A 432877-nucleotide genomic window follows, 5' to 3' on the forward strand; every position below is an offset into this window, starting at 1 on the left:
GGGTCACTGTGACCTTGACCTTTGATATACTGATCTCAAAATCAATAGGGGTCATCTGCTGGTGATGACCAACCTCCCTATCAACTTTCATGATCCTAGGTCCAAGCGTTCTTGAGTTATCATCCGGAAACAGATTGGTCTACATACCGACCGACAGACATCTGCAAAACAATATACTCCCCCTCCTTCGATGGGGGGGGGGGGGGCATAAAAATGTGCAGGTCGTAGGAAAGGGGTGGTGGAGGTGGAATGGCAGTGGGTGTATGGCAAGAGGGCTGTAGCAGCTGTAAATCTCTCACCTGACCTTGACTGTTTGACCTTAAATATATGTACGACACACTGAATCATGAACAATAACAACTGCACTTAACATAAACTTAAGTGTCCCCTAAAAAGGGCTTAGTGCCACCTTTTGAACAAACTTGGAGAGGAATTTAGGATGATGGTACAGACGGATTTTCAATAAGATTTTTAACGAGAAAAAGTCATTCAAGGCTTTTTCTATTTTTAGCTCCAGCAACCCCTAAAAAAGGCAAAAATGTCACCATTTGAACACATTTGTTAGAGGACCTTATAATGATACCTCAGAGTTGATGAATATCCATGAAGCATTTCATGAGCAGAAGCCATTCAAATATATTTCTATTTTCAGTTCTAGCTAGCAGCCCCTAAAAGGAGCCAAGTGCTCCCATTCTGAATAAGGTTCTGAGAGGACTCTAAAAGAATGTACAAACCAAGTCGATGAAGTTCCATCAAGCAATTCATGAGAAGTTGTTTAAAAGTATTCTACTTTTAGCTACAGTGGCAGAGTGCCCTTATTTTAACAAAATTTGAAGTGTTTTAAGACCAAGTTTTATGAATATGAAGTGATTCATGTGAAGAAGCTGTTTTTAGGTTTTTCTACTTTCAGCTCTAGTGAAAGGGATTACTGCTCCAGTCTGAACAAATCTGAGAAAGAACCTTATAATGATGCCACTGACCAAGTTTGGCGCAATTCTGACCTGTAGTTTCAGAGGAGATGTCCAAGCACTTCATGGTGAGCTGCAAGTCACCATGCTGTTACATGGTGAATCAAAATAACTGAGACACACTTGGTAGAATCATTAAGTGAAATTATTTTAAAATCAGCTCAACAATTAAAAGCCAAACCCATGTTCAGCCATGTGTTTGATAAGGACAATCTTAGTACATTTCTATGACTTATTTCAAAACTGCACTTAAAGACGAAATGATATGGTTTAGAGATTTTCCAGCTTTAGCCCTATGTCTGTTAGAGTACCATCCATAAAATGTTAAGAGTACCATCCATAAAATATCCCTGCCAAGATTCATCAATTTCCGCCAATTGGTTTCAGAGACCTCTTTGAAAACAAGCGGGCCATGATGGCACTAGATCGCTCACCTGAGTTACACTGCATGCTTGAACAGTTTTGGTAGATGGTTATGCAAGGAAATTATCCTTCACTGTAGGTTGAGGGATATAGTGTTGACATTGTCCATCTGTCTGTCTTGCTTACCATCCATCTGTCCATCTGTCCAAAAACGTATCTATGACATGATGCGTAGTACTTAAATAAAACACAGAGGAATGTTAACTGCTGTAGGAAAATGCCACCCTGCAAGTTTTGGTCAAGATTGCATGAGTAAGACAGATTTATGGCCTTTTGTACAGACATATGTATTATATATATTAAAGTGTTTTATTCCATTTTCTGTCTGTTCGGAGTCATATCTCCTAAGACATGGTTGGAAGGATTTCAATAAACCATGGCAGAAATGTTAACTGCTATAGTGCAATGCAGCTATGCAAGTTTCAATCAGGTTGGTAGTGGAAGACAACATTTATGTGTGTATGTGTTCGGGTTTAATGTCATTTTCAACAATTTTTCAGTCATACAAATGATTGTGTCTACTTGTAGCAGTGAGCACAATGCCCAACTTTATAGTGCTGCCTCACTGGAATATCACGTTGTAGATACGTGACATGATACCCCACCCAGACACATTATACTGACACCGGGTTGACCAGTCCTAGTACTATCCTCTTAATGGAGTTAGTGACCTAGTGTTTGACCCCAGATAACCAAGTAACTATCTCTTCTCAGATTTTATTGAGGGTAACATTCTGACCAAGATTCATTAAGATTGGGCCAAAATTAGGACCTCTCGAGTGTTATTAGTCATACTATTAACAACGCACACCAGACGTCTTGAGTCATATCTCAGAACTGCTTGGTAGCATTGTTGGTAGGATTTCAATATAAGAAGGCCAAATGGGCCTAAGCTGCTCACCTGAAGAGAACCTTAACCATCTGACTGCTTCTAACTAGGTTTGGTGAAAATCCTTTAAGTTGTTCATTTAAAAAAAAAATATTTAAAGTTTTTTTTCTATATTTTTCTGTCCAAACCAAAAACGCATAACCATCAGAAGAAATCATCTATTTTAACTCCAAAGGACCCTAAAAGGGCCCAAGTGCCCCCATTTGAACAATTTGGCATAAGACCTTATAATGCTATTACAGACCAAGTTTGATGAAGTTCCATCAAGCAGTTCATGAGAAGAAGTACTTCAAAGGTATTTCTTTTTTTTTTAAAGCTTAGTGCCCCCAACTAAACAAACTTGGAAAAGGACCTTATAATGCTACAGACAAGATTTGATGAAAAGCCATCAAGCAGTTCATGAGAAGAAGTTATTTACAGGTATTTCTATTTTTAATTGTAGCAGCCCCTAAAAGGGATCAAGGGAAACAAATTGAACAAATTTGTAAAAAGACCTTACAATGATACCAGAAATCAAGTTTGATAAAGATGCGAGAAGAAATCATTTAAAGGTACTTTTATTTTTAACTCTAGCAGCCCCTAAAAGGGGCCAACCACTTCCAATTAAACACATTTTGGAGAGGACCTTATAATGATGATATAGATCAAGTTTAATGAAGATCCATTGAGCGTTCATGAGAAGTAGTTGTTAAAAGGTATTTTCATTTTTAGCCCGAGCAGCTCCTAAAAGAGGCCAACTGCCCCCATTTGAATAAATTTGAGAAGACCTTATAATGACCAAGTCTGACGAAGATCCATTGAGCGGTTCATAAGAAAAAGGCTTTAAACGGTGTTTTTGTTTTAGACCTAGTAGCCCTAAACAGGGGCCAACTGCCCACGTCTGAACAAATTTGGGAGAGGACATTATAATGATGATGCTTATTGTACCTTCACTGCCAAGCTAGAGTGTAGCTAGAATGTTCCTGGATTCTGTGCCAGTACAAACCTGTTCTCTGCAAGTAACTGCCAACTTCCCCACATGAATCAGTGATGGAGAACAAATGATTTCAGACACAATATCTTTTATCAAATCGTCACAGAGAACATATGCCCCACCCAGGGATCAAACTCATGACCCTGCGATCTGTAGATCTCCACTCTCCCTATTGAACCTTCGAAATTTTATATAGATAATAGTCATGAAGTAGACAGGGGCATATTTTCATTGGTATACATCATTAACATGAAGTGGATATGGACATATTTTTGTCACATTTATGTCTGATTACTGGTTTTTTTTTTTTTTTTTGTTATGCCTCTTTTTTGACTTATTAAACCATATTACAACTACATCAGCAACATATGTCATCACTCCTACAGTTTCTATCTAATATAAATGAAACTTACTAAACATCATCAACAAAAATTCGGCATGAACACAATTATTCTTTGGATTTATATGTATGGTGATTTTTTCAGAGTAAGCCCCTTTTTGACTTGATATATTATTCTATCAAGCATTACCAGGGTGTATGTTTCATACAATGTTGACTTCATTCTTGACCTAGAGTAAAATGGATTGAACAAACTGCGGAAGGGTGTGGGATAGGGGTGTGGGATAGGTGTGCCTCCCAGAAGTGAATTCTTAGATTTTTTAAAGGGACATGCCTCCAACAGTACATCAAGAGTGATACAATTTTGAATGGTGTTCTCTTTGTACCACTACATATCGTGAAAGCACGATGATGATGGAAAAAACGACACACTGAATCATGAATGGTTACTAATATCTGTGTTTACTATAAAAATATAAAACAGTTCAAGTACACCCATGTGAGGACATTAATAGGAAGCTATGGACCAGGTTTGCTGAAGATCCATCAAGAAGTTGTTAAAGGTTTTCTATTTGTAGTTCCGGCAGCCCCTAAAAAGGGCCTGGCTGAACTATTTGTACAAATCTGATACGCTTCTTTCCAAGTTTGGTGTAATTCTGAGTAGTTTCAGAGGAGATGTTTAACTAAAAATATTGACCATCCACCTATGATAATGAAGATCTAAATCACATTGAGGAAAGTAAAATCACGATGATGAAAGTCAAAATAACAATGGAAAAAGTCAAAACTACATATCAATAGCATGGAAGACAAAAACCACAATGTTGAAAGTTGAAATAAGAAAGCAGGATGATGAAATTCAAAATCACAATTGCAGAAGTCAAAACTAGAATGATGAAAATTGAAACCAATACTACGAAAGTCATAATCATGATGATAAAGCTTGAAAATGTGATGACAAAAGTCATAACTACGATGGTGAAAGTTGAAACCACTACATGAAAATATAATCTATGATGATGAAAGTTGAAACCAATATCATAAAATGAAAGTTGAAACTACAATGATTAAAGTTGAAATCATAATGAAGAAAGTCGAAATTGTGATGATGAAAATCAAAACTAAGATGGTGAAAACACTATATTTGTGGAGTTGTGTGTGTGTGTGTGTGTGTGTGTGTTCGGGTTTAACGTCTTTTTCAACAATTTTTCAGTCATATAAACGACGGTGTCTACTTGTAGCAGTGAGCACAATGCCCAACTTTATAGTGTTGACTCACTGGAATATCACGCCGTAGACACGTGACATGATACCCCTAGACACGTGGCAATTTACCCCACCCAGTTACATTATACTGACACCGGGCTGACCAGTCCTAGCACTATCCTCTTCATGATGAGTGCCAAGCGAGGAAGCTACTAGTACCATCCTCGCTTGGCGCTCAGCATTAAGAGGATAGTGCTAGGACTGGTCAGCCCGGTGTCAGTAAAATGTGACTGGGTGGGGTATATTGCCACGTGTCTAGAGTGGTATCTGTAATGTTCATGTCTACATGGAGGAAGTGGCAGTAGAGCATCAAGGTAACTTGGTGTGGAGGTGAGTGGTAACTGTAATGTTCATGTCTACATGGAGTGCCTGAAAGTAGTGCATCAAGGTAACTTGGTGCGGAGGTGAGTGGTAACTGTAATGTTCATGTCTACATGGAGCCTCTGAAAGTAGTGCATTGAGGTATCTTGGTGTGGAGGCGAGTGGTCACTGTAATGTTCATGTCTACATGGAGTGACTGTCAGTAGTGCATCGAGGTAACTTGGTGTGGAGGTGGGTGGTAACTGTAATGTTCGCATCTACATGGAGCGACTGACAGTAGTGCATTGCGGTAACTTGGTGAGGAGGTGAGTGGTCACTGTAATGTTCATGTCTACAAGCAGCGACTGACAGTAGTGCATCCAGGTAACTTGGTGTGGAGGTGAGTGGTAACTGTAACATTCATGTCTACATTTAGAGACTGACAGCCGTGCATCAAGGTAACTTGTTGTAGAAGCGAGTGGTAACTGTAACATTCATGTCTATATAGAGACTGACAGCCGTGCATCAAGGTAACTTGTTGTAGAGGTTAGTGGTAACTGTAACATTCATGTCTACATACAGAGACTGACAGCCGCGCATCAAGGTAACTTGTTGTACAGGCGAGTGGTAACTCTAACATTCATGTCTACATATAGAGACTGACAGCCCTGCATCAAGGTAACTAGTTGTAGAAGGGAGTGGTAACTGTAACATTCATGTCTATATAGAGACTGACAGCCATGCATCAAGGTAACTTGTTGTGGAGGTGAGTGGTAACTGTCACATTCATGTCTACATATAGAGACTGACAGCCCTGCATCAAGGTAACTTGTTGTACAGGCGAGTGGTAACTGTAACATTCATGTCTACATGTAGAAACTGACAGCCCTGCATCAAGGTAACTTGTTTTAGAGGTTAGTAGTAACTGTAACATTCATGTCTACATATAGAGACTGACAGCCGTGCATCAAGATAACTTGTTGTACAGGCGAGTGGTAACTGTAACATTCATGTCTACATACAGAAACTGACAGCCCTGCATCAAGGTAACTTGTTGTAAAGGCGTGTGGTAACTGTAACATTCATGTCTACATGTAGAAACTGACAGCCCTGCATCAAGGTAACTTGTTGTAAAGGCAAGTGGTAACTGTCACATTCATGTCTACATATAGAGACTGACAGCCATGCATCAAGGTAACTTATTGTAGAGGCGGGTGGTAACTGTAACATTCATGTCTACATGTAGACTGACAGCCGTGCATCAAGGTAACTAGTTGTATAGGCTAGTGGTAACTGTAACAATCATGTCTACATATAGAGACTGACAGCCGTGCTTCAAGGTAACTTGTTGTAGAGGTGAGTGGTAACTGTAACATTCATGTCTACATATAGAGACTGACAGTCGTGCATCTAGGTAACTAGTTGTAGAGGCCAGTGGTAACTGTAACATTCATGTCTACATATAGAGACTGACAGCCCTGCATCAAGGTAACTTATTGTAGAGGCCGGTGGTAACTGTAACATTCATGTTTATATATAGAGACTGACAGCTGTGCATCAAGGTAACTTGTTGTAGAGGCGAGTGGTAACTGATACATTCATGTCTTCATATAGAGACTGACAGCCCTGCATCAAGGTAACTTATTGTAGAGGCCAGTGGTAACTGTAACATTCATGTTTATATATAGAGACTGACAGCTGTGCATCAAGGTAACTTATTGTAGAGGCCAGTGGTAACTGTAACATTCATGTTTATATATAGAGACTGACAGCTGTGCATCAAGGTAACGTATTGTAGAGGCCAGTGGTAACTGTAACATTCATGTTTATATATAGAGACTGACAGCCCTGCATCAAGGTAACTTGTTGTACAGGCGTGTGGTAACTGGAACATTCATGTCTACATATAGAGACTGACAGCCCTGCATCAAGGTAACTTGTTGTTGAAAGGAGTGGTAACTGTAACATTCATGTCTATATATAGAGACTGACAGCCCTGCATCAAGGTAACTTGTTGTAGAGGTGAGTGGTAACTGATACATTCATGTCTACATATAGAGACTGACAGCCCTGCATCAAGGTAACTTGTTGTAGAGGCCAGTGGTAACTAACATTCATGTCTACATATAGAGACTGACAGCCCTGCATCAAGGTAACTTGTTGTAGAGGCGAGTGATAACTGTAACATTCATGTCTATATATAGAGACTGACAGCCCTGCATCAAGGTAACTTGTTGCAGAGATAAGTGGTAACTGATACATTCATGTCTATATATAGAGAATGACAGCCCTGCATCAAGGTAACTTGTTGTAGAGGCGAGTGGTAACTGTAACATTCATGTCTATATATAGAGACTGACAGCCATGCATCAAGGTAACTTGTTGCAGAGGTAAGTGGTAACTGATACATTCATGTCTACATATAGAGACAGACAGCCCTGCATCAAGGTAACTTGTTGTAGGGGCCAGTGGTAACTGATACATTCATGTCTACATATAGAGACTGACAGCCCTGCATCAAGGTAACTTGTTGTAGAGGCCAGTGGTAACTGATACATTCATGTCTACATACAGAGACTGACAGCCCTGCATCAAGGTAACTTGTTGTAGAAGCGAGTGGTAACTGTAACATTCATGTCTACATATAGAGACTGAAAGTAATTTTTGCAGGAATATTATCTTTCTTTGACATCTTGCACATTTAAAGTGGACTTAAAATCACCAAATCTTGTCAGTCTTAATTTTCAAATTTTATTTATATCAGAAACATTTCACAGATGTGCTTTGATAATAACATGAAGATAAGATTTCCTGATATAATATATCTTTTACGAAAACATTGGCACATGTTGAAAGCCTAAGTCTTATCAAATCTTGTCTAAATCTGGAATATCTTATCATTTTAAACTTCAACTTCAAACAAGATGGCCATAATGGCCATAGATCACTAACCTAAATCATAACTCTAACAGGTAGAACAACAGGGCCATGAGGCCCTAGATCACTAACCTAAATCATGACTCTAACAGGTATAACAACAGGGCCATAAGGCCCTAGATCACTAACCTAAATCATAACTCTAACAGGTATAACAACAGGGCCATGAGGCCCTAGTCACTAACCTAAATCATAACTCTAACAGGTATAACAACAGGGCCATGAGGCCCTAGATCATTAATCTAAATCATATATCTAACAGGTATAACAACAGGGTCATGAGGCTCTGGATCATTAATCTAAATCATAACTCTAACAGGTATAACAACAGGGCCATGAGGCTCTACTCACTAACCTAAATCATAACTCTAACAGGAATAACAACAGGGCCATGAGGCCCTGGATCATTAACCTAAATCATAACTCTAACAGGTATAACAACAGGGCCATGAGGCCCTAGTCACTAACCTATATCATAACTCTAACAGGTATAACATCAGGGCCATGAGGCCCTAGATCATTAATCTAAATCATAACTCTAACAGGTATAACAACAGGGCCATGAGGCTCTGGATCATTTACTTAAATCATAACTCTAACAGGTATAACAACAGGGCCATGAGGCCCTAGATCATTAATCTAAATCATAACTCTAACAGGTATAACAACAGGGCCATGAGGCCCTAGTCACTAACCTAAATCATAACTCTTAACAGTTATAACAACAGGGCCATGAGGCCCTAGATCATTAATCCGAATCATAACTCTAACAGGTATAACAACAGGGTCATGAGGCGCTAGGTCACTAACCTAAATCATAACTCTAACAGGTATAACAACAGGGTCCTGAGGCGCTAGGTCACTAACCTAAATCATAACTCTAACAGGTATAACAACAGGGCCATGAGGCTCTGGATCATTTACTTAAATCATAACTCTTAACAGGTATAACAACAGGGCCATGAGGCCCTAGTCACTAACCTAAATCATAACTCTTAACTGGTATAACAACAGGGCCATGAGGCCCTAGATCATTAATCTAAATCATAACTCTAACAGGTATAACAACAGGGCCATGAGGCTCTGGATCACTGACTGAAATCATAACTCTAATAGGTATACCAACAGGGCCATGTGGCCCTAGGTCACTAACCTAAATCATAACTCTAACAGGTATAACAACAGGGTCATGAGGCGCTAGGTCACTAACCTAAATCATAACTCTAACAGGTATAACAACAGGGTCATGAGGCGCTAGGTCACTAACCTAAATCATAACTCTAACAGGTATAACAACAGGGTCATGAGGCGCTAGATCACTAACTCTAAATCATAACTCTAACAGTGTTATATACACAGGGTCATGAGGGCTAGTCACTAATCTAATCATAATTCTAACAGGTATAACATCAGGGCCATGAGGCCTAGATATAAACCTAAATTATAAACCTAACAGGTATAATACAACATGGCCATGAGGCCTGAATCATAACCTAAATCGAACTCTAACAGTATAACAACAGGGCCATGAGGCCTAGATCATTAATCTAAATCATAACTCTAACAGGTATAACAACAGGGCCATGAGGCCTAGATCACTAACCTAAATCATAACTTAACAGGTATAACTACAGGGCCATGAAGCCTAGATCACTAACCTAAATCATAATCTAACAGGTATAACAATCAGGGCCATGAGGCCTAGATCACTAACCTAAATATAAACCTAACAGGTATAACAACAGGGCCATGAGGCCCTAGTCACTAACTAAATCATAATCTAACAGGTATAACAACAGGGCCATGAGGCCCAGATCACTAACTAAATCATAACTCTAACAGGTATAACAAAGGGCCATGAGGCCCTAGATCACTAACCTAAATCATAACTCTAACAGATAACATAGCATAGCCTTCATACTAATCATATCTAGGTATACACAGGCCTGAGGCCTAGATCACTACCTAATCATAACTCTAATCAGGTATAACAACAGGGCCATGAGGCCTGGATCATTAACTAAATCATAACTCTAACAGGTATAACAACAGGGCCATGAGGCCCTAGATCATTAATCTAAATCATAACTCTAACAGGTATAACAACAGGGCCATGAGGCCCTAGTCACTAACCTAAATCATAACTCTTAACAGTTATAACAACAGGGCCATGAGGCCATAGATCATTAATCCGAATCATAACTCTAACAGGTATAACAACAGGGTCATGAGGCGCTAGGTCACTAACCTAAATCATAACTCTAACAGGTATAACAACAGGGTCATGAGGCGCTAGGTCACTAACCTAAATCATAACTCTAACAGGTATAACAACAGGGCCATGAGGCTCTGGATCATTTACTTAAATTATAACTCTTAACAGGTATAACAACAGGGCCATGAGGCCCTAGTCACTAACCTAAATCATAACTCTTAACTGGTATAACAACAGGGCCATGAGGCCCTAGATCATTAATCTAAATCATAACTCTAACAGGTATAACAACAGGGCCATGAGGCTCTGGATCACTGACTGAAATCATAACTCTAATAGGTATACCAACAGGGCCATGTGGCCCTAGGTCACTAACCTAAATCATAACTCTAACAGGTATAACAACAGGGTCATGAGGCGCTAGGTCACTAACCTAAATCATAACTCTAAGTATACAAGGGTATAGCCTGTCATAACTACACTAACAGTATAACGGGTCATGAGGCGCTAGTCACTAACCTAAATCATAACTCTAACAGGTATAACAACAGGGTCATGAGGCTAGGTCATAATTAATATATCTATAGGTATACATAAGGCCATGAGCTAGATCACTACTAAATATAACTAACAGGTATAACAACAGGGCCATGAGGCTCTGAATCACTAACCTAAATCAGAACTCTAACAGGTATAACAACAGGGCCATGAGGCCCTAGATCATTAATCTAAATCATAACTCTAACAGGTATAACAACAGGGCCATGAGGTCCTAGATCACTAACCTAAATCATAACTGTAACAGGTATAACGTCAGGGCCATGAAGCCCTAGATCACTAACCTAAATCATAATTCTAACAGGTATAACATCAGTGCCACAAGGCACTAGATCACTAACCTAAATTATAAACCTAACAGGTATAACAACAGGGCCATGAGGCCCTAGGTCACTAACCTAAATCATAACTCTATCAGGTATAACAACAGGGCCTTGAGGCCCCAGATCACTAACCTAAATCATAACTCTAACAGGTATAACAAAAGGGCCATGAGGCCCTAGATCACTAACCTAAATCATAACTCTAACAGGTATAACAACAGGGCCATGAGACTCTGGATCACTAGCCTAAATCATAACTCTATCAGGCATAACAACAGGGCCATGAGGCCCTGGATCATTAACCTAAATCATAACTCTAACGGGTATAACAACAGGGCCATGAGGCCCTAGTCACTAACCTATATCATAACTCTAACAGGTATAACATCAGGGCCATGAGGCCCTAGATCATTAATCTAAATCATAACTCTAACAGGTATAACAACAGGGCCATGAGGCTCTGGATCACTAACCTAAATCATAACTCTAACAGGTATAACAACAGGGCCATGAGGCTCTAGATCACTAGCCTAAATCATAACTCTATCAGGTATAACAACAGGGCCATGAGGCCCTAGATCACTAACCTAAATTATAACCCTAACAGGTATAACAACAGGGCCATGAGGCTCTGGATCACTAACCTAAATCATAACTCTAACAGGTATAACAACAGGGCCATGAGGCTCTGGATCACTAACCTAAATCATAACTCTAACAGGTATACCAACAGGGCTATGAGGCCCAAGGTCACTAACCTTAAACATAACTCTAACAGGTATAACAACAGGGCTATGAAGCCCTACGTCACTAACCTAAATCATAAATCTAACAGGTATAACAACAGGGCCATGAGGCCCTGGATCACTAACCTAAATCATAAATCTAACAGGTATAACAACAGGGCCACGAGGCCCTGGATTACTGACCTAAATCATAATTCTAACAGGTATAACAGGGTCAACATTTTTGTTTGAATGATAGATCTTGAAGTCAACTATATTTTTGGGAAACACATCTGAATCTATGCATACTTTGTTCAGATAACTAAATAGTCCTGGAAGAGTTATTTGTCACTGACTTCACTCTTCCAAGTAGGACCAAATTTTTCAAATTAAATATTGCTTTTCAGCATAAAAAAATGAAGTATGAAAGTTAAACCATTATATAATTGAGGTACTCCAGTATTGGTTTCAACAGAAAGTAATATCAGATGCAATTTTTTTTAGGTACCATCTCTAATATGCCAGCTTAAGAGAAAATAAGAAAGGCTGAAAATTTGTAATTTCAGGTGACCTTTCACCTCAAAAACAATGTTGAAATATTGTTAATAGGCAATGTTTATTCAAGCAGTTGTATGAAAAATTGTAAAATTTATTATGCTGAAAAATGAAAAAGTGTTCATAAAGGTCAAAAAATGATTCAAATATTTACTCCAATTGTCTGCTGCCTCCATGGTCAAATAGCATATAAATATACCCATATTTCCTGATTATTACATTAGAGAGACAGAGAGAGAGAGAGAGAGAGAGAGAGAGAAAGAGAGAGAGAGAGAGAGAGGGGGGAGAGAGAGAGAGAATAAACTTAAGAGAGGTCCATACATGGATGCCTCCAATCAAGTTTGGTGAAAACCCATCCAGTGGTTCATGAGAAGAAGTTCTTCAAATGTTTTTCTCTTTCTAGCTCTAGTGGCCCTGAAATGGGGTAAATAGGAACCATTCGTTTAAACTTGTGGGACAATCACACAATTATAGTCCATGTCTGGTGCTACTCTGACCAGTGGTTTCAGAGGAAAAGAGTCTACGTAACAAGTGCTCCACTATTCTACAGCCTTGTCACTAAAAAAGTTAAATTAAGGAATACAGAAGTCGAAAAAGGGGCATAATTTTGTAAAAATGTAAAATAGAAATAAGAAACCTGTGCATTGCATGTCAGATCATCGCAGTGAACAAGTGTATCAAAATAGAATTTATTTAAAGGTTTTTTCTATATTTTTTTCATATATTTTGCTGACAGCCCAAAAATGCACTGCCATTAGAACAAACTTCAAGAAAAGAAGTAGTGAACAACTTTAGGAGAGGAACTTACAATGTTTGTTTGTTTTGTTGGGTTAAATGTCGCATCGACACAATTATAGGTCGTATGACTTTCTAGCTTTGATGGTGGAGGAAGACACCAGGTGCCCCTCCGTGCATTATTTCATCACGAGCAGGCACCTGGGTAGAATCACCGACCTTCCGTAAGCCAGCTGGATGGCTTCCTCACATGAAAAATTCAATGGCCCGAGTGAGCCTTGAACCTACATTGGTGAAGGGCAACTGATTTGAAGTAACCACTCGGCCACGGAGGCCCCACGGACCTTACAATGACACTACAGACTAAGTTTAATGAAGATCCACCCTGAGTGTCATGAGAAGATGTTATTTAAGGGCTTTTGTCCATTCTGAACTCTAGCTGCCCCTAAAAGGGCTGAACATCCCCACTTGAACAAATTGAGGAGAGGCACTTACAGTGATGTTACAAACCAAGTTTGATGAAGTTCCATCTAGTGGTTCATGAGAGGAAGTCATTTAAAGGTATTTTGTTCGCTACAGTGGTCCCTACATGGGGCTAGCATCCCCATTTGAACAACTTTGATAGAGGACCTTATAATGATGTTCCAGACCAAGTTTGACAAGATCCATCAAGCAGTTCACCAGAAGAAATTGTTTAAAAGTATTTCTATTTTCAGCTTTAGCAGCCCGTAAAAAGGAGCCAAGTGTCCCCGATTGAACAAAGTTGGTTGAAAGCCTTATAATGATGCTACAAATCAAGTCTGATGAAGATCCATCAAGTGGTTCATTAGAACAAGAGGGTCATTGACACTAAAGCGCTCACCAAGGCTTCAAGTGTGTTTGTATAAGTACAGAGTTAGGTTTCTTCTATATTAGCCTTTATTATATACATGTTACACACATTTTTTAACCTACGGCAATAATTTGCACAATTACGGTAGAAATTACAAATCTGATATCACATGCCAAATATCAAGGCTCTAGTTATTATTGATTCAAAGAAGATTTTCAAAGATACTAATACAAGAGGGCAAAGATGGCCCTAGTTCGCTCACCTGTGTAACATGCCATAACAGTGTAAACATGTTTTACCTAGTGATTTCATGGAGACAAATGTTCTGACCAATTTTCATTAAGACTGGACCAAAAAACGTGGCCTCTTCAGTGTAAAGAAGCATTTTCTTAGATTTGACCAAGTTACCTAGTTTTTTACCCCACATGACCAGATGCGAACTTGTCCAAAACTTCATGAAAACAAACATTCTAACAAAGTTTCGTAAGACTGGAGCAAAAAAGTGGCCTCTAAAGTGTATACAAGCTTTTCTTATGATTTGACCTGGTGAACTAGTTTTTGACCCCACGTGACCAAGATTTAAAATTGACCAAGACTTCATGATAACAAACATTCTGACCAAATTTTATGAAGATAGAATCAAAAATGTGCCCCCCTAGGATGTAAACAAGCTTATTCTTTGATTTGACCTGGTGACCTAGTTTTTGACCCCACATGACCCAGATAAAAATTCATGCGATATTTTATGCAGACAAACATTCTGACCAAGTTTCATGCACATCAAATGAACAAGAGTTGATCTGACCTGATGACCTAGTTTCTGACCCCATATGACCAAGTTTCAAACTTGGAATAGAAATCATCAAGATCACACTGGCCATAGCTTTATCAGATCAAGTGGTTCCAACGTTGTTTGAGCGGTGAATTTTACGCCGATCAGATGGAGAAATATGGCCGATACTACAAATTTCCAGTATTGTATATATGATTTAAAGGAATTTCTACCCGTTAAATAACGAATCAAATGAAACCGATGGGTGCATCTGGAGCGCAAATGTGTCTATATTTTAGCACATATGTCTATTTAGCTGAGGTTTGTGCCGTTTATTCAAACACTTCTGTACAGTCCGGCGGGGGAAGGAGATTTTTGACAGTGTTTGACAATATCGCCTCGAATATAGTGTTTATTGGGAGCAAGTAACTGTTAAAACACTTTTTATGTAAAGGACTACCTCTTAAAACAAAGCGTGTGTATTTTCATAGAATTATTCAGGGTTGTTTCTGAACAATTGGCCGAAAACCTAATGCAACGCCGTTTCGAGTGGGTCGCTATGCAACGCAATCAAGTGGATACTGTTCTGTGTCTTACTTGCGAAGTCTTATCCGTCTTAAAAACAGTCATTATTTTCAAAGCCTAACAATGAATAAATTAATTTGGATAGTGTTATATCATCATATTGATCCCGCCATTTCTAATATATTGTACTTTTACATTTTTATGCTCGCTTCACATTTAACATATTTTTGCAGACATTGTCAAAAAACATCAACACATAAACATAAAGCAAGGATGAACATCGAACGATATCATTAAGTAAATAATAGTATTAGTTCGTTCAAATAAGAACCAGTTCACGGATATTTTTCTCCTCCACGAATGGTACTGAACAGCATGCCAAAATTGGGTTGACTCTTTAAATCAGTATAGTTACAGTTGGTTACTTTCAGTCCCTTAAAACCAATACATTGCGATTTCATTACTGATTTATTGTGCATTTAAGCTGTTCATACAAAACTTAAAGTTTGGTCCATGATAAAAGTATTGATCAGTTGTTTGTATATATTTTCATTCATATTCCTGGTGAAACGTTCATTTATATTCAGAGAGATAAATCAAAGAGACTGTTAAAATTGGCCAGGGAAAAGGCAAGATTTTATTGGTCCTCCATAAAACAGAAACGATGTAATAAAACTCTACGGTCGCCGTTTAAAAATTAAAATACAAATGAAATACAGACACCAATGAAAAAAAAAAGTTTTGTTGGAGACAGTTAAATAATACAACTGTAACACGTCTCTCTTAGTATTGCTAGTCCGTTTATTTTCTTTCATTGGTGTCTGTATTTTATTTGTTCATTTATACATTGATACCACACCCATTAAAATCCGTTCACTTTAGCTGTGTCTATCGCTCGCTAACATTGCCTACTCGTGTATACTAATACAAAAATGGTTGGAAGGTCAGCGTACACCGTACGGTCCTGTATTAAGAATCGTTGTGTTCTTGGCATAGGGTGTAAAGACATTTTTAATGATATATGTTCTGTTTATGGGCATAATGAAATATCTTTTTCGACAGTTATTCGTTGGTTTAAGAAATTCAAATGTTGGTTAGTTTCAACAGAAGATGAACCACATAGCCGTCGGCTGAAAACAGCAACGTCTGCCAAGATGGTTGCTAGAGTGAAAGAAATAGTTGCTACTAATGCAAGGTACACCGCTAGACAAATAGCTAGTATTGTTGGCATCTCATAAGAGCAGCTCATACAATTCTTAAACGTAATTTGAAAATGAGAAAGATCTGTGCTAGATGGATTCCCCATCTGTTGACAGATGAGCAGAAAAGGGCACGTGTGCAATGCGCAAACTTGTTGCTTAAACAGTTTCCAAATTACAATGCACTATCTTTCGCAAATGTCGTCACTGGTGACGAGACATTGGTTCACTTTTTTTGAGCCCAAACGAAAGATTCAGAACAAAATATGGGCAACAAAGTCTGGCAAAAGACCATGCATTGCACTAAAGTTCTTCAAAAACTAAAGAAATATTTCAAAACTCGAAGACCCGCAACTGGTTTGGCCAATGTCAGACTACATGAAAACGCGTCATCGCACAAGGCGTCTATTGTACAAGACTTTCTTTCTGAAGCAGGAAAAGGTTGTTGTGCTCCCTTCATCACCCTCCTTATTCGTCTGACCTTGCCCCAAGTGACTTCTTTTTGTTCCCAAGGCGCAAAAATACCTTTCTGGTCGAAACTTTGTGCAGGGCAAACACCTCGGTTCTGCAATATTCCAGTGTCTTCATAGTATAGCTAGAAAATACTATGAAAAAGGCTTCAAGGATTGGATTAGAAGACTAAAATTTTGCAGATCTGTTGAAGGTGAATACTTCCAGGGGACCAAATTAAATTTTCATTGAAATCTATCAAGGATACATTTTTATGTGCTCAGATGCATTCATATTTGAACAATCCTCATAAAGAGTCAACCCGCTTTTGGCATGCTGTTCAGTACCATTCGTGGATGAGATAAATGTCCTTGAACTGGTTCTTGTTTTTACGAACTATTACTATTACTTACTTAATGATATTGTTCGATGTTCACCCTTGCTTTATGTTTTAGAGTTGATGTTTTTGACAAGTCCGCAAAAATATGTTAAATGTTAGGCGAGCATAAAAATGTATTATATATATTTAGTACAATATATTAGAAACGGCGGGATCATTATAATGATATAAAAGTCACTAAATTTATTCATTGTTAGGCTTTAATGACTGTTTTAAGACGGATAAGACTTCGCGAGTAAGACACAGAACGGTATCCACTTGATTGCGTTGCAATAGCGACCCACTCGAAACGGCGTTGCATTATGTTTTCGGCCGATTGTTCAGAAACAACCCTGAATAATTCCATGAAAATACACACGCTTTGTTTTAATAGGTAGTCCTTTACATAAAAAGTGTTTTAACAGTTACTTGCTCCTGATAAACACTATATTCGAGGCGATATTGTCAAAAACTGTCAAAAATCTCCTTCCCCCGCCGGACTGTACAGAAGTGTTTGAATAAACGTCACAAACCTCAGCTAAATAGACATATGTGCTAAAATATAGACACATTTGCGCTCCAGGTGCACCCTCGGTTTCATTTGATTCGTTATTTAACGGGTAGAAATTCCTTTAAATCATACTTACAATACCGGAAATTTGTAGTATCGGCCATATTTCTCCATCTGATCGGTGTAAAATTCACCGCTCAAACAATGTTGGAACCACTTGATCTGATAAAGCTATGGCCAGTGTGAAGATAAACATTCTGACCAAGTTTCAAGAAGATAGGGTCATAAATGTGGCCTCTAAGTTGTTAACAAGCTTTTCCTATGATTTGACCCGATGACCTAGTTTTTGACCCGACATGACCAAGTTTCGATCCAGGCCCAGAGATCATCAAGATAATCATTCTGTGCAAGTTTGTATCAAATCAAAGCATAAATGAAACCTCTATATGGCTGAAAGGGCCAAAATAGAAAATTTACCCATGATGGAATCTAGCCGGTTTTCGAAAGGAACCGAGATCTTATTCTGACTTAAGTTGTGTGTAAATGTGGTTAAAATCAAATATAAAATGTCACTTCTATTGTGTTCACAAGGTAAAAATGAACAAATTTTGGCTCTTTCAGGGGTAAATCAGGGGCCGTAACTCCAGAACTTATGATTGGATCTGAAAGTATCATCATGAAATCCAAGATTTATTGTTGTTGAAGATATTTTGCAGTTTGTATCAAATCAAACCGTAAATGAAGTCTCTATATGGCTGCAAAAGCCAAAATAGCAAATTTTGGCCCTTTAAAGGGCCATAACTCTGCAACCCATGATAGGACCTGGCCAGTTTTTGAAAGGAACCAAGATACAATGCCAATACAAGTCGTGTGCAAGTTTGATTAAAGCTGATTGCAAAATGTGGTCTCTATCCTGTTCACAAGCCAAAAATAGTAAATTTTGGCCTTTAAAGGGGCCATAACTCTGGAACCCATGATGGGATCTGGCCAGTTTTTGAAAGGAACCGAGATATTATGCCCATACAAGTTGTGTGCAAGTCTGATTAAAATCAAATACAAAATGTGGTCTCTATCGTGTTCACAAGGAAATTGTGGACGGAGGGACGACGGCCTTGACCTTTGATGGAGTGATCCCAAAAACAATAGGGGTCGTCTACTCCAGCAGCCCTACCACCCTATGAAGTTTGAAGGTTCTAGATCAAATGGTTCTCCAGTTATTGATCGGAAATGAAGTGTGACGTTCGGACGGACAGGGCAAAAACAATATGTCTCCCCCAGTGGGGGGAGGAGACGAGACATAATTAAAATCAAATACCAAATGTGGTCTCTATCGTGTTTAAAAGGAAATTGTGAACGGACGGATAGACAACGGACAATCACAAAAGCTCCCCTGTCACTGACAGGTGAGCTAATAAAAGCCTAAAGTAAGTACATCTCAGACACAGGGGCAAGGCCATTTTTTTGACCTTAGAGCAATAATTTGGGCAAGTATGGTAGAGAGTCAAACCCTTATATCACATGCCCAATATCAAAGCTCTAGAGAAAAGTATTTTTAAAGTCTTATATCTAAACACTTATTTTCAACCAAAAAGACCCATATGTTCAATGAACCAGAACCATTTGAACAAATTTGAAAGCGGGCTACCCAGAGATCATTTGTGTAAAGTTTAATCAAAATCCATTTAGTGGTTTTGGAGGAGATATTATTTAAAGCAATTGTTGATGAAAAATGACCATGCCCTCTGGCAGCCATGTTTTTTGATGAATCAGAAAAATTTGAACAAAATTTGTAGAAGGTCACAAAAGAACCATTTGTGTAAAATTATTCTAAAATCGGGCCAGCAGTTTCATACAAGAAGATTTTCAAAGTTTCCACTATATACATATAGGAAAAAGTGACCACGTCCTTTGGCGGTCATGTTTTTTGACGAATCAGTATAATTTGAACAATCTTGGTAGAGGGTCACACAAGGACCATTTGTGTAAAATTATTCTAAAATAAGGGCCAGCAGTTTCATACAAGAAGATTTTTAAAGTTTCCACTATATACATGTAGGAAAAAGTGACCACATCCTCTGGCGGCCATGTTTTTGACGAATCAAAATAATCTGAACAATCTTGGTAGAGGGTCACACAAGGACCATTTGTGTAAAATTATTTTAAAATCGGGCCACCAGTTTAACACAAGAATTTTTTAATTTCCACTATATACATAGGGAAAAGTGATCACGTCCCTTGGCAGCCATGTTTTTTGACAAATCAGTATAATTTGAACCATCTTCGTAGAGGGTCAGACAAGGACAATTTGTGTAAAATTATTCTAAAATCTGGTTAGCAGTTTCACATAAGATTTTTAAAGTTTCCACTATATACATATAGGGAAAAGTGACCATGCCCTCTGGGTCACACAAGGACCATTTGTGCAAAAGTATTATAAAATTGGGCAAGCAGTTTCACAAAAGAACATTTTTAAAGTTTCCACTAAATACATACCGTAATCAGCCGATTATAGGTCGCACTCGTGTATAGGACATAGTTTAAAAATATCAGCAGAATTCTGGAAAAATGCTTATACTCACTTATCACTTATCCGAATTTATGTTTGTCCGAAATTCGCTATAGTTTCTACGAACTCGCCGGTTTTTGCTAAATCATTGTCTATGTTTTTGCATGTTGTGCAAGTATTTAAATTGAAAAGCATAAACTCTGTGTAAGCACTGAACTGCCGCATTCTCTGATCACTCCATGAATATTGATGCCAGTGAAAACTAAAATACACATTGGCACGTGGCGGTAAAATGACGTAATTTTAAGACTGGTTTGCAAATTGTTTTGAACATTACGGATCAGTGACTATGATCATATTGGATCAGTTTAAAATCTCGCATGCACATGTTTACAATTGCCTCGGGGTATGATTAAACGGTTAATTGTTTGCAGATTGTGACAGTAGGTGTAAGATAAGTAATGCCTCGGGCATGAATTTCATCGATCTCGATGAACAAGAGGATTAAAGACAACTATCAAAATTATGTTTGAAGACTAGATAATCGATTTCCGGGCTACCTGATATGGAGTTTCAAGTATTTTAAAGCAAAATGTGTGAAAACACGCCGGGAAAGTTTTACACAGGTCTTATTAAAAACTTAATGATCAGTTACAGAAATGCGTTGTAAAATATATTTTAATGAAAAACAGCATTTATTTATCTTAAGATTTTACGTGAGCTCTAAATTTTACATTTTATACCAAAGGAATTTAAGACGCCCGGTCCCGATACCGGCTATTAGCTATGCCCAAGTCATTGGTATTTACTCCTCTTGAATTCTCTTCAATATAGAGGTACGCGGTGTAAACAAAGATCGATTTTCTTAATTTCTGAGTTGGGGGAAATGTTTGGTCTTTTTCAATCCCATATATAGGACTTATCGGTCCTTCGAGACCAGAATCTCGGTAAAAAATGTGCGTCTTATATTCGTAAAATGACGGTATAGGGAAAAGTGACAATGCCCCCTGGTGGTTTTTTTTTTGACCAATCAACATAATTTGAACAATCTTGGTAGCGGGTGACATAAGGGCCATTTGTGTGAAATTATTTCAAAATCAGACCATCGGTTTAAGGAGGAGATGTCATTTGAAGATTTTTCTATTTTTAGCTCAGGCAACCATCAAAGGAACATCCATGCCAAACTTTTGAGAGTAAACCGGCATTTTCTTTGATTTGACCTAGTGACCTAGTTTTTTACCCCACATGACCCAGATTAGAACTTGTCCAAAATTTCATGAAAACAAACATTCTGACAAAGTTTCGGGAAGATTGGAGCAAAAAAGTGGCCTCTAGAGTGTATACAAGCTTTTCCTATGATTTGACCTAGTGACCTAGTTTTTGACCCTACGTGACCTAGATTTGAAATGTTTCAAGACTTCATGATAACAAACATTCTGACCAAAATTTATTAAGACAGAATCAACAAGAGGGTCATGATGACCCTGGATCGCTCACCTGAGTAATATGAGCTACATGTTTCAAATGTCAAACTGATGATAAAATATTAAGAAAGTCAGTAGGTCACATTCATGGTCAATGAAATTCAGTTTTATGATTTGTGTGCAAAACTGTGTATGTCATCAAAATTTCAAGACTGTATCTTAAAAAACAAGAAAGTAGGTCAGTAGGTCAAGGTCACAGTCAAGTGACATCATATTACTTGGGGTCATCAGGTAATTATAATTAAACAGTCTTGGAAATAGGATCAGATGATTTTTTAAGTATTTTTCCTATATAACTCACATAATAACTAAGTGACCTCGGGGCGGGGCCTCTTTTAACCCCAGGGGCATAATTTGAAAAATTTTGGCAGAGGACTACTAGACAATGCATCATACCAAATATCAAAGCCTAGGTCGTATGGTTTCAGACAAGAAGATTTTTAAAGCTTTTTCCTATATAAGTCTTTATAAAACTTATAACACCCAGGGCAGGGTCTCTTTTCACCCAAGGGTACAATTTGAACAATTTTGGTTGAGGACCATAAGACAATTCTACAAACCAAATATCAAAGGTCTAAGTGTTGTGGTTTCAAACAAGAAGATTTTTAAACTTTTTTTCCTATATAAGTCTATGCTTTACTTGGGACCCCCGGGACGGGGCCATATTTGATCCTAGGGGGATTATTTGAATAATCTTGGTAGAGGACCACTAGATAATACTACATACCAAATATCAAAGCCCCAGGCCATGTGGTTTTGTACAAGAAGATTTTCAAAGTATTCCCTATATAAGTCTATATAAACTATGTGACCCCCGGGGCGGGGCCACATTTGACCCTAGGGGGATAATTTGGATAATCTTGGTAGAGGACCACTAGATGATGCTACATACCAAATATCAAAGCCCTAGGCCATGTGGTTTTGTACAAGAAGAATTTCAAAGTTTTCCCTATATAAGTCTTTATAAACCATGTGACCCCCGGGGCGGGGCCATATTTGACCCTAGGGGGATAATTTGAACAATTTTGGTAGAGGACCACTAGATGATGCTACACACCAGATATCAAAGCCCTAGGCCCTGTGGTTTTGGACAAGAAGATTTTTAAAGTTTTTCCTTTCAGTTGCCATGGCAACCAGAGTTCTGCATGGAATTCAATTCTTTGAACAATTTTGAAAGGGGGCCACCCAAGGATCATTCCTGTGAAGTTTGGTGTAATTCTGCCCAGTGGTTTTCAAGAAGATTTTTTTTAGTAATTGTTGACGGACAACGGACTAAGCACGACTGACGACGGACATCAAGCGGTCACAATAGCTCACCTTGTCACTTCGTGACAGGTGAGCTAAAAATGTGCCCCCTAGGGTGTAAACAAGCTTTTTCTTTGATTTGACCTGGTGACCTAGTTTTTGACCCCACATGACCCAGATAAAAATTCATTCGATATTTCATGCAGACAAACATTCTGACCAAGTTTCATGCACATCAAATGAACAAGAGTGTTAACAAGCTTTTCCTTTGATTTGACTGGGTGACCTAGTTTTTGACCCCATATGACCCAGTTTCAAATCTGGCCTAGAAATCATCAAGATAAACATTCTGACCAAGTTTCATGAAGACAGGGTCATAAATGTGGCCTCTAGGTTGTTAACAAGCTTTTCCTTTGATTTGGCTTGATGACCCAGTTTTGATCCAGGCCTAGAGATTACCAAGATAATCATTCTGTGCTGATATCAAATCAAAGCATAAATGAAACCGCTATATGACTGAAAGGCCCAAAATAGAAAATTATTTCCCTGTCAGGGGCAGTAACTCTAGAACCCATGATGGAATCTAGCCGGTTTTCAAAACAAACTGAGATCTTATTGTGACTTAAGTTGTGTGTGAGTGTGGTTAAAATCAAATATAAAATGTCACTTCTATCGTGTTCACACAGTAAAAATTACCAAACTTTGGCTCTTTTAGGGGTAAATCAGGGGCCGTAACTCTGAAGCCTATGATTGGATCTGACAGATTCATCATGGAATCCATGATTTATTGTTGTTGAAGATATTTTGCAAGTTTGTATCAAATAAAACCATAAATGATGTCTCTATATGGCTGAAAAAGCCAAAATAGCTAATTTTGGCACTTTAAGGGGCCTAACTCTGCAACCCATGATGGGATCTGGCCAGTTTTCGAAAGGAATTGAGATATTATGCCAATACAAATTGTGTGCAAGTTTGATTAAAGTTGATTGTAAAATGTTTTCTCTGTCGTGTTCACAGGCCAAAAATAGCAAATTTTGGCCCTTAAAGGGGCCATAACTCTGCAACCCATGATGGGATCTAGCCAGTTTTTGAAAATAACCGAGAAATTATGCCAATACAAGTTGTGTGCAAGTTTGATTAAAGTTGATTGCAAAATGTGGTCTCTATCCTGTTCACAGGCCAAAAATAGCAAATTTTGGCCCTTAAAGGGGCCATAACTCTGCAACCCATGATGGGATCTAGCCAGTTTTCGAAAGGAGCCGAGATTTTATGCCCATACAAGTCATGTGAAAGTCTGATTTAAATCAAATACAAAATGTGGTCTCTATTGTGTTCACAAGGAAATTGTTGAGGGAGGGACGACGGATGAAGGGCAATCACAAAAGTTCACCCTGTCACATAGACAGGTGAGCTAAATACCCACACACATTGACTACATTTCATACTCAAATCACATGTCATTTATTGATTACAGTTTCTGTCTTTTGTAAATCACAAAGTTTCTCAATAATAAATATTTTATAAATTTCAAAATTTATTGGATATGTCAAAGAAAATATACAAAGTATGCCTCTTTTATCCAGCTGACCCTAAAATGTGTTAACTCTTTGGTTATAATTATGTTGAAAGCATTATATAAGTTTGTGCAGGGAATGCATTATACAAATTTGGGTTTCATAAAAAACAACAGCTGTCTCCGTAGGATGACACATGCCCCCGATGGCACTTTGAATGAATAGTTATGGCCGATGTTAGAGTTTAGGACCTTTGACCTATGGAGCTAGGTCTTGCGCGCGACACATCGTCTTACTGTGTCACACATTCATGCATAGTTATTTTAAAATCCATGCATGAATGACAAAGATATGGACCGGACATGCCCATCAATGCACTATCATGAAAAATGATCTTTAACGTCTAAGTGTGACCTTGACCTTTGAGCTACAGACCTGGGTCTTGCGTGTGACATGTCGTCTTACTGTGGTACACATTCATGCATAGTTATTTGAAAATCCATCCATCGATGACAAAGATATGGACCGGACATGCCCATCAATGCACTATCCTTTAACGTCTAAGTGTGACCTTGACCTTTGAGCTACGGACCTGGATTTTGCGCACTGCACGTCGTCTTACTGTGGTACACATTCATGCCAAGTTATTTGAAAATCCATCCATTGATGACAAAGATATGGACCGGACACGCCCATCAATGCACTATCCTTTAACGTCTAAGTGTGACCTTGACCTTTGAACTACGGACCTGGGTCTTGCGCACTGCACATCATCTTACTGTGGTACACATTCATGCCAAGTTATTTGAAAATCCATCCATCGATGACAAAGATATGGACCGGACACGAAAATTGCGGACAGACGAACAGACTGACAGACCGACAGACAGACAGATGGTTCAAAAACTATATGCCTCCCTTCGGGGGCATAAAAACCACACACCATTTTACAAAAACAAACAAAATTTAATGTAGCTAATGGTTTACCATACTGACTGGTTTGCATTTTTGTGAAAATATAATAGCGATCTTTGTGGAAAAAGCTTTTACTAATAAAATTCTAAATTATAAAGTGAGCACAGCATATGTCTTCCAGATCCATGTAATCCTTGCTCCATTTCTCAAATCCATCCTGGTTGAATGTTTGAAATTAATTTTGAATACGGCGATCCTTGCAGCATGTAATCTTAGCAAAATGTAGAGGTGATACCTACCCAAGAAAAAATAAGGGGAACAACTCTGAATTGACCAGTAAACTGAAGCCATTGGACAAAAGCAGAAGAAAAATCAAATAGGACCTTTCCCCAACAACTGATCAGGCAGACATACATTATTTTTTGTTTAAATTCCTTTGTGTTCGATATATGATATTCACTTTTTCATGACTTACACTGATAATTATTTTATAAGTTGTGCTGTGGCCCTGCTAGAATATTATAAAGTAGTACATCAAAATAAAGTAAAATAATGCATCAATTCCTTTAAAGAAATTTTATGAGATTAAGAAACTATAAAGTTTTGGCTTTTTATTGTTCTCAATGATGATACCTTAGTTTACACAAAATTTTATATATCAAAATATAAAATGTATACATGTATATCCAACAAAGAGAAACTAGAACTGTCACAGGAGTGACTCATACCCCCACCATACGGTCTTGTCACAGAAGAATGGCAACCATAAGAAATCTTAAAAATACTTAGTCTTTGGAGTACTTCATCCTGGGCTTCCACATATAAGTAATACTAGTATAATACTAGTATAGTAATACTAGTAAATATATTAAATCTCTAATATTAGAGATACACTAAAAGTGAATACAAAAAAGTGTCTTACTGACCCATGTTACCACAGAAAAATGTATTTACTTTTTACATAGGACTTATAATAAAAAAGTTATAAAATACCTAAAATATTGAAAATCTAAAAATAGGATTTCTAAAAATAGACTAATTCCTGGAATTTAAGGGGAAGAAACTCAGTACAAAAGTTAAAAAAAAAGGTTACTTCCCTTTGGCTCTAAGCCAATCAGAATGAGATATAGTGAAAATACATCAAAATTAACCTTTAATTCTAGGTAAAAGGGGACACAATTCAAGAAAAAATAGTGTCAGAGTTATGCACCTTGTGTCACATGATGTGGGTGATGAGGTGGAACATCTATTTTAAGTCTGAATCAAATCCATTCAGTAGTAACTGAGATATAGTGAAAATACATCAAAATTTACCTTAAATTCTAAGTAAAAAGGGGCATAATTCATGAAAAATTGGTGTCAGAGTTATGCACCTTGTGTCACATGATGTGGGTGATGAGGTGGAACATCTATTTTAAGTTTGCATCAAATTCATTTTGTAATAACTGAGATAGAGTGAAAATCGTCAAAATCAACCTAAATTTAAAGTAAAAGGGGACATAATTCATAAAAAATTACGTCAGAGTTAAGCACCTTATGTCACATGATCTGGGTGATGAGGTGGAACAACTATTTTAAGTTTGAATCAAATCCATTTAGTAATAACTGAGATATAGTGAAAATACAACAAAATTAACCTTAAATTCTAAGTAAAAGGGGACATAATTCATGAAAACTTGGTGTCAGAGTTATGCACCTTGTGTCACATGATGTGGGCACATGATGTGGGTGATGAAGTGGAACATCTATTTTAAGTTTGAATCAAATCCATTCAGTAGTAACTGAGATATAGTGAAAATACATCAAAATCAACCTTAAATTCTAAGTAAAAAGGGGCATAATTCATAAAAAATTGGTGTCAGAGTTATGCACCTTATGTCACATGATGTGGGTGATGAGGTGGAACATCTATTTTAAGTTTGAATCAAATCCATTTAGTAATAACTGAGATATAGTGGAAATACAACAAAATTAACCTTAAATTCTAAGTAAAAGGGGACATAATTCATGAAAACTTGGTGTCAAGAGTTATGCACCTTGTGTCAAATGATGTGGATGATTAGATGGAACATGTATTTTAAGTTTGAATCAAATCCATTTGGTAATAAATGAGATAATAGATTTAGGGACGCGACGGGACGGGACGCGACAAAACTGACTCCTATATACCCCCCTCAAACATGTTTGGTGGGGGTATAATTACAAAAAAAAGTTTAATTGGTATCACGTATGTGTAACAACGTAGGTAGACTGTGGTTATGTCCATCATTTTGAAAGTGTTTTTTATGCTTTACTCATTTTGAAGCATTTTCCTGACTGTTCACAATGTCAAGTACTTTGCTGCAAAAAAAGAAGCACAAAAAGTCTTTGTCATCAAATGTAATTACAACATTTCAAGATAGTGGCTATGTAATGACTCTCTACAATTTCCATGTAATTATATATTTGTAAGCAATTCAACATTCTCTGGATGGAGGGGCCTCCGTGGCCGAGTGGTTAAGGTCGCTGACTTCGAACCACTTGCCCCTCATCGATGTGGGTTCGAGCCTCACTAAGGGTGTTGAATTCTTCATGTGAGGAAGACATCCAGCTGGCTTATGGAAGGTCGGTGGTTCTACCCAGGTACCCGCTCGTGACGAAATAATGCACGGAGGGGCACCTGGAGTCTTCCTCCACCATCAAAGCTGGAAAGTCGCCATATGACCTATAACTGTATTGGTGTGAACCCAACAAAATAAAATAAACAAGTGAATGAAGTATTGCCATGCAATACAAAGTCCCCTACTGGAAGGCACCTAATTTTTTCTACTGCAGTATAACATAATGAACTGATATCTGTCAATGATGTATAAACAATATTGTACTACATATACAATATGTTATAACATTATAACAACACACTTGGATTAAAATGTGCATATATAAAAACCCACAGTTGTTTTCATATTGAATTTTTTTGGCTGATTATAAAAATGTTATCATGTAAGTTATTTATAGTAACAACAAAGGGAAATTAATCTTTAAAAAAAAAAAAAAAAAAATAATAATAATAATAACATAAGTCCACAAGAAACTCTTTACCAGGTAGAGATAGGTCAAAATACACCTAAAAATTGGATGTAACATGCATGCTGTACCACAGAAAAGTGGTCTCGATTTTTTCTCTACTGCCAGTGATAAAAAAGTTACAATAAAATCTATTTATAGTAACAACAAAGGGATATAATTCTAAAAACAAGGGTGCCTCATGGTGGTGAACATTTGGTCCAAGTTACATCAAAATCCCTCCATGCATGAAGAAGAAATGTTCCATACAAAGTCATTCTTGAATTTGACCTTTGACCTCTAAATATGACCTTGACCTTAGACCTAGGGACCTGGTTCTTGCGCATGACATGTTGTCTCATCCAGGGGAATATTTGTGCCAACTGATATCTAAATCCTGCTTTGCATGACAAAGTTATAGACCGGACAGGAAAAAAATCCTCTTGACCTTTGATCTCAAAGTGTGACCTTGACCTTTAAGCTAGGGTACTGGGTGTTGCGCATGACACGTCGTCTCATCATGGGAAACATTTGTGCCAAGTAATATTAAAATCCCTTCATGGATGGCAGAGTTATGGACGGGACAGGAAAAAAACTCTGTTGACCTTTGACCCCCAATTGTGACCTTGACCTTTGAGCTAGGGGTCTGAAAGTTGTGCATGACACATCGTCTTATTATGAGGTACATTTGTGCCAAGTAATATTAAAATCCCTTCATAGATGGGAGAGTTATGGACCGGACAGGAAAAAAGCCTTGTTGACCTTTGACCTCCAATTGTGACCTTGACCTTTAAGCTAGGGGTCCAGGTTTTGCGCATGACACGTCGTCTCCTCATGGGGAACATTTGTGCCAAGTAATATTAAAATCTCTTCATGGATGGGAGAGTTAAGGGCCGGACAGGAAAAAAGCCCTGTTGACCTTTGACCTCCAATTGTGACCTTGACCTTTGAGCTAGGGTTCCGGGATTTGCGCATGACACATCATCTCATCATGGGGAACATTTGTGCCAAGTAATACTAAAATCCCTTCAAGGATGGGAGAGTTATGGACCGGACAGGAAAAAAGCCCTGTTGACCTTTGACCTCCTATTGTGACCTTGACCTTTGACCTAGGGGTCCGGGTTTTGCGCATGACACGTCGTCTCATCATGGGGAACATTTGTGCCAAGTAATATTAAAATCCCTTCATGGATGACAGAGTTATGGACCGGACACGAAATTGCGGACGGACGGAATGCCGGAAAGACAGAATGACGGAAAGACGGAATGACGGAAAAGAGCATTCCTATAGTCCCCAAAACTGGTTTTCAACCAGTAGGGGACTAATAAATCTCTAGATGGAACTATAGCTTAACACGATCATTGCTTTCTGTGAAAAAACGAATAAATGCTGATTTATTTATTTATTTATTTGGGTTTTACGACGCACCAACACAGTATAGGTTATATGGCGCCAAACAGGAGTACAGATTTTGGTTCCACATCTCATTTACATCGAAATAAAAACATGAGGTATGGAATCAAAATCTGCATACCTGCTGGAATCACAGAGTTACAGCAAAACCAAGTGTTAAGACCCTATTAGTCACCTCTTATGATCATGCAAGGGTAAGGCAGTGGTTCCAATTCTTTTCATACTAAGATCGTCAAAGAACCACATGGGGCTAATAAATGCTGAAAAAGCATTGAAAGTGTTGAGCGTAGACTATGCTTACACAATACTCTATTGAATTTATTAAGCTGTGGCAGCTTTTGATATAGGACTATATTTGGGGAAATCCCAAAATCATTGAAAAACTCTCAGTACAAGAGTTGTCCATTTTGCTTCAGATATTCTGAGAAGGTCATTTTTTAAATATCAAATATTTCTATTTTTATATGGAGAGGAGGAAAACCATAAATATATTTAGTGAATTGGTGCACTTAGCTATCATTTCACTCTGAAAACAAGGCAATCAGTAAAACCAATGGATGCTACCCTAAGCAAATATCCAAAGAGGGTGGCAATTGAAAAACAGGGTCATATAGATTTATGGTTCTTAGTCACTGCACTCCCCCTCAATGTGTTCTACAAGAATTTAAAGTTTGGAGAAAGTATCTCCTATAGTTAAGGAGAGATGCTCTGGACAAAGTTTTTAACACAAAGGGAGGTAATTTAACAAGAGCTGTCACAGGCAACAGTGCGCTTGACTATTTCGATGTTGGATAGTGAAATTGAGCACATCTGAGGAAGCTGAAGCTGTCACTGGAGTGTTCAATGACTCAAAAGTGGATGAAGATATTGGACAATAGCTTAAGTCTCAGAACATTAAATCAGTATAAAAGGAACATAATTCATGGAAAACTTCTGCAAATGTATTGCACCATGTGTCGTATCATGTGGCTATTTCAGAACAGCTATTTTAAGTTTGAATCAAACCTATTTAGTAATACTGGAGACACAGAAAAAGTGCATCGCAACTTGAACTGGAAATTCTATTGGTAAAAAGAGGGCATAACTCAGAACAGACTGGTGCCAGCATTATCAAACTTATGTTATATGATGTGAATGATGATGTGGAACAACCATTTCAAGTTTAATTAAATCCATGTAGTAACAACAGAGATATAAAAAGCATAAAAATTAAACTGAAATTCTAAGTAAAAAGGGGATTTAACTCATAAAATATTTGCACCAGAGTTACTGACCTTGTGTCATATGATGAGGATGATCTGGAAAAACTAATCAAATTCATTAAGTAATGACAAAGGTATAGTAAAAGTGCACTATAATTAACCTGAAATTCTAAGTAAAAAGGACACATAATTCATGAAATACTGATGCAAGAGTTATGGCCCTTGTTACAGTTTTCAAATTATGCTCTGCACAAACTTTTTCACATAAGGGGAGATAATTCAACAAGAGCTGTCCGTAAGACAGCCAAGCTCGACTATTCGAAATATTGTCCCAGAGGCAGGAAAATATTACCTAAAAAGGTTAAATATCAAAAGAGTTTTAAGTTCAAAAGGGGGAATAATTTGACCAAAATGCATATCAGTTATGGGACTTGCTGCTATCAACTAGTTTTATCACCCCTAAGGCACATGTGAAGTTTCAATTCAATATCTGCATTAGTTTTAGAGATAGAAACTCGCATGTAAAACTTTTAACCAGAATTTTCAAAGTCCAAAAGGGGGCATAATTTGCCCAAAATAATGCCAGATTTGGAAACTTACAGTAGGTTGTCAATTGTTCTAGATAAAAGAAAAAATAAGTTTCTATCTTTTATGCCATTTTTAGTAATTGCTGCATTAGTATCATTTCATCGCAAAACTATAACCAGGATGCTACTAAGTACCAAAGGGGGGCTAATTTGGGAAAAAAGGTCATAGTTTTATGGTACTTAGTCACTGCAACTATGTTTATACCCAAGAACTTAAAGTTTGGATAAATATCTGCATATAGTTTTGGAGAATAATGCTCTGGAAAAGTTTTAACCAAAATTTTCAAGTGTAAAACGGGTTGCTATTTCGATTTGGATAAAATACACATCAGAGCTAGTTACTGGGTTATTGACCAGGGGATGGTTGGTTAAGTTAAAACATTAAAGTATAAAAGAACAAATTCAGAAACTTTCAAATCTATTGCCTTGTAGAAATACATGTAGGTATTGCACGCTAAAGTTTGAATCAAACTATTTCTAATACAAACAGGGGCATCAATTTGGAAAATTGAAAAGAGGGCATATAGGGACTTGCCAGCATATAAAACTAGTTTTTTTAATGATATGTGACACATTGAAGTTTAATTAAATCCATTAGTTACAACGGAGATATAATTAGCAGTAAAATTAAACCAGGGAATTTCTAAGTAAAAGGGGGGCATTTAACTCATAAATATTCAGAGTTTAATGACCTTGTGTCCTATGTGAGGTTTGGTAAATACTAAAAAATGTAATAATAAAAGGGTTTCAAAGTGCTATATTCCAATTTAATTGAAGCTTTATGTACTTGATGCAAAGAGCTTTTACCAAGGTTATGCCGCACGAACAAAAAGTGGAGCTATAAAAATGGGATGAGCTAGAGTTATAGTTCTTTGACATTGCACTTCCTCTCACTGACCTCTATCAATATGTGAAGTATCAAGTCAATCCCTTTCATAGTTCCAGACAAGCTTTTTGGCGACTAAACGCTCCCCCCTCTTTGGGGAGCATAAAAATCTGTAAAGATGAATTTGAATTTTTTAGGTACCATCTCTACAAAATGTCTTAAATCAGCTTGACTGAACTGCTCCCTAAGTGTCTTAATTTAGTATGAGCTGAATTTCATAGAGTAACCTTGACTAAATGTCTTACATTTAGCCTGAATGTCACACACTATTCATTGCTGAATGTTTTAAATAATCTTAATTAAATGTCCCACACTAATCTGGGTTGAATGTCATGTTTTAATCCTGACTGAATGTTTGCTGACTGTTGTACTGTAACTCTGAACACAAATGTAATATGGATGTCTATTCCTTCTACACAAAATCATACAAATATCTCAGCACATCAAAATTCACAGTCCTGAAAATAACAAAAAAAAACAAAACAGTAAGAAATACCACAGTGTCAATATGTTTGTACCGTATTTTCCGGACAATAGGCCGTGGGCTATACGTTTAAAAAAGTGAAATTTTGAGGGGTGTGGCCTATGCATCGAAGTGGCCTATACGTCAATTTTTTTTTTAAATAGGCCTTTCATGCAGCCTATGCAACAGTTTTGATTTTTCACTTGCATTTTGAAAGCCAATTGAATCATGTAAAATGTACAGAATGGACAATTTTGCCGAGAGGGCCTTTGAAAACAGCTCAAGAAACTTACATTCGGACTTAACAGTTCAATGCATTTGATGGATTAACAAGTGTGATTACCTGTATATACAACCGATTTCAATGACTATTTATAAAGGAAAGTCTTTATAAGACATAGTCGTGTTTGCCGCATAGTGGTGTATAGGCCGCGGCCAATATGCTGGAGCGGCTTATACGTTAAATTTTATTTCTGATATAGTTAAAATATACGGCTGCGGCCAATATGGTGCAGCGGCCTATTGTCCAGAAAAGGATCTTGCATGCCTGCCTACGTAAGGGACAGTGTGAATGAAAAACCGAGCGTTAGTGAGATTTTTATCCAATCTGTCCCGAGGGTTGGGAAAAAAAGGTGTCTTACACAGGCAGACATGTTAGACCATTTTTCTTGCCTATCACGATCAAAATAGATCGTGGTGACAAATAGATTTGAGTATTTCCTGGCATTATGTGACCTCACTTAAGTGCACGCTATCTTAGACAAGGTTTTTCCCTAGGGAAAGACAGGAATATCTATCACCGGCGCGTGCTCTGACAAATGTATACTTTCCCTGCTTGGTAAGCAAGAATACTCTCCCGACATTTTAACATTGTATATATTGTAGGCCAAATGGTCTACACTTTATCAGCTCTTTATTCAGCAGTCAGCTCCCATCCGCGTTCAGCGGCCACTAGGATTGTTTCCCGACTGCCGTATTTGACCCCTTTCATCGGCCCTGTTTCTTCCAAAACCAATTCTTTGGTGAGAATCGCCGAAGATACCCAATTTTTGAGAAACACGTGATTGCTAAGTTTCGCGTGACTTCACCACAAAAACAACAAGCAAATTCGATGAATTGGTATCCCCCGCCGAAAGGGTTTGTGGTGAGGAATGGCAAAAAAATATATCCGTCAAAAAGTTAAGGATGTTAATAAGAAGCAAATAATTTCACTAGTCAAAATCAATTTAATAGAAAACAAATGTTTAATAAAAGAGTACATAATAAATGTATGTTACTTTGATCCTGACTCAAGAATTTATTTTGAATGGGATATGCTTATTGTAATAAGCTTAGCTTTTAAAATTAAATGCAGTTAATTGAAATGTGAGCTTGAAGTTTAACTGGAACGAAATATTGTCTTTGAGTGGTTTGGCACCAGGTGTTGCTGATTAACATGTACATTTCAACTTAAACGAACAGATGTCCTTAAGAGAACACAGGTAAGATATCTTGAACATGGCTGAGGGCATTTAGGTTTGTGCAGTCACAACTCAACATGTATCTATTTATTTTTTTAGGGGGTGGGGGTGCGGGGAATGGGAGAGGAAACAAAATTTCACATGTTGATTATAAATATTGATGGAAAATTAAAAATGAAAAAAAAAGTGTAAAAGAGTGAAGTGGGGGGGGGGGGGGGGGGGGGGGGGGGGGCTGGCAGAGGATGCATGATCAGTGGTGGGCATGACTGTATGGTCAGGAGTGAGGTGGGGGAACTTGCATGTTGATAAATAATCATGGAAGGTTTGAAAAAAATCTAAAATAAGAAATGAAAAAAAATTGATTATTGTTTTTTGTGGGGGAAGTGGGGTTGGGAGGGGGAAGGGGTGTGACCAAGGCAAGTGGGTGACCAGGTGTGGGTGTGCAACTTCACATGTTTATAATAAATGTTCACAGAAAAGAATGAAAGAAATTTAATGAAATTCTGCCAAATGGCAAGTTGTTATGTACAAATATGTGGATTTTTAGACAATTAAAGGGCAATAACTCTGAAGTTACAAAAGAAATCCATACAAAATTGTGTGTGCACAACCACATTATAGTGCTCTAAATTCTGTTAAAGTTTCATAGTTCAAGGTCAAATATATCAAAAGTTATGATGCAGAAATTGCCATATCTATAGATCTATAGTACCCTATATAGTTAACACTAGAAACTTCTAAGGGCCATAACTCTGGTGTTACTTGGGTAATCTGTCTGAAACTTGATGGGCCCTATAACCTCATGGTGAACATGTTTATGAAGTTTGTCTGAAAAAATGTAAAATATTGAATTTAAAAAAAAAAAAAAAAATTTTGGGTGGGGGTGGGGGGGGAGGGGGGAGGGGTGTGATCAAGGAAAAGAATGAAAGAAATTTAATGAAATTCTACCAAATGGTAAGTTTGATATGTACAAATATGTGGATTTTTATACAATTAAAGGGCAATAACTCTTAATTTACAATAAATCCAAATGAAATTGTTTGTACACAACCACATTATGGTGATCTAAATTCTGTTTAAGTTTCATAGTTCTAGGTCAAATATATCAAAAGTTATGATGCAGAAATTGCCATATTTATAGTACCCTATATAGTTAATACTAGAAACTTCTAAGGGCCATAACTCGTGTTACTTGGGCAATCTGACTGAAACTTGACGGGCCGCAAGAACTCGTAGTGGTGAACACGTATATGAAGTTTTAAATAAATATTCCCAACCATTTCCTAGATATGGCTCCGGACGGACTGACGGTCCTACATATGGATACTTATGTGGCTACTCTTTTGTTCTCTCTATTGTTCTTTTAGCCACGTAAGAGAAAAATAGCCACATAAAAGCCTTACGGAATGAATGACAAAGAAAAAGTACAGTTACCTATTGTTCCTATAGCCAACTTAGTATGCAAATGTGAGCTCGGACGGACGGAAAGACGGACGGAAGGACGGACAACGCCAAAACTATATCCCTCCGACTTTCGTCGGGGGATAACAAAAATGACATGAGCTTCTCAATTCAAACTGATAACCAAAGGTGTGATCCTCTTTTTGTTACGATCAAATGGCCAGTAATTATTGGCAATTAGCATGTCACCTCGTGTCAATTTTGTTGTTCACAGTTTGATCTCGGTTAAAGATAATACTCAATCTTTAATTAGTATCATAATATTTGTGATTTTTTTTTTTTCATCAAAACACTGGTAAGTTTATATGAAAATAATTTTGTTTGAAAGAAATATAAACAACTCGATTATTTATGAAACGTAATGGCAATCTTAGATTTTAGCATAGACAGTAAGCGCTGAGAGTAGCTTCCCTTTACCAAAATGGCGAAAAACGTAAACAAGTTGGAAAATTATTTTTGTTGTAAACCACACGCCGGAGTTGTTGATTGCTAAGAAGACCATTTGTATTGCGAAGGCAAATGCTTGATATCCTGGTAAAATAATTAGCTCGTAAAACAGAAAAGAAATGGGCCTAAAGGCTAAAGTCATGATTGAACACTGGTCAGAAGTCTAAAATATATATATACTGGCTGCCCCTCCGATCAGTGGTCACCTGGCTTAAGCGGCCAAGTTGTCTGTTTCCCCTGGCTGGCTGCTTAAGACAGGTTAGACTGTATTTTTACTTTTAGCCCTAGCAACCCCTAAAAGGTGCCAACTGCCCCCATTTGAACAAATTTGAGAGAGGACCCAATAATGATCCTACATACCAAGTCTGATGAAAATCCATCTAGCCATTCATTAGAATAAGTTGTTGAAAAGTATTTCTTTTTTTTTTTTTGGAACTGCTTAAACGACAGCCCGTTTATTGACAATTATTACATATAGACATATATTTTGAACAGTTTACATCAAGACACAAAAAGCATTACAAAATACAGCTCATACTTTGAAAAGTATTTCTAGTTTTAGCTCTAGCAGCCCCTAAAAGGTGCCAAGTGTCCCCATTTGAAACTTTTTGATAAAGGGCCTTATAACAATGATACAAATCAAGTTTGATGAAGATCCATCAAGCTGTTTGCGAGTAGAAGTCTTTTGAAGGCATTTCTATTTTTAGTTCTAGTGGCGGCCAAGTGCCCCCATTTGAACAAATTATGGATAATGATGCCACAACCCAAATTTGATGAAGATCCTTCCAGTGGTTCATGAGAAGAAGTCATTTTAAGATGTTTCTAATTTTGGCTCTAGTAGCCCCTTAAAGGGGCCAAGTGTCCCCATTTGAACAAATTTGGGAAAGGGCCTTATAATGATGCTAAGTTTGATGAAAATCCTTCAAGCGGTTCATGAGAACAAGTCGTTTAAAGGTATTTCTAGTTTTGGCTCTAGTGGCCCCTCAAACGGGCCCCCGAGTGCCTTCATTTGAACAAGACTTGGAAGAAGACCTTATAATGATGCTACAGTCAAGTAAATTTCGGTCTGATATCTCAATACACGATCACCTGCCAAAATTGGAAATTGTTGGTCGCACCTTCAGATAATCAATAAACGTGTCAATCGGTCTGATTGTCACTTTGATAATCGGTCTGTAATTAGCGCGTGATGCAATCAGTGCTCGCGCGGCACATCCTTTAATGTTTGCAGACAGCCAACTGCGGTGTATTAAACATTTTTGACTGGTTTCCTAACGTTTCTGACTGGATCCAAATCATTTCGACGGGGATCCACTTCTTTTATTTAGAATCCGATGGATGATTTATTTCAAAAGGCTATGTTTGATCACGGTAACAAACAAATGGTCGCTGCATTTAATCAAAGAGCTATATTATAGGTCTTTGATTTAATAAGACATCACACGGAAAACCAATAAAAAATAATTTTTATAATTACTTGATTTGAAAAAATTACATGATTCATTTGTTGGGGCTCCAGTTGAAACAAATGCAGAAAATCGTCTTTGCAACCCGACTGTACAAAAAAGAAAAAAAAGGACGGGCAACCACGAATGATAAAGAAAACCGGAGTGGCACTGTTTATCAAATTGGTCTTTTAAAAAACGTTTCAAAATGAAATTTTGTTTACATCAGAAGAGAACATATAACTTTATAAAATGTAGTTGCTTATTGAAGTACAACCCGCGTGACGTTTTGGTACTATACATGCGGGAAATTCGTTCAAATAACGTACACATTCGGTCCGCGGCAGAGTATTCTTTAAATACTGAGGCTGTTTAGCAGAGAATATGTGTCGTGTAACTCACTTTGACGCATTGTATTTTATAGAATTCCGTCAAAGAATGAGGAAACATCACAAAGTATCTGCCGTGTATACCGTATCGAAGTCACGTGCGTTGGCTTTTAGACTAGTTACGCACACGGTGTCAATGCCTCGTATTATCTCGGAAAAACACCGAAATTTAAACAAAGTAACGATCACACATAACACTGAATAACTGTCTTCATTGTATGGTAACGTGCGGTGACTGGTAACTCAGTTTTAATGCATGACATGCTTATTTCTTTACCCTATCACGTTTTACAAAATATGTAATATTGGGAATGCGGTGGGTGGGGTAGCGCCGATGTCAGGATTTTCGTTTTGAACCGATTGAGTTATCAAAATTTCCAGAGCCCTGACAATGGAGATATTGTAAAATGCTATAAATTAAGGCCCGTAACTCCAGGGAAAATCACTGAACTGTAATAGTACAATTATATACACAACTAGGCTTGGCAGTGGCATAGGGGAAGTAGCACAGATCAACAAATTTGACAAATCAAGGGTCATGACTGTTGAAAATTGTTTAATCAAAATATGACTATAATATGCACAACTATGTTTCACATTAATCACTCCTGAAATTCAGCCAAATTGTATACAGCAACTAGTGTAAACACTGTAAAATATGACAAATCAAGGGCTGAAAATCACTGAATTGGAACATGCCAATGATATGTATAGCTAGGCTTGCAAGTTTCCAAATCATCATAAAATTTGACTCCCCAGAAAAATCACTTAAGTGGAACATGCCAATGATATGCATAATAAAAATTTGCACTGATCACTCTTGTAAAGTTTGGTGAAAATCTGTGAAAGGTAAATTTATTTTATTTATTTATTTATTTGCTGTTGCTTTGAGAAACAATAAACATAAGCTCTGTAGCACTTTTGAGCTACCCTTTTTTAAGAACAGTTAAAACCAATTTTACCTTACCCCCAGCAATTTGTGGCTAAAACATCATAAAATTTGATGAATCAAGGGCCATAACTATGTTGAAAAACATCAAACTGGGCCATGCCAATGACATACACAACTCGGCTTGGCAATGACAGCTTTTGTGAAGTTTGGTGTAATTTTTCCTGGTCGTATTACAGCAGTTGCCCTGACAAGGCAAAATACAACAAATCAAGAGCCATAACTCAAATGAAAATGAATGTACCATAACATGACGATAATTTGCACAATGAGGCTTGGCACTGATAACTCCTGTAAAGTTTGGTGGAATTCTGCCCAATAATAAAACAGACACAAACTTTTAGCCCTAAATACTTTTTTTGTTAAGGACAATATCTCTGCTCTTGTAAATTGAAATCTCAAAGAAATCCTCAGATGCACAGTTCACATGCTGAATAGTATTACCATATGGTTTCATATCGCTAAGACAAATTCTTTTTGAGATATGAGCGACACAAACTTATAAGCCCTTTACGCATCTCTTTTACCAAGTCAAGGGCCATAACTCTCAAATAGGCCTAAGTTGCTCACCTGAAGAAGTCCATTGTTTAAAGGTTTTCCTATTTTTCACTCTGGAGGTCCCTAAATCAGTCAAGCCAAATCATCTGAACAAAAATTAAAAGAATCTTACTAGGATGCTATATACCAAGTTTGATGATGATCCTTAGAGTTATTTATGTGAAGTCATTTAAACACTTTTCTTTCTTTACTTATGACAGCCCCTAAAAATCTATAAAGTCGAACCATTTGAAAAAATTTAAGATGATCCTACACGGATGCTACAGACTAAGTTTTGGTGTTGATCCATCAAACCGCTTGAAGTGGTGCAAGAGAAGGTTTAAACATATTTTTTTTTTTTAGCTTGGGCAAATGATAGTTAGTTATCGCAATTTTTCATTAATTTACACAACATGGTTTGAGAGAAAATGTTAAAAGCAAACAGATATTAGACAACTATGGACTGATAACAGGCAAAGGAAAGTTAGTAATCCCAATAGAACCTTGAGCACCTTTATACGTAGGTGAGCTAATATAGTTAGTAATCCCAATAGAACCTTGAGCACCTCATGCGTAGGTGAGCTAACACAGTAAGTAATCCCAATAGAACCTTGAGCACCTCATGCGTAGGTGAGCTAATACAGTTAGTAATCCCAATAGAACCTTGAGCACCTCATACGTAGGTGAGCTAATACAGTTAGTAATCCCAATAGAACCTTGAGCCTCATGCGTAGATAAGCTAATATAGTTAGTAATCCCAACAGAACCTTGAGCCTCATGCGTAGGTGAGCTAAAACAGTTAGTAATCCCAATAGAACCTTGAGCACCTCATGCGTAGGTGTGCTAATACAGTTAGTAATCCCAATAGAACCTTGAGCACCTCATGCGTAGGTGAGCTAATACAGTTAGTAATCCCAATAGAACCTTGAGCCTCATGCGTAGGTGAGCTAAAACAGTTAGTAATCCCAATAGAACCTTGAGCACCTCATGCGTAGGTGGGCTAATACAGTTAGTAATCCCAATAGAACCTTGAGCACCTCATGCGTAGGTGAGCTAATACAGTTAGTAATCCCAATAGGACCTTGAGCACCTCATGCGTAGGTGAGCTAATACAGTTAGTAATCCCAATAGAACCTTGAGCACCTCATGCGTAGGTGAGCTAATACAGTTAGTAATCCCAATAGAACCTTGAGCACCTCATGCGTAGGTGAGCTAATACAGTTAGTAATCCCAATAGAACCTTGAGCACCTCATGCGTAGGTGAGCTAATACAGTTAGTAATCCTAATAGAACCTTGAGCACCTCATACGTAGGTGAGCTAATACAGTTAGTAATCCCAATAGAACCTTGAGCACCTCATGCGTAGGTGAGCTAATACAGTTAGTAATCCCAATAGAACCTTGAGCACCTCATACGTAGGTGAGCTAATACAGTTAGTAATCCCAATAGAACCTTGAGCACCTCATACGTAGGTGAGCTAATACAGTTAGTAATCCCAATAGAACCTTGAGCACCTCATGCGTAGGTGGGCTAATACAGTTAGTAATCCCAATAGAACCTTGAGCACCTCATACGTAGGTGAGCTAATACAGTTAGTAATCCCAATAGAACCTTGAGCACCTCATACGTAGGTGAGCTAATACAGTTAGTAATCCCAATAGAACCTTGAGCCTCATGCGTAGGTGAGCTAATACAGTTAGTAATCCCAATAGAACCTTGAGCACCCCATGCGTAGGTGAGCTAATACACTCATTTATTTCAGCTAGCAGTAATGTATAGTACACGGAAATTTGTGGGGATATGGGTCGCCGTGAGAAAAATATTGAGAAATATAGAGACCTATACCACATTGTAGATTGAGGTGAGTTATCGTAATTTCCCATGTATCTCTTTCCGGGCACGCGACTGGAAAAAGTTATGACGTCATAAATATGGTGGCTAAAGCCAAAATAAGAAAGGCAGATAATTTCTGACTGCTGATTAGTTACAGGTGACAACGACCTTGAAAACTATGTTATAATTGTAAAAATAATATATTTAGTGAAGGTAATGTTAAATTCTAGCAGATAAAACACTTTTTTTATGAAAAAGATGGAATTTATTGTGCTAAAATGAAAAAATGTCCATGAATGTCAGAAACTGACTAAACGACGATATTAAGTGAGCAAATTTTTGTTTAGTGACGCAGTATGTTCCATTAAAATAGAAATAGTCTGATTATCTATCACTTCCATAATCAAATAGCATGATCATATACATCTATAAGCCCTTGTTATCTGTGTAAGTGTGTCAGATCAGGTTAATTCCCCGATACTGTGGTCAGAACGCAAAATAAATAGAAAAATATGTTACATGGTGCAATCTTGAGAATGTTGTTTCTAATGCAGAAACAGCTTTAAAACGTGTTCTTTTTATAGTGCCGATTCTCCTGCTAAAATTGATAAATCCAGTTAATACATACTTCCCTGTAAACCTGAGTTAACTCCCTGAGGCCGATATCATAATATACATGCTGCGGCGAGATAAGAATTACCACCTGACGTCAAAGAACATTATCTGATCTTATCATAATCACACTCGCATGCAGTCAATTGAAATCATGCATGGAAATATTATTAACATGGGTGTAAATCAAACTATACTTATAAAATCTTCCAAGTTTGAACAAATATTTATATATATCCACTTTCGTCCGTAACTTATATCCAAATAGAATAATAATTTCACTTCAAAACATTCACCATTTTTAAACACCTATTGTGTTTAATAAATATTTGAACATTTCCTATTTTATTACTTTTTTTAACATGTAAACACATTAAATTCCAGTAAATAGAAATACATTATTAACACAGAGTATTTACATCAGCATTACTCCAAATTAACACCCATTTTTGAGTGAATATCGATGGTTTATTTTGATGTATAATTAATTTCTAAACATGTACACAAACGTTGTTTGATACGCACTGAGACAATTAAGTTGTAATATTTAGACCCATCTTTGGAGAATTATTAAATCTACAAAAAGCGTTTATTTTCACACATTTTTATGTATGAAACATGTTTTGCTGTGTTATTTTTATCCATTTGAATTTAATGCGATATAAGTGTACCAATATTTCAGCTTTCTAAAACTTAACATTTTCCGACCATTCATTTCTCTGATAATGAAATTTTATCGTCAGAATCATCATCCGACGGAACTGATACGTCAAAATCAGCATGATAATGAATATTTTCTTCAGCGTAAGAAAAATCTCTGGCAGCCGACATTATTTTAATCTTTTGAAATACAGTATAAATGAAACACAGCGGAGTTCGTCTTTTTTTATTTCCTTTACCGCATATTACAAACATTCATTTTAAAGGAAACTAATTATTAATTATAACATCTAAGAAATAATAGCCGGTATGCAAAATAATTTTGCTTTTATCAGGATTATCAAAAATTAACAAGTACGTGACGCAATCAGCATGATCTCGGTGCCGCGACTATACTCGTCAATTGCCATCCCGGGGAGTCCTGATAACGCGCGTACTGTCGGATTTCGACACTACAGGGGTAGAAAATATAGCGCCTTTAGTCGCATTTCGACCCCAAGGAGTTAAAGACATCTCAGAAAGGAATCATCAGAAGTTTACTCTATGTAAGTTTGATAGTAATAAAACCTACTCATTTAATCCTTCAAATGAACAGGATTTGGTCACTAATTACATTTAGCTCGTTTCACTACTAATTTATCTAATTAATCATATAGCTTCATGTGGAACTGCTTTTTTAGTCAATGTGAAAAGATACTGCAATAAAATATATGCAAACTCTAGTAAAAACATTCGCAGACAGTATAAAATCTTGCAAAATCCTAGAAAATTCAAAATCCAACAATGACAAGGTTTGCTGTTCAGTCGTTTCATACGATCTCCTTACTCTTTATACTTATTTACCAAATAATCTAATGAATGACAAAGGAACTACTTTAATTAAACGCACTTTTTGTGCATTTGTTTTCAGTTTTAAGCATTTTCTGCTTGTAAAATTACTTAGCATTATTTTCCATGTCAACCTGTGAGACAGTTTGTAAAACTCTCTCTGCTTTATTGCACAACACTGATATCCTTTAAAGGAATGCAATTTTACCAGAGATAATTAGTATTCCTAGAGAACTGCTTCTGCATAGCTTGTCGCAGATTGTTTCGTATAAGTAAGAAACGTTATAGACAGTTAGGTGTGATTACTATATTAATAATAATTCACGCATTCTTGATACTGTTTACAAATACAGACAATCAGTTGTTGCTCGAATACTTGATATATTTTATGTCGAGGAGATGCAGTTATTTAATGAAGCTAAAAATTCATACACTACAATACTACATCTATTGGGATTGACATATTTCCATATTTTAAATTGATTTCTCATTAGATGGGGATGTTCCCCATACAATTTTTTGAAATATATCAGCCCAGATAAGTTACTAGATACCTGGATTGTCACACAACAGCTTTGTAGGTTATGTTGTCTGTCGGTATACGCGATGTTTAAGAAAACATTTTTGTTCACCTTTATATAATCGTCAATACATCTTTGAAACAGCGACTTTCAAGAATTCAATGAACGTTATCAATATGTTCTTTTGCAGAACTACTGCTATTATCAACTGCAAGAATATTCTACTAACTGTCACTATCGCAGCTCAGACTTGTGTGTGTTTTTTTTAAAGTTTAATAGCAATTTAAAAACACTTCTCTTATAAGGTGTATCAAAACAGTACTTATTTATCAAATTTAATGGAAATTTTCCCAAATGTGTTTAGTAAAATGATAAAATATTTTATTACATGCAGTTCTGACCCGTTTTTTTTGAGATACTGTGCATATTTGGGTTTCAGTACTTTGTTTACTGAGCTGGATGCTACATTTTCCTCTTTACTCTTTATCGTGTCTAACGAAATAGGTGGACGACGCCATGATAGGTAGTTCTTAAAGCACACTAATACTGAGCGGCTTTGATATATTTCTGCATTTCTGATTCGTCGGATCTTTAATAATGTTGTACTGTACTGCTATCTGCAGCCGCATGGAGAACATGCGTAAATGGTTAGTTAAAAATTTTAAGAAGATTCCTTGACAGTATAGAATTCAACTATTCAAAATAATAGATGACTTTGTTTGACTAAGGTTTAGACAGGTGAAATACCCCTCACATCCTCTAACACCAGCGGAATTCTATTATGATAATACTAAATAACTCCATAATGATAAAGGACAACATTTTTTTTCATATAATTATTTACCCCATCACTTTTGTGTTTCATGTCACGTGCCTTTAGTTTCCCTTGCGTCAATAAGACTTTCAGCTTTTGGAGGCTGTTGCCGGACTACGTTCCTTAATTTTTACGTTTTGAATTTGCTGTCTACTAAGTGCTTTACTTTGTTTATGTATTTATCATGTTCTGAACTATACATGCATTGCTGCAGTGTTATGGTTTAAAGAGGCTGTTTTGTTGGAAAGTTGCATTACCATGAATCAGAGTATATCACATATCGAACCTGTTGAAAAATAATATCAGCTGCAGAGAAGAAATGATGAAAGAAAGAAAATGAAATGAATGCTTTGTTTTATGACAACATTACAACCTGCCCAGTTATGCCCTTCCTTCTGCAATTTGCTGAACATAATTGCGGAAAGCCCATGTTAAACTCAGAACGTTTAAATGCAGGGGTAACTAGAGCTATCATTAAAGGTGATGAATGTACCCCCCCGCATGCACTGACACAGTACATTGCAATTTGACGCACACAAGATTGCATAATTATGTGGACTGTATGTATATATAGACTGTATGTATACAGTATAGTAACAAAAAACAAAGTCCCATAACTATGCAGAATATTTATCTAAAAGAATGTAACATGCACCATGCACAACTAGGGTTGGTACTGATCACTTGTGTGAAGTTTCATTAAATTGTGTGCAAGGGTTTGGTAGATTAGGCACGCACAAAATTGCATATGCAAACTGTATGTACATAGTATGTTAACAAGAAACAAAGTCCCATAACTCTGCAATTTTTGTTGCTGAAAGAACCTAACATGCCCCATGCACAACTACTGTTGTTACTGATCACTTGTGTGAAGTTTCATTAAATTGTGTCAAGAGGATGAGGAGAGATGGTGCGCACAAGATTGTGTCTATGTATATAGTATACTAACAAAAAAACAGAGTCCCATAACTCTGCAAAAAAAATTTTCTGAAAGAACCTAACATGCCCCATGCACAACTACTGTTGTTACTGATCACTTGTGTGAAGTTTTATTAAATTGTGTCAAGGGGATGAGAAGAGATGGTGCACACAAGATTGTGTCTATGTATATAGTATAGTAACAAAAAAACAAAGTCCCATAACTCTGGAATTTTTTTTTCTAAAAGAACCTAACATGTCCAATGCACAACTACTGTTGGTACTGATCACTTGTGTGAAGTTTCATTAAATTGTGTCAAGGGGATGAGGAGAGATGGTGTGCACAAGATTGTGTCTATGTATATAGTATAGTAACAAAAAAACAAAGTCCCATAGCTCTGCAAATTTTTTTTCTAAAAGAACCTAACATGCCCCATGCACAACTACTGTTGGTACTGATCACTTGTGCGAAGTTTCATTAAATTCTGTCAAGGGGATAAGGAGAGATGGTGCGCACAAGATTGTAGCAGATGGACAGAGACAGGCAGACAACAGACAACTGAACCAGTATACCTTACAATTGTTGTCGGGGTACAAAAAACAAAGTCCCATAACTCTGGAATTTTTTTTTCTAAAAGAACCTAACATGTCCCATGCACAACTACTGTTGGTACTGATCACTTGTGTGAAGTTTCATTAAATTGTGTCAAGGGGATGAGGAGAGATGGTGCGCACAAGATTGTGTCTAAGTATATAATATATATAGTATAGTAACAAAAAAACAGAGTCCCATAACTCTGCAAATTTTTTTTCTAAAAGAACCTAACGTGCCCCATGCACAACTACTGTTGGTACTGATCACTTGTGTGAAGTTCCATTAAATTCTGTCAAGGGGATAAGGAGAGATGGTGCGCACAAGATTGCGTCTACGGACAGACGGACAGACAACCTGAAACCAGTATACCCCCCCCCCTTACAACTTTGTTGTCGGGGGGTACAATAAATAATACTGTGAGTAGATAGCTTTGTTATTGCGGGACTGAAGTCGCATTAAGTAAAACACTCAGTGTTGATGTCCAGTTTGAATGAATATAATAAAAGATAAAGATCAAGATAAAATTGCAAACAAAACATGTAATTTGCACACAATCTTATTAGAGCATAGACAACTGCTTGTACCGACATTGATTTGTACTGAATTTTCATTAAATTCCCTTCCTTCTAGGTACTTATCAAAAGCAGATATTGGTAACCTATGTTCCCTTATTGTATGTTATATTTCTCGTCACTTTCGAGAATAATCATATTTCAAGAAAAGTCGAAAATAATTAATATCAAGAGGCAGAAGCGGCGTGTATAAATGCACTGTAAATTAAGTGGGTGGGGTACAAATTAAACTCTTAAAATAAACTAAATATATTTTTCTGAGAAAGTGTAAGTATAAACATTTGAAATGTCACATTGGCTTGTTTAATGACATGATATCCGATATTATAAGCAATTTTACTGATTTTGTCAGACATAATTAAGCAGTATTATTTTCGTGATCAGTTGCCATATTGATGACGTCATTTCCCGACCCAATCGCGGTCCCCAGAAGAGATACATACATATTATTTTTGTCTTGGACCAACGAATACTCTGGTATATGTGGCTATATTTCTCAACTACTTTCGAGCGGGATTACAAATGGCAGTGCACTAGTATCTCGGATAGTAAATTTCAATTTATATGCTATTTATAGAGATGGTACCTAAGGCTACATATTCATCGACAACAACAAATCAAGTGCAAAACTGAAGTGCATATCGCTTATCTCACACTAGCAATATTTTAACATAGCACCGTGCATTAAATACGGGAACTTTTGACAGCAACATTGGCTTCTTTGTTTTGGTCGATTAGCTAAGGAATGGTGATTGTCTTTTCTTTTTAACTAACGGAACAATTTCATTTATACTAAAGAACATCGGAATTATATTAACAGAAGTTTCTGCAAGGTTAATGTGATACCGCAAAGTTAATGTGATTCCGCAAGGTTAATGTGATTCCGCATGCCTCGGTCAATATGCAAATTAGGTACATTTGCAGGTCAATATGCAAATTAGGTACATTTGCAAACACTAGGTGAGTGTCATAAAAAGTGAAATAACTTCTTTTGGCACAGTTTTTGGTATAGTTTTGGTGTGACCATCAGATCGAATATACATTTTTATATCGCTCTGTTTTTAACTCATACATTTTGAGGCCTCGATTATTCTTGGCAAATGAATTTTGTAAAAATGTTGAGGGATTCGATGTCGTAAAATTCATAGAGTCTATTTATATTTTTTCTCACAAATAATGTTTTCTTTCCTATGATCATACCATACCTGTAAATTATCGGCAGTAATAAATAACAAGAGCTGTCGGAGGACAGCAACGCTCAACTATTCAACAGCCTTGTCGATTGAATTAATACGAGTCGAAAAAGGGGCATTATTTAGTAAAAAAGCAAAATAGGGTTATGGAACCTGCATAGTGCTTATCAGCTCATGACAGTGGACAAGTGTGTGAAGTTTCAATCCATTCCCATTAGTAGGTACTGAGATACCAGCTTACATATAAGAATTTAACCCAAAACTCCTAAGTTGAAAAAGGGGCATAATTTTGTAAAATGCGTAGTTGAGTTATTGACCCTTTGCACTGCAGGTCATATCATGACAGTGAACAAGTGTGTGAAGTTTCAATCCTTTCCCATTAGTGGATACTGAGATACCAGCTTACATACAAAAACCTAACCAAAAATTTCTATGTTGAAAAAGGCGCATAATTTTGTAAAAAAGCAAAATAAAGTTATGGGACCTGCTTTGTGCATGTCAGATTATGACTGTGAACAAGTGTGTGAAGTTTCAATCCATTCCAATTAGTGATTACTGAGATACCAGCTTACATACAAAAACTTAACCAAACAATTCTAAGTCGAAAAAGGGGCATAATTTTGTAAAAAAGCAAAATAGAGTTATGGAACCTGTGCAATGTAAGTCAGTTTATCACAGTAAATAAGTGTGTGAAGTTTCAACCCATTCCCACAAGTGGTTACTGAGATACCAGCTTATATATACAAAACCTTAACCAAAAATTCTAAGTCAAAAAAGGGGCATAATTTTGTAAAAAAGCAAAATAGAGTTATGTAACCTGTGCAATGTAAGTCAGTTTATCACAGTGAATAAGTGTGTGAAGTTTCAATCCATTCCCACAAGTGGTTGCTGAGATACCAGCTTACATACAAAAACTTAACCAAATCGGGACGTGGACGCAGACGCGGACACAGACGCATGGGCGAGTCCAACAGCTCTACTATTCTAAGAACAGTCGAGCTAAAAACTAGAAATGTGTCCATGGGACACAGATGCCCCCACTACATGACAAAGGACACAGATCAACTTTGGGAAAACAATATGTTGCTATTTAAAAAAAAATGCAAAAAATAACCATATATAATGTACATATAAATATATATGCACTCTTGAGATTTTTAGATACCTATCCATGGTGACTCTAGGTCAAATACTTTTGGAGCTACGCGCGACACAACATTAAAATGACAAATTTTTAACTAAGTCAGGGGCCATAACTCCTACACGACTGAATGAATCCAGACGCGAAACCCCAGGTGCACAACTGCACATGCTGACCAACATTCCTGTAAACTTTGGTGACTCTAGGTCAAATACTTTTGGAGCTACGCGCGACAAAACATTAAAATGACCAATTTTTTACTAAGTCAGGGGCCATAACTCCTACACGACTGAATGAATCCAGACGCGAAACCCCAGGTGCACAACTACACATACTGACCAACATTCCTGTAAAGTTTTGTGACTCTACGTCAAATACTTTTGGAGCTAGGCGCGACACAACACTAAAATGAACAATTTTTACAAAGTCAGGGGCCATAACTCCTACAAGATTGAATGAATCCAGACATGAAACCCCAGGTGCACAACTACACATGCTGACCAACATTCCTGTAAAGTTTTGTGACTCTACGTCAAATATGCGACACAACATTCTCGGAAGGACGGACGGAAGGATGGACAAGGGCAAATCTATATGCGACCCCTAAAGTGGGGGCATAAAAATGTCTTTAAATAAGTTTGTTTGAAAATGAAAGATAATGCTCAACTTCTTTGTTTAAATGATTATTCATACATCTTGAAGTAAACTATATTTTTGGGAAACACATCCGAATCTATGCATAATTTGTTCAGATTACTAAATAGTCCTAGAAGAGTTATCTGTCACTGGCTTCACTTTTCCAAGTAGGACTAAATTTTTGGATTAAATATTGCCTTTCAGCATAAAAATGAAGTATGAAAGTTAAGCCATTATATAATTGAGGAACTCTGGTATTAGGTTTTCAACAGAAAGTAATATCAAATGCAATTGGAATTTTTAGGTACCATCTCTACCATTTAAAAGATTAAAGGCTATTAGACTGACTTGTTTTAAATGAATAAATTCCTACCTAGCAACAGCCTTGATAAACTCCAGAGAGACAAGGCATTTATATTTAGGCTGCTCTATTTGGTCTTCTCCGACAGCATGACCCAGGAAATGTAGGCTTACCAATGACGTTATCTGAAGTAAAAGAAAACAAGATTAGTGTTAATTACTTTTATCATCATTTGTATGCCTTAAAGTACAACCTTTACCTCATCCAGCAAACAATTTATCCATCAGGCCATCCACTTCGCAAGAAATATGCTTTTTACCTATCAAGCAATCCATTCTTACACGACAGTAGAGATACTATATTTTCATCTATCAGGCTATCCACTCTATACACACAGACAAATTATCCATCAGGCCATCTACTCTATTACACACAGTCAGTAGAGATACAAAGTTTCTACCTATCAGGCTATCCACTCTATAACACATTGACAGTTTATCTAACAGGCCATCCAGTCTATTTCATACAGACAATTTATCTCAGGCCATCTTCTCTATAAAAAACAGACAGTTTATCTATCAGGCCATCTACTTTATTACACACAGTCAGTAGAGATACAAAATTTCTACCTATCAGGCTATCCACTCTATAACACATTGACAGTTTATCTAACAGGCAATCCACTCTATTACACACAGACAATTTATCTCAGGCCATCTTCTCTATAACAAACAGACAGTTTATCTATCAGGTCATCTACTTTATTACACACAGTCAGTTTATCCATCAGGCCATCTACTCTATTACACACAGTCAGTAGAGATACAAAATTTCCAACTATCAGGCTATCCACTCTATAACACATTGACAGTTTATCTAACAGGCCATCCACTCTATTACACACAGACAATTTTTCTCAGGCCATCTTCTCTATAACAAACAGACAGTATATCTATCAGGCCATCCACTCTTACACATAGACAATTTATCTCAGGCCATCTTCTCTATAACAAACAGTCAGTAGAGATACAAAGTTTCTACCTATCAGGCTATCCACTCTATAACACATTGACAGTTTATCTAACAGGCCATCTACGCTATTACACACAGACAGTTTATCTCAGGCCATCTACTCTATTACTCACAGACAGTTTATCCATCAGGCCACCTATTCTATAACACACAGTCAGCAGAGATACAAAGTTTCTACCTATCAGGCTATCCATTCTATAACACATTGACAGTTTATCTATCAGGCCATCCACTCTATTACGCACAGACAATTTATCTCAGGCCATCTACTCTATAACAAACAGACAGTTTATCTATCAGGTCATCTACTTTATTACACACAGACAGTTTATCCATCAGGCCATCTACTCTATTACACACAGACAGTTAATCCAACAGACCATCTCTTTTTTGTTTTTCTTTTTCTTTTTTTGGATTTAACGTCGCACCAACACATGATAGTCATATGGCGACTATCAGGCCATCTACTCTATAACAAACAGACAGTATATCTATCAGGCCATCTAGTCTATTAGGCACAGACAATTTATCCATCAAGCCATCTATTCTATAACACACAGTCTGTAGAAATACAAAGTTTCTACCTATCTGGCTAATCACTCTATAACTCATTGACAGTTTATCTATCAGGCCATCCACTCTATTACACACAGACAGTTTATCTATCAGGCCATCTACTCTATAACACACTGACAGTTTATCTATCAAGCTATCCACACAGACAGTTTATCTATCAGGCCATCTACTCTAAAATAAACAGGCAATTTATCCACCAGGCCATCTACTCTATAACACACAGTCAGTAGAGATACAAAGTTTCTACCTATCTGGCTATCCATTCTATAACAAACAGACAGTTTATCTAACAGGCTATCCAGCAGAAATATAGCATTTTTACCTGTCAAGCCATCCGTTCTATAACACACAGACAGCAGAAAAACAACATACAACACGTTTATCTTTCAAGCCATACGCTCTATAGCACACACACAGCATCTTAGGGGTGTAATGATACGCTTGTGAAGTGACCTATACTCAAACCATGTGTTCTATAACACACAGACAACAGAAATACAACATTTTTATCTGTCAAGTCATCCACTCTAACACACAGACAACAGAAAAAAAACATTTTTATCTGTTAAGTCATCCACTCTATAACACACAGACAACAGAAATACAACATTTTTATCTGTCAAGTCATCCACTTTATAACACACAGACAGCAGAAATACAACATTTTTATCTGTCAAGTCATCCACTCTATAACACACAGACAACAGAAAAACAACATTTTTATCTGTCAAGTCATCCACTCTATAACACACAGACAGCAGAAATAAAACATTTTTATCTGGCAAGCCATCCACTCTATAACACACAGACAGCAGAAATACAACATGTTTATCTGTCAAGCCCAGGCCTGGGCTGAGGGGACCCATGTCCCCCCACTAGTTGGCTGAGAAGTGCCCTATACTCATCTAAGTTGCACCAATCTATGTTGGAAAAGGAATAACATTCTCAAAATTTAGACCCAAAATGCACCAGAGGCCACTATTTCATACCAGTATAACAAAAACTTTCAGGGAGGAGACCCCACTCTGACCCCAAATATGGACAGAGGCCCCCATCCTGTACCTATCCGCTCTTGGCACTGTGCACCTCGCCGGTGATGCCTTTGTACTAAACTTGTGCCCCCCACCCCATCAAATATTTCTGGATCTGGGCCTGAAGCCATCCACTCTATAACACACAGACAGCAGAAATACAACATGTTTATCTGTCAAGCCATCCACTCTATAACACACAGACAGCAGAAATAAAACATTTTTATCTGACAAGCCATCCACTCTGTAACACACAGACAACAGAAATACAACATTTTTATCTGTCAAGCTATCCACTCTATAACACACAGACAGCAGACAGCAGAAATAAAACATTTTTATCTGTCAAGCCATCCACTCTATAACACACAGACAACAGAAATACAACATTTTTATCTGGCAAGCCATCCACTCTATGACACACAGACAGCAGAAATACAACATTTTTATCTGTCAAGCCATCCACTCTATAACACATAGACAGCAGAAATACAACATTTTTATCTGACAAGCCATCCACTCTATAAGACACAGACAACAGAAAAACAACATTTTTATCTGTCAAGCCATCCACACTATTACACACAGACAACAGAAATACAACATTTTTATCTGTCAAGCCATCCAGACAGCAGAAATACAACATGTTAATCTATCAAACCATTCACTCTTTAACATTAAGCCCTGAGACCGATACCGTAACATACTTGCTGCGGCGAGATAAGAATTACCAGCTGATGTCGAGAAACATTATCTGATCTTATCATAACCACGCTCGCATGCAGTCAATGGATAGACACGATTTTTCTGATAAAGAACGCCCCCCTTGGATATTGTTGCTATGTCTCACAAGCTTTCTCCAAATTGGCGGATATACATTATACCGCTATGACGGATTCTCTTTAATAAAGTGTCTAAATCTTCTACTCATTACTGTAAAAAGATCAAAGACCTGTCGAATCACGCGCTAAATTAATCATTGAATAATTATACTTAAGGTTATATTAACTCCGTGAAGAAAAGTGGTGAAATGTAGCCGTAAAATGTCGGTGCTAATAAGGTCTTCAAAAATATGAAAGTCGTAGAATTTGATAATTTTGTTTATTTTGGGACTGCACAAAATGTTCACAGACTACTGGTTTAAAGTATGATACATATAATAAAAAGAAAACACGATACAAGGAATATGTCTATAAATAAATTAAAACTGTATCACACCTGCGCATTATAAATTCTATATGTTTGTGCATGATGATGTTTGCTTTTACGCGACCGATATATTATGATTCAAAATTGCATTTCATGTCTGTATTTGCGAGTAAGCACCAGTATTATATTTAAATGTGAATTAAAATCATTGTATTTTATTTAATATGTTAATTGTATTCATCTGGAAACTCGACTGATACTGGTAGCTACAACATCGTTAGGTGTGGATATTCTGCAATACTTACAAATGTATGTATACCTTCTGAAGGAATGTCCCACGATTTAAAAAAGTTAAACTTAGTCAGTTGGTACCATGGTTATCGCCCGCTGCGAACGACAAATGGAAACAGATCAGTGTTAATCACAAGTAGAGGGTGCCTTTCATTAGTTGTAATTGATAATACACTGGGACCCCGTTATAATGCTGTCATCGGGGTCCAAGGTTCGAGACCCGCGGATCTAGCGGGGTTATATTTATAACGCGGGTTGATCGTATCAGCGGTAAATGCAATACCCCACCCATCGGTAATGTATTAGACGTATTTTGGACGCTGTTTTATGTTAATAAGAAATAAGAATCGTATTAACGGGACATTTATTTACCGTAAATGCTACTGAAAAATACATTAATCTTCTCATTTTGTCGTGATTCTAAAAGAAAGTTAAAATTGTTTATCCCGGAAGTAAACATGTATAACGCTGTGTGAGGAGTGCGCGGTCATGAGAATTACATACGTAATGCAATTGCACTGGGGGTTTATGTAACTAAAAGAGAAAAAACGCGGACAGTCTTAAAAAATTTAATTTTGAATACATGAAGAAAATCGATAAATAACATAGAAAATTGTTAAATCGCCGTCGTTAATATACGATATTAAAAAGGGAGAACATTCTCAATATGGCTTTCAGTGCGTCGAATCTTCGCAAATTCCAATGAACTGAGAATGATGATTATGAAAAACGGCTGCTTTTTATTACAAAACTGGGCCTGTTGTTCGATTTTTATTCACTCAAGTGTTCATGTCATCCGCTTAATTGGTGCAAACTTAAATGGTTTGATAGTTGACTGACCAATTTTACATGCTTGTTATGCAAACAATCTAATTTTGACATGGTACTGATTGCCTAATTGTCACATGTCTACATGTATTCAAACTTTAACAAAGGCGATACGCAAACAAGTAAGCTAGCAGACAATTATTGATTTTTGACAAAGTTGTCATGGCAAAGGTGTTAACGTACAATGTATAGTACATGTAGTTTTAACGCTGGTTATGATCAAATTAAATAACATCCGCGGACTCGTTTTTTGTTTGTTTTTTTTTTTACCCCTGAAAATTCCGGAGCCAAGAACCTACCGCGTTATAACGAATACCGCGGTATATCGAGTAGCGTTATAACGGGTTTCGAGTGTACATGTTTTCATTGAAAAGAAAGAGTAACAAATCTGCAGGTGTTAACATTTTTCAATATGCGACACATTTATTCATGTCATTAATTAAATCATCTTATTATTTGATCAGTCAATGCTACAAATTGACGTAACTCTTACAAGATGTACACAATGATGTTTATAGACATCTAAGTGGTTATTAGATATAGAAGTCATACGATCATAAATGCATGTTCATTCTATATTCATTGACATTTGTATTTTGAAAGCAAGAAAGTTAAGAAATATATGTCTATACATCGTTAAGGATTTTTCTGCTAATTGCGATATTAAAACACTCATGCACTCGCACACACGAAATCACAGACATTATTCCGAAATATATATATAACAAGTTGAAAAACAATGCAGAAACGCCCTCTTCCGAATGTATGCTGATTCCCTTGAAAAAAATACATATTTCAGCCGTGCCATGAGAAAACCAACATAGTGTCTTTGCGACCAGCATGGATCCAGACCAGCCTGCGCATCCACGCAGTCTGGTCAGGATCCATGCTGTTCGCTTTTAAAGCCTATTGGAATTGGAGAAACTGTTAGCGAACAGCATGGATCCTGAACAGACTGCACGGATGTGCAGGCTGGTCTGGATCCATGCTGGTTGCAAACCCACTATGTTGGTTTTCTCATGGCACGGCTCATTTATATCTATAAAAATAGCAGAGCTCCAGATAAGCTTTTGGTGCAATTGGGTATTTACCCATCACTTTTTGTCTGAATTGGGTACTGGAAATTTGAATTGGGTAAAAATAATATCATTACCCAGCCTTTTCAGAAGTTATTGGGTATTTGCTAAAACCAATTGGGTATTTTGCCAATCTTGCACTAACAATTGAGTATTTTTGCTTACAGTATACATGGTATATATCATTAGACAGGGTTGACTAAGTACCTAAGTACTTTAATGGCACCCTTCAATGTTTAATACAAAAATGTATTTAAAACTGTAATAAATGTTCCATACTGTTGTTTTCTTTTTCACTTTTAATGCAGTTTGAGATCAGTTCATCCACAGTATCCCGAACGATGTGGACACCACAATATGCATTCTCCCAAAAGATGTCATCCAGTATTGGTGACACTACATCGTCACAAACAGATAAATGTCATTGTTGAACAGCAAAATACACCACTAATTTGTTTGTTTGTGCTGCAACAATGTTTTTTCTACAACCTCTTTTACATTTTATCGGCGTAAAAATTGTTTACAAAGCGTCCAAATAACACCGATCAGCCGATTGAATGGTCTTGTGATTTTTCCGATAAATTGCAACCTGTTCTGTGGTAATGTATAACCAGTCAGTTAAATCTAACGTTAAAGTCTCGTACCCGTTTAGTAATAAGGAAAATGCGATACGCAAGCGATTTTTTACGAATTGGGTATTAGGAATTTAACTTGTGTTTCAGTACGCACACTGTATGAATTCAATTGGGTTTTCTGCAATTTTAATTGCATAAATACGCAGCTTATCTGGAGCTCTGAAATAGATAACTTTTGTTTCAGAACCAGAACAGCAACTTATGTTAATTAGGCGTTATTGTTCTATGGATCCTTTTGTTACTGGCTACAATTGTTTTTTTTTGTTTTTTTTCTAAGTGTGGAAACGCAACCAACATAATTTCGCATCCAAAATTACTTCAGACATTCTTAATGAGAAAAACAAAAACAAAATCCATTCACTGAATATCTAGCATTTCAATTCTTATACAAAATCTGTTGAGTGTGGCTGAAACTAAAAATGACATAACTTCTGACATTCTTAGGACAAGAGAAAAAACAGCACACGAAAATTTAGCATCAAAATTCTTGGTGTGGCCGAAATTTGGAGATCGCTGTTCACATGTATATGTTTTATTTGCCTTAGAGAATACTGTTTTTCTAAAGTGCAGCATCGAATGAAAATCCTGTGACACCTGTCTGAAAACCAATTCAAAAATAGCTGTAATTTCTTGAAATGATACACTTGATAAATGAGTATTCTACATTGGTTTTTATTAAATGTGGTCACTTCTTTTCTTTTTTTCTAGATGTCATATTTACATTTTATATGTAATGCATCTCTTTTTCCACACATGACCGTGAAGAGAACGTAAAAGAATACTATTTTTATTCAGAACTTTACAGTCTGTAGATACTTAGTTACAGTAAGCTTGTGAGACACAATGGCGCCTTAGCAACAAAGTCTACGGATCGATGGATAAGGCCATATCTTATTGGCCAATATTATTGGTTTGATTGACAGATCGGATCCATCCATTGAAATCATGCAGGGATATTTTGGGTGTAAATTAAAATAAGCTTACAGAGTCTTCGAAGTTTGAACAAAGATTTTTATACCTAATTTCGTCCGTAACTTATATCCAAATAGAATAATATTTTCACTTCAAAATATTCACAATTTTAACACACCTTTTGCGTTTAATAAATATTTGAACATTTCTGATTTTCTTACTTTTTACATGTAAACACATTAAATTCCAATAAATAGAAATACATTATTAACACAGAATATTTACACAAGAATTACTTGAAATTTACACCCATTTTTGTGTGAATATCGATAATTTTTATGTATAATCTATTTCTAAACATGTACACAAACGTTGTGTGACATGCGCTGAGACAGTTAAGTTGTAATTAATATTTACATCCATCTTTGAAGAATTATTAAATTTACAAACATGCGTTTATTTACACACATTTTTAGCATTGTATGAAACATGTATTGTATTATTTTTTCCATTACAAGTATCGTATGCAATGTCAATGTAAGAATATTTAAGCCTTCTAAAACTTAACATTTTCTGATCATTCATTTCTCTGATAATGGAATTTAATCGGCGGAATCATCATCCGACGGAACTGATACGTCAAAATCAGCATGATAATGAATATTATTTTTTCGTTTTAAGAAAAATCTCTGGCAGACAACGTTATTTTATTCTTTTGAAATACAGTATGAAAGAAACACAGTGGAGTTTGCAATTTTTATTTCCTTTACATGGCCGCATAATTAGAAACATTTATTTTAACAAGGGAATTAATTATTAGCACAATTAATAATTATAACATCTAAGAAATAATAGCCAGTATGCAAAATCATTTTGCTTCTGTCTTCCTAGTTTTCCTAGTTTTTTACCCCCTACGACCCAGATTCGAACTTGTCAAAAATTTCATAAAAACAAACATTCTGACAAAGTTTCAGGAAGACTGGAGGAAACAAGCAAATTCGATGAATTGGTATCCCCCGCCGAAAAGGTTTGTGGTAAGGAATGGCAAAAAAATATATCCAGCAAAAAGTTAAGGATGTTACTAGGAAGCAAATAATTTCAATAGTCAAAATCAATTTAACAGAAAATGTATACTTTTTTTTGTGGTTGTGGGGGGCGGGGGGCAGCTGGGGTGACCGTGTGAGGGTACAAAACATCACATGTTTATTATAAATATAGATGGAAAATCAAAAATGAAAAAAACAACAAAAAAAACAAATGAGTGGTGGTGGTGGTGGTGGGGGGGAGATGCATGATCAGGGTGGTGGGCATGACTCAGCGGGGTGGAGGAGTCAGGTGGGGGAACTGTACAACTTTGCATGTTGATAAATATTCATGGAAGGTTTGAAAAAAATTTAAAAGGAATGAAATTTTTGAATTTTTATATTTTGGTGTGTGTGGGGGGCGGGGGGAGGGGTAGGGGGTGTGACCAAGGCAAGGTGGTGACCAGGTGTGGGTACACAACTTCACATGTTTATAATAGACATTGTCAGTTTATGTGAAGTCTGACTGTGAACATCGAATGCGGACTGTCTATGGAGCGTTTCAAAACACATTTATTCATTTGTTGGTTTGTTTTGGTAAGCGCCGTTTTTTACAGTATTTCTGTTATGTAACGGCAGGCAGTTGGCCTAACCAGTGTTCCTGGATTGTTTACCGGTACAAGTTAACCTGTTCTCAGCAAGTAACTGTTGCTGTTTTTTTCATGGAAAATGTTAAAATGTAACAAGCAAACTATTTTTAAGTTGCTTTAACACAGTGACAAATCGCACCCATTAACTGTGCATACTGAAATTAGACTGATCGGAGACCATGTTATTACAGTTTGGTGATCATCTGAAGTTCACTTTAAGCTAGTGTTAAAATTTTTAAACTCTCACATTTTATAAATGTGTATCCATAGTTGATGAAACTGGTAGAAGCCGTGCATTTCATTTTCATGTGCTTAAAGTGCGCAATCCTAAACAAATTATCCTCTTTTTTACATTATTTTCTCGATAGTCTCTTATACATGAAAGTGCTCTTCCATATATAATCATGCTTGAGAGATATTTCATAAACGATTTTTCTCTCTTGCTGAGAAAATAAAACGGGGAAGTTAATGTTAACTTACAACAAAGAAACATATACTGTAAGGGTGTAGCCAGCGGTGGGGAGGGAGGGGTGCGACGGGTGCGATCACACTCCTTTTTCGGCAAAGCTTCCATTTTTCATTATATCAAAATATCCTTGGATGTCCATTCTTTTTTATTCGGCTCGCTACTTGCTTATATTTACTATTATTGACGCTGTAACCTTTATATAAAATCTGATGATGATTCTTTATATTATAGAATATGATTTTTAGAAAGGTCAGAGCATTACTTTTATGCGAAACTGATTAATATGTATAACTATTTACCTTTTCACAATAGCTGAATGAAATGTATATATATGACAGTTTACATTTACATTAAGTTTCTAAAAAACTATGTAAAATAAATAATGTAAACTTTATAACTGAATACTATGAAATTTTTAACGGTGTTATGTGAACTTTAGTTCATATATCAGTGAAAAATTTAGCGGCAGGACCCATACCTAGGTTTGCTACTCATTTTATTCAAAAATTATTTTAAGAGAAATAACTCCGCAAACAATATTTCGAGCGGACGTGCCAATGATATGCTCAACAAGGCTTTATACCAAGCACTTCCTACTATCATTGAAAGCTGGACTAGAATTTTGAAATGAAGCGTTGACAAAAATTTCTAGCAGGGCTTTTCCCCCTATAAATCTACCTCCAGTAAAAGGAGGTAATCCCAAAGCAAAGAAAGTATTTTTTCCACAATTCTGAATTTAGTATACCCAAATTAGTGTTCTGCTCAACCTGGGGCTAGAGGGCGTGGACGGTAGCATGCATTTCCACTACTGTCCATGAACAGGCTCAATCAAACCGAGCCTGCAACATTTTCGTTTTTGTCGTGTTGAGCGACCTGTGAAGTTTCCACTTTTCTCTATTTTACCTTTCTGAAATGCAGTCCATTAATATTTTACACAAAAATATCTTTACATAGATTTTGTTTATTTGCAAATTTTCTCAAATAAAACAATTTTCAAGAGGATTTTCCTAATTCCACTGGTGTTGATGACGTTCCCAAAATGATGAAAAAGGACCTGTCTACATAATTGTTATCTCTAATAATGAATTAATATTAATTCGTCAAATCATTCAACGTACAATCCATAACTGATGAATAATATAGACCTGCAACTATCATTCCTAAGACGTTTCAGTCAAATCACACAAACAGTATAATAGGAGTAGTCCGAACATTTTTTTTCCAGTAAAATGAATAATAGACATAAGTCCTAGAAAATATTTTGAGCAGTATGTACCAACGATATGCACATCTTATTTCAATAAATCCCTTAGGCTTCAATGAAATTTGGAGATGAATTACAGAAAAAATCTCTTCATAGACTTTATGTATGATAATCAAATGGCCATTACTCAGTACAAGATCATTTAAATATGAACCTCGTGATACATGCTCAGCTAGAATTTGTACGGATCATTCCTATGAAATTTGTTTCAAATCCTGCTTATTATAAAGCAGTTTGGACAAATTTCATCCAAAAACTACTTTTAAGGGATCCTTACTCCACAAAAAACCGAGGATACGCACAACAAGGCTTCATAATATCATTTCTGTGAAGTTTAAATCCTAGCAGAGGATTTTGAGAAGCTAGATCAGGCTATATGAAGACGGACAGACGGACTTACATATGACGAAGGCAGAAACAAAATGTATCAAATGAAATGGGAAACACAGTGTATGGAACTTTTGTAGAATTATTATCTTTTTTTAAAGAAATCTTATTCTAAGTACATGTACATTTTGGAGAGCTCTTGATAAAACACTTTACTCATGCTTGGTTAAAGCAACTCTTCTAATGTCTTATGAGAACATTCCTTTACTAACATTCATTTATATTGTCCCAAATTTAATTACTTCCTATACAAACATAGAACATAACCAAGACTCAGTTCCATTCAGTCTGTTTATATAATACTTGAAGACTTCTGTCATGAACAATGTCAGCTAATGTAAGTTACTAACAGTGAATGAAATATTAGTATGCCTTGAGAAGACCCCCAGTATTTACAGCACATTCACAGTTCATTGTCCACATCAACTTAAGCCGACAATGTCTAATAAATGTTCATGGAAAAGAATGAAAGAAGTTTAATGAAATTCTACCAACTGGTTGGTTTATTATGTACAAATCTGTAGATTTTTAAACAATTAAAGGGCAATAACTCTAAGGGAAATTGACTAATAAAAAAACAAGAGGGCCATGATGGCCCTATATCGCTCACCTGTTATCACTGCACCTGAGGACAAGAAGGTCCTCAGAAAAAATATCTAAGTCCAAAGGACAGGAACAACAAAGGAAAGAAATTTAACCAAAAAGAAAAAAATCTTACAAGGTACAGATATGTCAAAATACACCTAAAAATTGGAGGTACCATCCATGTTGTACCACAGAAAAGTGGTCTCGGTTTTTCCCTAGGGCCAATAATAAAAAAAGTTACTAAAAATAAGCTATTTATATTAACGTAAAAGGGAAGTAATTAAAAAGAAAATTATTGTAAGTGATCAAAAGAAGGATCTGCCAAATAAATCTGCTGACATAAATGAAATTTCAGATCAGTATCTCCATGAGTTACGGAGATATACCCATTTTAATTTGAAAAAAAGGGAGGTAATTTGACATAAAATCAGTTCATAGTTATCTACCCTGATTGGCTCAGTCCAACTAATGACAATAATGAAATTTCAAATAAGTCCTATAAGTTCTTACTAATATAAATCCATTTTGACTACAATCAGGGGAGGTAATCAGATATAAATAACTCTGGAACCTACGATTGGATCTGATTTGTCATGGAATCCAAGATTTATTGTTGTTGAAGATATTCTGGAAGTTTGTATCAAATTAAACCATAAATGAAGTCTCTATATGGCTGCAAAAGCCAAAATAGCCAATTTTGGACCTTTAAGGGGCCATAACTCTCGAACCAATGACAGAATCTGGCCAGTTCAAGAAAGGATTCAAGATCTTGTTGTGATACAAGTTGTGTGCAAGTTTGGTTAAAATCAAATCATAAATGAAGTTGCTATTGTTTAGACAAAGTCAAAATAGCTAATTTTGGCCCTTTCAGGGGCCACAACTCTGGAACCCATTATGGGATCTGGCCGGTTCAACGAAGGAACCGAGATCTTATGGCAGCACAAGTTTTGTGCAATTTTGATTAAATTCAAATCATAAATGAAGCTGCTATTGTGCAGACAAGATCAAAATAGCTAATTTTGGCCCTTTTGGGGGCCATAACTCTGTAACCCATAACAGAATCTGGCCAGTTCAAGAAAGGAAACAAGATCTTATAGTGATGCAAGTTGTGTGCAAGTTTGGTAAAAATCAAATCAAAAATAAAGTTGCTATTGTGCAGACAAGGTCAAAATAGCTAATTTTGGCCCTTTCAGGGGCCATAACTCTGGAACCCATGATGGGATCTGGCCAGTTCAAGAAAGGAACCAAGATCTTATGGTGATACAAGTTGTGTGCAAGTTTGGTTAAAATAAAATCATAAATGAAACCACTATCGTGCAGACAAGAAATTGTGGACGGACGACGGACGATCACAAAAGCTCACCAGAGCAACCAAGATCTTATAGTGATGCACTAAAAACTGGACAGGCATCATCGCAGTATGTTGGTTCATGTTTATTTCAAGTTTCATGAAATTCCACCTGCTAGTTACTGAGAAATGGCTGCGAACAGACGCATGGACGGACAACGCCATTTCAATACACCCCTCCTGATTTCATCGGCGGGGGATAAAAAGTGGCCAAGATAAAAATTCTTACAATATTTCAGGCAGACAAACATTCTCACCAAGTTTCATGCACATCAAATGAACAAGAGTGTTAACAAGCTTTTCCTTTGTTTTGACAGGGTGACCTAGTTTTTGACCCAATATGACCCAGTTTTGAACTTGGCCTAGAAATCATCAAGATAAACATTAATAAGATAATAATTCTGTGCAAGTTAGTATCAAATTAAAGCAAAAATGAAACCTCTATATGGCTGAAAGGGCCAAAATAGAAAATTTTACCCCTTTCAGGGACAGTAACTCTAGAACCCATGAAGGAATCTAGCCAGTTTTCTAAAGAAACCAAGATCTTATTGTGACCTAAGTTGTGTGTAAGTGTGGTTAAAATCATATATAAAATGTCACTTCTATCGTGTTCACAAGGTATAAATTAACGAATTTTGGCTCTTTCAGGGGTCAATCAGGGGCTGTAACTCCGGAACCTATGATTGGATCTGACAGATTCATCATGGGATCCAAAATTTATTGTTGTTGAAGATATTTTGCAAGTTTGTATCAAATCAAACCGTAAATGAAGTCTCTATATGGCTGCAAAAGCCAAAATAGCAAATTTTGGCCCTTTATGGGGCCATAACTCTGGATCCCATGACGGGATCTGACCAGTTTTCAAAAGGAGCTGACATTTTATGCCAAAACAAGTTGTATGCAAGTTTGATTAAAGTTGATGGCAAAATGTGGTCTCTATCCTGTTCACAAAAAATTGTGGACAGACGGCCAACAAAACGAAGGGCGATCACAAAAGCTCACCTTGCTAAAAGTCAATTTGTAACTAAACTTTAAACAAGAGGGTCATGATGACCCTGAATCGCTCACCTGAGTAATATGAGCCACATGTTTAAAATGGCAAACTGATGCTAAAATACTAGAGATGCTTTTGAGAAAAGCGCATGTCTCCCACAACTGCCTAATCATCTAAATAGTAAGTCAGTCTTTATATACTGTTTACTTAATCCACATGTGCATGCGCTTTCCTGACACCAAAAGGACGCATATACTACTAGCAGTATAGGCGCCGGTTTAGGGGTAAAATTGCGCAAGAAATCTGAGTGTTTTTGGTAAATCAAGGGCCATAATTCCGAAGTGCTTAGGCCGATTTGGCTAGTTATCGAACTTGTCCGAGCACTTATTGGGAGACACATTTTGTTGAAGTTTGGTGAAGATCGGATGAGAAATGTTCGACTTAGAGTGCGGACAAGCTTTGTGGCAGACAGACACACACACACACAGACTGGAGTAAATCAATATGTCTTCCACACCACTGTTTGGTGGGAGACATAATTAGAAAGTAGGTCAGTAGTTTACATTCATGGTCACTGAAAGTCAGTTTTAAGATCGGTGTGCAAAACTGTAAATGTCATCCAAATTTCAAGGCTGTATCTTAAAAAACAAGAAAGTAGGTCAGTAGGTCAAGGTCACAGTCAAGTGACCCCCTAATCACATGGGGTCATCAGGTAATTATTATTAAGCAGTCTAGGAAATATGATCTGAGTATCTATTCCTATATAATTCATATAACAAGTGACCCCTAGGGTGGGGCCTCTTTTCACCCCAGGGGCATAATTTGGGCAATCTTGTTAAAAATCCACTAGGCAATTCTACATACCAAATATCAAAGGCCTAGGCCTTGAACTTCAGACAAGAAGATTTTTTTCCTATAGATATGTCTATGTTAAATCTTGGACCCCACGGGCAGGGCCTCTTTTCACCCAAGGGGCATAATTTGAACAATTTTGGTAGAGGAACACAAGGCAAGGCAACATACCAAATATCAAAAGCCTAGGCCTTGCAGTTTCAGGCAAGTAGATTTTTAAAGTTTTTTCCTACATATTAAGTCTATGTAAAACTTGAGACCCCCTTGGGCATGGCCTCTTTTCACCCCAGGGGCATAATTTGAAAAATCTTGGCAGAGGACCACAAGGCAATGCAACATACTAGTACCAAAAATCAAAAGCCTAGGCCTTGCAGTTTCAGACAAGAAGATTTTTAAAGTTTTTTCCTATATAAGTATATGTAAAACTCGAGACCCCCGGGGCGGGGCCTCTTTTCACCCAAGGGTTATAATTTGAACAATTTTGATAGAGGACCACAAGGCAATGCTACATACCAATTATCAAAGGCCTAGGTCTTGTGGTTTTAGACAAGAAGATTTTTAAAGTTTTTTCCTATATAAGTCTATGTAAAACTTGTGACCCCTGGGGCGGGGCCTCTTTTCAACCCAGGGGCACAATTTGAACAATATTCATACAGGACCATTAGATGATGTCACATGTCATATATCAAGGCTCTAAGCCTTCCGGTTTTGGACAAGAAGATTTTTAAAGTTTTTCCTTTCGGTTGCCATGGCAACCAGAGTTCTGCATCGAATTCAATTCTTTGAACAACTTTGAAAGGGGGCCACCCAAGGATCATTCCTGTGAAGTTTGGTGTAATTCTGCCCAGTGGTTTTCAAGAAGATTTTTTTTAGAAAATGTTGACGGACGGACGACGCACGACTGACGACGGACATTGAGCGGTCACAAAAGCTCACCATGAGCCTTTGGCTCATGGTGAGCTAAAAAGACATTAATTTTTTGATTCCACTTACCCTTTTTATTTTTTATACAAGCACTATTACATTTACTCAAACTTTTTATGGTGACCAAGTCACTAATGCAAATCTACCAACAAATCAATGCAGTATTACTGCTACATAGCAGTAAACTAAAATGTTGATGCCCAAATGGCAATAATGTCAAGCCCATTTTTTGTAGACATGTCATCGCAGTGACTCAAACATTTCAGCAAACTAAAATCAAGAGCAGTCCGTAAGACAGCCAATGCTCGACAATTCGAATTGTTGTCCCAGAAATAGGAATATTACCCTCAATGTTAAAAGATCTAAGAGTTTCAATCCAGTATCTGCATTAGTTTTGGTGATAGTAACTTGCATGCAAAACTTTAACCAGAAGTTTTTATGTTCAAAGTGGGACATAATTTTGCAAAATACATGTCAGAGTTATGGGACTTGATAATATCACCTAGTTTTATAAACCCTTAGAAACATGTGAAGTTTCAATTCAATATTTGCATTAGTTTTTGAGATGGTAACTTGAATGCAAAACTTTAACTATGATTTTCTAAGTCCAAAAGGGGGCATAATTTTGCAAAATACATGTCAGAGTTATGGGACTGGATGCTATCACCTATTTTTATAACCCCGAAGACACATGTAAAGTTTCAAATCAATATCTGCATTAGTTTTGGAGATATTAACTTGCATGCAAAACTTTAACCAGGCTTTTCTAAGTCCAAAAAAGGGATGCCATAATTTGCCCAAAATACATGTCAGAGTTAATGCGACTTGATCCTGTGAGGATGGTCACTGACCTAGAAAAAGTCAAAACAAGAGGGTCATTGACCCTAAAGCGCTCACCTGTGTACAAGGCTTCAAGTGTGTTTGTATAAGACCAGAGTTAGGTTTCTTCTATGTTAGCCTATATTATATACATACCACACACACATTGAACCTAGGGCAATAATTCGAACAAATGCGGTAGACATTACAAATCTGATGTCACACACCAAATATCAAGGCTCTGGCTATTATTGATTCAGAAAAGAAGATTTTTTTAATATAAGAAGTTTCTAATATAAAAGCCTAAAGTAAGTACACGTCAGACACAGGGCGTGGCCATTTTTTTTTACCTTAGGGCAATAATTTGGACAAGTATGGTATTCAAAAAGGGAAAAGTGACCACACCCCCTGGCAGCCACGTTTTTTGATGAATCGGAATAATTTGAACATTCTTGGTAGAGGGTCACACAAGAACCATTTGTGTAAAATTATTTTACAAGAGGGCCATGATGGCCCCTATATCGCTCACCTGAGTACCATTGCTCTTAATGATAAGATCAAGTTTTGACATAGATCACATAGGCATACACATTAAATATCATCAGGATAAATATTTTCTTGTAATGGTCCCTTTTGACCTATGGGTCATGTACTAGTCAGGGCCAATCTCCATACCAAGTTTGAGGTTCCTAGGCTCAAATGCTGCATTTTTGTACTAGCAAAACTATTCTTTACCCTGAAAGACATAAATAACATTTAAAACCAATCTCATTAGATGCTGCTGAGGTATATTCATTTACATAAAATAAAGGGAGGTAATTTGTCAATTTATTTATTTATTTATTTTGGTTTTATGGCGCACCAACACAGTATAGGTTATATGGCGCCAAACAGGACTACAGATTTTGGTTTCACATCTCATTTACATCGAGATAAAAAAAAATTGTCAAAAAATTCAGTCAAAAGTTATCTACCCTAATTGTCAGAGTCCATCTGATGGCATAAATGAAATTTCCAATCAGTATCTTCATTGGTTACTGAGATACATCCATCTTCATTTGAAACAAAGGGAGGTAATTTGACATAAAATCAGTCCATAGTTATCTACCCTGATTGTCTCAGTCCAACTAATGACAATAATGAAATTTCAAATGAGTCCTATAAATACTTACTGAGATGAATCCATTTTTTATTAAAATCAGGTGAGGTAATCATGTATTGGTATATGCATGTAGAAGATACAGAGTACAAGCCTTTAGAAAAAATAAATTAGAAAAATCAATAAACGTTGAATCAAGAGTTATCTAACATGACTATTTCTTACCATGGAAGACATAAATAATGTTTCAAACCAATCTCATTAGAAGCTGCTAAGGTATATTCATTTACATAAACAAGAGGACCATGATGGTCCTGAATCGCTCACCTCTTCCCACATGACCCAGTTTTGAGTATGACGTCGTTTTTTCTATTATTTGACATAGTGACCTAGTTTTTGAGCTCATGTGACCCAGATTTGAACTTGACCTAGATATTATCAAGATAAAAATTCAGACCAATTTTCATGAAGATCCATTGAAAAATATGGTCTCAAGAGAGGTCACAAGGTTTTTCTATTATCTGACCTATTGACCTAGTTTTCGAAGGTACGTGACCCTGTTTTGATCTTTATCTAGATATCATCAAGGTGAACATTCTCACTAATTTTCATGATGATCTCATGAAAAATATGGCCTCTAGAGAGGTCACAAGGTTTTTCTATTTTTATACCTACTGGCCTAGTTTTTGACCGCATGTGACCCAGTTTCAAAATTGACCTAGATATCATCAAGGTGAACATTCAGATCAATTTTCATGAAGATCCATTGAAAAATATGGCCTCTAGAGAGGTCAAAAGATTTTAATAATTTTAGACCTTCTGACCTAGTTTTTGTCTGCAGTTGACCCAGTTTCAAACTTGACCTAGATATCATCAAGATGAACATTCAGACCAACTTTCATACAGATCCCATGAAAAGTATGGCCTCTAGAGAGGTCACAAGGTTTTTTATTCTTTGACCTACTGACCTAGTTTTTTAAGACACGTGACCCAGTTTCGAACCTGACCTAGATATCATCAAGGTGAACATTCTATCCAATTTTTATGGAGATCCATTCACAAGTATGGCCTCTAGAGAGGTCACAATGTTTTTCTATTTTTAGACCTACTGACCTAGTTTTTGACCACACATAACCCTGTTTCGAACCTGACCTAGATATCATCAAGATGAACATTCAGACCAATTTTCATACAGATCCCATGAAAATTATGGCCTTTAGAGAGGTCACAAGGTTTTTCTATTATTTGACCTACTGACCTAGTTTTTGATGGCACGTGACCCACTTTCGAACTTTATCTAGATATCATCAAGATGAACATTCAGACCAACTTTCATACAGATCCCACGAAAAATATGGCCTCTAGAGAGGTCACAAGGTTTTTCTATTATTTGACCTACTGACCTAGTTTTTGAAGGCACATGACCCACTTTCGAACTTGACCTAGATATCATCAAGGTGAACATTCTGACCAATTTTCATGAAGATCTCATGAAATATATGGCCTCTAGAGAGGTCACAAGGTTTTTCTACTTTTAGACCTACTGACCTAGTTTTTGACCGCACGTGACCCAGTTTCGAACCTGACCTAGATATCATCAAGATGAACATTCAGACCAACTTCATACAGATCCATGAAAAATATGGCCTTAGAGAGGTCACAAGGTTTTTCTATATCTGACCTACTGACCTAGTTTTTGATGCACGTGATCCAGTTTCAAACATGACCTAGATATCATCAAGTGAACGTTCTGACCAATTTTCATGAAGATCTTGTGAAATATATGGCCTCTAGAGAGGTCACAAGCTTTTTCTATTTTTAGACCTACTGACCTAGTTTTTGAAGGCACGTGACCCAGTTTCAAACTTGACCTAGATATCATCAAGGTGAACATTCTGACCAATTTCCATGAAGATCTTATGAAATATATGGCCTCTAGAGAGGTCACAAGGTTTTTCTATTTTTATACCTACTGACCTAGTTTTTGACGGCATGTGACCCAGTTTCGAACTTGACCTAGATATCATCAAGATGAACATTCTGACCAATTTTCATGAAGATCTTGTGAAATATATGGCCTCTAGAGAGGTCACAACATTTTTCTATTTTTAGACCTACTGACCTAGTTTTTGACGGCACATGACCCAGTTTCGAACTTGACCTAGATATCATCAAGATGAACATTCTGACCAACTTTCATAAGATCCCATGAAAAATGTGACCTCCAGAGTGGTCACAAGCAAAAGTTTACGGACGGACACACGGACGGACGGACGGACGACGGACGACGGACACCGCGCGATCACAAAAGCTCACCTTGTCACTTTGTGACAGGTGAGCTAAAAATAAAGGGAGGTAATTTATCATAAATTCAGTCAATATGCATCTACACTGATTGTCCAAGTCCAGCTGATGGCATAAATAAAACTTCAGATCAGTATCTTCATTAGTTACAGAGATATACCCATTTTAATTTGAAATAAAGGGAGGTAATTTTACATAAAATCAGTCCATAGTTACCTACTTTGATTGTCTCAGTCCAACTAATTTCAATAATGAAATTTCATTTCATATTTACTGATATAAATCCATTTTGACTAAAATCAGGGGAGGTAATCAGATATAAAATAAGTGAATAGTGTCTGGGTCAACCAGATGACATACATTAAGTTTCAAAACCATTACCATCAATAGTTGCAGAGATATAACCATTCAATGGATAAGTGCTGACTTTGACCTCAATGTGTGACCTTGACCTTCAAGCAACGGGAATGGATATCTTATTGTGATTTAAGTTGCATGCATGATTTTCTAAAGTTGAATGCAAAATGTTCACGAGGCAAAAAAATTAACATATTTTGGCACTTTCAATGTTCATTCAGGGGCTGTAACTCTAGAACCTATGATTGGATCAGACTGGTTAGGGTTAGGGCTAGAGTTATTTTGCAAGTTTGTATCAAATCAAACCATAAATGAAATCTCTATATGGCTGCAAAAGCCGAAATAGCAAAAATTGGCCCTTTAAGGGGCCATAACTCTCAAACCCATGATGGGATCTGGTCAGTTTTCGAAAGGAATCGAGATATTATGCCAATACAAATTGTGTGCAAGTTTGATTAAAATTGATTGCAAACTGTGGTCTCTATCGTGTTCACAAGAAATTGTGAACGGACGACGGACAGACGGATGACGGGGGATCACAAAAGCTCAACTACTTGACAGATGAGCTAAAAATCGGGCTAGCAGTTTCAAACAAGAAGATTTTTAAAGCTTCCACTATACACAAATAAGGAAAAGTGACCACACCCTCTAGCGGCCATATTTTTTGACGAATCAAAATAATTTGAACAATCTTGGTAGAGGGTCACACAAGGACCATGTGTGTAAAATTATTCTAAAATCGGGCTAGGAGTTTCACACAAGAAGATTTTTAAAGTTTCCACTATATACATATAGGGAAAAGTGACCACACCCTCAGGCGGCCATGTTTTTTGACGAATCAAAATAATTTGAAAAATATTGGTAGAGGGTCACACAAGGACCATTTGTGTAAAATTATTTTAGAATCGGACCAGCAGTTTCACACAAGAGGATTTTTAAATTTCCACAATATACATGTAGTGAAAAGTGGCCATGCCCTCTGGCGGCCATGTTTTTAGACGAATCACAATAATTTGAACAATCTTGGTAGAGGGTCACACAAGGACCATTTGTGTAAAATTATTCTAAAATCGGGCAAGCAGTTTCACATAAGAAGATTTTTAAAGTTTCCACTATATACATATAGGGAAAAGTGACTACGCCCTCTGGCGGCCATGTTTTTTGACGAATCAAAATCATTTGAACAATCTTGGTAGAGGGTCTCACAAGGACCATTTGTGTAAAATTATTTTAAATCGGCCAGCAGTTTCACACAAGAAGATTTTTAAAGTTTCAACTATATACATATAGGGAAAAGTGACCATGCCCTCTGGCGGCCATGTTTTTTGATGAATCAAAATCATTTGAACAATCTTGGTAGAGGGTCACACAAGGACCATTTGTGTAAAATTATTCTAAAATCGGGCAAGCAGTTTCACACAAGAAGATTTTTAAAGTTTCCACTATATACATATAAGGAAAAGTGACCATGCCCTCTGGCGGCCATGTTTTTTGACGAATTGGTATAATTTGAACAATCTTGATAGAGGGTGACATAAGGACCATTTGCGTGAAATTATTTCAAAATCGGACCATCGATTTAGAAGATGTCGTTTGAAGATTTTTCTATTTTTAGCTCTGGCGGCCCCTATGTACAACCAAGGAACATCCACGCCAAGTTTTATCAAAATCCATTCAGTGGTTAAGGAGGAGATGTCTTTTAAACACAATTGTTGATGACGGACGGACGACTTGACGGACGCAGCGTGATCACAATACCTCACCATGAGCACTTTGTGCTCGGGTGAGCTAAAAATAAGTTTCAAAGCTATATGCCTTTAAATGATAGCTATACATACTTGCATGCATAACTTTAACCAAGGTGCAATGCTGACGCCAGAGTGAGTAGATTAGCTCCGACTATTCTTAGAATAGTCGATCTAATAAAAGCTCTATACTAGTCAGTGTTAGCACTGACAATAATTTTTACCCCTTACAGTGACAAAAAACCTTTGACATAGGGAGCTGTGTCCTATGGCAATACTCAATGAGGGAATTACTTCTGCCAAATAATTAAGACTGCTCAACAAATGCCTAGACATGATCTGATATGACCTTTGACCCTCAAGTGTGAACTTGACCTTTGAGACAGAGACCTGGGGTTTATGCAAGAGAGGCAAACATTAATGCCAAATAAAAAGAAGAATGCTCCATGCATGTCAGCATGTCAAAGTCACTTTAACTTTCAAGACGGACCTGAGGTTTGCGCACAACACTCTTTCCCAGTGGATAAACACTTACACCAAATAAAACTAGAACTGTCACAGGCGTGACGAATAATACCCCACAATACGGCCTTGTCACAGAAGTACTGTAAATTTTAAGTTGGAAAGGGGCCATAATTATGTCAAAAAATGGTGGTTTGTAGCCAAAGTCGAACTTGACCTGTATTTTATGATGTTACACCTGTGTACCAAAAATTATTTAAATCTGTCAAGCCTTTCATGAGTTATTGTCCGGAAACCATGAAAACCAAAGGACGGACCGACCGACCAACAAACTTACTCCTATATACCCCCTCAAAGTTCGTTTGTGGGGGTATAAATAAGACTGTTCCATGCATATCAAAGTCATGGCCAGGGCAAGATCTGACATGACATTTGTGACCCTGACCTTTGAGATAAGGAAACTGCAGCTTGTGTTTGACACTCTGTCTAACTGAAGTAAACATTCACACCAAATATAAACAAGATTGCTCCATGCATGTCAAAATTATTGTCCAAATAAAATTGGATGGACACACTAAAGTATATACACTTAACAGCCATTTTGACAACTATGTCAAGCTTACCACAAATAATGCTTTACAAAATTACCATTTTTAAAAGTAAAAAACTTTTTTTGATAAACATGAAAAGGTGTGCTTTAAACCAGAAATATTAACAATAAAATGAAAAAAAATATCAGAAAAAAAAACCCAGAAAGTATTAAACCTTTAGTGTTTTTTTTACACAAACTGTTCATGTGTTTTCAACAATTAATGAAATAAGAGACCTAAAGTCACTGTTACGCGTGCCGATTGTAAACAAATTCTCAGATGATTTTCGATGCGTACTGTATTCCAAGGTATATGTTATCCCAAGATTTTGTTACAAGATGGGGGTGCATAATATACACGGTAGCATAACATATTGGAGTGTTTACGGTATTCAACAGCCTTGTCAATTGAATGCATATAAGTCGATAAAGGGGCATAATTTTGTGAAAATGCAAAGGAGAGTTATGGAACCTGTGCAACTGACGTCACATCACCACAGTGAACAAGTGTGTTAAGTTTTAATCAATTCCCATGAGTGGGTACTGAGATACCAGCTTCCATACAAAAACTTAACCCCCACAAAAAAAAGTCGAAAAAATTATAATTTTGTAAACAAAAGCTCCGCCAAGCGAGGCAATACGCCCAAAGGGTAATATCAGAGGGGGACGGAAGCAAAATTAAAAAAAAACTGATACTGAAGGGAAAGAAACTAAATGAAAATGGGGGAAGGGGGTGTAATGTAGATTTTGCAGTCTGTACATTGTCATCACCACCTGCCTATATTCCAAGTTTCAAGTCAATACCTTCAATAATTTTTAAGTTATGCTCTGGAGATGTAATACGATGGGCAGACTTAACCTTGACCTTTTACCTACCACCCTGGTTCATGCACTCATGCATCTAATCACCATCTACCTACATCTACATCCCAAGGTTGAATGGTTAATAATGCTATGTACACTAAATATGACAAATTTGATCTTTGAGCTCAAATTGTGACCTTGATCTTAAACCTACTGACCAGGTTCATGTTCTCTGCACATCATGCCATGTTTGATGTCAATACCTTCAATGGTTAATAATTTATGCTCTGGACACGAAATATGACAGACAAATTTGACCTTTGAGCTCAATTTGTGACCATGACCTCGGACCTACTGACCCGGTTCATGTGCTCTGCACATCATCTCATTGCCATGTTCTTACATGCCAAGTTTGAAGTCAATACCTTTCATGGTTATTTAGTTATGATGGGGACACAAAATTTTTTTGGCATATAAAAGAATAATGGTATAACTGCCTTAAGTGATTACCTGCATAAATATATTGGCTGTTGGAGCGACTCTTCCATCCACTATAGAGTAGAAGATGGCCATCAATCTATCTAGAGGAAATGGCTTTGGTCCCAGCATATGGTTGCTAGTCTACAAAAAACAACTACAGATCAATATTATTTCATTTTGTAAGAGGAATGTACTGAACAAGTTAAACATCCTACTGTAAGTATTGAATCTGTTTCCATTTACTAACAGCTAGTGCCCAACAATATACCACTATCTCAACTTTTTATATAACAAGAGGCCATGATGACCCTAGAACACTCAACTGAGTTTCAAAGCTCAAATGTTTCTTTATTGCTATGGTAATGACTTATTATTTCTGCAGAGGGTATTCTATGGACATCACACACTTTGTTATTTGTCATCATGGGAGAATTCTTAGGACACACCCGGAGTTGTCATTTAGCAGCCAAATAACATCCACAATAGCTTCCTAAATATACAGTATAAACAAACACTAGATTTTTATTGTGCCTTTCATGCAAGGCATTCATGTTTTCAGTAAATTAACCATGAATAAATAACTTTCACACTGTTTCTGACTCAGACCTTAATTTCCCCATGAAGTTCTATAAACAGATACCCTGAAATCCCGAAAATAAGCCGCAGCTTATTTTAAATTTTCGTAAGGATTTGGTGGCTTATTTTTGAGTCTGGCAAACTTTTGAGTACATATATTCAGTACGGGTTTAAAAACTGGCGTATTTTCGTGTACTGAAATACTGAAGATACAGATGTTATATTTTTATGCTTTTTAGTAAAAACATTGACATTGGTAAATACTTCTGAGATGCCTGTGTTGTGGGGAATACAAATTTTAGTTTACTTAACGCTGTCTTGTTGAACAGCCTATCTATATGTTCGTTTAATAGTTTGCTTGGAAGCAGTGGTTAGCAGATTACTAGTAGTAAATTATTACGCCAGAATAACTGACATGTCAGGATGACACCACCCTTTACTTAGAAAGGGAAAATAAAAACACAAATACTGAATAAATTTGAAAACCAACCAAATTTTTACTTATCTTTCTAAACTAATATTTTACAAAGTGATCTAAATATACAAGTTAGAAAAATGCCAAAAATACTGATAAAGATGACAAATCAGCTTACTGAATGAAAAGATGAAGTTCTTAAAGTTCTGTCAGAAAGTAAATAATAATCTCAATAAATGGTATTATTAAAGTATCTAAATGTATTTTGTGACTCTGTACTTTTATGACTCTGTTCAAAATTAAGGCGTAAAAAAAAAATATGTATGTTTCCGGTGACCCGACCGACCCTAATTTTAGCCCCCGACCCTAAACTTTTTTTCGGACGAAAATTTGCGGGTGGTTCTTACAGTTCTATATTCACATCCATTGTATATTGACGAGTTAAATTCTGGATAGGACGAGTCAAAGAAATATTTATTTTTATAGCACTTTGGACGAGTTGACTTCGCTGTATACTCGGCCGATCGGGCGAGTGGTTTTTACGTCGTAACTTTACCAAGTTCAGAAATTATATCACGAAAAAATACCTGGATTGACTGGAATTAACCCGCGAATCATAAAGATATCAAAACGTCATGCCGGTAATTTTCCATTCCACGAGCACTGGCGACCTTTCGTAATATTGCCGTTACTTATGTTTATCGACACGAACACAAAAAACGCGCGTAGTGCATTCATTTTTTAATATAATAACTTCAAATTTTCAACACCGCTTGAGAAGTAATATAGTTTGAATTCTATAATAATTTTAATAAGACATTGACAAAAATGTAGGCAAAATTCTATAAAAACGGCCGAATTTTCATGTAATCACTTGTAAAATTTCAAACAGCGCGATCTTAATTACTTATTTCTTTCTTAAAGTAAATAAATGATACATAATATGGTCATAAAATTCAGACTTTTGAACAGAAAGTATAAAAAACAGAATTAAAAAATCTTAAATAATGAAAAAGCGGCAGCAATTTAAATACATTGAGTAAAACGATTTTTTCGCAAACAGATTTCTGTTAGCGCGGCAGAATAGGTTACGTGACCTCGTGAATGTAAATAGAAATGTCGCTTTAGAATAACGCAGTATGATGTTGTTGCAGTTTTTAATTAAGTTTTAAATGAATCTTTTCGCACAAGAATTATTTTTGACACTACACTTTGTAAGATATTCTTCTCTAACAATAATGTAAATTCTTTGAGGGCAAACAGGTCACAGAGGTAGGATATCCGGAATAATCGTTTGACACATTTACCTCTCAGTTCATTCGTGATGTTGTACATTCGCTAAAAAAATAAAGAAGAAACTTTTTATTGATTTCTTCTCAACAATTTAAACACGGTGGCGATACCCTGGGTATGCAGGGGTGCAATATGGCGGCGGAATCTCTCGATTCAGGTAACATTTTTCATTATTACTACTTAACCAATTTTAAAGAAATAAAGACGAGTGCCAGCTCATAAGAATACTACATCCTCAGCTATAAAGCTTGGGCTCCTGAGTTTCGTAGTTTTTGTGAAAAGTGCAACGGCGCAACCTGACGGGAAAAAATGCAACTGCTATGTAGGGGGGCATTTTTATGAAAATGACTAAACCAACTATCCCCGTGTGTTTCGAAAAACGGTTTGTAGGGCGGAACCGGGCTTGATATGTTCCAAAGCTGTTGTAGAACTTTAGCAAGTGAAATCACCAGTTTTCGGCGATTCCGGGCGATGGAAAGGAAATGCTATGTGGGGGAGGTGTTTTCATTATGTTATGTGGGGGTGCTTTTGACATGTGGGGGTGACTTAACTGGCTGCTAGAGACACGCAATAATACAGACAAATAAAGCCAGCGAAAAATACTTTTAACTGTTAAAGGCATATTATATGTCAATATATATTGTGATGATGTCCGTCCGTTCGTCCTTGCATGTTTCTTCTCATACATCGTTGGCACTAAAAACTTGAAACTTGATCACAATACTGCTATGGCCTTTGGAGAGTGCATTTTCATACGACACCTAGATAAAAAGCTGTAGGTGTCAGAAGGGGCCTAGATCTATTATATTAAATTTGGTCATAACTTGTTCTAAATTAGTTCTTGACCGATTTGGCTAATAATCAAATAACAACCTTGTTGACAAGACGTTCAATTATATTCTTTAATATTTGACCTTTAGGCATACAGACACTAAATAGAATCAAAGTACTGAGAGGACTGATGGGGGCAATGCTTTGCAGTTTCAAGACTTGATGTAACCCATTCATGTCAGGGAAGTACATACAGGCATTATGTAATGCACTTGTGTGTGGCAAGAAATGGAGTGATCACAACTTTAACAGTGCAATATATACAAATTATTAACTTTGTGTTCAATACACTTCTATATTTTGTTCAAAAGGTAAAGATAAAAAATCTAGTCTTATCCAATAGCAGTTGTTCATCGACAAACAAAAACCTTTCATTGCCAGGTTTGATAAAATGAAAAGATAAAGCTAGACAATGTATTTCAATCTCTTCAATACTTCTGTTTGCACTCTATGTCCTGACATCATGTGTTCTTGACAGTCTAACAGAAACAGGTAAACTTTGTAACACTTTATGGGAGTTTGGAAAGAAAGTCAAAATATTCCAATATGTGAAAGTTTAAAGGAACAGAATTTCCTTGAACTGACATTGAAAAAAATCTAGGCTATGTTTTCTAATGTGTACAATACTTATCAATTAAAAAAGTTAAGGAATGTTTTTTTGTTACAAATAAGCATCATTTTAATAAGGAGTCGTCATTAGTTAACACACAAACACATGTAAAAATATTTTTATAGATTTTTTTTTCCATTTCAGCTACAGTATTGCTAAAATTCAGTAACTGTTTTCTTAAAAATACACATGATATATGATGATATTATTATCCATATTGTTTGTTATGTTTGTTGATCAAAATAACATTGTCTGTTTCAATTTAAGGTTATTTAATATACACTTGTATTTCAAACTATCATTATCATAATATAAGAAATACATTAAACACTATGAAAACGGTGATTCGTCATATCAATGAGCCTACCGAACTGGCGTATACAGTTAGGTTCCAGTAAATTAGGATACGAAACACCCGTGGAAAAAGAACAAGATTTCTGGTGGTTCTGCCTTCGAATATCACCATCAGAAAATATTTGCACTCTCAGATAGATGAAAAACATTAAACTGGTAACATAAATGTACATCTGCAGGGATGATTACCAACAAAATGAGGCCAAAATATAACGGGCACCTGTGGCAAGTTATCATCCGGGAATGGTGGATTACCTCCCATAGCAAAAATTACTCGGTCTGAAAAATGATGAAAACGTATGTGTACGCGCAGTTATAACAGTATTTAGCGCACTTTTTACGTTAAACGATAATTTTACTGCATGATCAGCGTATATTCAGGATGCTCTCTCCAATTCACAGTACATATCCATATTGACGCACTTTGCGAAATCTGCTACTTCGGCGGTTTCTTTGCGTCGGCACCGGCACCGGCTATTTTTTGCTATAAACAGTGCCCAGGTAGGTATGGGAGGCGAAAAATCGAGCTGCCATCCATGATCATAGGAATGCTGCTCAAAAATAAGTAGAGCACGGAACATAAGATTGTCTTTCCTACGTTTTATAGTGACTTTACATTTTAATTATCAGCGATTTTGCTCGCAACTCGATGAAATTTGTTGATGGTGTACTGACATGGAACACTAGCCCGACTTTTTCCACAGTCTTTAACCCGTTTTTGCTTTGATATCATACATATCAAGCACACTATTTGTATTCATTTATCAATATTCTTCAAAATTAAAACAGATAAATAGGCCGAAATGTAAATGGATTTTTTTTTAAAACCACTTACTTTCGATTTGGTCGTGGCACCGGCAGTCTCTCTGCATACCAGTTTTTTTTCTTCTTTTTTGCACAGACAGGCTCTCTGCATTACGCACAGAGAGGCTCTAGGGCTAATGACTTTTTGGAAACATTATAGCTTAATTAATTTGTTGTGTTTATCTGACTTTTTATAACTGCCAACCTGTTTATAGCATAGCAAAGAATCGCCGGTGCCGACGCAAGAAACCGCCGATAACGCAAAGGGTCCGCCGATATGAATATGCACCGTGCAATTGTGTATTAAATTTTAATAACTATTTGAAATTCAATTCATTTTTATGCAACTTTTGTGGACAAGACATTTTGATTAACGATTTACAGTTGATTTCGAGATCAAAATCTATAATTATACATAATATAAAATCACGAATAAGGACGGTCCGACCAAGAACATAAATACGCCTTTAAGCTTTAAAATGTTCTTAATAGTTGATGTAAAACAGAAGTAATCTGTTCATAGTTGATTTTACGAATTCGAACAATGAGAGAAAAAATCTACTGACGATTATTAGATTAGATAATAATTACAAAAAATCAAACTGTCAAATTAATTCCCCCTCCATCTTCCCCCGAACCAAATAAGTCATAAATTCAAACTGACGAATAGTTATTGATTTTTCTACCTATTCTATTTCAAGTAAAACACAGTTTTTTTTATTTTATTTTTTATTATTACCTTTTATACAGTAGTAATTTTTATCAATAACATATCTCTTGAAAATGTTTACTTAGACATGCGAAAAGTATTTCATTTCAGCACTGTATTTTCTGAAATAATATTTAAAAAAAAAAACACCTGCACAGAAAAGATATTTTAACAGACTGCGAATCGGGGTCTGTAGGATGTTGCCGCATATTTATAGATTCGCCTACTGATAAACGGTACTGACCGCCGCAAACTGATAAAGTTTCTCAATACACATCCACAACAGTGTCGAGGCACGGCGATGAAAAAAATCAATAATCTATCGGCTTATCAGTGGCGTTGCAATGCCATAATAGTTGCTATTTTCACGCAGAATCATGGACACCTTTTTTTGAGCGTATTGAAACTAGTTATTGGATTTCAGAATAGGTCACATGATCAAAACAAGTGTCGGTTTTAGAATCGATCACGTGATCAAATCAAGCGTCTTTGTTATTCTTACGCATAAGAAGAGCTATTATAATTTATATTTATAATGCAGTTTAGTTTTCGTCACATACTGTTGTTAATATAAAATGTGTAGATCTATTTAATCATGTCTGGATCAAGAATATAATTGCAAAATGCAATATGAAAGTTATGTTTGGTAAATACTTTGGAACTTGTTTTCTGTGTTGTCAGGTTGGTCATAAGCTCGACAAGAAAGTTGAAAGACGGTTTGTTAAATCTGGGGTCATTGCCCCCAAAAATGGCGCGTAATAATGGCGGATACAAATTGTCCTCAGTTTTTTTGCTCTGTAGAGCTATTTTCCTTATTTTCTTTGCAATTGTTTTGCTAAAATCACATGACAGATCTATGCTTGACATGTAGGTAGCATTTTCATAATGAAATAACAACATGACAAAATTTTTCATGGAAACGTAGATCATACACAACCAGTATAATTTGGGGTCTCATTTTTTAGCTGATTTTGCAGTTTGTGTGTTTGACTGAAATTATTTTTCTTGCATCAAACATGACGCCCACTTTTCTTTTGATTTTTAGTTAGCACTGACAATATTCTTCAAGAAAATGTAAGTTACAGACATTTAAAATGGGTCCTGATGTGTGCTGCGGTCATTGGAAATAGGTCAGTGTTATATAGGATAAAGAACAACAACTATTTGACTTTTCATCTTTACTTTTAAAAGTCGGAACATAGTCATTTTGATGTCCATCTGATATTTGACATCTACTGTTTAAACGCTAAAAGCAGTTAGTTTGCTGTAATATTTTTTTATTACTTCACACATTTGACTCGTATTCACAAATACCAATTCTTGTGACAAGATGTTCACTTTGATCTATTTAAGTATGTCCTTCATTTTACTTTGATCTTTGCGTTTAAAAATCAGAAATAATTAAATTCCCCATAGCCTTTGTCAAGTTGGCTGTAATGTAAACCGAACAATCCATGCGACAAAAAAGCGGCGTATGGTAACATTCATAAAAACTCTTTTAAAGAAATTGGAAAAAAATATTAAAGGTGGCATTAGAAGTTCAGGGGTGGTATAGTACGTCATCAACAGGTGCGCCCAACACTTCCCGATGCGGCTTTTTTGTGTCAAAACATCTCGATTCGGTGAGTAAACTTGCAATTATTACATTGATAAATAATAGTTTCGGAAATGACATATAGTCGAAAGTACCCGCACATGCGTCTAGTTTATCATTTACGTTTGCATTTTTCAAGAAAGCCTTCCGTTTAAGAGAACATTCCTGCACAATGCACTTCATGGAAACACTTCCCTATTCACCACACCGTATTATGTCGCATAACAAGAGTTTACATGCATTTCTGATAAATCCAAGCATCGACGGGTATTCTTTTATGGTAAACAGATGTTAGTGATACCTTGATTAGTCACTGGAATCTAAACTTTCCGAAAAATCAGTAAACTAAAATTTTGCCTTCCCGGTTCACCAACTGAATTGATGTCCTTCCCGGCTCACCAATTTCCAGCATGACTAATATCTGGCTGTAAATGTGATCACGCTTGCCTGGAGGTTCTATAGTTTTATTAATTCGAATAACTAATTGTTAGAGTGCTTGCACTAGATGGTTCGTAAACTTCATTTAAGCATTTGAAGATAATATTGAAAGAACGAGGTATATCTTGAACATATGTTGTATATACTATATAGAAACGTGCATATGAATGATATATGTTCTATCATGTCCTTATATTTGTTATTTTAGGTACATGAAAGATGAAAAAGGAAACAAAACTTCTAGTCTGCATCAATGGAATTGTCAATATATGTTAAAAAGTATTGCTGAGTGATCGGCATGCAAGACATAATTGAGGTATTATATTTTCCAAAAGCTGTACGACATAATATTTGAGAAGTGGAGAATATCCTCTAACGGAATTACCCAAGACAAGGATTTCAACGCTCAACTAGGTCTTCGTACCGAACACGACTATGTCGGTTGCTGTTTGAAGGTATGGATATAAAGAACTGATTTAATTTCAATAATGTTACAGTAGATAAACCTTAATAAGGGGAATAGTTAGATAGGCACTTCGACACATGATAATATAAATAGAAAGTATTTTGGAAACCAAGTTAGCTTGTTACTAAAATTATTTTTTCATGATAACAATATATGGCGTGTCATCGAAAATAGTCGAGTATAATGGCTTTGATTCCGAACTGGAGTTCAAGGCAAGACTCGATGAGACGAATAAGAATATGCATTGATAATATGCTAAGTAAAGCAAAATTATATAGTTAAATTATTATCATGTGCTGTTTTTTAAAGGAGCAACCTTTTAATATATTTTAATAGGTATAAAGTCGCACCAATGCAGTTTAGTTTTTAATGATATGCTACTATTTAATTTTGTTTAACGTTTCAGGGCCACGTGATCATCACAATTGCTCGGGAAAATGAGAAATTACTGTATCGCACCAACGAAATGTTCTTATTAAGGAGTTTTAGATGTGCGCAGGGAAAAAACAAGAGTGACTGCAACCGAATTATAATTACCATGTAGTAGAATGGGACATCGACTGAATCTACACTAGAAAGTGGTTCAGGATTAAATATTTGACTAATGTTCAGATTTTGCCTGCAAATCTTAGTGCACCCAATTACATGTTAAAACTCGAAGTGAGCTTGAACAGTGGTAGAACAATTTTACTCGCAATGTAAATTATTTTACTTTTCTTAAACTGTTTAGTTGTTGAAAATGATGTTGTATAAAAGATTATTTAAAATAGGAAATTTTACTGATTTTTTTATTTAACCCTTACACAGTGGAAGCCGTTGTGACATAAACATACGCACATACACTTTCAAGACATAGCAACATTTTCCATTTTCCTTTTTTATCAGCTAATGTTATATATTTACACAAATCAACGAAAGTAGATTTATTACTTGATTGTAGCAATTCTAAATTTTATACACACTTATACGAATATAATGATAACGTTTCATTAACTTTGGACGTAATTCTTTATAACTCAACATTTAAAAAAATGAAATTCACCTTAAGTTTCATTAAGATCGCATATCTGACAAATTCGTTCCACATTGTATGCTTTAATTTTCTTCGATCAAGAAGTAGTGTACATCTCTATGTCACATATTCTCAACAATTGGAAATATTCAGACACGACAGGGAACCCTAAAATAATTACAAAACTTTTATGGTAATTTTAGTGTAAAAGAAAAACGATAAAAGACTATTGGTAATTTATTATCACATATTCTCACTGCGAAAAAAGGGTCAATATACGGGAGTGTACGGTCCCGTATATTTCGAAAATACGGGCGTATACGGGATGTATATTACAAATATACGGACCTTATATACGATCCCGTATTCGGAACATCTAGTATACGGGAAGTCCGTATATTTGTCATGCATATACGGGATCCCGTATACGCCGAATATACATAAATGTATATTTCCCATATATATGCAATATACGAACTTTCCTAAAAAATCCCTAGAAATGGTGTTTATTCGTGTCCTGCTTTAACATAAGTTTCATTTTCATGTATTCGAAGGGTCTTGAGACTTTTTTTCTCGTATACTTTGCGTATTTTAGAATATACGGAACACGTATACGAGCCTGTATATTCCGAATATACGTAGTATACGGATCCCGTATTTTTGTCATATACGGACTGTGATTGCATCTAATATACGGGGCATATACGGACTTGTATTTTCTTATATACGGGCTTTGGATTTTTTCCGTATACGCATGATATACGTAGTATACGGATCCCGTATTTTTGTCATATACGGACTGTGATTGCATCTAATATACGGGGCATATACGAACTTGTATTTTCTAATATACGGGCTTCGGATTTTTTCCGTATATACATGATATACTAAGTATACGGATCCCGTACTTTTGTCATATACGGGGCATATACAAAACTGTACTTTTTGATATACGTGCTACGGACTAGTCCCGTATATGCATGGTATACGCAATATACGGATCCCGTACTTGTGTCATATACGGGGAAAATACGAAACTGTATTTTTTATTATACGGGCTACGGACTAGTCCCGTATATGCATGGTATACGCAATATACGGATCCCGTACTTGTGTCATATACGGAATGTATTTGCATTTGATATACGGGGATATACGAACCTGTAGTTTTTGATATACGGGCCAGGTTTTTCCCCGTTTATGCAAGATATGCAGAGTATACAGATTCCATATTTGTGTCACATTTAGACTGAATTTGATTTTCGTATTCGGGGAATTCACGGACCAGTATTTCTAAAAGATACATTTACCAGACTTTTCCCGTATATGCATGTATAGTATACAAATCCCGTATTTTTCTTTTATGTAAACTGATTTTGTATATGGGCACACACTGAAAGATGACAAAATGAATGTCGGTGATACCTACAGCAGAATACGGTATGTTAGAAAAAAGCAAGACAAAGACAGGGTATGAGAAAAAAAAATCATATTGTTATTAATTGGAGACATGTCAGATTAAACTAACATTTTATTCAACTTAAATACTTTTTAAATCAGTTTTTCAAACGGTTATGAATCATTTTCATTTCTTGTCCAAATGAAATAAGCAGAATTAAAATGTGAGTAATCAATAACATCAAGCATTTCTTTATATTATTATATGTTCATTTCTGATTGAAAAACTAGCAATTCGCACATTTAATTCTGCGCGGTTGACTCAACAAATCAGTTGAGTATCACTTCTTTTACTATTGTCTGTACATGTTTTCGTTATTCCCATGAATGCTGATTACCGCTATAGGCTTTTCGATTTGCCATCTTCTAAAAAGAGCAGTACACCCCTCCTAATGTCCGAAGATGTACTTTAAAAAGACGCATGTTGGTTCTGTACTGGAACACGATATGTAAGCAGGTTACAAATTATGAACCACATGGAAATATTCAGTTTCCTGATCTCAATAAGTATAAGCTTTTATCTGTTGTTACGAATGTCACTGAGAACGAATGGCTCATCCGGGCTGTCTGTCTGCATCTGTTGATCAAATTAGTAGAAACTTCACACATAAGTATATTCTCTATCGTGAAAATAAATAGTCGTCCCGTTTTCTGATTCCAGTAAACAACTCTTGTGTCAACCTGGAATAAAAAAAAAATGCACGCATTAAAAGTTATAAAAAATCGACTCTGGCAATTCATGGATACTGATAATTATATCTATTAAATGATGTGAAAATTATGACGAATAAAATGACATGTGGTCGCGCCGGGAAACGAACCCTGACCGCAGCGGCAATAAAGAAGTTTTCCACTGTCGTTACCAATTATAACGCAAGGGAGGGTTTAGTGTTTAATGCACGTTAAATATACAATTTTTATCGTAAAAATTAGTTAAAACATCTAATTCTCATGTGTTTCCGCAACATTATAGTCTGTCAGTATATGTAGCATAATTATACACCATTAATATCCATATATCTAAAAAAATATAATGCCGTGCCATGAGAAAACCAACATAGTGGGTTTGCGACCAGCATGGATCGAGACCAGCCTGCGCATCCGTGAAGTCTGGTCAGGAGCCATGCTGTTCGCTTTCAAAGCCTATTGGAATTAGAAAAACTGTTAGCGATCAGCATGGATCCTGAGCAGACTGCGCGGATGCGCAGGTTGGTCTCGATCCATGCTGGTCGAAAACTAAGACTATGTTGGTTTTCTCATGGCACGGCTCAATTATATATTTTATTTCTGTTCTTGTCGGACAATCTGGAGGCCAGTGCCTTTTTTTAGTATTCGTTTAAACATTGCGTTATTTCTTAAATTTATTTTAACCCCAAGATTGCATACAGTTACACTAAAAAAATAAGATAATTTAATTGTGTCAAATGTTTAATCACCCTTTAAATTTCATTGGGATAAGAAATATCCGGTCAGTGTTGTTTCAAGCTGGGTCATAAAAATATGATAACCCACTTACTACAAGTGATAGGTACTTTAAATTTTATGGTTTTATGGTTAACCTGTTAAGTACATCATTTTGCGCCCTGCTGAAAAAAAAAGACGTTTGTGGTCATATTTGAAGATTTACAGCTGTAAAATGGCGTAAAACAGAGAACTGAAAAAATACCAGTCAATCGGAAATATCGTCAACTTTAATTTGTTAAAATGTCAAAATGGTCCGTTGAAAATCGATTTAAAATAACAGACTAAGCTGAGCAATTACTTATTGTTTGTACATGTATGGTCCTGAAAGTAAATGTTTGTTTTAGATGTATAATATATAACGATTTTAAATATGTTAGATACCGTATTCATATTACTAAATATTACTTTTATTTTGACAATAAATAAAGTATTATATACATATTCGACTTGTTCCGCATTTCACTTTAATATTAATTTAAACTTCATTCAAGTACATCGTTAGTAAACCGTTTGCCTGTAAATGCATCAGATAAAAAAAATATAATGACCAAAGCTATTAGTTATCGATTCACCCCACCCCCAGCCCCGTGTTACAACAACAACACTTTGTACGGAAATCGACAAATTGGATTATTTGTTCTCCCGCTTTATCGGTTTTAAAGATGTTACTAAAAATTGGTAATGCAAAAGATCTATAGTATGTATGTATTTTAGGTCACTATAAAATTCTTATAACTTTCAGATTAATAATCAAATTCTACATAATATAAATTGTTATTATTACCAACCTTTTTTAATATAATACTTTGAAAAAAAAAAATACGCATGACAATAGCTTACATAGACTTACAAAGTCTGTAGAGATAAAATAATCTGTAATAGTATTAATTTCTTCATACTGACACTGATATTTTCGCAGAGAAAAACATTTTCTCTCTAGACAGAGGCAAGAGATGTTGTAATTTTTTGCAAAAGTGCCATCTAGAAAAAAGCGTTATTTTGTCAGATTACCGGTACCCATTTTCTAAAAATAAAAGATTGTAATTATTAACTTTATTAATGCTTTTCCGAGATTCCAGTTTAATCGAATGAATGAACGTGCGTGCCGCCTTATTCATTCTTAAAGCTAGCCTCGGCTACCTAGCTTCTACGAAATAAAACTTCTATCTGGAGTTGTTTTTGTCCTTTCAACTTTAATCTCGTTTAACCCCAATGGTATTCATCAAATGATTTTTGCACGATATTTTTTTATTTCAAACACTTGCAACATCAACATTTGGTGACTGACATCCTTGTTGACTATCGGATGAAAGAACGAATGAAATAATAGTTAAATGATTAGTTGTGAAGAAATGATCAATCGAATGAATGAATGAATGAACTACTTAACGGCTATTCTGAATTTCTTTTTTATATTAAGATTACAAAATTAAACTGACCTTTTTGACGCTTCTGAATTTGTTAAAGCAATAAAAAGCAACCCGTGTTTCCGATTAATTGAAATATAATTCATGGTCTGGTTTGTCACAAAAAAAAAAATCACTTTATAAAAAATTAAAACATATAAATCAAATAAGTACTTACTCGTGACTTCCTTTCCCTCTGAAATATGCAATACAGATTATCGTGTGCGGTCACTTGAGCCAGATGTTATCGCTTTGGGATATATGAACGCGCGAAGCGTGACGAAGCGTGTTCTCAACTGATTGGATACCTAATATCTGTATGCATTAAAGATCCAAATTAATTTGCGCTAATTTGTGTTAATTGGCATTCATCAAGTTTCTGATATTGTCAATTTGCAGGTAGAAAAATGTTAGAAATTGTCAGACTGGGTTACCAGGCTTAGGGTACATGGGCTATCTATCTGATTTAGTTAATATGCATACAATTATTATCAATTAATGTTGCAGTAAAACTGTTCGGCAGAAATTATATGTACAGTTTATTTTCGTGGAGATGGGTAAATCAGTGTAAATGCTTATATCATTTGATTTAATGAAAGACACTCATTAATCTTTGCCAATATTTTTCGAGCATTTTCGTTAATTTTAAGCAATATTTGTATTTTATACAGTCAATCAGTGTCACGCCATCCACGTTACCATGTTTATAATTGCTTTAAAGTAAAGTAATGTGATGTTATCGCTACCTGTTTTATCTTTATAAATTTTATTTTTTCTCTTAAAAGTATTTTAGTACGCTTGTGACTGGTAATGTGTCTTTCTTTTTGTCTAGAATATTTTAAATAATTGACTTTTTTACAACGGGTGAATATGATAACTTTTAATAAATGGACCATAAATATCACGGTGCGTTTGACAAATAAGTGGAAAGTTTGCAAATAAATTTAGGGGAAAAGGTATGGCCAAAACTCGAACCCACTACCCTGATATTGGCAGCTAAACGCTTTGCCGCCCAGCTACCTGCACATGCGATAGTATAATATCAACTAAGAATTATATATGTAATATTTGTATCGCTATTTATGTTTGGACACTGAAAATGAATTTATGGAAATATACGAAATATTCACATGTGCTAGGTCAATACTAAAGGACCCTACATCCACGAGAAATAAAATAGTCTGCCACAGTGTATACTACAGTGGAATAGAGGGGACATAGGAAACATTTTATTTATCACGTGCACACGTGTTAGCACCACATTCGCACATGTTAGATACTACGTGCGAATGTGTTGATTAACACGTGCACACGTAATAACTATCTTAGCTAACACGTTCGCATGTGATAGCTATCATGTTCGCAGTTGTTAGCTGACACGTGCGAACGTGAAATATTACCAACGAAACTAATCGAGATATCAGCCTTTTTTCATAAACAAGAAACACTTACTTCGTAAATTATAGCTAACTATAAATAACACTTCCTTATGAAAGACATATATTTAGAAAAATTGCAGATCTTTCACGCTTTTTCACTGATCAGCTAACACGTGCGCACATGTTAGTTATCACATAGGCACATGGTAGTATAACGTGCTGTCACTTGCGCACGTGATAGTTATCACCCGCACACGTGTGAATTACCACATACGCACAACGTAGCTAACACGTGCGCACAGAAAAAGTAAAATATTTCATATAAGGCGTTTGTTCGAATCTTTGGACGCAGACACATTATATCGATTATTTTTCGTCTGTAAAAATATTAGAACTGATTTCATAAGTAAAGTATCAATACATGTCTTATATACTTTTTCAGTACAAAATATAAATGGATTAGTTCCTCTTTTTTTCTATAAATATTTGCATTGTATGCACAAGCGTTGGAAATGTGCAGAAAAACAGTTAATTTATGCTTGCATTAGAATTTTACAATGGCGATGATCAACGGATGTATTTATCACTACAAATAAATAGGGATGAATTGATTAATCCTTTTCTTTTCTCAATCGGCGATTTAGATTAAATGTTAAAATAAATCGGGAGCGCGCTAGATGAAATGATGGATTCATTCATGTTTGATTTTAAACTTATACCTGTTTTGGTCCGTGAATGCTTTTTTCAGTTCATGTCATATTAATATTAAACATTTCTTTCTTTCAATATTGGCATTCATTCTACATACACGTACAAGTTCGAAAACATGCGAAACGTTTGACCTTTGAAATGGCCGGAGAATATAATTTTCACTACACATATTGATTGCATCCCGTATTTTTGAAATATATAAGTTATTTAAACCCTGTATTTCCGGCATATACGGGAAATATACGGAGTTGTATACAAAGCATATACGGACATATACGTCCCGTATTTTCGAAATATACAAATTATTTAAATCCCATATTTCCGGCATATACGGGAAATATACGGAGTTGTATACGAAGAATATACGGGAAATTTAATCCCTGTATTTTCAAAATATACAAACTATACATACCCCGTATATCCAGAATATACGGGAAATATACGGAGTTGTATATAAAGAATATACGGGAAATATAAGTCCAGTATTTTTAAAATATACAAATTATTTAAATCCCGTATTTCTGGCATATAGGGGAAATATACGGAGTTGTACACCAAGCATATACGGGACATATACGTGCCGTATTTTCGAAATATACAAATTATTTAAATCCCGTATTTCCGGCATATACGGGAAATATACGGAGTTGTATACGAAGAATATACGGGAAATTTAATCCCTGTATTTTCGAAATATACAAACTATACATATCCCGTATATCCAGAATATACGGGAAATATACGGGGTTGTATATGAAACATATACTGGAAATATACGTCCCGTATTTTCGTAATATACGGATTTATGTATTCCCGTACACCAGACATATACGGGAATATACGGTAATGTATACGATCAGAATAACCCTTTTTAGAATTTCCCGTATTTCAATAATAAACGGGGTATCGTATACTAAGAATTCCGTATTTCATAGTATACGGAAATCCGTATTTTATTAGTATACGGACTTTTAAATATACAAGCCCCGTACATGCCCGTATTTTAGTTTTCCTGTATTTCTTCCCGTATATGGGTAATAAACGGGATCCCGTACACTCCCGTATATTAACTCTTTTTTCGCAGTGTCTAAAAGGCACAATATCCTCAACAACATGGTTATTATGAAATTAAAGGTGTTTTATTTTAAATGGCCTTTGTTTTCATCCACATTCTGAATAGATGACAGCAGCTTTCTGTGGAAAAATGTCAAAGAATATGTCAACATCTATAGAGGAAGGAATTACACGGAAAAGAAAGCTCTGAATGTTATTGATAAGTTATCGTTAAAACCAGTTATTGCCATGATATACACCATGTACATGTTTTTGTAATTATGAAAATTATAAAAAGGTTGAAGTGGAGATGCACTGCCTATACTTCAAAATCAACATAAATCAGAATATAATAACTCTTGAAACCATTAAACTGGAAAATGTTGTGGTTTTGCGCAACTACACTAATTATAACTCAGAAATTTCATTAAAAACACACAAAAACTGATAAAGTGGCAATGTAGTATAATTCTTGAACGTTTATTGACCGAAACATAAAGATAACAAGAATATTTACATTGTTGTGTTTTACCCGTTATGAGCATTAGTGTCAACTACATTTCAAACAAAGTTTATTACTGCTGTTGCCTTTCATCAAAATCTGTCAAATGTTATTTAGAAGAAAGGAGAGGCACTGACAAGACTCTGTGACTTCAACACAGACAGACAAAACAAAAAATGTTTCAATAAAAAATCACAATTGTTTGAAGTCGCGCAAAATCACATTAAATTCCGTCTACAAAAGCTGTTCATGGCTAGATATTGTACGGTAGTGGTCACACGTAACAGTGAACTGTTTTGAACGGTGTCTGCACATATTGCCAGTGTGTGAACCTCAAACAACGACTACTTTTGTGGTCTTCATTTCGGACTTTTTCACAAACATCCACAACAAGCGGGTATTGTTCTTTCTACAAGTCTGATTTTTTGACGTGTCATTTTATCTCCGAGAAATGCATGAATTACTATATGCAGCTTTTGTTCATCTGTCTACGGATATCATACTGCTGACCCCCAAGTGTTTAGCTTCATAATTTAATTCTGATAAACAGAATATCTCAGGTGTTTCTGTTGTGATCTGAAAAAGAAAGAGTAAATATGTCATAATATAGCCCTTGAAGGTAAATTAAGCACTGTTTTTACTGACATAAACGTTCATTGCTGAATACTAGTTTTGCTGGTATGGCAACCGAAGTACCATGCGTCAAAATAAATTGAAAGGCTACATATAATTAAGTCAAACACGATGCCAAACTGGCGGTGAGCCGGGAAGTGCATCGTTTTACCTGGTGAACCGGGAAGGCGAAATTTTATAGTACTGATTTCTTTGAAAGTATAGATTCCAATAATTAATTAAGGTATCACTGACCTCTGTTTGCTATAAAAGAACACCCGTCAAGGCATTTAGTCATTAGAAATGCATGAAAACTCTTTTTATGCAATATAATATGGTGTGGTGAATGGGGAAGTGTTTCCATGAAGTGCATTGTGCTCGAATGTTCTCTTAAACGTAAGACTTTCTTGAAAAATGCAAACGTCAGTGATAAACACATGCGGGTACTTTAGACTATATGTCATTTCCAAATCTATTCGTTACCAATGAAATAATCGCAAGTTTACTCACCGAATCGAAGTATTTTGACATAAAAAAGCCGCATCGGGAAGTGTTGCGCGCACCTGTTGATGACGTACTATACCACCCCTGAAGTTGTATTGTACTGAAATATAGTCATGACAGTTGAAACTTAAAATATTCTATGGTTCTAAGTGGTAAAGCAGTTATCATTAATTAGCATTAATTTGATAAATAGAAAAATTGCCAAGTGTCTTACCGTGAAAAAGTTATCATGAAGGTCATGGTATCACGTCTATATATCAATGTAAAGGTAATATGAAAAAGAGTAAAGTATGTGAGTTTCAAAGACATCAATTAAGAAATTAAATATTTTTATGATATGTTTACGTTTTGTGTGTGAGAGAGAGAGGCCAACAAAGATATTGCCCCCGATTTAACGGATACGGTGATAAAAACACAGGGAATATTATCAAAATACAAGTACGAATCTGAGCGGACGGAGTTGACAATATGTTCCAGAGATATGTACCCAAATGTGCCCGAAGAAGGCATTCATATGTTTACTTCACATCCACCTTCAAAATGAAAAATTCTTGAAAAGATTTTTTCCACTGGGTAATTTCTATCCATATTATATATATACTTTATATATCAAATGATCAAATCACTGCGTGCCTCTAGCAGCCTAGCAGCCAGTTAAGTCACCCCCACATGTCAAAAGCACCCCCACATAACATAATGAAAACACCTCCCCCACATAGCATTTCCTTTCAATCTCCCGGAAATGTCGAAAACTGACAATTTCACTTGCTGAAGTTCTACAACAGCTTTGGAACATGTCAAGCCCGGTTCCGCCCTACAAGCCGTTTATCGAAGCACACGGGGATAGTTGGTTTAGTCATTTTCATAAAAATGCCCCCCTACATAGCAGTTGCATTTTTTCCGTCAGAATGCGCTGTTGCACTTTTCACAAAATCTACGAAACTCAGGAGCCCAAGCTTTATAGCCGAGGGTGTAGTATTCTTATGAGCGGGCACTCGTCTTTATTTCGTTAAAATTGGTTAAGTATTAAGACAGTAATAATAAAAAATGTTACCTGAATCGATAGATTCCGCCGCCATTTTGCACCCCTGCATACCCAGGGTATCGCCACCGTGTTAAAGAAGCGAGGCGGTACGATCAAATAGTCATGTTTCACATGGCGCGAAAACATGACGTAATGCCATGACAATCTCGGGCAACTATACCGCTTTGATCTTCACTTCAGATGCCATGATACCGACACATTTCTTGTAGCCTTTTGGAGGGTGTTAATTAATGATGAAAACAAGGCCAATTACTTAGCTTATAAACAGAATAATATCCGATAATTGTTTTTCGCTTTCACAAAGGGTGTGTGGATGATGATAATTATGTCCATATTTTGGGGACACTGTTCCAAATAATTATTTTTGGGAAATAAGTCTTGAGAAAATGAAAATAACTAAATATCTTATGCCGTATACGGGAGGGGATAGACTTTAATTATTATTACTATAACTCAGTTATTTTGGAAAGCAACTGGCTGGTGCTGCTGACAAAAAAACAGGAAAGAAAAATAAAAATGTCTGCTGTAAAAAGGAAGTTTAAGAAGAACAAATATGCCACCTTAAAAAGGAAATTTAGTGTACAAGAGAATAATATTTGTCTACTGAGTGTTACATTTTAAATTTACTTATAGTACATGTATAATACTCCTTTCATAAGTGACAATATTAAACATGTCAATTATAAGGGCATGTGACTGTTCACTAACGGCAAGCATACTTTAGTGGTTAGTCCTGCAGGGCAGGTGGTGTGTAAAAAAATTACATCCCTGCCTTAAACTTGACATAAAAAATCATGAGTTTAAGGTAGGCTTGAACCAATGGTGCATCTGTTGAAATATTCTGAAGGCACGTATTTAAAAATAAGATTAAAAGCCAAAGGGTATATAAAAAGCTGTGTATTTAAAGTGTAACAAAAAGCATCTACCATCTAGGATAGACATATATGTATTGATAAGACAATAGGCAAAAGGAAAGACAAGGGAATTCCACTAATGTAAAGATGCATATTCTAAAAAAAAAAAAAAAAAAAAAATCGACCTACCTACCCTATTTTTTTCTGGCATGTCACAGGAAACATACATATTTTTTTTTTTGGCCTAACAGCAATGTAAATTAATTATAAATATTTACTGAAGTATTTTAAGATGAAAATCTAAAACAATTGCTGTTAAAACAATAGGATTTAAGTTACTTAATTAAAGAAAATTACTTATTAATTTAGAGAAAAGTTACAATGAATTTAGTAAAACTCTTAGGTTAAATAAATAGCCAAAACTAAATACAAAATTAATTAATTATTAATTACTAAACCCTAAGAGAGTTTTTTTGATGTTGTCAGTCCAAATATTCCTTAAAGAGCGAAGAAATGGCTCTGAAATTCTACTGAGGTAAACTCTTCCAGAATGCATTCAACCATGAAGGATGTAAAGTACATTCTGATTGGTCAGCATTTTTCTGATAAGCCATTCAACATTTATCTTACAAATCAGCTATGACCTTGGCAATGCTTATGTAAACTCTTCGTCTATAATCTAAAAATAGCTCAAAGTTCTTTCATAACTGGTCTTACTAAAGATAGCTGATGAAAATACAAAATGAAAATATATAATGACATTAAATGCAGTTTTTAACATTAAAGATACACTGAAAGTACCGATGACTATGAAATATATAAACAACAGTAAAGTATCATAAATGAATATACTGAAGAATGATTAATATAGATAAATCAGCAGTCTTTAATAGACTAGCTGAATGCCCTTAATAGACTAGCTAAAAGTCTATGCTTTCAAAACTCAATATATCATACTATTTGAAAATACAAATATTTATGACAAAATATTAGACTGTTAGATGATATTATGCGATACTGAAATTATGTATTATGTAATTTTATGTTGTAACAAGAGCTGTCCATAAGACAGCCAAGCTCGACTATTCGAAATATTGTCACAGAAGCAGGAAATTATTACCCAAAATGTTAAATATCAAAAGAGTTTTAAGTTCGAAACGGGACATAATTTGACCAAAATGCATAACAGAGTTATGGGACTTGATGCTATCAACTAGTTTAATAACCCCAAAGAAACATGTTAAGTTTCAATTCCATATCTGCATTAGTTTTGGAGATAGTAACTTGCATGTAAAACTTTAACCAGAATTTTCTAAGTCCAAAAGGGGGCATAATTTGCTCAAAATACATGTTAAGAGTTATGGAACTTGACACAGTGAGGTTGGTAACTGACCTAGAAAAAGAATAAATAAGTTTCAAAGCTATATGCCTTTTGGTAATAGCTGTATGTACTTGCACGCAAAACTTTAACCAGGATTTTCTAAGTCCAAAAAGGGGCATTATTTGCTCAACATACATGTCAGAGTTATGGGACTTGACCCAGTGAGGTAGGTAATTGATCTAGAAAAAGAAAAAATAAGTTTCAAATCAATATGCCTTTTAGTAATAGCTGTATGTACTTGCACGCAAAACTTTAACCAGTAATTTGCCCAAAATACATGTCAGAGTTATGGGACTTGATTCTATCAACTAGTTTTATAACCCCGAAGACACATGTGAAGTTTCAATTTAATATCTGCATTAGTTTTGGAGATAGTAACTTGCATGTAAAACTTTAACCAGGATTTTCTAAGTCCAAAAGGGGGCATTATTTGCTCAAAATACATGTCAGAGTTATGGGACTTGACCCAGTGAGGTAGGTAATTGATCTAGAAAAAGAAAAAATAAGTTTCAAATCAATATGCCTTTTAGTAATAGCTGTATGTACTTGCACGCAAAACTTTAACCAGGATTTTCTAAGTCCAAAAGGGGGCATAATTTGCTCAAAATACATGTCAGAGTTATGGGACTTGACCCAGTGAGGTAGGTAATTGATCTAGAAAAAGAAAAAATAAGTTTCAAATCAATATGCCTTTTAGTAATAGCTGTATGTACTTGCATGCAAAACTTTAACCAGAATTTTCTAAGTCCAAAAGGGGGCATAATTTGGCCAAAATACATGTCAGAGTTATGGGACTTGAACCAGTGAGGTAGGTAATTGATCTAGAAAAAGAAAAAATAAGTTTCAAATCAATATGCCTTTTAGTAATAGCTGTATGTACTTGCACGCAAAACTTTAACCAGGATTTTCTAAGTCCAAAAGGGGGCATAATTTGCTCAAAATACATGTCAGAGTTATGGGACTTGACCCAGTGAGGTAGGTAATTGATCTAGAAAAAGAAAAAATAAGTTTCAAATCAATATGCCTTTTAGTAATAGCTGTATGTACTTGCATGCGAAACTTTAACCAGAATTTTCTAAGTCCAAAAGGGGGCATAATTTGGCCAAAATACATGTCAGAGTTATGGGACTTGACCCAGTGAGGTAGGTAATTGATCTAGAAAAAGAAAAAATAAGTTTCAAATCTATATGCCTTTTAGTAATAGCTGTATGTACTTGCATGCAAAACTTTAACCAAAATTTTCTAAGTACAAAAGGGGGCATAATTTTGCCAAAATGAAGGTCAGAGTTATGGGACTTGGTGCTATCAACTAGTTTTATAACCCCGAAGACACATGTGAAGTTTCAATTCAATATCTGCATTAGTTTTGGAGATAGTAACTTGCATGTAAAACTTTAACCAGAATTTTCTAAGTTCAAAAGGGGTCATAATTTGCTCAAAATACATGTTAGAGTTATGGAACTTGACCCAGTGAGGTTGGTTATTGATCTAGAAAAAGAATAAATAAGTTTCAAAGCTATATGCCTTTAAATGATAGCTGTATGTACTTGCATGCAAAAACTTAACCAAGGTGTGACGCCGACGCCAGGGTGAGTAGAATAGCTAGACTATTCTTCGAATAGTCGAGCTAAAAATCCAACTTTACAACACCTGTTTTGTTACAATTTTTTACAATTTCTTAATGAAAATAATCCGATGCTAACAGATGATTACCCATTTAAAAGTTTTGTCTGGCCTAACAAACAAATACACCTATGATTTAATCGCCCAACGGGTATGAATAACTTACACAATACGTGATAAACACTGCATTGTGTTATAAAGACCTGTCATGTTAATTAGTAGAACTGATGTGACAAAAAGTGTTTGAGACAGGAATTTTATTGCTTTTAAAGTAATAATTTGTCCATGGTTTTAACAAGGAGCTGCGTTCAATAAATGCTTGATGCCCCCAGTGGCATTCTTGTCGATACAATTTATTTATTTATTTATTTGGGTTTTACGGCGCACCAACACAGTATAGGTTATATGGCGCCAAACAGGACTACAAATTTTGGTTTCACATCTCATTTACATCTCTTGTCGATACAAAGCAACCTAAGTCCAAAATGAGGTCAAGTTCAAACTGAGGTCAGGTGATGAGGAATGGTCACAGGTTACATCTGCATTAGTATCAAGTCATTCTAGTTAGGGGTATTGATGCTAGACGAAACGGTCCCATTTGGTTAACCTCGTACGGATGGATGGACGAACGGACGGACGGTCAGGACAATCACTAGATGCCGGGGGCATAAAAATCAGCACAACTTGCATTGTTTTAAGTGTTTTTATTCCAAAGTATGTTTTATTGCTATTACATTAGGAAATATATTTGTAACTTTTGCTATCTTATATGGTGTCCTAACAAAGTCAATGATACTATTACTGATATAATAAATTGGATGGCTTATTTTTGAGCGCGGCTAACTTATGAGCCCTTTTTGCCTGTAGTAAAATGGTGGCTTATTTTCGAGACCGGCTTATTTTCAAAACCTGCTTATTTCCGGGATTTCTGGGTAAATAACAAATATACTGGTATTCAGGATTACATACCTTTCTAAATTATTTGTATTTCAGTTGTATATATTTGTCATGTTAAAAAAGATCATCCTATACATAGGTAGTCATGCATATTTGGAATACAGCTAGTATATCATCCAGAAACCGTTTGTTCCGGGTCATTGTGACCTTGACCTTTGACCTACTGACCTTAAAGTATAATGAACTGAAGGCCACCAATGGAACATTTCTGTGAAAATATTACAAAGATATTATATCAGGCAAGCGGTTTCTGTGGAGAAGATTAAACAAATGTGAAAGGAGAATTTGAAGTTTGGTTGAAACTGACTTTGTGCTTTAGGAGAAAATAATCTTTAAAGAAATTGTGGACGAAGGATGTAGGACAGACATCCAACAATCCTAAAAAAATTACCATGAGCTCTTTGCTTCAGATGAACTAAAAAAAAAATTTCTATTCTTACACTATCCTAGACCTTGACCAAAGCAACCAAAAATGAAAATGAATTTTAACCTCCATGAAAGCTACCTTATTCCAAGTTTGGTTGCAATTTCTCATACTTAAACTAGTTTGATCAAAAAGCATTTTTCTATATTAAGTAACAATGACCTTGAACCAAACTACTCAAATTGCAGCCAAAAACATTGGCCTCTATGAAAGCTACCCTTTTACCAGGTTTTGTCTGCTTACCTCATTCTTATATGGTTATTTTGTGAGAAAACATCTTTCTATTTTAGTAACAATGATCTTGACTGAAAATACACCTTAAACTGTGGCCTCCATGTTATAGAAAGAGTTCATGAAGTGAATTCTTCGTGAAAAAGAAACCAATAGGGAGTGACCGAACAAGGTTTCTTTTTCTCGAAGAATTCCCTTCATTGCCTCTATCTGACATAGTGTGAAATCTACGTTTGACCAATCAGAATTGCAGAGTCAGTCATGTCGACGCTCTTCAGTGTGTAGAGCTGTTCTTTGAAAATTATTGCTACAGTCACATTGGTCTTCAGGAATAAGAATCCACATTTTTTGAAAAATAACTTGGTCTGATTGGTCAAAATAGTAGGTTGCACACTATGCATGCTTCCAACATTCCAAGTTTGGTGGCAATACCTTATTCTTTACTGAAGTTATTGAGCAGAAAGAATTTACCATTTCTAGAAAGAGCAACCTTGACTCCAGTAACCAGAAGGCATACATTAATCTCCAAGAAACCTACATAATATATTTACCTCATGAACATGTATGAACAGCAAGTTCAGGTATGCAGGTTGATAGACAGGCACAAACATGTATGATCAGCCAGTTCAGGTGTGCAGTTTGATAGACAGGCACAAACATGTATGATCAGCCAGTTCAGGTATGCAGGTTGATAGACAGGCACAAACATGTATGATCAGCCAGGCACAAACATGTATGATCAGCCAGTTCAGGTATGCAGGTTGATAGACAGGCACAAACATGTATGATCAGCCAGTTCAGGTGTGCAGTTTGATAGACAGGCACAAACATGTATGATCAGCCAGTTCAGGTGTGCAGGTTGATAGACAGGGTGTGCAGTTTGATAGACAGGCACAAACATGTATGGTCAGCCAGTTCAGGTGTGCAGGTTGATAGACAGGCACAAACATGTATGATCAGCCAGTTCAGGTGTGCAGTTTGATAGACAGGCACAAACATGTATGATCAGCCAGTTCAGGTGTGCAGGTTGATAGACAGAAAGTTGTGCATTCAGTTCATTGATAGACAGGCACAAACATGTATGTCAGCAAGTTCAGGTGTGCAGGTTGATAGACAGGCACAAACATGTATGAGATTTAAAGCAACAGTTTCAGGTGTGCAGGTTGATAGACAGGCACAAACATGTATGATCAGCCAGTTCAGGTGTGCAGTTTGATAGACAGGCGCAAACATGTATGATCAGCCAGTTCAGGTGGCAGTTGATAGAAGCGCAAACAGTATGATCAGCCAGTTCAGTGTGCAGTTGATAAACAACACAAACATGTATGATCAGCAGTTCAGGTGTGCAGGTTGATAGACAGGCACAAACATGTATGATCAGCCCAGTTCAGGTTGATAGACAGGCACAAACATGTATGATAAAGTTCACAGTTCAAAACGTTGTCAGAGTTATTTTGATAGACGGGACACAAACATGTATGATCAGCCAGTTCAGGTGTCGGGTTGATAGACAGGACAAACATGTATGATCACCCAGTTCAGGTGTGCAGGTTGATAAACAGGAACAAACATGTATGATCAGCCAGTTCAGGTGTGCAGTTGTAGGATTAGACAGCACTAAAACAACACATGTATGATCAGCCAGTTCAGTGTGCAGGTTGATAGACAGGCACAAACATGTATGATCAGCCAGTTCAGGTGTGCAGGTTGATAGACAGGCACAAACATGTATGATCAGCCAGTTCAGGTGTGCAGTTTGATAGACAGACACAAACATGTATGATCAGCCAGTTCAGGTGTGCAGTTTGATAGACAGACACAAACATGTATGATCAGCCAGTTCAGGTGTGCAGGTTGATAGACAGGCACAAACATGTATGATCAGCCAGTTCAGGTGTGCAGGTTGATAGACAGGCACAAACATGTATGATCAGCAGTTCAGGTGTGCAGTTTGATAGACAGACAAACATGTATGATCAGCAAGTTCAGGTGTGCAGGTTGATGACAAACAAACATGTATGATCAGCCAGTTCAGGTGTGCAGGTTGATAGACAGGACAAACATGTATGATCAGCACAGTGTCAGGTTGATAGACAGGAACAAACATGTATGATCAGCAAGTTCAGGTTGCAGGTTGATAGACAGAGCACAAACATGTATGATCAGCAAGTTCAGGTATGCAGGTTGATGACAAACAAACATGTATGATCAGCCAGTTCAGGTATGCAGGTTGATAGACAGGCACAAACATGTATGATCAGCCAGTTCAGGTTGACAGACAGCACAAACATGTATGATCAGCCAGGTTCAGGTTGTTTCAGGTTAGTGGGGATAGACACAAACAGTATGATCAGCCAGTTCAGGTGTGCAGGTTGATAGACAGGCACAAACATGTATGATCAGCCAGTTCAGGTGTTCAGGTTGATGGATAGACACAAACAGGTATGATCAGCCAGCTCAGGTGTGCAGGTTGATAGACAGGCACAAACATGTATGATCAGCCAGTTCAGGTGTGCAGTTTGATAGACAGGCACAAACATGTATGATCAGCCAGTTCAGGTGTGCAGTTTGATAGACAGGCGCAAACATGTATGATCAGCCAGCTCAGGTGTGCAGTTTGATAGACAGACGCAAACATGTATGATCAGCCAGTTCAGGTGTGCAGTTTGATAGACAGACGCAAACATGTATGATCAGCCAGTTCAGGTGTGCAGTTTGATAGACAGACACAAACATGTATGATCAGCCAGTTCAGGTGTGCAGGTTGATAGACAGACACAAACATGTATGATCAGCCAGTTCAGGTGTGCAGGTTGATAGACAGGCACAAACATGTATGATCAGCCAGTTCAGGTGTGCAGTTTGATAGACAGACACAAACATGTATGATCAGCAAGTTCAGGTGTGCAGGTTGATAGACAGACACAAACATGTATGATCAGCCAGTTCAGGTGTGCAGGTTGATAGACAGGAACAAACATGTATGATCAGCAAGTTCAGGTGTGCAGGTTGATAGACAGGAACAAACATGTATGATCAGCAAGTTCAGGTGTGCAGGTTGATAGACAGGCACAAACATGTATGATCAGCCAGTTCAGGTGTGCAGGTTGATGGACAAACAAAACATGCATGATCAGCCAGTTCAGGTGTGCAGGTTGATAGACAGGCACAAACATGTATGATCAGCCAGTTCAGGTGTGCAGTTTCACAGACAGGCACAAACATGTATGATCAGCAAGTTCAGGTATGCAGGTTGATAGACAGACACAAACATGTATGATCAGCCAGTTCAGGTATGCAGGTTGATAGACAGACAAAAACATGTATGATCAGCCAGTTCAGGTGTTCAGGTTGATAGACAGGCACAAACATGTATGATCAGCCAGTTGAGGTGTGCAGGTTGATAGACTGGCACAAACATGTATGATCAGCAAGTTCAGGTGTTCAGGTTGATGGATAGACACAAACATGTATGATCAGCCAGTTCAGGTGTGCAGGTTGATAGACAGGCACAAACATGTATGATCGATCAGCCAGTTCAGGTGTGCAGGTTGATAGACAGGCACAAACATGTATGATCGATCAGCCAGTTCAGGTGTGCAGGTTGATAGACAGGCACAAACATGTATGATCAGCCAGTTCAGGTGTGCAGGTTGATAGACAGGCACAAACATGTATGATCAGCCAGTTCAGGTGTGCAGTTTCATAGACAGGCACAAACATGTATGATCAGCAAGTTCAGGTGTGCAGGCTGATAGACAGGCACAAACATGTATGATCAGCAAGTTCAGGTGTGCAGGTTGATGAACAAACAAACATGTATGATCAGCCAGTTCAGGTGTGCAGGTTGACAGACAGGCACAAACATGTATGATCAGCCAGTTCAGGTGTGCAGGTTGATAGACAGGCACAAACATGTATGATCAGCCAGTTCAGGTGTGCAGGTTGATAGACAGGCACAAACATGTATGATCAGCCAGTTCAGGTGTTCAGGTTGATGGACAGACACAAACATGTATAATCAGCAAGTTCAGGTGTGCAGACACAAACATGTATGATAAGCAAGTTCAGGTGTGCAGGTTGATGGACAGACACAAACATGTATGATCAGCAAGTTCAGGTGTGCAGTTTGATGGACAGGCACAAACCTGTATGATCAGCCAGTTCAGGTGTGAATTTTGATAGAAAGGCACAAACATGTATGATCAGCCAGTTCAGTGCAGGTAGATAGACAGACATGAACAGTAAGTTTAGGTGTGCAGGTTGACAGACAGACACAAACATGTATGAACAGCAAGTTCAGGTACAGGCACAAACATGTATGAACAGCAAGTCCACCTGTGCAGGTTGACAGACAGGCACAAACATGTATGAACAGCAAGTTCAGGTACAGGCACAAACATGTATGAACAGCAAGTCCACGTGTGCAGGTTGACAGACAGACACAAACATGTATGAACAGCAAGTTCAGGTACAGGCACAAACATGTATGAACAGCAAGTCCACGTGTGCAGGTTGACAGACAGACACAAACATGTATGAACAGCAAGTTCAGGTACAGGCACAAACATGTATGAACAGCAAGTCCACGTGTGCAGGTTGACAGACAGACACAAACATGTATGAACAGCAAGTTCAGGTACAAACATGTATGAACAGCAAGTCCACGTGTGCAGGTTGACAGACAGACACAAACATGTATGAACAGCATATCTATATTAATCCTTCTTTTTCACAGTACATAATCACAAAATATATTCAAGAAAAACGAAAGAAACAGAACTCAGATATATAAGTTGTATTAAAGCAAGAATTCTCTAATGACAGAGCACACAACTATTTTAAGCCCTTCCACCTGACACTACCTTACACACAAAAGCTTTTGCAATTTTTTAAAATTTTTTGCAAAAGTTGAAAAAGGGGCATAATTCTGCAAAACTGTAATCCAGAGTTATGAAACTTGCCATGATGCCAAAGAGAATCTGGAAACATTTGGTCAAGTAATTATCAAGAAACATGCTTTCGTGCAAAGCTGTCACAAAACTTGAGCTGCTTTTGAGAAAAGCGCATGCGTTCCACAATTGCCTTATCATCTGAATAGTAGTATATGAGTCAACCATGCACCAAGACCTCAACTGCCTAACCATCTGACATGATTAGGTGACTCATATACTACTATTCACATGATCAGTAGTATATGAGTCATTAATGCCCCAAGACCTGAGCGAATTTCGGTAATTCAAGGGCCATAATTCCGAAGTGCCTTGGCCGATTTGGCTAGTTATCAAATTAATTCAAGGGCCTTAATTCTGAAGTGCCTTGGCCGATTTGGCTAGTTATCGAACTTGGCCAAGGACTTATTGGCAAACACATTTTGTTCAAGTTTTGTGAAGATCGGATAAGAAATGTTCGACTTAAGAGTGCGGAAAACTGGTGGTCCAAATTTCTTTGCTGTAGCTTCAAAAACAAGAAAGTAAGTCAGTAGTTCAGGGTATGAGTACTGAAATCAGTATCAAAAGTTATAAATGTGGTCCAAATTTCTATGCTGTACCTTCAAAAACAAGCAAGTAGGTCAGTAGGTCATGATTAAGACAATTCAAGATGAATATTGAAATCTGTATCAAACATTATGCTTGTGGTCCAAATTTCTTTGCCACAGCTTCAAAAACAAATAAGTTTATGTAAAACAAGGGACCACCCGGGCGTGGCCTATATTGACCCCAGGGTCATGATATGAAAATCTTGGTAGAGAACCACTAGAGCATAACAGATACAAAATATTTAAGCTCTGGGCCTTATGGTTTAAGACAAAATTTTTTTTTAAAGGTTTTTCCCTGTACAAGTCTATTTAAACCATGTGACATGCGGAGCCATATTTAATCCTAGGGGGATAATTTGAACATTCTTGGTAGAGGACCACTAGATGATGCTACATACCAAATATCAAGCCCTAGGCCCTGTGGTTTGGACAAGAAGATTTTTAAAAAGTTTCCACTATATTAGTCTACATAAACCATGTGACCCCCAGGGCGGGCCATATTTGACTCTAGGGGGATAATTTGAACAATCTTGGTAGAGAACCACTAGATGATGCTACATACCAAATATCAAAGCCCTAGGCCCTGTGGTTTTGGACAAAAAAATCCAAAGTTTTCCCTATATAAGTCTATACAAACCATGTGACCGGGGGGATATTTAAAGTTTTTTTTGTTTCTGTTGCCATGGCAACCAGAGCTCTGTATGGAATTCAATTCTTTGAACAATTTTTAAAGAAGACCATCCAAGGAACATCCCTGTGAAGTTTCATCAAAATTAGCCTGGTGGTTTAGGATATGTTGTTAAAAGGAAAGTGTGGACAGACGGTGAGCGATCACAATAGCTCATCCTGAGCTAAAAAAGGGGCATAATTTCAGCACATGGAAAGCAAATGTTATTGCTATTACCATTGCAAAGAAGTATGTGATGATTTATTTGGCTGTGTTGTGTAGTTTAGTTTATTAAAGAAAAACATTCTGATCTGGTTTCATAAAGACCAGGTAGAAAATATGGCCTCCAATCTCAACAAGGTTTTCCTACACTCTGATCTAGTAACATAGTTCTTTTACCCCAGATGATCTGGTTTTGAATCTGACCAAGATTTTATTGAGGCAAACATTGTGACAAAGCTTCATTAAGATTGGGCAAACACTGTGACCTCTAGAGTGTTTATAGTGAAAATGTTAACCAAACTAGAAATGTGTCCATGGGACAAAGATGCTCCCACTACATGACATTAAAATGGCAATTTTTTCCTAGGTCAGGGGCCATAACTCCTACAATACTGAATGAATCCGGATGTGAAACACCAGATGCACAACTGCACATGCTGACCAACATTCTTGTAAACTTTGGTGACTCTAGGTCAAGTACTTTTGGAGCTACGTGCAGCACAACATTAAAATGACCAATTTTTAACTAAGTCAGGGGCCATAACTCCTACATGACTGAATGAATCCGGACGTGAAACCACAGGTGCACAACTGCACATGCTGACAAACATTCTTGTAAACTTTGGTGACTCTAGGTCAAGTACTTTTGGAGCTACGCGCAGCACAATATTAAAATGACCAATTTTTAACTAAGTCAGGGGCCATAACTCCTACACGACAGAATGAATCTGGACGTGAAACCACAGGTGCACAGCTGCACATGCTGACCAACATTCCTGTAAACTTTGGTGACTCTAGGTCAAATACTTTTGGAGCTACGCACGACACAACATTAAAATGACCAATTTTTAACTAAGTCAGGGGCCATAACTCCTACATGACTGGATGAATCCGAATGCGAAACCTCAGGTGCACAACTTCCAAGCTGACCATCATTCCTGTAAACTTTGGTGACTCTAGGTCAAATACTTTTGGAGTTACGTGCGACACAACATTAAAATGACCAATTTTTTACTAAGTCAGGGGCCATAACTGCTACATGACTGGATGAATTCGGATGCGAAACCCCAGGTGCATAACTACACATGCGTACCAACATTCCTGTAAACTTTGGTGACTCTACATCAAATACTTTTGGAGCTAGGCGCGACACAACACTTAAATGACCAATTTTTACAAAGTCAGGGGCCGTAACTCCTACACGACTGAATGAATCCGGACGCGAAACCCCAGGTGCACAACTACACATGCTGACCAACATTCCTGTAAAGTTTTGTGACTCTAAGTCAAATACTTTTGGAGCTAGGCGCGACACAACATTCTCAGAAGGACGGATGGACAAGGGCAAATCTATATGCCCCCCCACAAAGTGGGGGCATAAAAAACCCAATGAACCAGAACCATTTAAACAACTTTGAAAGAGGGCTACCAAGAGATCATTTGTGTAAATAGGGAAATTGCTAACAGTTTTATACCAGATTTTCTAAGTTTCTAGGGAAAGTGACCATGCCCCTTGGCTGCCATGTTTTTTGATGAATCGGAATAGTTTGAACAATCTTGGTAGAGGATCACACAACAACCATTTGTGTGAAATTATTTTAAAATTGGGCTAGCAGTTTCACACAAGAAGATTTTTAAAGTTTCCACTATATACATATAGGGAAAAGTGACCACACCATCTGGCAGCCATGTTATTTGACAAATCAAAATAATTTGAACAATCTTGGTAGAGGGTCACACAAGGACCATTTGTGTAAAATTATTTTAAAATTGGGCCAGCAGTTTCACACAAGAGCTTTTAATTTCCACCATATACATATTGGGAAAAGTGACCACGCCCCCTGGCGACCATGTTGTTTGATGAATCGATATAATCTGAATAATCTTTATAGAGGGTAACATAAGGACCATTTGTGTGAAATTATTTCAAAATCGGACCATCAGCTTAGGAGGAGATGTCATTTGAAGATTTTTCTATTTTTAGCTCTGGCAGCCGTTATGTGCAACCAAGGGGATTTGTTTGGAAATATTGGTAGAGGATCATCCAAGGAACATCCACGCTAAGTTTCATCAAAATCCATTCATTGGTTTCGGAGATGTCGTTTAAACACAATCGTTGACGACGGACGGATGAATAGACGGATGACAGACACAGCGTGATCATACTAGCTCACTATAAGCACTTTGTGCTCAGGTGAGCTAACAAAAAATGAAATAAAAATAATTACCCTCTCAGACTTCTTTATTTGTTGTGTTTTCTTGTTCCCTTTTCCAGAATGCTTTGCAAAGAACTTCCTGTCTGACTTCGCAGGATTATATGAAGCTAGGTAAGCAGCAATGAGAAGATACTTGGAATAAAATGGAAGCTCTACATGAGATCTGTGAGATAAACCTGAAACAATACTTTTATATTACAGTACATAACAAGAGCTACCTGTAAAACATGTGTCCTTCACGATGGCCTGTCAAATGTTATTTTCAGTATGAAATATGCTATGACCTTCACCTTTCCTTAAATGACCCCACAACTGTTAGGGATCATACACTAACCACAGGCAACACTCCCTATAAAGTCACAAGAGCAAGCATTCCCCACTTCACAGGCAACACTCCCTATAAAGTCACAAGAGCAAGCATTCCCCACTTCACAGGCAACACTCCCTATAAAGTCACAAGAGCAAGCATTCCCCACTTCACAGGCAACACTCCCTATAAAGTCACAAGAGCAAGCATTCCCCACTTATTTTCAGTCTCAAGGTCATTGTGATATTCACCTAAAATGAAATAATCCTCATAACAACAGGTCATCTACTGACCATATGCAACCACTTTATCAACTATGTTGACCATAGGCCAAAACATTCTTCAGTTATTTACTGGAAAAGAAATGATTTACTGACTGACTGACGACTACAAAAAAGCCCTATATCACTCACCTGAGTAGAGTTGTTTGCTTGAACAAATTTCTTAGCTAAAGCTTTAAAAACAAGAAAATTAGGAGAGTGGGACAAAGCAAAGATGATGCAAGATTACTTTTGAAATCTGTAAAAAAAATTATTACTGGTGGTCCAAATCCTTTTGCTGTAACTTAGAAAACAAGAAATTAGGTCAGTAGGTCACACTGATGGTCACTAAAAGTTGGTTTAAAGATTGGCATGCAAAACTGTACATGTCATCCAAATTTCAAGGCTGTATCTTAAAAAACAAGAAAGTAGGTCAGTAGGACAAGGTTACAGTCAAGTGACCCCTAATTACTTGGGGTCATAAGGTAATTATAATTAAACAGTCTAGGAAATATGATCAGATAATTTTTGAAGTATTTATTCCTATGTAACTCATAAAAACTATGTGACCCTCGGGGCGGGGTCTCTTTTCACCCTAGGGACATTATTTGAACAATCTTGTTAGAGAGCCACTAGACAATGCTACAGACTGAATATCAAAAGCCTAGGCCTTGAACTTTCAGTCAAGAAGATTTTTAAGTTTTTTCCTATGTAAGTCGATGTAAAACTTGGGACCCCCAGGGCAGGGCCTCCTTTCACCCCCAGAGGCATAATTTGATCAATCTTGGTAAAGGACCACTAGACAATGCAACATACCAAAAATCAAAAGCCTAGGCCTTGCAATTTCAGACAAGAAGGTTTTTAATTTTTTTTCCTATATAAGTTTATGTAAAATTTGGGACCCCTGGGGTGGGGCCATTTTTCACCCAAGGGGCATAATTTGAACAATCCTGGTAGAGAACCACAAGGCAATGCTACATACCAAACATCAAAGGCCTAGGTCTTGTGGTTTCAGACAAAATATTTTTAAAGTTTTTTCCTATATAAGTCTACGTAAAGCTTGGCACCCCCGTGATGGGACCTCTTTTCACCCCAGGGGCATGATTTGAACAATCTTTACAGAGGACCATTAGATGATATCACATGCCAAATATTGAGGCTCTATGCCTTGTGGTTTTTGACAAGAAGATTTTCAAAGTTTTCCCTATATAAGTCTATGTAAAGCATGTGACCCCCACGGAGCGGCCATATTTGACCCTAGGAGAATAATTTGAGCAATCTTGGTAGAGGACCATTAGATGTTGCTACAAACCAAATATAAAAGCCCTATGACCTGTGGTTTTGGACAAGTAGATTTTTAAAGTTTTTCCTTTCGGTTGCCATGGCAACCAGAGTTCTACATGGAATTCAATTCTTTGAACAATTTTTGAAGACCATCCAAGGAACATCCCTGTGAAGTTTCATCAAAATTGGCCGGCGGTGAGCGATCACAATAGCTCACCCTGAGCCTTTGGCTCAGATGAGCTAAAAATATACCCACTCTTATTTGAGGGCATTTAAATGTTGAAAGAAACCAAAATAGTGCCATTTATAAATTAATTACTTACTAATATTTTTATTTTACTACAGCTATCACTGAAGGTAATTAATATCCAAAGATGCCATTTTGAAACAGGTAAGGTACAATGTTGTGAACATAATTTTGACTTCATTGTGTGACCTTCACCTTGGGCTTTGTGACCAGGTTTTTGCATGCCCTCTGGATGAGATCAACAAATAAACTAATTTTATGAAAGTCTTTCTAGGAGTACATAAGATACTAAGTGGACAAAAGGCAAAGCTATTGAACTCTTAATGTGACATTGAACTTGGATCTGGTAATTTGATCAATATATACATTGTATCTGAGGGTATAATAACAGCGAGACAGACCAACTGACATATTTCACTCCAATATATACATTGTATCTGAGGGTATAATTACAGTGGGACAGACCAACTGACATATTTCACTCCAATATATACATTGTATCTGAGGGTATAATTACAGCAGGACAGACCAACTGACATATTTCACTCCAATATATACATTGTATCTGATCTAGTATAAGAGATACACTAAAAATGAATACAAAAAAGTGTCTAACCGACACATGTTACACCAGAAAAATGTTTTTACTTTTTACACAGGACTAATAATAAAACAAGAGGGCCATGAAGGCACTGTATTGCTCACCTGACCTATTGACCTAAAGATCATCAAGATTAACATTCTGACCAAGTTTCATTATGATATGGTCATAAATGTGGCCTTAAAAGTGTTAAATAGCTTTTCCTTTGATTTGACCTGGTGACCTAGTTTTTCACCCCACACGAACCAGATTCGAACTTGGCCTAAAGATCATCAAGATTAACATTCTGACTAAGTTTCATTAAGAGATAGTCATAAATATGGCCTCTAGACTGTTAACAAGCTTTTCCTTTGATTTGACCCAGGGACCTAGATTTTGATCCCGCATAACCCAGATTCGAACTTGACCTAAAGATCATTATGATTAACATTCTGACCAAGTTTCATGAAGATACAGTCATAAATGTGGCCTCTACAGTGTTAACAAGCTTTTCCTTTGATTTGACCTAGTGACCTAGTTTTTTATCCCACCTGACATAGATTTGAACATGAACTATAGATCATCAAGATTAACATTCTGACCAAGTTTCATTAAGATACGGTCATAAATGTGGCATCTGTTCACTAGCTTTTCCTTGATTTGACCCGGTGACCTAGTTTTTCACCCTACATGACCCAGATTCAAACTGGACCTTGAGATCATCAAGATTAACATTCTGACCATGTTTCATGAAGATACAGTCATAAATGTGGCCTCTATAGTGTTAACAAGCTTTTCCTTTGATTTGACCTGGTTACCTAGTTTTTTATCCCAGATGACCCAATATTGAATTCGTCCAAGATTTTATTGAGGGTAACATTCTGACCAAGTTTCATTAAGATTGGGCCAAAATTGTGACCTCTAGAGTGTTAACAAGCTTTTCCTTTGATTTGACCTGGTGACCTAGTTTTTTATCCCAGATGTCCCAATATCGAATTCGTCCAAGATTTTATTGAGGATAACACTCTGACCAAGTTTCATTAAGATTGGGCCAAAATTGTGACCTCTAGAGTGTTAACAAGCTTTTCCTCTGATTTGACCTGGTGACCTAGTTTTTGACCCCAGATGACCCCATATCAAACTCATCCAAGATTTAATTGAGAGTAACATTCTGACCAAGTTTCATTAAGATTGGGCCAAAATTGTGACCACTAGAGTGTTCACAGTCAAATTGTTGACGACGACGACGCACGGATGACTGACGACGGACACAGGGCGATCACAAAAGCTCACCTAAAAAGTTAGAAAAATACCTAAAATATTGAAAATCTAAAAATAGAATTTCTAAAAATAGACAATTTTTTGGAATTTAAGGGGAAGTAACTCAGTACAGAAGTTAAAACAAGAAGCCGCGTTCAATAAACGCTTGATGCCCCTGGTGGCATCCTTGTCGATACAAAGCAACGTAAGTCCAAAACGAGGTCAAGATCAAGGTCAAACTGAGGTCAGATGATGTCTGAAGATGAGGAATGGTCACAGATTACACCTGCATAAGTATCAAGTCATTCTAGTAAGGGGTACTGATGCTAGACGAAACGGTCCCATTTGGTTAACCAAGAGATGGCCCATTTAAAGCAACCTGTCCAAAATGAGGTCAAGGTCAAACTGAGGTCAGGTGATGTCTGAAGATGAGGAATGGTCACAGGTTACATCTGCATTAGTATCAAGTCATTCTAGTAAGGGGTATTGATGCTAGACAAAACGGTCCCATTTGGTTAACCAAGAGATGGCCCATATAAAGCAACCTAAGTCCAAAATGAGGTCAAGGTCAAGGTCAAACTGAGGTCAGGTGATGTCTGAAGATGAGGAATGGTCACAGGTTACATCTGCATTAGTATCAAGTCATTCTAGCAAGGGGTATTGATGCTAGACGAAACGGTCCCATTTGGTTAACCTCGTACAGACGGACGGACGGACAGGACAATCACTATATGCCTCCCGCATCAGTAGATGCTGGGGGCATAAAAAAGGTAACTTCCCTTTGGCTCTAAGCCAATCAGAATGATGTATAGTGAAAATGCATCGAAATTAGCCTAAAATTCTAAGTAAAAGGGGGCATAATTCATGAAAAGTTGGTGTCCGAGTTATGCACCTTGTGTCACAAGATGGGGGTGATAAGGTGGAATTTTAAGATTGAATCATATCCATTTAGTAATAACTGAGATATAGTGAAAATGCATCAAAATTAACCTTAAATTCTAATTAAAAGTGGGCATAATTCATGAAAAATTGGTGTCAGAGTTGTGCACCTTGTGTCACATGATGTGGGTGATAAGGTGATACATCTATTTCAAGTTTGAACCAAATCCATTTGGTAGTAACTGAAATAATAGATTTCGGGATGTGATGTGATGGGATGGGACGCGACAACTGACTCCTATATAGCCCCCCACTAACATGTTCGGTGGGGTAATAACAAACATGCTTCACTCCAATTTATACATAGTATCCGAGGGTATAATAACAGCAAGACAGACCAACTGACATATTTCACTCCAATATATACATTGTATCTGAGGGTATAATTACAGCAAGACAGATCAATGGACATGTTTCCCTCCAATATATACATTGTATCTGAGGGTATAATTACAGCGAGACAGACCAACTGACATATTTCACTCCAATATATACATTGTATCTGAGGGTATAATTAGAGCATGACAGATCAATGGACATGTTTCACTCCTATATATACATTGTATCTGAGGTAATAATTACAGTGGGACAGACCAACTGACATGTTTCACTCCAATTTATACATTGTATCTGAGGGTATAATTACAGCAAGACAGATCAATGGACATGTTTCACTCCAATATACACATTGTATCTGAGGGTATAATTACAGCGGGACAGATCAACTGACATGCTTCACTCCAATATATACATTGTATCTGAGGGTATAATTACAGGGGGACAAACCAACTGACATGCTTCACTCCAATATATACATTGTATCTGAGGGTATAATTACAGCGGGACCAACCAACTGACATGTTACACTCCAATATATACATTGTATCTGAGGGTATAATTACAGCAAGACAGATCAATGGACATGTTTCACTCCAATTTATACACTGTATCTGAGGGTATAATTACAGCGGGAAAACCAACTGACATGCTTCACTCCAATATATACATTGTATCTGAGGGTATAATTACAGCGAGACAGACCAACTGACATGTTTCACTCCAATATATACATTGTATCTGAGGGTATAATTACAGCAAGACAGACCAACTGACATGTTTCACTCAAATATATACATTGTATCTGAGGGTATAATTACAGCAAGACAGATCAATGGACATGTTTCATTCCAATTTATACACTGTATCTGAGGGTATAATTACAGCAAGACAGATCAATGGACATGTTTCACTCCAATTTATACACAGTATCTGAGGGTATAATTACAGCAAGACAGACCAACTGACATATTTCACTCCAATATATACATTGTATCTGAGGGTATAATAACAGCGAGACAGACCAACTGACATGTTTCACTCCAATATATACATTGTATCTGAGGGTATAATTACAGCAAGACAGATCAATGGACATGTTTCACTCCAATATATACATTGTATCTGAGGTAATAATTACAGTGGGACAGACCAACTGACATGTTTCACTCCAATCTATACATTGTATCTGAGGGTATAATTACAGCAAGACAGACCAACTGACATGCTTCACTCCAATATATACATTGTATCTGAGGGTATAATTACAGCGAGACAGACCAACTGACATGTTTCACTCCAATATATACATTGTATCTGAGGGTATAATTACAGCGAGACAGACCAACTGACATGTTTCACTCCAATATATACATTGTATCTGAGGGTATAATTACAGCAAGACAGACCAACTGACATGTTTCACTCCAATATATACATTATATCTGAGGGTATAATTACAGCAAGACAGATCAATGGACATGTTTCATTCCAATTTATACACTGTATCTGAGGGTATAATTACAGCAGACAGATCAATGGACATGTTTCACTCCAATTTATACATGTATCTGAGGTATAATTACATGCAAGAAGAACCAATTGACATATTTCACTCCAATATATACATTGTATCTGAGGGTATAATAACAGCGAGACAGACAACTGACATGTTTCACTCCAATATATACATTGTATCTGAGGGTATAATTACAGCGAGACAGACCAACTGACATGTTTCACTCCAATATATACATTGTATCTGAGGTAATAATTACAGTGGGACAGACCAACTGACATGTTTCACTCCAATCTATACATTGTATCTGAGGGTATAATTACAGCAAGACAGACCAACTGACATGCTTCACTCCAATAAATACATTGTATCTGAGGGTATAATTACAGCGAGACAGACCATCTGACATGTTTCACTCCAATATATACATTGTATCTGAGGTATAATTACAGCATGACAGATCAATGGACATGTTTCGACTCCAATTATACATTGTATCTGAGTAATATTACAGGGGACAGACCAACTGACATGTTTCACTCCAATATATACATTGTATCTGAGGGTAATAATTAACATGAAGACAGATCAATGGACATGTTTCACTCCAATATATACATTGTATCTGAGGGTATAATTACAGCAAGACAGATCAAGGACATGTTCACTCCAATAATACATTGTAATCTGAGGGTATAATTACAGCGAGACAGACCAACGGACATTTCACTCCAATATATACATTGTATCTGAGGTAATAATTACAGAGGGACAGACCAATGACATTTTCACTCCAATTTATACATGTATCTGAGGGTATAATTACAGCAAGACAGATCAATGGACATGTTTCACTCCAATATACACATGTATCTGAGGGTATAATTACAGCGGGACAGATCAACTGGACATGTTTCATTCCAATTTATACATGTATCTGAGGGTATAATTACAGAGGGACAAACCAAACTGACATGCTTCACTCCAATATTTACATTGTATCTGAGGGTATAATTACAGCGGGACAAACCAACTGACATGTTTCACTCCAATATATACATTGTATCTGAGGTATAATTACAGTCGAGACAGATCAATGGACATGTTTTCACTCCAATTTATACACTGTATCTGAGGGGTATAATTACAGCGGGAAAGACCAACTGACATGCTTCACTCCAATATATACATTGTATCTGAGGGTATAATTACAGCGAGACGACCAGAAAGTTTCACTCAAATATATACATTGTTTTGAGGTATAATTACAGCAAACAGACAACTGACATGTTTCACTCAATTATACTGTACTGAGGTATAATTACAGCAAGACAGATCAATGGACATGTTTCATTCCAATTTATACACTGTATCTGAGGGTATAATAACAGCAAGACAGATCAATGGACATGTTTCACTCAAATTTATACACTGTATCTGAGGGTATAATTACACCGAGACAGACCAACTGACATATTTCACTCCAATATATACATTGTATCTGAGGGTATAATTACAGCGAGACAGACCAACTGACATGTTTCACTCCAATATATACATTGTATCTGAGGGTATAATTACAGCAAGACAGATCAATGGACATGTTTCACTCCAATATATACATTGTATCTGAGGTAATAATTACAGTGGGACAGACCAACTGACATGTTTCACTCCAATCTATACATTGTATCTGAGGGTATAATTACAGCAAGACAGACCAACTGACATGTTTTCACTCCAATATATACATGTATCTGAGGGTATAATACAGTGAGACAGACCAACTGACATGTTTCACTCCAATCATACATGTATCTGAGGGTATAATTACAGTCAAGACAGACCAACTGACATGTTTCACTCCCAATAAATACATGTATCTGAGGGTATAATTACAGCGAGACAGACCAACTGACATTTCACTCCAATTTATACATTGTATCTGAGGGTATATACGCAGACAGACATGGACATGTTTCACTCAATTTATACACTGTCTGAGGTATATTCAGCAAGACAGTCAACTGGACATGTTTCACTCCAATTTTACATGTATCTGAGGGTATAATTACAGCAAGACAGATCAATGGACATGTTTCACTCCAATTTATACACAGTATCTGAGGGTATAATTACAGCAAAACAGACCAACTGACATGTTTCACTCCAATATATACATTGTATCTGAGGGTATAATAACAGCGAGACAGACCAACTGACATGTTTCACTCCAATATATACATTGTATCTGAGGTAATAATTACAGTGGGACAGACAAACTGACATGTTTCACTCCAATCTTATACATGTATCTGAGGGTATAATTACAGCAAGACAGACCAACTGACATGCTTCACTCCAATATTACATGTATCTGAGGGTATAATTACAGCGAGACAGACCAACTGACATGTTTCACTCACATTTATACCATGTATCTGAGGGTATAATTACAGAAGACAGATCAATGGACATGTTTCACTCCAATTTATACATGTATCTGAGGGTATAATTACAGGGGACAGACCAACTGACATGCTTCACTCCAATATATACATTGTATCTGAGGGTATAATTACAGCAAGACAGATCAATGGACATGTTTCACTCCAATATATACATTGTATCTGAGGGTATAATTACAGCGAGACAGACCATCTGACATGTTTCACTCCAATATATACATTGTATCTGAGGGTATAATTACAGGCAAGCAGTCAACTGACATGTTTCACTCCAATATAACATGTATCTGAGGTATAATTACAGGGGACAGACCAACTGACATGTTTCACTCCAATATATACATTGTATCTGAGGGTATAATTACAGCAAGACAGATCAATGGACATGTTTCACTCCAATATATACATTGTATCTGAGGTAATAATTACAGTGGGACAGACCAACTGACATGTTTCACTCCAATCTATACACTGTATCTGAGGGTATAATAACAGTGAGACAGACCAACTGACATGTTTCACTCCAATTTATACACTGTATCTGAGGGTATAATTACAGCAAGACAGACCAACTGACATGTTTCACTCCAATTTATACATTGTATCTGAGGGTATAATTACAGCGAGACAGACAATGACATGTTCATTCCAATTAATACATGTATCTGAGGGTATAATTACAGCGAGACAGACCAATGACATTTTTTCACTCCAATTTATACACTGTATCTGAGGGTATAATACAGCGGGACAGACCAACTGACATGTTTCACTCCGATATATACATTGTATCTGAGGGTATAATTACAGCGAGACAGACCAATGGACATATTTCACTCCAATATATACACTGTATCTGAGGGTATAATTACAGCAAGACAGACCAATGGACATGTTTCACTCCAATTTATACACTGTATCTGAGGGTATAATTACAGCAAGACAGACCAACTGACATGTTTCACTCCAATATATACACTGTATCTGAGGGTATAATTACAGCAAGACAGACCAACTGACATGTTTCACTCCAATTTATACACTGTATCTGAGGGTATAATTACAGCAAGACAGACCAATGGACATGTTTCACTCCAATTTATACACTGTATCTGAGGGTATAATTACAGCGGGACAGACCAACTGACATGTTTCACTCCAATTTATACATTGTATCTGAGGGTATAATTACATGCAAGACATACAATGGACATGTTTCACTCCAATTTATACACTGTATCTGAGGGTATAATTAAGCAGGACAGACCAACTGACATGCTTCACTCCAATTTATACTTGTATCTGAGGGTATAATTACAGGGGACAACCAACTGACATGCTTCACTCCAATAATATACATTGTATCTGAGGGTATAATTTCAGCAGGGACATAACCAGTTTCACTCCAATATATACATGTATCTGAGGGTATAATTACAGCAAGACAGATCAATGGACATGTTTCACTCCAATATATACATTGTATCTGAGGGTATAATTACAGCTAGACAGACCAACTGACATGTTTCACTCCAATATATACATTGTATCTGAGGGTATAATTACAGCAAGACAGACCAACTGACATGTTTCACTCCAATATATACATTGTATCTGAGGGTATAATTACAGCAAGACAGATCAATGGACATGTTTCATTCCAATTTATACACAGTATCTGAGGGTATAATTACAGCAAGACAGATCAATGGACATGTTTCACTCAAATTTATACACTGTATCTGAGGGTATAATTACGGGACGACAACGACAGTTATCCAATATGACATGTATCGGTTAATTAAGCAGACGATCATGGAATGTTTCATCATATATACATTGTATCTGAGGTATAATACAGTGGGACAGACCAAATGATCATGTTTCACTCCAATTATACATTGTATCTGAGGGTATAATTACAGCAAGACAGACCAACTGACATGTTTCACTTCAATATATACACCGTATCTGAGGGTATAATTACAGCAAGACAGACCAACTAACATGTTTCACTCCAATTTATACATTGTATCTGAGGGTATAATTACAGTGGGACAGACCAACTGACATGTTTCACTCCAATCTATACATTGTATCTGAGGGTATAATAACAGTGAGACAGACCAACTGACATGTTTCACTCCAATTTATACACTGTATCTGAGGGTATAATTACAGCGAGACAGACCAACTGACATGTTTCACTCCAATTTATACACTGTATCTGAGGGTATAATTACAGGGAGACAGACCAACTGACATGCTTCACTCCAATATATACATTGTATCTGAGGGTATTATAACAGCGGGACAGACCAACTGACATATTTCAGTCCAATATATACATTGTATCTGAGGGTATTATTACAGCGGGACAGACCAACTGACATGTTTCACTCCAATATATACATTGTATCTGAGGGTATAATTACAGGAAGGACAACGAATGTTACTCAATATATCACTGTATTCTGAGGGTATATTACGCAGACAGACCAACTACGTTTCACTCAATATACACTGTATGAGGGTATAATTATGCGACAGACCATGACTATGTTTCACTCCAATATATACATTGTATCTGAGGGTATAATTACAGTGGATTTTATTTTACATGTGTTTTACTAGGACAGTTGGTGATTTGTTTTTACACTTTTAATGTTTCATACATACATTAGTATAATAGTCATTTTACATGTATACTACTTTGAGAAGTACAGTCGAATACCGTTACCGCGATATTCAAGGGACTGTAAAATATGCATCGACGTATCCGAAGTTCGACGTAACGATATCGACTATCTGGGACTTCTTTGTACTTGTGTTGGACGTCTATATTGTCATTATATCCAATGCTTTGTTCAGAGGTTTGAAAGGGGAAAGAAATAATATAAAACGTAAATACGATTTTAATTTTATTTACAAAAAACAACTTAATTAAATACCTACATACAACTTTTTAATGTTTCAAAATATATATATACATTTAAACATTAGCATTTTCATTCCTTTCCTAAACAAGTCTGAATGCAGCGGTAACGTTCCTAGTTGAGTAGTCATTTTGACTGTGCTTCAATAACTAAAATTTGCCAGTAAATCATATTGTTACTCTATCCTAAATGGCAGATTTTTACTCCGTCAAACAAAAAATATTTCATCCAAATTAGTTGTTATATTTGAAAGCAGCTTTCCTGCTTGCACGGTGTTTTATAACACTAATTATTCGGAATTAAATGCAAACTTCCTAAATTGGATTAAAGATTAAATAACAACTGAAACAAATACACACACTAACTTGAATATGATTAATACATTGCCGGGCAACAAGAGGTTGATTTTCACACCTTACAAATAACATGGATATTTTTTGACAAGCTGTGATATCGACGAAACCAGGTGTAGAAACAGTACAGGTAAGTTGACGGGACTGAAAAATCTCATCGAGCTAAACAAAATATCGAGCTAATCATATCGAGGTAATGATAAGTATTTATATTAAGATAAATAGGGAAAAATCGGGACTGACTCACACACATCGTGCTAACCGGAGTATCGAGCTAACCGATATCGAGGTAACGATATTCAACTGTATTTAGTCACATAGTTCTTCCGAACTATAATAATCATGAGTTTTATTAAAAAATTGAGTATAGCATGTTTGCTACTATTCATGACACTTAATCATTTATATTGAGGAGCAGTTTCAATGATATAATAGTTTAGTTTATTCTTATGTATCTTCACATAGTATTTGAGAGTAAGAGTCTGGCTCAGTAGTCACTTATATTTTAATGTTAAAACTTAATTGGGGACAATTAAGAAGCTAAGGGTGGGGGAGTGTTGTAAAATTTAGCAGCTAGTCTTATTAAAGTTGATTTATTAATTGATTCTACTGATGTGAAACTTTGGCCTCTGCTTCTAGAGATGTCATTCACCAGTTACCCTCATAAATTGCTTAGGACTGGAGTGTGTATCATTTTATCAGGGTATATGTCATCATGTACCACCGTAAACATGTCTGATTTGTTAGAGTTAGAGGTGGCTCCATATTTGGGATGGTACCATCAATCAACGGTTATCCTCATAAATATTTGGGGTAATCTTTGTCTTTCATTACTATGATACACTCCAAATATGGGAGGGTACCTGCTTTTGTATATAAACCTAGGTTAGAACTAGGGGGGGAATTCTTTACTTTTGGCTCGGAATTTGAAAATGACAGATCATAGAAACAAGAAATAAAATATTTTACAGTTATAATTATAAGTGACTTTAGACCAGAGAAATGAGACTATTATAATTTTGATGACTTTATTTCCATCACTAGACAAAATCTCATAATAAACTAACATTGAAAATTGGAACTGAAGTGTATTTTATCAATGGAGTATAAACCCCCACACCCGAAGCTACGTTTTTCAACAATTCTAATTAAAAATGAGCATAATTCATGAAAAATTGGTGTCAGAGTTATGCACCTTGTGTCACATGATGTGGGTGATAAGGTGATACATCTATTTCAACTTTGAACCAAATCCATTTAGTAGTAACTGAGATAATAGATTTTGGGATGTGATGCGATGGGATGGGACGCGACAAAACTGACTCCTATATAGCCCCCCACAAACATGTTTGGTGGGGGTATAACAAACATGCTTCACTCCAATTTATACATAGTATCCGAGGGTATAATAACAGCGAGACAGACCAACTGACATATTTCACTCCAATATATACATTCTATCTGAGGGTATAATTACAGTGGGACAGACCAACTGACATGTTTCACTCCAATATATACATTGTATCTGAGGGTATAATTACAGTGGGACAGACCAACTGACATGTTTCACTCCAATATATACATTGTATCTGAGGGTATAATTACAGCAAGACAGACCAACGGACATGTTTCACTCCAATTTATACACTGTATCTGAGGGTATAATGACAGCCAGACAGATCAATGGACATGTTTCACTCCAATATATACATTGTATCTGAGGGTATAATTACAGCGAGACAGACCAACTGACATGTTTCTCTCCAATATATACATTGTATCTGAGGGTATAATTACAGCGAGACAGACCAACTGAATGCTTCACTCTAATATATACATAGTATCCGAGGGTATAATAACAGCAAGACAGACCAACTGACATATTTCACTCCAATATATACATTGTATCTGAGGGTATAATTACAGCAAGACAGACCTACTGACATGCTTCACTCCAATATATACATTGTATCTGAGGGTATAATTACAGTGAGACAGACCAACGGACATGTTTCACTCCAATATATACATTGTATCTGAGGGTATAATTACAGCGGGACAGACCAACTGACATGTTTCCAATATATACACTGTATCTGAGGGTATAATTACAGCGAGACAGACCAACTGACATGTTTCTCTCCAATATATACATTGTATCTGAGGGTATAATTACAGCGAGACAGACCAACTGAATGCTTCACTCTAATATATACATAGTATCCGAGGGTATAATAACAGCAAGACAGACCAACTGACATATTTCACTCCAATATATACATTGTATCTGAGGGTATAATTACAGCAAGACAGACCTACTGACATGCTTCACTCCAATATATACATTGTATCTGAGGGTATAATTACAGTGAGACAGACCAACGGACATGTTTCACTCCAATATATACATTGTATCTGAGGGTATAATTACAGCGGGACAGACCAACTGACATGTTTCACTCCAATATATACACTGTATCTGAGGGTATAATTACAGCGGAACAGACCAACTGACATGTTTCACTCCAATATATACATTGTATCTGAGGGTATAATTACAGTGAGACAGACCAACTGACATGCTTCACTCCAATATATACACCGTATCTGAGGGTATAATTACAGCGGGACAGACCAACTGACATGTTTCTCTCCAATATATACACTGTATCTGAGGGTATAATTACAGTGGGACAAACCAACTGACATGCTTCACTCCAATATATACATTGTATCTGAGGGTATAATTACAGCGAGACAGACCAACTGACATGTTTCACTCCAATATATACATGAGTCAAGACTGTTTGAAGAGACCGACTTTGGAAAGCAGCAAAAAAGGTCACTTATGACAGGGAGTCTCTTAAACAGTCTCACTTAACAGGATGACGCTGGTTTCATATATTTTTCCAATTAAAGTACATGAATATCGGATACTTATATATTGGCCTCTTTTAAGGTAGGAGTGGAAAATGATTAAATACTATTTCTTTAATTGCATATTGATAAAATATATATTTCAAATAATTTGCATCATTCGTATGATGTTGATAAAACAAGCTTAAGCTCATGATCTGGCAAGAAAATAAAGGGGAGCAGTAAAATATAAATGTTCCATTTGAACTATTTACACACTGAGGTTTTATGATATTTATATTTTTGTGTACTAATTGTTCATTGACATTTATTCGATTATCGACTGCATCTTTAATCTGTGTTTACTTCGTCGTTTCCTGTTAAATACCGCCATATTTTTGTTTCACCAGGAATAAAGTTAATTTATGCACTGACTCCGAATTCTTCAGCGACTTTATACGCTGGTTTTCCCTAATCGAGCAATTCAAGTGCCTTAACACGCTGTTCTAATGTCAAAACAGTTCTTTTTTATGTTTTTCATCAGTCATTTTTTGTAAACAAATAAGTTCTCGTCTCAAACAACTTCACGTGAGATAAAGAACGGTAACTCTATCATGTAAAATCTTGCGAGGGAGCATCTCAAAGTCACTGAAAAAACGGTCTAAATATCGATTCGGGAGCCTGATTTCACAGTCGCTTGTCGCGTAAGGCAGGGGGTTGCTTAATTCAGACTCTTTTAATAGTAAATTGCGTCCGGAGCATGAAATAGGGTCGCATATGACAGGGAGCCGTTAAATTCAGGGGGTCGTTAAGGCAGTCTAGACTGTACATTGTATCTGAGGGTATAATTACAGTGGGACAGACCAACAGACATGTATCCAATATATACACCGTATCTGAGGGTATAATTACAGCAAGACAGACCAACTGACATGTTTCTCTCCAATATATACACAGTACCTGAGGGTATAATTACAGTGGGACAAACCAACGGACATGCTTCACTCCAATATATACATTGTATCTGAGGGTATAATTACAGCGAGACAGACCAACTGAATGCTTCACCCTAATATATACATTGTATCTGAGGGTATAATTACAGCGGGACAGACCAACTGACATGCTTCACTCCAATAAATACATTGTATCTGAGGGTATAATTACAGCGAGACAGACCAACGGACATGCTTCACTCCAATATATACATTGTATCTGAGGGTATAATTACAGCGAGACAGACCAACTGACATGCTTCACTCCAATATATACATTGCATCTGAGGGTATAATTACAGCGGGACAGACCAACTGACATGCTTCACTCCAATATATACATTGCATCTGAGGGTATAACTAGAAAATGCTTTTGTAAAAAAGCGCATGTCTCCCCCAATGCAAAGTCCTATAGGCAAGAAGTCAATAGGGTCAGGAGCGAAAGTCAAGAGACACTGAATGTTAGCTGCAATAGGATCATTATCTGGCAGTTCCAGTCAACACCTCTAAATATCATGCACTCTAGGCTAGTGTTCTAAGCACGTTCAGGCTCTGGACCTTGAACTTGATCAAGTGACCTCAAATATAATATTGGGGTCATCTAACTGCATTTCCAATATCCTTTAAGTTTCAACATTGTAGGTCAATGGTTCTAAGTTTCAAAATGATTTTCATGACAGGCCACGTGACTTGACTTTAACAGACTGACCCTAATCAATAGGGTCATCTACTCGGCATGTTCATCATCCTATGAAGTTTCAACATCTAGTCAAGTGGTTCTCAAGTTATTGATCGGAACTGTTATCAATGTTCAGGCCCTGTGACCTTGACCTTTAACGGAGTGACCCAAAAACAATAGGGGTCATTTACTCTGCATGTACAATCATCCTATGAAGTTTCAACATTCTGGGTCAAGAGGTTCTCAAGTTATTGATTGGAAATGGTTTTCCATGTTCAGGCCCCTGTGGCCTTGACCTTTAACAGAGTGACCCTAAAATCGTTAGGGGTCATCTACTCTGCATGACAATCATCCTATGAAGTTTCATCATTCTGGGTCTAGTGGTTCTCAAGTTACTGACGGAAATGGTTTTCAATGTTCAGGCCCCTGTGACCTTGACCTTTAAGAGTGACCCAAAATCGTTAGGGGTCATCTACTCTGCATGACCAATCATCCTATAAGTTTCAACATTCTGGGTCAGAGGTTCTCAAGTTATTGATTGGAAATGGTTTTCCATGTTCAGGCCCCTGTGGCCTTGACCTTTAACAGAGTGACCCTAAAATCGTTAGGGGTCATCTACTCTGCATGACCAATCATCCTATGAAGTTTCATCATTCTGGGTCTAGTGGTTCTCAAGTTACTGACCGGAAATGGTTTTCAATGTTCAGGCCCCTGTGACCTTGACCTTTCATAGAGTGATCCCAAAATCGTTAGGGGTCATCTACTCTGCATGACCAATCATCCTATTAAGTTTCAACATTTTGGGTCAAGTGGTTCTCAAGTTACTGACCGGAAATGGTTTTCAATGTTCAGGCCCCTGTGAGCTTGACCTTTAATGGAGTGACCCCAAAATCGATAGGGGTCATCTACTTTGCATGTACAACCATCCTATGAAGTTTCAACATTCTGGGTCAAGTGGTTCTCTAGTCATTGATTGGAAATGGTTTTCCATGTTTAGGCCCCTGTGACCTTGACCTCTGATGGAGTGACCCCAAAATCAATAGGGGTCATCTACTCTTTATGACCAATCATCCTATGAAGTTTGAACATTCTGGGTCAAGTGGTTCTCTAGTTATTGATCGGAAATGGTTTTCAATGTTCAGGCCCCTGTGACCTTGACCTTTGACGGAGTGACACCGAAATCAATAGGGGTCATCTACTCTTCATGACCAATCATCCTATGAAGTTTCAACATTCTGGGTCAAGTGGTTCTCTAGTTATTGATCAGAAATGGTTTTCAATGTTTAGGCCCCTGTGACCTTGACCTTTGACGGAGTGACCCCCAAATCAATAGGGGTCGTCTACTTTTCATGACCAATCATCCTATGAAGATTAAACATTCTGGGTCAAGTTGTTCTCTAGTTATTGATCGGAAATGGTTTTCAATGTTCAGGCCCCTGTGACCTTGACCTTTGACGGAGTGACCCCAAAAATAATAGGGGTCGTCTACTCCAGCAGCCCTACAACCCTATGAAGTTTGAAGGTTCTAGGTCAAATGGTTCTCTAGTTATTGATCGGAAATGGTTTTCAATGTTCAGGCCCCTGTGACCTTGACCTTTGACGGAGTGACCCCAAAATCAATAGGGGTCGTCTACTCTTCATGACCAATCATCCTATGAAGTTTCAACATTCTGGGTCAAGTTGTTCTCTAGTTATTGATCGGAAATGGTTTTCAATGTTCAGGCCCCTGTGACCTTGACCTTTGACAGAGTGACCCCAAAAACAATAGGGGTCGTTTACTCCAGCAGCCCTACAACCCTATGAAGTTTGAAGGTTCTAGGTCAAATGGTTCTCCTGTTATTGCTCGGAAATGAAGTGTGACGTACGGACGGACGGAGGGACAGGGCGAAAACAATATGTCTCCTGGGGGAAACATAATTACAGCGGGACAGACCAACTGACATGCTTCACTCCAATATATACATTGTATCTGAGGGTATAATTACAGCGGGACAGACCAACTGACATGCTTCACTCCAATAAGTACACTGCATCTGAGGGTATAATTACAGCGAGACAGACCAACTGACATGCTTCACTCCAATAAGTACACTGTATCTGAGGGTATAATTACAGCGAGACAGACCAACTGACATGTTTCACTCCAATATATACATTGTATCTGAGGGTATAATTACAGCGAGACAGACCAACGGACATGTTTCACTCCAATATATACACTGTATCTGAGGGTATAATAACAGTGAGACAGACCAACGGACATGTTTCACTCCAGTATATACATTGTATCTGAGGGTATAATTACAGCGAGACAGACCAACTGACATGCTTCACTCCAATATATACATTGCATCTGAGGGTATAATTACAGCGGGACAGACCAACTGACATGCTTCACTCCAATATATACATTGTATAATTACAGCAAGACAGACCAACTGACATGCTTCACTCCAATATATACATTGCATCTGAGGGTATAATTACAGCGAGACAGACCAACTGACATGCTTCACTCCAATATACATTGTATCTGAGGGTATAATTACAGCGAGACAGACCAACTGACATGTTTCACTCCAATATATACATTGTATCTGAGGGTATAATTACAGTGGGACAGACCAACGGACATGTTTCTCTCCAATATATACACTGTATCTGAGGGTATAATTACAGCTGGACAGACCAACTGACATGCTTCACTCCAATATATACATTGTATCTGAGGGTATAATTACAGCGAGACAGACCAACTGACATGTTTCACTCCAATATATACACGAGTCAAGACTGTTTGAAGAGACCGACTTTGGGAAGCAGCAAAAAAGGTCACTTATGACAGGGAGTCTCTTAAACAGTCTCACTTAACAGGATGACGCTGGTTTCATATATTTTTCCAATTAAAGTACATGAATATCTGATACTTATATATTGGCCTCTTTTAAGGTAGGAGTGGAAAATGATTAAATACTATTTCTTTAATTGCATATTGATAAAATATAAATTTCAAATAATTTGCATCATTCGTATGATGTTGATCAAACAAGTTTAAGCTCATGATCTGGCAAGAAAATAAAGGGGAGCAGTAAAATATAAATGTTCCATTTGAACTATTTACACACTGAGGTTTTATGATATTTATATTTTTATGTACTAATTGTTCATTGACATTTATTCGATTATTGACTGCATCTTTAATCCACCCGCCCCCTTAGCTCAGTAGGTAAGAGCGTTGGTCTACGGATCGCGGGGTTGTGAGTTCGATCCTCGGGCGGGGCGTATGTTCTCCGTGACTATTTGATAAACGACATTGTGTCTGAAATCATTAGTCCTCCACCTCTGATTCATGTGGGGAAGTTGGCAGTTACTTGCGGAGAACAGGTTTGTACTGGTACAGAATCCAGGAACACTGGTTAGGTTAACTGCCCGCCGTTACATGACTGAAATACTGTTGAAAAACGGCGTTAAACCCAAAACAAACAAACAAAAGCATCTTTAATCTGTGTTTACTTCGTCGTTTCCTGTTAAATACCGCCATATTTTTGTTTCACCAGGAATAAAGTTAATTTATGCACCGACTCCGATTTCTTCAGCGACTTTATACACTGGTTTTCCCTAATCGAGCAATTCAAGTGCCTTAACACGCTGTTCTAATGTCAAAACAGTTCTTTTTTATGTTTTTCATCAGTCATTTTTTGTAAACAAATAAGTTCTCGTCTCAAACAACTTCACGCGAGATAAAGAACGGTAACACTATCATGTCAAATCTTGCGAGGGAGCGTCTCAAAGTCACTGAAAAAACGGTCTAAATATCGATTCAGGAGCCTGATTTCAGTCGCTTGTCGCGTAAGGCAGGGGGTTGCTTAATTCAGACTCTTTTAATAGTAAATTGCGTCCGGAGCATAAAATAGGGTCGCATATGACAGGGAGCCGCTAAATTCAGGGGGTCGTTAAGGCAGTCTAGACTGTACATTGTATCTGAGGGTATAATTACAGTGGGACAGACCAACAGACATGTTTCACTCCAATATATACACCGTATCTGAGGGTATAATTACAGTGGGACAGACCAACTGAAAGTTTCACTCCAATATATACCGTATTTTACTTAAGTCTTTGGACAGCATAAAATAATTATTTTTTTCACTGTCCCAAGACTTATTTCCCAAAAAGTAATTATTTTGAAAAGTGTCCCAAAAATATGGACACAATAATCGTCATCGGGTAACATCCCCCACCCACCCGTGTTGAAAGCGAAAAAAAAAACTTAACGATTATCGGTAATTATTCTGTTGATAAACAAAGTAATTGGCCTTGTTTTCATCATCAATTAACACCTCCTCAAAGAGCTAAAAGAAGTGTGTCGGTATCATGACATTAGAAAGTGGAGATCAAAGCGGTATTATAGTTTCCCCGAGAATTTCATGGCATTACGTCATGTTTTCGCGCCAAGTTGCACATCACTGTTTGATCGTACCGCCTTGTTTCTTAAGTGCTGAGAAGCAGATCTAGTGTTGTAACAATCAATAAAAAAAAAAGCTTCTTTTTAATTTGTTAAAGCCAATGTGCAATATCCCGTATAAACTGACAGGTAAACATGTCAAACTATAATTATAATAGCGGATATCTTACCTCTGTGACCTATTTGCCCTCAAGGAACTTACAAAATGGTTTGAGAAGAATATCTTATTATAAAGTGTCGTGTCAGAAAATACATGTACATGTACAAAGATTCATTCAAAACTTCTTAAAAATACGCAACATCATTATTGTTTTTGTTTTTTAACCGCATTTTCTATTTTACGTTCATGAGGTCACGTAACAGAAATCTGTTTGCCAAAAATCGTTTTACTTCATATTTTTAAATTGCTGCCGCCTTTTCATTATTTAAGATTTTTCTACTCTGTTTTTTGTACTTTCTGGTCAAAAGTCTGAATTTTATGCCCACAGTTTGTATCATTTATTTACTTTTAGAAAGAAATAAGTATTAGGATCGCGCTGTTTGAAATTTTGCAAGTAATTTTATGAAAATTCGACCGTTTTTATAGAATTTTGCCAACATTTCTGTCGATACCTTTTTAAAATCGTTATAGAATTCAAACTATATTACTTCTCAATCGGTGTTGAAAATCTGAAACGATAAAATCAAAAAATGAATGCGTGACGCGCGTTTTTTGTATACGTGTCGATGAACAAAAGTACAGCGTTGTAAGTTAGACATTACAATAGGTTGCACGTGCTCGTGGAATGGAAAATTAATGGCATGGCGTTTTGATATCTGTACGATTTGCGGGTAAATTCCAGTCAGTGGTAAATAAAAATAAATAAATAACGGAAAATGGACTTCCTGGCTGCAGCAGAAAAAAAATACAAAAAAAAAATACAACACTTAACTGGTATGGTAAAAAAACACTTTACTAGTAAAAAGACGACACAAAAATGTTAAAAAAATAGTCTTTGGTTCTTATAATTTGATATTTTGATGGATACAACACCATACAATGTATAATAACAGTATTTGGGTTACATCTTGAATCAGTACACAACATTAGTCCTAACACTTAGGGACGAAAAATACGCTGAGAAAATCCACATTTTAGGGGTGTCCCAAGATTTAGGGTGTCCCAAGACTTAGGTAAAATACGGTACATTGTATCTGAGGGTATAATTACAGCAAGACAGACCAACTGAATGCTTCACTCTAATATATACATGGTATCTGAGGGTATAATTACAGCGGGACAGACCAACTGACATGCTTCACTCCAATAAATACATTGTATCTGAGGGTATAATTACAGCGAGACAGACCAACTGACATGCTTCACTCCAATAAGTACATTGTATCTGAGGGTATAATTACAGCAAGACAGATCAACTGACATGTTTCACTCCAATATATACATTGTATCTGAGGGTATAATTACAGCAAGACAGACCAACGGACATGTTTCACTCCAATATATACACTGTATCTGAGGGTATAATTACAGCGAGACAGACCAACGGACATGTTTCACTCCAATATATACACTGTATCTGAGGGTATAATTACAGCGAGACAGACCAACGGACATGTTTCACTCCAATATATACATAGTACCTGAGGGTATAATTACAGCGGGACAGACCAACTGACATGTTTCACTCCAATATATACATAGTACCTGAGGGTATAATTACAGCGAGACAGACCAACGGACATGTTTCTCTCCAATATATACACCGTATCTGAGGGTATAATTACAGCGGGACAGACCAACTGACATGTTTCTCTCCAATATATACACCGTATCTGAGGGTATAATTACAGCGGGACAGACCAACTGACATGTTTCTCTCCAATATATACACCGTATCTGAGGGTATAATTACAGCGGGACAAACCAACAGACATGCTTCACTCAAATATATACATTGTATCTGAGGGTATAATTACAGCAGGACAGACCAACTGACATGTTTCACTCCAATATATACACTGTATCTGAGGGTATAATTACAGAGACCAATGGACAAGCTTCACTCTAATATATACATTGTATCTGAGGGTATAATTACAGCAGGACAGACCAAAGGGACATGCTTCACTCTAATATATGCATTGTATTTGAAAGGCCAACGGACATGCTTCACTCCAGTATATACATTGTATCTGAGGGTATAATTATAAAGGATTAGCTGCCCTGTGAGAGATAAGCATAATTTTTTTTCATGATATACCTTGTAAGGCAACACTATCTGTTGTCTCCAGATCATACTGGTAGCGCTCCCACTGAGAACTCGATACTTCTCTCAAGTACAGGGTGTGCAATGCTTTTTTCAAATGTGGTTCTATATTCTTCCATAATTTCTTTGTATCATTCAGTGAGGCTGAAAAATAACAAGCAAATTCAGTGAACTGGTATCCCTACAAAATGGGATAAAGGTTTCACCCTGAAAAACACTCTCTGCTTACAAACAAGAGGGCCATGTAGGCCCTGTATCGCTCACCTGACCTATTGACCTAAAGATCATCAAGATTAACATTCTGACCAAGTTTCATTAAGATATGGTCATAAATGTGGTCTCTAAAGTGTTAACTAGCTTTTCCTTTGATTTGACCCGGTGACCTAGTTTTTCACATGACCCAGATTCGAACTTGACCTAAAGATCATCCAGATTAACATTCTGACTAAGTTTCATGAAGATACAGTCATAAATGTGGCCTCTAGAGTGTTAACAAGTTTTTCCTTTCATTTGACCTAGTGACCTAGCTTTTGACCCCACCTGACCCAGATTTAAACTTGACCTATAGATCATCAAGATTAACATTCTGACTAAGTTTCATTAAGATATGGTCATAAATGTGGCCTCTACAGTGTTAACTAGCTTTTCCTTTAATTTGACCTGGTGACAAAGTTTTTGATCCTCTAGACCCAGATTCAAACTAGACCTTAAGGCCATCAAGATTAACATTCTGACCCAGATTCATGAAGATACAGTCATAAATGTGGCCTCTTGAGTGTTAACAAGCTACCTTTAATTTGACCTGGTGACCTAGTTTTTGATCCTGAATGACCCAATATTGAATTCATCAAAGATTTTATTGAGAGTAACATTCTGACCAAGTTTCATTAAGATTGGGCCAAAATTGTGACCTCTAGAGTGTTAACAAGCTCTTCCTTTGATCTGACCTGGTTACCTAGTTTTAGACCCCAAATGACTCAATATCGAACTCGTCGAAGATTTTATTGAGGGTAACATTCTGACCAAGTTTCATTAAGATTGAGCCAAAACTGTGACCTCTAGAGAGTTAACAAGCTTTTATTTTGCATTTGACCTGGTGACCTAGTTTTTGACCCCAGATGACCCAATATCGAACTCGTCCAAGATTTTATTGAAACATTCTGACCAAGTTTCATTAAGATTGGGCCAGAATTGTGACCTCTAGAGTATTAACAAGGTTTTCCTTTGATTTGACCTGGTGACCTAGTTTTTGACCCCAGATGACTCAATATTAAACTCGTCCAAGATTTTATTGAGAGTAACATTCTGACCAAGTTTCATTAAGATTGGACCAAAATTGTGACCTCTAGAGTGTTAACAAGCTTTTCCTTTGATTTGACCTGGTGACCTAGTTTTTGACCCCAGATGACCCAATATCGAACTCATCCAAGATTTTATTGAGAGTAACATTCTGACCAAGTTTTATTAAGACTGGTCCAGAGTGTTAACAAGCTTTTCCTTTGATTTGACCTGGTGACCTAGTTTTTGATCCCAGATGACCCAATATCAAACTCATCCAAGATTTTATTGAGAATAACATTCTGACCAAGTTTCATTAAGATTGGGCCAAAATTGTGACCTCTAGAGTGTTAACAAGCATTTCCTTTGATTTGATGGACGACTGATGGACGGACGACAATGGATGACGGACACAGGGTGATCACAAAAGCTCACCTTTGAGCACTTTGTGCTCAGGTGAGCTAAAAACACTTATATTTCCAAAACTGTTGTCAATTTGGTCCCAATGTCTCCTTCCTTACTCAAATTTGTTAGCTAACACAGTTTACAAATTTTTGATACAAAATCCTCTTTAAAGCAGGACAAAATATATCCAAAATTTTAGATCTAAAGAAATTGTTTTGGGTTGTGTAAATCAGACTGGGTGAACATTTGTGTAAAATTATTTTAAAACTGGGCCTGCTGTTTCTGACAAGAATATTTTATAAGTTTCCACTATATACAAATAGGGAAAAAAATGGCCATAGCCCCTGGTGGCCACGTTTTTTGATAAATTGAAATAATTTTAACAAACTTAGTAAAGAATCACACAAGGACCATTTATGTGAAATTATTTCAAAATCGGGCCAGCAGTTTCATATACAAGAAGATATTTAAAGTTTCCACTATATACATATAGGGAAAAGTGACCACGCCCCCTGGCCGCCATATTTTTTGACGAACTGATTAATTTGAAGAAACTTAGTAAAGGATCACACAAGGACCATTTGCGTAAAATTATTTCAAAATACGGCCAGCAATTTCATACAAGAAGATTTTTAAACTTTCCACTATATACATATGATATAGGGAAAAGTGACCATGCCCCCTGGTGGCCATGTTTTTTGAAGAATCATAATAATTTGAACAACCTTGATAGAGGGTTACATAAGGATCATTTGTGTGAAATCATTTCGAAATCGGACCTGCAGTATAAGAGGAGAGAAGATTTTTCTATTTTTATGTGCAACCAAGCAGAACCATTTGAACAAGGACCACCCAAGGAACATCCAGGCCATGCAGGGCACTAGACAACTTTTGGGGACAGGTACCCATACCCTCAGGAAGGGGAATTTTTCGACATTTTAAGACGAAAAGGGGAACTTTAAGCCATGTATATGTGACTACTTTTCACACTTATTAATACTGTTTTCAATCATTCCTAACTGATGTGACTATATTGCAACAGTAATCTTCCTTAGAGGCACTATATAATACTAAAAGAAAGAGTTCATATCTATTTGTGTCAAACAACCTATCATCAGGGGAATTTTCTTCTGAGAAAGGGGAAAAAAACCTATTATTTAGGAGGGGAATGGTACCCATATTCGGCCCCAAAAATGGCCAAACAAGTGCCCTGCCATGTTTCATCAACTTCCACCCAATGGTTTCAGAGGAGATGTTGTTTAAGTGTGGAAGGATGGACGCCCACAAATCTTTTTTTTTGTTAGTGGGGAAGGGGTAATGTGACAGTGGGTATGTGGATGGGGGACTGTGCAGCAGTGATGTGGGAGTGGGAGATGCTGCACATCGTCTCATTGCCACCTACATATATGCCAAGGTTGAAGAATGGTTATGAAATTATGCTCAAGACCTAAAATATGAAGGACAAATTTTACCTTTGAGCTATATATGTGACCTTGACCTGTGACCTACCTACCTGGTTCATGTGCTCTACACTATTTCATTGCTATCAACCTATATGCCAAGTTCAATAGTCAAAACCTTGAATAGGTATTAAGTTATGCTCAGAAAACGAAATATGATGGACAGACACATGTGCCATCACATAATATGTCTGTTTTTCCAAATAATGATTTCTTTTTGGAGGGGAAGGCGTGGAAGAGTAATGTGAATTGTTGCACCTTGCAAATCTTCTCATCGCTATCCACCTACATTCCAAGTTTAAAGTCAAAACCTTGAATAGTTTAGCAGTTATGCTCCAGAAACAAAATACAAATGACAAAATCTGATGTCTGCACATCATTTCATTGCCACCTACCTACATGTCAAGTTTTAAGTCAATACCTTGAAGGGTTATTAAGTTAGGGCAATGGAGAAAAGCCATTACTTTCATATTTAGTGATCACATGGCAGTTCAGTCAAAAAATGCAAATAGAAACCTCTTAATGAATTTTACCTTCTCCGGTACTGACTGGCTGAATGTACTTCTTGAAATTCAGTGACACCTGCATAATAGAAAACATACAATTCATGTTTAGTTCATTAACTCGAGGATTCCTGCATAAAAGAAAACATACAATTACAATTAATTTAATCAGTGGCACCAAATGTAAAAATTCGGAACATGACCTTATAATGATGTCTCAGACCAAGTTTGATGAAGGTCCATCAAGCAGTTCATGAGAAGAAGTAGTTTGAAGGTTATTCTATTTCAAGCACTAGCAGCCCCAGAAGGGGCCAAGTGACCCCCATTTGAATAAGTTTGGGAGAAGAACCTCACAATGATAATACAGACTAAGTTCAACAAAAATCCATCAAGCAATTTATCAGAAGTCATTTATTTAAAGGTTTGTCTATTTTTGCTCTTGCAGCCCTTTAGAGGGGCCAAGTGCTCTCATTATGAGCAAATTTCAGAGAGAACCTTACAATGACGCTACAGACCTGGTTTGATATAGATCTGTTAAGTTATTTAAGATTTATTTCTCTATTTTTAGCTCTTTTGGCACCCATTTGCCCCCCCCCCCCCCATTTGCATCAACTTGAGAGAGGGCATTACAATGATGTTACAGATCAAGTTTGATAACAAGGAGCTGCGTTCAATAAACGCTTGATGTCCCTGGTGGCATCCTTGTCGATACAAAGCAACCTAAGTCCAAAACGAGGTCAAGTTCAAGGTCAATGGTCACAGGTTACATCTGCATTAGTATCAAGTCATTTTAGTAAGGGGTATTGATGCTAGACGAAACGGTCCCATTTGGTTAACCAAGACATGGCCCATAAAAAGCAACCTAAGTCCAAAACGAGGTCAAGGTCAAACTGAGGTCAGGTGATGTTTGAAGATGAGGAATGGTCACAGGTTACATCTGCATTAGTATCAAGTCATTCTAGTAAGGGGTATTGATGCTAGACGAAACGGTCCCATTTGGTTAACCTCGTACGGACGGACGAACGCACGGACGGACGGACAGGACAATCACTATATGCCTCCCGCATCAGTAGATGCTGGGGGCATAAAAATCCATTTATGAGAAGAAGTTGTTTAAGGTTTATTTATTTCTAGCTAAGGGACTAAATGCCACATATGGACAAATTGAGAGCCAAACAATCTGACAAACTTCTGTAAGTAGCAGAAAACTGGTATCCTGAGTGTTATTAAGGATTTTTTCAAAAATGTGCGTACAAACCAATTTTATTGTTTACTTTTACGTTGTAATTGCAAACACTGCCTACATCTTATTTAGATAAACATTCTGACAAATATTCATGATGGTCAGATAGACAATGAGCCCTCCAGCCTGTTAACAAGCTTTTTCTATCATTTAACCTAGTGAACTAGTTTTTGACCTCTGGTAACCCATTTCCAAACCAGACCTAGATCTCACGAAGTCAAACAATCTGACAAAATTTTATGAAGACTACAAAGACAAGAGCTGTCACTGGAGACAGCACGCTCGACTATTTCGATGCTGGATAGTGAAACTGGGCACATCTGAGGAAACTAGAGCTGTCACTGAAGTGTTTAATTACTCCAATTGTGGATGAAGATATTGCACAACAGCCTGAGCCTATGTCAAAAATATCAACTTAAAGTAATAAGAGAGGTAAAGATAAAATGTATCAAAACACTATATAAGTATATCCTAAGCAAAAAGGGGCAGAGTTATGCAGCTTGTGTCATATAGTGTGGGTGATGATGCTGAACAACTATTTTAAGTTTGAATCAAATCCATTCAGTAATAACAGAGACAGAGTGAAAGTGCATCAAAACTTTAACCTAAAATTCTAAGTAAAAAGGGGGAATAATTAATGTAAAATGGGTGCCAGAGTTATGCACCTTGCATCATATGGTGTGGGTGATGATGTTGAACAACTATTTTAAGTTTGAATCAAATCCATTCAGTAATAACAGAGACAGAGTGAAAGTGCATCAAAACTTTAACCTAAAATTCTAAGTAAAAAGGGGAAATAATTCATGAAAAATTGGTCCCAGAGTTATGCACCTTGTGTAATATGATAAGGGTAATGATGTTGAACAACTATTTTAAGTTTGAATCAGATCCATTCAGTAATAACAGAGATAGAGTGAAAGTGCATAAAACTTTAACCCGAAATTCTAAGTAAAAAGGGGAATAATTCATGAAATATTGTGCCAGAGTTATGCACCTTGTGTCATATGATGTGGGTGATGATGCTGAACAACTATTTCAAGTTTGAATCAAATCCATTCAGTAATGACAGAGGTAGAGTGAAAGTGCACCAAAACTTTAACCTGAAATTCTAAGTAAAAAGGGGGAATAATTCATGAAAATATGGTGCCAGAGTTATGCACCTTGTGTCATATGATGTAGGTGATGATGTTGAACAACTATTTTAAGTTTGAATCAAATCCATTCAGTAATAATAGAGATAAGAGTGAAAGTGCATCAAAACTTTAACCTGATATTCTAAGTGAAAATGGGGGATAATTCATGAAATATTGGTGCCAGAGTTATGGCCCTTATGTCAGACGATGTGGATGATGATGAGGAATAAGCATTTCAAGTTTGAATCAAATCCATCAAGTCATTACAGAGATAAGTTGAAAAAAGAGAAAGTGCACCAAAACTTTAACCAAGGTGGGGACGCGGAAAGACGCCGACGCCGACGCCGGGGCGAGTAGGATAGCTCTCCTTATACTTCGTATAGTCGAGCTAAAAATGTGGCCTAGTGACATAGCTTTTGAGATCATGTAAATCAGTTTTGTATTAGACAAACAATCTAATAAAATTTTATAAAGATCAAGTAGACAAGAGCTACGAACACGAAATGCCCCCCTTGATGCATTCAGTGATTGCACAAGAAACAGAAATTTCAAAAGTCCTACTGTTCTGGGTCAATGTGACCTTGACCATTCACCTAATATCAATAGGCTATTCTCAAGTTATCATCCGGAAAACGTTTAACTGATCCGGACCACTGTGACCTTGACCTTTGGCCTGCTGACCTCAAAATCAATATATATCATCTGCTGGTGATGACCAACCTCCCTATCAACTTTCTTGATCCTAGGCCCAAGCGTTTTTGAATTATTATCTGGAAACCGTTTAACTGTTACGAGTCACTGTGACCTTGACCTAGGACCTACTGACCTCAAAATCAATAGGGGTCATCTGTCAACATTCATGATCCTAGGTGCTAGCGTTCTCAAGTTATTGTCCGGAAACAGTTTATCTGTTCGGTTAGTGTGACCTTGACCTTTGATCTACTGACCTAAAAATCAATAGGGGTCATCTGCTGGTCATTACCAACCTACCTATCAACTTTCATTATCCTAGGCTCAAGTGCTCTTGAGTTTTCATTGGGAAACGGATTGGTCTACATACCAACCGACCGACATCTGCAAAACAATATACCCCTCATTCTTTGAAAGTGGGGGGTGGGGGGGGGATGCATAAAAATGTGGCCTCTAACAGATTCTTTGTATGGTTAGCCCTTTCAACCTAGTTTTTTTTAACTCTGGTTACCCAAGTGAATCTTGACCTAGATTTCACAGAGATACCCTTTCTGACAAAGTTTGATGAACATCAGGTAGAAACAAGAGCTCATAGAACACGAAATGCCCCCCTTGATGCATTCAGTAACTGCACAAGGAACAGAAATTATTTGGTCACTTTGCACTGGACTTTTGACATACTGACCTCGAATCAATAATTATGGGTCATAAGTGACCTTTGTCCCAAATGTGATCTTACACCAAAGCATTCCCTAGTTATTTGGCAAAAAAGGTCTACTGTTCTAGGTCAGTGTGACCTTGAACTTTGACCTACTGACCTCAAAATCAATACGGGTCATCTGCTGGCCATGACCAACCTCCCTATCAACTTTCATGATCCTAGGCCCAACAATTCTTGAGTTATCATCCAGAAACCGTTAAACTGTTCCACATCACTGTGACCTTGACCTTGAATCTACTGACATCAAAATCAATAGGGGTCATTTGCTTGTCATGACCATCCCCCCTATCAATATTTACGATCCTAGGCCCAACTGTTCTTGAGTTATCATCACTGTGACCTTGACCTTTGGCCTAATGATCTTAATAGCAATAGGGGTCATCTGCTGGACATGATCAACCTCACTATCAACTTTCATGATCCTAGACCAAAGCGTTCTTGAGTTATCATCCAGAAACCGTTTAAAATGTTCCAGGTCACTATGACCTTGACCTTTGATCTACTGACCTCAAAATCAATAATGGTCATCTGCTGGTCATGAACAACCTCCCTATCAACTTCCATGATCTAGGCATAAACAATATAAAAAAGAATGGAAAATCCATCTTATTTTTATTCTTTTTCCTAGATGCTCATTTTACATTTTTTTTTTCTCTCCTCCTGGCACTTATTTTTTAAAAACTTCCTGTAAAACCAAAAATAAAACTCTGGCCTTAACAATGTATTAATTGACCTAATGACCGAGTTGTTTACTTCAGAAGAACCAGTTTCAAACTTGAAAAGGATTTTATAGAGGGTAAGGTTCTGACAAAGTTTCATGAAGATTTGGCCAATATTGCAACCTCTAGTGTGAAAACAGTGACACTTGGCGACACACAACGAGGGACACAAGGCAATGACAATTGAGTGGTTCGATGCAGCGGATGTATGAGGGAAACTAAGAATCAATACAAGATATTAGTAAACAAGAGGGCCAAGATGGCCCTAGGTCGCTCATCTGAGAAACACACCATAACAGTGTAAACATGTTTGACCTAGTGATTTAATGGAAACAAATATTCTGACCAATATTCATTAAGATTGGACTAAAAATGTAGTCTCTTAAGTGTAAACAAGTATTTTCTTCAATTTGACCTAGTGACCTCGTTTTTGAGCCAAGATGACCTACATTCGAACTTGACCTAGATTTGATCAAGGCAATCATTCTGACCAAATTTCATCAACCTCAATTGAAAAATACAACCTCTATCGCATACAAAACGTTTTTTTTTTATTTGTCCTAGCGACCTAGTTTTTGACCCCAGATGACCCATATTCAAACTTGACCTTAATTTAATCAAGGCAATCATTCTGACCAAATTTCATGAAGATCAATTGAAAAATACAGTTTCTATTGCATACACAAGGTTTTTCTTTGATTTGACCTAGTGACCTAGTTTTTGATCCCACATGACCCATTTTCGAACTTGGCCTAGGTTTCATCAAGGCAATCATTCTGACAAAATTTCATGAAGATCAATTGAAAAATACAGCCTCTATCACATACACAAGGTTTTACTTTGATTTGACCTAGTAACCTATTTTTTGACCCCAGATGACCCGTTTTCGAGCCTGGCCTAGACTTCATCAAGGCAATCATTCTGACTAAAATTCATGAAGATCAATTGAAAAATACAGCCTCTATCGCATACACAAGGTTTTTCTTTGATTTGACCTAGTGACCTAGTTTTTGACCCCACATGACCCATTTTCGAACCTGGCCTAGATTTCATCAAGGCAATCATTCTGACAAAATTTCATGAAAATGAATTGAAAAATACAGCCTGTATTGCATACACAAGCTAAATGTTGACAGACAGACGACAGATGCCGGACATCAAGTGATCACAAAAACTCACATGAGCTAAAAAAAAAGCAGATAAACTGAAATTGAGAAGCTTGCCATAAAATTTTAACCATCCTTACAACAACATTTGACCCAAGTGACCTTGACCTTTAAGATACCTGACCCTATGCTATCAGATGTCTGACCTTTACCAAGACCAACCACTATGCAAAGTTTGATGATAACAGGGACAATAGTTAAGAAGATTTAGTAAAACAGAGAAGGTTGCCATAAACCTGAATGCAATAGTCCTCCTTATTCTTTGAACTACAAACACACCAATAAGTTTTCATGCCTGCTTAGTTAGGTGTGACAGTGTATTTTCTAAATCATCAAATCTCATATTACACCAAATCTACATAGGGCCCTGAATTTTAAATGGACTGAATGTTCTATATCATTTGAATTAATGGAATGCTCTATATTATCTGAATGCTCTCTATTATCTGAATGGACTGAATGCTCTATATTATCTGAATGGATTGAATACTCTATAATTATCTCAATGTATTGAATGCTCTTTAATTATCTGAATGGACTGAATGCTCTATAGGGAGAGCACAGGTCTATGGATCTTGGGTCCTGAGTTTGATCCCTGGGCAAGGCATATGTTCTCTGTAATGATTTGATAGAAGACATTGTGTCTGAAATCATTTGTACTCCACCTCTATCTAATTCATGTGGAGAAGTTGGCAGTAACTTGTGGAGAACAAGTTGGTTCTGGTACAGAAATCAGGAATACTGGTTAGGTTAGCTGCCAGCTGTTACATAACTGAAATACTGTTGAAAAACAGCGTTAAACCCAAAGCAAACAAATAACGGACTGAATGCTCTTTCATTATCTGAATGGATTGAATGCTCTTTCATTATCTGAATGGATTGAATGCTCTTTCATTTTCTGAATGGATTGAATGCTCTTTCATTATCTGAATGGATTGAATGCTCTATATTCTCTGAATGGTTTGAAGGCTCTTTCATTATCTGAATGGATTGAATGCTCTATATTTTCTGAATGGATTGAATGCTCTTTAATTATCTTAATGGACTGAGTTCTTTATACTGTCTGAATGCTCTATATTATCTAAATGGACTGAAAGCTGCATGTTATCTTAATGGACTGAATGCTCTATATTATTAACTGAATGAATTGAGAACTTTTTGTTATCTTAATGGACTGATTGCTCTGTATTATCTGAATGGACTGAAAGCTCTGTGATATCATAAAGGATTGAATGCTCTATATTATCTGAATGGACTGAATGGACTGAAGGCTCTGTGTGCGACGTTAAACCCAACCAAAAAAAAAAAGAATGCTCTGTGTTATTTGAATGGATTGAAAGCTCTATATTATCTGAATGGACTGAATGCTCTATATTATCTGAATGGATTGATTGCTCTATATTATCTGAATGGACTGAAAGCTCTGCTGTGCTATCTGAATGGACTGAATGTTCTTTATTATCTGAATGGATTGATTGCTCTATTGTATCTGAATGGACTTAAAACTCTGTGTTATCTTAAAGGATTGAATGCTCTATATTATCTGAATGGATTGAATGCTCTATATTGAATGCTCTATATTATCTGAATGGACTGAATGTTCTTTACTATCTGAATGGACTGATTGCTCTATATTATCTAAATGGATAGATTGCTCTATAGTATCTGAATGGATTGATTGCTCTATATTATCTGAATGGATTGAATGCTCTATATTGAATGCTCTATATTATCTGAATGGACTGAATGTTCTTTACTATCTGAATGGATTGATTGCTCTATATTATCTGAATGGATTGCTTGCTCTATATTATCTGAATGGATTGCTTGCTCTATAGTATCTGAATGGATTGCTTGCTCTATATTATCTGAATGGATTGCTTGCTCTATAGTATCTGAATGGATTGCTTGCTCTATATTATCTGAATGGATTGCTTGCTCTATATTATCTGAATGGATTGCTTGCTCTATAGTATCTGAATGGATTGCTTGCTCTATATTATCTGAATGGATTGATTGCTCTATATTATCTGAATGGATTGATTGCTCTGTAGTATCTGAATGGATTGATTGCTCTATAGTATCTGAATGGATTGATTGCTCTATATTATCTGAATGGATTGATTGCTCTGTAGTATCTGAATGGATTGATTGCTCTATATTATCTGGATGGATTGCTTGCTCTGTAGTATCTGTATGGATTGATTGCTCTATATTATCTGGATGGATTGCTTGCTCTATAGTATCTGAATGGATTGATTGCTCTATAGTATCTGAATGGATTGATTGCTCTATATTATCTGAATGGATTGATTGCTCTATAGTATCTGAATGGATTGATTGCTCTCTATTATCTGAATGGATTGATTGCTCTATATTATCTGAATGGATTGATTGCTCTGTAGTATCTGTATGGATTGATTGCTCTATATTATCTGAATGGATTGATTGCTGAATGGATTGATTGCTCTATATTATCTGAATGGATTGATTGCTCTATATTATCTGAATGGATTGCTTGCTCTATAGTATCTGAATGGATTGATTGCTCTATATTATCTGAATGGATTGATTGCTCTATATTATCTGAATGGATTGATTGCTCTATATTATCTGAATGGATTGATTGCTCTGTAGTATCTGTATGGATTGACTGCTCTGTGTTATCTGAATGGACTGAATGTTCTATATTACCTTCTGGCGGCGTCGAGTATATGGGATACACTTTTTTTTTGGACCATGTAAAGATGGTAATGAATAGTTTTGAAACAATGAACAGGACACAGTGAATAGTGTGTTAAAGGACCCACAATATTGCACAATAGATTTTAGTGAATAAACAAAAAATGGCATAAAGAAAACATCAAAAATATATGTAATGCAAATTATTATGTAATACTAAACAATGTTATTTGTCATGCCTCTCCTTATTTGTAGAGCAGAAAATACTTTTTATTTAAACATTCTTCAAAATGTTGGTCCGATTTATTGATAAGGGAGGTTACTCTAAGTAAAGTTTTCCGAAAGAGCAATGTTTTCCAAATATCCAATGAAATTGTAGGAAATGACATTACCAGATCAAGTGAAACTTTATCAGTGAATAGAAAACACTCATTACATTATGATAATAACAAAGCAGTCTGAAAGACAGCTAAATCCCCCGCCACTGCTATGGATAGTGAAAGGGTAAACATTTGACCTTTAGCTGTGACCTTGACCTTGAACTGACATGGCTGACTCATGAATTCTGCACAATGTCTTGATAAGGTGATCATTTGACCCAAGTTTCATGAAAATCCTTCAAGGGGTTTAGGAGATACAGAGCTCAAATGTTTGACCTTGAGTTGTGACCTTGACCTTGAGTTGACATGGCTGACTCATGAGTTCTTGATGAGGTGATCATTTGACTCAAGTTTGATGAAAATCCTTCAAGGGGTTTACGAGATACAGAGCGGACACAAAATGGAAGGCTCAAACCTTTGACCCTAAGTTGTGACCTTGAGCCGGCATGGCTGACTCATAAGTTCTGCACATCGTTTTGATGAGGTGATCATTTGACCCAAGTTTTATAAAATTCCTTCAAGGGGTTCAGAAGATACAGAGCAGACACGAAATGGAAGGCTAAAACCTTGAGCTGTGACCTTGACCTTGAGCCGGCATGGCTGACTCTTGAGTTCTGCACATCGCCTTGATGAGGTGATCATTTGACCCAAGTTTGATGAAAATCCTTCAAGGGGTTTAGGAGATATAGAGTGGACACAAAATGGAAGGCTCAAACCTTTCACCCTAAGTTGTGACCTTGACCTTGAGCTGGCATGGCTGACTCATGAGTTCTGCAAATTGCCTTGATGAGGTGATCATTTGACCCAAGTTTTATAAAATTCCTTCAAGGGATTTAGGAGATATAGAGTGGACACAAAATGGAAGGCTCAAACCTTTTACCTTGAGTTGTGATCTTGTGCGTGTGTGTTCGGGTTTAACGTCTTTTTCAACAGTTTTTCAGTCATATAAACGACAGTGTCTACTTGTAGCAGTGAGCACAATGCCCAACTTTATAGTGCTGCCTCACTGGAATATCACGCCGTAGACACGTAGCATGATACCCCACCCAGTCACATTATACAGACACCGGGCTGACCAGTCCTAGCACTATCCTCTTAATGCTGAGCGCCAAGCGAGGAAGCTACTAGTACCATTTTTTACGTCTTTGGTATGAAGCGGCTGGGAATCGAACCCACGACCTCCCGCACTCGAAGCGGAGTTGTGACCTTGACATTGAGCCGACAAGGCTGACTCATGGGTTCTGCACATCGTCTTGATGAGGTGATCATTTGTCCCAAGTTTCATGAAAATCCTTCAAGGGGTTTAGGAGATATGGAGCGGACACGAAAGTGTTACAGGCAGACGAACGGTGACCATTCCTATAACCCCCCACCATTTGTGGAGGGGGATTAAAAATGATGGTTTCTGTGAACCACAACTCTGAAATAATTAACTTTCAGCATTTCCTCATTTCCAAACAAACTGCATTTATGTGAAACTTCATACACATGCACCTGCATATAAGAACTTTCCACAGGTTGTCACCACAACGCAACAAAGTTGTATCTTCTTATAAATTTATAATAAGATACGACTTTGTTGCGTTGAGATGACGACTGGTGCTGACCTTAGTTGGTGAAATAATTAATTTAATATAGTATGTAAAGGGATCACCTAACCGCAATGTCAAGGTCATTGCAGGTAGAGGATTTGTATTGCATGGTAATACTTCTTAATCAGTTTATTCTTGACTGTTTCTAACAGTTTATAACATATATTGTGTTGCTAATATTGATAATTTGTAACCAGTCAGTCTAATACAGTAATGATTAGGTAATTTCTCATATTACAGTAAATGTACTTCAGACACAACACTTGGCTGCGTCTTTGATGATTGCATCAACGAATGTTCTTTATCATCTGTATGGACTGAATGCTCTATATTACCTTAATAGACTGTTTTTTCTCGTCAAAATTATACTATCTGAATGGATTTAACGGTCTTCTCTTCGATATTACATTATCTGAATGAACTGAATGCTTTTATCTGAATTGACTGAATGATCTGTATTACTTTCATGGATTTAATTATCTATATTCATCTGAAAGAACTTAATGCTCTATATCGTCTCAATTGAGTGATTGCATTTTTATAGCCAAAGGGACAGATGCTCTTCAGCATTATGTTACAGAAATGGACTGAATGCTCTTTCTTTCAGTATCACTTTATCTGAAGGGACTGAATGCTGCTTAAATACTTACCAGGTGTCGAAGTTCTTTCAAATTTCTACATGCGTAGTGGAATATACTAAGCACAAGATTCACATACATGTTGTAAAAGCCCTCAGGATACTCTGGAGGACAATCCTGGCATATAATCTGCACAAGCTCCTCTGAAAATAATGTAAATAATTGGATATCATTTTAGTGTTAAAAAGTTCTTGCAACTTTACCAGTATATTAAAAGGGAGCCATGATGGGCTTTAGTCACTCACTAGACTTTGTCCATTTGACCTGAAACTTATGTCATGACATGCTGCATTATAAATGGTTACCATGGTGTTTAACAGAAAACAAGATGGACATGAAAAGTTTCATGAAGATCCAGACAAAACTTGATTTCTAGTGCATTAGTAATGCAATCTGACTAAAGTACATATCCTATTACGCTACGCATAGGATCTGAGAACGACCTATTCATTGCCTCGTTCTGACGACCCTTTCGCTAGCCAATCAGAGCCTAACTTACAACATCCTGCAAATCTACCTGTAGCATTGACTTTTGATATTTACAATTTTTATGTCATATCGTATCAGATAGCCGGTTAGCTCAGTCGGTAGGCCACTTGCTTTGTAAGCGAGGGGTCACGGGTTCGAGCCCTGGAATGACTGCACATTTTTCTTACTCTTTGACATTCGAACAAGTCGTCTGATTGGATAAAATAACAAGAGGACCATGATGGTCCTGAATCGCTCACCTATCTCCACATGACCCAGTGTTCAACTGAGTATGACATCGTTATTTCTATTATTTGACATAGTGACCTAGTTTTTGAGCACATGTGACCTAGATATCATCAAGATAAAAAATTCTGACCAATTTTCATGAAGATCCATTGAAAAATATGGCCTCTAGAGAGGTCACAAGGTTCTTCTATTATTTGACCTAATGACCTAGTTTTTGAAGGCACGTGACCCACTTTTAAACTTGACCTAGATATCATCAAGGTGAACATTCTCACCAATTTTCATGAAGATCTCGTGAAAAATATGGCCTCTAGAGGGGTCACAAGGTTTTTCTATTTTTCGACCTACTGACCTAGTTTTTGACCGCACATGACCCAGTTATGAACCTGACCTAGATATCATCAAGCTGAACATTCTCACCAATTTTCATGAAGATCCATTGATAAATATGGCCTCTAGAGAGGTCACAAGGTTTTTTCTATTTTTAGACCTACTGACCTAGTTTTTGACCCCACGTGACCCAGTTTCGAATCTGACCTAGATATCATCAAGATGAACATTCTGACCAATATTCATGAAGATCTCATGAAAAATATGGCCTCTAGAGAGGTCACAACGGTTTTTCTATTTTTAGATCTACTGACCTAGTTTTTAACCCCACGTGACCAGTTTCGAACTTGACCTAGATATTCAAGGTAAACATTCTGACCAATTTTCATGAAGATCCATTGAAAAATATCGCCTCTAGAGAGGTCACAAGGTTTTCCTATTTTTAGACCTACTGACCTAGTTTTTGACGCACATGACCCAGTTTCGAACTTGACCTAGATATCATCAAGGTGAACATTCTGACCAATTTTCATGAAGATCCATTGAGAAATATGGCCACTAGAGAGGTCACAAGGTTTTTCTATTTTTAGATTACTGACCTAGTTTTTGATCCCACATGACCCAGTTTCGAACTTGACCTAGATATCATCAAGGTGAACATTCTGACCAATATTCATGAAGATCTCATGAAAAATATGGCCTCTAGAGAGGTCACAAGGTTTTTCTATTTTAGATCTACTGACCTAGTTTTAACCCCAGTGACCCAGTTTCGAACTGACCTAGATATCATCAAGATGAACATTCTGACCAATTTTCATGAAGATGCATTGAGAAATATGGCCTCTAGAGAGGTCACAAGGTTTTTTCTATTTTTAGACCTAATGACCTAGTTTTTGACCCTACGTGACCCAGTTTCGAACTTGACTAGATATCATCAAGATAACATTCTGACCAATATTCATGAAGATCTCATGAAAAATATGGCCTCTAGAGAGGTCACAGGTTTTCCTATTTTTAGACTATGACCTAGTTTTTAACCCACGTGACCCAGTTTCGAACCTGACCTAGATATCATCAAGATGAACATTCTGACCAATTTTCATGAAGATGATTGAGAAAATATGGCTCTAGAGAGGTCACAAGGTTTTTCTATTTTGACCTAATGACCTAGTTTTTGACCCTACGTGACCAGTTTCGAACTTGACCTAGATATCATCAAGATAAACATTCTGACCAATACTCATGAAGTCTCATGAAAAATATGGCCTCTAGAGAGGTCACAAGGTTTTTCTATTTTTAGACCTACTGACCTAGTTTTTGACCCACAGTGACCAGTTTCGAACTTGACCTAGATATCATCAAGGTGAACATTCTGACCAATTTTCATGAAGATCTTGTGAAATATATGGCCTCTAGAGAGGTCACAAGGTTTTTCTATTTTTAGACCTACTGACCTAGTTTTTGATGGCACGTGACCCAGTTTCGAACTTGACCTAGATATCATCAAGATGAACATTCTGACCAATTTTCATAAAGATCCCATGAAAAATGTGACCTCTAGAGTGGTCACAAGCAAAAGTTTACGGACGCACGGACGCACGGACGCACGGACGCACGGACGGACGACGGACGACGGACACCGCGCGATCACAAAAGCTCACCTTGTCACTTTGTGACAGGTGAGCTAAAAATAGCAATACTGGAAATCCAAAATATACAGAAGACGAATGTGAATGGGTCGTTCTCAGATCTTCGTTTAGAAGATCAAGTACTTTAGTCAGATTGATTAGTAATGCTATTAATGATTTGACCAAATTACCTACATTTTATGCCAAGATGATCCAGTTTCTCAGCTGCTATTGATTCAATAAAACATTCACTCTGGACACATTTTAACTGTCAAGACAAAAATGTTGGCCAAGTTTCATCCAGATTAGGTAGAAAATGAGTTGTGGGAGTATTAATGATTTACTATGTCCTTATCTAGTGACCTAGTTTTTAACCAGGATAACCCACTTTCAAGCTAAGCATGAATATCACAAAGACAAATATTCAGTTTTTATAAAGAACAAAACAAGAGGGTGATTGACCCTAAAGAGCTCACCTATGTAAAAGGCTTCAAGTGTGTTTGTATAACATATAAATATCAAGGCTCTAGGTATTACGGATCCAGAGAAGAAGATATTCAAAGTTTTATATTAGCCTAAATTATATACATGTCACACACATGGGCATGGCCATTTTTGAGCCAAGGGCAATAATTTGACCACTTATGGTAGAGTCAAACCCTGATGTTCATTGAGCATCTGCAATTGTATGTGTCACTGACTCAGTGAGATTGAGCAAACTGTATGTTCAGTGAGCATCTGCAATTCTATGTTTCACTGACTCAGTGAGATTGAGCAAACTCTATGTTCAGTGAGCATTTGCAATTCTATGTGTCACTGACTCAGCAAGATTGGGCAAACTCTATGTTCAGTGAACATTTGCAATTCTATGTGTCACTGACTCAGCAAGGTTATGTTCTGTGAGCATTTGCAATTCTATGTGTTACTGACTCAGTAAGATTGGGCAAACTGTATATTCAGTGAGCATTTGCAATTCTATGTGTCACTGACTCAGCAAGATTGAGCAAACTGTATGTTCAGTGAGCACTTGCAATTCTATGTGTCACTGACTCAGTAAGATTGAGCAATCTGTATGTTCAGTGAGCATTTGCAATTCTATGTGTCACTGACTCAGTAAGATTGAGCAAACTGTATGTTGAGTGAGCATTCGCAATTCTATGTGTCACTGACTCAGCAAGATTGGGCAAACTGTATGTTCAGTGAGCATTTGCAATTCTATGTGTCACTGACTCAGTAAGATTGAACAAACTGTATGTTCAGTGAGCATTTGCAATTCTATGTGTCACTGACTCAGCAAGATTGAACAAACGGTATGTTCAGTGAGCATTTGCAATTCTATGTGTCACTGACTCAGTAAGATTGCGCAAACTGTATGTTCAGTGAGCATTTGCAATTCTATGTGTCACTGACTCAGTAAGATTGCGCAAACTGTATGTTCAGTGAGCACTTGCAATTCTATGTGTCACTGACTCAGTAAGATTGAGCAATCTGTATGTTCAGTGAGCATTTGGAATTCTATGTGTCACTGACTCAGTAAGATTGAGCAAACTGTATGTTGAGTGAGCATTCGCAATTCTATGTGTCACTGACTCAGCAAGATTGGGCAAACTGTATGTTCAGTGAGCATTTGCAATTCTATGTGTCACTGACTCAGTAAGATTGAACAAACTGCATGTTCAGTGAGCATTTGCAATTCTATGTGTCACTGACTCAGCAAGATTGAACAAACGGTATGTTCAGTGAGCATTTGCAATTCTATGTGTCACTGACTCAGTAAGATTGAGCAAACTGTATGTTCAGTGAGCACTTGCAATTCTATGTGTCACTGACTCAGTAAGATTGCGCAAACTGTATGTTCAGTGAGCATTTGCAATTCTATGTGTCACTGACTCAGCAAGATTGAACAAACTGCATGTTCAGTGAGCACTTGCAATTCTATGTGTCATTGACTCAGCAAGGTTGGGCAAACGGTATGTTCAGTGAGCATTTGCAATTCTATGTGTCACTGACTCAGTAAGATTAAACAAAGTGTATGTTCAGTGAGCATCTGCAATTCTATGTGTCATTGACTCAGCAAGGTTGGGCAAACGGTATGTTCAGTGAGCATTTGCAATTCTATGTGTCACTGACTCAGCAAGGTTGGGTAAACTGTATGTTCAGTGAGCATTTGCAATTCTATGTGTCACTGACTCAGCAAGGTTGGGTAAACTGTATGTTCAGTGAGCATTTGCAATTCTATGTGTCACTGACTCAGTAAGATTAAACAAAGTGTATGTTCAGTGAGCATCTGCAATTCTATGTGTCACTGACTCAGTAAGATTGAGCAAACTGTATGTTCAGTGAGCATTTGCAATTCTATGTGTCACTGACTCAGTAAGATTGAGCAAACTGTATGTTCAGTGAGCATTTGCAATTCTATGTGTCACTGACTCAGCAAGATTGAGCAAACTGTATGTTCAGTGAGCAATTGCAATTCTATGTGTCACTGACTCAGCAAGATTGAGCAAACTGTATGTTCAGTGAGTATCTACAATTCTGTGTCACTGACTCAGTAAGATTGAGCAAACTGTATGTTCAGTGAGCATTTGCAATTCTATGTGTCACTGACTCAGTAAGATTAAACAAAGTGTATGTTCAGTGAGCACTTGCAATTCTATGTGTCACTGACTCAGCAAGATTGAACAAACGGTATGTTCAGTGAGCATTTGCAATTCTATGTGTCACTGACTCAATAAGATTGAGCAAACTGTATGTTCAGTGAGCACTTGCAATTCTATGTGTCACTGACTCAGTAAGATTGAGCAAACTGTATGTTCAGTGAGCATTTGCAATTCTATGTGTCACTGACTCAGTAAGATTGATTTGATTTGATTTGGGTTTTACTGCACACCAACACAGTATGGGTTATATGGCGCCAAACAGGACTACAAATTTTGGTTTTACATCTCATTTACATCGAAATAAAAACATGAGGTATGGAATCAAAATTTGTATACCTGCTGGAATCACAGAGTTACAGCAAAACCAAGCGTTAAGACCCTATCAGTCGTCTCTTAAGATCATGCAAGGGTAAGACAGTGGTTCCAATTCTTTTCATACACAGATCGTCCCAGAACCACATGGGGCCGGTAAGATCATACAAAGATTGAACAAACTGTATGTTCAGTGAGCATTTGCAATTCTTTGTGTCACTGACTCAGTAAGATTGAACAAACTGCATGTTGAGTGAGCATTTGCAATTCTATGTGTCACTGACTCAGCAAGATTGAACAAACGATATGTTCAGTGAGCACTTGCAATTCTATGTGTCACTGACTCAGTAAGATTGAACAAACTGTATGTTCAGTGAGCATTTGCAATTCTATGTGTCACTGACTCAGCAAGATTGAACAAACGGTATGTTCAGTGAGCATTTGCAATTCTATGTGTCACTGACTCAGTAAGATTGAACAAACTGCATGTTCAGTGAGCATTTGCAATTCTATGTGTCACTGACTCAGCAAGATTGAACAACGGTATGTTCAGTGAGCATTGCAATTCTATGTGTCACTGACTCAGTAAGATTGAACAAACTGCATGTCAGTGAGCATTTGCAATTCTATGTGTCACTGACTCAGTAAGATTGAACAAAACTGCATGTTCAGTGAGCATTTGCAATTCTATGTGTCACTGACTCAGCAAGATTGAACAAACGGTATGTTCAGTGAGCATTTGCAATTCTATGTGTCACTGACTCAGTAAGATTGAACAAACTGCATGTTCAGTGAGCATTTGCAATTCTATGTGTCACTGACTCAGTAAGATTGAACAAACTGTATGTTCAGTGTGTGTGTGTGTGTGTGTATTCAAGTTTAACGTCTTTTTCAACAATTTTTCAGTCATATAAACGACGGTGTCTACTTGTAGCAATGAGCACAATGCCCAACTTTATAGTGCTGTCTCACTGGAATATCACGCTGTAGACACGTGGCATGATACCCCACCCAGTCACATTATACTGACACCGGGCTGACCAGCCCTAGCACTATCCCCTTAATGCTGAGCGCCAAGCAAGGAAGCTGCTAGTACCATTTTTTATGTCTTTGGTATGTTCAGTAAAGACAACAGAACTATTTTGGCCTTACTTAAGGTTATGGAGTCAAACTCTACTTCAGTTACAACCACAACTCCTATGACTTTAGTCCTGGTTTTTTGTACCAAGTGGACATAAGCGTAATCAAGTAAGCTTTTAGTTTTCTAAAAAACTGATCTAAAATGAACAAACCTTTACTATAATCAGGGAAATGTATAACTAATGGTTCACAGAATCCACTACCAAATCTGTATTTCTCCCATACAATCTCGGACACCAACAACACACATACATTTAAAGCACTCTGAAAAATGAAAGGTAAACTATAAAATTTTATAACTTTGTACATATTTTCTGTACCAGTTCAATAAAATTTCTTCAATTTATAACATTTAACAGCTTAAAGTTTTCATAGACAATCCTATTAAGGTTACAAACCACCAATTGCTTCCCACAGACTTCCATTTAGCATTATCACATACAGAGCCTTCAATAAATTGGAACATGTATACCTAACTGTGTTTTTTATAAAAACTATCTCAGTTCCACCAAAACAAGGAATGAAAAAGACAATGTCTGCATGACTGACTAGTCAGAACAAACTAAACAGTCTCAGATATGTGATTACGTTATTCTCAGTAAGTCCCCATCCTTTTTTGAAATGGTGGTTTCTGACCTTCTACCATGTTTCTCCAGCTTTACAATTTTAGTTCAAAGCATGATACAATAACAAACATCTTATTAAGTATCATTAAAAAATGTTCAGTTTTTACAAAGGTACAGATAAAGCCTTCACCCTATTCTCATTTTACTGCAATTTTTCATAAAAGTTTAAGTCAATTGCATTGGTTTTTGCTTGAATGCTGAAATATGATTCATTCTGCAATAGATAAAGCAAAGTTTATTTATTTTCAGACACTAAAGAGATGAAAATGAACCTTTTGTACAAAAAGCAGGCCATGACAGCCATAAATCGCTTCTGAGAGTCAAGGGTTCTGGACATTTGCCCCCTTCCCCCCATGAGAGGTGGACTGCTAATTATTTGCACCCAAGCTGAAATGGTAGATAGGACATTTGCGCCTCCCTTCCCCACCTCCACCCAAGAGCTTATTTCTGAAACAGACATTAATCCTCCCAATATTTTTGTCCCCAAACACTTAGAAGATAACTATCTTATTGCAGGTAACAACTTTGTTTGTTACAGTTTATTAGCAGTTAATTGTCTAATTTACAAGTCTGAGTGTTATAAACATTGCACATTGGGCAAATGTCAATCCCGAATAAAGCAGTGGGAGGTGGGTGGTGCAAATCGGTGCACGACATTATGTCGAAAGACATATGAGACAATTGGTAGAATGGACATGTGATCGAATACGACAAGTGATAGAATGGATATCTGATAGAAATGGTATGTGTTGAATTTCTTCGAAAAGTTTTCGAAAACTTGTAAAAATTACTTGTCCAAAACATTCAAAGGCAAAGAATGAGTTAAGAACGAAAGTAGGAAAACAAAATAGACTGTATTTGATTTATTATCAATATAAATACATAAGTCAATCGAACTTGTCAAAAGTGGTTAGACACTAGTATATTCCTTTACACCGTGGACTGTCTATCAGCGCACAATTGATAGTGCTATCACTAATAACGGAACTTATAAGCTACACCTCGCAGGAAGTCCAAATGGGGCCTTGAATAAAACTCCTTTACGATCGTCAACAGTTTCTCGTTGGTTTTCTTCTCCTGAAATAGCATTATTCATGATATATAAAATAATGAAATAAACTCCATAATTTGGGACATAAATTATTTCGAAATGATTCATGGGTATTAAAAGTTTGTAATTTATAAAATGTCTATGTTATATAAAGTTATTTTTTACCTTCTTCCTGGGTTCTTTTGGGTTTTCACCAGCGATTAAACGTTCAATCTGTGTTTCGGTGTGCGCTTGGTCGCCTTTCAATCTATCCAGGAACACAAAGATGGTGCTTATCAAGTGGTTGTTTGTGCGTGGCTCTTCATCCGTGTGTAGATACACGGTCCACAACATCTGGGAGAACATGGGTGGCCTCTACTGACGCTTAAACACCTATAACGACATGAGTAAATAGTAAATAACGTAAGTAGTTAATGACATGAGTAAGTAGTTAATGACACGTGTTAATGTGTAGTAATGACTGAGTAACTACATAATCACATGTAGTGCTATTTATTTATTTATTTATTTTTATGTTTGGAGCACACACTTACCATTGTTCCATCAGGTTTAGACTTTGATTTAAACCTATAGCACCCAACATATGTCTCCTCCATACATGGTAAGAAATCGTGCGTTGTTTTTGGAATGGCTTTGCATATCTCTGCAAATATGTCTGTGACTTCGGTAGGTGGCACAAATGCAAATGCCGTAAACATGCGCAATGAAATTGCGAATTCCTCATCCTCCAGATACTGTTGTCTCATGCCCAGATCCCCGACCTTACGCAAATGAGCCTGTGCCAGGTGAAAGAAACAGGCTTCTACGGTAGCTTTTGGATATACGTCTTGGAAGGCCTGTATACATGCCTCTTCAAAATCTGCCCGAAACTTCGACACAGATACACTGAACCCTGTAAAGCAAAATATATAATTTCTATTGTGTGTATCTATTTAGTTATTATAACTAGATTCAAGATTAAACACAATCATTTTCATCTCGTAAATTGTACATTTTAAACATAAAAAAAAAAAAAAAAAAAAAAGAAATACCTTTCATGCCTGCACTATAGCTAATGGCGAGGAACATTTGCTGGTATATGTCCTTTGTCTTTCTAGTCAGTATGCAATAGGCAAGTGGTACCAGTTGTCCCATAACTACCCCATGTAGTGTATATAAATGGTAGAAGAAAGTGGGGGCAACGTGAACGTACCATCAACGTACCATACATCGCTATTACAAAGATACATAAGGCACCTTTCCGTGCAGAAAATTATCAGTCTATCTGCTCCTTGACCCTTATCACACAGCAACCACTGTTCGCCTCTCGAATTCAGCTGCCAACTCTCTTCCAATTGTATTTCATCTAATGATTGCAGAATAGGTGGAAGAAACTTCCGCCGGTGACGTTGAATTGTTCTTTACATAGAGTTTTCATTTGGCCAATAGCCCCTGAACTCTGGTGGTAGGGATGACATCAACTCTTTATTTAGAAGTCTGGCGGAACAATCATCTGACGAAATTGCCGCCTCCTTAAGTCGGGCCATGGTCTTCTGTATCTCTATCTGGGGGTTGTCAGGTCCGTGGCTGTGAGTGATCTTCAAAACTCTATCATAAGATCCGGTAATAAAATGTCCCTTGCATGTTCTATTTTGACATTTCCAGTACGTTTTGACACTTTTTGGATCACTTTTGTCCTTCCCATAAACATAGCCATCCAAAGCCAATTTCTTGGCTCCCCTTGAACTTGAAAATAACTTACATTTTTCCACTTTCAACTAGCCATGTACTATATCACAAGAGAAATGATTTTAAAAACCTTGCAAAATCGATAATTATTTACAATGTATTATAACTGTACAATATAGCTCGCAGAGTAATACTGATTTTCGCTCCCCTAGTGAATTGGTCAAATCGCGCGTAACATATTCTTGAATGTGTTTTAGGTAATCAAATAGACCAAAGATCACGGTGCAGTGTCGTACGTTAAAATATGTTTCAACCATTTGTCGTATTTGACAATTCTTCCATTCTTTTGTTTGTCCATTCGACTAATAGTCTTATTCTATCATTTACCTTTCGACGAATGGTCGTAAACCCGGTGCAAATGTCTTATCTACTACTTTCACTGGGGATAAATGTCCAGCAGTCCATTTTTTCACTAAAGGGTTTTGATAGAGGATCAATTAAAGTATATTGTTGTGAAATTATTCTGAAATCGGGCCAGCAGTTTCTGAGAAGAAAACATTCAAAGTTTACCATATGGTCATATAAGGAAAAATAGCCCTGCCCCTTGGTGGCCATGTTTATGAATGAAGCAGAATGATTTGAAAGAATTTAGGAGATGGTCAGCCAAGGAACAGTGCTGTGAAACTATTTTCAGACCAAGCTGGCACTTTCAGAAGAGAAAATATAGAAATATAGAGAAAACTGGCCTTGGGCAGAACTTCCAACCTTCTGTAAGCCAGCTGGATGGCTGCCATGAAGAATTCAATGCCCCGAGTGAGGCTCGAACCCACATCGATGAGGGGCAAGTGATTTGAAGTCAGCAACCTTAACCATTAAACCCTACCAGTAAACCTACTAGTTCCCACATCAAAATCTACCAGAAAAGCTTACCAGTTCCTACATAAAAGCCTACCAGTTCTCACATCAAAGCCTACCAGTTTCTACATCAAAGCCTTCCAGTAAACCTACTAGTTCCCACATCAAAACCTACCAGAAAAGCTTACCAGTTCCTACATCAAAGCCTACCAGTTCCTACATCAAAGCCTACCAGTAAACCTACTAGTTCCCACATCAAAACCTACCAGAAAAGCTTACCAATTCCTACATCAAAGCCTACCAGTTCCTAAATCAAAGCCTACCAGTTACTACATCAAAGCCGACCAGTTCTCACATCAAAGCCTACAAGTTCCTTCATAAACGCCTACCAGTTCCTACATCAAAGCCTACCAGTAAACCTACTAGTTCCCACATCAAAACCTACCAGAAAAGCTTAACAGTTCCTACATCAAAGCCTACCAGTTCCTAAATCAAAGCCTACCAGTTACTACATCAAAGCCGACCAGTTCTCACATCAAAGCCTACAAGTTCCTTCATGAACGCCTACCAGTTCCCACATCAAAGCCTACCAGTAAACCTACTTGTTTCCACATCAATACCTACCAGAAAAGCTTACGAGTTCCTACATAAAAGCCTACCAGTTCCTACATCAAAGCCTACCAGTTCCTATATCAACACCTACCAGTTCCTATATCAAAGCCTACCAGTAAACCTACTAGTTCCCACATCAAAACCTACCAGTAAACCTACTAGTTCTAACATCAAAGCCTACCAGTTCCCACATCAAAGCCTACTAGTTCACATATCAAAGCCTACCAGTACACCTACTAGTTCTCACACAATGCCTACCAGTTCCTACATCAAAGTCTACCAGTAAACCTATTGTTCCCACATCAAAGCCTACCAGTAAACCTACTAGTTCCTACATCAACGCCTACAAGTTCCTACATCAAAGCATACCAGTTCTCACATCAAAGTCTACCAGTTCCTACATCAAAGCCTACCAGTTCTCACATAAAAGCCTACCAGTGCTCACATCAAAGCCTATTAGTTCCCACATCAAACCCTACCAGTTCCAACATCAAAACCTGCCAGTTCCTACATCAAAGCCTACCAGTGCTCACATCAAAGCCTATTAGTTCCCACATCAAAACCTACCAGAAAAGCCTACCAGTTCCTACATCAAAGCCTACCAGTTCTCACATAAAAGCCTACCAGTGTTCACATCAAAGCCTACCAGTTCTCACATAAAAGCCTACCAGTGCTCACATCAAAGCCTATTAGTTCCCACATCAAACCCTACCAGTTCCAACATCAAAACCTGCCAGTTCCTACATCAAAGCCTACCAGTGCTCACATCAAAGCCTATTAGTTCCCACATCAAAACCTACCAGAAAAGCCTACCAGTTCCAACATCAAAACCTACCAGTTCCCACATCAAAGCCTATCAGTTCCTATATCAAAGCCTTCCAGTTCCTACATCAAAGCCTTCCAGTTCCTACATCAAAGCCTAACAGTTTCTATATCAACGCCTACCAGTTCCAACATTAAAGCCTACCAGTTCTCAAATCAAAGCCTTCCAGTTCCTACATAAAAGCCTTCCAGTTCCTACATCAAAGCCTACCAGTTCTCACATAAAAGCCTACCAGTGTTCACATCAAAGCCTATTAGTTTCCACATCAAAACCTACCAGAAAAGCCTACCAGTTCCAACATCAAAACCTACCAGTTCCTACATCAAAGCCTACCAGTTCCCACATCAAAGCCTACCAGTTCCAACATCAAAACCTACCAGTTCCTACATCAAAGCCTACCAGTTCTCACATAAAAGCCTACCAGTGGTGCTCACATCAAAGCCTTTTAGTCCCCACATCAAAACCTACCAGTTCCAACATCAAAACCTACCAGTTCCTACATCAAAGCCTACCAGTTCTCACATAAAAGCCTACCAGTGGTGCTCACATCAAAGCCTTTTAGTCCCCACATCAAAACCTACCAGCAATACCTACCAGTTCCAACATCAAAGTTACCAGTTCTCACATCAAAGACTATCAGTTCCTACATCAAAGCCTACCAGTTCCCACATAAAAGCCTACCAGTTCCCACATCAAAGCCTATTAGTTCCTACATCAAAACCTACCAGTTCCTACATCAAAACCTACCAGTTCCTACATCAAAGCCTACCAGTTCCCACATCAAAGCCTACCAGTTCTCACATCAAAGCCTATTAGTTCCCACATCAAAACCTACCAGAAAAGCCTACCAGTTCCCACATCAAAGCCTACCAGTTCCCACATCAAAGCCTACCAGTTCCAACATCAAAACCTTCCAGTTCCTACATCAAAGCCTATCAGTGCTCACATCAAAGCCTATTAGTTCCCACATCAAAACCTACCAGACAAGGCAGTCTGAAAGACAGCTAAATCCCCCGCCACTGCTATGGATAGTGAAAGGGTAAACCTTCGATTTTAGCTGTGACCTTGACCTTGAACTGACATGGCTGACTCATGACTTCTGCATAACGTCTTGATGAGGTGATCATTTGACCCAAGTTTCATGAAAATCCTTCAAGGGGTTTAGGAGATACAGAGCTGAAACCTTTGACCTTCACTTGTGACCTTGACCTTGAGTTGACATGGCTGACTCATGAGTTCTTGATGAGGTGATCATTTGACCCAAGTTTGATGAAAATCCTTCAAGGGGTTTAGGAGATACAGAGTGGACACAAAATGGAAGGTTCAAACCTTTGACCCTTAGTTGTGACCTTGACCTTGAGCTGGCATGGTTGACTCATAATTTCTGCACATCGTTTTGATGAGGTAATCATTTTACCCAAGTTTTATAAAATTCCTTCAAGGGGTTTAGGAGATAAAGAGCGGACACGAAATGGAAAGCTCAAACCTTTGACCTTCAGTTGTGACCTTGACCTTGAGCCGGGATGACTGACTTATGGGTTCTGCACATTGTCTTGATGAGGTGATCATCTGATACCAAGTTTGATAAAATTCCTTCAAGGGGTTTAGGAGATATAGAGCGGACACAAAATGGAAGGCTCAAACCTTTGACCTTGAGTTGTGATCTTGACCTTGAGCCGACAAGGCTGATCCATAATTTCTGCACATCGTCTTGATGAGGTGATCATTTGACCCAAGTTTCATGAAAATCCTTCAAGGAGTTTAGAAGATATAGAGCAGACACAAAATGGAAGGCTCAAAACCTTTGACCCTAAGTTGTGACCTTGACCTTGAGCCGGCATGGCCGACTCATGGGTTCTGCACATCGTCTTGATGAGGTGATCATTTGACCCAAGTTTTATAAAATTCCTTCAAGTGGTTTATGGGATATAGAGCAGACACAAAATGGCAGGCTCAAACTTTTGACCTTGAGTTGTGACCTTGACCTTGAACCGACAAGGCTGACTCATGGGTTCTGCACATCGTCTTGATGAGGTGATCATTTGACCAGTTTCATGAAAATCCTTCAAGGGGTTTAGGAGATATGGACCAGACACGATTTTGTTATGGACAGAAGGACGGACGGACGGACGGCGGGGGATTAAAAATCCTACCAGTTCCCACATCAAAGCCTACCAGTTCCCACATCAAAGCCTACCAGTTCTCACATATAAGCTTATCACTTCCTACATCAAAGCCTTCCAGTTCTCACATCAAAGCCTATCACTTCCTACATCAAAGCCTACCAGTTCCAACATCAAAGCCTTCCAGTTCCTACAACAAAGCCTACCAGTTCTCACATAAAAGCCTACCAGTTCTCACATCAAAGCCTTTTAGTTCCCACATCAAAACCTACCAGAAAAGCCTACCAGTTCCCGCATCAAAGCCTACCAGTTCCAACATCAAAGCATTCCAGTTCCTACATCAAAGCCTATCAGTGCTCACATCAAAGCCTATTAGTTCCCACATCAAAACCTACCAGAAAAGCCTACCAGTTCCCACATCAATGTCTACCAGTTCCAACATCAAAGCCTTCCAGTTCCTACATCAAAGCCTTCCAGTTCCTACATCAAAGCCTACCAGTTCCCACATCAAAGCCTACCAGTTCCTACATCAAAGCCTATCAGTGCTCACATCAAAGCCTATTAGTTCCCACATCAAAACCTACCAGAACAGCCTACCAGTTCCCACATCAAAGCCTACCAGTTCCAACATCAAACATCAAAGCCTTCCAGTTCCTACATCAAAGCCTTCCAGTTCCTACATCAAAGCCTACCAGTTCCCACATCAAAGCCTACCAGTTCCAGTTCCCACATGAAAGCCTACCAGTTCTCACATCAAAGCCTATCAGTTCCTACATCAAAGCCTTCCAGTTCCTACATCAACGCCTACCAGTTCCAACATTAAAGCCTTCCAGTAAATAATCATAAGCTGAAATTTTTGTCACAACCCATGAATTTCTGTGACATCGTTTTCGAAGGAAATGCATATTTATTTAACATTCGGCTCTTCTAACATGTTGTTCAAAAATAAAATTGCAGGATAGCAACCATGAGTCTATACAAATATCAATAAATATTCACTCAATATGACATTTGTATACACAGCTGTAACTGCAGAACGACTGGCAAACAGACATGGACAATGATATAACTATATTCCTTATATGTTCAAACGCTACTTGACATGTTACGGTGGAGAAAAGAAGTCTAAATATCTGCCAATACTCAGAAATTAATATGCTTTGGCTCCCACTCTGGTTCTTAGTGCCACCTCTGCAGCGCTGGCTCCTCCTCTTTGCCAAAAATGCTTACAGATGGATGAAACCTGTCAACAAATCACACAGGCCATAAAGTATTTTTCGTTTCAACAAAGTTGGTAAGGTGACTTTGATATGTTCATGTAATGGTGCGAAATATATAGGCATATGTTCGCTTTTGGTTTGCACTGGTCCTATTTCAAAACTTTCAAAAGTCCTCACATCAAGAAATGCTTTCACTCTACAAATCGACCTGCATCAATAACTAGAAGATGCTTTTGTAGAAAAGCGCATGTCTCCCTCATAGTAATAGGGAAGAAGTCAATAGTGGACAAGAGCAAAAGTCCAAGAGACATCAAAGGTTGGCTGCAATAGGGATCATTTACTCAGCATATCCAATCACCCCAAGAAGTTTCAACATTCTGGGCCAAGTGGATCTCAAGTTATGGATTGGAAACTGCTTTCTATGTCCTGGCCCCTGTGATCTTGACCTTTGATTGAATGACTCCAAAATCAATAGGGGTCATCTACTCTGCATGTCCAATCTTCCTATGAAGTTTCAACATTCTGGGCCAAGTGGTTCTCAAGTTATTGATCAGAAAGAGTTTTCCATGTTCAGGCCCCTGTGACATTGACCTTTGCTCATGTGACCCAAAATCAACAGGGGTCATGCACTCTGTAAGTCCTATCACCCTATGAAGTCTGTAGGTCCTATCACCCTATGAAGACTGAAGGTTCTGGGTCAAATGGTTCTCAAGTTATTGATTAGAAACGGTTTTCCGATTTCTGTCCCCTGTGACCTCGAACTTAGATCAAGTGACCCAAAAATTAATAGGGATCATCTACTCTACATGTCCAATCATCCTATGAAGCTTCAACATTCTGGCTCAAGTGGTTCTCAACTTATTGATTAGACATGGTTTCCCATGTTCAGGCCCCTGTGACCTTTGACCTTTGATCAAGTAACCCCAAAAATAACAGGGTTATCTACTTTGTAAGCCCTATCACCAAGTGAAGTTTGAAGGTTCTAGGTCAAATGGTTTTTGTTATTGATCGAAAATGAAGTGTGACAGACAGATGGCCCCTGTGGCCTTGACCTTTGATGGAGTGACCCCAATAACAACAGGGATCATCTACTCTGTTAAGTCCTATCACCCTATTAAGTTTGAAGGTTCTTGGTCAAATGGTTCAGTCATCCTATGAAGTTCTAACATTCTGGGTCAGGTGGTTCTCAAGTTATTGATCGGAAATGGTTTTCAATGTTCTGGCCCCTGTGACCTTGACCTTTAAAAAAGTGACCCTAAAATCAATAGGGGTCATCTATTCTGCATGTCCAATCATCCTATGAAGTTTTAACATTGTGGGTCAAGTGGTTCTCAAGTTAGTGATCGGAAATGGTTTTCCATGTTCAGGCCCGTGACCTTGACCTTTGATGGAGTGACCTCAAAAACAATATGGGTCGTCTACTCCATAAGCCCTACCCCCCTATGAAGTTTGAAGGTTCTAGGTCAAATGGTTCTCAAGTTATTGATCGGAAATGAAGTGTGACGGACGGACGAAATAACGGACAGGGCAAAAACAATATGTCTCCCCCAGTGGGAATGGAAGGATGGGGTCAAAACATTACCAGAGATTTTTAGACAAAATAAGAAAAATAGATTAGACAATGTACAGTTGAAGATCTTTACATCAATGTCGGATAGCTGGATACTTCGGTTAGCACTATGTGTTTTGGTTGGTCCTGATTTTTCTCTATATATTTTTATGGTATTATTTATCATTATCTCAATATCACTAGCACAATATTTTGTTTAGCTCGATGGGATTTTTCAGTCCAGTCAACTTACCTGTACTGTTTATACACCTTTTTTCACCGATATCACAGCTTGTCATAAAATATCCATGGTATTTGTAAGGTGTAAAAAACAACCTATTGTTGTCCGGCGCTGTATTAACTATACACAGGTTAGTTTGCGTGTTTGTTCTGTTTGTTATTTAGGCTTTATGCAAATTTAAATGTTTGCAAGTTTGCATTTTATTCCCAATAATAAGTCTAAAACAGCGTGCAAACAATTGATTTGGAAGAATTTTTTTTTTCTGTTTGACTGAGTAAAAATCTGCCAATTTTGACCGAGTAAAAATTTTCGTTAACACACTCAAAATGGCTACTCAACAAGGAACATTAGTGCTGCATTCAAACTTATTTAGGGAAAGTTGTATGTATGTACTATTGAATTAAGATATTTTATTTGTCAATAAAATTAAGATTGTATTTAGGTTTTATATTATTTCTTTCCCCTTTCAAACCCTCTACAAGAAGCATGAGATGAAATGACAATATGTCCTAAACAGATACAAAATGTAGTCCTAGATAAGACGATATCATTACATCAAACTTCGGATACGTGATGCAATTTTTGCAGTCCCTTGAATATCAAGATAACGGTATTTGACTGTACTTGTGGATTTGGACTATATGACAAGGTGTGACCATGATGGTAAGTAAGTGTTCAAAATTTCAAAGCCATATATCAAACAGTTCAGGCAAAATATGTAATGGTATGTGAAACTTTACTAATTTATATGTCAAAAAAGGGCCATAACTGATCTTAAGTCCTTGTCCTAGTTATGTATGCCTTCATATGTAGACTATGATGGTACTATGATGGTACACAAGTGGTCAAAGTTTAAAAGCCATATGACAAACAGGTAAGCAAAATATGGACTGGGATGAGACATTTAACTGATTTCCAAGTCCAAAAAGGGCCATAATTCAGCCAAAATAGTTGACAGAGTTGTGTACTCTTGCCTACAGATGGAGATCATGATGATAAACAGGTGTTCAAAGCTTCAAAGCCACATGTCAAACAGTTTTGACAAAAAGTTGACTTGTATGAAAACTTAACCAATTTCCAAATCCAAAAAGGGCCATAATTCAGCCAAAATATTCAAGAGTTATGTACTCTTGCCTAAAGATGGAAATCATGACAATAAACAAGTGTTCAAAGTTTCAAAGCCACAGGTGAAACAGTTTTTATAAAACATGGACTTGTATGAAAATTGTACCAATTTCCATGTCCAAAAAGGGCCATAATTCAGCCAAAATACTTGACAGAGTTATGTACTCTTGCCTACAAGTAGACACTGTAATAATAAACAAGAGTTCCAAGTTTGAAGTAAATATCTTCCATGGTATACAAAATATTACCATTTCATAAAAACTTTAACCAACGCCGACACCAATGCCAGGGTGAGTATTCTTCGAATAGTCAAGCTAAAAAGTATAACCATTTCTGAATGGAACTTCATTACCAGTTTGCAGAAATAAGGTGTTAGATTTGTTACAGAAAGTACACAAGAGAGCTAGACTGTCACAAAATATGCCCGTCATTGAACTTGGCCTAATTCAAGGGCCATAATCCAAGAGTGCCTGGGGGATGGTTATCGTACTTTGTCACCAAGTTTGGTGAAGATTGGATGAGAGTGGACATGCTTTGGATGCCTCCCGCCCACCCGCCGCCTCCCGCACGCGTGTTCACATAATATGCCCCGCTCTTTCAGAGATGGGCATATAAAAACAAACTCACCCAAATTCTTGGTTAACAGTTCTGGTACACTAGTAGTTCCGGTCATTCGTGCTGCCTTAGAAGTATCATTGCCTTTTTTTTTCTAATGACCTCCAACAGGAGCTGTCACAGGAGACGGCGCGCTCGACTATTTCGATGCTGGATAGTGAAACTGGGCACATCTGAGGAAACTAGAGCTGTCACTGGAGTGTTTAATGAATCCAATTGTGGATGAAGATATTGCACAATAACCTGAGTCTATGTCAAAAATATCAACTTAAAGTAATAGAGGTAAAGACAAAATGTATCAAAAAACTATATAAGTATATCCTAAGCAAAAGGGGGCATAATTCATTAAATATTGGTGCCAGAGTTATGCAGCTTGTGTCATACAGTGTGGGTGATGATGTTGAACAACTATTTTAAGTTTGAATCAAATCCATTCAGTAATAACAGAGACAGAGTGAAAGTGCATCAAAACTTTAACCAAAAATTCTAAGTAAAAAGGGGGAATAATTAATGAAAAATTGGCGCCAGAGTTATGCACCTTGTGTCATATGATAAGGGTAATGCTGTTGAACAATTGTTTAAGTTTGAATCAGATCCATTCAGTAATAACAGAGATAGAGTGCAAGTGCATAAAACTTTAACCTGAAATTCTAAGTAAAAAGGGGAACTAGAAAATGCTTTTGTAAAAAAGCGCATGTCTCCCCCAATGCAAAGTCCTATAGGCAAGAAGTCAATAGGGGTCAGGAGCGAAAGTCAAAGAGACACTGATGGTTGGCTGCAATAGGGATCATCTACTTGGCATGTCCAGTCATCCCGCTAAATTTCAACACTCGTGGCCTAGTGGTTCTCAAGTCACTGTTCAGGCTCCTGTGACCTTGAACTTTGATCAAGTGACCTCAAAATAAATAGGGGTCATCTACTCTGCATGTCCAATCATCCTATTAAGTTTCAACATTGTAGGTCAAGTGGTTCTCAAGTTATTTCCAAAAAAAGATTTCACATGAACAGGCCACTGTGACCTTGACCTTTAATAGACTGACCCCAAAATCAATAGGGGTCATCTACTCTGCATGTTCAATCATCCTATGAAGTTTCAACATTCTGGGTCAAGTGGTTCTCAGTAATTTCAGAACTGTGTATTCAATGTTCAGCCCTGTGACCTTGAACTTTATGGAGTGACCCAAAAACAATAGGGTCATTACTCTGCATGACAATCATCCTATGAAGTTTCAACATTCTGGTCGAGAGGTTCTCAAGTTATTGATTGAAAATGGTTTCCATGTTCAGCCCTGTGGCCTTGACCTTTAACAGATGACCCTAAAATCATAGGGTCATCTACTCTGCATGACCAATCATCCTACGAAGTTTCATCATTCTGGGTCAAGTGGTTCTCAAGTTACTGACCGGAAATGGTTTTCAATGTTTCGGGCCCCTGTGACCTTGACCTTTCAATGAGTGACCCCAAAATCGTTAGGGTCATCACTCTGCATGAACCAATCATCCTATAAGTTTCAACATTCTGGGTCAAGTGGTTCTCAAGTTACTGACTGGAAATGGTTTTCACATGTTCAGGCCCCTGTGACCTTGACCTTTAATGAGTGACCCAAAATCGATAGGGTCATCTACTTTCCATGTACAATTATCCTACGAAGTTTCACATTCTGGGTCAAGTGGTTCTCTAGTTATTGATCGAAATGGTTTTCAATGTTAGGGCCCCTGTGACCTTGACCTTTGACGAGTGATCCCAAATCAATAGGGTCATCTACTCTCATGACCAATCATCCTATCAAGTTTCAACATTCTGGGTCAGGTGGTTCTCAGTTATTGACTTGGAAATGGTTTTCAATGTTCAGGCCCCTGTGACCTTGACCTTTGATGGAGTGACCCCAAAATCAATAGGGGTCATCTACTCTTCATGACCAATCATCCTATGAAGTTTCAACATTCTGGGTCAAGTGGTTCTCTAGTTATTGATCGGAAATGGTTTTCAATGTTCTGGCCCCTGTGACCTTGACCTTTGACGGAGTGACCCCAAAATCAATAGGGGTCATCTACTCTTCATGACCAATCATCCTATGAAGTTTCAACATTCTGGGTCAAGTGATTCTCTAGTTATTGATCGGAAATGGTTTTCAATGTTCAGACCCCTGTGACCTTGACCTTTGATGGAGTGACCCCAAAAACAATAGAGGTCGTCTACTCCAGCAGCCCTACAACCCTATGAAGTTTGAAGGTTCTAGGTCAAATGGTTCTCCAGTTATTGCTCGGAAATGAAGTGTGACGTAGGGACGGACGGAAGGACGGACGGACGGACAGGGCAAAAACAATATGTCTCCTGGGGGAGACATAATAATTCATAAATCAAAGGCCTGAAGGGCCTGAGAGTCGGCTAATGATTGATGTACTGCTAGTATAGTCTACCAGTTTCAGTTTGGTTTTAGTTTTTTTCCCCAACTGAACGGAGATTTTGTTACAATAGATGAAATGGACATTCAATCGATGCCTAGTAAAACTTTGATTGACATTATACAAGTATTTAAACCCAATATATTTCTCTAAAATTGAAGAGTGGTTCGCAAAAATAAAAATGTTGAAAGTACAAACTACAATTTGACAGGTGACACTAAGATACTGCCCATGACTATAAATATTTTTCCAGTAAACATTTGCTTCCGGCATTACCAAAACAGGCAATTATCGGCTGTAATATATTCGCACATGATAAAATTTGAATATGAAAATTTATATATTGAAATTTTATAGCGCGGATTGCCATATACAATTTGTAACGGATGGACGAAAGAATTGTTCAGATATTTTACAGATAAGGGGCCTGGCAATAACGGTGTCACATGCTAGGTATTGTTCAATCATATTATAAGGGATGTGAATTTAAAGTATACTTAATTTTGCGTTTAAAGATATGTAAATGTTGCTGAGTGTCAATATACAGTGTCATGAATGTTTACACTGACAGGAAAATTGTGCATTCGAAACTAAGAGAAGTTACTCGGACTAGCTACCAATTTCGGAAAAGATAACCAATATTAATAAATGCAGTTCTTTTTTAGTTAAAACCATCATTTATTCTATTTCAGACCTGTTAACCCCTTCAAAACCATGTCAGTAGTCCCCAAGTCTATGTACTTTCAATTATCCGTTTTGATTCATGTAGACAGACAGGCCCAGACTGGGCTGAAAAAATGTTTGAGCCATTTTTACGTGGTCGGTAGCAGGGTGGGTTTGGGGAGGGGTGTTCCTTTCCGCTTTGAACTGCAGTCAGATTTTGAAATGGGCATTGTGGCAGGTGGTAAAAGGGCAAATGTATCAAACTGTAAAGTGGCAATATGGGGGGGAGGGTGTGGGAGGATACCCCCTCCTGCAATTAGGGTTTGGGGTATCACCACAAGGAAATTTTGAAAATGTAGACCCTTGATACAGCCTTTGGTGCGATTTCTAACTGAAAATTTTATGTTTCAATTTCTAAATATTACCTCTAGATTCTTTTTAGTATTACAATATTCAAAGTATGAATGACTGTCACTTCATATTTTTACTTTCAGGTCATGCCTCAGCACTAGAATATAAGTCTGATATTGATTCTATGTATGTATTATAAAAATAAATTCTAGAATCATTTCTGTTACAATAATATCTATCATGTATGTTACTTTAATGTTTAAATTTCATAACACAGCTCGATATTTACGCAAAATATTATATCCGGATATGATTACACTTTCTTTTATACCGCCAAAATCTCCAGTTTCAACAATATGTTTTACAAATTGTGATGATATGAAGACAGTTTAGCAGCAATTGGCAGTATCTGACATTGAAGTTTACGGTGAAATTATTTAAATCATTTCATAAAAAAAATTGTTTCGTTTCGTCAAAGCACTCTAACATAGACGATCTACTTTCGATTTCAAAAACTACAAGAAAATACAATTTAATGTTTCGCCGATTTGTTTATTTCTCGAAAAATAAGAAATAAAATCATTTTTAAAATCAGTAGTAATTAAACGAATCAGTAAGAGCTCTTTCTCGGGATAATTTATCCGCTTACTGACTGCAAAAATCAAGCCATGTGTCATCATGAAAAGCAGAATGGGTGACGGTTTCATTTTTTTGAGAACCTGAATCGTAAGCAAATTATCCAAACCAGTCAAAATTCCAGAAAGGTTACAATCTAGATTCTTTCTAGTATTACAATATCCAAAGTATGACTGTCACTTCATCTTTTTACTTTCAGATCATGCCTCAGGACTAGAATACCAGTCTGACATAGATTATATGTAGGTGTAATAAAAATAAATTCTAGAATCATTTCTGTTACAATAATATCTATCATGTATGTTACATGAATGTTAAAATTTCATAACACAGCTCGATATTTACCCAAAATATTATATCCGGATACGATTACACTTTTCTCCATTTTCAACAATATATTTTACAAATTGTGATGATACGAAGACATTTAGCAGCAATTGGCAGTATCTGACATTGAAGTTTACGGTTAAATTACCTCTTATTTAAATCTTTTCATAAAAAAGTTGTTTAGTTTCATGAATGCAGCCAAACATAGACGATCTACTTTCGATTTCAAAAACTACAAGAAAATACAATTTAATGTTTTGCCGATTTGTTTATTTCTCGAAAATTAGGATTTAAAATCATTTTTAATATCAGATTCTGTAGTAACTAAACAAACCAGTAAGAGCTTCTTCTTCCGATAATTTATCCGTTTACTGACTGCAAAATTCATGTGTGTGTGTAGAAACCCACGCAAAGTTTATAGAAATCATACGATGCGTGTATACGTTCAATGTGGGAGAATTAAGGCTGATCGGGATCAGCTATGTTACCTAACCCATCCAGACGATTCAGATTTTTTATTTTTAAAACAGCATTGTGTGCATTTCTGTAATTTTATATAAGTTTTTATACGCTTAGAAATTATTAGACATGCGTATTTGTATTATTTCTATACGTAATTTACGCTAATACGCATCTTATCTGGAGCCCTATGGAACTATTTTTTGTCTTTCGCTGGGTGTTACGCAAGCTTTGTAAGCCTGCGCAATTCATAAAATGCACATTTATGTTTAATGAGTTACATTCGAGTATTGCACAATTACAAGTCATAAATATGACAGATTACATTGTATATTGGTCATAGCAAAGGGAATTCACACAACTTAACTTCATTCATGCAGTGAACTGTTTGAAGTTTGAGAAATCTACTTGAACTATATCCCTTCACTGTGTTATTTGGTCCATTTAGACTTAGAGAATCGCTGGATAGCAAGGACTCGTCAAAACGATTTCATTGTTTAGCCGACTCAAAAATTGTGCCAGAGTTATGCATCTTGTGTCATATGATGTGGGTGATGATGCTGAACAACTATTTCAAGTTTGAATCAAATCCATTCAATAATAACAGAGGTAGAGTGGAAGTGCACCAAAACTTCAACCTGAAATTCTAAGTAAAAAGGGGAAATAATTCATAAAAAAATGGTGCCAGAGTTATGCAACTTGTGTCATATGATGTGGGTGATGATGTTGAACAACTATTTAAGTTTGAATCAAATCCATTCAGTAATAACAGAGATAGAGTGAAAGTGCATCAAAACTTTAACCTGAAATTCTAAGTGAAAAGGGGGGATAATTCATGAAATATTGGTGCCAGAGTTATGGCCCTTATGTCAGATGATGTGGATGATGATGAGGAATAAGTATTTCAAGTTTGAATCAAATCCATCAAGTAACTAGAAAATGCTTTTGTAAAAAAACGCATGTCTCCCCCAATGCAAAGTCCTATAGGCAAGAAGTCAATAGGGGTCAGGAGAGACATGATGGTTGGCTGCAATAGGGATCATCTACTTGGCATGTCCAGTCATCCCGCTAAATTTCAACACTCTTGGCCTAGTGGTTCTCAAGTCACTGTTCAGGCTCCTGTGACCTTGACCTTTGATCAAATGACCTCAAAAAAAATAGGGGTCATCTACTCTGCATGTCCAATCATCCTATTAAGTTTCAACATTGTAGGTCAAGTGGTTCTCAAGTTATTTCCAAAAAATGATTTTACATGAACAGGCCACTGTAACCTTGACCTTTAACAGACTGACCCTAAAATCAATAGGGGTCATCTACTCTGCATGTTCAATCATCCTATGAAGTTTCAACATTCTGGGTCAAGTGGTTCTCAAGTTATTGATCGGAACTGGTTATCAATGTTCAGGGCTCTGTGAACTTGACCTTTAACGGAGTGACCCCAAAAACAATAGGGGTCATTTACTCTGCATGAACAATCATCCTATGAAGTTTCAACATTCTGGGTCGAGAGGTTCTCAAGTTATTGATTGGAAATGGTTTTCCATGTTCAGTCCCCTGTGGCCTTGACCTTTAACAGAGTGACCCTACAATCGTTAGGGGTCATCTACTCTGCATGACTAATCATCCTATGAAGTTTCATCATTCTGGGTCAAGTGGTTCTCAAGTTACTGACCGGAAATGGTTTTCAATGTTCAGGCCCCTGTGACCTTGACCTTTGACAGAGTGACCCCAAAATCGTTAGGGGTCATCTACTCTGCATGACCAATCATCCTATTAAGTTTCAACATTCTGGGTCAAGTGGTTCTCAAGTTACTGACCGGAAATGGTTTTCAATGTTCAGGCCCCTGTGACCTTGACCTTTAATGGAGTGACCCCAAAATCGATAGGGGTCATCTACTTTGCATGTACAATCATCCTATGAAGTTTCAACATTCTGGGTCAAGTGGTTCTCTAGTTACTGACCGGAAATGGTTTTCAATGTTCAGGCCCTGTGACCTTGACCTTTGATGGAGTGACCCCAAAATCAATAGGGGTCGTCTACTCTTCATGACCAATCATCCTATGAAGTTTCAACATTCTGGGTCAAGTGGTTCTCTAGTTATTAATCGGAAATGGTTTTCCATGTTCAGGCCCCTGTGACCTTGACCTTTGATGGAGTGACCCCAAAATCAATAGGGGTCATCTACTCTTCATGACCAATCATCCTATAAGTTTCAACACTCTGGGTCAAGTGGTTCTCTAGTTATTGATCGGAAATGGTTTTCAATGTTCAGGCCCCTGTGACCTTGACCTTTGACGGTGTGACCCCAAAATCAATAGGGGTCATCTACTCTTCATGGCCAATCATCCTTTGAAGTTTCAACATTCTGGGTCAAGTGGTTCTCTAGTTATTGATCGGAAATGGTTTTCAATGTTCAGGCCCCTGTGACCTTGACCTTTGACGGAGTGACCCAAAAAACAATAGGGGTCGCCTACTCCAGCAGCCCTACAACCCTATGAAGTTTGAAGGTTCTAGGTCAAATGGTTCTCCAGTTATTGCTCGGAAATGAAGTGTGACAGACGGACGGACGGACAGACAGGGCAAAAACAATATGTCTCCTGGGGGAGACATAATTACAGAGATAAGTTGAAAAAAGAGAAAGTGCACCAAAACTTTAACCAAGGTGGGGACGCGGAAAGACGCCGACGCCGGGGCGAGTAGGATAGCTCTCCTTATACTTCGTTTAGTCAAGCTAAAAAGAGAAGGAGCCAGTGTTTACGACCATGTTATAAGGATGCTAGAGACCACGTTTGGTAATGATCCATCACATAGTTCATGAGACGACAATGTTTAAAGCTTTATCTATTTTTAACTCTGATGGCCCCTGATGGGACCATTTGAATAAATAGAAGGACTTTGCCAGGATGCTACAGACCAAGTTTGGTGTAATTCTGAACAGTAGAAACAGAGAAAAGGGATCACAACAAGCAAATTCGATGCATTGGTATCCCCCGCCGAAAGGGTTTGTGGTGAGGAATGGCAAAAAAATATATCCGGCAAAAAGTTAAGGATGTTACAAAGAAGCAAATCATTTCATTAGCCAAAATCAATTTAACAGAAAATGGATGTTTTAAGCGTACATAATAAATGTATGTTATGTTGATCCTGACTAATGAAATTATTTTGAACGGAATATGTTTACTGTAATAAGCTTAGCTTTTAGAATTAAATGGAGTTATTTGAAATGTGACCTTGAAGTGTAACTAGAACGAAATATTGTCTCCGAGTAGTTTGGCACCAAGTGTTGCTATATAACATGTACATTTGAACTTAAAAGAACAGATGTCCTTATGAGAGCACAATCAAGTAAGGTATCTTGAACATGGCTGGTGGCAGGGTGGGTGTGGATGTTGAAGGTTTGAACATTTTTTAAAAAAGGAATGGAATTTTTTTTTTTTTATTGGGGGTGGGGGGGGGGGGGGGGCAGGGATGACCGGGTGAGGGTACAAAACTTCACATGTTAATTATAAATATTGATGGAAAATTAAAAATGAAAAAATGATGCATGATCCAGGTGGTGGGCATGACTGGGTGGAGTAGCGAGGTGGTGGAACAGTACAACTTTGCATGTTGATAAATATTCATGGAAGGTTTGAAAAAATTTAAAATAAGGAATGGAATTTTTTTTAAAATTTTTTTTTGTGTGTGGGGGGTGGGGAGGGGGTGTGACCATGGCAAGGGGCTGACCAGGTGTGGGTACACAACTTCACATGTTTATAATAAATTTTCATGGAAAAGAATGAAAGAAGTTTAATGAAATTTTACCAATTGGTTGGGTTATGTATAAATCTGTGGATTTTTAAACAATTAAAGGGCAGTAACTCTGGTTAGTAAAGAGATCCGGACGAAATTGTGTGTGCTCAACCACATTATGGTGATCTAACTTCAATTTAAGTTTCATAGTTCTAGGTCAAATATATCACAAGTTATGAAGCAGAAATTGTCATATTTATAGTACCCTATATAGTTAATACAAGAAACTTCTAAGGGCCATAACTCTGGTGTTACTTGGGCAATCTGACTGAAACTTGACGGGCCGCATAACCTCATAGTGGTTCTTAGATATGGCTCCGGACGGACGGATGGAAAGACCGACGGACAGACAATGCCAAAACTATATCCCTCCGACTTCGTCAGAGGATAAAAAAAAGATTGAGCTAAAAAAGCCTACCAGTCCTGCATCAAAACCTACTAGTTTTTATATCAAAACCAACCAGAATCTACATCAACACTGACCAGTTCCTAAATCAAAATCTACCAGCTATTGGGTCAAAGCCTACCAGCTCATGAGTCAAAGCCTACCATTTCTTGCATCAAAACTGACCTGTTTCTTCATCAAAACATACCAGCTTTTGCATCAAAACCCACCAGTTTTTGCATTAAACCTTCCCGTCCATGCATTAAACTTACCAGTTCTTGCATCAAATTCTACAAATCCCTGCATCAAAACCTACGAATCCCTACATCAAACCTACAAATCCCTACATCAAAACCTACATATCCCTGCACTGAAACCTACAAATCCCTGCACCAAAAACCTACAATCCCTGCATCAAAACCAACAAATCCCTACACAAAACCTACAAATCCCTGCATCAAAACCTACAAATCCCTGCATCAAAACATACAAATTCCTGCACCAAATCCCTACTCAAAACCTACAAATCCCTGCACCAAATCCTACAAATACATGCATGAAAACCTACAAATCCCTACATCAAAACCTACAAATCCCTACATCAAAACCTACAAATCCCTGCACCAAATCCTACAAATACATGCATCAAAACCTACAAATCCCTGTATCAAAACATACAAATTCCTGCACCAAAACCAACAAATCCCTGCATCAAAACCTTCAAATCCCTGCATCAAAACCTACAAATCCCTACTCAAAACCTACAAATCCCTGCACAAACCTAAAACCTGCACAACTCAAATACATGCATCAAAACTACAAATCCTATCAAAACTACAAATCCTGCACAAACAAAAATCCCTGCTCAACTACAAATCCCTACTCAAAACCTACAAATCCCTGCATCGAAACCTACAAATCCCTGCACCAAATCCTACAAACACATGCATCAAAACCTACAAATCCCTACATCAAAACCTACAAATCCCTGCACCATTTCCTTGCATCAAAACATACTAATTCCTGCACCAAATCCTACATATACATGCATCAAAACCTACAAATCCCTGCATCAAATCCTACAAATCCCTGCACCAAAACCTACAAATCCCTGCATCAAAACATACAAATTCCTGCACCACCAAATCCTACAAATACATGCATCAAAACCTACAAATCCCTGCATCAAATCCTACAAATCCCTGCATCAAAACCTACAGATCCCTACATCAAAACCTACAAATCCCTGCACCAAAACATACAAATCCCTGCACCAAAAACCTACAATCCCTGCACCAAAACATTCAAATCCCTGCATCAAAACCTACAAATCCCTGCATCAAATCCTACAAATCCCTGCATCAAAACCTAGAAATCCCTGCACCAAAACCTAGAAATCCCCACATAAAAACATACCAGTTCTTGCAGTCTAAGAAATGCTGGAAGGATATTTGATTCCATATCACGCAGACGCTCAGCTTTGTCAAATACCTGAAAACAAAAATGATAACTGAGAAATTAATTACAAGTGAGATTTTTAAGATGTATTAAATCTAAATAATTTTCAAGAGAGTAAAAATATGCTTTAAAAGATAGTTACATACATTTCCAGTTTAAACCATATTCTATTATGGAAAAAGTGGGCCATGAAGGCCCCGGATTGCTAATCTGTCAAAGCTGAATCATATAAAAACCTGGTCATGCAAGGAACATTTTTGTAATCGTACTTTGAAAGCAATCCAGCAGATTCAAAGAAAGAAGTTTTGAAAGTTTTTCATTTACCATATAGAGAAAACTAACTAACCCACAGGACCATATTTTTGAAATATAAAACTGGTAAGAAAAAGCTGGCTGAAAAACTAGAGGTTGTTTTTCACAAACAATACAATGTCATGTCTCCCACCACTTACCATGCAGAAATTGTAAAATGCCACAAATTAAGAGCCATTACTCCAGGTCAAAGTCAAACCTCAAAATCAATAGTAGTCATCTGCTGGTCATGATCAACCTCCCTATAAAGTTTCATGATCCTAGGCCCAAGCTTTCTTGAGCTATCGTCCAAAAATGGTTAAACTGTTCCAAGTCACTGTGACCTTGACCTACTGACCTCAAAATCAATACGTGTTAGTCATGACCAACCTTCCTATCAACTTTCATGATCCTAGGCCCAAGCTTTCTCAAGTTATTGTGTGGAAATGGTTTAACTGTTCCAGGTCACTGTGAGCTTGACCTTTGACCTACTGATCTCAAAATCAATAGGGGTCTTCTGCTAGTCATGAACCTCCCTATCAACTTTCATGATCCTAGGCCCAAGTGTTCTCAAGTTATCATCCGGAAACCGTTTAACTGTTCTGTGTCATTGTGACCTTGACCTTTAACATACTGACCTCAAAGTCGAACCTGACCTGTATTTCATGACGTTACACCTGTATACCAAAATTTATGATCCTTGATCCAAGCGTTTTTAACAAACCACTGTTTTGGGTCATTGTGACTTTGACCTTTGACCTACTGACCGCAAAGTCGAACTTGACCTGTATTTTATAATGTTACACCGGTGTACCAAATTTTTTTTTAATCAGTCAAGCCTTTCATGAGATAATGTCCGGAAACCATGAAAACCAATGGACTGACCGACCGATTGACAAGCTCACTCCTATATACACCCCACCACCTCAAACTTCATTTTGAGGGGGTATAATGATACACCTGTGTACCAAAATTTATTATCTTAAGCCCATGCATTCTCAAGTTATCATCTGGAAACCATTTTAACTGTTCTGGGTCATTGTGACCTTGACCTTTGACCTACTGACCTCAAAGTTGAACTTGACCTCTATTTTATGATGCTACACCTGTGTACCAAAATTTATGATCCTCGGCCAAAGCGTTCTCAAGTTATCATCTGGAAACCGTTTTAACTGTTCTGGGTAACTGTGACCTTGAGATTTGACCTACTGACCTCAAAGTTGAACTTGACCTTTATTTTATGATGTTACACCTATGTACCAAAATTTATTTAAAATGGATGACTTGACGGACGGATGCACGCACGCAGGCACACATGACGGACACAGCGTGATCACAATAGCTCATCATGAGCACTTTAAAATTTGTCCAACTGTAGACAGAAAAGTGGGTTTTCATGAATCCTGTAACATTTAAGAAAAACAAGAGCTCATAGAACACGAAATGCCCCCCTTGATGCATTCAGTAACTGCACAAGGAACAGAAATGTTTTGGTCGCTGTGCACTGGGCATTTGAATTACTGGCCTTAAATAAATGTAGGACGTTTTGGCCTAGGATCTTTTGGCCAGACAAATTTTTGGAGTAGGATGTTTTGGCCAAAATTAAATTTTATTTCCATAACATGCAAAATATGGTCTGGATATTAATATGCTATGGTATAATTGATCATTGTGGTTGTTAGAAATCATTTTAAGAAAATATAATTTAACAAAATTTTGTGAAGATTTATTTCCAGTTGCTTTTGTAACTGCAATTAATTAATTTATTGTCACACTTGCATGTATTGATCACAAGGAAATTTATTTTGTTTGTTGTTGTTTTATTTCGCTTGATATATTCAACTGCTATATTTTCCTGTCATTCTGAAATATAGTTTGGTTTTGATCATTTTAAGAAAAAATAATCTAACAAATTAATTTTGTGAAGATTTATTCCCGGCTGCTTTAATCACGGCAATTAATTTATTTCTTTTCAAACTTGCATGATATTGTATTGATCAGACAGAAATTTTATTTTGCTTGTTGTTTCACTTGGTGATTTCAATTGCTATAACATGAGTTGGTTTTATTATCAGTTTAATTTAATTTATTCAGTTATACTAACATTCTTTAGAATAATCTCCAGACCATATTTTGCATGTTATGGAACCACAATTTATTTTTGACCAAAACATCCTATCCATAAAATTAGGCCAAAACGTCCGTACACCACCTAAAATCAGACCTGTTTACTCCTTCAAAACCATGTCAATAGTCCCTAAGTGATTTATCAGTAGTTTTGACCATCAGATCTGTCAGTAGTTACTGCGTATAAAGTCGTGTTGAGGCCATATGGCAGTGTATGTGTCTAAATACTGCTGGTAAGGTTTCTTTCATTTTGGCAAAATATATTGCAAATTAAAGTCTGCACCACACTTTCAATTATCCATTTTGATCCATGTAGACAGGCAGGGCCCACACTGCATGGGCTGAAAAAAGTTGGAGCCACTTAGCAGGGTGGGTGTGGGGAGGGGTGGAACACTCCTGCTTTGATTTTTTTGTAATTATCATTAGTAAAACAGTGCTGCAGTCAGATTTTGAAATGGGCAGTGTGGCAGCTGGTAAAAGGGCAAATCAAACTTCAAAGTGGCAATATGGGGTGTGGGGGAAGGATACCCCCCAAGAAAACTTCGAAAATGTAGCCCTTGACACAGCCTTTGGTGCATTTTCTGACTGAAAATAATATGTTTCAATTTTTAAATATTACCTATTACAATATCCAAATTATGAATGATTGTCACAACATATTTTACTTTCAAGTCATGCTACCTGTAGAATACAAGTCTGATTTATATGTGTTGTAAAAATAAATTCTAGAATCATTTCTGTTACAATAACATCTATCATGTCTGTTACTTGAATGTTAAAATTTAAGAATACAGCTTCTTGATTTTTATCCAAAAATATTATATCCCAATACGATTACATTTAAACATCCCCAAATCTCAAGTTTCAACAATATGTTTGACAAATTGTGATGATACGAAGACAGTTCAGCAGAATTTCGCAGTATCTGGCATTAAAGTTCACGGTGACATTACCTCTTATTAAAATCGTTTCATGAAAAATGGCAGATTGACAACAGACAACCTACTTTTGATTTCAAAAACTTTTTTAAAAATACAATTTAATGTTTCGCCGATTTGTTTGTTTCTCGAAAATTAAAGAAATAAAATCATTTAATCAGTAGTAATTAAAACAAACCAGTAAGAGCTTATTCTTCTCCCTATAATTTATCAGCTAATTGATTGCAAACTGCAACCAATGTGTCAATGTTATTACACGCGATGTCTCACAGTTACATAAAACGCAGATTGCGTTATCAGTATTGATTTTTTGCGACCTGAATCCAAGGCAAATTATCTGAACCAATATAATTCTAGAAAGGTTACGATTTAGAACAAAGTAATATGTAGAAATTTCCGTTTTCGCCACTTTCAATTTTAAGGTATGACCATGTAATAGTGTACCTCCTTTTGAAGAGTATTCAATTCCTACAATAAATCTTTTTTTTATTTAAATTTTTCAGGGGGCATAGGTTCAAGCCCCACTGGGACCAAACTTTTTTTCCCCTTTATTTTCCTTTTTTTCTAGTAAGTTTTTTTTTTTTTCAAGACTTATTATTGATTTATTGTACAAAAGTGAAAACATTTCATTTGTTAAGTGATTTCTTGCTGTTCAAAGTGAATTTACCTATGAAACAGAAGCGGGCAGAGTTAAACATCTTTGAAAATACTGAGTTACATGTGGTAGAAGTTCTCTATTTTGCCTTTAATACCTTTAGATTACATATTGTGGAAGAAATGTAGGTAGGTTTTACTTAATTTTGCTCTAAGGTTATTTTTGAATGAAGTGAGCAAAATTTAAAACTGTCCCACAGGACTCAACCTTAATGTTTCAATGTTGGAGTTAGAATTCTGTCTGATTAAATCCTTTTATTTGAGGCACCCTAGAAAAAAATGATATTCACAGTTTATTTTGTGTTTTATAATTGTTTACCAGTAGTCTGATGTTTCTTTTAGGTCACACACCAGTAAATAGTTTTCCCTATTCTATATAAAGCTGACATTTTTTAAAGAGCTACCAAACATAGCTAGACCCATTTCAGAGAACAAATCCTTACCTTATTTTAAAGAGTTATGATAAAACTGCTATAAAATGAAGAGAAAAGTAGGGGTCATGTATCTTCTAAGAGAGATTTCTCTTGTCACATTTGCTTACTGTAAAATCACTTCAAAATCACACTGCTGTGACCTGGAAGTACTACTCATACTAAAATTGAGTTTCACTTCACCAAATACAACCTCCTCTTCCATTTTTCCTACCAAAATGTCAAAAATACATCCACAATGAAATTATTTAAACAGAAACTAGCTTTAATTTAGACCTCTGTTGTCATGCCAAGTGAAAAATTAGTGCTCAAAAACCTGTCCACCATTACGCGACTAGACCAGATGCATACATGTGATCTTCCGCGCGGGAGGGTCAAAATCCAGATTTTTTCACCTTGCCTCCCAGAAAAACCAACCCATTACTATTTTTAGAACAGGAGTGTTATTTCCCCTTATGGAGTTACGCCATTTTCTTCCAATGTTTACCAAATTAATTTGCTACTAAATCGGACATATTTCATTGAAAACTGGATGAAAACACACACTCATTTATTTGATAACATCAATCTACATTATTTTGGTAAGGGTAAATACATGTTGATGCATTTCTGTTGTCTATTTTTCATGTCAAAATCATCAGTATTTTTATATGAAAGTGGGTGGGGTAAGGAATTTACATAATTTATGAGTTGTGTTCAGACGAATTTAGAACTTCATTTTTTTTTAAGTCCTCTAGTAGAATAATGTTAATGCATGTTCACCTTCATTTCAGACCTAAATTTAGACTTTGTTTCTACAAATTTAATCTGTTAAGAAAGTTTAAAGTTAGAACTAGAGGGAGCTTCTGTAAGATAGCATGCTCGACTTTTCTCAGTGATTGACTCTGAATTAAAGCTTTGCCAGTAAAAGGGGCAATTAAAACTTTGCCAGTAAAAGGGGCATAATAGTAAATAGCTTTGAATGTAACAGAGATATTAGACATTATATAAAACTTTAACCAAAAAAAAAAATGAAGTTAAAAAGTGGCATAACTCTGTCAAAATTCAAATCATGAGTTATGAGGATTGTTTTTTTCTGGTGTAGACTTATATATGTTATTTTGTGGCCAAAAATGTTGGATTTTGTCTCTAAGTTATGTGTCCGCGCGCTTAATTTATGTCGATAAAAAACCTCCAGTTTTGAGACCCCAACTCCAGCTGAAAAATGGCAAACCTCCAGTTTTGGGATTCTGAACTTATCACATGTATGCCAGATGGCTCCCACACAGGTTCCTTTACTATAGTTAGGCCTTTACCAAAATTAATGGTAAAATGAATTCTCTGCAAAGGTTTTGGACAGTGGCCATCACTTTGAAATTTGTTTCTACTTGAGCTTGAGAAAATTTCATGAAAATTATACAAAATTTATTAAAAAAACGGCACGGTAAAAGTTGTTTAAATTTTGCATACAAGTATCTCAATGGATACAGGATATTGTTTGTTTGTTTGTTTTGGGTTTAACACAGTTTTTCAACAGTATTTCAGTCATTTACAAGTGGGCAGTTAATCTAACCAGTGTTCCTGGATTCTGTACCAGTACAAACCTGTTCTCCGCAAGTAACTGCCAACTTCCCCAAATGAATCAGAGATGGAGGACTAATCATTTCAGACACAATGTTGTTTATAAAATAGTCACGGAGAACATACGCCCCACCTGAGGATCGAACTCACGACCCTGCAATCCGTAGACCAACACTCTACCTGCTGAGCTAAGCGGGCGGGCCTTACAGTATATTGTAGAGATTTACCCTTAGCCCTCTTTACACAAGGGAAACAATCTGTTTATAGACTGAAATTGTTGAGTGAACACCATCTGACAATCATAATCTTATCCATGTTATATCAGTGCAATAGAAAAGTAAGCTATCTATGTTACTTGCTATACATGATAACACAGTCATGAATCTAACAGTCCTGAAATTGTTTTCTTTGATTTTCTCAAATTTTCCCCATACTTTGACGCATATATATGGGTAGCAGAGATCATTCTCTTTCCAGCAATAGCTTTCTCAACAAATTTTACCTTGTGGAATTCTGTGGGTTTTAATATTTTTAAAACAAGAGCTATCACTAATGGTGACAAATGACCCCGCAGCCCCTTGACCTTTGACCTTGACCTGGTGACCCCAAAGATTATAGGGGTTGTGTACTCAATAAGTACTATCAGCATGTGAAGTTTAAAGGTCCTGGGTGCAGTGGTTCGCAATTAAGTGCCTTCATGCAAAACATTAACATTGGCCCCTGTGACCTTGACCTTTGACCTGGTGACCCCAAAGTCAGTAGGGGTCGTGTATTCAATAAGTACTATCAGCATGTGAAGTTTGAAGGTCCTGGGTGCAGTGGTTCGCTAGCAAAGTGCCTTCATACAAAAAGTTAACATTGGCCCCTGTGACCTTGACCTTTGACCTGGTGACCCCAAAGTCAGTAGGGGTCGTGTACTCAATAAGTACTATCAGCATGTGAAGTTTGAAGGTCCTGGGTGCAGTGGTTCGCGAGTAAAGTGCCTTCATGCAAAACGTTAACATTGGCCCCTGTGACCTTGACCTTTGACCTGGTGACCCCAAAGTCAGTAGGGGTCGTGTACTCAATAAGTACTATCAGCATGTGAAGTTTGAAGGTCCTGGGTGCAGTGGTTCGCGAGTAAAGTGCCTTCATGCAAAACGTTAACATTGGCCCCTGTGACCTTACCTTTGACTGTGACCAAGTCAGTAGGTTGTACTCTAGTACTATAGCACTGAAGTTGAAGGTCCGTGCGTATCGCGATAGTGCCTCTGCAAGTACATTGGCCTGTGCTGACTTGACTGGTACCCAAAGTCAGTAGGCGTTACTCATATCTATCAGCACGTGAAGTTTGAAGGTCCTGGGTGCAGTGGTTCGCGAGTAAAGTGCCTTCATGCAAAACGTTAACATTGGCCCCTGTGACCTTGACCTTTGACCTGGTGACCCCAAAGTCAGTAGGGGTCGTGTACTCCATTAGTACTATCAGCACGTGAAGTTTGAAGGTCCTGGGTGCAGTGATTCGCGAGTAAAGTGCCTTCATGCAAAACGTTAACATTGGCCCCTGTGACCTTGACCTTTGACCTGGTGACCCCAAAGTCAGTAGGGGTCGTCTACTCAATAAGTTCTATCAGCACGTGAAGTTTGAAGGTCCTGGGTGCAGTGGCTAGCGAGTAAAATGCCTTCATGCAAAACGTTAACATTGGCCCCTGTGACCTTGACCTTTGACCTGGTGACCCCAAAGTCAGTAGGGTGTTACTCAATAAGTTTAGCAGTGAAGTTTGAAGGTCTGGGTGCAGTGGTTCGCGAGTAATGCCTTCATGCAAAACGTTAACATTGGCCCCTGTGACCTTGACCTTTAACCTGGTGACCCCAAAGTCAGTAGGGGTCATGTACTCAATAAATACTATCAGCACGTGAAGTTTGAAGGTCCTGGGTGCAGTGGTTCGCGAGTAAAGTGCCTTCATGCAAAACGTTAACATTGGCCCCTGTGACCTTGACCTTTGACCTGGTGACCCCAAAGTCGGTAGGGGTTGTGTACTCAATAAGTACTATCAGCATGTGAAGTTTGAAGGTTCTGGGTGCAGTGGTTCGCGAGTAAAGTGCCTTCATGCAAAAAGTTAACATTGGCCCCTGTGACCTTGACTTTTGACCTGGTGACCCTAAAGTCAGTAGGGGTTGTGTACTCAATAAGTACTATCAGCATGTGAAGTTTGAAAGTCCTGGGTGCAGTGGTTCGCGAGTAAAGTGCCTTCATGCAAAAAGTTAACATTGGCCCCTGTGACCTTGACCTTTGACCTGGTGACCCTAATGTCGGTAGGAGTCGTGTACTCAATAAGTACTAACAGCACGTGAAGTTTGAAGGTCCTAGTTGCAGTGGTTCATGAGAAAAGTGCCTTCATGCAAAAAGTTAACGTTGTGACGAACGAACGAACGAACTGACGAACAGTTGAAAACTAATATGCCTCCCTTTGGGGGCATAAAAATTGTCTGTTGACAAATTTCACCACAAAAATGTCACACTTTCCCCTAGGGTATTAAATGATTTGATCTTTACATATTTTTCTTTTCAACGTGCTGATCTTTACAGTAATTGCTACTAATTTTGCACGATTTTTTCGTGCCTAGAGATAACAAGAGGACCATGATGGTCCTGAATCGCTCACCTCTTCCCACATGACCCAGTTTTGAGTATGACGTCGTTTTTTCTATTATTTGACATAGTGACCTAGTTTTTGAGCTCATGTGACCCAGTTTTGAACTTGACCTAGATATTATCAAGATAAAAATTCTGACCAATTTTCATGAAGATCCATTGAAAAATATGGTCTTTAGATAGGTCACAAGGTTTTTCTATTATTTGACCTATTGACCTAGTTTTCAAAGGTACGTGACCCTGTTTTGAACTTTACCTAGATATCATCAAGGTGAACACTCTCACTACTTTTCATGAAGATCTCATGAAAAATATGGCCTCTAGAGAGGTCACAAGGTTTTTCTATTTTTATACCTACTGGCCTAGTTTTTGACCGCACATGACCTAGTTTCGAAACTGACCTAGATATCATCAAGGTGAACATTCAGATCAATTTTCATGAAGATCCATTGAAAAATATGGCCTCTAGAGAGGTCAAAAGATTTTAATAATTTTAGACCTACTGACCTAGTTTTTGACCGCAGTTGACCTAGTTTCAAACTTGACCTAGATATCATCAAGATGAACATTCAGGCCAACTTTCATACAGATCCCATGAAAAGTATGGCCTCTAGAGTGGTCACAAGGTTTTTTTATTATTTGACCTACTGACCTAGTTTTTTAAGGCACGTGACCCAGTTTCAAAACTGACCTAGATATCATCAAGGTGAACATTCTGACCAATTTTTATGGAGATCCATTCATAAGTATGGCCTCTAGAGAGGTCATAAGGTTTTTCTATTTTTAGACCTACAGACCTAGTTTTTGACCGCACATGACCCTGTTTCGAACTTGACCTAGATATCATCAAGATGAACATTCAGACCAATTTTCATACAGATCCCATGAAAAATTTGGCCTTTAGAGAGGTCACAAGGTTTTTCTATTACTTGACCTACTGACCTAGTTTTTGATGGCATGTGACCCACTTTCGAACTTGGCCTAGATATCACTAGATAACTTTCATACAGATCCCATGAAAAGTTTGGCCTCTAGAGTGGTCACAAGGTTTTTTATTATTTGACCTACTGACCTAGTTTTTTAAGGCACGTGACCCAGTTTCAAAACTGACCTAGATATCATCAAGGTGAACATTCTGACCAATTTTTATGGAGATCCATTCATAAGTATGGCCTCTAGAGAGGTCATAAGGTTTTTCTATTTTTAGACCTACTGACCTAGTTTTTGACCGCACATGACCCTGTTTCGAACTTGACCTAGATATCATCAAGATGAACATTCAGACCAATTTTCATACAGATCCCATGAAAAATATGGCCTTTAGAGAGGTCACAAGGTTTTTCTATTATTTGACCTACTGACCTAGTTTTTGATGGCATGTGACCCACTTTCGAACTTGACCTAGATATCATCAAGATGAACATTCAGACCAACTTTCATACAGATCCCATGAAAAATATGGCCTCTAGAGAGGTCACAAGGTTTTTCTATTATTTGACCTACTGACCTAGTTTTTGAGGGAACGTGACCCATTTTCGAACTTGACCTAGATATCATCAAGGTGAACATTCTCACTAATTTTCATGAAGATCTCATGAAATATATGGCCTCTAGAGAGGTCAAAAGGTTTTTCTATTTTTAGACCTACTGACCTAGTTTTTGACGGCATGTGACCCAGTTTCGAACTTGACCTAGATATCATCAAGATGAACATTCAGACCAATTTCATACAGATCCCATGAAAAATATGGCCTTTAGAGAGGTCACAAGGTTTTTCTATTATTTGACCTACTGACCTAGTTTTTGATGGCACGTTACCCAGTTTCGATCTTGATCTAGATATCAACAAGGTGAACGTTCTGACCAATTTTCATGAAGATCTTGTGAAATATATGGCCTCTAGAGAGGTCACAAGGTTTTTCTTTTTTTAGACCTACTGACCTAGTTTTTGACGGCACGTGACCCAGTTTCAAACTTGACCTAGATATCATCAAGGTGAACATTCTGACCAATTTTCATGAAGATCTTGTGAAATATATGGCCTCTAGAGCGGTCACAAGGTTTTTCTATTTTTAGACCTACTGACCTAGTTTTTGACGGCACGTGACCCAGTTTCGAACTTGACCTAGATATCAACATGATGAACTTTCATAAAGATCCCATGAAAAATGTGACCTCTAGAGTGGTCACAAGCAAAAGTTTATGGACGCACGGACGGACGACGGACACTGCGTGATCACAAAAGCTCACCTTGTCACTTTGTGACAGGTGAGCTAAAAAGTGCATGCTTTGCATGAGATACTATGTACACAGCCACCTAAGTCTACAATAAAGTTTAAGCAGAGTTGTCTCCATTTTCCCCCAGATATTTTACCTAGGAACATTTCTTTCAGCTCAAATAACTCTTTCAGAAAATAAAATCTAAAACATTTTTTCAGACTGCATACTTTGATGCAGTTAGCTATATATATATATATATATATATATCTTGCCTACTTCAATTGAAATATTGACCATTAGGTGGGTCGTATCCTCATGCACCACTTTGATCGCAAATTCGCCAATTGGCCTATCTCTGAGGCAATTTTCCGTGGTAATTTTTGGTAAAGCATAGTCCGTATTTTTACATGCAAATTCGTAGAAACTACAGACAATCCATAGATATAAAAAGGTCTGCCAAATCAATAATTATGGGTCATTTACCAGTCATAAGTGACCTCTGTATCAAATGTGATCTTAAACCAAAGCATTCTCTACCTATTTGGCAAAAAAAGTTCTACTTTTCTGTGTCAATATGATCTTGACCTTTGACCTACTGATCTCAAAATCAAAAAGGGTCATCTGCTGGTCATGATCAACCTCCCTATTATGTTTCATGATCCTAATCCCAAGCTTTCTCAAGTTATTGTCCTGAAACGCTTTAACTGTTCTGGGTCACTTTGACCATGACCTTTGTTCTCAAAATCAATAGCGTCATCTGCTGGTCATGATCAACCTCCCTATTAAGTCTGGTGATCCTAGGCCCAAGTGTTCTCAAGTTATAGTCTGGAAACAGTTTAACTGTTCGGGGTCACTGTGACCTTGACTTTTGACATGTTGACCTCAAAATCAATAGGGGTCATCTGCTGGTCATGACCAATATCCCTATCAACTTTCATGATCCTAGGCCCAAGCGTTCTTGAGTTATCATCCAGAAACCAATTGGTCTACATACCGTCTGACATCAGCAAATCTGCAAAACAATATACCCCTTCTTCTTCGAGGGGTGTGGGGGTGGGGTTGGGGTTCATAAAAATGGCATCGGTATTATTCTAAGACAGAAATTACTTTTTCATGTACACACACTGTTCTTTGTCATTATTTACACTCTTGTGAATAAATAGAAGTGATGGTAAAAGTTTTGAATAAATGTTGTGCCATATGTTTTTAGCATTGATTTGTTCTCAGTAATCAAGCAGCTCCCGACTGTAATCAATAACTATTTGTTCATTTCTATGTCTTATAAAATTCCCCATACTTTGTCAGAAGTGGTAATATTTTGATCCGAGTGTCCATTTTAAATGGCTATTACTAACACAAGTGTACTTACCAACATGTTTCATTACTTACAATGTACAAAGTTTGAGAATCCAGTCCCTGCTCACCCACAATTTGTCTAAGAAGACGTATAAAATCATTCATGTTGTCACATTTGATGACATTGTCTGTGTCTGTTATTGTCTCAGAGTTGCCACTGATTGTGTTCAAGATGTGCTCAAACAGGAAACGCTGGTTGTAGCATTCTACACAGTTCACCACAGCATGGGGTAGCTACATGTACAACAAAAATTTACACATACAAGGCAGAAACCTCTCAGAAATACCAAGAAAACAAGAGCTGTTTGTAACACACATTCATATGTCCTTCCATGATTACCTGTAGTAGGAATCTGGGGTTTAATGTTAACAATATAATTATCAGTTACCGAAACTGGCTTACCAGTTTCAGGTAAAAAGTCTCTGTGACCTTGACCTTAAACACACTAACTCCAAAACCAATATAGATCAGAGTGTTGTTCACAAAGTATGTAGACTAACACTGTAACTTGAAAACAAGCGGGCCATGATGTCCCTAGATCACTCATCTGGTGTCACAGCTCAAACATATCTATTTTTAGGTATGGTTTTAATTTAATTATTTTGGAAGAAGGTCACCAGAGGAAAGATTTTGTGAAATTACTCTGAAATCTAACAGTTTCAAACAGGATAACTTTAAAGTGTCTTCTATTCACTTATAAGCCCAGTAATTGGGACAACCATCCTTGGCAGAAGTTCACCAAGGGAACATTATAGAAATTATATAAAGACTTAACTTTCTTCTTAAATCCAACTGCAATTTTGAATGTTGGTAATGTAAAACTGTCAAGGCCTACAAAAAACTGTTTGATTCTGCTAACCTGACCGACCCTAATATTTTACCCAAACCCTAAAGTTTTTGATGCAAAAAATAAATAAACGAGAGGGCCCTGAAGGCCCTGTATCCCTCAACTGACCTAGTTCTTACCACTAGTGTCTAACTTGACCTAGATTTCATAGAGGCAAACAAATCAAACATTTTGTTTTATGTAATTCTGGTAGACCAACAACATCTTTTGAAGGTCAGGAAGAAAATATGGCCTGTTTAAGTGTTAACAATGTCTTTGTATGATTTGACTTAGCAACATAGACCTAGATAATCCAGTATCAAACTTGACCTAGATTTCATAGAGAAAAACCTCTGAAAAAGTTTAATGAAAATCAAGTAGAAAATGTGGCCTCTAGAATGTTAATAAGTTCTTTCCATGATTTGACCTAGTTGCCTAGTTTCTGACCTAAGGTAATCAAATTTTAAAACTGACAAATTTTATAGGGAAAGTTTCAAGAAGATCAAACAGAAAATGTGGCCTCTAGAGGAGTAACAATGTTTTCTATGATCTAAACCTGTGTCCTTTTTCTGACTCTGGTAACCAAGTTTTAAGGCTAACTTAGATTTCATAGAGACAAACATTATTTATTATTTGAAGGGGTGTTCACTGAAAATTTACAGACTGAATAGCGAACAGTGCAGACCATGATCAGCCTGCACGGATGTGCAGGCTGATCTTGGTCTGCACTGGTCACAAAGGCAGAATCACTTGCCGCCAGCAGGCTAAAGGTTAAAATGATGCTGCAGATCAAACTTTATGAAGATCCATTAAGCAGTTCATGAGAAGAAGTCTTTTAAAGGCATTTATATCTTCAGTTCTAGTGGCCCCTAAAAGGGACCAAGTGCCCCCAAGTTATGAACCAGACATGAAATTGCGAATGGACAAAAAAGCGCAATCCTTTAGTCCTTGAAACTGGTTTTCGACCAGTAGGGGACTAATAATCAAACGGCAATAACTGCATGTGTATTTTGAATTTTAACTGAAAAAATCATCCAAACTGTACAGGAAGACAATATGCGCACCTCCTCCAGGAACTGAAGCATCCTATGAAGTTCTGATGAATTCCTTTAGTGGTTGCTGAGGAATACTCCAGACAAGAAATCGTACTATAGTATACTATGTATACTAGTATACTATGTTGGATACTAAAAGGGCAATAACTGTAAGTGGAAAATCATCCGACTGGAACATAAAATTGATATCCACAATACTATCACTACTGCTGTTGACAGGGGGTATCAAAATAGCTCTGGCGGCTTTAATCATGGCAAACTACAAAGGAAAGGAGCATAATTCATTGAACATTCAGGCCAGATTTATGGTCATTGCGCATGTAACAAGGTTGCTTTTTTAATGTTGAAGTTAATCAAGTAAAAACAGAAATAAAGTGCAAGTGCATCAAACCTGTAACCTGGTTGAAGCTCTGGTCTGTGGTTGCCAACACAAGAGTAAGAAGGACAGCCCTCCATATTTTTGTATTATCAAGCTAAAAACTTGCCAGATTTTTACCTTTAATGTCCTCAAAAGTGTATTAACAACAAGTGTTTTCCCTGTTGATGTATGACCATATATGAACAAGGATGGCACTGTGTGCTGATGAGGCTGAAAACACAATGTAAAATGCTTGTCTCAGAACAATGTGGTATAAGAGACTATCACAAGTTTTCAAACTTTCTAGAGCTTTCTGTTCATTCAGTTGCTGTTTAACAATGATCAGCACCTACACAAAAGTCCATGCTATGTTGTATTAATAAGAAACTGCACAAAACTCCATGTTATGTTGTATAAGCATCTGTACAAAACTCCATGTTATGATGTATTAATAAGCATCTGTACAAAACAGTACAGTAGATGTAGAAGTTTGATATCTTATCATGATAGCTTTTACAGTGATGCTTATAAATGTGATCACAGTTCTTTTTTCAGTGTAATGAACTTATCATTCTCCATATTGCATTATGTAAGAGAAAAATATGACAAGAGCATGTCATAATACCTGGTAGACTTTTTTTCAAATTGAGACAAGCAGGCTTTCAAGCACTATCTGTAAAAAAATTAGGGCTATTTTTGCCAAAAATAAGGGCTAAATTAGCAGGCCCGGATCCAGAAATATTTGACTGGAGGGCACCAGTCTAGAACAAAGATGTCACTGCCGAGGCACATAGAGAGCGGGTAGGTATGGGGAGGGGGGACATACAGGTATGAAATGGTAGCTCTGGGTCATTTACAGGCTTTTAAGCACTATTTGTAACAAGAGGGCCAAGATGGCCCTAGATTGCTCACCTGTGTAACATGCCATAACAGTGTAAACATGTTTTATCTAGTGATTACATGGAAACAAATATTCTGACCAATTTTCAGTAAGATTGGACCAAAAAATGTGGCATCTTGAGTGTAAACAAGCATTTAATTTGATTTGATATAGTGACCTAGTTTTTTACCCCACATAACCCAGATACAAACTTGTCCAAGACTTCATAACATTCTGACCAAAATTTATGAAGATAGAATAAAAAATGTGTCCCCTAGGGTGTAAATAAGCTTATTCTTTGATCTGACCTGGTGACCTATTTTTTGACGACCCCACATGACTCGGGTAAAAATTCATATGATATTTCATGCAGACAAACATTCTGACCAAGTTTCAAGAAGATAGGGTCATAAATAGGGCCTCTAGGTTGTTTACAAGCTTTTCCTATTATTTGACCTGATGACCTAGTTTTTGACCCAACATGACCTAGTTTCGATCCAGGCCTAGAGATCATCAAGATAATCATTCCATGCAAGTTTGTATCAAATCAATGCATAAATGAAACCTCTATATGGCTGAAAAGGCCAAAACAGAAAATATTGCCCCTTTCAGGGGCAGTAACTCTTGAACCTATGATGGAATCTAGCCAGATTTCGGAAGGAACCCAGATCTTATTGTGACTTAAGTTGTGTGTAAGTGTGGTTAAAATCAAATATAAAATGTCACTTCTATCATGTTCACAAGGTAAAAATTACCAAATTTTGGCTCTTTTAGGTGTCAGTCAGGGGCTGTAACTCCAAAACCTATGACTGGATCTGAAAGATTCATCATGGAATCCAAGATTTATTGTTGTTGAAGATATTTTACAAGTTTGTATCAAATTAAACCATAAATGAAGTCTCTATATGGTTGCAAAAGCTAAAATAGCAAATTTTGGCCCTTTAAGGGGCCATAACCCTGGAACCCATGATGGGATCTGGCCAGTTTTCGAAAGGAACCGAGATATTATGCCAATACAAGTTGTGTGCAAGTTTGATTAAAGTTGATTGCAAAATGTTGTCTCTATCTTGTGCACAAGCCAAAAATAGCAAATTTTGGCCCTTTAAGGGGCCATAACTCTGATACCCATGATGGGATCTGGCCAGTTTTTGAAAGGAACCAAGATATGCCAATACAAGTTGCGTGCAAGTTTGATTAAAGTTGATTGCAAAATGTGATCTCTATCGTGTTCACAAGCCAAAAATAGCAAATTGAATTTGGTGAAGATCAGATGAGAAATGTTCGACTTAGAGTGCGGACAAGCTTGAACAAGAGGGCCACGATGGCCCTATATCGCTCACCTGAGTACCATTGCTCTAAATGTTAAGATCAAGTTTTGACAAAGATCACATAGGCATACACATAAAATATCATCAGGATAAAAATTTTGTTGTAACAGTCCCTTTTGACCTATGGGTCACATACTAGTCAGGGCCAATTTCAATATCAAGTTTGAGTATCCTATGCTCAAATGCTGCATTTTGGTACTAGCATGACTATTTCTTACCCTGGAAGACTTAAATAACATTTAAAACCAATCTCTTTAGATTCTGCCGAGGTATATTCATTTACATGAAATAAAGGGAGGCAATTTGTCATATATTCAGTCAAAAGTTATCTACCCTGATTGTCTGAGACAATCTGATGGCATAAATGACATTTCAAATCAGAACCTTCATTGGTTACCGAGATACATCCATTTTAATATGAAATAAAGGGAGGTAATTTGACATAAAATCAGTCCACAGTTATCTACCCTGATTGTTTCAGTCCAACTAAAGACAATAATGAAATTTCAAATGAGTCCTATAAATACTTACTGAGATAAATCCATTTTTATTGAAATCAGGGGAGGTAATTAACAATATATTAGAAAAGTATTCATATTGATAAACGTTCAATCAATAGTTATCTAACATGACTATTTCTTACCATGGAAGACATAAATAACATTTCAAACCAATCTCATTAGAAGCTGCTAGGTATATTCATTTACATAAAAAATAAAGGGAGGTAATTTGTCATAAATTCAGTCAATATGTATCTTCACTGACTGTCCAAGTCAATCTGACAGCATAAATGAAATTTCCAATCAGTATCTTCATTAGTTATGGAGATATACCCATTTTAATTTGAAATAAAGGGAGGTAATTTAACATAAAATCAGTCCATAGTTATCTTTCCTGATTATCCCAGTCCAACTAAAGGCAATAATGAAATTTCAAATGAGTCCTAAAAGTACTTACTGATATAAATCCATTTTGATAACAAAATAGCTAATTTTGCCCATTCAGGGGCCATAACTCTGGAACCCATTATGGGATCTGGCCGGTTCAAGAAAGGAACCAAGATCTTATGTTGACACAAGTTTTGTGCAAGTTTGATTAAATTCAAATCATAAATGAAGCTGCTATTGTGCAGACAAGGTCAAAATAGCTAATTCTAGCACTATCAGGGGCCATAACTCTGGAACCCATAACAGAATCTGGCCAGTTCAAGAAAGGAACCAATATCTTGTGGTGATACAAGTTGTGTGCAAGTTTGGTTAAAGTCAAATCATAAATGAAGCTGCTATTGTGCAGACAAGGTCAAAATAGCTAATTTTGGCCCTTTCAGGGTCCATAACTCTGGAACCAATTAAGGGATCTGGCCGGTTCAAGAAAAGAACTAAGATCTTATGGTGATACAAGTTGTGTGCAAGTTTGATTAAATTCAAATCATAAATGAAGCTGCTATTGTGCAGACAAGGTCAAAATAGCTAATTCTAGCACTATCAGGGGCCATAACTCTGGAACCCATAACAGAATCTGGCCAGTTCAAGAAAGGAACCAATATCTTGTGGTGATACAAGTTGTGTGCAAGTTTGGTTAAAGTCAAATCATAAATGAAGCTGCTATTGTGCAGACAAGGTCAAAATAGCTAATTTTGGCCCTTTCAGGGTCCATAACTCTGGAACCAATTAAGGGATCTGGCCGGTTCAAGAAAAGAACTAAGATCTTATGGTGATACAAGTTGTGTGCAAGTTTGGTTAAAATAAAATCATAAATGAAGCTGCTATTGTGCAGACACACTTTCAGGGGCCATAACTCTGGAACCCATAATGGAATCTGGCCAGTTCAAGAAAGGAACCAAGATCTTATGGTGATACAAATTGTGTGCAAGTTTAGTAAAAATCAAATCGTAAATAAAGCCGCTATTGTGCAGACAAGGTCAAAATAGCTAATTTTGGCACTTCAGGGGCCATAACTCTGGAACCCATATTGGGATCTGGCCAGTTCAAGAAAGGAATCGAGATCTTATAGTGATACAAGTTGTGTGCAAGTTTGGTTAAAATAAGATCATAAATGAAACCACTATTGTGCAGACAAGAAATTGTTGACGGACGGACGGACGGATGCACGCACTGACTGACGACGGACGAAGGGTGATCACAAAAGCTCACCTTGTTACTATGTGACAGGTGAGCTAAAAATATCTAGTTTCTCTCGATGGCTGTGATGAGTGGATCCAATCAGTAATTCAAGGGCCATAATTCAAAAGTGCCTGGGTGGATTTGGCTAGTTATTGAACTTGGCCGAGGTCTCATGGTCAAACACATTTTGTTCAAGTTTGGTGAAGATCAGATGAGAAATGTTCGACTTAGAGTGCGGACAAGCTTTGTGACAGACACACACACACACAGACTCTGGAGTAAATCAATATGTCTCCCACACCACTGTTTGGTGGGAGACATAATTATAATAAAATATATCATTTTACATAGAGGAATGTAATTAACACAATGTGCATGTTATAATAAATTATCTGCATTGAGGAATGTAATTATCACAGAGAGCTTAAATCATTAATTCTAATATATGTAATACAGATAAAATTTGAGCATTATGCATGATTATACTTGAAAGAGATCTGAGTTATTGCACAAACTTACACATTTATAATAAAAATTTTTAAAAAATTTGATACGAGTGAGATTCTTACTTACTTCTTCACACACTATAACGTGATAACGCGACACCACCAGACACCAGATTGGACAACATGACACTTTAACGAGATTGTTGTCCTTTTGAAGTAAGTATTTTCAATTTTGTCTATACACAATGTGAATCAATAAGGGATGGGAACGAATATTCGAAAATCGGTCGAATATTCGAATATGAAAATCAAATTCGAATATTCGTAAATTATTGTATATTTTTGTTTTCAAAATAAGTATCATTGATTTTGGGCAATATGAGCATGCTAATTCTACAGAATAAAACCATGTCAAGTTTGTTTATCGAGTATCAAAGATGTCCAATTAACAAGAAAATAGCCATGCATGATTGGCAGGGGCCATCGTTACGGATTAACAGTTCACAACAGGCGTCAATGTGTCAGATGCATGTCAAAAGATGTCACATTAACAAGAAAATTGCAATGCATAATTACCTGGGGTCATTGCTACGGATTAACAGTTTGTATTAGGTGTAAATGTGATATCTTTTTATCTTTTGTTCATTTTTACTGGCGCCTGTTTTATGTAACAAGTAAATTGTAGATTTTTTTTTTCGAAAACAATACCAAACTTGTAGATATTGCCGATCTTTTCACAATATTTTGTACGTCGTTTCAGACCATCCGGCAGAATCGGTTTTCATCCGCAATCGGCCGTATTCACATTAAATTTTGAAGTACTTTATAAGAAAATCAAGAAATAATATATGACTGATGCATAAGTTCATGTTGAAGGAGGTTTAAGTCTGCCTTACTTGCTTTTTACAAGACGATTTTTACACACCGATTGAAAATTTTCAAAATGGCGGCGGTAATACAACAGCGAGTCACGTGTTTAAATGGGACAACCTGCTATTTTTAGATAAAATTGCGACGGTCTAAATTATAATCGTCTTGATTTTTTGTATCATTTTGAAGCTAAAACACTGAATTAGTTAAATATGTTCATGATTATACTGACAGAATAGTGAAATAAAACGCTAGGATCAGCAGGTTTTGCTTGGTAGGATTGGGTTACCCGAAAAACAACAACATTTTTTTGGCCTTATTATGTACGATGATCCACGCTTTAAACAAAATGAATACATTGTGTATATGCCAATCGCTTAATAAGAATTTAAAGCTTCCATTAAAACTAACCGAATATTCGAATATGGCAAACCGAATATTCGAATATTGATTTCAGTATTTGTTCCCATCCCTAGAATTAATGAAAACCAGATTCCTTCCAGGTTTTGAGGATAGAAAGAGGCATCTAATGGAATGTTTTCTGAATTAAAAAGACCACCAAATAATCACACAGATGGCTAATCCATGGCCAGATTTTCATTGTTTTGGATATTGAACAGAGAATTTTTTTTCATTTTTTTTTTTTTTTTATTTAACGTCGCACCGACACATGATAGGTCATATGGCAACTTTCCAGCTTTAATGGTGGAGGAAGACCCCAGATGCCCCTCCGTGCATTATTTCATCACGAGCGGGCACCTAGGTAGAACCACCGACCTTCTGTAAGCCAGCTGGATGGCTTCCTCACGTGAAGAATTTTTCATTTCTGAAACAACAAACTTGGCATTACCTTCAATAAAAAGCTCAACATTTCATCTCTTTGTCTGCCAAATATCCCGGCGAAATCTCCATTACTTTCGAAAATACGAGGTGTTAAAGTCGGATGGGTAAACCAAAAATGTTCTGTCTGACACCAAGTTTTGATGATTTGATGTTCTGTCTGACACCAACATTTGATCATACGTTTTCTTGCCCTTATTTTGCTCGGTTTGCAGTATTTTATCTAATTTACGCATGTTTTCGGGTATAACGGGTCGTTAAATTCATTTTTCTAATAAGGGTTTAGGTTATAATGTAGCAATCCACCGTAATTCGGTCGAAAATGTGCCTTCGTGGTGTAGTTGAAAGAAGTATTCATAAAAAAACTTACTTTTTTATTTTTGGCACTTTTCCGTGTAAAATGGGGGCTTATTTTATTCGCAGAATGTATTTTCAGTAAAATAAGACAGGTTTCATGTTAAATTTCATGTGTATATGGCAAATGATGAAACGAAATGAATGTAGGATCGTTTACCTACTGCGCGATGCCGTCAACAACGCGATCCAAGAAATGGTCAGTGGTCAATTTTTACTGGTGTAAAACCTTTACATTTCAAGAGGAAATTCAGCACGATTTTAGGTGTCACGACACTAAATGTGTAGGAAAAGAAAAAACCCTGAAATGTAAGAGATGTGTACATCGGAGGGGGTCTCAGGAGTCATATTTTGATAGGGTTGTCAGGGTCAATATTCAGCACTCACTCCACCAGAGCTCCGAAAGACCTATTCATATACTGTTGACCTATTCATATTCTGTCAATGGTTTAGTATCTACATGTATATGATATACAGAGGAAGAACATAAATTTCTAGAATACTCTATTACAGTTATATAATTATAATGGGTAACGTACATATAATAAATTAGTGCAGATCAGTCGACCAAACCTTCATTCATTTCTTGTCAGAATTTATGAAAGCCTTTCATAACTAGAGCTATCACTAAAGGTGATGAATGTACCCCCCACATGCACTGACACAATACATTGCAATTTGATGCACACAAGATTGCATAATTATGTGGACTGTATCAGGGCTTCGGAAATTTTGAGAACTCAATCGGTCCGAAACGAAAATCCTGACATCGGCGCTACCCGACCCACCGCATTACCAATATACCATATTTGTAAAACCTGATAATAAGCATGTCATGCATTAAAACTGAGTTATCGGTCAACGCGAGTTACCATACAATGAAGACAGTTATTCAGTGTTATGTGTGATCATTACTTTGTTTAAATTTCGATATTTTTCCGAGAAAATACTTGCAAGGATAAAATTACCGAGGCATACACCGTGTACCTAACTAGTCTAAAAGCCAACGCACGTGACTTCGGTACCGTATATACGGCAGATAATTTGTGATGTTTCCTCATTCTTTGACGGAATTTTATAAAATGCAGTGCGTCAAATTGAATTACACGACACATATTTTCTGCTATACATCCTCAGTATTTTAAGAATACTCTGCCGCAGACCGAATGTGTACGTTATGTGAACGCTGAGATCGGATTTCCCGCATGTGTAGTACCATTTTGCAAAGAAGTATGAAATATTTTTTATAGCTCTTTGCATTTTGTCACGCTGGTTGGCCACGGATATTTCATTTCACTGGCGTTGCACTTCAATAAGCAACTACATTTTATTAAGTTATATGTTCTCTACTATGTAAACAAAATTTCGTTTTGAAACGTTTTTTTAAAAGACTGATTTGATAAACAGCGCCACTCCGGTTTTCTTTATCATAATTCGTGTTTGTCAGTCCATTTTTTTCTTTCTTTTTTTGTACAGTCCGGTTGCAAAGACGATTTTCTGCACTTGTTTCAACTGGAGCCCCAACAAATGTATCATGTAATTTTTACAAATCAAGTTATTATAAAAATTATTTATATCGGTTTCCCGTGTGATGTCTCATTAAATGCAGTGAACAATTGCTTTTTTTACCCGTGATCAAACATAGCCTTTTGAAATAAACCATCCGTCGGATTCTAAATAAAAGTAGTGGATCCCCGTCGAAAGGATTTGGATCCAGTAAGAAACATTTGGAAACCAGTCAAAAATGTTTAATACGTTGCAGTCAGCTGTCTGCAAACATTAAAGGATGTGCCGCGCGAGCACTGATTGCGTCACGTGCTAATTACGGACCGATTATCAAGGTGACAATCAGACCGTTTGACACATTTATTGATTATCTGAGGGTGCGACCAACAATTTCCTGCTTGGCAGGTGATCGTGTATTGAGATTTCAGACCGAAATTTATACTTTTCTCCATTTTTACGGGACCGATTTTTTTCGATTTTTCACTTCACAAATCGGTCTGAAAAGTCGAAAATCGGTCCTAAACCGACAAACCGGCAAATTTCCGAAGCCCTGGACTGTATGTATATATACTGTATGTATACAGTATAGTAACAAAAAACAAAGTCCCATAACTATGCAGAATATTTATCTAAAAGAACGTAACATGCACCATGCACAAGTAGGGTTGATACTGATCACTTGTGTGAAGTTTCATTAAATTGTGTGCAAGGGTTCGGAAGATTAGGCGCGCAAAAGATTGCATATGCAGACTGTATGTACATAGTATGTGAACAAGAAACAAAGTCCCGTAACTCTGCAATTTTTGTCGTTGAAACAATCTAACTTGCCCCATGCACAAGTACTGTTGTTACTGATCACTTGTGTGAAGTTTCATTATATTGTGCCAAGGGGATGAGGAGAGATGGTGCGCACAAGATTGTGTCTATGTATATAGTATAGTAACAAAAAACAAAGTCCCATAACTCTGCAAATTTTTTCTCTGAAAGAACCTAACATGCCCCATGCACAACTACTGTTGTTACTGATCACTTGTGTGAAGTTTCATTAAATTGTGTCAAGGGGATGAGGAGAGATGGTGGGCACAAGATTGTGTCTATGTATATACAGTAAAACACCGCTCGATCGAGGTCGCAAGGGGATGAGCAAAATGCTCGAGTTATCCATGGTTTCGAGCGACCCAAACATTGACCAACATAAGAAGAAAATTGTTTGTTTTACCAATATCAATTGTCATCTCGATTTGCAGACTAAACGGTGATGCGTAATAATAACATGCTTGTGACATTTAAAAAAAGAAACGTATTACAAACGTTATCTATGATAGACGTTTCAATACGTAATTTGTAAATGGCACATGTGAAGAAACAACTAGGACTTTTTATTTTTATTTATCAACAAGTGCATATCAAAATTATCGTCTCAATTTTATGAAAAGGCTATATTATTTCCTTCAATGCATGCAAACAACTGCTGATTAAAATACTAAGATCTCATGACAGTCTTCTCGATCCCGCAGAAAAGAATATTTAAGTAATCAGTTATTCATCTATATCTGATCAATAAAACTTTTGTTCAACCTTTTATCAATAATTTATCTCATTATCAGATCAAATATACCGACAAACAAACATTTAGGATAGTCGCGGAATAGACCACGCAATTCTCACGGTGTGTGGAAAATTTTAATTAACTGATAAATTCTGACCACCAAAGGTGAGAAAAATTTTGACACCTCTGCTCGAGTTTGCCAGAAGCAACAAAGAGTAAATTAATACACAGGGACCAGATGTCATGCTCAAGCGATCGAGTTATCAATGCTCGACCCAGCCATGGTAATTTCGCATAGAAAATAGAAGGAAATCGGCCGGGACCACATGAATTGCTTGAGCGAGCCCGGGTACTCGAGTCATCGATGCTCAAGCGAGTGGTGTTTCACTGTAGTATAGTAACAAAAAACAAAGTCCCGTAACTCTGCAATTTTTTTTATCTGAAGAAACCTAATATGCCTCATGCACAACTACTATTGTTACTGATCACTTGTGTGAAGTTTCATTAAATTGTGTCAAGGGGATGAGGAGAGATGGTGCGCACAAGATTGTGTCTATGTATAATGTATAGTAACAAAAAACAAAGTCCCGTAACTCTGCAATTTTTTTTCTGAAAGAACCTGACATGCCCCATGCACAACTACTGTTGTTACTGATCACTTGTGTGAAGTTTCTTAAATTGTGTCAAGGGGATGAGGAGAGATGGTGCCCACAAGATTGTGCCTACGGACAGACAGACGGACAGACAGACAGACAGACCTGAAACCAGTATACCCCCTCTTACAACTTTGTTGTCGGGGGGTACAAAAAATAAAGTATTAGTCTGGTAAAATTCGGTAAATCATAAAACCATTCTGCGTAAAAATAGGACCAATTGTCAACATCCGTACATCTGTATCACACCATAGGACGATACGCTAAAACCCCGTGGTGTGTCCCGTACTTGTAAAGTCTCTTACATGCATGAATTTGATATTTTAAAATTGGACTAAAACAGTAAAAAAATGTACAGGTTCACGTTTAAAATATCAAATTCATACAGAATATGAATAGGTCAACAGTATATGAACAGGTCTTTCAGAGCTTAGATGGAGTGGATGCTGAACCCGGACAACCCTATCAAAATATGACTCCTGAAACCCTCTCCGAGGTGCACAACCCTTACATTTTAGAGTATTTTTCTTTCTCTACACATTTAGTGTCGGGACACCTAAAATCATGCTGAATTTCCTCTTGAAATTTAAAGGTTTTATACCAGTAAAACTTGATCACTGACACTTTCTCGGATCGCGTTGTTGGCGGCATCGCGCAGTAAACAACCCTACTTTAATTTTCAAGTATCTCAACATTTGTCATATACACGTGAAATTTAACATGAAACCTGTCTTATTTTACTGAAAATACATTCTGCGAATGAAATAAGCCCCCATTTTACTCGCAAAAGTGCCAAAAATAAAAAAGTAAGTTTTTTTTTATGAATACTTCTTTCAACTACACCACGAAGGCACATTTTCGACCGAATTACGGTGAATTGCTACATTATAACCTAAACCCTTATTAGAACAAGGCAGTCTGAAAGACAGCTAAATCCCCCGCCACTGCTATGGATAGTGAAAGGGTAAACCTTTGATTTTAGCTGTGACCTTGACCTTGAACTGACATGGCTGACTCATGAATTCTGCACAACATCTTGATGAGGTGATCATTTGACCCAAGTTTCATGAAAATCCTTCAAGGGGTTTAAGAGATACAGAGCTGAAACCTTTGACCTTCAGTTGTGACCTTGACCTTGAGTTGACATGGCTGACTTCTTGATGAGGTGATCATTTGACCCAAGTTTGATGAAAATCCTTCAAGGGGTTTAGGAGATACAGAGTGGACACAAAATGGAAGGCACAAACCTTCGACCCTTAGTTGTGACTTCGACCCTTAGTTGTGACCTTGACCTTGAGCTTGCATGGTTGACTCATAATTTCTGCACATCATTTTACCCAAGTTTTATAAAATTCCTTCAAGGGGTTTAGGAGATATAGAGCGGACACGAAATGGAAGGCTCAAACCTTTGACCCTAAGTTGTGACCTTGACCTTGAGCCGGCATGACTGACTCATGGGTTCTGCATATCGTCTAGATGAGGTGATCATTTGACCCAAGTTTGATAAAATTCTTTCATGGGGTTTAGGAGATATAGAGCGGACACAAAATGGAAGGCTCAAACCTTTGACCTTGAGTTGTGACCTTGACCTTGAGCCGACAAGGCTGACCCATGGGTTCTGCACATCGACTTGATGAGGTGATCATTTGACCCAAGTTTCATGAAAATCCTTTAAGCAGTTTAGAAGATATAGAGCAGACACAAAATGGAAGGCTCAAAACCTTTGACCCTAAGTTGTAACCTTGACCTTGAGCCCGCATGGCTGACTCATAGGTTCTGCACATCGTCTTGATGAGGTGATCATTTGACCCAAGTTTTATAAAATTCCTTCAAGGGGTTTATGAGATATAGAGCGGACACAAAATGGCAGGCTCAAACCTTTGACCTTGAGTTGTGACCTTGACCTTGAACCGACAAGGCTGACTCATGGGTTCTGCACATCGTCTTGATGAGCTGATCATTTGACCCAAGTTTCATGAAAATCCTTCAAGGGGTTTAGGAGATATGGACCGGACACGATTTTGTTACGGACAGAAGGACGGACGCAGACCATTCCTAAAATCCCTCCGCCACGGCGAGGGATTAATAATGAATTAAAGACCTGTTATACCCAAAAACACGTGTAAATTCGATAAAATACTGCAAACCGAGCAAAATAAGGGCAAGAAAACGTATGATCAAATGTTGGTGTCAGACAGAACATCTAATCGTCAAAACTTGAGAAAAAATCCTCGGTTCAATATCCAAAACAATGAAAATCTGGCCGTGGATTAGCCATCTGTGTGATTATTTGGTGGTCTTTTTAATTCAGAAAACATTCCATTAGATGCCTCTTTCTATCCTCAAAACCTGATAGGAATCTGGTTTTCATTGATTCACATGATGTATAGACAAAATTGAAAATACTTACTTCGAAACGACAACAATCTCGTTAAAGTGTCATGTTGTCCGATCTGGTGTCATGTTATCTTGTGGTGTCGCGTTATCACCTTATAGAGTGTATTCTTCAGCACTGATAAAAGTACATAGAAAAGTAATAAAATTAAATACATTTATTATATACTCATCTATTAATAAAAATTTAATAAATAATTAATAGATTAATTAAACCAACACTGTACTTAATAAAAATAAATAGAAAAAAAATTTAATTAAATAAAAATTTTAAATACTTATCTATTGATAAAAATTTAATAAATAATTATTAAAATAAATAAACCAGCACTGTACTTAGTAAAAATGAAAAGTAATTAGAATAAAAATGTTCCAATCAGTTAAAAATAACAGTATATCTAAAAGGACAACAAATGCTTCTTGACAGCAGCCTTGAATCTACTTTGGACAGGGATATCTCTACTGAGGGAGGTTGTTCCACAACTGAACTCCCTTTGAAGCAAAAGACCTTTCCCCAAAACCACGAATGCTGGGTTTGGAAAATCGCCTAGTATCCCTGAAAAGATAACTACCATCACAATCGACAAGGTTGCATTGTGCAACTACGCTTAACCTGGTATTATGAGTATGCACAGTGCTTAATGGGACAAAATTTTCCCCAAGGTAGTCAGGGGCAGAACCATACCTGATTTTGTGAACATGACACAATATGATCTGATCAACCCTCTTTGAAACTGGTAACCAATCCAAGTAGACAAATTATTCTGGCCCAATATGAGACCTGTTACCCAAGTTTAAAATTCTGACTCAAACCAGGGTACCAGAAAGAGCAAGCATAGTCAAAATGACATTGAACCAAGGACACCACCAGCAACTTCCTAGTGTGCATAGTAAGAAAGTTATTCTATACAGAAATTTTAACCTGGTGTTAGCTTTATTGATTACAGACCAAGCAATTGTTTCACCTGATAACTGTTGATCCAGTGTAGCACCCAGGTACTTCACTGTTTCAGAGGCTGAGATACCAACACCATTACAGGTAAAAGCAAAACTAGGAAATGGGGGGAAGTTACTCCCCTCTTGAGGAGGGATCAGGGGGCTGTCCCTTTGGAACTTTTTTGAAATACTGGTATGAAATGGTGGCCTCTGGTGCGTTTCTGGGTCTAAATTTTGAGAAATTATTATTCCTTTGCCAAAATAGTAAGGTGCATGTTTGATGAGTACCTGCCCTTTGACCATATATACAGTTGCTTTTCATCATCACTCAATGAAGTATACCTATGTTTCATGAAGCTGTAGCCTAGCAACTCATGGAAACCGATAGAAACATCCTTTGTAAATGAACCTTAAAGAATATTTACTTCAATAACTTAATTTATTCATTATATGCCTGACTTTGTGCTAATTTTTTTTAAGTTTAGACAAATGACAAAAACAAGAGGGCCATGAAGGCCCTGTATCGCTCACCTGACCTATTGACCTAAAGATCACCAAGATTAACATTCTGACCAAGTTTCATCAAGATATGGTCATTAATGTAGCCTCTAGAGTGTTAACTTGCTTTTCCTTTGATTTGACCTAGTGACCTAGTTTTTGACCCCACATGACCCAGATTCTAACTTGACCTAAAGATTATCAAGATTAACATTCTGACCATGTTTTATGAAGATACAGTCATAAATGTGGCCTCTAGAGTGTTAACAAGCTTTTCCTTTGATTTGACCTGGTGACCTAGTTTTTGATCCCACCTGACCCAAATTTAAACTTGACCTAAAGATCATCAACATTAATATTATGACCAAGTTTCATTAAGATATGGTCATAAATGTGGCTTATACAGTCTTAACTAGCTTTTCCTTTGATTTGACCTGGTGACCTAGCTTTTGGCCCCATCTGACCCAGATTTAAAGCTGACCTAAAGATCATCAAGATTAACATTCTGACCAAGTTTAATTAAGATATGGTCATAAATGTGGCCTCTAAAGTGCTAACTAACTTTTCCTTTGATTTGACCCAGTGGCCTAGTTTTTGACCCCACATGACCCAGATTCGAACTTGACCTAAAAATCATCAAAATTAACATTCTGACTAAGTTTCATGAAAACTAAAATGTGTCTGTAGGACAAAGGGTGTACTCCCACTGGTACATTTGTCACAAATAAGGGGAAATCATTCAAATGTTTGCCATCTTAATGGGGTATAGCCTCAAAAATAAATAAATATGAAATTGATTCATTATTCTATACCATATACTTTTTGAGCTATGAGCATCACAAACAAAAAAATCCACTATTTTGGCTATTTCAAGGGCCATAACTCTGTAATAAACACTAAAATTCTCAAGAAGAATGCCAAGTGTGCAAGGTCACATTATGATAAAGACTCAAGCAAGGTTTCATGAATTTACATTAAATACTTTTTGAGTGAGGCACATAATTAGGTGAAAATGTGCATTTTTTGACTATTTCAGGGGCCATAACTCTGGAAATAGGGGACAGACCCAGATAAACAAGAGCAATGTTAGACATGGCCAATCCCCTGCCGGGCATATTATAATTGAAGGCTTAAGTTCCTGGCAAGTTAGTGTCTGAAAGTATTAATTTTGGGGAAAGCTTTGAAGAACCGTTTAGTTGTGGTCCGCATCAGGGGTTTTAAAGATGTGGAAGAAAGAATAAGTCAGTGGTGAGCTGGTTTACTGCTAAATTTTATTAATTTTCAAGAACAGTATAGCTATGATGTTTTTCTATATGGCTACTGTAAAAAGAAGGAATGGAAAGCTAACAGGGAACAAGAGCGCCAGAATGTCACAATATACGCCCGTCACAGCAAATTTCTTTACTCTAGCAGCTGTATTTGCAAATGGAATTTTAATTTTGTGGTTGTTTAGTAATCATTGTAAGTCTTTTGTTTTTCTAAGTCCACAAAAAAACTCCTTACCAGGTAGAGATATCTTAAAATACACCTAAAATTTGAAAGTAACATCCATGTTGTACCACAGAAAAGTGGTCTTGTTTTTTCCCTACGGTCAATTATAAAAATGTTACAATATAAGTTATTTATAGTAACAACTAAGGGAAGTTAGTCCACACAAAAATCTTTACCAGGTAGAGATTGGTCAAAATACACCTCAAAATTGGATGTATCATGCATGTTGTACTACAGAAAAGTGGTCTTGATTTTTCGCTACGACTAGTAATGAAAAAGTTACAATAAAAGCTATTTCAAGTAACAACAAAGGGAAGTAATTCTAAAGAAGGGAACTGCACATGACACTTTGTCTCTTGATGGTGTATAATTGTGCCAAGTAACATCAAAATCCCTTTATGCATGAAGAAATGCTTCGGACAAAGTCATTCTTGTATCTGACCTTTGGCCTCTAAGTGTGACCTTGACCTTAGACCTAGGGACCTGGATCTTGCGCATGACACTCTGTCTCGTGGTGGTGAACATTTGTGCCAAGTTCTATCAAAATCCCTCTATGCATGAAGAAGAAATGCTCTGGACAAGGTTTTCATTCTTGTATCCTTTGACCTCTAAGTGTGACCTTGACCTTAGACCTAGGGACCTGGTTCTTACGCATGACACTCTGCCTCATGGTGGTGAACATTTGTGCCAAGATATATCAAAATCCCTTTATGCATGAAAAAGATATGCTGCAGACAAATTTTTTTAAGAAAATATAATAAAGGGGAATAACTCAAAAAATAGGCAAGGCAGAGTTATTGTTCTTGCACATTGCACTTCCTCCCAATGTGTTCTATCAGTGTATGAAGTTTATAGAAAATCCCTCCAGTACTTTTGGAGTTATGCTCCGGACAAATTTTTTTAAGAAAATAAGATAAAGGGGAATAACTCAAAAAATAGGCAAGGTAGAGTTATTGTTTTGCGTACTGCACTTCCTCTCAATGTGTTCTATCAGTGTATGAAGTTTGAAGAAAATCCCTCCTGTACTTTTGGAGTTATGCTCCGGACAAAGATCGTTGCGGACACACGGACGGACGGACGGAGAGCATTTCTAATATCCTCTTTGCCTTTGGCGGGGGGATAAAAAATAGAAGGTGCACAAGTTCATATCATGATAAAGATTCATGCAAGGTTTCATCAGTTTATATCAAATACTTTTTGAGCTAGGCGTGTCACAAGGTGAAAATGTGCATTTTTTACTATTTCAGGGGCCATAACTCTAGAAATAGGGGTCGGACCCAGATGAAAATAGGAGGTGCGCAAGTTCATATCCTGATTAAGACTCACGCAAGGTTTCATGAATCTATATCAAATACTTTTTGAGCTAGGTGTGTCACAAGGTGAAAATGTGCATTTTTGACTATTTCAGGGGCCATAACTCTAAAAATAGGAGGTGGACCCAGATGAAAAAATAGGAAGTGCGCAAGTTCATACCATGATAAAGACTCATGCAAGGTTTCATCAATTCATATCAAATACTTTTTGAGCTAGGCCTGTCACAAGGTGAAAATGTGCATTTTTGACTATTTCAGGGGCCATAACTCTAGAATTGGGCGGTGGACCCAGATGAAAAATAGGAAGTGCGCAAGTTCATATCATGATTAAGACTCATACAAGGTTTCGTGAATCTATATCAAATACTTTTTGAGCTAGGTGTGTCACAAGGTGAAAATGTGCATTTTTGACTATTTCAGGGGCCATAACTCAAAAATTAGGGGGCAAAGCCAGATGAAAAATAGAAGGCGCGCAAGTTCATCTCATGATAAAGACTCATGCAAGGTTTCATCAGGCGTGTCACGAACTTCGGACGGACAAGAGCAAATCTATATGCCCCCACCACTCATGGGGGTGCACAATAAAGTCATAAATGTGGCCTCTAGTGTTAACAAGCTTTTCCTTTGATTTGACCAAGTGACCTAGTTTTCCAACCCACCTGACCCAGATTTGAACTAGACCTCAAGATCATCAAGATTAACATTCTGACCAAGTTTCATTAAGATATGGTCATAAATGTGACCTCAAGAGTGTTAATTAGCTTTTCCTTTGATTTGACCTGGTGACCTAGTTTTTGACCCGACATGACCCAGATTCAAACTTGACCTGAAGATCATCAAGATTAACATTTTGATTAAGTTTAATGAAGATACAGTCATAAATGTGGCCTCTACAATGTTAATAAGCTTTTCCTTTGATTTGACCTGGTGACCTAGTTTTTGACCCCAGATGACCCAATATCAAATATGTCCAAGATTTTATTAAGGGTAACATTCTGACCAAGTTTCATTAAGATTGGGCCAAAATTGTGACCTCTAGAGTGTTAACAAGCTTTTCCTTTGATTTGACCTGGTCACCTAGTTTTTGACCCCAGATGACCCAATATCGAAATCGTCCAAGATTTTATTGAGGGTAACATTCTGACCAAGTTTCATTAAGTTTTGGCCAAAACTGTGACCTCTAGAGTGTTAACAAGCTTTTCCTTTGATTTGACCTGGTGACCTAGTTTTTGAACCCAGAAGACCCAATATCGAATTCATTCAAGATTTTATTGAGGGTAACATTCTGACCAAGTTTCATTAAGATTGGGCCAAAATTGTGACCTCTAGAGTGTTAACAAGCTTTTCCTTTGATTTGACCTGATGACCTAGTTTTTAACCCCAGATGACCCAATATCAAACCTGTCCAAGATTTTATTGAGGGTAACATTCTGACCAAGTTTCATTAAGATTGGGCCAAAATTGTGACCTCTAGAGTGTTAACAGTCAAATTGTTGAAGACGGAAGGACGGACGGATGAACAAACGTTCCTACATAACATATGGATACGTATGTGGCTACTCTTTTGTTCTCTCTATTGTTCTCTTAGCCACGTAAGAGAAAAATAGCCACATAAAAGCCTTACGGAATGAATGACATCAAAGAAAAAGTACAGTTACCTATTGTTCCTATAGCCACCTAAGTATGCAAATGTGAGCTCGGAAGGGTGATCACAAAAGCTCAACTTGAGCACTTCGTGCTCAGGTGAGCTAAAAATAGGAATAATTATAAAAAAATAAGGCCTTTTTTAGGAATTTGGCCCTTTCTGAGTGTTTTTTTTAGGAATTTTAGGGAGACCTAAAAAAATAGGATTTCTTAGGAATTTTATGGCCATTTGAATTCCTGGACAAGCAAACAATAAAATATTTCGAACAACTCTGTATCTCTTTTTAAAAGAAAAAGAACTACTAGAAATAAGAGCTGTGTGTAAGACAGCCAATGCTTGACTATTCGAATTGTTGTCCCAGAAGCAGGATATTACCCTAAATGTTAAAATATCTATAGAGTTTCAATCCAGTATCTGCGCAAGTTTTGGAGATAGTAAGTTCAAAAGGGGACATAATTCTGCAAAATCATGTCAGAGTTATAGGACTTGATTCTATGACCTAGTTTTATAAACCCGAACAAACGTGTGAAGTTTCCATTCAATATTTGCATTAGTTTTGGAGATAGTAGCTTGTTTGCAAAACTTTAACCCTTACCATGCTAAATTTCTATAATGAACTTGTCCATCTTCCAGTTTGGACCGTACCATTAACTGTTGAAAGGGGTGCTTACCAAAAAGATACTGGCTGAATAGGGAACAGTGCAGATCTTGATCAAACTGCATGGATGTACAGGCTGATCATGATCTACACTGGACGCAAAGGCAGAATCAGTTGTGTCCAGCATGATAAGGGTCAACCAGGTTTTTTTTTTTAAGTCCAAAAGAGGGTATAATTTGGCCAAAATACATATTAGAGTTATGGGACTTGACCCAGTGAGGTCGCTATTGACCTAAAAAATGAACAAGCAGCTAACGCCGTTTTCTGAATTAGGGGATAATGAGTTAAAGTTCTAATAAAGACATATAATAAATAACCTCCAAATTAATAAGCACTATTGAAGGAAAAAGGGCAAAAAAGAAACGGACAGGTAGAAAAAGAAATTAAAGAAATAAATTGGTGTAAAAAAATAAAAGAAAAACACTATTTTCAATGTTTATATCCCTGTGACCTTGACCCAGTGACCCCGAAATTAATAGGGGTCATGTACAAGAAAGTAGGTCAGTAGGTCAAGGTCACAGTCAGGTGACCCCTAATCACATGGGGTTCTCGGGTAGTTATAATTAAACAGTTTAGGAACTATGATCTAATAATTTTTAAGTACTTTTTCCTATATAACTCATATAACAAGTGACCCCCAAGGGCGGGGCCTCTTTTAACCCCAGGGGTATAATTTGAACAATCTTGTAAGAGATCCACTAGGCAATGCTACACACCAAATATCAAAGGCCAAGGCCTTGAACTTTAGGACAAGAATTTATTTTATTTTTTTCCTATATAAGTCTATGTTTAACTTGGGACCCCAAGGGCAGGGCCTCTTTTTCATCCCATGGGCATAATTTGAACAATTTTGGTAGAGGAACACTGGGCAATGAAACATACCAAATATCAAAAGCCTATGCCTTGCAGTTTCAAGCAAGAAGATTTTTAAAAATTTTTCCTATATAAGTCTATGTAAAACTTGAGACCCCCCGGGGCAGGGCCTCTTTTCACCCCAGGGTAAAAATTTGAATAATTTTGGTAGAGGACCACAAGGCAATGCTACATACCAAATATCAAAGGCCTAGGTCTTGTGGTTTTAGACAAGAAGATTTTTAAACTTTTTTCCTATATCAGTCTATTCAAAACTTGGGACCCCCCAGGGCGGGGCCTCTTTTCACCCCAGGGGCATAATTTGAACAATTTTATAGAGGACCATTAGATGATGTCACATGCCAAATATCAAGGCTCTTGCGGTTTTGGACAAGAAGATTTTTTTTGGCAACCGGAGTTCTGCATGGAATTCAATTATTTGAAAAATTTTGAAAAAAAAACACCCAAGGACCATTCCTGTAATTCTGCCCAGTGGTTTTCAAGAAGAAGATTTTTATAGAAATTGTTGACGAACGGACGACTGACGATGAACAATGGACATTGAGCGGTCACAAAAGCTCACCATGAGCCTTTGGCTCAGGTGACCTAAAAATGTTCCCCCTAGGGTGTAAACAAGCTTATCTTTGATTTGACCTGGTGACCTAGTTTTTGACCCCACATGACCCAGATAACAATTCATATAAGATTTCATGCAGACATACATTCTGACCTAGTTTTTGAGCCCACATGACCCAGTTTCAAACCTGACCTAGAGATCACCAAGACAAACATTCTGACCAAGTTTCATAAACATTGGGTCACAACTGTGACCTCTAGAGTGTTCTGAAGGCAAATGTTGATGCATGACGGATGACAGACGCCAGACAATGACAGGTCACAATACCTCACCTTGAGCACTATGAGCTCAGGTGAGCTAAAAAGCTGACCTAAACATAAAACTTAAACAGGCAACGCGAAGCTGATGCCGATCAAGTGATGACAATAACTCATCATTTTTTTTTTCTTCAAAAAATCAGATGCGCTAACAATGTTCAAAGTTTATTGTAAACACTTTGAATTGGGCTGTTCAATACAAACTAGAACTGTCACAGGAGTGACGAATACCCCCACAATACGGTCTTGTCACAGAAGAATGGCAACCATAAGAAAGACATGGCCACAAGAAGGTGCAATTTAAATCGAACTTGACCTGTATTTTATGATGTTACACCTGTGTACCAAAATTTATCTAAATCTGTTGAAGCCTTTCGCGAGTTATTGTCCGGAAACCATGGGTTTGGCAAATTTTCAGTTGGAAAGGGGCCATAACTACATAAATAAATTGGTGGTTTGTAGCCAAAGTCGAACTTTACTTGTATTTTATGGTGTTTCACCTGTGTACCAAAAACATTTAAATCTGTAAAGATCTGTCACTGGAGTGTTTAATGACTCCAATGGTGGATGAATATTTCACAACAGCTTGAGTCTGTGTTAAAAAATATCAAATAATAAGAGAGGAACAGATAAAGTGTATCAAAACACTATATAAGTATAATTCTAAGCAAAAAGGGGGCATAATTCAGGAAATATTGGTGCAAGAGTTATGCACCTTGTGTCATATGATGTGGGTGATGATGTGGAACAACTACTTCAAGTTTGAATCAAATGCATTTCGTAATAACTGAGATATAGTGAAAATGCATCAAAATTGTATTTTATGATGTTACACCTGTGTACCAAAAACATTTAAATCTGTAAAGATCTGTCACTGGAGTGTTTAATGACTCCAATGGTGGATGAATATTTCACAACAGCTTGAGTCTGTGTTAAAAAATATCAAATAATAAGAGAGGAACAGATAAAGTGTATCAAAACACTATATAAGTATAATTCTAAGCAAAACGGGGGCAGAATTCAGGAAATATTGTTGCAAGAGTTATGCACCTTGTGTCATATGATGTGGGTGATGATGTTGAACAACTACTTCAAGTTTGAAACAAATGCATTTCGTAATAACTGAGATATAGTGAAAATGCATCAAAATTAACCTTAAACTAGAAATTGCTTTTGTAAAAAAGCACGTCTCCTCCAATGCAAAGTCCTATAGGCAAGAAGTCAATAGGGGTCAGGAGCGAAAGTCAAAGAGACACTGATGGTTGGCTGCAATAGGGATCATCTACTTCACATGTCCAGTCATCCAGCTAAATTTCAACACTATTGGCCTAGTGGTTCTCAAGTCACTGTTCAGGCTCCTGTGACCTTGACCTTTGATCAAGTGACCTCAAAATAAATAGGGGTCATCTACTCTGCATGTCCAATCATCCTATTAAGTTTCAACATTCTAGGTCAAGTGGTTCTCAAGTTATTTTCCAGAAATTATTTTACATGACCAGGCCCCTGTGACCTTGACCTTTAATAGACTGACCCCAAAATCGATAGGAGTCATCTACTCTGCATGTTCAATCATCCTATTAAGTTTCAACATTCTAGGTCAAGTGGTTCTCAAGTTTTTTTCCAGAAATGATTTTACATGACCAGGCCCCTGTGACCTTGACCTTTAATAGACTGACCCCAAAATCAATAAGAGTCATCTACTCTGCATGTTCAATCATCCTATGAAGTTTCAACATTCTGGGTCAAGTAGTTCTCACATTATTGATCGGAAATTGTTTTCCATGTTCGGGCTCCTGTGACCTTGACCTTTAACAGAGTGACCCCAAAATCGATAGGCGTCATCTACTCTGCATGTTCAATCATCCTATGAAGTTTCAACATTCTGGATCAAGAGGTTCTGAAGTTATTGATCGGAAATGGTTATCAATGTCCAGGCCCCTGTGACCATGACCTTTAATGGAGTGACCCCAAAAACAATAGGGGTCATTTATTCTGCATAAACAATCATCCTATGAAGTTTCAACATTCTGGGTCGAGTGGTTCTCAAGTTACTGACCCAATGTTCAGGCCCCTGTGACCTTGACCTTTAACGGAGTGACTCCAAAATCAATAGGGGTCATCTACTTTGCGTGACCAATCATCCTATGAATTTTCAACATTCTGGGTCAAGTGGTTCTCTAGTTATTGATCGGAAAAGGTTTTCAATGTTCAGGCCCCTGTGACCTTGACCTTTGACGGAGTGACCCCAAAAATAATACAGGTCATCTACTCTTCATGACAAATCATCCTATGAAGTTTCAACATTCTGGGTCAAGTGGTTCTCTAGTTATTGATCGGAAATGGTTTTCAATGTTCAGGCCCCTGTGACCTTGACCTTTGACGGAGTGACCCCAAAATCATTAGGGGTCATCTACTCTTCATGACCAATCATCCTATAAAGTTTCAACATTCTGGGTCAAGTGGTTCTCTAATTATTGATCGGAAATGGTTTTCAATGTTCAGGCCCCTGTGACCTTGACCTTTGACGGAGTGACCCCAAAATCAATAGGGGTCATCTACTCTTCATGACCAATCATCCTATTAAGTTTCAACATTCTGGGTCAAGTGGTTCTCTAGTTATTGATCGGAAATGGTTTTCAATGTTCAGGCCCCTGTGACCTTGACCTTTGACAGAGTGACCCCAAAAACAATAGGGGTCGTCTACTCCAGCAGCCCTACAACCCTATGAAGTTTGAAGGTTCTAGGTCAAATGGTTCTCCAGTTATTGCTCGGAAATGAAGTGTGACGTACGGACGGACGGACAGGGCAAAAACAATATGTCTCCCCCAGACGGGGGGGGGGGGGGGGGGGGGGAGACATAATTCTAAGTAAAAGGGGGCATAATTCAGGAACAAGAGGGTCATAATGACCCTGAATCGCTCACCTGAGTAATATGAGCCATATGTTTCAAATGGCAAACTGACGCTAAAATATTAGAAAGTAGGTCACATTCATGGTAACTGAAAGACAGTTTTAAGATTGGTGTGCAAAACTGTACATATCATCCAAATTTCAAGACTGAATCTTAAAAAACAAGAAACGCGGCAATGCCACGAAACCAGGTTTTCAACACTTTTCATAAGAATAAAAAAGTATACTGAATCAGAGTGCACCACTATAAAGCACAACCCTAACCCTAAACCCTAACCCTAACCCTATTTTTAGTAACAATGACCTTGACCTTGATCCCAGAAACCCCAAAATCAATCCCAAGCTACAACTTTATATAAGTTTTCTATACACCAAGTTTCATCATGATAGCTCATTCCTAAGTTAAGTTATTGACCGGAAACCCTTTTTCTATTTTAAGTAACAGTGACCTTGACCTTGACCCCAGAAACCCCAAAATCAATCCAAGCCTTTGTCTTGATATAAGCTACATACATACCAAGTTTTATTCAAATATCTTTACCGAAACAAAAGTTATTACCGGAAACACCAGTTTGACGTCGCCGCCCATCCGCCCGCCCGACCAACGACATACCCCAATCTAATAACTCAGGCTTTCGTTGAAAACCTGGTTAACAAGAAAGTAGGTCAGTAGGTCAAGGTCATAGTCAAGTGACTCCTAATAGCTTGGAGTCATCAGGTAATTATAACTAAACAGTCTAGGAAATATGTTCTGATAATTTTTGAAGTATTTATTCCTATATAACTCATATAACAAGGCGGGGCCTCTGATCAACCCAGTGGCATAATTTGAAAAATCTTGTTAGAGATCCACTAGACAATGCTACATACCAAATATCAAAGGCCTTGGCCTTGAACTTTCAGAAAAGATTTTTTTTTCCCCTATATAAGTCTATGTTAAATTTGAGACCCCGACGGCAGGGCCTCTTTTCACCCCAAGGGCATAATTTGAACAAATTTGGTAGAGAAACACATGGCAATGAAAATACCAAATATCAAAAGCCTTGGCCTTGCAGTTTCAAGCAAGAAGACTTTTTAAAGTTTATTCCTATATAAGTCTATGTAAAACTTGAGACCCTCCGGGGCAGGGCCTCTTTTCATCCCAGGGGCATAATTTGAATATTCTTGGTAGAGGACCATTAGGCAATGCTTCATTCTAAATATCAAAGGCCTAGGTCTTGCGATTTCAGACAAGAAGATTTTCAAAGTTTTTTCCTACACAAGTCTATGTAAAACTTGGGACGGGCCCCGGGGCGGGGCCTCTTTTCACCCAAGGGGCATAATTTGAACAATCTTCATAGAGGACCATTAGATAATGTCACATGCCAAATATCAAGGCTCTATGCCATGCAGTTTTGGACAAGAAGATTTTTAAATGTTCTTCCTATATGGCAACCAAAGTTCTAAATGGAATTCAATTCTTTTAACAATTTTGAAAGGGGGCCACCCAAGGATCATTCCTGTGAAGTTTGGTGTAATTCTGCCCAGTGGTTTTCAAGAAGATTTTTTCACAAAATGTTGACAGACACATGACAGACAACACACGGCAGACGACACACAACTGACGACGGACATTGAGCGGTCACAAAAGCTCACCATGAGCCTTTGGCTCAGGTAAGCTAAAAATTGGTGTCAAAGTTATGCACCTTGTGTCACATGATGTGGGTGATAAGGTGGAACATCTATTTTAAGTTTGAATCAAATCCATTTAGTAATAACTGAGATAGAGTGAAAGTGTATCAAAACTTTAACCTGAAATTCTAAGTAAAAAGGGGGGCATAATTCATAAAATATTGGTTCAAGAGTTATGGCCCTTGTGTCATATAATATGGGTGATAATGTTGAACAACTATTTTAAGTTTGAATCAAATCCATTTAGTAACAAGAGGGTCAGGATGACCCTGGATCGCTCACCTGAGTAATATGAGCTACATGTTTCAAATGTCAAACTGATAATAAAATATTAAGAATGTCAGTAGGTCACATTCATGGTCAATGAAATTCAGTTTTACGATTTGTGTGTAAAACTGTGTATGTCATCAAAATTTCAAGGCTGTATCTTAACTAACAAGAGGACCATGATGGTCCTGAATCGCTCACCTCTTCCCACATGACCCAGTTTTGAGTATGACGTCGTTTTTTCTATTATTTGACATAGTGACCTAGTTTTTGAGCTCATGTGACCCAGTTTTGAACTTGACCTAGATATTATCAAGATAAAAATTCTGACCAATTTTCATGAAGATTCATTGAAAAATATGGTCTCTAGAGAGTTCACAAGGTTTTTCTATTATTTGACCTATTGACCTAGTTTTCGAAGGTACGTGACCCTGTTTTGAACTTTACATAGATATCATCAAGGTGAACATTCTCACTAATTTTCATGAAGATCTCATGAAAAATATGGCCTCTAGAGAGGTCACAAGGTTTTTCTATTTTTATACCTACTGGCCTAGTTTTTGACCGCACGTGACCCAGTTTCGAAACTGACCTAGATATCATCAAGGTGAATATTCAGATCAATTTTCATGAAGATCCATTGAAAAATATGGCCTCTAGAGAGGTCAAAAGATTTTAATAATTTTAGACCTACTGAATTAGTTTTTGATAGCAGTTGACCCAGTTTCAAACTTGACCTAGATATCATCAAGATGAACATTCAGACCAACTTTCATACAGATCCCATGAAAAGTATGGCCTCTAGAGAGGTCACAAGGTTTTTTTTATTATTTGACCTACTGACCTAGTTTTTAAGGCACATGACCCAGTTTCAAACTTGACCTAGATATCATCAAGGTGAACATTCTGACCAATTTTTATGGAGATCCATTCACACGTATGGCCTCTAGAGAGGTCACAAGGTTTTTCTATTTTTAGACCTACTGACCTAGTTTTTGACCGCACATGACCCTGTTTCGAACTTGACCTAGATATCATCAAGATGAACATTCAGACCAATTTTCATACAGATCCCATGAAAAATATGGCCTTTAGAGAGGTCACAAGGTTTTTCTATTATTTGACCTACTGACCTAGTTTTTGACCGCACATGACCCTGTTTCGAACTTGACCTAGATATCATCAAGATGAACATTCAGACCAATTTTCATACAGATCCCATGAAAAATATGGCCTTTAGAGAGGTCACAAGGTTTTTCTATTATTTGACCTACTGACCTAGTTTTTGATGGCACGTGACCCAGTTTCAAACTTGACCTAGATATTATCAAGGTGAACATTCTGACCAATTTTCATGAAGATCTTGTGAAATATATGGCCTCTAGAGAGGTCACAAGGTTTTTCTATTTTTAGACCTACTGACCTAGTTTTTGATGGAACGTGACCCAGTTTCGAACTTGACCTAGATATCAACAAGTTGAACATTCTGACCAATTTTCATGAAGATCTTGTGAAATATATGGCCTCTAGAGAGGTCACAAGGTTTTTCTATTTTTAGACCTACTGACCTAGTTTTTGACGGCACGTGACCCAGTTTCGAACTTGACCTAGATATCATCAAGATGAACATTCTGACCAACTTTCATAAAGATCCCATGAAAAATGTGACCTCTAGAGTGGTCACAAGCAAAAGTTTACGGACGGACGGATGGACGACGGACGACGGACACCGCACGATCACAAAAGCTCACCTTGTCACTTTGTGACAGGTGAGCTAAAAATGTGTCCATGGGACACAGATGCCCCCACTACATGACAAAGGACAAAATTTTTTTCCTAGGTCAGGGGACATAACTCCTACATGACTGAATGAATCTGCACGCGAAACCCCGGGTGCACAACTGCAAATGCTGATCAACATTCCTGTAAACTTTGGTGACTCTAGGTCAAATACTTTTGGAGCTACGCGCGACACAACATTAAAATGACCAATTTTTTACTAAGTCAGGGGCCATAACTACTACATAACTGAATGAATCCGGACGCAAAACCCCAGGTGCACAACTACACATGCTGACCAACATTCCTGTAAAGTTTTGTGACTCTAGGTCAAATACTTTTGGAGCTAGGCGCGACACAACATTAAAATGACCAATTTTTACGAAGTCAGGGGCCATAACTTCTACAAGACTGAATGAATTCGGACGCGAAACCCCAGGTGCACAACTACACATGCTGACCAGCATTCCTGTTAAGTTTTGTGACTCTACGTCAAATACTTTTGGAGCTACACGAGACACAACATTCTCGGAAGGACGGACGGACGGGCAAGGGCAAATATATATGCCCCCCCACAAAAGTGGGGGCATAAAAAACAAGAAAGTATGTCAGTAGGTCAAGGTCACAGTCAAGTGACATCATATTACTTGGGGTCATCAGGTAATTATAATTAAACAGTCTTGGAAATAGGATCAGATGATTTTTTTAAGTATTGTTCCTATATAACTCACATAATTACTAAGTGACCCAAGGGCCTCTTTTAACCCCAGGGGCATAATTTGAACAATTTTGGTAGGGGAATACTAGACAATGCATCATACCAATTTTGGCTGAGGACCACTAGATGATGCTACATACCAAATATCAAAGCCCTAGGCCATGTGGTTTTGTACAAAAGATTTTCAAAGTTTTCCCTATATAAGTCTATATAAACCATGTGACCCCCGGGGCGGGGCCATATTTGACCCTAGGGGGGTAATTTAAACAATTTTGGTAGAGGACCACTAGATGATGCTACACATCAGATATCAAAGCCCTAGGCCCTGTGGTTTTGGAAAAGAGGATTTTTAAAGTTTTTCCTTTCGGTTGCCATGGCAACCAGAGTTCTGCATGGAATTCAATTCTTTGAACAATTTTGAAAGGGGGCCACCCAAGGATCATTCCCAAGGATCATTCCTGTGGAGTTTGGTGTAATTCTGCCTAGTGGTTTTCAAGAAGAAGATTTTTTTTGAAATTGTTGATGCACTATGCACGACGGACGACACACTACGCACGAAGGACATCAAGCGGTCACAATAGCTCACCTTGTCACTTCATGACAGGTGAGCTAATAAAACCCTTCCAGGCATGTAGAAGTTATGGAGCAAAAACCCAATATCTAACCTTTGACCTTGAATTCTGACCTTGACCTTTGACCATCAGGCATAGGTAATGTGTTCAACATGTCATCTGGCCTTGAGGAATAACTAGAGCTATCACTAAAGGTGATGAATGTACCCGCCGCATGCACTGACACAGTACATTGCAATTTGACGCACACAAGATTGCATAATTATGTGGACTGTATGTATATAGACTGTATGTATACAGTATAGTAACAAAAAACAAAGTCCCATAACTATGCAGAATATTTATCTAAAAGAATGTAACATGCACCATGCACAACTAGGGTTGGTACTGATCACTTGTGTGAAGTTTCATTAAATTGTGTGCAAGGGTTTGGTAGATTAGGCACGCACAAGATTGCATATGCAGACTGTATGTACATAGTATGTTAACAAGAAACAAAGTCCCATAACTCTGCAATTTTTGTCGCTGAAAGAACCTAACATGCCCCATGCACAACTACTGTTGTTACTTATCACTTGTGTGAAGTTTCATTAAATTGTGTCAAGGGGATGAGGAGAGATGGTGCGCACAAGATTGTGCCTATGTATATAGTATAGTAACAAAAAAACAAAGTCCCATAACTCTGCAAATTTTTTTTCTGAAAGAACCTAACATGCCCAATGCACAACTACTGTTGTTACTGATCACTTGTGTGAAGTTTCATTAAATTCTGTCAAGGAGATAAGGAGAGATGGTGCGCACAAGATTGCGTCTACGGACAGACAGACAACCTGAAATCAGTATACCCCCTCTTACAACTTTGTTGTCGGGGGGTACAATAATGTGAAGTTAAATTAAAATCCTTCCAGGCATATAGATTTCAGGACGCGGCGAGATGCGACGCGACATGCCAAACTGACTCCAATATAGCCCCCCTTCCCAAACATGTTTGGTGGGGGTATAATTTTGTATCATGTTCAATAAATTCCAATATAAACAGCTGAATTCTTCTTTATTTTGCAAAGATAGCAATCAGGATTATCTGTATAATATGTTTAGGTATTTACACATTTGTATGCACTACAGTATCTTAATGGAAAGCCGAAATGAACTAGAGCTATCAATAACGGTGATGAATGTACCCCCCACACGCACTGACACAGTACATTGCAATTTAACAATGTGGACTGTATGTATATAGTATAGTAACAAAAAAGAGCTGTCCGAGGACAGCAACGCTCGACTATTCAACAGCCTTGTCGAAAAAGGGGCATTATATAGTAAACTAGAATGTGTCTGTAGGACACAGGGTGTGCCCCCCACTGGTACATTTATCACAAGAGCTCTGCCAAGCGGGGCAATATACGCCCGAAGGATTACATCATAGGATGGTAGCAAAATTTAAAGAACTTGCCTGTTGTAGCCAAAAGGAATGGAACAACAAAAGGAAAACTTCAAAAAACAAATCTAAGTCCCCCCAAAAAAAATATTCAAAGTCCACAAAAAAAATCCTTATCAGGTACAGGTATGTAAAAATACACCTAAAAATTAGAGGTACCATCCATGTTGTACGACAAAAAAGTGGTCTCCGTTTTTCCCTACGGCCAATAATAAAAAAGTTTCAAAATAAGCTATTTATAGTAACATAAAAGGGAAGTAATTAAAAAAAGAATTATTGTAAGTGAACAAAAAAGAGATCTGCCAAATAAAAACAAGAGCACTGTAATTCTGAACAATATACACATTCAAAGCAAAGTCATATATGACCTTTGACCCTTAAGTGTGACCTTGACCTTGAAGCAAGTCATCCGGAACATGCACTCTGCACATCATCTCAGTGTGGTGAACATTTCTGCCAAGTGTCTTTGAAATCCTTCCAGCAGTTGAAGAGTTTCAGAGCGGACACGAAACAAACTGATATGACCTTTGACCCCTAAGTGTGACCTTGACCTTGAAGCGAGTCGTCCAGAACATGCGCTCTACACGTTGCCTTGGTGTGGTGAACATTTGTGTCAAGTTTCTTTGAAATCCTTCAAGGGGTTCAAGAGTTACAGAGCGGACACAAAACAAACTGATATGACCTTGGACTCCTAAATGTGACCTTGACCTTGAAGCATGACATCCAAAACATGCGCTCTGCACGTCGTCTCGGTGTGGTGAACATTTGTGTCAAGTTTCCTTGAAATCCTTCAAGGGGTTCAAGAGTTACAGAGCGGACACGAAATTGCTAACGGACAGACGGACAGACGGATGGACACCAGCGTCATAACATAAAACGTTCCTTCAGGCATATAATAACGGGAAATAATTCAAAAAGGGGGCAGACCCAGATGAACAAGAGCTGTCGGATGACAGCGCGCTCGACTATTCGAAGAATTGATTGAAGAATGGGGTCAAAATATTTCCATAGATTTTCAGACTAAACAAAAAAATGGATTAAACAAAAAATGTTCCTTTATTTGTGGATTTCGATTAGTCTTGCACTAAATGGCAATGTGTGACCATGATGGCAAATATGTTAAGTTATATGTTAGGCAAAACATGGATTTATATGAAAAATTTAACTAATTTCCAAGTCCAAAAAGGGCGATAATTCAGTCAAAATAGTTGACAGAGTTATGTACTCTTGCCTACAGATGGAAATCATGTTGATAAACTAGTGTTAAAAGTTTCAAAGCCACAGTTCAAATAGTTTTGACAAAATGCTGACTTGTAAAAAAAACTGAACAAATTTGAAAGTCCAAAAAGGGCCATAATTCAGTCAAAATAGTTGTCAGAGTTATGTACTCTTGCCTAGAGTGGAAATCATAATGATAAACAAGTGTTTAAAGTTTAAAAGACATATGTCAAATAGTCTTGACAAAACATGGACATATACAAAACAGAACCAGTTTCCAAGTTCAAAAAGGGCCATAATTCAGCCAAAAAAGGTGAGAGAGTTACGTACTCTTGCCTATTGATAGAGACTATTATACTGAAATAGATATAAAAGTTTCAAAGCCATATGTCAAACACTTTACATAAAATATAAACTGGTACGAAAAACTTAACCAAGATTTCTAAGTCAAAAGGGGCCATAATTCAGTCAAAATGCTTGATGGAGTTATGTACTCTTGCCTACAACTGGATATTGTGATGGTAAACAAGTGTTGAAAGTTTCAAAGCTTTATCTCAAAAGACTTTGTCAAAATGTGGACTGGTACGAAAAACTTAACCAAGATTTCTAAGTCAAAAAGGGGCCATAATTCAACCAAAATGCTTGATGGAGTTATGTACTCTTGCCTACAACTGGACATGGTGATGGTTAACAAGTGTTGAAAGTTTCAAAGCTTTATCTCAAAAGACTTTGTCAAAATATGAACTGGTACGAAAAACTTAACCAAGATTTCTAAGTCAAAAGGGGCCATAATTCAGTCAAAATGCTTGACAGAGTTCTGTACTCTTGCCTATAACTGGACATGGTGATGGTAAACAAGTGTTGAAAGTTTCAAAGCTTTATCTCAAAAGACTTTGTCAAAATATGAACTGATACGAAAAACTTAACCAAGATTTCTAAGTCAAAAGGGGCCATAATTCAGTCAAAATGCTTGACAGAGTTATGTACTCTTGCCTATAACTGGACATGGTGATGGTTAACAAGTGTTGAAAGTTTCAAAGCTTTATCTCAAAAGACTTTGTCAAAATGTGGACTGGTACGAAAAACTTAACCAGGGTGTGACGCCGATGCCGACGCCGACACCGACGCCAACGCCGACGCCGTGGTGAGTAGGATAGCTCTACTTATTCTTCGAATAGTCGAGCTAAAAATAGGATGAAAAATGTGCATTTTTGAGTATTTCAGGGGCCGTAACTCTAAAAATAGGGCGCGGAGCCAGACGAAAAATAGGAGGTGCGCAAGTTCATATCATGATAAAGACTCACACAAGGTTTCATCAATTTATATCAAATACTTTTTGAGCTAGGCGCGTCACAAACTTCGGATGGACGCACAGGCACACGGACAAGAGCAAATCTATATGCCCCCACCACTCATGGGGGGGCACAAAAAGCAAAACAGGGTTATGGAACCTGCATAGTGCTTATCAGCTCATGACAGTGGACAAGTGTGTGAAGTTTCAATCCATTCCCATTAGTGGGTACTGAGATACCAGCTTACATATAAGAATTTAACCCAAAACTCCTAAGCTGAAAAAGGGGCATAATTTTGTAAAATGCAAATTTGAGTTATTGAGCCTTTGCACTGCATGTCATATAATGACAGTGAACAAGTGTGTGAAGTTTCAATCCTTTCCCATTAGTGGATATTGAGATACCAGCTTACATACAAAAACTTAACCAAAAATTTCTATGTTGAAAAAGGGGCATGATTTTGTAAACAAGAGGGTCATGATGACCCTGGATCGCTCACCAGAGTAATATGTTTCAAATGTCAAACTGATGATTTTTAGAAATTTTTTGGAAAATTTTCCGATGTACAATCAAGTAACCACTGGGGAGGAGCCAATTTTACCCCGGGGGTCATGATTTGAACAAAGTTTGTAGAAGTCGACTAGGCAATGTTACATATCGAATATCTAAGATCTAGGCCTTCTGGTTTATTTTAAGCAAATTTATGAAGATTTCCCTATGTACAATAAAGTAACCCCTGGGGCTGGGTCAATTTGACCCTGACGGGGTCAATATTTGAACAAATTTTGTAGAGGTCCACTAAGCAATGCTACATGTTGAATATCTAAGCTCTAGGCCTTCTGGTTTATTTTTAGAAAATATTGAAGATTTTTCTATGTACAATCAAGTAACCCCATGGGGCGGGGCCAATTTGACCCTGGGGTCATGATTTGAAGAAATTTTGTAGAGGTCTACTAGGCAATACTACATGTCAAATATCTAAGACCTAGGCCTTCTGGTTTATTTTCAGAAATTTTTTGAAGATTTTCCTATGTACAATCAAGTGACCCCTGGGGCGGGGTCAATTTTGACCCTGGGGTCATGATTTGAACAAATGTTGTAGAGGTCCACTATGCAATGCTACATGTGAAATATCTAAGCTCTAGGCCTTCTGGTTTATTTTAAGAAAATTTTTGAAGATTTTCATATGTAAAATCAAGCGACCCCTAGGGCGGGGTCAATTTTGACCCCGGGGGTCATGATTTGAACAACTTTAGTAGAGGTCCACTAGGCAATGCTACATGTCAAATATCTAAGCTCTAGACTTCTGCTTTTTGAGAAGAAGATTTTTTAAGGTTTTCCTATGTAAAATCAAGTGACCCCTGGGACGGGGTCAATTTTGACCCCGGAGGTCTGATTTGAATAAATTTTGTAGAGGTCTACTAGGCAATGCTACACGTGAAATATCTAAGACCTAGGCCTTCTGCTTTATTTTTAGAAATTTTTTGAAGATTTTCCTATGTAAAATAAAGTGACCCCTGGGGCGGGGTCAATTTTGACCCTGGGGTCATGATTTGAACAACTTTAGTAGAGGTCCATTAGGCAATGCTACATGTCAAATATCTAAGGTCTAGGGCTTCTGGTTTTCAAGAAGAAGATTTTTTAAGATTTTTCTATGTAAAATCAAGTAACCCCTGGGGCGGGGTCAATTTTGACCCCGGGGTCATGATTTGAACAAACTTGGTAGAGGTCCACTAGGCAATGCTTCACACCAAATATCTAAGCTCTAGGGCTTCTGGTTTTTGAGAAGAAGATTTTTAAAGTTTTTCCTTTCGGTTGCCATGGCAACCAGAGTTCTGCATGGAATTCAATTCTTTGAACAATTTTTAGAGAAGACCATCCAAGGAACATCCCTGTGAAGTTTCATCAAAATTGGCCTGTTGGTTTAGGAGGAGATGTTGTTTAAAGGAAAGTGTGGACGGACGGACGGACGACGGACGGACGACGGACAGACGCCGGACGGTGAGCGATCACAATAGCTCACCCTGAGCACTTTGTGCTCTGGTGAGCTAAAAAGCAAAATAAAGTTATGGGACCTGCTTTGTGCATGTCAGATCATGACAGTGAACAAGTGTGTGAAGTTTCAATTCATTCCAGTTAGTGAGTACTGAGATACCAGCTTACATACAAAACCTTAACCCAAAAATTCTAAGTCGAAAAAGGGGCATAATTTTGTAAAAAAGCAAAACAGAGTTATGGAACCTGTGCAATGTAAGTCAGTTTATCACAGTAAATAAGTGTGTGAAGTTTCAATCCATTCCCGCAAGTGGTTACTGAGATACCAGCTTAAATACAAAAGCTTAACCAAAAATTTCTAAGTCAAAAAAGGGGTATAATTTTGTAAAAAAGCAAAATAGAGTTATGGAACCTGTGCAATGTAAGTCAGTTTATCACAGTGAATAAGTGTGTGAAATTTCAATCCATTCCCACAAGTGATTGCTGAGATATCAGCTTACATACCAAAACTTAACCAAATCGGGGCGCAGACGCTGTCGCCAACGCGGACACCGACGCGGATGCCGATGCATGGGTGAGTCCAATAGCTCTACTATTCTATGAATAGTCGAGCTAAAAATGAAGTCCCATAACTCTGAAGAATATTTATCTAAAAGAACGTAACATGCACCATGCACAACTAGGGTTGGTACTGATCACTTGTGTTAACTTTCATTAAATTGTGTGCATGAGTTCAGGAGATTAGGCATGCACAAGATTGCATATGCAGACTTTATATATATAGTATAGTAACAAAAGTTAAAGTCCCATAACTCTAGGCACAAGATTGTGTCTATGTATATAGTATAGTTACAAAAAACAAAGTCCCGTAACTCTGCACATTTTTTTTCTGAAAGAACCTAACATGCCCTATGCATAACTACTGTTGTTACTGATCACTTGTGTGAAGTTTCATTAAACTGTGTCATGGGGATGAGGAATGATGGTGTGCACAAGATTGTGTCTACGGACAGATGGACGGACGAACAACCTAAAACCAGTATACGCCCCCTTAAAACTTCGCTGTTCGGGGTGTACAAATATTACAGCTCAAAACACCTCTACTCGGCTTTATTTTGTTACTCTGTGACCAGGAGACACATCACTCAACGTGAGAACATCAGGTAATAGGGTGTGTTGAAGAAAAGTGTGGACTGATGGATGGTGAGTGATCACAATAGCTCACCCCAGAGCACAAAGTGCTCAGATAAGCTAAAAGCTCCTCAATATTTACATTGGAAATTTATATTAAGTGAAATGACTTGCCATCAAGTTTTTCACCACACATTTAGCTCATGGTTCTTTTTAACTGGTGTCATACAGGTACAATGATGGTAGGATTATTATTTGTGAGATTGATACCTAGAATTACATCTAAATTACTGTTGACATTTGTGGGAAGTAATATGAAAATACTTCAAAGACACAAAATTAATCTCATTTAACTTTTGATTTCATTGTGCAATTTGAAAACTTCAACAGACATAAAGCTGGTGACGAGTTATTTGAAGAAGATGCCCACGGCAACATGTCAAGCCCGCCAGCTGTCATAAGGACTATGTGTTGCACACAACACTCTTAAGTCCACACAAAAATCTTTACCAGTAGATATAGGTCATAATACACCTCAAAATTTGATGTAACATGCATGTTGTACTTACTACAGAAAAGTGGTACAACCAGTAATAAAAAAGTTACAATATAAGCTATTTATAATAACAAGAAAGGGAAGTAATTCTAGATTCTCACTCATTACACTCAGTCTCATGATGGTGAACAATTGTGCCAAGTTACATCAAAATCCCTCTATACATGAAAAAGAAATGTTCCGGACAAAGTCATTCTTGTATCTGACCTCTGATCTCTAAGTGTGACCTTGACCTTAGACCTAGGGACCTGGTTCTTGTGCATGACACTCCGTCTTATAATGGTGAAAATTCATGCCAAGTTACATCAAAATCCCACCATGCATTAAGAAGAAATGCTCTGGACAAACTTCAATTTGACCTTTGACCTCTGACTGTGACCTTGACCTTTGAGATAGGAAAATGGGGTTTGCACATGACACTCCTTCTCATTGAGGTTAACATTCATGCCAAATATAAACAAGCAAATTCGATGAATTGGTATCCCCCGCCGAAAGAGTCTGTGTGAGGAACGGCAAAAACATATATCCAGCAAAAAGTTAAGAATGTTACAAAGAAGCAAATATTTTCATTAGTCAAAATCAAATTAACAGAAAATGAATGGTTTTTTTTTTTTTTTTTTTTTGTTTTTTTTTTTGGTGGTGGGTGGGGGGAGGGTACAAAACTTTACATGTTGATTATAAATATTGATGGAAAATTAAAAATGATGGGGGGAGGGGGAGGGGTTGGGATGGGGAGGGGTGTGACCAAGGCAAGGTGGCGACCAGATGTGGGTACACAACTTCACATGTTTATAATAAATGTTCATGGAAAAGAATGAAAGAAGTTTAATGCAATTCTTCCAATTGGTTGGTTTGTTATGTACAAATCTGTGGATTTTTAAACAATTAAAGGGCAATAACTGTATGGAAAATTGACCAATAAAAAAAGAAAATGACGGGCATCATCAAAGTATGTTCATATTTATTTCAAGTTTCATGAAATTCTACAAACTTGTTACTGAGAAATGGCTGCAGACCTGTATTTTTCATTAAATCAAGGGCAATAACTCTAAGGGAAATTGACCAATCAAAAAAAAAAAAAACTTGACAAGCATCATTACAGTATGTTGGCTCATGTTTATTTCAAGTTTGATGAAATTCTACCTGCTAGTTACTGAGAAATGGCTGCGGATGGACATTTATGTGCATTTTTCATTAAATCAAGGGCAATAACTCCAAGGGAAATTGACCAATCAAAAAAAAACTTGAAGGGCATCACCGCAGTATCTTGGTTCATGTCTATTTCAAGTTTGCTGAAATTCTACCTGCTAGTTACTGAGAAATGGCTGTGGATGGACATTTTTCATTAAATCAAGGGCAATAACTCTAAGGGAAATTGACCAATCCAAAAAAAAAACTTCACGGGCATCACTGAAGTATGTTGGTTCATGTTTATTTCAAGTTTCATGAAATTCTAATAGGTAGTTACTGAGAAGTGGCTGCGGACGGACGGACAATGCCATTTCAATACCCCCCTCCCGATTTCATCGGCGGGGGATAACAAAATTAATCCATGCATGTTGAAGTTATGGTCCGGACAAAATTGGACAGATGCATGGATGCACACACATACACCGAACTGCCAAAAGTGGCAACTAAGTCGAGCTCACATCAAGCGAGCTTGACAAAAATTATTTGAAAATCCTTCCACAGGTTTAACAGTGTACAAGATTTGTGACAAACAGAATGACAGACAACTGGACCAAATCAAAATGTATACCCTCTCACCCTCTCCACTCAAAGTTTTGGAAAAGCATAATAATTTTAATTTTTAAAAAATGTTTTGCTTTCTGTTCAATATTCAAGCAAAATATCTGCTATTTTTCATTTAACTGGGTTTTTACTGTTTTACTGCATGGGATTAAAAACATGAGCCCTAAAATTCTTACTATAATAATAGAAGTAACAACCTTTCCAAACAGATCCTTGAGCACTGCAACTTGTTTCTGCCTACATGGTATAGCTGTGATATCCATACTGTTACTCCAAGGTACCTAGGCCCTGTAATCTGTACCTCTGTTACTCCAAGGTATCTAGGCCCTGTAATCTGTATCTCTGTTACTCCAAGGTATCTTGGCCCTGTAATCTGTATCTCTGTTACTCCAAGGTATCTAGGCCCTGTAGCATGTATCTCTGTTACTCCAAGGTATCTAGGCACTGTAACATGTATCTCTGTTACTCAAAGGTGCTGCACACTTTCAAGATTCCTACCACCTACAATTAATATATGAATAGTAAGTATGATAAGTACTAAAGAGTTCTTTATGTACTTCGATTTTTAAAATTATTTCTAATTTGGGCAAGTTGTTTCTGAGAGTTTTCCTTCTGGTTGCCATGACAACGAAAAATGACCTAGAATTTGGTTCAAATTGGCTGCAAGCTTTAGAACAAGAGGGCCAAGATGGCCCTAGGTCACTCACCTGAGTAACACACCATAACAGTGTAAACATGTTTTACCTAGTGATTTCATGGAGACAAATATTCTGACAATTTTCATTAAAATTGGACCAAAACACTCTTGAGCCTAAACAAGCATTTTCTTTGATTTGACCTAGTGACCTAGTTTTTTACCCCACATGACCCAGATACGAACTTACCAAAACTTACATGAAAACAAACATTCTGACAAAGTTTCGGGAAGACTGGAGCAAAGAAGTGGCCTCTAGAGTGTATACAAGCTTTTACTCCAATTTGACCTAGTGACCTAGTTTTTGACCCCACGTGACCCAGATTTGAATACATCCAAGACTTCATGATAAATATTCTGACAAAGTTTTATGAACATAGAAACAAAAATGTGCCCCCTAAGCTTATTTTTTTATTTGACCTGGTTACCTAGTTTTTAACCCCACATGACCCAGATAAAAATTAATGCGATATTTCATGCAGACAAACATTCTCACCAAGTTTCATGCACATCAAATGAACAAGAGTGTTAACAAGCTTTTCCTTTGATCTGACCAGGTGACCTAGTTTTTGACCCCATATGACCCAGTTTCAAACTTAGCCTAGGAATCAACAAGATAAACATTCTGACCAAGTTTCATGAAGATAGGGTCATAAATGTGGCCTCAAAAGTGTTAACAAACTTTTCCTTTGATTTGACCAGGTGACCTTGTTTTTGACCTCATATGACCCAGTTTTGAAACTGACCTAGAAATCATCAAGATAAACATTCTGACCAAGTTTCATGAAGATAGGGTCATAAATGTGGCCTCTAGGTTGTTAACAAGCTTTTCCTTTGATTTGACCTGATGACCTAGTTTTTGACCCGACATGATCCAGTTTCGATCCAGGCCTAGAGATTATGAAGATAATCATTCTGTGCAAGTTTGTATCAAATCAAAGCATAAATGAAACCTCTATATGGCTGAAAGGGCCAAAATAGAAAATTTTGCCACTTTCAGGGGCAGTAACTCTAGAACCCATGATAGAATCTAGCCGGTTTTTGAAAAGAACCGAGATCTTATTGTGACTTAAGTTGTGTGTAAGTGTGGTTAAAATCAAATATAAAATGTCACTTCTATCGTGTTCACAAGGTAAAAATTAACAAATTTTGGCTCTACAGGGGTCAATCAGGGGCCATAACTCCGGAACCTATGAATGGATCTGACAGATTCATCATGAAATCTAAGAGTTATTGTTGTTAAAGACAGTTTGCAAGTTTGTATCAAATCAAACCATAAATGAAGTCTCTATATGGCTGCAAAAGCCAAAATAGCAATTTTTGGCCCTTTAAGGGGCCATAGCTCTAGAACCCATGAAGGGATCTGGCCATTTTCGAAAGGAACCGAGATATCATGTACAAGTTTAATTAAAATCAATTGCAAAATGTGGTCTCTAACATGTTCACAAGCCAAATATAGCAAATTTTGACCCTTTAAGGTGCCATAACTCTAAAACCAATGATGGGATCTAGCCTATTTTAAAAAGGAACCAAGATAATATGCCAATACAAGTTGTGTGCAAGTTTGATTAAAATCAATTGCAAAATGTGGTCTCTATCGTGTTCACAAGCCAAAAATAGCAAATTTTTGCCTTTAAGGGGCCATAACCCATGATAGAATATGGCCAGTTTTCAAAAGGAACCAAGATATTATGCCAATACAAGTTGTGTGCAAGTTTTATAAAAATCAATTGCAAAATGTGGCCTCTTATCGTGTTCACAAGCCAAATATAGCAAATTTTGGCCCTTTAAGGGGCCATAACTCTGAAACACATGATGGGATCTGGCCAGTTTTCAAAAGGAACCAAGATGTTATGCCAATACAAATTGTGTGCAAGTTTTATTAAAATTGATTGTAAAATGTGGTCTCTATCGTGTTCACAAGAAATTGTGGACGGACGACAGACGGACGGACGACGGACGATCACAAAAGCTCACCCTGTCACTACGTGACAGGTGAGCTAAAAATTGAAACAAAATTTTCATGACAGACAATGAACAATGGACACAGGTCAATCAACTGCTCATTTAAAGCACTTCATGAGTTAGAAAATGGACCTAAACAAACACCAGGGCCATGATGGCCCTAGATAACTCACCCGCAGTACATAGCTTGATTGAACAGTTTTGGCTGATAGTAACGCAAGGAAAACATCTTGAAAATTATTTTGAAATAATGCCAGTGTTTTGCCACAAGAAAGGGTAATCAGTAAATCATTTTTTACTGATGAATACATGAAAATACACGAAAAATCTAGAGTAGTCACCACTTTGATATATGGAAAGCAAAATGTTGTGATCATGACCTTCGACCTTCAAAGGTGACCCTCATTTTTGAATTTTCTTTTCAGAAGAAACAAAACAAGAGCTGTTCGTAAGACAGCGTGCTCCACTATTTGGCGATTTGACAGTAAAATAAATTTATGTCTCAATTATATTGTACTAAAGTTATATCCAGAAAGTGAAGATTACCAAAACACTTTAAGTATGAAAGGGGCATAATTATGTCAAAAATACAATTAGAGTTATGGGGTTGTAACCTACGGTGCCCCTAAAGTGACATGTTACACACATTTTTTCCAATTAGGTAATGTGAGACTTTTTTTTATTTCGTTTAAGCGAAATGATTTCGTTTAAACGAAATAACTTATTTCGTTTAAACGAAATAACTTATTTCGTTTAAACGAAATGATTTCGTTTAAACGAAATGATTTCGTTTAAACGAAATAACTTATTTCGTTTAAACGAAATAAAAAAAGTCTCACATTACCTAATTGGAAAAAAAGTGTGTAACATGTCACTTTAGGGGCACAGTAGTAACCACACATGCAGATGATGATTATAAAGAAATATTTTTAATTTTAAGTCATTATCTTTTTAAGTACCATAAACGAAGCTTTCGAAAAAAATTAACATGAAAATAATTTCAAGTATAACAACTTCACACCCTATAAACAACTGTACTCACCCTCTTCCTGTTGCGACTGATCAAAATAATAAGCTGAGAGCTAAAAGTTGGATAAAACCATTTTAAAGTGATTAATGGGCTTTACTGGGGTGTTGTTATATTTTATTGGAAGCTGAACATGATTTATTCCTTATATAATGTGTTAGTCTGATTACAGATTAAATTATAGCAAAAGACTCGATTGATCACTGATTTTGTCCTGAAATTGCAGACTGTCGGTGTCAAAAGTACATATTTTCTTGCTTGAAGAATGATCTACATATAAATCCCACTGTTTCATGGATAAAGAAAGAATATTTATTTGGTAAAATTAAATAAAATCATTGCTAAAACCTCCAATTTGTTTATAAGCGTCAATGAAAGAAGATTTGGTGTGATGTTCTGACTGTATGCATGTTTGCTTGCGGTATTGTACAGATGTTTGCGACTTACGTAAAAGAGACTGTATGCCTGTTAGCAACTGACTTATATATAAAATATTGGCTTTTCCCTTGCTCCTGTAGTATTTCTACATAAATATATCCCGCAAACGAAGTTTGAAGGAGGTGGGGTATATAGGAGTCGCCATTCGGTCTGTCTGGTCTGTTTGTATGTGTGTCCTCATACATTTGGTCCTGCAATTACTTGAATTCGTTACAGAAGCAGCACCTCATCATTATCTTCTTCGATAATGAATTAATGGTAAAATAATGAATGCATTTTTGATAAAACAAGCAAATTCGATGAATTGGAATCCCCCGCCGAAAGGGTCAGAGTTGAGGAACGGCAAAAAAATATATCCTGCAAAAAGTAAAGAATGGAAGAAGTTTAATGAAATTCTTCCAATTGGTTGGTTTGTTATGTACAGATCTGTGGATTTTTAAACAATTAAAGGGCAATAACTAAATGGAAAATTGACCAATCGAAAAAAACTTGAAGGGCATCGTCGCAGTATCTTGGTTCATGTCTATTTCAAGTTTGATGAAATTCTACCTGCTAGTTACTGAGAAATGGCTGCAGATGGACATTTTTCATTAAATCAAGGGCAATAACTCTGAGGGAAATTGACCTATCAAAAAAAAAACTTGAAGGGCATCAGCGCAGTATCTTGGTTCATGTCTATTTCAAATTTGATGAAATTCTACCTGTTAGTTACTGAGAAATGGCTGCAGACAGACATTTTTTATTAAATCAAGGGCAATAACTCTGAGGGAAATTGACCAATCAAAAAAAAAATTTGACCGGCATCATCGCAGTATGTGGGTTCATGTTTATTTCAAGTTTCATGAAATTCTACCAAGTAGTTACTGAGAAATGGCTGCGGACGGACAACGCCATTTCAATACCCCCCTCCCGATTTCATCGGCGGGGGATAACAATACTTCTTGATGAAAGAAAACTTGGAATTTTCTCCATTTAGATACTTTCAGCTTTTAGGCCATTTTTGGGCAAAAGTGAACCTTCTCCTTTATTTGCAACTGTATAGCCTTTATATTTTATAACATCCCCATAATTTAGTTGCTATCCCAGCCGAACCCTAGTATCACATAAAACAGACAGGTCACATATCTATGTTTTCCGGATAATTGATGTTACGCCATCACTTCTGGTTTATCAAACGAGCAGTCTAATACTACCTTAACCCACTTCACAAATATTAGGGATATGTTCTTCCTGACTGCATTTGGACTGAATTTGCAGAACTACCTTAAAGTTAATGTCACAAGGTAAGAACAGGGTCAATTTTTCGTGTCCGTGCCATAACTTCTTTATGCATTAAGGGATTTTGAAATAACTTGGCACAAATGTTCACCATCCTGAGACAATGAGCGAGTTCCAATTTAACCATTCTGGACACGTTCTGTATGTTCTGTCTGGGACGTGTGAATGGAATAAAATGGAACACGAGATTGTCAGGGACGTGTAAATGGAATGAAAAGGGACACGGGACACAAACAAATATGTTTATAAGCAAGTGTATATTAGAGAATAGGCCTGTCTTTGAAATGTTTTTACACACAGTCATTTAAAAAAACACCTACACTCTACCCTTTTCTACTTAGTATAGTCAGCAACCAGCCAGTTTCATCCAGCCTTTGTATATTTCACTGATAAAACACTTATGTAGCATAAATATTATGAACAAGAGGGCCATGATGGCCCTGTATTGCTCACCTGACCTATTGATCTAAAGATCATCAAGATTAACATTCTGACCAAGTTTCATTAAGATATGGTCATAAATGTGGCCTATAAAGTGTAAACTAGCTTTTCCTTTGATTTGACCTGGTGACCTAGTTTTTGACCCGACATGATGCAGATTCAAACTGGAAATTGAGATCATCAAGATTACCATTCTGACCAAGTTTCATAAAGATACAGTCATAAATGTCGCCTCTACACGGTTAACAAGCTTTTCCTTTGATTTGGCCTGGTAACCTAATTTTTCACCCCACCTGACCCAGACATGAACATGACCTATAGATCATCAAGATTAACATTCTGACCAAGTTTCATTAAGATATAGTCATTTTGTTTGTTTGTTTTGGGTTTAACGCCGTTTTTCAACAGTATTTCAATCATGTAACGGCGGGCAGTTAACCTAACCAATATTCCTGGATTCTGTACCAGTACAAACCTGTTCTCCGCAAGTAACTGCCAACTTCCCCACGACTCAGAGGTGGAGGACTAATGATTTCAGACACAATGTCATTTAGCAAGTAGTCACGGAGAACATACGCCCCGCCCAAGGATCGAACTCGCAACCCCGAGATCCACAGACCAAAGCTCTTACCTACTGAGCTAAGCGGGCGGGAGATATGGTCATAAATGTGGCCACTACAGTGTAAACTTGCTTTTCCTTTGATTTGACCTGGTGACCTAGTTTTTGATACTACATAACCCAGATTCAAACTGGACCTTGAGATCATCAAGATTAAAATTCTGACCTAGTTTCATGAAGATAGTCATAAATGTGGCCCCTACAGTGTTAACAAGCTTTTCCTTTGATTTGACCAGGTGACCTAGTTTTTGACCTGACATGACCCAGATTTGAATTTACCATATAGAACCTCAAGATTAATATTCTGACCAAGTTTCATTGAGATATGGTCATAATAGAGGCCTCTACAGTGTAAACAAGCTTTTCCTTTGATTTGACCTGGTGACCTAGTTTTTGATCCTACATGACACACATTCAAACTGGACCTGAAGATCATCAAGATTAACATTCTGACCAAGTTTCATGAAGATACAGTCATAAATGTGGTCTCTACAGTGTTAACAAGCTTTTCCTTTAATTTGACCTGGTGACCTAGTTTTTGACCCAAGATGACCCAATATCATATTTGTCCAAGATTTTATTAAGGGAAACATTCTGACCAAGTTTCATTAAGACTGGGCCAAAATTGTGACCTCTAGAGTGTTAACAAGCTTTTCCTTTGATTTGACCTGGTGACCTAGTTTTTGACCCCAGATGACCCAATGTCGAACTCGTCCAGATTTTATTAAAGGTTACATTCTGACCAAGTTTCATTAAGACTGGGCCAAAATTGTGACCTCTAGAGTGTTAACAAGCTTTTCCTTTGATTTGACCTGGTGACCTAGTCTTTGACCCCAGATGACCCAATATCAAACTCGTCCAAGATTTTATTGAGGGTAACATTCTGACCAAGCTTCATAAAGATTGGCTCAAAATTGTGACCTCTAGAGTGTTAACAGTCAAATTGTTGACGCCGACACTGACGGACGACGGACACGGCGATCACAAAAGCTCACCTTTAAACACTTCGTGCTCAGGTGAGCTAAAAATGATATTTAAAAAAACAAAAAAAACATTTAGGGCGACAGTTCAGGTTTTGCTGCGGGAGTCGTCTTGGAGGGAATAGTCTTGTGGGGGAACCGTCTGGAATTTGACTAAACCAAAGGCTGACAGACGTTTGCTTTTCATCTAAACAATACTAGCTATGTAACATAGCCCGCAGCAAGGTTTGAAAACATCCCAGTATTGAAAATAACAGTGGTTTACCAGTCAGTGACTCTGATGTCTTAGCCATCAAAGCAGCCTATCTACTTGTGATCAGTAACCAGAATTCCCCATATCCCACTGCCATTAGGAGTAAGTTTACTTATGATAAATTTGCATTTCTTTAACAGTTTAAGTTATATGCATATACAACTGTTAACAGCCCATGCATAATGTACCTGGTGAATTCAATGCTTCAATCATCTGAGGGTATAATTTTACATACAGGTATTTTTTCCACCATTTCCATCCTCTGTCTGGATAACGAACTCAATGAAACAAGAATAAAAGTTAAATGGAAATAAAAGCTGAAATTTATCAGCTAGATTAGCCTTACTCATTTGGCTTATTGCGATGACTTATTTTATGATCTATTACTTTTTTATAGCTTTCATCCCTCTAATCCTTACCCGTATCTTTATTTTAATGTTTGGAAAACAAAGACATTAAAACATCCAAACAAGAGGGCCATGAAGGCCCTGTATCGCTCACCTGACCTAGGAATCATCAAGATTAACATTCTGACCAAATTTCATTAAGACATGGTCATAAATGTGGCCTCTAGAGTGTTAACCAACTTTTTCTTTGATTTGACCTGGTGACCTAGTTTTTGACCCTACATGACCTAGATTCAAACTGGACCTTGAGATCATCAAGATTAAAATTCTGACCTAGTTTCATGAAGATACAGTCATAAATGTGGCCTCTACAGAGTTAACAAGCTTTTCCTTTGATTTGAGGGTAACATTCTGACCAAGTTTCATTAAGATTGGGGCAAAATTGTGACCTCTAGAGTGTTAACAAGCTTTTCCTTTGATTTGATCTGACGACCTAGTTTTTGACCCAGGATGACCCAATATCGAACTCGTCCAAGATTTTATTGAGGGTAACATTCTGACCAAGTTTCATGAAAATTGGGCCAAAATTGTGACCTCTAGAGTGTTAACAAGCTTTTCCTTTGATTTGACCTGGTGACCTAGTTTTTGACCCCAGATGACCCAATATCGAATTTGTCCAAGATTTTATTGAGGGTAACATTCTGACCAAATTTCATTAAGATTGGGCCAAAATTGTGACCTCTAGAGTGTTAACAGTCAAATTGTTGACGACGACGACGGACGGATGACTGACGGACGACGGACGGACGACGGACACAGGGTGATCACAAAAGCTCACTTTGTGCTCAGGTGAGCTAAAAAGTAATAAAATACTTTTTAGACTTGTTCCAATAAATTAAGCATATATAAACTTCAAATGGGTTGGATAAAACTCATAATTTTAAATAAGAGGCTGCAATCTTTGAAAATATCATGTGAACAGGTGCGAGGAGATATCTACCACCGATGTCATTACACAAGAGACTACGGATGACACTAAATTGCAGGAACAAAACACACTATATATATTCCAAAAATGTCCATGAGGCAATTTTAAGCTTTAATGTCAACATAAATTCATTATCAGAGATGTAATTATTACAAATACATTGTAAATGTACCAGAAAATGTTCCCAACATATTTCACTTCGGATTTCCTAACAGAAATATATGCAGAATAAGTTTGGATGTGACGGGACAGAGACAGTCAAAAGTTATCATGCTGCCCCGAAACGTTCTGTTATTTGAACTACAGCCAGATAACAGAAAACCAAATGAAATAAACTACTAGGTCAAACATTGACCATCAGAAAGCTAAATAACAGCAGGGTCAGGTTAACAACTTTTAGGCTATCATTCTTCTTACTCGATACGCATAAATTTCAAAGATTCCTTTTTTTCAGAAAATACACTGCGATTAACCGTTTGACTTACAACATCTATTTTTCATCACGAACTCCTATGATAATTGACCTGTCCTTTTTGCAGCATCGTCAAAAGTGTATGCAGAATTGTTTCTCATATGAGAAATATACCGTTTTATATGGCAGTCTATCAATTATAAATTATAATGAGCAAATCGCACGAAAACTGGTAAGAAAAATTATTTCATCTATCGTTCAAGGCGTTGTCTGCCATCTTGGATTCTACGCTGCACCTACTCTATTGTGGGGATTGTCAGAACATGTTCTGAACACTGTGCTGTCTTCTTCCATTGCAATTCTATATATTCCGGATGTTACGGGCGGTGAATGGAACGTGCCCAATGTGTCGCACACAAGACACAGTTCCCTAGCTCCAAGGTCAAAGTCACACATAGAAGTCTAATGCCAAAAATAGGGTCGGTTCATTTTTCGTGTCCAGGCCATAAATTTTGGCGTACAATACGATAAGATGTTTGATAAGTCTAGCCTCAGCTGGTCACTTTCTCCAACAGGTCTAGATCACAAATTTAAAAACAAGAGCTGTCTCCATAGGATGACATATGCCCTCGATGGCACTTTGAATGAGTAGTTATGGCCGATGTTAGAGTTTAGGACCTTTGACCTACGGAGCTGGGTCTTGCGCGCGACACGTCGTCTTACTGTGTCACACATTCATGCATAGTTATTTTAAAATCCATGCATGAATGACAAAGATATGGACCGGACACGCCCATCAATGCACTATCATGAAAAATGACCTTTAACGTCTAAGTGTGACCTTGACTTTTGAGCTACGGTCCTGGGTCTTGCGCGCGACACGTCGTCTTACTGTGGTACACATTCAAGCCAAGTTATTTGAAAATCCATCCATGGTTGACAAAGATATGGACCGGACACGCCCATCAATGCACTATCCTTTAAAGTCTAAGTGTGACTTGACCTTTGAGCTACGGACCTGGGTCTTGCGCGCGACACGTCGTCTTACTGTGGTACACATTCATGCCAAGCTATTTGAAAATCCATCCATCGATGACAAAGATATGGACCGGACACGCCCATCAATGCACTATCCTTTAATGTCTAAGTGTGACCTTGACCTTTGAGCTACGGACCTGGGTCTTGCGCGTGACACGTCGTCTTACTGTGGTACACATTCATGCCAAGTTATTTGAAAATCCATCCATCGATGACAAAGATATGAACCGGACACGCCCATCAATGCACTATCCTTTAATGTCCAAGTGTGACCTTGACCTTTGAGCTACAGACCTGGGTCTTGCACGCGACACGTCGTCTTACTGTGGTACACATTCATGCCAAGTTATTTGAAAATCCATCCATCGATGACAAAGATATGGACCGGACACGAAAATTGCGGACAGACTGACAGACCGACAGACCGACAGACGGACAGACGGTTCAAAAACTATATGCCTCCCTTCGGGGGCATAAAAAGGTCGATTTTTAGCAGATGGACAGACAGACAGACACACGGATAGACTGACAGAGGTAAACCTATAGTCCCCTCCTGTCTCACCTCATTGACTTTTTGAAGTAGTCAGGAAACATTTCTTTGCGTGACTTCCGTAGGGAATCGACAGAAGGTAATTTCTTGCGTGACAAACTAGGGATCCTGTATATACTTTCTGTTTCTAATTGTATTTTATGATAGTATATGTCTGTAAAACCAACACGGAATACTTGCATGTAAATGATTCTGAAGCATTCAATTGCATTATATAATTAGGCAGGATAGCGAGTAACAGACCCCCACCCCACCATGGATTAGTACATGCATAGCATGAGGGGTTTGACATTAAATGACATTATATACATGGAGACTGATCAATAGAGACACTTTTAAAGGACATAAATCACATACCTAAGTCGCAAAATGGAATACAGTGTCAGTCGCAAAATTTTCGAGGGTTGAACGCAATACTGTCGTAAGTCCTTCTTTATTTAATAGGAGTTACTACAGTATTGTACCAACCCTCGAAATAAGAGTTCAGATCAAATATCAAAACTGGCAGGTCGGCATACAATGAATGTTTTTTACTGTCTAGATAAAAAGTAATTTCTTTCAACAATGCAACGGCTATGCAACATCTTATTTAGATATAATTATTGAGTATGCATGCTAATTTCAGAAAACAACATGGATTATTGGATTGCAATTCAATTTGACATGTTATTCACCAGTTGGCTTGGTCGAGGGAATTTCCATGCTATGAGTGTGATCAGTCAACATTTTGTAAACATTACTTGTCTGTTTCATCTGTTGTATCACTACATACACATATTTATGTTCAACCTATCTAAAACTTAAATACACACACTGTCTAAAGCAAAAAAGAAGATTTCATACCTTCGGCCTGCCAGTTGTTTGTTTTGATCGGTCGCAACAGGAAGAGGGGGAGTACAGTGACCTTGACCATGGGTATAATGGGCCCAGCCCCTGCACATACTTTGTTTGTATGCTGGACAATGTTTATGTGAAGTTACAGTAAGATATAAGCAATAGTAACAAATAACAAGACGGCCTGAAGGCCCTGTATGGCTCACCTGAAGAAAGTAGGTCAGTAGGTCACATTCATGGTCACCGAAGTCAGTTTTAAGATCAGTGTGCAAAACTGTACATGTCATCCAAATTTAAAGGCTGCATCTTAAACAAGAGGGCCATGAAGGCCCTGTATCGCTCACATGACCTATTGACCTAAAGATCATCAAGATGAACATTCTGACCAAGTTTCATTAAGATATGGTCATAATTGTGGCCTCTAAAGTGTAAACTAGCTATTCCTTTGATTTGACCCTATGACCTAGTTTTTGACCGGACATGACCCAGATTTGAACTTGACCTAAAGGTCATCAAGTTTAACATTCTGACTAAGTTTCATAAATGTGGCCTCTAGAGTGTTAACAAGCTTTTCCTTTGATTTGACCTAGTGACCTAGTTTTTGACCCCACCTGACCCAGATTTGAACTTGACCTATAGATCATCAAGTTTAATATTTTGACCAAGTTTCACTTAGATATGTTCATAAATGTGGCCTCTACAGTGTAAATTAGGTTTTCCTTTGATTTGACCTGGTGACCTAGTTTTTTATCCTACATGACCCAGATTCAAACTGGACCTTCAGATCATCAATATTAACATTCTGACCAAGTTTCATGAAGATACAGTCATAAATGTGGCCTCTGCAGTAGTAACTAGCTTTTCCTATGATTTGACCTGGTGACCTAGTTTCTGACCCCAGATGACCCAATATCAAATCGTCCAAGATTTTACTTAGGGTAACATTCTGACCAGGTTTCATTAAGATTGGGCCAAAATTGTGACCTCTAGAGTGTTAGCAAGCTTTTCCTTTGATTTGACCTGGTGACCTAGTTTTTGACCCCAGATGACCCAATATAATAGTAATAATAATAATAATAATTATTGAGGGTAACATTCTGACCAAGTTTCATTAAGATTGGGCCAAAAATGTGACCTCTAGAGTGTTAACAGTGAAATTGTTGACAACGGACGACGGACGGACAGACGAACAGGGTGATCACAAAAGCTCACCTTTGAGCACTTCGTGCTCAGATGAGCTAAAAAGTGACCATGCCCTCTGGCGGCCATTTTTTTGACAAATCGGTATAATTTGAACAATCTTGGTAGAGGGTAGCATAAGGACCATTTGTGTGGAATTATTTCAAAATCGGACCATCAGTTTAGGAGGAGATGTCGTTTGAAGTGTTTTCTATTTTTAGCTCTGGCAGCCCCTATGTGCAACCAAGCGGAACCGTTTGAACAACTTTGGTAGAGGACCTACCAAGGAACATCATGGCCAAGTTTCATAAAAATCCATTCAGTGCTTTTGGAGGAGATGTTGTTTAAACACAAATGTTGACGACAGATGACTTGACGCACTGACAACAGACGACGGACACAGCGTGATCACAATACCTCACCATGAGCACTTTGAGCTCAGGTGAGCTTAAAACATCATATATGTTTATTTTGGGGTTAATGCCCTTTTTCAACAGTATTTCAGTTATGTAAAGGCGGGCAGTTAACCTAACCAGTGTTCCAAGATTCTGTACCAGTACAAACCTGTTCTCCCCAAGTAACTGCCAACTTCCCTACATGAATCAGAGGGGGAGGATGAACGATTTCAGACACAATGTCTTTTATCAAATTGTCATGCAGAATATGTGTTGTATATATAATTGCAAAGGCCCATAAATCTCGTCTTCTACATTCAATTTGAATGAAATCTGCAGGGCCACACTGCCTAATAGTAGTTAACATTTCCACCATGTCTGGAATATGACTCCGAAATGACAGAAAATGAAATAAAACATTATATATTTATTTATTTTGTTGGGTTTAACGTCGCACCGACACAATTTTAGGTCATATGGCGACTTTCCAGCTTTAATGGTGGAGGAAGACCCCAGGTGCCCCTCCGTGCACTATTTCATCACGAGCGGGCACCTGGGTAGAACCACCGACCTTCCGTAAGCCAGCCGGATGGCTTCCTCACGTGAAGAATTCTACGCCCCTAATGAGGTTTCGAACCCACATCGATGAGGGGCAAATGGTTTGAAGTCAATGTCTCTAACCACTCGGCCACGGAGGCCCCAAAACATTATATAATTATGTAATTTAAATACATGTACAAAGAGCCATAAACTTTGTGTTACTCAGGCAATCTGAATGAAACTTGCAGGGCAGGCTTTCCCTAAAGCAGTTAAAATTTCTACCATGTTTAAATACTCCAAACCATTATCCTCCCTAGTAACAATAACAGGATGGTGAAAATAGTTGGTTCTTTCCCCCCTAGTATACTATATATTTACATACCTGAATATTAATATAAGTTGGTTCTTACTGGAGGATCTATTATAAAGGATAGAGTGACTGACTGACTGTATGAAATTTACCTGGATTCATTACCTGAACCACATTTATTTTCTTGCTTTATATATGAACACCATAAATTTCAGTCCTTTTGTGCTGCACTTTAATTACTTAGTCTACACAAAAGGTATACAATTTCATATCCAGTCTTTCGCCTACAGTTTTCCTTTCATAAACCTTCACAGTACTTTAAATAAGCTTGGCAAATAAAGTATTTGGTAATATTTAAACCAAACATGGGCTATTTTCACATCAAACTTGAATTAGTATCAATCTTCTGTGTGTTTTCAATCTTAACATTTTAACAAAAGAGGCAAGAAAATACTGGTACATAAAATCTCAACCTGAATTTTGAAATTTTCACTGTTTGTAAAATTAAATCTGAACCCTGAAATTTCTCAATATTACCATATTGAGAGGAGGGGCCATGCCATCCTGGCAGTCTTGCTTTTAAAGTAAATCTAAATACCGGTAACTGGAACAATTTCGTTTGATTTTCACTATGAGAGAGGAGATGTTGCTAGAAGATGGCTTATTTTGCTCTGTTTTACAGGATAAGCAATACAGAGGAACCCCTCTAAACCATACAACTTAATTCATTTTACTGGGATTTTCATTATTTGGCCATTAAAAAAACAGTAGGCAAAAATGTCTGATTTATTTTATATTAAGTATACAAAGTGAACAAGAGCTGTGCGTAAGACAGCACGCTCCACTATTCTGCGATTTGACAGTAAAATGAATATATGTCTCAATAAGAGACCTCTACAAAAGGAAGATACACCAAGGGGCATAATTCTGTCAAGAACACAAAATAGAGTTATTGGGATTTTTATCACACATGCAGATGATGATGGTAAAAATATATTTTGAGTCTCAAGTCATAACCTTATATAGTATCAAAGTGATGTCCAGAAAACGAAGATTGTCAAAAAATTTAAGTATGAAAGGGGCATAATTTGGTCAAAAATACAAATCAGAGTTATGGGGATTGTTACCACTCATGCAGATGATGATGATTAAGATACATTTCAAGTTTCAAGTCTTTATCTTATATTGTACTAAAGTAACATCAAGAAAGCAAAGACTGCCAAAAAAAATTAAGTATGAAAGGGGCATAATTCTGTCAAAAATACAATTAGAGTTATGGGGATTGTAACACAGATAAAGAAATATTTTTAATTTCAAGTCATTATCTTTTAAAGATCCAAAGAAATGTCTATAAACAAAGCTTTCAAAAAAATTTAACATGAAAATAATTCCAAGTATACGAGGGGCGTTCAATATGTAATGTTACTCCATATGTAGTTCCGTAACCACTGGTTATTTTTAGATGCGGTTTTTGGCACGTTATAGAGCAATTTATTGGAAACACAATGCTGTATAAATTATAACAAGAGCTTGTCGAACACGAAATGCCCCCCTTGATGCAATCAGTAATTGCACAAGGAACAGAAATTATATGCTCACTGTAAACAAAAGTTCTACCGTTCTGGTTCAATCTGACTTTGACCTTTAACCTATTAACCTAACAAGAGATCACAGTGATCTTGGCGCCCACCACTGAGCAATTTTTGAATGTTGCAAATTTCAAGACTAGCTCAAGGTCAAAATCAAGGTCAAATTTCATATCGGTACAAAACACTGTGCATGTAGTCCAAATTTGAAAGCTGTGGCTTGAGAAATGTGAAAGTAGGTCACTAGATCAATTTCAAGGTCAAAGTTCATTTCGGTAGACAGAACTATCATGTGATTCAAATTTGGAGGCTGTAGCTTGAGAAATGTGAAAGTAGGTAATAGGTAAAAATCAAGGTCAAATTTCAATCCAGAACACAAAAATATGCATGTGGTCAAAATTTGAAGCTGTAGCTTGAGAAATGTGAAAGTAGGTCACTAGGTCAATCTCAAGATCAAAGTTCATTTTGGTACACAAAACTATGCATGTGGTCCAAATTTGAAGCCTGAACCTTCAGAAATATGAAAGTAGGTCACTAAGTCAATCTCAAGATCAAAGTTCATTTCGGTACACAAAACTATGCATGTGGTTCAAATTTAAAGGCTGTAGCTTGAGAAATGTGAAAGTAGGTCACTAGGTCAAAATCAAGGTCAAATTTATTTCGAAACACAAAACTGTGCGCATGGTCCAAATTTGAAGCCTGTACCTTCAGAAATGTGAAAGTAGGTCACTAGGTCAATCTCAAGATCAAAGTTCGTTTTGGTACACAAAACTATGCTTGTGGTTCAAATTTGAAGGCTGTAGCTTGAGAAATGTGAAACAAGAGGGTCATGATGACCCTGGATCGCTCACCAGAGTAATATGAGCTACATGTTTCAAATGTCAAACTGATGATCTTTAGAAATTTTTTGGAAGATTTTCTGATGTACAATCAAGTAACCCCTGGGGTGGGGCCAATTTTACCCCAGGGGTCATGATTTGAATAAAGTCTGTAGAAGTCTACTAGGCAATGTAATATATCAAATATCTAAGATCTAGGCCTTCTGGTTTATTTTTAGCAAATTTATGAAGATTTCCCTATGTACAATCAAGGAACCCCTGGGGCTGGGTCAATTTGACCCTGGGGGCCGGGGGGAGGTCAAGATTTGAGCAACTTTTGTAGAGGTCCACTAGGCAATGCTACATATGAAATATCTAAGCTCTAGGCCTTCTGGTTTATTTTTAGAAAATTTTGAAGATTTTTCTATGTACAATCGAGAAACCCCAAGGGGCGGGGTCAATTTGACCCCGGGGGTCATGATTTGAGCAAATTTTGTAGAAGTCTATTAGGCAATGCTACATGTCAAATATCTAAGATCTAGGCCTTCTGGTTTATTTTTAGAAAAATTTTGAAGATTTTCCTATGTAAAATCAAGTGACCCCTGGGGTCATGATTTGAACAAATTTTGTAGAGGTCCACTAGGCAATACTTCATGTGAAATATCTAAGCTCTAGGCCTTCTGGTTTATTTTTAGAAAATTTTGAAGATTTTCCTATGTAAAATCAAGTAACCCCATGAGGCGGGGTCAATTTGACCCCAGAGGTCATGATTTGAACAAATTTTGTAGAAGTCTACTGGGCAATGCAACACGTCAAATATCTAAGATCTAGGCCTTCTGGTTTATTTAAAGAAAATTTTTGAAGATTTTCCTATGTAAAATCAAGTGACCTCTGGGGCGGGGTCAATTTTGACCCCGGGGGTCACAATTTGAACAAATTTTGTAGAGGTCCACTAGGCAATGCAACACGTGAAATATCTAAGCTCTAGGCCTTCTGATTTATTTTCAGAAAATTTTTGAAGATTTTCCTATGTAAAATCAAGTGACCCCCTGGGGCTGGGTCAATTTTGACCCCGGAGGTCATGATTTGAATAAATTTTGTAGAGGTCCACTAGGCAATGCTACATGTGAAATATCTAAGCTCTTGGCCTTCTGGCTTATTTTTAGAAATTTTTTGAAGATTTTCCTATGTAAAATCAAGTGACCCCTGGGGCGGGGTCAATTTTGACCCTGGGGTCATGATGGGTCATGATTTGAACAACTTTAGTAGAGGTCCACTAGGCAATGCTACATGTCAAATATCTAAGCTCTAGGGCTTCTCGTTTTTGAGAAGAAGATTTTTTGAAAATTTTCCTATGTAAAATCAAGTGACCCCTGGGGCGGGGTCAATTTTGACCCCGGGGTCATGATGGGTCATGATTTGAACAAACATGGTAGAGGTCCACTAGGCAATGCTTCACACCAAATATCTAAGCTCCAGGCTTCTGGTTTTTAAGAAGAAGATTTTTAAAGTTTTTCCTTTCTGTTGCCATGGTAACCAGAGTTCTGCATGGAATTCAATTCTTTGAATAATTTTGTAGAGCTTCACCCAACGAACATTACTGTGAAGTTTAGATGAAATTGGCCTAGCGGTTTATGAGGAGATGTCGTTTAAAGTAAAAGTTTACGGACAACGGACAACAGACAATGGACGCCGGACAGTGACTGATAAGAATAGCTCACCCTGAGCCTTTGGCTCTGGTGAGCTAAAAAGGTCACTAGGTAAAAATCAAGGTCATATTATATTTCGGAACACAAAACTAAGCATGTGGTCCAAAATTGAAGTCTGTACCTTCAAAAAAGTGAAAGGAGGTCACTAGCAATAACAAGGTCAAAGTTTGTTTCGGTACACAAACCTATGCAAGTGGTGCAAATTTGAAGGCTGTAGCTACAGAAATGTGAAAGTAGGTCACTAGGTCAAGATCAAGGTCAACTCATGTCAAGCTTCATCTTGCCACTCAAAACTATACATGTGGTCAAAATTTGAATAACATAGGTTATGGACATGAAGATTCGAAGTTTTTCCCTATATAAGTCTTTATGAACCATGTGACCCCTGGGGCGGGGCCATATTTGACCCTAGAAGGATAATTTGAACAAACTTGGTAGAGAACCACTAGATGATGCTACATTACAAATATCAAAGCCATAGTCTTTGTGGTTTGGTCAAGAAGATTTTCAAAGTATTTCCCTATATAAATCTATATAAACCATGTGACCCCTAGGGCGGGACCATATTTGACCCTAGGGGAATAATTTGAACAGTCTTAGTAGAGGACCACTAGATGATGTCATATACAAAATATCAAAGCCCTAGGCCCTGTGGTTTTGGACAAGAGGTTTTTCAAAGTTTTTTCCTATATAATTCTATATAAACCATGTGACCCCCGGGGTGGTGCCATATTTGACCCCAGGGAAATAATCTGAACAATCTTGGTAGAGGACCACTAGATTTTGCTACATACCAAATATCAAAGCCCTAGGCCCTGTGGTTTTGGACAAAAAGATCAGAAACCGTTTAACTGTTCCTGGCCAATTTGACCTTGACCTTTGACTTAATGACCTCAAAATCAATATGGGTCATCTGCTGGTCATGACCAACCTCACTATCAATTTTCCTGACATTAGGCCCAAGCGTTCTTGAGTTATTGCCCGGAAACCATTTTCCTGTTCCTGGTCACTGTGTCCTTGACCTTTGACATATTGACCTTAAAATCAATAGGGGTCATGACCAACCTCCCTATGAACTTTCATGACCCTAGGCCTAAGCGTTCTTGAGTTATCATCCGTAAACCTTTTAACTGTTCAGGGTCACTGTGACCTTGACCTTTAACATACTGACCTCAAAATCAATAGGGGTCATCTGCTGGTCATGACCAACCTCCCTATCAACTTTCATGATCCTAAGCCCAGTTGTTATTGAGTTATCATCCGGAAACCGTTTAACTATCCAGGGTCACTGTGACCTTGACCTTTGACATACAGACCTCAAAATTAATAGGGGTCATCTGTTGGTGATGACCAACCTCCCTATCAACTTTCATGATCCTAGGCCCAAGTGTTCTTGAGTTATCATCCAGAAACGGATTGGTCTACATTCCGACCTCTCTCTTGAGTTATCATCCAGAAACGGATTGGTCTACATTCCGACTGACCGACCGACTGACATTCTGCAAAACAATATACCCCTCCTTCTTCGAAGGGGGGGCATAAAAATCGGCAAGTTAAAAGTGAAAATATAATCATTTGAGCAAGGTGTTCTCGGGTATACTGGACAATAATTATAATCTAGGTTTGTCCTGGGTATCCAGAGTCTCAGAAAAATAGAATGACTTGTAAAATCACAAAATCATTTTTCTACGAAGTACAGCAATTTGTGATGAGTTTGCATTTGTTTTAAACTATTTATTGCATTTTTGATTTTACAACACAACTAAAAAAATCTAAACTCGAGGCTAGTTCTATCTAGAATGGGTGCTGAGAGCGATTAATCTAAGTTGTAAGAATTAGTTTCGCAATCGAGAATTAAGATACTAGTATCAACTTAAAATACAAGAATTTTTTAAACGATGATTATCGCGCCTGACAACATTGCAGAGGCTTATTGTACTCACATTAGCATTTTTCGAGCAAAAATATACACACTCAATTTAGAACTGTTATAAACTTTTTTTATTTTAGTTTTCATATGTTTTTGTGAAGATCATGATTTGTTTTCTCTGTTTAAACTGAAAATTGAACTATAGTTCTAGTTGTTAAATAGTAGAATCAAAGAATTGCATATTACAATCTCAATATTTTGGACATAAAATTGTCCAGTATACCCGAGTACACCTCACTCAAATGATTATATTTTTACTTTGAATCTACCGATTTTTATAATTTATATAGAATTGTGTTCCCAATAAATTGCTCTATAATGTTCTGAAAACCGCATCTTCAAATAACAAGCAGTTACGGAACTACATACAGAGTAACATTACATATTGAACGCCCCTTGTAACAACTTTGTGACCTTGACCTTGGGTATAATGGGCCCAGGCCCTGCACATACTTTGTTTGTACGCTGGACAATGTTTATGTGAACTTACAGTAAGGTATAAGCAATTGTAACAAAGATATGACAGAAAAACAAAGATTGCCGAAAAACTTTAACCTTAAAAATAACCAAAGTTTAATACCTTGGTGACCTTGACCTTTGGTATAATGGGCCCAGCCCCTGCACATATTTTGTTTGTATGCTGGACAATGTTTATGTGAACTTACAGTAAGATATAAGCAATAGCAACAACGATATGGCACAAAAACAAAGGTTGCCGAAAAACTTTAACCTTAAAAATAACCTAAGTATAACACCTTGGTGACCTTGACCTTTGGTATAATGGGCCCAGCCCCTGCATATACTTTGTTTGTATGCTGGACAATGTTTATGTGAAGTTACAGTAAGATACAAGCAAATTCGATGAATTGGTATCCCCCGCCAAAAGGGTTTGTGGTGGGGAATGGCAAAAAAATATATCAGGCAAAAAGTTAAGGCTGTTACTAAGAAGCAAATAATTTCATTAGTCGAAATCAATTTAACAGAAACAAATGTTTAATTAAAAAGAGTACTTTATAAATGTATGATACGTTGATCCTGACTAAAGAAATTATTTTGAGTGGAATTGCTTACTGTAACAAACTTAACTTTTAAAATGCATGATCGGTGGCGGACATGACTGGGTGGGGGAGCGAGGTGGGAGAATGATACAACTTGCATGTTGATAAATATTCATGGAAGGTTTGAAAACAAAATCTAAAACAAGAGCACCGCCTTGCTGGTGCTGATGCTCATCTGATTTTTTTTTGTATAATAGAAAAATTGTCCAACCCATGAGTCCAAAAAGGGCCATAATTCTTGCAAAAAGCAGGATGGAGTTATGTTTCTTGATGCACATAGTCACTTTATGATGGAGAATAACTGTTGCAAGTTTCAAAGCAATAGTTTGAATAGTTTAGGAGAAAAGCTGACCTAAACATAAAACTAATCCAATAAATCTGATATTTTCTAAGTCCAAAAGGGGCCATAAGTCTTGCAAAAAGCAGGACAGAGTTATGTTTCTTCTTGTACATGGTCAGTTTATGATGGTGAACAAGTGTTGCAAGATTTAAAGCAATAGCTTTAATAGTTTAGGAAAAAAGCTGACCTAAACATAAAACTTAACCAATAAATCTGATATTTTCTAAGTCCAAAAGGGGCCATAAGTCTTGCAAAAAGCAGGACAGAGTTATGTTTCTTGCTGTGCATGGTCAGCTTATGATGGTGAACAAGTGTTGCAAGATTTAAAGCAATAGCTTTGACAGTTTATGAGAAAAGCTGACTTAAACATATTACTAAACCAAGAAAACTGATTTTCTAAGTCCAAAAGGGGAAATCATTCTTGAAAAATGCAGGATGGAGTTATGTTTCTTGATGTACAGGGTCAGCTTATGATGGTGAACAAGTGTTGCAAGTTTCAAAGCAATAGCTTTGATAGTTTAAGAGAAAAAGTTGACCTAAATATAAAACTTAACCAAGAAATCTGATATTTTCTAAGTCCAAAAGGGGCCATAAATCTTGCAAAAAGCAGGATGGAGTTACGTTTCTTGCTGTACGGGGTCAACATATGATGGTGAACAAGTGTTGCAAGTTTTAAAGCAATAGTTTTGATAGTTTAGGAAAAAAGCTGACCTAAACATAAAACTTAACCAAGAAGGGGGGTTGGGCGGGGGAGGGTGTGTGGCCGAGGCAAGGGGATGACCAGGTGTGGGTACACAACTTCACATGTTTATAGTAAATGTTCATGGAAAAGAATGAAAGAAATTTAATGAAATTCTACCAAATGGTGAGTTTGTTATAAACAAATATGTGGATTTTTATACAATTAAAGGGCAATAACTCTGAAGTTACAAAATTAATCCGCACGAAATTGTGTCTGCACAACCACATTATGGTGATCTAAATTCTGTTTAAATTTCATAGTTCAAGGTCAAATATATCAAAGTTTTGATGCAGAAATTGCCATATTTATAGTACCCTATATAGTTAGCAATAGAAACTTCTAAGGGCCATAACTGTGGTGTTACTTGGGCAATCTGACTGAAACTTGAAGGGCCCAATAACCTCATAGTGGTGGACAAGTATATGAAGTTTGTTTGAAAAAAAAATCTAAAAAAAATTAAAAATTTTTTTTTGGGGGGGGGGGGGGGGGGAGGGTGTGACCAAGGCAAGTGGGTGACCAGGTATGGGTACACAACTTCACATGTTTATATGAATGTTTATGGAAAAGAATGAAAGAAATTTAATGAAATTCTACCAAATGGTAAGTTTGTTATGTAAAAATATGTGGATTTTTATACAATTAAAGGGCAGTAACTCTGAAGTTCAGAATAAATCTGCACGAAATTGTGTGTGCATAACCACATTATGGTGATCTAAATTCTGTTTAAGTTTTATAGTCCTAGGTCAAATATATCAAAAGTTATGATGCAGAAATTGCCATATTTATAGTACCCTATATAGTTAACACTAGAAACTTCTAAGGGCCATAACTCTGGTGTTACATGGGCAATCGGACTGAAACTTGACGGGCCACATAACCTCATAGTGGTGAACATGTATATGAAGTTTTATTTAAATATTCCCAACCACTTCTTAAATATGGCTCTGGACGGACAGACGGAAAGACGGACGGAAAACGCCAAAACTATATCCCTCCGACTTTCGTCGGGGGATAATAAGCAACAGTAACAAAGATATGACAGGAAAACAAAGGTTGCCGAAAAACTTTAACCAAAAAAGCTCATGCCGATGCCGGGTCAAGTAGAATAGCTCCCCTATTCTCCGAATAGTGGAGCTAAAAACGGTCATCTACTGATTATTGACTAACATACTATACAGTTACAAAATCTACTAAAGTAGTAGGCATCATCATATAAAACATTCTTATATATGGGTGGTTTTCAAAATAACAAGGTTTCTTCTTTTCTCTCTATCTCCATCTACTTTACTTCAGGTCAGTGTTAGAAAGTGCTTCTGGGCAAATTATACCTAAATCAATGTAGTCAATAAATGTGTGAACTTTCAGCTCAATGGCTCAAGCAGTTTTAAAGTTAGCTGAATTTTTCCCCTCAGTGTCAGTGTGCACCAAAAACATTGTAACATGTGTTTATTTTTTCAAATGAAACTTTACCACGGGTACTAAACAGTGTCTGTGGTACCGCCTGTGCTGATAATGAAGGCACTTCATTTCTGGTACCATAGGTACTTCGCCAATGTTTACAAAATAAGCGAGATCGGTGAGTGTTTTTTTTTTCATTTTTGTCATTTTGTTACTGCATCGAGCATTGTTTAAACAAGAGCTGTCTCCATAGGATGACATATGCCCCCGATGGCACTTTGAATGAGTAGTTATGGCCGATGTTAGAGTTTAGGACCTTTGACCTACGGAGCTGGGTCTTGCGCGCGACACGTCGTCTTACTGTGCCACACATTCATGCGTAGTTATTTTAAAATCCATGCATGAATGACAAAGATATGGACCGGACACGCCCATCAATGCACTATCATGAAAAATGACCTTTAACATCTAAGTGTGACCTTGACCTTTGAGCTACGGACCTGGGTCTTGCGCGCGACACGTCGTCTTACTGTGGTACACATTCATGCCAAGTTATTTGAAAATCCATCCATGGTTGACAAAGATATGGACCGGACACGCCCATCAATGCACTATCCTTTAAAGTCTAAGTGTGACCTTGACCTTTGAGCTACGGACCTGGGTCTTGCGCGCGACACGTCGTCTTACTGTGGTACACATTCATGCCAAGTTATTTGAAAATCCATCCATCGATGACAAAGATATGGACCGGACACGCCCATCAATGCACTATCCTTTAAAGTCTAAGTGTGACCTTGACCTTTGAGCTACGGACCTGGGTCTTGCGCGCGACACTCGTTTACCGTGGTCCATACTGCCAAGTTTGAAATCCATCCCATTGCAAGATATGGACCGACACGCTCAATGCACTACTTTAATGTCTAAGTGGACCTTGACTTGAGCTACGGCTGGGCTTGCCGCGACACTCGTCTATGTGGACAATTATGCAAGTTATTTGAAATCCGATCATCGATGAAAGATATGGACGGACACGAAATTGCGACAGACTGACAGACTGACAGACGACAGACCGACAGACTGACAGACGGTTCAAAAACTATATGCCTCCCTTCGGGGGCATAAAAATCTGGGAATGCTTATTTATTTATTTATTTGGTTTTTACGGCGCACCAACACAGTATAGGTTATTTGGCGCCAAACAGGACTACAAATTTTGGTTCCACATCTCATTTACATCGAAATAAAAACATGAGGTATGGAATCAAAATTTGCATACCTGCTGGAATCACAGAGTTACTGCAAAACCAAGTGTTAAGACCCTATTAGTCGCCTCTTACGATCATGCAAGGGTAAGGCAGTTGGATCCAATTCTTTTCATAAACAGATCGTCCCAGAACCACATGGGGCATCTGGGAATGTAGCGGGGTGTAGATGTATCTTATGTACATATCCATGCTAAATTTAGTGGCAAATGATCAATAAGTTGGGAATGAAATGTGATTTTTTTCACACTGTTTAGACTAATTTCTTTTCGCTGACCCAAACCGTATTGTCATCTTCTTATCGCCATCTACTTAAATGCCAAGTTTAAAGTCAATATCTTTAATGGTTATAAAGTTATGCTACGGACATGAATTATGACAGACAGGACGGACAGATGGACAGACACACGAACAGACAGATGCACCCACCCCACCATCACATTTTACGTCGGTTTTTTCAAAACTGGTGTATAAAAATTGAAGTAGAGTAAGAAACCTATGCAATGAATGTCAGATCATCACAGTGAACAAGTGTTTGACATTTCAATCTATTCCCATTAGTAGGTACTGAGATACCAGCTTACATACAAAAACTTAACCAAAAATTGCTAAGTTGAAAAAGGAGCATAATTTTGTAACATGAGGGATATGATGGCCCTATTTCACTCAACTGAGTTAAATGGCTTGCTTGAACAAATTTCTGTGCTAAAGCTTCAAAACTGAACAAGCAAATTCGATGAATTGGTATCCCCCGCAGAAAGGGTTTGTGGTGAGGAATGGCAAAAATATATATCCGGCAAAAAGTGAAAGGATGTTAATAAGAAGCAAATAATTTCATTAGTTAAAATCAATTTAACAGAAGACAAATGTTTAATTAAAGAGTATATAATAAATGTATGATACTTTGATCCTGACTAAAGAATTTATTTTGAATGGGATATGCTTACTGTAATAAGCTTAGCTTTTAAAATTAAATGCAGTTAATTGAAATATGAGCTTGAAGTTTAACTGGAACGAAATATTGTCTTCGAGTGGTTTGGCACCAGGTGTTGCTGTTTAACATGTACATTTGAACTTAAAAGGACAGTTGTCCTTAAGAGAACACAGGTAAGATATCTTGAACATGGCTGAGGGCAAGGTTTGTGCAGTCACAACTTAACATGTTGAAGGTTTGAACATTTAAAAAAAAAAAAAAAAAGGAATGGAAATATATATATGTATATATACATATATGAATATATTTATTTTTTTAGGGGGTGGGGGTGCAGGGGAACGGGAGAGGAAACAAAATTTCACATGTTGATTATAAATATTGATTGAAAATTAAACATGAAAAAAAAAGGGTAAAAGGGTGAAGTTGGTGGGTGGGGGGGGGGGGGGGGGGGGGGAGGAGAGGATGCATGATCAGTGGTGGGCATGACTGGGTGGAGAAGTGAGGTGGGGAAATGGTACAACTTGGAAGGTTTGAAAAAAATCTAAAATAAGAAATGAAAAGAAAAAATTGGGGGGGGGGGGGGGGGGGGGGGGGGGTGTGACCAAGGCAAGTGGGTGACCAGGTGTAGGTGCGCAACTTCACATGTTTATAATAAATGTTCATATAAAAGAATGAAAGAAATTTAATGAAATTCTGCCAAATGGTAAGTTTGTTATGTACAAATAAATTATGTGGATTTTTTGGACAATTAAAGGGCAATAACTCTGAAGTTACAAAAGAAATCCGTACAAAACTGTCTGTGCACAACCACATTATAGTGCTCTAAATTCTGTTAAAGTTTCATAGTTCTATATATTCAAATATATCAAAAGTTACGATGCAGAAATTGCCATATCTATAGATCTATAGTACCCTATATAGTTAACACTAGAAATTTCTAAGGGCCATAACTCTGGTGTTACTTGGGCAATCTGTCTGAAACTTGATGGGCCCCATAACCTCATAGTGGTGAACATGTATATGAAGTTTGTTTGAAAAAAATCTAAAATAAGGAATTTTTTTTTTTTTTTTTTTTTTTGGGGGGGGGGGGGGGGGGTCAGGGGGAGGTGTGTGATCAAGGTAAGGGGGGTGACACCAGGTGTGGGTACACAACTTCACATGTTTACAATAAATGTTCATGGAAAAGAATGAAAGAAATTTAATGAAATTTTACCAAATGGTGAGTTTGTTATGTAAAAATATGTGGATTTTTATACAATTAAGGGGCAATAACTCTAAATTTACAAATTAAATCCGAATGAAATTGTGTGTACACAACCACATTATGGTGATCTAAATTCTGTTTAAGTTTCATAGTTCTAAGTCAAATATATCAAAAGTTATGATGCAGAAATTGCCATACTTATAGTACCCTATATAGTTAATACTAAAAACTTCTAAGGGCCATAACTCTGGTGTTACTTGGGCAATCTGACTGAAACTTGACGGGCCGCAAGAACTCATAGTGGTGAACATGTATATGAAGTTTTAAATAAATATTCCCAACCATTTCCTAGATATGGCTCCAGACGGACGGACGGACGGACGGAAAAACTATATCCCTCCGACTTTCGTCGGGGGATAAAAACTAGGTGAGTAACTAGTAGTATCGTAAATTCATTCAAGACTGAAATCTGTTGAAAAATTATACAGGTGGCCCAAATCTCTTTGCTGTAGCTTCAAAAACAAGAAAGTAGGTCAGTAGGTCAGGGTTAAGAATATTAAAGATGAGTTAAGTTATAAACATGGTCCTATGCTGTACCATAAAAACATGAAAGTAGGTCAGTAGGTTGAGATTAAGACTTTTCAAGATGAGTGTTGAAATCTGTATCAAAAATTATACTTGTGGTCCAAATTTCTATGCTGTAAATTCAAAATTGAGAAAGTAGGTCAGAAGGTCATGATTAAGACTATTCAAGATTAGTATTGAAATCTGTATCAAACATTATATAGGTGGTCAAAATCTCATTCCTGTAGCTTCAAAAACAAGAAAATAGGTCAGTAGGTCAGGGTTAACAATATTAAAGATGAGTATTGAAATCTGTATCAAAAATTATACAAGTGGTCCAAATTTCTACGCTGTACCTTCAAAAAACAAGAAAGTACGTCAGTAGGTCATGATTTAGACTATTCAAGATGAGTATTGAAATCTGTATCAAAAATTATATATGTGGTCCAAATTTCTATGCTGTACCTTCAAGTAGGTCAGAAGATCATAATTAAGATTATTCAAGATGTGTACTGAAATCTGTATCAAACATTACACTAACTTGTGGTCCAAATTTCTTTGTCATTGCATCAAAAACAAATGTCTATGTAAATCAAGGGACCACGCGATTTGAACAATCTAGGTAGAGAACCACTAGATCATGCCACATACCAAATATCTAAGTTTTGGGCCTTATGGTTTCAGAAATTTAAAGAATTCTTTTTGAAGGTTTTTCCCTATATAACCCAATGTAAAAACTGTTGACCCCTGGGCACAGTCAATTTTTACCCAAGGGTCATGATTTGAACTTACTGGATAGTTAACCACTAGACAATACTAAATACCAAATATCTAAGGTCTGGGCCTTATGGTTCATGACAAGACTTTTACAGATTTTTCCAATAGACATGTAAGTCAATGTAAAACAAGGGACCCCCTGGGCGTGGCATATATTGGCCACCAGGTCAGGATTTGAACAACCTTGGTAGGGAACCACTAGAGCATGCCACATACTAAATATCTAAGCTCTGGGCCTTATGGTTTAAGACAAGAATCTATTTTAAAGGTTCTTCCCTATACAAGTCTGTTTAAAATATGTGCCCATAGTGCAGAGTCATTTTTAAACCCATGGAGATAATTTGAAAAATCTTGGCAAAGGACTACTACACGATGCTACATACCAAATATCAAAGCCCTAGGCCATGTGGTTTTGTACAAGAAGATTTTCAAAGTTTTCCCTATATAAGTCTATATTAACCATCTGACTTTCAGGGTGGGGCCACATTTGACCCTAGGGGAATAATTTGAACAATCTAGGTAGAGGACCACTAGATGATGCTACATACAAAATATCAAAGCCCTAGGCCCAGTGGTTTTGGACAAGAAGATTTTTAAAGTTTCCACTGTATACATATAGTGAAAAGAGACCATGCCCCCTGGAGGCCATGTTTTTTGGCAAATTAATATTAATTAATTAATAATTAGAACAACTTGGTAGAGAATCACACAAGGACCATTTGTGTGAAATTATTTCAAAATCCTGCCAGCAATTTCATACAAGAATATTTTTAAAGTTTCCACTATATACATACAGGGAAAAGTGACTACGACCCCTGGCGGCCATGGTTTTTAACGAATTGGAATAATTTGAACAAACTTGGTAGAGGATCACACAAGGACCATGTGAAATAATTTCAAAATCAGACCAGGGGTTTAAGAGATGTCGGTGAAAGATTTTTCTATTTTTAGCCCAGGCGGCCCCTCTGTGCAACCAAGTGGAACCATTTGAACATCCAGGCTAAGTTTCATCAACTTCCACCAAATGGTTTCAGAGGAGATGTTGTTTAAAAGAAAGTGTGGACGGACGAACAGACGCCAGACGGTGAGCAATCACAATAGCTCACCCCGAGCACTTTGTGCTCAGGTGAGCTAAAAATGCAAAGTAGAGTTATGAAACCTGTGCACTGCATGTCAGATCATCACAGTTCAAAGTATGTGAAGTTTCAATCTATTCCCATTTGTGGGTACTGAGATACCAGCTTACATATAAAAACTTTACCAAAATCTGCTAAGTCAAGAAATGGGCATAATTTTGTAAATAAAAGCAAAATGGAGTTATGGAACTTGTGGAATGTAAGTCAGTGTCTCACAATTAATAAGTGTGTAAAGTTTCAAACCATTCTCACAAGTGGTTGCTGAGATACCAGCTTACATACAAAAACTTTACAAAATCTGGACGCTGACGCATAAGCCGACACATGGGTGAGTCCAATAGCTCTAGCAATTCTTAAAATAGTTGGGCTAAAAAGTCGCTTAATACAGTTGGTCGTATGTACGATGTTGACTGTATTTTGCATCCTCAAATGCAGTTAAGTGTAATAGGAGGAGTCAGGAAACAAAATCGAAACAAGGAGGAAATTATTATGATTCTATCAATTGGCCAATGACCACACTCCCTGGCAGCCATGTTTTTTTTTTTCAAATCAAAATAATTTTGATCTTGGTAGAAGGACACTTAAGGACCATTTGTTTAAAATCTGGCCAGCAGTTTCATACAAGAATTTTTTAAGTTTCCACTATAAACATATTGGGAAAAGTGATCATGCCGTCTGGCGGCCATGTTTTTTTTACTAATCGGAATTCTTGGTAGAGGGTCACACAAGGACCACTTGTGTGAAATTACTTAAAAATCAAGCCAGCAGTTTCAAGAAAATTTTTAAAGTTTCCACTTATAGGGAAAAGAGACCAAGCCCCCTGGCGGCCATATGTTTTGGCGAATTGTAATAATCTGAACAATCTTAGCGGAGGCTAACATAAGGACCATTTGTATCAAATTATTTCAAAATCAGGCCAGCAGTTTCATACAAGAAAATTTTTATTGTTTCCACTACATAAATATTGGGAAAAGTGACCACGCCCCCATTGCAGCCATGTTTTTTGACCAATCGTAATAATTTGAACCACCTTGACAGAGGGTTACAATGTCCTAAGGGCCATTTGTGTGAAATTATTTTGAAATCAGACCAGCAATTTAAGAAGAGATCTTGTTAGAAGAAAAGCGTAGATGGACGGAAGGACGCTGGACGGTGAGCGATCACAATAGCACATTCTGAGCACAAAGGATGCAATAGAACAAATCTAATGAAGATCTGCCAAGCTGTTCAAGGGAAAAAATCATTTAACAATATTTCTATTTTTAGCTCTACTGACCCTTTAAAAGGGCAAAATTCCCCAAGTGGAAGTAATTTAACAGAGAACTTTATAGAAATGCTAAAAAAGAACATTGATAAAGTGCTTCATAACTTGTTTACATGTTTTTTTAGCTCTAGTGCCCCTAAAACCCTAAAATGGGCCAAGTCCTCAACCCCCCCCCCCCCCCCCCCCCCCCACCCAACCCCATTTGAACAAATCTTCGATAGAACCTTACACCCAATTCAATACAATCAAGTACTTCATGAGAAGTTTGTTCAAGTTATTTCTAAATTTAGCTCTGGCCACCCCTAAAAGGACAAAGTGCCCCCATTTGAACAAATCTTCGATAGAACCTTACACCCAGTTCAATACAATCAAGTACTTCATGAGAAGTTTGTTCAAGTTATTTCTAAATTTAGCTCTGGCCACCCCTAAAAGGACAAAGTGCCCCCATTTGAATACATTTGGGAGTCTCCGAGAACCTTATAATGATGCAACAGACCCAAGTCTGATGAAGATCCATCAATTAGTGAGAACAAAATGTTGAAAGGTATTTCTATTTTTAGCTCTACCAGGCAACAAAATTTATTAATTTATTAAATTTATTTGAATAAATTTGGAAGAGGAACTTATGATGATGATACACAGTAAGTTTGATGAAGATCCATCAAGCGGTTTATGAGAATTCCTTTCAATGTATTTCTATTTTTAGCTCTAGTAGCCCCTAAAAGGGGCCAAGTACCCCCGTTTGTATAAAACTGGATGCGGACCTTATAATATTGCTACAGTTCAAGTCTGATGAAGATCTATCAGGAGGCTCATGAAAACAAGCTGTTTAACATTTACCCTACTAATTTCTAAAATGAACTTATCCATCTTTCAATTTGGACAGCACCATTAACTGTTAAAAAAATATACTGACTGATAGCGAACAATGCAGATCATGATCAGATTGCATGGATGTGCAGGCTGATCATGATCTACACTGGTCGCAAAGGCAGAATCAATCGTATCCAGCATGATAAGGGTTAAAGGTATTTCCATTTTTAGCTCTAGTAGCCCCTAAAAGGGGCCAGGTGCCCCACTTTGAACAAAACTTGGAGAGGACCTTATTATGATGCTACAGATCAACTCTATACAATAATCTAATTATGATATCAGGTTATAACACACTAAATAGCTGTTCTTTGCTCTATATAAAATTGACATATTTCCAATGGCTGTGCAGCACACATCAGGACCCATTTTAAATGTCTGTAACTTACATTTTCTTAAATTTATCAGTGCTGAATAAAAATTAAAAGAAAAGTGGGGGTCATGTTTGATGCAAGAAAAATATTTTCTGCCAAACATACAAACTGCAAAATCAGCTAAAAAATGAGACCCCAAATTGTAGTGGTGGTGTATGATCTAAGTATCCTTGACAAATTCTGTCACATTAGTATTTCATTATGAAATTGCTACCTACATGTCAAGCATAGATCTGTCATGTGAATTATGCAAAAAAATGCAAAGAAAGTAAGGAAAATGCCTCTACAGAGCAAAAAAAAACTGAGGACTATTTGAGGACTATTTGAATCCACCATTATGCAACTACCATTTTTTTTTTTTTGCGCCATTTTCCTATTTAGTGTCTGTATGCCTATAAGAAAAACTTTTTTCAGTTTCAATTCCAATGTGCAAGCAACCTAAATGCATGAAAAAATACAAGGTTTTAGCTTGATATCAACAGTTTCTAAGGTTTTATGGCATTTTCTGTAACATAAGACGCAGCGTCAAATTTTCGCAACATAATTTTCTATCAGTTATCCCAACTGTAGCCTAGTTTTGCCGTTTTGTCATTTTCTACTCTGAACTGCATACAAATTACACATTTGAACTGTTAAATATGTTTAACTTTACTTCTTACTGCTAGAAATTAATTAATTCTTTGGGCTACAAGTATGCAGTTTTTGAAAACAAGAGGGCCAAGATGGCCCTACGCCGCTCACCTGAGAAACATACCACAACAGTGTGAACATGTTTGACCTAGTGATTTCATGGAAACAAATATTCTGACTAATTTTCATTAAGATTGGACCAAAAAAATCTTGAGGGTAAAAAGTATTTTCTTTGATTTAATCTAGTGACCTAGTTTTTTTATCCCATATGACCAAGGTTCGTGCTTGTCCAAGATTCCATAACAAGAGGGCCATGATGGCCCTATATCGCTCACCTGTTATCATTGCACTTGAGGACAAGAAGGTCCTCAGTAAAAATACTTAAGTCCAAAGGACAGGAACAACAATGGAAAGAAATTTAACCAAAAAGAAAAAACAATTCTTACAAGGTACAGATATGTCAAAATGCACCTAAAAATTGGAGGTACCATCCATGTTGTACCACAGAAAAGTGGTCTCGGTTTTTCCCTACGGCCAATAATAAAAAAGTTCCTAAAAATAAGCTATTTATAGTAACGTAAAAGGGAAGTAATTAAAAAAAAATATATTGTAAGTGAACAAAAGGCTCTGCCAAATAAATCTGATGACAAAAATGAAATTTCAGATCAGTATCTTCATTAGTTACGGAGATATACCCATTTTAAATTTGAAATAAAGGGAGGTAATTTGACATAAAATCAGTCCATAGTTATCTACCCTGATTGTCTCAGTCCAACTAATGACTATTATGAAATTTCAAATAAGTACTTACTGATATAAATCCATTTTGATTACAATCAGGGGAGGAAATCACATATAAAATAACTCTGGAACCTACGATTGGATCTGATTTGTCATGGAATCTAAGATTTATTGTTGTTGAAGATATTTTGGAAGTTTGTATCAAATAAAACCATAAATGAAGTCTCTATATGGCTGCAAAAGCCAAAATAGCCAATTCTGGACCTTTAAGGGGCCATAACTCTGGAACCCATGATGGAATCTGACCAGTTCAAGAAAGGAACCAAGACCTTGTGGTGATACAAGTTGTGTGCAAGTTTGGTTAAAATCAAATCATAAATGAAGCTGCTATTGTGCAGACAAGGTCAAAATAGCTAATTTTGGCCCTTTCAGGGGCCATTACTCTAGAACCCATAAAGGAATCTCGCCAGTTCAAGAAAGGAACCAAGATCTTATGGTGATACTAGCTGTGTGCAAGTTTGGTTAAAATAAAATCATAAATGAAGCTGCTATTGTGCAGACAAGGTCAAAATAGCTAATTCTGGCCCTTTCAGGGGCCATAACTCTGGAACCCATAATGGAATCTGACCAGTTCAAGAGAGGAACCAAAATCTTATGGTGATACAAATTGTGTGCCAGTTTGGTAAAAATCAAATCATAAATAAAGCTGCTATTGTGCAGACAAGGTCAAAATAGCTAATTTTGGCCCTTTCAGGGGCCATAACTCTGAAACCCATAATGGGATCTGGCCAGTTCAAGAAAGGAACCTAGATCTTATGGTGATACAAGTTGTGTGCAAGTTTGGTTAAAATAAAATCATAAACGAAACCACTATCGTGCAGACAAGCAATTGTTGACGCACGGACGGACGCATGAGACGCACGGACGGACGCACGAGACGCACAGACGACAGACGAAGGGTGATCACAAAAGCTCACCTTGTCACTATGTGACAGGTGAGCTAAAAACAAACATTCTGACAAAGTTTCAGAAAGAATTGAGCAAAAAAGTGACCTCAAGAGTGTATACAAGCTTTTCCTTTGATTTGACCTAGTGACTTAGTTTTTGGCCCCACGTGACCCACATTCGAAATCATCCAAGACTTTAAACATCAATATAAAACATTTTGACCAAATTTCATGAAGATATGGTCATAAACGTGGCCTCTAAAGTGTTATCAAGCTTTTCCTTTGATTTGACTGGATGACCTAGTTTTTGACCCAACATGACCTAGATTCAAACCTGACCTAGAAATCACCAAGACAAATATTGTAATCAAATTTCCTGAAGGTCCAGTGTAAAATGCAATTCCTATTGCATACACAAGGTTTTTCTTTGATTTGACCTTGTGACCTAGTTTTTGACCACAGATTACCCATCGATTTGTTCAAGGCAATCATTCTGACCAAATTTCATGAACCTCAATTGAAAAATACAGCCACTAGCGCATACACAACATTTTTCTTTGTTTTGTCCTAGGTTTTGTCCTAGTGACCTAGTTTTTGACCTCAGATGACCCATATTCAAACTTGACCTAGATTTCATCAAGGCAATCATTCTGATCAAATTTTATGAATATCCAGTGTAAAATGCAGCCCCTAGTGCGTACTAAAGGTTTTTCTTTGATTTGACCAGGTTACCTAGTTTTTGACCCCAGATGACCTTTATTAAAACTTGACCTAGATTGCATCCAGACAAACATTCTAACCAGGTTTCATGAAGATCCGATGTAAAATGCAGTTCCCATTGCATACACAAGGTTTTTCTTTGATTTGACCTAGTGACCTAGTTTTTCACCCCAGACGGCCCATATACGAACTTTGCCTAGATAGCTGTTCTTTATTCTATATAACATCGACATATTTCCAATGGCTGCAACACACATCAGGACCCATTTTAAATGTCTGTAACTTACATTTTCTTGAAGAATATTGTCAGTCCTGAATAAAAATCAAAGGAAAAGTGGGGGTCATGTTTGAAGCAAGAAAAATATTCTCAGCCACAAACAAACTGCACAATCAGCTAAACAAGAGGGCCATAACGGCCCTATATCGCTCACCAGAGTTGATCTGGCCTACTGACCTAATTTTTGACCCCACATGACCCAGTTTCAAACTTGACCTAGAGATCATAAAGACAAACATTCTGACCAAGTTCTGACCAAGTTTCATGAAGGTAGGATCATAAATCTGGCCTCAAGAGTGTTAACAAGCTTTTCATGTGATCCGAGCTGGTGACCTAGTTTTTATCTCACATGATCCAAATAAAAACTTGACCTAAAGGTCATTAGGACAAACATTCTGACCAAGTCTCATGAAGATAGAGTAATAAATGTAACTTCTGGAGTGTTAACAAGCTTTTTCCTTTGATATGATTGAATGACCTAGTTTTTGACCCACATGACCCAGATTCAAACCTGACCTTGAGGTGATCAAGCCAAACATTCTGACCATTCTGACCCAGTTTCGAACTTGACCTAGAGATCATCAAGACAAACATTCTGACCAAGTCTCATGAAGATAGGGTCATAAATGTGGCCTCTAGAGCATTAACAAGCTTTTCCTTTGATTTGACCAGGTGACCTAGTTTTTGACCCCACATGACCCAGATTCGAACCTGACCTAGAGGTCATCAAGACAAACATTCTGATAAATTCTCATGAGTTTCAAACTTAAACTGTGGACTCTACAGTGTCAACAAGATTTTCCTTTGATCTGGCCTAGTGACCTAGTTCTTGACCCCACATGACCGTGTTTAGATCTTGACCTACAGATCATCAAGATCAACACTCTGACTAAGTTTCATGAAGATAGGGTAATAAATTTGGCCTCTAGTGTTAACAAGCTTTTCCTTTGATTTGACCTGGTGACCTAGTTTTTAACCCAACATGACCCAAATTCAAACTTTAGCATGAGGTCATCAAGACAAACATTCTGGCCAATTCTCATGAGTTTCAAACTTAAACAGTGTTAAGAAGATTTTCCTTTGATCTGGCCTAGTGACCTAGTTTTTGATCCCACATGACCCAGTTTCGAACTGGACCTAGAGATCATCAAGGCAAACATTCTGACTGAGTTTCATAAAGATTGGATCACAAATGTGGCCTCTAGAGTGTTAACAAAGAAAATATTGACGGACGACGCACACCGCATGTCACCGGACAATGACCGGTCACAATAGCTCACCTAAAGCGCTTCGTGCTCTGGTAAGCTAAAAATAAGATCTCAAATCACATAAGTATTTCATTATGAAAATGCTGCCTACATGTCAAGCATAGATTTGTCATGTGATTTCAGCAAAAAAATGCAAAGAAATTAAGGAAATTAGCTCTACAGGAAAAAAAAAAAACTGAGGACTATTTGAATCCGCCATTATGCGACTACCATTTTCTTGCGCCATTTTCCTATTTAGTGTCTGTATGCCATCAAAGACAGCTGAAGTCTGTAACTGAATCAGCAAGTAAGTTTCAAAAATTATGACATTTAGAGGCCACAAAAATTCCCATGTTAAAATTTCTATAAAACCTGATTCATTCATTACAACAAACTTATACAAATATAAAATGGGTTTACAAAGGATTACCTCTGCTGTTTTGTCAACATAACCACTGTGACTGTGAACCTTGTCATTGTGAACCTTGTCTATTGACCATGACTAATTCTATATAAACGATCTATAATTGGGAACTAGCCTGACCACTTTTTGCATGTATTACTGCTCTGCATAAAAATTTATTGATTCATCTACTGTTTGGTAGATAGAACCAAAGACTAGCAATTCACTAAAAAAAAAGAAGCCAAGTTATACAGAATTGCTGAGATGGGTTTTAAGCTGTCAAACCACATCATGACTGAAGTATTTATGTGCAAGGACAAAACCAGTTTCAGTTCTTCATCTATAGGGTAGCTGTCAAGCATTATCAGCTTTTAGTTTAACCTTTACCCTGCTTAAAATCTAAAATGAACTAGCCAGTCATTCAATTTAGGTAGTGCTTCTTATTATTTAAAGGGGTGTTCACAGAAAATTGACTGACTGTCATAGCAAACAGTGCAGACCAAGATCAACCTGCACGGATGTGCAGGCTAATCTTGGTCTGCACTGGTCGCAAAGGCAGAATCACCTGACGCCAGCAGGCTATAGGTTAAGAGTTAGTTCCATGTTTCGGAGAAAAAAGTTTGAACATCACCAAATCATAGAAAGAAAGCTTTGTTTTACATGAAAATTAAACAGCATATAAAACATGTATATTATTCTACAAAAGCGTTGTCACTCAATTTACACATACAGTGCATTCGCGATGCTACGAATCGCAATTTAACGAAATACCGGTATACTACGAAAAGGTGTTGTGGTCCCGGCTTCTTTCCTTCTTATTTCTATGTAACAAAGTTGCGGTTTTACGAAAATGCAATTTTACGAAAAATGCGCTGCTACGAAAGTACTGTTATGCCCTTAAAGCCTGTTTTCAACTTGTTTTAGTTGCAATTTTACGAATGTACCGTCTAAGTTTTCACACCTTCCATAACAGCGTGAAAATACTTTAGAGTGGAAAGTGTCACTATCATTTAGCTGGGCGTAAACAGCGATTAAAGTGTAAAAACTAATGATATTCGAAACACATACGCTGTACTATATGACACAAGTTAATGTTTAATTTTTTCCCCTATACCTATCCGATCGGATGGCATAAAAGTCACACTTGCTTCGATATCTATACATCTCAAACAGTCACTGCATAAAGAAAATAAAACAATATTTAAGTCCTGATCGTCTGTATATTGTCGTTTTATTATACCAAACAATTCAGTAAAGGGTAGCTGAGGGTATTGGAATATGCAATTGCGATTTTTTTTTCTAGTGCAACAATGTACCCTGTATATGTTTTATGTACAGTGAATAAAAAGTGAAGAAAAAAAGACAACCCGTTCTATATTCTACATACCATCTGAGTTCAGATCCGAATAAGATTTGTAGTAAACACAGATGTACATATAAAATTGGTATACATGTACTCCGATACGAAAATCACATGTTTAAATATCACGGGTTACGAAGTGTAGATATTAAGGTGCTGTATAGCGAAATTTCCTATGCTACGCTCGAACGAAAATGCGATATTACAAAAACAACAACCGGTCCCTTGGCTTTTCGTAGGATCACGATTGTACTGTATATGTATTGCCACACTTCTGGACAGTTCAGCGCCTTTAAAAACTCACCATTTTTAAAAAGCTGTTACATGTCTTCGTTTGATGCATTTGCAACAATGTACCAGTGAACTAGGTAAAACATCGTTTTTGACAATTGTTTACATTCATTTCTTTACAAATGGCATTCATTTTTACAGGGGGACAACTCCTTTAGAATATTTTAACAAGAGGGCCATGAAGGCCCTGTATCGCTCACCTGACCTATTGACCAAAAGACCATCAAGATTAACATTCTGACCAAGTTTCATTAAGATATGGTATAAATGTGGCCTCTAAAGTGTAAACTAGCTTTTCTTTTAATTTGACCTAGTGACCTATTTTTTGACCCGACATGACCCAGATTCAAACTGGACCTTAAGAATATCAAGATTAACATTCTGACAAAGTTTCATAAAGATACAGTCATAAATGTGGCCTCGAGTGTTAACAAGCTTTTCCTTTGATTTGACCAAGTGACCTAGTTTTTGACCCCACCTGACCCAGATTCAAACTTGACCTATACAGCCTCAAGACTAACATTCTGACCAAGTTTCATTAGGATATGGTCATAAATGTGACCTCTACAGTGTAAACTAGCTTTTCCTTTGATCTGACCTGGTGACCTAGTTTTTGATCCCACATGACCCAGATTCAAACTGGACCTTGAGATCATCAAGATTAACATTCTGACCAAGTTTCATGAAGATACAGTCATAAATGTGGCCTCTACAGTGTTAACAAGCTTTTCCTTTGATTTGACCTGGTGACCTAGTTTTTGACCCCAGATGACCCAATATCGAACTCGTCCAAGATTTTATTGAGGGTTACATTCTGACCAAGTTTCATTAAGATTGGGCCAAAAATGTATCCTCTAGAGTGTTAACAAGCTTTTCCTTTGATTTGACCTGGTGACCTAGTTTTTGATCCAAGATGATCCAATATCGAACTGATCCAAGATTTAATTGAGGGTAACCTTCTGACCAAGTTTCATTAAGACTGGCTCAAATTTGTGACCTCTAGAGTGTTATCAGTCAAATTGTTGACGCCGACGCCGACGGACGACAGACAACGACGGACGACGGACACAGGACGATCACAAAAGCTCACCTTTGAGCACTTCGTGCTAAGGTGAGCTAAAAATCCAATTTAATGGGACAGAACAGTAAAACGTGTATTGGACAGATAAGTTGTTTGGGTGTAACCAAATTATTGTTTTGTGTCAGATTAGTTTTTCAGTTTGTTTTTAAATCAAGAATTAAAAGAAAATGAAAATGAGAAAATTATTTCAGAAATGCTGCTTTATACCAAGTATGTGTGCATTGCTACCAGTTCGTGCTAAAAGTCACTTTGGTAGAGGGTCACCTAAGGATCATTTCTGTCAAATTATTTTGAAATCTATCAGCATATTCTGAGGAGATTTTCTAATCAGTCCATATAATAATACAGGGTTACAGTGAGTATGATATAGTTACAGTGAGAATGATATAGTTACAGTGAGTATGATATAGTTACAGTGAGTATGATATAGTTACAGTGAGAATGATATAGTTACAGTGAGTATGATATAGTTACAGTGAGTATGATATAGTTACAGTGAGAATGATATAGTTACAGTGAGTATGATATAGTTACAGTGAGGATGATATAGTTACAGTGAGTATGATATATTTACTGTGAGAATGATATAGTTACAGTGAGTATGATATAGTTACAGTGAGTATGATATAATTACAGTGAGAATGATATAGTTACAGTGAGAATGATAACCTGTTATTAAAAGTTGTTTTATTATTTCATTTCCCACACACACACACACACACACACACACACACACACACACACACACACCCCACACACACACATCATCATCATCATCATCTTCAGGTTTAGCAGTATATCACAAAACAACAGAAATTTTTAGTAAACAAACAACATCTTGACAAACAACTTATCTGTCCAATACATGTTTTACTGTTCTGTCCCATAGAATTGGATACTTAAAATATTCTAAAGGAGTTGTCCCCCTTTAAAAAAGAATGCCATTTGTAAAGAAATAAATGTAAACAATTGTCCAAAACGATGTTTTACATTGTATGTTAAGTTTAAACACTGATACATTGTTGCAAATGCATCAAAACGAAGAAATCCAACAGCTTTTTTAACAAGAGCTGTCCGTAAGACAGCGCGCTCGACTTTTCTCAGTGCTTGACTCTGAATTAGAGCTTTGCCAGTAAAAAAAATTCCAAGTTAAAAAGGTACATAATTCTGTCAAAATTCAAATCAGAGTTATGGAAATTGTGTCTCCTGGTGTAGACTTTGATAGAAAGTAACGGTTTTGAGTTTCAAGTCAAAAGCTTTAATAGTAACAGAGATATTTGACTTTATCAAAATTTTTTAAAAAAAATTCTAAGTTAAAAAGGGGCATATTTCTGTCAAAATTCAAATCAGAGTTATGGGAATTGTGTCTCCTGGTGTAGTCTTTGATAGTAAATAACTAGTTTGAGTTTCAAGTTAAAAGCTTTAATAGTAACAGAGATATTTGACTTTATCAAAAAATTTAACAAAAAATTCTAAGTTAAAAAAGGGGCATAATTCTGTCAAAATTCAATCAGAGTTGTGGGGATTGTTTCTTCTGGTGTAGATTTTGATGGTAAATAAGTATTTTAAGTTTCAAGTCAATAGCTTTGACAGTAACAGAGATATTTGACTTTATCAAAAACTTTAACCAAAAATTCTAAGTTAAAAAGGGGCATAATTCTGTCAAAATTCAAATCAGAGTTATGGGGATTGTTTCTCCTGGTGTAGACTTTGATAGTAAATATCTATTTTAAGTTTCAAGTCAATAGCTTTGATAGTAACAGAGATATTTGACTTTATCAAAAACTTTAACCAACGGCGACGCCGACGCCGGGGCGAGTGTAATAGCTCTACATTTTCTTTGAAAAGTCGAGCTAAAAATGGTGAGTTTTTCAAAGGCGCTGAACTGTCCAGAAGTGTGGCCCTTTCATGCAGTCCCTTTCTGGAATTCAATACATATATGAGTAAATTGATAATGGTTTTGTAGAATAATAGACACGTTTTATATACTGTTCAATTTTCATGTAAAAAAAAATGCTTTCTTTCTATGATTTGGTGATGTTCGAACTTTTTTCTCCGAAACATGGACCTTACTCTTCAGTAATCGCCACATTCTAGAACACATGCACACACACAGACACACAGATTTTCCTTTAAAAATCTTAACATACAGACATATCATAATACACTTTGATAACTTTTCAGAAAATTCAAGAAAACAGACATAAATCTATCTCCACTTGTATTACATATTTTTTTTCATCGAAAGTATAAATTATTTCTATCTTACTTTAATATCTTATGCAGCAGAGCAGAACAATTATACCTACAAGGTTATAAATACACCTGTCAGCAGAGTAAAAATAGATGGTTCCCCAATACACCAAACAATCAATAGCCTGAATAGGCTTGTTATAATGCAGGAGAATTTCATGGGTAGATAAACTGGTCCATATTCTACTGGGGTGTGACAATCATTTGGATCTCCTTTGATATTACTCTCACTTCATGGTCTGTGCCAGTGGACACTACACAACTTTTCAACTGGGAGGAGCCATTTTGTAAAACTTTACACTGAAAAGCTAAGTGCATTTATTTCAAGAAGTCTAAGCTTCGCTTCTAGATTGAAAAATGACTCTGCAACGTTATGATAGAGAAAGTTTGTTTTTCTTTGCATACCATTTCAATAAGAATCACCGGGCTATTGCAGTAGCATGGGCTGTGATGTCTATTGTCTTCTGTGTATTAGCTTGCATTGCTTTTTCCCAGCCCCAGTGGATCGGGGACACTAAGGAAAGTCCTGGCTATGGCCATTTTGGAGTGTATCAGTACTGTGTACCAAATGATCTCGATGCCACCTATAGCTGCACTGGCTCCTTCACAACTTTCGACACGATTCTCAACGATCAGTTCAAAGCAACAACTGTGTTCACAGGTCTGTCTGCCCTCTTCATGCTCATCGTTGTAGGAGCACTTGTAACCTTCTTCTGTTTTAAAAAGGGATATGTGTTTGTCATCTGTGGAGCCTTAGAACTTATCACAGGTAAGCTGTTTTTTTTATTTTTTCGTCAACTTCTGTTGTATATCCTTGCTTAATTAGGTCCATGAAATGTCACTCATCCGCTATTTACCCAATTCTAGCTATATATATAGCTAGAATTAGCTGTAAAACTGGTAACAATAATGTGAAATATGTCAAACAGCTCTAGGGAAGTGGTATATTTACAAATTATCTGTAAATTTACAGATTTTTCAATCTATAAATTTACAGATCAAGTGTTTGAAAACTGCTAAAATCACATTTAGACTCAAAATCGCAGCTCGAAATTAACTGATTTACTTATGGTATGCATAAATAAAGGTCAATTGTAACTTTCAGTGATTTCTGTTGACTTTGATTTTTCTGAAAATGCCAAAAACTCAAAGTCAACAGAAGTGGCTGAAACTCACAAATGACCATAATTTATGCATACTGTAAATAAATTAATTGCAAGAATAAATGTAATTTCATTGGTTTTCATGCACACAATCTGTAAATTTACAGATAATCTGTAAATATACCTGCGAGGAAGCCATCCAGCTGGCTTACGGAAGGTCGGTGGTTCTACCCGGGTGCCCGCTCGTGATGAAACAATGAACTGAGGGGCACCTGGGGTCTTCCTCCACCATTAAAGCTGGAAAGTCGCCATATGACCTATCATGTGTCGATGCGACGTTAAATCAAACAAAAATAAAAAATATATACCACTTTCCTAGACCTGTCAAAATCAAATATAAAATGGCCATAAGATGAAAGACAATTACAAAGATCTAGTACATGTATAAGGAAGTTTTTACACACATTCTGTAAATATACAGACAATCAAAATATCTAAAAAAAATTCAGGCTCCTGTGCATGAAATCTGTTAAAATTTCAGATAAACTCGAAACCACAGGTTAAAATAAAATAATTTATTGAGTACATGCACAGTTGAATGTGGTTTGTGATTTTCAGCCATTACCAGGTACCAGAAAAGTCACAAAATAGCTATATAGCTAAATCTGGCTATATATAGCTATAAAACCAGTATATGCCAATATTGAGTATTGAACTGTTAATATCCCATCCAAATGGTTTATGAGACAAAAGACAATCACAAAGAATGGAGATCTATGCAGTTTCAGTTTCAATACATGTTGCGAATTTCTGTGATTAAAGTCATAACTACCGTAAATTAGTCTTATGCAACAATGATTCTCACTAGTGACACATTCTTGAATGATTTATCGCAACAAAGTATTGCTGCTTGGTTTTGTGTTATTGTCTTTCATATTTGATTTTGACATATTTTGCATCATAATGATTAGTTTAATAGCTAATTCTAGCTAATTTGTGACTTTTCTAGGACCTGATTATGGATGATTTTGAATTTTTCCAAAATGTGAAAAAATGAAAGTAATCCAAAGGGTCTGAAACTCTCGTAGCAGTTCTATCTATACATGCAATAAGTAAAACATTTTTTTTTTACCTGGGAGTTAATTTGTAAGTTTACGGACTGTAAAAACTTTAAATTTTGGACAGTTGGTATATTTACAAAATCTGATTACGGTACACAAATTCAAGACATTTGATGTCACATTCTGACTGCATAGATGTCGTTTCTTAAAGGTTTTCTTTCATGGCTGTTATATATACCGACATACCTATAGTGTACAACTGTTACTGTTTTTTACTGCAATTTCTAGCTATAAATAGCCAGACTAATTTGTGACTTTTCTTGGACCTGTTGTTTGTATATACATTTGTATCTAGAAGTCCAACATGGGCTATGAAATATAAAAGAAACATAAAAAAAGTTACCGGTATTATTTAGTTTGTAGCCGATAAATGTCACTATTATTTAGTTCCATGACACTTTGCAAAATCAAGCCTTAACAGGTGTAAGAAAGTGGGATATTTAGATTATCCGTAAATTTACAGATTTTTCAATCTTTTTACAAACTGAGAGTACGAAAACTTCTGAAATCACATTGGTGCTCTCAGATAAACCCTGTTTCAGTATCAAGTTTCCAGACAGTCCAGCGCCCTGTTTCCTTTGACAGCTCTTATTTGAATTTCTTTTTGCATGTTAATTGAATAAAAGTACCTGACATCTTAACTGAAAGAAAACACACTTCTAGTTTTATTTTAACTTTCTCTCTTGCATTGTAAATGATCAGTATATAGATCCCCCAAAATAAATAATTATTATTTATGCAAGCTCCGTAGCATTAGCTCCATATAACCAAGGTATATATCTTACACTCACTTTATAAGCTCTGTTTGATGATGTAGTAAATCAAATCAAAAACCAACACGTATCTTTGATTGAAATCTGTCATTTCATATCTAAATGACGAATTTGAAAACACAGTTAACAATAAATGGTTCTGTTACAGCATCATACATAATATGTGATAGGTGACTAATTTTATCAAGAAAAGACAAATATTAACAGTTGATACTTGGCATACAAGTCCTGATACATGTATTATCCCAACCAGAAACTCTAAAAATAATTCAGTTTAAAATAATAGAGGGGCTGTTCTAATCGCAGCATATATTGATGCTTGTTTTTTTTTCTGCATGGATTCTCTTTCTGTCTGTCATCACACTCGTACATTCTACTGAATTAACTTTCAATATATATGCATCATTTAACCTCAGTTTGAAGTTTGCATTTTTCTGCCACTTGTTTACATACTTCCATGCCTATTTAAACTTTCTTTCAATATGCATTGACACTAAATTTTGCTTTTCTTGTTTCACTCCTCCCTGCAGTCCTACACTTGTTTTTCGAAGGTTTTGCTGTGGTGTCAGGAATAAGTCTGAGCATGATTAACAAATACTATTGCCACCCACATAATTCACTGAATTAATATGTCCTTCAAGGAGACCATGAAATATTTAACAAAAGAAAGAATGTAAACAGGAGTGTAAGTGCTCTCCATTTTGCCTCACCCATAGTCATTTAAATAAACAGAAAATTCCAGTTTGCAATACCAGTAAATAAGGACAATAAGTGGACTGGACTGTATGTATTCAAGGCGATATGTATTGCCATGTGTTCTTGGTGGGGGCGGGGTATTCAAGGCTATATGACTCGGGGCAATACGTATTCAGAATTTTGCTGTAGCTGTTCATATTTCAAGCATAACTTGTACAGATTCATATAACATGTCCTTTACATCAGATTTACACTGTATAATGAGAATTTTGCTGCAAGATTTATTGTGAAAATTTCTCAAAAGGCAGTGAAAGACATAATTATATTCAACCATAACTGTCTGTACACAATGACACTTGTAATAAATGGTTCCCATAATCATCCCAGCCAATCATTTAATGTGTAAAATGTATCCTGAAAGGAAAATTTAATTGCTTCCTTTCATACGGATTTAACTTTCAACATGTTAAAATACACTGCAATGCCTCAATGTAACCAGCGGTCTTAAAAGCTGGCTTAGTTAATAAGCCTCTTTTCAAAGGTGGTCTTTAGTCTGCAGGGTTGGTTCTTTCATGTGGCTGAATATTGGCCCCACTGCCAATATGTAAAAAATTTTAACTGTGAGTAATAACAAGAGCTTGTAGAACACGTAATGTCCCCCTTGATGCATTCAGTAATCATACTCCCACCCAAACATGTTTGGGGGGCGGGGGCTATAATAGGACTCAGTTTTGTCGTGTTGCGTCGCATCACGTCCCAAAATCTATATCTCAGTTATTACTAAATGGATTTGATTCAAACTTAAAATAGATGTTCAACCTTATCACCCACATCATGTGACACAAGATGCATAACTCTGACACCCATTTTTCATGAATTATGCCCCCTTTTACTTAGAATTAAAGGTTAATTTTGATGCATTTTCACTATATCTCAGTTATAACTAAATGGATTTGATTCAAACTTAAAATAAATGTTCCACCTTATCACCCACATCATGTGACACAAGGTGCATAACTCTGACACCAATTTTTTAGCTCACCTGAGCACGAAGTGCTCAAGGTGAGCTTTAGTGATCGCTCTGTGTCCGTCATCGTCCGTCGTCAACAATTTGACTCAACAATTTCACTGTTAACACTCTAGAGGTCACAATTTTGGCCCAAACTTAATGAAACTTGGTCAGAATGTTACCCTCAATAAAATCTTGGACGAGTTCGATATTGGGTCATCTGGGGTCAAAAACTAGGTCACCAGGTCAAATCAAAGGGAAAGCTTGTTAACACTCTAGAGGTCAGAATTTTGGCCCAATCTTAATGAAACTTGGTCAGAATGTTACCCTCAATAAAACCTTGGACAAATTCGATATTGGGTCATTTGGGGTCAAAAACTAGGGCACCAGGTCAAATCAAAGGAAAAGCTTGTTAACACTCTAGAGGTCAGAATTTTGGCCCAATCTTAATTACACTTGGTCAGAATGTTACGGTACCCTCAATAAAATCTTGGACAAGTTCGATACTGGGTCATCTGGGGTCAAAAACTAGGTCACCAGGTCAAATCAAAGGAAAAGCTTGTTAACATTGTGGAGGCCATATTTATGACTGTATCTTCATGAAACTTGGTCAGAATGTTAATCATGATGATTTTAAAGTCCAGTTTGAATTTGGGTCATGTAGGGTCAAAAACTAGGTCACTAGGTCAAATCAAAGGAAAAGCTATTTAACACTCTAGAGGCCACATTTATGACCATATCATAATGAAACTTGGTCAGAATATTAATCTTGATAGCTCAAGTTCAAATCTGGGTCAGATGGGGTAAAAAACAAGGTCACTAGTTCAAATTAAAGGAAAAGCTTGTTAACATTCCAGAGGCCACATTTATGACTGCATCTTCATGAAACTTAGTCAGAATGTTAACCTTGATGATCTTTAGGTCAAGTTCGAATCTGGGTCATGTGGGGTCAAAAACTAGGTCACCGGGTCAAATCAAGGGAAAAGCTAGTTAACACTTTAGAGGCCACATTTATGACCATATCATAATGAAACTATCTTGATGATCTTTAGATCAGTAGGTCAGGTGAGCGACACAGGGCCTTCATGGCCCTCTTGTTCATGAATTATGCCCCTTTTTACTTAGAATTTAAGGTTAATTTTGATGCATTTTCACTATATCTCAGTTATTGTACCCCCTGACAACAAAGTTGTAAGGGGGGGGGGGGGGGGGTATACTGGTTTCAGGTTGTCTGTCTGTCCAATGACGCAATCTTGTGCGCACCATCTCTCCTTATCCCCTTGACAGAATTTAATGAAACTTCACACAAGTGATCAGTACCAACAGTAGTTGTGCATGGGGCATGTTAGGTTCTTTTAGAAAAAAACATTGCAGAGTTATGGGACTTTGTTTTTTTGTTACTATACTATATACATAGACACAATCTTGTGCGCACCATCTCTCTTCATCCCCTTGACAGAATTTAATGAAACTTCACACAAGTGATCAGTACCAACAGTAGTTGTGCATGGGGCATGTTAGGTTCTTTTAGAAAATTTTTTTGCAGAGTTATGGGACTTTGTTTTTTTGTTACTATACTATATACATAGACACAATCTTGTGTGCACCATCTCTCCTCATCCCCTTGACACAATTTAATGAAACTTCACACAAGTGATCAGTACGAACAGTAGTTGTGCATGGGGCATGTTAGGTTCTTTTAGAATTTTTTTTTGCAGAGTTATGGGACTTTGTTTTTTTTGTTACTATACTATATACATAGACACAATCTTGTGTGCACCATCTCTCTTCATCCCCTTGACACAATTTAATGAAACTTCACACAAGTGATCAGTAACAACAGTAGTTGTGCATGGGGCATGTTAGGTTCTTTCAGAAAAAAAATTTGCAGAGTTATGGGACTTTGTTTTTTTGTTACTATACTATATACATAGACACAATCTTGTGTGCACCATCTCTCCTCATCCCCTTGACACAATTTAATGAAACTTCAAACAAGTGATCAGTAACAACAGTAGTTATGCATGTGGCATGTTAGGTTCTTTCAGCGACAAAAATTGCAGAGTTATGGGACTTTGTTTCTTGTTAACATACTATGTACATACAGTCTGCATATGCAATCTTGTGCATGCCTAATCTACCAAACCCTTGCACACAATTTAATGAAACTTCACACAAGTGATCAGTACCAACCCTAGTTGTGCATGGTGCATGTTACATTCTTTTAGATAAATATTCTGCATAGTTATGGGACTTTGTTTTTTGTTACTATACTGTATACATACAGTCTATATATATACAGTCCACATAATTATGCAATCTTGTGTGCGTCAAATTGCAATGTACTGTGTCAGTGCATGCGGGGGGTACATTCATCACCTTTAGTGATAGCTCTAGTTAAGAAATGCATTTGTTTCAAATTTGAAGTAGTTGTTCCACATCATCACCCACATCACATGACACAAGGTGCATAACTCTTGCACCAATATTTCCTGAATTATGCCCCCTTTTTTCTTAGAATTATATAGTGTATACACTTTATCTGTACCTCTCTTATTATTTGATATTTTTTAACACAGACTCAAGCTACTGTGCAATATTCATCCGCCATTGGAGTCATTTAACACTCCAGTGACAGTTCTTGACAGATTTAAATGTTTTTGGTACACAGGTGTAACATCATAATATACAGGTAAAGTTCGACTTTGGCTACAAACCACCAATTTTATGTGTAGTTATGGCCCCTTTCCAACTTAAAATTTGTCGAACTCATGGTTGCCAGACAATAACTCACAAAAGGCTTGACAGATTTAGATAAATTTTGGTACACATGTGTAACATCATAAAATACAGGCCAAGTTCGATTTAAATTGCACCTTCTTGTTGCCATGTCTTTCTTATGGTTGCCATTCTTCTGTGACAAGACCGTATTGTGGTGGTTTTCGTCACTCCTGTGACAGTTCTAGTTGCACAAGGAACAGATATTATTTGGTCACTGTACATAAAAGTCTACTGTTCTGGGTAAATGTGACCTTGACCTTTGACTTATTCATCTTAAAATAAACAGAGGTCATCTGCTAGTCATGATCAACCTCCCTATTAAGTTTCGTGATCCTAGGCCCAAGCATTCTTGAGTTATCATCCGGAAATGGTTTAACTGTTCAGGGTCACTGTTACCTTGACTTTTGGCCTACTGACCTTAAAATCAATAAGGGTCATCTGCTGGTCATGGCCAACCTCCATATCAACTTCCATGATCCTAGGCCCAAACGTTCTTGAGTTACCATCCAGAAACCGTTTCACTGTTCTGGGTTACTGTGACCTTGACCTTTCACCTAAAGACCTCAACATCAATATGGGTCATCTGCTGGTCATGACCAACCTCCCTATCAATTTTCAAAATCCTAAGCCAAAGCATTCTTGAGTTATCATCCAGAAACCGTTTAACTGTCCTGTGTCATTGTGACCTTGACCTTTGACCTATTGATCTCAAAATCAATAGGGGTCATCTGCTGGTCATGACCAACCTTCCTGTCAATTTTCATGACCCTAGGCTTCTGTTTAACTGTTCTGGGTCATTGTGACCTTGACCTTTGACCTACTGACCTCAAAATCAATAGGGGTCATCTGCTGGTTATGACCAATCTCCCTATCAACTTCCATGATCCTAAGCCCAAGCGTTCCTGAGTTATCATCCGGAATCGGATTGGACTACATACCGACCGACCGACTGACAGACCGACCGACTGACCAACATCTGCAAAACAATATACCCCTCAATCTTCGAAGGGGGGCATAAAAATGTGTAATTTGCTACAATTGCAAAAACTCAACCTAACTCACCCACAGTATGGGTGAAATTTTTCCACATTTTTTTCCCTCCAAGTTCTGCATAGAATGCATATATGACACTGAAAAATGATACAGTGGATGAAAATAACAGTTATGTATTGGTGAAAATGCAAGAAGAATGTAAATTTTCTGTAAATATTTTAAGTTATTTCAAAAGCATTGCAAAGGTTTAATACCTTCTGCACAATATTTTTGGTTATTTTTAAGATCTTGCAAACAGCTTAATATGTTAGTAAGTCTGTACCTTTTTATGGATTTTTAAGAGAAATTATTTTTCGCCTAAAATGTGTGGGTTATTCCCTTTAAACATGGCAATATCCTGTTTAAAACTGTAGCTATTTTCATACATTCAGATTTGATGATGTTCAGTCAAAGTGAGACACTTCAATGGCTCTGCAGTGTTCATGCTGTCGATCGCCACTTGAGCCATTTGCGACAAAAAATTAAATGTGGCTTTGAAAATTCCTAATTGGCGAAAATGGCCCGGAGCTCTATGTCTGTCTCAGTCTGCAAAACTATGAATTTAGCCTGTTTCAGTGTTTACTGTCCAAAAGGTGTGAAAAATCGATAATCTGTGAACACAAAACTTGGATATATTGACAGATTAGTAGCCAGTTTGCATTAATTTTATTTGTTTAGGCAGTCAATCAGCAATAATTAAGATTACTGAATAGTAAATTGGATAATTATAATCATTTTTTTTGTGTGCTTGATACGATTATAAGCAGAAATTGTAAGTATTGAATAGCTATAATGATAGAAAAGAAATAAAAAGAACTGAATTAAAACTTTGGTATCTATTATTTGTCCCTGATTTTCGAACATTTCTGTCCTTTCTAATGAGATTTACTAGTGTAGTCAGGGGCGTACCTGGGCATACGCCTATATGCCTATGCGTACAATTCAAACTTGGCACCGTGAAAATGAAAAGGCTTAAAATGCAAAAAAATGTAAAGCCCAAGGAGGTTAGGTGGCTAATTAAAGTTCTTCATTTGATGAGATATCAAACTCGTTTTTAAATATTAGACTGATTTGTGTTAATTAATAATTGTGAATATAGAAAAAACGTGAAAGGTAAGTGTAAATTTCATGGAATCATAGAGCACAGCAAACACAGCCAGAGACACAGACCGCCAAATATGCCTGTCACAAATAGAAACACTCACACACGCTGCATGAATACATAACTGACAGACAAACGAACGATATGTGTATTTGTCTTCCTTGTTAAAGTTTTCTATAGAAGAAATTACGCATAGAATGTCTTAAGACCAATGCAAATGAGGAAGTTATTAATCATGCAAATATGCAGGTAAACCTGAATGTTTAGAAAGTTTGATATATAAGATGATCAATTAAGAACTTGAAATATTTTACAGTTTGTGTTTGTGTCTTAAAAGAACATCCAGCTTTAATATGTTTAATGTTGGAGAGAACCGGTGATCCTTGAACATAACTTTGCCATGAACTGGTATTGGATAAAGCATGCATTGTTCACAAAGCCACTTGAGGGCTAACTGTATTAAAAAGAGGGCCATGAAGGCCCCTGTATCGCTCACCACTGACCTATTGCCTAAGATCATCAAGATTAACATCTGACCAAGTTCATCAAGATATGTTCATAATGTGGCCTCTACATGTTAACTAGCTTTTCTTTTGATTTGACCCGTGACCTAGTTTTTGACCCAACATGACCAGATTTGAACTTGACCTAAAGATCATCAGTTTAATATTCTGACTAAGTTTCATGAAGATATAGTCATAAATGTGGCCTCTAACATGTTAACAAGCTTTTCCTTTGATTTAACCTAGTGACCTAGTTTTTTACCGAAGCTGAACCCAGGTTTAAACTTGACCTAAAGAGCATCAAGATAAACATTCTGACCAAGTTCTTTAAGATATGGTCATAATATGGCCTCACAGGTTTAACTACGTATTTCCTTTGATTTGACCAGGTGACCTAGTTTTTAATCCTACATGACCCAGATTCAAACTGGACCTTAAGATCATCAATATTAACATTCTGACCAAGTTTCATGAAGATATAGTCATAAATGCGGCCTCTACAGTGTTAACAAGCTTTTCCTTTGATTTGACCTGGTGACCTAGTTTTTGACCCCAGATGACCCAATATCGAACTCATCCAAGATTTTATGGAGGGTAACATTCTGACCAAGTTTCATTAAGCTTGGGCCAAAAATGTGACCTCTAGAGTGTTAACAAGCTTTTCCTTTGATTTGACCTGGTGACCTAGTTTTTGACCCCAGATGACCGAATATCGAACTCGTCCAAGACTTTATGGAGGGTAACATTCTGGCCAAGTTTCATTAAGATTGGGACAAAATTGTGACCTCTAGAGTGTCAACAAGCTTTTCCTTTGATTTGACCTGGTGACCTAGTTTTTGAACCCAGATGACCCAATATCGAACTCGTCCAAGACTTTATGGAGGGTAACATTCTGACCAAGTTTCATTAAGATTGGGCCAAAAATGTGACCTCTAGAGTGTTAACAGTCAAATTGTTGACGACGGACGGACGGACGGACGGACGACGGACGACGACGGACGCCGGACACAGGGTGATCACTAAAGCTCACCTTTGAGCACTTCGTGCTCAAGTGAGCTAAAAATGGACACCTCACGCAGGGTTTCGAACATACTGTGAAATCATTAATATTCGTGGGGGACTAATTTTTCGTGGATTTCGTGGTTGAGTCGTTCAACGAAATTTAATCCCAACTAACAAGTAAAATTCCCATTCATTTTATGTTCAAAAGTTTAAATCCACGAATTCATATCCCCATGAAATTGCCGTTTTGACCAAAACCATGAAATTTCATGCCCACGAAATTAAATGATTTTACAGTATAAAGATACGAGCGGATACAAGCTAGACGCACTATGGATCCAAATTTTAAATCTGAAAATATGAACAATTACTATGTTTACGTAAACCTGCAATTAACAGTATTATGCAACAGATTTAAAATAAGACAAAATGCCTGTTTAGCGAAACAAAGTATGAATATTTATAACTAGTATGAAAAGTCTAGCCAATGATTTATATTTAATATACATGTATACTAATTGGATGTTTTAGATTTAGAGCATCACTTCAGGGACTGTGAATACTCTGTAAAAAAAAAGAGATTCTATTGTGCATGTCATGTAAGGAAGCCATCCAGCTGGCTTACGGAAGGTCGGTAGTTCTACCTACCACCGCCCATGATGTAATAATGCATGATATTTGAGATTGTTTTCATGGTTGCAATTAAATCTATCAATCTATATCCAAATCTAGATACCGAAATACAATTTAGCAACTTACGCAGTTTGAATTTGCATTTGCAAATATTAGATGTTGTTTACACCAACTAGAAAACAAGAGGGCCACGAAGGCCCTGTATCGCTCACCTGACCTATTGATCTAAAGATCATCAAGATTAACATTCTAACCAAGTTTCATTAAGATATGGTCATAAATGTGGCCTCTAAAGTGTTAACTAGCTTTTCCTTTGATTTGACCCGGTGACCTAGTTTTTTACCTCACATGACCCAGATTCGAACTTGACCTAAAGATCATCAAGATTAACATTCTGACCAAGTTTCATGAAGATACAGTCATAAATGTGGCCTCTAGAAGGTTAACAAGCTTTTCCTTTGATTTGACCTAGTGACCTAGTCATTTACCTCACCTGACCTAGATTTGAACATGAACTATAGATCATCAAGATCAACATTCTGACTTAGTTTTATTAAGATACAGTCATAAATGTGGCCTCTCCAGTGTTAACAAGCTTTTCCTTTCATTTGACCTGGTGACCTAGTTTTTGACCCCACATAACCCAAATGCAAACTGGACCTTGAGATCATCAAGATTAACATTCTGACCAAGTTTCATTAAGATATGGTCAATGTGGCCTCTAAAGTGTTAACTAGCTTTTCCTTTGATTTGACCCGGTGACCTAGTATTTTACCCTACATGACCTAGATTTAAAGTTGACTTATAGATCATCAAGATTAACATTCTGACTAAGTTTCATGAAGATACAGTCATAAATGTGGCCTCTAGACTGTTAACAAGCTTTTCCTTTGATTTGACCCGGTCACCTAGATTTTGACCCTGCATGACCCAGATTCAAACTTGATCTAAAGATCATCAAGATTAACATTCTGACTAAGTTTCATAAAGATACAGTCATAAATGTGGCCTCTAGAGTGTTAACAAGCTTTTCCTTTGGTTTGACCCAGTGACCTAGTTTTTTAACCCACCTGACCTAGATTTGAACATGAACTGTAGACCATCAAGATTAACATTCTGACTTAGTTTCATTAAGATAAGGTCATACATGTGGCCTCTACAGTGTTAACAAGCATTTCCTTTGATTTGACCTGGTGACCTAGTTTTTGACCCCAGATGACCCTATATCGAACTGGACCTTGAGATCATCAACATTAACATTCTAACCAGGTTTCATGAAGATACAGTCATAAATGTGGCCTCTACAGTGTTAACAAGCTTTTTCTTTGATTTGACCTGGTAACCTAGTTTTTGATCCCAGATGACCCAATATCAAACTCGTCCAAGATTTTATTGAGGGTAACATTCTGACCAAGTTTCATTAAGATTGGGCCAAAATTGTGACCTCTAGAGTGTTAACAAGCTTTTCCTTTGATTTGACCTGGTGACCTAGTTTTTGACCCCAGATGACCCAATATCGAACTCATCCAAGATTTAATTGAGAGTAACATTCTGACCAAGTTTCATTAGAATTTGGCCAAAATTGTGACCTCTGAAGTGTTAACAGTCAAATTGTTGATGACGACAGACGGACGACCGACACAGGGCGATCACAAAAGCTCACCTTAGTGCTTGGGTGAGCTAAAAATTACGTTTCACATGAGAAAACTTAAAATTATTGCAATGTGAGGGTAGATACATTTATCAAAAACCTGTTAAGGTTCAGCAGTATATCACAGAACAACAAAAATTATTAGTAAACAACATCTTGACAAACAACTTATCTGTCCAAAACCTGTTTCTCTGTTCTGTCCCATAGAATTGGATACTTGACCTTGACCTTTGACCTGGTGACCCCAAAGTCAGTAGGGGTTGTGTACTTAGTAAGTACTATCAGCATGTGAAGTCTGAAGGTCCTGGGTGCAGTGGTTCGCAAGCAAAGTGCCTTCATGCAAAAAGTTAACACTGTGATGAACGAACGAACTAATGGACGGACAGTTGAAAACTAATATGCCTCCCTTCGGGGGCATAACAAAAAAACTTGTACATCCTAATATATGCGTTAATGTTCCATTCATTGCCTAATAAGTATGCAATATTTACATTGTAGAGGGTATTAAATAATAAATAATGATAAAAACAGCTTTGCGCACGGTTCGAACATGCGATTTGTTCACATGTGTAGCAGTTGGGATTAGGCAAGAGTTTAGAATGATGCAGGGGCCTCCGTGGCCGAGTGGTTAGAGTCGTTGACTTCAAACCATTTGCCCCTCATCGATGTGGGTTCGAAACCTCATTTGGGGCGTAGAATTCTTCACGTGAGGAAGCCATCCAGCTGGCTTACGGAAGGTCGGTGGTTCTACCCAGGTGCCCGCTCGTGATGAAATACTGCACGGAGGGGCACCTGGGGTCTTCCTCCACCATTAAAGCTGGAAAGTCGCCATATGACCTAAAATTGTGTCGGTGCGACGTTAAACCCAACAAAATAAATAAATAAAAATAGAATGATGCAGTTACCCTAACAGACACATTGTTAGGTCCATTTGGTGATACACAATATGTCTGCGCGGGTCTTGGCAGTTGCACAATAAATCATATCATATAATGACACAGTGTTTCAGGTCGCAAATATTTTGAAACATAACTATATATCTACTGTTACTGTTGATTTAAAGTTGTTTTGTCCTGGAGTGTATTGTACAGAGCAATTCACAAAACTATAATTTTTCAACATATTCAGTTTAAGTCTGGCATAATTCATTTTGTTATTTATCTTTGTATCGAAGTAATTCAAGGAAAAATCTGCAAAATAGATATTAAACATTTTAAAATCTTAGGTAAAATTATTGATGAATACTAGTACGTGCCAGAGCAATCGGGCTATTGAAGCACACACTTTCCATGGTAAATGTACATAGGACTCTATACGAACAATGGTTACCGTATAACCCCGTTTAAACGCCCCCGGGGGCAATGCATTTTACGAAAAATTTGATCCAAACAATGTCAGTAACTCGTATAAACGCCCCCCCCTATTCATCCCAATTCATGCACAGACATAACCCGATACGTCATCGTACTGGGAAAGTGTGTAAAGTCGCAGGCTGAGTGACGTAATCCGAGTTAAATTCGATCAATACTGTAGCGTGTATAGCCCAGGTGTTTTAAACTTAAATCATCATGGAAGCAAGTACATCGAGAGTTCACAAGTCATATACGCCTAGCTTTAAATTAAAAGTTATTCAATATTCTGAAGAGAAGGGAAAACACCAGGCCAGTAAAGTATTCCACGTAGATAGGAAACGAGTTAGGGAATGGTGTCAGAATAAAACTAAAATATCAGAACTTTGCAAATCTGCAAACGGGCACCAGGCGCTGGGCGAAAACCAAAGTACCAAGACATCGAAGACTCGCTCATGAATTGGTTTCATGACAGGCGTTCTGCGGGAGTTAGAGCGACTGGGAAGGCCCTAAGGTTCGAGGCTCTACGGCTCTATCAGCTCGGAGGCAATCAGACTTTTAAAGCATCAAATGGCTGGTTTGCTCGATTCAAAAAGCGGCATAGTATTTCTTTCCGTCGATCCACTCATGTATCTCAACATGCCCGAGAAATAACTGATGACAAGATCGACAAGTTCTTACGTTTTGTGATACGTATGCGTCGTCACCGTGGTTACGAAGATTGCGAAATTGGGAATATGGACGAAACTCCAGTATGGCTCGAAATGCCGGGGAAGAGTACATTTGCGAGCAAGGGTGATAGTGAAGTCACTGTGTCATCTACCGGGCACGAAAAACAAAAACTCACAGTTACATTAGGCGCTTATGCTGATGGTACCAAAATGTCACCATTAGTTCACCTTCCAGGGGTACGTCCTCTTCCGAAACAAGACATACCTAGTGGGGTATTAGTGTACATGTGCGGATCTGGGCAGAAGTCATGGGCTGATGAAAACAGCATAAAATTCTGGCTAAGTAAACTCTGGGGAAGAAACAACCGCCGACGTCGTATGTTAGTATGGGACGCATTCCGCGGACATCTGACAGCATCAGTGAAAGAATTGGTCAGAACCACATACAACACTGATATGTGCGTGATCCCAGGGGGTTGCACATCAAAGCTTCAGCCCGCTGATGTGTCGTGGAACCGGCCTTTTAAGGCCAAACTTGCTGAACTGTATGACGAATGGCTGTTTAACGGTCCCAAAGATTTGACCGCAAAGGGAAACAGACGTGCGCCCTCGAAAGCCACAATATTACGTTGGATAAAAGAGTCATGGAATAGTATTTCGCCCGACGTTATTAGGCGTTCTTTCAAGAAATGCGGAATAAACAGTAACCTTGATGGATCGGAGGATCATTTGTTTGATCATGACTCCGACCGGGAGGACCCGGATGAGGAATTTGAGGGATTTTCACGTGACGAGATAGAGGTCAGTGATATGGTGAATGAGGCCGTATCCAGGGACATTGAAAATGCCGTTTTATCAGAATCGGATGAAAGTGACGTTGATTCCGACCACAGCACGGACCACAGTACGGACGAAGACAGTGAAGGCCATTAACTTTATTTGGATTTACATGCACGTGGCATATTCAGCATATTCTACTTACTGTTACACACAGTAGATTTATTTGTGTCATGCCTGTTGATCGAGGTGTTTAAAAGTTTCTGTTAATAAAGTGTGTGTTCTTTTTTGGAAATTCATTTGTATTGTTATGGAATCGTTATTATCTGGATATTATTGTGTTGGATCTAGGACCAATTTTTGAAGGTAAGATTTTTTTATTTTCCCCAAAAAACGTGGGGGGGCGTTAATTAGAGGGGGGGGGGGGCGTTTAAACGGGGTTATACGGTATATTCCTCAATGTATCCAGGGCTGCTCCAGTTGCAATTTTAGACACTATCACGATCCCTGCCAGTTAGCATGCGCGGTGTGATAAACTATGAATTTAAATGATTATCTTTGTAATATGTAGTACAAATGTGACAAACAAAATATATTAATGCTAGAATATAGCAAGAGACACATTTCTTGCCGAACATTTTTCAACATTTTCAAGGGGAGGCCCCAAAAGCCCAATCTGCCGGGAGATGGAGACCGCTTCCCACACCTACCCCACATTCGCAGCATTTCTGCTTGATTTATAGCTATTTCTGCTCAAATCTTGCGTACAGTTCAAAATCATCCAGGTACGCCCCTGGTCGCCTTAATAGTAAGTGCGCTTTTAAGAAAAATATGACAACTATTGCGAAAGTAGCTCTTATTTTGAAGCATTTTTCGAGAATAAAACATGCAATTTTAGGCAATATGCAAAGTAAGACAACTTAAAATGTGAATTGGTTACTGACATCTTTATTTTAAATGTGATTTTCAAAACTCTTTTTAGCTCAACTTTTTGAAGAACTAGAAATGTGTCACAGACACGGATGCCCCCGCAACATGAGAAAAGTCACAGGCATGGTACTGCTCAAAAACAAAAAGAAGGACCCTTGACCCTATTTTCTGTGGTTGTGTAGTAATTATAGTAATTCTTTTGTTAAAATTCTAAGTCCACAAAAAAAAACCCTTACCAGGTAAAGATACCTTAAAATACACCTAAAATTTGGAAGTAACATCTATGTTGTACCACAGAAAAGTGGTCTTGGTTTTTCCCTGCAGTCACTTATAAAAAAGTTAAAATATAAGTTATTTATAGTAACAACTAACGGAAGTTAATCTTCAAACAAGAGGGCCATGATGGCCCTATATCGCTCACCTGAGTACCATTGCTCTTAATGATAAGATCAAGTTTTGACATAGATCACACTTTAAATATCATCTGGATTAATATTTTCTTGTAACAGTCCCTTTTGACCTATGGGTAATTACTAGTCATAGCCAATCGTCATACCAAGTTTGAGGGTCCTTGGCTCAAATACTGCATTTTTGTACTTGCATGACTATTCCTTACACTGGAAAACTTAAATAACATTTAAAACTAATCTCATTAGATGCTACTGGGGTATATTCATTTACATCACATAAAGGGAGGTAATTTGTCATAAATTAGTCAAAAGTTATCTACCCTGATTGTCCAAGTCCATCTGATGGCATAAATGACATTTCAAATCAGTATCTTCATTGGTTACTGAGATACACCCATTTTAGTTAGAAACAAAGAGAGGTAATTTGACATAAAATCAGTCCATAGTTGTCTACCCTGATTGTCTCAGTCTAACTAATGACAATAATGAAATTTCAAATGAGTCCTATAAAAACTTACTGAGATAAATACATTTTTAATAAAATCAAGGGAGGTAATCATGCATCAGTATATGCATGTAGAAGATACAGAGTACAAGCCTTTAGAACAATATATTAGAAAGGTAAGTAAAAGTAGAAATTTCTTACCATGGTAGACATAAATAATGTTTCAAACCAATCTCATTAGAAGCTGCTAGGTATATTCAATTACATAAAAAATAAAGGGAGGTAATTTGTCATAAATTCTGTCAGTATGTATCTTCACTGATTGTCCAAGTCCATCTGATGACATAAATGTAGTTGCTGTTACAGAAAGTTGGCTTGGCAGTCTTGTGGATAAAACATGCTTTGTTTGTTTTGGGTTTAACGCCATTTTTCAACAGTATTTCAGTCATGTAACGGCAGGCAGTTAACCTGACCAGTGTTCCTAGATTCTGTACCAGTACAAACTTGTTCTCCGCAAGTAACTGCCAACTTCCCCACATGAATTATCAGAGGTGGAGGACGAATGATTTCAGACACAATGTATTTTATCAAATCGTCACGGAGAACATACGCCCCGCCCGGGGATCAAACTCGCGACCCCGGATCAGGTCGCGATCCGTAGACCATCGCTCTCCCTACTGAGCTAAGCGGGTGGGCTTGGATAAAACATGCTTAAGTGAACTTGTTCCAGATGGCTACAAAATCAAGCATGTCCCCCACTGTAATGGCAGCCTTGGCAGAGGTGTAGAAATCATACATAGAACCTCTATAGATGTCCGCCTTTTGGCATCAACACGAGACAAAGATTTCTCAACTTTCGAATACATGGACTGCAATTTGAGCATGAAAAATTTCATTTTGCGTCTAGCTGTCGTTTATAGACCACCACCACCCCAGAGAAATGGACTTTAAAATAGGAGACTTTCCTGAGAATGAATGGCCCAATTTTCTATCTAGATTTACAACAACTGACAAACAAATTATCATTGTTGGAGATTTAAACTTTCATTTTGACATTCTGATTGACAGACACACAGCTAACCTTGTAAGTACTTTAGATGCACACGGAATGAGACAGCATGAAAACGAAGCCACTCATGTCGATGGACATATTCTGAATGTTGTCATTACAAGAGATAACGATGACATCATCAGGACTCCAAGATACGAACACATCATGCCGGTCTTAAAGGAGTTGCATTGGCTTCCGGTTCAGCACTGCATTGAGTTCAAAATCTTGATACTTAAATACAAAGCCATGCGCAATGAATCTCCTAAGTACATTGTCGATATGCTGGACATGTACAAGCCTAGTAGAGACTTAATGTCGGCAAATGGCCTGGTGTTTTTGTACCGAGGAGTCGAACAGTAAAGTATGGTGACAGAAGTTTCAAGCATGCAGCTCCAAAGCTTTGGAATTCTCTCCCAGCAAGCATCAGAGATTCAAGCTCACTGTCCGCATTTAAAAAATCTTTGAAAACACATCTCTTTCACATTTGTTATAAATAAATAACAAAATCTGAAATACTGTTGAAAATGGCATTAAACCAAATCACATTCACATATGTTATAAATAAATAACAAAATCTGAAATACTGTTGAAAATGGCGTTAAACCAAAAACCATGAAAGGTTTGTTTAGTGTTTAGAAAGGGATTGGTCTCATAATGTAATTTAACGTTGAACATAATTTATGGATGATTTTGTTTTAATTACTATTCATTTTAATCTTTTACCAATATATTTTCATGTATGTATGTGTTCTTTATGTTTTTGTAAAGCACTTTTGAACATACATATTTGGTATGAAAAGAGTGCTATATAAGTTAGGTATAATAAATAAATAAATAAATAAAAATGAAATTTCAGATCAGTATCTTCATTAGTTACGGAGATATACCCATTTTAATTTGAAATAAAGGGAGGTAATTTGCCATAAAATCAGTCCATAGTTATCTACCCTGACTGTCCGAGTCCAACTAATGACAATAATGAAATTTCAAATGAGTCCTGTAAGTACTTACTGATATAAATCCATTTTGATTAAAATCAGGGGAGGTAATCAGATATAAAATAACTTCAGAACCTATGATTGGATTTGGCGAATCATTGAATCCAAGATTTATTGTTGTTGAAGATATTTTCAAGTTTGTATCAAATCAAACAACAAATGAAGTCTCTATATGGCTGCAAAAGCCCAAATAGCAATTTTGGACCTTTAAAGGGCCATAACTCAGGAACCCATGAAGGGTGATGGCCAATTTTCGAAAGGAACCGAAATATTATCCCAATACAAGTTGTGTGCAAGTTTGATTAAAGTTGATTGCTAAATATTGTATCTATCATGTTCACAAGCAAAAAATAGCAAATTTTGGCCCTTTAAGGGGCCCTAACTCTTGAACCCATGTTGGGATCTGAACAGTTTTCGAAAGGACCCAAGATATTATGCCAATACAAGTTGTGGGCAAGTTTCATTAAAGTTGATTGCAAACTGTGGTCTCTATCATGTTCACAAGCCAAAAATGGCAAATTTTGGCCCTTTACAGGGCCATAACTCTAGAACCCATGATGGGATTTGGCCAGTTTTCGAAAGGAACCGAGATATTATGCCAATACAAGTTATGTCGAGTTTGATAAAAGTTGATTGCAAAATGTGGTTTCTATTATGTTCACAAGCCAAAAATAGCAAATTTTGGCCCTTTAAGGGGCCATAACTCTGGAACCAATGATGGGATCTGGCCAGTTTTCGAAAGGAACCGAGATATTATGCCCATACAAGTGGAGTGCAAGTCTGATTTAAATCAAATACAAAATGTGGTCTCTATCGTGTTCACAAGGAAATTGTGGACAGACGGACGGACGGCGGACGAGGGGGTGATCACAAAAGCTCACCCTATCACTACGTGACAGGTGAGCTAAAAACAAAAATTCTAAGTTCACACAAAAATCCTTAACAGGTAGAGATAGGTCAAAATATATCTCAAAATGGATGTAACATGCATGTTCTACTACAGAAAAGTGGTCTTGATTTTTCCCTATGACCAGTAATAAAAAAGTTACAATATAAGCTATTTAAAGTAAAAACAAAGGGAAGTAATTCTAAAGTAGGGACCTGGTTCTAGCGCATGACATTCTGTCTCATGATGGTGTACAATTGAGCCAAGTTGCATCAAAATCTCTCCATGCATGAAGAAGAAATGCTCAGGACAAAGTCATTCTTGTATGTGACCTTTGGCCTCTGTGACCTTGACCTTAGACCTAGGGACCTGGTTATTGCGCATGACGCATCGTCTATCCATGCTTATTTTTTGTATCAAATTATTTTGAAATCGAACCATGCATTTATGGACTGGAAACGAAGACCACATTATCAGTATATATGTAGTGAAAATTGGCTAAGTTCAACCAAGGACTGTGACCTTGACCTTTGAGCTAGTGAAATGGTTTTGCCCACGACACATTGTCTATCCATGCTTATCGTTTGTGTGAAATTATTCTGAAATCAGACCATGCATGTCAAAGTTAAGGCCCGGACACAAACACCACCCTTTCCTGAACACACAAACGAACAAACACACACACACACGGACAGGGGTAATACTATATGCCCACCCCCCCACCCCCCATTTTATGGCAGGGGCATAAAAAGTAGAGCTATTGCACTCACCCCAGCTTCTGCATCGACATCAGCTTCGCCATTGGTTAAAGTTTTTGATAAAGTCAAATATCTCTGTTACTATCAAATCTATTGACTTGAAACTTCAAAATAGTTATTTACTATCAATGTCTACACCAGGAGAAACAATCTTCATAACTCTGATTGAATTTTGACAGAGTTATGCCCCTTTTTGACTTAGAATTTTTGAAAACATCAAATATCTGTTACTATCAAAGCTATTGTCTTGAAACTGAAAGTAGTTATTTAACCAGGAGAAACAATCCCATAACTCTGATTTGAATTTTGACAGAGTTATGCCACTTTTTAACTTAGAATTTTTTGGTTAAAGTTTTATAAAGTTTTTACTGGCAAAGCTCTAATTCAGTCAAGCACTGAGAAAAGTCGAGCGCGATGTTTTATGGACAGCTTTTGTTATTAAATGGCAGATGCTTATAAAAAATACTAATTTTAGAAGTTTACAAAATTTTATATGTCTATATAAATAGCTTTTTAAATGGATTGAAAGATTTAATAAATACATTATTTCTTGAGTGGTATGAGTACTATGGTAGTCCTACAAGAATGCCAATGCTATGTGCTTTGCAGTCGTATGCCTAAAAGTTTTATCGTTTTGGAAAAAGCAGTGGCTCAGAGAAAAAATACCCAGTGTGATCCCTGCTGTTTATTTTGGAAATGAACAATATTAGAAATCAATGATTAACTTACAAAAGCTTTGTTTGTTAAACATGTATGTCCCCAATGATGGCTTTCACCAGGTATGTAATTTTGTATGCTGTGACCTTGACCTTTGACTAATCGTCCTCAAAAACTATAGGGGTTATCTACTGACTTCTGGCAATCATCCTAGTACGAAGTCTGAAGGCTATATGCCAAGTGTTCTCCAGTAATTGATAGATCCTTCTCACCCCACCCACTTCAACCCCCAGGGTACTTAGATTCGCCCTTGTCCATATATCTGTCCAACTTTGTGTTGTGCATAACTCAAAAAGTATTTGACCTTAAATCAGATCTCATCCATTATGGTTAATCAGCATAAGAATTTGTGCACCTATAGTTTTTTTTAGGATTTAAGTCTTAAATCTTCAGAATATGGCCCATGACTTAGCCAAAATAGGCATAAAAAGGGCCTAAAAGTTTGTATAGCAAGTATCTCAAGTATTTGACCTAGTGAAAATGTAATTAATTACATTCAGTTACATAACTAAATTGGGTAACAACACAGTCAAATTTCTTTATTGAAAAGTACACACACAAGCTTTTTACATAAACACTTTAGTTCTTTATTAAAAAGCATGCACACACACGCATACACACACACACTTTAGTTCTCAAATGTGTGCCTGTGAGAGAATATCACATTTTATTATAAATGGAACAAAAGAAGCTGATAGTCACCTTTCACATTTTGCCACTAATACAAGGAGTACTGGGTACAGAAGATGTTCAGGTATTTCTACGAGGTGTGAATTTCTCATTTAAAACCCTTGACTTACATAGATCTTGTAGGGATCCTCACTTCCCTCTGATAAACATTCATTTATAACTATCTACAACAGGTATACATCTATTTTTGTGGTATAAAAAGCAAAATACTGGATATATCTGTAGCAAACTTTTTCAGTTTCTGATTGCTGGTTTGATCATTTTCTCCAAAAACATTATCATAAAATGACACAATTATATTGGAACAAAGCAGCAGCCTAGGTCACTGGAATAAACACCATATTATCTCAGTATTCTTTTATTATCCCGTCTAACTCTTAGGGATACAGTCTTGACATTTTCTGGACGTCCTCTAGTCATATCTATGACATGGTTCCAAGTATTTAGATAAAACACAGTAGAAATTTTTTTTTATTGTTAACTGCTGCAGGCGACTGCCACCCTGCAAGTTTCCATCAGATTGCAATGAGTAAAACAAGATTTGTGGCACTTAATTGAAATAATTATATATGGGCCGTTCCACGAGAAAACCTGTATTAGTGACATGATATAATTATTGCATAATAAGACTTAGTAGTTTAAAATACTGGAAAATCATTGGTTTTCATATGTTCATGCAGAAACTAGAAACAAGTATCTTGTAATAGTTATCTAAGGCAAATCAAAGTAAACAAAATTAATGTTATTTATGACCTTTCTGGACACAGACAAAAAGTGATCACCAAGTTCCTGTTGTAAGGTCGGTTTGTTAAAATTTATGAACATTGTGCATGTTTGATAAAGGGTATTTATTTTAAAATATATTTGTGATTTGTGTTGTCATAGCAATGGAAATTCCAAGGCACCCATGCACCTTGAAAATACAGAGGTGTACAGATAGAAGGCCCGTGATGAAATCAAAACTACCGTATACAGTTAACTTATTTTTCAGTAACTTAAAGTCACATCTCAAAATGCCTTTGATGACTTACTTAAAAGCATTGTAACTCTTGAAATAGTGACGGTAATTACTTTAAATTCTCAGATTTGAACAGTAAAAGAATGTTCTTCATTAATTTTTTGTTATCTCGATCTTGATTTTTTGTCACTAATGCAGGTTTTCTCACATATATATTACATATGTATCGTTTTATTCCATTTCCTGTCTCTCCTGAGTCATATCTCAGACATGGTTGGAAGGGTTTCAGAAAAACATGGTATAAATGTTATCTGCTATAGGGGAAATGTGGCCCTGCATGTTTCATTCAGACTGAATAAAGATTTATGGCCCTCATTTGCAATTATATACATTTTTAGCTCGTAAAGTTTTGCATGCAAGTACATAATTATGGCTACCATTTAGCTTTGAAACTCATTTCTTCTTTTTCTAGGTCAATTACCAACCTCACTGGGTCAAGTCCCATAATTCTGACCACTGGCACCAGACCAGAAAGAAAATGCCTCTGTACATGTTATACCTTGCCCCTAGGTATTTTATAAGAACCATGGTCATGAAGGGAAAAATATACTAACCCGTTTCAATCGCGCATTTCATACCTAAAACACGCAGTTCGGTAAATGTGTACTATGGAATATTGAGACAATGTGACTGGTGCACGATGGAAGATAAATTATCGCTTGTTCAATATACTAGGTACCCATTCACCGAACTGTGTGTTTTAAGTTGAGAACTTTACGATTGAAATGGGTTAGTATATTTCCCCGTTCCTGACCATGGTTCTTATAGAATACCTAGGGGTAAGATATTAAACATGTACAGAGGGGCCTCCGTGGTCGAGTGGTTAAGGTCGCTGACTTCAAATCACTTGCCCCTCATCGATGTGGGTTCGAACCTCACTCGGGGCGTTGAATTCTTCATGTGAGGAAGCTATCCAGCTGGCTTACAGAAGGTCGGTGGTTCTACCCAGGTGCCCGCTTGTGATGTAATATTGCACGGAGGGGCACCTGGGGTCTTCCTCCACCATCAAAGCTGGAAAGTCGCCATATGACCTGAATTGTTGGAGCGACGTTAAACCCAACTAAATCAAAATAAACATGTGCAGAGGCATTTTCTTTCTGTTCTGGTGCCAGTGATTCTGACATGTATTTTATGCCCCCTTTTGGACTTAGAAAATCCTGGTTAAAGTTTTGCATGCAAGTACATTCAGCTATTACTTAAAGGCTTATTTTTTCTTTTTCTAGATCAATTACCAACCTCACTGGGTCAAGTCCCATAACTCTGACATGTATTTCAGGCAAATTATGCCCCCTTTTGGACTTAGAAAATCCTGGTTAAATTTGTGCATGCAAGTTACTATCTGCAGAACAAATGCAGATATTAAATTGAAACTTCACGTGCCTTTTTTGGGTTAAAGAACTACAGTTGTTTGCATCAAGTCCCATAACTCTGACATGCATTTTGGTCAAATTATGTCCCCTTTTGAACTTAAAACTTCTTGTTAAAGTTTTGCAAGCAAGTTACTATCTCCAAAACTAATGCTGATACTGGATTTAAACTCTATAGATATTTTAACATTTAGGGTATATTTTCCTGCTTCTGGGACAATAATTTGAATAGTTTTGGAAGCCCCGCCCTGCCCCCACTGCTTAGTGTATCCTTAATGGTAACTCTTGAGAGGCCATATTTGCTACCTGATTAACAAGAAATAGTTTTTTTAAGTTTCAAAACTTTGACTTCTATGGTCAAAATTTAAGCCAATAGCTCAAACATTGTTCTTTTATGTTAAAAAAAAAAGAAGAGAGACAATTTTAAGTGTACAGCACAAATATTAGGATTATTTTCCTTGCCAGTATTTTAAAATGACAAGCTCTCATGGCCATATTGAAGATCTAAATCTTGAGGCCCTATATTGCCTTCGGAAATTTCATTTTTCTTTGTGGTTAATCTCCCTCTCCAGTTGTAGTGTAACTCATTTTCAAATTGCCTGATCTGGACCTCTTCAGATAGAGGGTTGGTTCAAAAAATACATGTTCGGAAGCAATGGAATTGCTGAAAAGCCTTCTCAATTCAGAAACCATATACATGTATATTTTTACAAGGTTTTCCAAATGTCACAGTGAAAGTAATTTACTTAAAATTGTTCCCCTTGCAGTTATTCAACACTTAATAACAAGAAGTTGATAAATTTCAATAAAATATAATAACATTAAGGTTAAGATTAAGCATTACATTCTAACATGCACAATTTTTTAATATATATTTAGCTACATTATTCTAATCATCAGTGGTGACGATTATTGCTTTTACTAATTACATTAGACATAAAGCATGCTTACCTCTGAAACAGACAGCTAGTTCCCGCCTTTTTACGGTCTAGCACACTGTACATGGAAAATCCACTGCTATATATAAACCACCTTTTGCTATTTTTACCTGCAGTTACCTGTGCTTTGCATGAGTGAACATAACTACCTGAAACTTGTTCTACCAGTTTTTCACAAGTATTGACTAAATCCTGGGTTATTATTAGATTTGTATTTCAAGCATAACGGTGATCCATACATGTACTAGAAATAGTGTGTCGGCCTCACCCTTGTGTAAATAGGGGACTTTTTTACCCCGTATCAGTGAATATTCAGTGGATCTAGCTCCCTAAAAGGGGTAAAAGGACAATATGGAGCAACAGTATAATCCAGACACAGCTAGAATTTATCACTTTCGATATATGCGTGAATACAGAGCTGTTTGTGTACTGTGGGCAGTGTTGACAATTATTTGGGCAACTTTTAACGTTGTTGTCTTCATTCAGCCTCAGTGGATTGGTGATACTCCTGAAAGCATTGGCTATGGACATCATGGTGTTTACAAATACTGTTACCCGAATAATATAGAATTACGTTACGACTGCAGTGGCAGTTTCACAGATTTCAACACTCTTCTAAATGATGCTTACAAAGCTACAACATTTTTCGTTGGTGTCTCTGCATTACTGATGTTGATATCAGTAGCTGCTTTACTGTTGTTCTTCTGTTTTAAGAAAACTGCAGTCTTCATCCTAGTGGGAATTTTTGAACTATTGACTGGTGAGTGTTGTATATTGAATATATCATCAACAATATGTTTCAGTACAGACTGACTTCATTTTAGTTGATTACATGCATCCTTAAATGAAGTTTAGTAGTGTTTTGATCAGGTCTAGGAAAGTGGAGTATTTACAGATTATCTGTAAATTTACAGATAATCTATAAATTTACATATTTTTCAATCTGTAAATTTACAGATCAAGTGTTTGAAAACTGCTAAAATTATCTTTAGACACAAAATCGCAGCTTGAAATTAATTGATTTACTTATGGTATGTATAAATAAACCAATTAATTCCAAGCTGCGGTTTTGAGGATAAATGTAATTTCATCAGTTTTCACACACACAATCTGTAAATTTACAGACTGAAAAATCTGTAAATTTATAGATTATCTGAAAATACAAATACTCTATCTTAAAAAATGTTCTTTATCTTTAGTGGAATTCTGACCCCACAATGAGCTATAAACAAATAAGGCAGTGGCTAGGGGTCCAGTTAACAGACATCTAGACAACCCCTATGGGACTGTCTAAAGGTCCAGTAATCAATAATGAATACTGACAACAATATTTACAAAGAGACTATATTTTATCTTTAAAAACAGAAGATGATTTTAAAAGTTTGCTACACACCTCTCTTACACAGAAGGACAAGGCATCAACTGAACCTCCTATCAATTTCTAGCCCATGGCATCAACTGAACCTCCTATCAGTTTCTAGCCCGAGGCATCAACTGAACCTCCTATCAATTTCAAGCCCATGGCATCAACTGAACCTCCTATCAGTTTCTAGCCAGAGGCATCAACTGAACCTCCTTATCAATTTCTAGCCAGAGGCATCGGCAGAACCTCCTGTTAGCAGGTCCCAGAAAAGTCACAAATTAGCTATATAGCTAAATCTAGCTATATATAGCTAGAAGTAGCTATAAAACCAATACCAATAATGCAAAGTATGTGAAAACAAGATGCAAAATGGTCATAATTACGTCCAAAAGGTTTATAAGATGAAAGACAATAACACAAATCCATGATCTTTGTAGTCACATTTTCAATACCTGTGGCAGTATTTTGCGATAAATCATCACTGAATTTTTCACTTGTGATAACCATCGTAGTATAAGACAAATTTATAAATGACTAATCGCAGAAATTCGCAACATGTATTGAAACTGAAACTGCATAGATCTCCATTCTTTGTGATTGTCTTCTGTCTCATAAACCATTTGAATGGGATAATGATTATTTTACATTAAATATACACATATGTTAAACAATTGTTACTGGTTTTATAGCTATTTCTAGCTATGTATAGCTAGATTTAGCTATATAGCTAATTTGTGACTTTTCTGGGACCTGGTTAGTTTCTAGCCAAAGGAATCAACTGAAGCTCCTTATCAATTTCTAGCCAGAGGCATTGGCAGAACGACCTATTAGTTTCTAACCAAAGGAATCAACTGAACCTCCTATCAGTTTCTAACCTCGTCTGAATGCATGAGTCCGTCAAACATCCTCGTCCCCATGGTAGTAAAATACCCGTGTCCACCAAGGATCAAACCGAGGACCTCACGATCTGTAGGCGGACACTCTAACCGCATTGCTAAAAGGTTAACCCAACAGCAAGGCTGTTGGAAGTGGCCTATATACCGTACTTACAACTACTACAAGTTAAAACAATAAACATAATGTTTTCTTTAGTATTTAAGACAAAGATTGTGCTCATGAATTGCTGAATTTGTTTTATTGCTCGAGTAAATAAATAATGATGACTACTGGAAATCACTGTTAAAATTTCATATTCAATATAGATATGCCTCCAACCTGAGAGAGAGATAATTATAATTTAAATATTTACAAAAAAAACTTAATAACAATTTTATCACAACTTGTCACAACTTTTACCAACAATTACCTTATACACTAACACATAACTGTACATGTATATTGATTATCTGACCCCTAGCCACTTCAAACAAATAAAGGCACAAGAAGCAAAAAAAGTGTTGTCTTGGTCAGCTATGTGTACACAAATTTCAGATGTACCTGTCAGTTTTCAAAGATATTTTTTATGTGTGTTTCAATGATCAAAAGACATCTGGGTTCATACAGAATAAAAACAAGAGCTCGTAGAACACGAAATGCCCACTTTGATGCATTCACAAAGAACAGAAATTATATGCTCACTGTATGCGTAAACAAAAGATCTACTGTTCTGGTTCAACCTGACCTTGACTTTTAACCTATTGACCTAAAAATCAACATGGGCCATCTGCTGGTCATGATCAACCACCCTATTAAGTTTCGTGATCCTAGGCCCAAGCGTTCTCATGGTATTGTCCGGAAAGGGTTTAACTGTTCCGGGTCAATGTGACCTTTACCTTTGGCCTACAGACCTCAAAGTCTACAGGGGTCATCTACTGGTCATGACCAACCTCCCTATCAAGTTTCCTGATCCTAGGCCCAAGCGTTCTCAAGTTACTGTCTGGAAAAGTTTTAAATGTTCCTGGCCACTGTAACTGTGACCTTTGACCTACTGACCTCAAAATCTATAGTGGTCATCTGCTGGTCATGATAAACCTCTCTACCATTTTTCATGACCCTTGGTCTAAGTGTTCTCAAGTTATCATCCAGAAGCCGTTTAACTGTTCTTGGCCAATGAGACCTTGAACTTTGACCTAATGACCATAAAATCAATAGGGGTCATCTGCTGGTCATGACCAATCTCTCTATCGATTTTCCTGATCCTAGGTCCAAGTGTTCTTGAGTTATCGCCCAGAAACCATTTAACTGTTCCTGATCACTGTGACCATGACCTTTGACCTACTGATCTCAAAATTATTAGGGGTCATCCGCTGGTGATGACCAACCTCCTTATCAACTTTCACGATCCTAGGCCCAAGCAACCTTGAATTATCATCCAGAAACCTTTTAACTGTTCCATGTCACTGTGACCTTGATCTTTGACATACTGATTTCAAAATCAATAGGGGTCATCTGCTGGTCATGACAAACCTCCCTATCAACTTTCATGATCCTAGGTCCAAGTGTTCTTGAGTTATAATCCGGAAACCGTTTAATTGTTCAGGGTCACTGTGGCCTTGACCTTTGACATACTGACCTCAAAATCAATAGGGGTCATCTGCTGGTCATGACCAACCTCCCTATCAACTTACATGATCCTAGACATAAGCGTTCTTGAGTTATCGTCCGGAAACCGTTTAACTGTTCAGGCTCACTGTGACCTTGACCTTTGACATACAGATCTTAAAATCAATATACGCCTGAAGGGTTACATCAGAGGATGAGAGCAAAATTTAAAGAACTTGACTGTTGAAGCCCAAAGGACTGGAACAACAAAGGGAAGAACTTCAAAAACAAGAGCTGTCTCCATAGGATGACATATGCCCCCGATGGCACTTTGAATGAGTAGTTATGGCCGATGTTAGAGTTTAGGACCTTTGACCTACTGAGCTGGGTCTTGCGCGCGACACGTTGTCTTACTGTGTCACACATTCATGCGTAGTTATTTTAAAATCCATGCATGAATGACAAAGATATGGACCGGACATGCCTATCAATGCACTATCATGAAAAATGACCTTTAACGTCTAAGTGTGACCTTGACCTTTGAGCTACGGACCTGGGTCTTGCGCGCGACACGTCGTCTTACTGTGGTACACATTCATGCCAAGTTATTTAAAAATCCATCCATGGTTGACAAAGATATGGACCGGACACGCCCATCAATGCACTATCCTTTAAAGTCTAAGTGTGACCTTGACCTTTGAGCTACGGACCTGGGTCTTGCGTGCGACACGTTGTTTTACTGTGGTACACATTCATGCCAAGTTATTTGAAAATCCATCCATCGATGACAAAGATATGGACCGGACACGCCCATCAATGCACTATCCTTTAATGTCCAAGTGTGACCTTGACCTTTGAGCTACGGACCTGGGTCTTGCACGCGACACGTCGTCTTACTGTGGTACACATTCATGCCAAGTAATTTGAAAATCCATCCATCGATGACAAAGATATGGACCGGACACGAAAATTGCGGACAGACTGACAGACCGACAGACTGACAGATTGACAGACCGTTCAAAAACTATATGCCTCCCTTCGGGGGCATAAAAAAAATCTAAGTCCACAAATTTCTTTACACTAGCACCTGTATTTGCAAATGGAATTTTAATTTTGAGGTTGTTTACAATGTTTTTTTTTAGAAATTATTGTAATTCTTTTATTTTCTAAGACCACAAAAAAATCCTTACCAGGTAGAGATACCTTAAAATACACCCAAAATATGAAAGTAACATCAATGTTGTACCACAGAAAAGTAGCCCTGGTTTTTCCCTACGGTCAATTAAAAATTGTGTGACATGTATATAATATAGGCTATCATAGAAGAAACTTGGCCTGGATGTTCCTTGGGTGGTCCTCTAACAAAGTTGTTCAAATGGTTCTGTAAGTGTGACCTTGATCTTTGATATAGAAACCTGGGGTTTGCGCGTGACACTCCGTCTCACTGAGGTTAACATTTGTGCCAAGTTACAGCAAAATCCCTCCATGCATGAAGAAGAAATGCTCCGGACAAAGTTGTCATTCTTGTATCCTTTGACCTCTAAGTGTGACCTTGACCTTAGATCTAGGGACCTGGTTCTTGCGCATGACACTCCGTCTCATGATGGTGAACAATTGTGCCAAGTTACATCAAAATCCCTCCATGCATGAAGAAATAATGCTCCGGACAGTCATTTTTGAATTTGACCTTTGACCTTTGACCTGTAAGTGTGACCTTGATCTTTGAAATAGAAACCTGGGGTTTGTGCATGACACTCCGTCTCACTGAGGTTAACATTCGTGCCAAATATAAACAAGATTGCTCCATGCATGTCAAAGTTATGGTCCGGACAAACAAATCCGGACGGACGGACGCACATACACCGAACAGCCATTTGGACAACTATGTCTTCGCTTCCGCAAGCGGGCTCGACAAAAACTGACTGTTTTTTTTCAACATCCAACTGTGGTTCTATTATGTACACTTATATAATAATTTAATGAGGACTTTATACATTTGAAGTAAATATTGAAAGATGACCATTGGACATCTGTTCAAATTTATGGAGATCCTGTCAAGTAAGACGTTACATGCCTCAAGTTTTAAATGCATGATCTTTATCATAGGATTCAGTATCAAAGTGATCAAAGCAGTCAAATGATCTTTTTGGCCAAATCTTGGGGACAATGCATCCTAGTAATTGTGCAATGAGAAGAAATTACCTCCCTTGCCATGACTTGTGCAATCATGGAAGAAAATGCTTGAAAAGTTGCATGAATCCGGTATTATAATGAATTTTCTTCAAAATAACAATAATTAAACAAGTGTTTACAGCCTTTCAGGAGAAATTTTTCAAAACTAAATTCTTTTGATAATGTATTTTTTTTTTAGACAAAACCCATTATAAACATCAATCTTGACCTTTTTTCTATACATAGGTAAGTGAACACATTAGCACTCGAAATCCTTGCATTTTCTCCTAGAACAGTCTAATACTGGGGGTTTTGAGGTCAGACTTATGTGCAATTTCCAGAATTATTTCTGTTTGAATGATACAGATAAGTTTTAAATTTACAGAATTTTGGATCTATAAATTTACAAATAACATGATTGTAAGAAAACTGATGAAATCTGTATCTGTATGTAACGTGATAGATAACACTATGGGTAGGTGTCAGCACATAGTAACAGCTCTTGAAGCAAGTCTTATATGCTTCGACTGTGTGGGGGCTGATGGTGTTTTTTAGCTTAACTATTTGAAGAAAAAATAGAGCTATTGGATTCAACCATGCGTTGGAGTCCCTATTTGGTTAAGTTTTTGTTTGTAAGCTGGTATCTCAGAAACCACTTGTGGGAAAGGATTTTCAGGGGGACTGTACTGTATAATTATGTCATTGATTTACTCCTGTCTGTGTGTGTGTGTGTGTGTGTGTGTGTCTGTCACAAATCTCGTCCAAACTCATCTCATCCGATCTTCACCAAACTTGAATAAAATGCGCTTTTCTCAAAAGCAGCTCTAGTGCTAACATAATTTTGCAATTTTCGGTGAAATTCCTTTTTCTCGAAAGTATGCTACCAAAAACAATGCAATAGCTTAACGTCTTTCTATTTTCAGCGATATTTATGTTCCTTGCCTGTGTGATATACCCGAGTGGTTGGGAAAATGCAGAATTACAGAAAATTTGCGGCGAGAGCTCAGGAAGGTACCGCATGGGTGACTGCAACATACGTTGGGCATATATCTTGGCCATCCTTGGCATTTTCGATGCTGCAATCCTTGCAGTACTAGCCTTCTTCCTGGCTTCAAAACGAGCAAAGATTGAAATGTACACTTCCTCTGGTGCTGTAACAAAGTGTAAGTATTCTGAGATTAATCTGATTATCAAAAATTAACTGGAAGAAAATTAGACAAATGTTAGCATTTTTCATCCATTTCTCTGATTACATCTTTAGTTCAACTATTCAAAGAATATGTAGAGCTGTTGGATTCTTCAGTATGTCGGCACTTGTGTCTGCATCCATGTCAGCATCCCGATTTGAGTCTGTATGTAAGCTGGTATCTCAGTAACCACAAGTTGGAATGTATTGAAACTTCACAAATATGTCCACTTTGATGAGCAGACAGGTTCCATAACTCTGCTTTGCAGTTTAACAAAATTGTACCCCTTTTTTGACATTTATATACATTCAATTAACAACTTCAAGGGAGATATTATCTCAGTAAATACACATCACAACTAAACAAAACTTTGCACACTAAAAGTTTCCTTCTCCATGGTAAATCAGATTGAAAGACATGGGTTTCATAACTCTTGCTATCATTTTGATGAAATAAAGCCTCATTTTGTACTTTGCCATCAACAAAAGTTTGTTTGCGATTATCAGCGTGTTAGTTTTTGAGTGACTACATCATTATAATGTCAATAATTCTTTACTCTTGTCTTCGGGTCCCTGTTTATTAGCTTGACTATTCAAAGAATAGGTAGAGCTATTGGACTCACCAATGCATCAGCGTTTACGTCTGCATCCCGATTTGGTTATGTTTTGTATGTAAGCTGGTATCTCATTAACCACTTGTGGGAATGGATTGAAACTTCACACACTTATCTACTGTGACTGACTTACATGGCAGAGGTTCCATAACTCTATTTTGCTTTTTTAGCTCACCTGAATGGTGAGCTATTGTGATCACGCTGTGTCCGGCATCCGTTCGTCCGTCCGTCAAGTCGTCAACAGTTGTGTTTAAATGACATCTCCTCCAGAACCACAGAATGGATTTTGATGAAACTTGGCCTGGATGTTCCTTGGGTGGTCCTCTACCAAAGTTGTTCAAATGGTTCTGCTTGGTTGCATATTGGGGCCACCAGAGCTATAAATAGAAAAATCTTCAAACAACATCTCCTCCTAAACCACTGGTCAGATTTTGAAGTACATAATTTCACACAAATGGTCCTTATGTCACCCTCTACCAAGATTGTTCAAATTTTACCGCTTTGTCAAAAAACATGGCCACCAGGGGATGTGGTCACTTTTCCCTATATGTATATAGTGGAAACTTTAAAAATCTTCTCCTGTGAAACTGCTTGCCCGATTTTAAAATGATTTTACACAAACGGTCCTTGTGTGATTCTCTACCAAGATTATTCATATTATTCCGATTCATCAAAAAACATGGCTGCCAGGAGGCGTGGTCACTTTTGACTATATGTATATGGTGGAAATTTAAAAAATCTTCTTTTGTGAAACTGCTGCCTTGATTTTAAAATAATTTTACACAAATGGTCCTTCTGTGACCCTCTGATTAGATTTGTCAAAAAACATGGCCGCCAGAGAGCGTGGTTACTTTTCCCTATATGTATATAGTGGAAACTTTAAAAATTGTGTGACATGTATATAATATAGGCTAACATAGAAGAAACCTAACTCTGTACTTGTACCATTACATTATACAAATGCACTTGAAGCCTTGTACAAGTGATAGTGTATTCGCTTAGAGCCTTATTTTGGGTCCCGTGCGATTGGAAAAAAGATTAATGGCGACATATACCAATCTGTTCCTTAATGTCTGAAGTTCAATATAAGCCATGTCGCCAGTGTGATTTCTGCGACTGGTCCTAGTTATGACGTCATCAAGATGGCGGCCATTTATTTTTTATTAAATATAACATCATCTTCAAATGACTAATAGAGCTGTTTGTTTTTGTTGCTGAATGTGCAGTTTTTTTGTAGTTTACATCGTACACATACATAATTATTAGCACTATGTTATTTTAAATAAAAGGAATGTCATTTATACAGTATTAAAGATATATTATGTCCAAATTTCATATTTGAATATATGAACAATAATTGCATATCACTTATGGAATTATAAAATAATCATGTTTAAGAGTACGAAAGGTAGTATGTTAGGTTTAAATACTACATGCTAATTAATGTGTAAGTATACAAACATAGTATGAATATATTACGCTACTAAAACTCTGGATGTTTGTTTGAAACAAATGTTGTTACTTTGACTTTGACAAAATAAAGTTGATTGCAGTGTAGTTAGTTTATATATATAGCCAACTTGAAGGTAAATATGTTTAATGGGGATTTACTAGATTTAGATCAATATGCAATGATGAAATATTTATTTCAAAGGTGAGCATAGTACATCTTTAAAGGGACGTAAAATAAAGGAAAAACTTTGTTGAAGTAAATTCTATGCTGCATCGTAATTAAATGTAAATCAGAAATAGAAACCTGTTGATAAATATCTAATAGTAATAATCTTACATAACTGAAAAAAAATAATGATAGCTTAGACAAACTTTTACATCTGACAAAAACTTTGCTGAAAAATTTAAAATATGTTGGTACTTTGTTCAAGGTAGCATCTTTATCAGATAAAATTCTTAATGTAGGTATGTATCATCTCTTTCAGACAAAATTTTTCATATACGTTCTTGGCCACTACTGTCCATGAACAGGCTCAATCAAACCAAGCCTGCAACATTTTCGTTTTTGTAGTGTTGAGAGACATGTGGAGTTTCCACTTTTTCTATTTCATAGTAGCAGCTGTATCAAACAAGAGGGTCATTGACCCTAAAGCACTCACCTGTGTACAAGGCTTCAGGTGTGTTTGTATAAGTACAGAGTTAAGTTTCTTCTATGTTAGCCTATATTGTATACCGTAGATACCCGTGTATAATGCGCACCCGTGTATAATGCCGACCTTAGTCCAAAATCCTGGGGAAAAAAAAAAAAAATTTTTTTTTGGTCAATTTTGAGGTGGATGGAAAACGAAAGTAGAGTTTACATCGACACCGGTAATAAATTTTATCTCCACGGTGGAGAGCAGCATCGGTCTCACGGTACTATCGATTTTTGTTTTCTCGAAAATAAAACCAGTAAAATATTGTTATATTTGTTGTTTTACCTTTTTTAATTCACTATTTTGAATAAATAAATAGCAGCTGATTCAATATTTCGGAATGGTATCTTTCAAAATGACATGAGCTTCTCAATTTAAACTGATAACAAAAGGTGTGATAGTCTTTTTGTCACGATCATAAAGCCAGTAATTACCGGCAATCAACGTGTAACCTCGTGTCAATTATGTTGTTCACAGTTTGATCTCGGTTAAAGATAATTCTCGATCTTTAATTAGTAACATAATGTTTGTGATTTATAAACATTTCTTTCGTCAAAACAATTCGATCTTTTACGGAACGTAACGGCAATCTTAGATTTTAGCGGAGACAGTAAGCGCGGGGAGTAGTTTCCCTTTACTAAAATGGCGAACATCGGTAACAAACTTGTTTTGAAGTTGGAAAATTGTCTATACCTGTGTATTATGCACACCCACGATTCGGGGGTGGTCCCGGGGGTCAAAAAACTGCGCATTATACATGGGTATCTACGGTACATGTCACACACACTTGAACCTAGGTCAATAATTTGAACAATTATGGTAGACATTAAAAAAATCTGATATTACACGCCAAGTATCAAGGCTCTAGCTTATATTGATTCGGAGAATAGTGACCATGCCCCATGGCAGCCATGTTTTTTCACGAATCGGAATAATTTGAACAATCTTGGTAGAGGGTCACACAAGAACCATCTGTGCAAAATTATTTTAAAATCGGGCCAGCAGTTTCACACAAAAAAGATTTTTAAATTTTCCACCATATACATATAGTCAAAAGTGACCACGCCCTCTGGCAGCCATATTTTTTGACAAATCAAAATAATTTGAACAATCTTGGTAGCGGGTCACACAAGGACCATTTGTGTAAAATTATTCTAAAATCGGGCCTGCAGTTTCACACAAGAAGATCTTTAAAGTTTCCACTATATACATATAGGGAAAAGTGACCATGCCCTCTGGCGGCCATGTTTTTTGATGAATAAAATAATTTGAACAATCTTGGTAGAGGGTCACACAAGGACCATTTGTTAAAAATTATTCTAAAATCGGGCCAGCACTTTCACACAAGAAGATTTTTAAAGTTTCCACTATATAAATGTAAGGAAAAGTGACCACGCCCTCTCGCCGCCATGTTTTTTGACAAATCGGTATAATTTGAACAATCTTGGTAGAGGGTGACATAAGGACCATTTGTGTGAATTTATTTCAAAATCGCAAAATTTTTAGCTCTGGCAGCCCCTATATGCAACCAAGCGGAACCGTTTGAACAACTTTGGTAGAGGACCACCCAAGGAACATCGTGGCCAAGTTTCATCAAAATCCATTCAGTGGTTTTGGAGATGTCGTTTAAACACAAATGTTGACGAGAGACGACTTGACGCACAGATGACGGACACAACGTGATCGCAATACCTCAACATGAGCACTTTGTGCTCAATTGAGCTAATAAAAGTCTTAATATAGGTACTTTACTTCGCAGAAATAAAAGTCTAAACATGGGTACTTTGCAAACAAGAGGGCCCTAAGGCCCTGTATCGCTAACCTGACCTATTGACCTAAATATCAGATCATCAAGATTAACATTAATGTGGCCTCTAGAGTGTTAACTAGCTTTTCCTTTGATTTGACCTAGTGACCTAGTTTTTGACCCCACATGACCCAGATTCCAACTTGACCTTAAGATCATAAAGATCAATATTCTGACCAAGTTTCATGAAGATACAATCAAAATGTGGCCTTTAGATTGTTAACAAGCTTTACTTTTGTTTTGACCTGGTGACCTAGTTCTTGACCCCACTTGTCCCAGATTAGAACTTGACCTTTAGGTCATTAAGATTTACATTCTGACCAAGTTTCATTATGATACAGTCATAAATGTGGCCTCTAGAGAGTTAACTAGCTTTTCCTTTGATTTGACCTGGTGACCTAGTTTTGACCCCACATGATCCAGACTCAAACTTGACCTAAAGATCAACAAGGTTAACATTCTGACCAAGACTGAAGATACAGTCATAAATGTGACCTCTAGAGTGTCAGAAATGTAGTCTCTGGAGTGTTAACAAGTTTTTCCTTTGATTTTTTTGACCTGGTGACCTAGTTTTTGACCCCACTTGACCCAGATTTGATCTTAACCTAAAGATCGTCAAGATTAACATTCTGACTAGTTTCATAGAGATATTGCCATAAATGTGGCCTCTAGAGTGTTAACAAGCTTTTCTTTTGATTTGACCTGGTGACCTAGTTTTTGACCCCAGCTGACCCAGATTTGATCTTGGCCTATAGATCATCAAGATTAACATTCTGACAAAGTTTCATTAAGATACGGCCATAAATGTGGCCTCTAGAATGTTAAGTAGCTTTTCCTTAGATTTGACCTGGTGACCTAGTTTTTGACCCCACCTGACCCAGAGTTGACCTCGACCTAAAGATCATTAAGATTAACATACTGAAAAAGTTTCATTAATATATGGTCATAAATGTGGCCTTTAGGGTGTTAACTAGCTTTTTCTTAGATTTGACCTGGTTACCTTTTTTTTGACCCTACATGACCCAGGTTCAAACTTAAAGGTCCAATACTAAGGAAAGTGAACATTTTACTTTCTTTTAAAAAGCACAGAAACTATTTCATTTTATTGGAAAATGAAAGTTGGTATGTAGAAATTCGAAATAAATCGCAGAATATGTACAATTATTTTTCTATGAAGTATGAAGAAAGTTAAAAAGATCTGGGGGGTCATTCTGTCGATTCATTGAAATTTCAACATAATACACATACATTTCTTTGAGTTCCAAAGACCTTCTGTAAATTTTGACCTGCCAATCTTCATTATTTAGTGTCTTGCAGAAGTCTATGCACTGGCTATGAAAAAAATTGCCAACTTACTTTCCCTTAGTAATGGACCTTTAAGGGTGTAACAATATATCGCAATTCACTGTATCGCGATACCTTAGTCTGGCGATACGCATATTATATCACAGACCTGTTTCACAATACAGTGAAAAGTAAAAACATTGAATGAAAACTTTCATAAAATCAGTTATAAAGATAGTAACTAAACAAATGTATCATTTATAACAGTTTCTTTAACTTTAAAACAAAATTTCAAGTACTTTCCAAGTGTAGGAACTTTGTTTTTTCTTTTTCATTTTGTCACACAAATGCTCAATGTGTATCGCAATACGTACCGTATCATTGCATTTGTATCATGATATGTATTGTATCGTGAGACTAGCGTATCGTTACACCTCTATTCAAACTGGACCTAAAAATCATTAAGAATAACTTTCTGACCAAGTTTCATGAAGATACAGTCATAAATGTGGCCTCTACGGTGTTAACAAGCTTTTCCTTTGATTTGACCTGGTGACCTAGTCTTTGAACCCAGATGACCCAATATCGAACTCTTCCAAGATTTTATTGAGGGTAACATTCTGATCAAGTTTCATTAAGATTGGGCCAAAATTGTGACCTCTAGGATGTCAACAAGCTTTTCCTTTGATCTGACTTGGTGACCTTGATTTGAACCCAGATGACCCAATATCGAACTCTTCCAAGATTTTATTGAGGGTAACATTCTGATCAAGTTTCATTAAGATTGGGCCAAAATTGTGACCTCTAGGATGTCAACAAGCTTTTCCTTTGATCTGACTTGGTGACCTAGTTTTTGACCCCAGATGACCCAATATTGAACTCGTCCAAGATTTTATTGAGGGTAACATTCTGACCAAGTTTCATTAAGATTGGGCCAAAATTGTGACCTCTAGGATGTCAACAAGCTTTTCCTTTGATCTGACTTGGTGACCTAGTTTTTGACTCCAGATGACCCAATATTGAACTCGTCCAAGATTTTATTGAGGGTAACATTCTGACCAAGTTTCATTAAGATTGGGCCAAAATTGTGACCTCTAGAGTGTTAACAGTCAAATTGTTGACGAAGGACGGACGACGACGGACACTGGGCAATCACAAAAGCTCACCTTGAGAACTTTGTGCTCAGGTGAGCTAAAATGGAGGTACTTTGCTTAAAGGTAGCATCTGCATCAGATAAAAATCTTGATATTAGTACATTGCTTCAAGGTAGCATCTGTATCAGATAAAAATCTTGCTATTGGTACATTGCGTAACAGTAGCATCTGTATCAGATAAAAATCTTGATTTTGGTACTTTGCCTAAAGGTAGCACCGCATCAGATAAAAATCTTCTATTGGTACATTGCTTAACAGTAGCATCTGTATCAGATAAAAATCTTGATATTGGTACTTTGCCTAAAGGTAGCACCGCATCAGATAAAAATCTTCTTTTGGTACATTGCTTAACAGATAAAAATCTTATCACCACATCAGATGAAAATCTTTATATTGGTTCTTTGCTTCAAGGTAGCATCTGTATCAGATAAAGATGTAAGTTGTCAACAAACAGCAGGAAATTTTGTTTGGAAATAAGATTACAATTGTTTATTGTTTCATTGAGAGCTGATGCAAATATAACCAACTAAATTGAGACAAAAAGATTATCATTTACATATAAGATTGCTTTAATGTTTATCATTTCAGCTGAACTGAATGGCTTTGGTGCAGAAACCATGTCTAAGAGGTCGATGCCGATCCAGCCTGCTGTTGTGGCAGTACCATCAGTCCAGCACGAAGCACGAGAGAGTTACTCTGATTACTCCCAAGTTCTGAAACGACCTGGTTCCAACTTCAACCTTTAACAACTTACAAAATACCAAACATAACTTTTTGAAACTTTTAAACTTTAAAGGACATATACGGCCCTTTAATTGAAATAGTTTCCCTTTATTAGTTCAGTGTAGATATGTTAATGGACAGTCCTATGTTTACTTTGTAACCTCTTCACCTTGCTAAAGCTGGCTACTGCTGGCATTAAATTTCTTGGAAACCTGTACATGTTGTTTGTGATAGCTTCAACAAACTGGTTAATTCTTATATTCTTGCTAGATGTCCACTAAATAATATTTGACTGATCAGTTACAGTTGAGATGTCTCTATACTTGCTTGTAATATATTTTGTAACATTGTAACTTGTAGTATTTTGGTAACAACACAACAACATTCTTGCAACATTTCAACAGATAATACAATGAGGTAACTAACCCAAGAACTACCATAAAAATGAAAATCGTTCATACAAAATTTGTTACCTTTATTTAAAATTTTATAATCATATCTTATGTTTATGATTCAAGTTAAAATATACAGACTCTGAAAAAAAAACAAACAAACAAACAAACAAAAAACTATTTATGAATGCCTTGTCTATATTAAATCACTCGCAAACAAGTTTATTTAAAATGTAAAGTATACTGCTTGAATCCTGCCTTCATTGTCATCTTGCTTATTACATTATGGTGTGATTGTTCTAGTGCTGCCTGTAGCCACAGATAGCACACTTTGAAATATCATAGGTCAGTAGCATGGTACTAAAATAGGTTAATTCAACAAACAAAGAACATGAAAACGACATAATTCTGGCATTGTACGATTTTTTTCCTATTCTGCTGCTAAATTTTAAGAAATGCTTGTAACATTCCATTTATGTTGAATGATTTTTTTACTCTGTAAATAGCCATCATAAAAGTTGTATTGGCATTATAGTATATACATGCTTTTGTATATAGTCAACCATTTGTATAAAAAAAAATTACAGGCCATTCTCATGCTTTGAACCATAATACTTGAATGATCTGATAAAAATATTCTTCCATCTGTCAAAACATCTTGGGTTATTTTCAAACAAGGACAGGAAAATTTTTGATACATTATACACATCTGAAGTACTAGTTTCTGGTTTGTTATTCAAACAGATTTTTGTTGGAATTCTTAGAACAATTTTAAGGTCGATGAAATAAAAAGGTTTGAAAATACAACTTCTTTTCCTGTTAGATTCTGTTGTAGGACTGAGGAATCCATTTCCTCAAAATTTCTTTACTAATTTAGACATCTGCAGAAAAAAAGCATTTAGCTTTTTTTATGTGTTAACAAATATATTTTTAAAGAAAATTTTGATGGCAATTTTTTGCATTATTTAGATGGTATTTTTTTATTTAAATTTTTCTTTTATAGCTGCTTTCTGAACATGTATATCATAATATTACATCAAAAATGGATATTTCTTTTCAATTTTTGTAAATTTGTCTTTCATAATAAAACACTATTTAGGCCTTTTATTGTGTTGTTTTGTAGGATACTGCTCCAACATGCTTCCTACGTGTAGGATATCAACAGGTACTAACTGGTTCCCAGCAACTATGTATGTCCCTACAACTTCACCACACGTATCTCCCTTAACTCTCTTTTCGTACGCCCAAAGGGACGTATTATGTTATACCCCCGGTGTCCGTCCGTCTGTTAGCAATTCCGTGTCCGCTCTGTAACTTTTGAACCCCTTGAAGGATTTCGAACAAATTTGGCACAAATGTTCAACACGTCGAGACGATGTGCATAGCGCATGTTTCGGATGGCTGGCTTCAAGGTCTAAGGTCACACTTAGGGGTCAAATGGCTTTGTTTCTTGTCAGCTCTGTAACTCTTGAACTGCTTGAAGGATTTTAAAGAAACTTGGCACATATGTTCACCACATCCAGATGGCGTGCAGAGTGCGTGTTTCGGATGGCTGACTTCAAGGTCAAGGTCACAGGGGTCAAAGGTCATATGGCTTTGTTTCGTGTCCGCTCTGTAACTCTTGAACTGCTTGAAGGATTTTAAAGAAACTCGGCACAAATGTTCACCACATTGAGGCGACATGCACAGCGCATCAAGGTCAAGGTCACACTTAGCGGTCAAAGATTATATGACTTCGTGTTTATATTGCTTCGCATTGCAGTTCTTTTGTTTTTATTTGGCAGATCGCTTTTTGTTCGCTTACAATTATAATTCTTTTTTTTTAGTTACTTCCCTTTTATGTTACTATAAATAGCATAAAAAAGTAACTTTTTTATTATTGGCCATAGGGAAAAGCCAAGACCACTTTTCTGTGGTACAACATGGATGGTACCTCTGATTTTTAGGTGTATTTTTACATATCTGTACCTGGTAAGGATTTTTTTGTGGACTTAGAGAATATGTTTTGGAATTTCTTCCCTTTGTTGTTCCTGTCCTTTGGGTTTCAACAGTCAAGTTCTTCAGGGTTCAAATTTAGACAAGCATACACGCTAAATGCTTGTGGAATTTTAAAATAGCTAGTGGGTTTGAAATGTACTAGCTAATTTCAGCTAGTCAATAATATAACAAGCAAATGTCTAATTGTTTTAAAGGTACACATTTTTCTTCATGAAAGGAATGTAATCATTTATGTTTATGATATTTTATTGTTCAACAAAAATGGCACAAGCTATTTTAAGCTAATAGAAACTATTTTTGTTTGTGACTGGCTACTAACAGAGATCAATCATTAAGTTTTGGCCAGTAAATATTAATAGACTAATTAAATATTATTGTACCCCCAGACAACAAAGTTGTAAGGGGGGGTATACTGGTTTCAGGTTGTCTGTCCGTAGACACAATTTTGTGCACACCATCTCTCCTTATCCCCTTGACAGAATTAAATGAAACTTCACACAAGTGATCAGTACCAACAGTAGTTGTGCATGGGGCATGTTAGGTTCTTTTAGAAAAAAAAATTGCAGAGTTATGGGACTTTGTTTTTTTGTTACTATACTATATACATAGACACAATCTTGTGCACACCATCTCTCCTCATCCCCTTGACACAATTTAATGAAACTTCACACAAGTGATCAGTAACAACAGTAGTTGTGCATGGGGCATGTTAGGTTCTTTCAGCAACAAAAATTGCAGAGTTATGGGACTTTGTTTCTTGTTAACATACTATGTACATACAGTCTGCATATGCAATCTTGTGCGAGCCTAATCTACCAAACCCTTACACACAATTCAATGAAACTTCACACAAGTGATCAGTACCAACCCTAGTTGTGCATGATGCATGTTACATTCTTTTAGATAAATATTCTGCATAGTTATGGGACTTTGTATGTATACAGTATAGTAACAAACAACAGTCTATATACATACAGTCCACATAATTATGCAATCTTGTGTGCATCAAATTGCAATGTACTGTGTCAGTGCAGGTGGGGGGGGGGGGGGGGGGGGGGGGGGGGTACATTCATCACCTTTAGTGATAGCTCTAGTTAACTTTAGCTGGTAGCTTTTCATATTAGCTAGTGATCAAAAAGGGCACTAGCTAATTTCAGCTAGTACAAACAATTGTTAAATTTGACCCCTGTTCTTGCCCCCTTCCTCTAAAATAACCCTTCAGGCGTATATTGCCCCGCTTGGCGGAGCTCTTGTTTTAGCTCTGGTGGCCCCTAAAATGGGCAAAGGTGAACCACTTGAACAAACTTGATAGAGGTCTATGCCAGAACGCTACAAATCAAGTTTGGGGTAACAACGGACGATAAATGGCGGACGCCGGACAACCCACCTATACTAACAGCTCACCTTGAACGAAGTTCAGGTTAGATTAAAACATGCAGATATTTAAATCCATGTATATTTGATATAGTAATAGGAGCTGGTGATGTCCTTTCCCAGCCTTTTTCAGTGGAATTTCTGTAAATGAACAACTGGTATCCCCCACTGAACGGGATAAAGGTTTCACCATTGAAGAAATACTCTCTCCAACGAAAGCACTTAATAAATGCAATTAAAAGTTACTCTTTCTAAATTATTGATTGAAAACCATTTTTCTATATTTGATAATGACCTTGACCAAAGCTACCTAAAATGAAACAAACAAAACAAGAGGGCCATGAAGGCCCTGTATCGCTCACCTGACCTACTGACCTAAAGATCATCAAGATTAACATTCTGACCAAGTTTCATAAAGATATGATCATAAATGTGATCTCTAAAAGTGTTAACTAGCTTTTCCTTTGATTTGACCCAGTGCCCTAGTTTCTGACCCCACATGACCCAGATTCGAACTTGACCTAAAGATCATCAAGATTAACATACTGACCCACGTTTCATGAAGATACAGTCATAAATGTGGCCTCTAGAGTGTAAACAAGCTTTTTCTTTGATTTGACCTAGTGACCTAGCTTCTGACCCCACCTGACCCAGATTTGAACTTTACCTACGGATCATCAAGATCAACATTCTGACCAAGTTTCATTAAGATATGGTCATAAATGTGGCCTCTACAGTGTTAACTAGCTTTTCCTTTGATCTGACCTGGTGACCTAATTACTGAAGTTATTGAGCAGAAACAATTTTCTATCTTTAGTATCAGCGACCTTGACCCCAATGACCAGAAAACATACCGTGCATCACTTTCAAAGAAAGCTATATAATTATGTAGTAAGCTTGGTCACAATATCACAAAGCAAAAATGGACCTTTGAACAACATTAAATTTGCAAATAAATGCTCTATACAGTAAGCATTCTATAATGTTAAGGGCCATATCTCCTGTTCCTGAAGCAATTTCACTGAATCTTGCAGAACCACATTTTCTTTAAGCAATCTGAATGAAACTTGCAGGGCCGCATTTCCCTCGAGAATATAACATTTCCACCATGCCTTATTGAAATCCATTAAACCACGTCTGAGATACCACTCTGGACCTACAGAAAATTGACTATTCATGTAGCAACACCAGCTGATAATTTTTGAATGTTCCAAATTTCAAGACTAGCTCAAGGTCAGAACCAAGGGCAAAGTTCATTTCAGTACACAAAATTGTGCATGTGGTCTATGCATGTGGTCCAAATTTGAAAGCTGTAGCTTGAGAAAAGTGAAAGTAGGTCACTAGATCAATTTCATGGTCAAAGTTCATTTTGGTACACAAAACTATGCATGTGCTTCAAATTTGAAGGCTGTAGCTTGAGAAATGTGAAAAAAGGTACTAGGTAAAAATCAATGTCAAATTTCAATTTGACAGAACACAAAACTATGCATGTGGTCCAAATTTGAAGCCTGTAGCTTGAGACATGTGAAAGTAGGTCACTAGGTCAATCTCAAGGTCAAAGTTCATTTTGGTACACAAAACTATGCATGTGGTCCAAATTTGAAGGCTAAAGCTTGAGAAATGTGAAAGTAGGTCACTAGGTCAAATCAAGGTCAAATTTCATTTCGGAACACAACTATGCATGTGGTCCAAATTTGAAGCCTGTACCTTCAAAAATGTGAAAGTAGGTCACTAGGTCAATGTCAAGGTCAAAGTTTGTTTCGGTACACAATCCTATGCATGTGGTCTAAATTTGAAGCCTGTAGCTACAGAAATGTGAAAGTAGGTTACTAGATCAATCTTAAGGTCAAAGTTCATTTCGGTACACAAAACTATGCAAGTGGTCCAAATTTGAAGGCTGTTGCTCGAGAAATGTGAAAGAAGGTCACTAGGTCAAAATCAAGGTCAAATTTCATTTCGGAACACAGAACTATGCATGTGGTCCAAATTTGAAGCCTGTACCTTCAAAAATGTGAAAGTAGGTCACTAGGTCAATGTAACGGTCCAAGTTTGTTTCGGTACACAAAACTATGCATGTGATCCAAATTTGAAGGCTGTAACTTGAGAAATGTGAAAGTAGGTCACTAGGTCAAAATCAATGTCAAATTTCATTTCAGAACACGAAACTACGCATGTGGTCCAAATTTGAAGCCTGTACCTTCAAAAATGTGAAAGTAGGTCACTAAGTCAATGTCAAGGTCAAAGTTTTTTTCAGTGCACAAAACTATGCACGTGGTCCAAATTTGAAGGCTGTAGCTACAGAAATGTGAAAGTAGGTAACTAGGTCAAAATCAAGGTCAACTCATGTCAAGGTTCATCTTGCCACTCAAAACCATACATGTGGTCCAAATCTGAATGTTGTAGGTTATTGACAAGAAGATTTTAAAAGCTTGTCCCTATATAAGTCTATATGAACCATGTGACCCCCAGGGCGGGGCAATATTTGACCCTAGGGGGATAATTTGAACAAACTTGGTAGAGAACTACTAGATGATGCTACATTACAAATGCCAAAGCCCTAGGCTTTGTGGTTTGGACAAGAAGATTTTCAGTTTTTCCCTATATAAGTCTATGTAAACCATGTGACCCCCGGGGCGGGGCCATATTTGACCCTAGGGGGATAATTTGAACAATCTTAGTAGAAGACCACAAGATGATGTCACATACAAATTAGCAAAGCCCTAGGCCCTGTGGTTTTGAACAAGAGGTTTTTCAAAGTTTTTCCCTATATAAGTCTATATAAACCATGTGACCCCCGGGGCGGGGCCATATTAGACCCCAGGGAAATAATTTCAATCTTCTTGGTAGAGGACCACTAGATGATGCTTCATACCAAATATAAAAGCCCTAGGCTCTGTGGTTTTGGACAAGAAGATTTTCAAAGTTTTTCCCTATATAAATCTATGTAAATTATAGAAATAAACAAAGGGCCATAACTCACTAAAAAATTGTTGAACCAGTCTGATTTTCAGGGGGACACAACTAGGGTACCAATACATCATTCTGACAAAGTTTGGTCAAAATCCCCCTGGTAGTTTCTGAGGAGATGCGATAACGAGAAATTGTTAACGGAAGGACGGACGGACGGACGACGGACCATGGACGCAGAGTGATTTGAATAGCCCACCATCTGATGATGGTGGGCTAAAAACAAGAAAGTAGGTCAGTAGGTCAAGGTTACAGTCAAGTGACCCCTAATTACTTGAGGTCATTATAATAAAACAGTCTAGGAAATAAGATCAGATAATTTTTGAATTATTTTTTCCTATATAACTAATATAAAAACCATGTGACCCTCCGGGCGGGGCCTCTTTTCACCCCAGGGGCATAATTTGAACAATCTTGTTAGAGAGCCACTAGGTAATATTACATACTGAATATCAAACGCCTAGGCCTTGAACTGACAATCAAGAAGATTTCTAAAAGTATTTTCCTATGCAAGTCTATGTAAAACTTGGGACCCCCAGGGCAGGGCCTCTTTTTATCCCAGAGGCATAATTTGAATAATCTTGGTAAAGGACCACTAGGCAATGCAACATACCAAAAATCCAAAGCCTAGGCCTTGCAGTTTCAAACAAGGAGATTTTTTAATTTATTTTCCTATATAAGTCTATGTAAAACTTGGAACCCCCGAGGTGGGGCCTCTTTTCACCCCAGGGGCATAATTTGAACAATCTTGGTAAAGAACCACAAGGCAATGCTGTATACCAAACATCAAAGGCCTAGGTCTTGTGGTTTCAGACGAAGACTTTTTAAATAATTTCCTATTAAAATGTTAAACTTTGGACCCCCAGGGTGGAGCCTCTTTTCACCCCAGGGGCATAATTTGAACAATTTTGGTAGGGAACCAAAAGGCAATGCTACATACCAAATATCAAAGGCCCTGGTCTTTTGGTTTCAGACAAGAAAATTTTTTAAGTTTTTTCCTATATGTGCTGGCCTGGGATTCAGTCAGTAATCAAAAGCCTGAAAATCTACATTCTCAAGCCTGAAATCCCCATTTTCAATAGACTTATATAGGGAAATTCTGGCAACCAAAAGCCTGAAATCAGGACCAGTCCTGAAAAATCCCAGGCCTGTATATGTCTATGTAAAACTTGGGACCCCCGGGATGGGGCCTCTTTTCTCCCAAGGGGCATAATTTGAACAACCTTTATAGAGGACCATTAGATGATGTCACATGCCAAATATTGAGGCTCTATGCCTTGTGGTTTCAGACAAGAAGATTTTCAAAGTTTTTTCTATACAAGTCTACGTAAACCATGTGACCCCCTGGGCGGGACCATATTTGACCCTAGGGGAATAATTTGAAAAATCTTGGTAGAAGACCACTAGATGATGCTACATACCAAATATAAAAGCCCTATGACCTGTGGTTTTGGACAAGAAGATTTTTAAAGTTTTTCCTTTCGGTTGCCATGGCAACCAGAGTTCTGTATGGAATTCAATTCTTTGAACAATTTTTAAAGAAGACTATCCAAGGAACATCCCTGTGAAGTTTCATCAAAACTGGCCTGATGTTGTTTAAAGGAAAGTGTGGACGGACGGACGAACGATGAGCGATCACACCTGAGCTAAAAATGTAAAAAAACAAGAGCACCGCCTTGCGGGTGCTGACGCTCATCTGATTTTTTTTAGTGTAATAGAAATATTGTCCTACCCATGATTTTCTAAGTCTAAAAAGGGCCATCATTCTTGCAAAAAGCAGGATAGAGTTATGTTTCTTGATGTACAGTGTCCACTTATGATGGTGAAAAACTGTTGCAAGTTTTAAAGCAATAGCTTTGATAGTTTATGAGAAAAGTTGACTTAAACATAATACTCAACCAAGAAAATGATTTTCTAAGTCCAAAAGGGGCAATAATTATTGCAAAAAGCAGGATGGAGTTGCTGTACAGGGTCAGCTTATGATGGTGAACAAGTGTTGCAAGTTTCAAAGCAATAGCTTTGATAGTTTAAGAGAAAAAGTTGACCTAAACATAAAACTTAACCAAGAAATCGGATATTTTCTAAGTCCAAAAGGGGCCATAAATCTTGCAAAAAGCAGGACGGAGTTATGTTTCTTGCTGTACAGGGTCAACTTATGATGGTGAACAAGTGTTGCAAGTTTTAAAGCAATAGCTTTGATAGTTTAGGATTAAAGCTGACCTAAACATAAAACTTAACCAAGAAAACTGATTTTCTAAGTCCAAAAGGGGCAATAAATCTTGCAAAAAGCAAGATGGAGTTATGTTTCTTGATGTACAGGGTCAGCTTATGATGGTGAACAAGTATTCCAAGTTTCAAAGCAATAGCTTTGATAGTTTAGGAGAAAAGTTGACCTAAACATAAAACTTAACCAAGAAATCTGATATTTTCTAAGTACAAAAGGGGCCATAAATCTTGCAAAAAGCAAGATGGAGTTATGTTTCTTGCTATACAGGGTCAGCTTATGATGGTGAACAAGTATTCCAAGTTTCAAAGCAATAGCTTTGATAGTTTAGGAGAAAAGCTGACCTAAACATAAAACTTAACCAGGCAACGCCGACGCAGACGCCGACGCGGACAACCGCTCAAGTGATGACAATAACTCATCATTTTTTTTCAAAAAATCAGATGAGCTAATAAGAGGGCTGACCAAACATTTAATGAGACTAAAAATCATACCTGGCTCCTATATGATGGAGAAAAGCAACATATGTGGTGCATTGACATTTCTTTTTCGGTCTGGATTATTGTTTTTTGGTCTGGCAGATTTTTTGGCATTGCTGGACCAAATGTCTGGCCATTTTTTCCAACTTTCTGCAAGTCTGCAACCTAAATTATAGTAGCTGGGAAGAAAGAGAACCCGTAGCGTTACGCTCACGAAGTTCACCTTGTAATTATGCCTCTTTCTCGTAATTTCGAGCCTTCTCATTGATCCGAGCATTTGGAAAATTTGCACTTACAGCAACTTCCTGTTTCTAAATTTTATGCATGTTGTGGCAAATCATATGACATTTAAACTAGAATAAAAAGAAAATGGTATTACTCACATTAAAATAGAAATATACACAACAGAAAATTTGGCACAAAATTTGCTTATCTAAGATCACAGTAATATATAACCTTCTTATAGGAAACAGAAACCACTTATTGTAAAACTTTTTTGTCAGACATTCTAACTCTCCCAATCTTGTAGGGTTTCTCATGATTCTGGGTGTAAAACCCAATCGCCCCGATAAGAGATCCAAATGTCCCGAATTAAAAAAACAACAAAAACATTAAAACAAGAGGGCAATAAAGGCCCTGTATCGCTCACCTGACTATTGACCTAAAGATCATCAAGATTAAAATTCTGACCAAGTTTCATTAAGATATGGTCCTAAATGCTCTCAAGTGTTATCTAGCTTTTCCTTTGATTTGACCAGGTGACCTAGTTTTTGACCCCAGATGACCCAGATTCAAACTTGACCTAAAGATCATCAAGATTAACATTCTGACTAGGTTTCATGAAAAAAAAACAGTCATAAATGTGGCCTCTAGAGTGTTAACAAGCTTTTCCTTTGATTTAGTGACCTAGTTTTTGACCCTACCTGACCCAGATTTGAACTTGACCTATAGATCATTCTGATGAAGTTTCATTAAGATATGGTCATAAATGTGGTCTCTATAGTGTTAACTAGCTTTTCCTTTGATTTGACCTGGTGACCTAGTTTTTGATCCTACATGACCTAGATTCAAACTGGACCTTGAGATCATCTAAATTAACATTAAGACCAAGTTTCATGAAGATATAATTATAAATGTGGCCTCTACAGTGTTAATAAGCTTTTCCTTTGATTTGACTTGGTGACCTTGTTTTTGACCCCAGATGACCCAGTATCAAACTGATGACGTTATGCAACAGTTCAGAGCACATGGTTATTTTTGAAAATCAAGATCAAAATTTTAACTAATTATGAATTCAATTTAATCATAAACATAACCATTTTCGGTAAATTCATAAAAACATACCTTAGAAGGTTTAAGTTCTCAGAAAAGGTCAATAAATAACGATTCTATACTGCCTATTGGTCTTCAAAATGAAGAGTACCCTGATCAGGTGACAAATGCAATGGCGGACAAAATATTGCAGACAGGGGTACCGATTTGAAACTTGTGTATAACTTGTGTTCAAATTACAAGGTACGCTGCGTGGATTATTTTATGCCAGATCAAAAGAAAAATGGTTTAGAAATATATTAAAGTAAAAGGTGAGTCCATTGCATTTCATTTGATGAAATTATAGCATGACAGACTTCTGGCACGATTCCTGGTTAGGCTTCAGTACGGGATTCGTTTCAGCTCAGAGATCCTAATGGCATATAAACATCTCTGAGCTGAAATATTTTAGCTAACAGTTCATTTGTGTGAAAAAAAAAGAGATTTTTATAAAGGTTATCAGGTCAGAGAGATGGCCTTTTTGAACCAGGCTGGTTCATTTGAACCAGGCTACTTCATTTGACCCATAATAAGACATATATGTATACACAGACCTAATGAACCATAAATCATGAGACGCACGGTTTTTTGGTTTTAGAAGAGAACTAACAGTTATTGTGTGGATATTCACATCATGGTACAGACATTTTATAACTTACTGAACTTTTACTTTTGCAATGCAACTACATTTCAATGAATCTGACACTTACAACAACCTGCAAATCGCTTTGCAAACAGGTACGTTATTTTGTACACACAGGGCTTGACACTAACAGTGTCCCGGGATCCCAAGGACCCCAAATTCTAACGAGCGACACCCATTCATCAAAGCTGGGTGTTCCTCCAGGATACCTATTGTCAGTAACGACAATGTAATAGCCACATTTAATACCGAGTTATACTCAAAGATTTCTTAATTCTAATAGAATATTCGGCCAAAAAAATATGGAACTGAAGTTGCTTTTATTTCACAAAAACTGCTGATCATATTCATCTCTTCTCCTGCTTCAACTTAAGGTATTGGACCCCTAATAGTAATGTTTAAACAAGAGGACCATGATGGTCCTGAATCGCTCACCTCTTCCCACATGACCCAGTTTTGAGTATGACGTCGTTTTTTCTATTATTTGACATAGTGACCTAGTTTTTGAGCTCATGTGACCCAGTTTTGAACTTGACCTAGATATTATCAAGATAAAAATTTTGACCAATTTTCATGAAGATCCACTGAAAGAGAGGTCACAAGGTTTTTCTATTATTTGACCTATTGACCTAGTTTTCGAAGGTACGTGACCCTGTTTTGAACTTTACCAAGCTGAACATTCTCACTAATTTTCATGAAGATCTCATGAAAAATATGGCCTCTAGAGAGGTCACAAGGTTTTTCTATTTTTATACCTACTGGCCTAGTTTTTGACCGCACGTGACCCAGTTTCGAAACTGACCTAGATATCATCAAGGTGAACATTCAGATCAATTTTCATGAAGATCCATTGAAAAATATGGCCGCTAGAGAGGTCAAAAGATTTTAATAATTTTACACCTACTGACCTAGTTTTTGACCACAGCTGACCCAGTTTCAAACTTGACCTAGATATCATCATTGACAAGATGAACATTCAGACCAACTTTCATACAGATCCCATGAAAAGTATGGCCTCTAGAGAGGTCATAAGGTTTTTTTTATTATTTGACCTACTGATCTAGTTTTTTAAGGCACGTGACCCAGTTTCAAACTTGACCTAGATATCATCAAGGTGAACATTCTGACCAATTATTATGGAGATCCATTCACAAGTATGGCCTCTAGAGAGGTCACAAGGTTTTTCTATTTTTAGACCTACTGACCTAGTTTTTGACTGCACATGACCCTCTTTTGAAACTGACCTAGATATCATCAAGATGAACATTCAGACCAACTTTCATACAGATCCCTTGAAAAATATGGCCTCTAGAGAGGTCACAAGGTTTTTCTATTATTTGACCTACTGACCTAGTTTTTGATGGCACGTGACCCATTTTCGAACTTGACCTAGATATCATCAAGGTGAACATTCTGACAAATTTTCATGAAGATCTCATGAAATATATGGCCTCTAGAAAGGTCACAAGGTTTTTCTATTTTTAGACCTACTGACCTAGTTTTTGACCGCACGTGACCCAGTTTCGAACTTGACCTTGATATCATCAAGATGAACATTCAGACCAACTTTCATACAGATCCCATGAAAAATATGGCCTCTAGAGAGGTCACAAGGTTTTTCTATTTTTTGACCTACTGACCTAGTTTTTGATGGCACGAGTCCCAGTTTCGAACTTGACCTAGATATCATCAAGGTGAACGTTCTGACCAATTTTCATGAAGATCTTTTGAAATATATGGCCTCTAGAGAGGTCACAAGGTTTTTCTATTTTTAGACCTACTGACCTAGTTTTTGATGGCACGTGACCCAGTTTCGAGCTTGACCTAGATATCATCAAGATGAACACTCTGACCAACTTTCATAAAGATCCCATGAAAAATGTGACCTCTAGAGTGGTCACAAGCAAAAGTTTACGGACGCACGGACGACGGACACTGCGCAATCACAAAAGCTCACCTTGTCACTTCGTGACAGGTGAGCTAAAAATGGCATTCATTTGGTATATTCTTAAAGTTGACCATGTTTCACACTGTGTTGCAAATTTTAAACAACTTTTACCGTGCCGTTTTTTGTAAGTTTTGTATAATTTATGGTATTTCTTCAAGCTCAAGTAGAGACAAATTTCAATGTGACGGCCACTATCTAAAATGTTTGCAGAGAAATCATTACAGCATTAATTTTGATAAAAGAAACATCAAACTATTGTTAAACAAACTGGTAAGTAATTAAAAGGAGGAATGACACGTCAAACACCAGGTCAATTTAACTATTATTTAATATTCTACCGGTTTCGGTTGTATAACAACCTTCATCAGGAATACAATTTTACAAAATATCATTACTGAAGTACATAAAATTACAGCCACCTTTTTGAAGTTCGTTACTAAAAATAGATCAAATTGTTTAATTTTCTGGCAATGTTCCAAGTCTATAAATAGATGCTGTAGAAAAAAATAATTAGCGTTATTTGTGTTTAGTTTTTCTCGAAAATCCCGTAAATACTGGCAACACAGATTATAAGTTCGTTATCTTGGCTGTACATGGCGGTTTCGTCCTGGCATATTGTCTCTGTGCTTGATATTGATGTAACTGGTGGTTCTGGTGAGTTCAAGTCCAGTGGAGATGTTGATCTGCTATGTTCCGGGGTTGGTGGTAGAGGGGATATTGGCGTAGGTATTTCTATCAGGTCAGTGTAAGGTATGGGTGGTACGACTTCATTCTTTTGTTTGTAGTGCTTGGTAGTTTTTAAATACGGGCTTCCAGTTTTGCCCATTACTATGTTATATTGTTAAGCAATTATAAAACACAAAATAAAACTGTAAATATTTTTTCTAGGGTGCCACAAGTAAACAGATTTAATGAGACAGAATTCTAACTCCAACATTGAAAAATTAAGGTCGAATCCTGTGGGTCTGTTTTGGATTTTGCTCACTTCATTCAAAAATAACCTTGGTGCAGAGGTAAAACCTACCTGCATTTCTTCCACAATATGTAATCTAAAGAATGAACTTTTACTGCATGTAACTCAGTATTTTTAAAGATGTCTAACTCTACCCCTCCTGATTCACATTGAACAGCAAGAAATCGCTTATAAAATGAAAATTTTCCACTTTTGTACAATACATCCATAATGAGCCTTGAAAGAAGTAAAAACTTACTAGAAAAAAGGAAAATATGGAAAAACTAGAATGTGTCTGTAGGACACAAGGTGTGCCCCCCACTGGTACATTTGTCATAAATGAGGGCCAATAATTCAAACGTTTGCAGTCTTAATGGGGTATAGCCTCAACAATCATTTTATGAAAAGGATTCATTATTCTAGGCCCTTTACTTTTTGAGCTATGAGCATCACAAACAAAAAATCCACTATTTTGGTTATTTCACGGGCCATAACTCTGTAATAAGAGCTAAGATTCTCAAGAGGAATGCCAAGTGTGCAAGTTCACATCACGATAAAGACTCCAGCAAGGTTTCCTGAATTTACATCTGATACTTTTTGAGCTAGGCACATAATTAGGTGAAAAAGTGAATTTTTTTACTATTTCAGGGGCCGTAACTTTAAAAATAGGGGGTGGAGCCAGCCAAAAAATTACAGCTGTGCAAGTTTATATCATGATAAAGACTTATGCAAGTTTTCAACCATTTATATTAAATACTTTTTGAGCTAGGTGCATCACAAGGTGAAAATGTGTATTTTTGACAATTTCAGGGGCCGTAACTCAAAAATAGGGGGCAGACCCAAATGAAAAATAGGAGGTGCGAAAGTTCATATCATGATTAAGACTCATGCAAGTTTTTCATGAATCTATATCAAATACTTTTTGAGCTAGGCATGTCACGAAAACGTGCATTTTTGACTATTTCAGTGGCCATAACTCTGAAAATAGGGGGCCGACCGAAATAAAAAATAGGAGGTATGCAAGTTCATATCATGATTAAGACTCATGCAAGGTTTCTTGAATCTATATCAAACGCTTTTTGAGCTAGGCGTGTCACAAGGTGAAAATGCACATGTTTTACTATTTCAGGGGCCTTAACTCTGAAAATAGGGGGCAAAGCCAGATGAAAAATAGGAGGTGCGCAAGTTCATATCATAATCAAGACTCATGCAAGGTTTCATGTATCTATATCAAATACTTTTTGAGCTAGGCATGTCACAAGGTGAAAATGTGCATTCTTGACTATTTCAGGGACCATAACTCTAAAAATAGGGGGCGGAGCCAGATGAAAAATAGTAGGTGCGCAAGTTCATATCATGATTAAGACTCATGCAAGGTTTCATCAATTTATATCTAATACTTTTTGAGCTAGGCGTGTCACAAGGTAAAAATGTGCATTTTTGACTATTTCAGGGGCCATAACTCTAAAAATAGGGGGCGGAGCCAGACGAAAAAAAGGAGGTGCGCAAGTTCATATCATGATAAACACTCATGCAAGATTTCATCAAATACTTTTCGAGCTAGGCGTGTCACGAACTTCAGACGGACGGACGGATGCACGGACGGACAGACGGATGCATGGACAATACCAAATCTATATGCCCCCACCACTCATGGGGGGCACAAAAATATTTTGGTCCCAGTGGGGCTTGAACCTACGCCCCCCTGAAAATTGCAGTCAAAGTAGGTTTATGGTAGGAATTGAATACTCTTCAAAAAGGAGGTACTCTATTACAGGTCCAATACCTTAAATTCAGTAACAACCTGCATCAATTGTTACAAAATAATTTATTTATTTATTTGGGTTTTACGGCGCACCAACACAGTATAGGATATATGGCGCCAAACAGGACTACAAATTTTGGTTTCACATCTCATTTACATTGAAATAAAAACATGACGAACTTACGAAGTTTGTCCAAGAGGATTGTGGGATCGCCATCTTAGTTCGTGTGGCAGCCATATTTTGTTGTCATTCCGAAGCGACAGCCAAAGCCGTTGAATTATATAGCTTCAAGCAGCCATCCATTACTTTGGTGAGTCCCTTAAATTTCCTAGGTAGTTTTAGCATATCTTGGTGGGTTCAACATGACAAATATGGTTAATTTGGGCACATATGTACATGTCTTGTTATGGGTCAGTTGGACCAGCCTGGTTCAAATGAACCAACTGGTAGAGAGGTCAGCGTATGACTTATTAATGTATTTACTATCTGACTTCATGTAAATGATAGGCGTTTTCAAATGTCGGTAAAAGCTCTTTACAAAGTTACTATTGAAGAAATTGATGTTTAGATATACATATTAGATATCAAATTAACAGTTAGCGCTAAAAGTTGATTTAAATCAATATATTTCAATATAGGTAGTAACGTTTAAATATTGACTTATTTGTTGCAACACCGTTATTATGCGCCGCCATTTTGGAAGTTACTGTGACGGTGGGTTTCTTGGAAAAGCTGTCAAATTCTTAGTTTTGATTGGATTCTGAAACTGATCACGCGCACTTGTTGGAGAAGGAAGCGCCCTCTGTCAGAAGTTTTTTTTAAATAAAAATAAACAACAGAAAAAACACAGTATGCGGTCAAAATTGCCTTATTTTGGTCAGCTTGAAAAGCAAAGAAATAGTGAATAGAAAAGTCTAGAAAAAAATAAGTAAAGATTTAACGCTTTATGTCGATAAAATGCTTGTTTTGTCCGATTTAGGTGAGGCGCAAGCTGGCGCAAGAAGTTTAAAGTTGGCATATACGTTCCCGCGAAAACCGGAAGTGATTTTTTGTGACATCGTAATCTGTTTTCGCGATGTAACACAAACACAGAAAGTTGTTAAATTTGATAAATTTAGGCTTTCATTGTAACTTTTACATAATATAAATAGTAAATTTTACAAAGGACGTACTTTACACCGTGAATATTACTGTTTTCAAAAATAATGTATTTATGTCCCTGCTGTTTTGCATATGAATTTTATTATTTCCAATCACTTATTTGTTCTTTATCTTAGAACAAAATTCAGTACAGATGTCTTAACAATATTATACAGCTGTGCAAGGCTACCAGAGTTTAGAATTCACTCTTATGACAGTGCCGGGTTGTGATACTTGTTCGTGTTTGTGAATCAGAGGGCTTAATGTTTCAAACCTTTGTCCTTGACTGTAACTCTGAGAACTTACAACTCACACCATTGACTCACAAAATGTTATTCCATTTACAGTAAGATGAATTATAATTTTAATATTTGCATTATGAATTTTCATTAGTCCAACTAAATTGGCGCGATCCTAGGAAATATTGACATGTTTTTCTTCTATTTTTTCATATGGGCAAAATCGCCATTCGTGTCCAGCCAAAAGAAAAAAATAGTTGAAGCAATTTCGGTGAAATTTTCATCGCTGCCGACGCTTGACATGCTACTGGTTTAAATTAAATGCCGATTATTTCACATATTGTTCATAAATTCAAAGAAAACTTACATGTATCGAAACAAAATTCAATTCCTGATAAATTTATGTAAAAAATATCAAATAATATCCAAAATTACAAATTCTCTAGTGATTAACATTTACCTTGTCTATACAAGCGGTAAAACTGGTAACTTTACATGGCTTAGAATTGTGATTTATGTTCTATTAATTTGGTCATTCAAGGTTTTGACGTTTAGATTGCCTGTCACAAATATAAACAATCTTTCAAGAACGTTAAATTATTTTGACTAACATTTTCATCTCAAGATTGATATGTATATTTCTTATTTAATTCAATACAGTAAATGTCCATCTTTCAAGTAGCTGAATAAAGCACATACTGAATTCCTGTATAAAACATTGAAATAAAAAGGTAATTTTATTTTTTTAGCTCACCTAAGCAATGCTCAGGTGTTTGTTTCTGATCGCTCGATGTCTGGTGTCCGTCTGTCTTCTGTCAACATTTAGCTTGTGTATGCGATAGAGGCTACAGAAATTACCACTCCCGTATGAACTTTATCAGTTATGTGTATTTATTTGTTCACATGTATTTACACCATGTAAACTGTGACTCTGAATAAAAGTATTGACTTGACTTGACTTGACTTGACTTGTATTTTTCAATTGATCTTCATGAAATTAGGTCAGAATGATGGCCTGATAAAATCTGGCTAAATACGAACATGGATCATATGGGGTCAAAAACTAGGTCACTAGGTCAAATCAAAGAAAATACTTATTCATACTCAAGATGTTTGCTCCAATTTTTTAATGATAATTGGTCAGAATATTTTTACCATGAAATCACTAGGTCAAACATGTTTACGCTGTTATGGTGATTTATGGTTTGTTCTCAGGTGATCGACCTAGGCTAGGGCCATCTTGTCCCTCTTGTTTTATTATTTGTATATTATTTTAATAGTTGTTCATGTAAGTGGTATGTTTTTGTTTAGAATGCAATTAGCTATAAATTTATCTTTTTTAGTCATACAAATGACACTTTTTATGTCGGCAGAAAGGGACAGAATTATAAAAAATTGAAATGTTCATAATTTTTTTATCATTTGTCAGATTTTAATGAAACATGTACCGTTGTGTTTCTTATTCCAATGCCTTTCCAACGAGGTATAATACTTGTGTATTTTCTGACTTTAAAAAAATAGTCTGACCTCCCTACAACTGGTGCAAACAGGCCATCTCTCTGACCTGGTTATGACATTAGACCAGTGCATGCACAGGCCCGATCATCCCGTCAAGCCGATCGAGTAACATATGGACACGTTACCTTAGGTGTTTAGCTCTTATAAATAAAGAAACTCGTGTGCAAATCCGTCAACTGACCTTTAAGCAACAGCACAATAAAACAGTTGTTTGTCTGTAATTTTTTGACTTTACCCGCTTTACTTGCCGGTGTCTGTATTTTTTGATACATGTTTTAATCGGTTTGTCTTCTAGGTTACACCGTACCAATTCAGTTCCCTCCTTTAGGTTACATTCTACCAATTCAGTTCCTTCTTTATTTCATATAAACAATAAAATATTCAGACCTCATTTTCAGCACTTTAGAGCATTTCAATGATATGAAAACCATATATGGCCATTTAGTATCACATGTTTTCTTATCAAAAATAGAAAAATATTGACATGTTATATTACATATATATCCCGGTACAACCCGTTTTCGGACAGCTAACGGTATATCGCTACGGTTTCGCTACGTGGAAAATGTTCAACAATTATAAATGCTGGAGTTTTGTTCAACAATCATTTATCCTAAAAAATACGCAAGTAAACAAACCTCATCCCGCAGCATGTTTTAGATATCCTTTCCAACATGGCTGACCCACTTTTCCATTAACCGGAAATTGTACAACCCGTTTTCGGACACCTGCTTCAAAATATACTGCGCTCCAAAGTTTACGTCACAAAAAGTCAGAAACAGTTTAAACAAATCTCGAACATCAAATGTAACTGTTAGTAACAAGAAAACTACCCAAAACGTATTTACAAAGTATTTTCAGTGTTAGTTTATGGTGTTAGTTGGTGGGATCAGCACAAATGGGACACAGGAACGTGTCTCCTATTCTGATTACCCTCACTGTTACATACAAAATGATAAGTGTACCCTTCCCTTACATATTATCAGCATAAGGTCTATATGACCCCCTAGTGGGCACATGCTTCTGAAAAGAAACAGAGAAAAAAAAACTTTCTACTACTATTTAAAATTTTATTAACCAACTGATTAAGAAAACCTCGTAAGGTACACTGGTCTATAAGTGGTAGCTTTTTGTGTGAAGTATACTTTTGCAAAATTTGATGGTGGGGGCGGAGCCTGTAAAATAACCTAATCTGTCGGACAACCAGAGCTTTCAACATGAAAACATTGGAATTATTTCTAAAAACACATATTTTGGACGTGAAATTTTGGGAATAGTGAAAAAATAAAAATGTAACAGTATGTAAGTTTTTGTCATTTGCTTACCCTTTTAATTCCAATTTTTCTTCAAAACTACCAGCGTGACATTTGTATGGTGTTTGTAAACAAAGCATGCATGTGGGAAACCGGAAGAGGCGTGTTTTCCAGGAAAATTAAAACATTACCGGGGCCGGCCGAATACGGGTTGTGTCCGAAAATAGGTTGTCGCGGGATAGTCCTGAGAGATCGCCGTTACGTCACGCATTTACATCTGTTTATCTGGTGGTGGGCAAAACAAATGTTTTTACATCGTTTGTGTATGGGATCGGAATTTTTAATTTTTAATATTTTTTTCGTTCTATTATTGATTTTCAAAATTCAAAAAGTTTTGAAATACTTACAATTTTCATATTTTCGTATTCAAATATCTTTTTTTAAATGAATAACCGTTTTAAATGACATATGACCGTTTTATATGACAGCAATCTTTAAGTGCCGTGTGGCGGCTGTAAAAAGTCTCCCCGTACTTGGATTCAGTGTTGTTATATTTTCTGGTTCTTTAGCATCATGGAGTCCATTCAACATAATGTATAATAGAGTTCCGCTTAAGCCGGTGCTAGTGGGCGTGAGACGTGTTGCACATTTCATTACCTCTCATGAACAGACTCAATCAAACCGAGTCTGCTGTTATTCTTCTTGGTTGCATTCTTTGCTTCCAAAGAATCTTTTTACAGATTTTATTTAATAGTGTCGTAGTGGTGTTCAAAGTTTTTAGAAAAACACTGTAAGTTAAGCGTTCATAATTAATCCATTTTATTTCGAAATTAAAAACTTATTGATATCATTTGTATTTTAAGAAAGTTTAAGCTGTTAGAAAAACATCACTGTTTACAAAAATAAACATGGACGCTCGGCGTCTGCCCACCCGATCTTTGTCTTACCAGTTCTAAAAATAGAAAATACAACGGATTTGTATACAAACACGATCTCTCCTATAATTAAAAGTAATTAATAAATTGCTTGTTTTATAACCTTTCCATTGATCAAAACATTATTGATATAATTTGTGTTTTAAGAAAGTTTAGGTCGTTAGAAAAACATCACTGTTTACAAAAAAACATGGACGTTCGGCTTCTGCCCACCCGATCACTGTCTTATCAGTTCTAAAAATAGAAAATACAACTGATTTGTATACAAACACGATCTCTCCTATTAGAAAAATAATCTGTTCTGAGAAACATCACCCTCTAAAAATGCTCCTATGAAAATAGCCGCTGAGCAGTAACGCGTATGTAGACATTTTCTCAAAGAATAAAACTTATTCCAGGAAATTCACAATGAAAATGGTCTAGATCTTTTCTCAATAAAATAAGCAATAAAACTAAGCCAAAACTATAGCTGACACATCCTCATATTCTAACCGCCATTTTAGTTTGTGGCGATGGACATTCTATAATGTTTATGCCTTAATAAATTAATCTTGAAAAAGAAAATCTTACCTATATTAAAAAGATATTGAGATGTTATGTTACATATAAGAAAAATAATATGTTCTGAAGAACATCACACTCTGAAAATGCTCCCATAAAAATTGCCGTTTAGCAATAACACGTATGTAGGCATTTTCTCAATGAATAAAACTAAACTCAGTAAATTCACAATGAAAATGGTCTAGATCTTTTCTCAATAATAAAACTAAGCCTAAGATATAACTGACACATTCTCATATGACTCATTATACCAGATTTCATTAACAGCATGAAATTACATTTTGGACTACTTCACATGTAACACTGAGTGGTCACTTCCTGTTTTATGTAATCAGTCTAATACAAGACTGTGACTAAAGGCATACAGACACTAATTAGGAAAATAAAGCAAAAAAAAAAAAAATGATAGCCGCATAATGGCGGATTCAAATAGTCCTCATGTTTTTTGTTCTGTAGAGCTGTTTTTCTTATTTTCTTTGCATTTTTTTGCTGAAATCACATGACAGATATATGCTTGACATGTAGGTAGCGGGGCCTCCGTGGCCGAGTGGTTAAGGTTGCTGACTTTAAATCATTTGCCCCTCATCACTGTAGGTTAGAGGCTCACTTGGGGTGTTGAATTCTTCATGTGAAGAAGCCACCCAGCTGGCTTACGGAAGGTCGGTGGTTCTACCCAGGTGTCCGCTAGTGATGAAATAATGTGCGGAGGGGCACCTGGGGTCTTCCTCCACCATCAGAAGCTGGAAAGTCGCCATATGACCTATAATTGTGTCATTGCGACGTTAAACCCAACAAAATAAATAAATAATTCTAGGTAGCATTTTCATAATAAAATGAATTTGTCATGGATACTTAGATCATACACCACAACTAAAATCTAACATGACCCCCACTTTTCTTTTTATTTTCATTCAGCACTGACAATATTCTTCAAGAAAATGTAAGTCATACATGCCTGGACAAATTTCAAGGAGATTTCAGTTGAAAATCCAGGAGATTTGATGAAAATCCGGGTTTTATCGACCAGCGTTTTTAGGAGATTTGTGGTCGAATATATAACTGTAAAACAGATTAGATCTAACTCATTTTCCTTTCTGACTTAATCAGGGCTGTTATATTTCGATCTTCTGAGATCATTCAGCACGACTTTTATGTCGTGTTATTGGTACTGTTTAGTTTCTCAACATGACCATTTCGGCCTGGGTGGTTCCAATACTCCCGCTTTCATATCATAGCCTTGGGTATTGTATAATCACCCCTTGGATATGGTGCCTGCTTTTTAATTTTGTCTTTTGACAGTTCCTGTGATACGCAGGCTCCATAACCCCAGACCCCCTTCCTAAATTCCAGTTTGTTTAGTTCTGCCCATTGTTTTCTCGTTTGGGGCAAACCCATTATTTTATCTGGGGACCAAACGCCGCTCTTCATGGAATTACACGCCTCAACACGTGTATCAATGAAGGTTCCATGTTCACCGCCGTTTGAATACATCTGCGGATGTCTCTAAATTGCTTTTTGTACTGTTAGCATGTGTAAATGTTGAGTTCTGCTCAACCCGGGGCTAGAGGGAGTGGACGGTAGCATGCATTCCACTACCGTCCATGAACAGACTCAATCAAACCAAAGAAGTATAAAATACTTTATTTTTATAGCTCTTTGATCAAACCGAGCCTGCTACATTTTCGTTTTTGTCGTGTTGAGCGACCTGTGAAGTTTCATCTTTTCTCTACTTGATCAACTGATTTGGGCAACGGTTTGAGGGGTTGTAACTTGCATTTAAAAAAAAAAAGTATTAATTTAAATTTATTTAATTTTTATCATTTAATAAGCATAGGAATTGATGAAATTTACTAGTATATCTCTTTTTATTTAATATAAAGTATCCAGTGAATAACCTGCAGGTCTTTTCGACATTCCTAGAATTTTAGCTCATGAGCAGAGGCTAAAATAGATTGGCAATATATCTATTTCACCATTTTAAATTTATATAGTATTAAAAAGTGTTTTTTACTCAATAAAATTAAACAGAAAATACAAAATCATGTAGCTGTTAAAAATATTTTGGACCTATTTCAAGTTGTATCAGTGGTAATGAATGCCATTACTCCAATAAAGGTCGGCTCTTTAATCTATTCAAACGTATCCCTAAATATCCTTTCACACTTAAATCATCCATAATTAAACAAGCTCCTGTCTTTATCATATTAATGTAAACATCCTCACTTGCCAATTAACATAGTCTAAAAGGAGCCCATACACGCACCTGTTTGCAGCATGTCATCAGAGCGTGACCTTGTTAAACTTTTATCGATACTGGTAGAGAGTGATAAATTCCGTCAGCCACAGTGTGCGATGATAGCTTGGAATGTTGGATTTAAAATGTAGAACTGGCCAACTAAAGGTAGATCTATATGCTTTTATGGAAAAATGATTTTCCGGGAGAATATTTAAGTTTTCCGTACGTCCGGGAAAGTGGGTCTGAATCAGGGAAACTCCCGGACAGTCTGGGAAACTTGACATGTATGGTAAGTTACAGCGTTTAAAATGGGTCATATTGTGTGCTACAGCCATTAGATAATATGTCATTTTTTAATAGAATAAAAAAGAATAGATAGAACAGGAATTTGGCGCGGAAAAAAGGTAGTCGCATAAATAGTCCTCAGTATTTTTTTGCTCTGTAGAGCTGTTTTCAATATTTTCTTTGCATTTTTTTTTGCTGAAATCACACGACAGATGTATGCTTGACATGTAGGTAGCATTTTCATAATGAAATGATACCACGACAGAATTTGTCATAGATCATACACCACCACTACCATTTGGGGACATTTTGTAGCTGATTTTGCACTTTGTGTGTGTCACTTTGCTAGTTTTACTTATAAGTCCCTTTGATATATAAGGAAGTATAACTGCTAGTGGGGTTGAGGGGGTAAGTCCATCTGGAGGCCAAATGTATTAAACAAACCGTAATACATTTCTCTTGTCAGTTTAATGTGATGGTAAAGAAGCATCCAAGTTGTGGGCTTAAATGCATCAACACAAATAACATCACCAGTTGCACCTCAACAAACTCAGCTGCTCATTCTCTCGTGTTTGATTGAAAATATTTTTTTACATCAAACATGACCCCCACTTTTCATTTGATTTTTATTCATTACTGACAATATGCTTCAAGAAAATGTAAGTTTAAATGGTTCCTGCTGTGTGCTACAGCCATTTAAATTTGACAATTTTATATTAAATAAAGAAAAATAGATCACTGTGAAGTAGGTGTACCTTGAGAATGGATGCTAATTCTGGAAAATATCAAACAGAATTTTTTTATATAGGCGGATCACTACCAAATCAAATGTAAGCCTCCGCAGGTCTAGAAGCAGATCTAGTCACAAGTAGTCAAAATATAAATAGTGCTAATCTGTCTCCCTTTCCTCGTGGGTTGTATTTAACGAACTGTAGTTTTCTTATATAAAAGTTAACACCCCTTTTTCTTTTTGTTTTTCTAAAGTAGCGATGTAGTTCTTAATGGGAATATAAGTCTCTGAAAATCAGATATGCTAGAAAATGTCGAAAAACCATTGTAAAGTAAATGGATTTTATATGAAATAAAGAACAGCCGGATTTAGTGGTGTTAAGCCTACAACATTTAAATATATATTTATTTAGCCTAAACTGCCGGCGTAAGTATAAGATATTTCATAGCTGTAGAACGACTACAATCACTAATATGATAGAGCTCGACTAGTATACTAGTATGCTGTGAACCAATTTCCAGACAGAATTCGGTGTTTTTATCCGACAATTTCTTAAATATTAAATTATACTGATAAAAATTACCTTATAAAAACTCTGAAGCTCTTGCTACATCCAAAAATACAGCTTATGTTATTATTATTTTATAATAAGGTCTACCCAGTGATGTAAACTATTTATTTACGGGCTTCAATTATGTCATAAAATTTGTTACTTTTTCAAACCAAAGAGCTATAAAAATTGTGTACAGCAATACAAAGGATCGAAATGTACCGTGCAAGATAATGTGAGATGTATTAATTGCGTTTGACTTAACTCGTCCGGAATGTTTATGTCCCCACCCAGTAGGAGGCAGTAAACAGTTTTCAGCTGTTAGTGTCAAATTTACAAATAAGAGGCACTTTACGGATTGAAGTGCATATTTGTACTTTAAAATAATAATAATTGCTAGAATTGAAGTTTCAGTGGCAAGAATTGAGTTTCAGTTTTTAATAGAAAATTAGCTGAGTAGCCTTGATCTTAAAATTATGACGTAATGACTTGCAGAAGCGAATACATGCATCATTTTATCTGGGGACCATACGCCGCTTTTCATGGAATTGCAATCTGTGCATCATTGAAGGTTCCATGTGCACCGCCGTATGAATACATCTGCGGATGTCTCTAAATTACATTTTGGTACTTAATTATAACATGTGTAAATGTTGAGTTCTACTCAACCCGGTGCTAGAGGGCGTGGACGGTAGCTTGCATTTCCACTACCGTCCATGAACAGGCTCAATCAAACAGAGCCTGCAACATTTTCGTTTATGTCATGTTGGGCAACCTGTGGTTATCCACTTTTTTATTTTATTCATTGAGCTAGCTTAAAGTGGAGCTGTTATTTTAGCAGGTGCCTCAGAAAAATTGGAATAGTGAAAAAACGGTACGGATGGCACACATATATTTGAGCTTATTTTCAGATTCTACAGTGTTACCGGAGGATGGGTCCGTGTAGCAGTTGGTGCTATAATTTGCAGGGAATTTTCTGCAGCGGTTTGAAAATTGGCAAATCTGGCCTTTTCGTCATCAGATTTCGCGACCGGGAAAGCACAAAATTCAGGTCTTGTAAACAGAAATCTAGATATTAGACATGTATTGCAGATGATTTGTAACGATAGACATACAGTCATGTTAATATTGCAATATCTTTATTTCAGGTGTGTGGTTACAGACTTTTGTGTGAGGTTTTGAAAGTTTGGTAGGCGGCTATAGACCGAGAAGCTCTAAAAACTGTTTACTGCCTCCGAATTTACTCGAATAATGTATTATAGTTTAAGAGAAAATGTATTACAATTAGTTCATAGATATACACATATGTCCGTCTAGTAACAAACAGACACAAACACACACGAAAACAAACAAACATACACGAAAAATGACTTATGTGGGTATGTTGCAAAACAAAGACAATTATCTTTATCAGCCTAACTGATTTATTACGATCTTGGTCAGATCACATATGACTACGATAATTTATTTATAAAGCTTTTCGACAATATTGTATAGAATCCTTTTGTCCTGAATATAATAGGAGATGTGAAATAACAATAACAGTTCCGAAATAAATTTCTTATCATCAGTGCAATTAAAGTAATTTGTAGCAATTCTTTATTTTTTGTTTCTTTCCGTAATGATTATAGAAGTAAAATTAATTAAACAGAACAAATTATTTGCATATTAACACATTCAAAATCAATTAAAATACGTCTGTGAATAATTAAAAAGGTATATTAAAAGTTATGGTAATACAGCAATACATATAAATATAGCGACATGCCAAATGAGGCATATATTCTAATGACATATGATAATTTATCAATATCATAATGATAATACTTATCTACCAACATAAAATTTTGGAGTGGGTCTACCAAAGTCATAAGTGTACTTCTGAAAATCATAGAATCCCAAACAAACAAAAAACAAAGACCCAATAAAAACTGTCAATAAAAGCAACGAAAGCAACTAAAACCATGTTCCACAAGCGAGTTGTTAGTCCAATAAACACAATCAAAACCATGTTCCAATTTCACATGAAAATGAGCTAATGGATCACTAATTAACATAAACGTGTCATTTAACAACACGCTAATGGAGCGCATAATAGATTGCTTAATGAAGCTCATAACAGATCGCTTAAAGGAAAAAGCAATGTTGTACTTACGTTAATTCTGACTGCTAGGATTTCTTAAATCATTTAAAGAAGTGAAAGAATTTTTCAAAATCGGAGTAAAAATGAGAAAGTTATGAGCATTTAAATATTTGGCCAAATTGGCAGCCATTTTGTTTCCATGGCAACAAAAAACAAAATGGCGGATTTATTTGCTAAATAAAGAATTCAGCAGTGTGTAAATGACATCATAAACACATTAAAATGGCTACCTCCATGATCAGCCATTTTCTTAAAATTCAAACTGCCATATCTTTTTCAATAGTGGTCCGATTTTAAAAATTCTTTCAGCGTTATGAAAGGCTTGAGGATGGCTTTCATATAAAATTATTGTCAGCCATTCCTTACCCTTTAATGGATCGCACAAGAGATTGCTTAATGGATCGCATAATCGCATAATGGATAGCTTAATGGGTCGCATAATATATCACTTAATAGCTCGCAATGGATCGCTCAATGGAATACGTTTTATCAAACAGATGTATTCCTAACAACAGGCTGTATTCAATTGAAACCATTCAGTTTTGGCAAATTGTTTATGTGAGTCAGGTATAGCCTGGATTTGCAGAGCTGTACAATAACTGTTGGAAAGGCCTTTCTGTTAAGTTAAATATATATATTATGCATGGCATGATACAAATTTAGCAATCATTCAACATTTTAATGATTATTGTGATTCAGTTTTACACAAATCTAACAAAACTAACAGAAATTCAATCTTTGTGAAATATGGATAGACAAAGTAAAACAACATTCATTAGCTAGTTTTCATATAGTACAGTAGGTATCCCATTTGAATCAGCATTTCAAAAACTATTATCTTGAAATCTTTAAAAAATCACAATGTAAACATGCATTTATTTATACCGAATTGTATGTATTAAGAATATACCTTTAGTTGTAAATCATAGAAAATAAATGAAATAACAACCACCATTTCCTCTTCTATAATAATAATAATAATAATAACATCTTTATTTATAGAAGGTAGCACATGAAGATATAGATCAGTACAAAGTACAATTGATACATCTTAAATTTAAATGTGGCCTTCTGAACAACAATAACAAAAACCAAATACAATTTACACTATCACATAACCTAATTAATATCACATTCATTCTTAGAAATAGATATTGCCTTTAAGTATCCATTTATACAATTTCCATTTAGGCAATTAATTTCCATTTAGTGACCAAATATATTCATGCATAATTATATTATGCATCCATTCTGTCCATCCTCTATTCTTATTCCCATTCTGTCCATCCTCTATCCTTATTCCCTACAAAATGCACTAATTAATGTCCCTCTGTATTATTCCTAAGATAAGGGAGCATAACATAACCATGGCAACTAGAAGATATGCTGTGAAAGGTTTCCTGATAAAAGAGGTTAAAGCCTTCTGAATGACTCTGTAAAGTTAATAACTCGCTTAAAAATCGCGATCCATTTAGCGATCCATTGCAAACATTTCTTGATTGTTTCAATGGATCACTAATGGAACGCTTTAACAAGCACCGAAAAAGCGATTTTGACAGTGTTTATATGGTGTTTTGGTAGTGTTTATTAGGAAAAAAAATTGTTTGGGATCTTTATTTTATTTCTAAGTAGGTACTAGGTCAATAGTCACCTAAGCCTACAATAAAGTCTTAGCGGAGTTGTCTCCATTTTCTTCAAATATTTTAACCAGGATTATTTTTTCGGCGACGCCGTCTAAATTCGTTTTCGTTACCTATGCCACGTGACTTTAGTTTGCAAATCAAGCTACTTGATAACGCATTATAGAAAATTTATCAAAATGGAAGATTTATGCAACACTCTGCCTGATTGGACGAGAGTGTCAATTTCTTTCACTCTGTTGATTGTGCTACGCTGAGTGAAATGTAGACAAAGCGTTTATCCTAAACGACGCTGTTCACAGTTTTAAAGCTAACTTTGGCTCAGTATATTTAGCAAGAATATTGATATATCTCAAAATGATAAGTAAGTTTAATAAATATGATAAAAACCTGTTCAAATACCAACATATATCAAATTAAAGAAAGAGCTGAATACGGTCTGCGTATCACATGAATAAGGGTGTGATAAGAGTCTTTTATGTAGAGAAGTGCTTTTTAAAAAATTTTCCTTGTTACAATTGTCGTCTGTATATGAAAAGGTTTCTTGCTTTTGTGACTTATTCAGATTGCATATTAAAATGAGTACTTGTTTGCTTTGATATATTTGTTATAAATTATTTAACTGATTTATTATATATGAATATTTTTCTTTAGTATGGTATGCAAATATTGTACTCAGTTGAAATCTGTTTTATTATATATATGCTTTATAATGACTGAATCTCATTACACTGAAATGAAGGTACGTTGCATACAGTTTATCTATGTGATATGACTACGATCAAACTTTGCTTATATAACAGAAATATTGAAGTAATTACAATTGTATGTTTTGCTTTACCTTCACTTTTTTTATAAGTGTGACGTCATTGTCCAAAGATTCGTGAGTAGCGGATATGCTATTTGTTAAAGCGAGATCAGTTGGCCTATTTTAGAAATAAATAAAAATAATAAATAAAAAAATCCTTTAATTGATTTTTTCTCATGTATTCTAATCAAACTTGATTTGTAGCATCTTTATTAGGCCCGCAGCCAACTTTGTCCAGCTTAGACATTTGACCCCTTTTATGGGATGCTAGAGCTAAAACTAGAAATGCCTTTATAAAGCGTCTCATGAACAGCTTGGTGGATCTTTGACATACTTGGTCTGGAGCATCATTATAAGGTCCTCTTCCAAATTTATTTATATAGGAACTTGGGCCCTATTAGGGACCACTATAGCTAAAAGTAGATATGCCTTTCTTCGCATTAACCACTAAAATGTAATGGATTTTTATCAAACTCGATGTGTAACAATATCGTAAGTTCTCCTGCTATTTTGTTACAAATGGGGATAGGGACCAATTTAGCTAAAAATATAAACACGTTTAATGACCTCTTCTCATGAACCGCTTCATGAATCTTCATCAAACTACTGCTGAAATTAGTCGTCTAAGGATAATCGAAACAAAATTGCAACCCTACGGAACCTTTGCGAAATATTAAAAGAGAACCATTTAAATTGTTAATGTGCGGTGTTTAGTTTTGCAATTTGAAAAATGTTAGATGAAAGATGAATGTTAGATGAAAAATTTATAAACTTCTTTCCTTATTACAGTTCGCCGACCATCATTTTTAAAGATATTTCTTGTTTGTCTTTCGCTGGATGTTACGCAAGCTTTGTAAGCCTGCGCAATTCATAAAATGCACATTTATGCTTAATGAGTTACATTCGAGTATTGCACAATTACAAGTCATAAATATGACAGATTACATCGTATATTGGTCATAGCAAAGGGAATTCACACAATTTAACTTCATTCATGCTGTGAACTGTTTGAAGTTTGAGAAATCTAATGGAACTACATCCCTTCACTGTGTTATTTGGTCCATTTAGACTTAGAGAATCGCTGGATAGCAAGGACTCGTCAAAACGATTTCATCGTTTAGCCGACTCAAAAATAATGAAACATAGCAATTACAAATTAGAGCAAATGGAAATACTGCTAGCCAATTTGCAATCATTACTTTAAAATCAAATTATAAATACATACTGTGGCACACTTGTGGAGTGTTCCCTCTGTGTTCAGCTTAATATTATTTATTGGCATCGTTAAGCTGTTGAGTACTGACAGTTAAAAGCTGCGGAACTGTAACATCACCCTGACCGAACGGAATGTCCTCGAAGAAGAAGTTCTTATCGTTCATGAATAATAATAATAATAATAATAATAATAATAATAATAATAACTTTATTTTAAGAAGGTGACATACTAAGAATACATAGTATACTTACAACTTATTTCCAATATGGCCTTGAATTCTAACTGATAATCCAGCTCTTTTATGTTTTCTGTCTAAACTGTTTTTTTTCTGCCATATCTTAATTATTTGCGAGAAATAGCTCTACATGTTTATAATACGATGCACGAATTAACACTGTATCCACTAACCACAAAAAAAAACGGCTATCGTTATTTGACTGGCTTTCTAAGACGACATTTTCCTCTCCAGACAGGTCAATCAAAATTCACATGGGTGGACGTTATCACTTCAAAATGTATTCCGGCGTACGGGGCTTTTTGCGCAGGCAAACAGTAAATTAGTTATTGGTCATATCAAATTTTATGACGCACTTCCACCAATAAGATCCATTATACATCGTTTCAGGCTGATCATTTTATTGAACAGTCAGAAACAAATCTACTTCAAAGATAAATTAGTCATTACTTCCTTTCTCAAATGACCCTTATCCTGTATAGTTACTATTGTCCATTAACTTGGGTAGTAAATTAACGATCATTAAGGTCTTCATAGTCATTATCAACTGACTACCAAATCCTGTAGATTGACAGACAGAGTGTTGCTATTACATTGATTCAATTATCCTTGGTATCACTGCTCTTCCGGATCTTGTAACATATCTGTTTGAATCCGTACTTGGGGAGATATTCGCAGGGATTAGTTACTTTGAATTCAACACTGTTAACAAACAAATTTTCACAATCTGCACTGTCCTAACAAATTTCATGAACATTAGATCTACACCTATATATATAAATCCAAAATGATTCCATTTTTACATTTAAAGCACTGTTTCTCTTTTGCAGCGCAGAACTGGGTTATTCCGAGTTTTTTACCACAGTTTGGACAGCTTTGGCTACGTCTTCCACTGGTGTTGTCTTCCCTGATGCCCAACCTACGATTCCTTTTCCCTGGCCTGAGGTATTTTGACCAGTTAGCTGGCCTGAGGAGTTATGACCAGTATCCCGTAGCTCCTGTGAGCTCGTCCTAGCTCTGACTACATTGACGGTGGAGCCTGTGGCCTGTGTTTGTCTCATCTCACGAAGTTGCTCCTGATTGGCATATTTCCACTGCTTTGTCAAGTGCCAGTTTGTCACCCTCGTTTATCAGTATTTCGCATTCTTAATGATCTGACTCCAAAAACCACCCTATCCCGGAACATTTCGTCCTTGTCATGAAAATTGCAGTTTATTGCAAGGAGTCTCAACTTTGTAATAAATTCCTCGAATGTATTTTCTCCTTGCACTTCATGATAGAATTTGTAGTGAGCAAGCACAGAATTTTTTTGTTGCAGGTGTACTTTAACTGCCTCACATATTGCCTTTAAGTTATTCTTCTTTGGTTGCAGGTGTACTTTAACTGCCTCACATATTGCCTTCAAGTTATTCTTGTCATCGACTGACGAACTTAATGTCACGTAAATAGCTCAGCCCTTTTCTCCCATCCATAGCAATAAATGTGTAAAGTGTACATTTCTTTTTCAATTAGAGGCCCTTTAAATATTACTTTAAAGTACTCTTGGAATTTTCTCTATGACTCGGGCGCATTGCTGCAGTTCCAGTCCCAGTGTGGCGTTGGAATACCGCTAAGATCCATATTGGCTCAAATTAATTTAATCCGGTATCAAATTAATTCATACAGAAAAATCCATGTTATATACACTTAAGTAAAAAATTCTTATCTTTTGGCTGCAAATTCGATAATTCCTTATTTCTGACACCAGGTTATTATACTATGATGGAGAAATATATAGAACGACAACGATTGTGCTCTAACTAGATTTAATATGAATGTAGTTCCCTGCTTAACTCAAGAGAGAGGCCCGAGACAAAGCATGCATTACATTATATGGGTGAAGGACACAGAGCTCTTCCAGGGTTGCTAGATCAGGTTACCACATACTGTTACACTATGGATCCCGGGATCGTGAGTTCGATCCTAGGGCGAAGCGTATGTTCTCCCTGACTATTTGATAAAAGACATTTTGTCTGAAATTATTCATCCACCACCTCTGTTTCAAGTGGGGAAGTTGGCAGATACTTACGGAGAACAGGTTTGTACTGGTACTGAATCCAGGAATACTTTCGGGCGGAAAGAAAAGATCCTCATTTTTCCCCCAGTAATGTGGCATTTCCCTGTTTTATGTAAGCCAGTTCTTGTTTTTTTTTATTTCATTGTGGACCTATATTTGACATTTTGGTAGCATTTTCAGGGAGATATTTGTGCGTTTACAGAAAAGGAAATAATTCCTATTACACATGTGTTCATACCCATATTAAAGCTGTCAGTTTGGAAGATATCCAATAGTTTTGACCTGTCAGACAAAAAAATCTTTCTTAGTAGATACATGGCCCATACTTGTCGTAGTCTTTTTTTGTGGTTTATGAACATAAGTCTAGTAATTCTTTTTTTAAATGGGACTGGTGTTACAACTTTCAAAAAGTTGTTAATTTTAGTACAGAACATATAGTAGAGACTTACCCTAAGCCCTCTTTACACAAGGGAAACAGTCTGTTTATAGAGTGAAATTGTTGAGTGAACACCGTTTGCCAGTCACAATCCTGTCCATGTTATATCAGTGCAATGGAAAAGTAAGCTATCTATGTTACCTGGCTATATAAGATAAGACAGTCATGCATCTAACAGTCCTGAAATTGTTTTCTTTGATCTCATATTTCTAGATATTTTCCTATACTTTGACGCATATATATGGGTAATAGAGATCGTTCTTTTTCCAGCAATAACTTTCTCAACATATTTTATCTTATGAAATTCTGTGGGTTTTAACATTGAAAAAAATCGTGTTTTTGTTGACATATTTTACTACAAAAAATGTCACACTTTCACCCAGGGCATTTAGTAATTTGATCTTTATATATTTTTCATTTCAAAGTGGTTACCATTACAGTAATTATGCATGACTTTTTCGTGCCTAGAGGTAAAAAGTGCATGGATTGCACGAGAAACTATGTACATAGCCACCGAAGCCTACAATAGAGTTTTAGCAAAGTTGTCTCCATTTTTCCAAATATTTTACCCAGGATCATTTTTTTCAGCTCAAATAACTCTTTTTCAGAAAATGATATCCTAAATATTTTTTCAGACTGTATACTTTAATTGGTGGAGTTAGCTACATATATATCTAAAACAGATAGTGCCTTCTTGAAGTTTCTGTTTTCAGTTCCAATGCCTACATATAGCAAATTTATTTACTACTATATTACATATATTGTGTACCTTACGGTAGCGCTTTCATACTATCGCAATTTCATGTAGTTCATGTAGAATAGAAGCCAGCACATCTTTAGATGTTAAGCATTGTCGCTTGTTAGGCCCATTTGAATTGTTTTCCAAGTTTGGTATTAATCAATTGTTATTATTATTATTATGAATTACCTTAAACTAATTCTATTCCATTTCCTCATAATATTGGTATGTACATTCTGACATATATATTTATATTATCAATATTTACATTTAAAAATACCATATATACATGTTTTTTTTTAAAGATTAAAAAAACCATAGCTTGTTAGCACAGTCTACACACTATATGGTTGCATATGTACTATTATTTGCTAGCACCATTGCTTGAGTTAGACTGGCATGCCATTTATAAAAACCAAAAGTTAAAAAGGAACATAATTCTCTTTCACAGTCATCACAATCTTTAATTGTATATGAACTGTAATTTGCTAGTAAGGACCATATAGCACCTATGCTCGGGATTTGGCTGGCCTGACATATAAAAATATCAAATTATAAAATTGTAAAAAGGAACATTGCTCCCTAGCACAGTCTTCTCATTCTTAATGTCATATATACGGTAACTTACGGATAGGGGCTATATATAGCACTTTGCTATGAATTTTGACTGGTCTTACCAGTGCTTATTCAGCCTAGATTTGAAACTGTTGAGAGTTGGCGCTTCAATTGTACTTGTGGGAGTGTACTCCTTGTGTCAACAACCCTATGACTGAATGCATTTTTTCTTGTTTAATTTGGCTCTAGGCTTGAATAGTTTTTGTGTGTTCCCCCTTGTTGTTCCTTCTCATCCTTCTCATGAGAAGGAATACTTATGGTGAACATGTCACACTTGACTGAGTAGGTAATGGATACAAGGGTATCATCAAAGGCATCCGAATTCCAGTAGGCGCCGCCATTTTGTACTCATGCCTATTCATTACAAATAGCCTCTTTAAATTGCCAAACGAGGGCTGAGCGCGAAACTATTGTATCTTGTTCTTTATTCATATACAGTTACAATAGTTTCGCGCTCAGCCCACGCAATGTGTTTTTTACGCATCTTTAAGTTAATCTTTAGTGAAATACAAGTACGTAATAAACAGACCTATAAAAACAATAATTTAGTTTAAACTATCTAACTCCTAAATCTTACATGTCATATTATAGAATCGAGATTAACTAAATGAATATTCATCATCTAAAAATAGACTCCCGCCTAATAATATCGTCTACTATTATTCTTCTCGGTTTCATTCTTTGCTGCTTCCAGAGGTTCGTTTTACGATTTTATTTCATACCAACTTTAATATTTTAACATTTTAAGTATAACCATCAAAACATACTGTACTAATAAAGTTATTAGAGATTTTTTACTTGTCTGTGAATGCTATTGCACGATACGTACCGTCACCGAGTAACAACATTTCAATTACTTCCCTTGTTTTTATCTAGAACTGTATAATGCATTTCTTCACTTTACTGAGCTATAAATATTTCGAACTTGGTAATTTCATACCTTTTGATTAATTGTTTTGTAATTGTCAAGTTGTGAGCTTTTTGTACGCACTTTTTTCAAATCCATCAGTTTGTTGTTGCCGACTTATATAAAAGCCCTTTTTCTCCTGGTTTAGTCGTTCTGGAGATGTAAGTATCCATTCGTGCAATGCAATTACTGGCATATGGCAGAACTTTTCTTCCATTGTATTGCTAATTAAAATTAGGCAAACATACGACCAAATTCTGATCTGTGCCACTAGGACAGGTGTCGACATTGGTTACCCAAATTTTGACAGAGTGATGGTATTTATTGTCCGCTAATAATATTTAGGTAGGATCGCTCATCTAAAGGTGTTTGTTTATTATTTTAATTTAAATAAATGTTTGTGTGAAATAACTTTAAGTATTCTTAAAATAAATAGATAAGAATGCAGGTAAACTAGCAAAAAAAAAAGTTCATAATTATTTTATTAAAGATCCCTTAAAAAGAATATTTAATGTGCGCTAGAAGGAACCTTTTGGTAAGCTAAATCTTGTGATAGTACTAGTTCTGACAATTAGCAGGTTATGGGGGTAAGATATGATCGGTTTTAACTGTTCTTAAAATAGTGGTACTCAAAAGCTCTACCGAGGTTATGTCCATTGTTTCACAAAGCGACGGTAAATAATATTTAGGTAGCAGGGTACACTTCGAATTTTGGCTCCCGTCAATATTTGTAATGATTAGAACTTCGTGATTTTTGGATGTCTGTAAATCAAGGTGAGAGATAATGATTGTTAATTTGAAAATTTATACAGCCGGCATGTAAAATTCTGATGTCAGTTGTAAAACTAACTGCTGCTAGCTTTGTATTAGTCTGTTTCACTGATCTGTCTTATCGAATACAGAATAATATGTAGTATCTAACGCGTGGAAGAGTCTAGCTTTGTATGAGTCAATGAGACACCTTTTCGCGGAAAAAATCAAACCACGGAAGGGTTCTGTGCTTGTTGATTGGTACTCGGTAGACTAGCCACTAGACTGATAATAACTATATTTCTATATTTTTCCCTTTTTTGACGAATTCAATTTCATAGAGACAAAAGCCAGTCTATTTTAGAGATTTTCACACAGGACTGATGTTGAAATTATCATATTGGGCATAGGATATAGACTGGCTCAGTTCACTACATTCAATCATAAAAATGTAAAAAGATATATCATAGTCTAGGAGCTAGTCTAGGTACTCGAGAACATTTCCTTTATTTTGTGAAAAAACGAGCTGGATGGCCCCCATTCCGTTTATATCCTGAAGTCCAGTAAGGACTATTAAATTGAGAAATTCAATAAAATTGGGCATTGTTATTGCAGCGGGATCATTGCAGGCTGTTCAAAATGTGCAAAATTGATGATTTTGGCATGCTATTTTTAATGGATGGTGTAAAACTTTCGTTTTGATAACTTTCTTTATTCTTGTATGAGAATCCTGGTCTTGACATTAATTAAAAGCACAAAACATGCACGCAATTTATAAAATGGCCACCCTGATTCTGCTCATAAGGGAAGTGCAAAATTGCGACTCGCTACATGTAAGACTGTCCGTGCCCAAAATTTTCGAATCTAAGTGTACCCTGCTACCTTACCTTTACCTTTAGGTATACAGACACTAAAACGAAAAAGGCGTGAAAAAAATGATAGTCGCATAATGGCGGATACAAATAGTCCTCAGTTTTGTTTTGTTTTTTGTTTTTTGTTGTTGTTTTTTGGCCCTGTAGAGCTATTTCCTTATTTTCTTTGCATTTTTTTTTTGCTAAAATTACATGACAGATCTATGCTTGACATGTAGGTAGCATTTTCATAATGAAATAACAACATTACAAAATTTTTCATGGAAACTTAGATCATACACCACCAGTTTAATTTGGGGTCTCATTTTTTAGCTGATTTTGCAGTTTGTGTGTTTGACTGAAATTATTTTTCTTGCATCAAACATGACCCCCACTTTTCTTTTGATTTTTAGTTAATACTGACAATATTTTTCAAGAAAATGTAGGTTACAGACATTTAAAATGGGTCCTGAAGTGTGCAGCGGTCATTGGAATTAGGTCAATTTTATAAAGAATAAAGAACAACAACTATTTAGTGTGTTATAACCTTAATCTATTTAGTGGTGTTCAGCCATATTTATACCATATCACATCAAGGGAAATTATCAGCAAAACCAGTTTGACAGGTCTAAAAATAGATTTTACCTTTGATAGAAGGCAGCACAGGTGTAAACCTCACCCAGATATTTTTGTTTCGATTATGTTTTCATTGAATATCAGCAAAGAAATTTAGTTCAGAATGGATCAAAGGGAGATGGAATGGAATGCCGAGGTTACTAAAATCCAGCACACTAACTATGTCAGAAATTCAAGAGCAATTACAGTTGCTTGGTTTGTTTTTTCTGCATGCTACACTATTTTGAATATTGTTGCTTTCATTCAACCATTCTGGTTTGGTGATACCACAGAAAGCCCTGGCGTTGGTTATTTCGGATTGTATGAAAGATGCGAACGGGTTCAAGGATCTGATTATAAGTGCGATGGTGACTTTCTAGATTTCAACACAATCCAGAATGATTACTTCCGAGCAGCAAGTTTCCTAGTTGGCGGTGCATCATTGCTGTTCATCTTCAGTATCATTTGCATGTTACTGTTCCTGTTCTTGAAGCCAAGAATAGTTCTGAAACTCTGCGGGATCCTTCAGCTCATTGCAGGTATTCCACTTTTTATACCCTGCCAAAGACAGAGGGAAATAGTTTTGGTGTTGTCCGCCCGTCTTTCAGTCCTACTGAAGTCTTATCTATGAAGTGGTAGGAGGTTTTCAATAAAACATGGAAGAAATGTAAACTGTGGTAGGGAAATGCCACCCTGCAGCTTTGGATTGCATTTGGTGTCACTAAGAAGAAGAAAAACACTTTCCGCTCAATAGCTCTAGCTAGGAATGAGATACAGGGATATCCCTTTATGTCAGTGCTTTAGTTCAGTTGGCTGCCATGTGCTGGTGTTTATTTCAGGGTATTCATCAAAATGTGTCCTAGATATCAGTTCTTAATAGGAGACAAATTGAATGTTTGTTTTTTTTTCTTCTAAAAAATACTGTAAAAGTAGGATTTATCATTTACAAAAATCCAAAGTAAGTAGCAAATTTATTACCAATTGGAAAATGTGAAATGTCATTTGCTAGAAGAATATAGTTACTTGCTGAGGTTTTTTTTGTGCTGAAATTATCGATATATTTTCCACAATTAGTTACTTTGTCTTCACCAACTTAATCTGAGCAGGCAGATCTGAGCCAAATGCATGTAATGTTTTATTGTTGGCAATTAGCGCCTTCTAAACATGTCAACTGATCTGGATAACGGTTTATATTTACAGACGGTCTCTGTCAAACACGATGCTTCAAACACGTATTGGCGTACGGATCATAATTTTTGACGTATATTACGCCGGGACGCCGCTTAATGGAAGCCCTGATATAGTATCTGCCGAATAGGTTGTTACTTTTTTGTCTGAGGAAGTTGACATAAAGATTCTTTGGAGATATTGCAGTGGCACTTTTAAAATGTTTTCGGTCGACAATGTATTAAGAGACTGCCCAAGGGACTGCTAAAAGGTGGTCTCTTAATGGAATGGTCTCTTAATGAATTTCAGTCAGGTGAAGAGAAAAGTTATTTTTAACTGTTAATGTAAAGTTCAGCATTTTATGAACATACATAATTATATGTATATATTATTATACTTCACAAACTGTGATAATTATAACTGGATTGTTCGTCGGACTGACTGTTACAAAGGTAACTAAGGTTAATTGCATTTAGGCAGGTGCAAAACATACTCACTAAATACACAGGTGAAAAAATGCCCGGCGGGAATTTGGTATCCTGTTGCTTAATAGATACTTTTGTTGAATATTTTACTTGTCTGGACTACATTAATGTGGTCACTAGTTGTTTAATAAAAAAGCCGTTCAATGGAATAATTTATGTACTGAAAACGTTCCGGAGGGATTTTGACTGGTCGTTTAATACAAAGATTGCTTAATAGAGGTGGCGCAAGTACGATGTCAACTGTATGCTGGTAGCTTACTAGGAAAGAAATGGGATTATTTCTTGGCCACTAGGGTTAAGGTTACTGTTAGGTCAAAGTCAGTGTTACCAAAAAAAAGACAAAGTTTGGAAAACCTGGTTTTGGGGAATTTCCACGTCTCATATTTTGTCATCAATTAAGATGAGTAAGAATGCCAAGAACCATAACTCTTTCCTTGCATATTGAAAGAAACTTAATACAAATATGGATCACTACAGGACAGTGATGCAGACCAGTTGTGTGTGGATCTATTCAGTAACACCAGCCCTTTGTTTTAAAATTAATAAATTCCCACATAACAGTAACCCATCGACCGATCTTGATGAAATATAACACAAATATAGAACACTGTTGGCCAGTTGTTCACATGCAGCTTTTGCCAGGATATCTTAACTTACTTTTGAGTTGTTGCCATTTTTTCTATTACCTAAAACCTATATTTTTAGAAAAATAAATCACACTTTACTGAAATCATTCGGTGAACCAATAAACCATGGCAGAGTCGTATTGTACATGTATAACTTGTGTATATATCTGGAAGTCAAATATTCTTTCAAAATATTGTCCCCTCTTCAGCCTATTCAGTGGGGGCAGGATATAAATTCGCTTAATTTGCTTTTTTAGCTCACCTGAGCAATGCTCAGGTGAGTTTTTCTGAACACTCGATGTCCGGCGTCTGTCTGTCGTCTGTCCGTCAACATTTAGCTTGTGTATGCGATAGAGGCTGTATTTTTCAACTGATCTTCCAGGGGTCAAATTTAACAATATTTTCTACTAGCTAAAATTAGCTAGTGCCTTTTTTGTTCACTAGCTAAAAGGAAAAGATACTAGCTAAAATTAAACACGGGTATTTTGTAGATTTTTTTACTGTTTTGACACTGGCGGTTACTGGCTTTTCCTCCGAATCATCATGTTTTTTTTGGCGCAATGGCCTCGTCGGTTTTGTCAGCTGCCGACATTGTCCGTTTCAAAAAGTTGGTAATTTTCACCGACATTTTTTTCTCCTCACATTTTGGGATTCCAGTAGGCTAATTATAGTTACTAAATTTTAAGAACCAATCAGAGTCCTCGATACCTAAAAAACGTCATTTACCGCTCAACGTATCTGTCCGCATATTCTGAAATGATTTACACTGGAAACGGTTACGTCATACACCTATTTGAACTTTTTTTACGACTGTGATCGGATCCGATTCAACTGAAACTATATTTGGAACTTTATAATTATTGTACAGTCATATTTTTCTTTAGGAATATTACATTTGCCTGGCATTTCATTGACTCGCTAAAATAAGCGAGTGATTTTTCAGGCCACTAGCTTTTCTGAATTTCCACTGGCTTTTAGCGAGTATGCGTGTCTAAATTTGAACCCTGATCTTCATGAAATTTGGTCAGAATGATTACCTTGATGAAATCTAGGCCGAGGTCGAAAATGGGTCATCTGGGTCAAAAACTAGGTCACTAGGTCAAATCAAAGAAAAACCTTGTGTATGCGATAGAGGCTGTATTTTTCAATTAATCTTCATGAATATTGGTCAGAATGATAACCTTGATGAAATCTAGGCCGAGTTCGAAAATGGTCATCTCGGGTCAAAAACTAGGTCACTAGGTCAAATCAAAGAAAAACCTTGTGTATGCGATAGAGGCTGTATTTTTCAATTAATCTTCATGAATATTGGTCAGAATGATAACCTTGATGAAATCTAGGCAGAGTTCGAAAATGGGTCATCTCGGGTCAAAAACTAGGTCACTAGGTCAAATCGAAGAAAAAACCTTGTGTATGCGATAGAGGCTGTATTTTTCAATTAATTTTCATGAATAATGGTCAGAATGATTACCTTGATGAAATCTAGACCGAGTTCGAAAATGGTTCATCTCGGGTCAAAAACTAGGTCACTAGGTCAAATCAAAGAAAAACCTTGTGTATGCGATAGAGGCTGTATTTTTCAATTGATCTTCATGAATATTGGTCAGAATGATTGCCTTGATGAAATCTAGGCCGAGTTCGAAAGTGGGTCATCTCGGGTCAAAAACTAGGTCACTAGGTCAAATCAAAGAAAAACCTTGTGTATGCGATAGAGGCTGTATTTTTCAATTGATCTTCATGACATTTGGTCAGAACGATTGCATTGATGAAATATAGGTCAAGTTTGAATATGGGTCATCTAGGGTCAAAAAGTAGGTCACTAGGTCAAATCCAAGAAAAACCTTGTGTATGCGATAGAGGCTGTATTTTTCATTTTATCTTCATGAATTTTGGTCAGAATGATTACCTTGATGAAATCTAGGCCGAGTTTGATATGGTTATCTGGGGTTAAAAAGTAGGTCACTAGGTCAAATCAAAGAAAAATGTTGTGTATGCGATAGAGGCTGTATTTTTCAACTGATCTTCATTAAATTTTGCCAGAATGATAACCTTGATGAAATCTAGACCAGTTTTGAAAATGGGTCATCTGGGGTTGAAAACTAGGTCACTAGGTCAAATCAAAGAAAAACGTTTTGTATGCGATAGAGGCTGTATTTTTATGCCCCCGAAGGGAGGCATATAGTTTTTGAACCGTCTGTTGGTCTGCAATTTTCGTGTCCGGTCCATATCTTTGTCATCGATGGATGGATTTTCAAATAACTTGGCTTGAATGTGTACCACAGTAAGACGACGTGTTGCGCGCAAGACCCAGGTCCATAGCTCAAAGGTCAAGGTCACACTTAGACATTAAAGGATAGTGCATTGATGGGCGTGTCCGGTTCATATCTTTGTCATCTATGGATGGATTTTCAAATAACTTGGCATGAATGTGTACCACAGTAAGACGACATGTCGCGTGCAAGACCCAGGTCCGTAGCTCAAAGGTCAAGGTCACACTTAGACATTAAAGGATAGTGCATTGATGGGCGTGTCCGGTCCATATCTTTGTCATCGATGGATGGATTTTCAAATAACTTGGCATGAATGTGTACCACAGTAAGATGACGTGTCGCGCGCAAGACCCAGGTCCGTAGCTCAAAGGTCAAGGTCACATTTTTTCATGATAGTGCATTGATAGGCGTGTCCGGTCCATATCTTTGTCATTCATGCATGGATTTTAAAATATCTACGCATGAATGTGTGACACAGTAAGACGACGTGTCGCGCGCAAGACCCAGTTCCGTAGGTCAAAGGTCCTAAACTCTAACATCTGCCATAACTATATATTCATTCAAAGTGCCATCGGGGGCATGTGTCATCCTATGGAGACAGCTCTTGTTTAATCGAGGTTGATGAAATTTAGTCAGAATGATTGCCTTGATCAAATCTAGGTCAAATTCGAATATAGGTCATCTTAGCTCAAAAACTAGGTCACTAGGTCAAAGTGAAGAAAATGCTTGTTTACACTTAAGAGACCACATTTTTGATCCAATCTTAATGAAAATTGGTCAGAATATTTGTTTCCATGAAATCACTATGTCAAACATGTTTACACTGTTATGGTGTGTTTATCAGGTGAGCGACCTAGGGCCATCTTGGCCCTCTTGTTTATTATTATGTGTCAACAACATTTATTTTAAATAAAAAAGTGCTCCAAAAAAAGATATTCAATTTAAAGTTCTCACAGTCATATTTTTAGTGAGTTTTTGTGATCTCTCGACGTCTGTCTGTCTGTCGTCTGTCAACATTTAGCTTGTGGATGCAATAGAGGCTGTATTTTTCAACTGATCTTCATTAAGTTTTGTCAGAATGATAACGTTGATGAAATCTAAGCCAAATTCGAAAATGGGTCATCTGGGGTCAAAAACTAGGTCACTAGGTCAATTCAAAGAAAAACCTTGTGTATGCGATAGAGGCTGTATTTTTAAATTGATCTTCATGAATTTTGGTCAGAATGATTACCTTGATGAAATCTAGGCCAGGTTCGAAAATGGGTCATGTGGGGTCAAAAACTCTAGGTCATTAGGTCAAATCAAAGAAAAATGTTGTGTATGCGATAGAGGCTGTATTTTTCAACTGATCTTCATGAAATTTTGCCAGAATGAGTTTCTTGATGAAATCTAGGCCAGTTTGGAACATGGGTCGCGATAGAGGCTGTACTTTTCAATTGATCTTCATGAATTTTGGACAGAATGATTGCCTTGATGAATTCTAGGTCAGGTTCGAATATGGGTCATCTGGGGCCAAAAACTAGGTCACTAGGTCAGATCAAATAAAAACCTTGTGTATGCAATAGGGGCTGCATTTTTTTACCGGATCTTCATGAAATTTTATCAGAATGTTTGTCAGGATGAAATTTAGGTCAAATTTGAATATTGGTCATCTAAGGTCAAAAACTAGGTCACCTGGTCAAATTAAAGAAAAACCTTGTGTATGCAATAGGGGCTGCATTTTACACTGGATATTCATAGAATTTAGTAAGAATGATTACCTTGATGAAATCTAGGTCAAGTTAGAATATGGGTCATCTATGGTCAAAAACTAGGTCAAATCAAAGAAAAACCTCGTGTATGCAATAGAGACTGTATTTTTCAGTTGATCTTCATGAAAGTTGGTCGGAATGATAGCCTTGATAAAATTAAGGTCAAGTTTAAATGGATCATCTGGGGTCAAAAGCTAGGTTGCTAGGACAAACCAAATTAAAACGTTTTGTATGTGATGAAGGCTGTATTTTTCAGTTGAGGTTCATGAAATTTGGTCAGAATGATTGCCTTGATCAAATCTAGGTCAAGTTCAAATGTAGGTTATCTTGGCTCAAAAACTAGGTCACTAGGTCAAATTGAAGAAAATACTTGTTTACACTTAAGAGACCACATTTTTGGTCCAATCTTAATGAAAATTGGTCAGAATATTTGTTTCCATTAAATCATTAGGTCAAACATTTTACACTGTCATGATGTGTTTCTCAGGTGAGCTACCTAGGGCCATCTTGGCCCTCTTGTTATTAAATAAATGTTTGATAATGAAATGCATTTTCTTTTTGAAACAGGTATAAGGTTGACTGACTTTCCTATAAACAATTACCCCTGTTTATTGGAACCATCCTGTGAAAGTCATTGGCACATAACTGTGCTAAGGAAATCCCTCCCCGCCCCTCTTCCTTTAAGGGCAGTGTGGTGACAGTGCGCTAAAAGGGGCAGGACAGGGCGTGCCGCACCACTGCATTGCTATAGAAATAACATGGAAGTATACATATATTAAATACAGTGTAACAAGTAAGATAATCGACATCGTCTCAGTGCAAAACCTTTGATACTTCGATTTACTTGTCCAGTTTTTGGATTGAGGTGACAAAATTATGGCGTACAGCCATGACAAGAATCATCCAAGGAACACACATCTAGTTATATATTTACAAATATATTTAGAGTTTGCAACTAGATATGTATCATTGCCTTTATCTCTGCAGTTATTTCTTTCGAATACTTGTTTGAATATGAGTTACAATCAGAGCTCCAGATAAGCTTATCGGTGATTGAGTATTTTTCTCCCACAATTTTTAAATAAATGCTTAAAGAGTAAATGCACACTGAGCAGGTGAAATTTTGTCCAAGTAGGGGCACGTGGCTCCTTTTAGTGACCGCTTGAGCTAAAAATAGAAAAACCTTTAAACAACTTCTCCTTTTGCTGGATCTTAATTTAATCCAATTTGATCTGTAGCATCATTATAAGGTCCTCTCCAAAGTTTGTTCAAGAAGGGGAACTTGGCCGCTTTTAAAAATACCTTTAATAGACTTTTTCTTATGGACTGCTTGATGGATCTTTATCAAACTTGGTCTGTAGAAATACTATAAGCTTAAACTAGACATACTGTTAAACAACTTCTTCCAATGGACTGCATGATGGATCTTTATCAAACATGGCATGTAACATCATTATTTGTTCAAATAGAGGCTGCTAAAGTTAACAAGGCAGTCTGAAAGACAGCTAAATCCCCCGCCACTGCTATGGATAGTGAAAGGGTAAAACCTTTGATTTTAGCTGTGACCTTGACCTTGAACTGACACGGCTGACTCATGAATTCTGCACAACGTCTTGATGAGGTGATCATTTGACCAAAGTTTCATGAAAATCCTTCAAGGGGTTTAGGAGATACAGAGCTGAAACCTTTGACCTTCAGTTGTGACCTTGACCTTGAGTTGACATGGCTGACTCATGAGTTCTTGATGAGGTGATCATTTGACCAAAGTTTGATGAAAATCCTTCAAGGGGTTAAGGAGATACAGAGTGGACACCAAATGGAAGGCTCAAACCTTCGACCCTTAGTTGTGACCTTGACCTTGAGCTGGCATGGTTGACTCATAATTTCTGCACATCGTCTTGATGAGGTAATCATTTGACCCAGGTTTTATAAAATTCCTTCAAGGGGTTTAGGAGATATAGAGTGGACACGAAATGGAAGGCTCAAACCTTTGACCTTCAGTTGTGACCTTGACCTTGAGCTGACATGGCTGACTCATAAGTTCTGCACATCGCCTTGATGAGGTGATCGTTTGACCCAAGTTTGATGAAAATCCTTCAAGGGGTTTAGGAGATATAGAGCGGACACAAAATGGAAGGTTCAAACCTTTGACCCTAAGTTGTGACCTTGACCTTGAGCCGGCATGACTGACTCATGGGTTCTGCACATCGTCTTGATGAGGTGATCATTTGACCCAAGTTTTATAAAATTCCTTCAAGGGGTTTAAGAGATATAGAGCGGACACAAAATGGAAGGCTCAAACCTTTGACCTTGAGTTGTGACCTTGACCTTGAGCCGGCATGGCTGACTCATGGGTTCTGCACATCGTCTTGATGAGGTGATCATTTGACCCAAGTTTTATAAAATTCCTTCAAGGGGTTTAGGAGATATAGAGCAGACACAAAATGGCAGGCTCAAACCTTTGACCTTGAGTTATGACCTTGACCTTGAACCGACAAGGCTGACTCATGGGTTCTGCACATCGTCTTGATGAGGTGATCATTTGACCCAAGTTTCATGAAAATCCTTCAAGGGGTTTAGGAGATATGGACCGGACACGAATTTGTTACGGACGGAAGGACGGACGGACGGAAGGACGGACGGACGGACGGAAGGACGGACGCAGACCATTCCTATAATCCCTCCGCCACGGCGGGGGATTAAAAATAAATATACCATTAATCAACTTCTCATGAAACGCATGATGGATTTTCCTCAAACTTGGTTTGTAGCATTATTATAAGGTCCTACCTTCATTTTATTCAAATGGGGATGATTGGCCCCTTTTAGGGGCCACTAGAACTAATCAAAGCACTGAGAGGACTGATGTGGGCAGTGGTTAACAGCTTTTGGTAATGGGCATGAACAGTTAGCTTAAGTTTGGTGATTCTAGTTAAACTACTTTTGATTAATAAGCATTTTCAACCTTTCTTTTACCAAAATCAAGGGGTAAAACTTTGCTTTTACTGTGTCAAAGGGGATAAAATAATATATGAGCAAAGCTCGTGTGCTTATTAAAAATTTTGTGAGGTTTGGTTAATTTTGCTCAAAACCGTTTTTGAATTATAACCGTTTTTTAAATAAATCAATGGGAAACACCCTACTTTTACCGGAACAAGGGGAATAACAGTAAATTTGAGCAAAGGTCATCGACCAATTGATAATTATGTGTTATTTGGAGATTCTAGTTATAACAAGAGCTTGTAGAACACTTGCATGACTTAACTGACAAGGAACAGAAATTATTTGGTCACTGCGTACTGGACAATTAACGTATTGATCTTAAATCAATAATTATGGGTCATTTTCCAGTCTTAAATGACCTCCGTATCAAATGTAATCTGAGACCAAAGCATAATCTAATTTTCTGGCAAAAAAGTTCTATTGTCAATGTGATATTGACCTTTGACCTAATGAACTCAAAGCCAATAGGGGTCATTTGCTGGTCATGACAAATCTCCCGATCTCATGATCCTAGGCCCAAGCGTTCTCCAGTTATCATCCGGAAACTGATGTGTCTACAGACGACCAACATCCATCATCAAACATTAATATTTACAATATACCCCTCCTGCTTGGAATGAGGACAATTAAATTTCAAATTAGAAGATGCCCATGTCTCCCTAGTCCCCCAATGCATTGTCGTACTAGGCAAGTCTCAAGTCAATAGAGGATAGGAGCGAAAGACAAAGAGACACTAATGTTTGGCTGCAAAAGAGATCATCTACTTGGCATGTCCAATCACCCTATGAAGTTACAAAATTCTGGGTCAGACGGTTCTGAAGTAAACCGTGTTCCATGTTCAGGCCCCTGTGACCTTGATCTTTGATCGAGTGAGTCCAAAATCTACAGGGGTCACCTACTCTGCATGTCCAATCATCCTGTAAGTTTCAACATTCTGGGTCAAGTGATTCTCAAGTTAGTGATCCAGAAAGAGTTTTTCCATCTTCATGCCTCTGTGACCTTTCCCTTAAGTCAAGTGACCCCAGAACATTAAGGGTCATCGACTTTGTAATTCCTATCATTGTGATTGAATGTTCTGTCTCAAATGATTCTAAAGTTATTGGTTGGAAACTGTTTTCATATGACCTTAACTTTTGATCGAGTGATTCAAAAATCAATAGGGGTCATCTACTCTACATGTCCAATCATCCTATGAAGTTTCAACATTCTGGGTCAAGTGGTCGTCAAGTTATTGATCAGAAACGGGTTTTCCATGTTCAGGCCCCTGTGACATTGACAGGTGATTTTTTTTCCAAATGAGATCTCATCTTGGTAAAAGCAGGCTATGAATATATTATACATAAATTACATAGATAAAAGACACTTCAGAATAGTTCTTAAACTAAAAGCAACCATAAAAGAATATTTACAATGAAATTAAATGTTTCATTCAGTTTTAAACCAAAACAACTACTACTATCTCCAATATCAGCACACATCATGATCTCCGGGTTGCATTTAGTCAATTTTCAGCTGTAGATTAATATAATATGCCTCATAATCATGCCAATATGCATGTTTTAGTGTTGTTATATTTTCTGGTCCTTTGGGATCATGGAGTTCATTCAACATATGTGTAATAAAGTTGGCGCTAGGGGCACATTTCATTACCTCTCATGAACAGACTCAATCAAACTGAGTCTAGCTGCTATTATTCTTCTTGGCTGCATTCTATGCATCCAGAGGATCTTTTTACGAATTTTATTGTTCAAATTCAGATATTAAAAACTGGAATTTTTCCAACTTTGTTTGAATGATCTCAAATTATTTCATTGCAGTTTTCCAAATCCCGCTATTGTATAATTATCCGAGAAGAAATCGTACGCCAGAACGTGAATATTTGGGGACGAAAACACCGCAAATCTACTGGCGATTAAAAAGGCGAATTTGTTAAAAATAATGTTTCTTTCGAATTAATTATACTCTTTAATGATATGTCAATCACAAACACCAGCTAGAATGTAATATTAAATCAAATTGAAGTGCATACGATCGTATTTTCGGGAAACAGGTACGAATTTTTCGCCCCCTCCGTTATGGCTGCAATTATTTTCCTAAGTCGTCAAATAAAAATTATCTACGCAAATATTATGAAATGATCGTATCTTTCTCTATGAAAAATAAATAGGCTAACACCTCTTCTGTTGATTTCATACAATATATCTTTCCATAAACCCATGCTACAAAAGTTCAACGGATGCTTGGGTGCAATTTTATCGAAAATTGAATGCACAGCGTGCTAGTTAGATGTTTTCTGATCATGTGACCGAAACAAGCTCTTTGGTGTTGTTATGATAATAAAATTTCGATTAACTTTTCTAGTAGGAACTAAGTTTTAATTTAAAACGTTCACAAAAGACGCAACTTGGTTTTAATACCGATTATAGATGTACGCGGATGGTGCTGAAGTAGATAGGGAGGTTGCTTATTACCAGCAGATGACCCCTATTGATTTTGAGATCAGTATGTCAAGGTCACAGTGACCAGGAACAGTAAAATGATTTCCAGGCAATAATTCTAGAACATTTGGGCCTAGTGTCAGGAAAATTGATATTCTAAGGTTGGCCATGACCAGCAGATGAACCCTATTGATTTTGAGGTCATTAGGTCAGAGGTCAAGGTCACATTGGCCAGGAACAGTTAAAATGGTTTCTGATCTTCTTGTCCAAAACCATAGGGCCTAGGGCTTTGATATTTGGTATGTAGCAGAATCTAGTGATCCTCTACCAAGATTGTTCAGATTATTTCCCTGGGGTCAAATATGGCTCCACCCCCGGGGTCACATGGTTTATATAGACTTATATAGGAAAAAACTTTGAAAAACCTCTTGTCCAAAACCACATGGCTTAGGGCTTTAATATTTTGTATATGACATCATCTAGTGGTCCTCTACTAAGATTGTCCAAATTATTCCCCTAGGGTCTAATATATGGCTCCGCCCTGGGGGTCACATGGTTTACATAGACTTATATAGGGAAAAACTTTGAAAATCTTCTTGTCCAAACCACAAAGACTATAGCTTTGATATTTTGTAATGTAGCATCATTTAGTGGTTCTCTACCAAGTTTGTTCAAATGATCCCTCTAGGGTCAAATATGGCCCCGCCCAGGGGTTATATGGTTCATATAGACCAGGGCTCCGGAAATTTTGATAACTCAATCGGTCCGAAACGAGAATCCTGACATCGGTGCTGCCCCACCCACCGCATTCCCAATATTATATATTTTGTAAAACGTGATAGGGTAAAGAAATAAGCATGTCATGCATTAAAACTGAGTTACCAGTCACCGCGTGTTACCATACAATGAAGACAGTTATTCAGTGTTATGTGTGATCGTTACTTTGTTTAAATTTCGATGTTTTTCCGAGATAATAAGAGGTATTGACACCGTGTGCGTAACTAGTCTAAAAGCCAACGCACGTGACTTCGATACCGTATACACGGCAGATACTTTGTGATGTTTCGTCATTCTTTGACGGAATTCTATAAAATACAATGCGTCAAAGTGAGTTACACGACACATATTCTCTGCTAAACAGCCTCAGTATTTAAAGAATACTCTGCCGTGTACCGAATGTGTACGTTATTTGAACGCTGAGATCGAATTTCCCGCATGTATAGTACCAAAACGTCACGCGGGTTGGCCACGGATATTTCATTTCACTTACGTTGTACTTCAATAAGCAACTACATTTTATAAAGTTATATGTTCTCTTCTGATGTAAACAAAATTTCATTTTGAAACGTTTTTAAAAGACCGATTTGATAAACAGTGCCACTCCGGTTTTCTTTATCATTCGTGGTTGCACGTCCATTTTTTCTTTTTTGTACAGTCGGGTTGCAAAGACGATTTTCTGCATTTGTTTCATCTGGAGCCCCAACAAATGAATCATGTAATTTTTTCAAATCAAGTGATTATAAAAATTATTTTTATCGGTTTTCCGTGTGATGTCTCATTAAATCAAAGACCTATAATGTACAATTTATTAAATGCAGCGACCATTTGTTTGTTACCGTGATCAAACATAGCCTTTTGAAATAAACCATCTGTCGGATTCTAAATAAAAGAAGTGGATCCCCGTCGAAATGATTTGGATCCAGTCAGAAACGTTAGGAAACCAGTCAAAAATGTTTAATACACCGCAATCGGCTGTCTGCAAACATTAAAGGATTAGTCTAAATAATGAGACCTCGGGCAGACCGATTTTACATTTTGATATTTTACGTTGTCTACCTAGAGGTCTCAACCAGAAACAATCAAAACTGTGGTGGAAACTGTGGTCAATTGAAATTACGATTTATCAGTAGTCACGCTTTTTCTTTAGCCCTAACTGCTTACCTGTTGTTTTAAATCATAAATAGTAAACAAAAAACATAAGAACAGGACATATTTATCAAGAATTTCTGTTGTAAAAAATTTAAACCTCTAACGTTTCAATCGTCTTCATGTAATGGCGGTGGAGGCGTGACCAATGAAAACGCTTCGTGTAGTAATGTGTTTACCGGTGATCGGCCATTTTCCAATATGTAGTACACTCGTGTTAAACCTTGGCATTTTTTTAACTGCCATAGTTTGAATTTTTCTCAAGAAATCTCGGTAATATATACATCATTGAAAAGGAAAAATTACAAGCTTTCTATGTATGTATTTCTTTTTTTTATCCGTTGCATTATTATAACATAATTCCCGCCCAACGGATTCCATTGGGTGTTACTTACGCAAAGAAGAGAACAGTGCTATCACATTCTTTACCTTTTCTGGTTTGTACTCGGAGGCGGATATCGACAAGTCAAAAAATATTAACGATATTCAACTCTCGAGTACAATTATTTGGACTAATTAAAGGATGTGCCGCGCGAGCACTGACTGCGTCACGCGCTAATTACGGACCGATTATCAAAGTGACAATCAGATCGATTGACACGTTTATTGATTATCTGAAGGTGCGACCAACAATTTCCTACTTGGCAGGTGATCGTGTATTGAGATATCAGACCGAAATTTATACTTTTCTCCATTTTTACGGGACCGATTTTTTTCGTTTTTTCACTTCACGAATTGGTCTGAAAAGTCAAAAATCGGTCCAAAACCGACAAACCGGCAAATTTCCGAAGCCCTGATATAGACTTATATAGGGAAAAACTTAGAACCTTCATGTCCATAACTTACATCATTCAAATTTGGACCACATGTATAGTTTTGAGTGGCAAGATGAACCTTGACATGAGTTGACCTTGATCTTGACCTAGTGACCTACTTTCACATTTCTGTAGTTACAGCCTTCAAATTTGGACCACTTGCATAGGTTTTCTGTACCGAAAAAAACTTTGACCTTGTTATTGACCTAGTGACCTACTTTCACATTTTTGAAGGTACAGGCTTTAAATTTGGACCACATGCATAGTTTTTTGTTCCAAAATAAAATTTGACTTTGATTTGACCTAGTGACCTACTTTCACATTTCTCAAGCTACAGCCTTCAAAGTTGAACCACAAGCATAGTTTTGTGTACTGAAATGAACTTTGATCTTGAGATTGACCTAGTGACCTACTTTCACATTTCTCAAGCTACAGCCTTTAAATTTGAACCACTTGCATAGTTTTGTGTACCGAAATGAACTTTAATCTTGAGATTGACCTAGTGACCTACTTTCACATTTCTCAAGCTACAGGCTTCAAATTTGAACCGTGTGCGTATTTTTGTGATCTGAATTGAAATTTGACATTGATTTTTACCTATTACCTGCTTTCACATTTCTCAAGCTACAGCCTTTGAAGCACATACATAGTTCTGTCTACCGAAATGAACTTTGACCTTGAAATTGATCTAGTGACCTGCTTTCACATTTCTAAAGCCACAGCTTTCAAATTTGGACCACATACACATTGGTTTGTACTGAAATGAAATTTGACATTGATTTTGACCTTGAGCTAGTCTTGAAATTTGGAACATTCAAAAATGGCTCAGTGGATGGCGCCAAGAACACTCTGTAATCTCTTGTTAGGTTAATAGGTTAAAGGTCAAGGTCAGATTAAACCAGAATGGTAGAATTTTTGTTTACAGTGAGCATATAATTTCTGTTCCTTGTGCAATTACTGAATGCATCAAGGGGGGTATTTCGTGTTCGACGAGCTCTTGTTACTAAATGAATTTGATTCAAACTTAAAATAGTTGTTCAGCCTTATCACCCACATCATATTGATATTTGGCATGTGATATCAGATTTGTAATTTCAACTGTAATTGTTCAAATTATTACCCTAGGTTCAAAAATGTGTGTGACATGTATATAATATAGGCTAACATAGAAGAAAGCTTAAACTCTGTACAAACACACTTGAAGCCTTGTACACAGGTGAGCAATTTAGGATCAGTGACCCTCTTGTTTCTATATAGAGGATGACACAATATGTGTGGGCATCCTTGTCCTATGGACACAATTTTTAGATTTCTCTATTTTCAGCTTTGTTCATGGCTGTGGCCTGTATCATCTACCCAAATGCCTTTGATGATAATGATGTACGTCGTATATGTGGACAGGATGCCACAGCTTACAACATGGACAAATGTCGAATACGTTGGGCATACATTTTGGCAATTGTTCTCATTTTTGATGCACTGATCCTTGCAGTACTTGCCTTTGTACTGGCTGCACGACAGGCAAAGATGTTCCCAGAATTTAAGAAACTTAAAGAAGGTAATTACTTTTGAAAAGTGAATAAGGACAATTTTAGTGCACTTATTTTAAGTCTATCAGGTCTGTATAGTATAAATTATATATAATGCAAAAGTATATAAAATGTATTTGGTTGAAAGTAGTAATGTGGATTTGTATAACATTCAGTCTACCTAGTAAACTTTGCCTAAAAGAAACATGAATGCAAAACCTGTTAAAATATTGTTTGATTTCATTATTGCTCTGTAAATATAACCTATAGAGTATGGACGGATCTAAAACTGTCAATCATTAATGTTTACATAAAACAGATTGTCCAATCGGGACTGTCATATATAATCAACCTAGTTTACACAATAGACCACAGGCGTTTCGTTTGTGACGCACTTGTGAGCACTTGACCTTGGTATGACTAGAATAGCAATAGAGGGAAGAGTTAGATGAAATTTAACGACAAAAACTGGAACTGTCCATAGTTACAAAAGGCAAAAGGTGTTGATTTTTGTCGAGCCCGCTTGCGGAATCGAAGACATAGTTGTCCAAATGGCTGTTCGGGGTATGTGTGTGCGTCCGTCCGTCCGTCCGGATTTGTTTGTCTGGACCATAACTTTGACTTGCATGGAGCAATCTTGTTTATATTTGGTATAATGTAAACCTCAGTGAGACGGAGTGTCATGCGCAAACCCCAGGTTCCTATCTCAAAGGTCAAGGTCACACTTAGAGGTCAAAGGTCAAATTCAATTAATGACTTTGTCTGGAGCATTTCTTCTTCATGCATGGATGGATTTTGATGTAACTTGGCACAATTGTTCACCATCATGAGACGGAGTGTCATGCTCAAGAATCAGATCCCTAGGTCAAAGGTCAAGGTCACACTTAGAGGTCAAAGGATACAAGAATGACAACTTTGTCCGGAGCATTTCTTCTTCATGCATGGAGGGATTTTGCTGTTACTTGGCACAGATGTTCACCACCATGAGACAGAGTGTCATGTGCAAGAACCAGGTCCTTAGGTCTAAGGTCAAGGTCACACTTAAGAGGTCAAAGGTTAGATACAAAAATGACATTGTCTGGAGCATTTCTTTTTCATACATAGAGGGATTTTGATGTAATTTGGCACAATTGTTCACCATCATGAGACGGATGTCATGCGCAAAATCTAGAATTACTTCCCTTTGTTGTTACTATAAATAGCTTATATTGTAACTTTTTTTATTATTGGTCATAGGGAAAAATCAAGACCACTTTTCTGTAGTACAACATGCATGTTACATCCGATTTTGAGGTGTATTTTGACCTATTTCTACTGGTAAGGATGTTTGTGTGGACTTAGAATTTTTTTATTTTTTTTTTAAAGATTTACTTCCCCTTGTTGTTACTACAAATAACTTGTATTGTACCTTTTTGCAATCTTCTTTTTATTTGGCATAAATGTTTGCCTCAGTGAGACAGAGTGTTGTGTGCAACTCCCAGTCCTTTTGACAACTGACGGGCTCGACATGTTGCCCGTGGGCATCTAGTCTTATTTTTAAAGGCGGTCTTAAAACAGTTACTGGTGAAAAAGGATGGCAAACATTTTGTACAGTTCAGTTTTACCTTCTACAATCACGATGGTACTTTTCCTGTCAGAGACAGAGAGACATAGTTTTGGCATAGTCCGTCCCATCTGACCTGTACTTCCAAAGCCATATCTATGACTTAGATAATACATGGTGGAAATGTTATACAATAGGAAAATGCGACCCTGTAAGTTAAGTCAGATTGCCTGAATAAGACAAGATTTATGGCCCTTTGCACATGTATTATATATTACATATATAACTTGTTTTTATTCTAACTTCTTTCAATCCAGAGTCATATCTCATACATGGTTTGATGGATTTCAGTAGAAAATAGTAGAAATGTTAACTGTTATCTGCAAGCTCCATTCAGACTGGTTGAGGAAGACAAGATTTATGGCCCATTTGTATGTGTAGAAATGTTAACTGTTGCAAGCTCCATTCAGACTGGTTGAGGAAGACAAGATTTATGGCCCATTTGTATGTGTATATTTATAGTACATATGTAGTGTTTTCATTCAATTTTTGACCCACCAGTGTCTTATCTCAGACATGGTTTAATGGAATTTAATAACTACCAAAGACTTGAAAAATGGTACTAGTAGCTTACTCGCTTAACACTCAGTATTAAGAGGGTAGTGCTAGGACTGATCCGCCCAGTGTCAGTGTAATGTGACTGGGTGAGGTATCATGTCATGTGTATACAGCATGATATTCTAGTGAAACAGCATTATAAAGCTGGACATTGCGCTTACTGCTACAAGTAATCATCATTATTTCACTGAAATATTATTGAAAAAGATGCTAAAACAAAACACATACACACACACACACAAGTAATTGAGAAATGAGGCCCCGCAACTTTCAGTGAAATTGCTTGAGGAACAGATGAGCAGGGCCAGCAAAATGAGTTGTCCGAGTTGCCCGAGTGGTACATTTGAGGGACTGAACAACCAAATTTTTGCATTTTGTCTGTGGACAAGTGATAATTGAGCATCTGCTTTCCAAGGTTTGACAGAAATTCAAATTCAGACACCTCAAAGCAATGTTCAGGTCGCCCGATCTTTCTTTTGATCCACACTTATTGATGATAGGTGTCAAAATTCTTTGAATACATACCACTTATGCCAGTGGTGTAACTCAAGCTCAGCCTACTTCAGGTACAGTACTTGTGAGATTTTTGCAAGAAGTGTGAAAGCAAATCCAATTACCTGTTACACAAGAGGCGATTGTACTTGGCCACTGCATTTGATTGTGAAAAAGTGTGCGTTTTGTAAACAAATTGTTGATTAAACTGTCCTGTTGGTGTTGTACATATCTCAGAAAGTATGACTTTGAATCATCAAACTTCATCAGTAATTCAGCATATGTAGTTGCGCACCTGCCATTTTATGTGGTGATATATTCAGTAAGACCAGATTTAAGGTTCTTGTCAGTCAGACATGCATAAATGGCCTAAAAGTGTTGCATTTATCTCAATCAAAGAACTGAAAGTACAGAAAGGCTGGCTACCACAAAACACTGAATGAAAACTGTGCGAGAAAGATGTTCAATCTTAGATATTATGGGTTTTCAAGGTGAGCATAGGGTATTGTTGTGATCTTGACTAACTTGTGCATCCAAGTTAAAGTTGAATCGAGAAACCTAGTTTATCGGACGTAAACATGGGTCCAAGAGAGTAAACTATAGTTTAAGCCCGTTATACTGTGTGTTCGCTCGAAAATTTATGTTAGTATTCGATAATCATAGTTTTTCGACAAAGAATGTAATTGTTGGATAATTTGATTGCCGAGAACCATTGTATACGGACGTGAACCTATGTTTACGACCATGAACTTGGGTTTACGAGCGTGAACCATAGTTTATGAACGTGAACGTAGGTTTAAGTTCGAAAAACTTGGTTTCTCGAACAAAACTATGATTTTTGGTCATTATCCTATGTTCACCAGCGTTAACCTATGTTTACGGTTGTAAACCCATGTTCACGGTCGTAAACCTAAATTCTCGATCGTTAACATATGTTCACGTTCGTAAGCTATGGTTTACACCCGAGAACCCTGGTTAACTTCCGTAAACATAGATTCACGCTCATGAACTTAAAATAACGGCCAAAATTCAAAGTTCAGTTGAAAAACCTAGTTGAAACCTGGGTTCACAGGCGTGTTTTCGCCCGAAAATATGGGTAAGTATTAGAAAAACCTGGTTTTACGTTCGAAAACCTTGTTTATCTGTTATTGTTAATTCTACTTTTTTTACTGTAAACTTGGGTTAACGTTATTATTGGACAATTGGCGTGCCATAACCATTTATATATGTTTCTTACGAAGCGATAATAAACATTGAGGGACATAATATCAGATAAAATATAAAGGTAACAAACACAACATCTATATTTCGATATGCAATCCCCCACCCAACACACACATTATGTGTGAATGTATGAACATTGATCAAATGGGGCGATTTTCTTGTCGGTATGAGGGAAATCTTGGGCTCGAACCCCGCTATAAACCGGACTGTTAATGATTATTGTCTAGTCATGTTGCTTCCTTAATACGATGGTTAGGAAAATTGACGTACCCGTAATAATGTATTTTTTTTTGAAGAGTATTCAATTCCTACCATGAGATTACTTTAACTAATTATTCAGGAGGGCGTAGGTTCAAACCCTACTGGGACCAAACTTTGTTCATTATTTTTCTTTTTTTGAGTAAGATAAACTGTTGTTTTTTTTAAGACATATTATCATTGATCTGTCGTATAAAAGCGGAAATGTTTTATTTGATTAGCCATTTCTTAGTCATTTCTTGTTTCAAATGAATTTGACCTGAAGGGTGAATGTTTAGACATCTTTGAAAAATACTTAATTACATTTGCAAAAGTTCTTGAGTTTGCATTTATTTTTACAAAGTTTTGAATAAATATAGGTAGGTAGGTTTTACTTCTGCCCTATGGTTCTTTATGAATGCATAGAGCAAGGCCATAATTTTCAAAAGTTGGAGCTTAATTTCTTTCCGCTTAAATCCTTTTACTCGAGGCTCCCCAGAAAAATTGTTGTCGCCAATTTTATTTTGTGTTTTATAATAATTTATTGTTACGCAATATTTTGAGGTTTCATTTAGAAAAATATTTGGTAAAATGAATTCTCTGTGATCGTTTTGCACAATGGCTATCACTTTGAAATTTGTCTCTGTTTCAGCTGGAGGAAAAAAAAGACATAACTTATACAAAATTAACAAATAAAAAACAAACAAACAAACAACAACGACACGGTAAAAGTCATTTAAAGATGAATTACAGTGCGAAATATGTTAACTTCAGAACTGTATTAAGTTAGTGCAATTGTTAAACATTACCAATACGGGTCCACTATCTTAATATAACCTGAAAAAAAGTTGAAAACGTGTGTTTAAACAAAACTCACTACATCTACACCCCCACCCTTAAAGCAAATTGGTGACAAAGCGCTTTTTATACGCCCGTTTGAAAAACGGGACGTATTATGGGAACGCCCCTGGCGGGCGGGTGGGCGGGTGGGCGGGCGGGCGGCGTCCAAAGACCTTGTCCGGAGCATATCTTCTACATGCATAGAGGGATTTTGATGAAACTTGGCACAGTTGTTCACCATCATGAGACGGAGTGTCATGCGCAAGAACCAGGTCCCTAGGTCTAAGGTCAAGGTCACACTTAGAGGTCAAAGGTCAAATTCAAGAATGACTTTGTCCGGAGCATATCTTCTTCATGCATGGAGGGATCTTAATGAAAGTTGGCACAATTGTTCATCATCATGAGACGGAGTGTCGTGCGCAAGAACCAGGTCCCTAGGTCTAAGGTCAAGGTCACACTTAGAGGTCAAAGGATACAAGAATGAAAACTTTGTCCGGAGCATTTCTTCTTCATGCATAGAGGGATTTTGATATAACTTGGCACAAGTGTTCACCACCACAAGACGGAGTGTCATGCGCAAGAACCAGGTCCCTATGTCTAAGGTCAAGGTCACACTTAGAGGTCAAAGGATACAAGAATGAAAACTTTGTCCGGAGCATTTCTTCTTCATGCATAGAGGGATTTTGATATAACTTGGCACAAGTGTTCACCACCACAAGACAGAGTGTCATGCGCAAGAGCCAGGTCCCTATGTCTAAGGTCAAGGTCACACTTAGAGGTCAAAGGATACAAGAATGAAAACTTTGTCCGGAGCATTTCTTCTTCATGCATAGAGGGATTTTGATATAACTTGGCACAAATGTTCACAAGCATGAGACGGAGTGTCATGCGCAAGAACCAGGTCCCTAGGTCTAAGGTCAAGGTCACACTTAGAGGCCAAAGGTCAGATACAAGTATGACTTTGTCCGGAGCATTTCTTCTTCATGCATGGACGGATTTTGATGTAACTTGGCACAATTGTACACCATCATGAGACGGAGTGTCATGCACTGGTCCCTTCTTTTGAATTACTTCCCTTTGTTGTTACTATAAATAGCTTATATTGTAACTTTTTCATTACTAGACGTAGGGAAAAATGGAGACCACTTTTCTGTAGTACAACATGCATGTTACATCCAATTTTGAGGTGTATTTTGACCAGTCTCTACCTGGTTAGGATTTTAACTTAAGCCCTAAATTAAGACCTGACATAACTCATATCACTGTAAGTTCATTTTAATTGATATTTCATCTTTCTTATTTTCCACATTATGTCAGGTCGTCGAATAATGGGCAGTATAATTCATATCGACGATTGTTTCTCAGAACCAGCGTTTGTTTACTTAGCTCCTTATAGACCGAGGTCATAATCTATAACGAAGCGGTCAACGTTGAGTTAGTTCCATTCATACGGACATTTCATTCATGGAGGCGAATTAATTTACCATCAATATGTAATATTTTCTAATGTTATCTTTCAAGTATTTACCGTTAGAAAAATAAAACATTATTATAACATGTTTGCGCAAGTAGATCTATTGAAACAGGTAAGTTTAACAATCTTTATACAACTCTATGGCAAAACTGATTAACGTGGCGGACTATTTGAATTGCGCATGAAATTATATTTTGTGTTGTCAGTCTCAGCACCTGTTGAACTTTACAGAAACCCGATATATGGTTATAATAGTCTGGCGAATATCGCCAGCCTAAAAAGTATTTAGTTTGTGTTGCATGTACAGATCAGCTCAAGCGGAAAACCCACTTTCCGTTTTTCCTCGAAGATAAAATCTTGCCTAGCGAGGAGTTCCTCCGAGTACTGCCTTATTCTGACTCTAAGTACCAACTGTTATAGCTTTATTAGTCCCCTGCTGGTTGAAAACCAGTTTCGGGGACTACAGGAATGCGCTTTTCCGTCCGTCCATCATTCCGTCCGTCCGTCTGTCCGCAATTTCGTGTCCGATCCATAACTCATCCATGAAGGGATTTTAATATTATTTGCACAAATGTACCTCATATTAAGACGATGTGTTTTGCACAACTTTCAGACCCCTAGCTCAAAGGTCAAGGTCACATATGGTAGTTAAATGTTAACATGGCATGAACAGGGTCTGTTTTGTGTCCGGTCCATAACTCTGCCATCCATAAAGGTATTTTAATATTACTTGGCACAAATGTTCCCCATGATGAGATGACGTGTCATGTGCAAAACCCGGACCCCTAGCTCAAAGGTCAAGGTCACAATTGGAGGTCAAAGGTCAATAGGGGTTTTAGCTCACCTGTCACATAGTGACAAGGTGAGCTTTTGTGATCACCCTTCGTCCGTCGTCCGTCCGTGCGTCAACAATTTCTTGTCTGCACGATAGTGGTTTCATTTATGATTTTATTTTAACCAGACTTGCACACAACTTGTATCACCATAAGATCTCGGTTCCTTTCTTAAACTAGCCAGATCCCATTATGGGTTCCAGAGATATGTCCCCTGAAAGGGCCAAAATTAGCTATTTTGACCTTGTCTGCACAATAGCAGCTTTATTTATAACTTGATTTTTACCAAACTGACACACAACTTGTATCACCATAAGATCTTGGTTCCTTTCTTGAACTGGCCAGACTTCTATATGGGTTCCAGAGTTATGGCCCCTGAAAGGGCCAGAATTAGCTATTTTGACCTTGTCTGCACAATAGCAGCTTCATTTATGATTTGAATTTAATCAAACTTGCACAAAACTTGTGTCACCATAAGATCTCGGTTCCTTTTTTAAACCGGCCAGATCCCTTAATGGGTTCTAGAGTTATGGCCCCTGAAAGGGCCAAAATTAGCTATTTTGACCTTATCTGCACAATAGCAGCTTCATTTATGATTTGATTTTAACCAAACTTGCACACAACTTGTATTACCACAAGATCTTGGTTCCTTTCTTGAACTGGTCAGATTCCATCATGGGTTCCAGAGTTATGGCCCCTTAAAGGTCCAAAATTGGCTATATTGGCTTTTGCAGCCATATAGATACTTCATTTATGGTTTTACTTGATACAAACTTCTAAAATATCTTCAACAACAATAGATCTTGGATTCCATGACAAATCAGATCCAATCATAGGTTCCAGAGTTATTTTATATCAATTACCTCCCCTGATTGTAATCAAAATGGATTTATATCAGTAAGTACTTATAGGACTTATTTGAAATTTCATTATTGTCATTAGTTGGACTGAGCCAATCTGGGTAGATAACTATGGATTGATTTTATGTCAGATTACCTCCCTTTATTTCAAATTAAAATGGGTATATCTCCATAACTAATGAAGATACTGATCTGAAATATCATTTATGTCAACAGATTTATTTGGCAGATCCTTCTTTTGTTCACTTACAATAAATATTTTTTTTAATTACTTCCCTTTTACGTTACTATAAATAGCTTATTTTTAGTAACTTTTTTATTATTGGCCGTAGCGAAAAACCGAGACCACTTTTCTGTGGTACAACATGCATGGTACCTCCAATTTTTTAGGTGTATTTTGACATATCTGTACCTTGTAAGAATTTTTTTTTCTTTGGTTTAATTTCTTCCCTTTGTTGTTCCTGTCCTTTGGACTTAGATATTTTTTCTGAGGACCTTCTTGTCCTCAAGTGCAATGATAACAGGTGAGCGATATAGGGCCATCATGGCCCTCTTGTTTTCCTGTCCGGTCCAGAACTCTGTCATCCATTAAGGGATTTTAATATTACTTAGCATAAATATTCCCTATGATGAGACGACTTATCATGCACAACACCCAGAACCCTAGCTTAAAGGTCAAGGTCACACTTGGAGATCAAAGGTCAATGGGACATTTTTCCTGTCCGGTGTAAAACTTTGTCATGCAAAACAGGATTTGAACATTACTTGGCACAAATGTTCACCACTATGAGACAGAGTGTCATGCAGAAGAACCTGGTCCCAAGGTCGAAGGTCAAGGTCACACATAGAGGCCAAAGGTCAGATACAAGAATGACTTTGTCAGGAACACTTCTTCTTCATGCAGGGAGGGATTTTGATGTAACTTGGCATAAATGTTTACTACCATGAGGTGGATTGTTGTGCGCAAGAACCAGGTCCCTAGGTCTAAGGTCAAGGTCACACTTAGAGGTCAAATGTCAAATTCAAGAATGACTTTGTCCAGAGTATTTCTCCTTTATTCATGAAGTGATTTTGATGTAACTTGGCACAGACGTTCACCACCATGAGGCACTCTTGTTTTTAGAATTATGTCCCTTTGTTGTTACTATAAATAGCTTATATTGTAACTTATTGTTTACAGGCAGTAGGGAAAAATTGAGACCAGTTTTCTGTGGTACAACATGCATGATACATCCAATATTTAGGTGTATTTTGAGCTATTTGAGCTAAGAGTTTTTTGTGGACTTATATAGAATTTTTTTTTTTTTTACTATAAATAACTTACATGATACCTTTTTTGATAATTGGCCAAAAAAATGCTATATAAAAAAACTATAGGTTTTTATATATACAAAATTTTAATCCAAGTGTTTTGTTATAACATATTGTATATGTGTACAATATTGTTTATACATTAGTGACAGATATCAGTTCATTATGTTATACTGCAGTAGAGAAAATTAGGTGCCTTCCAGTAGGGGACTGTATTGCATGGCAATACTTCATTCACTTGTTACATTAGCAGAATTTCGTCATGTTACTCCAAGAAATTACTTGATGGAGCTCCCGAGTCGAAATTATACAGTTAACACTATGATATGTACTGGTATTTTATGGCCACTCTGTGCGACTCCAAGTAATAAACAATAAACCGGTCATTTTGCTTGCCACGAGATGACTTCATGAAACTATGAGTCTGTATTCCCTTACCTGGATAGAATTTTCATATAATTTGTGAATTTTGATATTGAAATAGTTTCTGACCATGCGAATTAGATTTAGAAGTAAGTTTATGTAAAATGGACTAAATTATTGATCATATAAAATTAAACAGACTTTGATAGTGTTAAAGAAAAGTAATGTGTTAAATTTTGATATTGAGATGATTTCTAACAGTGCAAATTAAATTCAGAAATAAATTTATGTAAAATGTACTTAATTAAGAACTATATAAAACTAGATAAACTTTAAAATAATGGCCGTTAAAGAATAGTGATGTTTATAATTAAAATCATAGGAGAATTTTATTTTGCATTATGAAAATGGTCTTTCTTTTATTTATTTGGAAGAAATTATAAAAAGGAGAAAGAAGTTACTCATAAAGTCATAAAATATTATAAGTGAACAGAAAAATCTGGTTTATTTTAATGTAAAATTAAATTAGATACTATTATTATTATCCACAAATACTGCGTTTTTTGAGAATCACTACATAAAATATAATTATCCTGCTCCGAGTAATGTGAAATCTGTCCTCGAAGTTACTCAAAGACCCAATTAAATTTGTATAGGTAATTATTTATTTGTGTGTGTGTGTGTTCGGGTTTAACGTCTTTTTCAACAATTTTTCAGTCATATAAACAATGGTGTCTACTTGTAGCAGTGAGCACAGTGCTGCCTCACTGGAATATCACGCCGTAGACACGTGACATGATACCCCACCCAGTCACATTATACTGACACCGGGCTGACCATTCCACTACCCTCTTAATGCTGAGCGCCAAATGAGGAAGCTACTAGTACCATTTTTTATGTCTTTTGTATGACGCGGCCGAGGATCGAACCCACGACCTCTCGCACTAATTATTTATTATGTTTCCCCCAGGAGACATATTGTTTTTGCCCTGTCCTTCTGTCCGTACGTCACATTTCATTTCCGAGCAATAACTGGAGAACCATTTGACCTAGAACCTTCAAACTTCATAGGGTTGTAGGGCTGCTGGAGTAGACGACCCCTATTGTTTTTGGGGTCACTCCGTCAAAGGTCAAGGTCACAGGGGCCTGAACATTGAAAACCATTTCCAATCAATAATTAGAGAACCACTTGACCCAGAATGTTGAAACTTCATAGAATGATTGGCCATGAAGAGTAGATGACCCCTATTGATTTTGGGGTCACTCCATCAAAGGTCAAGGTCACAGGGGCCTGAACATTGAAAACCGTTTCAGATCAATAACTAGAGAACCACTTGACCCAGAATGTTGAAACTTAATAGGATGATTGTTCATGAAGAGTAGATGACCCCTATTGATTTTGGGATCACTCCGTCAAAGGTCAAGGTCACAGGGGCCTGAACATTGAAAACCATTTCCGATCAATAACTAGAGAACCACTTGACCCAGAATGTTGAAACTTCATAGGATGATTGGTCATGAAGAGTAAATGACCCCTATTGATTTTAGGGTCACTCCGTCAAAGGTCAAGGTCACAGGGGCCTGAACATTGAAAACCATTTCCGAGCAATAACTAGAGAACCACTTGACCCAGAATGTTGAAACTTCATAGGATGATTGTGCATGCAAAGTAGATGACCCCTATCGATTTTGGGGTCACTCCATTAAAGGTCAAGGTCACAGGGGCCTGAACATTGAAAACCATTTCCGGTCAGTAACTTGAGAACCACTTGACCCAGAATGTTGAAACTTAATAGGATGATTGGTCATGCAGAGTAGATGACCCCTAACGATTTTTGGGTCACTCTGTGAAAGGTCAAGGTCACAGGGGCCTGAACATTGAAAACCATTTCCGGTCAGTAACTTGAGAACCACTTGACCCAGAATGTTGAAACTTCATAGGATGACTGAACATGCAGAGTAGATGACCCCTATTGATTTTGGGGTCAGTCTATTAAAGTTCAAGGTCACAGTGGCCTGTTCATGTAAAATCATTTTTTGGAAATAACTTGAGAACCACTTGACCTACAAATTGAAACTTAATAGGATGATTGGACATGCAGAGTAGATGACCCCTATTTATTTTGAGGTCACTTGATCAAAGGTCAAGGTCACAGGAGCCTGAACAGTGACTTGAGAACCACTAGGCCAAGAGTGTTGAAATTTAGCGGGATGACTGGACATGCCAAGTAGATGATCCCTATTGCAGCCAACCATCAGTGTCTCTTTGACTTTTGCTCCTGACCCATATTGACTTCTTGCCTATAGGACTTTGCATTGGGGGAGACATGCGCTTTTTTACAAAAGCATTTTCTAATTTGTCTTGAAGTCACTCGAAGGAATTCTGTCAAGTGACTCTGGAACAAAAGAAACCAATACAGGTGTGTATTCTGCTAATTGGATTTCATCTCGAGTCACTCCATGGATTTCCTTCGAGTGACTTCGCATAAATCCTTGGAGTCAGATAGCGAAATTCGTTTCAGGGAAAAATGCTGGCTCGAAGAAACATCGTGTCAGAGCCTTGGTACTCATTTTGGCCATCCTCCGAGGATCGAGTAGAATGGGTTTTTCATATGAGCTGATTGGTATCTAAAAAAATATTTCACCTGTCATGAAACATTAAAGGACTGTTGTTCGACATGTGAAGTTGAGTATCTAGGTGCAGTTTTGAAATAATTTTACATAAATGTTCCTTAGGTGACCGTGGACATCAAGAGTGTTACAATATATAGTGAAAATTTTCAAAATCCTCTTGTCAGAGACTGCTGACCATTATTGAAATAATTTCACACAAATGTCATTATGTGCCTTAGGTGTCATTTTACCAAGATTGGCCAAATAAGTTTGATTGTTTAAAAAACTTGGCTGGTAGGGGGCATGGTCACTTTTCCCTTTAAGAATAATTATTATAGCGGAAATTTCAAAAACCTTCTTGTCAGAAATTGCTAGCCTGATTTCAAAATGATACACAGATATTCCTTGGTTGACCCTCTACCAAGATAGGCCAATTTATTCTGATTCATCAAAAAACATGGCTGCCAGGGGGTATGGTCACTTTTCGCTATAAATTGTATATAAATACTTTTTCACAAAATTAATATTACTTGGATGACCAACTACCAGGATTGTTCATATTATTCCAGTCCATCAAAAAACATGGTGCCCAGAATGAGTGGTCTCTTTTTTTCTGTATGTATACAGTTGAAATTTTAAAAATCATGGTCACTTTTCCTATATATATATATGGAAACTTTTAAAACCTTTCTGTAAGAAACTGCTGCCCCATTTTGAAATGATTTCACACAAATATTCTTTGGGTGACTCTCTTCCAAGATTGTTCACATTATTATTATTGTTCAAAAACATTGCTTCAAGAGAGTACTTTTCCTTATGTACATTTGTATATGGTGGAAATTTTAAAATCTTCTCCTCAGAAATTGAAATAATTCAAACATATGTTCCCTGAGTGATCCCCTTGGTAAATATGTATATAATAAGACTGTGACTCAGTGCAGACTTGGAGCGCCGGTATAATTTACAGACTCCGGTACATACCAGATTAACTAAATTTGAACGAAAATATCATAATTGTATATATTTTGTAACCATGGTGATACTAACCCTAACCTTTAGTCAGTATTTTATGCATATTGTACACTAAATGCATGCGGACATGCAAAAATATGCATATTTTTGCTGTACGCTACAATTGATAATCACTTTGGGGCATGCGCAGAAGACCGCTCCAAGTCTGCAATGAGTTACATCGTATATAATAAGACCTTGGGTGACCATGTACCAAGATTTTTCAAATCAATCTAGACTGGTGGAAAACATGGCCACCAGAGGTTGTCATCGTTCTTCATTATATATAATAGGTGAAACATTAAATTATATAGAAATAACTTTAAACAAATGTATCATGGGTGACCATTTACCAAGATTTTCAAACAACATCTCTTGTCTCACTTCCAATTTTAAAATATTTTCGCACAAATTTTCCTTTGGTTACCTCTTAAACCAATAAAAACACATTGATTTGTCAAAAAACAAGGATGCTTCAGAATATGCATGTGCTTAGCAGTTTTCATAGTACTTTTGCAGAAATGTTTCTTTGATGATTCTTTACCAGAATTATTAACTCTCAATCTGACTAAAGTACTTGATCTTCTAAACGAAGATCTGATTTAAGGATGACCTATTCACATTCATCTTTCTGTATATTTGGATTTCCGATATTGCTATTTTTAGCTCGACTATTCGAAGAATAGTCTAGCTATTCTACTCACCCTGGCGTCGGCGTCGGCGTCGGCATCACACCTTGGTTAAATTTTGGCATGCAAGTACATACAGCTATCATTTAAAGGCATATAGCTTTGAAACTTATTTATTCTTTTTCTAGATCAATTACCAACCTCACTGGGTCAAGTTCCATAACTCTAACATGTATTTTGAGCAAATTATGCCCCCTTTTGGTCTTAGAAAATTTTGGTTAAAGTTTTACATGCAAGTGACTATCTCCAAAACTAATGCAGATATTGAATTGAAACTTCACATGTGTCTTCGGGGTTATAAAACTAGTTGATAGCACCAAGTTCCATAACTCTGACCTTCATTTTGGCCAAATTATGCCCCCTTTTGGACTTAGAAAATTCTGGTTAAAGTTTTGCGTGCAAGTACATACAGCTATTACTAAAAGGCATATAGATTTGAAACTTATTTTTTCTTTTTCTAGATCAATTACCTACCTCACTGGGTCAAGTCCCATAACTCTGACATGTATTTTGGGCAAATTATGCCCCCTTTTGGACTTAGAAAATTCTGGTTGAAGTTTTGCGTGCAAGTACATACAGCTATTACCAAAAGGCATATAGCTTTGAATCTTATTTATTCCTTTTCTAGGTCAATTACCAGCCTCACTAGGTCAAGTTCCATAACTCTTAACATGTATTATTTTTGAACAAATTATGCCCCCTTTGGACTTAGAAAATTCTGGTTAAAGTTTACATGCAAGTTACTATCTCCAAAACTAATGCAGATATTGAATTGAAACCTAACATGTTTCTTCGGGGTTATAAAACTAGTTGATAGCATCAAGTCCCATAACTCTGATATGTATTTTGGTCAAATTATGTCCCCTTTCGAACTTAAAACTCTTTTGATATTTAACATTTTGGGTAATAATTTCCTGCTTCTGTGACAATATTTCGAATAGTCGAGCTTGGCTGTCTTACGGACAGCTCTTGTTATTTTTGCAAATCTATTTTTATTTGAACAAATCAGACGACTTGTTTCAACAAGCATTTGGCTGAACCATCAAAGTAGCATCGAATGTCACAGAGTGAGAAAAATGTGCAATCAGTCCTGGTGGCTCGAACCCGGGACCCTCGCTTACAGGGTGAGTGCTGAGCTAAACGGCTGCCTGACACATATTCTTCCCTTACGTGACCAAGTCCGTACCATGACATATGATACCTCTCAAAATACAAGGGCGCATTCATGGTGTGGTCATCATAAGAATCATTATTATAAACATGAAAAACCCAGACTAAATATAGATTTTTTAAACTTCTACTTTCAATTTCAAAATGTTGAAAGCAAGGCTCTGATTGGCTAGTGGAAGGGTCGTCAGAATGAGTCTATCAATAGCATATCTTCAGATCAAAAGCGTAGCCTTAATTGGAGATGTACTTTAGTCAGATTGGGGCCATCTTGGCCCACTAGTTTTCAATGATAGTATGAATAAACAACATTTGCTAAATGCATTGTGGGTAATAAGGTGTTAACATACATGTACATGTAATAAGTTTTCACTAAAACTGTTGAAAATAAACAAGCATGTAGTAGGAATTTTCATGGCACTTTAGCTGTATTCACTTTGCAAGTGAGCAGATGTTTGTATTGATTAATATTAGTTACAATGTTGATTGTTTTAACACTGGTTGTCTTTTGTTTTCAGACCAATAAAGTAAGTGCTTATGGTAAGAGGAATGTAAAATGATAGTTTTAGATTAACATTGTTCAGAGAAAAAAAACATTTCTCACTAGCATTGTCACTATTTATACATTTCTGTAGGTATAAATCTTGATTAAATCAATTTCTAGTTTCTGTTTTGAATCTTAAAGCTTTGCTAAAGATGAGAAATGTTTTTCAAGAAATAGCCTCTTAACAGAATAGAATAATTATTAATATTAAACCATTCATTTTATATGCCTTTTTTTTGTTTCTAGACTGTAAGTCAGAATGGCTTTAAACTTTTTAGAATAACTATGTATTACTTAAGAAAAACTCATTGATTTTAGTCAGTGGTTTAAAGGTCAAGGTCATTGGGGCCTTATTTTGGAGCTGATATTTTTTGGGGGGTTTCTTGACTAGTCAGGAAGTATTATACCCAAGGCTTTCAAACTTTACCTAATGATTTAGAACCACTAGAGGAAGATCCCTCATTGTTATGAAAAGGTTCAACGGTCAAGATCATGTGAGCAGAAATTAAAATTCCCATTGTTTTTAATGTATTTTATCAAAATTACGTGCCTCTAATATGTTTCTGGATGTTGTTTCTTATCCTCCTTGCCCCTACTCTATACATCCACATCTGGTTCAGTAATACTCATTAGTTTGTCATTAACCTGTCCATTTAACTTCAGACAATTTTATTTAAATTATGCGGGGAAAAGACATTCCTTCAGAATGACATCTCCAGTACTTTGTCTAACACTGAGGGCATAAATTGCAAATATAGCCTGATTTAGCATGGTGGCCTCGTTTAATCTGAAAAAAATGTTTTATCTTTAGATTGACCATCAGTAGGTTTTAATCATGACATAAACCACAAAAATATTAACATTTTAATGGTCAAAATTATAGTCATTATTAGGATCACTCACTGTCTGTCGTCCGTCATCCGTAAACTTTTACTTTAAATGACATCTCCTCATAAACCGCTAGGCCAATTTCATCCAAACTTCACAGGAATGTTCCTTGGGTGAAGCTCTACAAAAATTATTCAAAGAATTGAATTCCATGCAGAACTCTGGTTGCCATGGCAACCGAAAGGAAAAACTTAAAAAATCTTCTTCTCAAAAACCAGAAGCCCTAGAGCTTAGATATTTGGTTTGAAGCATTGCCTAGTGGACCTCTACCAATTTGTTCAAATCATGACCCCAGGGTCAAAATTGACCCCGCCCCAGGGGTCACTTGATTTTACATAGGAAAATCTTAAAAAATCTTCTTCTCAAAAACCAGAAGCCTACAGCTTAGATATTTGACATGTAGCATTGCCTAGTGGACCTCTGCTAAAGTTACTCAAATCATGACCCCAGGGTCAAAATTGACCCCGCCCCAGGGGTCATTTGATTTTACATAGATTTCTATAGGAAAATCTTCAATTTTTTTAAAAAAATAAACCAGAAGGCCTAGAGCTTAGATATTTGACATGTAGCATTGCCTAGTTGACCTCTACAAAATTTGTTCAATCATGATCCCTGGGGTCAAAATTGACCCTGCCCCAGGGGTCATTTGATTTTACATAGGAAAATTTTCTAAAAATAAACCAGAAGGCCTACAGCTTAGATATTTGACATGTAGCATTGCCTAGTGGACCTCTACAAAAAATTTTCAAATCATGACCCCCGGGGTCAAAATTGACCCTGCCCCAGGGTCACTTGATTTTACATAGGAAAATCTTCAAAATTTTTCTAAAAATAAACCAGAAGGCCTAGATCTTAGATATTTGACATGTAGCATTGCCTAGTAGACTTCTACAAAATATGTTAAAATCATGACCCTCGGGATCAAATTGACCCCGCCCCATAGGGTTACTTGATTGTACATAGAAAAATCTTCAAAAAATTTCTAAAAATAAACCAGAAGGCCTAGAGCTTAGATATTTGACATGTAGCATTGCCTAGTAGACCTCTACAAAATTTATTCAAATCTTGACTCCCCAGGGTCAAATTGACTCAGCCCCAGGGGTTACTTGATTGTACATAGGGAAATCTTCATAAATTTGCTTAAAATAAACCAGAAGGCCTAGATCTTAGATATTTGATATGTAACATTGCCTAGTAGACTTCTACAAACTTTGTTCAAATCATGACCCCCCGGGGTAAAATTGGCCCCGCCCCAGGAGTCACTTGATTTTACATAGGAAAATCTTCAAAAAAAATTTCTAAAAATAAAACAGAAGGCCTAGAGCTTAGATATTTGACATGTAGCATTGCCTAGTGGACCTCTACAAATTTAATTCAAATCATGACCCCGCCCATGGGGTTACTTGATTGTACAAAGAAAAAACTTCAAAATTTTCTAAAAATAAACCAGAAGGCCTAGAGCTCTACAAAATTTGTTCAAATCATGACCCCAGGGGTTAAAATTGACCCCGCCCCAGGTGTCACTTGATTTTACATAGGAAAATCTTCAGAAATTTTCTAAAAATAAACCAAAAGGCCTAGAGCTTAGATATTTGACATGTAGCATTGCCTAGAAGACTTCTACAAAATTTGTTCAAATCATGACCCCTGGGGTGAAATTGACCCTGCCCCATAGGGTTACTTGATTGTACATAGAAAAATCTTCAAAATTTTCTAAAAATAAACCAGAAGGCCTAGAGCTTAGATATTTGACATGTAGCATTTCCTAGTAGACTTCTACAAAATTTGTTCAAATCATGACCCCCGGGGTCAAATTGACCCCGCCCCATGGGGTTACTTGATTGTACATAGAAAAATCTTCAAAATTTTCTAAAAATAAACCAGAAGGCCTAGAGCTTAGATATTTGACATGTAGCATTGCCTAGTGGACCTCTACAAAATTTGTTCAAATCTTGACCCCCCCACGGTCAAATTGACCCAGCCCCAGGGGTTACTTGATTGTTCATAGGGAAAACTTCATAAATTTGCTTAAAATAAACCAGAAGGCCTAGAACTTAGATATTTGATATGTAACATTGCCTAGTAGACTTCTACAAACTTTGTTGAAATCATGACCCCCAGGGTAAAATTGGCCCCGCCCCAGGGGTTACTTGATTGTACATCAGAAAATCTTCCAAAAAATTTCTAAAAATCATCAGTTTGACATTTGAAACATGTAGCTCATATTTCATAGGTGAGCGATCCAGGGTCATCATGACCCTCTTGTTCTTATATTGACCGTGCATGAAGTGCGAGGCCAAGATACTAAAGCATGAGGTCATGATGGCAAGGTGCAATGACCATGATGGCAAGGTGCAGAGATCATAATGGCAAGGCACAAAGACCATGATGGCAAAGTCCAAGATCATGATGGCAAAGCATAAAATTATTTCACGTTTTCGCACTTCGCCATCGTGGTATTGCACTTGACAACTGTCATCTTGTACTTCATGCATTGCTTGCTGAAGTGCGAGAACACAATGGCGAGGCACTAAATTGCATTTTTATGCCCCAGGTACGAGGTTAACCAAATGGGACCATTCCGTCTAGCATTAATACCCCTAACTAGAATGACTTGATACTAATGCAGATGTAACCTGTGACCATTCCTCATCTTCAGACATCACCTGACCTCAGTTTGACCTTGACTTTGACTGCATTTTGGACTTAGGTTGCTTTATATGGGCCATCTCTTGGTTAACCAAATGGGACCGTTTCGTCTAGCATCAATATCCCTTACTAGAATGACTTGATACTAATGCAGATGTAACCTGTGACCATTCCTCATCTTCAGACATCACCTGACCTCAGTTTGACCTTGAACTTGACCTTGTTTTGGACTTAGGTTGCTTTGTATCGACAAGGATGCCAGCGGGGGCATCAAGCGTTTATTGAACGCAGCTTCTTTTGTACTTTGCAATCTTTATTCAGCACTTTCTGTATTTCATGCCTTGGCATGATAGCAAAATACCAGATAACGATGATGAAATTCAAAGTAGTGACATTTAACTTGTTTTACCATCATGATCTTGCACTTCACATATTGCCTTTGCATTATACCAGTTTTCCACGAATTGAGAAATTTTACCACCATAAAAATTATCTGGGGTATTTTGTACGGTTAATGTTTTACTTACAGTTATTTCTTCCTGTAATATTGTCCTCTTTGAGCTGGGGATTTCCCCCGATTGCTGTTTCGACCCAAAGTCGGATATTGTTTTCCTTGATGATACATCTGTTTGTGGGGATACGGGTGGTATCTGTTCCCTTTCTGGTTGCGTTGCCCTAAAAAAGAGGTTGATTTGTGATTGCCTTGATGCCCCCCTAGCTTTTGGGATCTCTGCTCCTCTTTTTCGCAATTTTCAACCTTTTGATCTAGATCTTCCCCAAACAGAAATTCAGACGTTGGCCCTTCCCCTTCACACACCTTCTGATACTTTGCTGGGATGGCTGGCCTAATAAGGGCTCGCCGTTTTCTATTTGTAACGTTAAGCCCTTGTGACAACAATCTGAAGGTGTCTTTAGTTAGATCTTTCACCTGTTGGACGTCCCCTTTTTCCATCAAAACTTCGATGGACTTAATTATGGGCACCATTGCCAAACTCAGATATTTCTGAGAGGTCTGAAGTGCCAAATCCACAGCACGCTTTAATTTGAAAGCATTCCAAAGCTCCCAGTTAACTTTTGGAACTCTCAACACTTGGCAGTTTTCTGGTACTAAGTATTTTTCACATAGTTTTTTATCGTCCTCCTCCGACATACCGTTATCTACTGCATTTGATACTAATTTCCCAAGAGTTTCATTTACGCATGGACCAAAAATCATTTTCTTTTCATAGTCATTCACCAGATCCGACAAAAAATCGGAACTCATATCCTCGGAAACATTGTGTGTCCCTCCGTTTAATAAGCCGTCCAACTCGTCTTCCTCATTAGCATTTATTAATTCGCTAGCATCAGGAGATTGATTTTTCTCCTTGTCAAGTGTCTGCTGCATTTTCGCGACATTTAATACAATGTTTGCCAGTATTTCCGTCTGTGCCTCTTCCCTTTTCCGGAAACTTTCCTCCATATTGGAGATCTTTCCCCACGAATCGCCACTTCCGGTCATGTCTAAATACCGTGACGGCCCAACCTCATGCTCTGAGCCTCGTTCTGGCGAGCCGGGATTTCCCACGTTGTCCAATTCATTATTTTGCTGCATTTCGCAGTCCGTGGTAGGCATTTCGCCGTTTTCCGGATTTCCCGGTGTTTCGCTGGCTTTCCCAGCTTTAACACGAGACAGTTCTTGTGCTCGTTTTAATGTTTTCATTTGCAAAGACAACTGATTTGTCTCGGCCATTTCGGCTATCAGAGTTCGAGAAATTTTTCAGTCCAAATACAAATCCAGCGTAATCTCAACTTGAAATAATACACACAACTTTGTACTGTTCACGAACTTTTATAAGAACTATTTCCCACTAATTTCCAAATATCTTTTACTTTGAAATCGAATCCCTACACTTAAATTTTTGATTTTTAGACAGTAATATTTTCCGAAGAACGACCCTTTCCAAGCAACTTTCCGTAATGTCCTTGACCTTCACACTTCCGTTCTCTCATGGAAAATCTGGTCACGTGGTAGTTCAATAAAATGATAGTAAAGCGCAAGATCATAGTAGCAAAATCATGAAATATGCAAGAGGTACAGGAAGAGCAAGATCACAATAGCAACTTGCAGGGCAAGACCATGATGATAAAGTGGGATATCATGATTGAGAAACTGCAAAATAATTTCACACTTTGCCATCCTGATCTAACACTTTGCCATTTTGGTTTGGAAGCATTTCTCCATCATGATCTTGCACTTTGTACATAGCCAATATAACAAGGCAGGTGGTGGCAATAACAGAACACCGTAACTTTTATCTTCTCTTCTGCTTTTGAGTACACATTATATGTTATATGTACTGTACATTGTGTATTGTCTAACAATAATTATAACATTGTGTATTGTTTAACAGTTATTATAACATTATGATTAACTCAAATATGCATGTTGATATTAACTTTTGAATGTTATTATATTATGATATGCAATGCATGTTGCTGTTACCTTCTAAATATTATTATTCCTCGCCATAGGCAGAGGGATATAGTTTTGGCATTGTCCGTCCATCCTTCCGTCTGTCTTTTCATCCGTCCGTCCGGAGCCATATCTCGGAAGTGGTTTGGAATATTTAAATAAACATATTCTCCACAATAGGGAAATGCCGCACATCAAATTTCAGTCAGATTGCCCAAGTAACACCACGGTTATGGCCCTTAGTAGTTTTTAGTGTTAACTATTTAAGGTACTTTAAATATGGCTATTTCTGCTTCACAACTTGTGACATATTTGACCTAGAACTATGAAACTTAAAATTGAATTTAGATCACCATAATGATGTGGTGCACACACAATTTCATCAGGATTTCTATTGTCACTTCAGAGTTATTGCCCTTTAATTGTTTAAAAATCCACATATTTGTATATCACAAACTAACCATTTGGTAGAATTTTATTAAACTTCTTTCATTTTTTTCCATGAAGATTTATTATTATACGCTCAAAGGGACGTATTATGTTATACCCCCGGTGTCTGTCCGTCCGTCCGTTAGCAATTTCGTGTCTGCTCTGTAACTCTTGAACCCTTGGAAGGATTTCAAAGAAACTTGACACAAATGTTCACCACACAGAGACGACATGAAGAGCGCATGTTTTGGATGTCTCGCTTCAAGGTCAAGGTAACACTTAGGGGTCAAAAGTCATATCAGCTTGTTTTGTGTCCACTCTGTGTAACTCATATAAACTGCTAGAAGGATTTCAAAGAAACTTGGTACAAATGTTCACCACACCGAGACGATGTGCAGAGCGCATGTAAGTTGCAACCCCGACCACACACACCCGTTGCCACCAACGTTCCAGATTTCTTACTTGGTTGTGCGCTCTTAAGGACATCTGTTCTTTTAAGTTAAAATGTAATGAAATTATTTCCTTTTAGTAACATCCTTTACTTTTTGCCGGATATATTCCGTTGCCATTTCTTACCACAAACCCATTAGATGGGGGATACCAATTCATCAAATTTGCTTGTTTACTGTTAGATTTACATTTTTATCTTGATTATTCGAAGAATAGGTAGAGCTATTGGACTTGCCCATTAGTCAGCATCGGTGTCCTGATTTGTTTATGTAAGCAGTGACAACTTGTGGGAATGTATTGAAACTTCACATGCTTATTCACTGTTATGAACTGACTTTTACACTAAAAAATTTCTGTAACTCTACTTTGCTTTTTTACAGAATCATGCCATTTTTCGACTTTGCAATTTTTGGTTAAGTTTTTAGCTCATCTGAGCCAAAGGCTTTTTTAGCTCACCTGAGCCAAAGGCTCATGGTGAGCTTTTGTGACCGCTCAATGTCCGTCGTCAGTCGTGCATCTGTCAACATTTTCTAAAAAAAATATTCTTCTTGAAAACCACTGGGCAGAATTACACCAAATTTCACGGGAATGATCCTTGGGTGGCCCCCTTTCAAAATTGTTCAAAGAATTGAATTTCATGCAGAAAATTTTAAAAAATCTTCTTGTCCAAACTGCAAGGCATAGAGCCTTGATATTTGGCTTGTGACATCATCTAATGGTCCTTTATGAAGATTGTTCAAATTGTGCCCCTGGGGTGAAAAAAGGCCCCGCCACGGGGGTCAAAAGTTTTTACATAGATTTATATAGGGAAGAACTTTAAAAATCTTCTTGTCTAAAACCACATGACTAAGCCTTTGATATTTGGTTTGTAGCATTGCCTTATGGGTTCTACCAAAACTGTTCAAATTTTGCCTCTGGGGTGAAAAGAGACCCTGCCGCAGGGGTGTCTTTAGTTTCACATAGACTTATATAAGAAAAATTTTCTTGCCTGAAACTGCAAGGCCTAGGCTTTTGATATTTGGTATGTTGCATTGCCATGTGGTCCTCTACCAAAATTGTTCAAATAATCCCCCTTTGGTGAAAAGAGGCCCTGCCCTGGGGGTCCCAAATTTAACAAAGACTTAATATATAGGGAAAACAAATCTTCTTGTCTGAATGTTCAAGGCCTAGGCCTTTGATATTTGGTATGTAGCATTTCCTAGTGGATCTCTAACAAGATTGTTCAAATTATACCCCTGGGGTGAAAAGAGGCCCCGCCCTGGGGGTCACTTGTTATATAACATATAAAGGAATATTAAAACTTAAAAAATTATCAGATCATATTTCCTTGACTATTTAATTATAATTACCTGATGACTCCAAGCAATTAGGGGTCACTTGACTGTGACCTTGACCTACTGACCTACTTTCTTGTTTTTTTTATGATACAGCCTTGAACTTTGGATGACATGTACAGTTTTGCACACCGATCTTAGAACTGACTTTAAGTGACCATGAATATGACTAACTGACCTACTTTCTAATATTTTAGCATCAGTTTGCCATTATAGATGTGTGGCTCATATTACTCAGGTCAGCGATTCAGGGTCATCATGACCCTCTTGTTGTATTTAAAAGGAAAAGCAACATTGTTTTTATGTTAATTTGCCTGCTGGGATTTCTTAAATCATTTAAAGAAGTGAAAGAATTTTCAAATTCCAAGTAAAAATGACAAAGTTATGAGCATTTCAATATTTGGTCAAATTTGTGGCCATTTTGTTTCCATGGCAACAAAAAATAAAAATGGTGGATTTATTAAATTTTTAGTTACACATTTGAACTGTATTTACTTATTTCTGTAAAATAATTTCTCTACTTTTTTCTAGCTATAATGAAAGAAATTATCATGTTTTACACCTTACGTTCAAGAAACATATGAAAATAAAGTTATGAAAAGCGTGATGAGGGCTTTCATATAAAATTAACTTATTGTCAGGCTTTCCTTACCCTTTAAGCTGGTATTTCAGTTCCCACTAATGGGAGTGGATTGAAACTTCACACAAAAATGTCCACTGTGATGATCTGACATTCATTGCACAGGTTCCATAACTCTATTTTGGTTTTTTACAATATTATGCCCCTTTTTACCTCCACTATTCGGAGAATAGGGGACTATTCTACTTGCCCCGGCATAGGCGTTGGCGTCGGCATGACCTTTCTTGGTTAAAGTTTTTTGGCAACCTTTGTTTTTCTGTAAAATCTTTGTTACTATTGTATATATCTTACTGTAACTTCACATAAACATTGCCCAGCATACAAACAAAGTATGTGCAGGGGCTGAGCCCATTATACCCAAGGTCAAGCAGGGCACTAAACAACTTTTGGGGACAGCTACCCATACCCACCAGGAAAGGGGATTTTTCGTCATTTTAAGACAAAAAGGGGAAGTTTTTAGCCATATATATGTTACTACTTTTCACACTTATTAATATTGTTTTCAATAATTATGTCTCCCCCAGGAGACATATTGTTTTTGCCCTGTCCGTCCATACGTCAGACTTCATTTCCGAGCAATAACTAGAGAACCATTTGACCTAGAACCTTCAAACTTTATAGGGTTGTAGGGCTGCTGGAGTAGACGACCCCTATTGTTTTTGGGGTCACTCTGTCAAAGGTCAAGGTCACAGGGGCCTAAACATTGAAAACCATTTCCGATCAATAACTAGAGAACCACTTGACCCAGAATGTTGAAACTTCATAGGATGATTGGTCATGAAGAGTAGATGACCCCTATGGATTTTGGGGTCAAAGGTCAAGGTCACAGGGGCCTGAACATTGAAAACCATTTCCGATCAATAACTAGAGAACCACTTGACCCAGAATGTTGAAACTTCATAGGATGATTGGTCATGAAGAGTAGATGACCCCTAATGATTTTGGGGTCACTCCATCAAAGGTCAAGGTCACAGGGGCCTGAACATGGAAAACCATTTCCGAGCAATAACTGGAGAACCATTTGACCTAGAACCTTCAAGCTTTAAAGGGTTGTAGGGCTGCTAGAGTAGACGACCCCTATTGTTTTTGGGGTCACTCTGTCAAAGGTCAAGGTCACAGGGGCCTAAACATTGAAAACCATTTCCGATCAATAACTAGAGAACCACTTGACCCAGAATGTTGAAACTTCATAGGATGATTGGTCATGAAGAGTAGATGACCCCTATTGATTTTGGGGTCAAAGGTCAAGGTCACAGGGGCCTGAACATTGAAAACCATTTCCGATCAATAACTAGAGAACCACTTGACCCAGAATGTTGAAACTTCATAGGATGATTGGTCATGAAGAGTAGATGACCCCTATTGATTTTGGGGTCACTCCATCAAAGGTCAAGGTCACAGGGGCCTGAACATGGAAAACCATTTCCGATCAATAACTGGAGAACCACTTGACCCAGAATGTTGAAACTTCATAGGATGATTGTGCATGCAAAGTAGATGACCCCTATCGATTTTGGGGTCACTCCATTAAAGGTCAAGGTCACGGGCCTGAACATTGAAAACCATTTCAGGTCAGTAACTTGAGAACCACTTGACCCAGAATGTTGAAACTTAATAGGATGATTGGTCATGCAGAGTAGATGACCCCTAACGATTTTGGGGTCACTCTGTGAAAGGTCAAGGCCACAGGGGCCTGAACATTGAAAACCATTGCCGGTCAGTAACTTAAACCACTTGACCCAGAATGATGAAACTTCATAGGATGATTGGTCATGCAGAGTAGATGACCCCTATCGATTTTGGGGTCACTCCATTAAAGGTCAAGGTCACAGGGGCCTGAACATTGAAAACTATTTCAGATCAGTAACTAGAGAACCACTTGACCCAGAATGTTGAAACTTCATAGGATGATTGTTCATACAGAGTAAATGACCCCTGTTTTTTTTTGGGGTCAATCCGTTAAAGGTCAAGGTCACAGGGGCCTGAACATTGATAACCTGTTCCGATCAATAACTTGAGAACCACTTGACCCAGAATGTTGAAACTTCATAGGATGATTGAACATGCAGAGTAGATGACCCCTATTGATTTTGGAGTCAGTCAATTAAAGGTCAAGGTCACAGTGGCCTATTCATGTAAAATCATTTTTTGGAAATAACTTGAGAACCACTTGACCTACAATGTTGAAACTTAATAGGATGATTGGACATGCAGAGTAGATGACCCCTATTTATTTTGAGGTCACTTGATCAAAGGTCAAGGTCACAGGAGCCTGAACAGTGACTTGAGAACCACTAGGCCAAGAGTGTTGAAATTTAGCGGGATGACTGGACATGCCAAGTAGATGATCCCTATTGCAGCCAACCATCAGTGTCTCTTTGACTTTTGCTCCTGACCCCTATTGACTTCTTGCCTATAGGACTTTGCATTTGGGGAGACATGCGCTTTTTTACAAAAGCATTTTCTAGTTTCTAACTAATGTTACTATTTTGCTGCAGTAACCTGCCTTAGAGGCACTATAATATAACTTGAAAGAGAGTTTGTATCTAGTTGTGTCAAACAACCTTTCATTAGCGGAATTGTCTCCTTAGAAAGGGAAAAAAACATATTATTTTATGTGGGGAATGGGGCCCTTATTTGGCCCCAAAAATGGCCGAACGAGTGCCCTGTCAAGGTCACCAAGGTGTTATACTTTGGTTATTTTTAATGTTAAAGTTTTTCAGCAACCTTTGCTTTCCTGTCATATCTTTGTTACTATTGCTTACATCTTACTGTAAGTTCACATAAACATTGTCCAGCATACAACAAAGTATGTGCAGGGGCTGGGCCCATTATACCCAAAGTCAAGGTCGCAAAGTTGTTATACTTGGAATTATTTTCATGTTAAATTTTTTCGAAAATTTTGTTTATAGACATATATTTGGTACTTTAAAAGATAATGACTTGAAATTAAAAATATTTTTTTATAATCATCATCTGCATGTGTGTTTACAATCCCCATAGCTCTTATTGTATTTTTGACAGAATAATGCCCCTTTCATACTTAATGTTTTTTGTCAATCTTCACTATCTGGATATAACTTTAATGCAATATAAGATAAAGACTTGAAACTTAAAATGTATCTTTATCATCATCATCTGCATGTGTGGTAACAATCCCCATAACTCTTTATTTGTATTTTTGACCAAATTATGCCCCTTTCATACTTAACTTTTTTTAACAAACTTCGTTTTCTGGACATAACTTTGGTACTATATAAGATAATGACTTGAAACTCAAAATATATCTTAACCGTCATCATCTGCATGTGTGGTAACAATCCCAATAACTCTAATTTGTGTTCTTGACAGAATTATGCCCCTTGGTGTATCTTCCTTTTGAAGTAGAGGTCTCTTATTGAGACATATATTCATTTTACTGTCAAATTGCCGAATAGTGGAGCGCGCTGTCTTGTTCTACTTAGCAATTTTTGGTTAAGTTTTTGTATGTAAGCTGGTATCTCAGTTCCCACTGATGTGAAAGGATTGAAACTTCACACACTTGATCATTGTGATAAACTGACATGCATTGTTCAGGTTCAATAACTCTGTTTTGCTTTTTTAAAAATTATACTTCTTTTTCGATTTAGCAATTTTGATGAAGCTTTTGTATGTAAGCTGGTGTCACAGTACCCACCAATGGTCTGCTGTGATGAACTGACATTCATCGTACAGGTTCCATAACTCTGTTTTGCATTTTTACAAAATTAAGCCCCTTTTTCGACTTCTGTTTTCATTCATTTGGCAATACTGTTGAAAGTGGAGCGTTGCTGTCCTCTGATCACTTTCGTTCAGAAAATATGGAATATCAGAACTTTGTTTTTTTACAGAGAGCCAAAATATGATAGTTGTTTCATCAATAATTTTTTGTTCTACACTTTTACAAAATATGCCCCTTTTTCCACTTAAATATTCATTTAATTGACAAGACAATTGAATAGACGAGCGCTGCTGTCCTCCGACAGCTCTTGTTCTATAGGAAATGTGTTCAATGCCTTTGTTAATGAAAAGATCTATCACATATGGTTCTGTATCTTATAGGGGAAATGTGCTCAATGCCTTTGTTAATGATAGGGTCTTTCATCACTGGTCCTTTATCTAATAAGGCCTTTGTTAGTGACAAGATCTATCATCTCTGGGCCTTTCTCTAATAAAGGGGGAATGTACTCAGTGCCTTTGTTAGTGACAAGATCTATCATCTCTGGTCCTTTATCTAATAAGGGAAATGTACACAATACCTTTGTTAATGACAATGCCTGTCATCTCTGGTCCTTTATCTATTAAGGGAAATGTCGTCAATGTCTTTGGTAATGACAAGATCTATCATCTCTGGTCCTTTATCTAATAAGGGGGGAATGTACTCAATGGCTTTGTTAGTGACAAGATCTATCATCTCTGGTCCTTTATCTATTAAGGGAAATGTGCTCAATACCTTTGTTAATGACAATGTCTGTCATCTCTGGTCCTTATCTATTAAGGGAAATGTGGTCAATGTCTTTGTTAATGACAAGATCTATCACCTCTGGTCCTTTATCTAATAAGGGAAATGTGCTCAATACCTTTGTTAATGACAATGTATGTCATCTCTGGTCCTTTATCTATTAAGGGAAATGTGGTCAGTGTCTTTGTTAATGACAAGATTATCATCTCTGGTCCTTTATCTAATAAGAGGGAATGTACTCAATGGCTTTGTTAGTGACAAGATCTGTCATCTCTGGTCCTTTATCTAATAAGGGGTGAATGTACTCAATGGCTTTGTTAATGACAAGATCTATCATCTCTGGTCCTTTATCTTATAAGGGAAATGTGCTCAATACCTTTGTTAATGACAATGTCTGTCATCTCTGGTCCTTATCTATTAAGGAAAATGTGGTCAATGTCTTTATTAATGACAAGATCTATCATCTCTGGTCCTTTATCTAATAAGGGAAATGTGCTCAATACCTTTGTTAATGACAATGTCTATCATCTCTGGTCCTTCATCTATTAAGGGAAATGTGGTCAATGTCTTTGTTAATGACAAGATCTATCATCTCTGGTCCTTTATCTAATAGGGGAAATGTACTCAATACCTTTGTTAATGACAAGATCAATCATCTTTGGTCCTTTATCTATTAAGGGAAATGTACTCAATACCTTTGTTCTGCGTCCGTGGTCCGGCGTCCTTCCGTCCGTCCGTCCTTCCGTTAGCAATTTCTCGTTATCGCATCTCCTCAGAAACTACCAGGGGGATTTTGACCAAACTTTGTCAGAATGATGTATTGGTACCCTAGTTGTGTCCCCCTGAAAATCAGACTGGTTCAACAAATTTTTAGTAAGTTATGGCCCTTTGTTTATTTCTATAATTTACATAGATTTATATAGGGAAAAACTTTGAAAATCTTCTTGCCCAAAACCACAGAGCCTAGGGCTTTGATATTTGGTATGAAGCATCATCTAGTGGTCCTCTACCAAGAAGATTGAAATTATTTCCCTGGGGTCTAATATGGCCCCGCCCAGGGGTCACATGGTTTATATAGACTTATATAGGGAAAAACTTTGAAAAACCTCTTGTCCAAACCACAGGGCCTAGGGCTTTGATATTTGTATGTGACATCATCTAGTGGTCTTCTACTAAGATTGTTCAAATTATCCCCTAGGGTCAAATATGGCCCCGCCCGGGGGTCACATGGTTTACATAGACTTATATGGGAAAAACTTTGAAAATCTCTTGTCCAAACCACAAAGCCTAGGGCTTTGATATTGTAATGTGCATGCCTGGTGGTTCTCTACCAGTTTGTTATAATTATCCCCTAGGGTCAATTGCCCCGTCCTGGGTCACATGGTCATATAGACTTATATAGGGAAAAGCTTTTAAAACTTCTTGTCAATAACCTACAACATTCAAATTTGGACCACTTTTATGGTTTTAGTGGCAAGATGAACTTGACATGAGTTGACCTTGATTTGACCTAGTGACCTACTTTCACATTTCTGTAGCTACAACCTTCAAATTTGGACCACATGCATAGTTTTGTGCACTGATATAAACTTTGACCTTGACATTGACCTAGTGACCTACTTTCACATTTTTGAAGGTACAGGCTTCAAATGGACCACATGCATATTTATGTTCCGAAATGAAATTGACCGTGATTTTGACCCAGTGACCTACTTTCACATTTCTCAAGCCACAGCCTTCAAATTTGGACCACATGCATGGTTTTATGTACCGAAACAAACTTTAACCTTTACATTGACCTAGTGACCTACTTTCACATTTTTGAAGGTACAGGCTTCAAATTTGGACCACATGCATAGTTCTGTATTCCAAAATAAAATTTGACCTTGATTTTGACCTAGTGACCTACTTTCACATTTCTCAAGCTACAGCCTTCAAATGTGGACCACTTGTGTAGTTTTGTGTACCAAAATGAACTTTGACCTTAAGATTGACCTAGTGACCTACTTTCACATTTCTGTAGCTACAGGCTTCAAATTTAGACCACATGCATGTTTTGTGTACCGAAACAAACTTTGACCTTTACATTGACCTAGTGACCTACTTTCACATTTGTCAAGCTACAGCCTTCAAATTTGGACCACTTGCGTAGTTTTGTGTACCGAAATGAACTTTGACCTTAAGATTGACCTAGTGACCTACTTTCACATTTCTGTAGCTTCAGGCTTCAAATTTAGACCACATGAATAGGATTGTGTACCGAAACAAACTTTGACCTTGACATTGACCTAATGACCTACTTTCACATTTTTGAAGGTATAGGCTTCAATTTTGGACTACATTTATAGATTTGTTTCTGAAGTGAAATTTGACCTTGATTTTGACTTAGTGACCTACTTTCACATTTCTCAAGCTACAGCCTTCAAATTTGGACCACTTGCATAGTTTTGTGTACCGAATTAAACTTTGACCTTAAGATTGATCTAGTGACCTACTTTCACATTTCTCAAGCTACAGCTTTCGAATTAGGACCACATGCACAGTGTTGTGTACGGAAATGAAATTTGACCTTGAGCTAGTCAGTAAGTCTTGAAATTTGGAACACTCAAAAATGGCACATTGGTGGGCGCCAAGATCACTCTGTGATCTCTTGTTAATGACAAGATCTATCATCTTTGGTCCTTTATCTATTAAGGGAAATGTACTCAATAACTTTGTTAATGACAAGATCTGTCATCTCCGGTCCTTTATCTATTAAGGGAAATGTACTCAATAACTTTGTTAATGACAAGATCTTTCATCTCCGGTCCTTTATCTATTAAGGGAAATGTACTCAATGCCTTTGTTAATGACAAGATCTGTCATCTCTGGTCCTTTATCTATTAAGGGAAATGTGGTCAATGTCTTTGTTAATGACAAGACCTGTCATCTCTGGTCCTTTATCTGATAAGGGAAATGTGCTCAATACCTTTGTTAATGACAATGTCTGTCATCTCTGGTCCTTTATCTAATAAGGGAAATCTGGTCAATGCCTTTGTTAATGACAAGATCTATCACCTCTGGTTCGTTATCTAATAAGGGAAATGTGCTCAATACCTTTGTTAATGACAATGTCTGTCATCTCTGGTCCTTTATCTATTAAGGGAAATGTGGTCAATGTCTTTGTTAATGACAAGATCTATCATCTCTGGTCCTTTATCTAATAAGGGGGGAATGTACTCAATGGCTTTGTTTAGTGACAAGATCTATCATCTCTGGTCCTTCATATAATAAGGGAAATGTACTCAATACCTTTGTTAATGACAATGTCTGTCATCTCTGGTCCTTTATCTATTAAGGGAAATGTGGTCAATGTCTTTGGTAATGACAAGATCTATCATCTCTGGTCCTTTATCTAATAAGGGAATTGTGCTCAATACCTTTGTTAATGACACTGTCTGTCATCTCTGGTCCTTTATCTATTAAGGGAAATGTGGTCAATGTATTTGGTAATGACAAGATCTATCATCTCTGGTCTTTCATATAATAAGGGAAATGTACTCAATACCTTTGTTAATGACAATGTCTGTCATCTCTGGTCCTTTATCTATTAAGGGAAATGTGGTCAATGTCTTCGTTAGTGACAGGATCTATCATCTCTGGTCCTTTATCTATTAAGGGAAATGTGCTCAATACCTTTGTTAATGACAAGATCTATCATCTCTGGTCCTTTATCTAATAAGGGGGGGATGTACTCAATGGCTTTGTTAGTGACAAGATCTATCATCTCTGGTCCTTTATCTAATAAGGGAAATGTGCTCAATATCTTTGATAATGACAATGTCTGTCATCTCTGGTCCTTTATCTATTAAGGGAAATGTGGTCAATGTCTTTGTTAATGACAAGATCTATCATCTCTGGTCCTTCATATAATAAGGGAAATGTACTCAATACCTTTGTTAATGACAATGTCTGTCATCTCTGGTCCTTTATCTATTAAGGGAAATGTGCTCAATACCTTTTTAATGACAATATCTGTCATCTCTGGTCCTTATCTATTAGGGTAAATGTGGTCAATGTCTTTATTAATGACAAGTTCTGTCATCTCTGGTCCTTTATCTAATAAGGGTAATGTGCTCAATACCTTTGTTAATGACAATATCTGTCATCTCTGGTCCTTATCTATTAAGGGAAATGTGGTCAGTGTCTTTATTAATGACAAGATCTATCATCTCTGGTCCTTTATCTGATAAGGGAAATGTGCTCAATACATTTGTTAATGACAATATCTGTCATCTCTGGTCCTTATCTGTTAAGGGAAATGTTGTCAATGTCTTTATTAATGACAAGATCTATCATCTCTGGTCCTTTATCTAATAAGGGAAATGTGGTCAATGCCTTTGTTAATGACAATGTCTGTCATATCTGGTCCTTTATCTATTAAGGGAAATGTGGTCAATACCTTTGTTAATGACAAGATCTATCATCTCTTGTCCTTTACTTATTAAGGGAAATGTGGTCAATGTCTTTGTTAATGACAAGATCTGTCATCTCTGGTCCTTTATCTAATAAGGGGGAAATGTGGTCAATGTCTTTGTTAATGACAAGATCTATCATCTCTGGTCCTTTATCTGATAAGGGAAATGTGCTCAATACGTTTGTTAATGACAATGTCTGTCATCTCTGGTCCTTTATCTATTAAGGGAAATGTGGTCAATGTCTTTGTTAATGACAAGATCTATCATCTCTGGTCCTTTATCTAATAAGGGAAATGTGCTCAATACGTTTGTTAATGACAATGTCTGTCATCTCTGGTCCTTTATCTATTAAGGGAAATGTGGTCAATGTGTTTGTTAATGACAAGATCTATCATCTCTGGTCCTTTATCTAATAAGGGGGGAATGTACTCAATGGCTTTGTTAGTGACAAGATCTATCATCTCTGGTCCTTTATCTAATAAGGGAAATGTGCTCAATACCTTTGTTAATGACAAGATCTGTCATCTCTGGTCCTTTATCTATTAAGGGATATGTGGTCAATGTCTTTGTTAATGACAAGATCAATCATCTCTGGTCCTTTATCTTATAAGGGAATTGTGCTCAATACCTTTGTTAATGACAGTGTCTGTCATCTCTGGTCCTTTATCTATTAAGGGAAATGTGGCCAGTGTCTTTGGTAATGACAAGATCTATCATCTCTGGTCCTTTATCTAATAAGGGAATGTACTCAATGCCTTTGTTAATGACAAGGTCTATCATCTTTGGTCCTTTATCTAATAAGGGAAATGTGGTCAGTGGCTTTGTTAGTGACAAGATCTATCATCTCTGGTCCTTTATTTAATATGGGAAATGTACTCAATACCTTTGTTAATGACAAGATCTGTCATCTCTGGTCCTTTACCTAATAAGGGGGGAATGTATTCAATGGCTTTGTTAGTCACAAGATCTGTCATCTCTGGTCCTTTATCTAATAAGGGGAATGTACTCAATGCCTTTGTTAATGACAATGTCTGTCATCTCTGGTCCTTTATCTAATAAGGGGGGAATGTACTCAATGGCTTTGTTAGTGACAAGATTTATCATCTCTGGTCCTTTATCTAATAAGGGGGGAATGTACTCAATGCCTTTGTTAATGGCAAGGTCTATCATGTCTGGTCCTTTATCTAATAAGGGAAATGTGGTCAATGGCTTTGTTAGTGACAAGAGCTTTCATATCTGGTCCTTTATCTAATAAGGGGGAAGTGTGGTCAATGTCTTTGTTAATGACAATGTCTGTCATCTCTGGTCCTTTATCTAATAAGGGAAATATGCTCAGTGGCTTTGTTAATGACAAGGTCTATCATCTCTGGTCCTTTATCTAATAAGGGGGAAATGTGTGGTTCTTAAACCTGTATATGTTCAATGTTTGTTATTATTGAGAAGATTTGCCATGACCATTTTCGAATCTTATATGGAAAATATGCTCTGTACTATTGTTAGTGGGGAGATCTAGCATCACTGGTTCTTTCCGGTAATCTCTTAGGAGAAATGTAATTAATGCTGTTGTAAGTGACAAGATCTGCCCATCTCTGGTCCAGTATCGTATAAGGGAAATGTTATTGACAATTTAAGGTCAATCATCGCTTTGTCTTGAATATTATTTGATTATTAGGCAAATATGGTCAATGTTGTTGTTAGGCACAAGATCTGTCATCACTGGTTTTGAATTATATAATAAGGGGAAATATGCTCACTGACTAAGTGACAAGGGTGTCATCACTAGTTAATCTTGTAGAGGAAATGTGCTCAGAGACATTGATAGTGAAAAGGTTTGTAATTACTGGTTCTGAATCTTATAGGGGAAATGTGCTTAGAGACATCATTAGTGAAAAAGGTTTGTAATCACTGGTTCTGAATCTTAAGGGAAAATCTAGTCAGTGTCATTATAAGTGACAAGATTTGTCCTCTTGAACTGCTTACTATGTACCTTATAGCGGGTTAACTCTGCGGATTTTTATTTCTGCTTATTCTGTGGGTCGAGGCTGTCACAAAGAAATAGATTTCGAACATTTAAACTATCAGCAGTCTTTTTGTGCCCCCCCCATCGGTGGTGGGGGCATATAGATTTGGTCTTGTCGGTGAATCCATCCGTCCGTCCGTCCGTAGTTCGTGACGCGCCTAGCTCGAAAAGTATTTGATATAAATTGATGAAACCTTGCATGAGTCTTTATCATGATATGAACTTGAGCACCTCCTATCTTTCATCTGGCTCCGCCCCCTATTTTCAGAGTTTTGCCCCTGAAATAGTCAAAAATGCACATCTTCACCTTGTGACATGCCTAGCTCAAAAAGTATTTGATATAGATTCATGAAACCTTGCATGAGTCTTAATCATGATATGAACTTGCGCACCTCCTAGTTTTCATCTGACTCCGCCCCCTATTTTCAGAGTTATCGCCCCTGAAATAGACAAAAATGCACATTTTCACCTTGTGACATGCCTAGCTCAAAAAGTATTTGATATAAATTCATGAAACCTTGCATGAGTCTTAATCATGATATGAACTTGCGCACCTCCTATTTTTCTTTTGGGTCCGCCCCCTATTTTTAGAGTTATGGCCCCTGAAATAGTCAAAATGTACATTTTCACCTTGTGAAGCACCTAGCTCAAAAACTGTTCAATATAAATGGTTGAAAACTTGCATAAGTCTTAATTATGATATTAACTTGCACACCTCTAATTGTTTGGCTGGCTCCACCCCCGATTTTTTAAAGTTATGGCCCCTGAAATAGCAAAAATATGCACTTTTTCACCTAATTATGTGCTTAGCTCAAAAAGTATTAGATGTAAATTCAGGAAACCTTGCTGGAGTCTTTATCGTGATGTGACCTTGCACACTTGGCATTCTTCTTGAGGATCTTAGCTCTTATTACAGAGTTATGGCCCTTGAAATAGCCAAAATAGTGGATTTTTTGTTTGTGATGCTCATAGCTCAAAAAGTATATGGCCTAGAATAATGAATACTTTTCATAAAATGTTTGTTGAGGCTATACCCTCAAACTGAGACTGAAAACATTATTGCCCCTTATTTGTGACAAATGTACAAGTGGGGGGCACACCCTGTGTCCTACTGACATATTCTAGTTTGATGCAGAAATAAACTTTGAAATTTCACTTAATATAATGACCCGTTACCTTTATCTCACGAGTTTTTCGTCTGCTGTCAAGTTATTCACACCGTATCAATTGTGGTTGATTGCTTTTGTTATTGTATCAATCTATTTTCTATGAATGAATGGTTACTGTTTCGGGCGTGTAATCTTTACAAGTGTATATCACAAAACAGGCTAGGTTTATGAGAAGCCAACTTCACTGTCCTAGATACCGACCTAGATAATGCCATCGGGACATAACTGACGAGAACGATATGCATTTGAGTTGTTGTGCCCCCCCAACCCCCCATGAGTGGTGGGGGCATATAGATTTGGTCTTGTCCGTGCATCCGTGCGTGCATCCGTCCGTCCGAGCTCACATTTGCATACTTAGGTGGCTATAGGAACAATAGGTAACTGTACTTTTTCTTTGATGTCATTCATTCCGTAAGGCTTTTATGTGGCTATTTTTCTCTTTCGTGGCTAAAAGAACAATAGAGAGAACAAAAGAGTAGCCACATAAGTATCCATATGTAGGAACTTCCGTCCTTCCGTCCGTCCGAAGTTCGTGACGTGCCTAGCTCGAAAAGTATTTGATACAAATTGATGAAACCTTGCATGAGTGTTTATCATGATATGAACTTGCGCACCTCCTATTTTTCGTTTGGCTCCGCCCCCTATTTTCAGAGTTATGGCCCCTGAAATAGTCAAAAATGCACATTTTCACCTTGTGACACGCCTAGCTCAAAAAGTATTTGATATAGATACATGAAACCTTGCATGAGTCTTGATTATGATATGAACTTGCGCACCTCCTATTTTTCATCTGGCTTTGCCCCCTATTTTAAGAGTTATGGCCCCTGAAATAGTAAAAAATGCACATTTTCACCTTGTGACACGCCTAGCTCAAAAAGTGTTTGATATAGATTCATGAAACTTTGTATGAGTCTTAATCATGATATGAACTTGCGCACCTCCTATTTTTCATTTGGGTCGGTCCCTATTTTCAGACTTATGGCCCCTGAAATAGTCAAAAATGCACATTTTCACCTTGTGACATGCCTAGCTCAAAAAGTATTTGATATAGCTTCATGAAAAACTTGTATGAGTCTTAATCATGATATGAACTTGCGCACCTCCTATTTTTCATTTGGGTCCGCCCCCTATTTTTAGAGTTATGGCCCCTGAAATAGTCAAAAATACACATTTTCACCTTGTGATGCACCTAGCTCAAAAACTATTTAATATAAATGGTTGAAAAGTTGCATAAGTCTTTATCATGATATACACTTGCACACATCTAATTTTTTGGCTGGCTCCACCCCCTATTTTTAAAGTTATGGCCCCTGAAATAGTAAAAAAACACACTTTTTCACCTAATTATGTGCCTAGCTCAAAAAGTATCAGATGTAAATTCAGGAAACCTTGCTGGAGTCTTTATCTTGATGTGAACTTGCACACTTGGCATTCCTCTTGAGAATCTTAGCTCTTATTACAGAGTTATGGCCCTTGAAATAGCCAAAATAGTGCATTTTTTGTTTGTAATGCTCATAGCTCAAAAAGTAAAAGGCCTAGAATAATGAATCCTTTTCATAAAATGATTGTTGAGGCTATACCCCATTAAGACTGCAAACATTTGAATTATTGGCCCTCATTTATGACAAGTGTACCAGTGGGGGGGGGCACACCCTGTGTCCTACAGACACATTCTAGTTAATTATGACGTAGTCAATGCGTTAGCTATTTCCCATGCGCAGAATTTACTTCCAGTTTATGCAAACTGCAAAAATTCAATCCTGCTTTTCTCAAATGTTGCAGAAATAAAAAACGCAGAAATAAACTAGGCCCATTTTAGGACAAAAGCGCAGAATTTTTTGCCCGCAGAATTAACCCACTATACGGGGGCCTCTATGGCCGAGTGGTTAAGGTCGCTGACTTCAAATCACTTGCCCCTCACCGATGTGGGTTCTAGCCTCACTCGGAGCATTGAATTCTTCATGTGAGGAAGCCATCCAGCTGGCTTACGGAAGGTCGGTGGTTCTACCCAGGTGCCCGCCCGTGATGAAATAATGCACGGAGGGGCACCTTGGGTCTTCCTCCACCATCAAAGCTGGAAAGTCGCCATATGACCTGTCATCATTGTGTATGTGCGATGTTAAACCCAACAAAATAAAATAAATAAATAACCCACTATACAGTATACTGACTATGTTATAAGCTAAAACAGCCTGGTTTTGGTACATTATGTGTTATCAATAAATATTACCTAATTCAAATATGCAGTAAACACCTTCCCCTTTAAAGTTGGAGATAACATTAGTTTATCTATTGAAGTAGTAGAATACTGGAGTGTATTGTTTGTTAATGTGATTTGTTATCAGTCATTTTACACTTCCTTCAATACTTTCATTTTTCATTTGCTTATTTCAGATTTATATTATCTGTTGGTCTTTAAGTAGTTATTTAAGATATATCTGAAATGAAGCTTGAAAAGTCTGGGTGCTTTTGATGTTTCCAAAACAGATACTGTTTCAAAATAGATGTAGTGTGATTTCGATACATATATTTTAATGTAAACATTTAGCACAAAATACATCTCAAAATAGTACTTTATATGAAACGTTCTATTCTTTTGCAGAAAACACTCTGATTACAAACAGCTTCTCCGGCAGACTTGACCAACTTCCTGTGCAACAACAAGCAGTGCGTCAAAAACACAATTACACAACTCTTGGAAGTACAGAAAGATTTACTGAAAACTTTACAACATTTGGAAATGTTAATGGACAGAATGTTGAACCCCTTATTATTCCTGTGGATAAATTAGATGATTTTTCAAGTAGCACAAACCCTTCAAGTACAAGGTCAAATGGTGGCTCTAGTTCTGTAAGGTCAAGAAGGTCACAGGGTTCAAGGTCACCAGTATCACAATCTTCAGGTGGTCATTCAGAATCAGCAAGGTCAGAGACTGTTGAGAGCCAAGATCTGGGCAATTCACCAAGGTCTCAAACCTCCACAGTAAGTGACCTTGAGACAGACCTTGTAAACCCTGACCACATTCATTTATAGACTTTCACAAAATATGCTGGTATTTTCTCTGTATTTTTGTGTGTTATTTGGTCTTCAAGATGTTATTGTCCCCTTTTTAGCTCACCGGAGCCAAAGGCTCGGGTGAGCTATTGTGATTGCTCACCGTCCGTCCGCTGTCCATCATCCACCCACACTTTCCTTTAAACAACATCTCCTCCTTAACCATCAGGCCAATTTTGATGAAACTTCACAGGGATGTTCCTTGGATGGTCTTCTTTAAAAAATTATTCAAAGAATTGAATTCCATGTAGAACTCTGGTTGCCATGGCAACTGAAAGGAAAAACTTTAAAAATCTTCTTGTCCAAAACCACAGGTCATAGGGCTTTTATATTTGGTATTTAGCATAATCTAGTGGTCCTCTACCAAGTTTGTTTAAATCATTCCCCTAGGGTCAAATATGGCCCCACCCTGGGGGTCACATGGTTTACATAGACTTATATAGGGAAAACTTTGAAAATCTTCTTGTCCAAAACCACAAGGCATAGAGCCTCAATATTTGGCCTGTGACATCATCTAATGGTCCTCTATAAAGATTGTTCAAATTATGCCCCAGGGGTGAAAAGAGGCCCGGTCCCAGGGGTCCCAAGTTTTACATAGACTTATATAGGAAAAAACTTAAAAAATCTTCTTGTCTGAAACCAAAAGACCTAGGCCTTTGATATTTGGTATGTAGCATTGCCTTTTGGTTCCCTACCAAAATTGTTCATATTATGCCTCTGGGATGAAAAGAGGCCCTGCCCAAGGGGTCTCAAGTTTTACATAGACTTAAATAGGAAACATTTTTAAAAATCTTGTCTGAAACCACAAGACTTAGGCCTTTGATGTTTGGTTTGTAGCATTGCCTTGTGGTTCTCTACCGAGATGGTTCAAATTATGCTCCTGAGGTGAAAAGAGGCCCCGCCCCAGGGGTCCCAAGTTTTACATAGACTTACATATGGGAAAAAAAAATCTTCTCTGAAAGTGCAAGGCCTAGGCTTTTGATTTTTGGTATGTTGCATTTTACCAAGATTGTTCAAATTACGCCTCTGAGGTAAAAAGAGACCCTTCCCTGGGGGTCCCAAGTTTACATAGACTTGCATAGGAAAAAATTTTCAAAATCTTTTTGACTGAAAGTTCAAGGCCTAGGCTTTTGAGATTCATTATGTAGCATTGCCTAGTGGCTCTCTAACAAGACTGTTTAAATTATGCCCCTGGGGTGAAAAGAGGCCCAGCCCCGAGGGTCACATAGTTTTTATATGAGTTATATAGGAAAAAATACTTCAAAAATTATCTGATCATATTTCCTAGACTGTTTAATTATAATTACCTTATGACCCCAAGTAATTAGGGGCCACTTGACTGTAATTTTGACCTACTGACCTACTTTATTGTTTTTTAAGATACAGCCTTAAAATTTGGATGACATGTACAGTTTTGCACACCGATCTTAAAACTGATTTTCAGTGACATTGAATGTGATCTACTGACCTACTTTCTTGTTTTTTAAGATACAGCTTTGAAATTTGGATGACATGTATAGTTTTGCATGCCGATCTTTAAACAGACTTTCAATGACCATCAATGTGACCTACTGACCTACTTTCTTATTTTCTAAGCTACAGCAAAAGGATTTGGACCACCTGTAATATTTTTTTACAGATTTCAAAAGTAATCTTGCATAATCTTTACCTTGACCCACTCTCCTAATTTTCTTGTTTTTTAAAGCTTTAGCTAAGAAATCTGTTCAAGCAAACAACTCTACTCCGGTGAGCAATATAGGGCCATCATGACCCTCTTGTTTAAGTGTGTGTAGTAGCTGACTATTTTAGTTTTTGCCAGTTTTTTGCCTCAATCTATACAAACTGTATAAATCCACCATAATTATGTTACATTTTTGACATTGTTACATTTAGGCACAATAAATAAATCAGATGTAATTAGAAGTACTGTGTTGGGTTTTGTGTGTATATCAATTTAGGTGAAAACATTTTAATCCTTTGTTAACACTACAATTATTTATGTAAATATGCTGGTGTATATAATTTTCACCTCAACCAGAGCACAAGGCTATTGTAATCACTTATCATTTGTTGTCAGTTGTCCATCTGATGTCCGTCTGTCAATGTAAACATTTTCTTCAAACAACATCTCCCGAAAACATTTTGATTCATCAAAAAAACAACCATCTGACCTAAAATTTAAAAGATCTTCAGACAACTGCTGGCTTGATTTCAAGATAATTTCCCCAAAATGACCCTTGTGTGTAGGGGTGTAACGATACATCGAACTATCGATGCATTGCGATACTAAGTGTCCCGATAGCATGCATCGATAGAAAAGTCACGATCCAGTAACAATCGCCGATAGTTCCTTCAACAATCGATAGTTTCGATAGTTTTGAAATTTTAGTAAATACAGAAATAATTTATAATTTATAAACCAAGAAACAGAGGCAGCTTTCATTTGCGCCTCCGAAAATGTTTACGTCTCCATTACAATAATTACCCTCATGGAATTTAACTACCATAAAGGACTGACAAGTCTGGAGATAATTAATAAATTTTGTTTCTTAGAAACTTTGATTAAATATATTGAAATAACCTGTTAATCTTAGATGAGAAAATGTACTATGGACATGGAGAAAGAAGGATACTTGTATTATACAGCAAACTGTTCGGTAGGGCCCTTCATTTAGTGCTGGTACACCTTAAACCGATACGTTAATTTTCATCTTTTTCGATGCTTTGGGTTATTAAACATGTTGACACTCGCAACAAAATGGCCGATTCGTTTGAGTATACCTTGCATAGGTTTATTGTTTTACTTATTGTTCCAAAGCCGAGGAAGTCAAGAAATATTTAATGTTAGAATTATTTCTGTCCGTTTCATTTATACAAACATCTCAATGTGTGTAAACAGCAATTATAAACAGTGCCGTCTCTTACACTGTGTAACAATGCCAGTTGGTAGCTTTACTGTATAAAATAGGATGGCCGATAACTATTGCAATAGTATCGCCATAGTAACCTGCAATAGAATAGTATCGCAATAGTTTTTAAGCAATATCAATAGTATTGCAATAGTCAAAATTGGCCTCAATAGTCACCCCTACTTGTGTTCCACTCTAACAATATTATTCAAATTATTTTTGTCAAAAAACTTGGCTTTTCTTGTATGTTTATACAATGAAGCATCGTTTGCACCAGCATCAGTGACCAGGGCTGCCTTAGTAAATCCATCCTTTTGCTTACATTTTTTTGTTATCTAGACTATAGAGCTATTGCACTCGCCCATTCATCAGTGTCAGCAATCTGATTTGTAAGTTTTTGTATGTCAGTAGGTATCTCAGTAACCATCAGTAACTAAACTCTGTTTAGCATTTTTACAAAATTATGCCCCCTTTTTCTACTTTTATATATATTCAACTTCCTTTAGTTAGAGGCTTTCGAGTAGTCAAATGTTGCAGTCCTCTGTCAGCTCTTTTTTGGATTGCTCTTAATTTTGGATAAATTAAGCACTTTGCACATCCCCATGTGACTTCAAGTATTTAAAATATAGTGAAAAATTTTAAAGAATAATTTGACCTTTTCTTTAACAGTTAAAGTATTTCTGATTGATCATAAAAACTTGGCCACCAGAGTTAAAAATAGATATTGTTTTGGTAAACTACTGAACAGATTTTGAAACATTTTCACAGAAATGTTTCTTGCAAAGCCCTCTAGTGAAAATGTCTTGCTTTGTCAAAAACACTTGGGTACTGGGTGCTGGTTTTCTATATATGGCTCCACAAAATACTTCTCTGAACCTGCAGGCCAGTTTTCAAAGAAACTTGGTTAAATGTTTCTTAGATAACTCACTAGCAGAATTTTTATCTTATTTGAGCACTGTGAAGCTGGTGAGCTATCTTGGGCCATCATGGCCCTGGATGGCCCTCTTGAATGTGGATTCAGAGCAGTCAGTTTAATATACAGAGAAAAAAAATATTTCAAGAATTTCAGATATTACTTGTTTGTTGCTCCTACATCTATTTTCTTATGTACATGTTTAAGAGCTTCTTAAAATTCTAATATATGATTAACTGCTTTATATATTTTTGTATGAAAATGTAGAAATAAATAATAGACTGTAAAAGCTGTTCTTTGATTTTTATTAGCTATTATTCTAGGTAGATTGTTCAGGCGTCCATCGTCTGTCATTCAGTATCAACTTTTTAGCTCGACTTTTGGAAGAAAAAGTAGAGCTATTGCGCTCACCCAGTGTCGGCGTCACCATTGGTTAAAGTTTTTGATAAAGTTAAATATCTCTGTTACTATCAAAGCTACTGACTTGAAACTTATAATAGTTATTTACTATCAAAGTATACACTAGGAGAAACAATCTCCTTAACTCTGATTGAATTTTGATGGAGTTATGCCCCTTTTTGACTTTGAATTTTTGGTTAAAGTTTTTGATCAAGTCAAATATCTCTGTTACTATCATAGCTTTTGATTGAAACTTAAAATAGTTATTTACTATCAAAGTCTACACCAGGAGAAACAATCCCCACAACTCCGATTTGTATGTTGACAGAGTTATACCCCTTTCTAACTTAAAATTTTTGGTTAAAGTTTTTGATAAAGTCAAATATCTCTGTTACTATCAAAGCTTTTGACTTGAAACTCAAAATAGTTATCTACTATAAAAGTCTACACCAGGAGAAACAATCCCCATAACATTGTTTCAATTTTGACAGAGTTATGCCCCTTTTTAACTTGGAAGTTTTATAAGTTTTACTGGCAAAGCTCTAATTCAGAGTCAAGCACTTAGAAAAGTTGAGTGTGCTGTCTTACAGACAGCTCTTGTTACTTGAACATCTCCTCTGAAACCACTGGTCAGAATCACAACAAACTTTCTTAGTAACATCTTGACATAGACATCTTATCAATTTTCTTCAAATAGTTGTACCCCCCCCCTCCCCCGACAACAAAGTTGTAAGGGGGTCTATACTGGTTTCAGGTTGTCTGTCTGTCCGTAGATGCAATCTTGTGCGCACCATCTCTCCTCTCTCCTTATCCCCTTGACAGAATTTAATGAAACTTCACACAAGTGATGTGATCAGTACCAACAGCAGTTGTGCATAGGGCATGTTAGGTTCTTTTAGAATTTTTTTTTGCAGAGTTATGGGACTTTGTTTTTTTGTTACTATACTATATACATAGACACAATCTTGTGTGCACCATCTCTCCTCATCCCCTTGACACAATTTAATGAAACTTCACACAAGTGATCAGTACGAACAGTAGTTGTGCATGGGGCATGTTAGGTTCTTTTAGAAAAATTTTTTGCAGAGTTATGGGACTTTGTTTTTTTGTTACTATACTTTATACATAGACACAATCTTGTGCGCACCATCTCTCTTCATCCCCTTGACACAATTTAATGAAACTTCACACAAGTGATCAGTACCAACAGTAGTTGTGCATGGGGCATGTTAGGTTCTTTTAGAAAAATTTTTTGCAGAGTTATGGGACTTTGTTTTTTTGTTACTATACTATATACATAGACACAATCTTGTGTGCACCATCTCTCCTCATCCCCTTGACACAATTTAATGAAACTTCATACAAGTGATCAGTACCAACAGTAGTTGTGCATGGGGCATGTTAGGTTCTTTCAGAAAAAAAATTTGCAGAGTTATGGGACTTTGTTTTTTTGTTACTATACTATATACATAGACACAATCTTGTGCGCACCATCTCTCCTCATCCCCTTGACACAATTTAATGAAACTTCAAACAAGTGATCAGTAACAACAGTAGTTATGCATGTGGCATGTTAGGTTCTTTCAGCGACAAAAATTGCAGAGTTATGGGACTTTGTTTATTGTTAACATACTATGTACATACAGTCTGCATATGCAATCTTGTGCGTGCCTAATCTACCAAACCCTTGCACACAATTTAATGAAACTTCACACAAGTGATCAGTACCAACCCTAGTTGTGCATGGTGCATGTTACATTCTTTTAGATAAATATTCTGCATAGTTATGGGACTATGTTTTTTGTTACTATACTGTATACATACAGCCTATATACATACAGTCCACATAATTATGCAATCTTGTGTGCGTCAAATTACTGTGTCAGTGCATGCAGGGGGTACATTCATCACCTTTAGTGATAGCTCTAGTTCACCTTGGCCTCTTTTAGGGGCAGCAGCAGCTAAAAATAGAAAACCTTTAAACAACTCTTCTCATGAACTGCTTGATGAATCTTCATCAAACTTGGTCTGTAGCATTTCTAAGGTCCTCGCCCATTATTTTTAGCTCACATGAGCACAAGCTATTGTGATTGTTCACTGTTCGTCCACACTTACCTTTAAACAACATCTCCTCTGAAACCATTTGGTGTAAGTTGATAAAACTTGGCCTGTATGTTCCTTGGGTGGTCTTCCAAAATTGTTCAAATGGTTCTGCTTGGTTGCACATAGGGGCCGCCAGGGTTAAAATAGAAAAATCTTTTAAGAGCATCAACAACCTGCTCTTAAACAGCAGGTCCTATTTTGAAATACTTCCACACAAATGGTTCTTGTGTGATCCTCTACCAAGTTTGTTTAAATTATTCGGATTCATCGAAAAACATGGTCACAAGGGAGTGTGGTCACTTTTCCCTATATGTATATAGTGGAAACTAAAAATCTACAAACTTTAGTATGTGGCATGCTCTAGTGGTTCTCTACCAAGGTTGTTCAAATCCTGACCTTGGGGTTAATATATGCCACACCTGAGTTGACCTTGATCTTGACCTAGTGACCTACTTTTACATTTCTGTAGCCCCATGTAGTTTTGGGAAGATCTATATATGAAAAGAATTGGAACCACTGCCTTACCCTTGCATGATTGTAAGTGGCAACTAATAGGGTCTTAACACTTGGTTTTGCTGTAACTCTGTGATTCCAGCAGGTATGCAAATTTTGATTCCATACCTCATTTTTTTTATTTTGATGTAAATGAGATTTGAAACCAAAATTTGTAGTCCTGTTTGGCGCCATATAACCTATACTGTGTTGGTGCGCCGTAAAACCCAAATAAATAAATAATTCACATTTCTGTAGCTACAGCCTTCAAATTTGGACCACATGCATAGGTTTGTGTACTGAAATAAACTTTGACCTTGACATTGACCTAGTGACCTACTTTCACATTTAATTTGGACCACATGCATAGTTTTGTGTTCCGAAATGAAATTTGACCTTGATTTTGACCTAATGACCTACTTTCACATTTCTCAAGCCACAGCCTTCAAATTTGGACCATGCGCGTAGTTTTGTGTACCGAAATGAGCTTTGACCTTGAGATTGACTTATTGACCTAGTGACCTACTTTTACATTTCTGTAGCTGCAGCCTTCAAATTTGGACCACATGCATAGGTTTGTGTACAGAAATAAACTTTGACCATGACATTGACCTACTGACCTACTTTCACATTTTTGAAGGTACAGGCTTCAAATTTGGACCACATGAATAGTTTTGTGTTTCGAAATGAAATTTTACCTTGATTTTGACCTAGTGACCTACTTTCACATTTGGAACACATGCATAGTTTTGTGTACCGAAATGAACTTTGACCTTGAGATTGACCTAGTGACCTACTTTCACATTTCTCCAGCTACAGGCTTCAAATTTGGACCACATGAATAGTTTTTCGTTCTGAATTGAAATTTGACCTTGATTTTTACCTAGTACCTACTTTCACATTTCTCAAGCTACAGCCTTCACATTCGAAGCACATGCATAGTTTTGTGTACAGAAATGAACTTTGACCTTGAAATTGATCTAGTGACCTACTTTCACATTTCTCAAGCTACAGCTTCAAATCTGGACCACATGCATGGACCACATGTACAGTTTTGTGTACCAAAATGGACTGTGACTTTGATCTAGTCTTGAAATTTGGAACATTCAAAAATGGCTCAATGGTGGGTGCCAAGATCACTCTGTGATATCTTGTTTTACATTGACTTATATAGGAAAAGTCTTTAAAAATCTTCTTGTCCAGAACCATAATGCCCAGACCTTAGATATTGTATTTAGTATTGTCTTGTGGTCAACTATCAAGTTTATTGAAATCATGACCCTATGGTCAAAATTGACTGCACCCCAGGGTCAACAGTTTTTACGCTGGCATATATAGGAAAAAACCTTTAAAAAAAATTCTATTCTGAAACCATAAGGCCCAGAACTTAGATATTTGGTATGTGGCATGCCCTGGTGCTCTACCAAGATTGTTCAAATCATGACCCTGGGGTCAGTATAGACCATGTCCGCATGGTCTCTTGTTTTCCAGAATGTTCTACAATACTGATAAACAGGGTGTAACAATTATTTTTAAAGTCTGGATTGTTTTTTTATTTTACCAGTATATTCTTTTAATTTTTGGTGATACTTGAAAGTTCTGGAACCTTCCGTGATACTTTAAATAGAATGCTGCCTGAGGACAGGATAGAACCTAAAAGAAAGAACTTATTGAAAAACTTTCCTGTATTTCTTAGTTTGGATATGAAACATTTGAAGCATTTACATTAACATTGTGGATTTAAAAAGTTATCTTTGAAGAGAGGATTTATAATCTTTGAAAATACAAAATTCAGTTTGGATTTAAATTTGACTAGGACAGGATTTGGACTATTTTTAGCTCACCTGAGTTATTGTGATCGCTCGATGTCCAAAGTCTGTCGTCTGTTCACACTTTGCTTGTGTATGCAATAGAGGCTGCATTTTTAGCTTGACTATTCGAAGAATAAGTAGAGCTATCCTACTCACCATGGCGTCGGCGTCGGCGTCACACCCTGGTTAAGTTTTTCGTACCAGTCCACATTTTGACAAAGTCTTTTGAGATAAAGCTTTGAAACTTTCAACTCTTGTTTACCATCACAATGTCCAGTTATAGGCAAGAGTACATAACTCTTTCAAGCATTTTGACTGAATTATGGCCCCTTTTGACTTAGAAATCTTGGTTAAGTTTTTCGTACCAGTTCATATTTTGACAAAGTCTTTTGAGATAAAGCTTTGAAACTTTCAACACTTGTTTACCATCACCATGTCAAGTTGTAGGCAAGAGTACATAACTCCATCAAGCATTTTGGTTGAATTATGGCCCCTTTTTGACTTAGAAATCTTGGTTAAGTTTTTCGTACCAGTCCACATTTTGACAAAGTCTTTTGAGATAAAGCTTTGAAACTTTCAACACTTGTTTACCATCACAATGTCCAGTTGTAGGCAAGAGTACATAACTCCATCAAGCATTTTGACTGAATTATGGCCCCTTTTGACTTAGAAATCTTGGTTAAGTTTTTCGTACCAGTTTATATTTTGTGTAAAGTGTTTGACATATGGCTTTGAAACTTTTATACCTTGTTCAGTATAATAGTCTCTATCAACAGGCAAGAGTACGTAACTCTCTCATCTTTTTTAGCTGAATTATGGCCCTTTTTGAACTTGGAAATTGGTTCTGTTTTGTATATGTCCATGTTTTGTTAAGACTATTTGACATATGGCTTTTAAACTTTAAACACTTGTTTATCATTATGATTTCCATCTGTAGGCAAGAGTACATAACTCTGACAACTATTTTGACTGAATTATGGCCCTTTTTGGACTTTGAAATTTGTTCAGTTTTTCTTACAAGTCAGCGTTTTGTCAAAACTATTTGAACTGTGGCTTTGAAACTTTTAACACTAGTTTATCAACATGATTTCCATCTGTAGGCAAGAGTACATAACTCTGTCAACTATTTTGACTGAATTATGGCCCTTTTTGGACTTGGAAATTAGTTAAATTTTTCATATAAGTCCATGTTTTGCGTAACATATAACTTAACATATTTGCCATCATGGTCACACATTGCCATTTAGTGCAAGACTAATCGAAATCCACCAATACAAGAACGTTTTTTGTTTAATCCATTTTTTTGTTTAGTCTGAAAATCTATGGAAATATTTTGACCCCATTTTTCAATCAATTCTTCGAATAGTCGAGCGCGCTGTCATCCGACAGCTCTTGTTAGCTCACCTGTCACGTAGTCAAGCTTTTGTGATCGCATTTTGTCCGTCGTCCGTCCATCATCAGTTCACAATTTCTTGTGGACACGATAGAGACCACATTTTGTAATCAATTTTAATGAAACTTGCACACAACTTGTATTGGCATAATATCTCGATTCTTTTCGAAAACTGGCCGGATCCCATCATGGATTATATAGTTATGGGCCCTCAAAAAGCCAAAATTTGCTATTTTTGGCTTGTGAACACAATAGAGACCACATTTTGCTATCAACTTTAATCAAACTTGCACACAACGTGTATTGGCATAATATCTTGGTTCCTTACAAAAACTGGCCAGATCCCATCATGGGTTCCAGAGTTATGGCCCCTTAAAGGGCCAAAATTTGCTATTTTTGGCTTGTGAACACGATAGAGACCACATTTTGCAATCAACTTTAATCAGACTTGAACACAACTTGTATTGGCATAATATCCGAGTTCCTTTTGAAAACTGGCCAGATCCCATCATGGGTTCCAGAGTTATGGCCCCTTAAAGGGCCAAAGTTTGCTATTTTGGCTGTTGCAGCCATATAGAGACTTCATTTATGGTTTGATTTGATACAAACTTGCAAAATATCTTCAACAATAAATCATGAGATGTGGAACCAAAATTTGTAGTCCTGTTTGGCGCCATATAATCTATACTGTGTTGGTGCGCCGTAAAACCCAAATAAATAAATCAGTCAATCAATCAACAATAAATCTTGGATTCTATGATGAATCTGTCAGATCCAATCATAGGTGCCGGAGTTACGGCCCCTGATTGACCCCTAAAAGAGCCAAAATTTGTTAATTTTTACCTTGTGAACACGATAGAAGTGACATTTTATATTTGATTTTAACCACACTTACACACAACTTAAGTCACAATAAGATCTCAGTACCTTTCGAAAACTGGCTAGATTCCATCATGGGTTCTGGAGTTACTGCCCCTGAAAGGGGCAAAATTTTCTAGTTTGGCCCTTTCAGCCATATTGAGGTTGATTTGATACAAACTTGCAAAGAATGATTATCTTGATGATTTCTAGGCCTGGATCGAAACTGGGTCATATCGGGTCAAAAACTAGGTCATCAGGTCATTTCAAAGGAAAAGCTTGTTAACAACCTGGAGGTCACATGTATGACCCTATCTTCATGAAACTTGGTCAGAATGTTTATCTTGATTTTTAGGCCAAATTCGAAACTGAGTCATATGGGGTCAAAAACAAGGTCACTCGGTCAAATCAAAGGAAAAGCTTGTTAACACTCTTTGAGGCCACATTTATGACCCTATCTTCATGAAACTTGGTCAAAATGTTTATCATGATGATTCCTAGGCCAAGTTTAAAACTGGATCATATGGGGTCAAAAACTAGATCACTCTGTGAAATCAGAGGAAAAGCTTGTTAACACTGTTCATTTGCTGTGCATGAAACTTGGTCAGAATGTTTGTGTGCATGAAATAACGGATGAATTTTTATCTGGGTCATATCAAAAACTAGGTCACCAGGTCAGATCAAAGAATAAGCTTGTTAACACTCAAATGTTTACACTGTTATTGTGTGTTACTCAGGTGAGCGACTTGATCTTCATGAAATTTAATCAGAATGATTGGCTTGATGAAATCTAGGTCAAGTTTGAATTTTGGTCATCTGGGGTCAAAATCTAGTTCACTAGATCAAATCAAAGCAAAACCTTATGTATGCAGTAGGGGCTGCATTTTACACTAGATCTTCATTAAATTTGATCAGAATGTTTTTCTTGATAAAATCGAGTAAAATAAATATATATAGGATAATTTTAGTTTTAAAAAAAAATCTGGGACAGTTCTGCTAGAAAAAATAATTTCGTAGAAAGATTTTGTCATGATTTTTGCATAAAGTAAGCATAGGTTTCGGCAAATAGTCCATACATCACAGTTTAGGTTTCAAAAGGCCTATTATAATAAAATGAAAAATAATTACTTATTGAATTGAATGAATTTATTGCCATAAAAACGGCAACATTACAACTATTTAGGTCTAGGCTAAAACGTGATTTTTCGATGCCATTTGCATAAAAAGTGTGCATTTGACCTTTTTAATATTTGTACATCGGGTGATGATTAGCTTTTGCTATTATTTAAACATGTTATCAAGGATGCAACTTGTTTTTGAAATTCCCACTCATTACGTCTTCTTTACCTTAACTGAGTCTGTTCAAGAGAGGTAGTGGAAAGTACAACACCCCTCACACCCCCCTAGCATCGGCTTAAGCAGAACTCTAATTCCCATTAGCATTGAGTGGACTCCATGATCCCAAAGGACCAGAAAATATAACAACACTGAAGCCACAGGATTTTAAGAAACTTCAAGCCATTTGTTTTTACAAATGGCTTGCAGTGATATTTTGTGTAAAGAATTTCAAATACATTTTCCTGAACTTTTTAATCCCCCGCCATGGCGGAGGGATTATAGGAATGGTCTGCGTCCATCCTTCCGTCCGTCCTTCCGTCCGTCTGTCCGTCCGTCCGTCCTTCCGTCCATAACAAAATCGTGTCTGGTCCATATCTCCTAAACCCCTTGAAGGATTTTCATGAAACTTGGGTCAAATGATCACCTCATCAAGACGATGTGCAGAACCCATGAGTCAGACTTGTCGGTTCAAGGTCAAGGTCACAACTCAAGGTCAAAGGTTTGAGCCTGCCATTTTGTGTCCGCTCTATATCTCCTAAACCCCTTGAAGGAATTTTATAAAACTTGGGTCAAATGATCACCTCATCAAGACGATGTGCAGAACCCATGAGTCAGCCATGCCAGCTCAAGGTCAAGGTCACAACGCAAGGTCAAAGGTTTGAGCCTTCCATTTTGTGTCTGCTCTATATCTCTTAAACCCCTTGAAGGAATTTTATAAAACTTGGGTCAAATGATTACCTCATCAAGACGATGTGCAGAACCATGAGTCAGTCATGCCGGCTCAAGGTCAAGGTCACAACTTAGGGTCAAAGGTTTGAACCTTCCATTTTGTGTCCGCTCTATATCTCCTAAACCCCTTGAAGGATTTTCATCAAACTTTGGTCAAATGATCACCTCATCAAGGTGATGCGCAGAACTTATGAGTCAGCCATGCTGGCTCAAAGTCAAGGTCACAACTGAAGGTCAAAGGTTTGAGCCTTCCATTTCGTGTCCGCTCTATATCTCCTAAACCCCTTGAAGGAATTTCATAAAACTTGGGTCAAATGATTACCTCATCAGAATGATGTGCAGAAATTATGAGTCAACCATGCCAGCTCAAGGTCACGGTCACAACTAAGGGTTGAAGGTTTGAGCCTTCCATTTGGTGTCCACTTTGTATCTCCTTAACCCCTTGAAGGATTTTCATCAAACTTGGGTCAAATGATCACCTCATCAAGAACTCATGAGTCAGCCATGTCAACTCAAGGTCAAGGTCACAACTGAAGGTCAAAGGTTTCAGCTCTGTATCTCCTAAACTCCTTGAAGGATTTTCATGAAACTTTGGTCAAATGATCACCTCATCAAGACGTTGTGCAGAATTCATGAGTCAGCCATGTCAGTTCAAGGTCAAGGTCACAGCTAAAATCAAAGGTTTTACCCTTTCACTATCCATAGCAGTGGCGGGGGATTTAGCTGTCTTTCAGACTGCCTTGTAACAATATATTATCAACAGCAATTGATGAGGTAAAATCATTTAACGAAAATGGTTATTTTTATACATAAAACCCTACTTTTGGAGAATTAAATATGCCGATTACAAATGAGGAGATGCAAACAGCAGTCTGCTGTTTAAATCGCATTAAGGCGTCTTCGACTAGTGATAATTTATTGAGTCTATTGATATATTCGTAGGAGATATTACAGATTTATTCACCATTGTTTTTGATTCAGAGTATTTTCCTGAACTTTGGACACAAGGTTTTATTGTTCCTGTGCATAAAAAGGGAGATAATAAAAGTGTTAATAATTACCGAGGTATCACTTTATTCAGCAACCGTTGAAAATTATTTACAAGTATTCTTACACAAATAGTAGAAAAATGGTTTGAGGATAACAACCTTTTGTCAGATGCACAGTTTAGTTTTGAAAGGGATTCAGCACAGTGGATGCAATTTTTGTCTTACACAATTTAATTGTACAAATGTTAACAGAGAGGCATGGACTTCCATCTTAAAAAGGCATTTGACATTGTATATAGAAACGCCCTTCAGTTCAAATGATTTAATATGGGCCTTAGTGGAAAGATACTTAATATATTTAAAGTTACGTATTCAGTTGAGAAATCTTGTGTTGAACAATGAAATTCTTACTCCGACTTTTTAGCTCACCTGAACCAAAGGTTCAGGGTGAGATATTGGTATAGGGTGGATGGTCCGGCGTCCAGTGTTCGTTGTCCACATTTTTACTTAAACATCTTCTTCTCTGAAACTACTGGTCAGAATAACACCAAATTTGGTCTGTAGCATCCTGGTGAGGTCCTCTATCTACCCACTTGGGCCTCTTGTTTTAATATATCAAATGGTTTAAGACAAGGGCGAAATAATTCGCCAGCACTAATCACTTTGTTTTCAGAAGATCTTGAATTATTTTTACAAAATAGATCCGAGACTGCGGTCTTATTCTTTATGAATTGTGTATTATTGTTTTACTATTTGCTGATGACATGGTAATTCTTGGCCGCTCCCAAGAAGATTTGCCTAATAGGCATAGTTTATAGCTTGACTATATGAAGTATGGAGAGCTACTCAAGCCGGCGTCGGCGTCCTCACCTTGGTTAAAGTTTTGATGCACTTTCTCTTTATCTCTGTAATTAATGGATTTGTTTCAAACTTAAAATAGTTACTCCTCATCATCACCCACATCATATGGAACAATGACCATAACTCTCACACCAATATTTCATGAATTATCCCCCCTTTTTACTTAGAATTTCAGGTTAAAGTTTTGATGCACCTCCACTCTATCTCAGTTATTACTCTATTGGCCGGTTGCAGGACAGATCGTCCGACAACTCGCGGATCAATGCTGAGCGGCGGGTTGAGTTATCTACATATAATCTCCTGATTATCACGGAGTCAAATGGGTTGCGCATGAAAATTTCAAGTCTTGCTAAATCGAGTAAAGGATGATCGGCGATTCATGTTTCACATGTATAGTGGGTGTATATGTATACACGGTATAGCATTATAAAATTAATAGTAATGATAATACTAATTTTATTTTCTGGAGGTTACATACTTAGTGTACAAATACAAATAGTATACAACTTATTTCTAGTATGGCTTTCAGTTAAATTTCATACATTCACACACCTACATAATATACACAAGTTATAAGTATAACAATAACTATGTTTTAATAGAATTACCATGCGTCGAAAAGATTAATTCACGACAATTAAAATGTGCAAAAAGGAAAGTATGTCCAATAAAATAATATACATGTTCCAGATTTGGATAATAAGATAATACATTTATAATATTATTGTTAACCGAATTATTCAACATTCACGCTCATTTGGAAACAAAACCGCGCCATGAGAAAACCAACATAGCGGCTTTGCCACGAGCATGTATCCAACCCTGCGTGCGCATCCATGCAGTCTGGTCAGGATACATGCTGTTCGCTAACAATTGCAATAGGCTTTGAAAGCAAACAGCATGGATCCTGACCAGACTGCGCGAATGCTGGTCGCAAAGCCACTATGTTGGTTTTCTCATGGCGCGGATCAAATAACATTAATTCAACAAAATTCTTGTTAATACAAGTAACTCAAGATGCCTTGGCAAAAGGGCGTTTTATTTTCTCCTTGTGGGAAAGAAGTTTTTATAGAGCTTGCAGAGAATAATAAGATGATAGAAAGCAAATGTAACAATGCGAAAATACTGTTTCAGAAGGAGGGGGCTTTGACGGAGATAGTAACATCATTGTTATAATATTACTGTATTTAAACTCTATAAAGTTTCTCAAACATATCCAGGTAATCAAACACATATATACTTTAATTTACCCCATGTACAATTGAAAACAAACCATGTATATAAATTGAAATATGCTTTGACTCTGCCATAAACCTACTAACAACCAGGTTTGTAAAAGAAGTGTCCACTGAGAAATCATTACCGTCGTGCAACCCAACCATATCTTGGCCAAGAATTGTAACGGTTACCCAAGAAGGCGTTTCATGCAACCCGTTTGATCGGCGGATCACAGTAACTATCGCTTAACTCTAGCTTATAGTTGTCTTGCAACCGGCCATGTGGATTTGATTCAAACTTAAAATAGTTTTTCCGCATCATCACCCACATCATGTGAAACAAGTTAATTCGGTTTATTGGTATCCCCCGCCGAAAGGGTTTATGGTGAGAATGGCAACAAGAGGGCCATGATGGCCCTATATCGCTCACCTGTTATCATTGCACTTGAGGACAAGAAGGTCCTCAGAAAAAATATCTAAGTCCAAAGGACAGGAACAACAAAGAGAAGAATTTAACCAAAAAGAAAAAAAAAATCTTACAAGGTATAGATATGTTAAAATACACCTAAAAATTGGAGGTACCATCCATCTTGTACCACAGAAAACTGGTCTCGTGTTTTCCCTACGGCCAATAATAAAAAAGTTACTAAAATAAGCTATTTATAGTAACGTAAATGGGAAGTAATTAAAAAAAGTAAATATTGTAAGTGGACAAAGGATCTGCCAAATAAATCTGTTGACATAAATGAAATTTCAGATCAGTATCTTCATTAGTTATGGAGATATAACAATTTTAATTTGAAATAAAGGGAGGTAATTTGACATAAAATCAGTCAATCGTTATCTACCCTGATTGTCTCAGTCCAACTAATAACAATAATGAAATTTTAAATAAGTCCTGTAAGTACTTACTGATACAAATCCATTTTGATTACAATCAGGGGAGGTAATAAGATATAAAATAACTCTGGAACATATGACTGGATCTGATTTGTCATGGAATCCAAGATTTATTGTTGTTGAAGATATTTTGGAAGTTTGTATCAAATAAAACCATAAATGAAGTCTCTATAAGGCTGCAAAAGCCAAAATAGCCAATTTTGGACCTTTAAGGGGCCATAAATCTGGAACCAAAGATGGAATCTGGCCAGTTGAAGAAAGGAAGCAAGATCTTGTGGTGATACAAGTTGTGTGCAAGTTTGGTTAAAATCAAATCATAAATGAAGCTGCTATTGTGCAGACAAGGTCAAAATAGGTAATTTTGGCCCTTTCAGGGGCCATAACTCTGGAACCCATTAAGGGATCTGGCCAGTTCAAGAAGGAACTGAGATCTTATGGTGACACAAGTTTTGTGCAAGTTTGATTAAATTCAAGTCATAAATGAAGCTGCTATTGTGCAGACAAGGTCAAAATAGCTAATTCTGGCCCTTTCAGGGGCCATCACTCTGGAACCCATAAATGGTGATACAAGTTGTGTGCAAGTTTGGTTAAAATAAAATCATAAATGAAACCACTATCGTGCAGACAAGAAATGGTTGACGCACGCACGCACGGACTGACGACGGAGAAGGGTGATCACAAAAGCTCACCTTGTCACTATGTGACAGGTGAGCTAAAAATATATATCGTTTGTGGTGAGAAATGGCAAAAAAATATATCCAGCAAAAAGTTAAGGATGTTACTAAGAAGCAAATAATTTCATTAGTCAAAATCAATTTAACAGAAAATGAATGTTTTAAGTGACATAATAAATGTATGTTATGTTGATCCTGACTAACATAGTTATTTTGAATGGAATATGTTTACTGTAATAAGCTAAGCTTTTAGAATTAAATGGAGTTATTTGAAATGTGAGCTTGAAGTGTAACTAGAATGAAATATTGTCTTCATATAGTTTGGCACCAAGTGTTGCTATTTAACATGTACATTTGTACATAAAAGAACAGATGTCCTTAAGAGAGCACAATCAAGTAAGATATGCGGGCGAATGCATGATCGGGGTGGTGGGCATGACTGGCTGGAGTAGCAAGGTGGGGGAACGATACAACTTTGCATGTTGATAAATATTCATGCAAGGTTTGAAATAAATTTAAAATAAGGAATGAAAAAAAAAATAATTTTTTTTTGTTGATAAATATTAATGGAAGGTTTGAAATAAAATTAAAATAAGGAATGAAAACAATTTTTTTTTTTTGGGGGGGGGGGGGGGGGGGGGGGGGGGGGGGGGGGGGGGTGACCAAGGCAAGGGGGTGCCCAGGTGTGGGTACACAACTTCACATGTTTATAATAAATGTTCATGGAAAAGAATGAAAGAAGTTTAATGAAATTCTACCAATATGGCTCCGGATGTGGAATTTTCATTAAATCAAGGGCAATAACTCTAAGGAAAATTGACCAATTAAAAAAAAATGACAGGCATCATTGAAGTATGTCGGTTCATATTTATTTCAAGTTTCATGAAATTCTACCAGCTTGTTACTGAAAAATGGCTGCAGACATGGATTTTTCATTAAATCAAGGGCAATAAATCTATGGGAAATTGACCAATCCAAAAAAAAAACTTGATGGGCATCATCGCAGTATGTTGGTTCATGTTTAAGTTTTATGAAATTCTACCTGCTAGTTACTGAGAAATGGCTGCGGACGGACGCACGGACGGACAACGCCATTTCAATACCCCCCTATTTCATCAGTGGGGGATAACAAGGTCCATAACCCTTGCACCAATATTTCATGAAATATGCTGCCTTTTACTTAGAATTTAAAATGGCATGCCTCCAGATTGTTCAACAACAAAAAAAATAAATTTTTTTTAGATATCTTGTAGAGATGGTATATAAGGCTACATATTCAATGACAACAACAACAAATCAAGTGCAAAAACTGAAGCGCATATCGCTTTTCTCACACCAGCAATATTTTAACATAGCACCGCGCAGAAAATATTGGAACTTTTGACAGTGACAACGGATTCATTGTTTTTAGCTCACCTGTCACATAGTGACAAGGTGAGCTTTTGTGATCACCCTTCGTCCGTCGTCAGTCTGCCCGTCAGTCCGTCAACAATTTCTTGTCTGCACGATAGTGGTTTCATTTATGATTTTATTTTAACCAAACTTGCACACAACTTGTATCACCATAAGATCTCTGTTCCTTTCTTGAACTGGCCAGATCCCATTATGGGTTCCAGTTATGACCCCTGAAAGGGCCAAAATTAGCTATTTTGAGCTTGTCTGCACATTAGTAGCTTTATTTATGATTTGATTTTTACCAAACTTGCACACAACTTGTATCACCATAAGATCTTAGTTCCTTTTTGGAACTGGCCAGATTCCATTATGGGTTCCAGAGTTAGGCCCCTGAAAGGCCCAAAATTAGCTATTTTGACATTGTCTGCACAATAGCAGCTTTATCTATGATTTGATTTTTACCAAACTTGCACACAACTTGTATCACCATAAGATCTTGGTTCCTTTCTGGAACTGGCAAGATTCCTTTATGGGTTCCAGAGTTATGGCCCCTGATAGGGCCGGAATTAGCTATTTTGACCTTGTCTGCACAATAGCAGCTTCATTTATGATTTGAATTTAATCAAACTTGCACAAAACTTGTGTCACCAAAAGATCTTGGTTCCATTTTTGAACCGGCCAGATCCCATAATGGGTTCCAGAGTTATGGCCCCTGAAAGGGCCAAAATTGGCTATTTTGACCTTGTCTGCACAATAGCAGCTTCATTTATGATTTGATTTTAACCAAACTTGCACACAACTTGTATCACCGTAAGATCTCGATTCTTTTTTATAAGCCTGCAGGGACGTATTATGTTATCACCTTGGTGTCCGTCTGTCTGTCTGTCTGTCTGTGTGTTGTTAGCAATTTCCCGTCCGCTCTGTAACTCTTGAACCCCTTGATGGATTTCAGAGAAACCTGACACAAATGTTCACTCATTGAAAGGATGTGCAGAGCGCATGTTTCGGATGGCTAAATTCAATGTCAAGGTCACACTTAGGGGTCAAAGGTCATATGACTTTGTTTTATGTGAATATTGCTCTGCATTTGCGTTGCATTGCAGTGCTCTTGTTTTTATTTAGCAGATCCTTCTTTTGTTCGCTTACAATATTTTTTTTTATTACTTCCCTTTTATGTTACTATAAATAGCTTATTTAGTAACTTTTTTATTATTGGCCATAGGGAAAAACTGAGACCACTTTTCTGTGGTACAACATGGATGGTACCTCCAATTTTTAGGTGTATTTTGACATATCTATACCTTGTAAGAATTTTTTCTTTTTGTTTTTGGTTAAAGCAATGGTACTCGGGTGAGCGATATAGGGCCATCATGGTCCTCTTGTTGTGGATTAGCTAAAGAAAGGTAATTTTCATTTCTTTTTAACTAACACAGCCATTTTATTTATACTAAAGAACGTCTGCATTATATGAACAAAAGTTTCTGTAATGGAAGATTCCGCAAGGTAAATGCTAACATGCAAATTAGGTACATTTGTAAACACAAGGTGCTTGTCATAAAAAGTGAAATACCGGTAGCTTCTTTAGGCAGAGTTTTTGGTATGATTTTGGTGTGACCATCAGATCATGTACATTTTTATATCGCTCTGTTTTAACTCGTACATTTTAAGGCCTTGATTATTCTTGGCAAACAAATTTTGTAAAATGTTTAGGGATTCGATGTCTTAAAATTTATACAGTCTGTTTATATTTTTTCTCTAGAATAATGCTTTCTTTCATATGATCATACCACACCTGTAAATTATTGGCAGTAATAAATGAAATAAATTATCTTTGAATAAATTTGTTTGAAAATGAAAGATAATGCTCAATTTTTCTGTTTGAATAATTGTTCATAGATCTTGAAGTAAACTATATTTTTGGGAAACACATCAGAATCTTTGCATACCTTGTTGACATAACTAAATAGTCGTAAAAGAGTTATCTGTCACTGGCTTCACTTTTTCAAATAGGACAAAATTTTTCAGATTAAATATTGCCTTTCAACATGAAAAATGAAGTATGAAAGGGAAACCATCATATAATTGAGGTACTCCGGTATTAAGTTTTCCAACAGAAAGTAATATCAGATGCAGTTTGATTTTTTAGGTACCATCTCTATATCTTAAAATAAATGCTATATTTCTTAAGACGGCTTTAAAACTTAATTACTGACAAACTTTACATGTATGTTACGGAAACACATGAGAATTTGCTGTTTTTACTACTTTTTATGCCCCCCTTCGAAGAAGGAGGGGTATATTGTTTTGCAGATGTCGGTCGGTCGGTCGGAATGTAGACCAATCCGTTTCCGGATGATAACTCAAGAACTCTTGGGCCTAGGATCATGAAAGTTGATAGGGAGGTTGGTCATCACCAGCAGATGACCCCTATTGTTTTTGAGGTCTGTATGTCAAAGGTCAAGGTCACAGTGACCCTGAATAGTAAAACGGTTTCCGGATGATAACTCAAGAACACTTGGGCCTAGGATCATGAAAGTTGATAGGGAGGTTGCTCATGACCAGCAGATGACCCCTATTGATTTTGAGGTCAGTATGTTAAAGGTCAAGGTCACAGTGACCCAGAACAGTTAAACGGTTTCCAGATGATAACTCAAGAACGCTTAGGCCTTGGATCACAAAAGTTGATAGGGAGATTGATCATGACCAGCAGATGACCCCTATTGATTTTGAGGTCAGTATATCAAAGGTCAAGGTCACAGTGACCAGGAACAGTAAAATGGTTTCCGGGCAATAACTCAAGAACGCTTGGGCCTAGTAACAGGAAAATTGATAGTTAAGTTGGCCATGACCAGCAGATGACCCCTATTGATTTTGAGATCATTAGGTCAAAGGTCAAGGTCACATTGGCCAGGAACAGTTAAACGGTTTCTGATCTTCTTGTCCAAAACCATAGGGCCTAGGGCTTTGATATTTGGTATGTAGCACAATCTAGTGGTCCTCTACCAAGATTGTTCAGATTATTTCCCTAGGGTCAAATATTGCCCCACCCCAGGGGTCACTTGGTTTATATAGACTTAAAAAGATTTTTTTTTTTGAAAAACCTCTTGTCCAAAACCCCAGGGCCTAGGGCTTTGATATTTTGTATATGACATCTAGTGGTCCTCTACTAAGATTGTTCAAATTATTCCCCTAGGGTCAAATATGGCCCCGCCCTGGGTGACACATGGTTTACATAGACTTATATAGGGAAAAACTTTGAAAATCTACTTGTTCAAACCACAAAGACTATAGCTTTGATATTTTGTAATGTAGCATCATCTAGTGGTTCTCTACCAAGTTTGTTCAAATTATCCCTCTAGGGTCAAATATGGCCCCACCCTAGGGGTCACATGGTTCATATAGACTTATATAGGGAAAAACTTAGAATCTTCATGTCCATAACTTACATCATTCAAATTTGGACCACATGTATAGTTTCGAGTGGCAAGATGTACCTTGACATGAGTTGACCTTGATCTTGACCTACTTTCATATTTCTGTAGCTACAGCCTTCAAATTTGGACCACATGCATAGGTTTGTGTACTGAAAAAAACTTTGACCTAGTTATTGACCTAGTGACCTACTTTCACATTTTTGAAGGTACAGGCTTCAAATATGGACCACATGCATAGTTTTTTGTTCCGAAATAAAATTTGATTTTGATTTTGACCTAGTGACCTACTTTCACATTTCTCAAGCTACAGCCTTCAAATTTGAACCACAAGCATAGTTTTGTGTACTGAAATGAACTTTGATCTTGAGATTGACCTAGTGACCTACTTTCACATTTCTGAAGGTACAGGCTTCAAATTTGGACCACTTGCATAGTTTTGTGTTCCGAAATAAAATTTCACCTTGATTTTGACCTATTGACCTACTTTCATATTTCTCAAGCTACAGCCTTCAAATTTGAACCACATGAATAGTTTTGGTACTGAAATGAACTTTGATCTTGAGATTGACCTCGTGACCTACTTTCACATTTCTTTACCTACAGGCTTCAAATTTGGACAGCATGCATATTTTTGTGTTCTGCATTGAAATTTGACATTGATTTTTACCTATTACCTACTTTCACATTTCTCAAGCTACAGCCTCCAAATTTGAAGCACATGCATCTACCGAAATGAACTTTGACCTTGAAATTGATCTAATGACCTACTTTCACATTTCTCAAGCCACAGCTTTCAAATTTGGACCACATACACATTGTTTTGTATTGAAATGAAATTTGACCTTGATTTTGACCTTGAGCTAGTCTTGAAATTTGGAACATTCAAAAATGGCTCAGTGGATGGCACCAAGAACACTGTGATCTCTTGTTAGGTTAACAGGTTAATGGTCAAGGTCAGATTAAACCAGAATGGTAGAACTTTTCTTTACAGTGAGCATATAATTTCTGTTCCTTGTGCAATTACTGAATGCATCAAGGGGGGCATTTTGTGTTCGACAAGCTCTTGTTATGATGAAAATCGAAAAGCGTTTGTCACGCTTTTACTCCAGGTAAACTGCCTTGATTATAAATATCTATATTTTGAAGTCATTATTCACTACTTCAGCTATAGTGCTATTGGTTACTACGACAGGAAAATGTCTTTATTGCCGTGGCGGTCCGGGGTTCGATTCCCAATGCGGTCATCTTTTTCTCTTGATTTGGAACTTTCAAAATATTTTAGAAACAAAAATTCATATTCTAATGTTCATAATATGACCAAACCTCAATTTGAAAGAAAGATTATTTTTTAGCCAAATCTGGAGGCATGCTGCTTTAAGGTTAATTTTGATGCATTTTCACTATATCTCTGTTGTTGAACCCCCCGACAACAAAGTTGTAAAGGGGGCTATACAGGTTTCAGGTTGTCCGTCCGTCTGTCCACCTGTCCATAGACACAATCTTGTGCGCACCAACTCTCCTCATCCCCTTGACAGAATTTAATGAAACTTCACACAAATGATCAGTAACAACAGTAGTTGTGCATGGTACATGTTAGGTTCTTTCAGAAAAAATAATTGCAGGGTTACGGGACTTTGTTTTTTGTAACTATATTATATACAAGAGTCTGCATATGCAATATTGTGTGCGCTAACTCTCCTCATCCCCTTGACACAACTGAATGAAACTTCACACAAGTGATCAGTAACAACAGTTGTTGTGCATGGTGCATGTTAGGTTCTTTCAGAAAAAGCAATTGCAGGGTAATGGGACTTTGTTTTTTTGTTACTGTGCTATATACATAGAGTCTGCATATGCAATCTTATGCACGCCTAATCTCCTGAACCCATGTACACAATTGAATAAAACTTTATACAAGCGATCAGTAGTAACCCTAGTTGTGCATGGTGCATGTTAGGTTCTTTCAGAAAAAAATTCTGCACAATTATGGGACTTTGTTTTTTTGTTAATATACTATATACTACGCGTAAAGAAGAAGTATAGAGTTTTGACATTTCAAGCCGAGACGAAATCTGATGTCATAACCAGAATCAAAGAGTGCCGCTGTACTCTGTCACACAGACAGAGTAACTGATTGACATCTCACCAATACGCAATGTATACGTCACAGTCACCAGCCGTCGTTTTCTCTTACCCTGAATGACAAGTGTGTAGGCCAATCAAAAATTAGTTGTGTTTTAATTTATGTGTTGGTTTCTGATTTAAGATAACTGTTCAACATTTCTTTTTACATGAATATGTAAGGTCAACATATAACATTATGCACAGAAGGCACATCATGGAAAGCACGTGCAACTTTCCCGCCAAAATACGTATAAACTAGCTTTTGTTATACAACACATACAGAAAATGTGTCGATCTTACTTATAATGAATGGGATGGGGTTATTGTAGATAATGTATATAGCACTGTTTCAACAAAATACAATTTCAAAAATATTATTTTCAGTCAAGTGCATCTTAAGTTTAATGTGTCTCATGACAAATGTGTCTCATGACACTGAACAGACTGACGATTCTGCAAACATAAGTCCCGATTTCATTCTTACATTTCAAGGAATTCAATAACACTAAGGAAAAAGATATTGTGTGATGCATGTCTTGGCAAAATAAAAGTGGAAAACCACAGGTCGCCCAACACGACATAAATGAAAATGTTGCAGGCTCGGTTTGATTGAGCCTGTTCGTGGATGGTACATGTTTTAAAAACATTTTTATTAAATGGGTATGACGCGAAAATTAACACTTTGTGATATATTTTGAATATACAATTTTTATGAATAAGAGCAGGGCACTCGTTTGGCCATTTTTGGGGCCGAATATGGGTACCATTCCCCTCTTAAAATAATATGTTTTTTTCCCCTTTCTCAGAAGAAAATTCCCCTGATGATAGGTTG

General features: G+C 37.0%; 3 protein-coding genes and 1 long non-coding RNA gene across 8 annotated transcripts; 3 read left to right on the forward strand and 1 right to left on the reverse strand.

Moving 5' to 3' along the window:
• Window positions 1-1328: 1328 nt before the first annotated feature.
• Window positions 1329-332368, reverse strand: LOC123529321 (origin recognition complex subunit 5-like). 3 transcript variants are annotated; one of them, XM_045309605.2, is made up of 13 exons: window positions 332273-332368; window positions 229792-230095; window positions 191204-191296; window positions 188859-189059; window positions 176575-176649; window positions 153783-153894; window positions 146856-146986; window positions 135910-135958; window positions 132228-132377; window positions 108495-108658; window positions 75163-75273; window positions 50521-50633; window positions 1329-1568 (listed from the first exon to the last, which is right to left on the reverse strand). In XM_045309605.2, exons 2-13 carry the CDS (start codon window positions 229855-229857, stop codon window positions 1514-1516), a joined length of 1320 nt encoding a protein of 439 aa, XP_045165540.2. In that variant the 5' UTR covers window positions 229858-230095; window positions 332273-332368; the 3' UTR covers window positions 1329-1513. The 3 variants fall into 3 exon arrangements, with proteins under 3 accessions (XP_045165540.2, XP_045165541.2, XP_053377322.1); XM_045309606.2 differs by lacking the exon at window positions 332273-332368 and adding an exon at window positions 298223-298318; XM_053521347.1 differs by lacking the exons at window positions 1329-1568; window positions 332273-332368 and adding exons at window positions 32636-33131; window positions 298223-298318.
• Window positions 82264-84452, forward strand: LOC128547851 (uncharacterized). Its single transcript, XR_008366696.1, has 3 exons — window positions 82264-82346; window positions 82965-83211; window positions 83629-84452. It is a non-coding gene; the product is annotated as an uncharacterized LOC128547851 (long non-coding RNA).
• LOC123529322 (LHFPL tetraspan subfamily member 3 protein-like) lies at window positions 271941-314637 on the forward strand. 2 transcript variants are annotated; one of them, XM_045309610.2, is made up of 3 exons: window positions 271941-272567; window positions 305149-305388; window positions 313006-314637. In XM_045309610.2, the coding sequence occupies exons 1-3, from the start codon at window positions 272156-272158 to the stop codon at window positions 313161-313163; spliced, it is 810 nt and encodes a 269-aa protein (XP_045165545.1). In that variant the 5' UTR covers window positions 271941-272155; the 3' UTR covers window positions 313164-314637. The 2 variants fall into 2 exon arrangements, with proteins under 2 accessions (XP_045165545.1, XP_045165546.1); XM_045309611.2 differs by lacking the exon at window positions 271941-272567 and adding an exon at window positions 298431-298969.
• A 19269-nt stretch (window positions 332369-351637) lies between the features above and the next one.
• On the forward strand, window positions 351638-411617 carry LOC123529319 (LHFPL tetraspan subfamily member 3 protein-like). 2 transcript variants are annotated; one of them, XM_045309604.2, is made up of 4 exons: window positions 351638-352191; window positions 367458-367691; window positions 383456-383477; window positions 407055-407186. In XM_045309604.2, the coding sequence occupies exons 1-3, from the start codon at window positions 351777-351779 to the stop codon at window positions 383461-383463; spliced, it is 657 nt and encodes a 218-aa protein (XP_045165539.1). In that variant the 5' UTR covers window positions 351638-351776; the 3' UTR covers window positions 383464-383477; window positions 407055-407186. The 2 variants fall into 2 exon arrangements, with proteins under 2 accessions (XP_045165539.1, XP_045165537.1); XM_045309602.2 differs by lacking the exon at window positions 383456-383477 and having other exon boundaries at window positions 407055-411617.
• Window positions 411618-432877: the final 21260 nt, after the last annotated feature.

Source organism: Mercenaria mercenaria, chromosome 13 (genome assembly GCF_021730395.1).
Source record: "Mercenaria mercenaria strain notata chromosome 13, MADL_Memer_1, whole genome shotgun sequence".
Classification (NCBI taxonomy): Eukaryota; Metazoa; Mollusca; class Bivalvia; order Venerida; family Veneridae; genus Mercenaria; species Mercenaria mercenaria.

Excerpts from the sequence above, each read along its gene's own strand:
- LOC123529319 (XM_045309602.2), top strand. The coding sequence starts at position 351,777 with ATGGATCAAAGGGAGATGGAATGGAATGCCGAGGTTACTAAAATCCAG. Across the intron at positions 352,192-367,457 it reads GATCCTTCAGCTCATTGCAG|CTTTGTTCATGGCTGTGGCC; the intron begins GTATTCCACTTT and ends CTCTATTTTCAG. Across the intron at positions 367,692-407,054 it reads ATTTAAGAAACTTAAAGAAG|AAAACACTCTGATTACAAAC; the intron begins GTAATTACTTTT and ends ATTCTTTTGCAG.
- LOC123529321 (XM_045309605.2), bottom strand. The coding sequence starts at position 229,857 with ATGGATATCACAGCTATACCATGTAGGCAGAAACAAGTTGCAGTGCTC. Across the intron at positions 135,959-146,855 it reads TGAAAGAACTTCGACACCTG|GTGTCACTGAATTTCAAGAA; the intron begins GTAAGTATTTAA and ends TCTATTATGCAG. Across the intron at positions 132,378-135,909 it reads GCCAGTCAGTACCGGAGAAG|CCTCACTGAATGATACAAAG; the intron begins GTAAAATTCATT and ends GTTATTTTTCAG.
- LOC123529322 (XM_045309610.2), top strand. The coding sequence starts at position 272,156 with ATGACTCTGCAACGTTATGATAGAGAAAGTTTGTTTTTCTTTGCATAC. Across the intron at positions 272,568-305,148 it reads AGCCTTAGAACTTATCACAG|CGATATTTATGTTCCTTGCC; the intron begins GTAAGCTGTTTT and ends TTCTATTTTCAG. Across the intron at positions 305,389-313,005 it reads CTCTGGTGCTGTAACAAAGT|CTGAACTGAATGGCTTTGGT; the intron begins GTAAGTATTCTG and ends TTATCATTTCAG.